We start from the raw sequence: 573,469 nt of genomic DNA on the forward strand, positions 1-573,469 counted from the left end.
GAAATATCGACTCTTTTGCAATCTCCAATTTGAGACACTTCAAAAAGCCCACTTTTCAAACTTGCCACATTTAGTTCTTTCTGATTATAAGGTTCCAGCTGACTGTCTCAGAAAATGAAGGCACCTAAACCACCAGATATTTTGAAAAAGTAAAAATGTTATTTTTTTAAATTGCATAAGCTCTTTCAGAACTAACATGTAAGGAAGTTAAGAAGAAATATTTTGTCTCTCTTGGTATTTTCCTTCAACTATGTCATTTGGACATAGTATTTCTTCTGAGGAATGATGAACTAACCATAATACGTTAACACAATTGTAAACATCCTCATTTTTTTTTTCCTCTACACAGATACAAATCTAGTTTTAAAATTGTTTAGTGTAAATGTATTAGCTAGTCAGCCCTGAAAACAGAGCTGACAGTATGAAATGCCCCGGTTGGAAATATTTTTCAGTGACATTAAATTTCTTTCGTGTATTAGTTCTTGTTCCTCTTGCTTTTTCCTCTTTATAAAAATAATTTGAATGTCACTGAAATATTCATAATTTTGCAATAATAAAGTAAGAACAGTTGTTTTTTGTTTGTTTGTTTGTTTAAACTGATAAATATACTTACCAATCCCTAACTATTTGAAATGCTTTCCTTGAGTAGACATGTCATGGGATACTGTAGGTATCTATGAGAACTGTTTTCCGTTCTAGGCACCTCTATTCCGAAAAACATATAGACAAATATGAAGGAGTGCATCAGAAACCATCTAAGCTTGAGAATATGAGAACTAAGAATGAAAGCAATGAGAGTTAAGGATCGTGTTAGGTAACTGAATGACTAGAAGAGCTGGTATATGGAGAAAGATGAAAGAAGCCAGGCATGTCTAGATTGTCTAAACAAAAGTGAATTGCCAGTGGCATAATAGACTGCATTTATAATAGGGAACAAATAATAGAGAGTGATACTGTTTATATTGACATAACTGGTTGTGACTTGAACTATTGCCATAGCCTGGAAATCTTGGAAATGTAAGAGGTACAGCAAGGGAAACTTCCTGACAACTTCCTGATCTTCAGGCTGTTCAGAATTACAAAGCAGGTGAAGAAAGACCCATTGCTTAAGGCTAGACTGGGCAGCAGTCCAACCTGCTGAGTACATAGTTTACTGTCTTGAAATTTAAATCAGAAAGTCCTAGGAAATGTTTTAGATGCCAAAGCCAAGGTAAAAATGAAGGGATAGGCTTTAGAGTTAAAATTACTTTCCTTGTTTCAGTAAAGCTCTGCAGAAGTTTCGAAATAGGAACTTTCTGTGACTCTCAGCTCCTGCCACATGTACAAATACAGAGTGTAGGTATAAAGCCTTTGGCAGTAAGATGAGCTAAATGATGCAGTAGATCTTTTCCATCTCTAATTTTCATGAGTGCACAAACAAATATTCATGCCTGGGAACATTAATCACTATTGGGTAGAGGTCTAAATCAAAGAAGGGAAATAATGTGTGCATGCTCAGGACACAATGTTCTAATGTTTATAACTATATAATTTCCAAACCAAATTTCTTCAAACAAGGCAATGCATCATTCAGGAGTACATTCACTTTCAAGGGTGATGTTTCAAAATAAAGTGAGTTTGAGTTACTGGGGACTGAAAGCATATGAAAAATATCTTACGTGGCGAAAATCTCTTTTTCTGTCCTCCTTATTGGATATCTTTGGAAAAAAAAAAAAGTACAAACAGCTGGACTGATTTTTATGAAAGTTTCTAAAACCAATTCAGTGTTGGACTGAGACTGAGAATGAAAAATTTGAGCCCCAAAGGTAAATTATTTTTTTTTTTGAGAAAGTTATAAATGACTGTGATTTAGAATTGAAATGCCATTTTCAAGCTTGGCAATATCATCACAATCACAATGCTACATTAACTCATGTTGTGCAAAGCTGTAGTGATAATAGAAAAACAAATTCTCCTGATTTCAACTGACCTGCAGCAAGCTACCCTTTCAGGGAATTTGTCACACAAACACAAAACAGGGAATAAGAAAAAGAAGAGGGACAGTAGGACTAGAGAAGAGAAGAAGAAAAGGAGCAGGAGTGAATGCCAGGAGGAAAATAGAAAATTAAGTTTAAAATAAAACAAAACAAACAAAACAAAACAAAGACCACTACAGTCTTTTACTTCAAGTCCTGTATTCTCCCATGGGAAGAAAATGTGTCCATGGTCAACACTGCTCTTTTGAATACGATTGTGAGCAACACAAGACAGAGCGACAGTAAAGAAGAGACCAAAAACAAAGTGAAAAATTGAGTGGAGATAGAAGAAATTGATAAACTAAGGAAACTAAAAGAGAAATGGTTTAGGAAATTAATTTTGGAGCTATTGCCAGAATTTCTAGAAGAGTTATGGAATGACTCTCAATTACAGTGCAGTAATTGAGACCAACTTAAATCATTTCTAGAAACTTGTGAAAGTAGGACTAAGTTAGAAGTTGGCTGTGTTTGTATGGGAGGCGAATGAATTTTATGAAAATTAAATGGGTGGATGAGGAGACAGCCTGAAACTGGCCAAGGCTGCAGAGTACCTCTTTTCCTCTTACTAGATATCTAGGAGAAGCCCTGTTAAGTGTTGGCCAGCAAGGATGCCAGCAAGGATGCCAAAATCCCTGTAATGCCAGGTCCTACAGAGGCTCCTGAAACTCAGAGGATATGCTTCAACCCTTGGGCTTTAAAAACACCACACAGTGTGAAGCACCTCAGATTAACTGCATCCTGACAAACAAAATTATCTAAGCTGATCAGGTTTAAGTACGTTTGTTAGCAAATTGAAGTCTCCTGTCCAGGATTCTGCCTGAACATATTCTTTGAAGATACTTTCTGAGGTTTCTGCAGGTTCCCAAAACTGCAGTGGTTATACTGGGTGCTGAACCTGCTCTGCAAAAGCTTGCTTTAAAGCAATTCAGGCAGCAGCCTCTGACCGAAGCTTGCTATTCCCTTTGCAGCCTAGATCTGGAGCCTTCTCAGTTTTCCTCTACCAATATTTTTACTACTCTTAGATGTAAAATAGATGTCTTGTACTCAGCTTGTCTCTAGGGAATATTCAGTGAAGGACTGTGTCTATACTTCTTGGTGTCAGCCACAGCTTCCTCTGTTACCTCCTTCAGATTCCAGCCCCAAGGGCTGAGTATCATTCCCAGTTGTTTTTTTTGTTTTGTTTTGATTTGTTTTGTTTTGTGTATGAGGCAGTCATCACACAGCAAACATCCATTTAACTTCTGATCTGGCTAGCTAAGACTGAATTGTTTGCTGCTTTGTGTCCCTAACCCAATGTGGAAAGACAACAGCAAAAAAGACTCTTCTCTACCTACTAACTATAATTTCTTTTCTCTCCTTTGCATATGCGTATTTTAAACCAGCCATTCTTGCTCTCTACCCAGCTGAAAAACATGTTCAATGACTCATCTCACCCGTTCTGGTTTTGCTGACATTTAGAAACAAATGTCAAGTTGATAGCATTTCTGGGAGACAGGAGAGCAGTATTGTCCTCTGCTATTCAAAGCAACTTGGTACAATATTCTTAACACTTTTGCAATATTCTACATATTACATACCTTAAAAGGTATAAATAATCTATCAAACTTCACCTTTACTTTTAGAAAATCCTGAGCTGGAAATAGAGACATGTACAGCAGGCACATTAAGGATATAGATAATAAAGCTCTTAAGAGGGTACTTATGTCTATAATTTCCTTGTTCCCTGGGAACGCTTGTATTTTAGGTTTAGGGACATGTCACATCACATGTAAGAAGTTTCAAGTAGCCCTAAAGTTGTCTCATGCAATAAGAATCAGAGTAGAGCCCTCAAGCAAAAGTTTGGTGTAGTGTAGAAGTGGCTGAAGACAGGTATTTGGCAGTAATGATTCAAAATTCAGCAATTTGAAAAAATTCCATTGGGACTGTATTCCAAATATAAATACTTTTTGACAAATGTGGATGCATCAATATTTTGATCTGGGAAAATGCTGATTCTGTATAAAAACAACGCAAAGTTCCTTAAAGAGAAATATCTACAAATCTATATCTCTATGTGCGTCTAAAAAGCCACAATTTTTGGTGCTGCCACACATCAATAACCATAAAAATGCATTGTGGGAAAGAGAGTATGGTTGCTTGAAGTTCATATTCTGCATATTAGTTGAAGCTCCCTAGAGAAAATATATCATTTTAACTGGTATGAGAATAGGTGATGCATTCCTCAGGCGAGTAGCTTTATTATACCCATATTGTGGCAATTGGGGTAAGGCTCTATAATGGTATTTCTGAGAAGAAAGCTTTTTGCACCAAAATATATTGTTTTTAATTTTTCAGAAATTCTTAGTGACTTATTGCAGGGGGGAAAAAAACATTTTCAGCTTCATTCTTTAGAAAACAATAATCAGTCAGGTAATTGCAGTCTAATATAGAAGAGTTTTCAGCAATAAGGATGCCAGTATGAAAGCTGGGATGAGGAATGCTCCAAGGGGTTATCCATACCACTAAAAGGAATAGACAGGAATCTTCACGAAACTGTGGTACTCCTTGCCTTCCGGCTATGAAAAAGAGTGGGAACCATCTCTGCAGTGTAACTGATTCTTGTACAACAGTTTTGAGTTATTTTAAGGACAGCAAAGATTCTAGGCATGTTTTATACTGAGAGATATTTAAGGCTGGGCAGGAACTTCATCTTGAGGGGAGCTTTTAGGGATAATTAAATCAGCTCTGACATAATTTAGGTGAATGGCCTAGGCAGGCAATTAGAAATGTATCCCCGGCTCAACAGCTCCATGACAAAATATCCATGGACAAAGGAGACTTAATTGCTTGCTTTTTTCCACATTAAAAATTCTGCCAAAGATAAAGGCTAAGAAACATTAAATAATTTGTCCAAAATGTTCACAAATTTGATGGCAACACAGGCACAATTTCTGACGTGTTCTAGAATAAAAATATTGTATGCAAAATAACTCTTTTTGGTAGTGATCTCAATGGTTCAAATCTGTCTTGATTAAAGCCAGGATCTTATTGCAGAATCAGAACTGACAGTCTCATATTTAAAAGATTTGAAGACTGAGACATTAAAAGTTAGAATGGTTATGTACAGCAATGCGCACTATATATCCTGAAAATAAAACAGGCTCTGTAATGACAACTGATCACTTCTGGTTTTGGTGAAAGGCAAAATAAGTAATCCTAGCCTTTCCCCTGAAATGGCCAAATACACCTTTGATCACAATTTACATCAAGTAGGGGGAAAGAAGGAAAAAAAAAGAAAAAAGTAAAATATGTATTTTTGAAATTGCCAGGCACTTTAAACTTCAATTTAGGTTGATTTTCTGCCAAGTTATGGACTGTTTGCTAGTGGACAGCATTAGGCATGGTCAACTCACTTTGCTAAGGCTTACTATGCCTTTTTTTTTTTCTAGAGAAGTACAAAGGATCCAGGTATTTCCAATAGTTACTTTTCAAACAGTTAATTAAATAAAATGTTCTGGAAATACTCAGACTAATTTTTCATGTGGCAGCCTTCGGTATGAGATTTTGCTTAAGAACTTTCTGCCCCGACCCGCTTCCCTTTCTTTCTCATTCCTAATTCCCTCCCAGCACTTACCAGCACCTTGCCAGTGCTGCTCTACTCTAAATTACATCAGTTGGCATAATCTTGCTTAAAAGAAAGCAACCACTTATGAGGAGTTTGGGGGTATTGTGTGTGTGTGTGTGCCAAATAGATGATTTCCCACATCTTTAGACAGGACAAACAGTAGAATGGATGGAAGAAGAATTACTTTTGGCAGAAAGTAAATCACTTAAACTACCTCTGCCACCAAAGGATTCATTATGTGCAAAAGCATATTTGTAACACTGCTCACAAATAGATTAGCATTTTCCAGGCATGCACAAAACATGTGTCTTTTCATAGAGACTGATAGATTTTTATTGAATTTTCTGATTGTTCTATTTTATCACCACAAGCAAGCAACAAAGCCATAAGCACTTTGTTTTAATTGTGTATCAGATACTATTACAGTCTTTCAGGTCCCTTTGTTAAACACCATTTTTAATTAATAGGTTATGGACCTGCTCACACTCATGAGACTCCATTAAATGCAGCTGGATGGGATGCAACGCTTACTGAATTCCAGCACAAAATTTGTTTGTCTGTAAATGTAGTCTTCAGACAGGCTCCATGTCCAGCTAAATTCAATGAAAAAATTTATGAAGCTTGTCAGCTTGTCAAGTAAAGAGTACTATCACTCCGTACAGTGCTGGAAAGCATAGTAAACTTTGTCACAGTCTCTTTGTCAGTTGTGATGAGCATCGAAGCCCAAACTGAAACATAAACTAGAAACAATTGCTTTTCAATTGATCTAGTTATGTTGCTCTCTTAAACAAATTGAGAAAAATGTGGCTAATATATGTGGAAAATGGAAAATTGGGACTGTGGCAGTAAAGTGGGCGAGAGAGGAAAGGAAGTAGTCTACATTTTTGGAGGGAGATTTAAGTAAGAGGCAAATGAAGGGAGGCTGCTGGTGGACATCTGGTGAGCCCATGAGTTGTGAGTGTTAACACACAAATGCTTTTTGGTGCTGAGAAATTGTAAGGCTGCTTTGTCAGAAATATTCTTTCATTTATAACTGGTTCCTTCTGTCCTTCCATGCTGTATGAATTTGTTGTGCTCTTTGGTGTTTTTTTTTAACTTCACCTCTAACGGTTTCACATCAATTTGAGCAAGATAGGGATTAATTCATTTCAGTGTGTCTGTTGTAGTATCCCTGATGATTCTACAAGTGTAAGAAACTTGTTATTGTTTATGTTTGTTTGTCCATCACAGTATGGTACTATTTCGTGTTATTTGTCACACTCACCTGGTGTTCTTTAGAGTTGCTTGGTTTGTGGAGGAAAATACAGTTGTGCTGGGGGGTTTTGAGCATGGTAGTTGTAAAATGCATTTCATTCGTAGTGTTAACCATGACAGCTAGAAATTTGAGGTTGGTGAAATCCATGGACACTTTAACAGACAAGTGGTTGTTGATAAACTGGTGATGAAAATCATTATAGGACTCTAGGGTTTTAGGTGAGATGCAGAGTAAATCATTCTTGTAAAACGTAGATATCCTGCTATATACAATTCCTCATAAACCTCCAAAACCAAGATTTTTCTCTGATTATCATTCTTGCAAATGTAATTGCTGGTATCTGTGCACAGGAATTGGTAAAGCTACACTGAAGTAGAAACAACCATTTTGTAGCACATCTAGCTTTAAAATCTGAACTCTGGCATGCTATTTTAGGTGAGACCACAATTATGTGATATTATAGGGTCCTTGTATATTCAAAATGGTGGGAGAGTCTATGTTGAAAATTTATTGAGGCATAGTTTGTCTCAGAGAAAAAAAAAAGTTATTTTATTGGAAAGATAGATTCTGAGTATCCAAGTTTTATTAGAACTGTAGTTGTGTCTGATGTGTCTTCCTGGTTTCCTGTGTTTAACATTATGGAGAAATGTATAGAAAGCTCTAGGGAACGGGGGGGGGCTAAGACAGCTGGTGGTGCAGCTTTTCTTGGGGTTCTCTGAGAAGGTATTCAATAGTTTCACTGAGATTAAAGACAGCAGAATACGCCTTTTTTCTTAAGTTCTTTTTTGTTCTGTCAGAAAATCACCTCCTTGTCTTGCCGATGCAGACTTGGATGATGTACAATTTCTGTAGCTCTTCCTGAACGTAAAGATCCTTCTTGTTTTCAGTGAGAGGTAGAATACAATGTAAATGGAGATTATGAATTGCTGTCATCCATCTACATGAAAATGAGGTCAGATTTTGGGCTTTCAAAAGTGTAATTTCCAAAACCATCTAATGTAGAGCTTGACAAGATGAAGAATGCTTAAAAGCAAAAAAATATTAACTGGAGGTGGGGGGTGGATTGCTGGTATGCAGATAGAAAAGGAGACTAAAATCTTTTTACCATATAGATCCCACCAATGGGGCTGGCATACACACACCATGAGGGCTACCAGGTCATCTTGCCTTATTTGTTCTCTTCCTTTCCTACCAATATCTGACTGCAAAGAAGTTAACAGCTGAGATGAGAAAGGGGCCACAGATTTGGTAGAAACTCTCAAGCAACCTAACCTGTGTAAACATCAGAAAACATGACAGAAATGCAAGAATAAGAAAGGGAGAGATGGGAAAGAGAGTTCCTCACCAGTTTCCCTCTGTATACCATTCTTCACCCTCCAGAGGAAAAAGATAAGCCACTCGGTGTGAGACATAGAATTGGAGCCTCATAGTTGTAGAGTAAATAGAGAAGAAATAGAGATTATGCAGAGTCTCTGGAAAAGGAGTAAAAACAAACAAACCAATAAAAACAGACAGAAGAAGAAGAAGCAGAAATACTGATATTTATTACACTGTGACAGGGCCTGGAGGTCCCACTTCATGTTTGTTTACCCTTTTGCTAGCCATTATTTCAAACATTACAAAAAATGTAGCCATTACCCTGGGAGTGTGAAAATAAACAAGTCTTAAGAATCAGATTTACTGTCAGACCTCTGAAAACGCTCGTAGCAACAATGTGTGTTTTAAGGGATGGGTATCATAAAAGAGGACTGTACAGCTTCTTAAGGAGACCTACTTAGATTTCAACAACATCCAAGTCCTGCAAAACATCTTTAAACCACACCAAAAGCCAGGAAGATAAGATGTCCTGACTGAAAATAACCTTTAATGTGCTAGGTTGCACAAGAAGTCTTCTGGTGGCTGGGAACCCAACAGGGCAAAATCCGATTGCAGGACTGTAAAATATCAGCAGGCATCAGTAGCTAGCTAAGAGAAAAGAAATAGGGCTAGCCTAGTGGAGGTGTTTGGCCATTGCAGGACATACCATCATGATGAAGTCAAAGCCATACAGTAGCCTTAGAATGAGCAGAACGAAACAGATACTGAAACACGTTACTCTGAGGTTTTTGTCCCCAGTTCTTTGGGGTCTTGGCTCCTGATATATAACCCTCCAGGAATATCCATGGAGCTGCTGGGGAGAGGCTTGTTTCAGCTGGATGCCAGCTTTAGGGCTGAAGGCAGGAGACAGAGTGATTGCCTGCAGCCGTGCAAGATCTCATCACAGGCAGCGCTTTGGTCTTTCGAAGCAGCCGGTCAGAGCTCAGCTCCACTCTGCTGACTCTTTGAAAAATGAATGTTGTGCTTGCTCACTGGAATTCTAAAGTGTCTTTCCAGGAACACCTGCCCCTTATATGCAAACACACTTATGTGACAAGCAGCAGGAAACCTCTTATTTGCTCAGAAAGCCCTGGATGCAACAGGCAAGTCTTTTTAATGCATCTGTTTGAAGCTCTAGGAAAGATGAAGAGGGGGAGACCAAAAGAGAAAATAATAGCTGATTCTAAGGTTTAACAAGTTGAAATGGGAAAACCAGTACACAGTGCAGGTGCTAGAGCCCTCATTGTAACAGCAGTATTATTATATGTCATGCAGAGAGACCAGTAATGCTTATTGCTAAACATTAAGTTACAATTGCTATTCTAAGACTGCATTTTCATTATTTCATAATTTTACTAGACTCTATCTATTTAAGGTTATATAGTCAATAGCAATTACGTATTTTCTCTGATTGCAGCAAAAGACATTTCAATTCTTTCAGGGAAGGTGGAAAGGGAAAAGAGTCTATTCCTTTGTTTTTCATTAAAGAATTAATTCTATTTTATTATTATTATTATTACTATTTTTTACAAATCTTCTAAAGCCTGCTTGCTTTGTAAGACAGATATGACACCTGTTTGGTAGGGGGAGTTAGGGAAGAAAGAAAAGCTTTTTGTTATGACAGCCAAAATCTATTACATTTTGTAAATCAGAATTTGTATATTCTTGCTCAATAATTTTTGTAGCTACCAAATGCTCTTTGCATGTTTCTTATGTGTTGTGCATGTTTCTAGGCTCCCCTAGACCATCTCTTTTGTGTTTTTAACTGTCATAACACTAAACCATACCTCTTTCAGAAATACAGAATACCATCCAGAGATCTGAACTACCCCAATGCAGAGTCCTGGCCTTACTAACAAATTTTTTTATGCTTCATTAATGAAATGTGTGTTATCTTCTTCTCCTGTAGCTAGTTCACACAGACAAGCAGAGTCTACCAATGATAACAGTTAATTCATCAACTGAAATAACAGATATTTAATTTGACACCCAGCTTCCCAGGGAGGGAAAGTGACTGGTGTTCTATATTAGATTCTACATTAGATGTTTTGTTGTTGAGCTCCAAATACAAGGAAATCACGTACCAGAACCCTAATATCACAAGTTAGCAAAGTCAAATTGTGAAGCTGAGGACTGAGGAAATGGCAGAATTTTACTTGACAAGCATACATTGCTTCTCCCCACCCCAGGATTCTTGTCTTGTTCAGTACACAAAATGGTCAAAGGATGAGATAGAAACTGGCAAGAACAGAAGGGATGTTCCCTGCTTTAAAAGCTGGTCTGGGATGGGCCGCGTTTTATTTTGAATTCATCTGCAACCTTTCTGCAAGATGTTGGACAAAAGTTTAATGGTAATTACTATATACAAGGGAAAGTCGATTATGTTGTGCAATCCACCTTAAACCTGATACTTTTTAACATGATTCTCATTTCAACCTTAACCTACTTTTAATACTTTTTTTTCCAAAAACATTTCAATACATGTTGAAGTGGGTCTGTTTCTTATACCAACAGATGCCCGTTAGAAGGCTGTTTAATGATAATCTGTTGCATACAAGGGCCTTGGTTATTCATTCTGCTGCGGTTCTGTTGCCAGAAATCTTCAAACAAGACAGAGCTCTGCCATCCCAGTGTCTCAACCTTACACTAACACACTCCCTAGGACTCACAATATTGCAGTATGTCCTGATGACACATTCATGGCAGGTATTGATCAGAGCAGGCTTTAAGCCACTCCATGCTAAGATCTGAGTCAGCTCCTATCTGGAGCCAACCTGAAGAATCATGAAAGAATCTTCCTGACCTGAAGAATCATGAAGGCATTATAATATTGTCTTTATCTTCCATCAGAGATCTTGGATAAACTCTTCAGTCAGGTAGAAGTGCAGCCAGTATTTGCGTATGCATTGTTTAGAGATGTATATGTGTTTGTGTATGCAAGGTGTATCACAGGGTCATATCATAACCTGTGTAAGAACTTGCTGTGTTTTTACTTTGTACTTGACTGGAGCTTGTTATTTTACTTTGTTAGCAAAGAGGGAAACTGCAGCCATACAAACACATTTTTCTGAATTGTTTTTCTCCTCGCATTTGTGGGAACACTGGGATCCTCGCTGATCGCTGTCTGATGAGAACCACTAGCCAAAAAGCTACAGCTGAAGTGAATGAACTTTGCCAATACCGAGTTCCTCTTGCAGAAACCAATGGACAGGGAAAGAGCAAGAGAGCGAGAGACAGCTCCGACAGTAATGGGCTGTAATTGAGTTCTCAGCCTTGCTTTAACTGCCTTGGTGCGATTGCCTGTGAAAATTGCTCTGTTTTATGCTCTTTGTTAGGTTCTGTCAAGCCCCATTTAAAATAATGAGGCCCCTTCACTCACTTTCTCTCCGTAGAGTTCAGAGCCAACAAGAGAACTTTCAAAGGAAGAACAAAAACTCATCTGCAGAGAAGGGGGGGATGTTGTAAATTACTGATACCCAGGATCCTTGCAGAAGCAGTTAGCCAGGTGTGACCTTGACAAAGGACAAATCAAACACACATTATCCAGCTCTTTCAGCCAATGTCTTCTGTTCCCAGGAGGTGGAAATTCATGCTGGATGCCCGATAAAGCTGCTGCTTTCTAGCAGCTGATCCATCTCTTTCATCAAGTGCACTAATCCACAACACACGTCACGGGAACAGGATGGATATAAAGACTAATGGGTCTTAGAAGGCCCTTTATGAAAGTCATCTTTGAATTGGGAGCAAAAGTCATGAGTAGAGAGGTGCCAGGCACTTACAATTGTGCATTTCTCCAGTGGGAGCTGACTGCCCACAGTTCCCTTGGCGTGTGGGACAGCTCTGCTGTGAAGTAATTGATTGCACCACCAGGTATGAGCTGCAACTATCCATGAGTGTTTAGGGTGCAATAACCTACATGTTATGCCATATCCATCAGCAGATTGTGCCACTTCAGAGACTAATGAAAGGATATTTTGCTCTTACAGAACTCCTTTTAATCACCCTTGAAAAAATCTAAAATACAAACATGCCAATTTACAGGAAACCAGTCCGATTTTTAATGAGGCAAAACGTTGTAGAACCATTCAATAATATCTGAGTATTTTAGAGACAGTTTTCATGTGAAGAAATTGTAAAAAAGCTCTACATATCTTTCTCTCTAAAAATACCAATACTTATTCACTTAGTAAAAAGTTTAATTTCAAAAAGCTATTTCTTTCAATGCAGAGGTTTATTAAAACCATCACACTAGCTTTATTGCAATACTGGGCACTGAGACAATCACTGTTAGGGGAAAACTGCCTCTTGAACTTGGGTGTTGCTATTGTGCTACTAGAAACAAAATGCTTCCAAAAAGATGATTCAATCTACAGATGTGGGAAATAGCCTTAAAACTTTGTAGAGAAAGCTGTTTGTTTTTTTTGTTTGTTTGTTTGGTTGGTTGGTTGGTTGTTTTTTTTTGCAAGCCTACCTGATCTGGCATTTGGTATTTCTCAAACACTGCCTACTTGTTAGAAGATAAGGCAGGCTGAAGAATCCAAGAAAGATGACTACATGCTTTTCCAGGATTTTACTCAGTTGAAACTTCTCATTGATTTCCAGTTTCAAAGCAGACTTGCACTGCCATAAGATGATCCACAAAATATGGTATGATCTGTGGGAATACCTCCCTTAGGGATATGGCTGGTGGGGAGATGCTGTTGTGCGATTTAATCCACAGAAGCAGACTCTAGTCATTTTTATATTGAGGAGGAGAGAAGCGGGAGAAAGTTAGTTTTAATACATGAGAAAATCAAATTTGGACACAAGACTCCACCAATGTTTGTACAACACAAAGCACTGTACACTGTTCTGAGAAGACACACAGTCCTGGAAATACACTGATTTTTCCCAGCAGGAGTTTTGGTATGTTTGAGGACTGTTCTTCTGAGACAAAGGTGGGCATAGGTTTACGTTCTGCTTCCCATTTTTGTTCTAAGAAGCGGGAAAATTGACACAGGTCCAGGTGACATCAGGATCCTACTGGTGAAATTAGGACCTCAGGGCTTGAGAGTTGACTGATCTGACACTTCCAGGTGGAGGAACAAGAAGCTGGTTGGTTTGTCTCTATAACAGCAGCAACAAACCTCACTGTCTCTAACTTTATAAATATGTTTTGAAAATGGGGTCAATGCCTAAAGCTCTAAGATACAGATTAATTTTCATCCCAAGAATGAGAAGCCAAAAGACGCAAGGTGATGGGTTGAAAACCCTGTAGAAAAGAAGTTCCAAATAGAGGCTTAGAAGAATTCATCACATGACTTCAATTCTTGCACTGGGCTTGCTTGCAATGTATTAACAAACCATTAGATGTCCCTTTGTGCTTTGCAAAGTTCCAGACAGGGCACATGCCCTGGAAAACACAGGGCAAAGCTGGAGCTCAGTCTATGCAGAAAGTCTCAATCAAGAAGCTTTTTGCCTGTTTGCTTCTTGGTGTATAATTTAGTAAATGATAGGAAAAGAATGAGCTTCTTCTCATTCTGTTCATGGTATCAACAAGGTACTGCCATTACACTCTCTGTGTTGGGCATGTCCTTCTGGGTATTTTTGCCATTGTTAGACTTTAAGACTCTTGAAGCAGTGTTTGCTGTGGCATGAAAACAAAAAACTGTGCTTTTGCAAAGTGTAAAAAAAAAAAAAGGTCCATCTCTGGGATAATGTTTACCTTGTCCACCTGAAGTAGGAAAAAGTGTCCTAAAATATTGATCCAGCAGCAGCATGTGAGGCTGCCAGAAAACTTGGCAAGATGCAGTATGTGGCTGGAAGGGTTTCTCAGCACTGCTGTGGTCCAGAGGAGGGACCCTCTGTAAGGTAATAAACATCTTTTATTCTTACGGAGCAAGCAGCTGAGTCCTTTCTGTTATGGATGCTTTCCTCTTAAGCCATCATCTCGTGTTATCAGCAGTTTACTATATTCAGCATTTCCCTTAGGTAGAAAGAAAGGAAATGCAGTTTATTATTTAGTCATAAGTGTAGTTTTATGATCTCTTAATTGGTGAAGAGAAAAGAATTGTTTGCTATTCCAGCTCTGACCACATGCAGAGCTGCAGAAAAAGACACAAGGCTGAGTCTGCAAGAAACCTTGTGATAACTCATTCCTAACAATCCCCAGAGCTGCTGCTTTTCTTCCATGCTGTTACTTTTCAAGATTCATTATGTTTTCTTCCTCCTTCCCTCTTGCACACTTTACTTCTGCCTTTTCACAAAGATCCTATTACCACATCTTACCTTGCCTCTGACTGTCTCAGAATCTGGTCATATATTTTTATGTGTTTTTGTGGTTTTTTTTTTTCCTCCCCCCTTTCTGTCCATAACTTTGTTCTTCTGTGCATGATAAGGCACACAGACAAAGCACTGTGAATTCCAGCCTTTTAGTGTGGTGTTTATTTCCCTTTTGGATGGTTTTATACTTACAGCTATTTATTATTGGTTGTTTTCATTCCTTGGCATTCCTCAGTGTTGGCACTCAGCTTCCTTTATTATACACACCACTCAGTGAAATTTATATTCACTGCCCTCTCATAATAATAGTAAAAAGGAGGGAAGACATCTTATTTTGCTATGTGTCTTGTGCATTTATTAGCAGCTTGGAAGATGTTTGGCAGTGGTGTTGCTGATAGAGTTCTGGAGCCATCAGATTTGAGACAGAAAATGACATTTGTCCTGCAATGACAAAGAATTTACATTCCTCATCCTACTGACTAGCTTATTGTCAATTGCTTGGTTGCTTTTTATTAAGACTGTTTTGTGCTATTATTTTTTATTTCACTTATATTGCTCATGTACATTTAAAACTGCTCTTAGCCTTGATGTTCAGGGCTTTCTGCAAGAAAAAGATATACATGAACTGTGACTTAAAGACATCTATGGAAGAACTGGAGAGCTGGGAACTACATGTTCACTTAGCTTCATCCACTAAATTCAGGGGCTTGGATTGAATGCTGCTGTAGAGCTCGAAGAAAATAATCTACTACTGGTAAATTCTGTGCAAGTATTTGCCCATGTCACAGAACAACACAGCTGAGGCTGCTAACCAAGCAGAGACCCAAAGCTAATTTTTGCAATGTAGTCAGTGTCATACAGGTAATTTAAGAGTTAAATTTACAAAAAGCTTTACAGGGACTGGGATGACACTGTCAATCCCATTTTACCTGAGTCACACACTGACCTGAGACTGATCTGGAAGTCCAGAAAAGAGTGAAGTAACATGTTCTGCTACAAGACTCCAATATACTCTATAGTGTGAGTGCTCTCTGCGGTAACCAAGCAAGAACCTGGAGGCTTAACATATCTATTTGCTTCATCATCTCCTAGGGGTGAGATCCACTACCACATCATTACTATTCAACTCAACTTAAAAGGCACTTTTGTGTCTCTGTAGTCAATTATTTCCCAGAGGATTACCTTGGCCATGTAAGAACCAATCCATATAAGACTCATTAGTGTCATAACTATAGACAGGTTGCATCTTCTTCATTCTTTACTTAAAGGTTTGTTCTGGGAAGAAGTAGTTTTGCATTCAAAAAAAAACAAAACAAAAAACAAAAAAACAAAACAAAAAAAAGCAAACAAATATCCAACAGACTTAATTTGGAATAATCATCTGCCCTGTACTCTAGTCAAGCCCATTAAGCCCATTGCCAGAAAACAGCAGTTAAATTAGATGGCTGGGCCATGATTCAGTGATAGAATGACATTTGCAGAAATACAGAAACAATGCTGAGCTCCACGTCTCAGTCTCTGAAGGAATGGAAGACTCCTTGCTGATAGTCTGCAGTCTCAGACTGTCTCATGTCCCAGGACCAGAGCCCCGAGGTATACAAGCTACAGGGAGTCCACTTTCTTGCTATGAGAGCAAGACTGGTAAGTTTGAAGATGCAAGAAAATTCCCTTCCTATGGTAACTAGTCTAGGACTGTAGGAAGGCAGAGTCCCACCAGAGGATATGAGAGGAAGAGGACTGTCAGGATAGAAAGAGCTGCCCCTGTAAGAAAGGGGTCTTGTACAGATGGTTGAAGAAACTGGCGAGCTCCCCTTGAGCTGGAAACAGCTCTGCTACTTTGGATTCAGTGAGTGTGCCAGAGCTCTGAGAAGCAGAAAGAATATGGGGAAGAAATATTTATAAGGAATCCATTTAGTTTTTAACTGCAATCTGGATTTTAATTTGCCTGAATTAGATATTTTGGGGATACACAGAAAGAACACTTGAGTGCCCGACAGCAAAACTTGGGAAGCAGAAAACAGCTAGCGGAAGAGCTTTTGCTTTGCTAAGAACTGGTTGGCACAGCCTTCTTTTACATGCCAGCCTGAAAAAGCATGTCTCATGTCTCTGATCCCAGTTTTAATTAAACTCCGCTCAGTTCAGCAGTCTCAGTGGTCCTCACGGGAGGCAGTGCAGCAGCCTGCAAAAGTGATTCAGGGGAGAGGTGAGGAGCAGGAGAGAGTGGTGGAAGTTTCTCTTCTATTTATTTGGGTTATTTTTATACTGCTCTCATCAGCACAGTACCAGTATGCCTTCCGCTAGCACAACAAGCTGCAAAATTAGCATCTTGTAACTGTGCCTCTTTCTCCTTCCTCCCACCCTCCTGTGCACTGGGGGATTTTGCTTTTAGCTAAATGCTTTATATGCAAAACTCTAAGCTTATATGTCTTCAGTAACTCTTACTGAATATGGCGGGTTGCTAGTGGCTGAGCCAGAAGCTATCTGGCAATGTAAAACAACTTTGCACGTAACACTTATTTCTTCTTAGAAAAAAATGAATAAATACTGAAAGCTACCAGCATAGTCTATGCCTGCAGGGAAGATAGAGGAGCCATTTCCCAACAGTACTGCCAAAATAGCTGGCAACCAAGTCAGTATGATAAGTGAGAGGTAGAGGCCAGGGAGGTTCATTTGATGAGTGGCAGTGGTGGATCTGCTCCCAGGGATCCAATGTTCCACACGGCAGTGAGGCAGGCACAAGAGTGAGGTTGAAATATAGCAAAATGATAAGTGAAACTTCAACATACAGCTAAGCAGAGCTTTTTCCCTGGGCTGTGAATAGCGGGAATACTGTAGGCCTTGTATGCCCGCCTCTTCGGTGGTATTTGATCTCTAATTGCTGCAGCAGCTTTGATGGGCTATGATCCCCACTGTGGCTTTGAGACAAAGTAAAATATGAGCAAAGGAGGAACTCATCGTTTCTGGTACGTAATTAAAAAAAAATAAAAAAATCCACTTCTGTGTAAAAGATCCAGTTCATGAATTCCAACATGATGAAATATTCAAAGGGGGATAAATATATTTGCAGGTATCAGACTTCTTGGAACTTAAAACCTCTCAGAACATCATGCCAGAGAGTTCCTAGCCACGTTAACCACTCTGTGATGTGAGCACCCTGCCAGCTGAGGAGAGGTAGGGGAGCAGGCAGTGTCGGAGCAGTGGATGGCACTAAAACTGCAACACAACAGTGGCCAGGGTGCAGGAAGGCATTGCAGAAAGAAAAGAATATGTCAGAAAGGTATCTAAGGTCCAATGATCCAAGGACTAGTGGCATTCATTTTATGAATTATCTTGTGCTCATATATATACAGGAAGGAACAATTTAGATCTTCCCATGCCTTGAATATAGGTTCCTTCCCATGTGCAGTTTTTACTTTATTTAGCCTTTTAATTCAGCTTCTCAGGATTGCACTTATAGCTCTTTTCTGATTGCTTTTTTTTTTTTTTTTTGGATAGGAGTTAAAACCTGGTAATACATTATGTCAAAATTAGAAGGCCAGCCCCTGCAGTAATGACCTTAATGCAGTAATATCCTAATGTTTATAAGCATGGACTTTTACTCAGGAGCTAAGTGGGTGACTGAGAAAACAGGATTCACAAAACAGAAAGTATGGAAACTCAGCGTCCCTATAGGAGAAAAACATTGAAGACAATTTGAGAAAGGTTTTGCAGGGATCATCACTGCCTCTCAATAATTAGTCTGACACTAATTGGTAGTCTGTCCCAATAATATTTAAGGAATTACCTCTTTGTAGGTTCCCTAAGCAATGCTGGATATGGTTTACCACTGTAATCCTGAGCAAAAATCTACCAAAGTCTTGGATAAGCATCCATATGCTTGTTGCTAAGCCATAATAGGGGTATGTATTTAACTATGCAGCTGAAAGAAACAGAAAAGGAAGCTGTGCTTTGCCTCTAACAGACTCCCAATGCCCAGAGCAATGGGAAACAGTTCATCTCTTCTGCTCCAGATCAGCAAAGGCTGAAACAGCTGATATTTGATTCAGAAGCAGAACAAATTTCCAACAACTTCTCTAATGTTTGGGAAGATTACAATATTTCTACAAAGTCTGTCTTGCATTTCTACATATATTTCTTCAGTTTTTTTTTTTCTGTTTTTTTTTTTTTTTTTTTTTTTTAAGTTAAAATTCTCATTAAACTTATTTTAAATGTCAACCATCTCTAATCTTCAGATTCCATCCCTCAGGAGAAGAAAAGCTTTTATAAGGTCAAGAATCAGATGTAACAGAATTGCAATCAATGTCTTCAGGAAGAATAAGATTGTCTTAGTTGCTATTTTCTCCTTTTCTTTCATTATTAATGCAGCTGATGGGCCCAGGGTAAAGACAAATAGGAGCAGAAAATACTGTTACCAAACATCTTAAAAGGTTTTCATCAGGAGCTTTGAGAGTTATTACATTTCCAGAGAGCACAGAATCATTTGTTTATCTCTTCAGTAGTTATACTCTTTCATTCAATGCGGTTGCAAGTTGTTTTATATTATTATACTAATGCCAACAGATCCATAGAGAGACTATTTATTTTCAAAATGTAGTAACCTATGTTTGTACATTAAGATATTAGCATGCAGACTGCAGGGTACTCCTAAAGGCTAATTTAGGAAAAAATAAAGGACATGAGTCTGCTCAGCCTTTTTCCATAACCAATGAAGAGAGAGAGAGCTTCTAAGCAGGCCAACTCATGACAGTTAACATTAAGTATAACCACTCTCTCTCCACAGGCCGTAGAGAGGCTGGCCCACCCTATATTAGCATTATTCTTGTAAATACCCCCATGACTAAAGCATTCATTCACACAATGACACCAAAGAAGGTTAAATTCAGCTTTAACCACAAAGTGCATATAAAATGAATTAGTTAAACTGCATTAAATCCTTGTACAGCCTCTGGAAAATGGAAATGAGTAAGCTGAACTGAATAAAGGCTACTTTTGTTCTGAAGAAGAATCCATCACCAGGTCTGAATTCAGTTAAATGGGCTTTAAAAATAAATGTGCATATTTTTTTTTCTTGAATGTCTACATATAGACAATACTCCCATAAGTGTTATCATAAGGTAGATCACCGGCCATAAGTTTACACACTGCCTAGCTGGGCAATGATTTTTCCATGGACAAATGTTGAGGGCCTAAAGCCTCCACCCTGGAACTGCTGCTCTGCTATCTCCACAGCCCTAGGTATTGCAGTGAAAAATTGAAAGAGGGATTTCAGCTGCCAGACCTCTCTGACTTGCCCAGTAAAAGTCACAGAGTTAATCAGTTATCAAATGAAAGAGAACTATTTTTTTACTTCTCAGTTTACTATATGCAAAAGGAAACACGGTATCTTTCTGTTGGACAGGCTGTTCCAGGTGTTGTTTGTCTGCATTTGCCCCAGGAAAAGGATTTTACTTGAGAAAAAAACTTTTCTTTTGTTGGTGTTCATATCCGGTCTGGAAACAGTCAGTTGATGGACACAACAGTTACTTTGGTGTGTATCTTAATATTTTACTTGTGACTTCAAAGAATCATGTGAGAATAAGAATACAAGTAAAATAAAGAGTATCATAGACTAATGCAGGTGGTGCATGTAAAAATCTATTTTTGAAACAAATCTAAGGTAGTATAATTGCAGAGGTTTTTTCAGGTCAGAAATGTGATGCATTATCAGAGACATAAAGTGCTTTGGAGAAATGGAAAAGGAAACGAAGTGCTGGTCCCAGCCTGCTGTTGTTACAGTCTCCTCCTCACAGTTCACCTAATGATATTCATCCCTTGTCTTTCCTTCCTTTGGCAATCTGTCTATGGAGGAGCATACAGATGTTCACTGTAATATTTACAGAAGCATTTCTTCTCATCTTAATCTTCTTTGAAAGCTCTTTAAATTGCAGTGGAGAGGAAAAACGCTGTTTGGAAGGAATCTGATTTAGGATGCCATAAGGTAAACTTTCTTTTTAGTACTTTCCACATCCCTTTATTCATCAGAAAAAATGTGGTCCATGGATAAAACACAGAAAATACTCATGCTCACAAAGTAGGACCTAATAGAAGAGGTTTACCTGCAAAAGTTTGTGGGTAGAGAGGCCCTCGTCTGAATGAAGAAGCAACTGCCAAAAAACTTCTATAAAATGAATTTAGTGCTGCCATCTATCTGACATTTGAACTGGCTCAGTATTAGTGGCCAGCATCTCACACAGGGATGCACAAAAAGAAGCTCACAGCTGATCTCTCAATGATGGAAATTTGGACTTCTCCTGAACAGAGAGGGACAATTTTGCTTTAAATGCTTTGCAACTCTGTGAATTACAGAATTCTGTGAATCTGGGCACAAAAAAAGGTTTGTGAGAAAACCTTCAGTCTGACCCAATGGGAGACACAGGAGGGTTGAAGTATCTCAGCAAGACCAGCTATGGCATCAAGAGCAAGCATTGTATAGGGACTTGTGGAGGAAGTTTTTTGAGCAGTAGCGAACTTTTACAAAACAGAACATGGATCAGTTGCATGCAAATAAATAAAATAGCAAATCTTTACAGAGAGAGAGAAAGAGACTGGCAACATGAAAAATATTCAAAAAGGCAAACAGGCCAAGTTCTACTCTTTTTCACGCTAGTGATGACTACCTTTTTAGGAAGAGGCATCTTCCTAAAGAGGCAGAAGACTGTATCTAGACAATAGATATAATTGGAGGAAAGGATATTTGATAGGAAGTAAGATCAGAAGGAAAACAGTGACCAGGTTAACCTTGTGGCTGGACAGAAAAATAATATTTCTGCGGGATATTTCACAAAAAAGAACAGTATCAGAGGAACTAGTTTACTATCTTGCCCCCTGCTATTATGTCCCAGGTCCCCCTATCTTCCGTCTGACTTTTTGGCACACCTACAAGCACTGTTGTCCAGAAATAGCTAGAATCACAGACAAAGCAGAAATTATACAAAAGAAACAGATAGAACTTTAATCTTTGTGCCAGCCCTGATGATGTGTTTTTGCTCTCATAGTGGCTTTGTTGTAACCTTGGGGAATGTCATGGTACTTCTAATTCCACACAGGATAAAGATGAGCTGTCATCTTCTACCAGAAGACACTGTAAGTAGTTTTAGAGCGAAAAAAAAATTCCACTGTAGATTTAGAAGAAAAGAGAAATACAAGAACTGCTGATTTGTGCCTGAATACTAGGAAGGGAAACATTCTGGAGGGATTCTTCTCACCTAACTTCTGTTTGACTAAAGTGTACTGTCTACAATGCTGTTGGATATATCTGACTTAATGACCTTGTGTCCCCTCTGTAGATAATCAAGACCCAGTCAATACAGCCAGTGGTGACTTGACAGCAATTGTTCTTCCCAGCTTCTCATAGAATATGTTCCAGTACTCCCATAAGCTTCTGCCATGAGGGACATTGGCCATAGAGATGTTAAGAATCATGCTTTGTTCCACAGAATTTCTAGTTCAGTTAGTCAAGACATAAAAAATTGGGAGAAAGGCATTATTATCATGTACTACAACTGTGTTATTTCTTTCCTCTTGTTCCTAAGTGACGCGAACTGCATACAGATTAAATTCAAACCAGGGAGCATCAGGAGGATGTGAAATAGCATTATTTGGAACAGAGTTCTGAAGGAAAGTGTGCAATGCATCACTAACTGTGGAGAGATACAGCCAGCCCTTCAGCTCACCTTTCTTACTGGGGCAAACATGTACCCAGCTTCTTCATGGAAAAATGCAGTGCATTTATTTCCAGCAGAACACATTGGTCGTTCATGCAAATGGTCAAATTTCCACAGTATAAAAAGATTGTCATATGGCAGATGCAACAAACATCCATGCTTGCACACCTTGGCTTATGGCTAATGCAATAAAAGCAGATTGAGCTCCATCGTGGTCTTACATTTTACATAAGACAAGGTCATTCACACAGAAAGTTATGTATGACATGTAAGAACTCGGTAGGCCAGCAGAAGCTGCCTGACAACTGAGATTTATGAGGAATCTGGTTTCAGTTTCCACTCTACTTTTTCATTTGTGTCTATTGCCATTTATTTGTGTAGAGTAGGTCTTACTCCATGAGTGATCCAATCATGCTTAAGTGAAAATTATGGCCCTATTAGAGCAAAATATGCAAAATACATCCAGAACAATGAAAAGAAGAAAACTCATTGCTGAGTTACTGTGGACCAAGGGAGTAAAATTGCTTGCACAGAAGGTAAGACTAGATGTCCTGATGTTTCCTAATGGCCTTATAATCCGTGAGACCTGAACACTTGAAAGAAGGAAGGTAAAAATCAAAAGAGGAAAGTAGGACTTTGTTCATTAGTCTTAAAAAATGGGATTCACTTTTATATATGGATGACAATAACCTCCTATATGGCTATCAGATGAATCCCACTAACATAGTATTTTTTGCTACGATGAAGGCTGGATGTAACTTAACAGTATCTTGTCTAAGCTCTGGCAATAAAAGTGTCAGACTGACATTTTCTTCAGGACTTTTGATACATCTTTCATAAAAGCCAGCAAACAGCAGTGGGAATAGGAGTAAAGATGGCAATTTCACTTTCCTTTGGCCACAGCCAATACGAATCTTTCATGAGTTTCTTTCTGATGGAGGTGAGCTTAATGAAGACCATTTTTATTATTTACGTTCATAGTAATAAGTTCAAGTGCCAGAAATCTAACATGAAAAATGGTAGAAACTGAAAAGACTTATAGGTATATATTTTTAAGCATATATATGGAATTAGGAGTACAGCTACTTTATGGAAGAATGTAGCATTAAACGCCAAAGAGCATAGCAACAGACTCTTAGGTTGTGTTTTTGAGAAGATTGCTTTTTTTCTAGGATTAGTCTTTGTTACATATCAGATAAGCTATAAAGGACAATATTAAAAGGTAGAGGCAAGAGAAGCATGTCTTGACTCCTTGAATTTATACCTTATCTCTGTGAATTAGCTAACCTGATTCTTTTCCAGCATGTTGGCACAAACTTTATAACCTGGATATCTTTACCAAGAGAATTCAGGAACTTCTGTTCCATTGACTCTCAGTAAAGCTTAATCTCTTAAGTGTCTGTTATTTTGAAAATCAAACTTAACTTCAGATCCTCAAAGGTATTTAATCCTGTAACTTCTATTCATCTGAATAGAAATACCTTTGAGGATCTGAATTCTGAATCTAAGCTCTAAATTTTGCTCTGAATAACTATCATTAGAGGCATATCTCCAATTGAAACTGCATTCAGATTAAAGTAGTATGTACAGTTGAAATGCAGGAAATATTCTGGATTAAATCTATGAATGCAAGCACATGAAGCACCACCAAAAACCTGTAGTAGTTTAACAAGTCATGACTTTTGGTAAAGCCAAAGCAAACCTACACTGGGGCAGTCTGTGCTCATGCCACTTCCAAGATAATGGGGCTTAATACTGAGCATCAGCTAATGAAAAGAAAAATTAGTGTTTTTTTCTAGCTGACTGTCTGCTCATACTCTGTATGAGAACACACTTACTTAGTGTCTCCATACAGTGCTTTACTTCTGTTCAACTAAATCCTCCATCCAAGCAGATTACATTACAGTAAAGTGAGTTAAACTTGTTTTTGAGTAGGTCTGTAGCTAAGTCAGTCTTTCAGGTAAAATGCTAAGCACCTGGTCTAATTTAGACTTTTTCTGTAGCCTCTAAAATTGGTGGAGAGATATTGCCATGCCCACAGGTAGTTCATCCTTTTCTAAGACAATGTCAAAGAGAGTCACTATCTACTAGTGACCAGGGTGCAGAAGGCACTTACTGTTTAGAAAGCAAGGGTAAGAAAGATGAATCCTGTCTTAAAGGTCCAAATAGAAAGCTGCTCAGAAACTGTGGAATAGGTTTTCCTAAGAAATTCCATGCATAGAGCAGCTTTGAATCTCCACAGATTAATGACAGTGATATGTGGAATACCAGATATGACAGTGATTTTTTTCTAAAACCATGAAATGAAAAGAAAAAAAAAAAACGGGGATGGGGGGGATGGACTACTGTGATGATCTTACCTACCATATAATATTTCAGGAATGAAAATAACAGAAATTATTTAAAATTCGACAGTCAGATACTAGAGCTTATTTCCAGCAAGATTCAACATCTAGATCATAATGTCAAAATTGGAATAGGGGAAGGGGAAGATGAGACATATTAGATTTATCTTTCCACAGATTTCTTGCATGCCAAAATACTACATGGTGGCATGGACTTTCTGAAAAGGAGGCTGAAAAGACCATCATACACAATCATTTACTTATGATATTTTCTCATTTACATAATGTTATATTTCAGCCTTCTGTCTGTGAGCCTACAAATGGATTTATATGAGGAGATTTAGTTTACTGAAGTGTCTAGTCTGTATCATGTTTTCATCTTGAGATGACTCACATGTATTAGTTACCTAACTGAAAAGTATGTCTTCCATTAACAGTTAAGAAAGGTTAAAAGCTGTAGAGTTAAGGTATTCATTTGAAGGGTCAAACAAATACTTAAACTCTAACCGCAATTCATTACAGTCTCTGTCTTTTTGCTACCAGATGAAAAATAGAAGTGAGTTCTTTTAAATTCTGCTCATCAACATGCAATGCAAGAAAGAATTTATCTTGTTTTTAAAACTAAAAAATCAGTGCTCTGTAATATTATGGGACTGCATTGAATTTCACAGTGACCCAATAGCTTTTATCACACAGTCTTGGAGCAGCTAGGAAGCAATCTGATGCATTTGGCCAGATGCATTGTGCCATGTATGAAAGGCTAGCACCCTTCCTGACCCTGTGTCCATGAGATTTAACCTCTCCTTTATTGGGTTAATAAAACTACAAATATTGTCCAATGGCCATAAAAGCATGCATTCCTTTTTAAGTTCCAGTCCCTGTATTTGGTTTGATGACCTTCTCTGGCAATAAATTAACTGTACAGATTATTAATATATTATTAAGAAATATTCGTGTGTGATTTCAAAGGTGTACATAATGCCTCACAGATAGGAAAAATGCAAGAAGATCAATTCTGGCCATATGACTTCTATTCTTTCATCTCTCCTGACATCCTGCAGTATCTGGCAGAGATGGAGACAATATTCTTTTCAGTGTTAACATCCATAACTCTAGCTATGGGAAAGCACCTGCCTCTGTGGGCACACATGGGGCACAGATGATGGTTGCTGCATTGATGAAAGCATCTGCTATTTGGTGGGTCTGCTTGGAATGGCAATTTAAGTCTCTCTAGCTGATACCAAGGGACAAGTGGAGGTTCTTCATAGCCCCAGAGGTGGGTGGGTCGTTATGGGACTATACCTGCTGTAGGGGATCTGCGTTCAGACAGATTAAATGACCACTGGAGACCCAGGAGCAATAAGACCACAGTCTCACCCAAAAGACTTCACAGCAGGTTGGAGAGTGTAAGCCACCTCTGCTGGAAACTTGGTGGAAAATTCAACCACTTGAATGAAGGGGACTGGGTTAGATTAAAGTTCTGAGTCAGTCTAGAACAATATGCTCCCTCCCTGTATTGAGCAAGCTCCTTGCTTAACTATATAGCAAGGTCTTCAGCAAAACCTGCAGTCATGGAATTTCCCCGCTAACCAACCATGCACCAAGGGACCCCTGGGCTAGTGGTAGTAGTATGGCCTCCATGTGACTTTTTCCATTAACCACTCCCAAGCCAAGCTGAGGAAGCCCATGGTGAAAGACTTGACTAAGGCTTTGGTATTCGAGGCTTTCAACTCAGGTACTATGTACTTTGAGGTTGGGCAAGAAATCAGTCTATATGGCTCACATCATCTCATGAGGTAGAGCACACTGACGCTATGCAGGTACCTTGAAGTCACCCTCAGTTTTATGCAGGTGAAGGCAAATGCAAACAAACAAAAAATTATTTAAAAAATCCAAAATAGACACTACAGTTACAAAGATTTCTAAAGACACAGGTGACAAAATGGAAAGAAAACTATGTATAATCTACTTATCCTGAGATTAAATGTAAAGGTTGGTCTTTTCCCCTGTATCTAGCTAACAAGCTGTTAGACATTTACTTAACCTGCATGGTTAGGGAATCAGTCCTTGGGGACAGTCTGGATCTTAACTTACATTTATAGGAGATATCCTTGAGCTAGAAAAGTATGTTAGATTTTGTATCTCATTACACCTGTCAGCTTTCCTTAGAGCTATGTGTAGATTCTTAATTCCCTTTCTCTCCTCATTTCCTCCCCTCAAGGATTATTGATCCTTAATTTCTTTTATTTCATACAAACATGTAAAACAGCACCTGTATATTTTTCAAAGCTTTCTTTCTCTCTCTCTCTCTCTCTTCTCTATCTCTCCTTTTTTTTTTCCTGGTCCTTACTGAGCCCAGACATAAGATTATCCAAATACAGAGAGGCAGAGAGATGATGGTAAGTCTGGATGATTGACCTTCGCTTCTGTTTTTTATGGAATTAGGAATATATCTACTTTTCTCATCCATGTGTCCTTCTATTCTGATGTTTGGTCCAAACTAGCAGCACTCTTTCCTTTTGTTCAGTCTGTGGGTAAAATGAGAATTTACATCTTCTTTATCCCTATCAATATGACTAACAGGCTTCAGAGCTTTCGCTGTCAACTCACTGCGTACAGAACGAGTATTAGCCACTGCTGTTCAAGTTGCATTTACCCTTTGGTGCTGCAGCAGTCCTCTATAAAATAAATAAATAAACAAGTAAATAAATAAAAGAAAAGAAAAATGAACTTACCACTGCAAATTACACCTTTGTTTTTGTTTTCAGTGTGGACATATGGCTATATAGAATGGAAGGAGAGGTGCTTGCAGGATCAGCTCTCGGTTTAGATATTGCCTATTATGATATGACCTGGAGAAGTTATGAATTTCCTTCCTTCTAGTGAACTACTGTATATCATTGCTTCAGTTGGGAGGTAGTTAGAGGCAAATTTGTTGCCATATGAATAAAAGAGAGTGGGGAGGTAAAATAGCATATGCCAATTCATTGTATAAAGGCTCCAAACCAGCTTGATGAGGGAAGGCTCCAGGGCTCTGTTCATTTGTCTTCCTGCATCTAAAGCCATCTGGGATGCCCCAGGGTATTCTGCCTGGCTTCCAGCTGCCGCTCCAGGGTGTCTCTCAGGCCCTGCACCATATCTTCCAGCCCTCTGCGAATGTTTTGGATACTCCGGGGCATTTCAAGTGTGTCTGAGTGCTTATGCTCAGGGGGGTGAATTAAGTGTTCAACATCTATCACAAGCACTCACTCAGAACAATGACTTTTATTATCTGTATACTCTTCTCCTCTTCTCATCCTTGTTGTTCTGCTGTTAGTCAAGGACCTTCAACAAGATCAGAGCCTGTCTGTGCCAGAAGCTCTGCACAAAGCTAATGAGAAACAGACACTAGCCCAAAAGGATGGGGGGGAAGTGAGGGGGTCACGTCTTGCCCAAGCTTATGCAAAGGATCCCTTCCAGAAACAAGAACCAAATTCTTGTCCCCTAAATCTAGACAATACCTACCATGTCCAGATTGACCTTTTGCAGGGTTCTTTTGCAGTATCTGCATTATCTTGTCTGCAAGAAATTTAAGGCCTTGTGACCCAGCGGGGCAGGTGAAGGAGGGCTGAGTATGAGTCTGTAAAATGTAAACTCAATTAAGACAAAATCAGTCCTGAACAGCAATTATCCTTTTTCTGCTCTTTGAAATATCTCCACTCTCCCTGCCTTTCCCTACCTTCATTTCATGCCAATAGGAGTAAGATTTATTTTCAAGCAAAAGTATTGAATTATGGCCACAGTGCTGCAGCCTCTCAGACCCCATATATCACAGAAAGCTCTTTACCAGCGATGTATTGCTAAGAGTATTTTTGCAAAAACTTAGCTACTCTGTGAGGATTTCTTTACACCACCACAACACAAGGAGCAATTCAACACTGTGGTGCTCTTGTGGAGGTGTCTCTCTTCTTGTTTCTGCTCAGACTGGAGGATGTATTTCTGTGTCCTAATTGGTGTTAAACTGGAGTGGATTTCTTGGCAATGACTCAATCTCTGTCAAGCAAGAATTTTGAACAGAAAGAAATTTTTATTCTCTGAGAGCCATTGAGGAAACAGCCCTACCCTAAACCTCAAATAATTCTAGAGATGTCCTACTGGATGCCCCTAGTGTATCTTTGTGTCTTGGTTAAGGTAGAACTGCTACAGATTCACTTCCCAGTTTCAGAAGGGAAAAAAAAAAAACAACAAAACACAATGTACGCATAAGACACTGCCCTGTTGGTTTGTTCTCAAGGTGACTTTCAGGTCTAATGCTGTAACTGTCAGGGTTACCTACCCACTAGTATGACCTCAAGTTCTACTTTGCCCTGAGCCATCTGGATCCCATGGCACAAAAGATTGATCTCAGGGAAGGGTGGCTCTCTGAAAGCATCTGCAGTTGCTTTGTGTGAGGTCAGGTATTCAGGTGAGCAGGCAGCAGCAGCTGAGCACAGCAAGCTATGGGCTTTGCCCAGCAGCAACACCCCCGACACACAAACCTGGCATGCCCATCACCAAATAGCACATAGCTGTTTCATCTTGGTCTGTCGTCGACTTCTGCCCATGGTTTTCCTGACAGCTGGATATAAATCTCCTGCGGTACTCCACTTACAGCAGCACTGGCCATGCAACAGTCTGCTGTGTTTGGATGGCACAGCCTTAGTGCAGAAGCATGTCTGAACTCTGCCCTTGTCAGTGCTGAGGTTCCACATCATTCTGTTTCCATTTCTCTCTCAAACTATGGGCTCAGAAAGACAGCCTTTGTTTTTCACCCACACTTTGGAAATGTTCATTCACAGGTCTGGCCAACAAGCACATCTAGCCACTGCTTCCAGAGCAAGAAGGAAGAAGGCTGAAAAAAGAGAAGGGAGAAAGCATTAATTTATTGGGGAAATATGGGGGAAAAAAAGCTTCAGGAAATTGTGGAGGCTAGTAATGAAGGCCCAGGAAATAAGATCTTAAAGTGTGGGACACTTGTGCCTTGTGCTGTGTAAACCAAGGCTTTTCTTACTTTCTGCAGGCTGCAACAGAGTGAGAAATCATATGCTGAGTTTCTAGCTGCTACCAACTAACCAAGCACCTTGCTTCACTTCCGTTTAACCAGTACCACTTGAAGAAAAGTTCTGAAAGGTTTTTTTTTCCCTCCATATTGAGAATAAACAGAGACAGGGAAAAACTTGAGAAGTAGCAATATAATGTCAAATCTTCTACCTCTGCTTTGTTTTGTTTTATCACCACTTTTAACCAGCTCAGTACTGCAAAGACTAGGAGTCAAGGTCAGCTGCAAACTGGTTTGCATTGTCCTAGTGAAATTTGTAGCAGAAAGGCATCCTCACCAGAAAACTCTGTGATGCAGATAGCATTTCTGCTGAATTCTCTGCAGGAAGAAGAAGCTGTTTTTGTAGCTTACTCATTCTGCGAGATGGCACAATCAATGAGATATTGCTAGGGAATGCTGAGAAAGGGATTCTTGAGCTGCATAATGGAAAGTAGTCTATGGACACAGCAATTAGTCTGAGATCTTTGCCAGCATATGACTGCATAGAAAGCACGTTTCCAAAGGACTTTAGCTGCCTGTGCACTGCAGAGTTGTGAAGTTCTGGCTATTTGTTGTAGTACTTCAGCGGGCAGATAAGCTACTTTGGAAAAAATCTGATCCTATATATTTAGTACAAGTATATTTGATTCTGGCACTCTGAAATATCTGTACATAAAGGGGAAAAAAAAAAGAAGGAAGGAAGGAAGGAAGGGAGGGAGGGAGGGAGGGAGGAAGAAAGGAAGGAAGAAAGGAAGGAAGGAAGGAAGAAAGGAAGGAGGGGAGGGAGGGAGGGAGGAAGGAAGGAAGGAAAATATTGTTGTCTGACAATGTTGTGTCTGAAGAATTCCCAGCAGGGAGTCACAGAAAGATGCAAGTCTTATTTATTTATTTATTTATTTATTACGTCAAAAGAAAGATATTAATAATTGCAAACCAACCTCAAAAAGTCAAATTGAAAAATCAACCAACTGCAAATAAAATTACAAATGGATAAAGCAGAGGGAGAAAGATGCTGGTCGGCAGGTTGGCTTGTTTTGCTTTACTGTCTCCTGTCACGGAGGATATGATATGCACATTAGTCCCAGATTAATTCATAATGATCAAGAAAGTCATTACATGACCTGACGAATTATTAATGACAGAGCACAGAGTAGAAAGTGTTTCCTGAGCCAATGGGTACGCAAAGTGTTCAGCAAACTGAATTGCCAGGAGGGAACAAGGGTTTAGTTACTGGTCCCAGTCTCCTGTTCCCTACAGAATAGGAGGGAGGAAGACACAGCTTTGCTTGCTTAGTCCCTGCAAGGAAGGGACCTTGCCACTATTTAGAACAACCCTTGTGCCTGGCTGAAGACTGGCAGTTTGTGACTTCCACCAGTGTTTGCATCTTCATGACTGAGAAAAATGCCTTTGAGATGTATGATGTCACATAGAGGGAAATGATGGGACAGGATCTTTGAGCTTATTAGTAGACACTCAGGCACAACCCAAGAAAAGATATCTGGTCTGTCTACCCCAATCTGAAAGAAAACCAAGCATTACGAAATGAGCAGCTGGCTATCTGCTGTGGCAATGCAGGTCCTTCACCGGATGCATGCACTAAGACAACTCCCACCTGCTCATTCGAACCAAGGTGTCTAAGGTGCACCTCGTGAGCTGGCTGTTCTTAGCTGGATTCACAGGATTTGGAGCTCTGCTCTCACTGATCCCTACCAGCACCTGTGGGATGCAAACATCTTTGTACTGTGGGGATTTTAGTGGGTCTAGAGTTAGCTCAGGAAATATCCTCAGGAACCATCAGGCAATAAATGAAGCTCCATTTTCAAAACAAACATGGACTGTCAGCCAGCAGAGACAAGTCTGGAGTTTTATGCTGTCTCAGGCAGTGCTGTGTCTTCCGCCTTGGGTATTCTCCTCCTATGGGAAGAACTTTGTTGTGTTTGGGGAGCAGTGTGGGGAGCTGAGTACTTTTCAGTAACTTCTTCAGTGAAGAAGCTTATGCTGAAATATCTCTTCTGCTTTTAACAAACAGAATATGAGGCACGGAAAATAGAGATGTTGTCATCTTTCATGCTGTTCCCCTCTCTTCTGCACATTGGACTTCCTAGAGCTGTGTCAGGAAGTGGTTTGGGGTAATTTGTTTAATTTATATCTCATCTTCTGGCTCTCTAGGGATTCCTGAGGTTTAGATTTCCTGAGTTCTCAGTGAGCAAATGACTGTTTTGGCTTTTTCTCGTTTTCCATTAGATTAAAAAAAAAAAAAAAAGGGAAGAAAGAAAAAACATTGTATTTGCAATGCTTAGTATTAGCAAAATAAATAAATAAATAAATAAATAAAATATAATGGGTGATGCTGTGCAAGGGCACTAGGGTTGATCTGAGAAAATGCAAGAGAGGGGACAAGCCCGGAGGGCTTGGGATGGGAAGGGGGAAACTATGTCCACACTGGGTGAGAAAAGAAAGTGGATGGCAAGGCCTGGGGCTGGGGAGCAAGTCTGCTTCTGTGACAAGGGCTAAAAGTCCAAAATAAAGGGACTCACACGTTTCACTGAAATTGGAGAAAACAGCAGTTCTGTTGCCAGTTAACTTGATGCAGACATACTGTCAAAGGAATATTTGTGCTCATGCAGAAGCCCCGGTGATGGCTGCAGCTGCGTTCTTAAACAGGGCTCTGTTTCATTGGTGCGGAGGCTGGACTCAGCATGGAGGCCTGCCACAGGCAGGGAGGATGCCATTCAAAGGCAGGGGTGTCTCCCACTCCCTCCGACTCCTGCCTGGCTTGACCTGCAGGCAGTGATGTGGCCCAGGGTCTCAGGCAGCTGCCCTACTGCTCCACCATAAGGGAGTCCTGCGCCCCGGATAGCTCGCGTTCAGCAAAGAGCAGCTTTGCTTTGTTTAATTTGCACCCTCTGGCATTAACGAGCACGTAATTTGCATAGAGCATTTGCCTCCTTGGCCTCCAAGCCAGCTCTGGAGCAGAGGCGCATGACACGCATGAGAAATCACACGTCCTCCCAGTGCTGCGGAGGGAGGCACAGGCAGCCCAAACAGCATGAGAGTGAAATCTGTGCCAGCAGGGAAAGGGCAGCACTGTGGAGATTTGGCGGACATGGCTACTGCTGGTGTTAGTGCGGAAGGACAGGTCTGGTGAGAGCGGAGGGCAGTGGGTGCACAGCTAGCCTTGTCTCAGCACCCCATGGGACCTGGAAATGTGAAAGGGGGAGACAGCCCCTTAGAAACCTTCACACCTTCTCACAAGTCCGGCCTGACATACGGTTTCTTCTGCGTGTTGAATCTGCAGCCTGCCTGCTGTGACCTCTCCCTAGGCAGTGGGTAAGAGACCTTGTGAAACCCTGTGGGCTCATGGGCCGCTGGTTAACTCCTTTATGGCTGCATTCACACCACGCCATGGCCAGGAGGAAAGGCAGGGCTGGAGCAGGCCCGACCAGGCAGATGGGACACCCAAATGCTTTTCTGGGAGCTGTGTGAACATTTACAGGCATAGTGAGTCTTATCACTCACATCTCAGACCTGGCGTATTTTTCCAAGAAGGGAGACTCCCGTCACAAGCACTTACAGGATGTACTGGGTGGAACAGGGCACTTCAGGAGATGTGAAAATGTAGCTTTTCCATTCTGTCCTCAAATCAGCCACTGCTGTTCCTTCATACTGCCCTGCAAGGGCCAGCTGGTTCTGGCGTAGTTGTCCCAGAACCAAGATGGTAAGGACAAAAACAAAAGAGACCTCCTCAGTCCTTATGTAGCAGCTCCAACCCTTTCAGGTCACGAGGGTGAGACGGGTTAGTCGGGCCCACTGTAATCCTGGGGAGGTTCTAGAGACACCTCTGCATCACCTCTTTCTGTCTCTGAACCTCCTGCAGTTGTTGATGCGTCTCCTGGCCAAACCTGGAGGAGTTAAAGCGATCCAGAGGGCCAGTCAGTCTTCTACACCAGTATTGCAAGAGCAACTCAGTTGCTGCCAGACAGATCAAGAGGGAGCAGCAGGCAGTCATTTTACTGCCTTTCATCTGGAGCTGTTTCAGTATTTGTATTTATTTCTTCACTTTCTGTCTGCCTTTCTCTTTATGGAAAAAAAAAATGAAAAGAGAAAAAAGAAGAAAAGAAGAGATAAAAGGGAACAGCTCTTGTCTTCTATTAAATTTGAAGGGATAAAAGGGAACAGCTCTTGAAGGTAAGGGAATCAGGATGCAAATTAGCAATAGCACATTAAAACAGCAGTAATGATGACATATAGTTAAGACTGTGAAATTGCTCCTTCAGCTCTGGGGGTAAGAGCAAGAGTGTGGCAGTTCAAGAGCCTGAAAAGAAGCTGAAGTTTGTATTTAAATTACAACTCAGCAGCAGCAGAAATAAATACTCAGGAGATGCTTAACCGCACCAGTGTTACCAATGTCTCAAACACTAAAGGTTTGATCTCAGAAAGGGACGGGGGGACTGGGGGATACCCCAGAGAGGACTTTCTATGGGTCTCCCCTCTTCTTCCACAGGTACAGAAAGAGAAGGGAATACAAATTTTCACTGTTCAGACTTTTAACAGTAACAAGAAAGGCTCATAAATCTAGCAAGGGTATTTCACCCTGCCGTGAGCTCCAATTAAGGTTCCCGTCCCTCCATCACTCTGCTGTTCACCCTGTGTGGCACGCATTGATCTGGGCTCCAGGTGCCGACAAATGATCGCCCTGCCATCCCCAGCTCCTGCCCGCTGCTAGGGCTGGGGCCGTCTCGTTATTGAACTCTTTCTAGGTGCTCAGACGTGGCTGTGCTGCTTACTGCACCATTATGAAAGCTACAGATCAAGAAAAATGATTGTGCTGAGCTATTTTTCCCTCCTTTAAGACCTATTTTCTCTCTTTGTTTCTATCTGTCATTTACTTTGGCTACTACTGAGTTGCCAGTACATTGCCTCTTCCCTGTCAGAGATAATCTGCATTCTTATGGAACTGCCTATTTCTTTCTATTTCTCATTTATCACTGTTATAGCTGCACGGCTAACAAGAGAAATGTTCGCATGCCCAATGTCTACAGCCACAATTTTCAACTATTTGGCTTACGGATCCCTCACTATTCTCCGGTGCAAACTGCCTTAAAAAATTAATTTAATCTGCATTTCCTTCACACCTTTCTTTAAATGCTTGTGAGATAGTTTTCAAACAGCAGAGAAAAACAGTAGCTGAAAACGATCTCTCCGGAAAGACACAAATCCCCTTCAGGCCTCTATGGTGCACATGCTCGTTTGTCCTTACCATTTTCCCTGCATTTTCTTCTCCCTTCTCTACTTGATTCCATCTCTTTTTGCCTCTCCCATACCTACTGGTATTCATCTTCTTTTAGCTTCATTGTCGAAATGGTGGAAAAACGGCTCAGAAAAACTATTACTTTGTTGTTGACTATCTTCACCCATTGCCATGTCAGGACTACTTCTGCTGCTCTGGATTTGTGTTTTCCATGCTGCAGGGAGAGACTAGTCGCATGTGCTGAGCCTTGTGCCTATAGCAGCCCATATCACATTAAGGACCACTGGTCTTGCAAGAGCAATAACTCACACTGTTCAGTCCCCTGTGGAGAAATGGGCCAAACAAAAGGTCACATCTATGGGAGGGATTTTTAATAGGGATACTGTTTTTTTTTTATTTGTTTTAATAGGGATATTGTTTTCCCTTGCAATAATGACAACCATCTGTGGGATTTCACTGAGCTCAAAAGTGAGACACAGGTATAAGAAGAATGATTTAAAAGGAGAATCTGATTACTGCTAAAGATTCCCCTGGAAAGCTCATGTACGTTAATATTGCACTGTGTTCAGTTTATCTACCTGAGTAAATGTGGATCTGGATTGAGGTCCTCAGGGCTTTAAAACTAGGACCTCTATAGGAAGAAAGGTTAGCCTAGATGTAATGTTGCCCCTCCAAAACATTTAGAAAAAAATGTTCATCCCCACAGACCATGAAGGGAACCTTAAAAAAACAACAACAACAAAAAACTCATATCTAAAAAACATAATAATTTGCAGGCTCCTAGTCTTTTGGATCACACGCAGGAAGTAGGAAGACAGCCCAGACAGCTGTCCAACAGGGGACAGTGTGAATGGGAGATGTTCAGCAAAGCTGCAAGTGGATTGCCTCCCATAGAGGAATGCTTGGAAAGGGAACTTGGCATCCAAATCTCTGCCACTACTCCAGGCTGCTCCCCTGTGTCTCAGCCAACAGCTGTGTACAGGCTAGATCTGTAGAGGTAGATGTGTGTGTGTATTCAGGATTATAACAGGTCAAGCTTGTTAATGCAGCTATGCTGTTTCCAAGCTGGTGAGAGCCTGCATCCAACCCTTTGGCCACAGCCAGCTCAACCTCTCTGCGTCTGGATGCGTAGATGTGCCCAGTGATGCCTACACTCCTTCAGCCATCCCACGGGGGATACTTGCCACCCTTCCTTTCCTGCCAGTCATGGGAGATGTTCCCATGTGCGTCACTCCTGCTTCCACTCTCATTTGCACATTTTCTGTTCAGCTCTGCTCTGTCTTTTTGTCATTAGTTACAGCCTGGCATCAGGAGCGATGCTCATTTCAGAAGAGCTCTCCACAGATCCAGAAATCTACCTGCAAAGGGAATTTCACAAGGCTGTAGCACTTGGCCTATGACTTGTCAAAGACTTACCTGTATGTATTTAACTTCAGGCACTCTGGTTAGTCCCACTGAAGTCTGCTGAACCGCTCACAGAGTGCAAAGTGCAGTGCACGCTTAATGCCTTGCATGATTGGAGCCTGAGGCTATAGACACACTGGGGCAGGACTTTTCTCCTTGCAGTTATTTCTATCAGAATGTTATCCCTCTCATGCTAATGTACTCCCTCAGTTTTCAAACCACTTTAGGAGGGATGTCAGTACCAGCTGTGTTGTGCAACAGAAGAAACTGAGAGGTAGCAAGAGCATGAATCACAGAATCATAGAGCCCTAGTGAGTCCTCTCATGCATTTGCTGTTTAGGCCCTGTCCCTGCAAAATGCCTTGAAATTTGGAGTCATGAGGTGCTCTAAAAATGCTGTCATATTTCCAGTCACCCATGTTAATGTGAAAGTGCTACAGCAAAACACAGTCTTTTAGGACATGAAATGTTGTTTTATTCTATGAGTGATCCAGATAGAGAAGCAGGCCAGCAGTCTGGGATGCTGAACCTTCTCTTTTGCCAACATTACACGTCATGTCACTGCAAAATGGCCTCTGTTGCTGCCAAAGCTTGGGAATGCCTGTGGTAACTAAAAAAAAAAAATAGAAGTATTACACTAGATTTCATAGTCCGTACAGGAAACAAGCATTTCTTATCTGTTTGGGGTTTAAAAACAAAGAAAACAAATAAACAAACCTGAACAGCCTTATAGCTACATCAAGCAAAAGGCAATGGATTTTTTTTTTCTGTTTTAGAACTGCTCTACAAATTGATAACCCATTTTCTCCCTATCCCTAACAAAAATAAATAAAATAAAATAAATGTAGGAGACAGAGGTCCTCCCTAGAGATGTAAGAGTAGAGCCTGCCTTTTCATTTACAAGCATGAGCAGAATGTATTATCTAAACTTACAAATCAGAATTATTATGCACTTTATAAAAAGGTGCTTCTACTCTATGAATAAATTTAGCATAAAATTCACTGTTCTCCTGAGATTTCAAGAATTAGTAAAAATTCACCTGTGCACTCCAAAAATAGTTATTATAGGTTTCTAAAGTGGAGAGCAAGTTTTCTCGGTGATGTACTTCTGGAAAAAAGGAAAAAAGAAAAACAAACAAACAAAAAACGCACACCTCCTTTTCCTGCTGCTTGGAATGATAATAATCCTACCATATTGAAAATCTTTTTAGGAAGGAATTTAAGTGAGATTGAGAATCCAGGTGTGATTTCATATGCCATCAAGAAAAATGTTTATTGCATTGTCATGAAGTTGATATTGCCAAACCCAAGCAATCTAGAGACTCAGGAAGCCCCAAAATCATGTGTTGAATTTAAAATGTCCTGGGATTTTTTAAAGGGGAAAATAATTTCTTATTTTCACTCCTTTATTTTACTGTCTGGTTCTTGAACTCTTCAGATTTCTTTTACAGCATTTATCTCAGCAAAAGAGATAGGTTTTTTTATATGAAAGCTGGGATTCACACTTAACAGGACCTTCCAAATTACTAGGGTGTGATGAAAACAGCAGTTTTCCCAAAAGTTGTCACTGTTCTGTCATTTGACAGGCATCGCCAGCAAGTGAAGGGCGGTGCTCCTTCTCTTCTTCCCAGCACTGGTGAGGCCACACCTGGAGTGCTGGGCCCAGTTTTGGGCCCCCCAGTACAAGAGAGACCTGGACATACTGGGGATATTCCCACAAAGGGCCACAAAGATGATCAAGAGATAGGAGCACCTCTCCTCTGAGGGGAGGTTGAGAGACCTGGGACTGTTCAGCCTGGAGAAGAGAAGGTCTCATCAATGCGTACAAATACCTGAAGGGAAGGTGCAGAGAGGACAGAGCCAGGCTCCTCTCGGTGGTGCCCAGTGCCAGGACAAGAGGCAGTGGGCACAAACGGGAAAACAGGATGTTCTATTTGAACATCAGGAAGCACTTCTCTACTGTGGGGGTAACAGAGCACTGGCATGGGCTGCCCAGACAGGCTGTGGACTCTCCCTCATTTGAGATCTTCAAAGGCTGCCTGGACATGGTCCTGGGTAACCTGCGCTGGGTGGCTCTGCTGGAGCAGAGGGTTTGGACCAGAAGACCTCCAAAGGTCTCTTCCAACATCAACCACCCTGTGATTCTGTGATCCCCCTCTATTTTTAAGATGTATTCAGTGGTATCCAAGCAGCACACAGGAGCTTCTTTCTCAGGTATCTTTTGTTCAAACGAGGCTTGTGCTCGGCTTCTGAGAGCCTGTGGGAGTTGGGGTTGTTCAGCCTGGAGAAGAGAAGGCTCCGGGGGGACCTTATAGTGGCCTTCCAGTACCTAAAGGGGGCCTACAGGAAAGCTGGGGAGGGACTCTTGGTTGGGGAGTGCAGCGATAGGACAAGGAATAATGGTTTTAAACTAAAAAAGGGTAGATTTAGATTAAATATTAGGAAGAATTTCTTCACTCGGAGGGTGGTGAGGCACTGGAACAGGTTTCCTAGAAAAGTTGCAGATGCCCCGTCCCTGGAAGTGTTCAAGGTCAGGTTGGATGGGGCTTTGAGCTACCTGGTCGTGTTGGAGGTGTACCTGCCCATGAATTAGATGATCTTTAAAGCCCCTTCCAACCCAAACCATTCAATGATTCCATGACTCTGTGATGCAGGAGCAGATCCCTGCTTTCCTGCTGTGTCATAGAACATCCCTGGAGAGCAGCAACCAAAACCAAAGCCCATTCAGCAACCCCCACGTAGGCCCAAAGCTCTGGGCTTCCTCTTTCTCAGACACACAGTGATGCGTATCTCCTTCCATGTTTTTTCTAAAAGCTGCAAAAAATACTGCCTTTAAGAAAATGTAAATGACTATCTATTGACTTCTTAAAAGTGGGTGAGGGGAGGGTGGGATGGGAGGGAGCCCCATGTATTCATTTTACTCTAAAGCATAAAGCACACAGTATGTGAAAGACTACAGATTGCTGAGTATTTAACAATAGAGGGTAACATTGTATAATTGCCCTTTGGTGTATCCTATAGAATGAACTCATATACTTAAAAATATTAACTCTTGTAGATAAAAGTGCAGGCATACAGGGTCTAAGAGCTACTGTCCAAAACTCAATCAAATAGATATCAGAGACAGACTGACTTAATAAACAAAACTTTTCCCAGCTCTGGGCTGATGTCACTGTTGACATATTCAGTCTCATGGTCACACGCATACACACACACACAAAAAAAAGACGAAAATAATAAGGGCTTTGGTTTGCTCTTCATCTAAGAAGACAACTCAGGTTTACTCAAGGTTTCTGTTAGTGGTGGGAAGTTGAATCTTACCATCTGAGCTGGGATACACTAAGTTATCCGTGTGCTAGAATATGAGACTAATGAGAAAAATGCTGCAACTCATGTGTTTCCTGGGTCAATGGTCCTCTCATATATGATGCTTTGCTACGGACATACCTCTTGTTACCATCAGCAGGCTATAATAGGATATCGCTTTTGTGTGCCGTTTGTCTACCTTTTATAACAGAGTAATTCTACCAGAGTCAACAAAGGTACCCCAAGAGAACCAACGAATAAAACTGAGATCTGTGAAAACAGGACCTGTCTGTAACCTCTGTATTACAGACCTGTCTAATATCTATCCCACAGACTTTTCCAAGAATTATGAGGACAAGCATAGCAATTACAGTACATTGAGAACAACTGGCAAGCAAAAATCCATTTCAGAGAGAAAACATGAAGATATATTTAGAAATTCATGTTAAAGTACAGGTGGTTGGCACACAGACTACACATGCATGACTGGCCACAGGGGATGTGCCTCAGAGGACTTACTGGCACTGAGAAAGGGCACTAGAAAAAAGGTTTTGCTATCCCCTTTCCTGCTCTTCTCTTCGTCCCTTATTCAAGCTTCCAACTGCAACTGAAACTCTCCTAATGGTGGCAGAAAATTAACTGAGAAAAAGAGAAAGTCACTATCCTTTTGTCAGTTTGGTGAGGTGAATCAGCTTGCTGATGGCTTGCAGGAGAGATGGAGGTGGCACAGAGGAAGAGGATGGAGAGGGACGAGTGGACTACGCTATTCAGCCTCTGTAATCTGTGAGATCATTTCAGTCATTTTTGCATACAACATCATTATTACAAATCAGTTACCTGCAACCCTGGCTGCACTGATACCAAAGCACCACCATAGCATACCTCTAAGGCATCCATCAGTAACTTGTGGGTGGGATTACCTATTACCTATCAGTAGACAGACTCATGCCCTCATCGTCACCACTGGGAAATATTTACTTCAAGTGCCACAATCAGTGAGCAATGAGCCTATTATTGTAGCTAATTGGAAATTCCCTGCTTAGTTTGCTTTTTCCTTCCTGCGGAAGAACTGTCTGTTCATCAAAAACAAAGTTATTCTTTGAGACAGTTTAATTGCAATGAAGCTGTTACGGAACAGCTGATAGGATTCAAAACATGCCTGAAAACTTTGCCTGGCTTTCTACCAGCCCACCTTACCAGCTGGCCATTAAAAAAAAAAAAAAAATCACCTTTCAGGCTCACCTCTGCTCAACAGTTTGCATGCCTGGCACATTGATGAGGGATGAAGAGCCCAAACTATGTCAGATCCTCAGCTCTCAAGCTGCAAAACCTCCAGGTCCCTGGCTCCTAGCTGTGGCAAGGCATTTGGGCTTTCAAGGCTTCCAGGATTTGGGTCTGCTGGGTTGCTGGCTGCTTTGCAGCTCAGCGGTGATGTTGACAAGGAACAGGGAAACTGGAGCCATGAAACTGTGTCCAAACTCTGAGGTTCCTTATTCAACGGGGGCTGTGAATGACTTCTTGTTACTTCTCCCCAGCAAAAGCCAGATTCCAGTGGAAGTGGTGTCATTCTGATTTGTGATCCACTCACTTTTCTCAAGACTTTGAAAACCTTTTCCTTTACATTCTACGTTTAAAATGAAAATAGCACCCAAACCAGCATCAAAACCCTGACATCTCATTTCTTTGTAGAGCTTTACCTGCCAGTAGTGCTATGTAACTAAACAATACAAGATACAAGCTTCCAAAGCCTCTCTTGTGTAGAAGTCTCCAACATGTTGGTGATTGTTTTCAGGAGGATTCCAATCCCACAATAATAATAACAATAATCATAATCATCTGTTTAAAGAAGATGTAGAATTCCTTTCAGAACCCACAGCTATTTTCCCAACAACTGACTCATTGTGTGTCCTGCGATGATACTGTTTTGCATTCAGTTTTGTCACAGCACAACACTATTTATTGCAATTGCATGAATTAGGAAAAAAGCCATGGGCTTTCTAGTTATAGGCTTATTTTATTTTATCTTATTTTCTTTTTATTTGATGTCACTGTGCTGTTAACACAAATATAGTGTTATTACAGCTTAAGCAAGGCTCCTTTCCACAAGTTCAGTTAACAATAGCAGACAGCTCAGATGTGTCTAGAGAGTATTTTACCCTAATTACTGAAAAGCTACCCTTATATGAAAATCAACAGGATGAGAACTGAACATGTGTAACCTGAGCACTCCCCAGAGGGTTGCCTTGCTTGAAAGATGTTAGTGTCATCTGAATTATGCAGAAACATATTTGTCCTGTAATGGAAGTTCCATTTACAATTCTTCAATGCATCCAGAGACAATATCTGCACCTACAAAAACGTGTTCAGATCAACCCACAGTCCTAATACAGACACAGTAAAACAGAAACAAGAAACGTTTGTTATTTCTATTCCATCCCATGCCAGTAGCCCCTAAAAAATACTGGATCCAGGGGCAACATGAGAATTCCAGCCTAGCCCATATCACTGTGTGCATGAGGTTGATTATTCCAGGTATCCTCAGAGACAGCTGCCATGAATACCAATCATGTAGTGACAACCCAAGTTAAGTCTCTGACAGCAAATACTTCAATATAACAAAAAATGAGACATAATGAAACATTTGAGAAGACTGAGTTTGAACATAGGGCTGACAGTAAAAGTTTATAATGGAAGTAAATTACAAATCAGATTCAATGCATCGGAAATGTTAGAAGAGTTTTGAGAGAGAGAGAGAGAGAAGCTTCAGAATGTCCTTCTTCTGGGTCTGAATGCAATTTTATATTTGCTGTCACTTTCTCTTGTAAAAAAAAAAAATCCCCACCCTTCAGACTTTCCAGCTTGGGCCAGGGTACCAGATTTTTCATTCTGAAGCCTTAATTCTTATTTTCTCATCTCTGTCTAAGCTTTGGCCTTCACTGCCACATCTACTTTATCATTTAAGAAGAAGTAGGCCACATACTACGATGTAGAGACTTATTGCCCTTTGCTGAGTCAGGAATTTTTGCACTGTGCTCCCTTGCCTGATATATATGTACTCTAAGCATACTGGGTCCATTACACTGAAGATAATACCAGAAGACAGTTGATTCAATTGACTGTGGGAATTCACTAGAAAGGTTGGAGAGCAATTTGAGGGGCTGACAGCAGTCTCTGTATCTAAGAGCTCAGCATGTAAGATGGCTGAGATCCAACTGAAACACAGTGAAAGTATGACTGACCAAAGTTGGTTCATTGAGCATGAGGACTGTACAGATTCTGCTACCCAGGAAGACATTATGGATAACAAGTTACGAATGTCACTATATGGCAGATTAATACCTCAAGAGGCATCTAAGAATATGCCTAAACTGTCAGCTGAACTGGTTGATCATGGCTGTGTACTTTGAACTTCATCAACTGCTGCTACTACATATAGTTGGTTACAAACTCAACAACATCATCTCTTTTGTTCACTATTACCTGCATTACCTGACCCAACATGCAAAGAGCTGTTTGAAATAAAGGTTATGCTCAACCTGAGCAGTAGGCCTCCTAAATAATAGTAGTGTAGTTGTAAGTGTTAACAACTGAAGAAATACCTTCATCCTGAGGACTCTTGAGTCTTTATGATCACTTCACCAAGAGGCTGCATGTGGGTTTGAGAAGCAACAAAGACGGTTGACATCTGCAGTAACTCTGACCATTAAGGATATATCTAGAACCATCTCAGCAAAAACAGTGGTAATTTGTCCATCACAAAGGCTAGTAACTATTGAGTAAGATGAAAAATGATGATCACTGGTGACAAAGAAATGAGGCTGGATCATTTTCTGCAACAAGTTCTACAGTTCAAGCTATCTCACATGTTTTTTTCAGAATAAAAAAAAAAAAGAGAGAGAGAGAATTTCAGAAAGAAGATTTATTTGAGGAAACAGAAGTTTCCTTTGTAAAAGCATCAGTGTTCCTATGAAAATTTTATCAGGAAGGGTAGGTAAGCACAGGGTATTTTTTTAGGTCACAGCCAGAGAAGGAGAGAGAGCCAAAAGACAGTGGTTGAGTCCTTGTGCAGATGAGGAATTAAAATGTGCATCTTTGATATTTTATGATCTTTTATGACCAAGTTTCCAACTCACTTTTCCTAACGATTTTTTAATATCTACACAGAGTGGAACACAGTAAAAAGAAGGAACTGACTTCTTAATGTCATTAGCTGAATATTTTTCTGGGTTGATCCAGTTTTGCATTCTTATTCTGAACTGGGTGGAATCAGAAGACTTGACTCTTGCAGTTCTGGTTCTTGGTGTTTTGGGGAAATTCTGGTTCGCAGAATATTTTCTCAGGGGCAGCCAAAAGAGTAGTGGATTAATTATGAGCACCACTGCTTTCTTGTGGATAAAACGGGAACTGCACAAACAACATTTACAAACATAGTATTGTTAATTGCAAATTAACTTTCTCCTGAGCACTTTGATGTGAGCACATCCCAAAGGTGAGCTTTGAAGGCTCTGAGAAGCATGTCAAAATGACAATTTTTAATTCCTCTGTGGAAAACCTGCTTCTTAATCCCTGTAAATGTTAGCTAATGCCTATGTGAAACAGCAATAATACTGTTCTTATTTTAAGAGAAGACATGATACTTCTTTGTTCTCTCCTATCACATAAGCTGTACTTCTGTAACAGAGGGACTTGTGCTCCCACTCACATCCAAATGTTGAAGAAGACGCAGTTTATAAATGGTGCCTGTCTTGGTTAGGTCCTTAAGCCAAATCTGCTTAGCTTGACCTAAATCCTTCATCATGAATCATTAGCTCAGATTCACAAGTCTGCAGATGACAAAAAGAGAAAGTTTTTCCATTGTGTTGACTTGTAAAGCAAAGAATGAGAGAGAATAACTGCATCTCTGTCTCCAGGCAGGCAAAAATCAGGTCCCTGATGTCACCGAAGACTGGAGATATGTGTTTCACATCATGGTAACTTGAGGTGTCCATTCCAACTCTTCAGCATGATCCTCTGAGGACTATTTAATCTCTTATGCTGACACTGACACTTCCCTCTTTGGTGACTTGCTCACAGGCAAATGATTTACGGTCTCACCTTCTCTTCAGCAGCTAGAGTTCATCATCCCTGCAATTTATTTCATCCTCGTTAGTATTACCTTTTGCTGACCTTGGAGATATAAATTTGATATGGCTGCAGGAAGATGTTATGTCCTAAATATGATAAAATCTTGGTCAAAGCTTATCAGCTATTAAAGATATTAAGTCTTCCTCAAGCTGCTTGCTATGCTCCATGCATAATATTCCCCCAGAGCTTGGTCTTCAGACCAGGAGTGAAAATATTCTCTATTGACACCAGAGTCAGCCTGTTTCCTCTCATTGCTGTGGTGGATGCCAAGAATCCTTTATTCAGACAAGTATATTTCTTTCCCCTTTGATACCTTTGGGCTCTGTCTTCATAAACTATGGAAGTAAAATGTGTCTCAATCCTCGGAAAAGGTTTAAAAGAGAAATTCATGAAGTGTTTCTGGTGGCTTATCTTCATTTATTACCCAAAAGGAAAGTTGACTCCATGACAAGTAATTGCAGAATGGGCCATAGCTGAGCAGAGGTACGTGAGCTGTGCAGGTCTCTTCTTGTGAGCATCCCTTCCCTCAACTCTTCAGCTGCAGGAAGCACTAGGAAGTTGCAGATGCCACCTCACTTTCTTGCCTACAAACCAAGGATGCCAGGTGAGCATGTCTCTCCTCTCTCTGATTCCTCTGACAGGAGGAGCTGCCATGTGTCTATTGGTCTCTCCACTTCTGTTGTTGGGTCTGTTGACTTTTTCAGCACTGAATATGGTTAACTTGAACTGTAAGCCTTTACTTTTGTGGCAAGGCAAATGTTTCTGAGGATATTGATGTTTAGTGTCTTGTTAGAATAATGAATGTGATACGCAGTGGGAGATAGGTTAGGCAAAGGGATTAGTTTTGTTAGTCTGAGGAAGGCAAAGGAAACTTCAAGTGTGTTGCCCCTCACACTGATAAATTTTCCAGTCTGTTATCTTTCAGTACACATTATGAATTATTTTTTACCATTCTTAAAGAGACTGTCCTTTGAAAGTCTGCCCCTCTGTACATATTCCAGGAAATGGATAACTTAGAATTCATAAGATCCCTGTATCCTATAAATACAAATTCTGTATGACATAAAAGGTCCTGACTGGGTATTCACATAAAGCCCAGTTCTGCCTTTTGGCACCTCTACATAGTAGTTTACATTAATGGCAATGTAAGCCCTTCACATCCATTCAAGACCTTAATATAGCCCTAGGTAGTATCACATCACTTCATGGTAAATTATTTCTGTCTTTTAAAGCACAGAGCAAATCGTAGGTAAATTATTAATAATAATACTTAGATCTTATCTTCAAAGCACTTTACTAACATTAATTAATTCCTGCACTCCTCTGAGGTAGGTAGCTGCATTATTACTTACATTCTTTACAAAAGGGGGAAATTAAGACAAAGACAGGAAGAGATTTGCCTGCAGCTGCTGCTGGCTATAAGATGCAGACTTCCAGATGCAGGAAAAGAAGCATCCAGGACCAGCTAAAACACTTCCTTCCCCCAGCTATGTGCTACGTTTTAATACTGGAGGTCACTGTTTCTGCAGCAGACTGGGGATGGGGTGCAAGGTGAGGTCCTGCCCCATCCCCCTCTTTTTGAAGACTGGCACCTTTATTTAAAACTAACAGTGATGTGTTTGGGGAGAGGGGGCAGGGAAATGGAGAGGACAAGACAGCTGGAGCTGCCTAGTTTTAACCCATTACAGCTAGATTTATTGGAAGTCACTGACTTGCACCTTCAATTTCAAATCTGGAAGTAGAATTAAGTCCAAAAAATGAAAAAATATTGGACTTTCAAGGAGAATTTATTTGGATATTTTTTAACCTTTCAATATTTCTTATCTGACTTTCAAAAATCATTCTGAATTTCATGTAGGCATTCTTATTGTTTTATATTACTAGCACCATATAACAACTGTTCCTAGTAACAGTTTATTAGTATATATTGATATTTATTTATTGGTATATTTATTTATCGGTGTATTTATTGGTATACTAGAGTATGATACCAACCAGTCATTGAAATACCCTGACATTGGCCAGTTACTTTTTAAGTGACTAAGGGCAATTACTACACTGAGCTAATTAGAATGTCTTATCTCTTTTTGTGAATCACACTGACTCCTGGTTTCATTGATATCCACCAGATTGCTTTATTGTGCTAAAATTAAAATAAGAACATGTCAACAGTGATTTCATGAAAGAATGCATACACAATCAAAGCAGAAATATGGAAAATGCACAGAAGGGTAGTACAGATACAATTTTCAAGTTTCAAACTGAAATTTTGTAATGGGGTCCTAATTTTGTAAATGGGATCCTAAATACCTTTTTGTTTTAAAAATATTTTCTCCTACAGGAATTCCATAGACCTTGACACAATTTAAAAAATAAAAAATGAGCTTAATAAAAATACTTTTTTTTTTTTTTAATGAAGTCTGTCTGATAAATGTTATCTAATCAGCCTGACTAAGGATAGCTGCCAGAATCCTGCTCACACCTCTACAACAAGGTTTGTTCTCTTTTAAAATTACATGGCCCTGTATCACCTCCTCCTGTAATGAAGGCTCTATTAAACAGCCTCAGGAAAGGAAATCTACACATCAGTGGCCTCAGAGAATTGTAATATGTCTGCAGCTCAGAGCTAATCTACTGATGGGACCAGATTTATCCCCTAAAATTAATCTATTGGCAGGTGCAGCAGAACTGGTGTGTTCTGCAGTCAGAAGTGTTGCTGCACTCTCTTCTTTCTCTGGTCCAGTCCACTTATATCCAGACTATGATCTGGAGATTTAATCTAATTCTATCCTTTGAAGGGAAAAAAAAAAAAAAAAAGCCTCGGCCAACTTCAGTGGCACAGTTAAGTGCCTAAATTTGGGGCAGGTTCGCTGTAGTAACTGTGCAACTGAAGCTGTTCAATTCCTGGCTGTGACCATGGGAGAAATTTGGAAAATCTTCCCTGAACTAGTAATGGATGTGGCCCACCTGTGTAAAGGGATCAGAAAAATGTTCCAGAGAGTCTAATTGCTGATAGATATCTGCTAATTAGTTGTGTTTCTGAGGGTCAGCAAACTCAGCCAAAATTGCTGGAGAGGTTCCCACTGGAACAGCAATAATTAGGGATCGAGGGATTAGCTTTTTTCAGGTATTATTGCTTGATGCAGTGTGATCTGTTAGCTGTTCCAACTCTAATTAGGGAAAGCACTGAGCATATGCCTAAATCCATCCCTGTCCAGGTCAGGCTTCAGTCTGTGCCCCAGAAGTGAAGGGCTATCTGCTTGGAGGGAGGGACAACAAGCAGATACAGACTGGTAACAGTTGGAGAGATACCCCTCACCTTCAGGGCCCCTGGTCCTGACAGCATCCCAGGGCTGGAGTCTGATCTCTTTCAGCTGAAGAAATCCATGGATCTGGGACCAGGTTAGGCCAGCTTCTGTCCCATCTACCTGAGCCCCCAAACAGCCCAGTACAAAATAAACAGAGTTGTGATTGATCCTTTATTAGTTGCTCCAGTACCTATTACACTGGAGTCCAGACTACAAGCAATGAAGACAAGATAGCCCTGCTGTTATTCTAAGAATTTCCTTTTCCTTTTCCTTTTCCTTTTCCTTTTCCTTTTCCTTTTCCTTTTCCTTTTCCTTTTCCTTTTCCTTTTCCTTTTCCTTTTCCTTTCTTTTCCTTTTCATTTTCCTTTTCCTTTTTATTTCCTTCTTCTTCTTCTTCTTCTTCTTCTTCTTCTTCTTCTTCTTCTTCTTCTTCTTCTTCTTCTTTTTCTTTTTCTTTTTCTTTTTTTCTTTTTCTTTTTCTTTTTCTTTTTCTTTTTCTTTTTCTTTTTCTTTTTCTTTTTCTTTTTCTTTTTCTTTTTCTTTTTCTTTTTCTTTTTCTTTTTCTTTTTCTTTTTCTTTTTCTTTTTCTTTTTCTTTTTCTTTTTCTTTTTCTTTTTCTTTTTCTTTTTCTTTTTCTTATTCTTTTTCTTATTCTTTTTCTTTTTCTTATTCTTTTTCTTATTCTTATTCTTATTCTTATTCTTATTCTTTTTCTTTTTCTTCTTCTCCTTCTTCTTCTTCTTCTTCTTCTCCTTCTTCTTCTTCTCCTTCTTCTTCTTCTTCTTCCTTTTCCTTCTCCTTCTCCTTCTCCTTCTCCTCTTCCTCTTCCTCTTCCTCTTCCTCTTCCTCTTCCTCTTCCTCTTCCTCTTCCTCTTCCTCTTCCTCTTCCTCTTCCTCTTCCTCTTCCTCTTCCTCTTCCTCTTCCTCTTCCTCTTCCTCTTCCTCTTCCTCTTCCTCTTCCTTTTTTTTTATTTTTTTCCCTTTCCCTTTCCCTTTCCCTTTCCCTTTCCCTTTCATTTTTATGCACTGGGAGACCTTCCCAGACTTTTTATTTTTTCATTTTAAAGGGAGAACATGTGGCTGTGGACCTGCATATACATTCAGTCCTTATAACTGCCATTGGGAAACAGCCAGGAAAAAAAAATATATATATATTTTTAAAAAGTTTATTTTCTTCACACTCTCAAGCACACTTCAAAAAGTATTTTTATGTGACAGGATTTAGGACTGTTTAAAGCTAGCAGCTACAGGCTGTCAAAAAGGGTAGTGAAATTTCAGTTCCCCCTTGTGCCCTGCTAGTACCTCAGTTGCAGCTCTGGGAAGGCAGCAGTCGACACAAGACACTTTATGTCTGTGTCTAGGTAGGTGATTCAAACAGTAAATGAACATAGTTTTGGTGTCACTGTCTTTCACCAGCTCTAAAGTTTAGTTTCATTTTGCCTCTTTTGATGTTGTGTATCACCAATCACATCATCATTGCCCACCTTTCCAAGACTCTTTAAGAAGGAGAATATCATATGTTATGTTTGCTCGGTGATTGCACAAATGGGATGATTAAATGCCACTTCTAATATTGAGGCTGGATTGTTTAGCTCAGGGCTTCTCATAATAACACCAGCTGAAATGAAAATCAAACTTGGTAATGTGTACTTCTGCATTTATTTTTGTTTGCCCAACAGCTTTAAGACTGTGTACAAAATCCATACCGAATCATATTTACTTCTCTGCGGTTGCTGAGCCTCCGAGGAGTGTGACAGATCCTCGCCAGACAACCCAAAAGCCTGACTAGCTGTCCACCTACGTACTTTAAAATTTTTACAGGGAGGAATAAAGAAAAAAAGACATCCATCTATATTGAAGTTGAGGCTATGTAAAAAGCTTTATGAATCTGTGTAGCTATCCCTCAGAGTCACTTCAAATTTAGTAGTACCCAAGGTATTAAAAGGCATATTGGTACTTTCAGTCTCAAACAAGGCAGCGAAAGATAAATTGCTGAGATGTGAATCCGTATAATCTCCATTTGATACCCAGCATGTGGGCTGCTCTTGCATGGAATTGCAAAGAGAAATAGCATTCACATGAGAGAAAGAAGTAGAAGCACAAGGTACAAGGAGAGGAAAACATCATCCCCAGCCATGCTTCAGCCTTCTGTTTATATTTTGGGGGTCCATATGCATGTGGGAGTAAGTTTGCCTGGAAAAGGCCCTATTCTTGACCAGCTCCATCTGCATAACAGCTTCCAAACAGAGCTGTGGTTGGCTTTCCCATGTTGTAAGCCATGGTCAGAACTCCCATTTGTCTCCTGTTCCCCATCTCAGTCCAGGCTTGAGCACCCTGCCTCTTGCACAAGCAGCAAAAACCTCTCAAGTCAGTTGTCCTTCAACAGACTGGAGTCCCATGGAGTGTGAGAGGGAAAAGAAGTGGCAAGACCAGGCTCATGAATTGCTTCAATGCAGCTGAGATAAGATTGGGTAAAATAGCAGGGTGTGTGGAGCCAAAGCCCTGGGCTCGAGCCTAGGATGAAAATACAGTGTAAATATAACCATTCAGAGCTGCTGAGCATCTGGTTTGCTTGGGAAATGCCAACGGCACTGCTCTGCACAATACACAAAATCTCTGAGTGCAAGTATTGGAAACATTTCAGGGGCATTAGCGTAGAGCTGTGCTCATGCTGAAAAAGCTGGGGAAATTAGGTCAAGTAGAGCTCTTGGTGAAATAAGTAAACTGCATCTGGTGTCAAAGCCAGTACAGGCACCTCCTAACTATGCCATACTTCAGTGCTACACAGAAGTTTTGATGTTTTGTCGCCTCATCCAAGATACAGCCTCACACTAGCAGCTCACCAAACCTCAACAGATCAGGGCAGCAAAGAATGACACCCCTTGAAGCCATCCTTTTGAAGTCATCCTATAATCTACAGGACTTACATCAGCGAGTGTTATAAAGTGCTCTTATAATTGATTACGACTAACAGAGCCACTCAGAGTCTATCAGTTATCTACACTAAAATATTTATTCAAGTATGTGTGACCAGGGATCACTAGTCCTTTCCACACAAGCTTGAATTCAATGTTTTTTTCAGGGGTACTCTATAAAGGTTAAAAAAAGAAAAGGTAGATTATTCCCACTAGTCCTATTTTAAGGGAGGAAAATGAGACAAAGATTGATGACGTGCCTTTGAGCAGGTCACTCTGCAGGCCAGTGACAGAGCTGAAAGTAAAGCTGTGATCTCCTGAGTCCCAGTCAGATCTGTCAAATCACAGTATCACAAAGTACAAGGCAAAGTATTCATCTTGTTTTAACTAGGAAGACACACTTAAGTCAAATGGCCAAGCACTCTGTCTTGACAGGAAAAAAAAAAAAAAAAAAAAAAAAAAGGAAAATAAAACTTGCTTCAAAGCCTAAAAGAAGAGAAGAAGAAAACTATCATATAATAATAAAAAAAATAATAATTAAATTTCCCAGAAGGTTTGTTTTTCCTTTCCTTTCCTTTCCTTTCCTTTCCTTTCCTTTCCTTTCCTTTCCTTTCCTTTCCTTTCCTTTCCTTTCCTTTCCTTTCCTTTCCTTTCCTTTCCTTTCCTTTCCTTTCCTTTCCTTTCCTTTCCTTTCCTTTCCTTTCCTTTCCTTTCCTTTCCTTTCCTTTCCTTTCCTTTCCTTTCCTTTCCTTTCCTTTCCTTTCCTTTCCTTTCCTTTCCTTTTCCTTTCCTTTCCTTTCCTTTTCCTTTCCTTTCCTTTCCTTTCCTTTCCTTTCCTTTCCTTTTCCTTTCCTTTCCTTTCCTTTCCTTTTTCCTTTCCTTTCCTTTCCTTTCCTTTCCTTTCCTTTCCTTTCCTTTCCTTTTTTCCTTTCCTTTCCTTTCCTTTCCTTTCCTTTCCTTTCCTTTCCTTTCCTTTCCTTTCCTTTCCCTTCCTGTTTTTTTTTTTTTTTTCTGATCTCTTCTCTTTTCTGTTCTGTTCTTTTCTGTTCTGTTCTTTCAAAATGCTATCTTCAATCATGTCTGGGTCTTTTCACCACCATAAAACCATTCTGATCAGAAAGACAATAAAGCCACCTTCTTTTGGTTTATTTGCTCTTCTCTTCTGGCTTGACAGGGTGCATTGAGCTACATGATAAACATTTACAGCTGACATTAGAAAAGAAATGAGGACTGTAATAGAGTCTCACTTTTTGTCTTTTGCTCACATTTAAGACTGCTGCAAATATAATCCAAGCTGCAGGAAATATAAATTGGGGTACTTTGGTTTAAAGCAACCAACCCACCTTTGTTTGGTCTCTAGCTAAGGTCACCAGCGTACTGTACCTCCAGAAATACAGAATCTCTCACCTTCATTCCCAATGGGATAAGAGAGACCCTGTAGGCAATGAGTAAAGTGGTGGGAGATGTCCAGTTCCTACCTCCAGTACATACTAACTCTATTCTTCATTTCTCCCACTGTTATTGCCACCAACTCATTGCCAACTTGACATTTCTCAAGTTTCTGAATTGTCCTCTATTTCTGGGTTTTGCTTCACAGCAGCCTCCGATGTAAAAGGGAATTAACAATGACACTCCTGTGACATTTACAGCTGATATCAACTCCTGTGTTGTAAACACCAGAGAGGACAAGCAATGACAGAAGAGAATGAGGACAGGGGCTGGCAGTGGTTTTTGAATAGCATCTGGCAAAGAGTCAGTGACAGTTTTCCTGACACTCAGCACCTATTATCAACTCCTTCTTCAGCTCCTAGTGGGTGTGAAGGGTCAGGTAATGAAGAGAGGGGGGAAAACACAGCCAGGCCAAACTGTGAAAGCAGTTTCTGTAGCTTCAAAATAGATTTTGTTCTGAAACGATAATGATTACGTCTAGCAGTTTATAAAACTGGAAAAGGGAACTGAGTCATCACCAAGCATGTCCCTAAGCTTTGGGAAAGAAGCTTCATTCAAAGTGGTTTTCTTTTCCTTTCTTATTGCTGTGGGATTAGGTGCCTTAGTATTTGCCAAGGAAGAATGAGAAGCATAGTCAAAAAATAACACAATTAAATCTGACCTGGGGAAATTCAGGTGATGATGGTAGGGCAGAGAATCATCTGGGATGTGGGAGAAGTATTGCAGACAAGAAATCAGGGAAACAATAATGCCAAATGAAGTTTAGAAGGGACAGTGGAAGAGGGTGCAGTGAGCATGCTGGAGCAGGGGCATTTAAAAGTGCTGATGGAGAAGTGGGAAATGACCCTGTAGTGAGACCAGGTCTGGTTCTGTTAAAAGATGACTTCTGCTGGTCACCATGTTAACTAGGCAACTAGGCAACTTTTCCCAGACGACAGTGCTCTGTTGTGCTCTGTTTCAAAAACTGTCTGCACCCAGTTTTGGATACTACATTAATTTTTAGAGATCATTTCTGTCACGCAATAGTAGTTTTGGAAAGTCTGGTCTGACCATGAAGGAACTGTATGATATATTGATAGCAAAAATAAAATAAAATAAAATAAATAAAATAAAATAAAATAAAATAAAATAAAATAAAATAAAATAAAATAAAATAAAATAAAATAAAATAAAATAAAATAAAATAAAATAAAATAAAATCTCTCAAAGATGAGAAAAGTAGCAAATATCTGAGAAGGGATGGAAGATAACACATGAAAATCAAGGTCTCCTTATCATTAGTGTGCCCTAGAAGAAAGAAGGAAGAAATTGTAGCTGGACTGAAGAGCAGGGAGATTACATTATGATTTTTTATTTTTTATTTTTAATTACGAGGAAATGACGAGGAAAATGGTAGAAATCCTACCATATGGAACTACTTGAATTAAGTATTACTTAATGAACCAAGAACAATCCAACTTCAGTAAGATGTACTGTGTAACCTATTTAGTCACTTACATCTGTCTTTTACAAACTGCTTGAACAGATATGTTTGTTCTTTAACCTCTTGGCTCTACAGAATCAGATCTCTATCTCTTTTAAACTGCTGTAGTTTTATTGACTTCAGTGAAACTAGGCCAATTTTTACCATCTGTATTGCCCCATAACTACTTTTGAAAAAGGACTTCTTGCCTTAAAGAAAAACAAACAAACAAACAAACAACAAAAAAAAACACCCAAAACTTACTCTCTTCATCCCTTTTCATACAACCCAGTATTAGTTTCTGAAAGTACTTTTCATCGTATGTGTATTAAATTCATTTGCTGCTCTCACCTTCATAAGGAGCAAAAATGAGAAACAGGTCTGCATATACACAGTTTAATCAGTGTTGCAACCCACAGGGCACAGCCAAGAGCAGAAAAATAGCAGAATCCCATCCTGGCTTTTGTGAAGACAGAGAGGGGACAAAGATGCTCTGAGACACATGTCTGAGACAGCAGCAATGTGAGAGGCTGCTATCAGGTGTATTTGTAGCTGTAGGTGGTTGAATGATGGGTGAAGTTTACCAATTAACTTTGCAAGTGTCTTGATCTTTATTTTAATTACAAACCAGCAGCTATAATCCACCTGTTCACTTGTTTTCTTTTAAACCCGAGTGGCAGGGCAATGGGCTGTGGTCAGTACTGAGACAAGAATGTGCAGACTTCAGGCAGAAAGCAAGAGAAGGAAGGGCTCTGCAGGGCACTCTTTCTGCAACACCAGAGGTAGGTGTAAGGACAAACTGCTCAGCAGAAACCTGTGTTTAAATCTGGGAATGGTTAAAATCCATCAGTGCCTTGGATTGTATTAAATGTACATGATTTAGAAATATAGCCCTCTTGGCATAAAACATCACTGAGAAATTTAAATAACGAGAGTCCAAAGGCATTCTTAAAGTCAAAGTATTTAAAGTCCTGAAGACAACTTCCCCATGGTGAGTAATACTTGAAGAGCTGCTCTGACATCTTTTCTAACTCCCCCAAATTTCCAAGTTTTATGCTGTGAACTTATCTTTTTGGAAAGCCTTGCTGGGCAAAGACACTCTGCAAACTGTGCAAACTGACCCCTGCCAGCCTCAGACAGCACAAAGAAAGCTACACCATCAGTAGTGAGGCATACTTTGAGTTCCTACATACTGAACCAGCTAGCATTACCCTCTCCTCTAGAAAGCAAAAGGAGGGGGAAGTAAATGGGAGGAAGCAGAAATATCTCTCTTACTGAAAAAGAAGCATTAGAAGAGATTTCAAAACCTCCTTAGAGCAGCAAAAGAACCTCTTTGAAATTTCAGAGCAGACATGTCTTTAGGCTGGCACCTGCTATTTACATGTAGTACCTGCACATCCCATTAATGCAGATAGTAGAAATTCTGTGTACAATATTTTACCATGAAGCAAGACAGGCAGCAAGCTTGAAATTCTTTGAGCTGGCCATAAAAGTGGAAAATTGGCAGCTGGAAATAAAGCATTTCCATAACCGCATCACTGCGCGCAGAGAATGGTTGACTCTTTGTCCAGCTTAGGAGACAAAGATAATATTCACCACAGTAATCCCAATGTTGTGGAGCTCAGGGCACTGTTAGGCTTCTCCATGGGAGTCACAAACAGCAAAGGGAACCTACACATGGCATCAAACATGCAGAAGGAATAAGAAATTGCAAAGGTAATTCAGAACAGTACGCTCAGGGTCTTGCCTTCTTCCACCCAAACCTTTCCTTCCTATGCTATCTCTTCTGAATCATAAGAACTCCAAAGAAAAACCTCTTGTTGTATCTGCCTGTAGAATTGATTCCATTGGTTTGGGGATTCTTAAACACAATAAGAAAATCTTTTTTACTGCACTTATTTTAATAAAGAGGCCAAATGTTGCATGGACTCCCACGTTTTCATTTTTCCACTTGCTCTCTGATGGGCAATAGAATATGAGAAGAGACAGAAGTTTCTACTCTCTTCTGTAGATAAACAACTTCAGTACTCCAGCGCTATCAAAACAGTACCTTCCATGCAAAGTGAATTCACAAGTCCATAACGTTTAAATTTTTATATCCATTTTGTAGTCAGTTTTAGAGATGGCAAGATTATAGAGAGGAAGCAAATGAAACTGTATTTTTAAAAGAGGGTCCATATTAATTCCAGTTGACATCCCATCCTACCCTTCCCTAACCTCTTGAGCTCTGAACACACTCCCAGCACCTCTGCAAGACCAATATCCTCAGGCACACAGTCTTTTTCCTGCATCACTGCAATTCAAATGATTTGGAGGGTGTCATGTGTTGGGAGGGTATCCAGAGAAGGGCTACGGAGCTGGTGAAGGGCGTGGAGCACGAGTCCTATGAGGAGCGGCTGAGGGAACTGGGGTTGTTTAATCTGGAGAAGAGGAGGCTCAGGGGAGACCTTATTACTCTCTACAACTACCTGAAAGGAAGGTGTGGAGAGCTGGGGGTTGGCCTCTTCTCACAAATAACTAGTGATAGGACTAGAGAGAATGGCCTCAAGTTGCTCCAGGGAAGGTTTAGGTTGGAAATGAGGAGACATTTCTTCTCAGAAAGAGCAGTCAGGCATTGGAACGTGTTGCCCAGGGAGGTGGTGGAGTCACCGTCCCTGGGGGTGTTCAAGGAAAGGTTGGACGTGGTGCTTAGGGACATGGTTTATTGAGTGATACTGGTGATAGGGGGATGGTTGGACCAGATGATCTTGGAGGTCTTTTCCAACCCTACTGGTTCTATGGTTCTACGATTCTATCTATGATCAGACACTAATGCTTGAGGAATTTCACACCTGAGTCCTCCCCTGTGCGGCAGAAGGCAGAAGCCCTGTGGTGCAAGCACAGGGATGAGGCTGGGAGGTCTCTCAAGGGTGCCTCTCGGCAGCCTGCAGATACTGCTCAGGCCTTTGGCTCTCCCCAGCTACAACAGAGCAGACCAATGTTGCACTCCAAAAGTTTAAAAACCTGTGCTGCAAAATGTTCAGTAACTATTATTAGGTTGTTTCTACCCTCTAAAGTGTGAGAACTTGATCCCAGACCTGAGCCCGGCTGCTCCATGATTCACCTCTCCCAGGATTCACGGTCCACTTTTCCTTTCCAGGTTTTGCTGTGCAAGTTCAGATACACAAGCCTATGCCAGGTCAAGCAAGTGAACTCAGCAATCTCACATGGGCTCTCAGCTGCAAACTTTACAGTAATGTGCACATCTCTTATTCTCCTGCCTCCACGGATGAAATTAATGCACCATTTAAAGTTCTCACTGGGCTTATGGCCAAACAGGCTTGAACAGCCACATTGTCAGATGTATGAGTCTCTCTTCTTTTTTCTCCTAGGTCATTGCAAGCGGGGGATTAGGCTGACTTGTAGGTGCAGTCATTTAAATGACTCCCTTCCCCAGTTCCTCCCTGCTGGCAGGTTTTAAGCCCTTGCTGCACATTCAGTGTCCCTCCCCAGGTAGCCAGGACGACCTCTGGGAAGGTCAGTTTGCAACTGGGGCTGGCTGTGAGTAAGTTAAACAGACCAAGAGGGAGGTGTCCAGGTCTGGCTGTGACTCTGAGGCAGGAACCAGTAAGGAGTTCTAGCACCAGGACTGAAGGGAAAATGAAATCTACTTTAAGCTGGTGTTTTAACCTCCTATTCTTTTAATTGATGTGCATTTTAGTCAAGCTGAAATTATAAGTCATGTGGAAGGGGAAGGGGGAGGGATTATTTATTTACTTAAAGACACGACGAGACATCTGCAGGGTTTTCTGACTGCACTGTCGTGTGGGGGTTGTGTCTACGATGTAGTATGTTGGGAAAGAGGGCTCCTGGAAGAGGACACAATGCAGCCTTCATTACCACCCAGACATAACCTGGAAGAATAGATTACTGTAGTACTGTAGGCACGTGTGTTTGAACACTTGGGTGCACTGCACTGCAGAACTTTTTGTTGTCAAATCTCACTATTGTTCATTTGTTTTTCTTCTATTTTAATGTGTGACCCTCTGCTTTCTCCCAGTGAGCCAAGCGTGAGGACAAAATTGGGATCTCCCATAACAAAAATCATGAGTGAATTGAGTAGGAGCTAGCTTGCCTCTGAGGTTAATGTTACTCTTCTATTTAGGTCACTCTGTGGAGAAAGACAAAGACCTTTCAACATGCAGTAACAATACTGATTAACCAGCTTGGGGATCCAATTCTTCAGGCTTCTTTTTTCCTTTAAAAGCAGTCCTTGCTCACTCAGACAGTCTAATGGAAGTTGAGTGCTCCCTGGGAAAGCAGTGCCCACATGCTGCAGCATCATCTTCATCGCTGTCGGTGCACCATGGAAATCCAACCAGCACCTACCTTTTACCAGTAGGGTGGGCTTTTCTCTTTGCTCTGTTCCCCACTTTTTCACCTCTCTTTCAAATGCTTCTTTCTAATCTGGAAAAACAAAGCTGTCCTGTGCCAAATGCTCAGTATTGCACACTGACTGGTGGAGCAGTTAACACGCCAGGCTATAATTAGACAGCCTTCAAAGCCTTGCTTTTCCTTCTGTTCCTTTTCCACCCCTTTCTGATAAACCCACTCTCTCCTTTCTCACTGAGGGGGATCCGGAGCTGTCCTCCAGGCATGCATTACTCCCCATTACTGTCAGTGGGAGTCACAAGAGCACATTAGGGGAGGAACAAACCCTTAAGGGAAAGAAACCTCTGACGAAATCCAGCCACCCCATGCTAGGGCTCTGTATGAATTCTAAGCACTCTGATCTAAAGGAAATGAGGGCATATTTGCCCAAGAACTTCTCTGAAGTACAGAAATGTCTGTTTTACTCTGTTGGTTCTGTACACGATGAAAACTTCAGATAAGGCTTGCTTATGAGCAGTATCTAGTAAAATGGCATCCTTATCCTATTCCTGCTAAAACAGCACAGGTAGTAAAAGATGTGGTTCATCCCTTTCCTGGGGTTTTGTTTTATTAACAAATTTAAATAATAGTTGAACTCATAATCTGAACCACCTTACAGTCTCATCTGTTCCTATGGTTACCCTAATAGGCCCTGTGTGTACTAGACTCTATTTTCCTTTACCCAGACAACTCTTTCCCTCTGCTATAGTCACATTTAAATGCCCTAGTCCCATTAAGTCAGCAAGTGGTAGGCTGTGGCCTTTTCCTGCTTTGACTCCAACACCTGATGGAGCTCAGGTCACAGAAGACTATGAAACAAGCTGGCATTACACTAATGGAGAAATATATATAGTTATGGTCAAAGCAATAGTCCATTGGATTTTCTAGTTCATTTTGGTACAAGAAAAAGCTGCTTAAAATGAATATAAGGGGTGACTTTCATACGGTTCATGGAAAAAAGCATACGAAGTAGCTGGCACAGGGATTCCAAGAAGCACCACTTATGTATCAGTGAATTATTTTGTGTCACCAAAATGATGCTGGAATTTGGAGATGGGGTTTTGAAGCACATTCTGCACACCTGAGCTCCCTCAAGTCATCTGAAAGTGCCAGAGCTCTGCAGGAGCATGACCATACAGCAAGGGGGAAGAGTGGTTCAGGGAAGGATAGTGCTGTTTTCCCATTTTCTTTCACAAAAAAAAAGGAAACAAACTTTATAACTTCTTACACCTACCTTACACCTATCATATACCTAAAGTACTTTGAACCTACTTCTGCAAACTTCTCGCTTAAGGTCTCCTACATGAGACAAATAGGCCTTTCAGTTTTAAAACAGTAAGGAGAAATTATCCATGAAAGAAGCACTCAGACTTCCAACCTAAGAGACAGGAAAGCTCTCTTTTCATTGTATTTGCCATTTCTTAAAAGGAGAAATCCCGTTTCTCCTGTGTGGAAGACCAAGTCTAAGTTCTGCACCCTAGTGAGCAGGTTAAACGTAGCCAGACTTCTGTAGGCAACAGTGGCCTAATTAGCATCCTAATTTGTGTCTAAGTGAAACATTAATTTTCTATATTTCTCCATGTTACTATCTGAACACTGAACCAAACCCACCCTCTAGTTACTGCTGGTTCCCAATTAATGGAAGAGTAACAACCTCCATATGGAATGACATGGAAACAGGGGCTCCCAGTACCCTGGCATGAAGAGGACAAGCAATGAACCTCATTAGTTAAACCACACATTAGTCAGCATTCAACCTCGTGCAAGGGCCAAAGTGAACCAACTCCATAGCCTCTCTTCTTCTGAGAGGGAGATCAGACAGCCCTTTGTGGGTCTCCTTACTGCATTGCATCACTGCTGTCTTATGCTGGAGAAAAACAAGGGTAACCCTCCCGTCTTCTTTGGAGTTCTTCCAGATTTACATCACACAACTTCAGATTTCAGCACTCATTTTCTGGATTAAATGGAACAACGCTTCTGATATTTGTTTGTTTCTTTCATTAGAAGAGGATAGCTTTGTTGTGTAATTAACATGCCAGTAATTAAGGATTCCAAGATGATGTACTAATTTCTCTCTCACACACACACACTGTTTCAAAATGTTATCAGCAGTAATTGCATTAACATCTTTTCTTTTCCTCTTCCCTTTGGGATTTTATTAGGCTTTCATTTAGTCTTTCTCTCATTTCACAAATATACACACATTTTCTTTGCTCCTCTGAAAATTTGCTACAGACTTGAAAACTTTACACAGCTTAAAACACACAATCCCAAACCCCGTGCAAACACAGGGGAATCTTAGTGCCCTTCAGTTTTGGAAACTTTTTTAAAGAGAAGGTGAAAACTTGAAAGTGACACTTTTCTACACGCTCCCCCTCCCACCCAGCCATGGATAGGGGTCTAGATAATTCTTGTGATAAAAGGATCATTCATGTAGAGACAATAAGATGGCTGAAACCAAGATGGATTCAAGACTGTGAATTACTACTATGGAACTCAAAGAAAGTCTTAAAGTTATGCTAAGGACAGTTTATTACTCACTGAGCACTTCTTTTTAGTGACCTAAACTCAAGCTATAGAAGATTATAAAACACTCTTTTTTTTTTTTTTAATTTTCTATTGTGATAAAAAGCATAAAACAGGATAAGACAGCAGAGGATGGTTCATTTTATCTTTTATTCTTTTTATTTCTCTCATTTCCTTGTCTTTTTAAAATATTTTTTTCCAAGATAAAAGGTTCAGTGCTGTGGCTGAAAGTTAGTATGCAGAACTTAGTCTAATTTACCAGTGGGTTAAAAACCTGAACCAAAACCTGGGGATTTTTGCATTCAACCTTAGAGCAGTAGTCTCCCAACCTTGGTGCCTAGGCAACAGCAATGCTACAATAGTTATAAGTCACAAGCATTTTGTTCTCTTTGATGGCTCCAGCTTTCTCTTTTCAGCTTTAACACATGCCTCGGAAATCTGGGTTCAAGATCCAGCCCTGGTAAATCTTTGATTGTAAAAGGCTGACCAGTTGTGCAGCCTACTCTAAGCTCATGAAGCTGTATCCTCACTGCTTCTTGCATTTTTAATATGTGTTAGTTACTTAAAATATAGTTCTAGTTTACAAGCTTGAAATATTAATGTTTAGTTTTGCCCTGTTGGCCTTGCTTTTTTTGGGGGGGAGGGAGAAGATAGCTGTAAAGAGTGACAAACTTGATCCAGGCATTGAATCATAATCCTGACTCAGGTATTGACCTTGACCTGCAACTTCAGCTAGTCCAAAGACAATTCCCAGTTCATGCTTGAAACTGAAATAATAGCTACCCATTAATCACTGTATCCTGACAAGAGTACTCATTCTTTTTTTCCTATCCCTTCACTTTCTGCTGCATTTTATCTTTCATCTGCATTTATTTGCCTGTCTCCCTTTGTCTGGGGAAAACAAATTTGCTGAAATCTACGACCATAGTTGTAAAATCAGAGTGTTTGGTTGCAAGCCAACTTGAAGCTGCTTAAATGATAAAAAGGGCTGGGAAGAAACAACTAGGTTTGTAACTCCCCAATGTGCATAACCTTAAAAACGAGTAAATCTGCATTTTTCCTCTTCTGTTACTTTGAATTGAGCCTTAGACCACAAAAGTGATTCCTGCTTATGTTCCAGGTCAGAAGAAAAGAAGGAAGAGCATCCAAAGGCTTGCTGCCACTGCCAGAGTAAACCCAAGACTCTGTTTCTGGGAAATGAGATTTTGCTGGATGGCTAGAAGGATAAACTTGAGGCAGCTGCAGCTTTAGATCTTTGCTGAGAATGCCTACCCTGTACAATCTGGTGGAACATAGACTTATCCAAGCTATTTCAGGGTTGGAAATGGTCCAAATGTGGTAACACAGAGCTCCAGGCAGGCTAATGCATCCTATATGTTGTGTGTGCACTTGAGGTAGGAAATAATTCATGCCGTGGTAAACTTGCATTACACAAATATTTATGCAAACTATTTCAAGTGCTTGGGCAGTAATAAATTGCTATCATTTGGTCTGTTAGAGGCTGATGAACAGCCTGTTGTTTTGTCAGGCTAGATAGCTGTTGATGATTTGAACAAGAAAAATAAACCTGAAACAATCCTTGACCATGCTGTCCAGTAGAGATGAATCTTTCTGTGTCTACAGATAGGCTGCAATGGGAACTACATACTAAACTGATATTTGGTTGCTCCTTTTGCACATGCAAAGGTTTCATCTTCAGGAGTAGATTGATTTCCCAGGGATTGGGGGGGGAGGGGGAAGGGGTAGACGGAACATGTAGAATCAAAGTATTATTTGAACAAGGTGCTTATAACTAGAGGAAGAGACCAATTCTGGTTTATGGGGCAACCCAAAAGCTGGTATAGAATAGGTGGAAATGTCAAAGTAACATATATGGGATTGTTATATAGGATTAAGCTATTAGTCCTTTAATTTGCCTGTTTCAGAGTTTATGCTGGTTAAACAGGAATAAGATTCTCCATGGACTCCAGTCAATTGAAATAAATGCTGTATGTAGGACAGGGTGGCTCTCTGCAAGTACAGAGAAGGGAGGGAGAAAGTCTGTGAAGAAAACTTATGGGATTTTTAGTCTGAATGGAAAACGTAACCCATTGCCTTTGCAGCAGACTTATTTTGTTTACTTTTATGCAAAGCGCAGCGTGCCCTCCATTAATCTGATAGGCATGGGTGATTTCCATGGAAACAGCAGGACTCCATTTCATTTAAACCCTGATGCCTGATTTCCTTGTCAAGCGGAAATCAATGTGTTGGTAACAGGAGAAATGTTCAGAGTACTGCTTAGAGACATTGCCTGTGCAGAGGTCTTCGGAGTAGCGCAGTGATCTGCCCTATCCCATCACTGTTCACTGCAGCATGATCCAACACTCCAGGCTTCTTCTTTCTTTTTTTCCTTCTATGAAGTCAGCTTTGTCCTCAGTTCTGCTGCTTGCTTTCTTTGCCTTACCTCACAAGCAATTACTATCCTCCCTGTCTGTGGGGTTATACACAGGAAGAGCATTGGCAGTGCTTGGGTAAGTGCTCTAGCTCTCTGCTCTGCTCTCCACCCAGAATCAGGGGCATTCACATAGCCAAGAAGTAAGAGTAATTTTAAACTAAAAAAAAAAAAAAAAAAAACTAAAAAACTGTGAGAATTTGAGAATTATACAGAATTTTTTAGATAGAAACTTTATCATATGCAACCAGTGGAAGGGAAAAAAAAAAAAAAGACCAGAAATTCTTTGCAGTATATTATAGCTTCTTCTTCCTTTTTATCTTAAGCGTGTTAAGCAACTATATTTTTGACTAAGTACAGGTAAAAATCTTTAGGGGTCTTTATGTTGAAACCACTGGGTAAAGGTATACAAGGTCGTCTCTGTGCTCCATCCCCATGCATGTGTAGACTAAAAGAACATTGCTCCAGCCTCACTCCTTTGCTCTCCTTTTCCCACCAAGACACTGGATCATGTCATGTCTTCTCCCCTACTTCTCTCCACCTCCAGATTTCAAGGCTGAACCCCTTTCCTGTCTTCTGTCCTAAAGTGTGCTCTAAAGTTAGAAAGGGCCAGAGAATAACCAGAAACAGAGCTTCCTCCAGCTAGATATTCACTTACCACCACCTCTACACAAGCATTAACTTAGTTCCTCTCCTCCTTCCCTCATACACACTATTCGTCTACAAACATATAGCTGCAGAAGTAGCATAACTCTAGCCTACATTTTTTAGGTGGCCTCTGGACTATGCATAGGTGGTGCCCTACAAAACAGCATCTCTTGGGCTTTAAAGCCTGTAGGACCCAAGGTTAACAACCTAAGAGGGATTCCAGAGTGATACTGGGATTTGATATTCCGAGTCTGAACATTTTCACTACTGCAGTTTATCGGATTTTTCCTTTTATTTTTTTTCTTTTACTGGGTTCTTTCCAGTCCTTCATATATTTTCAACTGTGACCATCAGAATAAGGCATGAGCAGTTCAGGTGATCATGGCAGAAAGGGAACTGTTTTACTGAGGAAGGGGATGCAGAAGCAGATAAATATTTTGAGAAGCTAAAGGATACACCCTAAAGTAATTCAGTACAGATAAGTGTAGGACCCTGCAGTCCTGAATTCTTAGTCCTGGCCTTTAATCGCTGCGTATCCTCTCTTGTCTTAAACTTGAAGCAAATCCTAGGCTGTAGATAAAGGTTTCAAACTGAACCATAAATTACTGTCAATGTTTCCCCTTTGGCTGGGATAATGGCAGAAGTACACACACCCTAATCTCCCTAAAGGCGTTTTTGAAGACACTTACTATTTAAAGCCTTGTTCATCTTCTCTGCATATATATCTTATATCTTTCTTTAGCTGATGGCTAGTGGAACCTCTGCATACTGTGGGAAAACACAGAGGTGCTCTTTCTTGCATAGCTAAAACAATGGAAGAGCCAGAACAATTTATCTTTCAACGTAGTTGCAAAGCAAAAAAATCAGGCTGCTAGTTTATTCCTGTCAACCTCACTTCAGCATTACAAATTACACTTTCTGCCTGGACTGTCAATCAAGAGCCGTAATACATATAGGAAGGTTCTTTCTCTTGATGAACAAACATTTCCAGGATGGGAGGAAGCCGGAGGAAAACCTGACCAGCCTGCAAATCAGTTTGGGAAGGTTTCTCCCAACGAGGAAGCCACCACCTCAAGACACTGTAGTACCAAAGACAGCAATCTGCAGAAGAACAAGCTAGAGACAATGCTGAAAAAAACTCTATAGAGCCATGGCTAGGGCCCAGCTGTGTTTTGTATCAAGTATTGCAAAAGGCCATTGCCTATTATTAACTGTGTTCACCTGTGGCACTGCTAAGAAAAGCCTGGGTGATCTTTACATGCCCTCTGCAATCTCTGTGCCCCATCTCTACCAGAGATGCTCTCAGAGTCTGTTACCAGCAGTAGGATTTTCTCTGCTGAGGAATGGGCCTCTGAATATTTTTTCTGAAACTTGATATTCCTCAGTTGCATGAAGTCATACAGGAGGGATTTTTTTTTTTTTTTTACACTGCAGATTTTCACATGAATCAACTCAGTCCTGTTCTGTCATGAGTTGGGTTTATCTTCCAGAGGGGAAGGAGGAATAAGAGAGCTCTGTGTAATGCAATAGGACCCACTGTATTCCCCAATATAATTGTTTAGAACAGAACCATTTGTTACTTGCAGCCGTTTTCACGAATATTGTCTCTTTCCCATAAAATCAGAGCTATTTGTTAATTATTATGAGTATTGTTTTTTATTTTAATACACATTTTAATCTAGTTAGGATGAGGGGATCCAAGTGGAATCAGGCCTTTCTGGTCTGGAGGCTGTGCTGGGAGGCAGGGACAGGTCTGTGCCTAGGGGACTTTGTTTAAAAAGCTAAGTGTGTAGAGGGAAATTCCTATGTTTTGGTAGTGACAACAGGTAATAATTTCTCTTAAATTTGTCTAGGTCAAAATACAGCTGAAAACAAGCACTGAATTTTCAAGAGACTGCTCTGTATGTCTCTTCAGATCAGCAACCACCATTCAGAGGTAATAGAATTACTGTCTTTAGCACCAGCATTTTGCTAGCTTTGCATTACCAAGTAATTTTTGATCTGGGGCTTTTGTAGAATAGAATAGGTGACATCCATCCTTTGAACAATGATCTGAAATATTAAAACTTCTATAAATTCTCTGTCTGGTGGGATAGATGTCTGTTTCCCCTGTGATAGCATGGGATTGTCTTTTACATGGAGGGGCAGGATATGCCAAGCAATGCTGGTGAATTCAGAAGCATCCCATTTGAATTTGCCAAGAAACAGGTGAGCAAGAGTTTGGAAGAAGGGGGATGAGTCATACTACTATGTTTTTTGAAAATCAAAAATGTGCAGGTAAATCCCATTTCCTAGCCACTGAAAGTGTTCGTGTCTGTTGCCATCAAATAACCACCACCCCTAAAGAAACGTGTGCTTCCTCCGCTCTCCCCACGCAGCCACAAAAGGTCTGCAGGAGTGCTAAAATATGCAGGATCATCGGACCTATCATCAGATTAATCAAAAGGAAAGTTATCAATATTAAACAGGTAGTCCAAAGAAACCACTAAGTAATTTTCCGAACATTGTGCTAGCTTCATTAAAGTCTCACAGGAAAGTCACAGGAAACATACTGCCTAACAGAAGATGCTTTGTGGAGTTGCTTTTTTTTTGAGATCCTTTCCTTAAAAGGGTGGTTCTAGCATTACTCTTGATAAAATAAGACTTCTGACGCTTGATGGTGTTTCCTGTGGGTTTGTGCACATTTGTGTGTGAGCAATCCAAGGATATTCCTATGAAGGGTAGCTCATTAACAGATTCTGAGTACTGAATCATGCGTGCTTGAAATTTCAGATCAGGAATATTGTGTGATTAATCCTGAAATTACCTCTCTGTACATTTCCATTTGAATTTTGTATGTAACAGGATGTGTCCTTTTGACAGGATAATTTTATGTGACCTCTGTTGGCAGAACAGACAGACTGGCTACTACCCGATCATCTGCAATTTGGATAGACCATCTTAATTGACACCAATATCACCTCCGATCTGGGAGGGACTGGCACCTTGCCAGTTTGGCATGTAGATGCAATAAGACATTTTGGTTAATGCTAATAATGCTCTGTTATGTTTATGGCTGGTAGCTAACTGCTGTCTTCCCATGCACTAGATAAAGCTCATAAGGTTGTTGATTTATTTGTAATGGCTTAATTAATCTGGTAATTAGATTAATTGTTTTTGTTTATATCAAAGTAAATTAAAATAAATTGGGTTAATATTTATTTTATGTTATGCTTCTGCTTAATTATTTGATTTAGCAATTAAAGTGCATAAAATTGGAAAACTGGAAGACTGGAGGATAGATTTTTTTCTTTCTGGAAATTAGGATCAGGTCTCTGAGGAGTTCTGGAGTAGATAAGATCAAGTGTGTGTCCCAATGACTGCACATACCTAGAATCCTTGATTATTCTAATTCTTGTGATAGTCACCTACAGAGGAAAAATAAGCTGGGTTTGCGAAGATGCTTTGATGCCTAACACAGCATAATGACATTTAATTTTATTTTTCAGAACTATGTACACTTGCCTGAATCCTTAGGCACATTTAAGGCACAACACCTTTAAAACTCTAGCCTGAACAGCTTCTAATAATGACAGAAAGTCTGGAATACAGGAATAGATAGAAGATAAAAGTGTTTCCCAATTAGAGATAAATTGAAATTTATCACATTTTCAATGACATTTTTAATTTTTAAATAATAAAAAAAAAAACACTTTCAACATTCCCAAACCAGAAAGATTTGGCAACAATCCTTTCTTTCTTTTTTTTTTTTCCTAAAAAAAAAGTCTGTGACAGACAATGATTAGAAGTATAGGACCATATATGGATCTGTATATGTATGTATAGGGGCTCATTTAGATACAGATGTATGTAGACGCAGGTTTAAAAAAGGCACAAGGAAGTGTTTTACAACCTGTACAAGAGAGACAAGAAAACCCACAAAAGAAGTGAAGGAGGAATGCTCTATCATAACATCTGACACACCTCACCTACCAATGTGCCCACTTTCAGAGCACCCCTCAGCAGTCAAAGGCCACTGATGTCCAGGATGGAGTGACCTGAGGCACCAGAGGAGACAACAGGATGCTATAGACAGAGCTGGTGGCAGTACTGAGAGTGGAGCTTGATTTCCTGGTCACTGGGTTTGTCTCCTGAGAAGGCTGTTCCACCTTCCCTAAGCTGGATAAATGATATTCCACAACAAAATGAGAATACCCTGCAAGTGGTAAATAAATGTTGTATGACCCCACAGGTATATGCCCTGCTTGCTTTCCAGCTATGTTCTGGTGATTTAGTTAGCAGAAATGCTCTGCCAGACAGCTGCAAAGGAATATTACATAATAGCTATGAAAAAACAATTTTGAGCTCTCCAGAGACCTTCATCCTGGAACTATATTTGCCCAGCGTAAGAACAGAAATGCCCCCCCGGTGACCAATCAATATTTTTGTGAGTGCATCCACTCCACACGTCACTCCTGAAGCAGCAGGGGACTGGCTCTGAAGAGACACAGGAGGACATTTCATCTCCAGCTCTCTCCTGCCCACTTGTTTGCCCCTAAGGGGAATGACTGGGGACTGATCCTTTGGCTGGTTTTAGACAAAAAATGAGAAAGGGGGGGAACTTGCATGTGTGGCTGGCCAGTGGTGGGGTGCAGCTGGGAAGGAGTTTGAGCACATTGGGCTGAAGCCTGGCCACAAGCGTAGACATGCCAAAAGATGAAGTCCAGCCAAAGGACTCCAACCTGCATTGCTAGTAGCAGACAGATAAAATAGACCAGAGGATTTGGGCCTCCTGGGAGGTGCAGAGCTCCTGGTTTGCAGTCTGGACTTCATCCAGCAAACACGGGGTGCCTTTGGCAAGCAGCTTTGATTTTGAACACTCCCCAGGTGACTGCCAGAGGATGAGCTACATAGAGAGCATCGCTCACAGAAAATATTCAAGGAATAATGTATGACTGCAAGGATTACTCGATTGGTTCTCAGACAGCCTGAGAATATGGAAGAGAGGAGAGGAGAAATTTTGGAAAATGAGTTATTCATCATAAAACATATTCTCACCCCTCCCCCAACACACAACAGAGTTTATCCAGAAGGTGGCTATTGCATGTGCAAGAGAGATGGAGGCTCTAAGGCTTTTCATCAACACAGGGCTGCCTTGTTGAGTCATCGCGATGATGAATGCTTGAAGCCTGCATGAAAGTGCAGTGCAATTACTGCTGAGTAATAGCAGCAGGTGGAGCCTTTCAGCTCCAGCTGGGATATAAGAGGTGATGGCGAATCAATCAGTGTGGAAGAGACCTTGGTTTTGGAGGGGGATGCTTTAGGGGAGAGTTTTTTCCTTGAGTAGCCAATGAACTTAGGGAAGAGAAAGCTTAAATTGGTTAAGAGTGTTATGGATGACTGGGGTTAGATTTATTGTTTACTAAAGCTGTATTTGAAAGGAAATATATTTGAGCTCTTTGGAGCAAAAAGGCAACTATACCTGATTAAATGAGGAGGGGATAAAAGCTTTGATGGGCCAAGGAGAAAAAGTGAAAGAGAATTGAGATAGATACAAGAATAATCAAAAATATATATATATATCATAGTAAGCATGGTCTACTGAACTTTCTAAGAGCTCTAGGGAAGACTGTTGGTGGAATGATCTTTTTCAGGGTTAAGTACCAGACAAGGTCAAAGACAGGGCCCTGACTGGTATAGGTATTCTTTGTTTGAATCAGGGCAATATTGGGTGTTGTATGCTATTTTCTACTTTTCTTAGGGAGAATATGCCTTCATTGCCTATTATCTGAAAGCACGGCACTGCCTAGAGTAAATACATAAATTTGGTTTTCCAGGCTTGACTGGTATTTTCATTATATGAGATTGTCTGGCTGTGACCTGCTTGGAGGTACCAGGGAAAAAAGGCAATAAAAACACTAGTCAAGGCAGAAGGAGAAGGGTTTGTTACAAGGGGCTCTTCTGATACCCCTGAGTTGCTCTACCCTTCACGTGCTCTACTGGAGGAACTGTGTAGTTCTGTTTTCATAGTAGATGATGTGTTGGAAAGACTAGTCTGGAGACTGACAGTAAGTGTTTTGAAGTCAGATATTAGGGTAAAGGATAAAGCCATATTTGAGGAGGGAACAGGGAAGGAGAGAGATGGTGGAGGAAGTTGATGCCAGGATTTATCAATCTTCTTCTTGAAAATGACAGGTGGTAGTGCCTATGAAACCTACTTAAAGTTCCTGTGTGTCATAGGGAATATTTTTCCAGAATCTTGAAAGAAATTGGACAATTATATATTTAAAAGAGATTCTATTTCTGGTCACCTGTGTTTTAGATGTCTGAGCTGTGCATGTTAGATGATGTGTCAGACAGAAACAGCAAATGGATTATTTATTTCCCTGTAGGGAAGAGACTTGGCCAAAAGCAAAGGAAGCAGGGACTGCTGCTACTGCGCTGAGGAGGAATTGAGTCCCACTTGTTCCTTTGCATGGTAGTGGGCTGCCTTAGGGAGGGTGATTCTGGGCTCAGAGAACCACTTTTGGAGACTCAAGACTTGTGTCTTGGTCCTGAGTTATGCCACAGGCTATGAGTGACTTTGGGAAAGTTGCTTCAATGCCCTGTGACATTGCTTTTCTGCATATAAAAGAGGGGAAGTAATAACTAACTGCTTCAGAAGGTTATTCCAAGGCTAATGCTTGTGAATTACTTCAGCACCTTATGATAAAAGTTACTATAGAAATATGTATTATCATAACCTCAGTCTTCTGCAAAGGTTAATACTAGCTGAGCGTAGGCAACTTGCCATCAAGAATGTGGATGTTCAAATTTAGGCAGAGCCTACTGAAAGATCAAGCTTTCATCTTACATTATTTCTTTTTATGAAATTCCTTATTTTCTTTCTCTTGTCAATTGGGAAGAAACAGGAGATGTAAGGGTGAAGAAAGAAAGTCTCTTCTTTCTCCCTACTTCTTTGCCCTGTTCACTTGCTCCCCTTTTCACTGCCAGTCTGCCAGCCAAGGAAAGATGGGCACAATGACCTATTTTAGAGCATGTGTTCATACTCTGGGGAAGATGCATAAGACTGGACAGGAATACAGGAGCTCTCTAAAGTAATTTCAAGCAGCGCATGAAGATGCTTATCATGGTGTAATGAGTGCATGCAGAGGGAAGCAATTATTAATCACTAAATTTCCCCTTTCTTTCTAGCATGTAAATAAGTCAGATATGCATTAATAAGGGGATAAGTGAGAACAGGCGAGATGAATAAACTGGAATTGAAGTGGTTCACAGCATGTCTGGTTCTGGGTGACTGGAAAAACTCCTTAGTCTTTGTGCTGGTACTGAGTGAATGCAAAGGAGGCATTGAGCTTTCTTCCTAGAAAAATGTGCTTAAAAGAAAAATGAAAAAAGATTCATAATAGTGATAGGTTTGAATTGCATGTTCTTTCTTAAAGGCAACATTGACCCTAAATCACTGCCCTTTACCTCCAATCTGGGTGGAAGGAGAAAGGCTCATTTTGCCTGGCTACAATTACAGTAGGGATGAGAGCTCTGCAGTTGCAGGGGGAAACTGAGAGCCTCACAGTCTAGCACTCACGTGACCTTCTCATTGACTACTACCTTCCTGGGAACAATGAGACCAAAAAGACTCTGATCTTCAGTGCTCTCCTTGATTGTGCAGAGAAAAGAAAAGAAAAAAATCTTCTGCAAGTTTGTGTTTTGTTCCTGTATTAATACCCATTGTGGGAATGGATAGGAGAGGATTAACAGTGGCTATCCTCTCTTCAATCTAATCTACTATTGACTGAGAAACATCACATAGTGACGTCTTGGAGGAATTAACAGAAATCCTTTTAAAACTCTTCAGAGTCTTCTCCTTTCCCTTCTCCCCTCCCCATCCCATTCTCCCTATGCCCCCTTAGTGCTGAATTTGTAGCAGAGGATGTGGCCAAGGAGGATCACAGGTGATCAATTAAGATGCAGATTTTTACCATTTGAGGTGCATTATCATGGTCCCACTGACACATCTTGAAATACAAGCTTGAGCTATCACATTGCAAATGAATTCAAAATGGAAGATTAAAGAGACAGAAAGATACATAGACACAGCATAGGATTCATTTAAAAAAAAAAAGAAGATGATGAAAGCAGGAACAACAGAGAGAAAGCTGAATTGTCCATGGCCAGACTTTACCCTTCATCCTACAGTTCTTCCAATGGAGTCAGACTGGGAGGGAGAGTTTGGAGTAGTTCAAACCATGGGTTTTTAACAGCTTGAGGTGAGACGAAGGCAGTTAAACATAAATGTACTTCTCTGATTTATTTAACCTCCCCAGAATAATGTTTCAGGACAAAATGGATTGAATATAGATGTACTTATTTAATACCTGTGGTCACTCCAGGTTATCAAAGCGTCTCACTGACAGCTAGGCCAGGGTAAGCACCAGGAAACTGCTGATATTCAGCATACCCCATCTTCTGTGGCTGCTGGTTTCTGAAGCACAAACTGTCTGCTCTCCCCCAAGGTGGGCTGCTGCTTGTCGGGGCTTCTCTATGTCTTCAGAGAAGGCAAATCCACCCCAGGGTGAAAGCAGAGGTGCAGCCCTTGTAATTCAGTTGACTTACCAGAATTAGACTAGATGCTTTTTCTGCATTATTGATTTTATCCTCCTTGCCCTCACACAGACTTGAGATGGACATCTTCCTCCCCCCCCCCCCCCCCCCCCACCCAACACTCACAAAATCTGCTGGCATAGAGAATAGTTAAAATTAGGAGAAATTTTAAATGATGTAAAGACTTTTCTCCTATTCTGTCAAAGTTTTCTGCAAGTTTTCAGAAGTTTTTATTTCTAATACCAATACAGTAGAGGCATAAAGGTTTGGGATGAACACAGAATTAATTTGACTTGAAACAAAACAATGCTGAGACACAGTCTGTATGTAACCAGTCCACAAGCAATAGCCCACATTCCCCCCTTATATTCTTGCTCCCTGGGCCAGTCCCTAATGCATAACTCATTTCTGGGTGTAGAAATCAAAGGCCCATAAGATTGAAGGGAATGAAAACAAAGCCACCTTCTTGGGACTGACCACTGTCAGCTTTTTAAGACCAGCAAGGGCTCTGACTCTGAACCTGGAAAACTGCTGCCTGCTAAAATCTGCCTGTCATTTCTAACTTCCTTTATAAGAATCATAAGGAACTGTGGTGGGTCTGCCGAAGAACAGCACTAATTGCACAACTGCCAGAAACATACGTGTCCTCTTTCTTTAAAATTAAATTGTCATGTAAAACCCACCATTGGGAGCCTCTGTGTGTCACAGCCAAGAGCGGCTGAGGCACCAGAGGGAATGACAACTGCTGGCTTCACTCGCTTCCCATCTGTTTGCTCACAGAGAGCTGGTTAAGGAGCTCTTCTAGATGAGACAGGAGACAGGCTCACGTAGAAGGTAACAAGGACATGTTGTGGTTTCTTTATCAGCCATGGTTCGATTTGAGATTTATTATAATGCTGGGATTAATTTGGTGCTCTTGAAAGGGATGGGCTGTCAGCACTGACAAAACCCTGCCTGACAGCCAGGAGGCACGGGGCGAGCTTTATGTACACAGCATTTGCCTTCACCCCTTGCTCCTTGTGTGCAGCACCACCTGCTCTGTTCCCTGCCCCACTGCCATGCAGCCAGCACCCATCCTGACCACCATGCATGGCAATGGGCACATCCATGCAGTGCTCCTGCTCACATCCATGTGGGGCTCTCAGGGCTTCCTTCATGTAATCCCCCACAGTAATCCCTGGTGGCTTTGGCACATGGTACTTCACAGATGCTTATCTGGGACAGGACCCAAGGCAAAGCAAGTGAGGGAAAGCCTGAGGCAAAGGTATCAGGCAGGGAGAGGCACAGTGGGACCTGGAGCCAGCCCGTACTGCAGGATGCCTCCACCACCCACAGGTGCAAGAGGGAAGAAGTGCACAAAACATATTTGTGAAGGGGTCAAGGAGTCAGGCTGCATTGCCAAGGAAGTTCAGCAGTACCCATGCCTTCACACAGAGTCACTGGTTTAGTGACTGGCTGAACTACCAGTTATCACAGGTAGGGTGACACCGTAACCAAAATCCTTTACTTTGCAGGGGTTCTCACCTAAAAAGTGACTCTGGCTTCCTGGGACAAGCCCTTCTGAAAGAAGGTGCTGAGGTAGAGCATCTAGATGTGTGAAGTATGAACTACAAAATTATTTTTGTTTTCTGCCTCTGCAATAAGTAAATATTTCTACACTGTGCAAGGCAAAACATTGTTGTTGAATTTTTTCATAAACAATTTCTCATGTAATTCTGTTTCAGAAAGCCTGAAATGCTTCATCAGACAGCTCTAGCTTAACCATTTTGGAGCATATTTAAATAGCTTGCAACCTTCCAAAGTAAACGCTGTGCTCAAAATTAGCCTGAAATATTGTGCTTCATATAATCCACTTTGGAAAGCTCAGTCATTACTACAAGAAATGGCAGATTCTCAAAGCCTCCAGGGGCATATGTAAAATCTTAAACAATGCACATCATGTACTGACAAACAGCCATTTATAGACACTCCAATCGAAATGTCAGTTCTTATTCTTTGCTAGCATCCCCTCAAGGACTGATGCCTGATTTTGCTACCTTTATTTTTGGAGAGGGCAGAAAAGGCTCTCCCAGTGACTACCCCATCAATACTGACTTTTAGACTGGGAACCTATCAGGAAAGACCAAGTCACCTCCCTTCCCTCCCCTCACTCCCCCTTTCTGTTTCAGCTCCAGAAGGTTAAAGAGAAGACAATATAGTATTTTTTCCCCAATTTTTCACTGAACTTTCAAAAATATTGCAGAAAAACATGAAGACTATCATCTGCCATGATTTTAAAAAACAGTTGTCAAGCTAGACATGTTTTGTTTAATAGTCTCTTTGGTCAGCCAAACCCCTCAGCAGTTAAAACATAGCATTAACTGTTTCATTGAAATAAGTACTGATGTTGAGATCTTGGCTGTGAATCTTGGTGAGGGAGAAAAGGAAGAAAAGGGGAAATATTTTTGGTCTGCTTCAGCAAAGCAGCACATCTGGAGAGGAAATCCTACTGCAGAAATCCAGGCACAATCCAGATATTTCCATCTGCCATGATGCATCTGAAAAATAAAGGGCCAGCAAATGATTTCCTTTCAAATGAGAGCAATTCACAAACTGGGCCAGATGCAGCCTTGATGTGGAGGCACTGGATGCATGGCACCATGATAGCTCTCCTGTCTCATGATCAGGAGCACACATATCTCATCAGGCAGCACTAAGGAAGGCTAAGGAGAAGGCTACATCCTATTTTTACTCTCTCCCAGTGAATCTATTCCCAGGAATACTGATGACCTTCTGCAGCCCTGAAGGAATCTTCTGGCCAAAACAGAAAAGAAAAATGTAGATATAAAAAACACATAAAAGTAAAAATGGCAATCCTGAAATACATCAGACCCCTAACACTCTAACATGCAACTGCATCCTAACTGCAGAGTTCTGCCTCCATGTAAAAGAAACAGAAGAGCAATGAAATTTGGGTTTCTACCTGCTGCTGGGTGCATTCCATTTCAAAAACAACACCCTGGCACTTTGCTTTGTTTCCTCAAAGAGGCCTTCACCCATCTGAAATCTTTCCATCACCCCCGAAATAGTGAGAGAAGAGAAAGTGTTGCAGGATATATATTCGTGTCAATCCAAGCCCTAGCATGCAGCTTGATAGCTAAATAGACACACAGCTACATAGAACATAAAACTGAAAAACACAGGGCCAGAGAAGATAGCGATGTATTACCCTACTTTCCTCCTCCCTTATACATGTCTCCTGCTAGTGAACTATCACATTCTGATGAAAGCAGATATATAAGGAGGATCTTGTTTCTGTCAAAGCTTGTATTATGTTGTCATCTCCCAGTTTCAAAAAAGAAATATTTCATGCTGGAATAATCTATCATTCCATTTCCTTCAGCATGTAAAAATTTTCCCAACTTGAAAGCTTGGCTGCCTGTATTAATTCAGACCAGCCTTAAAAAACATAATAATAATGATCCTGGAAATTCAAAACATTACGGAGATTTGAGGTAGGTTTTTGAAGGAAAAAAAAATACCACCCAGAAGTAGGCCATTGGTTTTGGAAAGGCTGGGAATAATGCCAGCTGCATGCGGAAAGCATATACACGCGTGTGGAAGCATCATACTGAGACATTCAGTACTTCAGCTGTTTTGAAAGGCCTGTTTCTAATTTAATTTTGAACAGAAAATGCTTCGAACTAACTGGATTCTATAAAAAGTTGGAGCCACTGAGATGGGATAATTACTTTTCCTTCACAGATTTTTAGAAGTCACATGTCCTGTAGAGATGACTGGAAGATCTGCTGTGACAGATAGGTAAATAACTGTGAGGAGCTGCCCCCACACCCACATCCACAGCCTCTCATTCCAACTTGTCAATTGTCCTCCTGCTCTTTCTTCTGTCCTTTCCGTTTCACACCTATGTCCTGTACTGCCTGGCCAAAGACCCTTCCTTTAGAGTCAGCTTGACCCTCCTTGCTGCTGGACAAGTGCAGGTAGCCATAGTAACTTAAAAATAGCTACTAAGGCCTAATTTCTGATTGAATCGTTTAAAAATAAATAAATAAAACATGTTTTTAAAACTAGAAAACCAACTAAGAACAAAATATTGCCAAGAGACTTTAACACCTCTAAAAACATTTCAGTGGTCACCCCTGCTCCCCGAGGTGTCATGCTATCACATTTTAGATACATTTTTTTGCTGACTGAGGAGTCAAGTAGAGCATCTCACAAAGCCAGATGCCTCTTGCTGATCAGAAAACTCATCCACCCTATTTACATCTGGCAGCACAGATTTCTTTTCGTGAAAAAGGTCCACCCATCCCCACCTCCCCCTCATCACCTCCCTGCAGTGCTTGATGCTCCCCTTACAATATAATACTTTCTAGACTCAGCAGCCTGTCCAAAGCATTAAGGTCTTGCAGGCTGTTTTTGTCAGGGAAAAAAAAAAACAAAAAAACATTCAGGTGATGGAGGTTCATGCCTTTGAACACACTCTTATAGCTACAGCGGGATGCATCACAGTCCTGTTGCTTTGGAGGCAGGAAGAAGCAGTCAGTATATCTGCTCCCTGCACCACTGCTCTTCAGCTGTGCACCTTCTCACAACCTGTCTTTCACTCCCTCTCCCTTCCCCTTCACCTCTTCTGTGGGCACATTTTGTCTCTTTAGATACATTTTCTGTATGAAGGGATTGTGCTTGATCACTATTCTTTCTTCTTCTCCATTTGAGCTGTTCCTCCTAATTATGTGTATGTACCTGTCCTCTCAGCAAAGACCCTCTAACAAGAAATTCCAAAATTCCTGAGCTGCTTTGCATTTTCCATCACTTTGAAGGGCAATGCACGCATGCCCTTCTGGTTTGGAAATTGCAGTCATTGTCAAAGCTCTCACAAGTAGGTTTAGGGATTCTGTGAAGCAAATAATTAACCAGTTATTCAAAAATTTGGTAGATTTAACACCCAACCTGTGATAATATTTTCCATTTTAAATTGCCTAAGGATTTAGTCAGCCTAAATACATTGCTAATCCCTGTGTCTTTCATGATCCAAAATTGAGTAGGTGTATTTGTACAGGGAATTAATGAAACAAATGTGCCAGCAATTGTATTTTGTGCAAGACCTAGAATAGGAATAATATCCACTTAATGGGACTTTTTAACTTTGCACATGGACATGTTTTATAGGGTTAAAAAAAAGGGGGGGGGGGAGAAAAGAAAAGAGAAAACACTATTATTGAAGATCTCTATAGCAAAAACTGTATACATTCCATTTTCAAAACGAAGATTGAATGTCTTTGTAAAGAAACAGATATTTTATTGCCAGAAAGGTATCTCCTTTTTCAACTTGTGGAAAAAGAAGGAAAGGAAAGGAAAGGAAAGGAAAGGAAAGGAAAGGAAAGGAAAGGAAAGGAAAGGAAAGGAAAGGAAAGGAAAGGAAAGGAAAGGAAAGGAAAGGAAAGGAAAGGAAAGGAAAGGAAAGGAAAGGAAAGGAAAGGAAAGGAAAGGAAAGGAAAGGAAAGGAAAGGAAAGGAAAGGAAAGGAAAGGAAAGGAAAGGAAAGGAAAGGAAAGGAAAGGAAAGGAAAGGAAAGGAAAGGAAAGGAAAGGAAAGGAAAGGGAGAAAGGGAGAAAGGGAGAAAGGGAGAAAGGGAGAAAGGGAGAAAGGGAGAAAGGGAGAAAGGGAGAAAGGGAGAAAGGGAGAAAGGGAGAAAGGGAGAAAGGGAGAAAGGGAGAAAGGGAGAAAGGGAGAAAGGGAGAAAGGGAGAAAGGGAGAAAGGGAGAAAGGGAGAAAGGGAGAAAGGGAGAAAGGGAGAAAGGGAGAAAGGGAGAAAGGGAGAAAGGGAGAAAGGGAGAAAGGGAGAAAGGGAGAAAGGGAGAAAGGGAGAAAGGGAGAAAGGAAGAAAAAGAAAGAAAGAAAGAAAGAGAAAGGAAGAAAAAGAAAGAAGGAAGGAGGGAAGGAAGGAGGGAAGGAAGGAAGGAAGGAAGGAAGGAAGGAAGGGAGGGAGGGAGGGAGGGAGGAAGAAATCTTGCAATCTCAAAATCTTGAGGTATGTTTTTTCTGCTTAACAGAAAAATTTATTCAACCAGTAAAATCCTTGTTTTGGAAAAAAAAAATCACTTTATTTGGAAAAAGCTTCACAATGAAAACCAGCTAATCCCATTTACATCTTAAAACGAACAATGTGATATAAATCCATTATTAGTTACAGCAGACTTTTCAGGACAAACCAATTCTCAGGGCCAAGTTTAACCCTATTATGCACCATGGAATTTAATGAGGTGAACTAAAAATAAATGTGTAAGTCTTCTTTATTTTGCATTTTTTTTAACAGTAAGGCAAATGGCACGAATTCATAGCTGCCTGTCAGCTAAAGATAAAGAAAGACAGAGAGTATTGAATTTTACTTTTACCTATACTTTGTACCAAGGGGCAAACACTTATTTTTAATCATCTTTTCCCCCACAATGTTACATTTTTTTCCTATTTTAGAAAGTACTGGCACTTCCCATTGCAGCCCCTCTATCCAGGGAGCTGCAGGACACTTGTTTCAGACCAAGAGTTCAAACATGTCACAGACTATAATGTGGCCAGCTAAATGAATGCACAACTCCCACAAAGCCAGCACCTTTAAAACTAGATATGAAATATCTGACAATTCAGTGCTTTAGACCATGTGGCTTCTTCTGCATTTGCAAAGCTGATACTGTAAAAGTATCACTTCAGAGTTCTTGCAAAGATCCTCTTAACCTTTATGCTGCTTCTCTCCAGATGCAGACCTGCACGACCCTCAGTCACCGATGCTGATGCACTAACACAGGCTGTAATAACTTTTGCTTTTAAGTGCAGTGATTCCCCAGTTCAAACTGTGGTGCACTGATCAATGTGACAGTTGTCATGAGAGACAGGATTCCCCCTAGTGACATACTGATTTCAGGCAGCAATAGAGAGCCACAGGCAGAGCTTTGTGTTTCAGTCCCATGATGTACACAGAATAAACAGCTTTTCTGGCAGGAATTAGTCTTTGTTCTAGCTTCAAGCAGATGGGCTTTGCAGTGCCATTTGCCTTTCCACACTATCAACTGCCCACTGGTGCCTATGGCTAATGTACCACTCGACCTCTGAAACTGTCAGCACATGACAGCACTGTTGAAAATGTAGGAAGCCTCTACGGAATGGCAACAAGACTGACTAGATACTTGCAAATGCAATGCTTCCTTACAAAGTCTACTTGTTTTTTTCTCATTATGCGTGTTAAATTAATTTTGCCTTGCTTCTCCCCACTCATAAGAAAATTGGTCATGAGTTATGCATCACATAGCTTCCAAAGTATTCAGAATATGTTTTTTGAAATGTTTAAATCAAGATTTTTGGTCCCAGGAAGAGACTCCTGTTACTGAACTGTTGAAAAAACAATTGCTTTCTCTAGTATATGTCTGTTAAACAGTGACTTGGCTCACAGGTAGTAAATTAAATGTTTTGCTAGGCATAGGAGATAAAAATTCATGGTTTTACCCTGGGCTTGGGAGGGAAACATGGTGTAAAACTTACAGACAGAACTGAGATCATTACACATGATTTGGAAGGCAGTGAATGACATCATCTAAAACAATCTGCAGGGTGAAGGGTCTGTGCTGAACTCCCACTCAGCTGATGTGGAGATGCAAGATTTTGGCCAGCACTACAGGTTGCAAATTGCATGGTGAAAAAAAATAAAAAAATAAGAGTGATCCATATGGGTATTAAGCAGCCAATACAAGACAGTCATTAGAGCATTCTGGATGGGATCTCTTGCTCTGCTGCAGTTGTAAAGCACCACCAACCTTACCAACACCATGGAATAAACAAGTTCATCAATCAGCCTGTGGTCCATTGGGCAAGACCCAGACACACATGAGGGGTTTGGTGATGCAGACATGTTCCCAGCAGTTACAAGGAATTTATACGAATATTCATATGGCTGACATATTTCTATGTTTACATAATGTTAGTTCACACACGCTATACTTACAAAATTGCAACATGCACTTTGTTTTGACAAGTCCCTTGGAGTCTAAAATGCTGTGGTGATATCTCTGTTGTTGGTCTGTTTTGCCTTCCCTTTGCTCTTGCTGTATTTTTCCAACTCAAAAGTCAACAGTCTACAGCATAGGTGTACAACTAGGGCTCATGCTGTTGTACACTGCTAACAAACATGGGTATTTGGCTCCCGTGGTGCCCAAGGGGTTCATTCTCATGCTCTTTGAGGGAAAGAAACAATGCCTCCACTCAACTTGTTCCCCAGAGGAAAGCAACCAGCTCTGAAAATGTATCAAAAGCCGTGGCATGCTTGTGCTGCCTGGGCAGCGAGCCCCATTCATAATCCATGAGGAAGCCCACTCCCACAAAGTGCTAAAATACTTTAATTGACAGAAAGACCCCACAAGGCAGTTTAGAAATAATTTGGCTGTCATCAAAATAACAGCCTCTCCACATGATGCTGTGCAAAGCTTTAGGAAGAGTGATCACAGAGAATTCAGTGCTGGCTCTGGGCAGTGGTCATAGGATTTTTGGGACCAGCTCCTGCCTGGAAGGGATGGTTCAGATTTATTAGGTATTTTTAATTTTCTTCTCCCTGGAAGGACAACTTTACCAGCTTAGCTTGCTGAACTTGTCAGCCTTTCAAATTAGATAGTGTTTTCAATAATTCTCTTACAAAAAATATTTAACTGCGATTTCTAAAACATTCAGAAATAACTCAATAAGCCTCCATATACTGCAGAAGAGTTCAGCTGAATCTTGCAAAACCAACAGGTATCAAAAACAGGATTTCTTCTTATTTTTACAGTACCTGTAGCTTTAAGGGAAAGGTAATAGTATCTGGAAGAAATCTGTTATTTTCTCTGAAGTAGTTGAAGTAAAGATATAGCATGAATGGACATTGACTTAGATGACGTGCTTTAAAGAATTTGCATGTTTTACATCAGCATGAAGGTCCTGATTTTTCAGGCATGCAATTCTTATGCCTATTTCCATTTTGCCACAGGCTGAATTTTACTTTCAATGAGTTTTACCTATTAACTACCATAGGCCTAAAATATTTCCTTAACTGTTCAAATGACAGCCAGTTCAGACTAGAAATACAAACAGCTTTTCCTTTGTCCTAAGAGACTGAGATTAAATACTTTAATCTGAGGAAAACCTAAATTGTGTTTGATATCTTCAACTGAGCTCCTTACTCACAGATAATCAATCACCAGAAACCCACCTATCAAATTCTCAAAAGTCTCTAAACACAAGAAACAGAGCTTAGCTGGTTATGAAACTTCAGTGAGTAAAAGGAAGGCTGCTTCTGAGATAAAAAACATCAGTGGTGTTTTGTATCTTCCAAAAACATCAGTGAGGCTCTAGGAGGAAGGATATAATGAGGCCCGTCTGAGTACATGGGTTGTCAGAAAGCGTGTGCCCCAACACAGCAGGAGCAGCAGGCTCTCAAACTGCTGATTCTTGCATTCCGTAGCTCATTTGGTGTAAAATGGACATCATAAGGCTGCTTATCTCACTTGCCTCTGGTCTGCAGTAAAAGTTGCCACCTTCTTCTTTGCATACAGCCAAATAGGGATTGCTTGCACAACTGCAGAGCTACACTTGCACTTTCTTTGCTGCCACTGTTTCCCTTCAAGAGATGTGCCACATCTCATCTTTGAAGTGATACTCAGTTTGGTGATCCAGCTCAGGACTGGATTTTTTTACTCCATTTTCCTCTGCTAGCCCTAAATTTTGTCATCGGTACCTAATTACACAGGCTTTCTTGTTTTCTGTCTTTAGGTTCTTACAGATGAGCGAGTATAATACGTTAGAAAAAGGGTGCATACCTTTTTCCAGCCCACACAAAACTGTGCTGACTTTACTCCAGGGAACTTTCTCCTTTTTTTTTTTTTTTTTGAAGGTCCTCGGTGTGGGCTGTCTTTGAATTGACAGATACATCTCATTTACACAAGCCTTTGTTTCTTCAGTGTCACTGATTTCTGATCCCTGTATAAGGATATCTTTAACCTCTTCTCTTGAATTTTCTACTGGTAAACAGTATGTGTATCTCCTTGTAGTCATGTTGTTTTTTTTTCTGTATTACCTTAAGGATCATCAGCCTGGTACATGTATCCCACTTCTAAGCTGCCTCCTACACTGGTGAAAGATGCAGGGTATGTCTTGTCATAGGCTTCTTACTCTAATAGCCATACTTACTTTCTGCAGGATTTCATCCTGAGCAGCAGTGGCGGCAATCACAGTCTGCCTTTCATCTGCCACCAAACAGATTTTGGACCGCTTTCTGAAGTGAAAAAAACAACCGTACTTATGCAATCATACTCTGTATGTCTACTTGTTTATCCTTTCCACACATCTACCACACATAACTTTTGGTCTCGCTTGTTGATTTCAGCTAAATTAACTCACTCGTCTGAAATATTTTGAGCTCGTGAAAACTGCCATTGATGGCCCTGAAGAAGAGTAAGTTACTGTTAGTATCCAGAGAGGAGAGAAACATGAAAGGTGTCACATCTAAAGAGGAAAAGTCAATTGGTTTGCACCTTTAGACACCAGATAATCCATCCACACGGTTTCACGGGTAACCAGACTGACTTTGATTTGCTGTTCTCAGAAAGATTTGCTGAAGGCAGACTCAGCTTTGTCTACCCATGAAGGTATCAGCTAGGGTCTCCAAAACTTCAGCTACTCCAGATCTCCCCTTTGCCTCTTCCATTTGCATCCCTAGTCTATTGTGCATTTCCCATGATAACATTCATATTGCAGTTTCTCACAGCCAGCCAAAAGATGAGTTTCCCCATGGCAACTGCCTCACCTTTTTCCTCCTACGTTTTCCTGTCCTTGCAGGCTTGCAGGTGAGGATTTCAAACTACCTCCACTTCTCACTTTAGCTTTCCTCCAAGACTAAAAGCTTGCAGAAAGCCTCCCTCTTTTCTAGTTAATTTAGCCTCTTTTGAGCAGCTGTAGCCAGGAGCTTTGGTTCTCTCCGAAGTTGCCAAAGGCCCCTGGCCATACTTTTCTGTTGTTTTTCTTCAGATCTAAATGTTATCTGTGTGGAACAGATTTTATTGGAGAGTCTGTTTCCCAGGGAAATGCCCTGGGTGCACAACACATGCCAACTGTCAGCTTGCCAAAATCGTACCCTAAGGCAAGCACTAAATGAAAGCAAACATAAGTGCCCTGAGAAATCCAGGCCAGAAACAGAGCTGACACAGCAAGCAGAGAAGAAAATATTTTATGTCACCAAGAAAAAAATAAATAAATATCTGTTTCTAAGTAATCTGAAATGCTTCTATTTTAATGGAACTTGTTCTAAGTGCTGACATAAATCCCAGAGAAGAGGCTGACTCCCCCTACCCAGACTTGTGAAAGAGGAAGATAGCCTCTCCATCAGCACTTCTGCTCACCTGACTTTAATTCCAATGAGCTGGTGCAAGACTTCTGAAATGGTTTGGCTTTATAGGAGGAGGAAGAACAGGCTCAAGATCAATAGTGATGGGGTATTTGGGATCCTTCGTCTCTGACCTATGCTCAGACCTTCTCTGTGCCTTAAAGACATCCACATGTATAACTGTTCTGGCCTCCTGCCCTTCCCAGAAAATGGTTCATATATTTGTCCGTGCTATTAGATAATTGCCATCTGGTGTTTTACCAGGAACATCATTAATTCCCTAAAACTGTAAAAATAGCTCTCTGACCTGGTATCCTCTTGACATTTTTCACTTGACTTTTGTATTTTTATGTAGAAAACATAGTTACTCATTCCTTCTATTTTTAACACAAGAATATGCAAATCTGTATTACGGTCTCATAATTAGCCATCTCTCCAGTTAGAGTATTAGATCTCCTACATGTTTGACAACAGACTATAGTCAAAAATACAGCAGCCATGTAATTTTTTTTCCAGCCTTTGCCCATTGCTTTACACAAAGCAAAGCAGAATTCAAGCTTGCTATACTTCCCCTCTGTGATCCCAGTATTTTAGCACCGTAGAGATTTTATCTGCTTCCACTTCTCAAAGAAGGACACGTCTCAGGTTTGTTTCAGATGTGATACTCAGAAATCCCTTGGCACCAAACATTTGGACACTTCTGACGCTGTTCTGGGAAAGCTCTGAACTGTATACCTGATTTTGAAGTTTAATAGCCCAACATGTGAGAACTTAAGCTTACTCTTAAACACAGAAGCATTTTTTTCTACCAAGATCTTAAAGACACAGTGCACCATCAGGATTGTCTTTCTTGAGCTCTTGCAGAAATTATGAAGCATTCCCCACCAGAGATGTTTTCAGTCTTTCCCCAAGCTCTTATGTACCTTCTGCTCTTCTATGCTCTTCTTCTAGTTCTCCACAGCTCCTCTTTCAGGAGGGGGTGCTCTCTTTCCCTTTTTTTCCCACTCCCTAGCTATCCCCACAAACAATATCCCACAAGATTGTCTCCCAAGAATAGTTTCCATTTTCTCAGGTTCACCAATATCTTGTACCATCCAGTTCGTTTTCAAGGACAGTGATTTCTTCTGAATCACCTATCTCAAGTAATTGTCTCTGTTCCCTCCACTGCACCCAACTCAGAAGTTCCCTCTAGATGCAGCCAGGTTATACATCTAGACCCTCAGGCTGCTAACAACAATTTCACTTACCACCCAGCTCCACAATTCACCTTGATAAAAGCCAGCAATTATTAATCCATTTTCACCACTCCAGATATTCAAAACCACCCGATCTAGCAGATGGACTTGTGTATTGGCACCAGCGAGATGACATGTGTTGACACCAGTGAGATGATCCTTGACCAGCAAGGCAACTCTTCTGCCATTATTCACACTGAGTAGGAAGGAGACACCCCCAGTTAAACACTGAAAAACTAATATTGGGCTTTCAGAAACCACTTCTTAATGATCTTTCACAAGCCTCCAGAAAATCTCATTAACAGCAGCAGAAACCCTGGAGCTGTGCAGAACACATCCAGCATGTATTGAAGGAGACCATTAGCTTGCCTTCTGATGAAAGAAGCCCATGAGTCACAGTGCAGAAGTCACCTGGGGGCCAGCAGAGATTTTGAAAATAGTGGGAAAGGACATCTAAGCAATCTAAGTGCGGACCCAGCAGCAAAAGGGAAGACACAGAAGCTGTAGACATTCTGAACTGAGAACAAACAACCAGAGTGTCAGGTTTAATATTTTTCAGCTTTAGAGGCAGAAAGCCAGTTTAAGTTAATTTGGAGGAAATATCAGCATGCAGTACAAAACGATCAGGGCTACAAGAGATCTCTTCACAAAGAAGAGTTCAGCACCTTTGGTATGAACTTGTCTGGACCTCATTCAAAGTTATTCTCTTTTTCTTTTGCAAAAGATAGGATTTTACTTTTCCAGCGAGCAAAGTTCAAGCAGGACTTCTTCTTCCCTCTTTTCCTCACTGCAAAACTAAAACATCCAAATGAATGGATGTTAAAATGTCTTCAGAATGTTGTAACTGCTTTTCAATTTCTTCTGTGTCAGGCTACATCCAGATAATGTAGCTAGAGATGCTACACCAAGAATCTAGCTTTTAGCTCTGCAAAAATCACACCTGAAGTTTTGACCTAGGTGTCTCTTACATTTACATTCCTCAGGCACCCTTATTTTTAATGATGCTCAGGAACATTTAAGAGATTCAGCTGCTTGTGTCTCTCCATTCTCAACCTCTACTTTTCTGTCAGAGTTAGCCTTCATCCTCTCCAGGGAACCAATTCTTGCAAAGTGCCAGGTATGTTCAGCTGACATTTAACTGAACAGAAATAGGGGTTGCTCAGCCTCCCAAAATATCCACTCAGATCTTTTTAGGACTTTCCAACTGTACAGATGTATGATGTGAACTAATTGGGATTGGGACAAATCCAGCTGGAACACAAACTGAATTCTTTAGAGATGGTGGCTATCCTGAGACTCTTTGCTTCTAATTCTCATATCAGACCCATTTCTCCTGGTGTTTAGTTAATTTTTTGAACACAAATGATGCTTTATTACCAGAAAAAAAAAGAAAAAGAAAAAAAAAAAGAAAGAAAGAAAGAAAGAAAAAAAAACACACTGAAATTGAGGTTGAATATTGCACTGCCCGGTGTCAAGATTTTATAGAAGTCTCACATTCTGGTTTCTTGTCATCTTAGCTAGCTTTCAAACAATAAAAATCAAGTATTCATGGCTATGTGAAGAAATAAAAATGGCACTCATGGAATCTAAAAGACAAATAAAATGAAGCCTTGAATAATTTTGGTCCCAAACATTTAGCTGCAAGAATTTCAAAGAGCATTCAGGTCTGGTGTTAAGTGCTGGCCTTCCCTAGCTGTATCCTTGTGTACCCTTTCTTCTGTACGTGAGCACCAGCTCCACAGATTTACATGAGTTATCTTAGGTCATTTATAATATGATGCTCACCTTCCATATTGTGTGTGTTTGCAGATGCAGAAAGTGAAAGAAAATGATATGCATAACAGCAGCAGAACATTAAATAAATCACAAGTGTGAACCTTAGAGAGACTGTGTCCTCTTCATCTGAAGGGGAGAGCGTAGGACACAAACCTCATGCTTACATTCTTGTGTTTTCATTCTGAGAAGCTCTTTGAAAGCTCAAGGAAGGGGCTTACACCTGCCGACGGTAATTAAACATCTGCGATCTTATATGTGCCTCTGCCTATGCCTGGTGAGAAATATGCCTCACCTTAGGATGATCTTTCATATTACTAGGCTGCTGCAACACAAGTGATCTCTTTTTCATTGAGAGACTTTGTCCATGACCTCTTTTGTTCTCCACAATGTTTTTTAGTATGGGTAGGTCAGAACCCTCTGAATGCCATGAACACAGTTATGCACTTACCAGGATGTCAAGAGAACAAACGGAAGATGGAGTAAATCATTCTCTCTGCAGTTGCCAGGGTGCCCTATATGCTTTGAATAGAAGGTGTTTTATGCCTTGCTCAGGTATGGCCAGCATCGTTCACGTGCTGTCAGGGGCTGAGGGGCTGTACAACAGCACGTAGTATCAGCTTTGCATGGCAGACACTTCTGCCAAACAGAATAAAGGTTCTGTTACTGAAATCTGTGTGATCCCTGGTGATCTTCATGATCATTCTCTCTCTCCTTGTCACCCAAATTGGTTTTCCAGGGTAAAGCTGCTGGCAGGATCATTCCACCTCATTTACCACCTTGGTCTATTAAAACCCTACATATGTTTGGAGGCAGTCTGGGGGAGAAAAGGGAAGCATCCCGTATCAGGTTGGAGGCTTGATTTTTCCCACCCACACAGTATGAGCCTGAGGGAAAACAGGGAACAATGAAGAGGGCAGCCTTTTTATAACATTTGTTTTGTTTTGTTTTGCTTTGCTACTGTAAATAGAAATAAAAAGGGAAAAACAAATCCCTGTATGAATGTAGCTGAATGTAGTACATCCCTCTGTGGTTTGTTTTAGAACATCTGGAATGTCCTGTGGGTTCTCCTCTAGCTCTTCTCTGTAGGCAGGACAGAAAGAAAAAGGGAAAGAAAGTCACAGAAATCACAGTGCTCTAGAAATCATATTGTAAATACTCATATAAAACAACCACAACAGTGAGGTTCAGAAGAGCAGGATCCAGATATTTCTTTTCCCAGATCATTTGGAGGTTCTCATCTACTCTAGCGTTTCCATCTCACCAAGTTCTGGAATTTCCTTATAATTTCATAAATTCCCTTTTAATTTTCTTATAATTTCCTAAATTATCTTTTCGTCCTTGATGCGCCACAAAACCAGATGTTTCTCTGTACATTCACCATTTTGCATCAAGGACTCTTTTCAGGGATGGGACCAGCAACCTGCCAATGGAAATGTTGCAAGACCTCTACAAAACAGAGCTGCTCCTTGCACTCTGATCCTTAGGAGACCAAATTAGTGAATGTGTACAAACTCTGTCAAATACAAACTTACTCCACATAGATTCTGTATATACAACTGCCAACTTTGCACAGGCAAGAGATGGTACAGAAAATGCTGAAGATGTACGGATTTGCATGGTAAGACCAGGCAAGAATGCTGTGCAAATGTAGATGTGAGCATTTGAGGCCTTGACCTCTGTGCAGTTACTGAACACTGGAATAGCATGGAAGAAAACATGAGTAGGACCAAATGACAAGTGATGAGGGGTCAGGCTGCTCGCCAGCACGAGACAGCGCTTGACAATGAGAGGAAGAGACATGTCGGCATGGAAGCTAAAGATGGGAGAGGAGGGTGCACAGGGGGAACTGAGGCAGAACATTGCTTATTACTTCTGAGGTTTGTACTGTCTGAGAAGTGACAGTGCCGTTAAGGGAATATCCTGTTTGTTGGGAGAAATTGGAGTTTAGGTCCATTTGCCTGACATGTCTTCTTCTGCTTCCTTAGAGAGTTTAGGAGAGCTGTCAGCAACACAACTTAAGAGTACAGAATGATTTCCTTTGAATGAGAAAATTAGCTAGGAGCAGAAACTGAAATTTATAGAAGCAGTGTGAAGCCAGTTTACAAATATTTCATTAAAAGTACAGGAAGTCTGCAGCATGCCTTTAAGCAGACAAGGGAGAAAACACTACACACATATGGTAAGGTATGTGAATATACATCCAAATATCTTCCAAAAGCTAGAACAGACAAGACTGGCAGAATCAATGAATGGAAATTACAGCCAGCACTCAGGGAAAACACTGTGATCTAGACATTACTTATATACTGTTCTGAATACAGTCTTACTTAAGCACATACTTAAGTGTTTCAGCAAATCATAATTAAATTATTGCCATTGTCCATTCAAAGAGACTCTGTAATTATAACTGGACTCCCAGTCTGGCATGAAAACATGAAAGATATTCTGCTTTATGTTGTTGTTGTTGTTGTTTTGTTTTTTTAAAATCTTATTTCTTTTACAAAAATAATCAGATGAGTTTAATTTATCTGCCACAGACAACCTGATCTATATTCAGAGAGTACACAGTGTCCTCCTCAGATGTCAAAATAATTCTGTATTTCTCAACCAGAGTTGGAGTCAGACAGAATGGATTCAATGTATTGTGGTAATTATTAAAGTGTTAACTTGTAACACCTGCAGTTCACAGAAGTTTGAAAACAAACAAACAAAAAAAAAAACTTTCCTTTCGTAGTCCACTGGTGTGCAGTGCTTACTTGCAAATAGCTTTTCTAACTTGGCTTCCAACTTTTAAATAAATGCAATTTAGACTTGCTACCTGGGAAGCTTAATTCAATTTCCTGCTCCATCACAGATTCCCTGTGTGACTGTATGGAAGCCACACAGGATGAGATTTAAGAGAGAGGCTGGAGTTTTGCTTCCCTTGAAAATACTTCGTAGATCTAGCCTTAGTTTCTATGACTATCTATAAAATATATGCAATGATATAGAGGCACAATCCTTTTGCAAGTAGCTTCTAGTGAATTGAGATTTTTCTGCCCACCAGCTATTCATTATGGGCCTCTCCTGCATTTGTAACCAACCTGCATTATGAGGTTGTGTGAACATTTATAGTTTGCTTCAGTACAAAGTCGGCTATTTTAGCCTGCGTTGTTACAGAAGATGTCCTGGGCTACTGCCATAGCTCAGGAATGTAAGGGAGAAATAATGCCTGGAAGATTGTCAATTTAATAAAAACAGTGGAAAAAGGGATAAGGCAAATAATAGCTTGTAGAACTATACCTATACGCAGAGGACTCCCCTGCATCTTACAGAGGCACAGCCATGATCCTTAGTACCAGGAAGGCACAAACAGGCTGTAGGTAGGACAGTCAGGTTGCCATTAGCCTGCACTAGAACAAGGTGCAAGCAAATTAATGTCTGGCTTGCAAAACCTGAAGGTGTCCCCAGCCATTGGTATAAAGAAGGGACACAGCAGAAGCTAGGGTGTGTGTCAGGGCATGGAATGGGAGAAGAGGAGAGCAGGTAAAAGGTATGGTAAGAAGATAATCAGAGACTGGGACAAAGGTAAGGAACAGGCAGTTGTGCTAACGAACAGGTACCACAAGGACAAAAACCATGTCTAAGAGTACAGGTTGGGCAAGCAGATGATTATTAAGCGGCTTCATACAACAAATAAGCTTAGAGACAACTCTTCCTTTGGTGGGGTCTAATCCCCTGTGAGTTCGGTTATGGCCAGGTGCCAGTTGCAGAACTGGATAGCCTTTGCAGGGTCCAGCAGAAGGCCAGCTCAGCACTGTGGCAATCAAGCCCACGTAAGCACTGAATACTCTTCTGTGCTGAAAGAGCAGTACCTTTCGTACGAAGAAAACACATTACAGGGAAAGAAAAGTCACTTCTATTAAGACTGTGGGGAAAAAAAGAACAGGGAGGAGGGGGTATTTCTGAGTGATCTTCCTTGATTTATAAGCAGTTTACTCTCTTGCTCTTGCTGGCAAATCTGACTTCCAATGAACTCTTGTACTAGTAATCTGTGCTTTCTTTAATGAGGTCTTTATATCAAGCATAGGGACTGCTCATGAAAAGTGCTTTTAATGAAGTCAGTATTACCATTCAGTATTTGGCTGACCCTATGGGAATTTAAGAATGAGCTCTAGTTCTGCAGCATTACTAGATCTCTTGATACTTATCACAAGTGTCATGAAATTTGGTGCTTCACTTCTTTCTACAGCTCCTGGAGGCTTGTGACTATTTGGGAATTGCAATTTGCATTAAAAAGAAACCAGTTCAGTTAATAGCAGAACTAATAATGACTGGTTTTCTACTTACTTACATCCTACATCTGCTCCTCTTTCTTCCTGCCCGTACTGCAATTATCTCTGCTACTCCTCTGCACACCCCAAATCCCTCCCTTGGCCCCTAACTTCAGGGCTATAACTCTGTGCTCTGTAACTACTGTGGTTAGTTCAGCCCATGCTGATAGCTCCCATGTTTGTCCTGAAGCTTTTCCCTCAGAGGCAATATTATTCCGAGGCTTTCTTTTTCACACAGCTGCCTATTTTTGTGAAACTTGTCAGACCTATGTAACTTCAAGATTTTCTGCCCTTTTGCTGACTCTGGTAGGATCAGCCAGCTTGTTCAAAAGGGTCAGACAGCCAAATAGGTTGATGGACACAGGTTTCAGCCACATTTCCTTAAAGAATCAAGCCTTTAACAAGCTCCATTATGGTCAGGGAAGAATGCTCATAAGATCCCTGAAGACTAAAAATTGAGTTGCCCTAAAAGCACCTCAAACCTGTTCCATAATATCTCATGATTTTTTGGACAACATTCATTATACATATTTTAGCTTCAACTGCTTATCTCTATAAGCTTTACATCTTTGTGACCTCTTTTAGCCTTTGAATTAGCTAGCTTTCTGCTGGTACATATCCTTTTTGGAGAGATGTGATTGATGATGGTAGAGGGTCATTCTTATTAATTTGTTTCAAAACTATTTTCCTAAACCTGAGGAGAAAGAAACCACCTCTTCCTCTCCAGTCCCATAGGCTGTACAATATATAATGGCCACTAGTCCCTACCTGACTAGAAAGCTGTGCAATGCAATTCTAATACACTTAACAGAGTGTAAAATTAATCAGGTTTTGCCTCCACAAAAATCACCCTTATTCTAAGGGTTTTAATGCTCCAGGTTCTTCTCCCCAGCTCCCTCTCCTATAATGAGCAGTGTGCATTGATGTTTAGATTTATCCCCCCCCCCCCCTCCATTTCTGCATTTGTGCTCAGATTTGAAATAAAGAAATCACCAGGAAACTCCCCCTGAAGAGGCGGCTGAATTTTCCCACAGCTATAGCCTCGTAGTACTGACTGCCTCTGCACAAGAAAATGCATCAGCAGCTAGGAAATGCTGGTGTGCTTGTGGAAGGAGAGCAGCTCATTGTGCCCTAGAGGCTGCCCAAATTGATGCCGGGGGCTATGTGAACCAGAAACAAATTGTGCAAATGCCTTATAACCATCCCAGTGGGATGGTAGAAAAGTGAGCCCAAGGCCTTTGCCACAGCTGCAGACATAGTCTCCCTCAGCGCTGCCCTCATCAACTGCAGAGCTCCCCCCCCCCCCGGAAAGCTGCTGTCCTGGGCAGTATGGAGAGCCTTGGGGGCTGGCACAGCCTGCCTACCATTTCCATGCACCTGCTTCTTGCTGTTCCCACTGCTTGTGAGCCCACAGGCTTACCTGCATGGAGTTGTGTGAGCTCAATCCCATACAAGTGTGAGCTGGAAACAGCAGTCAACTTCATACCATGCAAGGAGAACCTTCTCCTTTTTCTCGCATTACTGTCCTGGAGCTTCAAATCCCATTGCTGCAAGCCCAATGCCTGTGATTTCTTCAGACGCATTGCACAGAGGTTTTATGAATGACTTTCTTCTTTGCTCTTTTGTGCTAGGAGTAATCCCTGCCTACCAGGAAACCAAACACTGCAAACTAACTCATGCCTGTGTGAGCAGAGCCCCAGCAAATACTGGCGCTCCTCACCTGTCGAAAGGAAAAGTGCCTGTGCAGAGTTCTGTCAGGTGCATACCAGCCACAAAACAGAAACAGCTGTCTTCTCCTGAGTGAGTGAAATTAGCCATTGTGAACCTCAGATGCAACTTCCAGCCAGTCCTGTGAATCAGAATAATACACCCTAAAATGACATGGTTAACACTAAATCATAGAATCATCTAGGCTAGAAAAGACCTTCAAGATATCAAGTCCAGCCATCAGCTTGACCTACCAAGTCCCATCACATAACATCATAAAATCATCTAGGTTTTATATATATATATATATATACACACACACACAATAACATGTAACTTTTATAACTTATAACTCCTGATCTGCCTTTTGCACCTTTTGAGTTAATTTAGACTCTCGGAAACTTTGGGGTATGCTGCCATTCTTTTTTCCAGCTTCTCTCCACAAAACATAAAACTGAGAAAGGCTGGGCTCCCCAGTGTCACTGGAAGGGCTGCCAAGGTTTCTGCCCTTTGTCGGTGTGATGTACAGCTGAGCTTTTCCTGTCATTTACAGGCACTGCCTACAGCCTGACATTTTATGGTAAAGCAAGTCTGCCTTTGAAGAATCAAGCAATAAACTGCAATGGTTCAATGTGAGCTTCATAACCACTTCAGCAGAAATGGGGAGTGGGAAGACAGTAACCTCAGCAGCAGCCTGAGGGAAGGCTTTTCTTTTCATTAGCTCTTAGTCCACCAAAAAGTGGGGGGAAATCAAGTAATTGCAAAATTCAAGAGGCTACTATGAGGAGATGAAATAGCTTCAGACAGTTAAGTGGTTTGAAAATTCACAATGCCCTTTAAATTTGGAATCCCTTACTGCACTCATGCTCTCACCTCCCTGATTCCTGAGAACCGCCTCCAGCCAGGAATCAGGATTGGGTTATTCAGATAACTCAGTGTTTGAAGTGTCACACAATGCTAGTGCCTATTGAAGAGTTTCCATATGATGTCTACGCATAAACTTTCATCATTCATTTTGACCTGTGTTATGTGATAGGTCTGCCTTGAAAAGCTAATAAAAAGAGGGGTTATTTTTTGTTGTTGATCAAAAAAGAACATTAGAAGTCAGAAGCCGGTGGGAGAGTCAGTGACTTTGCCTAAGCATCATGGAAAAAATAAAAAAAAAAAAAAAGAGAAGAATTTTGCTGAAAACCTAATAATGAGCGCTTTGCTCCTTGATTTTCATATCCTGCTATGTATCATATTTTGGCTACTTAGAGAAGGGATCTTGTGCTTCCATTTTTAACATTCTATTTACCTAGGAGTGAAAAATAGAACAAGGGATGAACTGCCAATTGCTGTGAGCCCATTCCCACCACCCTGTAAATGGAAACGTATCCTCAGAGGGAGTGGAAATGGCATGTTTCCCTGAAACATGGCATTTTTCCTGCATTGAACCCAAACCAGATCAGAGGCTTTGCTGTCTGAGAACCAAACCGGAGCGCAGAGTGATGTAACAGAGCACCTCTCCCATCTGGTGCATAGGCCTACTCCTACAGATCCTGCTTCTCTGAGACTTATGCTTGCTGCACTGGGCAGGACGTATGAAAAAAGAACAGGATCTTTCCATGTCACAGCCAGGATGTGTTTGGCACTGGGGTGGGTGTAGATGAGGGCTCTTACCTCAGTCAAAATGCATCAAACCAAGAGGGTTTCACAACTCAAACCAAGAGTTAATATGGCTTTTCAGGCGTAAGATACCTGTGAAAGGTAGGTATAGTGAAGTTCAGAAGATTTAGCATCTTCCCTAGTTTAGAGGCCCATTAAGACTTACATGTACTGCAAATGGCTTCTACTATGCAGCACCTGGCATCAGCTTTTTAGCAAATGACGTGAGCTGGTGATTTATGACAAGATAACACACTCATATGTGAGGACAGAGAGGCAGGAAGCTGCTGCAGGAGGTTTCCACCACTCTTGTCGTGCACTTTTTGTCTTTTTTCCACACTCTGCCTGAAAACACCTATGTAATATATTTTCTTGGCAGGCTTGGAGTTCCAGAGGTAATTAGGAAAACACTGCTTGATTCTGCTGTCTATAGGATGTATTTCCATTTTTCTTGTGCTACTCTATATCACTTGGGACTGATACCATGATGTCTCTAGCTTCTTTACTTCATATGCTAAGGCCAGGTCTGACAGCAACTCAGCTGGAGTTAAGCAAGTACTTAACTGATCCCTCAGGAATCAAATCTTTTCATGTTAAAGAAGAAAAAAAAAGACGAATAATAATGATTTGAAGTTCCTCTCTTTCTCAGCGTCCTTCTTGAAATACTTAAGATAGGCTTGATATTTTTACTGAAGAACTTCAAAACACCAAGCATAAATTAACACATGTATAAATCCTCACAGAACTAGAACCCAAGTAGGTTGTACTGTGGAGAAATATTTTATAATAATTCAGACATTTTTCATAAAAAGTAATTAGAAATTAGCCAATATTCTATTGTGGCTTTCCTGCAACTGCTACAAGAGTCTTTTGAATACGGAAGGATGTGAGATAATAGACAAAAAAAAAATCCAAGTAGAAGATGGCAATGAAAGCTGAACAGGTTAATGCAATCCACATGAGTAAATGAGGGAAAATTTCTTGCTGATAAAAATTATATTTAGTAAAAAGCATATATGAGAGAAATGCAGCAGTTACAGCACAGGCAGAACCATTAGAGGAGTGCAGCTGCCTCACACAGGTTTAAAGGAGACTTTGGAGTGATAGCTTCCAATAACTGTCTAGGCATACTCAAAGGAAATATAGCATGAGGACCCAAGATCAACATTAAGCAACGGTAATTTCTTTTGATGAAGGTCAAAAGCTGCATTATCATTACCCAGAAGTTTACAGATGAAGATCATTTTATCTTACACCTGTGAAAAGGATTGCTGTTGTCTGAGAGACGTTGGTGTACTGTGGAAATGGTCTCATCATCCCTTGAAGTTAACTAGAGTCTTACAGTTAATTCTAAAAGACGCTGGGCCAGACCCTAAAGCACTCCAGAGCCTGCCTGCATACTTGCTCAGCAAAGCTGAACAGAGCACCAAAAAGTACTTGCAAAAAGTCTTGCCAAAGCCCTCTTCTACATAATTAAATAGTGGGTTTTATTATTGTTATTATTAAAATTTATATGAATTTCCAATGGATCTTCTGCAAACACTATATAAATACATATACTAGAAGAAGTGTTGATGAATGTTGACATATTTTCAGTGGCTTTAGCAAATTCTTTACAGTAAAGACTTCAAGCATGTCTGTATCAGGAATTTAAGAGCAAATTTTCAGTGTGCAAGATCATATTGTGTGCCCAGTTTAAGACGTTTCAAGGGGGCTAATTTTCCAGATAATAAGTGCTCAGCTCTTCCTCAGAAATGCTTTACACTGTCTTTTACTGGGCACATAACTTCACTACTCACTTCTGAAAATACAATCCTGGATTCCAAGAGTTAGGCTTTTTCAGTCAGGGATCTGAAATTATTTTAAAAGCTTTTGAATGTCTTAATTCTCAATACCTAAAGTTAAGGGCCTGCTATAAATTCATATTTCAAAATTTTAGAAAGTTGCTTAGCTCACAAACTGCTTAGTTCACAAAGATTTTAGTGCATGTGGGATGCTTCTTCCCCCTAACAAACCCAAGAGACCATCTCAGAAAAAAGAACGTTCCAGTTTTTCTGTGTTATACACGTGTGACTTTAAGATTCATTCCTGATTTTAATGGAGGGACATGAGAGAAGAACTGAGATGCCATTTCAGATCTACAAACATCAATGGATACATTTCTCCCCTTTCCTTTCCTTTCCTTTCCTTTCCTTTCCTTTCCTTTCCTTTCCTTTCCTTTCCTTTCCTTTCCTTTCCTTTCCTTTCCTTTCCTTTCCTTTCCTTTCCTTTCCTTTCCTTTCCTTTCCTTTCCTTTCCTTTCCTTTCCTTTCCTTTCCTTTCCTTTCCTTTCCTTTCCTTTCCTTTCCTTTCCTTTCCTTTCCTTTCCTTTCCTTTCCTTTCCTTTCCTTTTTCCTTTCCTTTCCTTTCCTTTCCTTTCCTTTCCTTTCCTTTCCTTTCCTTTCCTTTCCCTTTCCTTTCCTTTCCTTTCCTTTCCTTTTTCCTTTCCTTTCCTTTCCTTTCCTTTCCTTTCCTTTCCTTTCCTTTCCTTTCCTTTCCTTTTTTTTTTTCTCATTCTCTCTCTCTTTCAGTCTTATTTTTCAGGGTCTACATTCAGTTGAAAAGTTGCTTTTCACTCTCTGAAATAATGACAATATATTTTTTTAAAGGTGAAATTTCAAGACCCTGAGGAATCTCTTAATGAATGAGACTTGAATCAGTATTTTGTCAGGATAATTGCATCCTGTGAAAGATTTCAGGTTAAATCTGAAAATATATGTGGCTTGAGGTTGCAGTGTTATGGATGAAACCACTAAGAATGTCCTTCTTCATTATTACCTGGCTTATTTCTTCGAGCAAATAACAATAGTCTAATCATTGCCCTTAGATATATTCATGCAAATTATTCTGTAGACAACAAGAGTTTTGTATGCATGTCCAAGGGCAAGGTTTTGTTCTATATTTTCAGTGATGAAGAGTATTTTAATCCCATCTGTAATTAATAGTTCACCAAGAGGGATTTTTGTTGCTGTTTTTGGTGGGTTTTGGTTTTGGTAGGTATTTTTTTTTTTTTTTTTTGGCCTTTGTTGTGGTTTGTAAAAATGTCTAATGTAATAACGAAATGTATCATTCTTTCTGGTACCTACGCAAAATTAGTGTAAGTGACAAACTATTGCTCTATTTCTTATTCATTACAAACATGGTTCCACATGGCATTCATACAGGCCTAGCTATATGACATGGGTACAATATAGTGACAATCCTGTTGGAATTTAGTTTATTCCATGAGTGTGAAACAAAACTGAAAGATTTATATTGTATGTGAAGAATTTGCACAGCCTTTTCTTGCTGTGCCAAGCAAGCTATAGTTTCATAGAAACACAAGATTGAAAACCCCTGCTATTCACTGCCTTGTCTATCTAGCCTTGGAGACTTTCCCATGGTACATTTACTGAGGCATTGATCAGCTTAGGTTTAAGTGTCTCAAGTGATTTGTTATCAACATTTCTCCTTTGCCATAACTGTTCCACAGTGTAAGCAATCCCAGTGTCAGAAATCATCTGTGGTACAAAATTATGTATTTTTTTTTTCACTGATTTAGTAATGTTAATTTCATATACAATCCTTTATGGCCCTTTCACCTATAAGAGTGATTTTCAAGCGCTTATAGACTGTAATTGCATGATAAGCTACCCACAAAGAGTCAGCTTTGTGTCTCATTTGAGTGTTTAGGGTGTAGAGACTCATACAGTGTCTGAAACAGCAATATTCATCCCTTCAGTGCTTTGACTTAGTCAGTAGGAGCACATATCTTAAAATCCATCAGCCTTGAATTGCTTATCTGTCCCATGTGACAAATAGACGTGATTTCTTCATCAGCCACTGTTTATCTGGATGTGATGACAGGAGAGCTATCAATGCACAGGTGGGTGAGGGGAGTACTGGAGAGGGGCTGAATTTGCCTCTAACTGTAAATTACAAATCAAGTTACATCCATATCTAGTTTTATGGAGAGGGACCTCTACCTGTTCTGCAGTCAGAAATCAACTAAGCCATGAAGGGGATGGGCATATTCATTGTTATGGACCTGAGGGCATTACCAGGCTTTTCTGGACCTGCCCAGACTTCCCTGGGACCTCCCCCTACCCTTGTCCATAGCCCATCCCCAACCCCAAGTTGGTCCCCAGTGTGTGGGGCTGGGGCTGCCCCTTGTGCTCCCCAGCTGCCCTGCTTCTTGTCCGGGGTTGTAGGATGGGCCCCTGCTGTGAGGCCCTGCCATGGCTGTGTCATCAATAGGTCTCTTCGTCTCATAGGTTTAGTCCATCTCTGCATGTTTTTGTCCTGTTTTTAATGCTAATTGTAAAAGAATGTCATAATTACTATATCAGGGATTAAGCTCTTACATGGATGTGTTGGCCTGTTTTGATCTTCACACGAGATAATGAGATGACAATTGCTGTTGGACAGAGTCCTAATATCGGTCAAAAACTACAGAAGCAGATCAGAAACCCTGGATTGTCAACACCATCAAGCAGTGACAAAATACAGAGACATCAGAAGTGCTCTAACTGCAGCATGCGCTCCCACACTCACAACCCAGAGGAACACCTGCTCCAGGGAGCAGAGTCACTACAGGGCTGTCACCCAGGGTTGTGCTGCTCTCAATTTCACAAAGATAATGCAGGAGTAGATCAATTAGGAGAGAAAATGAATTAGAGTATTGCCCTGTAATTATGCTTGCTGACACAGCTGCACTCCCTTTGCACAGCTACAACCATTCCTTTGCCCTTCAAGGTGGCAGAAAATATGGTCGTACTTCTCGTACTACCTCCAAAGAGGTCTTCATATCAGGCATTGATCCAGAAACGTGCAAAGAATCAGTCACACTGTGTTAATGTTGAATACCAGGAAGAGAGGACGAACAAAGCAAACTGCAGTATTACCTAGTGGAACAAAATCTTTCGGTGGAGATGAGGTGAGAAATTCCAAAAAGACCTATCACACTACCAAAATTGACAACACAAGGGCAGATTAGATTCATTTTAGACAAGTGCAAGGTAATGAACACTGGAAGGAACAATTTAAGCTACCGATACATACTGATGGATTCAGAATTAGCTGTTATTTCTTAGGAAAAGAGTTCTAGGCATCATTACAGATCATTCAAAGAAGACATCTGCTCTGCGTGCAGAAGCAGCAAATAAGATGTTTGGCTGCACCAGAAAGGAGATTGTGAATAGCATGGACAAAATGATATAATACCATTGTATAAAACCCACTGTACAACATGTCCTCCCTTTGGATACTACACTTACTTTTTGTAACCTCAGCTCAAAGACACTATGAGAGAAATTGGAAAAGATGTTGAGAAGGTCAAGTGAAAATGCTTAGAATCACATGGGAATCTTTCAAATAGGGACGAAATGTGGAAGAATCAGATCCATTAATCTGGTTAGAAGAAAAGTGAGCTGCGGTAGGAGAGAGCTCTCTAAAATACTATATGGGGCAGAAAGAAAGCAAAGCATATATTACTGCCTCCATTTTCCTATAATGTAGGTATGTTCAAAGAATGGTCTTCGAGTGAAAAGCAGTGGGTTGGAAAAGGACACAGTGAAATATCATTGTATACAAAGTAAAATAGTCTGTAATGCCTTGGGTTGCAGGATGAAATTGCAGCAAGAGGATTCAGTCTCTGATTAGCCATTAATGATAGTGACTGTCATTTACGGGAGGGTCCCACAATCACTGCAGTAGTGCTCTGAAAGCGCTTTCCTATAAGATTAAACCCCTTACATGAAAGAATGAAGAGAGAGATTGTGCTAAAATTTTCTAAATTAAGATAAAATGTGAGGGTCTATTATATTCATATGCCTCAGGGCACTTGCACTAACCCATTGCTGTTGACAAAAAGGAAAGGCTGACCCCATGACACAGAGCATCTTGGAGTTTTGTTAATTTAAAATTTAGTCTGTAGCACTGAGCATCATCCCTCCCTGCTAAACTAGCTCCTGGATCCACACAGATATCATCAAGAAGCCCATAGCACCTCTGCCTCTCCATGGTCAGTGCTCCCTAATCCTTCACTGTGGGACATCCTTTCACTGACAATCAGTTTTATGCAGTGAATTTTAATCCATAACTTAATTTAAACAGTCCTCCTCCTTTCCAAAATACTGGGAATGAGGCTGAGGACAGAGGGAAATGAATGTCTGGGACTTTACAGATATGTGGAACCAGAAATTAAGGAGGAGAGACATGTTCATGTGATGGGAAAAAGAGAGGTCAAAAAAAAAAACATCAAAGGAATGATATAGGGAGAGAAAGTTGAAACATTTGAGAGATCAGAGGTACAAGAAAACTAAAGAGAGGAGGAAGACAAAATGGAATAGAAAGAGGCTGAAAGAAACGAGGGATTATAGCACAAATGATTCAGAAGCAACAAAGACTGGGGAATATAAAGGCATATAAATTGGGGGGAAAGGGAAAGTAGGCAAGTATAGGAGGAGGAGCAGAGAGAAGAAATACAAGAAGACCAAAAAAAAAGGAAAAAAAAAGGGGGGGGGAGGAGATGTGAAAGGACAACCTAAAATATGCCACCTAATGAGTAAGAAAGACTGTTTCCATAGGAATTAAAATCTCAGCAAAGGTTCCTGAAAGGCCTCTAGATGACAGAAGCCAGATAGACTATTCGAGAACATATGGAAGGTGAAACGTGAGAGAGAAGACAAAGCAGGCATACTACCAGTGCACTACCAATGCATCCCAGTGAAGGACAGAAAATGAGCTCTGTATCCAATAGCTGCCTCTGACTCAGAGTTTATTCTGGGATTTCTGTGTCGGGTCAAAGTATATATATGAAAATACAATACAATGAAAATATGTTAGTGGTATGAATGGTGGAAAATGCATACACAGTGGAACTAAGAGTCAATTCTGCTAACCATCCTGGAAGAAATCATATATTTTCTATAAACTATTGCTAATTCCAGGGGAAAATGTGTATTTTGCAGAAGTGCTGGAAAGACTGGAAAGCTAACTACCTTGTTAACCCCCCTTTGGGAGTTGGAGTTAAATGATCTTTAAGGACCCTTCCAACCTGAGCCATTCTATGACTAACACAATTTCTACTGCACCGCTATCTGGAAAGTAAAATTATCACTGATTAACTTCAAATAATCCTCAAAATTCTTTACAAGAGCTTTTCAGTACTTAATACTGTTCTGTTTTTAGAATATGACTGTTACTTGGAGCATGAGAACAACTTCTATAATCTCGCTAGATTTCCTCTTCCTCTCAACATTTGATTTTACAATGTACATCCACAGCTAGATGTCATCCACTCTGGCTGTTTCAGCCCTGTCAGGGAGTGAGTTCCAAAGACAAGGAAGCCTAATATTTGGCTTCCTACCACTTGTTTCAATAGTCAAGCAGACTGGTTAGGCAACATGTCTTAAGTCTTAGATCCTGGGACTTTGGCCATGTTCTTAGGAGATATCACTGACTTTTATGACCTTTAGCAATTGTCCATATCAGTGTTTCCTTCCTTGCCTTTTGTTTGCCCTTATGATAGTAAGCGGTTTGATTCAAGGTATTCTCCAGTGTACAATGTGTACAGGCCATGCTGTAATGCAAGGATAATGTACAATTTTAGGTGGTAGAATTTTTCAGAATGCTTTCTAATCTATTAAACATAGTTACTACACTGTCCTTGGCTGCTATTAGCAATCTGCTCAGGTATTCATTACTCTCACTCCACATTCTTGTCCTGGTCCAATAGAATCACAAACATAAGATGTGTGTTATTTTTCTGTGCATTAAATATAAAACAATAAGTGCTTGGTCGTTGATTGGTGTTTGTTGTTGTTGTTGTTTATTTGTTTGCTAGGTTGATTTTTTTTTCTTTTTCTGGTTTTGGTTTGTTTGGTCAGTTGGTTCGTTTTGATTTTTCTTTGCCATCTCTTAGTGAGCTTATAAAGGAGATTAATACCGTAAATAAGATGTAATTAGCAACTTGCTATGAGTCTTTCAGCTTTTTTAAGTTTCTTGCAAGTTTGGTCACTGCCAAAATCTCACTTTCTACAGATTATTCTTCAGTTCCTGAAAAGACTTCAGTCACACCTAGAGTCTTTTGATTTTGCTTCATTTATATATTGCAATAATTTTCAGACTGGAACAATGAATAAGTTTAGGACTAGGCAGATTTAATAATGGTTTAGAGGCTTTTTTTATTTCTGTCAGATCTCCCTTCTATTCTGATTCATTTTCAGAAACAGCAGTAACCCTTCTTTAAGTTTCTAGTATTGGTGAGGAAGGGAGAAAGAGACAGAATGAAGAATTGGTTTAAAACACATATTAGGAATAAAGTACTATCTCGAATTTAAAATAACTTAGTCTTTCTGCTCGCAAATTTGGAAGAGTGATTTAGCCTAGACAGTCTCTCATAAGATTTTGCCTGCAGTTTTAGAGTCAGGACATATTGCTGCTTGTCCATTTCATCTGTGGCTGCTTTCTGCTTCCCTCCTTTTTACATCCTGGATAGTAACTCTACGTCCTTCATTTAATCCCCACACCCTGGCAGAACATTTAATGGGATTGATAATGAGTTGTATCTCCTCGCGGTATTTATTTATCCATGAGACCTGCAGCCAGGCTCATCTCTCTGTGCTTCTTTTCAGTTATCCTTAACCGTCTGGGTTGGACTTGTGGATTCCCAACAGGAATTTCAAAGCAACCATCACCATGTCCTGCCACAACAGCTCTGCTCACTGTATTCAGCTTAGGGAGGGACTTCTGTTGTTGCCATCAGCAATGGGGTATCTGTGGCCCTGTGAGTCCTGAATCATGTTTATCAGTAGGGTGGGAGATCCAGATATCAAAGTAAATCCTCAATGAGAATAAATTGATATCCACTGAAGTTAGAAGAGCTGCATTAGTGCTATAACTTCCTATCCTTTATTTGCACTCACAGCATTATTACAACTGTTTCTGTGGCTTATTTTTTATACACTTGTTTATCATTCCCAGGAACAGTTTGATTTTATTCTGTTAAGACCACTTTCCTCTGGCATTTTCCTATTCAGATTAGCCATTTAGTACTCATGGCTTCAGTTCAGCAAAGCACTCAAGCGCATGCTGAAGCAAATGCATTTTAAACATGCAGTGACGTATGTTGCTGGTATATCATTAAGACTTTTATTTTTACATGGACACAGTGCCTAGCAACCCCGTCCTGTACCAGGAATTTTGCTGCTGCATATTGTACTGCCACACAACAAAAAGACAAATATTGTTCCCAAAAGCTTATGATTCTGAGATTTTTATACTGTATATTCCCTGAATATGTTATGAATATTAACCTGTGTAACTACAACATTATGCTGAGGGTTAGATGAGTTAAGGTAGCTCTCATTTGTTGATGGGGAAAATTAAGCTGCAAAATGACTGCCACTGTCAGTCTTTCTGCAACAATAGTGGCAACTTATCCCATTACTCCATCATGGGCTTTGAGCTAGGCTAGATGTACTTTATGTTCCCCCATTCCTCTGGATCTAGGTTTGTCAACTGTATTAAAACAATACTTCCAGGGCTAGAGACGGGTAAACTGAACAGCTTGACAATTGAGGCAAAAACTATCCAGATACTCTATCGATTACACAGTGTAGATAATTTGCAAACTCTTAAACATATATAACAACAGATAACAAATCAGTGGTACAAGGAAGATCAATCATTCAATTTAAATATCCACTACATTGCAGCATAGTTTTTTTCTTGAATGGCTTTGTCTAATACAGATTTCTACTGTTTTTCTGTCAGTTTATCAGTCTCTTCTGGGTTTGACAGTTGCTCTGGAAAGCTTCAATTTAATTCTGCCAGAAGAAGGGTTGGAAAGGTCATGTTTCTGTTTTGTAAATCCTCACAAACTGGGCTTTGGAGATGCAACATTAAAATCAATGTGTTTTATATACATGTAACTTTGTGCTCCCATGACAATGAAAAGGCTTATATGGCTATAAGTCCTGTATAGTTATATATATATATATGATATATTATAAAGGGAAAATAGTTTTAGAGGCAATATTTTGGGTGTCCTCCCTTGCCACTCACACCCTTTCTCCACACACACACAGTTATAATGGTTAAATGGGAATAGTTCTGCAGAGCAATTGTTCTGTGATGGCTCTGTGCCTAAGCCATTGTGTCCAAACTGCCTCATACAGTCAAACTTTAGGTCTGTATGCAGTTGTTTGAAATTAGGCTGATACCAAGAAGATATATTATCCTACTTCTGCCCAATGTGGAGAGCTCCACACTTGACCAAGGCCTATGACAATGGTCATTATTAGAGGCAGATCAGCAAATAAGGTTTATGGGTTTAACCCACCATGTAAGTCCCTGTATTTGGTTAGCGGAGATTTGACTGTGCCCATCTCATATGATAATTTCCCATGGCCTAGCTGGTGAACATCCATCAGCTGAAGAAGTGAATGGAGTATCATAGCTATTGAGTAAAGTTGTTGTAGGGACCCCTCTCAGGTCCAGAGACCAGTTCAAGTGGAAAGGTAAATTTCCTTGTTTGAGCTTTACCTGCAGATATTTTTAAACAGATCTCCCCACAGCATTGCCTATATCTTTGTGTATACTGTGACATATACGAGGAAATACTTCATTAGGAGACTTAAGAAGAAGGTATGCGTCTGTGCCTATCTGATAGGGTTTTGTGGCTAAGTAACAAGGGTTCATTTCCCTGCTTTGCTGTATTGCACGTGACATTTGGTCAGCTTGCTACATCTCTTAGTGTTCCAGTTTCAAATAGTGGGATTAGGATTGTGTTGCAGTCTCTCCTCACTTTCTTCCAGTGAATTTTAACCTTTCCAAGACAGTGACTGCTCCCAAATCTTTGCTTGTAGAACACCTAGCATTGCCTGTGGACACCACAGCAATGGTGCCAGCACAACACACACCATAAATCATAACACTGGTTCCCATAGCCTAGTTCACATGTTAATGGCAGGCGGTTAGTTTTTACTTGGCTTCCAGGGATAAGTCCCCAGCCCAGGCCATGATTTTTCCTGTTATCACCATGGATAAAAGACTTTTCTTCCCCATTCCATTCCCAAACCAAATCTGTTTTTTTTTTTTTTTTAACAAATGCATAAACTCTTCAGTAATCTTCAGAATTCTGCAAATATGTGCCTCTACATCTAAAATCAGAAGTTAAAGCAAGACATCCACTAACTGCAAGTAACTTTTGAGCTGAATATTTTTGTTTTACCACCACAGTTTTTCCATGACACCTCAGGGTCTGTTTTGATTTTATTCTTTAAAAAAGGGTACCAGATACTTTTTTTATTTTTTAATGCTGACGCAAATGAAAGAAACCAATGGACTGTGAAAACAGAAGCAGCAAGGAACCCTTAGAACAGAGTCTGAAATTCAACACAAATGTGTTATAAGAAGTGCAACAAGAACATCCAATACACCAACAGACTTGTCCTTCCCTTTTCCTTTTATCCAGGAGTAGCCATTAAAGAAAGGCCAGAGAAGTGTGTTGAACCCAGAGACCAAGAATTCCAAGGAAAGATTTTTGTCAGAAATGAAGATAAATTTGGTGTCTTCTCTTTAGCTTTTCTTTACAAAGTCTGAGCCATGGGCATTTTTCAAATGAATGATTATCTGCTAACTAAAAATGCAATTTGAAAATGACTCAAACTGCTTGCAAATTCAGGTTGGATTTGAAAACCCCTTTAGCCAAAATGAATAAAAGAAATGCATAAGGTGAAGGATAGTTAAAACTGAAATGTTTCACATCAACATTTTACCCCCCCAAAAAATTTTATTTTGTTTTGTTTTTTAAATTTATTTTTATTTTGAAGGTTGCTTTGAGATCAAATGAAACAAAATTTCTTTTATTTTCCCACTTTCATTTTCAGTTTTAACTAAAAAGGATTTTGTTTGGATCAAGCTTAGATGTTTAATAGTTTATGGAGTGGAAAGGGCAAGAAAAATAAGAATACATTTTGTCAAGAACATTTATTTTGTTAGGTTCAAGTTCTTGTCCTCAGTAAGGTAGTTTTCTTTGCTCTTTTGAGTTACAGTATCAGAAATAGTTTGTGTTGCGCTAGAGCAAACCACAAAATGTGTTTGCACCATCAGCAATTTTGTTTGGAAGAGACAGAAGGCTAGAATACCTAAGGTGCAGACATCTACTGATAGAGGTCTCTGGGGAACAGTAGTGGCTGGAACTTGAACATGGGAAGCTGCAGAAGGTGGTACACACAGGCGAAAGACCTGGCATAAGAAACTCCACTGGAAAGGGAACAGCATGAAATCAGAGGCCAACCTAGTAAAAGTGGTCCTGGCAATAAAAATTAAGATCACTTGACAAAACTGTTCTGAACTGGATCAGATGGTAAAAAAAAAGAGCAAATCAAAGGTGACTTTCTGTGTCTAAATAAATAGACAAACCTAACAGTACTTCTTTCAGACTTGATTAAGGACTCTGTAGGTCTCACCTGATGTGGAGCCAGTGCCACTAGCTCTTTGCTTGTCTGGTACCTTAGGAGGTTTGTTTGTTCCCTGAAACCCACTGGGACATTAGCTTTTTGGCCCACAGCAACAGCCCAACTGTTTGTGGTACAGTTGATAATCCATCTCCTATGGCACTAGCTTTAGCTGTCACTGTCATCAAAGAGCAATAAAATCTGGGTTTGAGAGTTGTTTTCCAATAACCGCTTTGAGCCTTGCCAGGGAAGGATTCAGACTCCACACTTTGGAGCCTCTCTAATGCATTTTATATTTTGTGCCTTGATCTTCTCTACCTACTAGGATATATTTTCAAAGTCTTTGTGCCCTCTTCCAGGGCTTGTGGAGGAGGAGATGGAAATGACAGAAGTAGCTATAGGGGTTAGAACTGAGGAAAAGAAGCCCTGCGAGACAGCATTGCAGAGACTGCTGAGGTGCATACTTCCTTACCTCCCAGCCACTGACCAGCACAGCTGGGAACAGTCAGTTTCCTTGAATGCAGCACATAAATCATAAGCAGTAGTAAGATTTCACACAGTATTGGTAATTTCAGCAAATAAACCCTTCTATGTCACTTTATCTTCATTGCAATTCTGCGATGACACACCACTGGTGACAGACTGGCACTCAGATCAGCATCTACAGGAAAAAGTGGCACAGGCACCTTACGAGTGAAAGTGTCTCATGCCTCTACTCAGGAGTCTCAAATCCTTGTAGGTTTTACACGTAATGATAGCTTTTACCACTAAGGAAAACTACTTCTTGCAGTTTAATATTTATATGACTGGAGTGGGAAAATGTTGCTGCTTTTTACATACATTAGGTTCATCTTTTCAATAGAAAATGGAAAATAAAATGTTCCAAATCCTTAAATGACTTGGCTCACTACCTTTATCCTTGACCACAGCTGTGGAACATAAAGATTCAAAGATTCACCAGACCTTTTTCAAAATACGTATAGGTTGTTCATGAGTTTCTGTAAGAAGAACCACTCAAGGGAATGTGTATAATAGCTCTGGTGGGGAGTTTCTGGTGATTTGGGAAGTCTGTACTTCAAAAAAAAAAAAAAAACATGAGAAAAAAAGGATCAGACCTTACATCTTCAGCTTATCAGAGTCACTAGCTTACTCATGTGTCTGAGTTTAACACTTTGATGTAAACCTTGTAAGAGAACCAGTACATGAAGAAGTCAGGCTCTGCACTACAGATCCTGTGTACCATACAGCTGCAGCTCGCTGACTGTGGTTTTACTTTAGATCCTTATTGGGACATTGAAGATGAAAGCGTGGGCTTAGCCTGAGAAACAAAAAAAAAAAAAAAAAAAGGAAAAAAAGTAAAGTAGGAAAAGGGAAAAAAAAAGAAAAAAAAAAGAAAGAAAAAAATGGATGCCACCACATTTATTGTCTTTAATTAAAAAAAAAAAAAAAAAGATAGAACATGTAGAAAAGTACATTCTTTCCTTATCTCCTGAAGAGCTAGGGGAACTGAAGGTGTGACTCTAGCTGGACAGGAGGAATATGAAGGGTTCAGGGGAAAAAATAAAATAAAATAAAATAAAATAAAATAAAATAAAATAAAAAAGGAAGAAAAAAAAAAAGACCTTCTCCTTGTAATCCAAAGGGATCCTGGTGCAGCTCAGATCACCTCAGCAGCAGCTCCTTTATGCAATTGAGCTGCTGCTGGCTTACCATGCAATTGCTTATGCAATTACTTATGCAATTGAGCTGCCGCTGGCTTTACCACAACCTGGGATAAATTGAAAGCCTTTTGTCCTAAACTGATGATAACCTAGGTGATATCCGAGGTTCAGTCACAGGTCCCTCTGACCCTTCCGGGGGGGTTGCCCTAGAAGTGACAGATCCTTTACATCAGCTAGCCTGTGACTTTCTGATTAGAAATTATGTGAAAGGCAGACCAGGAGAGGGAGACAGAGTGCCATACGTGTGTCGTTCCATTTTTTTTTATATATGTATTTTTAGTATGAACACAGGGATTTACCTCCATGTTTTCTTAGTGACAGTATTTTGACTGCATACTGACACACAATTACAAGAGTCTTATTTTAAATTTAGTAGGTGATGTTTGCTTTGCTTTTACCTTTCGTCCTGCCAATAATAGGTCCAGAAAATATTGCTGTTGAGAAAATGGGCTCTGGTGTTCCACAAAGTCCCCAGAGAATTACTTCTTTTCTTTCCCCTTTTATACCTGCCTTCCTATAGCATAACCACTCTTTTTGTTTTTCTTTTTGTTTTTCCTTTGTGCCATATCCAGGAAGAATAAAATATATAGCTCAACATAAAGGAGTTGGTGAAGACAAATCAATATGTGGTTCTGGACATTCCTATATCTGATGATGGTGAGAAACAGGGACAATCCTCCACATTAATCCTGTACAGCAAATCTGACAGCAGTAGAGGTCAGCTAAGCTTCCCCCAAATCATCCAGGTCTGCATTTGGCCTACCAGTGTGAGGTCTTGGCAACAGAAGCACATCTTTGCATTTAATTTAAGCAGGTTGAAGGGTAGAATATGAGTGCATTTATCTGCACCACCGATGTTCAGTTCATCAGCCTCAGTGATGCTTCATCTGTGGACAGTGAAGCCCAATTTGTGTGATGTTCTCATCAGGCAAATGCCACCTAGGGACCTCTCCTCAGTATGAAGCAGTGATTGGTAGGGAGCAGTGTTCAAACAGCCACTTAGCAGACTAGTGATGGGGGCAAAATGTGAGTTTATAAGCCCAAGGAGACATGAAAGTGTTATTGGTCCCCCATCAGACAGCTGGTGCCTGCTGGATGAGTGCAGGAACAGTTTTGCAGTTCAGACTACAGCGTTATCCAGCCCTGAGCTCTGCTTTGACTCTCCTCCTTCCCACGTGTGGCTTCCTACAGCCCACTGCCAGGCTGACGTTTCATCTCACTGCTGCTGGTGGCTGGCTTCCTTGCTGTTTGGAAACCCCAACAGGCGTGATGACTGAGCCCTGTCAGTGTGACTGGCAGGTTTATACACACAGCAGGCTGGGGCATCCAAGAAGCACTGATGACAGCTCGCAGACATGTGAAGGCAAGAGAGCAAGCAGATCTGGCAGGCTGAGGAGCAAGCAAAACAGGCCTTGGCTTCAGCCCATGAGCTTTGGGGAGGCAGCGGGGCCAGTCCAGGGTTTGAATTTGGTGCAGGGAATTAGTGAATGCATGAACAGAAGGAAAAGATGGCTGAAGAGATGAGCAGCCATGGGGGATATTGGATGAAGGGAACAGTGTAAGGGAACAAGAAGAAAAAAGAAAAGCACAAAACAAAGAGAAGAAGGATTGTATCTCACTCATCAAAGAAGCCTGCTATAAGCTTAGCTCTTCCCTTCTATCCTTACCCACTGTAAGAGAGAAATGACATTTGTGTTTCAAGCTGCTATCACTTGCTGCCCCATAAGGACGAACAGCCTGTTGAGTTTGCACATTCAAAGAGCAGAGCAAATTTCTTCCCTTGGCTCCAACAGGAGCCTCATATCACTCTTGCTAGCCTTCCTAACTGAACAGTTCTCATATAGCTCTCATATTTACAAGCAGAAATTTCAAAATGTCTGTCCAAGGGTAGCCATGAAACTATCCTAGCCAAATGTGTCCTCTCAGTGGGAGCAAATACTGAAGGAGCAGCCCTGGCAAGACTTTTGGTCCATCCTATCTATTTAGGCTGTAACATATTGGAGGAAAGGTTAGGCTAACTCTATGGGTTTTATATGTCAGGGAATTACGATCTTGGTTTTCTCTCTCCTCCCTATTACCCTTTTCTCCTCCTTCTTGCCCCAAGAGCTATCATTACAGATTCCACAATACTTTCTCAGCAGCTCCTTTTTTGTTTGTTTGTTTGTTTATTTCTTTTTTTCTTTGTCACCAGCAATATCTAAAGACTCATCTCAAATTGAATATGCACCATGAAATTCTCCTGTATCGGGAGCTGCCTGCTGTCTGTGTTTTTAGCAAGGTCAAACCTTTGAAAGGATTGTAATTTGTCTTCTCTCCTATGCAAGCCTTGTCATTTTGCTATTTGTCTGTGCTGTTTGCTGAGTTTCACTAAAAACTTCAAGATCTCTCCCACTTCTTAGCAAAGAGAATCAATGTGGCAAAGAATCCACTTTCTTTTCAGTGAAGCATTTATATCTGTTTTTTTGTTTGTTTGTTTGTTTTTGTTTTTGTATACACATGCTTTTGCCATTGCATTCAGCAGAGCCTTTATAAATACAGGTGTAGGTAAAATTAAAATGAGCATGAGTCAGCCAAGATAGGCATCGCCAAAATGATCCAACAAACTTCTTTACAGAACTCTTGATCTCCTGCAGTGCCAGCACATGAGAAAGTGCTGTGCTAGGCTGAGTGACCAGAGACAGGGTCTGAAGCTAGCCTGGAAATGAAGGCAGCACTACAGCCCGGTTTATATTGGACTGTGATGATTTGGGATTGCAAACCAGCACTGCACTGTGCATATGTGAAATGCATGTGTGTCTGTAGGGATGAGGGAAGCAAAAACCACCCTTTCATGTTGTGTTGGCCTAGCTTTGTTCTACTTTGGCCCTAACCCTTCTTTGAGCAGTGTGATGGATCAGACAACATCCAAGAGTAACTTCCAACCTAGGCCGTTCTATGCAGTCAGGGTCCGGGTCATTGCTGTGCAAGGGTTTATGATGCTGCCTGTTAAGAAACTGTATCTAGAGAATAGCTGGGTAGATTCCCAAAGAGTGTAGCTTCTGTCTTAGACTTTCTTATTTATGTATATTGAGGGACTGGAGGTAAATTTGGATCCACATTCAGATTCAAAATTCAACATATATCTTGAAGATTTACTTGGGTCCAGAGATCTCCTTTTTAAGCCATCTTGATCCAAAATAAACTTGCTTCAAGTTTCACAACTGTCTAGATTTATGTAGCAAATAGTGAGGGAACAGGTGTGGAAAGAGTCTGAGAGACTATAAAATGTGGAGGCAGAATTATAGTTCTAAATAGGATGCCTTTCACGGTTTAGTATGAGACCACTTCAGAGGTGATAAAGTTCAGATTTGTGTGTTCAAGGAGAGTCATTCCTTGCTGATACTGCCAGAGATGCTCCCCTTCTTCTTCCCTTCCCTTTGCAGCAAACCTCCATCATGAGACATGTTGTCCAAATGGAAAGCTACTAATAGACCTTCCACACTGAAATAGAAGAGTGCACTGATTTGGGCAAAAGAATATGAGGGACAGAGAGAGAAAGAAGGTGGTTTCAGTTTCAAAATAAAAATAGAAATAATTACATTAGAAAAGACTTTTTTTTTTTTCTTTTGGTTAAAAAGCACTGGAAGAGGTTTTTGTCTCTGCTCCTTGACATTTCCCTTTTCCTGCAGGAATTCTTATTTAGCTTAATTAGGCTCTGTTTCTTCTTCATTTGGGCTCCATAACTCATTAGCTTCCAGCTGGGCAACTCATGATTCTAGGATGTCTAATTACCTTCTTCTAGCAGATATCCTGATTGCCTCTGGTCAAAAAATGCTGACCCAGTCCCTTCAGCTGATCTGAACTGATCTCAAAATGAGTTGTGTCATTAGCCCCTTCTAATTTCATCCATCCTTTCTACTTATTCTCCTTGGTCAAGATCAACATCACATATGACCTGATGTGGCAGAGAATGAAAACCATAATACAGTCGATACTTTAAAGGAGAACACTCACTAACTCTACTAGTCTAGCACTGCATTATTTTGATAATAGCAAGAAGTTTGGTTTGAAGTCCTAAGGCACACAGATTGATCAGTATCTTCATCCATTTCAGGTAACCACGGAGGCCAGCTCTTCTTCTCTTCTTTCCAAGGGTGACACTAAATCCATTTTAATCAGGTATGAGACCGTAATTCAATTTTGTCTCTTTTCTGGGACTGTATCCAAAGTTAATTTGTCACAGTCACATTCAAGTCTAGCTCAGTGAGATTCAAAGCAAAGTTTATAATTTTCTTGTAAGTTTGGATAAATATATCTATGCAGGCTCGAGCTTTTGTAAGAGGTTCATCCCATTCTCTTTGTGGTTCAGTTTTTTCAGGTTTAATTGACTGGTTTTATTTAAAGAAAGAAGTCTTCAGTGACAAGGACCGACCCTGATTTAGTAGTCTGCACAAGTTATATTTTTTGTGTATAAAACATGTCTTGGCCACAAGCTATCTGCTGTAGGAGGGAAGAATTGCACAGTTCACATTGTTTATATCAGATCAGGATTTAAGTGTTTTTTTGATTTATTAAGGACAGGTATTTAAATGCCAGTCAGCAAAATATACATTTAGGTTATAAAGTTAGCAATACAACAGAAAAGAAAATGCAAGACCAGTCTTACAAAAAGTAGTCATACAACTAGACATTTCTGAACATCCGTTTACAACCAGTCCAAATGTCTAATCCCACATGTCTAATACACACAAAGTCCATATTCCAATGGTGGGCTGTGTGGGCACCTCCACACTCAAATATTTGAGAGCAACAGATTAGCAGTAGCTGGGAATATATGGGCTGGTTATATACAAGCTAGCCACTGATATTTTTTCTGAATTGTACTAAATTGTACTGAATTCTGCTCTCTTTCCAGTAGCCACTTTTTGTCTCTCTTTCAATTTCACTAGGATAGCAGAGAATTTTGAAAGCACTCCATAAAATCTTTTCCTTATTTCTCATTGCTGGAGACTATTGTTTCCAGACTAAAGACTTCAGCTAAAGTGTCATTTTCCTATGTGAAAACAAGAGGCTTTTGCTCTTGCTAAAACAAGAGAGACTGCATATTGTCTGTCATCAGTAAAGGCTGCTTTATTCTATTATACTCTCACTCAATACATGAAAGTTCTGTGCTGAGATTCTGCCACTCATCACTAGTATGCAACATATTCTGGTACTTCAGACACCTGGAAGTGATGGGGATTGTGCTTCAGCTGTAATTCAGACAGTTCTTCTAAGGCACTGCTCTGTAGTAGGTCACTGAGTACCGAGCTGTTACCACCACCCTAAAATCCCTACTCTGACTGAGATATTTATGGATACAAAAGGCTGAGAAAGTGGGTTGTGTTGTGGTTACCAGAACAGCATTAGTATTTCAGGCAGTGCTCTGTATTTATGTAGCGCTGATATCTTCAGCATGCCAGGGAGACGGCAGTGAATTCATGCTTGTGGTGTCACTGTGAGCACATCAAATCTGTTTTTCAGGTGTGGAAGTTGATACCCAGAAAGGTGACTTGCTCAAGGCCATAAAAACTAGGTCAAATGTGGGATTAGACTCTGGATAATGTGTTTATCCCAAAGGGACTACGCTATTTTTCCTGTCAGGGTTCTGCATTTCTCCACTGTGATACATTAAACATTTGAAGTTCACATTAAAACAGTGAGGCTGACTTCCATTTTTAAGGATTGGCACACTGAGGAAAGTTTCTTGACTTAGTTTTCTCATTACTTCACTAAATATTTTTACGTGCAGTTGTGAAATCCAGCTTCCTCTGAGCTGCTACATTTCTGTATAAAGTAATACTTTCTCATCCAACATTAAGAACTGCATCACAAAGATCCTGGCCATGAAATAGACAGAAGATGCCATTCTGAGTATAAAACATTTTGCTTCTGCAGCAACTGTGTTGTCAAAAATCTGTTTTTCCTTCATAGCACTTCTGATGGGACATCATTTCTTTTTGTCCTATTTATTATATCCTATGCCTTGGCGGGCTTTATTTTAGCGTAGATGGTTAACTCCCTGGCTTTGGAATGTTGACCACTTTATGTAAGTGCACAGGAATTTGTCAGGCATGCAATGTGTAGTGTATTTTTGCTGACATAGATGAAACTTGGTTGCTTCTTTCCATAAATAAAATGACAGATTCTGATGTTAAAAGGATCAGCTGATGTAAGACGTTTTATTATTTCAAGAGAATAATATCTTGATAAGAATAAATAACATCTCTCCAAGAAGTTACTGCTGCTTTCTTACGTGTATGTGAATGTGCTCCCTCCCTCTCCCCCAAAAACTGGGTTAGCTACTACTTTGTCCTGATGTGCCAACAATAGGGTAATATGATAGATTAAGTCAAGGCAGTCACAATTAATTCCTAAACAGGCTTAATTTAATTTTCCTTTTTAAATAAACCCAATTTACCTCTGTGGAGGTGTGACACGTCTGATTACACACAGCAACGCTGGGAGCAGCCATGCTTGGAGAGCGAGAGAGAGAGGAGTGAGCTTTGTGCACAATGTGATAAGAGATCAAAGTGAACAGCGCTCCTCAATATTTTTATTAGCAATGATTCAAAAGAACCTGCACTTCAGATGTCCCTCCATAACCGCTTTAATTGCAAAGATAATAAGTCTGAATCCTGGTAAAGGAAAAGAGTTAGGGGTCAGCCCTCATTTAAGCAGAAGAATTATGGAAATATGAAAGGCTAGTTAAGGTAAGTAATCCTCGTAGCCTCCTGCTTCATCTCGGTTTCAGAGTACTTGGCTTTAGGCTTGATGGAAGGTAGCTGAGCTGTGGATGGTGACATGGGCTGGGCCTGTTACATCAGTCACAGACAGGCTTTAAAATGCACTTTAAGTTCTTCTGTGGAGCTTCTGGTTTGCCTTCCTTTATTGACCTCCTATACCAGCTTCAGGAGCAAACTTCCACAGCTTTTAAGAATTTATCTTTCTCTTGGTAGTGTAGGCCAGATTAGAGTTCATGTGTGTTCATACTTGTGTGCGTGCCTCTGTGAGAGCCCATTGTTTTGTAGTGCTTAGTAATTCTTTAAAAGCTTATGGTTCACCTTCCCAACGAAGCAAAGTCCATTTAAATCTTTCCACTCAATTGGAGTTAAATATTTCAGAGAATCTGCAGGTTTAACAGGAATAGTTGCATTAAAGATTTTGATATTAATGAGGACAAGATCTTTCACTGTGACTAGGTTTACCCCATGTGAATTTTAAGCAGGTGGTAAAGTACAACCTTGGTTGTTAGGACACCACAAAGTGAGTGTAGGATAGAACAGACATAAGTGGATTTAACCTTCCAAGCCACATAGCCAGCGTAAGGGCCTGGTATGGTGGGAGAATTGTTTCTAATAGGAGAAAAGATTTGCGTAAGAAAATAATCACAAAGTGAGACCCAAGCTGTGGTGTGACATCAGAGGCCACATGGGAACATTCATCAGTGCCAGCATCCCAGTAGGGGTTGGGATGCAAAGACATGTGTAAGATACTGAAGAAATTAGATCCAGAAATAGGCTTTGCAGCCCAGAGCTGTGTCTGGTTGTACAACCAGAGATAAGCCTGTGTCACAGGGCAGTTTGTTCCCACCTTCACTGAATGTCCTTGACATTCCAGGATCCAGGTATCCAAACACACTCTCTGACAAGCACCTTGGAGCTCCTATGAGGAGTTTTTGTCAGCCTGAGCTGGGAGTGAAGGTGGCTCACCGCGCGCTACAGCTCTTCTCCGTTTCTCATGACCTCTGCCACAGATTTGCTCTGCCACAGAGCAGAGCCTCCACAAGCCCCATAGTAGTTTTAGGGAAATAGGGAATGGAAGAGTATTTTGAAGCCTTCCTTGCAACTTCCTTTGCACCTTTTTTCTATATTCCACAACAGCAAGAAGTGAGGGTCCTGTCATTTCACAGATCCTTGATTCCTGTTGAAGTCAGTGGGAATAATGTACCTAAATACTTTGAGGGAATCTCATCATAGCTGCACCTGTGTGAAGCAGACACCACTAAGTCATGCATCATTTCTAACATCCAGAATACTGAGTCAAAATCTAGCTCAAGTAGCACTTCTTGGCATTCAAGTCAGTCTTGCAAACACCTTTTAGACAGTGTGAATGAAATCCTGATCCCACTAAAGCCCACATGGTGGTCCATACCATAGGTGTTTGAATGTCACTGTCATTAGCCTTAGAAATAATGCTCTGAAATATGGCAGGCCCCAACCCTGAAAACCTGTATGAGTTAATGTCTGTGTTTAGACCATGCAGCTCCACACTTAGGGAAACAGGTAATGATTTTCTGGCCTTGAATTGGATTGTTTCTGAATCCAGAGGCTTAATTTGATTCTTGTATTTCTCCTGTGCTTTTTAACTTTAAGCAATAACCAGGAACAAAACACGTTATGAGAGCAAGTCTTGGTCTATTTCGCAAAGATCAAAAGCTAATGTTGTTTCTCATCTTTTTTCCTTCCAGTTATCCCATCAAAATTTCTCAAAATTTTAAAGATAATTGCACTGATCTCAGTTTTTTTCCATCTGAACTCTTATGAATGCAGAGCTCAAGGTGGCTGGGGAAATCTTTATCTTATTGATTTTATTCTTTCTGCTCATGCTACTGTCCAAGCTTAGATCAATTTTATTAATAAGACAACTAGATTCTTTCACAATGGTTTTCAGGTGAGCTATGGGTGTTAAAGTGTTAAATTGTCCATTTTCTCACACATTTCACATTTCTAGACGCTAAGAAAAAACTAACTTGATTGCTTCTGTGGAAAGCACTATGTATTTCGATTGTGTTCATTCAGTTCTATCCTTTAAATGTGTTCTGAAAAGCTGAAGGCTGTAAGATCTTTAACATAGCTTTTCCTTGAAGTGGGGTATATGCAAGTTTTTCTAAACCCCACATGCAGGAAAAATGCCAAATGTTTTGTCACATATGAATTTTGCTTCACATTTGCTATTTCTATTGATCTCTCTCTGTTCAGAGTTTAGGTTATCGAGTACTGTTTCTGTCTAAGTAAGGTGCTTGACTGCCATTTATCTCTCTTCTCTTCTAGGCGGTTGCAGTCTTCATTTTATACTCCATCTTATGTATGTCCTGAACAAAGGAGAGAAGTAGCTTATCCCGAGACAAACAGAAGGACAGTGGGGAAAAAAAAAAAAAAATTAAAATGAAAATCTAGAGAAGCCTGACACATCCTACTACTTTCTGGGACATTTTTGCAGAGCCTTGTAGAGAGAGAAAAGAATCTTTTTTAGTGAATTATGAAGACCTGCAATCAAATAAGGCATATACCTGGCTTAGGTACCTGAATTTGAAGTCTGAACCCAGAGCTTCAACTCCAAAAGTCTTTTGCCTTTCACCTTTCAAAAACTTTGCTGACTGACTGCATTAAAAGTTTAGGAATTTGAATTGGACAGTAGAAACTATCCACATGAAGCAGAAAATGGCCTGTTCAATATTGCATTATTAGGATATCCTAGACCTCTCCTTTCCTTTAAAAGGCCAGGTTTTCTCCTGGATAGCTTCCTTCTTTATTTTTAATGCATTTTTTGTTTAACGGATGTTAAATATCCTAAATTCTCCTTGTAATCTCTCCACTCTGAGCTTATCCAGGCATAAAATGTTCTTTTAACTTGTTAAGCCAAGGTTTGGCTTTTTTAAGTTCTGTGGCAAAACCATAGAATTGAATTAATGAGGAAATCCCAAGGGCCTGTTCTGTTTGTTTTAAGACCAGTTATAATATTTATGGGTCCAATCAATGTCATATGGTATTCAGCAGAAAGTCAAATAAATATGGAGTACATACACAGAATTTGCATCCAGATCTCTTCATGGGAGATAGGAAATTTTAAAGGACTTAGCTGATGGATCCCATTCATCCTACATTTTACCATGCTTGACTTTCTACTTCATTAATGAAATTGCATGAAAGTTTAGAGAAAAATATTTGTGTTTTCTTCATGCCACATAATGAGTATTAGCCTTTAGTTGCTAGTTTTCATGAGGAGAGCAAAGGGCACAGTTTTTAACCATGTATATGAGTTTTCTAATAGCAACACTATCATGAATCTTAAGCTCAGAAACTGACCTCCTGTGAAGGCAACTAAGCTGGTGATTGGATTGCTCTTAATTAAAATAATTATTTTCCCATTAGGCATCAGGACCCTGCTGCCTTCAGCACAACACAGTAAGGCAGCAAGGTGACCCTTGGCTCAAAGACCTGTCTAAGATGTGAAAAAAATGGCTGCAACACACAATAGGGATCACAAGATCAAATCCAGGGTGTTGTGTCTGGCGTGATCAAAGCACAGCACCTCCACTCAGTTCGCTGGTATCATTCAGTGCTGCATGGTATGCTTCCTCTGTCCCCAGCTATGGATAATCTAGAAAGTATATGGGGATGGCATTTCATCATGATCCAGCACCACTACTCAGCTTATTTATTATTGCTCCAATACTTGGAGTTCCTGAGGAACACCAGAGAGAAACAGACTTGCTCCTGCACATAGCAATGTTCTGAGTCGTCTTATTCCCCAATCTCCATGTATCTTTGTTTCTCAGTAGCTGCCACATAAGTTTTGCGTGAGTACTGCAGTGCTGCTTCCATTTCATGTTGCTGTAACACACATAACATGGGATAGAGCAGCTGACTGATGTTTTCTACAGTGAATACCTTTAAACGTTGGGACTGTCCCAAGGAAGGGGCAGGAAGTCCACAGGTGAGACAGTTCTAGTATAGGTACCAGAGCAAGAGAAACATCCTTTTGAGTAAATAAAGAAAACTACTCACTTAACCAGATGATATTTAATGAGTAAAAAACTAAATAAGCAAAATGCCAGATGCTCTTTTTTGTTGCTCCTAAACACAATGTTTTTTGCTCCCTCTGGTGGCTCTGAAATAGCAGATCAGTAACAAGCATCCGCCAAATCAGGCTGCTAGTGGAACTGGTGCACCATGCGCAGCTGGTGTAGCAAGGGGATGGCCTGCAGGATTAGCTGCTGACATTGCTGGAATTGTACCCTCTTTCCCCTTCAATAAAATCAAAACAAAAACAAAACAAAACAAAACAAAAATGGAAGCTCATATCTAATAAAAAAGTCACAAAAAATAATGAATGTAGAGCTTTACAGTGTGCATCAGGTTTATAAATCTAATCACTTCTCACTTCAAGGCAAAATTTGTGGGAAAAAAAAAAAGAAGGTGAAGTTTATTCTCTGTTTGCACAGTAAATATTTTTTCATGGCATGAAAACAGACCCAAGAATCCCAAGAAAGTAAACATTACTACTAAAATCATTTCTTACTTTTGGGGTTTAATCTATTCAGATCTCACTGTGGCCATTTCTTTTCTGAGCAGTCATATCCCTGATCCAAAATAAAGAGCCAGCTAATTACATTCACAGGTGATACAAAATCAGGAGGTGTTGCAAATCCCTAGGAGAACAGAGAAGTAATGTAGATTGCATTTAATTCCATGTAGCTTCTTGTACTTGCCCCGTAACTGTCAAAGCTGAGAAAGAAATAGAGTTTGAAAATAAAACAAAATTAGATTCAGCCTGGGAAAATGCACACAGGGGAAAACTCATCTGGAACTAAATTTTTTTGGTGGAAAGAGAAATACTTGAAGAGCTGACTAGTGAGAGAGATGGATGGTGAGAATGAATAAATGAATTATGACTCTGCAATGCAAGGTGCTGTAGGGAAAAGCCAATGAAATTACAAGTTTCTTGCACCTGAGTTTATGCAGTTCTGCAGGAAAGATTAAAAGAACAAATTTGGCTAAAATCAGGCTGTAGGTGTTGGTGGGGTTCATTTTGCTCCAATGTGTGTCCCAGCATGCATAGTTAAATTAAGCAATGGGGCTTCCCACTAAGTATGGGGTATCATCCACTAAAGCATGGCCAATTCTGCTGATCCTTTGCATCACATAACTCAAAGCTTCGTGTGGTCATGGTCAGCAGCACTTCTTCCTCATACCCCACAGAGCACGGACTTGGGAAGCACTGAGAGTGGGCCACAGACAGGTGGTGATAGGGTTTTCCTAGAGATCATGGGATTCTTGAGGCACTGCAAGATGGAGGATGAATGTGGACCTGGCTCCCTGTCTGTCCACTACACTCCCTCTTAGCTTTCCAGAGCTGTTGGGTATTTGGTTAGCCAGTGGCCCCTGCTTCACCAGAGACTTACCCCTGGACAAATGACAGAGACCCAGAATGAGAGGTAAACTTGAGGTTCAAAAAAGGTACAGGTTGGCTACCCTTGGCTAATGCATCACTAAGAAACAAAAATTTTAAAGCCATCAAAAAGAGAGGAAGAGCTGAATCCAAAGGGTGTATGAGTTTAAAGAAATGTCAGGTAAGTGAGAAGAGGGTTTGAAGGACAATTCATGTGTTAAAATGTCCTAGTAGTGACTGTTGAATGATACCAAGGGAAGCAACAGAAACAGTTCATATATATAAAACTCAGGTCAAAGTACTGATGAACATAAAATAAATGACAATTCTGCAATGGCTGCAGAGAGATGAACTAGACAAGCTGATACCATATCTAATTCATGTTATTCTATATCAAAACATTACAGAGCACTCAGGAAGAGAAGTGGGGCCAAATTTAGCCCTGGCAAAAACAGATTAATCTGTTGAAAAGACATGAGATGGTATATCATGGTGATACACACTGAGCTCCTGACAAACATTATCACCCAGTAATTTCTGTATCATACCCACACATTTTAGTTGCTTTTAAGTATTGACAGAAAAACTCAAAATACAAGATGCCCCTCAGTTGGTGGAAAATGTGCTATATCTCTTGATAAGCTAATTCAGCGGTTAATTATCCTGATTCTTTAAAACATGCACTTTGCTTCCAGTTTGATTTTTTTTCCCCTGTCTTCTAATGATTGGGCTTTGTCATGCCTTCGCTAAAGAGCCTTCAAACACTTTCCTCCCTGCATAGGCAATGCAGCCTGCAAGCTAATCTCCATGAAGTCAAATTAAGGCATTCAATCCCCAAGAGAGACGTGATTTAAAACTCATCCCTCCTGTTGTTTTCTCCTATTGGCTAATTTAAGTAGCTCCCTTCTCAGCATGCTGGCTCCAGTGAGTTCTGTTCCTTAGCACCCAACCCTCCAAAGTGTCATTAAATCAGGAATGAAGGGTTTGAAAGCCAGGCACTGCAATGTTCAGTGTTGCAGTAGAAATGCTCTTGTGGATCTGTGCCCCACACTTTGCAACTCTGAACAGAACAAGCCCCAACTATACATACAGATCCTACCACATGGACTGTGGCCTCTTCACACCAACATTTCAGTATCCACAAACAGAAGTCAATGGATAATGAAGAGAAGAGAGCCACATAAATTCTGATCTTATGAATGGATACAGTGGCAGCAGATTCATAGAAAATCAGTTTTAAATCAATGACAGGTTGGGTTTCTGCACGGCCCCATAAAGAACTGCTGTTTTGGGAATCACCACAATGTGCAGTAAGCCACCAAAAATTGACAGGGCCTGCCATGGATCTGCCAGATGGGGCAAGAGTGTGTTGTTAACTGAAGTAATAGCCTATTCAAGTGGAACTACCTTAAGAGAATGACTTGACTGAAACCCACAAAAAAGAACTAGTTCCTTCACTGCTCTGCAGGGGGATGGAGCAGACAGCTGGAAAACCTCAGAAGCAAAATTAAAGAACCAGGAATTCATGGTGGGATATACAAAGTCAAGCAATTCACAGTAAGCTTTGGGTTAGAGAAAGAAAAAAAAAAAAAAGGAGAAATGCAGGATTTTGTAGATGAGGTTTTGATTAACAGTGGGACTAACCAAGCTCAAAAGAAGCTAGTCTGGATGCAGTTCAGAAGCACCACAGTCGCGCTTAGCCAACTGGTCAGATTGATAGGCAGCTCCAGGGAGTGATTCAGCCCAACTAAGATCTGATTCACCCTCTGGAAGTGCCAAGCTTTTGATTTAAATCTTAGGTACAACTGACTCACTTCCCTGAAGGTGTCTTTCTCCAAAGGCTGTAGAGGACCCACAGCACATCAGGGGCTAAAAGCCAGCTGGAAGAACTGGGTCTGGCCATGACTGTTTCATTGCCACCTGCCTGCCCTGAAGAGCTTAGTGAGAAGCCACATCACCCACATGATGGGACTCTGAGAAAGGATGTGCACAGGCTCTGAGCAAGAGAAAGGGGTTCTTTTCCATAAGGTAAGAGAAGGTCCAGAGAAGCCAGACCTCAGTAGAGGGAAGGATGGGAAAGATGTGATGCTCGTTTGCTAGTACCTAAACTCACCAGCTTGCTGAGAGTCCCACTAGGAACAAGTTACAACGGGTGTGTGAATGCCAAAATCTCCATGTATATTTGGCAATTTTAAAGCTATTACTAAGCATGTTTATTTCATCTTGTTCTGAGGAGCCAACATAGAATAGGCCATGTTCTAAGTTCAAAAATAATTATAGGTATTCAATCTCTATTTAAGAAAGAATTATTTAGTTGAGATCAGCATTTCTTTTATTTACATATCTTTCTCTCTTGATATTATGTTTCCTTGAAAGCTGTCAGTTTCAATATACACTGCAGGATGTGGAAATTCTGAATCTTTGTCTTGCTCTGATTATAGTGATGGTTGCCTGTTTCATCAAGTTGTTTCATTATTGCTCATAAAGTACCACAAGACTCTTGGATGGAAGACACAATGACTTTGTAAAAATTGTTATTTTGGTGATGTATAAGCTATACAGATGGCCGTCAAAAGCAGGGATTAAATACTGCCTTTTACCTGCTCCATGAAGAGGGTTACCACACAAAAACTATTTCCCAATTATTTCTGCAGATAAAACTCATTATGACTTTCTCAATTCTTAATCAATACTTTAAAGGCCTTCTGTTTTATAGAACAGTTCATCAATATTTTATTTGTTTTAATAATTTATCCTTTATTACAGAACCAGATGGAGCCTGCGGCACGCTTGTCCTCAAGAAACCAGAGCAAGGAGGGGAAGGTGCCCAGAATCCACATCACCTGGGACTGGAGCCTTGCATTTTCCTCTGTCTTGTTCATCTGTCTGGCTATATCTAAAGTTCAGCCACAGGTACTAACCTTTCAAAGAGGCACTTCAGCCATGCTGTAGCCTGGCAATAGCAAGGGCATGGAAGGGAGGTTGTTCAGCTCTCCTTAGTACTGAATCCTAACTATGGGAGATGCCATCTCTCCCTGCTAATGGGCTCAGAGCTCTCAGGAGAGCCTGGCATCATTTGCTAGGAGATTTCCCTGGGTTCCACCTGAACTTGGGGAAAAGGAATAAAATGTTGTGGTGAAAGGACCAGTCACGTTCTTTGCAGGGATTCACAGTAGAGATGTGAGTGACAGTCATCTCAGCTGAGGGGGCTTGTGTAGAAAGCTATGCAAAACTGCCCCTTGCCCTCTGTATGCATGTACTTGTAAATACATAAAATCCCAGTCAAGAAAAGAATTTGTTTGTTTGTTTGTTTTACCTGCAGTATGAACTGAGGAGCAAGTAAAACTTGTCCTGGTGTCAAGCCAGGACAACAATAGGATAAACTTTGCTAATGCCAGTAGATGGAAAATGGCTGCAGAATGTAGATTGAGGGAAAAAAAGAAAAAAAAAAAAAGATATTTCAGAATCTGGAATAGGCATCACCTTTGTTCACCTTTTCTGCACTGTTCTGGGAAAAAAATGTGAGTACGTTTGGATTTAAGATTATTACTAGAAATCCAGCAAGCAGCTGTGTTTAGGAGCTCTTTCCTTCCCTCTGTGTCTGGCTAAGAAATGAGGTGCCTTTCCCTCTGGAAGCAGTCCTTGCCTTGGCAGTCCGTTCTCACTTGCTTTCAAGGCCATGGTGTGATGTAAGGCATGCTGGGCAGGCTGCTGCATTGCTGCAGCCACTGGGCGTGCATTACTACATTCTCCTGCACATGTGCTTATCTGAAGCTTAAGGCTGGTTAGCCTTAAGCACAACCTCAGCCTTAAAACACAACCTGAGATGTAGTGTTTTGTATTTGCTGGGTTGCTCTTCACCTCTGGTTGTGGTTCAAGTCGTAGATTTTGTTTACAACAGTTTTTGCCTCTTGGTTTTGGCTACTTGAGTGATTATGTAGATAATGTTAGCTGACTTGGTCCCTATTTTTCACTACAGATTGGGCTGTTGGCAGGATATTGTCAGTGAAAAACACCTGATTATACAGTTCTTTCCCCAAGCCTGACCTGACAGAGTCTGCATTGGCCATGAATATGGATGACAAAGCCTGTCTCTCCTTTTGCTACCGTAGAAGACCATGCTGACACGAGAGGATTGTTTGACATATATTTTGTCATTGCTGAAAAGCAAATCACTGTACAAAGCAATAGAAGTAAATATTGCTCTTCATTGATACAATAATCTAGGTCAACACAATGACCAGTATGGGTACCAGTTTCAGAGCTGGAAAATATATCCCTTTCAGTGGAAAAACAATGAAAAGGCATCCAGGTCCCTCAGGTGTTGAACATGTGTGCAAGGAGGGGATTATGCAGGGGAAAAGCTAAAAGGGGATAACAATGTAAAGGAAAGCAGGAGAGAAAAGAGAGATAATAGAGGAGTGACAGGAGGGAATGAAGAAGGTTCTCCATGTAAGCAAATAATGAAAGGTAGAAAAGCACTGAGGACAGAAGAGGAAGGAAGGATTACAGATAAATAGAGTAGCAAAACAGAGTTGGAAATTGAAAGTGCATAAGAAAACAAAAAAAGGAACTAGACAGGTTGCTAGAGGTAAGATGTTGAGGGAAATATGTTTGAGCGGTCTTATATCACAGGGAAGTCAGATTAAATACAAAGACAGTAGGGTAAGGAAGAAAGAGTACAGTACATAATGGGAACAGACATAAAGAAGGGAAAAAATGTAAAGGGAAGGAAAAGAAAGACCTAAAGCAACTGAGGCAGAATAAGCACATCACTTTTGATTGTTTCACAGCATAAAACAAGTAATGTTGGTTCCCTGTAAAATAGGCAAAGAGGCAGACAACAAGGTAAGGTTGAGCAGACAGTTTACTTTCTCTCCTAGGCTCAGATTAATTGCACTTGTAGTTAGATGCCTGACTGTGCTCCCTAAAGCTTGGAATATCGTGGCCTTAAACTCACTCTGTAATCAATGGCTAGCAAGAGGGCACCTCCAGAAGGGAATTCAGACAATCCATCTCCTGCTATTGACTGAAAGGAGTCCAGGGTGATGAGAAGCCAGGTCTCAGTCATGTTCATATCTCTCAAGCAATCTTCGTTACTACCAGACAAGTCTTAACCTCCGTGTCCAAGAGATTATTTATGCACAGAGCTCTAATCTGCACATTCACAGCTATTTCTCATCTTCATAGCAAAGGGTGCTTGAGGGCCTTTTGGCAATGTAAAATGAAATTGCTCATGCTGCTGATGATGTTGAACCTTTCTTGTGAAGAATAAGATTTCAGTATGTGGATCTGCAGATACATCTTAGTTTCAACAAAAGACATCCCTAGTTAGACCAGTTCAAGGCTTCTCTAGAGCAGAGGAGGCCATTCATATCCAACTCTGTGCTGTGGCAGAAGAATTATAATCAAGACTAGGAAAAAGCAAGTTAGACCCCTGTGAACTTGTTCAGGATTTAAGCAGTTTCCAGCAGTGAAGAACTGTAGCTGCCACCAATCCCACTTAGTTCAGGTATCGCACACATTATACATGCTTCCTCTTCAACAGCTCCATCCCCTTCAAAAAATCATCTCATCAGACTTACTGAGCTCAGCAGAGCAGCAGAGTTATTCTTTCACTTGTCCTTTCCCTATCCACTGCCTGAGCCTCATAGCATTTTAAGTCACAACACATGAGACCAGTCAGATACTGACATGGTTTGACAAGCTTTGCTTCTGTGGTGTCTCCTTTGTTTAAAACCCCGTCGATTACATTTTCTTTTAAAACACAGGATGATTTCCAACTTTACACACACAGAGTGATTCATTTGACTTCTGAGTTGTCTGCTTTATGTCTCCCTCTCCAGCACCCCCAAAGGGAGGGGGAAAGAAAGTGGGTAAACATCTTTATTTCTTCTGCTTCCAGATGTTAAGGGCATACTCAAGCTTGATAAAAGCTCTCTTCTCTCTTGGTGGAGAGTTTATTAACATGGAGTAATTGAAGTCAATGTTCAATTTAGTCTTAATAATGTAGATGTCTTCCAGTTCCCTTGAGACTTGCCATACTTAAGGCAGATGACAGCAGTAGTTTTCAGAGCACCAAGGGTAAATGTATGCAAATCCCTACATCATTCAGATTAGTCTAGTGCTGAATGTCAGTCAAATGGGTCCTTCTAGGTCTAATTCTCACAGAAGCATAGAAAAGATCCATGCAGACAAAGGCTCAGTTCTTTTAATAAGAAAGGGGCATGGAGACACAGCCAAGGTGCACAGCTAACTCACCTGTTCACCAATAGGTTTATCTATTATCCATACAGAGGTTTCCTTTGACTTAGAGAAGAGGAAGCTCAGTGGATGGAATAGATTCATAGCTCTGGAAAAGCTTGTAAAACAGATCTACCTATAGAATATCTGACGTTTACAATATGTCTAGCTGAGGACAGTACACAAACAGAAAGGAAATCCCTGCCCCAAAGAACCTGGAGTCTAATGGTGGTACGTTTATGGCTAAACATTTTTTAAAAGTCACTATGGTAACAGAATTTCACAGCTTTAAAGAGCACAGCAAAAGTGTAGTGCCTAAATCTATTTATAGAGATGTGTAGGAAACACAGTTAAGGAGAGAGACAGTATATTAATGGGAATGGCTTAGCTATTGAATTTCTGGAATTCAGCACCAAAGAGCCTTGAGTGAGAAAAGAAACACAATGAGGACTGCAGAGCATGTGAAGAGTACCTTTTACAGAAGGTCAGATTTCATCCATACTGAGATTCGTCCATATGGTGACTTTTTCACTCCAAAATTTCTCTCTTTAACCTTCCTGTGTAAACAGCTTCTGGAATAACTTTGGGGAGTTACTCACAGAAAGCGAGGAAACAATATATGCATGTGGTCTGCTGACTTTCTATAGGTCTTTAGCACTGATGGCCATGTTCAGACTATCTGCTATAGGTACATAACTCAAACATATCAACCACCCCAGCATATGATTTCAAGGCATAGATGAACAATTCAGACTCCCCATGATTACCCAGGACTCTTGCAACATGCCTTCCTAAAGACTCAAGGAAGAACAGAAATTCTACAGAATTCTACAACTAGAATTTCCCAGTTATCAGGCACTGATGTGAAAGTGTCAGTCAAGAATGGTAAACTGGTAAAGGATCATGGAGAAGTAAGGGTCTGCCTGGGATCCAGCTTGCTACCCACAATGAAATGGTGAGATGCCCCAAGAACCACCCACTTGTGACTGGCTTTTGAGGTACTCTTCTACTCTCCTCGATCTTCTGTAAGCTGTAACGTGTCAGGACATTACAAATTTTTTCAGTGTTTGCTTCCAAGATCAGTGAAGTTGGGTCATCTCTTGTGATCTGCTTCACAGACCATCAGATTCTCCCCTCTTCTGCTCACCTGGACATAATGGTCTTATAGCTAGCAAAAGGAATGAAAATTAAGTGGATTTAAAGAAGGATGAGATGCACACAAGTAGACATGACTTCAGGAGAAAAAAAGGAAAAGAATAAAAGTTATGATGAAAACAGGACAACAAGAGTTTGCCATCTAAGAGAAAGTAAAAGGGTATCTATCTGTGCCATGGAAATGGAAGAACTTCCCTGAGCTCATCCTATACCCTTCCTGGAGTATGGCTGTCTGGGCCAGGGAGAATTTTGATAAAGCAGCTGTCTGGTCTTGAAGTTTTGAGAGAGATGTGTGAGAAGCTTTTTGGGGGGCCTGCCATGAACCACTGCCATGTTCTTTGTATCTAGAAACATACAGGGTTAGAGGATATACTTTCCCCTTCTCCAAAAAAATGAAATAAATGTTTGATTTAATGTTTCAATGCCATCTTCCAGGCTGGGAAAAAATGGCATCTAACTACTAGACATGTGTAGACTAGGGTAAATTTGTCTTCAAAAAGTTTTGATGGAAAATGCTGTTTTCACTGAAATCAGAATGTTTACCATAAGAATCATTGTTAATCAAATTCTTTTAAGAAGAAATGCAAGTCAACATATTCGGAATTGACAATTAATTTTTTTAATAAATGATCTTTTTCCAGAGAAAAATGTGTTCCTTTTTTATGAAAATTCTTTTGTTTAACTTGCTTTTAAATCATTGTTGCCAATTGATAAACTCCATCTCTGTAGCATAAATTCTTACTAGTCCCTAAGCACATGATGTTGTATTTTAAGGTAGTGACTGTCATCCAGTTTCTATTATTCCAGTCCTTAAGGTCAGTCGCTTCTCCCTGAAGCATTGCTTTATTCTCAACTATATTAACATTATTTCCCAACTTTGTACCATCAAAGAATTTCTCCTATGAGGCAGAAATTCATCACCTGGGAACAATGGAGAATGACAAAGACCTATGTGATAAATCAATCACAAGGTAACTATGCCTAACAGATGTGATCCTGTGATACATTGGTTGCAGAGTGCTCAGTAAGGAGATGAAAATACTTCTGCCACTGTATGCAATGATGGTGAGACTGCATTTATTACTTTCACTATTTTGCAGTGAGCAGCTGAAATAAGTTAAGAGGGAGCAGAAGAACTCTGTCGTGAAAAGATGCATCCGTGAGTCTTCTTTACAAAAGCACTGGGGGGTAATATTAAGGACAGCCAGAAAGACCAAAGGTACCAGATATGGAAGGGAAGAGAGAATGGATGTTTTTACAACTTGTGAAAAAAAAGGATGTAGGAAGGAAATAGATGTGAAGGAAGAAAAGCAGTTCAAAGGGGGAGATAAAGGAAAACAAAAGAAAACATTAAGGCCTAACACTGTGATTTAGAATTGTGCCTACTCTAATATTTTGTCACAAGAAAGAGATATTTGAAGTAGCAAGAAAGAGTCAAAACTCTGCCTTGGGAGTGAAAATCCGGGGTGAGTTGGGCCTGCCAGGGAGGCTGCTGTCTGTACCTGAGGTGAGCAGCTGATAAGTAAAAAATATCTGCTTACACTGGGAGAAGAGAGATTATTTGAAACATTTTCTTTCCCCCAGTGTTTCAGTGGCACTTTAGTGTCTCACAGAATCACCGAAGAAAATAAATACTGAAGTGGAAAATTGAAGCAATTTATTTTGACATTTTCTGAATCAAACATTTGATATTTTTTAATCAAAAAAAAAACCACCACTTTTGTTTAGAAAATTCCTTACATTTTTCTAAAAAGGAGACAGGTTTAAGTCCCAAATGCAATGTAGAGTTTGATCCAAGATAAAGTTTTCATCCTATAAGAAATGATTCTAGGTGGATTTGGAGTCAAGGGTGAACCCATAATCTGTTTTTCACACCGTCCCAGATCCACGTGCTGTGTGGATAGCAGCATGGCAGTGAGTTCTTGCTGGTCTGCATGTCTTCTCAGAAGCAACAACACATTTAGCAAAGACATATATCAGCAGCAGACAAGCCTTCTCCTCAGTGCCAGGAACATGGTCCCTGTACATGAAAGTGAAGGACAGAATTCTTAATAAGTCACCCTCCCCATCTAGTCCCAGTTTCCTTATTTATAACCTCTCTTCATCTAAGCACTATCTCAAGAGGGTCTGGTGCTTGTCTTCCTGCAACATTTCCTTCATGCCATGCAATTTGACAGTGTAATTTTCTCTACTTCCCTCACTTCTGAGCCTGAGAAACTGTAGATAAGTGAACTGAAAGACCAGGAAACTGCTTGGGTGGCATGGACAGAAGGGGTGAGAAGCTTCTAACCCTTTCCAGTGTTCCTCAGACAAATTCAGGGTTGAGGGAATGTTGTTGTTGTTGTTGTTATTTGTGTGTGTGTTTTCCCCCCGGTCCTCTTCTTTCCTTTGTGGCAGCAGACGCTTACTCTAGCAGGCATGGAAGTTACAAAGCTGTCAGGAGACATTTAGGCAGGTTAAACAGGCTCCAGAATCCAACAGGATTACAAATGCAGATGTCAGGTGCATCCAGGCAGAAAGAAACTTTCTCCCAAGGCCCTGTGCCCTTGCCCGTCACGCAGCACGCAGAGGGCCCTGGGTGCAGACTTGCACCTTCCTTCCCGGGCAGGTGGCAGCTCCGGGCACATGGCTCTCCTGCCCCAGGACTCTGACTCCAGAGGTGGAGGCATGCCTTGAGGGGCCTCCCCATCCTCTCTTTGTCTCCACTAGCATCACCTGCACCCTGGGGCCGGCTAAGGTATGAGTATGGGCTTCTCGAGAGGGAAACTGTGCTTTTTTTCAAGCCATGGAGGAGGGACATGGTCCAAGCCACAACCAGACTGCTTCTGCAAAGGGACTGAGCCTGAGGCAGAAAGTAATGAGGTAAGACAGAGCACTGTGGAGAAACATGCCTGGTTTCTCTGTCTGGAATGAGTTAGGAGCGGTAGTTTACTGACTGTGGACTAGGTTGCTTCTTCTTAAGCCACAAACCCTCTTTTATGACAACAGACAGAGCCAGATGCAACCTGCGGATCTCTGGACCTGGTAAAACAGAGGGGCCACGGGCAATAGAAATTACTGTCTGTGACAGGAAAACCACCCTGTGCCTCACTTTCGGCCTACATCATACAAGAACAAAGAAGGTTTCCTGACTCTTCTCCCCAACCCCCTCTGTGGACAGGGAAATGCAACAACTTTGTAGAAAAGGAGCTTGGAGTTATAGCAGATCACAAAGTTAATATGAATCCACAGTGTCCTGCTGTCGTGAAGAAAGCTAATATCTTGCTGGGTTGTATAAACAAAAGGATAGTTTGCCAAGCCCGTGAAATAATCTTTCCTCTTTGCTCAGAGCTGTCAGTGAGCCAACCTCAAGAGCTGCAGTTACATGTACCACCTTAGGTGGCAGATTCTAATAGTGCTTTTAGAAAATCTGCAGGACCATGGACTTTGTTTAGATATAGTAACCTTCTCTGAATAGCAGCTTAGTAGCAGTAATTATGTTCTTAATGCCAACAGCCTCCCCACTGATGATAAATATATTTTTGCATTATAACACTTTACATAAGCATTATGTATTTATTAACCAAAAGAAGATTTTAATACAAGGCATCTAATAAATTATATTCCCTCTTTAAGAGTACCATAATCACATAGCATAATATTTTATCGTGGTTAAAACATGCAGATGAATATATTTCAAGAAATATATTAATTCTCCTTGTTCTTCTCCAAGCCTTTCCTGAAATGATGATGAATATCTCGGTCTTCTTCATGAATTGTTTGGCTAGTACAGGTTTAAAGGTGCACTTCTCTCAGGTATTGTATTCATGTATACTTAGTTTTCAGAATACTGAACTCAATTACATTTCCTAAATCCCAGAAATGCTGGAGGTGCTGGTGACTGAGTCATATACCCAGTATTGATTAATATCAGTTGTTCAGCCCAAACTTGATGAACTCAGCACAATTCGCAGTGCTCACATCCTCAGCAGAACCCTTCCTAAAGGTTTGCCCACAGCACATGCTCCATTTATCTTGTACAGTGAAAGCTGACTGCAGTCACTTCCAGCCCTTTCAACACAGAAAAGTCTGATAATGGTACCCATGTGCAGCAGATACTCTGTTTTTAAAATTAGGGTTCTCTGTCACTTCTAAAGAAAATGGGTGCAAGCTCCCTCAGTTCTTCAGTCTCAGAATAAAAATAAATCCATCGTTGATCTTTGCTTTCTCTCCGAGAGAGGACTTGGAGAGGACTTTCCCACTCCTGTAACTTTATTGAAAGGCTAAGAAAATTCATAGTTAAAAGTCTTCTTTAACAACAGACTGAAGTTGGAAGACATGGTCATACTTGATTTAGAACCTCTCTCTCCTTTGTGAAAGCCGAGTGAGTTCCTCATTGATGCATTTCCTTTGAAAAGTCACCTTCTAACCCATACCAGACAACACTGAAGGCCTTAGAGCTCTCTATGCCTTTGAAAATTTCTCCCTTATACAGCTGGTCATGAGGTTCTTAGCAGAACTGAGGTGCTTAACTCACTTCAGTCTCAATGAATACTGGCCTTGAGGCCTGCGATCTCATTCAGCGTCAAGCAGTTCACCTCCCAAGGTTCAAGTTTCTAAAGATATTCAGGTTTCCCAACACTGTTTTACACAATCCAAATCACTGAGACACCTACAGATTAATTACAAAACTAATTTAAACCTGAAGCCCAAAAACTAAAGGATTTTGAAAGAATGCAAGACCTTTAGGCCCAGATCCTCAATGATGGGAGGTATATAATATCCATTGATTTCACTGGAATGAGTTGTTAAATACCAATAATATTCCATACTTAAGAGTCTTTCAAAAATAAGACATTGGTTTCTAAGTCACAAATGTGCTTTTGAAAACACATCCGCTGACCTTTATTCCGATGCCTTCAAAAAAATCCTCAAAGTGTTTTGTTTTTATCAGTCAGTTCTCTTAAAAACCCTGGAGCTCTAAATAGCCTGTGTAGTAACTCACAACACAATACAAGATGTTCAGCTTTAGCTAGAGTTTTGCTTTTTTTCCTTAAGCTTTGTTTGCTCTCCAGGTTTTATGGAATTTATCAGAATTTATGTTCTTCTACTTGTAAATAAACACCCTGCTGCCATGGCAGTAGATGGTCTATAAATCAGTGGTATAAATAAATAGAACAGCACTGATGTGCCAGGCTGAAGGCAGCATGTGCAGCTCTTGGGTGTTTCCTCTTGTTTTAGCATATCTTTTGGGAGCATCTCTTGAAGTAGCTTACCTTGTTTTACACAGTGAGTACAAGGGATACAGATATTTTTCATTTTTATTTTTTTAATATTCTGGCCTTCTTATAGCTTTGGAGCATCCTGTTGGAATTTCTTGGAAACACTAAAACTTAGAGTGGCCTATAACCATTTGTGAGGACATTCTGCTGTCAAGTCTTTCTCCGGCTTAGAAAAATATCTGTCACCAACATCTCAGGTGCAGGAACAGAAGAGCAAAGGACCTTCTAAGTCTGATGGCACAGAGTCACTTCCAGCAAGAGATATCAAGCAGCACCTCAGTGGATGACGATGTAAATTACAATAGTCTAAAATTTCAAAAAGGTTGTGATTGTTTTTGTCCATTGCAGCATTATTTTCCTGTTTGCTACTCTGCATTCTGTAGAATACAGGCTTGCAGCTACCTCCCGGCAGCTCTTTGTTGCCATCTGCTCCCTTGAGCCTTATCATCCCTTCCAAATCTCAGAAACCATCAGTGTGATTGTTCAGATACTCATGCTTGCACTAAAGCAGCTGTGAAGGAAAAAGCCCTTGTAGTGTTGTTGTTTTCGTTTGGATGCTTTTTTTTTTTTTTTTTTTTAACCAGATCTGATTATTAACTCTTGTGGAGGGCAGATCATATAACTTGAGTGTGGGAAGTGATTTACAGTTTCCATCTACTCATTACTGCGAAATGCTGACCTGCAAATTTCACATGCATTCCCACAACCTCTGAAGAACTACTCCAATAGGATATAAATACAGCAGTTGTCTCTGCTTTCTGTGGCATTGGAGTAGCTTTTCAGCTTATCAGCAAGGAAAGCAGTGTAAAGGTTGGGCACTGCAAGACCCACTTCTCATATCTTCAAAATTATACACATTTTCATGAAACTTACCTAGACCGGGTCTACAATTTAAGGCCTGTTTCCTAATTGTGCTTTATCTACATAAACCAAGGGTGTAAATGGGATTTTGCTGGGGCTGTGTTGACTCTTTGGTGGAGTGAAACTTTCTATGTACATCTGCTATTGCTGCTAGTACTAATTTCATTCTCCAGATATTGGGATTTATCTTACACACGCTGGCTCAGATAATGTGTCAGATTCATAACGTGCTGGCATTGTGTCCTCATGGTGAGTTTTAAAAAAAACAGTAACATGCCTGTGCTAATCAGAAGAACAAAACTCCCTTCAGCACTAGAAGAGTTAAAGGTCAAAGAGTGGCATAGTAAATGTCTGTTCTTTTAATAGCAACAGTCTTTTGTTCTGCCTATGATAAATTTTCTGATAAACACCTTTGCAATTTTCCCTGCACAGCACCTTCAACTTTGAACAGGTTCCCATTAAAATCCACAGTTACATTTGCGTTACTTTCCTCCAAAATCACATAAAGAACATCAGTGCTGTGACACCCTCAAAATCCTTGGCTTTGGCACAGCAACTGCTGAGTGTGTTCTGGCCATTTTTACTGAGCTCTTCATTGCTGTCACACAATCCTGAAAACTCGGGGTAAGAACTGTGTTTTTCTTTTGTGTTTGTACAACACTTAGCGCACTAGAGTTCTGGTTCAGAATTAGGTAGGATGCATAGATCCTCCTACGCTGCATGGAAAAAAAAAAAGAAAACCAAATAATAATGACACAGAAAAGAAGGAAAATGTACAGCAGAAATAGCCGTATTACCAGTCAATGCAAGTCAGAAAGATGGCATTAAATCTAACGTCCTACAACAATTTAGAGTTAATTTGGGGTCCGTGGGATTTTTTAAGAAGAAATGCAGCCTACTTTTCAGAATAATTAGGCAAGAAAAAATCTTGCTAAAATGTACTAAGCATGCATAAAGAACAACAACAACAACAACAAAAGAATAAAAATTCTCCAAATTAAAAGCTTGAATAAGTATTTAGGGGGAGAGGAGAAAATCCCTGATCCTCCTGAATTTGCATAAAATCTTTTAATTAGGATTTTTAATTAAAGCCCCCAGTAACTCCAAACATGTTCTTTGTGAGAATGGAAGAGCAAGTTAAATGGTGAATTCTGGCTCCATGACCATCGTTACTGAAATTATTCCTGCTTTTAGGACAAATACAACACATATGTAGTTGAGTACAAGGAAATCCAAAAGGGCCAGGAAAGACTAGGACTGCCATGTCTGAGGGCACTTCAGTGACATAGCCAGCACAGGACACCAGGGCAGCCCCTTTATTCAGCTTTGTTGTCCCAGCAGACTTTTGAAGCTGCAAAGAGAAACAGTTGGGTTTACTCCTGGTCCTTCTGTCAGTCCTTGCTCCCTTTTCCCAGTGCAGGGCTGGAAAAGGAAGCTTCATGTGTCATGTCAAGTCCTTGACTGCAGAGATCTCTGATGCAACCTTCTGGGAGCCACCCTAACTGGAACTGGTGAGTGAAATTGGATCTTCCTCCAGCTTTGTGTGAAGTTCCTGCTCAAGGTTTCATGAACTGGTGGACATGAGGAGAATCCCAGGAGGATGCTGGGGAGACAAGGTGGCATTTGCCAGAAGACAGCTCCAAGCTCTGGCCTTTGCCTGAATGAGGATTAGCAGAGGGATGGGGAAGGGGAAATGATGTGGTGAAGAATGCCTCATGGGCTTACACTGTAGGGCCTGGAACTGATGCAATGACTGCTACAGAAGCTTTTATTTATTGTTCCTGTACACACTGTTGTCATGCTTTTCAGCCTTATGCTGTGTTTTCTCTCTCTCCTTCTCACCTGAGCTTTGTGTAAAATCTCACTGAAGCAGAGACTGAAATGTCAACTTCTGCTGGCTTCTGGGACAGAGTTATTATTTCCCAGTTAATATTTAAATATATTTTATAATATATATATATATTATATATTATATATTGTATATATATTCATATATATATATGTATAATATATATATTTTGTAGTGGCTATGGCGGGTATGCCTGCTGAACTCAAGTCCTTCAGGGGACAGACATGTTGTTGCAAGAGGTAGCAATTAAATACCGTGTTTGAGGGCGCAGAGCCCTGGTGTCTGCAAGGTGGGCTCCTGAGGTCTCTGCTACACCAAACAGGCTAAATGAGCATGTTCTAAACTCTGTTTTCTGGAGCTAGACTTTTGTCGCACCCAAGCTAGTTCCTCTAGTAATGCTCACTGAGGTACCTCTACCCAACACTGCCAGCACACCAGTATCAAGAGTGTAAATGTACCTTCCACAGGAATATGCTTGCAGAGCCATATTACTTAATCCAAAAACCCATCCTGCTAGAAGTACAGCTCTGTAATGCTGTATTATTATTGACCAGATTGCTCTCTTCTCACAGGGAGACAGGCATGAGAACCATGTTCACACCAGCTGAAGTCCCCATAACAGAATAGTCAGATGCATCCAGCACTATTCCTAGGCTAATTGAGTAGACATCTTCTCAGCTCTCTCCTACTGCTTCCAAGTTTGATACCGGCTTGAAAAGTGCTTGTTCTGTGCTCCCCTGACTTGTGTATGCACCTTCTGTGAAAGCCAAGAAGATAAAAAGAAGGATCTGAGCATGCAGGCAGATATGTTTCCCCTCAGATGAAGCTTTCACTACAGCAGAGACATTAGCAACAGCTTTCTCAGGTAGATATGTTAACAGTTAATAAGAGAGGATGGAGGAACAATGCTTCTGGTTTTGTGTGGTTAAAAAAGCAATCGATCTCTGATGGGAGAATGGTAGCTGGAAAAGAGGCTGCAGTATTTCTAGTGCTCATAAAACCTTTGGCTTGGTAGAGAGCTGTGCCACTACAGCAGAGCAGCATCGCCAAAAATGCAGGAGCTAAAACATTGCTATTGTGTTTGTAAGTATATACTTACCCCTTAAAGAACTTAGCAGCTTCAGGGATGGGTTCACTGCTAATTCCATGGTAGGAGTTGCTAGTTTGTTCCACCCAAAATAATATGAGATTCCTTATAATGCTTTCCCCCATGGTCCGAACTGTCACACATGCCACTGGGGTAGGCTGGATGTAGCTGGGCAAGGCAGAGCCGTGGTATCTCCCTGAAGAGCATTAAATTACTGCAGGATCATCATCTGACAGAAATATGAAGAAATGTTCTTCTGTTACAGGAAGGGGGGAGTGTATAATTGCACTGCAGGGACACCTCTGGGATCCAGCCATTTGTAGTTAATCAGAATTATTCATCTGTTTGGTAAACTTTTATTTCTTTTATGACGAGGAAAAATTGTCTAAGGATGCAGCCAGGAGACAGAGTAAGCATACCAGCTTGGGAGGCCTCTGGATGCAAGCTAAGGAGTGTGCAAAGGAATCATTTAGCAAACTTGTTTTCAGGTGGAAATGCTGAGTGCAGGAAGTCTGCTGAGGCTCTCAATGTTAAGACTGGTCAATGCATCTCTCACTATGTCCCTGAGATGGATTGTGTTTTAATAGGCTTGGCTTCCATAGCATGCAGCTTAATGCTCCACCTGACGGATGATGCCTTGCTGGAAGGCTGCTCCTGCCAGGGCAGCATCTTGCTGAGGTGGAAGTGTGGTGTCAGCAGCAGGGAAGAGTCCAGCTCAAGGTGTCCATCTCTCTTGCACACACACACACAGCCTGTCTTCTGGAAGTTTTAAAAGAAGAGAAGAGAAAGAGAGGAAAGCAGCAAAGATCTACTTAACAGGCACAGGTGCCACTGCTATAGCTTTAGCACCTAGGGCTACAGACGTAGTTTCAACTTCAGCGTGGTGGAAATCAGGACAAAGCCAACAGCAGAAGGGGCCATAGAGTCACCATCTGCCCTGCAGGACATCACAGCCAGTTCCCCAGCTGGGCCCACTCTCACCTGGAGCATTTTCTGTAACCTGATGGTGAAGTTCCCTCAGCAGAAATCTGCTCTATCATGCCAGGAATAATAGTTTCTCATTACCACCCTGGAGAATCTCCATGGACCAAAGGGAATAGCCTCTGCTGAGAAAGGAGGAGAGAGTATTGATCCAGTATGTGGCATTCATGACCCGCAGAGTGAATCACAAGCATGTGAAAGGCAATTGATCTTTCCTCCCTGCCGGGCAGCACACATCCAGCACATTTCCCGTCTCCACAACTGAACTACCTTGCTACTGGAGTTTGGAGAGAAATAGCACAGAATGCAAAGAGAGATCCACGAGTTACCAGGTTAGTTGCCTTTTCCATTCTTGTAATGGAAAGATTTGTGAAATGCTTCTAGCCACCTAGGAATCTCAAAATAGGAATCTCCTAGGAATCTCTTACAATGAATGGTACTGCAGGAAGAAAAAGTAAATTAATCTTGCTTGTATAATCTCAGAGACCTGTAGCCTGGCTCTCAATTATTTATTTATTATCATCATTTCATAAGGAAATAAGCCTTATGAAATTGTCCTTCTGCCTGTTACTTCCCCACCTCATTCCCTGTAAAATTTTTAAGTTACTGCCTAATTTCAATCAAGCTTTAAAGAGATTTCAGAGACTTGAACATGCCTTGTGACAATCCACTAAAATGAATCCAAATCAATACCACTGGGAAACGAAAAGTTGCAAAGTGAGCTCTGCAGTTACCAGCTTCACTCAGCCAGCCCATGCAGGCTTCAGAACAATCTTCCTTCTGCCTACCTGCTGAATTATGGACACACAACAAGGACCAAAGTCATGTAAAAAAGCCAACAGGTTGGGAATGCTGTGGCAAGCCATGCAAGCAATGACATTGTGTAAGATTTGGTAGGACAGGGAGTTAGGTGGCAATGCATAAGGGCAAGGGTATAAATGCGACAGGGAGTTAGGTGGCAATGCATAAGGGCAAGGGTATAAATGCAGGTGAAGCAGGGTTTTACTAATCCTGCTGCTCACAAAACTCAATGTTTGTGGTGGTAGCAGCAGCACATCCTGCCCTCCCAATTTGCTCAGCACGGCCATAGAAGCACAGGGCTAAAGGACCGTCCCTGCTCGAGAGGACTGCCCTCCCAAAGCTTGACTGTCATTTCTGTGGTCATTTAGGCCTTCTTCCAATACAGTTTAAGCTTAGCACCAATCAAAATCATGTGAAGAAACCCATTGGTTTCATCTGTGCTGTTTCCTAAATCAGGCACAGGGTTGCATATTTTGTTGAGTCAGACTTACAGGGTGAACCAAGGAGTGTGGTGATATTGTGATAATTACCTTGCATGGACATAAGTGGCCGTTAAACCTATTTGGATGCCCTGTGTAGTGAAGCAAGCCTGTGCAGTTAAATAGTGTGTTGATAGTTCCAGTAACAATCTGGGGAAGTACAGGGCAATATTTCAGATAGCGAGGCAATCTTATCTACTCGTCTAAAGTAAAACCTGAAATTTTTAAGGACCCTATTGTATTTTGCTTGAAAGAAAAAAGGAACTAGAAGAGACTTGATTAAGGTATTCATAATTATATGAGAAATAGTGAAAACTAATCAGTCTGTGCTTTTTATATTGTCACATAATGCAAGAACAAGGGGGCTCTTAAAATGTAAATTAATAAGCAGTACATTTAGCGTTCAAATGTATTTAGTGAATCGTGTTACAATTACAGTATATATAAATAATCCACCAATTTCCATAAAACTATCTGATAAAATTCACTCATAACAATAGTTCATTTCCCAATTCACTTTTCATTATTCGAAATTCTTTAGAAACCCAAGGGAAGCTGTGGGCTGGGGATTGTAAAAAGCTGTATATTTAGAACAAATCTGAGGAGTGAACTGACTTGTGCAGCATGTACTCCCCTTCAGAAATTCACAGCCCTGAAGTTGAGGACAGCAATGCAGAGACTGGCTAAAAGAAGGGGAAAAGGAGCCCACACTGGATAGTTTTATGACCATTAGTAATATTTGTATCAATACAAGCTAAGATAATTATAATGGTAATCATATCTCATGCTTCAGAACCTAAAGTGATTGCCTGCAGAGGCCAGGGAAGCCTTGGAGAGTTTCCATTGAAAGGAGGATTAGAAATGCCTAAGATTATTTAATTCAGTCATACTGGACATAGCAGAAAAAAAAAAAAAAAAGAAAAAAAAACACTTATTTTCCCTTTTAAAAGCTTTTTCTTTATCCTTTCTGAATCAGTCTTTTCCCTGTCGTTTGACCTGTAACCTGGTATCCTTACTGGTATCTTTACTTTTTTTTTCTTTTTTTCCCATCTAGTTTGTGCCTTGATCTTGCTGTTTCCCCCCACAACTGTTCCCAAGTGTCTCACCCCATTCTTCTCCTGTGCTTGTCTGGTTCATCCTCACTTGTATGACTGCTCCTGTGTGAAGAAGCCATCTTTGCTTTCAGTGTCATTGGCCAGATTTCATTAGTAATCCCCACTCTTACTGTGTTGCTCCCCAGGTCGCCTTTTGGAACCCCAGCGAGCCTTTTGGAAGCAGGTTCCCCACACATCATCAAGGGAGCCTTTTCCAACCAGGTTCTCCAGGCTGTCAGTTTTTCTGTATCCAGATCTTTCCGCTAATCATAATAATAGCATCAACCAGGATAGTTCTCTTTTACAGATTTTCCACTGTTTTAAAAACTAAAGAAAGTGAATAAATAATCACAACTGCCTCATGCTGCCCCTTAACCACTGCAAAGCCTCTGCGGGATCTGATCAACTAATTTCTTCTTCCTTTCCCATCTTGTCATTTTGCATCTTCATTACACAGTGATCACATGTGCAGCCAGATTCAGATACCTCTCACTGGGAGTTTTAGATGGCTCCACAAAACAAGGTCTCCACTGATTTCAGTGAACCTACATGTGTAAGGTATGAGAGAATGTCAGAAATCAACCTCAGGTAAAGACACATGGTCATCCACCGCACTTACGAAGAAATGAGATAGGAAGGAAATGGTGTCCTTTTATTACTATGTGCCATCTGCTCACAGCAACATAGCGAAGAATAATTGCCAACGATTGGATGCTATTTCCCACTCCATGCAAGAAAGACAGAAGTAGAGACAAAGATTTTATTGCTTCCTACAACACAATATCCAAGTTTTCTGAACCTGTTGTGGAAGGTGCTATTGCGAAGGAAATGCATGCCCCTGGTTACTCCCTTGCTAGAAGCAACCACCAGGTTGTGACTTTCTGAGCTTGTGTCTGTATAGCAAGAGAAAGGAGCAGGCCGTGAACATGCCAATCCCTTTAAAATATTTGCTTTCTGCCGATGACAAGAGCTATTAGTTAAGGTTGAATATGAACTCAAATGATTAACACTGTGTTTAGGAGCAGAAGAGCTGCTGATGGGCCTGGATAATGTTTCACACACTTAAGTTCCATAGAGAAGAGCATAGGCACATACTGAGTTTTTGGGCATGTCTGGGGCTTTCTCCTCTGTAAACACTGGTGTCAGCTTCCTCATACAGATCTGAAGACTAACGGTGTGGACAATCGGCAAGGCTGGTCTGGGAAGAGGGCAGGGATGACAGCCTAACTGATAGCATACACATATCCTGGGTTGTTTCCAGACTCCTAGTCTGCTTCTGCTTCCATGACTTCTGAGCTGCAGTTTATGCCAAAGCTCTGACAGAGTCATGAAACTAGATGCTTAGGAGAGCTCTGAGAGATTTATTTTCTCTATGAGTGAGGTAGTTCACTTCAGGACCCAGAAGAAGGACAACAATAATCTGATAACTAAAGGCAGCTATGATTAAGATATAGAAAATTATGAATGGCAAAAGGAAGGCCGAGAAAGGACTGTTAGTCAGCCTTTCTGGTAATAAAAAATAAATTGGTGGTCATTGGATAAAATTACAAAGCAACACATTGTGAGTGGGTGAAAGGTAATGCTGTTTACTAAAGGTATAATTAAACCATGATATTCACTGCTCCAGAGATTGAGAGGGATGTCTTTCCAGGTTCAAGAAATGATTCAGCATTTATATAAATAAAAAGAACATCTGCAAGGACACTAGCTAAACACAATTACGAGGGCTATCAATCCTCATGCTTCAAGGCATGGTTACCTGCTGAGGTCAGGAAGAAATTTCTTCGTGGCGCAGTACTAAAAAGTAAAATGCATTATTGGGCATTGATGGTATTGGATACATTATTAGATGGTCCTTTAATCGGTTCCACTATGCAATTCTTCTGTTCCTCCACATCACAAATCAGTGAAGCATTTAGGTGTGTACTTAAATTCCATTTTGAAATCAATAGGACTTAAATATGTGCATAAATGTAACTGCACGAATAAGTGCTTTCCAGAATAGATATATTAAGAAACTACTTAAATTTTAAGATGTATTGAAGTGGGGTTTGGTTGATGTTTCAGTGGCCAAATCTCACACACACACACATGCACAACACACAAAGTAGAATTTACTGTATCTCATACATTATCAACTGACCTTACAGAAACTTCATATAACAGTGTAATGCTAGGTCTAAAATGTTTAAATCTCAAAATCACATGAATTTGTGACTATAGTTCTACAGTTCATTCACAGAAATAACCAATATGCATAATAACGTTGGTTGAAAATAGTAACTGCCTTCATCTTTGGGCTTTTTTTGGTGTGAATAAAACAAGCTTTGCCATCTGCTATGGTCTTCTCCCTTGCATTTGAGTTCTATTGGCTCATCTGGCAGTCTTAGGTAAGGTGTCAACCAGGCATTGAACCTCTCTTTGGAGATTTAAGTGCCCCTTTAAACTTTGAAGCCCATCACCTCTTATCTTTCTTCCTTCTTAGAAGAGATATCTCTCAATCCTAACAGACTTTCAGGGTCAGCAGCAGGGCTCTGAACATAGGGAAATGCAGTATCAATCAGATCTTGCTGCTGAGCTGGGATGTTAGCCTGGTAGGCCTTAGTGTTTTGGACACTCCCCACGTGGAAAGGGTTTTCACCTGGAGAAAGCCATATGGAATTATAAACAGAAGCTTGTGTGTTATTCAGTCTTTCTTAAGTGTTTTTGGCAGGTGGTTAAAGGGTTTGGCAGATGCAGGAGACCAGAACAACTGGTGCAGCTGAATGATAGATGTTACCAAAACTCCCAGTTCTTGCAGCCTATAGTGTTACTTGGTTACAAAGCTACTAAAAATACTGCCCTAAAAATGGGAGAGGTTCCTCTCTTGTAGGTCTCTCTTCCCTGTTCTCCTCACTGGATCAATTACACCTTGCAGAGAGGCTGCAGGAACTCACCAGGAGGTGGCTGGGAGAATTTAAGCAATGAGCTGCAGGCAGCGATTCTTCCTTACAGAGTCTGAATGTTCAGTCTGAGCAGCACTTGTAGGGACCTACACACTGAGATCAAGGGAACATTTCCAATAACTTACATAGGAGCTCAAACTAGGCCTTTAAGGAATACTAAATAATTAAATCAGACCTCATGTAGAGGTGAAATAAATCTCTAACGCTTAAGAATCAGCACTTAATAGTACACAGAAAGGCATAATTTTCAGTCTGTATAGGTAGATTTTATAGATCTATGCTAATAACTAAAACCATAAATTGAGGGTTTTTTTCTTAAACAGCTCTTTTCATCCCCTGATCATTAAACATAAGAGTAAAGATATTGTCTGATGTAGTCAGACATGCTTCCTGAATTGCTATTTTCTTCTAGCTGCATTTAAGATAAAATTAACAGTTTAAGTGCACAATCTTAGATACCTATAAAAGACTGACTTGCAGGAAGTGTTAAGCAGATGCTCTCTGCAAATCTATTCTACTTAAGTCACTTCTAGTTCAGTGTCCAGAAGGTACCCAACCTGGTGTTTGCCCAACCTGATAAACTTCTATGATGAAATGACTGTTTTGGTAGATGAAGGGAAAGCAGTGGGTGTTGTCTGCCTGGACTTCAGTAAAGCTTTTTTAACACTGTCTCCCAAAAGACCTTCATAGAAAAGCTGTTGAAGTATGGACTAGATGAGCAGGCAGTGAGGTGTATGGAAAATGGTCTGAACAGACAGGCCTACAGGGTGGTGATTAGAGAGGTCTGAAGTCCATTCGGAGGCCCGAAGCTAGCAGTGTTCCCTGGAGTCAATACTGGGTCTGATCCTGTTTAACATATTTATTAATGATCTGGAAGATGGGACAGAGTGTACCCTCAGCAAGTTTGCAGATGACAAAGCAGCTTTGTTGAAAAGGACCCGAGGGTCTTGGTAGATACCAAGTTGAACATGAGTCATCAATGTGCCCTTGGGGCAAAGAAGGCCAACAGCTTCCTGGGCCGCATGAGGAGAGGTGCTGCCAGCAGGCCGAGAGAGGTCATCCTGCCCCTCTGTCCAGCCCAGTGAGGCCATATCTGGACTGCTGGGTCCAGCTCTAGGCTCCTCAGTATAAGAAAAATGGACATACTGGAAAGAATCCCAACAAAGGGCCACCAGTATGATGAAGGAACAGGAGCACCTATCTTATGAGAAAAGGCTGAGAGAGCTGGGACTGTTCAGCCTGAAGAAGAGGAAGCTCAAGGGGATCTCATCAATGTGTAGAAATACCTGAAGGGAGGGTGCAAAAAGGATGGAATCAGTCTCTTTTCTGTGATGCCCAGTGGCAAGACAAGAGGCAAAGGGGAAACACAGGAGGTTTTGTCTGAACACCAGGAAATAGTTTTCTTTACTGTAAGAGTAACCAAGTAACAAGTTGCTCAGAGAGATTGAGGAGTATCCATCCTTGGAGATACGGTCCTGGACAACAGGTCTAGGTGGCCCTACTTGAGCAGGGGTTTCAACCATACGACCTCCAAAGGTCCCTTCCAACGTCAACCATTCTGTGATTCTGTGATACCCAAAAACCACTAGTCACAATTCAAAAGAAGTTTCCATGTATTGGAAGATTCCCTTTATCCTTTATCAAGTTCTAATAGTAGTAAGCTGGGAGCTCCCTTGCACGTGTAATGTTCTTTATAGTCTTAATAATGTGGCTTAGGAGTTCTTGAACTTCTAAACTATGAACATTTCTTATAGGATATTATGTACACAGGATTTCATTTTAGTATGGGATTTATAAGGACAGTATAAAAATGTGGACTATTGTGAGCAATTCTCTGTACCCTTGTGAACCCCCAGTAACTCACAGATCACAACATGGGACCTGTAGCTTAGGTGTGTATTTAGCACATCGCACGTTCCAGATGAAGACTGGTTACTATAGGCAACCGACACATTTTTAGCTAAGTAAAACGTATTGTGTCAATTTACATTAATGTCACAACAGACTAATAACTAGATACTGAAGAGAAATTTAGAAAGCAAACAGACTGAAACATTCAGTCTGTAAAACTTCCTTCAAACTTAAATCAACATTTTTAAGTTAGGTCAAACATTGGGTGTTAAAGCTACGACAACTACAAAGGGTACATTTCTCCATTTTCACACTCTGTTGAGGATCCTGATGCATCACAATCAGAAGACGTACTTTTGAGACATAGTGTCTTAAACCCTGTGGAACAATATCCTCCAGCTCACAAGCAGACCTGTCTCAGTCCCAGCTTCCTCTGCAAGGCTGTTGTCTGTAACCTCCTGGTGTGGGCTGTGACATCAATCATCATATGCAAGCTGATGTGATTCTCTTCTGATAAACTCGACTGTGCTCTCCTACTCTCTTCTGGCTGCCCATCAAGTCCCTGAAAGTCTCATTCCTCCAGAGCAATGGAATTAGACCACGACCAGGGAGCTCCCTGAACTTTTTTGCCACCAGGAAGCAAACTACTTTTCATCTGCTTTTAGTTCTTGGAACTTGTGGATCTCACAGTTGCAAAACAAGTCTTATAATAAGATACAACAGTGCTAGCTGGGAGCTGACTGTCTAGGTAGCTGTTTTTCAGAAAAGGACCTGGGCTTCTTGTGGGCAAAATGTTGAACCAGCTTCAAGTGCATCCAAGACTGTATTAGAAAAAGCACAGGCAGCAAGTCCAGGGAAGTAGTTATTTCCCTCTATTTGGCACTTGTGAGAGCACAATTGTAACATTGTGTCCAGTTCTTGGATCCCCGCTACAATGCAGACAGCTGGATCACATAGTGTATGGAGAGAAACAGAGAGAATTAGATTTGGCCTTAAGAAAAGTCAAAGGGGGTAATCCTAATGTTCTTTTCTACTACCTAAAGCAAGGTTGCAGAGAAAAAGGGGGTAGACTCAGTCAAGGAGTGCATGGTGCTATACCAAGACGCAGTGAAAACAAGCTGCAGCAAGGAAAATACAGTCAGAGATCAGGAAAAGTTTTTCTACCATAAGGACAACGAAGCACTGGAATAGACACCCAGAAAAGTTGTAGAGCCTCCATTTGTGGAAATAGTCAATACCTGAGTGGACAAGGTCCTGGGCAATCTTCTCTAGTTGACCCTGCTTTGAGCAGGGAGTTGGACAAAAAGGCCATCATAGGTCCCCTGCAACCTACATTTGTGCGTGTCCATTTCAGTAGCTAATAGCAGGGCCCATTGGGTATACAGAGGGGATCCAGGTGTCCTTTCCTGAGATCCACTTCTGTATTGCTTCTCTGTCTGTTTCTATTTCTGGTTTTACTCACATAGATCAGCACATCCGCTCCAGAAAGCCCCTTAACTGTATTGCAAAGGAGTCAGTACCTCTTCCATTAGCAGGCTACAAAGCACTACTCAGCACTGCTAACAGCATTCATAATATTTCTGCATCTCCACTTTGTTCCCATCAGACAGAGCTCTACACCCATTTCCTCCCCAGCACTCATTTTATAAGAGGGATGCAGAAGTTCAGCACTCTCTGGGTTAACTCTCAACAGAAGAGAAAATCTTCATCTCGCAGTGTGTGGGACACGTTTCATTTGAAATGGCTACAGAGGGTCATCAATTCTTCAAACAGACATAGCATCAGTCTTCCATAAACTGAAACATAGCTGGTGCTGCACAGATTCATCCAGAGAGGTTATTATTAGGGACCTGGGTATGTTTTTAAGTGCAGGGATATAATTTATCATGACTAGATTTTGTTAGTAAGGAATTTAGACAGTTTCTGTTACTGCAACCTAATAAGTCATTTTATCAGCACATTTTATTTCCTTGGCTGTTGATACCTCAGCAACCCTCATCCCCTTTTAGTATCACATGGCAGGAAAACAACTGACAAATAAAGAGAAATCATTGGTTGTAAACTCACTGAAATTGCATATTCCAGCTGGGAAGCTTGGATAATGCAGTTCAGTAATAAAGCGGAGTCCATTAAACCTATATAGGCCTCTTGCTTGCTCCCTCTGTCTCATCGTATACTGTATGTAGAAGGAGGATTCTGTAACTGAGGGAACACATCATGAAATCCTACCCAGCTGCCTAGCCGTAGGGGAAAACTGGTGGCAGTGTTTGTGGAATGCTAAAAATTAAGGGTTTGTACAGACCAAAATGTGGATAAAGAACAGGCAAGGGAGTTAGGAGGAAGCCCAGGGCAAACGACAGCAGGACTGGGCCTTCTTGCCTTCCTCCTCCCTGCCCAAGTACCGGGTAACTTGCACAGATATCTACCTCACCCCAGAGAGACCTCTAGACCCCTGCATAACCTGGGGTCACAAGCAGCTGCTCCCCTCAGAAAATTCAGCTCCAACTTGTTCTTGCAAGATCACTTTCTCCCAGTTCAGCTCATCTCTGCTGTTGCTAAATAATTAACCACTTATTTGGCAAGTACTTTATATCTTCTGCTGTCCCTGCATCTCCAACCACACACAGAAATAGAAGTGCAATTGAAAGTGCATTAATGTGTGATCTTGAGGGACTGGCACATGCTGTGAGGGTCAATATATTTTGCTTCTACTAGGCAAGCAGAGAAGGAATTTCCAGGGTTTAAGAGCATCAAGGAAGAACACCTTGTAGCCAGAACAGCCGGATCTCCAGTCTGGTGACTATATGCAGAAAAGCAAAAGCTTCTCAGTTGCTGTAATGAACAAAAGATGGTCTTTGGAAGGGAAACCGCAGCCCACAAACAGAAAGGCTTTGTAAATCAGGCTCAACTTCTTGATTTTTTTCCTCGAAACTATGAGAAAACTGCACAAGTGCAGAAGGGATCTTCCATTCTCTGACAACCACACTGGAGTCCGCAAGTAGCCATGGCCTATTCCAGGCAGAAACAATTTGGCAGGACAGCCATGACGGCAGAAGAAGAAGAATACCTCTTACAAGCACGAGGCCAGATTTAGTTGAATGTGTAAGGAACTGCTAACAGGCCATGTGAGACAGAGCCATCCTTCCTGCCTCTGTTACTGCTCCCCACCTGCTGCAGGACGTATTTGCAGACAGCTGGCACCAGCTCTGTAAGCCCAGATGAAAAATTTTCATTTAAACTCTTTTTTATTGAAAAACTCATGGTTTGGATTTTTATTTTATTGAAAACAAAGAGTGTGGATTGAAAGTGAATGATTTCCTTGAATTTTTCATTTCATAAGCCAATTAAACCAAAAAAAATGAAAGATTGGTGAGGAAGAAATCAGTGAACTATGGGAGATAATTCCATAATTCTGATTGCTAAAATTGAAAGGAAGATATTTTCAAAGGAAGGAAGAGAAATATTCTCATTGTAAATTCCTAGAAAAATCAGCAATTCTGGAAAAGCTGTCTGTGGAAAGAGAACTGGAATTACTTGTGCAGCCAGCACATCTTCACTACAGCTGCATTGTCTTCCCTCTGATCACAAATGTAGAGGACAAGATGGACAAGCCTGAATGGTTGGGAAATACCCCTGAAGACCATTGAGAAAAGTGATCAACTGCTCACACCTTCCTTTGGTGATTATTAGCAAAGGTGAAAAAGAGCTACAGAAGGACAGCCCCTGCCCATTCTTGTTGGGATCAGCTAGAAGACAGAGGCAACCTTCTCTCAACATATCAGTATAGAAATACAATCATCCACACTTGTTAAAAGGCACTAAGTAAAGCAAACCAGTGAGGTTTCAGTACAGTACACGGCTGAAAGTTAGTTTGCAAAAAGCAAAAGATTTGCAGAACCCCAGAGAGCACCTATAGCCACAGCAGAGTATTTCCAGAACATTGCACTAAGTCACTTCGTGGTCTGAATATTGCTCTGTGGAAAGCAACAGATAGGTAAAGTCCCCAGATGAGCACTTCTAGGTGGCAGACATAAAAGAAATCCTTTTCTTCCAACTCTGTGAGGATGGGTCAGCTGAAGGGATTTTGGCTCAACATTGGACTTGTTTAGCTTCATTGACTTGAGTGAAGTTACTGCTGGTTTTACACCAGAAATAAAAATAAATAAATAGGAGGCAACGTGAAAAAAATGAGCAACAATGGAAAGTGATTGCACTGTCTGCTATTCAGTGGGCTTCTTCCAGTCAAAATGATGATAGTGTGAAAAGTTACATTCTAATGTAGCTCACAAAAACATTTACTAATGACACTACTAATCACACTGTACTAGTTGTAATATTAGGTGTTGACAAATAAGTAATCATTTCTTGCTGTGCACTGCAAAAAGTTTCCTGATTTTGCTTCCAGGTTGAAAGTTGATAGGCCAGATATCCTTGTTTCTCATCACTGGGCTCCATCCAGCACTCTCGGCATCATCCCCTTTCCCCATTGATCCTAGTGCTTTAAATTAGGATCAATGGGGGAAGGGCAACACTGAGGTTGGATCCAAGGGATAGTACAGCACTGTCTGAGGATGGTAAGGCTAATGGCTACACTACTTCAGGGAGTACTGAGGGTTTAGGAACACATCTGAAAGCTTGTACATACTCAGTATGAAGAAAAAAAAAAAAAAAACAGAATGAAATGCAAGTTTTGTTTTTTTTGCCAGAGCTATGATATCATTGATATTAGTGAGACTGGTGAAATATGTTCTATACCAGGAGCACTGGTATGGAAGACTATCAGCTGTCCAGGTGAGTTAGGCAGGGCAGGCAATGTGGAGGTGTTGCTTTGTATGTAAGGAAAACGTTAGTTTGGGATAAAACAGTATAAAGCATCAGGATGAGAATTAAGAGGATGAATCAAAAAGCAGTTGTCATCATGGGTGTCTATTATTGGCCACCCACACAGGATGATAGCACAGATGATTCTATAGCAAACACAGAAAAATCCTCTGCTCTGCCCTTGTGAGGCCCCATTTGGAGTCCTGCATCCAGGTCTGGGACCTGCAGAGCAAGAAGGATGTGGATTTGATAGAGCGGGTCCAGAGGAGGGACATGAAGATGATTAGAGGGCTGCAACACCTTTTCCTAGGAAGAAAGGGTGAGAGAGCTGGCAATCCCGTTGTGCCAAAAGTCAAGAAAGTGGAGCGGAAGACCTCCTAGAACTAGGCAGAAAAAGAAAATATATGTTCTCTGCAAGCTATGTCAGAGCTGCACTTCACATTTGTAGAGAGATATCAAGAAAAGCTGAAGCTCAACTTGATTTGACACCAACCATTGTGGTGTCAGACAGCAAAAAAAGTTTTTTTTTAAGCATGTCAACAAGAAGAGGAGGCCTAAGGAAAACATTGGACTGATACTTGTTGAAGATGGTCACCTAACAAGTAAGAATGAGGAAAAGGCAGAGGCATTTAATGCCTCAGTTTTGAAAATTAATGACAGATTTTGGGCTGCCTGTTCCTCTGCATTGGAAGATCATGACTGCAGAAACAGTGACATTCCTTTTGTGGTCATTGAAATCATAAGGGACCACTTGTACCAACTGAATGTTTATAAGTCCATGGGGCCTGACAGGATTCAACACAGAGTATTAAAGGAGTTAGCAGAAGTTAGAGCTGGACCCCTCTCAACAATTCACCAAAGGTCTTGGGAGTCTGAGGACGTCCCTACTGACTGAAAGCTAGCCAGTATTATAATCATCTACAAGAAGGGCCCAATAGAAGACCCAGAAAACCACAGACCTTTTAGTCTAACCTCAGTCCCTGGAATAGTTATGGTGAAGACTATCCTGGGTGCTATTAAAAGACATTTAAAGAACAAAGTTGTTATCAGGCATAGTCAACATGGGTTCATGAAAGGAAATTCCCATCTTAGTAATTTGATCTCTTTCTATGATAACGTCACCCACTTGGTGGACAATGGGAAGGTGGTGGTTGTAATCTTTCTGGATTTCAATAAGACCTTTGGAACTGTCCCTCACAACATCCTTCTAGACAAATTACCCAACTGTGAGATGAACAGGTTCACACTACGCTGGGTGTTGAACTGGCTGAATGGCAGAGCTCAAAAGGTCATAGTGAATGGGGCTACATGTGGCCGGCGGCCAGTCTCTAGCAGTGTTCCCCAGGGCTCAGTTCTAGGGCGAATTCTGTTCAGCACTTTTATGAATGAACTGGATGCAGGAGTTGAATACATCCTTAGCAGGTTTGCTGATGATACTAAACTGGGAGGTGCTGTTGACTCCCTGGAGGGATGAGGCCTTGCAGAGGGATTTAGAAACACCAGAGCATTGGGCAATTGTCAACAACATGAAGGTCAACAAAGATAAATGCCAGGTTCTGTACCTGTGACAGCATAATGCCAGACACAAGTACAGATAGGACATGGGTGGCTGGAGAGCAGCTCAGCCGAAAGGGATCTGGGGGTGCTGGCTAACATCAGGCTCAACATGAGCCGTAAGCATGCCTTGGTCAAGAGGGCAAAATGTGTTTTGGGGTGCATTAAAGACAGCATAGCCAGATGATCAAAAGAGGAGATTCTCCCACTATATTTAGCATCAGCATGGACTCACCTGAAACTGTGTGCATTTCTGGTCTCTACAATATAAAAAGGCTTTTAAGTTACTTGAATGCATCCAGAGGAGGGCAACAAAGCTGGTGAACAGGTTGAAAGTCATGTTCTATGAGGAGAGGATGAGGACGCTTGGTTTGTGTAGTTTGGAGAAAAGAAGGCTAAGAGGCAGCCTCATTGTTCTCTACAGCTTCCTGAAGAGGAAAACAGAGAGGTGCCGGTCTCTTCCTAGTAACTAACAATAGAACATGAGGGAATGGCACAAAGCTGCACCAGGGGAAGTTCAGACTAGATATTAGGAAAAACTTCTTTAATGTGAGGGTGGTCAAAGACTAGAACAAGCTTCCTAGTGAGGTGGTTGATGCCCCATGCCTGTCAATGTTCAAGAGACTTTTGGATAGTGCCCTTAATAATATGCTTTAACTTTTGTTTAGCCCTGATGTGGTCAGGAAGTCAGACTCAATGATCTTTGTAACCCTTCCCTTTGTCCTTTCCAGCTGAATTATTCTTTCTTTTCTACTGTACTCCTATTCTATTCTATTCTATTCTATTCTATTCTATTCTATTCTATTCTATTCTATTCTATTCTATTCTATTCTATTCTATTCTATTCTATTCTATTCTATTCTATTCTATTCTATTCTATTCTATTCTATTCTATTCTATTCTATTCTATTCTATTCTACCCTACTCTACTCTACTCTACTCTACTCTACTCTACTCTATTCCAGTTTTAAGAAAAGCATCTGTGCTGAACTACGTTGCTCAGACTACAGATTTTTCAGAAAGAAGAGCAAGAAACAAGTGGGATGTGTAGGTTATATCCACCTGCCACTGTAAAAACTAACCCCGACCCAGCCTTATGTGTCTTTTCAAACCCCTTCATGTCAAATAGTAGGGCTCATATCAGATTGCAGGACCCCTGTGATGAACAAGCAGGGGAATTAATGTTCTCTGTGTGTCAGGGAGTGGGAAAGGGTGATGTGGAACTTGTGACAGCTTCCCTCATTCCTGGGAATTCACAAAACAGTTTTGTATCCATTCAAAGTGAAAACGAAGAACAGTAGGAGAGGCAGGGCTAAAAACAAGCCTTGGCTTTGGGTGCCATATCTGAAGCCAGGATATTGTCCTCGCAGAATATTTACCATGTACATAATTAAACCCCTAAGTGCCAGCTGAACTGGAAATCATGCTGTGTGGTGCCTCTCCTACCGTGTGAATGACTGTTAGACAGTTGGCTCTGTTTTGACACAAAAATGCAGTCCATCACAGGCCCATTCATCTGTCATCTGTTGCCTACTTGTCTCTTTTCCCATTTAGTTGTGTACAAGATTAAATGTTTTCCTCCTGCCGCTTGTCTTTTTTTTTTTTTACACTTCATTTTCTTTGTTGTTTTTTATGAACCTATGATGAAATAACCACATAGAGTTACATTGCCAGACATAATCATGGATTAAAGTTATATTGGCTTAAGAAATAAACAACCTTCTTCATATTTTTCCTCTTTCTCATTAAAAAACTGAAATGAACATATTATTAATTAGACTTCTGTTTCTCTCCCCCCTCCCTTCAGTTTTAATAACTAGTAGATGAACAGAGGAAAAGTTACCATGCATTGTTATGCATTCATTACTATGACATATTAAGCAGAAAGCCAAAGTAATGATAGATTAATGCAGCCAAAGAAAATTACCTGTATTATATTGTCATAGGCGATTGAGGCACAGTCAGTTACATGTATACAAACGGCAGGAATTGTTTAAAGAACAAGTAATTATGGGTCCAGGGGAGGGGGAGTTTTAGATAAATACTCTCATGAATTATTTACTGTAAGACTGTGGAAGATTTTTCTTCTGAAAATTACTGCAAAAAGTAGCCACAAATCATCCTATTTATTTGCTGAGCTGGTCTAGAGTAATAAGTACATACGTATATATTTCTGTGCTGATCTGTGCTGGAACTGTCTAAACCACTCTGGCAATGACAGAAGTTCTCATTTTGTCTATTTTAACTCATCAATGTGGAAGGAAATAAATGTTTATCCAGGAATTTAACCTCTATGTGACATGGGATATTGCCTCTGCCCTCTTCATGCTTTTTTATTTACCAAATGACAGCTCCTGAAGGCTGCCTCTTCTTAGAAAAAATTTATTTTCACACAATGAAAATGGTGAAAAATCTTTTGAGATCTCCCAGAATACTCATGATTCATCATGAGTCACAATGTCTTAATTTTGGAGTACCCAAAACATGAAGGTTAAACTCATCTTTTGTTTCTTTTAGGGAAGTAGCTGGGACTGGGTTGCAAATACTTTTAGGCATCAGAAGATTCAGGAAAATGCTTAACAGGATTTTAAAAGGTTCTTGACCTGTTTAGACATAAAATTTGTATCATATACACATAAAAATTAGACACCTAATTTAAGCACATCCTCCAGTTCATTCCGTCATCAGATGGGTATCTAGAGGGAAATTCAGTTCACCAAATGAGAGGTGAGAAGAACCATCCATGTCTCTCCAACACATGGAGATGCCTGTGTCTCTCTGAAGTTGAGCGGGATGAATCCCCGCTTGATGGCCAGTTCCTGGGGGAAAATTGACTGACTCCTTAGCCATTGTCTGGCATGGCAACTCTAAAGCAGTGGTACCTCCATCCAGCTGGAAACCAGGCCCACACCATCATTGGGCACTGCCACATATCACCCTGTATAGGACCAGTTAGAGAAAGAAACAGGAAACACCCAGAAAATGTGGGTTTATGGGAGTCCCTCCCTTTAAAAACACTCAGCATAGTACCCGTGCCTCCAGAGACCTTGGTGCAGCTGCAGTAGCATCAGTGGGTAGATCCTGTCCAGGCCATGGCCAAAGTCAGTCCTATGCAAAATATTTCTGCATGAAACAGTGTTTGCCGTCTCTCGTTTCCCTGTCCCCCAGGACCAGTGCCATTACCTGTCTCTGTCAGGTGTATCTATCATGGTGTCTGGGAGGCACCTGAGCAGGCACCCTGATGAGCATCCCCTGCTGCTGAAAGTCACAGCTGGACGTCCCCTGTATCATGCTCATCACAGTACATATTCTTTTCCCTCCAGCCTCTCTATGTGCAGGAGAAATAGCACTTTTGCAAAATAACCAGACAATCCTCATAACAAAAATAAAGTAACTCAGTAGAAAGTATTGGGTTTGAGCACAAGCAATTCCTGCATGCTAGTTGGGTTGTAGATACTGATTTTCTAAGAGACATCTGTGTAAAAATGAAGATGCTATCTGAGAGATACTCTGATGTAAGGTTTGTCAAAGCTTTAAAAGCCACTATATCGTTACCAAAATATATTGGACTGTATGCCACGCTCCCACTGGCTCTCACACAGATTCCAAGTTGCCTGAGGAATTATTAGTTTAAAAGCTTTTCTGGATCTTACCAGCTGCATCTAGCTCACCTTTTATGTAAATAAGTTTCACAGTTCCTGACAAAGGATGTGGTATCTGACTAGAGGTTTGCCCATCCTCTTTTAATAATGCAAATTATGAATGGCTAGAATTAGAGTGATCAGGATTGTTTATTTATTTATTTTCCATTAAATATCTTTACTGAAAAGTTATCAGAAAACATTTTTAATTATTATTTTTGTATCAAAAGCTGCAAGTTAAAAATATTTAGGAAGTGAAAGAGTAGGGTCTTCAGTGAAAGAGTAGGGTCACAATAAAAGAGCTATATAGGAGATAAGGCACTCAGTCAAATTACAATATTTTTAAATTATCAAAATGAATTTTTTTTTCTTTCACATGAACTAGTGTTTTGCATGGGGAGAGGGTTTCTGGTTATGAACATTTTCAAGAGATTGATTTCTTTTTTTGCTTAGGAAAAAATCTGACATTTCAACAAATTTTATGGGACTCAAAGTGTTTCCCATTCACATTATAAATGATAAGTACGGAAAACTGCTTGCTTTACTCATACTTAACCTGGGCAACATGAACTTCAGATATCTCTGCCTGCACTGACCAGAACGCTAACATTGTGACTTTTCCTGTTCTATTTATTATCACACCAGTAAGTTTACTCTAACCGGATTTTTCAGCCTACAGGGGACCTTGCTAATGGTCTTGATTAACTGTCCTTTGAGAGTTCCTTGTGTTCACATTGACCGTACCAGTGATATGACATTTCAGGCAGACAAAATATGCCTTTGTAAAACAGTAAAAAGACAAAACTGTGGCTGTGTGAGAGAACAACAAGCTTTTAACTTTCACAGGTTATGAAAAAGAAAAAAGAAAAGAAAAGAACCTCTCTAGGGTTTGTCTAACAAACCTAATTCAACAGATAAAACAAGTGTTCTGCAAAGGGAACTGTGTTCATTAAAGTGTTAGTTCATTAGAGGTGAGGTGGCAACACTTCTGATGCACGCTGCTGAATCACTCCCCACAGCCTCCACGGATACCAGGCAATTGCTCACTCATCTGCCTCTTCACTGATGAAGCAGACATGCTGACATTTGAGGCTGAGCATCCAATAGCGCAAAGCAGGGCAGCTCTGCTTCATTTTGGGATGCCAAGCCTTCCTGCAAAATGGTTAGTGTGCAGCTTGTCTCCTGTTGACATCCCACTCTTCCCCTGCCTTGCCCAGTGAGCCACACTGGCTTGTCTGCTCTCCTCTTTCCCTTGTGGCTCAGGCCTGACACCCTGACAGCCTGCATTAGCAGCATTAGAAACATCATTTACTAGGCTTTCCGGACACCTCCCTTTACAAGTCTTTATTTTCAGTGGTGTCTTACTTATACTCAAGCTTCAACTGCACAGATATTTCCCAGGAGAGATTTTTGTATCAGAATAAGCGTATGTACTTTTTTAGTTTTAATAAAAATGGTTGAAAATTTCCCCCAAATGAGACTATGGCAAAAGACAACACTGTTTTGCCACATCAACAAGTAGGTAAAACTTTATTTTAGAGACAGTGGTGACTGCACCTTTTGGAGGACTGACAAAATATTTGGTAGAAGTGGCCTTTCCTCCTTCTATTGTTGCTACAGGAAACTGCTTTTGCTTGACAAAGAGCATTTGAAACATCTTGTTTGCATCCACTCAATACAGCCTTGCTAGAGCTTGGCTGCTAGATGTCTGAGAGGTTTGTAGGGGTCAGAACCGCTCCATAAACATTGCCTTTGAGGAAGATCTGAGCAGGTTCCCTCAAGGGTGGGAGAGGCTGAGCAGTGCTCCAGTCGCACAGTCACAAAGCAGAGGGCTGGAAGCCTGATGTTGCTGCCTTCCCTGCATGGACACTCCTCCAGCAAGGAGAAGGCTCAGCAGGCAGGTGGGAGAGGAGTTTATGGGGCACTAGGGGAAATAAATGCACAGGCAGGAGGGTCTGAAAGCCCAGAGGAGAGGGGAGGGACAGGGAAAAAGAAAACGGGAAGGGAATTAGGTTGCCTTTTTGCAAGAGAAACTTGTTGGTCCTCTTCTAGCTACCAAGAATGCTGCTGTCATTTCTGAATTCAGTATGCTTTTCTTCAAGTCATAGAGGAAAATCTCCAAAATAGCATAAGGTGAGGTCAAACACTTGCTCCAGGATAACAGTAGTATCAAAAAGCATATGTTGTATTGTGTTATCACCAATTAGCAACTGCTTTCACTGTGGCAAATTGTCTATGAATCACCATACTTCCAGGGTAAGGAATATGTAGAGATTAATTGTGAGTTACAGACATCTGAAGTGTTTATGTAAATGCTTATTGTTAATAATAACAACAACAATAATGACAATAGAGAATCCCCTGTTTTGCGTGGTTGTGGTTGCTCAGAACAGCTGTTTTAATGAGACATCTGCCAGTGAAACAATTTAGCCTGAGGATAATGGATAACTGTTACTTAACCGAGACAGTATTAGCATAAACTCTACTTAATGGAGACACATTTGGCCAGTGAGTAGTGATTTCTTGGTACTTATCTAGGTGTTTAATAGTGAAAATTATGAGCTTGTGGCAAAAATAAATGAACGAATGAATAGTCATATAGCATATACTATTATGTTTTGGTTGCTTTAGTTTGAAATACCTTAAAGGGATCTTGTCAGAGAGTGAATTATTCAAAACTTAAAGAACCCTTGTGGTGCGTGCTTGGAAATGCTTGGAAATGTACTGATGATCACTGAGAGTCCTGGTTTTCATCTTTTAGTATGTAAATTATTAAAACATAAGACAATAATTTGTATACCTATTTTATGGCATTACTTTCTCTCATTTGAATATTCTCATACTCATTAAACATGTATAAGCACATATGCATGTGTGTGGGAAGAGTGTTTAAAGTACCTTACTCTGAATTGCTTTGAAGCTGGGTAAACCGAACATCCAGAATGGCATTTCAGGTAAGGAATTCTGTTCTAACAGATTCTGCTTGGCACAGTTCCCATTTTTTTCTAGTTCTAGTTTGTTGTGATCAAAGTCATAGACCAGAGTTTTGTAGACTACTGATTGTCCATGCAAGAAGTAAAAGCTTACTTGTAAATGATAAGGTCATTTGCTTTCAAGGGAGAGTGTGTGTGTGTGTTGGTTAATATCTCCTAGAGTTACAAAAAATGCTAGTAAAGCCCACGTTCTTTGTGAAATAAACCAGAATAATGAGGTTAAATGCAGTGTGATTCAATTTATTTGGCCAAATCTTTGAATGAAATGAGCATGAACCATGGGACCTTTGAATATTGTGCAAAGCTATCTGCTATTTCTCTTGGGGAAAGTAAATGAATCCTTTCTCAGGCAAGAAAGGCTTTTCTTAGTAAAAGAACTTACCAGAGTTAGAAGAATGCCAGATAGTCCTTCCTCTCATATTTAAAGATGTCTTTTCTTGGATATATAAAAAAATAATAATCAATATGTGTCACGTGGCAATTCTAAAGGTAGAAGACAGACATTGGGAGCTGGAAGATGAAGATCTTAGTCAGCTGTAACTGATGTCTGGAGCTTTCCAGGGAAATGCACACAATTTGGTAGGGGGTCCTGACATTTGCTTCCATTCTGGAACCTAGACATAATGAAATAGCCATCTGGGAAATTTAAAGAAAGATTGACAATTATTTTTAATTGACTGAAAGATCTTGTTTCATTATATTGATTATTATAATAATAGCAACATATACGTACCATTCCTATTGTGGGTCTACTGTTACAAATGTCTGGTGGGAGTCATTTGTAATAGAAGCATGCATGTTTGAGCAAAGAGAGTAGGACTCTTAAGCAGGTATTTAGATTGTGATTCATTTGACCTATTTTAGACACCTACACTAAGACAAGATGAATCTGGAGAAGTGAATCATACCCGTTGTGCCTATACTGCTCTGGACTCTTCTTGAAACAGCAGAGTTTCTGGGGGCTGCTCTAATTACCTCAAGTTAGAGCACCCCAAGCAAGGTTCTTAAACAAGAAAAAAGAATCAAAGCCACTTCTGTCTCTACTTCTTCTCTATTTATACTGTCAAACCAAGCTCATATCTGTGTAGTTTGCTAGCATCACTGCATTGATTAGAGTCTTGCTCCTGATGACTTTGATGACAGCAGTCATAGACCCTGTTATATTGGCATTTATGTAGGATAGAGATACTGATTTGGGAAAGTAAGACAAGCCATATGGTCAAAAGACTTCTTTCATGGGGACAAACCTTTCTACTGTACACTTAGGGTACATCACGAACAGGGAACTACTATGTCTTCTAGCACCTGAAGTGAGGCTGGGGAAGCTTTGAAATCTTCAGGAAGGAGATGCTTTTTTCTGTCTGAATGTGGGTGACTGCTCTTTGCCTGAGACCTGACACCAGCTCTTACAGAGGGTAGTGTCCTCTCTTTGTAGCATTCCAACTCTCACCAAACATTTGTATGAATGAGGTGGGGAAACACTCCGTGGTAGCCTGGTCACCTTTACCCCAGCTCTAGTAAATCAATGGACTCTGCTCTTAATTCCACTTTGCGTCCTGCTCATTGGCACACCTTCTTTGAGAAAAACTGAAGTAGTTTAGATCACAGGGTATCTCAGTAGGCCGTCAGGTACAAGATGTAAGAATTATGTCAAATCTTCTACATTAATGGTGACAGAAGAGACCATTTTCTAAAACAGCATCATTTTTGTATCCCCTTTAAGCACCGTGGCATTGCTAACAATGATAGTACTATAAATGTTGGTAACTTGGCTTATGAGAAACACAGCTTGTACCAAATTTCTTAAACCCTATTCCAACAGAATCCAGACTGACAGGGAAAGCAGCCACAGGAATTTGAGGAGAGATGAATGGATTGCAAGATGCTGACTCCTTCTGAGTAGCCCCCTGCTTTCCATTAGGACTATTAATAGCATTTCCCTAGAGTTCTGTAAAATCAGCAGTATTACCACCAAAATCTCTGCTATGGAGAGCCCACAGAAAACACTGAAATTAGGCTTCTTCTTCTTGTTCCCTCCCACTTCACAAAAAAAAAAAAAAAGTTCCTGCTTAGAAGATGAGCTTAAGAACTATTCCCATGCTTTAAGCAATGAAGCGGAACAGCTATATATGATTCAGTGTTTCACAATTACAGATACAAATTTCATAGACAGCTACCAGCTCCATAGAGAGCTACCTGCTCTCTAGGAAAAGCACAAATTCACTGCAGCTTCCTAAAGCCTGTATGGCAGAAGTAAAATCAATAATGGAGCGGAAAGTAGTGCAGCATGGAGTTCCCTAGCATGAATATAGCTGGAGCAATGAGAGTAGTTGTTTGGTTTACTTTAGACCTGATGGGTGGGTAGAGAAGAGATTCAGACAGAGTGAAGGGGAATCCCCCTATCTCAACACTGGAAAATGGTCCAGAGAGTTCACAAAATCTACATCCACAGATGTAGTGAAAACTTGACCAGGCAAGGCCTTGAGAAACCTCATGTAAATTTTAAGTCAGTTTTGATTGGTGTCAGTCCTGCAGCGTGTTGCCCTAGGCCAAATCCTCTTGTTGGGAACAGAGGATGCCAAGCTTGGAGTCAGAGGTACAGGCATATGCCATTACACTGCATGAATCAGGGTTGCCTGCTAGGAGAATTGGAGTGTTTCCTCATGGATGTCTGTGAAAGCACACCATATTCCTCTGAGTGTGAAGGTCAGACACCTACAGGTCAGAGGAATGGGTTTAATATCCATTATCCATGCTCAGCCACATGATTCAGGCATAAGGTTTTTTAAAAGATGTGTCTGAACAGCCCAGAACACCTGCTTTGATAACCCTCACACTCCCTTTACTTTTCACAGTTCTTCATCTTTACCACACTTATCTTCTTTGAAATAAAGTCTAACTCTCTTCACTCCCAATTGGCTCCAGTTTTGCTGGTTTTACACCCTACTCAATATTTGTGGTATGGCTTCCTAAATAATGTTTAGCTTGATCAGCAAAAATCTTAAGCCAGTACCCACTTCTATTACTGATGATTTTTCTTATTTCTTTTTTTTTCTCATATCATTATTTCATTCATATAGCCACTGGTCATGGTTGGCCAGCAGCAAGTATGCCCTGGCACTGCCCTACACCCAGCCTTTATGTGATCTTTATTGCTGGGAATGCTCAGTGTTTCAATCACTGAAGAAAGGAATTTCAGATAGTACCTCACCCATACTTCCATTTATACCATGAAGTATGGCCTAAAATGCTTGAGCATGAAACACAGTTTCCACCAATGTTTCCACCAATTCTGAAATTCAAGCAAGGAATCTATTTGAAATAAATCCTGCAAACTTTGCTTACTTCTTGCTTACCTCTAGTCACAAGTTCATTTTCAGTTAGGGTCTGATTCATGACCTGGTGCAAAATTATAAATTAAATATGTCAATGCATCAATAGCATTAGCAAAGCAAAGCATTAGAAAAATGATATACAACTAAAAGGTCTAAAGATAAATGAAGAGATGGTGTTGCCCTGTATAGAGACAGCATGAGGAAAACTTGAACAATACAGTTATTTGAGTTACTGGCACTGAGCTGAATTCTTATTTGTTCCAACTTCACAGACTTACTCTCGGCCAGATACCTAAACCATTTGGATGAGCAGCATTCCAGAAACAGCCACATTTTCAAAGTGATGCAACACAGAAATAAATTACCTCAGTTATGTGAAAATCCATCGGTGCACAGTCACTGAAAAGCAGGAAAATTGCAAGTAAGAGATTTAATTTCTCTTGTAAATCTCAGATACCAATAAGTACAGGCGATTGTACAAGCAGTAGTTATACATGGGCTTGAGCACAAAGTTATATCCAGACCACGAGTATTTCATTATGGTTAGGGACTCTTTGGACAGCTTTGAGTTTCTAGCTGGCATTTAAAAAATTAGTGCTGCAGTTGTCTCTCTCAAAGGACAGCAAGTCTGACTAAGTTGTCAGTGTTGGTATGCAATATTTTAGCTTTAGTTAAAGAACTAAAAAACTTCATGTTATTTGTTCCTCTTTCAACTAAACCCCACACCTCCTTTGAAAATTTGAAGAGAACTGATTTCATCCAGGATGTGGTTGTTCTTTTGCCATGTTCTAAAGTATGTTTTCTTCAGTCAGAGTGTTCATACTAATGTTTCTCACTGTCCTTGCCCTTGGAGGGACATCAAGCTTCCGTGTATGCTTGCATACATGAGCACCCTACAGCAGAGGCTTCACTCTCATAACCAAGCTCCAGCCTTTAAACCTCTTGCTCCAGTCAGCGGAAAGATCAAACAGCTGGTGAAATTGCTTTAGCCCTCCCAACCTCTGGCTAATACAAGGATCATGTACTTTGACCGTGAACACTACTAAAGTCCATTAATGGTCTGCTTTTATTACATTCTTTCTCATCCACAGTAGTAATTACAAGAGATGTGTACTTCCTCTGCGACTCTTCCCACTTGAGCTCTCCCCGGGGCCAGAAAGATAGTGTATATTCACGTTATGGAATTAAGATCAAGCCTTCATCCTCACACTGCAGTCACAATCATTTTCGTGGGTAACAGGGAGGAACTATCTTCAGAAATTTGAAAAACGAAAAGCCCTTTGTGAGTAGTCAAGAGTTCCCTACTGTGTCCAGCCAAGGAATAAACTTATTGTGTAACCCTCTTTGTAAAATAGAAACAAATGTGTTTTTGGCCTGATAATTTCTCTGTGCTCTAAAGAGCTGTCAGATTCCCTACTAGGGGCAAAGCGGGATTATTTGTACAGTTGATAACAAAACGGGGTTCTGATCTAGGAGTGGGGTTTTCAAGCATGACCACAGTGCCCATTTTACAATAAGAGAAGTCATCCAGAAGGATTGCTGGGATGCCTTAGAGAAGCTCTGTTTTGACACATCTATTTATGAGAAGAGCTTCTTTTCTAGATGAAAACACCTAATTTGGGGGACATTTTCTCTTTCTTTTTTCTTTCTTTTCTTTTTTTTTTTCTTCTGATTGAAGCAACCTTTCCACTATGTATGTACTCTATAAGTCAACAATCCTTCCTGTGCTGCAGGAGCTCAATTCGTTGCTTAAGGGAAGAATAAAAAAGAAACACGCTGCATCAAAAAGAAACAAGACTGCAGGTCTGAGAGAGATCTGCCCTTGGCATTTCCTCTTGCCCTGCTCCCACAGGCAAGCAACACTACAGGGGCCCTCTGTCAGTCTTATGGAAATACATTTCATCTGAAGTAAATGTTACCCTAGTCCACAGATGCCATAAAGAAAAATGTTGGTCTTCTAAAGTTTAAAGGAGTGATCGCAATTGTGGAAAGGGCAGTGGTGAGTTTGAGGAGGCTTTGCTTGACCTCTCTTGATCAGGACGTTGCTGATAAATGCACACAAAGTGGCCCCAAAAGAATCCAAATATAAAGCGATTAAGAATTCTGAACCTGCCAGTCCCCTTGACTGGCCAAATGCGTGTGCCTTGACTGTTTGAAATAGAGGGGCTCCTGCCTACACCGTGCTGTGGGTGAATGTAAAACAAGATTATGGGGGCTCTGGCTTCCACTTGGGCTAATGAGGTTTAGAGCAAAAGTTGTCGCCTCTGTATAGTGAGACCGTCACTTTAAGGAATCCATTTCAGGGATGTGTTAAAAAATTCTTGCATGTCAAAAAATTCTAGCATTGACATATTTTTTTTTTATATCACCTCACCAAAGTTTTCCAAAGGCTATATATTATCTCTACAATGTGTTTTATGATAATGGCAAATCAGAACTGACTGCACAGAGCTCTTTCTCCAGCAAGTCAGGCTCCATCTCTTTGAACTGAAGGAAAACCTGTGTAAACTACTAGTGAGAGAGAACCAACACACATAAGTTTTAGTTCCACCCACTGTCTAGGAAAGACTGGTGGTAACACGTGAAAATATATGTAAGCTTACTGAAAGTTACCTGTTGTATCCTGTTTGCCGTCTATGTGCAAAAGCACATTGCTGACAGGAGCACTCATGCCTAAGTTTGCTGTTTTAAAAGTATTTTAAATCCAAAACACTTACTTGTTTTTGTTTTTGTTTTTCCCCCTCAAAGGTGTGTATTTTGGCCAGCAAACATAGTAAAATGTTTGAATCCTGTCCTGAATCCGCTTGATTACCCTAATTCAGGCACTAGAAACCCAAAATTCCTCTGGCCTGGAGCACTGACACCTTTAGGATTTTTTGTATTTTATTTACTTATGAAAGGATAAGAGATACTTGGAAAATAAGGAGAGCTCTGGAAAATACCTTTCCTGGTTATTTCTCTACAACAGAAATAGTGGAAAGAAAAACTTTACAGCAAATGAGGGAAAGACCTCCTGTTCCACAGGGCAAGTATCTCTGGATGGCAAAATACTGCAGAAATTCCACATTTTAATGGGAAAAGCCCTGAATTTCTATGTATTAGTCAGCAACACAGCTCTAAAATTGCATAAAAGTTTATTAGAGATCTCCAAAGTTCTATGTCAGAGCAGCCAGGACTCCAAGCATGCCAATTTCCCCATGTGTGCACATCCTGCCAGTGCCCTGGCATGTGCAGGTTGACAGAAGACTTTCCCTGGAGGCTCATCTGGAGGTAACTGGCACTCAGGATGCATGAGAAATAGGCTTAGTCTGAACCTGGGAAAGCCTGTTCTGTTGATGGTTAAGTCCTTGGTTATGGAAAAAATAAAAAAATAAAAAAATAAATAAAAGAGTAACAGATATATCCTTGTGCTTCCATTGCACTGGAACAGAAGAGGTGGCTCTGCTTGCCAGAGATGCTTACAGAAGCAATAGAGGCTTTCTGGCTTCCGGGGTGATGTTTAATGTATTCTCAACATTGGTACCCTGGGGCAGGAGGGCAGCAGGAGCTGTCAGGGTAGAGTGATCGGTGCAAGAAAACAAATGGTAGTGATCAAGAATGTCAAATTTCATTTGGGAAGCAATTTTATTGTGTGTTTTCCAAGGTGGTATTACTATTGCAGCTAAAGTAAAAGTATTCTAAATTGATAGCAACCTTTTAATCTCATTTTTTTAATTGGTTAAGAGAAGCATCTGCCAGTGCAGACAGAAGCAACTGGGTTTCAGAATAATTATTAAATTACCTACCTCTAGTGCGTTTTTCATCAGCAGATCTCCAAAAACTTTACAAGGCGAAGCCAACTTCACTATTTTTATAGAAGTAGTTGATGTAGTTGATGTTACACTTTCCTGTTATGCCTCCACACAGTAGGAAAGGATTTTGTAATGGAACAAAAAGTCTTTTGTATTGGGTAAATTTAATTAAGTTAGCAATGAGATGATGCTCATCAGCAGTTTTAAAATATCCCTGACTCCACACCTTTGGGAATATCACTTTTATAGTCAAGTAAGAAAATACACAAAACATAAGATTAGCATGGGAGCTCTATTCTCTCTTTTATTTCCGTAACTACCACTAAAGCCTTTCATCCTGGACAAGGAAGAATAAATACCTTCAATGCAGAATGTGCAAAAGTTCAGTGAAGTGGCAGAATTATCTAATGGCTAATTTAGAGATGCACATAACCAGAGCAAAGAGGTGAGAGTCCTTTATGCCAGCTGAAGTTGCATTTCCCAAATTCGATTTCAGACACGTGATGTGTGTCTTTGATCATGGCACTTCACTTCTCTGTATCTCTGATTCTGATGGGGCAATGATCCATTAAAAGTCTGAAATTTTCAAACACAGAAGAAAAGCACCTTGTTGCTAGCACCCACAGAATCACAGAATGGCTGAGGTTGGAAGGGACCTCTGGAGGTCATCTTGTCCAACCCTCCTGCTCAAGCAGGGCTACCTAGAGCAGGTTGCCCCAGTATTATCATCATTTGAAAATACAGGGTCAATTTTGTATGTGTGTGTGATACTTACAGTGTGTATGTGTATTTACTGATCCTGATATCTTATGTATGTATTTATTTATTTATTTTTCCAGAAAGTATGTTTGCAAGGAGTGGCTGGTATCTTGAATAGGTATCTCTTCTTGGAGGATAGCAGCAGCTTTCTCTCAGTTCACAGTTGTTCAAGAAACACACAAACAAAAACATCAACAACAAAAAAGCCAAAAGCCTACATAAATCACCTCTGTTTTATTGTGAAACACTCTCCTTTGACATTTCTAACATGCACAACTTGTAATTAAGAAACCTCCTGCCATATATTTTAACGTAAACTGCAGGTAAAAGCATACTGAGTGCAATCCCACAAGAAATCACAGCCTCATCCACCCTTCTGCTGAGCAGGCTTTCTAAACATGTGATCTTGTGTTCTTTCCTTAATCCCCAGGGCTAATTCATTAAAACAAAAAGATGAAGAGTTTGTTTCCATAATTTATCTTGTTATTAAACTATTATCTTGTTATTAAACCATTATTATGTTTGGACTTTGTGATCTTAGAGGTTGTTTCCAACCTAAATAATTCTATAATTCTAAATAATTCATTAAACAAAAAGAAGAATAAGAATAAACTTTTCTTCTTTTGAATGCACTATTTCTTTAATGCTCCCCTATGGGGTGAGATCTATTGTCTCAGAACTTCATTTAGCCCACTGGAGTGGTAGCATTTCACACAGGCATGCTTATGCTAGCTTTGGATTCTACCTCTCCAGCACCCATGGCAGTGCAGAACTTAGCCCAGAGTATCTGATCATGCAGTATCTCGGACCAGCTTTACAGTCTGATCTAAACTTAGCACTATCGTTGTGCTGATAGAAGTTTCAGTGGGTCTGTATGAGCTACAGTTAGAGCAATGACAATGGTTAAGTAAACCCTCAGTTTTGTCTGAAAACTTGTTTTTATCCAGACATTCAGTTTTCCTTTATCAGATTTTTATTTAACTATTCCTTTCCCCTGTAAGGATGGGTTAGACACAATGCACAATGACACTACAAGCCTGTGTGATGCGTTCTCTAGAAGCCTGTACTCTGTAATTGCTGATGTCTCTGAATCTGGGTGATTCCCTACATAAGTCCATTAGTCATCAGTGATGCTGTTGGCAAAGAACCTCCAGAAAAAGGTGGCACGGAGTGGCAGTAAGGGACGACATGCTAACAGCGGCTGCTTACGCAGTGAGGGAGCCCTTTTATACCTCTACTATATCCTCCTGAACTTACGTCAGTAAATGAATTCCTTTGGCATAGACAATAACCTCTCAAATCCCAAGAGAGCACACGTGAGTCGTCCTACAACACCCTGTGCCTGCCAGCCCGGAGAAATGTGTGGTGGGATGTGGGATCATGAGTCCGGGGTGAGAAACCCGCAGGGATGTATCATTCATTACCACCACCCACAGCATGCCTGCAGATGTGGGACCTGTGAACGGAGTGCTAGTGTAGAGAACGTCAGGATGCAGGAGCGTGGTAAGCTGCCGTATGTTGGTAAATGCTACATTACCTAACCCATGGTGAGCGTGCAGTGTAGGCAGGTTTTATTAGCAAAGTTGAAACCATGATGTGCTAATTAAAGACGAGGTTGTCGTAGTTGCTAAGGAAATGAATAGTTTCTGTGTTGCTGCTTCTGCCCCAACAAAATGTGTTCTCAGCTGTCCCATGGGTTGTGTTTGCCAGAAAGTGGTGTCGGGGCGTGATGCTGTTCTGTGACTATAGTGCCTCTGTGAAGCTGGTTTTCAGGTGAAGAGTCATAGGTGGAAAGGATGCCAGTAAGCCTATTAAAACACTCAGGTACCTGGTTGACAACAAGCTCCTCTGAAAAATACTGAGTCTGGGCTATGTTGTTTCGTTTTGTTTTTAAGTTCAGTTTTGCTTCTTTTGGGAAAGATGCAGTCTGGACTAGGAGATCTGTATGCATTAAAATTGGTCTGTCAACTCTTCTGCAAGGCACAGGTTGACCAAGTGCTGGAGCCAGTCCTGAGATGAAGGAGATGTAATGGTTTGAATATTTTATTATTAATGATGCTGGCTGCCACCAGATGAGTATCTTGCTTAGCTTAATCTCATGAGAAAGCATTCTCCAATTTGTTTTTTCTCTACTGCAATACATACTGTGCATAGGCAGTTGCTAGAGGCATAAGGATGTAAACTCAGAGGTGACATCAACAGGACTGAAATATAGTGAAGTTAATGTGCAAATGAAAAACTGTTTTCATAGGGTGGACCATTGCTGGCTCCTAGTCCTGCAGCAACCCTGTCATCCTTCCTTCTCAGTGCAAGATTTGCATCAGTGCCAACTTCAAACTTAAATGATCACATACAGCATCTTCAAAACAGTTTATTTTCTTTCCAGTCTGCATCCTCTATGGAAACCCTGTCACCAGCACTAGAAATCTTTCTCCTCTGTCATTCTGTGGGGTTGCCTGGTTGCCTCACTTTACCTTGGTGAGATACCAGAGTCACGCTCCTCTTGTGTCATGGAGATGGGCAAAAATAATAAAATTCTCATTAAGATAAAATTGCCTTTGGGAAGACAGTGGAGCTCTACATTAAGCTCCAGCTTCCAATATGCTGGACCACTGCGTTTTTTTCTTGTGCTTTTATTTCCTGAAGCTTTATTCCTCTAGCTGGCTATTACACTGGAACATGTTCCCTTTGTTTCATCTGCTCTCCCTCCTACCTCAGTGTAGAAGTTGCAGCACCTGCATCACTCCTTGCTACCAGCTGGTTTATTTTGCATTCTCCAAGGATTAAGTTGCCATTTTCCAAGCATCCTTGAAGTCACAGAGTTCCACTTCTACCTTTCTCCCTCTGAGGGCTCCAACCTCAGTGTGACATATTTCTCTTTCTCTTAAAAATGCTCTGGGATTTAATCTAGTCTAATTTTGCATTGCAACCCCTGCAATATCGTTTTACTAATTTAGGTATTTCATCTGCACTGCCTTCTGCTGAAAGGGGCTTTGAAAATCTCCTAACACAAAAATCTTCGACTGATCTTCAAATTGGACTGCCCCAGACTCGTAGTAGGCCTTAGAACCTGCCAGGATCTCCTGCTGCCTGTTGGAGGCAGATGTGGACTATCAGACTTTTAATATTTGGGAAGAAGTCCAGAGAGAAGGAAAGCCAGCAACAGCTGAGCCTAAGTTCTTGCCCTGAGTTACTTTGCTTTGTTTTGTTGTTTTGTTTGGAACAATCGTTTTGTTAATAAAGGTGAGAGCAAGAAAGGTGATACCCTGATGCTGTGATGAAGGTGGCATTTTAATTTGTATTTTGGTGGGGGCTTCATCAGTTTACAGGGAGGGCCAAAAGCCATTGAGAACATTTTTGGGGTCTATTGTGTGAAGAATTGGGAGCGCCCACATGGCAGGAATATTTCCCATAACTAGACATTATTACTCTCAGTCATCAGAAGTTCATCCTGTTTGACATGGTCTTGGCCTGTGATGAAGCCTAGAGCTTCAGTCTTTGCCAAATTAACAGGAAACCAAGATAAACAGACATCTCTAAAGACTTCTGCTACATATAACGTGTACTAACACTTTAAAAATCTTGGAACAATCTGTTTGGATGTTAATGGACCTGAGATGCTGACATTTAATTAAAGGATTTTTTTTCATGCTTTGCAGCTTGATCCATATTGGATAGTAAAAGTGGACAGGACTCCTTGCAGGCTGTAAAGAATTCTTACAAATTAGGGATTGTTCACTATATTGTATTTATAAATCAAACATATCATTTCTCCTTTCAATTCTGAGTTTATTTGTACTCAGAGTGGATGGTCATAAAATGTCCTCCTCTTTTTATGATCTGATCATGGACAGGCTCAGCCATTTTATCTTAGCTTTTGTTTTACTATGTACATAGTTGTTTTGTCATTTCCATTTAATGTCTATAGGATTGTCATTTTTTTACTCGTTAATGTTCCACTGCCTGTCATCACATTTTCTAGTCTATCTGTTCAAGTTGGTTACTGATGGGACAGTTGTGCTCAATAGTTAATTGAGCTGTTAATTAACTGTTTCTAGTTGTGAGGCACTTCTTTAGTGGTATAGAAAGTGTCCTGCATTTTCAAGGAAGAGGTTATGAATTTAAAGATATTTTAAATGTTTCACAAATTGGATAAGATTTGTTGATCTAGCCATTCAGTGCACTGGATGGTCCGTGGGCTGTAATTCAGGAGATGACTTTAGTCTTCCCTGCTTCATCTCTGTCATCTTCTCCCAGCTTTCATTTTTTTAAAATTTTAATTACTTCCTTCAGTTCTCTGAAACAGTAAAATCTCTTCTTCCTTCATTCTTTTTTTCTTTTTTTTTTTTTCCTTTTCTTTTTTTTGCAGAGGTCTCTGGCTCTATTGTCCACCTCCACCTTGTCTTTCACTATGCTGCAATCTCTTCTCCTTACCACACCCTTCTCCCTGCTTTTTTCGCCTCACATATTCTTAATGCCTTCTCTGGAAGTCTATTTTCCTTCCCCCCAGGAATTCACCTCTCCTTTACCCCATTTGTAAGTCTAATTCTTTCCTCTGCTCTTGGTCTTACAGTTTTTACTGACTTTGTGGTAGTGTTTTGGTGTTTTTTTGTTTTTTGTTTGTTTGTTTGTTTGTTGTTTTTAAATATACATATTATCTACAGACTTCTCTCTATCCTCTTTGGAAAGACTGCAGCTGAGACAGGGGTTATTGCTGTTCTGATGAACCATAAACACACGCTTCATATTACTACTTCCCAGCAAGAAGAGAGACAAATAACACTACAGAAACAAAGGGAAGAGCCATTTTCCTTTTTCTCCTCAGGGCCCTGGGTACATTAACAGGTCATAATTGCCCAAACCAGCCTCACATGGGACCCTACCCACTGTCTCCCTAAGGCCCTGCTCTATTTAAGCTCAGGTCTGGGAACCTACTTCTGTTTTGAGTTATGGGATAGGTGTATCCATGCCCACTTCTGTTTTTTGCCTGATCTATCTCACAGCTTCATCTCCAGCTGCAATTCCCTCTACTCCTGACTGGACTGCCTGGATGGACCTGGGAGCTGATTCATCACCTTGCCTTACCTTGGATTGTCACTGGATCTCTGTTGCTATTACTGACCCTGCCCTGCTCACCATGCAAGGTACTGGAGGACTGCACTTGGGTCAATGCCCTGTCTGTGTGGGCAAATCTTGATTCCTCACTCATCCTCCATCATGAAGCAGCCTGGCTCTTCCTGATCCTTACCACTTCTTCAACAATGCTTTATTTCCTTTCAGGGACTTGCATTTAAAGGCTATCTTTTTGCTCAGGCACCTGGTCTCTGAAGGAGGTTGGGAGTATCTGTCAGTGTTCCTGTTCTTCCACCAACCTGTCTCTGCTTGTGGCTGCAACATTGGCTTTGTGTCATAACTGTAAGGAAAGGAACAATACTCTCATACTTGGCAGCCATTCTTCTTTCCTTCCTGTGTGCCCTTTCTCAGCTAGCATTGCCATTTAATTCTGAAGGATTCATGAAAAAGTCATCAGACAGGCAATTTCTTGCTTTCCACCATTTGGTTGTCATCACCATCTTAGGTGTTGAATTCTTAGATTCTAGTTTTGCCCCATAAAAGATGTCAAATGTGTATGGAGATTTTACAGTATTCTAATCAGGTTGTCTTTTTGTCAAAGGAAAAGACCCCCTAATAGGCATTCTCCATGCTTTTTAGAGAATGGTGGTGTTCAAAAAAAAAAAAAAGGTTGCTTATGTTCACTGCCAAAAACAGTATGAGCACTTAAGCGTGTATATATTCCTATAGGAGAACCTGCATTAACAGGGAGTTAAAGCTTTCAGACTGCAAACCACACCAACACGAGCCATTAAAGAAAAAAGGCAGTGAAGAATTTCAGTGTCTTGCCTGTGCTCCACACAATTGTTCTTTATGTTGGCTAGCTTTTGTTCCCTCCCACTGCCCAGATGTTTCCACTTGCACCTGTGAATTTCTGCTTTAACAAAATAAGGGGATCCAGAAACATGAAGCGAACACTTCAAAAATGTAGAAAAGATTCTCATAACTACAGAAGTACAGAACTCACGTTGATTTTTCTCACCACCCCCATCCCCTCGAGGAGAATATGCATCAAACTGAAAAACTAGGTATGCATTGCATATGGATTACTACTTAAGAGCTCGTTCCCCAGAACAATGTTTTTGCAAAGTAGTAAATTCCACCTAACTGGTTCTTGATTACAGCATCTTTTGATTCCCTTTGAAATGACTGTGATAATCAATTCAGACCCATTAATTCTCCCTTCAGATAAAGGGTCTGGTAAGTGTAAGGGAACATCCTACCAAAAAAAAAATAGCAGTGGGATTTTGTGCTTGATGAGAGATACCTCACCTACACTTTTAGTGAAAACCCTGAAGTTCTGGAAGGTGGTTGTGCATCACTCATTCACCATGCCTCATGATTTGGAACACGAGACCCATGTGATGTGAGAAGGTTTATAGAATTTATGGAACTGCCTACTCAGGGGGCAGAAAGTTGTTTAGATTGTTGCTTTGTAGAATGGTGAGTTTAGTTGTATGGAATATGAATAGTGCTGTATGAGATCACTTCTCTTGCCCAGAACTACCTAAGAGCAACAACTTTAGGTAGCATTTCTTGATGGAAGAGCTTAGTGTATATGTATTTTAAAAAGGCATTTGTGTACACATGTAGTGATACTACCAAATAATCTCTAATTATGATAAATGGTGCATGCACACTTGATTTCCGCCCATGTTTTGTTCCTGTATTGTCCCAGATAGGGTTACCTTCCACCAGGCCAAATCTCTTAGGGTACTTTTGTTTGACAAAAACTGCCAAAGAGCTGAACAGGACAGATAGATGGAATCGGAGGGGATTTCTATATATGTGCAAAGACCACTCTTGCAAAGTATGGCTAGCTCAACAATCTCACAACATGTGCAAAATGCAATCTTTCTGCCTCAAAGCTGCAGGACTAAGTACTGGGCTTCTACCACCAAGGGAAATGGATTAGATGGGGACAGGTTGGAGACCATATGGAAAAACAGAAGTCTCCAGCTCCAGCACCTCTAAGAGGGTGGGTAGCATGTTGGACACAGCAGTATTGGAGAGACCCCCCAGTTCCAGCAGTGGACATCACAGCAGATATCCTGTCTCTTCTCTGGGTGGTGGCAGCTGTGGTAGTGGGAACCAACCTGGTTCACCACAGATCTGGCCATAGACAAAGCAACCTGTGGACTATAGCTATTCTGCTGTCCTAGACCACAGCTAACCTTGTCTGTTCTTGGGGCTGGTCTGCTGCAAAAGTTTTCATATTCTTATAAAAGCATTGTTTTCTGGGAGAACTTGCAGCATGCAGTGTTTAGCGTGCCTGCATGGCTTTTTCAGACTCGTGGTCTCAGCACCCACGGTCTATGGTGACTCAGCATGGCTAGGGATGGGATCTTGGATCTTGCTGAAAAGTGTCTCAGATCTCCGCTGTGTCATGGCACTTGCTATAAGCTCTAGAAAATTCTTAAGCTCCTGCAGCTTGACATCACAAAAACATGTAAATATAAAGAACCTATTCAAGATAAATTACGGTGGCTGCTAGAACACTTGTAATTTTCTCTCCCTCTGAGTCCTGTTCAGTTGGATTCATGTCACGCAGGAGGTTAAGAATCTATTTTCCATTTCTATGGGGCATAGTTTTCAATGTGCATGCCAATTAGAAGCTATATAATTTTTCTCATTAACAGCCTTAACTTAAACAGCCAAAAAGACATTTGTGCCCACGTTTCCACCACTTGCATTCCAGCCTGGTGTACTGCTGTATTTATTTCACCTAACCATATAATAGTTACATAAAGTAACTCTCTTGGGTTCCTTTCTCTTCGCTCACTGCTCCCTCCAAGTCCACTCAGTACTGTTATTTGTGTTTGGTCTGCTTTGAGACTGCCCTCCCCCCCCCAAAGGTTTAAATAGCCAATGTACTGCTGATATGGTTCATCAGGACCTAATACATGTCTCAGGAGAGCAACAGGCTTGATAGAGTACTTGAGGCAGAGCTGGTAACAAGCACAGGAACAACAGGAAGAGGCTACGGAATTAATTGTACTCTACCCATCTGCAGAAGGGTTGGGCTGCTTGATGACCCAGTCAGGCTGACAACATTGTGCAAAGCCACCAAGCACTTTTGCTTGCCCTCGAGTAATGCTGACAGTCATCTGGGGCTTTGACACTCAAGTTGTGGCAGTCTGGTGTTGAAGAATGGATCCTTCGGGAATATTTTAAGGTTCCAGTGCTGCCTGCTGACATCTGCCAGGTGAAGATTTGGTGCTCAGTACTCAGGAGATGGATGGAGTTTTGAATGCTGAAGGAGATTTGTTTCCTCTCTCCTGCTCAGATAGTAGGTGTGAATTTAAACTAGTGGAGACAGGGTATTTTCAGTGTTGTATTTCTTAGAATTTAATTAACTAGTTGTCCTACTGAACCTGTTCTTCCCACTTCATCCTGTGTTACAAAATAAGTCTATATCTTTCTGTTCCTGATGAAATGATGTGCTCCCAATGGAAGCATGCATGTTGCTTTCAGACGTGTAGAGTTAGCAGCCTGCTGAGGGGGATGAAGTTGACATGTTGTCTTGAGATAACCATCTTCTGTCTCCAGAGAAAGGCAGATGCCCCAGGGTCAGCAAACATTCTCTTCTGAGTTTTAAACTTTTGTTTATGGAAGTAAGGGAAGAAGAGGATATCAAAAGAAAAGACAGAACATATCTATATGCTTACATCAAAACTAATTGGCAAATATGGAGCTGTGGAGGTACTGACCTTGTTGTGTAATCCTGTCACTCAAGGGATGTTATTCAGCCCAATATATGTTAAGACGCCAGAACAGAGAGTACCCTCTTAGCAAGCCTGGCACAGAATAGCAGTTACCAGTCAGTCTGGAGATTGGGTCTATTGAAATTTTCTTTAAAGGATGTTTTCAGAGTAATGTGTTGAGCATCAATTATATCAGAGATGTAAATCATACTGAAACTCCCTTGCACTGTGCATCTGAGGCATGTCATCCATATTTCTGAAGTCTCAAGCACTCCAGCCAATCCAAAAAAATTTTGACAACTGGTTTCAAGCATGTCCCTCTGCTGAGGCTGCTCTTTGCAGCAAAGGAATCTGAAAATTAGTATTTCCCTAAAGGCTACCGCTTTATTTTTAGCAGAAGGAGCATAGGTCTACAAAATCCCCTGGAATGTGATATTAATTTAGCTGATATAATTCCTCTTTCAAATCATTCTTCTAATGTCTTAAGACAGTATGCTCTGTTTGCACCTCTGCTGGATTTGATGTTTTGTCACCTAAAGTTACTTGTATGGACATCCTGCTATTAGTTACTGCAGGAAGGACAGGCTACAACTTCCTTTGTTCTGAGTCCAAATCTGCTTCGAGTGTCAATAAAACAAATCTTATTACAGCAGGAACTCAACAGTAGTGGGTAAGAGTATTAAAAGAATTGTGTGCACTTGCTTACTAGTATATAAAAATTAATCTATGGAGGTAAAACAATTGCTGTGTGCACCTGATTACTAGTATATAAAACAATCTACGGAGGCAAAGGAACAGATAGATGGAAGTGAACCCATGACAGCTGTATCATATAGCACCCAATTTGTCATGCAAGTGTCACTTGTATCTAGCCTTCACCATGTATATACTGTTGGATGGGATCATTCATGCCTTACTACGCTGATGTGGTCAGGCATAATTCTTCAAAAACACAATTCATTAGAACCCCAGTTTCTTATTCAAAAGTACTCAGAAGGGGAGAACAGAAATTGTGAGTTATTTCAGGAGAAAACCCAACATCTGATGGCAGAAACCTGTTCTAACTGTAGCCTACAACAAGTACAAATGCTTTGAGGGTGTCATATTCTGAGTGGAGACCTTCAGTAGTATAAGACATCTATCTAGGCATCTGACTCTTACTTGTGCCTATTTTTTTCTATAAATCTTATCACTAGAAAGAAAGTAGGAGCGGAAAAAAAGCTTCTTATTCATACAGGCATTTTTGAGTGATGCAGATACTACAAGTTTGAAGCAATACTTAAAACTCTGTAGTGTCCGTTCTTCTGTAATATCCAGCCTTACAAACTACATTAATAGAATACTGTTACAGTTGCAAAGTACTCAAAGATTAGGAAATGAGAACTACATTCTGCAACCTGAATTCAATCCCCCCCCTTTTTTTTTCTTCAGATTACAATTCCTAATCACACAATACAGTGACTTTTGCCAGACCTGTACTTTATTTGATGTGCAAAAAGGTCAGTTGTAGACTTCTTGGCACTCTTCAGTATCTTCACCTCTCTTACCCATGCCAGATTTTTTCATCCACGCAATCCTGTTTTTCAGCTTGTATCCCAACTCCCAATCAAATCTCTCATTTTCTTTTTGTCTCCCATGGAAGAAATAAACTCTCCATTCTCAGCTGCAGTATCTATCCCTACCAGGACTCAAGTAGCCAGGGGAATCAGCTCATAAAAACTGCTTTGCTCCTGCAGTGATGCATAGAAAAGAAAAAATATCACTTGCTCTCTTGGATGAGTAGATACAAAAAAATTCAAAGGAGGGTGAGCTTTCATAGCTGTTGTATTAGACTAGCTAACACTAGAAAGAACAAGAGGTGTAAGCTCAACTTATGAGTATAGATTCTTTGAAGATGCAGCTGTCCCCTTTATCGAGCCTCTACTAATCACACAGTGATTTTTAAGGGTTTACATAAGAAAAACTCCACTTATGTCCATGCAGTAGTGGCATTGTTCCCTAGCAGAATTCTCAGTTGATTGCTTAAATCCGTCGCTAGCTTTGAGAGTCTAGCTGCTGACCACCCAGTAATGTGCAGCTGACTACCACCTCTCAAACTTGTAGCAGATTATCCTGTACAAAAAGGACAGGAAACTAGTCCTTCCTTTCAATGAGCTAATTGAGAAAAGTGTCACTCTCCTATACTACAGCGTAGTAATTGCCATAGTAGAGATAACACTGAATTTGCCATAAAGCTTGTTCTCAAGAAGTTGCATCTTTTTCATCTTAATCTGAGAGAAGGTAAAATACAGTGCCTCCTAATGATGATTACTTATCTTGGCTGCATCTATTTTGCCTTTGGTTATTCTGAGTGGAAGAAGGTGGGAAAAGAGTTTCAAAAAGCCATTGGTATCAAGCCTGGTTCTGGAGAAATTTTGAGTCGTTTCTTTTCATTGGAGTTACTTTAATATCATCTGGCATAGAAGCAATAAGGCAGCACACTTGGAAATATTGTCAACATAGACAAAGGGCGCCATGCCAGCATAATTTCTGATTATAGTGCTGTGATCTTGTGCATTGGAGAAGTGGTATTTAAAATTATTTTCACTATCTGTAGATAAAATTCTTTTAACTGACTTAAGTACATGTTGATTTCATTGGAAACTTTGCTTGATCTGGTCTTTTTTTTTTTTTTTTTTTTGAGGTACTACAGGAACTGTGAATTCTGATACCACCCATGATAGTAAAAGCTTATTCTCTTCCTCGGCACACAATCTGATACTGACTGCAATCTTAGAGTAAGTAGCAATGCCAGCACCTCTGTGGTTGCCAAGTTCAGAGAAGCAAATACACGCACAGAGTGTATAATACCAATTGAATTGGTTGGGCTTTTTTGTATCTGTTGCTGGGTTTCTTCAATGTCACCTTCAGACTTTGAAGGACTGTCCTTTTTCTGAGCCCACATTGTCGGCTTGGCCTCTAGTATGTCTAACAGCTTTAGTTTCACCTAAGAATCAATGAAAAAGCCCAACTGTGTCAAGATGCCATCTGAATCACAGAATATTGAAGTGTTAAAATACTTCTCTGGGAAAGAAAAGGTGTGTAATGTTGACAGGTTCATTGGCGCTAGTATTGGTCTTGCCTTGTTGTTTGACCTTAGCATCAACTTCTCTATAACTGCTGGTGAGACTGAAAAGGATTATCCCTTTGTTACTGACAGTTTCACTGTTGAGATGGGGTGACCTTTCCTATTCTTTTGCCAATGTAGCAAGCCCAGATCATAGTCCACAACTTCTCAAATGCCAGCAAGAACACAGAAACTTCCTTTAGCATTGACAGTCTTGGCTACAGAGAGCTGGATGCTGCTCACCGTCGCATCTCAGCCCTGCCAAAGGAACCTTTTAGTTTATTAACAGTACGCTTCTGAGATGCACACCATTTGTTGTCACTAGATGAGTTCACGTTTGTATGCTTGTCTGTTTAGATTACAGTTCCTGTTCATATTCAGAAATAAGATACATAAACTTTCGTTGTGCTTTTTTTTGTCTAACAAGGATGTGGAAGTGGACTTCGTTCTGTCAATTTTGTAAAACTGCCAAAAAAAGACTTATATCGTGCTGTCTAGTTGTTGAGATGACCACAAAGCAAACAAGCCGGTGTCATTAAACAGGATGTGGGTTTTGTTTTACCCTCCCTTCATTGAACAGCAGCAGCTAAAATGCACTTTCTTCTTTCCAGAAAAATCCTCTAGGAAATGTTTAAAAGTATGGCCCTCAGTGGGAGAGGGGGAAATACAGAAATTCTAGATCTGACTGATAATTATGGTCATTTGTTTTTGTTCAAAAGTATTCCTATTTGACTCATTTGGTAGTGACTTTTAAGTAAATTTGGGGTAATTTATTTCTGTACACTCTGTTTTTAATTCAGGCATTTTTATCCAGATTGTAGAGGCCTGACCATTGATACAAAATTTAGAATTATTTTAACAAATATTGATATAATCCATTAGCTTGTAATAGATGTATGTTATCATTCATCTATTTTAGTTTGTTTACATTCTACATCTACACTTATTCTTTAGGAATGTGTAAGTATTTTTTTTGGTCAGACTTATGAGAGCTTTAATATAAAATCAGCATGTAGGTGACAGCCAGATGTGTTGCTGCTACTCTAGGTGCCCAAGGAAGCAATCAAAGCACCCTCCAAACATGCTAAACACACTGAGTTAAGAATATTGGAGCTGACAGATGAAGTTGGCCATGAAGGACATTGCTTGGACTGCATGGAAGTTGATGGACATCTTAACACTGTTTACTTAATCATCAGAAGGCTTACTGTTGTTGGCTGTCTGAAGAGGCTATTTGACTGTGGGAATTACTCATTTGTCACAGGTATTCTCAGAGTTTATATAACTGGCAGTTATTTCTGCCTTCTGGCAGAAACACACTGTCAATGATTGAATGAGCCTTCTCGCTCTTTTAAAGAAGACAGAATTCTTCAACTACTGTAAGGCCAGTTTTCCTTCTAATTAGCATCCTGGCTCTAGGGAGGCCTGTATTGGTAACACTTTCAGAAGTTAATGAAGCTATTCTGAAAACAATTCAACCTTCCATGTATAAGGCAGGTGCTTCTAATGGAAACAAAAGGTCTTGTTTTGATCAGGTAGAGCATCCTCATTTTCACCTGAGAAATGACAGATGTCCTTAGATAAATTAAAATCTAAATGTGTAAGGCTAAGAGTGGAAGAGCAATACACTGTGCTTTTTAATATTTCTAGTAAGGATAGCAGATACTAATTATATAGGTCTACAACTCAGTTGAGTCTTGTCATAATTTTATTTAGCTTTCATACTGCAGGGCAATAATTGGAGAAGCGTAACAAAAGAAAATAGATTGCAACAAGAGAGAGAGATGTACCCAGTACTTTGGGGCTGAGATGAAGCAAAGAGAAATTACTAAAATGAAACTTCATAAAATTGTGCGTATATGTATATACGTGTATATATATATTTTCCCAGAACACAGACTGGGACACAAAGGATAGTAGAGACTGAATACCACAGAAAGCACTGCAGCTACTCCACTGACTTCAACATACCTTGATTTATGTTTAAGAGTACCTGGGTCAGTTTCACATTGCTAGATAGGGAAGTTTAAAGTTACTTCAAAGTTTGTTGAGTGCTGCTTTTCTTCACCAGAAGTTTCTGTAAATGGAAAGATACATGTTAATACAGACTAGTTATGCTACAGTACATTTATCCAGGATTTCACTGCAGATAGCATAGGTGTGAAGACTCCTTTGTTAGAAAACAAACAACAACAACAAACAGTACCACTTCAAACACAGCACTTGTTACTGTATAGGATGTACTTAATCATTACTGAAAACTCTGGAAACATTGGCATTAACTTTATAGAGTTCAAAATAGTCTTTTGAGTTCCATGAGTGAGATTAGCAAAATAGTAAGCAATTATTTCTACAAGTAAAAATACGAAATTGACTTGACCACCATCTTGGTAAGTCCCAACTAAATCTGATTTCAGTTTAACTTCATAAAATTAAAGCTGCATCATGTTTACTCTTCCTTAGTTTTTATGGTTTTAAAAACACCATTCCTTCTATTAAAAACATTATTCTAAAAACAAAAAAATCTAAATTACTAAGTCATAACAAAGGAAAATTAGTAACTGGCAGCAATGGTAAAACAGAAAATCTACGGAAAGTTTTCTCAGAGGTTCAAGGTAAACAAATAGAGGAAAAGGCCCCTTTCCTTCCACTTTTCTTAGACCTAGTACTATAGCATAGTACTAAGACCCAGAATTAATGTTTACCTTCTTGTGTCAAGAAGTACAACTGAATTCCAGGAGAAACCCATATAAAATTCAACACAATTTATCACAGAACGTTCAGTTTATTGTCAGAAATTTATTTTGGCATAGAAGAGAAATATTGATGTTTTAATAATTTAATTATATTTGAATTCTAAAAGTTTTAGGTTTTCATTATATTTTCTAGTTATTTAAAAGCATGTATTTTAACAGGCTTTTTTTCAGTTTCTCTAAGTGCAGGGACTCTGCATTTTGTTCTGGCTTTCCTGTTTGTTATTGTTCTTTTTTTTGTTTTGTTACATGCACAGGAAAATCTGCATTAAATTTTAATTTAGTGTCCATAGTGGAAAGCTTATGTAACAGAGCTTCCATTTTACAATCAAGAGCTGGAAAATTACAGATTATATTTCATTCATTTCCTGTCTAAAAGATTTTTCCAAGTACAAAAGATGTTGTGGCCTTCAGTAGTCCTGTGTTCACTGCAGTGTCAGATGATAATAAGAATCTCACAAGCTAGGACTTGCTTCAAACTTCTGGTTTTGCTCTTCATGCTCTGAAACCATTAACAGTTGTGCAATTTTGCATATAGAAGTCAAGAGCAGCAATTTATGAACAGAGTCCTAACCTTCTGCATTGAAGTGGATCAGTTAACACAATTCAGCCAGCCCTGCTAAACCAGATTTGAACTTCTGTTCCCTGTGAGAATAGCCTGAATTGTTGATTTCTATGCAGAAGTAGTTATTTTATCAATTCCACACAAAAGCTGCTCACGGAGGACTTAGTTTTGTCTGTGCATGTCCCATATCTTGAGTGTGATGCAGCAGCATCAGCCTTGCTACGTATTTAAAATGCTGATTAATCACAGGAGTGTGTGTTGAGGAATGGGGGCACAGAAGTCAAATTTCCACAGAAACCTGTCACATAAAGCACTATTAGAGCAGTAAAGAACTTTTAAGTTACCTGCTGAACAAATCACTTTTTTTTCAAAAGACCTCATGTTGGTTGACTTCAACTAAAAAATGAAGCAGCTGTAAGAATGTCACAAGGACTTCATTGGTGTGAATGGGAGACAAACTTCATGTACATTCTTAGTTTGAATACTTGTGGGCCTTAGACCGCTTCTTCTCCTTCACTTAAAATGGCTATATTAGAAACAGATTTTGTTCTTTTAATCAAAACTCATCTAGTCTGTAAATGTTCAGTGTCTTATGAACAGACTTAGTTCTCTCTACTGATGTTCTAGTGTAGTGAAAATACTACAATGTATTTGAAGACATGCACTCTTATGACTTTGTCTCCTTTCTCCAATAAGGAAAAAAGACTAAACACTTGTGTGGTAATTCATACCAGTATAATTTATTGTATTGTGCATTGGAGGTAACCCCCTAAGAGCTCTTATAAAAGTCTTTATATTAGCACCATCTCAAAAACATTTCTATTCAAAAGCAAATGTCTGGTTTACATATTTTTTTATTAATAAGATTGTTAAAACTTTTGGATTTACAACCTTAAATAACTGTTTATTTTTAAAAACTCTATACTTGACATTACTATAGGTTTTGCTTTTTAATGTAAGTAGACCTCTTGCTCCAGAACCTATGTAGCTTCTCGCAGAAGTTTCTTTCTGGCTGAATGAGATCTGAAGTGCAAATATTTGCAGCTAATTTTTATTTTTACATGTCCTTGGCATAAGTATCCTTCTGTGCTCGTTTTTTACTCCATGTCCAAAGCAACTGCCACTTCAGGATCTTCAAGGACAAAGACTTATGGAGTGATTTTATGATTAATATGAAAAGATTACTTGTTTATAAACATAGTTTCTGAAAAACTCTATCTTCACAGATAGTTCCTCCTCCTGCCCATGTTAGTTCTTGTAACCTGGTGGTAATCATTCTCAGCCAGAGCTTGATGAATGCTCCTGTGGGCTTGAACAACTGTTGTCCATTTTGCGTAGGAAAGCAGCCTGACAGATGCAGAGCAATTTCAAGTACAATACTTTGCTGCAGTATTAAGCTCCATCATTTGTCATGTATGGAGGTACATTAGACAACCCTAATAATCCATGCTGCTCTTAAAACCTAAGAAATGTTGCGGGTGCTGAGACTTCCCTGCTCTAATAGTAGGAAAGAACATTATGAATCTGCAGATATTGTTCAGTATTTTGTAGGATCAGACTGACAACTTACCAGTCTTTAAGACACAGCATGAGACAAAAAAATGTTTATCTGTTGAGACTTCCAGTGATAGGCACTAGACAACCTGGTTTTCTTAATAATGAAGCCGTATATACAATCTTGTTTCCTCCTTCATACATCTCCAGCAATTCTTTCATCATGACTGTCACCAAAGCAGTTACAAACCTTCACCAGTGCAAGAAAAGATAAAGACATGTTATTACATGATAGCTGATCCTTTAGCTTCACTTAGGAGAATGGACCGAATAACTCGCTTCAGTATAGCTCATTTCTGACTTTGATCTGCTCACGAAAATAAGTAGTGTAATAGAGACTGATCTGTATGTTACTGTAGCTTTCCCAAAAATCATTCAGATCCAAATTCAATTCTTTTTAAAGACACACAGAGGTGTTTTTTTTTTTAATCCAAAATAGTTTCTTAGTTGTCAAAATATGTCAAAATATGTCAAAATTTTAAGTCACTAACACTTATGTGATATCACTGGCATGTTCAACTTCGTGATTTACTCCAGTTCATCTGATACCACTCCTGACTACAGCAGCAGTCACTGCTGGCGGCAGAATACTAAGTTTGACGGACCGATGCCTTAATCAAGTCTGGCAAACACTATCTTCCCATGAATAATCTGCTCCAGAGTTCACAGCATTTTGGTATAGCATACTGCAAAATATAACTTCTGCCCACAGTACAGCAACTTCTGAGTAAGTTATAGCCTTTAAGTAGTCAATGTGAGCAATTAGCATCTCTGGTACCCTTTCCTGAACAACATTCTTCCCTAAAACATTCCTTTATTGTTCTGGAGAAAGAAAGCAATAAGTACTGAATGGCATCCCTGTTATTTCTACTTCTCATTATTTACATTATTACTCAAAGCACGTGTCTACTTTCCTTCCTCTTCCATTCTAAGAACGGATCAATGCCTTTTTAAAACTGAATTGTATTCACGTTTGCTCCCCTCCCGTAATTTCTGCCCTGCTCGTACTTCTCAGGAAATTTCAGATCCCCTCCGCGCCCATACACAGAGCTTATCGTACGGTCCTCTCAGCATGCTAATGTGGTGAAACAATCCATTTTACGCGGACGATGGGGCGAAATAAAACCGATGAATTAAAATAACGAGGAAAAAAAAAAAAAAAAGAGCCTTGATGACAGCTCTGTGCCCGTGGTGTGGGGGAATAAGGTGCGTTCATCGCTTCACCGGCACGCAGGAGGACACGGGCAGGGAGGCTGGCAGAGGAGGCGCTCGATTCGGGCGTGTTACCGGCGGTAGGAAGCCGGGTGCTCGCCGCCGGGCACCCCGTGGCCGGACACCCCGCCGCCCCCGACCGGGGGCACCCCCGGCTCTCCCCTCACTCACCCCGGCGGCCGGGCCCAGGTGCGGCGGCCCCGGGCGCCGCTCGGCGAGGCCGCCGCTGGTTGGGCGCCGGGCGCCTGTCGCTGGGCGGTGTGTCACGGGCTGGCTCCGCCTCGGCCCCGCGCCTCCGCCCGCCCATGCACAGACATGACACAGACACACAGGCACTGCAGCTGCCGCTGAGCCCCGGGCAGAGCGGCGGAGGCGAGCGGGCGGTTCTCGGTAGCCGCCGGTAGGCAGCGGCAGCTGCCCTGCAAGCCCGCCTCCGCCTCGGGCCGCCGGCGGCGGGCAGCCTACGGCGGCGGGACCCGCAGGGGGCAGCCTGGCACCGGGCGCCGGAGGGAGCCGGCGGGGGAAGGCTGGCAGCGGGGAAGGGGCGGGAGGCAAGGAAGGAAGGAAGGAAGGAAGAAAGAAAGAAAGGGGAAGGGGGCAGCCTGGCGCTCGGACCCGGAGGCGGCTGCCGGGTAGCGGCACGGAGCGAGCCCGGGCAGAGCGCGGCACCCAGCGGCCGCTGAGGCTGGGCCGGCAGCGGTAGCGGCGGCGGTGCCGGAGGAAGCCTCCCCGTGCCCGGCAGCGCCGTGCCGGTGACCTTCCCGGGGCCGTTCGCCCCTCGCCAGGCCTCGTCTCCCCGCGGAGATCGCGTACCAGGCCCCGGGGAGAGGCCGGGAGGCCGGCCCGCATTCCCCCCCCGTCGCCCCCGGGTCCTGCTGGCCGCCGGCGGGGCCTGTGCACCGCGCGGCTGGCCGCCGGGGAGAGGGGCGGGGAAGGCGAGCGGGACGGCCGGCCGGGGCCGGGCTGCGCCTCGGGACAGCAGCGGGGAGCGGGCAGGCCCCGAAGAGAGAAAGAGAGGGAGAGCCGGGCGGAGGAGGCGCATCCCGGGGAGAGCGGGGTCCTCCCCGCCGCCCTCCTCCTCCTCATCCCCATCCCGCGGAGAGTGGAGCCGCCGGTGCCGCCCCGCCTGGGACCCGCCGGCTGACACCCCTCCGGGGACCGAGCCGGAGCTGCCCGCCCCCCCGGAGCGAAGGGGCAGAAGAACCGCTTGGCTGCCCGGGCAGGGGGGAGCTGGGCGGCCCGCCGCCGCCCGGGAAGGTGAGTGCCTGCTCGGGTCGTAGCGCTGCGCTTACCGTTTTACCTCCCGAGCCCCTCTTCCCCCAGCCGGGGGCTTGCCCTGCCCGGCGAGGGGGAGCCGGGGGCTTCCACCCCGGCAAGGAGTCCCGCCGGCCCGGCTGCCGAGCCGCTCCTGCCCGGGGCCGAGCTGGAGTTTCACCGGGACGCCGAGGCGCGTTCCCCCTCCTGCAGCCCGGGAGACTTCGGCAGTCACCTCCTGTCCGGGAGCTGTGTCGTTAGAGCGTTCATCCGTGCTCACCAGGGGGTTGGGAAAGCAGCAACTTGCGGCCTCTGTGGAGGTGACATGAAGTTTGGTAATGCCTTACGTAACACTTTTTGGAGGGACTCCTAGCCCTTGCGTTGTGCCCCGTTTTGTTTCCAGAGAACAAGTGATCTCCTTTCTTTGTGGAGCATCGTACAAGTGCTCCTTGTATGTGTTTTCACCTGAGTACGGTGTCTCCTGCTTTGTTCAACTTGGAACGGGGGCATTGCTAGAGAGCAGATAGAGCCTGCTTTTTTCCAATATGTATCGTTAAACTCGTTAAATTCGCCTGAGGAGGCATCTGAACTGTTGTTACAGGGTCTTACCTTTTTGTGTATGTCTAGTGCTTGGTTTTTATTACACTCTTAAAATTATTACAGGAGACATTTTCACAGCCGTGACTGTCATTTATGTATTCTGGAAGGTATAGATGCCAGGATAGAAATACTAATGAATCAAAAGTCTTCTAAACAGCGTTAGCTTTCATTTTATACAATTTCAGTGCTAGAAGGAAGAGAAAGCCCTAGGCTAAACAAAGTGCTACGTTAAAACCAGATTTGGCAATAGCCAACAGATCAGCACATTTCATTTAATGAAATCTTCTGGATACAGATTATTTTTCTTTGTATAGTATCTATTATTTTACTTGCTTAGAAACAACACGGGAATTAGGTAAGTCAGCTGAAAGGTTTCCTTGTTTTCCGTTTCCCTGCAGTTTCTTTAAGTGGTCATCGTCTACTTAAAAAAAAAAAAAATGTTACTTCACACAAAAAGATAGTGTAGTGATTTGCTACATGTTCTTTAGACTCCTACTGCATAGGTACGCTAGGGGGACTAGTTTGGTGGTGTTTTTTTCCCATTCACTGGTGAAAATGCACAGACTAATGTAATAACGCATATAAAAAGAAGTCTTCTTTCCTTGCCGTATAGCATTCCATCATTAGTCTATAAACTTAAAGGAAGAATCGTATGTATAAATGTAGATGATGAGTTCAGGGCAGGGGAAATATTTTAACAAAATCATTCTACTTCATTCTATGTTCCCTGCTGCAAACGGAGATAAGTTATCAAAGGTTAGTTTACTTATAAGAACAGAACAATCAAACAGATCCCCCAAACCTCCTCAGTCTGTTGCATTTTTTTTTTTTATGGAGAAATGAACAAGGTGGAACAGGTCTCCCTAAGCTTCTTGAAAACTGCAAATTGCTGATAAGTATTACAAGTTTGAAATGTGGAATTCTTATTGCTTAGGTGTCCTGTGACGGCCCCTGATCAGCAAGTCATGTAGAAGCCGCAGGAACTGCAGTCTCTGATGGATAATTGGATTGGTAGGTTCTTCTTATGTTTTTTTTTTCCTCATTTAATTGCCCACTTGTGATAGCAGTTTCCTTTTCTCCACCCTGTTGATTTTTAATTCCTGCAGTTTTTGATTTATGTTGTGTGTTGCATCTTTTCTGTTCGAAGTACATACGCCCTTCTCAGTTGCTGGTAAGGGAAGTACAATATTTTCATGACAGTATGTGGCAAGATTAATGTCTTTATTAATATCAGAAATATTCATGGCAACTTTTTTTCTCCTGTGTTCAGGTGTTATAAAAATAAGTTTTTTCAGGTCTGGGGAAATATGCACTGGATTTCTTTAAAGGCATTCTGAAAATAGTATTACTTATATATTGGATTCTCTGTGTCATCTATTCAGTCTACTGGAATTCCAAGGTATAGTCCCTCAGAAAGCCAAAGTACAGAGCGTTGTGAATGACTAGATGTCTTTTGGAAGCATTAAGATATGTCACCAGCTTGGTCTGCTGAAATTTCAGAGTGCAGGACATAATAGTAGCAAAAGTAGTATTCTTGAATGAATTACAGAAAACTGGTAAAACTAGGCATACGCCTATGTATTTTATACCAGACAACTGATAAAACTTCCTTGCACATCCATGTCATTAAACAGAAGTATTATTAAGTTTTAAAGGAGCAATCCTCCAAAATATAACTTGTTTTATTATTTCTTGCTTAATTATTTATTTTTACCTAGAATAAATGGTCAATTGTCAGTAGACGCTTACTGGAATACTCTCCTCTCTCATCTTCTTTCTGTTTTCCATTTGGTGCATGTGCATTTATAATAGCAATCCTAAAAAAAAAAAACAAGCACGCACATTCACAAAACAGACGAAAACCAAAGCCATTTTGTCAGATGTTTGTTAACTGAAGGCTAATAATGAGTAAAATTTACAATCTGACATCAAAGTTTACATTATATATGCTAATCTCAATTCATGTGCAAACCCCTGTTGATGGGGGTTGCTTGTCTGGATCTAGAGCAACGTATGTCCCTGTTCCTATTTTTTTTTGTCCAGGCACCTAGGCTTGTATGAAGGCGTCTGTTAATGAGCCCATGTCATCTTTGATTGAAGACCTTTCATCAGCTGTGTTAGAATTAATTAAGAAATACCCATTTTAAGGGTATGATATGGAAAAGTAGTTATGCCGGAAATATGACCTATATATTCTGGTAATATTAACATAAAGACTTGCTTGAGATGAAGACACGACGGCCAATGCAAATTTACAGTTGGTCATTCTTCATGAGTTTATCTCCACAGAGTTAGCTGTATTTGCCTAATTCTGTAACTAAAGAACTTTCTGAAAAGTAGCTCCGTGTAAGAAAGCATATATACACAAGCACACGCAGTGTTTCTGTCCTGCTCGTTGTCTGACTTTGACCCATCTTTCTTTTTGTAGTGAATGCTACCTTTAAAAAAACGTCATTTTTTAGTCTTCAATGTGTTGTAATTCATGAGCTGGAGAGTAAGAACTACCATTTGGGAAAGTAAATTTATTTTTTCTTTTTTTGCTTTTTATTGGATTGGTATTTTTCTCTTCCTCGTGGTACCCCCACCTGAAGATAAGGGTTAAGAAATGAGGCTTGAATCTTTTAGGGATTCATGACTCCTTTTGGTGTCACTTGGCTTAGCGTTTGAACACCTGTCCGGTCTCTTTTCAAAGCTTGCTCAATGCATAGTTGTAAATAGGGAGTAACAGATACCAAATTCTATTTTATAGGGAACTTTGTGGCTCAAAAATCAAGGAGAAATTTGCTAGAAAGGATTATCCTGGCCTTGGCACTGACTTTGAAGCAAAACTGCCAAGGCTGGAATCCTTGTGTAAGTGCAATCTCTGTCAGAATTAGAAGCAAACAAAGTAAAACAGTTCCTTTACTTGGTTTAATTTGCAGATCAGACTAGGTCTGATCTAACCGTACTTACAGTAGTATCCAGTTCACTGTTCTTCCCAGGGTATAGCTACTACTTCCACAGCAACAGAGTTAACTGAGTAGAAGCTACACTAAAGTGTAATTTGGCAAGAGGAGCCCCAGCAATGTCTATTTAATTCTATGGCAAAAACCCAGACCTAATCACAGAGCCTGATGATGGAGGAAGCTGGAAATCTGAGACAGTGCAGGAAGAATGCAGTCTTCCTTGCCAACCTCCGTGTAAAACAGATACACTTGAAAATAATGAAAAGGAGTAGATGGCTCTTAAAGGAAAGCATTCTCTGTCCTTATGCTTCCCATTTCTTTATCAGTGATATAAGGAAATAGATGCCACAACTCTACACTTTCCCCAAGCGTTTTTGAGTATTGATAGTCATTTCTATGACTAGGTCAGTTTCAGGGAACTGGAGAATTGTGTTGCATATAATAACCCAGCCCCTATGCATGTTGGAAGACATTTAACAGCTAAGGCTTAGTAAGGAGGAGAAAACTATAAAACTATGTTATTGTGCAATAACATAATTATTCAGTTAAATACAGATGTGGAGAATGAAGAATTCTGTTTTAGGAGATGGGCTGAGGAAGAGGAGAGAAGAACAGTTGTGGAATTTGATTAAAATATATATATATATGTGAAACTTAATTTTCTTACAGCTTTCAAATAGACTTTTGTACTTGTTGAGGGACTTCGGAATGAATACGTCTGTTTGCAGAAAAGTGTATTTTTCATTCTAGAGTAAAAGGTGTTACTGAATGATGAAGGGGCGGAGGGAGAGAACGACAAAAAGAATTGTGAACTGTTTGGATGAGGTAGAGCTTCCATCTGATATTCAGACTTCCCAACACAGCTCCTCCTAGCTACATTTAACTTTCCTCTTCTCTAACTCAGTGTTGTGCCCCTAACCCTCCGTCACCTCAGTACTGAATTCCTTTGGAGATTATTTTCCATTCTGTCTTCAGTTAATGCTGCTGCTGATCAATACTGCAAATGGAATTTTATGTTCAGAAATTACTGGACTTCAGTGTATGAATCTGCCTAATTCAATCTTTTTCAGGCTGAAGATACTAGAAGGGCATATGCTACTGGGTAGATAGAAGAAATGAAAACCCATCATTCTAAATCCCTAAATATATGCTGTTTAGATCATGTTGTTCTTAAGAATCTCAGCTTTCATTTGTTTTCAAACAGAAGGGTGTCCTAGGCTTCACATTTTTTTTTTTTTATAGAAAACGAAGTGACATTAGCTTTAAGAGTCTGAAAGCAGAAGTTAAATACTGTAGTCTCATCTTTTTTCAATCCTAAAACTGGTTCTGGAATATGACTCACATTTAAACACAGGGAGGTTATCATTCATGTACAGCAAGTCTTCTAAGATAAAATATTGGATGGTGTGCTTGAGAGGTCTTAAACAAGATAACAGTAGTTCCTACCTCTTTAAAAGGGCAGAATTGTCTGTACTTGTGGATTCTTTGGTGTTGAATGTACCATACAGCAAGATGCTGCTCTATTAGAGATCTGGAGCATTTAGGAATGGGACCCCTGTAAAGGTAGAAATTTTCTGTTTTTATTATTGGAATATTTTATAACTTATGTCCCTGCACTTGGTGTTCCAGAGTTTTTTAATATCAACTACATTTATGAGAAATCTGTTCATCTTCTGTGACTTCCAAGTAGAAGAAATTGGTAATTGTTGATGCCATAAACCATTGTAAGTGCTGGGAAAGTTGCAGTGTACTGCCATGTTGACATTAACTTCCACAAAACAAAAAATGATCAGATTAAAGAAATGGTACAAGCTTTTAGTCTGGGATATCTTTCTTCATTAAGATGTATGTTGACAAAATGCAAGATGCTGCAAATGGAGAACAAGGGGAAAAAAATCAGTACTGATATTGAGTCTACCACTAATAGGACCTGATAGTGGCTAAAATAGACCACTTGGTGATGGACAGGAAAAAGAGGCCTTTGTACTTGATGTTGTTGATCTTGTACCAAGGTTCTGAGACTACCATAATGCAGAGGAAGAAATAAAGAAATCTGGTCTGTACCATTACCTCAGATAGCAAAAATAAAATATGCAAGCTGAGAACATTTCAGATGCAGCTGTCTTAATTGCACTATGATTGCTGGACAATGAGTTTAAAACCTTAAGAAAGAAGCAATGTGTGTGACTTGGTCTAGGACAGTAAATTTGCATTATTCCATGGCTGCTTTCAGACCTTGGGTGTGAAGAGGAAAGTGTACCAGCAGTGGCTTAAGTTACTAGATTTCCTTCCCAACATTGTGGTTTGTCTCCCATTTCCCTTGTTTTCAATATAATGTTAGTGCAGCTTAAGGGCTGCTAGATTAAAATAGTAGCATTCTAGTGTTGCTCAAATTCACCTTGTTCAGATTAGCAGCGCAGGTCCTTCATCACCATAACACCTCCTTCCATATAAAGGCTTTCCCTAGGAAATGATTCCTGTGTGGCTTAAATCAGGTGACTTTCCACCTAGTTTGGACAGTTGGGAACCATGCATGATATTGCCTTGCAATGTGGTTATTGATCTTGGAATTTACACCTCTACTGCTGGCATCCAGAGCCTTGCAGCTTGCTTTTGCATGCTTGGCAGGGCCAGTTGGGTGTAAAATCTTCTCCATATCGCCAGTGTCCACTGCTCACACATGAGTGCTCACACCTGTCACCTGAGGTATATCAAGCTGGATCATCTGTGGAAAACATCTGAAATACTGTTCAATAGGCTTAGGTCCTGATTTATGTTACAATCACAACGTGAGTAACTGTGCACAGCTGGTGAATGGGCTGAGAAGAAAGATGTTCTTAACATTTTTTTTTTCTTAGGATGAGCAAAATAGTAATATTGTGTCACTAGTATGTGAGGAACTGAAACTGATGACAGTAGTCTTCATATACAGAATAACTTTGCCAATTCTCCAGTCTTAAGCATGTTGTGGAAATAAATTCATAGGTTCTTGAATGTGTTACAGGGCAGGCTGGAGTAAGGCAAATGACAAAGTAGAAAGATAAACTGATGCGCTGTAGGTGAAGTGATACGGGCAAAGTTTGCCAGGTCGTCAGTCAAAAAGCAACAAGTAGAACTCCGATTTCCTGAGTCACGGTTGTGTGCTTTGAGCAAGTGAAAACACCTATGTCTTTAGCAAAAAATATTGCTTAGTATAGTTGTGCCTAAGGTGATGAAACAGTCCCTGATGATACTTGGCATATAGAATCATGGAATGGCCTGGGTTGAAAAGGACCTTAAAGATCATCTAGTTTCAAGCCCCCTGCTCTGGGCAGGGTTGCCAACCACTGGAGCAGGCTGCCCAGAGCCGCATCCAGCCTGGCCTTGAATGCCTCCAGGGATGGGGCATCCACAACCTCTCTGGGTAACCTGTTCCAGTGCCTCACCACCCTCTGAGTGAAAAATTTGCTCCTAATTTCTAACCTAAATCTCTCCTGTCTTAGTTTAAAACCATTCCCCCTTGTCTTATCACTATCGAGACGTAAACAGGCCCTCCCCCTCCTGTTTATACACTCCCTTCAAGTACTGGAAGAATGCAATGAGGTCTCCCTGGAGCCTTCTCTTCTCCAAAGCTAAACAAGCCCAGTTCCCTCAACCTTTCTTCATAGGAGAGGTGCTCCAGCCCTCTGATCATCTTAGTGGCCCTCTGGACCTGTTCCAAGAGCTCCACATCCTTCTTGTGCTGGTGGCCTTAGGCCTGCACGCAGTATTCCAGGTGGGGTCTCACAAGAGCAGAGTAGAGGGGGACAATCACCGCCCTCTCCCTGCTGGCCACCCCTTTTTTAATGCAGCCCAGGACATAGTTGGCCTTCTGGGCTGCAAGCGTGCACTGCTGGCTCACGTCCAGCTTCTCGTCCATCAGTCCTTCTCTGCAGGGCTGCTCTCAAGTTCTTCTTCGCCCAGTGTATATAAATACCTGGGATTGCCCCAGCACAAGTGCAACACCTTGCACTTGGTCTTGTTGAACCTCATTAGGTTCTCATGGGCCCACTTTTCCAGCCTGTTCAGGTCCCTCTCGATGGCATCCTTTCTCTCTATCGTATCGACTGCACCGCTCAGCTTGGTGTCATCTGCAAACTTGCTGAGGGTGCACTTGATTCCATCGTCTATGTCGTTGATAAAGATGTCGAAGAGCGCCGGTCCCAAGACCAACCCCTTACCATTGTCCAGTTGTCCTCGCAGAGCAGTGTACCTGTTCTGCAGGGGCAGCTGGGTAGGTAGGGGAATCACCGGGCAGGTGCACCTGCTATGCTTGTAACACTGAGCAGGGACCTTTTGCCATTGCCCCCTGTCCCCCAATTCATCACCATCGTTGTTAGGAGGAGGAGAGGAGAGGAGAGGGGATCCACTGTAGCAGGAACTCTGTCTAACTGCTGGTCCCCTCCTATTACCTACTTGCAATGTGGTAGAGGGATATGTGTTTCTTGTGGAGCCTCTGCTGGCTGCCTAAGCCTCATGGCTGGTAGGGAATGGGTCCACCAATCTATCTCCCTCTCACTATCCCTAATGCTCCTCAGCCTCTCCACCTCTTCCCTCAGGTCAGCCACAAGGCTGAGTAAATCATTCACCTCATCGCATCTGATGCAGGTGTTGTCTCTGTCACTCTGCACTGCGAGGGCCAGGCTCTGGCACTCGCTGCAGCCAGAGACCTGTGCACTCATATGTTTGTGTGGGGCCTCTGTCTGGATCTCCACACTTTCCGTGACAACAGCCTTCCGCCGGGGTGCAACCATGTCAAACCAGCAGGCTCGCTAGTACTCTCTGCGGTAGCTTCCTCACCGAAATTATAAGTTGTAAGAGGCAGAGTTCACAGAGGAGAGGAAGAGAAAGGGAGGTGGGAAAGGGAGGAGAGGATCCTCCCCGCACTCTTCCCTACCCCACACTAACTGCCAAGCTGGTCCTGTTTGCGGTGCTCCCTAGGTACTGCTTTTTACAGTCAGGGAGTTTGCTGTCTCAGTGAGTGGCTGCAAAATGGCAGCGACGCCCGGTTTAAATATCCCGCCACTACCGCTGCTGGCTTTGCCTACTCCTCGTGAGCCTCCCTCGCGAGGGCTGCCAGGCCCTGGCGGCTCCCTTGGCTGCCTTGAGTGGCCTCGATGCCGGAAAATAGCCCTGCCTGCCTCGATCCCTTGCTCCACTGCAGAACGCGTCTGCCCAGGAGCCAGTCATCCTCGGCGAGTAAACTTATATAACCTTTTTAAAGGTAAATATTCATCTGTGCATCTTTAAACAAACAGGTAATATTAATAAAGTTGAATAACTAGATAAATGAAAAAATAATCTCATGATAGTAGAGGTTACAGATGCTCTGTGTTGATTTAGAGGCAGTGCAGTGAGTGACCAAGGGAAGACAGGAGTGGTTTTCTTCTCAAAAGTGGAAAATAATACATTTAAAGGAGAAAGAAATGGGAGAATGTTTGAAGGAGTAAACAAATATATCTTGGTCTTCAAAGCTGGTAGGTTAATGTTCTTAAAGTATATGGAATTTTTTCTGTAGCCAGTGGTGGAAAGAAACTGGAGAATGAAACTGGCATGGGCTATTTAGCCTACAGATGAAGCAGAAGTCACCATAAGTGAGCATTAAGAAGACCAGAATCTGCAGCTGATTTATTGATACATGCTAATTAGGTAAAAAATGCTGTACTTTTATTGGTGGCATCCTTTTATATTGGTTTTTACCACTGATAAGCAGGGGCAGGCATAGCACCTGTCAGAATAGAAGGCTACTGCCACGTTTGTAAGGCATGTATCCCACTCTTGGACAGAAAAACAATGTAATCTTTATTTTCATGAGTAATAAAGATTTCTGGACTTGCAATTAGTATTAAGAATTCTCTGAAGTAATTAATTTTGCAGTATGTTTTATTTTGTGTGTTTGGTTGGATTTTGTTCCTTAGCTTTGTTTGTCCTGCATTGGACATTGCTGCGTTGCAGAAGGCCTGAGTTTTGATTTCCCCTTCTCCCTCCTTTTTCCCTGATTTTCATATTTTAAGTGGCCATGTATGGGGGTAATATGATTTGGGAAAATATTGTGACTTTTTTGAGTGAAATAGTGGAATAGTGAATGTAGTGTATAAAGCAGTTATTTATTAATGTTACTAAAATGTCTAGAGGCTTTGTTTGAGTAAGGGCTCCCTTTATTCCGGGTGAAGCACAAACACAGAGTCTGTGTACCTTGAGGGTACTTCATGGAACAGAAAGGCTGGTATAAAATGGCAATATAAGCACTGGTGCATGGCTTGAACTCTTCTGACACAGCGGTGCTTTTGGAGAACCACAGAGTGGTTGAGGCTGGAAAGGACCTCTGGAGGTCCTCTGGTCCAACACCACTTACTGTTCAAGTATGGTCACCTAGAGCTGGTTGCACAGCGCTATGTCCAGATGTCTTTTGAATATCTTCAAGGATGGAAACTCTACAACCTCTACAGACATGTTTCCTGATGTTTATTGATGAAACCACCAGTGTTTCATTTTTTTTTCTGCCTCTTGTTCTACCATTGAACACCACTGAGAAGGGTCTGGCTCCATTTTCTTTACACCTTCCCTTCAGATATTTATTTTTTGACGTATCCTTTGCCAGTTTTGGCTGCAGGTGGGCTCTGGCTTTCCTGAACACATCTCTACAGGATCATACAATGTCTCTGTATTCCTCCCATGTTACCTGCCCCTGCTTCCACCTTTTGTATACTTTCTTTTTGTGTTTGAGTTTTGGCTGGAGCTTCTTGTTCATCCGTGCAGGCCTCCTGGCATTTTTGCCTGACTTCCTGCCCATTGGGATGTTCTTTAGCTTGGAGGAGGTGATTCTTGAATACCAACTGGCTTTCTTGGATCCCTCTTCTTTCTAGGGCCCTGTCCTAAGGGATTCCTTCAAGCAGATTGCCGAAGAGGCCTGCTCTCCCAAGTTCAGGACTGTGATCTCTTTTTTCCTCTGCTCCTTCCTCTCAGGATATTGAACCCTGCCATGTCATGGTCACTGTAAATAAAGACTGCCATTTACCTTCATACCCCCAAAGAGCCCTTCCTTGTTTGTACGTGTGAGGTCCGGCAGAGCACTTCTCGTTGGCTCAGGACAGGGAGTCGTCATGGATGCTCTTCAGGAACCTCATGGATTGCTTATGCCCTGTTGTGTTGGCCTTCCTGCAGATGTCAGGGTGGTTGAAGTTCCCCATGAGAACCAGTGTCTATGAATGTGAAGACTTCTAGCTCTCTTGTAGAAGGCCTCATCCACTTGTTCTTCCTGGTCAGGTGGCCTTAGGCAGATGCCCACTACAACGTCACTCATACTGATCTGCTCTTTAGTCCTTATTCATAAGCTCTTCGTTGGCTTATCGTCCATCCCCAGGCAGAGCTCCACGTATTACAGCTGTTCTCTGACATAAAGGGCCACTCCATCTCCTTGTCTTTCTAGCATTTCCTTCCCTAAGGAGCCTGCATCATTCCGTTACAGCAATGCAGTCATGCAAGCCATCCCACTGTGTCTCTGTGATCCCAACAAGATCATAGCTGTGCAACTGCACACAGATCTTTAAGTCCTTGTGTTTATTCCCCTTGTGTTTATTCATACAAAAAAAAAATCCACAATTGATAAAAGCTATTCAGATAAAAAAAACTGTTTTTGCCAGTATATCTGTGACTACTGTGGCAGCTTCTCCTAGCCAAGTTACGTCAATCAACAGTCACTCTTCACACCACCAGCCAACATAGCTGGGGTGTTAGAAATTCCCAAAGCGAGAAACTGTTTCCTGCCCGAAAGAGCTTACAAAATACAGAAGTAAGAGTGTGCTGAAGTGTTTGAAAACTGATGGTTTGTACTTTCCTTTTTTTAAGATTGTATTTTTAATCTCAGTAATTCGTCATTTGAATAGTACTAGCTTATTTATTGATAGCATTGTTGTTGTTTAAACATCTTTTGAAAAAATAAAAACCGTATTCCTCCGTTGTGATTCACTGGAAGCAGCAACATGGGACAGTTCCAAAAGGATTCTCTGTAGTTCTGGGACATAACCATTTTTCTTCTCTCAGGTTATGTTGCTTTTTAATTGATGTGGGATTTTAAGTACATATTATATTCGACTTGTTATTTTATTTTAGCATTTTCGTTAGTGCACAACACCAATTTTTTGGACTAACCAAACAGAAACCATTAGGAGGATGGAGACAGATCCCATTGCACCTGCCTTGTGACTGTAATTTGTGGAGGTGAAATGAATCTAACATGGCAGGAACTGAGTCATTCATCACAGACAGCAAGAAATCCAGGTTCCCTTGTGTTTTCCTGTCTTTTTCATTACGTGGATTTGCCATATGTATCTGAGTTTGGGATACAACTTCTTTGATATCTAAGAACTTCTTCTGTTTGGCTTGTTTTGAGTCAGGACGGCTATCTTTGTAGGATTTAGTATCTTTGGCTACTCAGAACAAAATGGAATTTTTGGTTTAATTTTAGAGGATTGAAAGCTGATATTTTATCAGGCCAGAGATAACATTATTAACATTGAGAAACGTTTTTCAGGAGCTGTTTGTAACGCTGACTTCAGTCTTTACAGTGAGATCGTTCTCTAATTGTTCAGGTTATCTCAGGTCTGTTTTGGAATCCTCTCTGCTGTTAGCCCAGTGGTTTAGGTGATAATCCCTAATGTTTTCAGTTAGATAATCCTGTCAAACATTGACCTGGCAACTAACTTCCATGTTTTTGTTGCTGACTTGCAACTTGGATAAGAGTTGACTGTAGTAACCCAGTATAAATTCCCACTAGTAACCAAGCCTGTTAAACTAGGCTGAACAATGGGAGGACATGAAATCTGTGTTCCTTGCTTTTATCTGGTGTCTATTCCTTTCTCTATCAAGTTCAAGCCCCTAGTTTGTCAAAGCCCTCCTCAAAACCCCAGTAAGAATGTTTTGGCCAAGCTCATGAGCCTTCAAGCCAGGCCCTTAATGAGCTGAAGTGAAAAACTTTGCCATTCTCACTTTACTTTTCCCAAGAGCTGTCTCACTGAAATCAATGCTGAACCAATACAGATATGTCAGTCTTGCTCTGTCAGATTGCCTCTCCATCCATCCTTGCCGGTGTTTACTGTGATGGAATACTGGTAAGCATGTAGTGATGCTTCTGGATGGCATGGGGTTCCCAGAAGAGACCCCAGTTTTGATCTGCATTAGTAGTGTTGGACACCCCAAATGGGCATGAATGTAGCAGATAATGTTTTGTGATGAATCTTTTTGCACAAGACTTTCCCATTAGCTGTGGCTAAAAAGCCACGAAGCACTCTAAACGAAGAAAATAGGACTCAGCAGGGCATGTAATGGACAAACTTACACAAATTACAGCTTTGTTTCTAGCACCTTGATTCTGCTGGACAAATGTATCTGCAGGTATTGCGGTAATGGAAGCAGCAAAGCTTGTCGCATAGTGGTACAGAACAAAAAATATTTTCAATGCTAATTTAAGAAAAAAAACAGGAATTTCTGCTGAGAAATGTTAGTGCTGAAAGTAACCCAGGTCTAACAGTATCTCTCAGTGTACAATAATGTAGCATTCCTTTTCTGGTGTGTTGCTAAGATGGGAGTAAAACCACAGTATGCAAAATTGAAATATTATCCATCCATCCATATACTTTGCTAGCAAGTTCTGCATCCTCTATTCTTGCTTCCTTTCCATGAAACAATGGTTCTTCTATATCTTGGCACGTTCGTATTTGCCAAGTGTTTTTCAAAGATGAAATATAGCAGGAAGGTGCTAAATATTCTTGCTTTCTTTTGGAACTAATTTTCATTCAAGATATTCTTGTCATAGCTTATATTTGGTGTGAAAACTGGAATGGATACTCTGATTTTTAAGAATTTTGGACTTGTTTGTTTTGCTGGCAGGACACAAATAGATATGCGAGGTTTTGCTGTAAATCTGTGGCTCAGAGTAACTCCGTGGTGCAGGCAAGGATCTGTATTCTAGAGACAGCTATGTTAAGGGCCAGCTTAGAAATGTATCTGAAATTACCTGCTATTTCTAGATTGAAGATTGGGATGTGGTCAGTGCATTTAATTAACCTCTCTAACCATCACTATATGTCCAAGATGCTGTCATACCTGCAGTTTTTTTTTTCCTTCTCTAAATGTATGAGATAACGTAGCTGATGGATAGACTACAGTTCTGTATTCTTAAATAATTATTTCTTTAGTGAATATTCCAATAAAGGAGAGATCCTCTATCCAAGCTTGGCACACTTTGTGCAAAATTTCTTGCCATTGTTAAACTACAGATGGGAGGAAAATGTTCTGGAAGAGCCTAATTAAAACACTGACATATCTGACTGTCTGTCCCATGTTTATGTATAATAAATCAAGCACCTGTGGATGCTGCAGTTCTATTTGGAAAAAATCCCTTTGAGGTGAAGATAAACGTGGAATGTTATATAGCCAAAAGTATCATCTTTACTCTAAGGTCACTAACTCCTGTGTAATTATTTAGAATGAATGGTGATTTGTAGACAATTTCTAAGGTTCTTAGTTTTTGATTGAGTAAGAAATGATTTATATATGTTACTTTTCCATCTGCTTGTGCATGTGCATCTGTAAAACATTCAGGAGTTCACAAACTGAAACCACTAACCTGAAATAAAATGTAAACTGACAAAGGTCTGATTTCTGTAAATACAACTTAGGAAATTGTATTAGGTATATTGCAGAGCCATTGAGGCTTGCTCCAACTATATAGGAATGTAATGGTATGACTCCTGTTGACTTGAATTTCAGAACAGGACTTGAATTCATGATCCTAAAAAGCTCCAAGTTTTCTTTGGCTCTCAGTGGTATTCATTACTTCTAAAGTTTTGACTTGAATAGTTTTCTTTGTTCAAATGCGTATTTACTTACCATAAGAAGGGATGGCTTACTTCACAGAGCGAATGAAAGACTTAGATGGTATTATATCTCCATGCGTCTTTTCAGTATTATAGGAATTTTCATGTCATAAGAAGCACATTTCCTGTACAAATGCGAAATTGTGTTGTAAATGAAATCTCTTAATTACTGCTCAGCTTTGCTAAGCTATTTGCTTGAGTCAGCAACTGCTGAAAAGTGCCATAATTTTGCAGCAAAAATTTAAGACTGAAGATTTCAAACCAATTTCTTTTTTCCCTGTCATTAAGAGAATAGTGGCTTAGCAGTCAGGAGAAAGAACTTTCTAGTTTTAATAAACAGTGTTCAAGTTCTTGTATTAGAGGCTTATGGCTTTTAGATTAGAACAGCATGTTCTTGTTTCTCCTCCACCTCCTCACTGGCACTCTAACTTGTGGGTTTGCTTCTAGTTTTTTGATCCCACTGTTCACTTTGGAGCTGCGTTTTTTTTTTTTTTTTTTTTACTAGTAAGGTTCTGATCCACACTGTAGGTGAAGAGGTGTGTGACTCTCTGGGAAAGAGGGGTTGCCTTGAGACCAGAAGTTCATGGTAAGCTAGTTGTTCTTTTAAATTATCTATACATGAAAGTATTCTGAAAATTGCTCTTTGAAATTGAGAAGCATACATGTAGTGATGTCTGTAACTTCAAGAAGTTGAGGTGGTATGACAACCTGTGTAAGATTTGTGGGCTGCCTGGTAAAATTGTTTAGTTGTCTGCTTAGGGCAGTGTGGAATATAAATTTCTCATTCTGTCTGGAGTCCAGGTTAAAATCCTAATTTGTACGATGTGTAAGATTAGCAGTTTTCCTTAACTCTGGTCTTCGTTTTGAGCTAGACTGAGGAATGTTTACACACTGTAGTCTGTAATGAATGTTCTGAATAGTCTAGTTGAAACCAGTAGTCGTAGTTGAGAGCGATTACTCCCATGTGGCATTCCCAAATGCATGGTGACCACTGATAGCTATATTTGCCCTGTTTCCTTTGTGCTTACCTACCTGTGGATTTTGTGAGTACCTTAGAGCAGGCATAATTTCATGAGGTATTTGTACCATGGTTTGCACAGCCAAACCATGGATCTCTGGTAGTGCCTGGCAACCATAGTCCATAACGCCCCGTATAGTGCTCAATAATTAAAGCATTACACAGTTGGACAAGACTGGCAGGTCTCATTAAAAACACACTCTTATCCTGAGGTTACTGAATGTACCTCTAAAGCACACCCCAGATTCTCTCTTAACAAGTGATACGGTTTTTCTACTTGCCATTCATAACTACAGGGGACTCTAGTCTTCAGATAGCACTGGTAATAATAGCTACGATATTAAAACAAAGATGGAAATACTAAAAGCAAAGAGGGAGGATGCAAAAACCATTCTGTAATCCTCTGGGATAATGGCCTTAAGCCACATGTCCTTGTGATTTATGCACTTGTTTTTATTTGTCCTCTTTGGCAGAAAGCTTTGTCACTGAAGAGATTTGATAATAGCATGTTCAATATAATTGTAGTACTTATATTCATGTAATAAATAATTTGGGGCCATTTATGGATTTAGTCATTCTTGCTCTATGCGTTTCACCTCTGATGTCACCTTCAATAGTTTAGATGGATCTAGATAAGGACTTCCTGCTTGCTTTGTGTTGTCCGGTTATGATACTATATAGGAGTGACCTCCTTTTTGTATTTTCGTATGTTGGAACACTAATAAGATGCACATATACTGTACCTGCAGTGTATATGCTACGTTGTATTGCTGATTGAAAAATTGCTTATTTTACACATAGTGCAAATTAGGATTTTAACCTGGACTGGCAGAATGAGAAACTGATGTTCTGTGCTGCCCTAAGCAGGCAACTAAGTGATTTTACCAAGTAGGCCACAAATCTTACATGATGTATGCCAACGTGTAGTTGACGTGTGGTTATAGATTGGTAGAATCTGCAATTTACTTGCTGAAAGTACACTATTAAAACCCATAAAGGCCCATATTAAGATGAGCAGTCTGAGGCAGAGGAAGAAATTAGAAAAATTGAATTTATTTCTTCAACCTATAAGCTTTATTGCAGCCCCAGTTGTACAGTACTAAATGTTGCAGTGATAGAATCGGTGGAGGATGGAAGTGAATTCAGATCTCAGACAGCTAGCATATTCTAAGAGCCATGTGCTAAAGTAGCCGAAGAAAGCATACGTGGAAGAAAGCTAACATGCTGGAGCAGTGGACTAGGAGATTAAGGTGTTGCTCACCTGTTTTGCTGGTTTTGATGTGGAAAATCTCTCTGAGAGAAGTTTTCCTTTAGGGCCTTCTGGAAGGGAATAAGAAGAGTGCTTCTACCTTGCTGCTTCTGTGACTGTGCATCTTCTCTGTACATTAAAACATTTTCTTTGTTTTTTATCCATAACCTTGTAATGAAAAAAGTTGTTCTAGAGCAAGTCTTTCATGTCAGCTAAGCTGAGTTGGCTTCCCTGCTGTGACTTCAATAATGCATCATTTCATAAGTTCAGGGGATTTAATGCATTTCGAGTGAATCTGTGCGTTGCTGGTAGATGGTTAAAAGGAATATAGCTATAATAGATTGGATGCAAAAGCTGCTTCCCCAGCTTCTTTCCCATCCCGCCCACTAACATGCAGAAGCATCTGCCTCTCATCTCCTTTTTGCCTAGTGCTATGTGTGAGTTGATTTTGACAAACGTTTAATGAACAGGGATCTTTGAAAAACCTATGAGACAAAATAACAGCGGTGAGAAATGCAAGTAACAACTTGTGCAATAGAAGGTGATGGAATGGCAAACAAAAATACTTCTGTAGTAAATGTTATCACAGCAAATGAGCCTGTCTTTTCTAGTTTTAATGAAATATAGCATCTCGAAATTTATAACTGTTACTTATAAATTTAAAAAAGTGTAGGTGATTTTTGCCTATATTCTTAATAAGTTAGGAGGTACTTTGTTTTTTTCAAGCTTCTTGAACATATATTCTGTCTTTTCAGTTATCTGAACACTGTAAAGGAGGAAGGGAGCATGTTTTTCAGTTAAGACACTGAAGAGTATGATCATGTTGTGACAACTCAAATGACTATTTAAAAAAATTTTGGACTTTGTATATTTGCACATAGGAATAAAGACTCTATATCTGGAGGAAAGACTGATGGTTTACAGATATTCACAGCAACTGAGAACTAGTTTTCCAGATGTGCATGTTGCATATACTGCTTCAATTTTTAGAACGTGTATATGGTGCTTCCAACATGGGGGATATAAGGGGTTTGAGACCCCTATGTTTTTCTTTAAGTGAATTTTCTGCAGTGATTCTGCTTGTTACTTACTCTAGTGTAAGGAGTTTTTTAGCCAACACTTAAGACTGGAAAGAATCAAGTAGCGTGCTCTGAAAACACCCCCAAATCTCTTATAAGTAATGCTACAGTTTATAGCACAGATGAAGCCTTAAGTGATTGTGCTAACATCATGCAATTGGAAGATTGCACTCATTTGAATTGGATTTAATAGTTGTTTGTGTCTGGTAAGGAACTGGCAAAAAGGAGAGCTGAATAGTACTGGGGAATTCTGGAATGTTATCAAAGATAAATAATTTTGCTGTTGGGTTTATGCATGTGTTGATGTGAAGTATATTCCTGGCCTAATAGAGTAAAACAATATAAATTCATACTGTTTTCTTCTGGATCCACTTGGTTTGCCTATATCTGTCCATATTTTCCTATATCTGTCTATATTTTCAGCATCTCATAAGCAAAAAACGTTTGTAAAGCTGAAGTGGGAGGAAGATTCTGGGAACATAGAAAAGCTTGTATGGGGAATGAGCACGTTCTGCAAGTTGCATACTGCTGTTTTCAGAAAGATTTTGTGAGCATGAAAAATAGTAAAACAGGAAAAGAGAATGGAAGGCTTGTAAAACCAAGTGTTTTTTTTTTTCTTTCCTTTATGAGTATCTTTTTGCATTTATATACCAGAAAAATTTTAAGTCAACTCTTGTGTGTAATATTACAATGCACCATGGTGTTGGGACGAGGTGTTAAAGTAAATTCAATCACACCTAAAAAAATTAATAAGGGGCTGGGGGAGGAGGGGAGAGAAGCAGCAGCAGATAGCAATAAAATTCATCCTTTGTCAGGTGCCCAGTAAACCTCTTTGTTGTGAGAACAATTTTCTTGGAAATGTCTTGGTGCCAGAACCCCCCATTCAATCTACTTCAACAACCAGGGAAGTTTCTAGCCACACAGCTCCAGTAGAACCAAGCTAGCTCTAAACAGATGGCTAAGCTACTCAAAAGCCCAGGCATTTCATGAGACTGACTGGGAGATCTGTCTTTCCACGTTAAAGGACTGCATTAAAAAATCTATCCAAAACTCTGTGGCTTAATAGAAGGACTTCCTTGCTTCACTGTCAGGCTGGTAAGGTTCTTTGGCATAAAGGTGACTCCCTGGTAAGAAGAGACCTTGTCATCCTACTGAAACCTGGGGAAAATATTTTGTGGACTTCTCTGAAACACTGTAGTAATCATTTGGTTTAACTGACATCACACTTTCTTTTTTTTTTTTCCATTTTTTTAATAAAAACAATTGTCTGAAGGTTTAATTTGATTAAACTTTGATTGTTTGAGGGGAGGAGGTTGGTAGGCTTCCTCATTGACTTGTGATTTTTATTTTTTTATATGTACTTCTTTACTGTTGTGTTTATATAAGATTTTTTTTACCTTTATTAATTTATTTTGATACGTTTTTACATACACTGTTATCAAAATTCATCCAGTTCTGTTTTTCAGCTGTTTACAGTTGTTATATTGAAACTGACTATGGACTACAATATATTTCCTTTAGTCTTGTTCATCCCTCAGAATGTTAGGCTGACAGTAAACTATGCAGTGTTTGGTTTTCCCCCCAGGGGTAGTTGCAGAGATTAGCAGGACAATGAAATACTAGGGTAAGGCATCTGGAAGGTAAGACTTTCCAGATGGATATCTTGTTTGAGATACAATAGGGGATGTGCTTAGTGTTTTTCATTTTGTTTTCTAGGAGAGGAGAGTGCAGAAATGTTGATCGTAATTTCTAGTCTTTTCGTTTTGCCTTTTTTTTTTTTAGTGAGATGCTTGCTAATGCTAGGGGGATTATTCTGATCATCTAGCTTGATGGAATCAGCCTGTAGAATTCCGGCAGCTATTCCTGGCTCCAGGAATTAAATTCCATAAATAACGGTTAAGCTATACCTAACACTGAGATTTTCAATCTTTATTTTTAAGATTTCAAGTTGTAAAGAAGGTACAACATTTCATGTTTTTATCCACTGAATATTTTTATCTTTTATTGTCAATGATATTTTCCAATTCCTTCCCCAGGTATTTCTGTAGGAAGCTGATTGATCACTGAACTACAAACACAGGCCATTTAGACAATATAGTGCAGCAGTGCCCAGTTGACCTTGAGAAAATATTCTAAAGAGCATGAATCAAAACTAAAGTTACAGGAGCTTGGAAGACTGGATAAGCTATACCTATACCAAGTTTAGTAGTAGCAAGTATTGAATAAAACAGCCACAACTTAGGTGAGTTACTTTAGAATATAGTAGCACGTTTCTTCAGTAGCTTTGTGAACGTGGTAGATCAGGGGGAATAAGAAGAGATTTCAGATTTCTCAAGAAATCAGAAGATAAGTATATCCAACAGAATAGGACTCAGCAAAAAGTTTCAGATCACCTTCTCTAGCAAGCGAAAAAAATGCATGCTATTTGTAATTCTTGTTCTCATCCCTCCCGCCTGCACTTCTAAATTTCTTTGTTGCTTTTTGACCAACCCAAGAGCTAGTGTTACCAGCAAAAGAATATTATCTTCCCACAAGATGACTTAAAATTGAAGGAAAGGCACAGGTGATATTTCAATGAGAGTTCTTAAAATCTCTTTATTGAGCTTTGAACTAACCTGTCCTATATCTGGAAATATGCAAATTCTTTTTCCCTGTAAGACTAACCCATCTTTTCCTCTAACCAAAGCAATAATCTGATATTTTTTCTGAACAAAGTAAAAATCAATAACTGAACTCTGACAGTCAGCTCCCTAGATAACTGCAGAGTCTACTGTTACTTTCCTGCACTGACAGCATTAAACTGTAATACAGGTGCTTTTCTGGTAATAATGGAAGATCCTTTATAATTTCAAATGCATTTTTCAGGGAGATTTTATGATAATTGGTCACTTCATCCCTATGGTTGCCTGAATGATTTTTATAGGAGCATGAGGCAAATGGGAAGACTGGCTAGATCCCAAAGCATCTCAGACTTAAGTGTTCTGTTTTTGGGGTAGGCATCTGACTAGAGCCACCCCCAGCTGACATCTGTGGAGTGTGTGATCAGCTTTCAGCTCTCCCTGAAACTCACACTGAAGAACGGATCTCAGTCAGCATCAATCTCAGAAGATGAGTAGTCATCTGTTACCCTCAAGGGATATAGTAGTAGGTAAAACAGCAGTAAAGCACACTTTTATGGAATTCTCTTCAGATCTACTGATGCCTTTAACTACTTCCTAGCACTGTTAAAAACAGGGATTTAAAAAAAAATTCTTCTTCTTCAAGCTTTTCATGGTGTGTTCTATTATGTAAGTTTTTTCCCTATCGTCTCAACGTACATATGATTTTTGGTAGTATTTGGCATTCTTCTCTAAACAAGCTGTGTGAGTATCTTCTAGGAAAGAAAGTGGGTGGTACCCTTGAATTGAGTTTTCTTTCTTATTTATACTGATCTTTCTGATCTAAACAGTTACAGCGTTCATATCATAAAAGCCTCTATTTAGTTCTGTCTGCGTATGAATGGAAAAGATTATGCTGCTTTTTGTTTTGTGTTTAAAACTTTAAAGGGCTGATGGAGTAAGCTTGTTTCCTTCAAAAAAGGAATAACTCTAGGACCAAGCCAGAAATGATATTTGACATGTCTTTTATCTTCGTATGTTGTGTGGTAGAGCCATTCCTGATATCACCTGTATCACCTGCCATGAGAGATGTTCTGTAGTTTACAGGATGAGAATTACTTTGCAATTTTTCTATTAAATTTGCAAACACAAATAGGGAGGAAAAAAAAAAAGATTAGTTGCTTCATCTTAAAAGAAGTTTTTAGATTCTTAGTGGCTGTAAGTTGCTGCTTTTTTTTCCCCTATTTTCTTTTAACTGGATGTAGGCTTAAAAATATTTACCTAGTTCAGACTTGTTAATTCAAGAACAGCCTGCTGCATTAGTATGTTTGGCCGTGTTCTGTTTTCTCTGCCAAGAATTGTTTTTCTGTTTATTAATTGGAGCTGTCACTGTGCATGCTGAAGTAATAGTGATTTTTCCATACAGAACCAGCATACCAATCAGTAATTAGCCACAAGTTCAAAGTTCTGCTCCCTAGTATATTGATAAAGTTGCATGACTAAAGTACCGTCTTCATCTCATGGACTCTATTTCCATTTCAAGTTTATATTAGAGGTGGGAGATAATTCATTATTATAAATTCATTTGCAAGTGGATATTAGACCCAAGTTAATAAGCACAATACTTTAAAGGAAGGCTGGTCTGCTGGGGTGACAGTTGGCCTGGCCGTTGCGTATATAAATGTTCCTTGTGCGCCTGAATGGAAACTTCTAAATTAGTCTTGTAAAACACAAGAAAAAGGATATATTTAGTTAAATGAGCATTTTTCAACCTTTGATAATATAAATTTCATGAAGTTGTTACCTGGTGCTGTCAAATTGTAGGCTGAGTGAACTGATCCTGCCTGGATGACTGAAATGCTGTCCTCTTGGACAAGCTGTCCTTACTAATTTACTGCTGCAGCGGAAGAGCAACAGTTTGCACGTGTATTTATGCCCTGTGGAAATCTGAGGGCAGAAAGTGGTTACTGACTTCTTACACTGCAGATTGAATTATTTTAAAATCATGGCCAGATTTCCTTTATGGAGATTTCAGGATTGCTAAAACCTCAGATCTATCTGTTGAGACTGGTAAGTATTAATACATGTCCAGAAAAAGATAAACAGCACCTCTAGACGCACTTGACCCCTGCTGATACAGAAGTGGAGGTTTGTAAGAGAAATAGTAGGATTTTTATGAATGTAGTATGAATGGAAACGTATGCGTGTGTAAGCACCAGAAGAAACAGCCAAATAAAGCAAGACAGTTAAAAGCGTGGCCTATGTTGATAATGAAGGACAACACTCCCAGGACAGCATTCGCAGCAGTAGAATCAAGGAGTGTGTTTACTCCAAGATGAAAATGCCTGTGCTTTGAAAAAACAACAGCACAGATGTATTGTCAGGAGAAGATCCTCAATCTTTACATGGGGAAGATGGAAGCGGCATTACATGTCTGTAGGTTGACATGTACAGCCTCTTTTCAGTCATCTTGGGAAGTGTTATAAATAATACAGATCCTACTGGTATGGAGTAAAGGCAAAATCAGTGCAGTCTCTGTTGGATGCCTGGTATGCAGCCGATTCCCATCAACTGAAAGTGTTTTATTCCTGGCTGTTGTTATCTAAGGTCTTTATGAAATTGGTATCAGCTGAGGATGTCTGCTTTTGGGGTAGATCATGACCAGCTCAAGGGTGATGAAATACTTACAGGTAGAACTATTTCCCCAGTGACAGTCCAGCCAGGACCTTGGGGCAGCAGCATGGGCAGGTTTGGGGGACTCAGCAAGAGACTCCCTTGCTCGCACCTGGACTGCTATAATCTCACAGTCTGCAAGTCTCTCGCAGGCAGGAAGGTTGCTGTGTTCTGCCAAGCTGGAATAGAGATTTTGGAGAAATTGCTTCAATTTTCTGACCTAATTACAGTTAATTACAATAATTTTGCTTGGAAGTGATTGCGCAGGGATCAACGTGATGTGGCCATGTTCTCATCTGGGAGAAAAGGCTGATGTTTTCTAGTATGCTAGAGGTTTTATAAAAGGCTTCTGAATACTTGTGGTTTTGACTGCTATGTTCTACAGAAATTTTTACCGTTTTCGAATATGAGGCCCACTGCTCAAATTTTTTGCTAAATCTCTTCACACTTTCCAGTAGTTCAAACATTCAGTTTTTCAGACTTTATTTAGTTTACTCTTTCAGAAATGCAGACACAGATGGTGGAAAAATACATCTGTAGCAATTGTTCTGTCCTTCACGCATTGTAAAAGAGGGTATAGGTTGAGCTACAGGGCTAAACACAGCTCCAGGGTCTCTGTTCCTTCACATTTCATGTTATGTGACAGTGATGCACCCCTGTGTTGCAGGAAAAAATGTGTGCTCCTCAGCTTTGTTTAGCAACTTTAATTCTTTCAAAGTCTTCTCAAAGGACTCACAGAGCTTGAGAGATAATGTAGGTTCGTGTTATGGACCCCTGAGATCCCAGCACTGTGGCTGACAGTCTGAGCCAGAATTGGGGTATACTGACAGAAAGCACCATTGGAAAACTCCTACCAATGTCAAGCTATGAGAGAGGAACAATCAGTAAGCGAAAGAGGGAAATCAGGGTTGAAATGTCTCTGATATTTTTCTGTTTTGTAATTTTGTCATGAATATGTACTGAAATTTATACAAAACAGTAAAAATGACAGTACCCTTTGCTCTTGAGTATTTGTTTAGTTTAGCACAGAGGAATTCTCATCCTCATTGGAACATTTTGGTTCAACTAAAAGAAAATTAATGAAACAATAAACATATCCATTTAGGAATCTAGCAGTAATAACAATTAAGATTGAGCACCTTTAAGTTGCTCACAGTTGTATCACAGAGAAAGCATGCAAGACCATAAAATTAAAAATCAAGCACTCAAACTAAAAAAAAAAATAAAAAAAAAAAATCAGAAGTAGCCTGTGTGGCAGTTAGTTATCCCTGTTATGCAGGCATTTTCTGTAGGAGATATTTTATAAGGTAAAATATCTACTTACTGACTTGACAGCTTGAAATTTTAGTGGACTGCACCATTCTAAAGAATGGTTTTACGCTTCAGGATCAACTTATTAGATACTTCTCAATCAGAAATGTGATTTTTTATTTTTGCAGGCTGAACTGTTTCCTTTGGGTGGCTGTGACCCTACCCTATGTCTTTCCTTAAAACATCCTGAGATACCTGCAAGGCAGGCACATTGGTCAACCTTGATTGCATGTCCTGTGATATGAGGTGGCGATATGAATTCTTGCTGCTCAGTGATTCATGATGGGAGACATTGTAAAGCTCTGCCTATAGTAATGAAATTACATAAGTGATGTCCGTGTCCCACATTTCGAAGTAAAAATCATGGTGTAACAACCTGAACAAAATCAGTGTGCAAGAAGGTAGATAACATTAAAACTCCCTCATCACTAACTGTTGAAGTTTGCAGAATTATAAATGAATGAAAACAGGACCTTGTATTAAAGGCTGCATGCTGCTACTTAACCTAAGTGTCACTATGTGTGCTGCCATGTTTGTCATTAGATGAGGAGGCTTCTGTTGCTGCCTTTTGGGGGAAAACAAAAAAAGTTCTTGTATTTATCACATGGTTTCTCCTCTTCCTCATTGTTTTAAACACTGTTTAGCTAGAATGCTAGCTTGTCCTGACTGATCAAACCAGAGCTGAGCATCTGCATGGGTCTGGCACAGTAGAAGAGTTTCTCTTTCTGCTAATTATTCCAGACAGTCTAAATTAGTTGCAGTAATATGCAGCGTATGTTACTAACAATGGGAAAGAACTAGGTAACCAACTTTGTGATTTTTGCATCAAAAGTTGGTTCTCCTATGAGAGATATATAAAAGTTCTTCATAACTAAATTGAAAAGCTTTTTCTTTGGTGGTGTTGATAGGGTAATGGAAGTAGTAAAACAAGTCAAAGTAGCTGTTTAGGGGGGCTGAAGTTTGGGATTATCTTAGTCTACAGGCCCGTGCTTGAGTGCTGGTCTGTTTTGCGATATTAAATATATTATAACATTCTGAGTTCTATGGGAGCACGCATGGGTGACAGTGGGAACTTCAAAGGAGAAAAGTTGAGTCAATTTGTACCTGGTATTCATGCAATGTAAAATTATGAAAGTAAATATGTTTGTATTTAAAAACTAATGTATTCATCTCTTCTTACAGCAAGGTTGCAAGCACTTTCATTAACCCTTGGAACAAATGTAACATAGCTGGCACTTGAAATAGTTCTAACCTGGTTAATCCATTTGAATCAATATTACGTACCTAAACACAACCTTCTCTGTCTATTGCAGGGCAAAAACCTTTATTACTTCCTCTCCATAATTTTTTTTCAGAGTATTTATACTGTGTTACAGTAACACATCTGTGAGATGATGTACTGGATGTCTCTGGAAATGACTCATGAGGATAAATGTCATTCCAAGTGGGATTTGTGCCTATGATGCAGAGGTGTTTTGGAAGATTTTGCCCGTACTCTAACACTAAAACTTCAGTGTGCAGGTGGGAAAAAGTGGGTCCAATACGTCTACAACTTCAAGTTCTTAGGGTCTGTGTACTAGGGGTTACTATCAGTCATGTCAGTAGCTAAGTGCATGATACCAAAAAGTGAGTTTCACTGCCAGCGTTTGTGCTTTTCGCATTCCTGAGAATCGCTAGGCATCCTGCCATCTTTTTTCCTAGGCGGTCTTAACAGGAGTGCTTTGCAGATCTTGACAGTGTTTCTCGTAACGAGAAACTGCAGCAAAAGGTTTTAGCTTATTTCCTGGGGTAGGCAGGAATGCTGCCTAAATCTCTAGCAGACTATTAAAGAATTATTGTCATCACTCCTGCCAGTTTGCCCATTTTCTGCTGGGTCATAATTGTGTTTAGTGAATAATAAACACTTTATGTTGTGAATTTTTTTTTTACTGCCCCTAACTCTCTCACTGGACAACTGCCAGCTTCATCTGTCCTTAAAGCAAGCCAAGAGAATATGTAAGCTTTAAAATGAGCCTGTATATAAGTGCTGTAAAATAACTTGTTTTCCTTAAAATAAGAAATGCAAAAGCTGATGGAATTGTGGAAAAAAAATGGGATGGTGATAAGCTTATTTTAAAGGACAACAAAATTGTTATTGCCTGAAACCCAAACATTACCACACTGACAATATGAAACTTAATCTGACTTGACTGAGTTTCATTATCCACCTTCAGAGAGGAGCAAAGAGGAGGAAATGGACTTTGAAAATACTTTAAATAAATGTCTCTTAGGAGTCAGTCTTAGATTTACTCATTTGATGCAAACAAATTTATTTGTCAATGCCATCATTTTAGTTAGACAAACAAGTCAGTGGTAATGCTGATTCTGTTATTCCTTTATTGCTTCCTGAATATAAACACAAAAATGTTGTTTTAAAATAAAAAAGAAACTATATAGCTCATTTTTGTTTCATACTTGAATACACTGTGGCCCACATTCCCACTGTCTTTCCTGACAGCTGGTTTTCATGGCTTGAGGGGCATATGTACCTCTGTTCCCTTTCTTGCCTCAAAAGTTAGATCCAATGTCTTTACATCTCCTTAGGTGAAATTTCAAAATCTCCTGAGTCTTAGCTCTGGGCTACAGTGCCTCTGGTGTTATTCCTTCTTAACCACTGGGTTCAGATAAGTTCGTGTGCTTTGATTCTTTTCTTCAGAAATCTATGACCAGTGGTGTATGTAATGTCTTCTTAAAATAAACAGTTTTAAGTGTAGGGGGAAAAACGTAGAAGATGGAATCTGTTTTTAAAGTAACAAGTGGTGTGCAAGTTACTTGTTCCAAAGCATCATGTCTAGACAGACCCAACTTTGTCTAGCGTGGCGTACATATCTTCATCAACTTGATGAGATTCCTGAAAAGTTTCCCCCAAAACTGCCTAGTCTTCCTTTAATCCTGCAAAGTCACTCTGAATTGCTGTAGTGATGATTATTGTCTTGTACTCCCAGTTCTCTAGATGTCCAGCAGCAAATCTTAGGAACTTCTTAATGCTTACCATCAGATCACAGATCATCAATAATTCAGGTTGGAAGGAACCTCAGGAAGTCAGCTAGTCCCACCTCTTTCTCATGGTATAGCTCACATTGAGCCAGTCATAAAAACAACCTTTTTGCTAATTTCTTGCTAAATTAGACATGAGGATTTTTTTTATTTTTTTTAATTTTTTTACAGAAAAATCTTTGTAAACTTTAAAAACACTTCTAAAAAAGTCTTTTTATGCTTCTGTTTTGCTCTCTCACTTTCCTTCCTTAATTTTCTCCACTGTCAAGCAGTCCTTTGCCTGTTCTTGAGTTATCAGTTTCTGTGATGGATTATTCTGTTTGTAGCAATGGAAGAAAGACATGCTTTTGCTTGATGGTTTTTATTAAGTTGCAGACAGCTGGAACCATGACTGTCTTTCTCTGCCAGTATTGATAAACAGGGGGGAAATATTACAGGAGTTCAGTATCTGCCTTCTATTTCTTTTTTATTTATTTTTTGTTTTATTTTGTTTTTGGATTGCAGTGCTTTAGGAACCTTTTGAAAACTGTAGTATTTGGGAGAATTGCATTCAGGAGTGTATTCTGGCAGTGTGTGTAAGAGCCTGGAAGATCAGAAATTTATGCTTGTAATACTACAGGCTGAAGAAGATAACTCCTGCAATGAGAGCAGGGGAAATGCTGCCAGCTGCAGGACACCTGGTAGCTCTCTATGAAGGTGGATGTCTTTGTTGCTGAGAAGTGAAAGCTGGTCTGATGTCTTTTAGCACTGCTGCCTCCAAGAACATAGTGAAAAAAAATCTTTTATGAGCACTAAAACTTGCTTGTGCTTTAGAGGAAACCAAGCAAGATATTTTATATTTCAATTACTTGACAAAGCAAAGTTGCAAGTACTTATAAGAAAGAAACTGCTTCTACAGAATCTTAAATGGAGCTCAGCTCGTCATCTGAAGTGATGTTTGTCGGTAAAATAGTTTTAAAAGATTCAGCGTATGGTTAGCTATGCTGAAGTGAAAATTACCTGTATACATTGCGCTCTGTGGAGCTTAGTAATAAAGCAAACAGTAACAGAAATAATTGCTTATCTTAGAGCAATATGTGACATCTAAAGGGAGGATTTAACAGGTACTGTAAGATTCATGGCAGTGGCAAAGGATAGGGAGCTATGTAAACCATTGTGGGAATCTTCCTGATTTTATGACAGATTGCTAAAGTGGTGTCAAGTTTGTTCTAACAAGAAAAGGTGTTTTTTCACTGCTGGGGATGCTATGCAACCTTCCCCTACTTTTGATCATTTTCTGTCTGGGGCCAGGAGATATGAAATACTGATGCAGTAGGACATAATTCTGTAACACCTTTGACAGGCTACTAGGGATTGGGTCCTTTCACCAGTCAGCCAGGCAGGGTTCCCTTACGAGTGGAAATAAGAAGTACTGGTGGCAATTCATGTAAATACTCTAATTCAGGAGGTAGAAAGGAGAGTTGAAGCTTTTTGAGAGTTGTAGACCTACATCTGATTTTAAAAGGTGAAGCTAGGCTGCTTCATTAGACACAAAGCCCTCGTACCTCTTTCTCTTGTCTCAGGCTGCCTTTCTAGCTTGAGGGAGTGATAGTCTTACAGTAGGGCTTTGAGCATCTTTGCAACCTTACGATATATGTAAATATGTATGTAAATGAAACTTTAAGATTTGCAGAAGGCAATAAATCTTGTGTCCATTTGCCTTGCAAAATTTCTTACCCACAGTTGGTGAGTGGGAGAGCGTATTTGTTACTGGCAGAGCCTGTCAAATCCATAATACACAATTGTTTAAAAGAAAGTGATGTTATAATCCAACTTTCTAGAATGTTTTCCAGTAATAAAAGTTTTAAAACAAATACACTTACTTTAGACTGAAGATTTTGCCAAGCTCAGTTCTCAAGGCTGGGAGTTGGCAGGGTTATAGCTGTTATTAGATATACTGAAGGTATAACACACGGTTCTTTCAGTTACTGAAACTATTTCTCCTCATCCATTTATGTGGAAAATTTTCATCTGCCTTCCTATCTTGCCTGTCTTAGCTGTATGTGTTGTAACTTTTTATTTAGATCAAAGACAACTTTCTGGATCTTTTCTTTATTCATATATATATATATTTATTATTTTTATGTTCACTGTCAAATTAATTTTGGGAATGTGCGGTGCTCCCTGTTTTCAGGATGAGCTGTTATTCTTCCCTCCTACCTCACACCTCCAGTATGTATGACTTGTGAGTAAGCTTCCATTTCTGTTCTCTCTTCTTTGAAGCTGGCAACCTTATCTACACTTCGTCCTATACATATGTGTATAGCTGCAGCGTGCATGCACTGTAGAAGCTCTTTAACGTCTTCCAGGGAAAATTATTTATATAGATGGCATGCTCATAAAGCTTTACCCTGCCCTGTATAGCTATAAATGGTTAGGAATTATATTAGTATATCTTTGTACTGAGCCACGGAGATGAAAAACAAAAAGACATTTGATCTTCTGACCTGTAAAGGCTCCATTACCTCTTGGTTTCATCATTTAGTCATATGACTAGGCATTGTAGTCAGCAAATGGGTTGCCCCGTTTTGACCTACTTCAGTGATTCCTAGAGGAGAAAAATCTAGTCTGTATCAGTAATTCTATCTGACTCATGATTTGCAAAGTTGCCTAGCAAAATCCTTGTTCTGAACCTTCCAGTATTTATATGCCTTCATAAATAGTCATATATTCTGTTTTTGCCATCTCTGCTCTACTACTATTCCTAATCCTATTCTAAACAGGGGTTTAGGTAAACTGTACTTTGGTTCAAGTAACAGACAGTTCACTTGAGTTTACTGTCATGTTTGTAAAGGTAATACTGATATACAAGTGTTCTCTGGAATTTTCTTTTGGTAAGGTAATTGTTTATTCCAAATCAATACTACTATTAATTCTTTATCAATTCATCTAGGTTGCTCTCATTCTCATATTTCTGAGGGTCTGCACTCAGTGCAACAGGAAGACAACAGAAAACATTGATTATCTTTTCATTGTCACAGGTGAATTTTTGAAGGGGGACAGCTGGGGTGTATAGGGAGTGAATGATACACCCTTAATAAAGTGAGACCTCTGAGGGATGTATTTAAATGTAGGTTTTTTATTAAGATGTTGGTGGGAGAACATTACTAGGACTGTCCAGATCTGGGAGGAGTTTTCAGCCTTCATTTTATGTAATGCTCAAAAGCTACTACAGTTATCTCTTAGCAGAAGCTCCAGAACAGGTTTGGGTGGGAAGGCTACTTTTGGAAGAATGGTGATATGTGTTTACCTTAAATCAAATTCAGGTATGTCTCTGTGCAAAAAGGATTTTCTTGCTTGTTTCCAGAAACCTGTAGTTCTCAGCCATGCGTGGAAACTGTGTTTAAACTTAGGAGTTGTGTTTGCTCCTCACCGATGACCCGACAGCACCGGATAGTAAGTGCCTGAACCCCAGCTCCCCTCTTTAAGAGAGATGCTGTAGGAGTAATGACAAGTCACCCAAGTGTAGCTGGTGATCCAAATATGACCCTTAGTGCCTGGACTAACGCTGTCTGAACTAGATTAATGCTCAGACTAATGTTTTTTTTGAGGTTCTAGCTTGAAAATCTTCACTGAAATTATGTAAAGATACAGGCCCCAGACAGGAGACAGTTCCAAGTGACTTGTAGTAGGAATTAAATTCACAGTTTATGCCTTTGAAAATTCTCCCTGCTCAAGCTTAAAAGAAAAATGCAGTGTTTATGGATGAGATTTTTTTTTAATTACCAGATCTAATTAAAAAAAAAGATAAATCACTAAAATAGTTCCTTAAAATAATGAAAAAGGATAATTAGCAATCAAATAGGCAGCTGTCATTCTGGTAGTCAGAAGTAAATCATAATTAAAAGAATTTTCTTGTCCTTTGTATTCAACAAAAAGGAGAAAAGTCAAAGTTGATGGGAGGCAAATCTGATTAAACTTGCTTCTTTGCCCTCCCCTCCAATAATTGGCATCATGTTTGTCTTGAAGCCACAGTTATATTTGCAAGCAAAACAGGGTTCATATCTCATCTAGACTCTATAGGACGAGACTTGAAATCTGTCTGGGAGAAAAAGACATTTACAACTGAAGGTGCCACTGTGATGCTATCATCCAAATATATGTGTATGCTTGCAAGCTTACACACGTATATAGATGAAAAAAATTAAGAATGTGTGTGTTTTCTAGTCTTTCACATCCAAGCCAACATGCGAGACTGTAATTTTGCCTCTTAGGGCTGTATATGGAAATTGCTGGGCAGAGCCTTAGAGAGTCTGAAACACATCCTTGATTTTATGTAAGTAATTGCCTGAATAAAGTTATGCAAAGCCATGGTAGATAGAAGCTACAAGCTAGGAGGTGTGATCGCAGCTTCTGCAAATAAATAAAAAAACAGATCTAACCTAGCTGCTGGTGTAGGAACTAACAGTGTAGTCTGTGGGTTTCAGCAGCGATGGCACTGATTGGGCCCAGATTTTGTGTATTCAGCCACTAAAATCTGAATATGCGTGCACCCAAACTACAGCCACATCAGTCACTTTGCTACAAGTGTGCTGCACCTGTTTGCAGGACTGTTGAAACCATCATGTAGATTTTTTGGTGCAGGTCTTTTCCCCAACCACCACCCCTTTTCTGGAGGTGCAAATCTTTGTGGTGTTCTTTAGCTAAGCACAGAGACTGGATGAGAATTTTACTCCTCTTCCATGAGTTCCACCTCCATGTCCTAGAGTAGTGCTTGTCAGCATCAAAGCTCTCTCCCACACACGAGTAGATACTCACCTGAGGCACTTCGTGTAGTGGACTGCTATTGGTTTTAATTTCCTATCAATGAGTCATAGCCTGATTCCTTACTGAGGTTGATTCCAGGGGTTATAAGTTAGAACTCTAACACCTGAATATAACAACAACGACAAAAGTATCCCCTTGAGCTGAGGCTTCAAGAATAAGAATTTCACATGTGAAGACAAAGATTACATCCATGGAGACAATGGAAAACTGAGCTGTGTTATTAAACATGTCCATTTTAAAGGAGTTGGTTTGACTCGATTAAATCTTTTATGTGGATGCTTTCTCTTCCCAATTGAGATACATCAAACCAAGCAGAGCTCTCTTGATTCTGGGCAAGGTTGTTTGTATAACCTTGTAATACAGTGTATCTACGTGTAATATAGCTAATCTACTTGAGTTCCAGGTGTGTAGCTAACTTGGATTAATTTTCCTGAATGCCCCCAGGTGGACAAAAAATTTGAGTCAGTAAGACTGCTTTTACTGCTAGTGCTGATTCCTGGGTGATGTTCTGTGAAAGGTTAGTGTTTCGTCTGTACTCCGTGTGCCAGCTCCAGTCCATGGAAGTTAACCACACGAAAACGAGTTACCCTTTATCTTTCTGCAACTGCCAGTTTTGTCTTTAATCCGGTGCTGAACTGAGAATACCAGATTGGCTCCCATGCTTCACTGACCTTTCTTCATCAATATACTGGGATAAAAATGGGTGGGGAAAGGCTAGATGAAAGTTAAGTAATAATAACTCTGAAGTAAGTGTGCCGTAACTGTCTTCTTAATGTACTTTGTATAAGTGCAGGCATGCACTTTAAAAAATTAGCAACTTGAGAATGAGAGGTTCTTTGAAGCACAGAAAGAAACAAAATCAAAAACAAACAAAAAACCTGTTTATTATTTTCAAGTGCTGAACAGATACTTCACAGAATGATTCTGTGATTCACTTTATCAAGGCCTCTCTGTAATTGTGTGTTCTTAAACTGGGCGGTTTCAGTTTTTTAAAAAATTAAAAATATAAAGTATTGTTTCTCTTCATGCCACTGAGATTAAAATAGAAATACAGAAGCGCACTAGCATAAAGTTATAAAAACCCATTGGAGCCATTTATACTAAATTTTCTGAAATAAGTGATGAGGTGCTGAAAGCCAGAACTCTGCAGCGAAGAGTGTTGGTTATATGGATCTGACAAGAGAACCGCAAGCAGTGGCAGTAATGTGTGATTGGCACTGTCCTTTCTGTGCTTCATTTGTAATGCCTTTTTGATAGCATAAAATAACTTTTTTCAACTCTTTTTTTCTGTTCAGATTTCATGTTTTCCTTCATTTAACTGTGTTTCTGCCCTCCAAAAGTTTTATTAGGGCTACAGCTTAATGTGACACAATATGTTTGTTTGTTTCTTTTATTTGAACATGATAATCACCAACTATCTCAGCAAAGATCTTGGAATAGTTTTTTTAGCTGCAGCTGCAGAGGAAGCAAAGAAAAAGTATTTGCGTGAGTCCTATGTAAACTGGCTTTTAAAAAAATCCATTTCTCAGCATCTGTTATAACAGAAGAGAATTACTTTATCTTAAAATCAGATTTCTAGAGCTGGAAGTCTTTTCCCCACTACAACCTTTTTTTTTTTTTTTTTTTTTACAGCTACTTGTGCAATGTAAAGGGGTGCTGTTTTAACCAGTGCCTGTAGTATTAGTTGGTAAAGGGAAGACGTTATCCATGGCCACCATAGCAAGCAGTGTTCGTAGATGTGACTCCATTGCTTTCTGTAATCTTGGAGCAAGTGCCCACGGCTGCAGATTAGGGGTAGAATGAGTTGCAGTCAGAGCACTGGCTATGTGTTAGTTTTGTCCTTGGTTAGATTAGTGATGGAAATATAATTAATTAGATAGTTCAAGAAAATACATGCCGATGGTACACTGGCTGTAGCAGGTGCTGTTCTTTGAGCTGTTTTTTGGTGTGAACTCCAGACTAGGTTAGTTGAGGGTGCTACCGCAAGGCAACTGGATGCACTCACAAAGCCTTACCCTCCATATGCTGCTAATTGAACTAAATGAGTCTCTGTACTTCATGTTCTTCAAAGGGCTGCATTCCTATTTCCTCCTTCCTCTTTCTTTTTTTTCTGGTACATGTAGCAATATTGAAATTAACCTTGCTAGGTCACGGAAAGTGCATTGAGGTCATTTGCACACGTGCAGATGTTCATATCTGGCTTTATTGAAGTATTTGAAATGTCCTTTGGAAAGTTAGAAATAGTGTTGAAAGAATAATAGAAGAGACTGACTTTTATGTCTTCTATAAATAGGTGCATAGCTGAATCAGAAATAGTATGAAAACTGGGGATCTCAAGACTACGAAGTCAGCTTGGCTAAGCTGAAATAAGGAGTTTCTCTGAACCTTTTTGTTGAGGCAGAGGCTCTTGTGTAAAACAAAATCCCATTTAAGCAGTGCTGTGCTATGTGATTCACTGTATTTTTAGACAAAGCTCTTCTGAAAATAGAAAGGGAAGAAGGGGGAGAATAGGGGGAAAAAAAGGAACAGGGCAGAGATTCCCAGCTTTTCCCCTGTTTTGAGCAGTTTTTGGACAGGTGGTCGCTGTGTTCTCTGTTACATAAATTAATGATCAAAACCAGTTGTGATTGTGTGTTGTCATTTTTTCCTCTCAATCCCACTTCCAAATAGTGTTTACAGATAATGTATTACTGCAGCCACAGACTCTTTTGGATCATTAGGACCACACTTGAGTTGACTATGTCTTTTAACTGTGAGACAGTTTGAAACCTGCTGATCTTGACAGTCAGAAATCCTAATTGAAATCTGTGCGCTGTCCCTCTACACCCACGTGGCAAAAACAATTCTTGCCCAGAAAAGTTCATGACCTAATGAAAAGGAAAGTCAGACCAAGAGTCAGGGGAAAGGTAGTATTATCTTGTTATATAGACGAGAAACTGAAGCAATTGTGATTTGACCGAGTTGCGTAGGTCTTGACCCAGAGTTATAGATAGAACTCAGATCTCTTGAGTCACAGCCTGTTGCTTTTCCTATCATTATTTTTAATCTTAATTTTTAAGTTAAGAAAGTTAATGAGGAGTTTCTGTGCCAGTGAAAGTTGTACTCGAGTATAATTGTAAATACTGTGGAAGATCAAACTGGAGAATAAAGTGCCATTTTAGAGCTCTTTGTTTGCATTCCTTGCTTGATCATTGTAGAAATTTCTATACTTCAGTGCCCAAAGCCATGCTTGTTCACTCACCTGGTCAAGCAAGCCTTTTTGTAATCGTCATTGTCCTAAGTACTAGATCAAACACTAGCGATTTAAACCTGTTTGTTACATTTGAAATTCATTTAATCTTTTTTCATCAGTAATCCCTCCTGATTGATTACACATTTCTAAGTGTTTTAAAGCTGTGTGTGAACTGTCTGTATAAATACTTCTCATTAGAAAATGCTTTAAAAGTTCTGAATTATGTTTGTTGCTATAGCAATATTCAGTTAAAGATTCATAAAATGGCTTTTTATTTTCTTCCTACCATAGTGGAATTCACAAGAGGGATTCAAAGTCTATTTCAAATACAAGGGATTCAGCAGGACTGTGTGCACAGGAGACTGTGGGGAGAAAGGGAAAGAAAAAAAAATTGTCCAGGGTTTAAATCTGTTTCTGGAGTATCGAAGGGATCTACAGCAAGGGGGAGGCTTAAGGCTTGTGGTTGTATCCATTATTTGGATTCCAGGGGGCTTTGTATAAAAGCTAAAACTGATTTAGAGAAGTGCATGGAGAAAAAATCAGCTTTTTTGTCCGTTCTTATTTTCCCACCTAAAGTACTATATGCATTTGTATTTCTTTCTTTGATCCTTACAAAATTGAAATGGTAGCACACTACTTGGGCTTGTGGAAGCAGAATGGGCAAAAACTAAATCCAGCTCTGAAATTGTCATTCATCATTAACATCTCATCTGCTGTCCTCATAATCTTGTTTTCAGTAGTCCCAGTCAATATTGAAATTTTTGTTGCCATGTCAGAAATAGCAGCCTTAGAGAACAACTGAAAATTCACCTAAAGCTGAATTTTGAATAGCATTGTTCAAGTTTAATCTAAGTTCTTTTCCCTGTTTTAAGACCAGTAGGAGGTCTTGGAGTAATTTGTCTCAAGTGTGCTTCTACTCTTCTGCTGAATGTTTTCTAGACCTGACTGGCTGTAGAACACTGGACAAAAAAAGTCTTGATTAACTGTATGTGATGTTTCGTATTTTGTTATTGAGTGGTTAATCTGACAAGTGTGGTAATTTGCAATGAGACTTCAATATTTTTATTTCTTCTGTGGGGGAACATCTTGAAGTTTAAAAGTGCTGCTTGAATTTCAGGTGATCTCAAGAGCAGCTGTTGTTTCCACATGCCTGGTGAACCGTGGGAGTGTAAGGAAGTGGGGACAATATTGGATTTAGGGGGAAATAGCATGTCAAGTTCAGTATTTTGTCTGTGTAAGTTGATTACAGAATTGTGAAATAACGTAATAGGGTTCTGTATGTTCTCATTTTTTTTTATAGAAAGAGGTGAAGTTTGAACAAATTCTGCCTTAAACCACTCTTGCTTGTGCTTCTGTTCCAGCAGTGTATCTTTTTGCCACTTTTTAATTGAAAGTAGAAACTCAGCTATTAGGAAAAAAAAAATGCTGGGAAATTCTATTTGAGATTTTGTAAAGTTCTGTTTATTTAAAAGGTTAGTGGGGGCTGGGAGAACATATTCAATATTACACTTCGTGGAACTTCCTCAGCTGCTATTAGAATCCATGTGCAAACTGAGAAATGAGATTCCTTGCAACAAACTCTCGCGTCAGTTATAAAATCAGAAGGTGGCTAAAAAAGCCATAGAATTTTTAAATAGATTCTTCTTATTTACATCTGGGGTTTTGAGCTGTTATGGTTCAATTCTTCAAGCTCTTAAAGCTCTTGTGATTTGGAAGAAGAAAAACAAATATCAGGCAACTTGTAGTAATTGCAAGAGCTGCAACACTGAGATAACAAAATATTCAGAATGCAGTTCCTCTTCACTTAGACTGTAGTTCTGCAAACACATAAACCATGCATTCACTTCAGTAAAGCAGGTAATCTTGTAAATGATGGGCTAGTGCTGGTCATGAAGTTAAGCATTTGAAAATATGTTGCCAGGATTAAAGCCTTACCTATCTAGACTTTGATTTCAAAGGCTTGTGGGTATTTCTTTAGGATACCATCAATTTAGTGTACTCTGAACTGATAGAAGACCTATTGTAATATAGGAAACGTGGGGAATCTGATCCTTGATTTATTTCTAGAAAGTCTGGAACTGTTAAACAATAACCTTGCTTAAGAATGTGCAATGCTGCATTAAGAAATGTGAACAATAAATACTGCAAAGTGCAGACAAGTCCAGAAAGCGATGGTAAAAGTGATAATGGGTTTGTGTTTTTTTCTAATTAGTTCTGAAATAAATTTGTTGAGTTTGGAGGTTGGTCACTGTAAAATACAGAAAAACTTCCAGGGCGGGATCTGAAAGCTCGAGCTGTGTCCTTGATGGTCCCTGTATGACTAGATGTTTTTTCCATTTCCTAGAGTTGTCAATTGGAACCAAAGTTTGCATCCTAATAAAAGTGTCTCTGGGTAATTCCATGCTGGAGGAATGGAGTCTTACTTATTGGTTTTGCTCTGCCTTGAGCAAGAGTCCATTTTGCCACAAAATCATTATCCCTACCACCTGAGTCTGCAGACATAATTCTTAGCACAAGGCAGCAGTAGAGTTGATGAGCAGAAGGATTTTTTTTAAACGTTACTGTCAATTCTAGAATTGCAGATCAAACTCATCCATGCTTTCTGTCCAAAACTCAAAAACAACAGGATTAAAAACCATGAAAATAAATACTGGGCCTATCTTTTCCTTCTTTTCTTAATCTTTTATGATTTAAATTTTTAAGCTTTTCTTTGCCATAATAGAAGCTAGAGGCAACTTCTCAATAAAAGTATAGGTCTTCATTCAGTGATTTTATGCAGTGTTAATATGATTTGTAGGAACTGCGGGTCAGGGTTGAAAATCACCATCTGTGAAACTTAAGAATAGTATAAATGCTTCTCTAAATGCAACACTAGAGATTTCAAAGACGTGTGATCCTTGAAGTGTAGGTACTACTTGTTTAAGTCCTTATATTCTCCTTAGTTGTCTATGAGTTATTTTAGTTGCCCTCATATCTGTTTGCTTATACCTTGAACAGCATGGTGACTACCCCGCGATCCTAAGATATGTACAAGAAAAGTCCTATAGATCATGAAAATACAGTCACGCAGCAGTGGTTTGCGTAACAATAAAATATGATCCAGAAGGGTAGCAATTTCTTTTTCCATCATCTCCCTGCCACTGCATCATATCATCTCCGAGAGAAAACAAATTTCCTATAGCAAAAACAAAAGTTTGGGATGACATCAGTAATACTTGCTTGGGACCAGGTGAGGAAGAAGCTACCAACTATTGTCAGACCTAAACTGTGATGTAATCTTAGAATGGCTGGGAGAGATATAAAGAAATATCTTTATCTTCATATAAAGAAAAAAAAAAATACAGGTATAATAGAAGGGGGAAAGACCAAGTGAAAAAGTGACTAGACAAGGCAGGAGACGAAAATCAGTTATGGGAAGCAAGAAGTTCAGAGAAGGGCAAGTACAAGAAGGCACTTCTAAGTTAGAATGTCACCGTCCCTCCTTCTAGCCTCTGTAAATAGTATTTAAGAAAAGTATATAATCTGCAGGCCTCTTTTGTTCTTTATTCCTCTTGCCCTTGGTGCAGCTCTTCATGCATTTTTCCCATGTTCAACTAGTATAGATCTAACACTGCTAGACATTGCTAAGGTATATGAACTCTTCATTAACTTTTTTTTTTTTTTAATGCAGTATCCTACATCAGCAAATTGCTAGGGTAGAATGGGTAAAGAACATGGTGAATTGGAGAGTCCCATACTCAAATTGTTTTAAAGAAATGTCTCCACTTATGTGAGTTGCTGAGAGATTGCATTGTTTTAAAGAGGTAAATAAAACAAGATATGGAAATGGGCATCCATATTTTGTGAATCTCCTTGTTCTAGACAGTACCCGATCGTAGGTGCTGTATAGTGTACAAATGCTGGTCACAATGAAATATTGTATAGACATTAAATGGCATGAATACCAAATAAGTTAACCTTTTATACCCTAAAAATGTCCAAATTCAAACTGAGCATAATTCTAATTGAACAAAATGTGGACGTGTGACATGGGTTGTCATTAAACCTGTTTGAAAGCACAAGCAGAATAATAAATATTTATTTTTTTAGTTTTAAGATTATTAAATATTTTCAGCACCTATAGTACCTAATTGTAATAAACTGAAGTGGAATATGCTTTGGATTTCATGAAATATGTTTGCATATGTGTATGCATAATGTGTGTTGGTGTACGTATGTTTCTTTACAGCTCAATTGTTGAAAAATGTTCTTATTGAAGCACAGAAAATAAAGCTTGCTGTAGCATCCATTCAAAATTTATGCTGCTTCTGCTGGCATATTTAACAAATATGAAGTCTAGAGCATAATCACTCATAGAAACAGGTATACATTTATTGTTCTGTGTTTGATATAATCATTTTGGTAGAGTATGAATGAAGAAGTACATAAAATTGAGTTGAGTTAATTTCAATTTTTATTACAGATACTAGGAAGAAAAATAACTTTGTCAAAAGCAAAAGAACAAAATTTGTAAGAGAAATAACCACTTGTTTTTCAGCCCTTAGAGCTGGTTTATGAATAGTGTTTCTGAAAATCTTGTGCCTTCTTATTTTTGAAGTTTGTCGTAGCATTCCAGTAGATAATGGGTAAGGAGTTTTGACCTATTTGCCTTCAAAAGCAATTGACTGAGGCTATGCTTCCTTGGTGACTAAAGTTGGCAGCGATTTTGGATGTGACTTTGTCAATCAGGTTGGGCAAACTGTTAATGTCATGTCACTTTCTTGTGAAGTGTACTGTGTCAAACTCCCAAAATGCAACCGTACTTCCATTCATTGATGTTCTGCAGAAATAAGAAACCTGAAGCAAGAAGGAAGGCAATACTGCAGTTCTGGGTGACAGTTCAGTTTTAGATCAGCCAAAGCTGATTTTAGTATTGTAGCCAGTGTTAGTGTGATAATTGTTGCAGAGCAGTTAAGTTTCTCTTTGCTGTACCATAAAGGGTAAAAAGGCCCATACCTTTGCATTTCCCCATGATTTGTGTTGCTCTTCTCTGAGGTGGGATGCCCAGGTTTATATTTCCTACCTGAGTGGAAGCTGGTCAATACAATGCTAAGTGAAACAGCATCAGCATGAGATATTCTGTCCGTTAACTGTGTTTGTGCAACAGCAGCTGGATGGTAAGATTGCTTCAGCTGAAGGAGTAAGCTGGAAGTGTCTACAGCATCCTGGGTGAATGTGCTGAGGTACTGGAAAAAAAGGCTCTTTTTAAAAAAAATTATTTTATTTTAATTTTTTTGGGGGGGTTGATCTCCTCCTACCGGTATACAGAAGTTTCAAGACACACCATTCATCAGTGTGACTGATCTTTTCCATTTTTTTCTTTGATCTGAAGTGAATATTTTTTCTGAAGCGCAGATACTCAACTAAGCATCAATTTATGTAACTCATTCTACCAATGCCAGTTACTTACATATGGCTTGTGTTTTTTTCTAATTATATATGTTCTACCTTACAGTATCATAAGTTGTTTTTAGTTGTTGTTTTTTGTTTGTTTGCTTGTTTTTTAATTAGGCTGCATTTTTATTTGTCTTTTAGTTTCAAAGCCCTTATGGGTCACATTTTCATATGTTCAGAGCCATGTGATATAGATACATATAAAAACTGAGATTGTGCACTAGCCTAACTGCTGGAATTTTGTACGTTAGTAAAAAAAAAAAAAAAAGACATTTTCAATAAAACTGTCATTTCATTAATTTGTCTTAAGCATCTTCCTCTGTTTACCTATCAGTCATCTGCCAATACGACCGTGCTTCAGGCCGCACACACTCTATATACGTTGAACATCCTTTCTGTATATCTGATTTGTACATCTAATTGGCCTGCAGAGATGTGATAGAGAAAGATGAGAAAGGAAAAAATTAATATTTTGCAGCTGCAAAAACTGAATTAAATAAATCCCATGAAGTTCCACTTCATAAATGAGTTAACTCCTGTCTGGAGAACCAAATTCCCTTGCAGACAACATTAACAATTTCTTGGCAAAGAGGCCAAGCCACATGACAGGCCAATTGTCAGCCATCCTGTGTAGGAAGTAGGGTGAATTATCAGTAATTCAAGAGGGAAATGTAAGTTAGCAAGTCATTAGTAGTGCATCTTATTTTGCAGGAATATGGTATGAGACGGCAGGTGAGTAACTTTCTGTAGGATATGTGAAAAAGAGTTCAAGTGCCCAACAAGAACATCAAGAATGTTAAAGGGATCAGTTTCATTTCCTCAGTGTTAGTCAAGAATACATGTGTCTTGTTCCAGTGCGTTAAAGTGTTCATCCTAATCTTGAACTGTAGACCTGATGTTCTGCTCTTCTGGCTGATGGCCTAGAAAAGGCAGGTTCCTTAATGGACCGTGTTGAATTGAGTGGTTCTTAGCAGGCCTGTAACTAAACTTCACTTCAGAAAATGGCTGGTATTTTGTATCTTGCTTGGATTAACACCTCTGTTTTGTGCTTTCCCAGTTCCTTATGTTGCTGTTGCCTGCATGTTGCCTCTGCTGCCACTTACAAAACTACTAGGCCTCCTGGACTTTGCAGGCTATACTCAGAGACACTTGGTTTGACTTCAGAAATCTTTGAACATTTCTGCTTGCAGGTGTTTGGTTTTGAATGTAGGGTAACTGAATACTTAATCTCATCAATATTTTCCTGTTATATAGGAGCCTGACTATAACTGCAATCGCTCGTATATTTGGTGCAGCTGGAGTTGTGACAAGTTAGACCAGCTCATGGTGTGGCCAAGCTACTTATTATTTAATGGCAATGTGTTTTGGTTTTCCTATTTTAACCTTTGATGATTTGGTTCCCCAGGAAGGAACCTACTATGAGGTTCAAAGACTGTAAAAGAGCTGTAGAAATCCAACTTCATTTTTTTAGTCACCTAAAAGCATTCCAGTATCCCAGCTAAAGGACCTTCTGCATCTGTGGTAGAAAACAGATGCATCATTTTTGTGTTGATCCTTGCACATCTATTTCTTATATGTTATCTGTTATCTTGCAGAAAAAAAAGCCTTACTGCTCAGAAAGTTTATTTCCAGACTTTACTAACGTAACCTGTTCATTCCTATTTAATGCAATAATTACATTCTTCTCTTGTCCATCATTCCCAAAGGAAAGTTTCTGGTTGACTAATTGCGCCCACAATCGTATATTAGCAGGGCAGCTTCATGCATGTTTCTAGTATCCTTGCCTTTGAAGAAGTTAAATCTCAGCATTACCATCTCCTGGTAACTTGTCCTGGGGAATGCACATTATTTCTGTCTGTGTTACCAGCCGGAGAGTGCTGCATATGCTCTGGAGGGCCTTTGGTAAGACAGGTGGTGGTCTGATACTCCCATAGTAACTATTTTTATTTTGGGTTTGGATAGGAAAGAGGAGAATTCTTTAGTTTGTTCGTTGTTAACAAACACAAGAAAAACACAGTGTTGAGAAGGAGAGAGATGAATAGAGAGATGAATGTGTGTGTACATTAGGCTTTCTGAGAAAGTTGGAGAAATGGTCAAAATCTAAATTTTATCTTGTGCCTGGATTATTTTCAATTTGGAAAAAGGTACTTGAGGATTGAAACTGATTATAAAAAATTAGATAATTCTGGATAAAAAGGTGCAAAAATAATTGGCTGAGCTATATAAAGTCTTCCTTATCTTTGCTTATAATACAGCAATGTTTGCTTGGCACATTCAGTCCATCCAATATTTCTGGGGAAACCTGTCATTTCCCTATCACGTGTATGATTTTTATTTTAACCTTGGGAGAAATAGCAATCTCTAGAAAGTCCTGCTGCTTGAATAGCTTCAAAACTGAATAGTGCAGAGATACTAAAAGAGACTATTATGCAGAACAGTGACTGGGAGCTTGGCTATATTTTGGAGTGAGAAGCAGAATTATTTTGGAAAAAAATTGTGGACAAGAAAAGGACTTGTCTGTGCTCATAAAATGGTAATCAACATACTCAGTGAAGTGGGATGTGAACAACTGCAGGACATGCCCATAGCACTTCACTTTGCATTTGATAATTTGCAAAACAGAGCTTGCTTATTTATCACCAATTCTGTCATATTGCATTTAGCAAGAGAAGGCAATTTGACGTTCTTTTATATATTGAGTTTCCCTGCCAGATACCAGATCTAGGAGTCCTACTTTCCTTTCAGGGGGACTTTCTGGTATGCTCTTAATTTGTTTGAAACCAAACCATCCAGCCAATTACTGCTGCTGCTGCTTATTAGATCTGCTGTTTGTGCTTTTAATGAGGACAGTCAATATAGCACATTTTATCCACATTTAGCACATTATCCAAATTCTTTTATAATGGGGATTGATTTTTAACAAAAAAGCTAGTCAGGGATTTCTTGTTAATGTCAATTTATCTAGTAATATGTTGTGATATTTAAGTTTATGCTGTACTAGTTTATAAAGTCTCTAATTGTTAGATTTGTAAATGCTACTGAATCTCTTATAGCATTATCAGTAATGGATGAAGTAATGAGGGAAGGAGAACATTGCTCCCTGTTTTCACTTATCCATACATTTTTCAGGAAAATACGTTTTGTTCTTCATTGTTTGTTCTTGGGTGACATTTTAAAAAATGTTTGTTATGTGAGTCTTAATAGAAGCATGCTTCTTTTCCACAGTCAAAAAGCGGAGTAGAAACCATGATGTGTTTTCATGTTTTCTGTGTGGGTAACCAAGAGATGGCAGACATTGGCATGAAGTTAGTGCTTATTGAAGTCTGTTTATATAACCAAATTTGGAAAGAAGGGCTATAATAAAATCATGAAAAAAGGGAAAATAAATTCTTCACACAGTCTGTAAGCCTTCGCTAATCTTCGAATAGTTTTTGTGCTTTGAGGGACTTCATTTCTGTGCCTGCTACTAAATAGCACTTCATCGTCTGGATAGATTGCATGAGATGATGTGAATTTCAAAGTTAAATGTAAGTACAGAGCATTTTTAAAGTATCCATTTGGAGTTAAGTGTATATTTTTCTCTTACTCCATAAAGTATAAATACAGCCCAGCCAGTAGCCTGGTACAGTACTGGGTTTAAGAGCATAATTTTACTTTCTTTAAGAGCATGGTCATTGCACAAAGTAGCTCAGAAGGTGTCTGGTCTGTGGGTTGTTCGTGAAGAAGTTGAGAAAAATGAGCTTTCCAGCATACATTGGACGGTGAGATCTCAGAAAACAAGAAAAATCCAAAGGATGAAAAAGAAAATGCCCTTAGGATGAACATCCTGCATATGTTACCTGTTTCGTGTGGTTAAACGTTCTGCAGAGTAAGTAGAGGCTTAGTTGTCTAAAACTTGTTTTCCATTATCAGCAGGCAGGCAGGGGAAATACACTGAATATGCTCACTAAAATTTCTGCCTAATCTGTGGGTCAGTTTTATGTGATTCACATCAGCTTGATACAAACAGCAGCTGAGGGGCCAGACTTGGCCTGTATGATGCTTTCATTCATCCTCCAGCAACCTCTTCCTCAGAGAAGATGGACAGTGGCTCTTTGAGGCTTGAAAGACAGATGCCTTTCTTCGTATGTGGTCAGCTACTTGGGGCCAGACCTGCTGCTACAGCGGAACTGTATAAGAAGGCATGGGAAGCGATGGTGGCATGCCTCTCACTGTCCACATTTTGGGTGTTGCAGTTGCAGCTTTCCCACTGACAGCCCGCAGCTGGGGTGGAGGTGTCTCATGCTTGTGATGTGGATGTATAGCTACAGAAATAGGACAATGCAAACTTAAGTTACGGCTTTGTAAAGCACAGCTTCCACTGATCTAATCTCAAGGCAATAGCGATATAGATAAGGGATTAAAGGTCTGTAACTAATAAAGAATAACCATCTGGCTTTACGCGAGAGTATTTCTGCAAGGCTTTTGAACATCCACCTACTTTTGTCTTTGGGTAGGTGGGTACGAGTGAGATGTGTTGTCTCAATTGAAGAATCCCTTGTACTGTCTTATAATTGTTTTCCTCCTCGTTCCCATATCATTTATTTTATGCTTTAGCTCTATGTTCATAGTCCCACTGAGGTGAAAAGAACTACTATTTGTGTGCTAAAGAACTTTGATTATTGAGCTAGTTATCTTTCGTGCTCAGAACTATCCAGCAGTCATCAAGACATTTGACAGCAGTAGGATACTGGCAGTAGTCTTTCAATCCTTAGTCTCCCTTCTTCACACTCTACCAGCATTACAGACTTATTATAGGATCTTCTTGATTATTATCACCTTTTTTCATGCTGACCATTATGATTAGAATTTCTCTCCTCATGCATAAAAAAGCTGTTTGTTCTTCATATGTATTTGCAAACAGTAACTTATTTTTCTTGACTAAATTCCTCCTTAAAACGCACATCCTTTGCAACCCTCTGTCACTGTGCATGAAAGAAGCATCTTTTCAAGAAAAGAATGTTTATATAAAGTTACATTAGGGTAAAATCTATCAATTTCATTGTCTATACTATATTGGATCCCCAATTCATCTTCTCTCATTTTACTGCATATTTGAAGTTTGGAGAGAGATCACATCTTTCTGTGGTTTCCAAGTGTCATGTGTTGATTATGCTTAGTAAATAGTAATAGTATCATGTTAAATTTTAGCTTTTGCCTGCCACTCTATAACTGTCTTTGTGAAGGGATCAACACCGCAATATTCAACTCCAAAAGAAGCTTCATGTAAAAGACTCTGGTGCTCCTGTCTTGTTTGGATCTCTTTTCTCAACTCAGTTTGCTATGCTGGCTGGCATTAACTGAGGATCCCTATTCAAGGGAGATCTGTAGCTGGAATGAAGAGTTACTGCGATTGGGACAGAGGTGGCTTGGCAAAGCTGGCTGCGATTAGCATACTGCACACTTTTTTCTTCAACCAATACTGCAGTTTCCTCATTTTGCATAACCCTCAAATCAATTTAACATAAATAAAATCTTTAAGTCTCGGTTGTTATGGCATTGTTCATAGAATAATTTTGATGAATACTTACAGGGGATTTTGCACTGTTTTCAACCTGGATCACTAAACATGGGGTACGTTAGCACTGCTGTATTCCTCACTAACAGTTCTCTTCCCCAAACAGACAACCTAAATAGCAAACTTAAGCCTTAAACCAGTCTTCCTGCTTACCTTCTTTGAATTGCTTCATATTAGTCCACGTGTTGCTGGGATGTCTGCTACGGGTATTTGGATGATAATGTGAAAGACAATAGAATTTTCCATAATGGTACTTTCTAGACTGTTAAATATATTTTGAGAACGGAGAAGATAGTTATGTCATACTGATTTTATATGGATTTTCTCCTGTGTTGTGGGATCCTCTGAGTAATTATCTTAACAAATAGGGCACCATCTTTTTTTTGTATTTGCCAACTGTGGAGGTCTGGAAACTATACGATTAGTGTATAAAGCTATTATATAAATCTTCTTTGCCCCAGTTCGTTAATGCTCTACATATGGCATGCCTGGTGGGGTGAAGATGCATGTTCACTCCTTACCCAAGTGATGCATAACAGTGCTGCTCTTGGTGTGTTGCTAGAACAGGAGAACTGGTCAGGGGGGTTGTAAGTACTTAAGTAATCATTTTAGTTTTTCATGTAAGGGATAGAGATGACTCATTCCTTCTGTGTTTTAGCACTGACATGAGACTGTTCTGTAAATAGCACATTCAGAAGTAGGACATCTCCCACCCCCATTAGCTATGAAATCAAGGTAATGTAGCTATTTGATTTTAAAACAAAAAAAAAAAACAGGAGCAAATTTCAGCCCTCATAGCAATCTGGAATTGCATTCTGAGATAAGGGACCAAATTTATATCCCCTTCCTGACAATAGGCCAAATTACTAGCCTTTGTTTAGGAGATAAAGGGAAAATAAAGAAATAAGGATGGCTAAGGCACAATGCCAAGAAGACAGATAGTAGATGGGCAGAGGTTTTTTTCTTTCTTTCTCTCTGAACTTGCAATATGATGTGAGAGTTTCTGAAAGGGGAAAGTAAGATTAGTTAAAATAGCCTACAGGGCAGTGTGCTGATAGCAGAAGAGTTTGAAAGTTATGTTATGCTGGGTGCTTATTTTTGTATAGAATAGTCATGTTGTGAGTAAGTATTCCTTGATTACAAAGCTAAGAAAGCGGGAGAGACTTAATTTCCAAGACTTAACTGTCTTGGAAATTCTGGTTTAGTACCATATTTACCTGTGGCTTACAATCTGGAGGTGGGAAGGGAAATAAGACAGAACCCAAGGAAGAAAGAAATCAAGAGAGAAAGAATAAAAGGCAAATGCAAAGTCCTGCACCTGGGCTAGAACTAACCCATACAGTGGGTACAGGGGGCAGACTGGCAAAAAAGTAGCTTTTCAGAAAAGGGGGTCCAAATTGACAAGAAATGGAAGATCAGTCAACAGTTTGTCCTGGAAGCAAAGAATGCCAATAACATACTGGCTTGTATTAGCAAGACTGTAGCCAGCAAGTTGAGGTAAATTATTATTCTCCTCTGTTCCGTGCTTGTGAGGCACATGTACAGTACTGTGGCCAATTTTGGGCTCCTTGACACAGGAAAGCTGTAATTATGTGCGTCCAGGGGAAGGCCACCGAAGTGGTTTGGGGGGGATTAAGTAACCTGTGTGTAGATTTAGAGGATTCTGAGCAGATAAATATGGGTAACAAGATACCCTATGCCAGCTGCATGTGTTGACTGTCCATATACTTACCCTGACTCCGTAACAGTATATGGTAATTTTTCCTTTTTCGGTTGAGGGGTGAAATACCTTGTACCTACTGCATTTTTGCATAGGAGAAGAGCATGTATTTTGACTTTCTGAGCATCTGGCACAAGTTAACTACCTGCCTTGTGGTAGCCTGGTCATCCGTTGCAGTTAGGAATTAACCTATTTAGTTTGTACCTTGCAGCAACACAGCTGCTTTCAGAGTCATTGATGTTCATGTGTTAGTGTTTTCCTCACATCTTCACTGTCGTGGAAAAATGAACAAAATCTGTTAAAAGCTGGTGATGCAAAGATCTATTTGCATTAGGAAAATAAAGGGTGAGTTTAAAATCTCCACAGCTTCTGTGCTGACCTCTATTGCTTCTCTACATGTATTTCTGCAAGGTCTCCACAGCCCAGTTTTCAGATTGAAGGGTGTACCAGTTTCACAAGTTCTTAAAATTCTCTTTTTTTTTTTTTTTGGATTAATTCAATAATTCCCACTGGTAAATGAAATTGTTCCTATTTATGGGATATCTTTCAACACACGTTCAGCACTCAAGTTTGTCACCAATGCAGAACAGTAGATTTCTTTTTAAAGAAAGTCAAAGCACATAGTAAACAGTTCTGTAACTCATAACGAGAGGATGAGAAAGGAAAAATGAAAATACCATACAGAAATGATTGGTGGTGATTAAAGGTAATCTGCATCTGTCCCGAAAGCTAAATTAATGCTCTGCTGTTGTTTTCAGTAAAGATAGTAATGTAGGGTGTGTAGGGAAGGCAGGGTAGCTTTTGGGAAGAGGTATATATAGAAATGGAAATTGCCATTTCTGAGGTGGAAGCAAACCTCAAAGAGCTTAATGTGTTGAAACTGAACAGACCTGATAATCCCCAGTTCTGAATATAGAAGTAAGCAGCACATGAAATTGTAAATCCACTAGCTAGGATTTTTTTGGAATGTATCAAATATGAGGTGGTTTTATATGGCTGGAAAAGGGCACCTGTGGTGTCTCTTTGTAAAACTGATGCAGAGACATTGGCATGACTAGAAACCTGTTAGTCTGATCTCAGTGCGTTACTTTAGAACATATTTTGAAGGAAAGGATACTTACAGGCATGGGGATGAACAGTAAATGAGATGAAATACATAGTGAATTTACCAAAGAAAGGTTGTACTACACAAACTTGCTATCTAACATAGACAGCTAATTTTTTATTTTTTATTTTTTTTAGAAAAGGGCAGGAAGAGAAATTTATGTGGATTTCAGTGAAACATCTGATGTACTGTTATGTGAGGTATTGCTGGTCAAGGTAAAACAAAATAGAGTTTAAAATAAGGAATGAGTCAATAAGGAAGGTTGAAGATAATGCTAGATAGGAGGGAGAATGCTGCTGGAGTACCTCAAAGATCAGATTCAAAAATATTTTTAAAGCTTTCTCGTTAAGGAAGTTGGCACAAGAAATAAGAGAGCTGAAAGCTGTTGATAGCATGGAGCACTGGAATACTATATGGTAGAGCTGGACAGAAAAAGAAGATGCGTAGTATTAAGTGGAAGATCATGCCCATTGCATGTAGTCGTAATACTGTTTTTTTGTTTGTTTGTTTTATATGTTGGGAATATTACTACTTGAAAATGACCAAGGAACAAAAAGGCCTGGGTGTAACTGTCAACTGCAAGATGATTATAACTGTGACTGCAATGTAATCCTAAAGGAGAGCACATACGATCAGGGAAGGTACTTTTGCAAAATAGGGAAATACTGAAACCATTATACATCTGTAGTGTAAACACTTATCTGTAGTGCTGCTCATCCAGAACTGTAAATAACCTGTTTAGAAAAGGGGAATGTAATTTGGAAATAAGCAGAGGGGAGCTATTGCTTTGGCTCGTCTTGTTACTGAAATTGAGGCATAGGAGTGGTGTGCTGCTCTCTGTGGATGTGTTGCAGAGAGATCAGCACAGACTGAAGAGCTACATACATTAAAGGAAGTTGCCATCTTTGAGATCTAAAACGTTGCCCAAAATACTTTCTTGAACTGATATGAGACGTGAAGATATTTGATCTTTATCATCAAATGAACAAATTATTTTCTAGAAGATTCAAGATCGTATTTTTCTATTATGAAGGCTGCTGACTTAGGGAGCTCATTGCATGTTTTCCTAGAACAGACAAAGATTGCTGCTCTTGGACAAAAGGAGGTTTATTATTTTTTTTTCCCATTTGACCTGGCAACATAAAGAAGTACCCATTACAAATACACCATGTTAGTTGGATAGAGGTAAAAAGGAGATGTTCAGTGCATTCAGTTCATATGGAGAGTTGGGTTATTTAATTTGATGCGATTAAGACCATTTTTATAAGGAAAATGCCATCTTCTGTGAAGGTATGAGGAGATCAGTTTTAAAACCTGAGCTCTGAACAGAACTGAAAGGGTTCTTGAACTCCTTCTTCCTGATGTTCTAGTTTGGCATTCATTTGGGACAGCAAGGACACTCGGATCTCTGCTTTCCTAATGACACCCCTCAAACTAGTTGCTTTTCAAACTGTCTGATACCTCTTTACAGATCTTCTGGGTTTTACATCAGTAAAGAGTTGTCATAATTCTGACTAAATTTCTCTTTTTTGAATGGTTCAGTTTTCAGTCTCTTTGGATGTCAAAACGCTATTTGTTCTGCTAACCACAGTGCTCAATAACGCGCTAAGCATGGAATTTAAATGTAAAGCAGGTTGTTTCATAAACAGCTGAACTAATGAGGACTGATTTTCTATTGAAATGTATCCTGTTCTCCTAATTTACCTCTCTACATAATGTTCTTAGATCCCTCTCACATCACCTCCTTACTTGGCTGGAGAATTAACAACAGGCAGGGTGGCTACTGCAAGCCCATTCACATGCTAAACTGTTCGGTAAAGATTGAGGTGTAATTACCTTCCTTCACTGGGAACACTCACTTCGTTCCTCTTCCTACACTTACTGGCTGATTTCTGCAAAACTAGCAAGAATTTCATCTACTGAAACTGCTGATGTTCTGTCAAATTTAGATGAAATTAGGCAGAAGTTATGAATGGGAAATACCTAGACAGACAAACATTCTTTTTTTTGGTGAGAAATAAAACCAAGACCTTCAGGGGAAATATATCTGTGCTCTCTTCTGGTCTCAGTCATACCTAATAGAAAAGGTGAAATCCTCTGTGTTTCTTCCATCACAAATAATTAAAAAAAATACAACTCTGAAAAGTTTCATGAGGGGAAAAAAAGGTGATGCAGAAAGTTGCGTTGCGCAGAAGAGACGAGTTCTGATTATGTCATTCCATCTCAATCTGCATAAAAGTGAAGCTGTCCTTTTGACTGTGCTAGATATTTGCAGACAAAAAACATTTATTTGAAGACAGTCAGTTATGAAGCTGCTTTGAATCATATTTCAGATCATAGGAGTAAAGGACAGACTGACTTGTTGGAATTCCTAGACAATTGGAAAAAACAAGTGAGAAAAAGCAAAACGGTGGAGACTTACGAAGAGCTTAATTTTTCCTGAATCTGAATTAAATAGTGAGGATATGAATGTTTTCTTAATTATATTGTTACAGTATAAAACTAATTTGACTGACTCCACTGGATGTACTTTGTATTAGGTGAAAAGCAAGCTGCGAATCAGGTACTGTCTTAGGATTCTGGTCTACAGAATCACAACCAACTAATTCATCCTTCTCTAAGTTAATTGAATGATAAAATTGAATGAAAGAGGACAAATTTTAAGATAATTGCACTCAAGAGGCTTCCATGCTCCCCCCCACCCCCCCCACCCCAAGTAGAGAATCTGTTGATGTTCTCATAAAAGTGCTAATGATACATGGACAGCCTAAAGTCTACTGAAATTACGTTTTTGCTCCTAAAAATACACTATGTATAGTGTATATTTTTAAATGTCAAGTCATTTATTGACATAAAGGTGAATATAGTAGACTTTTAAATGGGCTGTGTGTGTTTTATTTAATATGAATGCAACCTGTGTATATATGGAATATGAAGAGCATGTTTTATATATCATCTCTGTGCATAATTCTGTGATTAAGTAGGTGGGATGGAAGGTGTTGGAGGTGCTAATACACAAACAATGGAAGGTATTTAAAAGGTTCCTATTTTTGAAATTCTAGATTATTTGGAAATTAAACTTTGGTTACTTGATTTTTATAGGATATACAGATCTGAATTATATCCCCTATGAGCAGGTACCAATTATAGCAGCAGCTAAATCCTTTTACTGCATGTTTTGAACATACTGAAATCACTGAGGATTTTGTACTGATTTGAGGAGTGTGCATAGATTTCTTTTCAAGTACTCATCGTGGCAAAAATCAGCAAAATAAGAAAGGGGAGGGAGAGAATGTGAATAACTGTAGGCCACATCCTTTTAACTAAGTGGAAGGTGCATATGGAGCCATCACAAGGGTTCCTGGTAGTCTTCCTATGTTTGCCTATAGAATTCATTTAACTGATTTTGCTAGTAATGACAGTATTTTTGGCTATAAAGAAAGTAGGTGTGGTTTGCAGTACACTGTCTGTAGTACATGGTGTTTACCCTTCTACCAAATTCTAATCCCACCTGTGCTATAGATGATCCTAAATAATCTCTCTGCCTTGGGTTTCTCTTCTGTATGGGGTTTACACTGCTTTGAAAATATATTGAGGTGCAGTCAGGGAGGGTAAATGAGACTGGCTTGGGGGTAAGCAGGAGAACTGAAGCTTCATTTTTTCAGGCAACATACATATCACAAGGGGAAGGAACCCATTTTGTAGTCTTAGGTAATTGTAGAAGAGCTGTTTCAGAAAAATAAAATTCACTTGCTTTTAAGAAACAAGTAAGATCAGTCTTGAATGCAGATAGCTGTAAAACAGAAGCACTGGTGAAAAATCTAGTATTTAGATTCTTCTGTTGACTTTTCTGAGAAACAGAGAAAATACAGAGACTTTGGCCCAGGCCACTTCCTGTTTGGAAGGCTTAATGTTTCATGAAAGGGTTAAACTAAAATATAAGTACATATATAAAGAATGCATGTATGTGTATTGCATTGTGGATCTTGCTGTGCTTTTTTCATAATTTACCTTTATTATGATTTAGTGAATTATTCTAGGAAAAAGGACAGTTAAAAAGTAAATTTTTTTTTTTTTTCATGTAGGAATGTTTGATCATTGAAATACCTATTTCAGGTTTCTAGTGAAAAACTTTAATTTTCTAGTGAGATTTAAAAAAAAAAAAAAGACGGAAATCAACTTAGCTTTTGGAGCTAAACTGAGAGCAGAATGCTGTTTTCAGAACAACAGTTTTCAAGAATGTTGATTATTGTTTCTTCCTTGAAGTCAGTAGCAAAAGTGTTATTCGTTTCAGACAGAGGAAAGCTAGGCTGGTAGTAGGCATTTCTGGAGATCTTACTTTTATGTTTTCTTCAGAAATACTAGGGCGGAAGTGGAAGATTTTCACATAATGACAAAATAAATTCTCTTCATGTTTTGGAAAACCAGCCAAATTCAGCAAAGGTTACATGGGTAGCCTTAACTCTGCCAGTGTCGTGCTGCCACGTTCTCACATCCTCTGGACCTTGTTTTGGATAATAATTCTCTCATGAGTGGGTTTACAAAGCCTCAAATGATTTTTTTTTGTTGTAAGACTGCTAACTTCTCAGGTTGGAAACGTCACTGTAGTTTTTGTGCATGGTATGCAAGAATTTGTACAAAATATGTGTTAGTGATGTACACGTTTGTTTCCAATGGTTTTCTCTACCTGCTTCTCAACATTCAAGCCATAAAAATTGACTGTAATTGAAGCCTCTGGACCCAGGGGGGCTGTGTCTATGGAAATATAATGAATTATTTAATCTATATACCCTGAGAACTATGTGCAGACTACAGTGGTACAGTGCAAAACCTTTCCCAACGTGATCTTATTAAAATTATATGGTATATAGCCATTTATTATTTTTTGCACTGACAGTACAGTTTCAACAGAAGGAGGCAAGCTCCCCCCTGTAGGGACATGCATAAGATGTTCCTCCATCTCGATAGTTTTTGATTTTGAGCGATAGGAGAATGAATGAAAGTTAAGTTCTGTCAAATTTGGTGGAAATTGCCCAACAGATGCAGAAGTTATTAGGGGAGAACAAAGAGTAATTCCACAAACTTAGTTTCGTTAGGAAAACTAATTAAAAACACAGGTGAAGTTCAGTTTTAACAAGGTGGCACTGTGTATTTTGCTCATGGCATGTTTTCTCTAAAACAGATGAGAACATTATAATGGTTTCCTAGGAGTGTTACTCTAGTTCTGTTTTGTGTTCTGGAGATATTTTTAGTCTGTTTTTGTTGAACCTTAGCCCACAACAATTCCTTCCCCTTCCCTTTTCCCTTTTCCCTGAGAATTCCACTAAATTCTGTATCATGTTTTTAGATAGCTAAAATTGGCTTCATTTGTGCTTATTCATCTTTTATTGTCTGTGTGAACTGGAACGTGTGTTGAGCTTGTAAACCCTTTGGATTACACAGAGACCTAATGGTTTACGCAACCAGACTTTTTCTTTTTAGACATGACACTCGTTTGAAAAGAATATTTAAAATTAAGCACATATATAGTCAGATGCCAGAGGCAAAGCTCATGCTTGCATTTTAATGCGAGAGGTGATTAATGCAAAAATTATATGTATGTAATCGTATATACAGAGTATTTTGATTCTTGTTAATATTGATGCTTATTCCTTTGTGCTTTTAAACTGGTTAAAATTCTTATCTACTGATGGGATAGAAGCATAACGAGAAAATCTAGTGGTTTTGAAATTGCTTTCCCTCAGAAATTGTCAACAAAGAGCTATTCTCTCACTAGGCCATGCATATCCATTTTCTTGCAAAGCAGTGGAATTTTTTAGGTTTTTTATGTCTGTTTTGTTTATCAAAATATTGAGTATTTTTTCTGTGAAAAATGAGGTTTTAAGTAGGCACTGATCATTCCCTTTTGATTACATGTAAATAATATTATCGGATTTCCCAACAATTTAGGACTGCATAGGCATGTGATTATAATTCAGTAATGATCAGTTAAACTCAAATAGGAATATGGATTGCAACCTCCTGAATCCTATTCTGGGAATTACACTGTTGACTTCAGAGGATTTTACCCCTTTCATATATAACTCTGTTACTATCGAAGGAAAGATTGGGATCTAAGTATTCAGCCTTCTCAGTCTCAACTTAAGCCTTAATGTTTCTCATGAATGCAGAGGACTGGACATGTATTTGGAGGAAAAAGAGTAACTACACAGACATTCTTCTAAGCCTTTAAATGTACCAACTACCTTTTAATGTACCTCAACTACAGCAGTATCTCAAAGGACTCCAGGTGCTTGGTATGCATGCATTAGCTTTGCTGAACTGTACTGTATTAGTGATTTTTGACTTACCAATATTCAAACTGCTGCGGTTGCAGCTGATAATTGCTGTAATGAGCTATTTGTAGGAACCAGGGTAATAATGATAGGTTTGAAACCAGGTGACTGAAAGGCAGCTGGGTGGTCATCTATCTGCTCTCCACATATGGTAAACACTCCCTGTTAACCCCCAAAATAACTCTTGGACAGCTGCTGCTGCTTCAGCTGTTCCTCTGGCTGATAGAAGAGATGCTTTGAGATTTTCAGGGAGCATCTCTCTAACCTGCAGCACCAGATACCTCCCACTTAGCCTGAAGCCACTGTATGTCATCTCTTGCTACGTATTTGCATGTCCTAAGTCTAACTGCAGCATCAAACAGGTTAAGATTAAAGCTGTCTTGAATTAGGACAAGGTGGGGAAGGGACAAGCACAGGAGTGAGACGAAAATGGTTGTTCCTCTTCCTTCTGTTAGTAGTGGAATGGTATAATTGTACTCAGGAAAGGTTTTTTGTTTAGTTTCTTTCCCATTCGAGCTGTCCTTTTGAAGAAGGACCTGTATGAACAATAAATACAAGTTAATATATTTTCATATGTATATATTATATTTATACTTATTTTTAGAATACTTCATAGACATAATTGTAATAAACCAGATAAGTCACAATCCTGAAAGAACTTCCTGTCCTGCAAAAAGTTTTTTTGATACAAAAGCATATTTCCTGGCTGGAAAAAAAATCATGAAAAGCTAAGCTGAAAAAACAGCTTTCTCTGAGAGGGACACCTTTCACACCTATGGCAATTGCTAACATCATGTTTTTGGAACCTTTTGGAAATCTGTGCCAAGCAAGCCGTGTTTTTCAGTCTTTCCAGATTGAATAACCGTGTAAGCCTTTTTTAATTTAAAAAATAAAAATAAAAAATCATTGATACCTCACATCCTGTTTTTTACACAGGGAGCCAACTGCAGCAGTTATTCATATAGACAGAGTCGTGGCCATTTTTGTGGCCACTTGTCAATGGTTATGACACATGATTTATATTCAATAAATCAATTTGATCTTGGACAGTGCATGATACTTTTCTTTTTTCTTGAAGACTGAAACAAATGCCTCTCTTGAACTATAGCTGAATTATATACGCTGCTTGAGGCATCAACAGTTTGTCTCTTAGTTTCAACAGATCAAATCTGTGGGCACATCATGGGATTTGGATCTGCTTTCTTGTAATTTCATTGTAAAAGAAGATGCTTTTCAGTATCAGAACTGATGAAACACTGTAGGAAAAGAAGAAAGTAAAATTCTGGCACATGCTGCAATTCCGGGATTCTGAAACAAGGATTTAGCTCGTTGTCTTCTAACTAACACTAGAGATGTCTGGGTGGGTGTACCTGGTCCAAATTGCTATTTTAGATTTAATTACTTTGTTAATTGCAAAGAAAAAAAAGTAATTAGTTTTTTATTGAGCTTTGCGATCCATATTAAAAAATAAAGTTTTCAAACTGTTACAACATGTGAATGCTTGGGGTTTGTTGGGTAAACTAACATGGTTCAAACTTTTCAGCATCTTCTCCCTGAAGCAGTCTCCATTATGTCATGTCCCTCCCCTTCCCCCCCCTCCCATTTTCTTTTTCTCTCCTTTAACTTGGCTTTACTACAGCACTGTCAACTGCCTCAGTGGTAAAGAACAGTGGTTTACAAGGACTGATCTGAAACTGTAGTTGCACAGTTGGAAACTACAGCTGTGTAGAGCCAGACCTAGTGTATTTGCAGGCTTGTTTTGATGATCCTTGGGGAGTTCTGCTCATCTTCTTTTGGAGCTGGTGAAGGGTGCGTTGACAGTAGGTAATACTGAGCCTTTTATTTTAGGTAGAAGATGGAGAAGAAGACATGCACGTTTTTATTTGCAGGGTTAAAGCCAGTGCTCTGGACTGCACTGACAGCGTTTGTGAGGTAGTAACTTGTTCAAACTTTCAGTGGAAAAGTTGTTGATAGAAATTACCATAGGAGACATACTGAATCAATTTGAAAATGCAAGATTATGGGCTCCATATGCAAGATGTATCCTTTATTAAAATAGTATGGTATTTTGTGTGCTTGCAGCCCAGAAAACCAACCATATCCTGGGCTGCATCAAAGGAAGCATGACCCAGCTGGTTGAGGGAGGTGATTCTCCCTCTCTAATCTGCTCTTCTGAGAACCCACCTGGAGTGCTGTGTGCAGCTCTGGGGCCCCCAGCACAAGAGGGAAGGACATGGACCTATTAGAAGGAGTCCAGAGGAGGGCCACGGAGAAGATCAAAGGACTGGAGCACCTCCCCTATGAAGACTGGCTGAGGGAATTGGGGTTGTTCAGCCTGGAGAAGAGAAAGCTCCGGGGAGACCTTATAGCAGCCTTCCAGTACCTAAAGGGGACCTACAGGAAAGCTGGGGAGGGACTCTTTGTCAGGGAGTGTAGTGACAGGACAAGGGGTAATGGTTTTAAACTAAAAAAGGGTAGTTTTAGATTAAATATTAGGAAGAAATTCTTTACTGTGAGGGTAGCGGGGCACTGAAACAGGATGCCCAGAGCAGCTGTGGATGCCCCATCCCTGGAAGTGTTCAAAGCCATAGTTTAAGTTTGAGCAATCTGGTCTGCTGGGAGGTGTGTCTGCCCATGATAGGCGGGTTGCAGTTAGATGGTCTTTAAGGTCCCTTCCAACCCAAACCATTTTATGATAATCCACAGCAAAGACTCTAAATACAAACATCTCCCACTGCTATTACACCGCTTTTGTCCTTTCCTGTAGCAATACCATCTCCATTTGGCACACATCCATGATGAAACAACATGCTCCCCAATTTGCACTTTATGGTTTATGCTGCCTATCTCATCAGGAATACAGACATGAGGTTTTCCTGTGCTCAGAGGGTTTTGTTTCAAACACTCTCCCATTCCCTTGACTGAGAAGGACAGACAGCTCCATCCATGCCACAAATACTCCATTTAATATATCATCTCTACAAGACACATTTTGAAAGGGTGCAACCTTAAATATGATGCTGTCAAGGAGAGTTATGGCTACAACATTTATTACTGCTACTTGTAAGATTGAACAGATAAAGCACAGGAAATATGCAGTAATGATGGACAAGAAGTTCTTGTGATGTACACTTAGTGTAGTTGCAGTCATTGATTTTTTGTTAGTGGAAGATGCTGCCCAGAATGTATAGGCGTAGCATAGTCAAAATGTGCATCTGCAGTGATTGCACTATTTCAAAAATCTGTTAACAATAAAAGAAAAAAAAATCATAACAGCTATTGGAAGTATGGCCTTCCAGAAGTTACTGAACTGAGCTGGAAAGGAGATAGAAGCTTAAGCTAAAAAGATTTGTATGCAGTTACTAACCTGTTTTATCATAATGATGCAGTTTCAGTAGCCACAGAAGCTGTATCTATGTTTTGGGATATCCGTGGTGGTTGTACTGTCTGCTATCCCACACAAAGCAGCAGGTAATTTCTCCCAGAAGCTTTCAGCAGCAGAATGCACCACCGCCTCAGGTTGGAGAGCTCCTGCAGAGAAGAGGGATGGCAGGTATCTTCTGCTGCCCGTAGCAGAAAGCTGCCCTCCGATCCCACTGCAGCTGACATAATGGGACCCATGGTACTGCAAGCTGGGACAAAGTGCCGTGTAGTTGCCATTTCTTTTCCCGCCATTTCTTTTCCCACCATTTAAAAGAGAATTTGGAATAAATTAAAAATAACTGTCTGGAATTCTGTGATATTAGCTGGGGCTGTTTTAATGTCCATGATAAACATGGTGTGGCCAGCTTTCTAGAAGTACGGATTGTGCAAACTAACCCCATAACGTATAATATATAGTACTAGGTGTGAAAAACATTGTATTTCCTGAATTTCCAAAAATCAGGAATTGTACAAATGCTGAACATCACCAAGAGCACCATGAGACAGAATGTAATACCTTCCTTTGCTTAGGCTGAACAGAACTGGAGGTTGAATAAGAAATACAGGAACTACATGTGGATGGATTGCATGCAGACACAGTAAACAAACTCATCAAAGCTTACCAACACTTAAAAATGAGACAGTGTGTTATTTCTGTAACAATAAAGAAGTCAGCTATGTGCTACTTGTCACAGATTTCACCACTGCTAGGAGGCATGGTTAACCCTTAACTAACTCGCTGCATAAGAGTAACAAATGCACCAGTCTGTTCTAGTATATTCTTCAACTGTGCAGTGCAAGTATGCCTACTGCAAGGAAGAGATCATTATGTCTCTGGTCTGTCAATGCTGCTCCGTTTCCAGAGAGCTGAGCTGCCTTTGATAACAATCTTTTATTTTCTGAGAGATCATAGAAGACTAACTGCTTGAAAAGTCACTCTGTCAATGCTCTAGCTAGCTGCAGTGCTTATATGTCATGCCAGGGTGTTCTGGCTCCTCAGTCTCTGTACCTAAGTGGGAGTGCTAGGAAAGGGCTAGAACCCCCATCAAAGCTCTTTCAGTATCCTACTTCTCTCAAGTTCCTTCTCTATTTTCCCCTATTGCTCTGGCTCACCTGTTCCCTTCCACTGCTCCACAGGAGTTATAAGACTTTAAAATGTTTGATTGTGTTTAAATATATATATATACATACATACATATATATATATATATAAGGATATTCTCAACTAAATGACCAGGTGATTACAGCTTTTTCAGTCATTCTCTAATGTCTAGATTTCCAAACAGATTGCTAGAGTATTTCATTTTCCTGCTAATTGTCGTGCTGACTTTGTCAGTTATAGTTTGAAAAGAAATTAGGGCTCTTCTGTAGTGTTTTAATACCTATATGCATGATGCTGTCCGATCAATAAAGTCTTGGTGCAAAGCATCCAAAAAAAAGAAAGCAGAATTCAAAGATAAACAATGTACACACTCAAAATGATCAAGGATAGGGCCTAGGCTTAATGGTTCATGACCATAGTTTTAAGTTTAGTGCCAGGCATCTTCTATCATCAAACTGGATGCAAATTTTTTGCTTTGCACAAAGCTCCAACTTTTTTGCACTTGTTTTTATCCTCTCAGGCATGGTATTTTAACTAAGCCTAGCCTAGAGCTACCAAGCTAATCGCTTAACTTATCCTAGTGTTTTGTTGGAGATTCATTTTTTTATAGCGTTAGGTAATGAATAGACAAGGTGGAGTTCATGTATATGCAAAAGAAGTCCTAATCAAATGAATTTTTAAACAGCTACATATGAAGCATGTTTAGATTTGGACTACAGTCCCTATGCAGTGCCCAAAAGACCAGGCATCTCAAATGTTTTTGGCTTCATCATGTCAGACCATTGTGTCAACTTGTGTAGTGAGTGGCCTGTATGGTATGTGTCCTTCTGTGAAAAAGGAGGGCATGGATTAGTTTACTAGGCTTGGCAAAAAGTCTTCTGTCCCTGTAGCAGCTGAGCAATGTGTCTTCTTCCCATGTACAGCATAGTGTCCAACGTTTTTCTTTCCTTTACTAAATCCAGCAGATTAAAGGACCAACCCGCTGGTGGCATCTGACACAAGTGGGGAAAGGCAAGGTGTTATTGCACAAAAATGCTAGGTATGACCAGGACTAGAAATTAGATGCCCGCAATCATTCAAAAAGCCTTGCCGCCTTAGGAACTGTATTTCTCTGTGTAGGAGTAAAGTAGCAGAAAATACTGAAGGCTGAGAAGAGGTACAGTAGTTGAGGTATAATGTGTGAGGAAACATTATTTCTACTTACAGAGGATTTTTGCAATACCTTTAATCACTATACAGCCATTTTCGTGGATGTTAAAATTTTTACTATTATTTGAGATTAAGACAAAACAAACAGGCCGAAAAACCACAAGTAATATGAATTGGTAAAAGTTTTTAAAAAAATAAATCGTATTTGAAATGACTCAGTAAGTGCTATCAGGAGAACTGGAATATAATCATAGCGTAAGAAGCAAACAGAAATTACTTGTATTCATAGGCACTGTTGCTGTGTAATTATCAGAAGGCTGAGTCAAAACCAAGCAAGTCTGTCAGAAATTCAGCATGTGTCAGGAAATATTTCTTAGCTAATAAATAACATGGCAAAAATCTCCCCTAAAGAAATTACCAGCTCCTTTGCATATCTGAATGATATGTAATGGGAATAAGTGAGTACAGAGTCAGCAATTGTGTGAAGAAAGAAGCCACATTGCTCCTTTTATTTTTGGCTGTGCCTGGGGTCAGAAGTTCCTTTGTTCTTTCTTTACCTCCCATTAGAGCAAACATAGACTGCTTCTTTTCTCTTAAGGCTCTTTTTTACAGTTTTTTTTAATGAAATAAAAATGTCTGTCTGTTGCAGAATGTGACCGGTGTTTGTTCATTATTATTATTTTCAGCACTTGCATGTTAATGAAATGTTGCCTTATCCTACATTGTAATATTTTCAAAGGAAAAAAGCTCTTTAAAGAGGCAGGGTATTGGGAGCTGTAATTTAGTGAGTTAAAACTTCAAACAGCAATACTTAATGTGCATGCTGGTAAAGCACTAACTATGCATCAGGTATTTACAGCGTATGAAGCTACTTATATAACATGCTTTGTTTATCAGTGTTGCAACAATTTTGTCTACCCGTACTTTTGCAGATACGGAACATCTCCCTGTTTTGTCTTTCAGCTTTCAAGCTCTTGGGGGCCATCATAACTGTTTACTTAAAGTTGTTACTATTCCATCAGATTCAATGGAGAGTTCATCTATTGGCTGTTAGTGCTTGTAGGAGCAATAAGCTAAATAATAGCAATAAGCTAATGTGTGATGTATTTGTAAGCATGGCTCCTTCTGTGGAGAGTACGAAACCAGGAGGGTGAGCAGAAATGTTCCTCGGATTGCTCTTAACTGAATTGTAACAAATCCACAGCTGCTTCATGGCTGTCACTCTGTTGTTCACCATGACTGTATGGAATTTCACAGCGACAGCAGGGGTAGACTTGAATCCATGTGCATCACAAATTTTGGCCCGATGCCACTGGAGGAAGGACTCTGCCTGGTTTTAGCATTGATGTATGGGGCTTTACTGGCTGAGACTAAAGTGTAGGAAAAGGCAATTGATTACTGCATTAGTACCAGTGCTAACAGTAGAGCTGGTGGCTTTTAGTGGCTCTAGGACATTAAGTTGCTTTATCCTTTCCCAGCAGTTCATTTTATAGAAGACAGCATGAAAGGACTCGCATGACAAGAGTGTTTATACTTGAGTGACACACATCTCTTTTTTTCCAGTTTGTGAACAGACGTCTCTAATTACTGGAATCCCAGCATGTAAGATGCTTAGGGATAGTTATTTGATCATGTGGCATATGTTTTCACATGAGACCATGCAGCAAGTGTGCATTTCTGAATGGGATCGTATGATTCAGCATCCCCCAGCACCCTCACATATGCAGCAAGGGACAATACTAAGCTATTGCCATGAGCATCCAGTGACTTTCTCTAGTGTCCTTGCCCTGGGACCATGTATGCTCACAATTTGTGCAACTAGTGTAACAAAATATCATGCAGAAGCCCTATAGAAGGGAAAGACTTCACAAAAGGTTTTCCTCTCTCACACTCTCTTTCACAGATTTTGCTTTTACTCACATCTCCAGAATAATGAAGATGTGCCCAGGTGATTGGACTGGGATTACTTGTAGCGACATGTAGGATAAGAGATGCCAACTATTAAGTCCTCATCATATTTGCTGTTTTTTTCTTGATTGGTGATCACATGGTGTTTCTGACTGCACATTTTGTACTCTTTAGGAGTTGACAGTGATTGCAATCTTGGCCTCTTCATCCTGTTCCATCTCAGTAAGTCAGTAGGCAACATTGCTGATTTCACTGCTGTCCTGTCTCCTTGCCCGGGTATTTTTTAGTTCCGATCCTGTTCTTTATCTTCCTGCCACCTTCTCTTAATGATTTGATTTTGCCCATTTTTTTCCAAAACTGGACCTCTTGTGAAACTGCATGCAGAAGTGCTGTTGCCTTGGTGACTGGTGTGTATTTGGGGGTGCCATCGATAAGTGTCTTCTCTTAGTCCTTCTTTGACTGTTTCTTTTGGTGCTTTCACAACACATATTTCCATTGAAAATTTGTTCTGTTCTTTGTAGTCTTATACAGATCTCTACACATTTAATAGATTGATGGGACGCAGCAACATCCTTTGCCAATGTACAAGCAAGTTTTATAATCCCTTTGAATTCGCTAGCCCTTGAAAATATGAGATATATCATAGAAGCTATAGGCATATATAGGTTTTATTGTATCTCAGCCTGAGTAGTCACTACAGTGTTCCCTTTCTCCCTTGTCCTCCCTCCAGTTAGAAAATACTAATTTAACTGTGTGGAGCATCTAATGAACTGAAGAGTCCATGTTGCCTTATGATAAGCACTGCACTTGAAGAGATTCCTGTGTCATGCCTTCTATGTTTGTCTTTTATGGTCTTCATCAATTGGAATCTTTGCATGAAAAATAGAACCTTTTTGCTCCTTGTAAAAACATCATGAAGTAAGGAAAAGCTAGAAGAAAAATACTGACTTTGTTTGCTTATTTTGGTGCTAAATGAGAGAGAGAGGAAAAATGTGTGTATATTAAATGCATAATAAGCAGAGTAGATAATGTATTATTTAGAAAAAACTTTTTTTTTTAAGAGGTTGGAGGTTTGCTTATTTTTCTGGGAAGCATATCAGTGCTGGAAATGAGTCGCAATACCTATTCTGCAGTAGCACAGTAGCAGCTAATCTCTGAGTGTTGTTCGCTCAGTCATCTATAACGCTATGATTTTTGGGCTTGGGCTGTTTGTTGGGGTGGTGGGTGTTCTGTTCCTTTGGTTGGTTTGAGTTAGCTGGTTGATTGTTTTCCAGAAGAGATTTGTGATGATGAAGTAAAATGAATTGCTGCTTAAAAAAACAAAGGGAGGTAGGGATTTAAAGTAATATTCCTTTTTATATACAGGATTTTTCTTGTAGTATACGTGGGTGATAGTAGATTATGTTCCTTTTCTGTTTACAGAAATCTTTTGTATTCTGATTGTGTATTCTGCACAGAATCTTGTGTATTCTGATTAGCCATCACTTTTCTAGGGCAAAGACTACAGGTAGTAAGTGAAGAAGAAAACTTTTTTTTTTTATTGGAGCTCAGATAGGGGAAAAGACTTTCATTTCATTTCCAAACTCTTGGAATTTGCCAAACAATACAGAAATGAATGAAAGTGTGTGGAAAAACATTAAAATTAAAATAAAATAGTCAAAGGTGCTTTCAATGCTTCTATGAACTCTGTCTTCTGTGTATTGTGAGAAGGGGTGCCGCATTGGGTATGGCCTTTCTCTTCTGGAGCCTATTTTTGCATTGTAATTTAGGTCATAATGTTTCAGAGCCTACATATCTGAAGCCAGTTGCTAATTCTAGCTGTATTAATTTTAATTCTTAATTTGAGACATTGTAAGACCTTGTTTTTACAGAAGTATTGGGTGCTCATAACTCCTGTGAAAGTCTCCAAATCTAGAACCTCAAAGTATTTAATATAAAATGGGCATTTTTGTTTAGTCTTCATAAAAGTGGCTTTATAATAATAGAAACATTCCGCAGTGGCAAAGCAGATAAAACAAACAAAAATAAATTTTGGACTTCATATGGTATGTACCTCTATCTGGTATGTACCTACCATATGGTATGTACCTCTACCTTTGAAAAAAATTGTTAATTTTGCAACTAAATTATTATTACAACTTCCTGTTTCTGCAAAGCCAAAGAATGACAAAATGAATATGCTTTTTTAAGGTGTTATTTTCAGGGATTTCATAAACGATAATGAGAAAACTGTCTTCAAAAGAGAACTAATAACCCATTTTATATAATTTGAATCTAGGTTTCCATTTTTTCTTCTGTTTCTTCTGTGTTTTGATTTTCCTTCTGACTTCCTAAAAAGAAGTGGTGTATCTCTCAGCCACTGCCTTCTATCCATGAAGGATGTGAAGGTGAATGATGCACCCACTGGGTCAGATCACATTTTCACGCTACCTAAATGTGAGAATTATGAGGGTCTAAACTAATAATCATAGTGTCAGACTTAGATGCGAGTGGGGGAAAAGTGTGAACTGAATGCACAAGGATGTCTCTCTGATTTGCAGTTGCCAGTTACCAAGGAAAGCAGTGATTTTTAATGATGTGTGGGCATTACAGAGATGATCCTTTTGACCTGGCAGCAGCTTGTAAGGTCATTCCTATCAGCTTCGTTAGTGTTCTTGCTCCTTTCTCCACCATCCTATTTGGGTAATGAAAAGAAAAGGAAGGGGTAACCTTATTATTTGCAAAACACCTATTTAGGCTGAAATCTCCTTTTCTGTAATTTGCCACAAAGCAAAATCAGCTACTGTCACAGGAAAAGTAACTTGCTTAAAGCTCCAGTGCCTAGGATTTTACATAACTTCTGTTTGAGACTACACTCTGTTTTCCCCAGGATCATGATCCCATGTCACAGCTCTGCAGCCGTTTCCTCAAAATGAGAGATTTTTGACCAAATAAGATAATTTGTGCGTGTTTTCATGAGACCTGGATTGTGAAAGTCAGCTCCATAGCTCATACAAATGTCCATCGACTTCCTGTCTGCAAAGCCAAAATGAAAAACATTGTTTTGTATTAGTTCTGTAAATTGTCCATGCACATAAACATGACACAGCTGCTTGTGTGCTTGTTCATTTGCATAGAGTGAGCAGTGTTAACTTAAATCAACCCACATAAAATTGGAAGAAAAGAACAAGATTATTATTGTAATATCAATTTTTAAGTATTGTAAGAATGTACTTTGTCAGTGGAAAGAATATGACTGGGCAGGTAAAATTTAGATCTGCATTGGCTTCTTCTTTACATATTGAGTAGGCATGGACATGAAAAGGTCAGATTTAGATGATCCTTAGGGTGGAGGCTGTAGCCCTGACTGTCTCCCAACACAGAAAGAACATGTTTCTCTTGCCTTTTGATTAACTCTGCAGAGCTGAGAGCTGTTTTGCAAGTGTTTTCTGTCCTAGAAGATTTTTTGGGGGGTATGCAGAATTGTCGGAGTTTCCTCTGTATGGGATGGACTCTGGCAAGGTAGTTAAATTCATCCCTCAATATCTCTGTAAACTGTTGTGAAAATTATCATTCGTTCTGAAAATGATCTTAAATTTGTTTTCTAGAGCTGTAAGTCAGCATTAAATACTGGGCATGTGACAGGTCATTGGACTGTGGATTAGACCTTTTTTTTGAAAAAAAGCCCTTAGACTTTCCTATATTTGAAAATGTTTGAGAGGGTAAAAATGTAATGACTTTTTAAGTGTGACACTGAGAACTTCCTACAAACATTCACCCCAAAAGGGTCATCTCTTCAAAAACTTGGTTAAATGCAAAAAACAAAGGAGAACTGAAAAAAAGTCTCTTCTCAACAGTTATTTTTTCTCTATGTGCTGCTGAAGAATGCATTGGTCAGAGACTGAGAGCGTGAGTGTTGATATTCTCTGGTGTTGAACTGGGGGAGACTGTCATGGCAGGAAAGGTTCCCTAAGTAATCATTCTTTTAACAAGGAAAAACATTTGGTTAAGGCAGTGGATGCTCTTTGGAATCTGTTTTTCAGCACAGGTTTCAGACTGTCTCATTGTAGACAAGGCACTTAGCAGTCTGCCTTGATACTCTGTTTTGTGGAGATCAGAACACCTTCTTTTTGGAAACTTTTAGATTGCAAGGTCTGTAGCTTCCTATGTTTGCATACCACTTCTCGCATGTGATCCTCCTATAGTAAGGCACATAAGCAGAATTGTGGAAGAAGTCACTACACTGCGAGAAGGAAAAATGCAGAAATCTTGCCATTTTGACTGCAAGTTTTTGTTTGCTCAGCATTACTGTAATTCACACTATTCACGAAAGCCAACCACTCACTTCTAAGATTAAGCAGGGCTTTCTTCCAGTGCCTGACTACTGTATGCTCTTCTGCAACTGGCAAATGTGTGTCATTACTTTTTATTGCCTACTGTAGTCAGAGAGAGTAATTCACCTCTCCCCTTTCCTGGAGGCATCAGTGACGACTCTTGTAGTCATCTTGCTAAACAACATGACATCTGCTGTCTGACTGTGGCATTGCAACACTTCAGCGTGCATTGCTGAGAAATGCCAGCACTTTATGGAATTATACAGCTGACTTTCAAATGGAGCACCCTTTTAGTTGCAACCCATTTGTTTTCTTAGAAGCATTTAGAACTACAACATCAGGATGTATAATTTCAGTCTGAGTTAAACTTTTTCTCTGAAGCAAAGTTACAATGCATCTAATTCCTTTCATTTGCACCTTTGAGGAAATAACTGCTTAGAATTGTAGATTTGAGGATGGAAAAAGTTGACATTAAATAAGTAATTTATCTCTACCTACTTTGCTGAGTATAAGTGCAAAAGCAAGAAAATGTCCCAAATAAGCTACCTTTATCAGGTACCTAATTAGCTGAGCTCTTATGCTTCAACATGAGACAGGTTATGAATGGGATGATGAAAAAGGAATTCTTCTATAGCCTAATTTTTAGATGAAGAAAAAACTTGCATTTGATCACAGCTGTTGATTTTCCTGACAGTGCTACGGCCTGTGAATTCTTCCTCATTAATACAGCTATATGAAACTTGGTGTTTTCAGTTCACATTTTGTGCAGTTTTTGACTTTTTCTGCAGCTTAATGTGGTACAGCTTTGTCCGTGCTAGCAAGCAGTGAGGTGCAGCAGGAGTGGATTTGTAGAGTGAAATAGTTGATGGTGAGAACATGATACACAAGCTGTATTCATTCAAGGTTTTTATGCTAGGCTACTTACAGTCTTGTCCCAGCAACTGAACATCCTTAGCATCCTTTAGCATACACTTCTGGACCACGTCTTCTGGTTTTGTTTCATCGTAAGGGAATCCAGTTTGTGCCCTCTCAGATGCCTTAGTCCTGTAGCTCAACCTGCAGTAAACAAGAATGCTGGGGGGTTTCTGTCAAAGGTATGACGGTGGTTCTCTGAATTAAAATTCTGGTGTAAACCCATTCATTGGCTTCTCAGTTGGAGTTGAAACTGCCTGTTTCTTTGCTTTCTTCCACTTTGATTCACCAAAAACAATGGGGATTGAATTTCTGGGACATATGTCATGGTAGCTCTAGGGTTTCAATTGATAATGTTATTGCTATTAGCATACTGATTGAACTTTTTTTCCCCCATAAACTTTTAAATTTTTATACCTCCAGGTCTTTCCTATTACTCACAAAGTGAAACAATTTTATACACTTACCCAAAATCTCTTAAACTCACAGATGGCACTAAAAACTAAGCAGGAAATCCAGCATGTCATTATAAAAAAAATAAATTTTAAAAACACACAAAACATGTAGATCTGATTCATTAATCTTTCTTAGTGGCACTTAGACAAGATTATTGAACTACTGTGGTAAAATATTAATGAGGACTGAGGTATTGCTTAGTAAGAAATGAGATTTTTTCACTGGAGTTAGACTTTTTGAATGCTTCTCCTGACATTTTCATTGGTTTGCTGTGTAATAGTAAACTCCATTTTTCCTTAAATTCTTAAAATTTTCACTTTAAACACTCAGAGACTCCCAAAGACGTAAATATTATGATGTTTAATTTAGATATAATTGTAATATAATATTTATGTTACAAAAACGTTAGAAGCACTCAGAAAATTTTGAGACCTTCAAATGAAGGCTGAGAACAGCTGGAAAAAAATTGTCTATACTGATAAAGTATTTCATTATCACAAGGAGTAAAATAATATTTTCCCAAGAACTGTTTGTGTTTCACATTTTTTCAAGCCCGATAAAACTCTTCTATCACTGCTGTGCAAATACAGTTTTCCTCCTGAACTCTTTTATGTAATTACTTGCCAGTCACTTTAAGTATTAGAAGAATGACACGTGGTGTTTGATCATATTATTGAATATAGCTTTGAAGATGACAAAAATACCTCAAGATGTAGTGCACATTCAAACGTTACTTCTTCTAAAGTATTTAGATGCAAAAAAGACATGACTCTACCTATAAAGTTCTGCTTTACTTCATACTACTGCTTTATAATATTAACCTGAAAAAGTCTTACCATGGATTCTTATTTCCGTATGAGTACTTGATATAAGGTCTTCTCAACAGTAAAGTATTAAAAGATCTTTGATTTCTTTGGACATAATTTACTCAAGGCATCTGTTTATTAAAGTCTACAAACAGATTGTCAACACAATGTGTTTGGAAGGCACTGCAATGTAGCAGACCTAGCTGATGAATACCTGCCTGAATCTGACTCCAAAAATTTCAAAAGCTACATGGTAACAGCCTGAATTTGTGATCAGTGGCCTGTAGTGGTTTGAGCTGTCTTTCAAAGGGCATGTGCATTTTAATTAATGCCTGTAATGGCATTGCTAAGCCCTACAATATTCTTATGAGCCATAAGGAGGTGGCATTTTATGTAAAGTTCAATTCTTGAAGTTCTAAAGCAACTTCAGCTTTCATTTATTAAAAAAAAGGAAAGTTCCCAGTTTTCATAGTCTCAAGTACAGTTTGGGAGACAAACCTTTAAAGCTTTTAAATGTCCGTATTTATCATTTTATCGAGTTGTAACCCTTCAAGAATAAATGTGTTTTCTTTAAAAGTCAATTCTTGTTAAGAGAAATTGAATCAAATTTAAATGATTTTGCTTGATGCCACCAAAATGCAAAGTCAATGGTATGTACTTTAGAGATAATGCATATTACAGAAAGAAACCCACTGTGTTTTAGGTTGGGTAACAAGTAAGAATTACAATCATGGCCAAAGAATCAGCCACTTAGGTCACCATTTACCTTGTAATTACAACATTACGTCAAAATTCCACCAAATGTAAGATCATGCTATTCTTAAAACTGTACCAGACATTTTTAGCATATTATAGAAGAGATATAAATAGCTTTCCATCACTGAGTGGGTCTGTCCTTCATCTCCAGCTTTGTCATTCTTAGCATAGTCAGAAATTGCATTTGAGCTGTCTTCACCTGATGTTCCGGAGCAACTTCTAATAACTGGAATTTATTTTAAGTTTCTTTCAATAGCATGATGTAAAAAAATACTGTCAAATACAAGGTATGGGTTGACATTTCCATAAAACAAGACAGACAAAATAATGCTAAAACTTTTTGAAACTTTGAGGCAAATAAGGACAAGTACTTGAAAATTTAACTTTAGATCTTTCAAGGCCAAGTTGTACATTGCCTAAAAAGGTTTATGCAATATATGAGCTCAGAAATTAGTGGAAAACAAATATTACTCAAATTCAAACTGTTTGATTTGAGGATGTTCTTGTACTTTTTCAAATGCTTTTAATATAGGTTCATTGCTGTCTTGAAAGATTTACCTTCTCTTTTGGCTATGCAATAGTATGTAATCACTGCAAGCATTTCCTATATCTATAGTTTCAGTCCTCAGCAGCAGCAAAAAAAATAATAAATAAAAAGGACACGCAAACTCTTTTCAGCCTTTTTTAATATCTTTTTATCCATTGAAAAAGTAGTTAAAATAATCTTGGTAATAAACAAAACTTGTTATATGAACGTGTATCCTCATAGGTAGGGGTGAATCTTGGAAAAGCAGTATTATGGAATTTGTTGTAAAAATCAACCAATCTATGTGACTCACTATAGCTAATAATAATGTGGTACATTTTCGATAACACTGACAACTTTTGTTGCCCTTCAAATAACTGCATTGTTGTGTCCTATATTTTTGCATCTCCTAGCAACAACCAAAAAGTTTTAAAGTTTTATTTTTAGAAATGTGCTAGAATCGTTTTCATGATCATTATATTTCTATGCTGTCTTACTGACAATTCCCCATGAGCAACTGAGAAAATTCTTCTGCATAAAATGCGGTGACCTGTAGTGATTATTGCTATCTGTTGCAATACGTTTTGAGGTATATCTTGACTTGTTGATGTCATATTAGCCATGGGGTCAATGTAATGGTTGCAGTCTGTACTGGTACCATATCTGCAGTGTACCTGAAGCTTACACAGCCAGTAGATTCTAAATATTGTGCCTCTTATGGTTGTGGTAAAATATACTGCTTTGCCGCGTGTATAAGGTGGTTCATCTGTAGATAACAAAATAGACACTATAGCACTGAAATTTATATTGCCTGAGGCATTGCCTCCAGAGAGCACATCCTGATCTGCAGGGCAAGAGGCAGAGAATGGCCATCATTCACAGCACTTGGCTCCTGTAGAGCAGATTGGCTGCATCCACATTGTGTAGTACACTTGGCTTAGATCTCCTTCAAGTCCCAAGACCTTATTATTTTTCTTTCTTTATACAATTTTAAAAAAAACTGCCACGGTTCACCCCAGTCATGACATGATGCCAAGGATATATCTTGTATTTCTTGAGGCGTTGCACAATGGCAATGCCTGAAGGCAGCAAACCTGCTGAGACAGTGCCGAGAGATTGTAATAGCGCTCAGGGAGCCAGAAGCAATCTCGTCCATGCTGTCTGTAGGGAATGGTCCCTGTAGTGAATCGACCTCAAAACTTCACCTGGTACTGCGTCAGAAAGACCTAGCTGGCTCACTCTAGAGAAAGCCTGGGAGTCCAGGGATGTGTGGACAACCGTAATAGATCACAGATCTGGAACAAGCAAGGGAGCAAAGTTATTAGACAGTATTGCTACACGGGGGGTTATTCTAAATGCAGCTCCATTGGTTAGACTAGCTTTTCTTAAAAATGTATTTCAAATGTACTCTTTTGCGTTTGATATCGGTTGGAGTTACATAGGTGTTTTTTGTATACGTATGTTTGTGTAAAGATATATTTAAGGATCTGTTAGTTTTAAACTGTTACTGAGATCTAATATATGGAATTGTTGCAGAAATGAGAATTCAGTATAGAAAACTCAGATGTCATTCAGAATTCTGTTTAAAGGTCTGAATATTAATAATAAGACTTTAAGTCACTACTACATTGTTGTCTCACTGGTGAAGTACTTCCGTCCAGTCAACAACAGTTTCAGTCTAGAGAGTGAGGGACTCCTTCACCTTAATTCTTCTCTGATACTCTTAACCAGCATTTGTCCTACTCTCAGAAGACCCAGTGTTGAAGTTACTAAAGGTTAGTTTTACTTCTGCTCTGGATTTATATTAATGACACAGAAAGAGTCAAATTGTTGTAAAAGACACTAGAATGTCAAAGGAGTTAGGAGAGACAGCAAGAGATGTTCTTCCTTTCTTTCAATTCTCTCGCCTCAAACACCATGTTTGAGCGTGTTCTCGTGTTATGTGATGTGTCCATGACTGCACAACCCTCTGCATCCTTTTGGGGAGAGACACTCAGCATCATCATTATCTTATTTTCTTAGACAAGATCTGACAACCTCCCCTCTGTCTTGAAAATGATGAATTATCATCAAATTTATAGTGGAAGTGTTAATAACGTGCATTTAAATATTGTCAGTCTTTTCAGTATATTCATTTTCTTTACAGGGGACTTGCTAAGTACTTTATTATTTCTCCACCTTCATCTAATTGCAGAATTAAAGCAACTTCAGAGAACAATGGTGATGATAATGATGAGATCAGTGATACTACAAAAGACTGAAGTTCTCATACACAGAAACAAGGAAATGTTAGTGAAAATCACTACAATTTGAGGAAAGGCGGGGAGAGAACAGCAACTTTAAGCTCACTGCCCTGTTTCTATAGGCAGACCACTCCTTAGATGATAGTTTCTAAATGAAGAGTAAAGATCTACCCAAATTACAGGTTGGTTTGAAAGAACAGTATTCAACCTAATTGAGCAGAAGATTGGACTAGATGACCTCCAGAGGTCCCTTCCAACCTAAATTATTCTATGATTCTATTGAAATGCTAACTCCACACGTGGAATATTTGGATTCTGTAGTAAGAGCTTTTATCATTGTCTCCTCTTGAGGCTAGTTTCCACGGCTTTGTTCAGCTTTGATAACACCTTTTGTACTCTTTGTGTAATTGGGTTAAACTCTCATGCCATTCTTGTCTAATACCTACATTAATCTGTGTAGTGCTGAATAAGAAGCCATGAGAAATCTGTACTTATAAATTCTGTTTTTTCAAGCCCTTGTCCAATGTTCAAGAACGCTCCAACATGCAATAATCTAAATCCACAGCTGCCTTCCCTACTCAAAGAAAAAGAAAAAAAGTGCTTGACACCACATTACCACATTCACATTATTCTACAAGAAAAGGTTTTCCATCGATGTTGTGGACTCTCTCTGCTTGGAGATCTTGAAAAGCCGCCTGGACATGGCCCTGGGCAGCCTGCTCTGGGTGGCCCTGCTGGATCAGGATGTGTTGGACCAGATGACCAGTTCCTTCCTACTTCTACCGTTCTGTGAAGAACTTTGCTTCTATGTCAGCTGAAAAGGAGTGGAGGGAAAGCACCTTTCCACTCTGCCCTGTGAAAGCCTAAGGAAATAGTCCTTGTAGCATGTCTGGATGCTATAATACTTAAGAAAGGATAAATACTGACCTCAACGCAAAAGGGTTCCAGCAGGAAACTTACCAGAAAAAGCTCACAACTCACGGTGCTGTCTTATGCTCTGCAGTAGCATGGAAAGAAGTGTTGAAAGACTGGATAATGTCCTTAGTAAATCAGCACTGAAATTGTGGTGAAGGCTTTGTTCTCTGCTTTCAAGCACAGTCAGATATTTATAGGAGTTTTTTTTTTTCCTATTTGCCAATTCCTTGATGATTCCAACATGAAATTCCCAGTAATTCTTGAAAATTTCATTACATTAGTTGTTCTATTTGTGTATAAATTTGATACAAATATTTATGGTGTTAGTAATATTTAAATTCTGTAGTAATGAGGTGAATGCTGTGGTGCCTATATAAGAATTCAACTCCTTTTCCATTAGTTATGAGAGATTCAGTCCAAATTTATGGTGAACTGATGCAGGTTGAATTGATCCTAGTGAAGCTTATATTGAATTATACTAGTTAAAGGTTTAACCTGAAATTTTCTGCATGTTTCACAGTGTAGTTGTTTATGTGCGTTACCATCCATGTATCCACATTATTATCCATGTATTATCTAGTAGATCACAGCTGGAATTTTTGAGGATTTAAATTGAATGACCACTGTGTATTCTGTGTCTGGTTACAAAACTGTAGAATCACCAAATCATGGAATGGTGTTTGGGAGAGATCACTGGAAATTCTCTAGTCTGACACCCTCCTTTTAAGCTGGGCCAATTAAAACATGGCTCAGGGCCATGTCCAATTGGGTTTTGAGTGTTTACAAGGATAACGGGTCATGACCTCTGTGTTTGTGTCCTTCCTTGTACTGGGAAGTCCAGACATGCGCACAGCAATCCAGCTGGGTCTCACCAGTGAGTAGTGGGAAAGGATCCCAGGGAGAACTCCATGTATTCCTGCTGATCTGACATACAGAGTAATTGCTTCTCCTTGCCTTCTCGACTGGTCTTTCATAAAGAGCCTATATCCATCCCGACCACATCACTCAGCATACCTTGTTTGTCAACCTAATCCACCACTTTCTCATTAGTTGGTTGGTTTTAATCTCCTTTTTTTTTTTTTTTTTTCAAATTTAAAGCTCTCGTGACAAGTTTGGCCAGCCAACAGGAAAAGGCATTTTTGCCTAAGTGGTCAGATGAATCCCATCTCTTCCTAGCAGTCACCCGTCTTGAGTGAGGGTCCCATGCTTGTGAAGTCAAAATCCCTCTTGTCAATGCCAGCTGCACAAACAATTTTTTGACCTGTAGGATCTATCCACTCTTCCTCGGTTTCTTCCCCCTCACTGTCAGAGTCGAGGAGATAGACTCTTGGTGCATTGCTTTTTATGAAATAATGGTATTAAGAAATCTGCAAGTATAACATCAACTTCTTTCCATATGACAAGTAAGGAGCCGCTTTAAGTGTGTTACTAATCCTTGTGTAAAACTAACCTATAGTTGGAGATCTGTGTAGTAAAATAAAGGTGTTTTTGTTTTTGTTCTGTATTTTTTTTTCAAAATAGGACTGCTTCATAGAGAGACATGGATTCTTCTGTCAGGGAGGAGCACTTGAAGCAATAATTGTTTCTCCTGGGCAAAACTTCCTCATGAATCTTTAATCAATTTCCGCATTAGAGCAGCTCTGTACATAGAAGATTCTAATGAAGGTAAACATGGCTTCTGAATAAGCATCCAAGTACTTCAGACGGAAAGCAAAGTAGTAACATCAAAATCAGAGAGAGGTGTTACATATGCATGTAGCGACCTGCTTCTGAGCTAGGGACCACTTTGTCTTCTGTGTGGTTGCATGTACGCTATATGTAAGAAAGGGAAATAACGAATGCACAAACCCCTAACACTTCAGTAATTAATTATGAAGGAGAAAAATGCCCAGGTATCCTGGCAGGGAGATCAATGATGCAACAACATACTGATGTTTTCTTCCAGCCAAGAACAAGCAGCATGATATTATTTTAACTTCTTTTTTTTTCCCCTCGTGCAAATATTTCAGGTAGAGGGGCCTGAAATGCATGCAAAGATGTGGAGCTATGCCATTTTTTTAAGCCTGAAATTCAGATATGTAATAATGTTGTGGTCTGAGTATAAAATCATGATTCTGGAGCAGAATTCTTTTAGTACTGAAAGATTCTTTACCCCAGTTATTACTTCTGATCGGCCATGATCTCCGCTATGTTCATAATTCAGTGACATTGGGTTCTCAGTTCGTAAGGTACTTTGAGTATGCATGGAGAGTATCTTGTTAATCTTCTGCCATGTGCAAACTAAGTCAGGCCCTTTCACTCTCTTTGGACTCTGGGGAGTCCTGAGATAACCTGGGGAGTCAGGAAGTACTGGTGCTGTGTGCTCGTACAGGAGAGGATCTGGAGTAAAGTTGAGTTTGGAGAACTCATTGAAAAACCAGTTCAGTAGCTGCTCTGACAAATAATTATCATTCCTGGGGTGCAGATGAAATGTGAATAACAGCCAGGGTTGATCTTTCTGTCATGAATGTATTTGGTTGCTTAAATTGTGTTCTTCCTTGATATTAAGTTTTAAAGTTTCAGGCTTTCCTTCTTTTGAGCAGCCTTGGCTTGAAAGGTAAAATGTGAAAGCATGTTATTTACTTACTTCTCTCTGTCTGTGACCAGACTACTGTCAGGATAGCTCCCCAGGCCTGCAGTGGCATTGCTTCTAGCCCTGCTACCTGGAACCTTCTAGAAAGCTTTGATTAATGGGTCACTAACAGAATTTTCCTTGAGCCATGGCACATATTGAGTGAAGATATAACAGAAAGTGTCAATCCTGTGTGCCCCCAGAGCAGTTAGCACGGCAGAACTCATTTGTGCTGTCAACTTACTAGCTATTTTCTCTCTTATAGATAGGACTACTTTCTTGTAACTAGTTGAGAAACAGTAAATTTGGTAGCATTTGGAAACTGCTGTAATCTGTTCCTTTTAAGTGGCTTCTGAGGGGGATGCTGAGTCTGAATTTATTCCAAATCCTTCCTTCAAGTCACAATGCCATTGGACTAAGAGTCTGATACAGCAGAGAAGTTCTCCAATGCCAAAAAAATTTACACAGTTTGGGAGCTAAGGGAGCCTTAGATTTGTTTCTGTGGCATGTTCTTTCATGTGGGAGAGAGAGAAGAGTTTGGTGAGGGAGAAGATGGTGTTTTCCTTTAAAGTGATAGTTCTGTTTTAATAACTCGAGAAGTGGAGTATATTAGCAAAGGGGTGTTGAATTAAATAGAGATTTACAATATAATTCTACTGTCTTTTATTGCACTATATTGGGTTTGTTCCACACCCTACCTTTATGGTACCAAACTCTTCTCTAGTATGGCAAAAAAAATCTGTCACTTGACAGCCAACTTCCAGAACTGGACTACTGCAGAGCTTCAATCCTCTTAGAAGACAGAAAACAGACTGTCAAGGAGTAAACTTGTTATAACCCCACATTAACAGTATTTTAAAGTAATGTACAAAGATACTGGCTCAGATACAGCTTTTTTTTTTTTTTCTTTATTTGTATTTTGACTCTGGTGAAAAACTGAAAAATCACTCTTAAGGGATGGATGCTACGTTGACACAGAGCCAAGGGGGAAGCTTTACAGTAGAAATATTCATTGACTCTGTGACTGCAAGTGTGGAAAAGCAGAAAGAACTAGATAACATTAATTCAAGAAACACAGCAAAGCCAAGGCTCGGGATTGGTGTATAAACAGCTTTAACTCTGCATATTCATTTCAGTGGCTCAGAAAACAAATGGAAGATTACTGGGATAAGATTAACTGTAACAAATGCAAGGAAATGTATGAAACAGTTGGAAAAGCTTTTTATAGTAGAGCAGTTAAATCTAGTTAATTGTGTTTGATTTTTGTTTTCATAATTACTTCCATTGTTCCACTGAACTCCTGCTGAATGTCCGACATAGTCAAGCTGTCATGCCATAATTGAAAAAAAAAATGAATAGAAACTGAATACCAACGTGATTAGTGTTGTGTTACATGCTTTTAATGTATGTGTTGCTCATACTGGTTTAGAGCTGCCTCACACTTAGCTGAGGAGATAATCCTTGATTTAAAACAAAGCGACCACTCTGACAAGGTTAATGGAAGCGTTTAACCATATGCGAAGGTAACGAAAGGCATTCAGTTCACTGTTGCTACGTGGTAAGAAGGTCACGAGTAAGTCTTTGCAATGAGAAACCCAATTTATTTTAATTCCCGCTGTGACCTCTCACACAGGCGTTGTCCAAGCTAGTAGCCCTTTATAGCACTGTTAGCAATAATCTAGCTGGCCTGAGCTTGCTGTATTACTTACTGTCTGTCAGCGTAGCCCAGTAAGTTTATTTGAAACTACTAACATTAGGCAATAGATTAGGAGGAACCACTAGTTATTTTGTGATTGGACTCTCTCACCTACCGTGGGACTGCTTTCTAAGTCCTCCTAGGCAGGTGGAGTCTGGACGAGCAGTGGGTGCTGTAGGAGAGGTCTGAAAGGCAATGGAAATGAGCATGGTGCTACCCTGTTCTGTGCTCAGCCACTGTTGTCACTCCCTCTCCTTTCGTGACAAATACCAAGCTGTCATCTGCTGGACTGAAGGAAAAACTCAACTGCAGTACCTTCTTCCAGTGTATTTGAAGATGGCACATTAGGTAACAGTTTTACAAGTAAAATGCATAATAAATAAATGATTGAGTCCAAAGCTTTTCTTTTAAGCTAAACACCTTCATTACCATTCATGGACCTTTTACAGAATTACTTATGTGTATTTTGCACATGATGCATTGTCTAGTTTGGAAAAAATGCTCAGCAGGTGTGGTGATTTTATTCTCTGAAAACTAGTATCTAAGAATCAAGAAGCTTTTCACAGCTTTAGGAAGGTGAGGAGATAGTAGAAACTTCTTCTGAAATAGCTTATGGCTGTTTTCTCTTTTAAAGCACTATTAAATGAAGTACTTCAACATTTCCTAGAGTGATCCATCACAAGCTGACTTGTCTATGTAGGATTTTCCCAAGTATCTTCTTAGTTAGATAAAAGATGTGCATGAGTGTGCAGAATAATGTGGCTTTTTTTTTTTCGTTCTTTCTTTTTTTTTTTTTCTGAAGGATGACAATTTGTAGAAGACAATGTCCCACTTTCCTAGCTTTCCTTTGCAGATGAATTGGGAGTTCAGTGTTGCTCCTTATATTTAATTTGCTAAGGTGTTCTACATTCATGGGCCAGAAAAGTTTCATCCTTCACATTGCCCAGTTCAGAAACTTCACTTTCATGGGTAATTAAAAGAATATTTAGGAAAATCAGTTAATTTTTTTTTCTTAAATACGCAGCTTCAGGATAATCAGTGCACTAATCAGTGCACTACCACTACTATACCCCAGACTTCAGAGTCTGGGTGTCACTATCCTGAAAATGTGTATCAGTTTACCTGTAACTGCATAATTTCTGAAACATTTAGTCTTGTCTCTGTTGGTTTTACCGGCATCATTGGTAGGAGCAGTGTGTGTCCAAAGCATGTTGCATTGCAAAATGTTACTATTGTAAAATGACACTGCTTGTAAGTTAATTTCTTCAAAGATTATTTTTATATGCACAGATTGATGTTAATGGTGCACTCCATGATGTTGCCGGGGGCAGGGGGGGGAAGTAATTTAGTAATTTCTACTTAAAGTAGGTGATTCTGTGTATAGCAAGTGTAAAGCACAAAACCCAGGAGAATCATCTATGTTTTTCAAGTAGTCATGTAAAGGACTCTCTTCAGACTAGCTGTACAAGCTATGTGATGCAAGGAAAAGAAATGAAATGTAATCGTTATCCAAATGAAGTGAATAAAGATAAGAGTCCTCCACAATTTATCTACCAAATGTGTGTCTCTAACACAGTGACTCCAACACTACAGTTGTTAATATTAAGTCTGTCCACATATTTTCTGCAAAATCTCTGTGATGAGGCATTCATTGAGTAGAAAAGCTGACACAATGCAATGCTTTTTCTGCTGGCTCTGGACAAATTATATTCCATTTTATCAGTTGCAAGGTCAGGAGTGCTATCATGGCTCTTAAACTGTAGTGTAGTAAAGTGGTCTCTATTGAACATTTGAGGAAGAGCTGTAAGTTTGCCTGATTACTGTAGCCAGGTATCCCCAGCAGCCAAGCTCTTTGTCTGAACCCATTTCTCTTGTCTATAATTCTCTTTTTCTTGCTGTAATTTGATTTCAGAATTGACTTTCAGTGCAATGTACTTGGGGTTGCAAAGCTCAGACATATTTTCAAGGCACACAGTAGTTATTGCTAATATGTCTGTGTAGAAGTGCTTTAATTGCTGATTTCAGCTCTAGTGCTAGTTTAAGCACAAGCCAAAAGGTGCTGTTATTAAACACCTTGTACTGCTAGAGTCTGTGCTTCTTTCCCTGTCATGCTTGTACACCAATTCTTTTTTTTTTTTTAAATTAGGAAACATAAGTCCTTTCACACAAAACATGATTTTTTTTTTGACTTAATATCTCCCTTTTCTTTTCTAACTCCTGTAGTCTATTACTAGCCTTTCTGGACTTCCCTGTGCTTTCTTCCCTTTTCAAAAAAAAAAAAAAAAGGGAAAAAGATGTGAAACATTATCTTTGCGCCCTACATACCTGCATCGGTATGGCAATATTCATTCTCCTGTGAACTAAAATCATCAGATTATTTTTGCTATCTCAGCCTCTGTGAAATGCAAAACAATTATTTTAGACAAATTAAGATTGTATTTGTAATTTGGTTTTGCTCATAAAAATGGTGGTACTTTCCCGAATCCTCTTCTTTTCTTACAGCGTAGTTTAGAGCTCCTGATACCCACTGTTTCTGACTAAACAATCTTCCTTTCGTATTTTCTCTTTTTCCTTTTATATAGTTCATCAGCATTGCTTTGCAGTGATCAAACTGGGTTATTTTAATAACACCCCTCTAACCCCAATTTTTACCTTTCATTTTCCAATCACTATCTGGAGTTCATGACCACCTGCAGCTGGCTCATTGATTCACTGGTGTGACTTTAACTCTTCGGTAGCAGGTGAAGACATATGGGTGGCTTTCTCTTATCTAACCAGGGGTACCACACTGTGTATGCATCAAAGCATCCAGAGTTTCTTTAAAGTGTGGCAAATAAAAACAATTAAAGGTAATGTCTCTTTGTAAGATTAGCTCAGTGTGTCTTTAGGTGATATGATGTGTTTTATTGACATACTGTCCTGCAGAGGACTTCTAAAACTTGCTATATTATTAAGTAGTTACGCTTAATGTTGAAATGGGTACTGCTTTGCAATTGCTGTAACCCTATTTTTAGTTTTGGTCTTTTAACTCTTTTGGAATGTTGGCTATGTCTACATTTATGTAGAGAGATAAGCTGTTAAAACATTTTCTCCTTTACTTTTCAGGGAGTAATATGTGGGAGGCTGTGGACTATTTGCTTCCAACATAGGAACGGCACTGGGTTGGGAATCTGCACTCCTGAGAGAATGCTGGGAATCTGCAGAGGGCGACGGAAATTCCTGGCTGCCTCTCTGACTGTCCTCTTCGTGCCAGCCATAACGTGGATTTATCTGTTTGCTGGGAGTTTTGAAGGTAGGAGGAGAGTAATGGCTGGGGGGGAGAATGTGTTAAATGATTGGTATCAGAGCAGGCAAATGTAGATCAGTCATCACTGGTTTTATTTAAATAAAGCTAGTTCAGCTTGCGTAGGAAATGGCTCCCCAGGTGCAGATTTCAACAAAGGGCCTTCCTTACCATGTTCTCACTACTTGTTCCATTTTCATCTAATCTTTGAACTTTTACAAAAATGCAACAAAAAAAATCTGATTTCCCCTTACTCGTTTCTTCTCTGTGTTCCCCGATTTTTAAAAATTGATTTTACTTTAATTAAAATTAATGCCCTCTAAGTTTTTACTTTAATTAAAATTAATGCCTCATTTCAGATCTGCACTTAATACTGTTAAGAAGTGTTTAAAAAGTTACCCATATTTATTCTGGGCACTTCTTACACAATTCTTGTTTTTATGGATGTGTGTGTGAGACCTCATATGTCTGGATGATATAGGCCACTGAGTCTGATTTTAGGACACTGAGCAGGGAGTGTATCCTCCTCCAGGAGCATGGAGGGTTTACAGCACAAGTCAGGGAAAGATGTCTAGCATGGTTCTTTGCGTGGTGGACTCTGCTGGGTAATGGTTTCTCAGCTGCAGGATTTCTCTTGTCCTGTGTCCTCACATGCAAATGCTACTGCTCACTGGACCAGGGAACACACTGGTGCTACTTACTTTGTGGAGTGTGAGATTGTGCAGTTGGACTCTGCTCTGAGAGGTGTAGATGTAGCAGGAAACGAAGCATGGAACAAGGGCTTCTACACAGCCATCACATAGCATGCATGAAAGTTGATGGAGCTTTCAGAGTACAAGGTTTGTTCAATACAATTTCCTGAATTCTAACAATTCTCCACTCTTATTATGATGCTGCTGCATTGCCCTTTGTATTTGTGCCCACAATCCATGCAGTGGTGCCTGATCGTCTTCCAGTCTGGGGGTGAGCATGAGCATGAATATCAAAATGGAAATATGTGTAGCCCAGCTGTTGCAGTACTGGTTGTGTTCACCAAAGTGTTTCATCTCACCTGTGTAGTGATTAATTCTTCAAAGGAAATGTCAACAATATCACGTAAGCCCAAGCTTAAGACCAGACTCCACACTGTCCATGCCACCCACATTAAAAACTTAACTGGTTCAGGTTTAATAGCTCTCAGAAGTGTGAAAGCTTGTAATGGGCTCAGTTTCAGTTTTCAGGGAATCTGAATTTGTTCATAAGGATGGGGTGGTTACTACCTTGTCCATCTAGAGATATTTCACATTTGGCTCTCCTAAATACAATGTAAAAATACACAGCCTGAAGCTGTGGCTGAGTAGCCAGCAGAGTGCCTGGGAAGTTCAGTCTAGGACTTGCTGTGCAATATAAGCCTACTCTCAAGACTGCTGTCACCTTACAGAACAGTGGTGTCACTATGAACATGCTTGAGATGATCCATTTTCATTTAGGATGTTCTTCTATTAGAGAAGACAATAAAATAGTTGTATTACTTCTCGGTCTCCTTCCTGCTTTGGAGCTATATCCAGGTGCTGGATTCTGCCCATTTTCTTCTGAAGATATGTAGAAATATGCTATACCCTGCTTTAAAAGTTGATACTGTGAAATGTCTTATGGGCTTCCAATTTAGTTATATAGTGCCTACCTGGCCAAAACTTGCAAGCACATGAGGCTTTTGTCTTTGTTCTCCTTGTATGAAGACTATTAGTTCTGGCCACTGCCTCTACACACTTCTTATGAGAGAAGGATGAACACATGAAATTAATGAATACCTAAAGCATATCTCTGCGTAAAATCAATTTGAATCCAGATCCCTCTGGGTGGCCATTGGTTGCTATACCTGGAGCAGCTATCCTTCGTCTTCTATATTCATGTGGAGAACCTCAAGTTTGCCTTTTTAATTGTCCTTCTAATGAACTTTTTTTCCAGCCTTAAGTTCAGTGCTGATACTTTGGTTAGGTAAGGTTAGGAAATGTTTTGTCTCTTACTTCTTGTTACGTAGTAGCTTTTTTAAAAAATGGAGCATTTTATGTTTGGCAATAGCTGCACTATTTTGGCAAGCTTAGAAAAACTATTCAGCTTCTGTAGTTATCTTAGCAGGAGGAAGGTGTTTCAGCCTTTTAAAAATTGTTCAAACACTAAGTCTGATAATTTTGAAAAGTCATTGTTTTAAATGCCAAGCAAGCTTCTTTTATGTAACCCTGGCTGAGGAATTTGTGCTTGGTTTCAAAACAAAATTGGATTCCAAGTTAAATTACAAGTAAGAACATCTAAAGATTTTCAGTGTATATTGAATACATTTTTGAATTAGTTATATGCCAGGTACAGATATTTGCTTATGCAAATTTATTTGGTATCTTAAAATTCTACCTTAATGGGCAGTAACTCCATGAACTCATTCTAGAATGAAACACTTATAGGATTCACATTAAATTGAAAACTTACAGGGCGCTGGCTGCATACTTGAAAACTAATGATCTAGCAGTCAGAAAATACTGATTTTGTTTGATTTTTAAAAGCTGAGCAAATGCAGGCCTCACCTTTTTGCTTTTAGAAGAATATTATGCTGCCTTGTTGTAATGACTATTTTAATTGTGTCCACAATTGAAAATGGAGTACTGCTTCAAATTCCTGTGTGTGTAGAATCCTTTGTTTTTACAGGGAGCTCAATACAGATCTTGAAATTTGCTGCTACATGCTATTTGAGGTGACTTAAAGCTCTCAGTGTGAATTAATCTTAAATGCAAACCAGGGAGCAAAGCCCATTACCGCTTAAGAAGCCATGCACTTGAAAAGGACTGCAAATGATGTAAAGTTAGTAACTCTTTCCATTATTTCTCTGTCTGGTTTCTTTTTATTTTAATTTTTGCATGGGGGATGCTTTCATCTTTGTTTATTGGTTAAACATTAGAGTAAGTTGAAACATTTATTTAACCATTTTTCTAAACTTGTAGGTATTATGGGCAGAGAGTTAAAGCTGTTTTGCCAATTTATCTGACTTCTTTTTTTTTTACATCATTATGAGTCACATAGTTTGCTTATGTTTTAATGTCTTTATGTATACTTGAGTAAAACATGCCTTGCTACAGCACAGTGCCTTGATTTGAAATCAGCAGGAGCAGAGAGTCCTCTACAGCTTCTGGCACTAGGTTTCTTTGGGTAGTGATAGAACTTTTCAGTTCATCTGGTTTCAGATTCAAGTAAATGGTTCTTGTTATACTTTTCTCCTCTAGATTAAATACATTCTCATGACCTAGTATTTTTATAAACTAACTGAATTATTCAGGTTGGAAGGGACTTCAGGAGCTCTCTGGTTAAACTCCTGCTCAATGCAGGGTGCACTTTAGGGTCAGGCCACATTTCTCAGAGTTTTACCCAGTTGTGTCTTGAAAACCTCCAAGGATGGAGACAACATGGCCTCCCTGAGCAACCTGTGCCACTGCTTGACTGTCCTCAGGTGGAAGAGTTTCTCGTTATATCTAGTTTGAACCTTCTTTGTTTTCGTTTATGGCTGATGTCACGCATCCCCCACAATGTGTCACTGTGAAGAGCCTGGCACTGTCTTCTGGAATCTTGCCTGTAGGAACTGTGGGCTCCTGGTGAGTCCCCTGGGCCTTCTCTCTTCCAGGCTGAGCAAACCTGGCTCTCCCAGGGCAAGCACTTCAGCCCCTGAATGGCTCAGTAGCCCTACACTGACCTTTTGTCAATGTCTTTCTCATACTGGGAACCCCAGACTGGACACAGTACTCCAAATGTGGTCTGATGAGTGTCAAGTAACGGGGAACGGTTACTTCCCATAATCTACTTGCTGTGTTCCTGTTGATACAGCCCAGGATGCCATTGGTCTTCATCACTATCCAGGCATGCTCCTGGGTCATATTTAACATACTGTCCAGCAAGGCCATTATGAGAGTTAGTCCATCCCAGGTAGAGGGCTTTGCCTTATTCATGCTGAATTTTATGAGGGTGCTGTTGCCCCATTCCTCCAGCCTGTCTTGGTCCCCCTGGAGGGCACTCTTTTCTGCAAGTGCCTTGACTACACTCCCCACGCTTGGTGTCATTTGCAATCTTGGTAAGGTTGAATTCTGATTTCTCCATCAGGTTATTGATAAAAATACTGAAAAAAAATGGTCCAGAAGAGATGCTGAGGAACTCTACTTGTAACTGAATTCCAGACAGAACATGAATTAGTAACCATCACCCTTTGAGCCCAACAACCCAGCTAGTTTTGCACTCATCCAGTAGATCAGTCATCTAGACTGTAAAATCCCAGCTTGGATACAGGGTTTCTATAGGAGACCAATATTGAAAGCTGTGCTAAATTCAAGGGAAATTGCATCTGCTGGTCTTCTCTTATTCAGAGATCTAGTCATTTCATCACAGAAAGCAGTCAGGTTGGTCAAGCGTGATTTACTGTTAGTAAATCCATACTAATTCCCCTGTCAGAGCTCAGTATGTTTCCTTTTAAAGGTACTTACATACAGCAGTTAAATCACCTCTCAGTCTTTTTTTTTTTCTACTAAGCTAAACCGATTGAGCTAGCTGAGTTGTCATGGCAAATAATTTTGTGCTTTTTTTTTTTTTTAATTCTTTGGCAGTTGTTTTTTTGTTTGTTTCAGGGCACTGGAATCAAATGTCTCTCTTCAGTGGTGATATCTGTAGTTCTGTCCCCTAAAATTATGCTTTCTTGATGTAATTAAAAATTACATTACTCCTTTATATATGTTTATATCTAAGGACTTTGGTTATTCATTTGCCTAGCGTGGCAGTGAGATCACATTTAGAAACCCTTTATAAGCCCTTTGTTAGTGTAATATAAAATATGCCCCAATGTGATCAATTCCCTTGCGTTGCTTTTTAAATAGTTTTCAGTTCTACAGGGCAGGATTTTGTTTCATTTTATTTTTTGTTTCTCTTGTCAGAGAGTACATTGCACCCTGCTACTTCACAGCTGTCAGTCAGACACCACAAGTAAGACCCTGCCTTGGAATATTCATTGGAGGTGGCATTACCCAAGCTGTGACAGCAACAGCTACTAAAAGCCTCATTAATCATGTATAAATGTCTATTAAGGTTGTGAACTAGAATATTAAAGAGGATTCTGAATATTATATAGCCTTTGAACGTACCTGGTTAATGTTGTTGTTTTTAATAATACACACAGGCAGTGTAATTTCAGTTATCAGTTACTTTGAATGAAAAAGCTAATTGTTTCAACATTCTTAAATTGCATTCAAAAGGCAAGGTAATAGAGTGAGAAGGGTGGAGTGCATTTAAAACAGGGAAGAGGAAATAATTAAATAATACATAATGAATTTTCATTAGAAAGAAAATAAGAATTTCCCTAACCCATAGTAGCTCCAGGACAGGCATCATTTTCCCAGCTATAAGCAGCAGTTTACTATCCCCTTTACTATGGAGGTCGCCTAAAATGGATACTTGGAATGGTAATTTGACACATGCACTCTAGCTCACTGATTCTTCAAAAACGTGTCCACTGTGGCTTTGTGCCCTCATTATATTCAGTCACACCTCCATTTTGACAGGATGAAAATACACTTGAATTATTAGTTTCTGCATGGTGGATCCACTTGAGGTTGGAAGGGCTCAAGTGTTTGTTTATGGCTTCTGTTTAGAAAATATATTCAAGGAAAGGAAGAGTCAGTAATGCAAACTTAAGATGAAAACTTAGGAAGAAGTTGTGTGAGATCATGTCTGTGAGAGAGCAGGAATCTGAGGTTTGTTTTTCTTTTATTCCTTACCTGCAAGGCTAGCATTTTAAGAGCAGAGCCTTCCTTCTTTCCTGGGACTTGCTTTCCTATATTGTCCTCTCCAGTGTTGGGTGACTATCTTTCTCTGACATAGAGCACACTTTAGTCCAAGTAATCTGTAGGGATATGACTGAAGCCAGAGTTGGGCAAACACCTCATAAAATACAATAAAATGAAATGATTGAGGGCTGCAAATATTCATCTTAGTATTTAAATGGATTGACTTTGATGCTGTTCACACTCTTTTTGTGTATGCCTTCCATAAATATTCTAGTGGATATGTTAATTGGGGAGACTGTCTACAGAAACAATGAATATCCAGTTTTAATATTCATGGGAATCAGATTTTGAAATCATTTTTGTGAATACTTGAATCAGTAAACTGATTCTGGGAGTTCAGCTTTATCCAGTTAAGCACCAAAAGTTTATCACATGATCTGTGTGCATGATGAAAACTGCCTGAATTTTTAGTGCTTACAATAAGTTGCTCAAAGCAGGAGATAAATAAGTAATTAATTGCTAAAATGTCTGTCAGACACTTTCAACTGATGTACAAATATCAGAAAATAATCCCTTCACAGACAACGTAATCAGAAAGGGGCAAAATCTGAAATTGCTTTTTCATTATGATTTGCAGAGTTTGCCTGAATTCTATCCACTGTGTGTCTCAACAGGATTAAACAAGAAAACTTAATCCAATGTCCATTTAAAGTAGAAGTTTCAACCTCTATATTGATCCTGTCTTTTTAATAAAGTTCTGAGAAAAGAGGTCCTGAAAGGGTGCCTCTCCATATAATAAGGGGGTTACTGTGGTGGGTGCCAGAACAGGTTTTCAGGAGATGTATTTTAGTTAAGATTGGCTTCATTTCAACCCCTTCTAAAAAGCTGCTTCTGTGCACATTTCCATCCTGGACTGGTGTTTTACTCTTCTTCTGTTATTTTTTTTAGGAGATACGCTGCAAATTGTCAGTTCATCACCTCTTTATCTCAGCTGCAATCAAGATGCCTTCTTCAGTATGTCCCAAAAGAGATCCCAAAAGAGTAAAATCAGTCACCATAGTAAAGACCTCCAGCTTATTCTGAGTTTTGTTGTGTTATCCTAGGAAACTCTTCTTTTTATGAAACCCTTGTGATTTGGATACGAAGGTTGGTTGAAGTATTCTTTTTACCAGAAGGTCCCCGCTGTGAAACCTGTGAAGCTGTTTCTTCTAATTTTTAGCTTACAAATTCAGTATTACCAGAATTAGATTTTGCTTTAAAGATTGGAGTTGTGAGGACCAAGTGGTTTTCTTCTCAACCACTGTTTTAAGTAAACTAAATACTTATGTTCCTGTAATACACTTTCATCTGTAACAAATAAGGTCCGCTGAATGGCTCAACACCCAAATAGTTGTGTTAGTGCTATTTCTTCCTTAGCTTGCCAGAAATTCACATTCTTAAAGCAATATATTATAATCTCAGGAAATGCCATGAGTGGCCACTTCTTTGGTCAGGTTGTTGTACCAAAAGAAGCAAGTCCACAGTGCTCTTTTGAATTACAGTACCCAGACACATATGTTCTCGTTTGATACCCTTTTCCTTTTCTTTTTTTTTAAGTACATTTATTCTTTCATAAAAGTAAAGTGAGCTGTGGGTTTACCTTCTTTCTTCTTTATACATCTCTTGATTGAATGGTGTTTTTCTTTTTTTTTTTTAAATCTTTTGTTTCTGAACACATCTACCAGTTTTGTCTTGGCTTTTTGTTTCTAGTTGGCTCTTAGTTTGTCATTTCTGGCAGAAACATAAAGATCAGAGTAGAAAGGAATTCTTTGAGCAGGACTAAGGTGCCAGCTTCTTAGGAACAGAGGCTCATGCTGAATATCATCTGTGAGTTTTCTCAAGATTTTTCCTCATCTTTCTCTTCCCTATTCTTTGAGCAAACATTTTGGGAAAATGTGGTATATAAAAGTTTTATTATACAAAGATAAGCAGATTCCTTCTGAGAAGAAGGGACATCCCGTAGATCCTGTCAGGGCTGTCTGGAAGATTAGCAGTAGCAGAGCTATTCCCTGCTTCCTCCTCTTTCTGTTACAAAGGTGGATACTCCCCAACATTGTAGTCAAAAAATATTTTTCTCCAGAAAAACAGTAAAGCAAGATGAGCTGAAGTGTCATGTTTTTTAAAAAGCCCAACCCCTAACAAGTAGTGCTTGGCTTTTCGAAACAAAATGTGCAGCTTTATAAGTACGGCAGACCTTCTTTAAGTGCTGGAACTAATGTAGCCTGACTTGCTGTGATCAATGTCATGCAGCTGATTGATGTTGAAGCTGATTTTCCCACAATTAGGGCATTTATAAAATCTAGTTCCCATATGGGTCTCTCGGTGTCTAAATAAATCTTGAGCTCATGTTGCGGCATATTTCTCAATGGGAAAATATATAGCATCTCTCATCTCTCTCATGTGCTCCTGACAATTGCAGAAGCTTCATTACCTCTGACTTCTTTCCCTCTAACAAAGCCTCTAACAAAGGTTTTGGGGGTGAGCAGGCAAGCAGGTCAACAAGTGTATACTAAACAGGATGGAAAAAATAATGAAATGTTTTAAAAGATTGAAATAAAAATTTAGCATTTTCATTCCGGTGAATATTTCAGGTAACTCAGAACAACTGACTTGTGGTACATGGGTTTTGTGGAGTTTTTATATTTAAAATCTGTGCTCTTTGAGATCAGGAAAAAGCTTGAAATAAGAATCTTTCTTGTTAAACAGCAAATTGTATCTGTAGTGTCTTCCAGTGATTTTGAAACTTTAATTTTGAATATTTATTTAAATACACATAATACAAGGAGAAGGAGTCAAACTGAATGCTCTTTTACCAAGTTAAAAATAAATTCCAAGACGTACTTCACCTATCATGTCTGATCGTTCTTTTGTTCTGCAGATAATGCTCTGTGATGGTTTAGGAAAAGCAACAGAGTATGAAAGTTAATGTGCTGATATTAGATGGATGTGTTTTAGGTATGCTTAGCTTAAGAATACCAGTATCTTCAATATATCTCTTTATTTCATCTTTACCCTTTTCAAACGTTTTTCAATCATGACAGCTGTTGAATTGTTCAGTTGAGTAGTTATTTCCCTCCCTTGAAGTTTTACCTCTCTTGTGTTGCTTTGCCTTCTGCAATTCTTGTTTTGAGACTCGAATCTGAGGGCTTTTCTTTTGATATACCTAGATCTGCTTGGAGAATTGAGTGGAATGCACAGCTAACTTAAGGAAAAAAAAAAGTGGGCGGATAGCAGTCATCTGGTTCACTCAAATTTGTAGATACCAACAATAGGAGGAAGAGTTGATGACCTGGAGAATAATATGTTTTTAGCTAATTTAAAAATGATCAAGCCATTTGAGCTACCCTGCTGTAGTCATTTTTCTTCTAACCTGTAGCATGAATATCCTTCTGCATAGTTCTATGAAATATGACTCAAAGTACAGGATATAACCATCAAGATTTTAAACTTTTTTTTCCTCCCTTTATAATTCTGCTCAGTTTTTAAATTGCTAAATATCATAGTTTGCAAAGATCAGTAGCTGGAGTGGGGGGAGTAACTGAAAGTATTGAAAGTAAAATTAAGAAAAATGCTGGGTTCATCACATTTTCCTAAGTTAAATCCACAGCCCATAAGAGGACATGCTTCAGTTCTGTTAAATTTATTATATATGTATTTTTAAAAGTAACTTATAAGACTAGTTAAAATATTAGACTGTCTTTATTAGTGTTTCATAATGAGGTACTCTGCTAGTGAACTTTTAATAACAGGTCTACATCTGGACTAAATAAGAGATGCATGATCTGTTCTCTGCATACTTATTCTTGAACTTCTGTAGGTGCCCAATTAAGTTGCCATGTGGCTTTACACTAGTGTACGCTTTCTGACACCTGGAGTAGCTTACAAGATTGGATTTAAGGCATAAAGTCCTGAATTGGAAAAGCCAAAATGTGTATTTACAAAATAAACTGAAGGTGTGATTGTAGTACAGTCACACCTGTTTGTGGGGCTGTTAGCTGAGCTAGCACAAGTACTGTTAGGGGACAGATTGGCCAGTCTGAGAAGCATTGGCCTGGTCAGCTTGGACACTGATTTCAAGGCTGTGGAGCCTGCCCCCTTACAACTTCAAAGGGATCAGTGTCCTTCCTAAGTAGATTGAAACCAGTGCATCTATAGCTAGCTGTTGGTGCTACGAGAGCATTTTCATTTTGCTCTTTAGACAGGGGATTGAGCTTGTCATAGTGTGGTTAAATTTCAAAGAATGTTGCATAGTATTCTTGTAATACAGACAGGATTATGTCTGGAGCTGAAATAAAGCCACAGCTAATAAGACAGAAATACTCTTATATGCTGGAAAGGACTTGAAGGAAGTGCTGGAATAAAAGACATGGGTGAGCTATCTGTTTATGATGTCATTAAATAGAGTAAAAATAATAATTCAGAAGTAGTTGTGTTCCTTTTTTCCCTGCATTTTCTTCCTTTCCTATTTTTCCTATTATAGAACAGAACAGAACAGAATAGAATAGAATAAGTTGGAAGGGACCTACAAAGATCATCAAGTCCAACTGCCTGAGTTGTATCACTCATCTGTCCTTCCTTACTTGTCAGTACATCTCTCCCAGAGAAGTCAAAGCAGTCTTTTGTTTAATTAGTGTTTCAAAATGGAATCGGTAGACAGATTTTTAGGTTCTCCCAAAAAATTGCATAGAACAGTTTTCTTGGCTTGTGAAGATTTGTAGATTTTTAAGATTAGAGGGACTGTTAACAAGCACAGTCTCTAATATCTTGTATAGTGCAGGCTGTATTATTTTGTAGAGCTGATAGAATAAAGCTGGCTGGTGATCCCTGCATCTGACCTGTGCCATCTAGATATGCCAGAACTTTACCAGATTTCTGAACTTCATTTCAAATCTGATTGAAGATTCTAGCATATCTCTGAATATCTTACTCCACCTCGTTCAAGGATATGTGCTGTAATCCTTGTCCAGATTTTTCTGAGTTCAAGGTAGGAAGTGACAAATGAGAAGCAGATGAGAAAAATACCCTTCAAGATATGATTTATTAGCTTAGTGGGTAGTACTGGTGATAGGAGGACAGTTGGACTAGATGATCTTGTAGGTCCCTTCCAACCTTGTGTTTCTATGATTCTATGATTCTAAAACATATTTTAAAAGGATGATTTTAACAGTCTCATCTAAAATAAGTGATTATGACTATGAGATAATTCAGTACATAAAGCAGACTGTAAGAAATATCACCTTGAGAGCTATAGATGAGAGTGCTTTAACTACTAAAACATACGAATTTATCTCTTTTTATAAACAGCTATGGGATAATTACTAACCTTATTGTAGCTGATAGAAACTAGTTACCAGGATGATCCATTGCCAGCCCTTTTCAACAAAACTATTTCCCCAAGCGGATTCTTTGTGCTGTGCTCCAGTTTACCCTATCTTTTCAGTTGAGAAAAATAACCTTTCAGAAGGATCAAATCAAACAGTTTCAGCTGCAAGTTAAGAACGTGTATTAATGTTAGGAAATAAGATTTATTTGAGCACTAATTTGGCAAACAAATTATTCATGGGATCAAGGCCTGTAAACTCATATTTTAACAGTCTTGTAATCTAAATTCTCCAAAGAAAACATAAAATCAGTGTACAGTGTTTATAAGTTACCTTTATGGCATTAAGAAATAGCAGATTTTTCATTTATTTTTTTCATAGCATTAAGTCATTCCGTATTCTAGAATCATACTGAACTGATACCACAGCTTTAATATTTCACAATCAGTAAATTTCCTGCCTGTCACTGGATTTAATTTAACCTAACTCAGTGATTTTGCTTGTTAACTTTAGCAGGAATAATGTTTTCAGATGACTGGGTGCTATAAAAGTCGTCTTTTTATTCTCTACTAATCAAACTATTATAATGTGTATCTCCAGTGATCTACAGTGACTTTAACAGAGGTTTCTTTTGGTCTGAAAATGTAATACACACAGAATGTTTTCTAGGAGTATTAACTATAATGGATTTAGCTATTTCACCTCTTGCTTCAGTGCATTACAAACCCAGGGGTTTAAGGGAAAAATCTCAACAGAGAGGTTGCATTTTGCAGGATATTCTTATAGGAAGCAAGTATAAAAATCTGTCTGCACGTAATTATTGGTTTCCAAGGAACTCCAACTAACTCTCTTTAAAGCTTTGCCAATATACACAGAGGTAAGTAAATCTGAAAATAACAATTATCTAACATGTTTGAGTTGGGTGAAGGTATTAGTTGCCTGTTCACATACACTTGAACGGAGCTGTGATGAATTAAGTAGTCTTCCTGTAGAATGCAAATGCCTTTAACCAAACAATTGGAAACTACTATTTATCTCCTTTAAATCGTGCAACTTTGTTTGCCCAAGAGTTCTGCCTTGTCTCACAGCAATCTGACTTCAGAGCTGCTGATAGCGACTCTCAGCTTCATTCTGAGTTTCTTGCTTTAGCAGGTTAGATATTTAGGAGCAAAACATACCTCAGTTATTTCTCTTTTCTTCCTCTCCCCAGTTTTAAAGGTTCTCATATACCCCCTTTCTCTTCAGCTACCATACTTGCACCTCAGTGATTCAATATTAGTAGCAGAGATTAAGCAGTTTCAGCTCATCAGAGAAGAGATATTAATCATCATCAGGCCCAATGAGAAGTTTAATTTTCCGCTTCTCTCTTTTCTCTAAGCTCTGGCAGCTGTCACTCGCACCGATGTCTGCGGGACATTTAATAATCTGCTTCTGAAGATGCATTTCAGTGGTTTCTCTCCTTTTATTTCCTCCGTCAATCTCAGTGAGTTTCGTCATTGCAGGCTTTAACTGAAGACCACTGTCAGGAGATGGAGAGAAGAAAATTCTTTCTTGAACAAAGCTAGTTCAGAACTCATGGTTTTTATTGTATTCAGGAGTCAAAGGAATTAAATCAGGATGTTGAAAACTATGGGAACTGTTGTCTTGGTATGTGAATGACTACCTCTTCCCTCCCAAAAAGTCATTTCCCTGTCCCCAGCTTTTCATTTTGCCACACAAGTTTGGTTAGATTTGTAGCGCAATAAGGATGTTCAGGATGCATCTGGTGTCAAGACAGAATCCATGTAGAAAACTTTATAATTTACACCAGTACTGCTCAGTCGAAACAGCTTCCAAAATGACATATGTACCTATAAAAGCAGTTATGTGGGATATTACGCTAGTTGACAGCAATAGCTGTTTAAAATGGCATGCCATCTTAGACTGGCATAAGCTTACCCTTATACAGAAGCCTCAAAAGTAACAAAACACTTTTCTGAGATGGTGTTACTACTGTCACCTGCTAACTACAATAAAATACCCAAGTCCTGTCTGTATAGGTGTTAAAGTACAATTAGCATCTCCCACTTGTTTGGGGGGTTGTTCTATCAGCTTCTGAGTACTTTTAAAAGGGGAGGCCCTCTGTTGGGAGCAGCACATTACAGTTTTGTAAGTCCGAGAAGAACAAATCAGATTAAGACAAAGCAGCACAGGGAGCTCAACAGCAAAATGGTTAGTCATCTGTATGTGTTCGATAGACCTTGTTTCTTAGACGGTGGATTTGCAGGTTGAACAAGGATGTAGCTGATTAATTTGTACAGCATATAGCGTGAAAGCACTGAAGTAAAATTTTAAGCAGTTCGTAATTGTAGATGCTACTGCGCTGGCATTACCAGGTTTTTGAGTCAATCTTTCTACTGCTTAAAAAAACAGGCCCCTTCAAATTTGAGGAGGCTTGAGTTGGGCACCCAAAAACTTTTACCCAGAATCAGTTATTACTTCTGAAAATCTGTGCAGAAAAGAGAGGTCCCCAGTCTGACACTTGGCTGTACTGGGGGGGTTGATTTATTCCCTCTTGCCAGGAAGACTTTTGTATCACCGCAGTGCTTTCTGCTTCCAAAATGGCCGCCGTCCGCAGTGCTCACTTGGGATGCGCCTCATAACTGCAGCAGGCCTGTAAGTTTTCTAGTCACGGAAGCTTCATGAGTTTTATTAAAAATGGCCTTTTAAAAAGAAGAACTTTGTTGCCATCAATAGCTACTTGTCTACCTTGGGGACCGAAAACACAATAGGCCAGTAAATCAAGACAAAATTACATCAGCTTAGAAAAAATTGCTATTACACATTGCATTTGCTACTGTTAAAGAAAGGGCAGAACACCCCCCCCCCAACATCTCCGCAACAGTTAGTACTGCTTTTCTCTTAATTGGCATAATAGCTTATTTTGCAGATTCACTCAAGGGGACCAGATATAGAAGAATATTGTCAACCTGAGGCAAAGCAAAATGGTTTTTTTTTGGGGGAAAAAACATTTAGAGCATACTGGACTGCAGTCTATGAATATGAAATCTGGTGTATAGTAGAGGTTGGAATATGTCATTTGCTTTATTTTTCAAAGAGTAAAATACTGCCTTTGAAAACAAACTGTTTTGGAAAATATTTACATATTTAAACAATGTTGTATATTTAATAATTAAATGTTTGTTTACCTTACATATCCAGCAGTAAATTGCAAGAAGTAGGAAGTTGTTATATTATCTGAATATTGCTTAGAAATATTCCACTAAGGTCATGGGCTTTTCGTCATAGTTTGTCTGCGGAGAAATAATGGAAAAAATCTGAGGCATTTCTGAACAGGGGATGGTTTTGTGCTAACTACAATTTTGCATTTCAAGACTGGTTACCCAGAAGTAACATATTTGGTTGAGAAGCTGTGGAGGAAGAGAGATACTGCTTAGAGGCAGGCAGGGAATAAAGAGCTCCTACTGGTAGAAAGTTTACCTGTGGCAATTACAGGTGGTGCATGTTGGCAGAGCTGGATTTTCAGTCAGTGTGAGAGAGGAGGAATCACAAAAAGAAGGCGTGAAGGTTGGGAGATGTGTTTTTAGCGGGTGTCCCAGAAGAGGAATTCTAATTGTGTGTTGAAAACTGAGGACTTGAGGCTTTAGGGATGGAGGAACTAATGAATGGGAGTGAGGAAAGCACCCTGCAAGGATGTTACTGTTACTTGTCACAAACAATTCCTTTGTAGGGAGCTGAACAAAGGATTTAGGAACCGTATCTTTAGTAATAAGCCAGGCAAGGAGAGAAAAAAAAGGAAGAGATATGCATGCATTGCAAGTAGATGGATGTAGCAAAAAAGTCGATAAAAAAGAAAGGGTATTTTCTTGGGAAGTCAGGAAGACATCGAACTCAAGTACAAGAACATCATTTGTCATATTACTGAAAGCAGCCCCACTGTTTATCCCTCTAGCTTCATTGTTGTATTTGAGCATCACATAGATGCGTAAGGATTCAGCATCAAAGAATCACTGAATCATCTAGGTTGGAAGAGACCTCCAAGATCATCTAGTCCAACCTCCGACCTAACACTAACAAGTCCTCCACTAAACCATATCACTAAGCTCTACATCTGAACGTCTTTTAAAGACCTCCAGGGATGGTGACTCAACCGCTTCCCTGGGCAGCCTGTTCCAATGCCTAACAACCCTTTCAGTAAAGAAGTTCTTCCTAACATCCAACCTAAACCTCCCATGGAGCAACTTTAGCCCATTCCCCCTCTTCCTGTCACTAGGCACGTAGGAGAATAGACCAACCCCCACCTTGCTACAGCCTCCTTTAAGGTACCTGTAGAATGCGATAAGGTCTCCCCTGAGCCTTCTCTTTTCCAGGCCGAACAACCCCAGCTCCCTCAAGCCGCTCCTCGTAAGACTTGTTCTCCAGACCCCTCACCAGCTTTGTTGCCCTTTTCTGGACTCGCTCGAGCACCTCCATGTCCTTCTTGTAGCGAGGGGCCCAGAACTGAACACAGTACTCGAGGTGCGGCCTCACCAGAGCCGAGTACAGGGGGACAATCACCTCCCTAGCCCTGCTGGCCACACTGCTTCTTATGCAAGCCAGGATGCTGTTGGCCTTCTTGGCCACCTGAGCACACTGCTGGCTCATATTCAGCCGACTATCAACCAGTACTCCCAGGTCCTTCTCGGCCAGGCAGCTTTCCAACCACTCATCTCCCAGCCTGTAGCGCTGCTTGGGGTTGTTGTGCCCCAGGTGCAGGACCCGGCACTTGGCCTTGTTGAACTTCATACAGTTGGTCTCAGCCCATCGCTCCAGCCTATCCAGATCCTCCTGCAGAGCCTTCCTACCCTCGAGCAGATCGACACATGCACCTAACCTGGTGTCATCTGCAAACTTACTGAGGGTGCACTCAATCCCCTCATCCAGATCATCAATGAAGATATTAAAGAGAACTGACCGGCCTCCATTCCAAATTATTCTTTGAGGTGGCAATCTTTTGTATTTACAAGGAGTTATTGTGTCTGAAATTCATTCTAACTGTGAAAGCTGCCAGTAAAACTTGCAAATGGACAATTGGTATTTGGTGGTCATCACATGTTTGTGGATTAACTGAATCGGTATTATAAAACTGAAGGAAATCTTAAGCAACAATTGGCTGAATGAGTTGAAATATGGAATGCTGATATTCTCAAGTGTGGTGGTTTTACTCAGGTGGGCAGCTGAGCTCCACCACAACCGCTCTCTCACTCCCTCACCTCAAAGAGGAACGGTGAGAAAATACGGTGAAAAGGGCTCAAGGGTTGAGATAAGGATGAGGAGATCGCAGAGTAATTATCGTGACGGGCAGAACAAACTCGGCATAGGGAGATAGTAAGATTTATTGCTTATTACTAACAAGCTAGAGAAGTGAGAAACAAAGGAAAGAAATCAAAAGCACCTTCCCCCCATCCACCCTCTTCCACCTCCTCCCCCCGAGCGGCGCAGGGGAACGGGGGAATGGGGGTTATGGTCAGTCTATAGCACTTCTTCGCCGCCGCTCCTTCTCGGTCACTCTCGTCCCCTGTGCTGTGGGGTCCCTCCCACGGGATGCAGTCCTTGCCAAACTGATCCGACATGGGCTGCCCACAGGCAGCAGCTCTTCAAGAACTGCTCCAGATATGGGTCCGTACCACGGGGTCCATCCCTCAGGAGCAAACTGCTCCAACCTGGATCCCCCACGGGCAGCAGCTCCTGCCAGGTCACCTGCTCCTGCGTGGGCTCCTCTCCACGGGCTACAGGTCCGGCCCGGGATCTGATCCAGCAGGGGTCTTCCACAGGCCGCAGCCTCCGTCAGTGCAGGTCCACCTGTTCCACCGTGGTCTCCTCCACAGGCTGCAGCATGGAACCCTGCTCCACCGTGGCACTCCATGGGCTGCAGGGGGACAGCCTGCTTCACCATGGTCCTCACCACAGGCCGCAGGGGACTTCTGCTCCGGCGCCTGGAGCACCTCTCCCCCTCCTTCTTCACTGACCTTGGCGCTTGCAAGGCTGTTCCTCACTCCTCTCACTCTCCCAGCTGCTGTGTAGGGCAGCGTTTTTCTTCCATGTCTTAAATATGCTCTCACTGATGCGCAAAACAACATCGCTTATTGGCTCAGCTCTGGTCAGCAGTGGGGCCCTTACCAAACATGGGACAGCTTCTAGATCCTTCCCACAGAAGCCACCCCTATGGCCCCCTGCTACCAAAACCTTGCCACGTAAACCCACTGCATCAAGTAATTACAGTGGTTGCTAAAACTGCAACAGCAAGAATTGTTAAGTAAAGAGATGATTTGCTATTAATACAAGGAATACAGGAAATATACCTACTTGGTCTTTTCAAGAGTGAATACAACATTGAATGAACTATGTATTGAAGAAAAAGAGGAAAGTGACCAGCAAGTGAGGTATTTTTAGTAATGGATGGTGCAAGGATTATTTAAGGCAAATTTAAGTCTCTTTAGACATCCCAGCAGCTCTTTACATGATCAGCTACCCAGTAAGACAACCGGTCGTTATGCAGTTAAAAATAGTATGAGGAATCAAACAACTGTGAAAGACGAAGGCTGGAACTTGATAAGGAAGTTGTATTCTGCCTCTGTACTCTAATCAGCAGTTCCAGTGTATCACAAAATAATCAACTTAATTAATTAGAACACTTAAATATTTGATAACTGTTTTCCATACATACATAAAGTGACAGGTACACTTCTAGATACTGATACTGGAGAAAAGGAAGAAAAATTAGAGAGTGTACTGAAAAAGTCAGCACTGTCATTATTTCAAGATGGCTGGCTGAACATGAACATGAAATAATGGCTGTGAGAATCCATACGGGGAAAAACACTCTCCTAATGAACCCTATTGATTATTTATCTGCAAAGAAAACAGCAGAATGTTGTTATCAAGTTGATGGTGATGTCAGCCAAGGAGACAGGAGAAAAAAGCATATGAAGAAGTCTTTGCGACTTGTTCAAGTAGCAAAAATAGGGTAAAAAAGATGCAGTAATGATAGAAATCTGAAGCATTATATCTGAAGATATTTGTTGAGAAAGAAGTGTATCTTAGTACTGTCGTAAAGCATATAGTGGAAAGTCAAACCTCTTTCCTGGCTGATTAAAGAGAGAAAGGTTGATAAATAGAGAAATTCTCAGGAAGATGAGGACTGTACATTTGCATGCAGTACTGCAAGCCGGCTAGACTTTTCATTGTATACACAAGTGGATTTGAGCTGAACATAACAAGTTACAGCCTTAAATCGCAGCAATGGGAGATTTAGGTGGAGGCTGACAGGAGGAAAAGCGTCTAAATGTGAGGAGTGTGAAGTGTCCTGATAGATCACAGTGTTCTAGAATCTTCATCAGAACTTTTGTTTGTTTGCTTTTTGTTTTGGGGTGATTTTTATTAAGCAGGGCAATAGAATGGCACATGAAGCCTGATGTTTGTAAGTATAAAGAAGGTGCCTTTGGAAGGAATGACATTAGTACACAGTAGTGGACTCTAAGGTAGTTTTCATTGCTTTGGGACTAGATCATGGGATTTTAATAAATATTACTAGGAGAGCTGAATTTGACACTGAAAGGCAGTGGATAATGTACATATGTCAGTAGTCAAAGGCAAAATCTAATAGACTTTGCTAGTTATTGGAATGGGAGACTTAATTGTGTTTTTCCATTCCTTTACCAGATTGAGAGCTTTCTATATACACAAGGCAGGGCAGAGCTTTTCAGATGAACAGATACTGTTAATACCGTGACAAATGGGTTTTATCAGATCAACAACACATTTAGGATGGAAATTGGAGGGCAGTATCTGTTCATCAGATCAGTATACTTCTGGCACAGCCTCTCAGTGGAATTAATGAAAGGGAAAAAGCTCTCACTAGTTCTAAGGCAAAACCTGATCTGTTTAAGAAAGGGCTTATATGATATATCAGCATGGGACAACTGGGCTTTAGCTCAATAACCGAAAAGGTCCCTTCTAATCCTGTGTGGTATCTTTGTAAATATATTCCATGTTTTGCTTCATGGAGCCCTCCTGAGTTCCACTGAGAAGGCCATGATCTCCTTTGCTAGAGAAGGTATATTTCTTGGGGCTTATGTTTTGGCTTCTTCATGGTTTTAAAACACCATTTTTAAGGATTAAATCAGCAGAGCTGATTATTTCTTGGGTATTACTTGGTGAGGTAATGACACTAGCCTTCTTTACTAAGTACTTTTGATCTATTGATGAAAAACACTATATAGGCTAGGTAATATTATTGTTATTAAAGTGCAATGTTGGGGACTAATTAGTCACACCAACCTTTTTAGGCAAACAAAAAGAAGTGTTGATGGAGAAAAAAAGGAAAGCTGTTAAGCTTTAAGAATGCTGCTTGTAAGTCGTCTTTTGAGTGACAGTCTCTCTGTGTAACCTGAACTACTGAAAGCACTTGTGTGGGAAAGTAGATGCCTTTCAAAGTGGGTGGTTCATAGAATGCAATTTGTAAAGAAACACACAGCATGTATTGAAAAAGCTCTGATCCACCTGTTATTTCTCTGCCTGGCACATTGATTTTTCTCCTGCTATACTTCCTGTCTTGAAAGATAGAGAAGTGTTCTGCAAAACACAGACTTGATCCTGAGAGATGCTGAAAACCTGTAGCTCCCAATAACTTAGATTTTATTTATGAGGAGTTATGTCCATCATTATCAAACATAAAAAGCCCCTCAGAAGCATTGCACAAGAGGAAAGACTGAGCAGTGAGGAGAAAGACTGTAACACACTGACACAGGAGGAGGAACATTAAAAACTAATTATTATTTTCATATTTGACCAAAACATAGGGGTAAGCAGCCCCCAGTCCTGCAAAAAATGTAGTGAGATTGTTAATAAGTGGCCATCATCTCTTGTGGCCATCATCTCTGTTCATGATATCATGAGAACTGACCATACCCAAACCCCATTCAGCCACAGTAACTGAACATAACAAGGTCTCTCACACGGAGCATACATTTTTTTTTCCCAGGTAGAATTGCACTAAGTGTCCTGTTTGTCCCAATTTGCATTTTTGCATTGTAGGTCATCTGCATGTCACTGATGTCATTTCCATATATTTTGGTGGTTATTCAGGTTAGGTAGCCCTAAAAGCTATTGACCCAGACCTATCTGGCATGTGTTTTGCACTCATGGTACTAAATTTACGTTGTCGAAGTCTATAGATTTTCAACAGGAAAAGAAGGTAGTCTCTTTGAAATATAGCTTTATATTATGTATAAATGTGAATAGATGGAATCGGCTTTCTTTTGGACTCACCTCCCTTTTCATGTACTTTTTATGCTCTTCATCAAATGATTTTTTTTAGTACTGCAAAGCTATTCCAAGTACAGGAGAATGAGTTGGAAACCATTCTGAATTGCACATCAGCAGAATTACTAGCAGCATTTTGATGAGCAACTCTATTGTTTTATTGAAAAATAAGGATTCTCTTATTGAAAAGTAAGGATTCTCTTACTTTTGTGATGCAGGTTAAGTTTTGAGAACTTCTAGGGTAAAAGGGATAAAGAAACTTATTTTAATTGACTATTTAGTTATTATTTATAGTATTTTCTGTATGTAGTCTTCTAGAAAACTGTTGGTGAATTGTAGTCCATGAGATCCAAATTCAAGAAAGAATAAGCACAAATAAGGTTTTTATTCACCATGTAGACCTTCAGTAACCTTCAAGATATGAATGAATCTATATGAATCTTTTATTCTAGTTTTTCAGTAGTGTGACAAGAATATGACAAATGGATTTTTTTATTAAATAAATATGACTGTTGAAACGTAAAATGAAATCAGTATTTTTGAGAGTTTGAGTGTTCACAGGGAAGCCATCCAACCTTTTGGCTTTAATACTCTTACACTAATAAACTTCAGGGAGTCTTTAAAAAACAAAACAAGTGGTTTCTCTAGCATTAACCACACAACTGAAATAGCTTACTCTTTCTTCTACTTGACATTTTACATAGGCAGAGATTGTCTTGAAACTCTTGGAATGAGTACTGGATTTAAAAAAAAAATGCATCCTGTAGTCTAGAAATGAAAGAAAGAATGCAGGAGATCCATTAAGGCTGTTACTAGGATAGGCAGAATAATATGAGCACCATAACTGTTGATACCCAAACTGGAATTTGAATACTTGTGTTTCTTTCAAGTTTCTTTTACGTCAATTGAGAAATATTTCCTAGTTTCATAATGAATATTTTGAATGAAACTACAGCTGTGCAGTAGAACTTTTCTTTAGACATCTGCTACAGATATTTGTCCCTAATCTTAATAGTTCCTAATACCTCTGTTCCTAATCCCTTGCTGAAAACTTTTTACTGGGATACTATCCATATGTTTGACTTCACTGTAGACTATGACATAAGAACAGTTCATCATGTAGTGGAGAAAATATTTAAATTCTTAGCTGCACTTGTAAAGTTACTGGTTCCTTGTTCTTGCAGTTTGCTGTTTTCCAGCAGACACACTGTGTGGTTATTCTGGTCGCCTCAAATTGGTGGACAAAACTGAAGGAAAATCCAAAATGTCTCATTTATTTAGAGTTTTTAGTGGTCACTGAGGCTCTTCTTTGTTTCTTACATTGCATGCTGGTCTGTTTTCATGTAACAGACTCCTTTCTGGTAAATTATGAAGTTAAAAAAAAAATTATTAAAACTCTTCTTTATCTGGTTTTCCTACTTTTGCTATATCTTACCACATCACAGCCTGTCAGTCTACCATGCTCTGTTGCTCAATTTTACACTGATTCATAGTTCTGTTTTTTTTTTCATGTTTATGCTTGGTTACCCTCTATTCCTTTCAACCTCACTCACTGAAAATCGTGTTGCTGTTTTCCTCTTGCAGTTGCACTGGCTCATACTTCCCTCACACTTACTCTTTCCTCAGTGTTTTCAGCCCTTGAACCCTTTTAAGCTTTTTGTGTTGCACTTCTTTTCATGCTTCATTTCACTCTGGCTCTCTATCATATATGTTCAATTTTCTGTATTTTATCACTGAATTCTTGGGGGTATATTTGCACTGCTGCCCAGTGGGAATAAGGGCTGCTATTCTAGTATAGCTCTAATAGTCTTTATGTTCCTCATTCAGCACCAATTATGATGTGATCAGAAAATCTGCTGCTAGTTTCCCTTCACATGTACGTCATTAATTTTCTTTCTCTCTTTATATATATATATATATATATATATATATATAAAATCCCATTTGGTTCCACTTTTTAAAATTGATTTTCAATAGCAAAACAATTTTATCTTGGAGATACAAAACCAAGGAACATTGTACAGTGAGGTTACAACATATTCTGTGCAAAACTGCCAAGGGGCCTGGAAATGGAGCTAAAAGAGAAGAGTGTTGCATCCTCCCAGTTAACAGCAGACAATATCCAATACAGCTCAGATGTTCTTTTCTCTTCAACAGTGACATCTGAGAACGGAGAAGCCATGCAAATCAGCTGTGTGCAGCTCACCTGTCTATTTCCCATGCTGTGTATTCTACTGTCTAAACACCTGCTTAGCTGTGCTTAACATAAAAACACCACTGACTGTAGTTTCTGTTATTGTATTGGGACTCCATCTTAAATGATAATTAATTATCCTCTTCATGAGTAAATTTCTCCTGACCAGCTTAGCTTTCTGTGCTTTTTCTTGTATTTTGCAATGTTGTTTTGTTGCATCTGATTTATAAGCATAGACTTAAATGCTAGTTAGGAGCATTTATATTTAGGGCTTCCACCAAAGAAAATGTAATTCAAAATCACACAGCTAGTCAAGATTAACTAAAAAAAGTTTAACATTTTCAGATAGATGAAAATTTCTTCACAAATCCATGCCCCACTTCTTTCTGCTTAGTATCCATAATTTAGCACGTTGGGCTCCCAGAAATGGTGCTGATGTCGGAGACTGTTTGTACTTATAGTTAGCTAATTGCCAGACAAATTTAGCGTTATTTCACTGTAATGGATGCAACTAGGGAGAAATAACAGGCAAGACATACATGACTTTCGGTGTCATTTTCTGTGTCTTTGCAGCTCTGTGTCTTGTTCAATCATTTCTGCTAGCATCCCGAAACTGGGAGGTGGAGGGAAAGAGGTCCTGGGAGGAAGAAGTTTAGATGTTGCATAAAAATAAGCAAGGCCATTCACTCATTGTGGCAGAGTAACAAAAAGTTACATCTACATCGCATGTAAAAACGCAGTCGGTGCTTGTTTTATATCCAGTAACTTCTCTTCTGTTGGTACCGTGGCGGTGTGGATATTTTGATATTCCTTGTGCAGTCAGCTGTGATACAGCTTCCACTCTTGCCAGTATCTGAACTAGTTAATGAAATCATTTCTGTTGTGCCTGCACTTCACAGCTGCCATGACCCATCACCGCAGTTACAGAGATAACAGTGAGCGTGATAGCAGTTGGGGCTGGAAGGGAGCCGAGGAGCAGAGGGACTGAAAGATCAGTGGAGGAGAACAGAGGCCCATCCGAGTGATTCGAACCACTGATCCATCCAGTTATGGCCTGCCTCTCAGCCAGCACCAGCTTTCTTCCAGGGAAGTTAGGATTTGCTGCCGGTAAGCACAGAGAGGGCGATTTACCTCCCATCTCCTAGTTCCTACCGTCAGAAGTCTGCAAAGCCCTGGGGAGGAGATTCAATGGAACTCCCACGTTATTTATTAGAAATTACTAGGGTAATTATAGCTGGTAATGACCGGGCATTATTTTGATACTCGAATAAGGTTAAAGTAGAACTTTAGAAGTCTGAAGAGCAATTTGATTTAGAATATATTGAAAAAAAATAAATGTTTATCAGTGGAGTACCTTCAGATATGTCAATTTTTTCTACTTGTAGTGAAGGACAAAAATCCTTCTGCATGATGGAGGCTTAAATAGATCATTAGAGTTTGAAATGCTTTTTACTTTTGGAGCAAGGGTTGATGGGGGGGGGGGGGGAAATGTTATTCCCTGTCCGTAACGTTTCCTTTTGAGTCTTGGGTTGTTTGAATTGCAGATAAGGCCTGTGTGGCAAATGTCTCTCTGGAGCAGAAATGCATGTATAAAGCAGAAGTGAGGAGTAATGAGCAATTTGGGCTTGATAAATGGCAAGCAAAGCTGCATGCATGTTATGCCACAGCTGCAAACAGGGAGATGCCATGTACAGGTAGGAAGCAGCCCTAAATGTACTGTATATGAAATGGCAGCAGGGTGTAGCCAGCTCCCAAGTTAAGAACTGGTTTGGTTAGAGTTGGAATTCTCCATCCCAGCTGCACAGCAGCTGCCTTACTGCAGAGCCTGTTGTAGGATCCCCATCCCTCCCACGGAGCCCTGCCGGTGCTCTCCCAGCTCTCCTTCAGTGATGTTGAAGCTAAAAACCTCCAGGGGCTGAGACACCAGGTTGTACGGGGAGATGACTGATATGTGTGTATTTGCAGCTAAGGTTTTCACAGTCTTTATCTGTGAAAGCTTTTTTGTTGTTTTTTATTTCCAAGTCTGTAACATCAAATGAGCATAGAGCTTCTGGAAGGGAATGAGTTATCAGCTCACTGAAGGCAATGAAGGGAGGACATTGAGATACATTTTACGACATAAATCAAAGTGGACCTCTCAATTTTCTTGAAATTCATCAGAAAAGAAAATTCAGTACTTTTTTTTTTTAAGTACTTCCATTCATTTCTGTAATGAGCATTTGAAAATCTTTAGCCTTCAAGAGCAATTATTCTCTAAGTCTTATCCATTCTTTCAATTTTGTAGATATTTTTCTTCCTTTAAAAAAAAAAAAGAAAAAACTGATTAATTATAAGAAGATGGATACTTAGCTGAGCTCCAGGCTTCTTGGTAAAGCCCAGTCTGAAGCTGACAAATGTTATCTCTGGCAATTTAAAGGTTTTTACTTTTAATTGAGTTTTTCAAAAATGGGGATGTGTTAAAAAATTAGCAAGACAAGGTGATATATAACTGTCATGAATGAATTAAATTCACCAGTAGGAAAGCTTCCTTACATACCCATTTTCAATATCAGACAAATAAATAGAGATTATATCTGTCTATCTCTGTATGAACAGGAAACCCCACTGTTTTCTTAGTCTGTGAAATAAGAGAATCTAATAGTGAAATCACAAAAATAGGCAGAAAGGGAGAAGAATGGATATAATTCCTCAAACTTTTAAATATTTTAATGACTTTCAGTTTTTAAAGACTTCATAGAATTTAATTTGACTGATGGTGTCTCTTTGGCTAGAAAAAATATCATTTACAGTATTGTCAATCCCAAATGTCCTAATATCCTGAGTTCTGGATGACAAAAATCATGACATTGAATTTTTAGTTTTGTTTCTAAAGCAACTCTGCATCTGTTCTCCTAAAAATAAAAGTCCTCATTAGTTGCCATTTGGGTTATGAATTATTAGATCAGAATTTATAACTAGATAACAATTTCAAGCTTTGCTTTGGCATTGTATGGAACAAGAAATCTACCCTCTTTAAAAAAGAAAACTAAGACTCTTCTTTGAGTGACAGTCTGCATGTGCATTCACATTAATGAAGATTGTCCAATCTAAGCAGTACCCATAAAGGAGGTACGTGGGCTTGCCATTTAAATGATGAGCTGATGAGCTTTCTTCTTTAATCTGTTATACAGTCTTAAGGAGGATGAGATTTGTTGAAGAATTACGGCATTTCAAGTAGTGCTTGGGACATGCATCTTTTTTTCCAGTTCACCGTCCATTCTGTTTACAGCATGGGAGTGCTGAATGCTGCATCTCTCCCTCTCTTTCTAACTCCAAAATAGGCTAAGGAACCATTACTTTCAGATGAAGGTCCAGGGAGCGGCAACTCTTGGGAAATTCTGTGTTGACCCGCACCAGTTTAGCATCTGCGCTGCAATGTGCAGTTACCGGTGGCTGCAGCGAGGACATCTGGCAGCTCAGTAGGCTCGATGGAACTTGGCCACAGATATTTGTGGCAATTGCCTGCTTGTTTTCTTAACAACATCAAAAAAAAAGGATATGAAATATCTGCTTCCTCTCTTTGTAGGTTGCCTTCCAGTTAAAAATGTGGCAAGACGGACACTTGGGGGGACAGTAGGAAATGTGTTAGGTTAGACCTTGAATGCACAGTTGCAGTAGGTAGCATAAATCCTGATCTTGACAGAAGCAAAAATCTTGAAGTTGTGCACTTCCCAAGACTGTTTGTAAACCTTGATTGAAGTTGTATGTTCATTGAGATCAAGGCCATTCAAGGACCTCCCAGTTATCTGAGCTGTCTTTGTATCATATCCTTATGTTTTACCCCAAAGTTCATTGTACTGAGGCAAACTACTTAGTTTTTGCTGCAGTGTTTCTTCGGTGAGAATAAAGCCTATCCTTCAGAAACGTAGAAATGATCCCAAACATTAAAAAATATCACTCCTCATGGGAAGCTTGTGCAATGATTAGTCATGTTCAGTGTCAAAAACGTGTACCCCATTTCTAATCTGAAATTGTCTGACTTACAGCTTCCAGTCACTGGTTCTTGCTGTAGCATTCTCCACTAGATTAAAGAGCTCTTCAGTACCTGCTGTTTTCTCCCTGTGAGGGAGCTTATACAGTTTAATCAACTCACATCTCAGTCTTCTTTTTTATAAGCTAAACAGATTGATCTCTTTCAATTTTGGGGCATTATCTCTAGTCTTCAACTCATTTTCTGGCTCTTTTCTGAACCCTCTCCAGATTTTCAACATGCTTTTAAAAACGCATATAACAGAAGTTGTAATGGTATGAAGTATCATTCTTGTCAGTACTATGTACAGAGAAGTACACATACTTCTCTCCTCCTACTCTTTACTTCCGCATTTATACTTCCAAAGACCTCATTACTTCCACCTTCCTTTCATAGCTTCAGTTCTTGACATTCTTTATCGGTTGCTCGCTAATCTCTGACTTTTAAGTCCTTTACATGATCCTTGTTTTCCAAAATACACAATTCTATTCTATAGAGATGGTCTGCATTGTTTGTTCTCAAAAGTATAGTTTTGCAATTGGACAGACTGAACTGCATTTTGTTTGTGTGGGACAGGATTGCCCTGTCTTTAGCATAATTTACACTTTGTTTCATGAGTAAAGTTATTATTTCCAAAACATCAGTAAAATACTGAATAGGAACCAGCAGACTACTGATTCCTTTGAGGTCCCAATAGTTATTCCTGGTTCAGTAATTGACACTTGATTCTTGCAATCTGTTTAGCTAGCCAGTAGTAGTTTTTAGTTCATAAAATAGAATGTCCTGTTATTTTATTTTTTCAATGAGAAAATTTGTTATTAAGGCAGACACCTTGCAGATGTCTTAATATATTATATCTTCACAGTAATCTTCATTTGCCAACTTGAAATCTGATCAATAATTAAAATCATTCTGGTCAGAGCAGGTCAGTATTAAAAAAAACAAAAACAAAAACAAAAACAAAAAAACAGCCAACCAACCAAAAAAAGCTGTGTATCTTTAATTATATTCCTATCAATTAATTTTCTATTTACTGATAACTGCATTAACTTTTTCATTACTTTAAGTGCACTTAGTGCATTTGGCATCGGTATTACAGGTCTAAGAGTCGTCATGATCATTTTGTTTCCCCTTTTTGAGTACTGGCACAAAATATATACTCAAGTCAATAGAACAGCCTATCATTTCTGATAGGAATTATGTAGTGTTCTTGGCTGTTCCCTAGACAAATTCCCTCCTTTATTCTTGAGCATACTGTCATCCCCTGAGTATTTAGTATGGACCGCTGGATAGAATATATCCTGATTCATGTTCCTGTTAATAAAAGTCAAGTTTTGAAATTTGTCTGCAATGCAACTATTTGTATAATGCAAAATCACAGTCCTTACTGTGTTCAAAAATAACAAAATTTGTAAAATTTCTAAATAATGAAAGAGGTCAAATTCAGTTTGACTTCAAGTGCATTTACTTTCCCAAGCATGTAGTGCTTTCCAAGACACATTTCTCTTCTATCTTGTCTTCTTCCCTCACCAGCATATTAGCTTCCTTCATTTTTTCAGTAGCTTTGTTTAAAGGCATATCATTCTAGCTTGAATCATCTGGCTTGAAGACCACTTTTGAAATTCTGTTGAAGCCCCATTGTTAGCCTGCATTGGAGCATCATGGGTTGAGTTTACACAAAAGGGTAATGCATTACAAAAAAAAAAAAAAAAGAGAATGCATATATCTTTGCACAATAATTCTACTTTAGTATGACTAAAATGGTACTTCCAACTATGCACTGGAATGAGCGTTCATGAGGGATAAATTATGAACTCTTTCTAATCTTCTCTTCTTTGTCTTTCTAACTCTCCATATGTATATTTTGTTAATGCATAGCTGTAAAATTTGCAGCTATCATTGAGAACTCAGTGGCTGATTTATAATTTTTATAGCTCTTAAATAAACCACACAAATTTAGAAAGGAAAACTGAAAAACCTTAAGGCTGTGTTACGCAAACTGTTCTTCCTTCTACAGCATTGGAATGCGTACTCCTGACTCTTCTGCTCACTATGTTGTGAGAATTCCTCTTGAAAAATGAAGTGGAATACCTTTCTAAGCAATAGGTGCTCTTTGTTGCAGTCAAGTCACTCTTTGAACACCTCCACTAATAGGTCAGTCATAGTATTCCTTGGGACTGGGATTTTTTCATTGGATTTTAGCTTGTAAAGCCCCTTGTTCTTGTTCCCCACAGACAGACACCATCTGGACATCGTTATGTTGTAATTGTGGAGCGCCTAATATTTTTGTTTGTTAGGATTATGGGATTAGTCTGACTTTTAAGTAAAGTGAAAAAGACATCTTCTCATTAACATTTATATTGCTTCTTTCTTCTTTCTTTGGTTGCAGCCAATAATATGAAAGCATAAGTTTTATGTGATTTAGTAGATTTTTTGCAACTAAACCTGGCCGTTTTGGTGCCATGAGTTAGAGCAGCAGATTAATACAGAGTTCAGCTGTGGCTTGCTTCACAGTGTAAACGTGGGAGAACTGCGTTAGCTCACACACCCTAAACCTTGAATTTCTCACACTATAAAATTCTTTATTGAAATTTCAAAAGTGTGGTCCTCTGGGCAGGGGCAAAGGTGCAATGAAGATCACCGAGCTCTGTGATGCTTCTTGAGCTCTGATAGTGGTCTCAGCCATTCACCAAAATCACTGAGATAAAGGGATTTTCAGGTACAGTAAGCAAAAAGACATCGTTGCAATCTTCTGCATGACCTAGGCCACAAGATATTTTTACTGCCTTTTGCAAAAAGTTATTATTGATTTTATTTTTTATTTTTTTAAAGACAGAAAATCAATAGCGATCCATGCCAGTTATTTCAGTGCTTAATTACTTTTTCTGCTCAAAATTTGTACCTTGTTTCTGTCTTGCATTTTTGAACACTCATTTTTCAGCAGCTGGTTCTTGTACCTCTCTCTTACAATTGGAAGAATCTTCTTGGAATTAATATTTCTCATAGGTACTTAAGGATATGAGCAAATTGTCTGTTATCTGTACCCTTGTTTATCTGAATAGCTTTCTGTCCTTCAGCAGTTCACTCAGAAATACGGTTTCTAGCAGTTAAGCCATTCTCATATGCAGCTCTTCTCATAATCCTCTTTATCAAATTTCTTGTTTAACTATTGTCATAACATTAACATTGTCAACTGTTGTCATAAATACAATATATTTATGTATTTGTAAAAGTATCGAAGTGTCAAGAGTTAAGATTGTCAAGATGTTTCCTTTCTAAATGTCCTTTTGAAGACGTCTGGAGTTTTTCAAAGACTTTGACTGTTCAAGATAAAATTTTACATTTTTGATGCCAATCCTATGCAAGAATTTTTTAATCATTTGGGAAAGTTGTTTATTTTCTAGGAAAAGAGAACTTACCTTGCAAATATTATCTGATCACTGCTTAATCATAACAGGGGGTACTTTCATTCCTTGTCTACATTTTTGTCAGTTCTGACTTTTTAAGCCAAGTCACCCATTGAATTGACATTTCCAGTACTTATTTGCTTGGAAGTATATTTCATGGCAAGGATAGGATAGGTAGAAAGGGGATAACTACAATGCTGTGCAGGTTGTAACAGGGTAGGGGATAAAACAGTGTGTTTTACACATTAACTACCTTCTTCAGAAGTTGTTTTCTGAGAGTTGGTCATTTCAAAATGGCTTAATCGGAAAACCATGCACACTGTGAATATGACCTTTCACCAGGGCAAGAGACCGTGATGTGTTGGAAAAAAAACCAAAAACACAAAACCACACATTTGGGAAAATGTTAGGTATGAAAATCCAGTGTTGTGCAGGAGCAGCAGTAAATGACCTGCCACTGTTTCTTCGGAACATACTGGGAAGGGGAACTTATTTCAGTGGGAGATCAATATAAATGTTTTGTTTATATGCTGTAAAAAAATCTAGAATTGAATTTCAGTGCAAAGAAAGACTTTGGTGTATTGTTATGATTGTTAATTTAAATGCACAAAAGACAAGAACTTCAGAGTTACAACAGCTGTGGGAAAAATAAGTTGGTAATGTTTTACATACACTTCAGGGCATAAATTTCTTAGCATAAACAGTAATGCAAAACACTGCATATGTACCAGAGGAGAGAGTAATGGGTGCCATGGGAACCATGTATGACTTTGAATTTCTGGACTTTAAATTCAGAACCCCAAGCTGTTATCCCTCTGAATATGTAAGGTACAGAATGAGATATGTCCTGTTCTGAAACACAAGGCCCTGATTCTGCATAAACTTAAGTGCTTACATAAATTCAAGCATGTAAGTAACCACATTGCCTGCTGTAACTTCTTCCGTGTGGCTTACACGCACAGAAGTGTTTCCAAGGCTTAGTTACCAGCTTCCTAGAATATATGCCAAGGAATGGAAATGAACGCATTATGCAAAATGGACAGAGCCCAGTTGAAATTCAAGTCCATGCACAAGTCGCAATGCTGATGTGTTGTCCAGATCTGGGTAAACGTGTGTCAAGCAGTGTGCATTCCCTGGGCAACTAACTCAAGTAGCTCTGACAGTCACTCTTAGATGCGAAACCATGAGACAAAGAGCGTGAGCTGTCAGGCCATGGCTTGGTGAGGGAAGGGGCAGTAGGTTATAGCACGACAGCGGTACCAACCTCCTCATGTGTGCGTGGGACGAGAGAGGATCTCATGGGATTAAAGGATGTCTTCCCTGTGACTTTGAAAAGCACTGTACGTTTTCTTGAAAGACAGTAGCCTTACCCCCTTCCCCCTGCCCCTGCTTTTCAAGGCGTGTTTTCTGTCTCAAGACATCTAGATTAAGGATTCCTGCTGCTTTGGCGTCAGCTTCCTGAACTCTCCATCTTGAGCAGCAGAAGGAGATCGAGGATTATCTCTAACTGGATCTTTTTTATTTAGCTAATAGTTAATGCTGGCTGAGAATCCTATTAATCCAGTTAATGCTGTCTAAGAGTCCTTGAGGCCTGTAGATCATCTAGTGCTGATGTCCCTACTCTTACACACGCAAAGTGGTTGTTTGCTCTAGTTATAGTGGTTTGTAATAGAAGGCAATACATTTTGTGCTTTGCACTCTCTCCTTAACCTGCCATTCATCCTTTTGCTGCTTAGAGTGTGTGCATTATGAAATAATCTGTCTGCTTGATTGATTTATTTTCTGTTAAGTGCCAGGTCTATATATTCTTGCGTTCATTTCTGACATGCCTACTGTACCAGTTTACAAGCACACAGAATTGACTTCCATTTTCTTCTAATCTATCAAATCAGCCTAACCAGTAAGACATTATTTCTGCTCTTTAAAACATACACTGTCTGAAAATAAATGGGTATTTCTATGTCTTTCGTGACCTTTCTGCTGGTACTTATTTTGTTGTGAAACTTCTAAGAACATGCCAGAGTAGAAAGACATAGGGAGTTTAGTCTGGCCTCTTTGCCTATATTTAGTAAATAATGTTGTGATTTAAGAAGCAGCTGTGATTGCACGTTGTTGTTGTTGTTGTTTTTTGTTTGCTTGCTTGTTTTTGTTTTTTCCGTATCTATTTTTATGACTTTGCAAAGACTAAGAGACAGTATCACAAAATCCAAAGTTTCACCATTGGCATCAGTGGGTTAGGATTTGTTTCAGAAAATCTTCATGGATGGCAAGGGGGAAGCTTTATTTACTCTTATTTTTAAAACTGTAGGGAGCTAGATTTCAGTCTTTCTCTACCTTTAGGAGGGTTAAGTGTATTTTTACTCTCATTTAGAAGCTGAGATCCTACATAACTCCATTATGGCAATTGTGAAAGTCTGTAGAACATCACCAAGTATTTCAAAATTCATCATATGAGTTTCATGTCAGCGAAGTCTAGATGCTTCACTATTGTTTCCTGTTTTGACAGTTCATTATAATCTGGTTCTCCAGAGTGATTGACGGTGGTTGACACATGGACTGGGTACATTTCTTCCCACTCTTCACTATGCCACAAATTGACATCCCATAGTTTGCTCCTGAGGTAGCTTCCAAGGGTCTTTGCAGCATGCTTCAAAAGGTACTAATTAAAATCCTCATTAAAAACATGAGCAGTGTTCGTATTACCTGCATAGGTGCAACACCTAAGTTCAAGAGAGAATTGAACAACTCAGATCATCTGCTGCCCGGGCAGCCAGAACCCATCTTCCTGAATAGTTGCTAGAAAGAAGAAGATGCACTGCCTAAATTCAGCAGTCTGTAGTAGGCAGCCTGAAATGGCTACTGGTAGGCATAGGCCTTTTTAGCACTCCAAAAAATGGTAAGTATCAGAAGGGAGGATATACCTTCCAGGCATTCTAGCACAGTTGTTCCCTGCCTTCGCAACAGCCAAGAGGGATGGATAAAGCTAGGAGAGAGATGTTGCGTGCCCATCAGTATAGCCAGAATGTTGGATGAGGTCCCCTGGTGCTCCGTGGCCTCTTCCTTCCTCCTCTGGCATGCCTCATGGCACTTTGGCCATGATGTAGCTAGCCTTCAGGGATTTAGGAGGAAGAAGCAAGGGGAAGGAGCAGCGAAGCTAGCTAGCTGTCTGTTTTATAGCAACTGAGCAACTGTAACAGCTGTATGGCAATGTGCTCTTCTTTGGCAGCTGCCAGCAGCAATGCAATTAGTTGCCAAGACAATTGGCAGCAGATGGCTTTGTCCAATTGTGCCATGAAATTCATTTAAGCTAAAAAGATGGAGTATTGTACTTGTAGCTGATTCATTACAAGAAAATGAGACTCCTTGTATTCTGGTTTTATAAGTAGTGAATTTGCAATTACAGCTGAGATTCAAAATATTTTGTATCCCCCTCCTCCCCTCCACAGCCCACCATCATAAGCATGCAAAAGTGAGACAAGTTTGGTTGTTTTTTTTAGTGATATCAAAGGAATATTTTTGATATTTACTATGGCTGTTAAGGGAACTTCTTAAAGCACATTGTAACCGAAGAAATTTGGGACCCACACTTCCTGATGTGTTTTTTTTTTCCTCTGACTATATTTCCAAATCTTTATTTTGGCAGTTGACCCCATCATCAAAACAATATTACAATGCAGTATCTGAATAAAAGTATAATACATCCGTGATAAGTTTTTAATACAATTTTTGCTGCAAAGTAGCTTGTACTTAATGTAGTCCCTCTTCCAGCTCTTCTTTTATACAGTAACCAAAATTCTTGTCTGAGTTTGAACAGCTAGTTTTTGAGGAACTTCTTGAGAAAATCAATAAAAGGACAACATAGAAGAGCTGCAATTTATACTGTTTTGATGCTAACCTTAGCCTCTACAGAACCTGGTATCTCTATACAATTCGCTCTTTTGTTTATAAAACAGGTTCACAGAAGTAATAATAAAAAATGCTCCAAAACCATGCTATTTCTCTGGCAAGAACAATCTGCCTGCATACCATTCTTGTGAATACCTGAAGCTGGACAGAATATCAGCATATACACATTTTTTCTGATACTTCCTTTTGTTTTAAATACCTTTCTAGATTAATATGATAGGCCAATCTCTTTTTTTTAACTGGAATAAAAAAATGTAATCCTTACACTTCCAAAAGAAACTTGGAAAGCTCAAAAAACACTTTGCAAAATTTGTGATTTGAAGAAAAAGCAAACCCATTATTTTGGCTACCTAATAATTTTTGTAAGTGCTTGGATTAAATGTTGTTAATACTGAAAATAAATTTAATGTGAAATGTTTAGAAAACTAGAACAGCCAGAGAATTTTGAATATCCTTTTAGTTTATGTCAAAATTTGAACATTAACATTAATGCATAATCTTGACCATCCTATTTTGAGAGTCTTGCTGACAACTTGTTTTCACTAGGAATTTATTTATCAATTGTACTTTTGTGAGTTAGGAGGTAGGGAAATAGGCCTACGTGGCAGGCTGAAAAGTATCTGAGAGATTCAGAAAGATAAGCACAACCAATTTAATCTCAGAACTAATGAATTCCATTCGGAAAATCCCACTCCGACTTCCAAATATTATATATGCACTAAATTGCTGGTAGTTCAGAAACACAATTTATAAAGTTGTAAAAGAAGGAAAGTGATGGAAGAATCCTCCAGTGGCCTAACTGAAATACCAGTGGTATTTCTAAGAGCACTTCACCAGTATACAATCATTTGTATGTTATACTGGTAAAGCATTTCTAGTATGGAAGCAACTTTACCAGTAAAAAACAAAACCACCACCACCACCAACACTGTACTGATATAATGAACTGCTTCCCAACACTGTAACATGCTGCTGGTAAACATGATTATTTTTTTTCCTGCGGTGATTGTGCACACTCCATGTCTTCACAAGCATAACAGTTCAGTCAGGGATTAAATTTAAAGTCAGGGATTAAATTAAACCCGTTTCATGGTTTAAGAAGTCTCCTCAGAAGCCTAGGTGTACTGCCTAGAAAGCAAAACTCTGGTTTTTATTTTTTTACCAAAATAACAGGGTTTTTAATACAATCATATAAAATCATTAGTGGTTTGTTTGTTTGTTTGTTTTCCTGATCTCTGCTGTGAAAAAGGTACTCTTAGGACCTCCTATTGCATTTGAAGCTTGTGAAGCAAAGGGGAAACATTTCCATTTTAATTAACACGATCTTACTTAAGAAGAAGTTAATGAGCTGTTCTTCCAAAAAGCTTTTTATTACTATAACATACCCATGTTCTCTATCCACAACCCACATAAAGGTGTTTGATGTACACAATTTTGATATTCCTGTGTTAACTGGGCTTAACTGCTGCTTGCTATCTTTGAATCAGTAGCACAAGAAGTTCAGCTCTGATTCTGAAATTTTTGAGCATGGACAGCCTCCGAGTCAGTGAGATGAACTATGTAGCCTGAAACTACATTTATCAAAACTCATACTTAACCGCTGACTCAGATACTAGGTTCTGTTAGCTGCACAGAGCCAACCATCATTATGTAGGACAGGGCAGTACCTTCTCTCATTTATTAAAGACAGGAACGAGAGTTCAAATTTAATTTTTGTCAGCCTTTTTGTTATCAGTCTAATAAATGTAAAACAGGCATTAACAAAGTCTTCAAAGCCAAATTGTTTCAAGACTGTACATAAAAATTAGAAGTGGGCATGGTCAAATGCTTTAGTAGCAGCCATTGAGATACGGAGCATGTTCTAGTTTTGTGGGTTTTCTTCTGCTTTGAACTTCCCTTGCATTTCCAGAGGCTTGTCTGCTTACTGAGCATTAGCTGGTACTTGGCTGTCAGAATGGATTTATAATTAGTCTTGGGATAGTATTTTCAAAAGAATATTTAGTCTTGAGATAGCATTTTCAAAAGAAGATTAAGTCCCATTTTCAAGAGCAAAGGTAGCCAGTTAGGACCTTCCTTTGAAAGTCACTTAAGCAATTTCAGAAAGGATAGGTGCTTGAAGGTGTGCCTACCTGCATTGTAGACGCATAATTTTCCTTGAAAATCTGGTCTTCTCGAGCCTCTTAGTCTCCTCAGTGACTATTTCTTTTAATGGGATGCACTTCTAAATTATCTAAGTGATCTTTAAGATATTATTTTAGTCAAAATAGTAGAAAGAAGGGGAAAATACGAAGAATAGAATTTCATTCAAAACTATCAAAGACAGGTGGTTGTCATTTTTTTAAACTAAATAGTCTTATTCTTCATCACCTAGATGAAAACAATAATTATAGGTGCTTTTCTTTCTCATTATTCCTCCATTCCCCAGTCTACACTGGAAATAGGAATAAGGAGCAAGGAAAAATGAAAATGTTTTTGATTGCCAGACTTTTCTTGACAGCAGGGGAATAAAAAGGTTTCAAATTAAGTTTTAAAAAAATAGTTTTGTTAGAGCAATTTTTCACAGCAAGCTGTTGCGGGAAAGAGTTCTCTATCAGCTGTCTTAATAATTCTGACCTGTGATATGAGTGGTAGGATTCCCCCTCCTCTGAATTATAGTTAAAGGGATTCACTACTGCTTCTTTTACTGAAGTTAACAATTTTCTTTTTTCTCCAAAGAAAGTGCTTGGCGAGATGTCACTGCTTAAGGAGAATTGCTCTTATATAGATATATCTATATTTACTGTTATAGATTTGTATCTCATACTTCTTAGTAAATCAAATATTACAAAAAGGTTAGGTGCTAGGAACTAGTTCACTATTTCTCCAGGATTTTATTGTGCCCTGAAATTGGGATAGGAGAATTTAGTAAAATACGTGCTTTTTAGATTCCGCTTAAATTTAGTAGTCTTACGAGTGTGTGAGCTCCTTTTCTTCAACAAATTAACCAAAAGCCTACCAGATATGGTTTTCCCTTGTAAATTTTAAATTAAGGTCAGCTTGTGCTGTGCTTGTCTTAAACTCGTTATATATTTTTGACATCCTCACCCTCACAGCTCCATGGCTGGGGTTTCATTATACTTTTTTTCTGGTTCATGTGTTCTCTCTTCTAAATTGGTTTTGTGCCTCGCTCTCTTTTGCTATTTTATTTTTATGGGGGAATATATGAAATGTGACCTGAAGTTACTGATTTTCATGTTTCTTGAAGCAGCGCTTCACTGCTCTCTGCATACTCCATTGCCCTAATAGTTTGAGCTCTACTTCCTGAACACATATATAAGCCCATCATTGTACCCTGCTCTAGGTTCAAAATCTCCATGCATTGAAATTCAATCAGCAAGATAGTCATTGTGCTGTATTGGTAGCTTTAGTTGATATGATAGGAGTGGTCAAAAAGGGAACAAGGTGCAGTCTGCCCTTTATGCTACCCAAGAGGCATAAGACGAGGTGTTCAATTGAAAAGTACTATTGCCTCACCTGTCCTGACTGGTAATGGTCATGAAAGTATCATAGGTTATTTCTGCATTTTCAGTAATGTTGCTACTGAGCTGATGAAAGTTCCAGATGGGATTTTGTTCTCTAGAAGCCTTTTTATAGACATGCATATAATGTTAACATGCCAGTCCCGTATGTACCCTAGCATTCTGTATGTGACTGTAGTGGATCAATTCCCCAAATACACAGAAGGCTCTGTTAGTCAATTTTTCTCATTTTTTTCATGATCCATTTAAACTGAGATCACTGACTGTGTAAGCCTTCAAAGTCCCTGTAAATTTTACTCCCCTGAACAAATTATCTTCCTACTTCCAGGTGAGACAACAGTGCTCAGTATGAGTTATAAGGGAGGGAAGTTATATTTTCTGGACAAGCAGAGCTCTGTTACCCTTGCCATCATCTTTTTATTGTACTTACCCATCTGCAAGGATCACTGCGAGTTCTTTTTGGCTCTTGTTTTCTCACCAGCTCATCTCAGTAATTTCTTTTTGATCTCCCCTGAAAATTCAGTAAGAAATCAAACACCTTGTGCTTCAGAATACAAGTTGAAAATCCTGTTGTCGGCAACAATTTTTGGTTCCAGTTGACACCAGTTAGCGTAACCTCTCTTCATGGATCATATTTTCTAAGACTTCTGCTTGGTGGCTATTCTGTGGCCATACTCTACTTTCTGTTCTTTCTTGACTTGTACTCACATTTGAGTGACTTGAATATATCAGCTTTTAGTCCCAGTAAAGCCTATTAAAGCAGGCACTCCAGAGCAGCCCTCCTCAGGAAAGTTGTGTGCCATGGTTGTTGAAAGGATTTCCTGAGGTCTTGGCCCAGCCAGTTTAGGAAGTTCATACTCCTTGCCCATACTCCTACGCTTTCTCCTAAGCAACTGCTCATTCCTGCTCTTCCCTTCTCAAATAATCTTGTAAACTTTTGGGGACTGTGCTAAAAACAAGATTTAAGTGGTCTGCATTAAAAATAGCCCATTCTCTGTGGTGGTAGGGAAAAGAGCTTGGGAGTTCCTGAGGCCTATGTATCACGGTAGTACTGTTTGACAGGCCATTGCCTCTGCAAACTGGAACTGTAGTTATGTCCTCTCAGGAGAAATCTTTGTTTCATTTGGTCCTGTAAACATGTGAGGCAAACAAAGGCAGAAGTAATTCTTGTATTTCCCAAATTTTCAGTGCGTATACTTGGAAATCTTATATTCATTCCACATAGTACTGTTATATATGATATAATATCAGTGCGTATTCTTGAAGTCCCTTTCCCTCCCAGCATTTCGTCCCCACTGAGGGGAACAGATTAATGCATTCGTAGGATTTAATTTGTTCCCTTTCTTGCCAGGGAATTTGCCTGTAGCAGTAGCACAAACTACATCCCTGTGCTCTTAAACAGTACGTTTCTTTTCTTTCAGCCATGCAGCACCAATTTTGAGCATTCCAGAGTGTAAGCATATTTTCTTTACCATCCTGCTTCACCTACACATAACTTTAGATTTTGGAAATATATATCCTTGTTAGAGAGAAAATGAGTGAACAGCGTGCAGAGCATTAATAAATGATCCTGACTAGTTTTATCCATAATTGCATGACTCTTGTCAGTAGAAGCTATGCAGAAAAGAGTTTTGATAACTAAAAAGGATTTCTTTTAACCAGGTTTTCGTACATCTTTCTCCTTCAAGTAGAGTGTTATTAGTAGATGAAAGAATAATTTTAGCTACTTTTCCATTGCATTTAAAACTTTTAAGCACTCTCTCTCAGTAATGTCCGTAGTTCAGTGCCAACTTGTTTAGATTTATTTCACCAAAGGAAAGGCAAATAGAGAAGGAAAAAAAAAATGTAAAATAAACAATATTAATAGTACCTCTATGGTCTATAGTTTACAGGTTTTATGGTAAAAAGAATTTACTGTAATTGTTGTGGGTTTTTTTGTTATTTGCCATGGTGCATATGAAACAGTCAGTATTAAGAAAGGAAAAAAGCATTCCTGAGGTCACACAACAGCCTTAGAAACCATCCCACGACAGACAGGGGAACATTCGGACAATAACTATCTCAGATTGCATTTGCTGATTGCTAGTATCTGCCCCTCTAGAATACAAAAGTGACTCCCACCTTCTCTAGACTGCTATTTCACTGTGAGATGTGCCCACTTAAGCAAGTACTGAATTTTGCACAACATCTTAGAATATTTGAAAGTGAAGGCTCAGCTGTTATGTTTTAGGCTGGATTTATAGATGAATTTCTATTGAAGTTAGAGAGTCCTCACCTATATTAGATGCTTTATGTCTTGAATAATTCTGTCACTTCATTCCCTATTTAATTACTTTCATTCTTCCCTAATTGAGTTTAGGGTAATAACTTTGATAACTCAGACACCATCTGGCATGGGAATATAGATTTCATAAGAAGAAAGCAACAGAATTACACTCAAAGCTCAGCTATGTTTTTTCTCTTTTTAACAGAAATTATCAAAAACAAGCATTAAAGTATTGTCGTTTCACAATTTTCAAAGAAACATGCACTATACAAAATCCAGTGATGTATAAGTACAGAGTGTACCTTACAGAATCCCTCCCATATACTCATTCTGTTAAATAAAATAAATAATAACATGGTTGTAGCTATGCCATTGAGGCTTGAAATGAGGCTTAGTTTCACATCTCTTGTGTGCAGCTGATAAAAGCCAGTCACTTAGATTAGATATACCTGGGCTGCCTGGGGCTGAGTAAGGCAAGAATTGATGAAAATTCATTACATAAGCATTTTACACTGGCTAATCCACAGAGCAGGATCAGCATCAGCCTATTATGAGGGATTACAGTCTGCACAGCCACACAGAGGATGAATATAGAATTTGCAGAAATTTCAAAATGAAGAAGGGAATTGGGGAATGGTACAATCTGAAATTAGGCATTAAGGATCATCAGGACCTGATTAAGAACCGGATCCAAGTTGCTTGAACAAGAGAAGTATAGAAAGGAAAAAACAAAAACAAAAAGGGACAACTGTGAAATAAAATATACATTATTTGATATCTAACAGATTTGTTTACAGTTTATATTCCTGTCTGAGTTAAACTTTTGCTATAGCGCTTTTTGCTGAGCGCTGTAATGTGACAGAATGGAATTCCTATCACTTCACTTCTGTCTGAACATTTTTTCCTGGGATCTGGACACGTTATGAGTGCCCTGAATGGAGAATGAGAAAACCCTGTTATGTATACTGGTGAGGTATCAGTGAAAATGATGTGGTTTTCAGTATAAAACTTTACCTGCATAGCTCTCTCAAGGATAATTCCAACAACAACAAAAAAGGCAATAATACTTGCCTAATACTTTCGTCTTGAAAGTGTGAAAGTTCTGCTGAACATTACCACAGGTTACTTAGTGCTACTTAAAATGCCTAACAGCAATTATGATTGGTTTTGAAAATGCTGTTCAGGCTGAATTGATGATTGTACCACACCTATCACAAGTGTGTTACAGATGCTGGCCCTTCTGCTTACCCACCCTAAGTGACATGTCAACTGTTAGGGAATGTACACATCACAGTAAAGGACAGGTCATTTTAAGAGTCTTAATGAAAAAACGACATTGCTAGTTCAAAGTGTTAAAAAATCACAATTCATGATATCTGAAATTAGAAGTTTTAAAGAGGTTTGTCTCCTGATTTTTGCATCTTGACAGGTCATGCTTTTCTAAGATTTATCCTGCAGAGGTGAAAATGAGATCTTACTGCAAAGGAAACAAACAGACAGAAAGCACTGATATTTTCTCATGTAACTGCAAGATTTGACTTCCCAGTCAATATAAAATATTGCAAGGTTTTAAATACAATTTTAAAAGCTGGAAATATTGAACATGGGCAGCAACTTTGTTCTCTCTTTTTACGTGTTGTGTGCTTCTTACATGTTGAGTGCTACAAGTTGGAAAAAGATGTAATGACTGTCACAAAATAGTATATAGATCTTCAGGCAAGTCTGGAATTTTACTTTCCCTGTTGGTTGGATTCAGTCAGATTATTCAGAAAAAGACAAAGTCATTGTCTGGTGGAATCTACAATAAATATTTGCGCTCCCCAAATAAGAAGCTAAATCATTTCTGTAGAAAGTACTAGTGTGAGCTGCTAGTATGAATTTTCAGTACATGCCTGGTGAAGTTACGGTTTCTCAAAAGAGGAAAGGCTGTCTCACAAAACAGAAAATATAACATTCAAATGTCCTGCCAAGGAAAATACTACTGTAAGAGACAGAATATGTATTACATACTGATTGAAATGTAGGCTTTTCTTCAAAGGAGCACACATAGTTGCAGCTGTTGTAACTCAGTTCCTGTAGTATTTTAATGATACCAGAGGACGGCATAAATTAAAAAGTAAACCTGAGAGTAATACCACAATAAAGCGTTTTTATTCCATTGTCTGGCTCATTTTTTCCTGGGCAGATGGTCATAATTTAGTAAGGGAAGAGGCCATGTTACCTCGTGTGATGCAAGGGTACGTATAGTAGCAGCAGCCTGTTCTCAAATGGGACAGAAGGGTGAAGTAAGCCATGTTCTTTTAGCATTCATTCCTCAACCTTATCTTACACCAGTTCTTAAATGTTGATTCCTGCATCTAGATTTGTGGAAGTTAATATGGAATATGTTACTAAAAATAATGATGAAGATCCTTTCCTTCTCCTAGAATAAGATGGGAGTAAATGAGAAGGGAAGCAACTTTATATTTGTTTGTTTTTGTTGTTGTTGCTGTTTTGTGGTTTCTTTAACTTAACCCTTAAAGGATTTTTACAAGTGCAGGTTTTTTATATAGCTGACAATTGTTGGTTTTTGTTTTCTTGTTCATGGCTGGATGTTCTTTAGGCATAAGGTATTTTGATTTATTCATGTTTTTTAATATGAAACAATTTTGTCAAGTCTCCATCTATTCTACTTCGACTTTAAGGTAACAAAAGATATTGCAAATAATAGAAATGAATAAATCTCTGATTACATTAACAAAGGAAGATGAATAGGTATCTTAATGAAAGTCCATCAACAGAAATAAAAGAAAATTGCAAGACTCCAATTTATATCTACACCTACACCCTTTACATCAAAACAAAATACAAGAATTTCTGTAAATACCTCCACCTCCATATTCTCATTAGTCCAACACAAAAACTTGTCATAGACATCAGTTAGTCCATGGTATGTGTCACTGTAGAAAGCTTATGGCTATCAGCCCTGATCACAGTCTATCTATCAAAAGCATCATTAAAAATGACACACTGTAGTATTTCATTTGTACTTACTAAGGAGTACTCCCATGGTATATTCTGCTTTTGAGAGAAATTCCTGGAGATAACGCAACTTAGAAAAGGAGAAAGAACCCCCCCCCCCCAAAAAAAAAAGCCTGGAGGGTGTTTACTGGAATATGTACAGATGCCATGAATATTGAGCACTTCTGCCCTGATTGTATAGAGCAACTTTTTTTTAGCACAATAAATAAATGTGTCAGGGGGGCTTGACTTCAGTGTTGTGCTACACAATAGGGATATTCTTTATAATTCTTACTTAAGATCCTAAAAATATATTAAGATGTTTCTGTGCACTGGAGCAGAAATTTGAATTAGTCTCAAAGAAATGCTTCAAGTGTTACAAGACAAAATCTTAGTAGGCAGAACATCTAAATCTTGCTGTTGGTTTACGATATTTTACCTTAATAAACTTGTGGCTGCTCAAAAATGAAAATTTTCATTTGCTTGCTGCATGGGAAGCTCTGCTGGGTTGTGATGGGTCACAGGGGATATGGCCCACATTCTGACCTACCACAGTACAGCAGTGTGTACAGATGTTACAATATAAAAATGACTAACAACACCATGCTGTATGCACGCAGAATATCATGAAATATTAGACCTATGCTTGTTTTCATTGAAGTCGCTGAGTTTTGCCTTTTGACTTGCTAGAAATAGGTTGCTTTCTTCACGTTTGTAACAAAACAAGAATATCATAAAGAAGAGTGACTTGCTCATGTTTTATAGGAAGCCTAGGTCACAGACTGAAATGAAATCTGTATCAACCTGATGTATCTAATATAAAATTGATTCTGTACATACTTGTTCTATCATTGTAGAATGAATGTCTCTAATACACTAAATATTTTTTTCTTTTTTTTTAATAAACCAGAAGTTCACGCAAAAAAAAAGAGGTTCCATGATACACGCAAATAGAGTCTAGTCAATGTAAAAAGGAGATTGTAGTCCAGAGTTAGATATCTGGCCACACTGAAACTAGTTCTGAAACCACTGTTGATTTCCTTGGGATCAAGGTACTACCTCTGTCATCAGAATTAAGAGTATATTTTCTAGGGATTTTTTTTTCCTTTTTAAATTTCATTATTCCCTTCTGTGTATGTTATGGATTAATAAGATTTTTAAAGTGGAATGTTTATTTGTTATCAAACAAAATATATTGGCCAGCTGTGACTTTCTATTTGGAAAATTTGGGGAAAGTTAGAAAATATGAAAACTTACTTAAGATTCCAGTGAGCTGTATGGACGGCTCATTTCTCTTTAATGTGATTGAACCTTGTGAAAGCAATCTGCTTTTAGCTAATTTGCAAACTGTTGTTCTAGGTTTTATTATTATGATTTATATCTTCTGTTTTAAAATGCTATTTATTTAATTTCTGATGTCATAGCCATGACATATAACCAACCTACTGTCTGCATCACTGCTGTGATGTTTTTTCTTTCCAAGGTGTGTTAGAAATATTGCTGCATATAGTACATGATGATCTGTTATGACATTTTTCTCCATGAGGAGGACAGGAAACTAACTCATGAGCTATTTCATCTCTTGTCATAAGTAAAGATAAATGTCATAACACTGATCAGCCTTCATGTGTTCTGAATTTGCAGTTATTTGCATTTTCCCTCACTGTTCTTCAGGACTGAAGTGGCTTAAATGACAGGTACAGCAAATGAAAAGTGCTGAGAATGTGTGGGGAAAATAGAAGATTCTCAATACTGAAAGATATTAATAACTTACGCGCTGCTATGTCATTGGTGAAATAACACTGATGTTATTTCATAATATCACATTAAACTAGAAATACAAACTAGCAGTATTTCTGTCTGCATGTGTAATCTTCAGATGCATTTAGAAAGAAGAGAGATCATTGTTTTGAAAATTTGTTCCTTCTATTTGCCTTTATATATATATGTATATATATGTGCTCATATCTGATGTTATTGGCCAGAGCTCTATCAGATTTGAGGTTCTTACAGATCTGGTTCCTTCAAAGGCAGAAATGTGTGATACAGGATTTGGATTATTTTTTTCTTGAACAATCCTTGATGGTCAGTCAGTATTCAGACAATCTCCTTTTCCAGCAGCATCAATCAAAATACCAGTGCATGGTTCTCTGAAGGCATCTCTGTGCCAAGAGAGATTAAGGGATATAACATGCTTTCCAGCAGGTTTCAGCAGCACCAACCAGCCTGAACTAATACTGCAGCGTTTCTGCAGATGTGTTGAAAATCAGCTTTTGAGACTGTGTGTAACAGTGCTACAGGTGACTTCTAGCAATGTGAATAAACACTAATATGGCTAAATCTGAAATTAACACTTAAGAGCCTAAGTGCCGGGTTTCAGAGAGGCTGACCACCTGCACTTCTATAGGTCTCCTTTTTCAACCCACCTCCCATGTTTAACCAAAGCCAAATTCTGATATCTTTTGTTTTCCTATTCTTTGGTGATGTAAAGCTTTCAAGTCTGATAATAGTAAGCTTATGGTGAACTCTGAAACCTAAATGGTAGAGAAGCTACAATGGGGCAGCGTCATGGATTATCTTCCCAATTCTTTTGCATATTTCCATATCCCTAAAGGAAACGTGCCTATAGACTCCTCTAATATTAAGCAGGTCTGAGTATGCCTTGTCTGTCAGGTAGTTAGGAAAAGGTGGAAAATTGCACACACAAATATAATCTACACATTGTGTGCCTATGTGGATTCTTGATACAGTTTACCAGGAGAGCGTGGCAGATATCCAAGAATCACATTCAGGAAATGATGTTCTGACTGGGAGAAAGGGAGATGAGAGAAAACTAAAGATAGAACCACATCGTGATACTCGGTATTCCTTTGGAGGAAGGGCCACATCCAGGTGTCATTGGCTGTCTAGGAATTCCAGGTGACCAGGCTCTCTTGGCATGGAGCAGTTGTTACAACTATTTTAAAGATACTAGGAACCCTAGGTAAATGTTTCGAGGTATATGCAAAACTCTGTCGTATATTATTGCGTTTATTAGGGAGTTCCTCATTGAAATGGATGATTGCATTTTAACTGTTGTGCGAGGTTAACACTGTGTTTTGCTCCAGCTTTTAGATGTCAGTATGTGTAAATGCATTTCTTCTGAACAGCTGGGCTGATGAGGGTAAGGAAGGATATGCAAAGCAGACTCTCTTGTCCAGGTTCCCCAAATCCAAGTGCTGTACAATCAGGAAATGCATTATAACATCCATTGTTGCTTCAGCAGGGAAAGGGTGCTTTACATATGCAAATACTGCTCAGAAGTTTAACTTAATAATTATCAGCTGGAGTCTATTGATGAACAGCTGAGGCAAATCATCAGCATCAGAATCTGAATTAACTACTACTAAGCTTTGATTGAGCATACTTGTCTCATGCTTCTGGTTACTGTGGCAATTGTAGAAACCTATAGGTATTTTTATATTTTCTAAGCTTATAGATACTTATTTCTTAGGCTCCTAAAAAACACTGTAAAATGCTGAGTATTAAACTTTTTCCCTTCCTTTCTCTTCAACAGAATTTTACTAAGCAGGAACTAACTCAGAAGAGGTTTAGTTTTTACATACCACTACCACGAATGATAGTAACAGTACTCTGTACAGCTGTGGGGATGCATTTGGGTGTGTGCTTTACATAGAGAGCTGTAATGGTTGCCTGCTGTAGAATGTGTATCCTGCTAAATCAGGGCCTCAGAGGTTACATTAACACCGAGCTCACACCTGAACATAGAGTAATCTCGGGGCATAAGATAATCCAAATGGTTAATGAAAAAAGCGATGCGGCTCCTCCATAGGAAATCTTCACATTAACAGATCGCATTGTCTTTCTTCCCACTCCTACTGTACACCAGGGAAATTCAGCTGGCTACAAATACTTACCCTGCAGATATCATTCATATGCCTTTTCCTAAGTGTGCTTTATTATTCACATCACACTCCTACGGTCCCTCCACAGCTTCCCTTCTAATTATTCCCTGCTTGCCCATTGCCATGAATAACCGGTGGCATTCACCCACATTCTGCCATTTAAGGCAGTTAGCAGTCCGTCCTACTACGAATTGGATTGCTCATTTTCCAGGAGGTGTCACAATTTATTTAAATTCATCCAGAATGCAACTGGAGGTTTATAAATGAGTCGCAGGCTTCAGCTTCAGGGCACAGACACCCACTGGACAGCGGTTGGTCTCTGCCTCCATAGTGGGGCTGGTAGAGGGGATTGCTTCAAGGCAGAGGCAGTCAGGCCAGCTTAGACCAGCTCCAGTGACCCTTTAAACCGAGTTGGATGCTTTGCACCGCAGGAGATAAGAAGCGTTACGTGACCCTTTCAGACAGCTAAGCTGTGGAAATAGTGACCTGTAGCTGGATGGTGCTAATGTTTCGCCGAGGGTGATGATGTCTGCTACAGATCTAAAAGGGGTCATTTATTTGTGCTCCCAGCTGACCACTGCTAATTGCAATGTGCTCAGTTATGACCAAAAGTCATTGCTAACCGATGGCTGATCATTGGCTCTGTAAACCAGTGCTTCTTCCAAAAATACTGTAGGCAGCACCTCAGGAACCTGGATACTGTGGTCATGGACAGAAGAGGTATCGATTCTCTCCTCCTGTCTTTGCAGTTTACCTGCTGAACTTTGTTGTAGGAGTTTTCCCTCCTGTACCTGTTTGGTGTCTGAACATTCGAGTCTTCCAAGTCACACTGGCAATCATTACCTGCATGTAAAGCTTTTGAAAAGAAAAAGAATATCTCTCTAGCTTTGTGGAGAAAGAGCTTCCTTTTCTTCTCTGTCTCCTCCCCTTCCCCAACTGTTACAGAAGTAGTTTGCCAAGAAATCAGCATCTTTACAGGATTGGGGCTTGGAGAAAATAACAATTCATCAAGAGCACAGATGGCTTATTTAGAATCTAATAGGTATTAAAACATTATTTTCCCCAAGCTTTACTCCTGATATTGATAAGGTGTTATCTTTGCCAAGTTCCCCTCTTGATAACGTGTTATCTTTGTCAAGCCAAGTCCCTGATAAAATCTTATTTTCAGTCAGTGCTTACTCTGATAAGACATTATTTTCTTACATCTCCACTCCCAGTGGAAAGTGGGGAAATGTTATTTTTAGTCCTTTTCTTGGAGAGGCATATATTTTGTCACGGCAGTGCAAAGCAGGGAAAGGAAGGATGGCAAGAAAATAGAAGAAAGAGAAAAAAAAAGTCATTGTATTCTGTACAAGGAAATGAGTAAGTCATGTTAAGACTTATGGGCTTTTTTAAATTTGCTAATAAACTAACATTCTTAATGTTTCATTTGGAAAAAAAAAACCAAAAAACTATTAACCATAGCCATTTTCAGAAAAGATACGTTACACGTTTAGGGTTTCTCTCCCTCTTTCTTCTTGCATTATGTTGCTACATAGTTTTTCCTTTCATAGTCTTTTACCGTTTACCATCCCTATTATCCCTGTTAGAAGTAACAGAATTAAATTCACTCAGCCAACATACAAGCAGCTCTCTGCAGTAATGCAACGTGATGCCATCATTGATGATACAATTACTAACTTTCCGAGACACAACCCCCTGCTTCATTTTGTGTGCACAGCAAATGCAGCGAGTGGTTCTTGGACTCCTGCTTAGGTTAATTAAAGAGATTGGAAGGTGTGCCATGAACAAGGCATGGAGTGCAGAAAGAAAAGGGATGCTTTGTAGTTTATGAAGCTGAATCTGCCCTGGAAAATTGTTTCAGAATACCACTGAGTTCATTACATGATCTTCTCAAAACAAAGCTATTACAAGTGTCTTAAAACAAAGCTATTAAAAGCATCTGCTAACTCTATTTTTTTTTCCATTATCTGTGGTTACTGCTTGTAGACTCAGGATATGATTTACAAAAATGTTAAGCATATACAGTTGCAAATACAGGTGATGAGGCCTGCCTTCTGAACAAATGAAGTGCAAAAAAGGTGTTTCTTTGTTCTTCAGTTCTCAGCTGTGCACCTAGAACTGAATTTTCTTTTGGCCTTAGGGGCTCCACAACTTTTCTGCCCTGCCTGTAAAGAGGAACTGATAGCGCTTTTCCCTCAAATAAATTAGAAAAATGAGTGGTTGATCGATGTGCAGTATTCAAGTATTATAGTGATGAGCATCATAGGCCAATGAGGAAATAAGTCTTTTTTTCAGAGCTGGGTGTGAGTGGTCATAAATTTCATGATGAGATAGAACAGGCCACCAAGCACCTGTGAGCACCATCCACCCTGTGCACACAGTGATGCCAAGTTCTTTGGAAGAAAGTAGTGATCATGCAATTAACAATTCTGTCATCGGGCACAAGGGAATGACAGCAATGTCTGGACAGGAAACCATCAATTTCACATGTCCAAACTTTGTCTGGCTTTGCAAACCTGATGTTCCATGGTTATAGGGGTTTGTGTGTGATATATATAACTTCCAAATCCATTGAGCATAGAGGGTTATTTTGTTCAAGAGACAGACCATCCTCACTGTAACATCAGTGAGGATCATCATTTCAATAATGTAACGCTCAGAATTGTCTCACATCACAGTAGATTAAGTTATTTGTTCATAGATCTAGAATAAATTGCTTAGGCTATATTCTACTATTCAGATGACTATTTGGGCTGGGTTTTCTACTTCCAGCTGAGATCACACTGCAATGATTTACGAAAAGATGTAGGAGAAAAAAATGCCTTGGTGGGTATGAGAATAGGCATCTTCGGATGCCTTAGCACCTACTTGTGTAGGTATATAATTTAAAGCATCAAACTGTTAACTAAAAGGACTTTATTCATAGCAGCCCATATAACCAAATTCGCCAGAGCATCCAGCTAAGCAACACACATAGAGTGCTAGGGTGGTAGATGATTAAAGCTGAGCTAGAACTCAAAAAGAAAATGGATAGTTTATCTACTTACACAGAGCTTATGTGTCTCAAAGAGTCCTAACTGCAGTCTTTTTTTTTTTTTTTATTTCCCCTTGGGGTCCATGGAGTTCTCAATAATGTTCTTTATGGGGAGAAAAATATCCATGGAGTGAACTTCAAATTATTTTGTTCATGGCCTTAGCAGGGAGAAATTCATGAGGGTGAACTCATGAGGCCTGCTATCCTGATTCTTTCTGCAGAGTGTTGGCTTTTGGTTAAAGTTGTTGCACCACTAGCCCTCAAAGGGTATACTGATAATGTTAATTTGCAAATGTGAGCAAATGTGAAATGGAGGAGTGATGTTTTCTTGCATCTGTAATCAGACAGACTGAAACATTATCTGTGAGCAGCATGACTTCCTCTTATCTCAGAGGCAGCCTAGAGTTCACTGTCACCAGTTAATTCATTATGAAGGCATTCCACACTATTAGGCAGGGGACAAATAATAGCTAAAACACACAGAAACCTCTAGGCCTTGTAAAGATGCCAAAAAACAAGTAGTTTGCACTTAAGATAACAAAAGAAATGTGAAAAGTTAAGGAAAAAATAACATAAAAATCCCACTATGGGCTGTGTAAATTTCCCTGCCTCAGTTAGTTCCTAACTTTTCAGCATTTGAGCTCAGATCAGGCGTCTGAGAAGCTGAGGATCCCTGCTTCTGCATTTGTCTTCTCTTCCGAATCAGGGTAATTTTTTTCTTTCCTTCATTCTGCTGCTTTCTCCCAGCTCTGCAGTTAACCTGTGGCTAAATTATGCTCTTCCCCAGCAAGCTTCCAGTGCCTCTGGGTCCTTTTCAGGACTCTTTCCTCTCCAAGTCTCATTACTGCAAAGCTAGGGACCTGGTGTTAATGCTTATCCTTTAGATTTTCTCTGTAAGAAAATTCCACGGCTTCAGTCCTTCTCCTTTCGAATACACCGTGCTGGATTGCTTTCTGTAGGCTTTATTTCTTCTAGTATCTTAAGGTGCTCTGCTTAATAATAAGGTTTAACGACATCTCTTGCCTTCAGCACAGGCAACTCTACATATAGTCTATCCATATAATCCATTGTATATTGTCAAGTTTTCTGAATTGTTGTACCTACTGTAATGGTAAGTCATTGGCTGCTGTCAACCACGAAATAATTATTCAAGTTTGTGGGCTTTTTTTGGTTTGTTTTGTGGACGGTGTAATTTTGTAGGTCATTTTTATTTCTTTGGTACAGTTTTATTATCACAGAAAGTCTGAGGTAAAAGGCTTGACACAGATAGAAAAAATATATTAAGTCTGAGACTGCCAAGGCCCAAAAATAGCCCCAAATGAAGTATAAAAAAATATAGCTTTATTATTATTTATTGCAGCATTCAAAAGTGTGCTACTTCCTTCAGAGCACAGCAATGTTCCTTGCAGTGTTCCCTGGGAGATCTCTTGTCCAAAAGTCACACAGACCTCGTTATATGTTATGTTATTTTATTTTGATTTAGATTAGATAAAAACTTCCTGGACACCAGCTCAGAGCACTCTGCCAGTTACTTAAAACAATAAAACTCAAGTGCAGTGCAATCAGTTTAACATTTCTACCATGCTGCATGCACAATCCATCAAATACTAGCGGTCCCTTATATTGTTGGCTTCTTCTTCAACGGTGAGGTGAAGCACACAGTGCTTCCATTGCCTTGAAAACCAGTCGGAAGCAGAGCAAGGTAGCATGTGTTGACATTTATCTGCTGGGCAGGAGCTCCCAAGAGGCATCTTGCTGTGTCTATATGCTCACTGAAGTCAAAGTATCTTCACATGTGCAGTCCTGGTAATAGGGCTTAAATCAAATAGTACCCTGCCAACATCAGGTGCGTAAAAATTATGAGCTAGACCTTCCAAAAATCAATATTTATGACAAAAATTAGTTGATTTCTGGGTTTTAAGATTAAGCTCAGTTCATTTTTGATTCTATGCTTCCATTTCAAATGGGTCTTTTGATTGTCACAATATCATTTGCAGCAGGGAGTTGATGTGTTGTAAAAATAGCAAATACATCAAGATGCCTGAGAACAGTCAGCCATATTAGTAAAAATAAAAACAGTACGTGTCCAGCTGTATGAACCCTGATCAAGTTATCCCAGAAAATGGCTTGGATTAGGCACTTCATAACAAAACACGGATAACTTGCACAGTAAACCAGTACATTTCAAGTAGTTACGTATTTCAGCTAGATGGTTGTATAATTCCTGATATGATTTCTGTTCTTCCTTTGACATACTGGCACAAATACATGCTACTGAGAAGACGGTAATGTAGTTTATTGGGATGTAAAACTAAGGCTGCATAATCACTGGGCCGATCTCTTTAGTTGCTCTAACTTCCAGTCTAAGGCAGTAGGGTGATATTTTCTTCCTTCAATCTCTCTCAAACCGTGTTGTATCTTCCAAGGATTGTGTAGAAACAGTTCAACTGTTCTGATGAGTATAGTTTCAACTGGTCTGATGTACAAAATTATCTCTGTTTTCTTAATTTTTAATTTTGGCAAAGCAACATTTGTGACGTGTAGATTTTTGCCCTTCGAGCAGCTGAAGAGATATCAAGTCTTTTCTACATTTTGAAATTTCGATGAATGTTGTCCTGAGATTTACTGCTGTTTCTTGCTATCTTTACAAGTTGTAAATTTGGAAGTAATTATTTGAGAAGGTGACAGAATGTGATGAGAAGAATGGGAAGAGATAAGTAACGTTCGTGTCATACTGGATATCACTAAGTAGGGAGCTAGGATTGACAGTCAAGTTTTTGGCTAGATTTTCATTGTAATTGTATGTCTGATGATAATACAGATAGTTTTTGTGTGTGTGTGTGTGGAATTGTAGGTGTGCTGTTTTTATCTGAGACCATCTATGCCATTCAGTCTTGCTGTCCAGTAACAGGAATGAAATATAAGCACATCCAAATGAGTTTTAGTCTTCCTAGCGTGGGTGTTTGTTAGCAGTTGAGAAACAAAGACAGCACATCCCTGAGCACAGATCAGCTGCAAAACTAAATATTCAGGCTTTTCTAGGTGAACTTGCACCGTCCATGCTGGAGTTCTTGCAGTCACAATGGCAACTCAGTGTCTTCCAAGATGGATGGAGAGAGTTAACTCAGTATTTCATTGCACTTCTGATTGTAGCATGGCTCTGTCCTTAATGTTGACATTTCTGTACTGTTGCACCCCTGATTTTTCAGGCCTTTCAAATCTGTCATTTATCTGTCATTAATTTTTAGTACTTGCTTAATGATTCAAGATCCAAAATACCAGCAGCCAAACTTCAGAATCTGTCTTGAAACATTTTTCAAGCTCAGACTTCTCCATCAGCTTTGCTAATGGTGAAAATAATAAATTAGAGAATTTTTGCAGGAGAAAGTTTGCAAGTGAGTACAAGATACTCTACCCAAATGTTGTATTAAAAACAGGGCAGCTATTTTACATAGATAACAGGATGTGTGTACACCTGCATAACACAACAATGGGCATTTGCAATGAGGTTTTCATTTCTATAGCTGCTTTTTTCATAAGCTCAGAATTGTTCGCCATTCATGTAAGTATGAAACAATGGAAAAGAACAATCAATGAGCAGGTTTCTATAGCAGGGAGATAGCTTTGAGTCAGAGGATGAGAAATGTACTTGTTAAGGAGAACTGCTAAACAATAGCTGCATGATTTCTGTTTTGTAAACCACTCAGGCTTGTGTTTGTTTGATAAGGCCAAAGGGGTTCTCTGCTTTGGAGAAACTATTAAACAGCAAACTTTTTTTAATGCATGCAGGTGGAAGGTTATTTCTGAAAAATACCTTGCTATAAGACATTTACATATCTTCACTGTAAAGGAATACCATGCCGATTATGTCACCGTGGATAACTCCCTGTCTTGGTTTGTTTCAATTTGATTTTAATTGAACATTTTTAATCAAAGTTTAGGTTGAGTTTTTTTTTTTTTCCACCTTTTAAGCATTTGTACTGCATATGTATATAATTTTGTTAAACATTATATGAAAATACGTCTCCTTTGACAACATATCAGCTGCATCCATATTTGCTTTCTTACAATTTGGTAGCAATAATGCACTGGGAAGGGATGGCAGAAAGTCTTGTAGTTGTATTTGGTAGAGGATCTTGGTTTCAGGTTAATTTATCTTTTTTTTTTTTTTTGTACTTTACAGCTAGCTCATTATTAATGCATTATTAATTATTAAGCCTTCATATTTCTGGAATATAACTTTTCATTTAAAGGTGTTGAATTGAACAACTTTGTTTTTTTTCAAAATTCCCTTGTCTTTCTCAGGCAAAACGCTTTCCAGAATATGATCCTCAGGTGTACTGAATGTTTCTGTCCTTCCGAGCTCCTCATTTCTCAGCAAGCGTATAATAATGTGTTGCTGAGCAGAACCCATCTGCTTCTCACATGTGAATCAGCTGGGGCTACTGTTTGGCCTGAAATGGTAACCAAACTGCTGCAGCTCGACTGTGGAGAAACAGGGAATAGGGAAATTATTTTATCTCATATAAGTTTCTAAAATATATTTAACTATATATTAATTGTTTTTGAATTGAATCCTTCTGTTCTTGACTGTCTTCCCAGACTAGAGACTGGCAGGCGGCCCTATCCAGAACAAAAGAAATACATGCTTACCTTTTAGTTTGATTTTAAAATTAGTAGGACCTGTAGCACTCAGACCTGCAGCATCTGTCCAGGTTTACCATGTGCTGAACCATTTCCTTGAAGCTCCAAGCCTGTTCAAAGTGCTGTATTTGAAATACATCCCTGCCTCACAATTATTATATTAAAAAACAAAACAAAAAAAAAAAAAAACACAGCTTCTGGTATATTCTGACAGAAGTGTTTTGTTCCCTTCTCCCGCAGATGGGAAGCCAGTGTCGCTGTCTCCACTTGAGTCCCAGCCCCACAGTCCTCGTTACACGGCCTCAAGCCAGAGGGACCGCGAGAGCCTGGAGGTCCGCATGCGGGAGGTGGAGGAGGAGAACCGCGCGCTGCGCAAGCAGCTCAGCCTGGCGCAGAGCCGCGGCCCCTCGCACCACCGCGGCAATCACTCCAAGACCTACTCCATGGAAGAGGGCACAGGCGACAGCGAGAGCCTGCGGGCTGGCATTGTGGCGGGGAACAGCTCGGAGTGCGGGCAGCAACCAGCAGTGGAAAAATGCGAGGTACATAAACCACAGGAGTCTGCCAGAAACAAAGCTTGATCTATTTGATCCTTTACAGAGATTGCAGATCACTCCTCAAACTTCTTACTCAGAAATCAGCTTCTTAAAGACCAATAGGCGTTACTTTTTAGATCATTTTATTATTTTTTTTACTTTCAAACATTTAATCATTTGAACATCTTTTAAATTACTTGATCAGATTTTTTTGTCTTTTTCTTTCTTGTGGCCCTGAACCTGATGTAAAAGTCAAAGCCTCGTTCCAAGCTGACTTCGGTGTAGCTGTGCTGCTAAAAGACCTGTAGCAAACAGACCCTGTACGTTTCTAAATGAAATGAAAGAGGCACAATGTTTTTAAATGCCTTATTCCCTGGTTTATGCACCTCTTCTAGAGTGGCTCAGAGTTTACTGTTAATTATATTGTTGTTTATGGAACCAGTTTATGCTTTTGAGTTGCTTTTCAGTGTATCCAGATGCCACTGTGGAAGCACCTGCTCTGTGGTAGCTGTGCACAAGTGGTACGGTTAGCAGCAGAGGACCAGAGATCTGATTTTAAGAAGGTTTTATGGGATTGTTTTCGTTTGACTTTCCCCAATCAACTGGTGAAAGCATCAAAAATAACTTTCTGCATTTATTTTTACAAAGAAGGTAATACAGTATCACCTTTTATCTTGCTTTCTACCACTGGGAAGATATAAACTGAAAGAAAGTAAGTGGAAAAGAAAAAGAAGTCCTAATTAGCTCTTCAGGTGAAGTCTATTTAATAGGCAAATATTGCTTAAAAATGAATTCTCATTTCCCAGTTCTGGACATCTTTGTCTGGTGTTGTAAATAAATAAAAACAATGTTATTTTAAGGAGAGGGAAAAGGAGGAGTCTGTTTTTCATTTTCCCTCCTAAGAGTCTAATTTTCCTCCCAAAATCACTTTGGCATTTCTTTTAATAAGGGAAGGTTCAGGCCATCCATAAACAAACCTTACTTCCCCCTTATTATCATGCCAAGCTGTGATGAGCAGAGACTCAGTTCTGGGTTGTTCAATATACCAAACTAGTTTGGGATTTAAAAAAAAAAAAAAAGCAGCTTAACGGAGGAAAAGTTTAAGTGGTCTTTCAGATTATAATGTGTTTTGCCAATAAATTTACTTGCTCAGTGGGGTTTAGCATTGTGCTGGAGGCAATGGTTATATAAAATACAAAACCTCCCTTTATTTGCCATTCCCCTATCTCACTGCACACTATTTTGATAACAAAATTTCTTTTTTTTTTTTTCTTTCTTAAAAAATTCACTCAGTAATTCAGTAATAGCAATGAAAGTTAAAATTAAACTTCCTTATTATCAGGTTTGCCAGAGGTCTCATCGTTTATCCTATTACTGTAGATTCTGGTTCCATTTTTCTGCAAGAGTGGTATCTTGACTCCATTCACCCTCTGTTTTCAGTGTTTCAGAGGAGTAAACTAAATCTTTTTAAGCCTCTGACCCTGGAATATATTACAGTAAGAGTCAGTGAATTGGGTAGAAAGAGACTGGGAGGAGACTGGGGCTCTGGTGGAGACAAGGAAAGCTAGGGATGGATTGTTTATTTCATTGAGGCAGTTCTTTGAGATTTGCTGAAGCTAACATTTCAGAATCTAGTTTGAGATGGTCTTTAGTGATGATAAAACATTTGAAAATGCAGTTACAATGGATGAACATTACATCTCTGGTAAAACTTGATCTGTGCAATTGTGATCTATATCAAACAATTGTGGATTTGTTGTATTCCAGCCAACATTTCCTACTCTCCTGCTTTGCAGGAGATGTTACGAAATTCTGATAAAATTGAACCAGGATTATATTGCAGGAAAAGATCAGAGTTCCAACCAAAGACCTTCTACTTGGAGAGAGCAGATCCCTGTCCCCCGACAATTTTAGCACGTGTTGTGGATATATAAGTGTAGTCTTTATGCAGACATAGGCACAAATAGCAGCCTTCATTAGATATAATGCTGATGGAAGCTAACAGAATCATATGACTTTCTTACGATGTCACATCAGTAGCTTTCCAGCTTGTGTTTCCATAAGCTGGGCATTTAATTTGAATTAAGTGTGCATTTATAAATATTTTTAAAAGAGAGAGTATATTAGAAAATGGTTAATTAGAAATATAGCATTTAGTAGATTGGCAGAATACTTACAAACATGTGCAGCATTTTTACAGGAATATTTGTGTTGTTATTATTCTCAGCAGCGTTGCTCAATAGTGTTGAGTGTGCAGTGCTCCAGAGACACAAAGAAAAGGCCCCCACAAACTTAAGCACTATAAAAACACAGGGAAGGCAGATGTTATATGCCTCAGGGAAGCATTCATAGCATATTTACATGCTTATAACATGCTTTTAATACTGCTTAATCACATTCAAAAATTATTTATGAAGAACTAAACAACTGTAGTGGAATGCCTGGCTAGCACTACTGGAAAACTACTGATGTATGAAATGCTTCACCAAAGACTATTTTTAGCTATAGAAACTAATTAGACTTTATTAAAATCAGTATTTCACCATTCCAAAAAGTTTGCTCCAGGAGGAAAAAAGTAACATCTGTTTTTCTGGGTACCTTATACTCCTCATCAGCATGGGATCTAAGGCTCAGTTCTTCATGTGGTCTTAGTTTCTTCCCATAAATATCACTCCAGAATGGGCTTATATGAAATACTACTTTCAAAAACAGTTTTTACTTGTCTGTAGCAGCTAAAGCAGTAATTTCTAAACCATGTCAGCATGCACCTTGGTTTTATTTAAACTTCCTTTCCTAAAGAAGCTTAAGTTAAATGCCTTTTCAATACATGGCCTGAGCGCTCCTGAAACTATTTTAAATCAAAAATAGCTATCTTTATGTTTTGATCCCCAGCCTGTAAGAAGAATAGTGTGGTTAACTTCTTCAGTATTTTGATTACCTATCCATATCTCCCTGTGTAAGTGAATATAAGAAAAGTGAATTAGAAAAAAACAGAAAGAATTCAAGAGTCTAGAAAGTAAGAATTATCATCATTTAATCTTTTGTTCCAGTGAGTTCCATTTTCTAAACTCAGCTTCAATAAAAGACCTGCGTCCAGACTTCTTGTAACATATACTAGTAATGAACATGTCCATCATTCAACTCAAAAAGAGCACTGTAGGAGGATGGACACTTTCAAGGCGCTCAGTTTAGTCCTGCAGTGACTTCTGAATATCCAGACTAGAGATGTGTAACTGTAATTATCACCGATCCCAAACAGTGAGGAGCAACTGTAGCACGCAGAGCTTTGGTGTGGATGTTTGGAGGGACATGTTGAACCAGGCAGACAGGCTGCTGCGTTGGCTTCATTCCTGAGGTTGTGGGGATCACAGTGGCCCATTTGGGTGGGATGAGATACAGTCTTCTAGCCAGCTGCTGAAGGAAAGTGAGGAGTTTCAGAGAGCTGGGAGGCTGCTGACCAGTTTCATAATCTGGGAGCAGATGCTCACAGTAGTATACTCAGGAGGATGCAAGTTCTTTGAAGTGCTTCCTTCTTCCAGCCACTAGTGCCCTGTCTCCTCAGGATAAGGCTACAGCCAGCTGCTCTCTCTCTAAACATGTATTTGGGACAAGCATGGGAAAAAAATGGAAAACAGCCTTTTTTCATTAGGAAGTAAACACCTACAGACAGTTTGTTTTATTGACCTCATGTTGACTTACCAATTTTCCCATCGATTCTGTTTAACAGTTAAACAAGGGGGCGGGGGAGAGGGGGTAAGTGAATCAAAAAAAGGGAAGCAGCAGTCTTGCAGCGTACTGCAGGCAAAAATTCTGGGAAAAAAAAAAAAAAGGACTGGGTTTCTGTTCTCTTTTAGGATTATTTTTCTTTCCTGTAGCTGATGGAAGGCAGTAATAGAAGTGATAAATAGTATCAAACACCACAGAGAATCTGAGCAGAAGATATATGGATTCCTGTGTCTGAACAGGAGAAGGATGTTCAGCAGAGCAGCAAGCGCTGTCTTCTCACTGCTCCCTGTCTCAATCAGCATGCAAGACAACGACACCAGCTAAACTAAAACACACCAAGGGATGCCTACTCTTGATTTTGAAACAAACTGATTTAGGAAAAGGAGAACAGATGTGGGCAAGTCCCTGACAGAATTAACTCTCTGATTTTGGGAGGAGTTGTAGGGCAAAGGGAGAGGCTGTGAAGAAAGTGTTTTGGTCAAATAGAGGTAGCACAAAATGATCGTGACAGTGCTACTCCATCAAAACCCATCAAACGTTGGTGTACGGTGCAGTGTCTTCAGGTGAAGTGTTTAAAGCAGGCATGAAAGCATTAGTTTGATTTTTATTGGCATTGAAGGCAAGGATCCTTGGTCTTCCAAGAGCCTGAGAAAGGCTAGGTGGCAACCAGAGAGAAGTCAGGGCTGGGCATGCAGTGTTAGCAGTTCTGTGCAGCCACAGGAACCCATGCCCATAAGCATCGTACAAACCACTGCTATAATAATTCATTAATAAAAGCAGCCTCTGTTCTCCCCTGTCGTTATCACAAGAGAGAAACCCTTTTGCAAAGTGCTGAGAACGCTCAACTCCCATTGACATTAACACAAATTTAAATTGCTGAATACCTCACAGCGCTGTTGTCAAAATGCACCACAGTGTATTTTCTTTCTCCTACCTTTGTGGACAGGCGGTTGCCTTACTCATTCCCGTCCTCTAAAAACCTCAGATCTTCCCAGCTTGTGGGGCACACTGGGGCTGGAGGCACCTGCGATATCCGTGTGGGGGCTGCACAATGGCACAGCGACGTGGCCATTATACGATTCAAATTGCACCCTGTACCAGGCAATGCTAATGACTGGGGCTATGGGCTCTTAAGCCATGCCCAACACATGCCACCTCCTGTGTAAATCTGCTTCTGTTACGAGCCAGGCTTTGGGAGTGTATGACTATGTGAGAAGGCAAAATTCCTTATTTGTTCTCTGCATAGTGGGCTTTCTGTGGAAAATGAGAGCTGTGCGTGTGACAGACCAGCTAACCAAGCTTCAAATGGAAGCCAAATGAGGCTTCCCTGCAGTTTCACAGCTGTGTCCCTGATCGCAGCTCTGTGCGGCTGGCATAGTGAACTCTCCTTCATTTCTGTGACCACTAACAAACAGAAAAGCATGGAAGCTGGGTCAAAATCTACTAAGATTTTCTTTTGTTCCCGGGGAATAGCAATGGCTAATTTTAAAACCACAGAAGAGTAACTTAACAGCATTTTGCAAGTTATTACTTACTGCCTTAATTGTAATGACTAGTAGCACTTTTTCAGTTTTCCCTTTTCTCTCGAACAGATGCGTAAACCTCCACCTCAGACTAAAAGGGCGGTAGGGAGAAGGGACAGAGTAAGTCAATATTTACCAAGGTGGTAGCATGGGGAGGGGAGTGGGATTGTACTTAATTTCACATTAACACTGACCAGTACAGGCCGTGCTTCCAGTCGTAGGCAGAGAGGTGACCCTGTGCCTTTGCAATTAGTGTCCTATCTTATCACTGGGGCACACCCAGCCCAGGGCAAAAGGGTTGTCTCACTTGTCCATCAGAGCTTGCTGACCCCCTCTGTAATAGCTATCCTTAGGATGGAAATAATGCGGATTTTCTACGAGCATATCTGCTTCTAACTATCAGACATATTTTTAAACTTCGGTTCAGAAGGTTAAACAGTGTCTGCATATTTGCATACTCAGATTTTTGTGTGCTGCTAAATGGATGTGTGTGTGTGTACACGTGCACACACATATGCTCTTAGCTAATAAATGCAATTCTGTTCAGACATCTGATGTAATTTAGGGACAGTAATGACTTTGGAATGATGATGGTGTTATAACTCAATTAAGATGTTTTTAACAAACTGCCTCAAGTGGGCTGCAAACAGCTGCAAAACACCCACTCAAATCTTTTAACAATCGCCGCACTAAATAATAGCACTGTCATGTATGTGCTCTCCTTAATAAGCGATAGAACACAGGAGCAAGCTTTAATTTTTGTTCTTTTTGTTCTTCTTCTCCCACAGACTATCCACGTCGCCATTGTTTGTGCAGGGTATAATGCCAGTCGGGATGTTGTCACACTCGTCAAGTCCGTCTTATTTCACAGGTAAAGGTAGCTTTCTTTTTTTATATGTTGTATATCTGATTATGGCTAAATAAGCTCTTGTTACATCTGATCTCTTATTCAATAGAAAATCAGATTCCCTTCCCTGTCTGCCTTTTCTTTGGAAGGAAAAAAAGCATGAAATTTATGACCACCAGAAATAGATTCACTTGTGTAAACATTTCAATAGTAACTTCAAGGGATCAGAAATCCACTTGTTTCCCCTTCTTGTTGCATTGTGGGAATCGATACCATATCTATCTGAACTGTAAAGCATCTGCACACTCCCAAATGCTGGAAAATAATAATAATAGTAATAACGGCTTTGTATTCATTTAGCTTACTTCTGGTAGCAGTTTATGGCACAGGTGTAGATAGTAATTTGAAAGCCATACATATAAATACACACCGGTTTCTTCACTATCCCAGCTTCCTAATTAGACATTTATTTTTCAATGTAAATCTGTTACTATTATCTATATTATTTCACCAAGGTCAGATTATTTGTTGTGGCCTTGGAGGAGCTACTGGCAGCCCGTCAGAAGGTTTTGCAACCTGTTTTTAGCACATAGAGCACAGTTAGATCCCAAAATGTAGAGGCATCAATGTCCAATGAAGATAAAATAGCCAATTCTTTTAATAAACAACAGCTCCAGAAAAAGTGAAATGATGTTAAACTCTATGTGGGCACATCTGTATATCCCTTGTCCAATTTAGTCAGTGTTGCAGATGATGGATTGAAATGGGGAGGTGAGAGACTAGTCAAACTGTTTAACTCAAACAGGACAAGCAGATTAATAAAGTGTGCTTAGTATATAAAGAGTTTACGAAGGAGATGGTTTCAAATACTGCTTCATATTGAATGATATTTTATACCAGGGAGGATGAATCTTGTTCATGTCATGCTAGTATCTTCTTAAACCTGTAGTGGAGCATTCTAGTCCCCCACCTTGCTCCTCTGATCCCTGCTGGAACACTCTGAGTAATCACTTCCTTACAGTGTGTTTAGTGCACCATTTTAACGTTACCCATTTCTGGTAACCTTCCAAAGAGAATGTGAATGCTTACCTTTTACAGTGTGGAAAAGGACTCATTAAATATTGCTTTAAGAGCTTGGCTGGAGTGCAGGTAGAGACAGGACATTCTCTGAACTAGGTATTAGGAAAAAATTTGTTACTGTGATAGTGGTCAAACATTGGAACAGGCTTTCTAATGAGGTTGTTGATGCCCCATGCCTGACAGTGTTCAAGAGGCATTTGGATAATATGCTTTAATAATGTGTTTTAACTTTCGGTTACCCTAAAGTGGTCAGGCATTTGGACTAGATGACCTTTGAAGGTCCCTTCCAACTGAACTATTCTCCAAAATATGAGACCAAGTTTCACTATTTATATGTAGCCTTTGCAGGTCTTCCCAGAATTAGTATGTTCTTGTTAGATGAGTGTTACAAAGGACTAGGAACAAGAAAAACAATACTAAAATAAACATAAAACCAAAACTGCAGTAAAAACCTATATCATGCTCTTGGCAGAATTTTCCTGAGTGTTAAAACCCTGTTAAATTTTAAAACTTTATCTATTTCCAATCAGACTCCTGAATTATTCAGTGTAAAGTGGCTTTATATTGCAAGAATGTGGGGTGTTTTGTCTATTTTGATTGTTGTTTTTAAGGGGGTTCTTGCAAATACACATTTTTATGGTGATAGGAGGTTTTTCAGTGCTTAGCTTCTTAGCATTTTTCTCTCTTTGTACTTGCCTCCATTTTGAGAAGACTTTAGTATTCTGTATGTTTCCAAATGTGCTGTAAATAATAGGAATGTCATAGCTCAAAGGTTTAGGCAGTCTGCTTTTGTGTTACTTACAGGAAATTCCTCTGTTTTATCACTCAGCTAAACAATTAAGCTTATAAACATCTGCCATAAGTGGTATGGGAAATATATTTAAATAAAACAATGAGAGCAGAACAAAGAGAGGTAACATTGGTATTTTTGAGTCTGGTGGAGTCTGCCCTTGTCAAGAACACATTTACTGTTTGGCTAGCAGTACTGCTCATCTCAAAGGATTTGTTTAGCTCAGCAGAAGTGTTGAAGTCCAGTATAGCTAATGAAACTTCAGTAGAGTTACAACTTTCAAGATAACCTGTCTCGCTTGTTTGCTCAAAATATACTGAAAGACAAATTTAAGTGCATTCCTGCCCAGAACTAGTTTTTCTCAATGGGTGATAGATGGTCCACTGGAAAGGAAAGATGCTCTCAAAGACGAAATACAGATTCTTTGACTTTTTTTCCTTATCTTCTAGAAAATGCAGGCAATTGATTTGACTTCTTAAGCATCTGTTGATGCTGTGGCTACATGGCAGAGTACCATGCCTCAGGAAGTCTCCTTTCTTGTGTCTCTTTCCTTGAAGTGGCAGTGGTAAAGAGGACTGGAGAATAAACAACAAACAAACAACAAACTCAGCTGAAAATTGCTTTTTAGTGTAAATGAATATTCCTTGCATTGGTTGCCATGTGCAAACAGTGTTATCCTGGAGACTGATATGCACTTGAAAGGTTACCGTGACTAGAGAGTTTTATTTTAGTTGCTAGGATCTGTTTAATTGTAGGAAAGGAAGATGGAGACAGGTCATGATACTGCATTAGGAGGAATGAGTTAGGAGAGTCGGAGGCTTTTAGTTCAGATGGTGGAAACTTCATGACATCAGTAGTAGATTCACTGTCTGACTCAAAGGTCATCAGTGAAAAGAGGCATGGAAATGTCTCTTTTTCTAACCCTAAAATTTGCAGCAGGGAATTTGTCCCACCTGGCATTGTCCAATAAGACAAGGAAAACAGGTATTTGAAAGAACTGTGTTTCCACTGGCGCAGAAGTTTGCTTGTTCTATCCTGTAAACTAAAGTTAAGCTACTGGTCCTTTGCCTGTAGGATCACCACATTTAATTTTAAACATACCTTTGCAAGAACAGAACAAAAATGCCTCTAAACATATTGTCAAAGAGATTTTTTTCCCTTGTTCAAAGTTTCTGGTTATCAGGGTTCGACAGAACCTGATGTGGCAGGTGCAGAATTTGCCTGTAAGAAGGGAGATAGGGAGAGTATTGCAGAACTGAAAGATGCTCATGTAGCAAACACAGCTGTTACGGGCAGGCACAGTGTGGGTTCTCCTTGGGCAGCTGAACCACTGCACTTCAGTCCTGCTCTGCAACACCCTGAACACACTCTACTGATTAAGAAACTGGCCCCTCAAAGCAACCACACTTCATATCCTGTTCCTGCTGCCCTTCATTTGGTATCAGAGCACTGATTGCAGTGAATCTGTCTGGAATTCACATAGATGTCCCACCTGCTCTTACTGGCATTTCCTTCCAGTTTACTATTTAAAGCATGTTTTAGCTGAGTATCTCTGTATTTTAATACAAGAAGAGACGCCTCAATTCCCTGCTTCTGTAGGGAATCCCTACTCCTGTAGTGCAGAAATTCCGAGAAAAGGGAGCCATGTCAGTGTAATCATCCCTCTCCTGCATACTAACGTATTTGTTGCAGCCCCAGCTTTGAGCTAGAGTACTAGATAGAGAGACACAAGACAGCAGGGGTGCTGGGTCATTAAGAATAAAAACTACAGGAGTTTCTGTAGACGGACTGTGCTGTCTACTCTCTTCCATGAATGTACAGCAAATCCTGCATGTTGAACATTTCAGCTCATCCCAGGTCTTCCTCTGCCAGGTCTAAAAAAGCAAGTTTCTGATTCTAGTCATACCATATATATCATGAGACATAGGCAAGCTACTTGTTCAAGCCATTTGGGAAACTATATCTGTCTTTGGGTTCCAGAGAGTGGGAAGAGGAGGGGGAAGGGTAGTGTGGTTAATTCCTTATAAGAACACCATAGTTCAAAAATGCATTTCACTCCCAGTGGAAAAGGAGCTTGATTCCAGTTTTGTCTTTAGAAAACGTATGTTCAAGCCACAAAATCCCAGCAGCTTTTAACACCCAGTTTGACATAACTGACAGTCTGTTCTCATGGGGACACTCAGCAGAACTGTGATAGTGCGGAGTTTGCAGACTCTGATAAATATGCATTGGCACTGCTGCACAGAGGGAGGCATGTAGAATGAGTACTTAGTCCTAGTCTGCAACTTTCCTGCTTACCTCTCTGGGGCATCTAGTTCCTAATTATGACGGATTTTATAAATCTGCTGCAGGGGTGAAAAATATTCTCTCTCAGCCAGTTCAACACAGCCAAGCTCTTACCAATATTTTCTAAGTGCAACGTAAGTTTAGTTTTTCCGAAGCAAAAGACTAAACACGACTAAAGATACTGGGTCAGCTGGGCAAAATGTAATGGAAATGCTTTTGGAAAGTATTTAATTTTCAAATGTGTCCTGTGGCCAATAACTCTCCTTGAAACTTCTGCAGCTGCTGGTACAAGTTATACTGGTCCTTGTCAATGTTTTACTCCATCTCTGAAAAATGTAAAGCTTAGAGTGTCACAGAAACAGCCCAGAGGTTACAGTTGCACATTGCAAAGATCACTGCTGTCTCTACTTAGGTAATTCTTAACTTCACTAAGCTGAAATTATTTTAAATGTACTCTTATCTTTTCCAAAGACGTGCTAAACACCATGTTTCATTTGGGAACAAAGAAAGGTCAAAATTACACAACATGTTGCTGGCAGTTAGGTCAGACAGAGAATCTGTAAGAAATTACCTTCTCTTCTGTCTCAGTTAATACTGTCTTGCCAATGAACTCCCTTGTATATAGACATTTGTGTCAGCAAAGAGTGTTTTTCTCTTCTTTTCTTTTTTGCTTTTCTTTTCATTTTTCTTTTTATTTCCTTTTCCTTTCTTTTTCCTCTCTGTTTCCTTTCCCCTTCCCCTTTCTGTTTCCCTTCCCTTTCCTGTTTTCCCTCCTTCTCAAAACTCACAGCTCAATGGAGATGTGAGTTCATAGTATAATCTTAGCTACTTCTTAACGTAGCCTTTAAGAAGGCTGCCTACAACGTCGAAGTAAAGCATATGTCTTTTTATTATTAGGACTTTAAACTGTGTTATAAATAGCTGTAAGAATAATAATCTTTGTTTTTTTTTCTTACAACAAGTAGAGTAAGATAAACCAAAAGAAAATCTAAATTAAATAAAAAGGATGACATGTAATTTCCAAGTAAGAGTCACAAGTCAACACGGGCTGGTAATTAAAGCTTATGTAATCTAATGACTGTATTCCATGGAGACCACTTTGCCTTAATGGAGTTAATTTGAGAATTTAAAACCTTTGTCATCGTTTCCCACTTTTCTAACATGTCAGTCTATTTTATGGGAGATTTTTCTGGCAAAAACTCTAATGTATGAACTGTTTTCTCTGATGCATGTAAATGCATCAATAATATACACTTCATTTTGTATTTTCTAGCTGTCCTAACAATGGAGGAATAATGGAGAAAGCAATGTTTAAAAAATCTGTCCATGAAATCTCTTATTAATTTCCAAAGTGATTCCTGTAGGTTAACACAAAACAAGACGATCCATAAATGAGGCAGCTCGTGCATCTCAAGATCTCTCCAATAGTTTGGGGAGCATTTTAATCAATACTGGATGTGAAAGAGCTTGAAAAATCTTTAATGATTTCCACATTGAAATTCTTCCCATATGGATTGTCATATGGGCATTAGAAAAAAAAAAAAAAAAAAAAAAAAGAATCCCAAGCTGCCTTTTATAATTCTGTTTGAAGTTCTTGTAACCATTTGTTACAGATATAAAAGGTATTACCTTGTTGTGCTTCCCTTAATAAAGTATAGGTTTTGGAAATAAACCCCCTGGGCTACTGGCCTTTTTATATTCTTAGAAAAAAAAAAAAAATCCTCTGTTACAGAAAGAGACCATACAACCAAGCAGCTGCTTTTTGAATTGCTAACAATTGAGCTATGGAATAATACAGAAGGGAAGAGTGAGTCTTGGTTCACTACTCCCTTTTTCAATGATAGGTTTTTGTATTTAATTCTGTGGCACTGGCTATTCTAAAAGAATGGTCCACAAATGCTTGAGCAAGCAGATCAAAGCTGTGATGAGGAACAAGAAGTTCTAAAATGTAAAAATAAGACATCATGAGATATATATATGGAAATGAGTATCTTATGATAAGTTCCTAAAGGTCCTGATTTTTAAAGTTATTGAATTATTTTCATTTTACTAAATGTTATAGGACCTCAGCAATTCTGAAAACAAAAACATTCTTTTAAGCTCCTATATTTAGGCCTAACAGCCTATATTTAAGCATCCATGCTTGAAAATCTTGGGCAGAATCTCTTTTCATTCACTTTTGAAGAAAGCAATTTAGGTAAAGAAATGTGAGCTGTTCATATGTAGTTTACACTACCAGGTAGTATTCTGGCCTTAAGGTAAGCAGAAATAATTTAATATACGAGGATTTACAGTTTTCTAAGTAGAGAGATTAAAACCTTGGGTTTCCACTTGAAGGGAAATACCCATATTTTTAAAAAGCTTTCTTCTGCATTAAGCATTTTCCATGTACCAGAAACAGTGAAAAGTTGTATTTGGTAAAATTTCAGATATTCATACTCTCTGAGATAAGAGATTAAGTGATGTCTGGATATTGGGGAGAAACTCCCTGGTCATTTCAGTATCTGTTTCTATAGTAAGGAAGCTGGAAAACTGGGAGATCAAAGTTGAAGGGCTGTCTGCTCTGAAAGCCAGGATACTGGAAACCTTGAATTCCGAGCATACAAATTCACATGTAAACTGGGAATTTTCTAAAACCTATTAATTTTGTAGCAGAAATTTATCAAAAATGCCATATATTGACCTATATTATTCAATAGCTGTGTATACTGTCACCATTCACAGTATAGTGCTTTATAGCAGTACAAGATATAACCAGCTTCTACTGTGTGTGATTTTTTTGTTCTCATAGCATGCCCAGTGGAGAATGAGTTGTATGGTATATATCATATATGTTAAAAAGAAATACTACGCTTAGCTGTGCTTTGAGTTTGTCAGCAAAGGGAAAGGCAAAGGAAGTTCAGCTCACATTTGGAGTGAGACAAGAGGAAGTTTGTGTTGGTCATTACTATTTCTGAGACTTCATTCCAGGTTCTCTCCAATTCAAGAAAGAAGTCCCAAGGTTCAGGGAAATGGAATGAAACCGTTGGGTCATCCCTTTAACTGCCCTGCCATTGCAGGAAACCACAGCATAAAAATCCTTTCCATAACTTGATCTACCTTCATGGCAGTTTCTTTAACCAGAGCATCATATTTATGCAACTCATCATATGAGTTGCATATTTTTATGCAACTCAATCTCCTCTAGCAAACCTCAGTGTCTTCATCTGCTCATTAAACTTCTTCAACAGGCATACCACCTTCACTTGCACCCAAGCCATGGACTCTCTAGCCTTTTTTTGAGAGACTTGGTTATCTCCCCCTTCTTTTCCCAATCTTCTTAAACTGTAGCTGCTAAATGCATGCACCTCTCCACATGGCTATCTCTTAACTAGTCATAGGAGCAATACAGTTTAATTTCACTTGTATAAACCTAGTATACCAAAATGTCTCTGTCCTGGAAAAAAGACCTATCTAAAGAATGAAATAGCTTTCACTAGCAGCAAATGGTATAACAAAACATCTAAGGCTAATGAAATGTAGCTTTCAGTGAAGTCCTTCTTGATTCTCATGATTGTCACTGGTGATTCAATCAAGTTGGCAAATAATTCAGAGGAAAGATATCATCTCTTTCTCATATCTCTTGAGAAAAATTTCTCATCTTATAGACTCTCTTCTGTATCTTTTACAGTGGATGATGATTGATCTTCAAGCTTCTGCACCTGTTTCATAAACACTTTGAAGCAATCCATTTCTTCTGGGCTTTACAAATTGCAGACTCCAGAACAGGCAAAAGATGTCATCTGTGTGTATGCTAGTATGGTTACCTTCAGAAGATCTTGCACATTTCAGCCTGTGCTCTGTTGCCTTCTAGTTCCACACTCAAACCTCCCCTTTCACATAACTAAAATCTCACCTGGAGTAAAATTTTCTGTGGCTGATGCACATACAGTTGTAGATGTCAGCAGGTCACTATTCTGTTTTGGGGATACATTTCTGTAAGTGATAATCCTCTGCTTTGCCTCTGACACATACTTTCCTTCCAGCTGAATCTTTACCATGAGGCTAACGACTTGAAAGAGATTTCTGTGTCAGAGTACAACGACTCCTTTCTTCTTTTTCCCAGTAGGAGCTGAACTAAAGAAAATGTCACCCACTTGTTCCCATTTAAGTTTCATACACTCTAGGTCATTCAGATAAGTATAAACTGCTACTGAACATCTGAGCATCTTTGTATCGGATTTTTTCTTTTTAAGTAGTGTGTTTTATCTTCAAATATTTCATATCAATTCCATTTAACTAAATGACGTTTTGAAAGAAGATGTAGCTTTCTTGTTTTTTAGCTGATTTTACTCTTCTTGTTCTACTTTGCAATATATAGATAAATGACCCTGAAAAAAAAGAAGCAAAATTACTGAAGAACACCAGCTGGGAAATAGTCCTACCAGATACCAGACTCAGCCCCTGCTAAGCAGACGGACCTGTATGGAATGTGTGTGTTGACAGTCTATGCCTCTTTGCCTTGAAATACTGCATTGCCAATACCTAGATCCACTGATTTTGCACCTTTGTTTCTCTTGACCTTTTCTCTGCTAATGAAATACATTTCCTGATCACTGCTATTTTCTGATTTTTTTCTTGGCAAGGTGCCTGGTTACTGCGGAATCTGCATGAGCCAGGATGTGGTCTTCTCTCCTGCCGGGCTGGTGAAGCAGATATAATTACTGTGATCCCTTTGGCTTGGTAACGGGACCCTCCACAGCTGGCAACCTACAACTTTTCCCTTTCCCCTGCTCACTCCAGGGCACACAGGAGATTAAAAGACCTTTGTCTTTTTGGAAAGCATGTTGTGGCTTAGTGTTTTGGATATTGTTAAACTCAGATCAGTCGTGGGTTTATTGCACCATCATGATTAACTCATATATAAGGCTTCTTACCAGCCCTTTTCCTGCTTCTCTTATAAGCATATAACTTGATCCACAGTCCCCTGGAAACCAATAGAACAGCTTCTCTGAGATTACTGGATATTCGGTTGGATTTTATGTGCACTATTTCTAACTCTGCAAAATCCAGCCATACATTGCTTATTACTACAGTCTCCTTTTTCTGCTGAGAGGTGTGTTATGATACTATGAACCATTATGTGTATTTTCAGGTTTTCTTGTGGACTTTGTCGAGTGAGAAACGGTATTACTCATCAAAGCAGAGAAAAGTAGCATTAAAGAGAAAGGCACATATTCTTCATTAAGGCAGGAAATGGAGAAAGAAATAACCTTCATCTTTTGGATTAAGCCCAAAAGTATAATGGAAATGTGTTGGCCTGAACTAACATAGATTTCTTCACTTCTCATTCACACAGCAGAATGTAGTAGCATCAGTCATACTCCACCTTAACCAGCATCTGAAACGAAATGCTCCTCTTTTTTGGATGAAAAATATCATTTGACAAGTACACCCATTTACCTTTATAAATTTCACAGTAATGAGACTCCAGTAGTCTGCCCTTGGGATCAAAGAAAGGTTGAACCAACGCTAAAGACTAAATGGACCATCTGTCATCTTGGTGGCTTTTGCAAACTCTGTCCTTCTCTGCTGACAGTGAAAGTTGCTAAGTTAGCGATAAACATGGAAGACTACAAATCATGACTCACTTCCACTAGCAGGTTTTCATACTTCTACCACAGAAGCTGAGTAAAGATCAGACTGTTGCTTTACTGTCCCTCAAAGGGGGAAGCAAGGTTAAGGGATTTAAACATGGTATTTGTAACGTCAACATTGAGATTGCTGTAGAAAAGTCCGTATACACCGTCAGACATTGCCAATCTTGTTGATACTGGCTTCACTCATCCTGATTTCGAAGCTTTTCATCGAACCACAGAATGGTTTGTGTTGGAAGGGACCTTTAAAGATTATCTAGTCCAACCTCCCTGTAAAGGCAGGGACATATCTCACTAGATCAGGCTGTCCAAAGCCCCGTCCAACCTCACCTTGAACACTTCCAGGGATGGGGCATCCACAACTTCCCTGGGCAACCTGTTCCAGTGTCTGACCACTATCATGGTGAAGAATTTTTTCCTTATATCTTATCTAAATCTACCCTCTTTCAGTTAAAAACTATCACCCCTTGTTATTCAGTACAAGACCTTTAAAAAATCTCTCTCCATCTTTCTTATAAGCTCCCTTTAAGAACTGAAAAGCTGCAATAAGATCTTCCCAGCTCCAGGCTGAACAACCCCTGCTCTCTCAGCCTTTCTTTGTGGGAGAGGTGTTCCGATCATTTTTGTGACCCTCCTTTTGACTTAGGCCTAGTCCTGAAATTACAGAGATGAACCCAAAACCGGTGTTTGAGAGTAATACATTGTCTTTGTTCCTGCTTTTCTTCAATCCTGTCACCCTTTTAGGAACAAGGATGTGGGGAAATTTACAATCTCCAGTCTATTCATTATTCCAGTACCTAGAAGGCACTCACCTGAAACATCTGGTTTCATGTGGGACAGCTGTTAATACCCCAAGTTTGCTTTGTAGAAATGATGCACGCAAACTCAATAGTCCTGGAATGTTATCTCATTCAGCTGATTATTTTTTCACCTTCCCCTTCACTCCTATTAGTCCACAGAAGACTATTCTTAACGTAGAGATAAATTACCATGTTGACCTAGAAAACTGAAAGCAATCACTTTCACAACCCAAGGCTCAAAGAGGGGTTAACTTGGCTTTCTTTTAAGGGCCTTGTAGTTGTAGGGACCAGATCTTCAGCTGTCATAAATCATTACATTCCACTGAAGTCAAAGGAACTGTATTTATTTACAACCACCCAAAAACTGATCCAGTATTTCTATTATTGTTCATTCAAATTGTAAGCGCCTCAGCATTTTGGCCACAGAGCAGTACTTCACCAGACAAGATGTACACTTTGTCTTGCAACCTTAGACATGCATAAAACTTTGTAAGTTATGATGTTGTCCTTTTACAATAGAAATTAGAAGCCTTTGGACCAACGTATTTTTCTCCCTTCTCATATCAGGCGAAACCCACTCCACTTTCACCTCATCGCAGATGCAATTGCCAAACAGATCCTCGCAACTCTGTTCCAGACGTGGATGGTCCCTGCTGTGCGCATAGACTTCTATGATGCAGATGAGCTCAAGGTAAAGACAAGCACAGATGTTACTCATGCATTTCTGGTTTCATGTCACCCTTTTCTATTCATCTGTCTGGACTGGGGGGGTTGAAGGAGAATAGCATTCGTCCTGGCTAAAAATAATCCTAACCCACATGACTAATCTCAGTTGCACTTAACTAGAAGAGACCGAATTGCTAAAACCAGTGCAGTTTCTCTTATATGGTATATATTGTGTAGCAATAAATATGTATATATTGTGTATATATATTGTGTATATATAATGTATATATTGTGTAGCAGCTTAGAATTCTACCTGCTCTCAAGACGATTCTGTTTTTCTGGGTTGAATTGCATCTGACCACATTATGTTTTCCTAAGGATGCTTCTTTATAGAACCAATGGAGGAATCACAAGTATCTTGTTTAAAAAGCCCAAGTCTATTATCAGAAAAAATCAACCTCCTTGCATTCCTTAAGCATGGGTGTGTAACAATGTAAGTACATGTACTCTGAAGAGGTATCAATATTAAATTTTGAAATAACTACCCTTTTTATCTGGATGCCCTTTCAAAAGAAATGACTCTGAAGAAAGCAGTGTTCCGATGGGGGAAAAAATGACTTACTCAAGGCATGAAGTAATTATCTTTTCACAGAGTTGAAAAGTTTAAATTAGATCACAGAGACACAGCACTGAGATTAAGCTACATGTTTTTTAGCTGTGGATGTAGACTGAAGAATTCAGATTTTAACATTTGGAGTGTGTGGCAATCACTTGTATGACTTACCAGACTGTTCTGAACTACGCCCCAAAACAAGTAAAAAAGAAAATTTAGAAAATTGCTGTGCTAATTAGGGGGTAAATTCAAAACACACCAAGTTGTAGAATCTTGAATACAAAATGTTACAGAAAGAGGTGGAAAAGGGAAAAATTATCCTGAAGTAAAATATTTTCTTTCTAGCTATTTTTATTGATTTATTGGTCGTTCCATATGAAGCTATATCATGTATTATCTTGATTAGCTAGAGATCTCCCTTTTGTTCTTTATAGCTTCATAGTAAGGAGGAGGTTTGTTCTTGTTACTCTTGTACATATCTGTATTACATGTACTTTTCTGTAAATTGTAGGAATTTATAGTACTTAATTAGCCTCTCAGCTGGGCAAGACAAGCCTCTTAATGTTCTCCTTCTGGTCATTTGGGTATGGTCCAATCTAGCTAAGTAAATAATAACCAAGAGAGCTTACATCAGTGATCTCCAACTTACTGATTTATAGACAACAACATTGTGCAGATAAGATGCTGTAAAGACTTGTTTTGTGCCTTCCTCTTCACTTTAATTTTTGTGTGGCTACCAACCTAAGGCAACACTGGACTGTCTTGCATATAATCCATAGGCTTTAGATTTGGGAACCACTTTCTTACTGGATATGAGTATTGACACATAAATACAACCTTACTGGTCTACCATTCTTGCTCAGAGCATACCAAGCAATTTCCCTGATTTCAATACCCAAAAAACACTGTATAAAATAGTACTCAGCATAGAGGAATGTGATGGACAGCAGGATTTTTTAAAAAAGGATTTTTAAAAACCCAGGTGTGATACTGGCTCATATCCAGATCATGCTGCAAGTTTTAGCAAAGAACTGTTTAAGGAGCTGTTTAAAGGAAGCTGTGGGAGCTCATCTCTTTTGTTTCCTACATAACCTCTAGAGAGGATTTAATGATTGTTTTGGGTTCATGTTTTTGACATGCACTCTTGGGAGCTATATTATGCAGTCCAGTGTTAGGAAAATGTAGAGCTTATTCTGGAATGTTTTACTTTTCTACCTTTCTCTGAAGTGATCTATGAATCCACTGTTACAGTATATACCAAGTCTCAGTTTGAAAGGCCCTCCATAGTTCTTTTTTAAACCTGTAATCTATACTAATTGCTGATGTTTAAAAGGTTTATTCTGAACAATAGCTTGAGAAGTTTCTGCTTAGCTTTCATTCACCACTGTTTCATTGTTTTGGAGTACATTTTCACTGCTACAGAAAACATTTCATTTCATGTTTGTTTGTTTTTCTTCCCTTGGGTCAAGTATGAGCTTCCAGCCCCTTGCTTCCTAATGCAGCAGGAGCAGGGCATGTTAGCTTAAGCCCTTAAGTTCTGGGAAAAGTCCTCCTTCTGCTCAGGCTGTGAAAGGGAGCACATAATGTTAGATCCCCCATAAATAGTATGAATGCTTGTTTGCTTTCGAGTAGCTATTTTGAATTCAGGCAACACAATCCACTAGAGTAATAATTTTTTAAAAGGCAAAATTTGGAGACTGAAGTATTTGGAAATGTTTCTTAACATCTGCAGCTCTTAAAGGCACACTGTTTAGCTTAGAATAAGAACAACCAGTATCCTGAAGGAAGGTAGAGGAAATAAGGCTCTGTAGTAGATGATGTTTCCCCTCGGGTTCTAGAGGAGAGCTGGATGCCTCATAGCAAGAAAGGGAAGACAAGGTACCACTGAGTACCCCAGATTTTCTAAAGCTGGCAAACAAACATAGCACTTCATATGCTGCCGTGAATTAACCATGTCAGATACTCCTTTTAAAATTTAGAGGAGTTATTTTTCCTTTTTGCAAGGTGACACAGCTGTTCATATTTATCCTGCAGCACATAAAGCCTACGTTCATTCTCTCCATGGAGGTAGGTACTGCCAAACTAACACCAGCCTGTTTGAAAAGGGCATGAAGCACAGGAGAACCTGTCCATGGTGATGTCTGTCTTTGAGGCATATGCTAGGGGATGCAGCAGAAGAACAGGAGGAGGTGGAACTGAACCAAGGCAACAACATTTCCAGGAGAATGGTCAGACACAGTTGGGATGGGAGCTAGCTGGATATATTTCTTTCAAACAGTCATTTTTATGATTATAACAGCAAGTTATAGTAAGACTCTTGTAACCTCCTCCAAAATAATTTGGTGTGTCTTCTCATTACCTTGCCAATAACCACAAGGGAGACCTGTGCTTAAAAGCTCTTCCTCACCTTAGAAGCCGTTTATATTGTGGACTGTACTGGCATTGCAACTGTCTTTATTAACTAAACATGCTACCTGCAGTTAGTAGTTAGCAATAAGCATCCCTGAAGAGTGGAGAGCTGGTAATGGCAACAGTAATAGAGACATTCCATAGCTGCAGAGTTTGTGATTTTTCTACTTGGTAGAAGTATGTGTAACGTGTAACACTTCCACATCCACATGGCCACATATGGCTGTGACTTCAAACTGGAAAGTGACTTGGCATTGTAGATTCTGTTTATATGCTCACATCAGCCCTGCCATTCAGCTTTGGTCCTAATGCAGTAGATGTAGCTGTTATAGCACTGCCTCTCACCAAATAACTAGAAATGGAAAATTATCTTCTTTGAACATTAAATAAAAGAAAAATATATACCTGTGAAACATTGATCTAAAAGACCCATTACAGCTGTGGCTTGCAAATATCATGCTGCGGGTTATTGTGTTTTTTCAGTTCAGTCTGATACGAAGAAAGTCCAGAGCTAACCATTAAAGATGTGCACACACTAACACATAGCTTCAGCACTTCATTATTTGATGTGGAATCTCATGCCAGTTTGTTCACATGGAAGTACAGGCATTAAACCCATTGTGATCAGTACTGGCCCAGAGCAGAAGGAGCAGCTGATAAAGCAGTACTGAGTGTGTCTTGTGTGCAATATAGATGAGGCAGGTTTGTTTTTCCAGATGTTGCCTGACAGACTGCTGACAACATCAGGTGAACTGAGGGAAGCAGAAGGTAGAAGGAGCCGTTGTCTGCTCCACTGTGTGTGAATGTTGATTGCCCAGATAAATGTAGTTTCATCATCACTGGTAAAGCAGAAAGGACACATCCTTTAAATAGCTGGGCCCACAAAAGTGCTGCAGTTGATCTGTGAACTGGAAGGTAGGGGTGTTGATCACGTTTTTGCAACGGATGAATGTTTGATCTGAAAGTGAAATGTGAAAAGCTTTTCAGTTTTCCGCACATATGGACAACACTCCAATATTTATTGTTCCCAGAAACAGTAGACTACAAATCTCAGTACACATGCTGCCTTAGGTGATTTCATACCTGAAATGTTGGAGGAGTCCATAAATTCAATCACAGTCAGGTGCATGATCCAGAGAGGAAATTCAAGCTGGAATAATGTGTGGAATAAGTATTACCTAACTTAAGGCATTTACTTAAGCATGAAATGAGCTGTGTCTTAGAAATTCCATTTTCTTGCCATCTGAACTGTGAAGGTCAGATGTTGACATCATTTGGTCAGACAGAGAGGCAAAGACTATGAGATTTAAGTATGAAAAATAATTATTTAATTATAAAAGTAGTGTAGCTGGGTCTCAAGGCTGTGCCTGTGTGCATACCCAGTGCACTTAAGTTGTTTATTCCTGTGGTGGTCCAGGAATTCTTGGGTATCATCTGCACAGATGAGATAACGGGCTGGTTTGAGATAGCGGACCAAACTGAAACTAGTCAATTGACTGAGCTGCTGGCCATCTGCAAAAGTATTTGACAGATTGTAACTGGAGCTCTCCCAGTGGGAATTTCTGACAGTTCTTGAGATTCCCCAGGCAGTCCCTGCTGTGCCTACACCAATTTGTATCCTTAAATGTGTTGATTAATATCCTGGATGGAGAATCTGGTGGTCTAGAGATTCTCAGGCAGTTCCTGTTGGAAAATTCATGAATTGTACAAGGGTAAAAAGCTTGTAATTATTCAATCAAAACAGTTCCTACATGTATAGAAATGATCACGTAGGGCAGTCTTTTGTACGTACTTAAGATAGTTAGGAAATATTTTGCACGTAGGTTAAGGTGATTGATCTATAGTGATGGATAAGGTATGTGCAGGAGTGGTCATGTAGGACCACAGATGGATTACAAAAATTGGATAGAACAGTCTTTTTCAGGGAGTCTCACCCAATCCAACTAAGATGCACCTGCAAGGTCCCTTACAGTGGAGCTCCCATCACCATCCAAACAGCAGCCAAGTGTCCTGTATGAGAAATTGGATTGTCCGTGAAAGTTACCCTAAGCCAATATCCCAATAACAAGTTAGCTTTTTTTAACATATGCTCTGTTCATAGCATCTGTGCAACAAATGACGGGAAAAGCAAATCAAATACCATGACATTTTTTGTTACGGGGAAAGCTTTTCCAATGAATGATAGCACTGGTGGGGCTGCACATACCATACATTGCCATAGATCAATTTTGGAAATGTGTTCAAGAAAGCACTTCCTACAGAACTTCACATACCACCTGCTGAACATAGGAGCTAAGGACTTGACTGACAATTGGGAAGATGTGAGAAATCTGATGAACAGGTTATTAGTTTAGTGTCAGTCACATCAGCTACAGACGCAACAGCAATGATAACAGTGTTGAAAAAGCCTTGAATAACAAAACTGGCCAGCAGTCTCCTGTGTTCCACCATTTTCCTTGTCAGGCAGTTGCACTGGATGTTGCAGAAACAATCATCCATAACTATTTTCACAGCACTAGTGACTGGCTACTAGCTACCACTGACTAGAATAGTTAGGCTATATTTGCAGTACACCACATGCAGATTTTATATGGTTCAAGGGCACTGCATGATTGTTAATCTGTTAAGTAGTTCATTGTACACCCCAGAGGCAGAGGCACAAAGTTACAAAGCAGACATACATTACTTTTCTTCCTTTCTTTTCCACTTCACATGCAAGATCTAATTGTTATTAATGCAGTACAGGATGTGAAACACAGCGCCTGTTTACATTTACATTCATATATGCAGTGGCAGGTATTCAATTAAAGCACCACTACACCACTGTGTTTTTGGTCAAATATTGTGTTAATGTAGGCTTGCATTTCACCAGCGTTACACCCTTCTGTAAGCTGAGACACCAAGAAACAAATAGTAATTGAAATCCCCCAGCACAGCTGAACTTTTGTAAAGCGGTCAGAATCTCTCCATGTTGACCAAGCAACCTCAGTACTGCTTCCTCTGCCCTCATGGTTCCTCTTCAGCACAAAGTAGCTGTGCAACATTACAATTTAAAAACAGATAAAATATATAATAATAATAATAATAATAATAATAATAATAATAATAAAGTTTTCCGTTACTGTTTAGGCCCAGAACATGAAAAAAAAAGTAGTAATTTTACATATAACCACAGTGGGTCTTAATTTTGTGCCTATTCAAAACAGACTGTGATGAAAGAAGGTCCATCTAGTGCTGTGGAAACCAGTGAGGCCAGTCAAAATTTGATCATGAGGAGGACAGTCATGGCTGCTGTTACAGATATTAGCAGTTGTGCTCTGCTTAGTGATACCTACCTTTTAGAAACAATTTCAGCTCTGACTTTGTCTATGGAGGGAGGCAAGACAGCAAAGGCTGGAGAGTTTTTTGCAGATTTTTGTGCAATTTATTCTAGGGTTTGCACCTGTTATCAGTTCATGTAGGATCTGGAACTGTAAAGAATTGGCATACTGGGATGAAGCCCAGTAAGATGCAAGGAGGTACAGTTTTTCTTAGCCCTCACTCAAAGGACCCACTATGCATACTGTGTTACGTTATGCAGTGCTTCAACTGCACATATTAGGATGAATTATGAGTTTTTGATAGTGACCCATACTGCAATTTAAGCGGGCTATTCCAAAGGAAAGCCTTATGCCTGGCTTTATAAACCCCTTAGACCTCCCTGCTGATGTTGGTATCTTGGAAACACTGGAGTTCTTTCTTAATTTTATAACTTACCTCTAGCAGTTGTAGGCTTCTTTGAAGCTCCACCTTTTCTTTATTCTAGGGAAAAGCGGTACAGTCACTATGTACTACATCCACAAGGAAGCCAAGGTAGTTGTTCTCCGTGACATATGTGAAGTGAGGAACTAGGAGCCAATGCTCTTCTACAGCCATCACCCACATTTGTATCATAGTAGCTGACTCCTCTGTGGCATTTCAATAGCAAGGGTTCCTGTTTGGCATTCAGCTTCTGTAATGTCACTCTTACTGCAGCAACATGTGCTGCACCTCCAGGGAAAGCTATTTTAGCAGGGGATGAGAAAAGATAAATAACTGCACATGAGATTTTCCAAAGATGATTCAGTTTTACAGAAATTATCCAACGTACCCTGGTGAAAAAAGAATTTAAAAACATGAAGTGCCTCAAGCTTGTGGCTGCAACTATTGTTTGTACTATATATCCCCATTACAACATCTGTTTTCTCAGAACTGTATCATCCTTCCATGAGAAATTAAGGCATTTTGCTGTCCTAACCTCACTTTGTTTCTCCACTTGGAAATTGTTTAATGCTTTGATCTGCATATGGGTATAGGTTGTATATTCCCTGTACTTGCTGGAGAAAGCTAACGGTCATCCAGCGTTCCAGGACAATTTCTTTTCTTGGCACTTGCAGATAATAAGCTGTGAAGACATATAATGAGTATGGTCTTAAATCTTAATGGCTTTTCACCTGCTCATTGGGATCCCTCCGTGTCATAGCGCATTTGATTATTGATAGGAGAACAGCAGTCATTGTTCAAGGCATTCCTATTCAAGATAGGTATTGATTCCAGTATCTTATAAAAGTGTTTTGATCCTTGCTGTTAGATTAACAAAGAAATGAAGTGTTTACATTTCTATGTCTGATTGATAAGCTGAAAAACAAATAAAGATTACAGGCTGGAAAGACTCCAAGAATATCCTCAATTCACCACCAGGGAGTTGGAATTGCTAGAATTCATCATTTGTAAAGTGCTTAGCTTTAACTTGTTTCTGAGACATACATGAAATTCAGAGAAACATTGCAAGATAGTTCAGATGGCAGCTCCTTCCTGTTGGGTGGCCAAGCAGGTGTAGCGTAGGCAGAAAAGGACTAGGGGATAAATAGTAGTTCTTGTGGTGAAAAATGGTGTTCACATTACCTGAGCACACCTCTTAATATGATGCTTTTTTCCAACACTGGCAATTACAAGCCATGCTGTGTGTCTGACATAGCATCAGCGCACAGTGAAGTCACTCCCGTCATAGGTCTTCTCTGACTGTCTCAGCCTGCGTAAAGGCATTCAGACTGATTTGGTGCTTGAGTACTTGCTTCAAAGGGGGAATTTGTAATAAGGTCAGTAATTAGATGACATTGATGACAACTCTTTTGGAGTCAACTTGATATGAGAAAGTTTGAATTCCTAAACCATGAAATTTCATTTCTGTTAATGGATGTATTGCTGTTCAGATCAAACTGACTTCATCTTGCTTAAGAATAGGTTTTTGTGGGTGAGATGTTGGTGTCTAGGTCGCACCCTTTCAGCAAGGATGAAAACTCAGCAGCATTTTGAGGATGAAAACTCAGCAATGTTTTGATCTCCTGATAATTTTCTCATATACCATTCCATTACTTAAGGTCTGACCCTTTTCACAGTTGAATGGATTCCACAGTTTTTATCTCACTTAGATGAAAGCCTTTATAAAACGGTTCCAGATGTATTGTTTTAATCAGCCACTTAGGATCTATGTTGACCTGTCTATCTGACTGCATTTTTATCTGATAGTCCATAAGGTGAAACTGCAAGATCACATGGAGTTAGGGTGACACCAGTGGCCTTAGTCCTCACACCAAAAGTTCCAAGAAATGTAAGAAATACGTGGCTGCTACATGGATACAGTCTTAAAATGCCAGTCATGCAAATTCAGAGTTATCTGAAGCATTTCACAGGTATTTAACCAGAACCTAGGCAAGAAGCTAAGCTGGTGTCATGAATATCAGGCTCAGTATTTCTTGCTTTGGAGGAGCCCAACTTTCCCAATTACATCTTTATTTTCATCATAGTGTTTCTCAAGTTAGTTCTGTATTGTTTGAGAGACATCTCTTTCTACTAACAAAGAAAAAAATACTTTGTTTCCCTGATGTGCTTCTTGGACTAGGTTATTGTTAGCACTGCTTGTTCATAATTGTAATACATTTTATCCTTTTTTATCCTTTTTTATCCTTTTTATCCCAGATGCATTCCAGGAGCTTTTTTAGTTTCCAGGAGTTTTGATCTATTGTAATATTTACCATTGGAGAAAAGAACATTGTTCCACGCAATTCTTATTGTCTTGCAGCAATAATTGCAATATAAGAAGTTCCCACTCACCTGGCTTCTAGCCCTGCAGGATAGAAGACCATTTGTTTTCCGGCTAATTCTTTGCTTTTGCTGAAAATAAGAGAACAAATAGTGCTTTATGGGATGTGTCATTTATCCCATCAGCAGAATGTGTGTTCCACCCACTAATGGGGCTCTTGCTTGGTGCAACATTTTCAGCTGTTGAAGTACCTTCAGCCCTGAAGGTAGAAAAGGTAAAAGTTTAGGTCTGTAGAGAGGTGATTTTACTGATGAGATGCTGGGTAATGGCTAATGACTTCCTTCTGAATAGAGGAATTAATGCTTTTTTTTTATGTTTATATGCCACATTTTGACATCATATTAGGATGTCAGAGGTCTTATGGAAGCTGCAGTCCTACATCCCTTCCACAGATCATCTTCTGCAACTCCAACAATTGCATTGCAATATCTTCTGTTTTGTGTTGGATGCAAACAATACTAGATCTTTTAGTCTTAAAAGAACGAGAAGTGCTTTCCTCAACATTTTTTTTTCACGTTATGTTAGACCTGCAGTTTCCAACAGACATTGAAGGTTATTAATAATCACTATACCTATTCTGCCACCTTCTTTAATCATCCTAAAAAAGTACTCTTTCCAAAATCTAATAGGGAAGAAAAATCCCACTTCTCATATTTTTGTCATTGAACAGAGGCTATCCAACATAACATTTTTATGCAGGAGATGGTGTTGCTTTTTATCCTGGTCACTGCATCTTAATGACACCTGTTTAGCACCATGCCATCACACAAACTACAGATTGGATGCCTCTGGACTTTAACCCCAAGAGCTGCATGGAAATTTGCCGAAATACATAATGGCTGCAGCTAATGTGTGTGTATTTGCATAGTTACTAAAATTAAAAAGTTGGCACCAATAATATTTTCATGTATTTGTATCTTCCCTGATGGAACAGTACAAAGAGCTTGTTGATTGAGTTCACATGCAATTAAAGCATCCAGTTGATCTTTCTTATCTTTCCATACAGGTGAACTGAAAAGGGCAGCCATCAGTTGCTTTTAACTTTTGACCAAATTCTGGCTGCATCTTCTTATCAGACAACTTTTAGCAGAAAGCTCTGATTTCTTGCTGTTTTGTCTAGTCCAGCTCATGTGTCTCTCTTTTCACTCGTTAACTGACAGGAAGGTTAAAAAAAAAAAAGTTTTATGTTATTTTCTAGGGTAGACTTGTACTGTTGCCTTTGCCAGAGAACAGGACTAGGAATCTGGTGTTTGGTTTATTCTCACTGATGTCTCTCAGGGTGCTCTGACTCTTGTAGATCCTCCACCCTTGACTGCAACACTAAAAAAACAGTGGAAATCGATGCCAAAGTCCCCAGAGGAACAAGAAAAACCATGAAATGGGACTGGCCAGTCTTGTCTTTTCAGTTCTCCAGTCTCATCTTGCACAATGGAATAGAGAAAAACAGAAAGAACACTCAGCATTTTGGAGATAGCAAGAAACAGTGAAGAAAACTAAAAATGTCTCAGAGAGTAAAGAGAAGGACTGATTTATAGCCAAATGGAAATTGGCCATTTGAGTTTGGTGGGGTTCAACAAGAAGGGAGGGATGGAAACCTGATGGAGGAAAGCCAACCAAAGCCTTAAGGGGGAGGAGGTAATCCTCAAAGATCCCAGGAGATGAATTACTGCGTGGTCATTTATTTTTTGAAGAAGCTGTATGGCTGACTGTCTTGTCATTTAATGGCAGAGATGAAAAAGTGTCCATTTTACTTTATGTAACAGTTTGCAGTTTCATCCATATAAAGTAGGTTGGTTCCAAACATGGAGCATGGCAAAACTCTTGGCACTGCAGTTAATATTATTATTAAGTTGTTTTGAAAAATCGTCCTTAAATCAGGTTTTCCCACTTGTCTGCCCTTTGTGTATTACTAGTATGTGTGTATTGGTGAGACGTTCGGAAATAAAGGAAAAAATAAAGTAAGCATCAGCATCAGACTGTTACAGCCTTTGCTACATAGATGAGAATTAATTTGCAGGTATTCTCCTCTGCTGTATGCTGATGCTGATTTGGAAGATTTTGTTTGTTCTGGCCTCTTAATATCTAACCTTCCTTTCCAGTTGTGTCTTGCTCCACGGTTTCTGCATTTGCACTACGTTATCCAGGACCCAGAGGTTCAGACAATCATCTATTTCTATCTCAACCTTTTTGCTCACTGCTATTTGTATCCAGACTTGTTGCATGTATGTGTGGAAGATATCATCTGTTCATAAAGCAAGAGATGAGGCAGAATTCTATTAAAGTCACCAGTGCTTCTATGATGAGTAAGAACAACAGCAGTCAAGGCCAGCAAAAATAGAAAAATAATTTTAGCATAAATGTATAAATTCCCATCCTCTTACAGTTCTGTTATAAAATTATTATTATTTTTCTAAGTACCCAGGCATAAGAAATTCTAAATCTAGAAAAGTTACACGGCTTTGCTGGGTTCCTGGTTTCCTTGGCAACCATTCATATAAATAGTAAGGACCTGTTATGGGGGAGGGAATATCAGTATAATTGAAACCTGTGAATCACCTAGGAAAAACTAAATTCAAGGTTAAAGTTATATGTTCACCAGCAAACATTAAGAGAATAGTCTGTTTTCGTTTAAGTCAGGAATCAGGCTCTTCTGTTAATGTTTGCTAGATACAGGACAGGGAGGGAGCAAAGGCTTGGTTTTGTTTTTGTTTGTTTTGTTATGTTTTGTTTTGGTGTGTTGTTTTTTTTTTTCTTCCCATGAAAATGACATGCAAAGAGCTTCCTTTTGGCATTCCTCATGAGGAAACTATTACAGGTGATCGTCACCTTTTCCTCCTGGGCTTTTTGCTCAGTCAGAGTTGATCTCTCTTTTGATTCTTTGTTGATGTTGTTGTTATTACCTGTAAAAATACAGTATGCTAAAGACAGACGTAGACATGAATGTTACCTATATTTATTTTTAACTCCCTGATCTGCTTCTTTCTCAAAGATTGAGTTAACCCAGTCTGAGCAACAACATATTGTTCTTACTCTGCTAAAGCAAGAGAGTAATAAAAGGGATCAGCCAGATGACCCTGTCAAGAGTTTAGATGGGAGGCACAACCAGTGTGAAATAGGAAAGATTATCCTGAAACTACCCCTGATCTTTGCTACTGTTGCTGGAATTGTTACTCTGTTTTCATGAATGTGAGAAGAGGCATGGGAAAAAATTGCAGCAGGATGAAATTCTCCGTTTGAAACTGAAACAGTGATGAAAGACTGACATCAAGAAAAATTCCGGTCCTGTGCCAGCAATATGTTTTTTTCCTCCCCCTTTTATGCTTTGTGTTGCAAAAAGCTTACTAAAATGATGGTCATTAAAATGGTGACAGTATTTTTCTCCAGCTGAGAAACTACCTGAAAACTACAGTTCTTTCAGCTTTGTCTTAAATAGAGGTCACATGCTTTGAAAAAAATAACAATTTTACCTCGCTACTTCTAGCGTTCATAGCAGCAGCAAAGCACTAAACGAGTAATGAAAAAGCTATGACAACAAGTTATCAACTGTGTCTAGGAAGTTATTTACCCAATCTGAGGAAATAACAGTTGTTATTGTTAACTGATTCACACATCAGAATTTCCAGGGCTGTTTCCCATACTTGGGCCATTTATAAGGGTTGCCTGAAGCTAGTAATTACCAAAGAATTTGGTTGGTCTGCTTTCACGAGGAACCCTTCAACTTGTTCCATGTTCTTGCCCCATATAGATTGCACTAGTTTTCAGATCATTGTCCGATACCATTCAGAATATTTGTGCAAATCTACAACACTCTTTTTTTGATTGTGCTGTGGTGTGGAAGTTTTCATCTCTTTTGCTTTGCTTTTCTTAAGATCCTGAATTAAGTTTATCATCTGATGTAATCTTCAAGAACATGGTGCCCTTGTTGAAGTTTGTGAGAGCAAGTAGATGCTGAATACTTTTGGAAATCCAAGTTTCCATCAGGTCATTCATTACAGAGTCTAAATTCATATTTCTCTTCATTTGAAGTAATGTATTCTAGATGCCAGATCTTTTTTATAGAAAAGCCTGGCATGAAAGTTCTAGGAAGGCAGTTCGCCCTTGCGACTTCCCTCATCCTTTTGTTTCTGCCTCCTACTTGCTACTCACTGTTCCCTCAACATAGTGAATCTGCAGCCATTAAGTTGGGGTGGCAGAGCGATTTGGGTCTATTTGATCCCATTTCTTAACCCTTCCCTAAGAGGGGTACATGCAGACAGCAGCTTCTGCCTCCGGGCATCAACCCAGCCAGTCTGATTTTCAGGCTCTTGCAAGTTATTGGCCTTAGTGGTGTTTTTGTGAAGTCAGCTGAGCAGAAGGGGTACCTTTTATTTGGACTGGGTATGGGGATATTATGTCATTGCTGAGGATTATTTTGATTGATTTATTTTCCGGGCATATGAAGGAAGATTCAGGGAATGCAGTGAGAAAATCGATGTGGTATTGAAGGTTGCATTTTTCCAATGTAGAGTGTTTAAGGACATGCTGCCAGGGAAAACACTTTCTCAGCCAAACTTCCCTCATCTTATCACTCTAAGCAGGACGCACATTCTGTAGCTCAGGGGATGCTACACTGCTATATTCTTTGAGACAGGGAGGAATTCTGCTAAGAAAACGGACAAACATTATTTAACAGACAAGAGGAAGTTGTATGGACAGCAACCTATTCATCAGAAAAAGTCAGGATAGATTTTTTTTTTTTTTCTGGTAAGGAGACAGTCAGATCTGTTAAACTGGGGAAAGGCTGCATTTGGAAAGGAAATGCAAGCTCAGGTTTATGTGGTTCCTTAGCTAAAACTCTTGAGTGCTTCGTTTCATGGTACTCTTATATATCCCCTCCCAATCCAAGAAGAACATAGAAAGCAAAGTTGTTAGGTTTTCTATCAACCTCCAGTATTTAGGAGAAGATACTAAGTGATGAGATAAATTTGTACAGTCCCACAGAATATCTGCTTCTATGCTAGGTACTGTTTTTGTGTTCCAGTCTGTGTATATATATATATATAACCCAACACTATGGTAAGGCTGCAAATACATTGTCTCTTTTCTCACGCTTCACCTTATTGCTCTTACCATAGTTTTACTGATGTTGCAAAGAGAAGAATGAGTGCAGCAAAAGCTTCTTTGAAAACAAAGTACCTTTGCCTGTAAGACTGATGACCTTTAGGAGCATGACGTATAAAGAGGAATATAATAGTATTTAAATTTAATTAATTGGGCTTTTAGCAAATACAAAACTGTGTCCTATGCTGGCACAAAACTTCAAAGTACATTTTTCACCTCATGTAACCAGAGCACTTGCCTCATTAATTTTCACACTCATGCTCATGACTGGCACCATCCCTGCATCCTATTTTTCACACTCATCTTTCTATGTTATTTTTTTCATATTTATCACAGGGAGGATCATGTGGCAGCTGTTAGTAAAGGCTGAGTAAGATACATGAGAATAAAGAATCCTAACTTTATGTGTACAGGGATGGGCTCTGAATTAACCATAACCACTCCGGGAAACAGATTGGCTCTTGTGATAGTTTTGTGAAAAAGAATGACAGCCTGTGGTGGTTTCACCCTGCTGGGCAGCTGAGCTCCACCATAACCGCTCTCTCACTCCTCCTCTCAAAGAAGAAGGGGGAGAAAATATGATGTAAAGGGCTCAAAGGTTGAGTTAAGGACAGGGAGATCACTCACCTTTTACTGTCACAGGCAAAACAGGATCAACATAGCGAGATTAATATAATTTATTGCCTATCACTAGCAAACTGGAGCAGTGAGAAATGAAAAGTAAACTAAAACCACCTTCCCCTTGTCCACCCTCTTCCACCTCCTCCCCCCAAGCGGTGCAGGGGAACAGGGAATGGGGGCTTCGGTCAGTCCCTGACTCTTCATCTCCGCTGCTCCTTCACGGTCACTCTCTGCCCCTGCTCCACGAGGGGTCCCTCCCATGGGATGCGATCCTGCGGGGGCTGCCCACAGGCAGCAGCTCTTCAGGAATGTCTCCCACACGGCTCTGTACCACAGGGTCCATCCCCCAGGAGCAAACTGCTCCAGCACGGGTCCCCCATGGGCAGCAGCTCCCCCTAGACCCCCTGCTCCTGCGTGGGCTCCTCTCCACGGGCTGCAGCTCCGGCCCGGGGCCTGCTCCTGCGGGGGCTCTCCATGGGCCGCAGCCTCCTCCAGGCCACGTCCACCTGCTCCACCGGGGGCTCCTCCACGGGCTGCAGCGTGGAGATCTGCTCCGTGTGGGACCCATGGGCTGCAGGGGGACAGCCTGCTCCACCAGGGGCCCCTCCACAGGCCGCAGGGGAACTGCTGCTGCGTGCCTGGAGCACCTCCTGCCCTCCTGCTGCACTGACCTTGGGGGCTGCAGGGCTGGTTCTCTCTCCTCTCTCCCAGCTGTTTCTGCACAGCTCTTTTCTTCTTATGCTTTCCCAGAGGCCCAACCAGCATCGCTCCCCTGGCTCGGCTCTGGCCAGCAGCAGGTCTCTTTTGGAGCCGATTGGAGCTGGCTCTGGTCTGACATGGGGCAGCTGCTGGGCTCCGCTTACAGAGGCCACCCCTGCAGCCCCCAGCTACCAAATCCTTGCAACATAAACCAAATACACAGACAAATTGAATTGGTAGATAGCTGAATCCAGACAAGAGTTATAAATAAGCTGTGGAACTCTTTGCTGTAGGATGTTGTGGTTCATTAATATTTACAAGGCTTCAAAAATTACCAGACTCACAGATGAAACATCCATGAAAACGTGTAAGCCACAAAAATTCCACCTCTAGCTCAGAATGGTTAGCCCTGACGTGGTCAGGCAGTTGGATTTCATGATCTTTGAAAGTCCCTTTCAATTGAACTGTTCTAGTCTAGTCTAGTCTAGGTCTAGTCTAGTCTAGTTTATTCTAGTCTATTTCTAAAAGTGGTGCAAAGTTCCAGATGATGGGAGTATTTATGGGTGAGGTACAACTGTAGAATTTTCCTGCTTTTATGTTCTTCCGTAAGCACCTGCCATTGTCCGCTATTAGAGTCTGGCTACTGATCTCCATGTACTTTTGATGTGACACCATACAGGCACCCCTAAGTTCTTTGTCCTCACCTGTTGATCACTGCTCCCTCTCATTCTGTTTATGTTGGTAGTGTTTTCCACACTGCTCTCTGCTAAGTCTACAAGCTTCCATCCCTTTCAAAAGTGCTCAAGATACCTATCCATGTAGAGATTTCATTGCAATCTGTATTCATCTGGGAAGCCTGGATAAATTACCCCCATCACCTGTTAGTGGGGAAAAAATAGTATATTAAAAAAAAAAAAAAATCACTAAGTTCCCTAGAGCAGTACAGTACAGGAGTCCAAAAATTCCGGCTGAATATATTTGTGATGAGGAGCGATGCTTTTTGATCTAAACTTGTGGTCAACAGGTGAATTTAAGAGTAAAAATACCTAAAGCCTTTGAATGCAGTTTCTATACAAATCATTCACAGAGGACTCACCCTTTGCCCCTCTCTCAATTCACAGAAACAGGGAGGCTTGTTTCTATTTTTAAGCTGTATGTATTAGACTTTTTTCCTTAAAAATGGCACTTCTGCTTACTCTAATCGACACTTACACAGCTATAACAACTATGAGACAGCTGAGTTAGGCTGTGTACAGCCACGATGTTTTATCCAGCTTTTCCCAGAGATGGTCTGAGCAAACAACTTGCTGGCAAAGCATCACCACACATGGAAGCTCTTGTTGCCACTTCTCAGGTATATACTAAGGTAATCAGTTGTGTAATATGCAGACTCATGGGCATGTACTTTTTGTATTCATAGCCAGAAAAACTGAATAATGCAGATAATTTAGTTTATTTTCAGTCTCCAATAATGGCAAGAATAAAGCTGGTTTGAAGAAAGGTCTTTAGTAAGGTATTTTTTCACTTAGCTTAATAAAAGAAAAAAAAAGAATCACTGTCAGCACCAGCTAAATGCTTTTCTCTACTCTCCTCTTATGAACAAAAATCCAGATTTTGAGAGCTAAGGATCTGAGGTAAAACTCCAGACTGTGCTATTTATACTGAAGTGCGAATTATACAAATGGCAAAGTATGTCACACTATTTTGTGTCAGTTTACTCTTTCGCTAACTCTATTTTTTTCTGTTCCTGCCATATCTTCTAGGAATGTTTGTTCTCAGAAAGCAACTCTGATCTTGTTTGTAAAGCAAATGATTCACAAACATTCCCTTTATGGACCATTTTAACATTTTAACTATGCTAGAGAAAAAATATATTAAGACCTACAGAAAATATTTTGATAATTTTTAGGTAAAGGAAATGGCTAAATCTTACCAGTTATATCAAAGAAGGCAGCTTGCAGGATTTTGTAGGATTTTGTGCCTAGGTTGTCTTAGCTATCTCAAACTGGCACTTCTTAATTACTGAGTTAAGAAGTGCCAGTTATTCAACGATAATGTTCTTGTATTATCTTGTGGGGGGTGTTAGACTATATGTGGTATACATAGAGAATGAGCCCTCACAGTGCTGTTGTGTAGGGTAACAAGTTTTTATTGGCATGAATTTGGAATGGTTATATTATTCATGAATAGCAAAGCCATGAAGAAATTATGCCAGGGACTAATTAGGAGCCCTGTTTATGTCTTAGTCAACACTACATCGGGGGAGAGAAAATTTCAGATAGGGTTAACCTATTAACAGCTCAAGGTTCAACACAGACTCATATCAAACACTGTGGACCATTTGGAATAGGGACTGCTCCTTTCATTTTCAAAAGCGATCCTTTCAGACACCAGGCTTCAGGATGGCAAGCTTGCAGTGGTGTTAGATTCTGGGAATCTCCAAGGCAAAGAAAGTAACGGCTCCTTCAAGGTGATTCTTCCTCTTCAATCTGCCTTTTCCCTTCCCTCTTGTCTCAGGCTATCCATGAGACATCTGAACTCCTGCGATATTAGGCTTATTTGCATAAGTATATTAGGAGTTATTCTGGAGCAATATTGCATTTGGACTAATTAAATGAGGGACATGCCATCCAAAATTAATAACAGGGATGGGTTATAATAAAAGAAAGCTCAAGTCTCTAAAATTACATTAACTACTGCATTATGTCAGTATGACTAGAGAGCTGATCTCCCTGGCTCGTCTAGCACAAGAACTTCCAAGTAGCAGATTCAGGATGATGTGCAGAGTTTGAGGAAGCAGGATAAATACTGCTCTGCTGACACTTAGATGTGATGGTCCATTCATAAGGACATCACGTTGAGAGAGGGCTGGATTCACAAATGTCTAGAGTTTTGACGGTATGGATTTGAAATTTTCTTGTTACACACCTAGAAAACAATTCTGGGGAGCAGAGGTTCATATATATATTCCTAGAGATACTGGCATATATCAGGGAGACAAACTAGATTTCTCTTTTAAGGACCATACAAATTAAAGAGAGAGCAAGCAAGAAAGAATGTAATAAGAATGATGGCTGATGACGGACTGATGAGATACTTTTCAAAAACAAAACAAAAATAAAATCACACTTCCTGTTTTGGGGTTGTTTAAAGATAATCTGCTTTTCCTGCCTTTCCCCTTAAAATTTTACTTTTCTCCTTAGCAGTTTGTTCTAGTATCCTCACTCTTTTTAACGAATTTAGTGGGGGAAGATTCTGCCCTGGTGCAGGAATTGTGAGAACACAGAAGAAAGTTGTGTGCCTTTTAAAGGGAAAAGAACAGGTCACCTTACGTTGGCAGAGGCCTTGTTACTTTATATTTTAAAAAAAAATCACTTGAAGCATCTATGTTAACCTTTCTTCAACCACTCTTCCAACTTCCAAATAAAGTTTAGGAATCCATTCTGTTATGGGAATAATCTCATGAAGGATTTTGGAGGAATTGACATCTGTGCAAAAGCTGTTTCATATAATAAACTTCATAATGCCAGTGAATAGATATAAGACGGTTAAACAACAGAATAAATCATCCGAGTTTTACTAGTACACTTTGTTTCTGCCAGCCTTCTCTAAACTATGATATGCTGGGCTAAATGCTCAAATCTGTCTCACTCAGGTCCCCTAAAGTCAAAACCTGAATTTAAGTTAATGGGAACACCACTCAAGAAAACTTAGTAAAAATCTAGGGATTTTAGTGCATGCTCTTTGAAATACTAAACAAGAGTAGTTTCAGACAGGACAATAGGAACAACTTTCCCAAAACTTTCTAAAACACTTTCAGCAATGACTTTTGGTATTTGAGAACTTGAGTCTCACAGAAAGAAAATAAAGTGTAGCTCATGGAACATCCTAGTGAAGGTAGCACAATGAAATACTGAATTTAGTCTTTGGAAGCTGCAAAAATATTTCGTTTAGCCCTTGTTGAAGAAATGTAAATGCTTGAGTTTGTCCCCTCGATATGTAAAAACCAAAAAATATGGCTACAGCTGTTCTACTTTCTCCACTTTGGGGCATGTCTGTATGATGTCAGTACTTGTAAGTTAAAGGTTATCAATAAACGCTTTCTTTTGAAATTTTCTCGCTCATTTTTCTGAGTAGCATTTTGAAATTCTGACTGCCAAGTCTGTAATAAATAAAAGGGAAAAAAAAGAAAAAAATAAAATGGAAAATAAAAGGAAAAAAATATGTTAATTCTAGTTAACAAATCTGGGAATGGCAAACACTTTTTTTTTCTGTTTGGAAATGAAAGCTATGTACAATACACCTGGAGTTTGGGATTAAATATATATTTCAACTTTATCAGGATATGTGGATGTCGTAGAATGAATTGAACCAGGTTGGAAAGGCTCATCTAATTTTAATTATATTGTGTAAAGCAATTGCTTCAGAAAACAGTTTTGTTTCAGCCTTCAGAAACTTATGTGAGAAGCATATTTCAGAACTTCTGATGTTGATTTAAAAGCAAGATTTTAGATGACCGATTCCACCTGGTATTTTATGGTTCTTTATTGTTGGTATTCAGAGATCTTCCATTATTACAATAAACTAGTGTCAAGTAGAGATTATGTATCTAATGAAGATTATTTTTTTTTCCTCTTTCCCATTTCCCATTTCCTGTTAGTCGGAAGTGTCATGGATCCCCAACAAACACTACTCTGGGATTTATGGGCTGATGAAGTTGGTTCTAACGAAGACTCTACCTTCCAATCTCGAGAGAGTCATTGTCCTTGACACAGACATAACATTTGCCACTGACATCGCTGAGCTATGGGCCGTCTTCCACAAGTTCAAAGGTATCCTAATGATTTTTTAACTGACTTTATTTGTGGGGGAGGGAAGATGGTAAAGCAGAAAGTAGAATGGGGGTAGGTGGGCAATACGAGATTTGTTAAATGTTTTCACTCTCAATTTTTGGTGTTTGTATGTAATTGTTTTATTTGCAAGCTCTTTCCTCAACAATGTTCCATATAGAATGATGGGCAATACTGACTACCTGTGCAATTTTTTATTGGTCTAATTATTTGGGACAGGCAAGAATTTGACAATACAGTAGATGATAAATAATTATGAGGATGCTCTACTGACCTACCATTCAATACCTGTAGGTATTCAATACTTGGAATAAATATTTCCTCTACATATCCCCATTCCTCACATCTCCTTGAAATTTTCCTTGATAGTTTGACCACGAAAAGACACTTTCAGAGTAACTGTGTAATGAGATGGTCACAAAAAAGCTTGCCACTTCCTTGTCACAAGCCAGAAGTACTTTCCTGGCTAACACATGGCTTAAACAATTTAATTTTCTCAGACTCCCGTGTTGCCAGCTTTCCAGAGTCAGAGACAGGTCCTATTGTTCTCCTCTTGCCCTGCTAATGTGTACTGGAGTGTTGGTAAGTGCAGAGTCACTCCAGTGTCCCATTTGAATGTTCACAGTCCCCTAGAAGTGTAGCCTTGATGTTAGTCTGCTTACTTTACATCACTTTAAGCAAAAATCAACCTAAGCAAATGGGAGTATTTATGTACAGAGCCAAAATAAACCACTCTGTTACAAAGGTGACAGAAAAGAGAGCACATTTAATCTACCTATCCCATATTGAAGTACAGAAGGCCTTTTTGCCTTTCCCAGTACTCAGCTAATAGGCAGTAGCTATTATCTTCGGCTCTGGTCAAGGACTCGGTTTTAGCGCTTGCTGAAAAGCAAATGCACTGAAAAGTGCATTTGTTTCCTTTCCTTTCTCTGGGAATTCTGATATCCCTTCAGCAGGCTAGAAGCACTCATTTTCTTACTTTATTGAACCGTACACAAACTTTCTTCATTACAGGCGTTGTTCAGGCCTCTTCACAAAGCCTTTCCCCATACTGAACCTTGACTTTCATATACATGTATACCTTAATAAACACAATTTGTGTAAATGTATGCACAGGGAGTAATGCTGTGCTATTGCACTGTCTCACTGTGCACTACTGTCACATTAATAATAATAATGTACTGAATGTGGTATATTCACATGCTGTAGATGGTAAAGACAAGTATTTGAACTGAACTTGGGCACAGAGTACTGCATGGTCAAAGATACCTAGGTGAGGAGGAGTATCTTGCTTATGTTTTCTGCCATAGTTTCAATGAAGGCCCCTTACTTTTTACTGGGACAAGAAATCAAGCAAAAAGCCAAGCTTGTAAAGAAAGGAATATGGAGTAGAGGAGGGCCTAAGACTGAAAAAAATACAGACAGAAGAAATGGAAATATGGAGATAAATCATTATTGATAGCCAAAACGTGGGTGTAAGTCAAGAGTCTTCATACAGCTAGGCAAAGTGGTTCAGCTGATTAGAGCTGTGAAAAGCTCTAACTCACACATGGAGCCAGAATTCCTGTGCTACTGGCAGCCCTCATAATGTACATACCACCATTCCCATGTAACAAATGTATGATTTTGTAAGTTGTCTGGTCTGTCTTCTTAATTCCTGCTGACCACCTGCTTCTCCACAATGTTTTAAGCCTGGCAACAAATTGATCAGTGTCTACATCTGCTCATCTCCCAGATGGTCACATACAAATAAAGGATTAATTGCGTAGTCTTGTAGGCCCAGAAGTTCTGCAGTGTGGGAGAGGACTTGGGAGTGCATGTATGCCCAAAAAAGTGATCTAAAATGTTGGGAGATAAGAGAAGTGAAAATCTCTGAGCCCAAGCTTATGGTTCAGCTTGTCTCCTAAGGTACAATCCCATTAGGCAAAGATTCAGTGAAAATGGATTGTGGAAGATAAAGGGCAAGGAGGCTGAAAGGATACTGTTGCTCTTTTACTGCTTCATAAAAGATTGGTTTAAATCATACAGTGAATCTCAAGTTGTCCTCAGCGTCCTTTTATTTTTCCTACCAGTGTCACAGAAGATTCAAATGATTTCTCATATCATTAGCCCCAACTATTCCTGTAAAGGGTCTGTTTTTAAATTGATGTTTTAATCCCCTTCTTGTTTCTCCCATCAGAAATCCCAAGTAAGCTTATGAACATTTCTTTTAAGACAATTTAGTGTGTTTGTTGAAATATTACTGAAACACAAGAGAAACAAAACTGGGAAGTGAAGGTCTAATCTCCAGAGGAACCTGACACTATCACAGAATCATGGAATTGTTTGTGTTGGAAGGGACCTTTAAAGATTATCTAGTCCAACCTCCCTGCAATGGCAGGGACATCTCTCACTAGGTCAGGTTGCCCAAAGCCCCATCCAACCTGACCTTGAGCATTTCCAGGGATGGGGCATCCACAGCTTCTCTGGGCAACCTGTTCCAGTGTCTCACCACCCTCTAAGTGAAGAATTTCTTCTTTATATCTAACCTAAATATACCCTCTTTTAGTTTAAAATCATTCCTGCTTATCCTGTCATTATCTGCCCATGCAAAAAGTTGCTCTGCATCTTTTTTATAAGCCCCCCTTCAGGTACTGAAAAGCTGCAATGAGGTCTCCCTGGAGCCTTCTCCTCTTCAGGCTAACTATCCCCAGCTCTCTCATTCTTCATAGGAGAGAGAAGAAAGAAGAAGCCTTTCTACATCCCCGACCCCAGCTCGGAGAACAACAGGCTTTCCTAGAAATATTCAGACACTCAGCTGTTGGATAGAATTGGCCATTGTAAACCTGCTTGCACGTGGATAATGTTTGAGCAAGTAGAAGAATTTTTCACAGCAGTGCAGGAAAGGCAAGAGCTTCCTTCTGTAGGTTGCTGCAGCATAACAAGATGGTCCGGCACACCCTCTTCCAATTTGGAGCTAGGCAGAGAAAGAGAGAGAAGGACCTAAAGTGTGTGTTTCTTTCTTCCCAAACAAAAACAGTGACCAAGAGAGACAAGTAGCTCAGATTCCTTTCTTCTGTGACAGCACTCTTGGAAGAAACTGAGTTTTGTCTAGACACCAAGAAGCTCTTCTTTAATGTGCGGGTGACAGCGCGCTGGCACAGGCAGCCCATAGAGGTTGTGGAGTCTCTCTCCTTGGAGGTCTTCAGAAGCCACCTGGACATGGTCCTGGACAACTAGCTCTAGGTGGCTGGACCAGATGACCCCCACAGGTCCCTTCCAACCTCAGCCACTCTGTGATTCTGTGAGACACGTTCAGGATTGACGAGCAGTTTAGCCAGGAGCAATTCACTGTGTAGAAAGGCCCCACAGCATGTTTTAAATAGCACCTGGAGTACTCAGTATCCTTGTTCTGCAAAGGTTCTTTCAGTCATCTCAAGAGCTGTAGAAAGGTTGAGACTCTTACATGAGGTTACAAGTTAATACTTTAGTTGGTAAAGCTACGTTCTCTCTGTAGAAGTAAAAATGGAGAAGAATTCCTTTGTAAATTATTGCTCTTCTGCCCTTCCCTGATAAGCTCCTTGCATATGCCCTTACAATAAATGGTCCAACTATTCTGTACCCGAGTGCACAAATTAAGGCTCTACATGTGTGATGGTATTTGAAAATCTCTTCTTTGAAGTAGCAACCTTCAGCTTTGGGAGAAATTCACACCTCTTTTCAGGAGCCCAAAACAGTGTCTTTCAGCAATGTGACATTTTAAAATTTCTCTTAGCAATTATTGGGGGTATAATTATTCTAACATGTATATGCAAGTTTCAATCTTTATGCATAAATATGTCTGTGGGAACCAGTATCTTACATTTCAAGAGTCATATCCAGTTTTTCAGCTGGGATTTCAACATTTCTGCTTTAGCCTCATTCTTTCTTGTTCTCCTGAAGATAAGCAGTCTTTTTCTCTAGGACAGATATATACCTCCAAATATTGACTTCAAAGGCATGAGTCTGCAGCCAGTCTAGTGAAGATAACCTGTCATGCATGTTTTCTGTGACTTAGTTGACACTGATTAGGTTTTCTATTCATCTTTCACAGAATTTTGACAGTTCTAAACTTGAGAAAGCATCTAGCCTTAGGGCAGAAGAATGGGACTGTAGATCATATGCATTCTTGGATGAAGTACTGCAAAGTGTTTCAGACAGCAAGGATTAGTGTAACCAATATGCTTTTATTGCAGAAATTGTGTGAATTCTTCTGAGAAAAGAACCAGTCCAGAGCCATGCTCTCTGCCATCAATCTTAAAGTTCTCTTAAAGGCCACATCAGCTAATAGTTTTGTTATTCTTGCTCGCCCAGACTCTTGGTATTGAAATGTGGCTGTTTTCTCTAAGCTTCCAATTTTGACTTTAACTGTTTGTTAAATACGGATTCTCAAGAGCATTCATTTTAAATGGCAGTGTGAATTTATTTGGGATCTGACTATAAGCGTTGTAATAATTATTTGTGTTACGGGTTGCAGTTTCTGTCAGGATCACAGCCTCTTTGTGCCGGGTGCTCTACGTATGCATAGCAAGAGATGGGTTTTGTGCTTTACTTAGTGTCAGTGTCAGTGTTTACTTACTTGTTGACCATTCTTGTGTCTGCCTGGGTCCTTTAGGCCATGGCTGTGTATGAGGCCCATAACTGAGGCCCACGAGTGAGACCTGAATAATCCCTGTAGAGATCAATGTTAAGGGCTTCCATATTTAAACTGAATGACTAAGGGTATTATAGTATCTCTAAGTACCTGTAGTAACTCAGAGGCTATACTGAGCAGTCCTACCACTGCTCACTGTTAATCTCACAATCCAACTACCTAATACAGTGAATGTTTTAACTACTTTTAAACAATACTGATGGGATAGAAAATAACTAATGTATTTCAAATGACTCTACCAGTAGATTAAATTGTCGAGAGAATATAAACTGCAATTAGTGTTGATCTGTGCAAATATATCTTCTCTGGAAAGCTGAATAAGACTTTAAGGCAGAATCATCTACATCCATTAACAAAGTATCCAAGAAGGAAAAATGGCAAGCTTGATAGAAAGTCTGAGATTTCTCGTGTTCATACTTTGCATGAATAAAAACATGCTATAGAAGCTGTTTGCTTTGTGTCAGGAGCTCAAACAGTGATAAAAATCCATACTGACATCATAAATACCAGAAAAGGTCAACAGCAATTTTGGTGCAGGATCAAGTGCCCACAGCTGAAGAGGGATTGGCACATAGTCAATCCTAAACTTAAAATTTGTAAACACTCAGCATGTAGGTGCTTTGGCATATTGCTCTGCAGAATGCCTGAGGTAACAATGTAGGTTTGTATTATTTTTGCAGCTTCGTTAGGAAAAAGAGCAAACAAACAAAAAATCACAACCATCACAAAATTCACCGCCTCCCATGTAGGTGGTTTAATAATTATATTCCTACAAGAACTGTTATGTGTAAAACTGTAATACCAAATGCATGTGTAACTTTTCGTTTGTGTGTGGATTTAGTGTGCCAGAAAGTGAGATGCTGATGGCACCAGTGATAGTCAGGCAGAGTCAGCACGTGCTGTATAAATTTCCCTGAATTTAGCTCTACCAGTGAAGCCTCATCTTGATAAACTATACCTGCCACAGACCTAGGTTCTTCTTCTGCAAGGACTGTACTTTTTATAGGTATGCTGGTCTTGGGATGATGTAAAATGCTCAGTTGTTGCCAAGATTAAAATTTAAAATTCATTGTCACCTATGTCTGAAGCCAGGATTTGAACCCCCAGATTGTTTCCGGGCAGGTTCTGTAGTTCAGGCTGTCAGTTTACACTCAGTAAATCATTAAAGCATCCACAGATCATGTTGAGATGAATCTCTGTGGGCTGATACACTGTTTGTGTTAAATCCTGCAGTGATGTTTCTGTGTCTTCTGGTCAGTAAAATAGGTTTTCTTTTCTCACTAATCAAGAGAAGGGCATTAGCAACGTACATCTTAGTGTGTGTAGAAATCCACAGTATGAGTCAGTCTTTTTGTGAAGGAAACAGGATCACATTGTAGCAGAGTGCATTAATAAAATTGTCAGGCAGCTATTAAAATAGCTTAAAATTATCTGAAATTTTATAGGTGTCTAAAAAGGCCGAATGGCACTTGTCTTTGCTCATAAAAGGAACATCTGTTAGTTTCTGAAAGACTTGTATAAGTGTTTAATGGTTAGACTACAGTTCATAGCTCATCCTAGGGTTATTCCACAAATGAGGTACATTTTCTCTTTGAAAAGGTCCCTGTGGAGACTCTATCTGCTTAAGATTTTCTACTCCTGATTGTTATATCGTGGTGTTTTCTTCTTTGCTGCTGCAAAAGCTTTGAAGTTTCATTGATAAAGAATCCTATTTGTTAGCTATAGCTCGCAGAAATGCTGGGGTGTGTTGTCCTCCTCTTTCTCATGATGCAATTGTATCACCTGCATGTGAAATTATGGGAGTCAACGTTGAATTTCAGTTTATCTTGGTGAAGAGCTGAAGAAAGTATGGATTTTTATTTTTTTTTAAAGGGCAAGTTTCTATCCATAATTGGAGATTATTTTTGCTGATTTTAATTAGGAGGGGATCAAGCAAGGAGATGGGGCTTGCTGAGTATGTGGGTCAAGGAAAAATCACTTGTTTCTCTCTACACTTGTCAGATAAGTTGTCTGATTGGAAGTCCTTCTTTCTTCCCTTTTTTTTTCTGATTGCGATTTGCTTTCCCATGATGTTCCTTTATTGAGGAGGCAGTATGTAAGAAAGTTGACCTCAGTAAATGAGCACCAGGGGAGAGAGTTTATTATATGGATCAGCATGTGCACATTCTAGTTTATGGGTTTTAATGTGACAAGGGACATAATCAGAAACTTCTGATTATGAATTGCTGCCAAAATAGAATAGCTGCAGTTTCTGAAACATCTGTAGTTCGTTTTTAGCTGAATGGTTCTTTGTCTGTTTTTGCCAGCAAGCAGAAATATTCGAAGGTTAAAGGCCGACAATGTGTAGAAATTTGGTGTAACTCATGATGGGGGAAATTCTAAAGTTAAAAAAAAAAAAGATTTGGGTTCTTTATTTTTCCATTTTCATTTCTAAGGGATACCTTTGGCCATGTTTTCATGCCTTTTCCCTTGAGGGCTAGGAATGTTTTAATTAAAAATGAAAGCTGGTAGTCTTTTGTCATCCTGTGATTCCTCAACTGGAGTTTTCGGAAGAAAAACCACCACATTACAAGATTTGTAATAAAATCTTGTTGGCAACACTGAAATCTTGAGGGCTTTTTTCTGCTTTCTCAACATCAGTCTAGTGCTTTTTCTGCGTTATTTTCTTCCACTCTTTGTTAAGCTGCCACTCATTCTACATCTGTCTTTTTGGCTTAGATGCTATGATGTATCAAACACCCAAACTAAACATTGTATGACTCACCCAGTGTTAAAGAAAAAAAAACAACAAAAACAACAACAAAAACAGTTTCTGTCTCCTTTGAACTGTTTCTTCTGGGTTTAAAGAGACTTTAATTCTTTGAATCTCAAGTACTCCAGAGAACTGTGGAGAATGGACATAGAGCTTTCTGAATTGCCTTGCAAATCTTTGTTAAGGGAAATATGGGCAGAACGAGCCATCATGGGAGCAAAGTGCATATCCCCATTTCCCCTGGCTAACAGAAGCTGTGACTTTCCAGAAGCTAGAAAATCCAGCTTCCAGAGGGTAGAGACTAGGAGAAGGAGCACTTCTGTTTTGTATATTTGTTCTTAGCAGAAGAAAAATGCATTTTTGAGAATGGGATGTCACTGGCCGTGATGGGATGAAAACCTATGAGAAGAGAGGGAGGGAACAAACTGAGGAGGAAAATAATAGTTCCTCATCCCAACTTGAAAGAGGAAATTGTTCAGGAATCAGTCAGAATCCTGTCTGTCAACAGACTTTCCCTTGGATATATTTAGTACCCATGCCTCATCAATTCACAACTTAACTCACAGTTTAAGTCCATGTACTGCTTCCTCTGGCCAGTCACTTTTGCATTCCATAGCTGACAGTAAAGCACACCAAGTGCATGAGCAGGTAGCAAATATGGAGAGAGTGGCAACCTGTCCATCATCCCAACTAGTAATGTGTAATGAAGATTCACCTCTGCATGTGTGAAAAAAGCCAAGAAGATGGGACACATGGGTCATTCACCTAACAGATGAAGTTTACTCTAAGGTTTAGTAGTTATATTAGCAGTACTAGAGAAAAAAAATGTATTTAATAGATAGGTTTCCATGCCAAAGGCCCTCGTTCTAATCACATGCAATCTATCAAGCACATTTGCTTTTCACTGTTCACTGTGATGTGCATTGTAATAACTGGATATTCTTGTTTTCTCCCTCTCTGAACCAGGCATGTCCTCTGAGCCTACCTTGTTCTGCATTGGCAATCCATATTTTAAGGACCTAAGGCTCCATTTCCAATTACAAAGCTCTCATCTGAGGTTTCACCTTCTTGCTTTCATGCTGCACATTATGTCTGTAACACAAGCAGCACAAGGATTTGCGTAGAGTAAAGTGTTGTAGGGAATATCTGTCTCACAGGCTCAAGCTGGAAGGTAGGATGTATTGCCCAGAGGTCAATAGTATGATTGTCCCGTCAGCAGGATAAGTGTATGGTATTGCTCTCTGCACAACCAGGAAAGAGGGAGAAGAGTGTAGGAAATTAAACCCACTTATTACATTTTTCTTTTTTTTTTTCCCCAGAAAATAAATAAATTAATAAATAAATAGAGGGTTGGAACTTGATTTTTAAGGTCCCTTCCAACCCAAGCCATTCAATGATAGCTGAACTAAGGCTGTCTACAAATGCACCATGTGCAAAAACATGGACCGTTGCATGAACAAGTTAGACATGTAAACAAAATTGATAATCAGTCCAGTATTGCGGAAACAGTAGAAAACTGACAAGTTTCCTTTTTTCAAGCAATCTAGATAGTCAGAGTCATTTGAACCTCTTATTTTAACCCCCAAACTAGAAGAAAGAAGTAGATGCGTGCATAATGGCCCACTTCACTCTGAATCACCCAAGTATCTTTATTTTACTTGAATCTCAGGCTTGCTCTACTCAACGCTCTTTGCAGCAATCTCTAGCTTGCATTCAGTGTAGGCCAAGCAGTTCAATTAAATGAAGGAGCTTTTGTTCTTCTGACACTTTTCTCAAAATTAATCGTTTTTGTGCTTGGAGACACTGCTAAAAACAAGAAGATTTTTGTCCTAGCCCTTCTAGAAATGTACTAAAAGGTGATTGATAAGCTTAGAGTAAAACTCAGGGACCAAGTTTGTCCACAACTACTCTTTATGTTCATTTCATTATATTTCCTGAATTTAGTTGTAGTAGATTTCATAGTTTGGGCTTAAGTGTCAGTAAAATAGATGTGCATGCAATGTACTCTGGTGAAGACCCAGGCTAATTTATGTTCCCATTGCCCTTCCTGAATGCTTAAAAGGCTCTCAACATATAAGCGGGTGATTCTCAGGGTGTAAGACAAGCTCTTGTGTCAGTTGCTTTTGGTCCTCATGGTTCTGGGATTCATTCTGGATCTGGGACTGAACAAGTCAGCAGAACAGCTTCTTGAGAGCTGTTAGCTACTGGCACAACTAATAGAAGCCTTGAAACTACTTACGTCTGTGTTTGGAGATGTGTATTTTTTTCCTATCTGCTTAGTGACTGGGGAAGCTGTCCAAAAAAGTGCTATTCTGACATACCAAGAGAATGTGTTGGCTGGGAACAGAGGTGGAAATACAGCAGGGAAGGTGTAGTAACATTCAGTGATGCCATTGATGAATAGGCCAGACTGTGAACCATCCAAAGGCTGAGGACCTAGCACACGCCTAATGCTTCTGCCCTGCTGGGACACTGGTTAACTTTGAGCAGGATTGAAGCCCTACAGTAAAATGGGCCATTGTACTTTCTCTCATAGATTGTTGTCCGTGGCTGACTCCATGCTACCACTCTGCTGCCCTCAATAGAAACTGTCTGCCAGTTTATTCTCACACCAGCTTACTGGCTCAGGATCTCCTCAGCTTCATTAATTCATGACGTTACCATGTCTTCCTGCAAATGTTACATTTAATAGACAGTAATGATATTTCCTTTCTGCACGTCTCAGGATACGATTATTGCAGGTGCCTAGTGGCATTCTGTAGGGCTGTCTACAGGCTTTTTGCCAATCTACTTCAGAGTCAGATTGGCACCAACTTTTACAGTATTTGGAGATTCAGGTGCTTTCCCATACTGCTAAGAAATTATGATCTGAATATTGTTATACTGGTACCCTAAAATTCTGAGAGAACACATCTTGGCTGGTATAAAATGGCTTTATAAAACAGTGGAGTGAACTGGATGATGCTAACTTTCATCAGTAAAGGATTCTAGCTCCTGTATTTCCTGATTTACATAAACATTCTTGCTCTGAACTTGCAGCTGCTTTTATAGACTAAGTAAATAAAGATATGAACAGCTTGGGGAGCAATCTATAAATATGCTCTTCTTTCAACTCTAGACCTCTGGTATGGCTCACAAGTAGAAAGAGTTGGGTGACCTCAGCCAGGTCTGATGTGCATGAGGACTGAAGTGCATAAGCAGGGCAGCAAAGAGACACAATGCTGGGGTACAAGTTTTGAGGCACCTCAGCAGAAGCAGGAGTGGATGGTTGCATACTGTTGTTCATTGATCATTACCATGATCGTATAATTCTTAACGTAAAAATGGAAGTGGACATAAGTGATAAGTAAGTAAGAAAGTAGCATGGAGATTAGAAGTGGGAGTGAATGTATGGGGTACTGAGCAGGAAAGAAAACCTAGGAAGAGGGAGGAGTGGAAACAAATCCCAAGTTAGTCAAGATAATTTATCTTGAAACTTGTCTGAGATTAGCTTAAAATGTCATATATCAGAGTAAATTTCTGTGAAGCTATATAGAAGTAAGTGTATGCATCTAGAAATTTCCTGGATTTCCTTGGCAGCAGCATCTGACTATAGGAAGAATCTTGCCAAAGAAATAATGAAGTATACATTAGCATTAAGGAGCTAACCCAGCATTTAATTCAGTGTAATTTGGGTCTTTCCCGCCTGCTAGGTGGGTAGCGCAGATATCGCTCCCCCTTGGCTGCAGTCAGTGATCCTACTGGCATTGTCATCACTTCTTTATTTGTTTTGCTTTGTGGTATAGGAGCTCCACTTGTGGATCAATGCTCCTCATTCTGGTTTCAAAAAGAGAGTGGTTGAAAGTCCCTGCAAACCCACTGCCATGAAGCCAAGTGGTTTTCCTCTTCTTCCTGAAGAGCTTTGATCACTGTAACACCCAGTCTAGTCTGTGTGGGGCAGGAGGGCTGAGAAGGATTTCTAAAATTGAGAAGCCATGTTGGAGTCCCACTCTTAGGATTTTTTGCTTTGGTTTTATGCTATTGCTTTTAAAGGTTTAGTTGCCATAACAACCCAAAGCAGCCCTGTATTACCATAGAAACGTGCTGTTGTGGGTGACAGTTTTTATGAGAATCTTATTTTTCCTCTCTTCTTCACATAGTGTCTTTAACACTGGCCTTTTTGCTGATATATCACAGTACACTACAGGGGTTCCATAAAGTGTCAGAATTATGTAATAAACAATAAAAATGAAGCAAATACATAAATCCAAGAGGAAAATCTAGGGTCGTAGTTGACTGAGAACAGAGGAAAAATAACAGCAAATTCCTGTTTCTTAACTTGAAGGTCAAAAATATTGAGCTTATTCCAGGGCTGGCTAATCAGTCCACATGCGTAAATACTCAGGCAAAAACATAGCAAAAGGGGAGGTAAGACCACGTACCATAGACTTAGGATGAAAACAACTTGTCATGACAGTTGTAGCTATCAAAAGACTGTGCTACTTTAATGTGCTCTGCATGGGGCTGCTCCTTGAGACTATTCAGAGGCTGAAGTGAGAGCTGCCAAACGAGGCAGCCCTCTTATAAAACACTGCTTCATGCTGAGAGCTGGTTCCAGCTGCATACTGATAGCCTGCTAGCTTCAGGGGTGTTGGTCATGACCTGTCAAGCCCTAAATTGTTTGGGATCTGTCTGTGTCAAGGACTTCCCCTCTCCCTGTGTGATATCTTTTAACGGCTGTGCTCTGTGAAGTGTCCTTTGGTTTATAAAGATTGGTAATAGAGCTTTTCCTTCAACAAATCTGCATCTCCATTTACTCCCTTGCTTGGCTCTCCTTGAGCAGCAGACCACTGGAGCACATCAGCGCTCCTAACTTCTGATGGATTACTGTGCATCTTTATTACCAAACTTCAAATGGAAGTCATGGACCCGTGGCAGACCATTCACTGTGTCCCAGCAAACCATTGTTAAGAGGACACTGTTACAGGTTCATAATTTTATGACAAGACACACAGCTTATCTGGGAGGAGGATAGACAAGCATAGCCAGACAGCTGTGGAGTTCGTGTTGATCAGTATTGTTATGGGAAAGCATGGCTCTTACCAGTTTCCTGTAATCTGTCATCAGTGATGAGAAAATTCTTCATTCCTGATATGTATATTTTAAGTATCATTAAAGCTTCCAGCTGGCATCTTGCAGCAGTCCTCCTTGTCAAGGGCAAGCAGGCAGCAAGGAATGCCATGAAGTTCAGACGTGTTTTATGGTTACTGACCCCTTTACGAGCCTAGACAAGTCTGCTATTACTTCCTCTTGTCTGACCTTCAATTCTCCAGGCTCGATTCTGGATTTCTTAGCCCTACCCGAGACTGATGATTAGTGGGTAACAGGTATTCCTTCCTGCTTTCTGAATGCCTACCTCTAACCTTTTCAGAGACATGACATGCTAGGTTACTCCTTGTCCTTCATTTTTATGGTACTGGAAACCACCCCTAAGACCATGAAGTTTTCAGATGAGACCTGTTCTATCTAATATAATCAAGATATGTTGGACGTAATTCCTCTCTTCCTCTTCAACTCCTTTCCCTAGTCAAGAAGTTTCAAATGATTAAGTCAAAGGTTAATGTTAACTAATGTAAATACTTATTTTCTTTTACATTCTGATGACATTTTGACTTCTACCCCTATAAAAAAGCTATAGCCAAACTTCAGAGGGACTTTGATATCACCCTGAAATTAGTTCCTGTTGCAATTTCATTACTGAAGACTGACTACCATACAATGTGATTTCTACTCATTAATCTTACTAACTAGCTATATTCAGTACAAATCCATTCTCTGAACGGTCCTCCCACCTCTAATGCAGAACAAGCTTCCACAGCTGCTTCTTTTTGCCAATCTTACTGTAAACTCTGTGGTCCATAGTTGGTTTTTATGGCTGGATTAGAAGATTGTTATTTTCTCAAGAGCTGAACTGTGCACAGGTGCACAAAGCTGCCTTCTTTTCCACTTGTTTATTAATTAGGAAACTCACTGTTGAGCAGAGTACATGCATGGGTGCATTCTTAAAGAATGATAACATCAAATAGAGTAATAGATGTACCCTTAGCTTTTCAAAATTGCTGGCTAGTTACCTCACCCAGTACTAATGCTGAGGCAGCTGTTACCCCTTATATAAGCTTCATTTTTTAATGGAGCCTGAGATTGAAAAATAATCCTTTGTAGTATCATGACTGATTTTTTTTTTTCATGCGTCACTTGACTGAGACTGATGTATAAGGCCAGCTCAGGTAAAGAAGGAAGGTTTGCAGCCCCAGGGAGCGTGTTGGGAATGGGTCTAGATCTGGAAAACATACCTGTGCAGACAGGGAATTTATGGAGATTTCCTTTTAAAGTGAAGCAAAGGTAAGGAGGAGCTGTGGGTTGCAATAAGCTCTCTGACAGCCCTGTAACAAAAAAGAAGCTATCCAGACCTCTTGTATTCCCCTGGGAGTTCCAGAACATTAGCAATACAGAACATGTAACCAGCATTGGCTTGACCTAGGCAGCCAGTACAGTTAGTACCATTTAAGTGTGGGCTGTAAACACTACAGTTGGTTATCAGCATATTTTAGTGACAGTAGTTCTTTGTGTGCTTCAGGGCTGTTTTGCCATTGCAGATATGACACCAATATTTGACCTGCCTTATTTTTCACTTTTCTTATAGTCTGTAACCCTTTTCCTATCCTCCTGTTGCCATGTGTTTTCTATAGAGCTTTGAAAACATAAACAGCATGTACCTGGGGTCCATCTGCAGTTCTTTGCTGAAATACACTGCCTGAGCATGTGAGGCACATCAGATGCTCAGGTCTGTGCTCAACCTTCCCTTAAAAGGCACAAAAATTATGAGGTAAGAAGATTTGTTGTTGAAGGCCATTGTTCAGTGATAGAGTAAATATGAAGCTAGAGATGTTGGTACAGGATTGAAATGTCAGAGCCAGATAGCACTAAGTGCTAATTTGGTATGAATTCACTGATTCGTTTCTGTTCCAAAATGTTAATGGGTTAACTCTATTCTGAGAAACCTTACTCTGGATCAGATGCCATCTGTCCTTCCATAGTAAGCTTGAAGTCAGCATAAACTCTAAATCATGTGTTCTGGCTAATGCAATAGAAATGTCATTCTGTGCCCACATTTGATTATGTATCAGATTTGCTCTGCTGGGTGACTCAGTCATGAACAGATCTTGTATACTAATGAACATAGAGCCATCGCTGGAGTGAGGCTTGGACTAACTTGGTTGAAATATATTGCTCTAGGGTACCTTGCTGTGTAACTCTGACTTTCACATTGAAGGCTGATGGGAATGCTAATTTCTTGGGCTGAAGCTTGGAAGGCAGAGTCTAAAGTGGAAGAAATTCGATTTTTAGAGATCCCAAGCTCTGATTAGTCTTAATTTATCCCTTGGTAGAAGAGGAAGATGTTTAATCATTTCTCTAACAATATGTAAGGTCTCCAGATTGTCAAAATTAAGAACTAAAGATTGGGTTAGAAATCTCTGGAAAGCATGTTGAGACCTAGAAAGCACCTTTCATTATTTTGGTCCCCTTGTGACCAGTGCTTGAAAAAGCAGTGATAAACTCTGAAGGAAGCTGCAACTAGAGTTCAAAGCAGAGACGAGAGCTGTGATTTAAGGCTGAGGGCTTTTGGAAAAAAAAAAAAAGTCATGCTCACATATCCACCTCTGCAAAAATGCACTGAGGATGTGCTTCTTAAGACATTTAAAATAGCTAGTACTTTTTGTTCTGCTCTCCAAAGACTGCCTCTGTCTAGCCTAGCTGTCAGGCAAAACACAACCCCGTTCCTAACGTGTTGTAGCTCTGATGCCTTGTTCACAGTGTGTCCACTGTAAAAGGGCAAAGAGGAGGCAAACTCTTCCAGATGACTCAGGATACAGTACTATCACTATTGCATTATTAGCCTGAAAGCCTGAAACACATTTACCAATTACTGATACCCTTTTCCTGCCTTGCAAGTTGCATTAGGATCCCTTTGCAATATATTGAAAGCAATTGAATATCATCCAGCAATTGCCAGGAGTGAAGTTGTAAGTAATTAGTGCTAATGATACTTATGAGAGAAAACAGGTGTGGTTGAATCGCACCTTTCCCTTTTAGACACAGAATATATACAAACTGAAGCCAGTTCCTAAATTGTGTGCTAGGATTGTTGGAGACCTCATGTATTTTTAGTGCTGTTGGTGAGGAAGTGTACTGAGACAGCAGAACACTGTAACCATTTCCCCTGAGATCTCACCAAAAGTTTTAATATAATTATGTAGAATTAATGTACTTAAAAATACCACTTTTTTCCCGCTAGAGGATCTTGAAAGACTGTGGTGCATTTTTCACTAAAAACACAGTGTTACTAATGGAGGTCTCAAGGGAGATGTTTATGAGATTAGGCCAAGATCCTTGTCTCATTTACCACAGACTGCATCCAAAGTAACTCCATTATTTTCATTTAAGTTATCCTTGGATTTATATTGGTGAAAATGAGATGAGAATCCAGCTTTTAATTAGAAAGCAGTACATATGTGAGTTGCACTTTCTTTTTCCTTAAGATAGTAGACTTTAGTGAGTAGCAGAAGCCTTCCAGAAGTGATCTTACCATCTATGCTCAATGTAAATCCATGAAAACAGAAGATTCAGGTATGTGGTGTTTTTTTTTTTTTTTTTTCTGAAAAATAAAACCCCATGAAACTTAATATTCGAGAAAAAAATAATGAGGAAGCAAACTTTTGGAAAATGTCAAATGCAGATAAATCTTGTGATTAAAAAAAAAAAAGAGAGAAGATGTGATAGATTTGATTTAGCTTGAAATAGCATGGGATTTGTCTGCCTATGCCTGAACTCCAGTTGAAGGGAGTTTCATTTTTTTATTCCATACACTATAGCACTTGTTACAAAGGCACAGCACTGTTCTTAAAATACAATTGCTGTATTAATGGCTATTGATGATTGCTTTCTTGACAGACTGATGTGGTTCCTTGTCAGTCACAAGGAGATACAGCTACAGGGTGGCAAGAGAAAGAGCTAGATTTGCCTGGCTATACGCAGTTGTCACAAGCAAGTTTGAGAGATCTGCTATAGATACTGTCTAGTGTCAGCATGTACGCTGCATATAGCTTCTTTTTTTGGGAGACCAGAACTTTTTCACTTACAGTTCAAGCAAGACTCAGCATTAGAGAAAGGAGGGTCTAACTCAAACAGGGGCTCAGTGCCAGGGAGCCTCAAAAGTGAGATGAGAATCAAGGAGTACCTGCCTGCCTCTAAGGCCTGTGAAAAGCACAACAGATCATAGCTCTCCCTCTTTATTTTCTAATACACTGCCTTCCACCCATTTACATCTTTTTCAGTATTTCTCTCTGTTTTGATCTCTCTCTAACATTTCTGGTCCTTAGTGGTGTGTGCAATAGCTCTCAATCTGATGGTACCTACACTGGTATTTCAGGGTGCTTTTTATCTTCCTTCACTACTGTTAATGGACTGTATTCAGTTGGGCAACTTCTGCTGAAGAGAGTAGAGGAATTCTAACAGTTTGGAGTATCACAGGTCAGGATTTATGGACCTGGCCAGAGCTCTAAATGAGAAGCGTCTACAGCATCTGCACACACTTTTTGTAGCTCTGAAATAACTGATGGATTCTATTTTTATTTTATATGCCTTTTCTCTGTTCCCTCTCATTTTAAGGTTTAATCTCTCCTCAAAATTCTCCTGAGTCATGGGTTATTATTTTCGTAGCCAGTTCACCCATTCCATTATGAACGCTTCTGCTTTTATGCTGAGCATTTCAGGAAAGAACACTTCTCTGACCCACCTCCACTGCTCACTAAGTCAACTGCCTTTGAAGTACGTGTAATAAACTTTCTCTGATGGTAAAAAGAAAAGCCTCATTAGTTCCAGCCCATATTTAGGATGCACCTCTAAGCCACGCTCCTTCTGCTTCTTTCTTTTTAATGTTTAATTATTGATACACCTTATCTGACTCATGAAATCTTCTAGTGGTGAGATTCTTCCTGCATTTCCCCAGCCCTCCTTAACATTTTTTACTCCTCCGCTCACAGCCTGGGTTACGTTTACATGAGGAGCTCTGAAACATCAGGCAAAGGACTGCAGTGAAGGAAGCCCATGTGCAGTAGGTTGTGGTAGTTGAGAGGGGCAGGAATCTCTCCTACTCACTAGTAGATCCTGCAGAAGAAGAAAGGTAAAATAGCTCCAAAAATGGGCAGTTGATGGCGAGGGAAATGTTGTATCCATGTAACACTGGTAGGTCTCCTGAGGAGACAATAGTCCAATGAAACCTAAATAAAAACACAGTCTGGGAGAAGGAAACTCTGTTCTCTCATCTGTTTTCCCCATGGGTACTCCAAGTGTGTGACATGGATGCCTTTGCATACCTGCCGCATTTAATCTGATCTGTGTATGCAAGTATTTCACCTTGTTCACATGGGGAGGTTACTTACAGTCTGGTCATTAATACTTGATTTTACCTGTCTGTAGTTTAAATGAGATGAAGTACATCTTGCATTTGCTTTAAACCAAGATTTGCTTCAAACAATGCCTGTCTGGCTTTGCCTAGAGCAGTGCTGTGCATTGGTGCAGCTACACTGGTGGCTAAAATTTAGCCATAACCTTAGAGCATGCGAGTACTTTTTGTGGAAAACAAAAATGGTATTCACAGGCATTTATATTACTCTTTTGTAGCTTTTGGTAATTTCCTCGTTATTAGACAGAAGGTAAGAGGAATTGGTTAAGTTAGCCAACTGAGAGAAACAACATTCAAGTATCAAGCACGTTGGTTATTCTTTTTTGGTTTGTTCACAGTAGTTGGGTTGTCTTGATTTGTGTGAGTTTTTGTTTTGGTTTGGTTGTGTGGTTTTTAACATGTCAGGTATAAAAAGCTCTGCCAGCTAGCTATCAGTATGGGACCAGTATCTCGTTATCTCTGTTGTATCCTGACTGCCTGCATGAGCATTTGATGACTACCAAGGAAACATTACTTCTGTTGCAAAACTCTAGCATCGGAAAAGATACATACAGCTGAGTCCAAGAAAATAACGGTATCATCATAGCCTTCTACAGACAGAAACCTAAAATACCTAATGAGAAGGAATATATGAAACTGTGATACTGACCTTGAAAGGTTACCTCCTGAGACCCCACTTTGATGGGGATAGCATGCCGTGGTAAGACCCTCAAAGATCACGAGACACACTTAAAAATCACGGTGTTAAGAAAAATGAAAGCATATCATTCTTGTTTTAGTCTGACTTTCTACATTTCCTCACTTTTCATAGCAGTCATAGGAGCGAAGGGAAGGGAAAGTTTTTCTTATTATGAAATACCTGTAGAATATGCCATGCTAATAAGGAACCCGAAGCTATGGTGGGGTCCCTGCAGCCTAACCCCACGGAATAAGGAGAATATTGGACTGGAAAAACAGAACTAATTCACAGGAATTTAATTTTCCAAACTCTTAGGAGTGTTTCCAGCCCCTGACATAAAGCACAGTGTGTTCAAGAAATTTCACAGTAGGGCCAAAGATCTTTGGCAGATATTGCAGGGACATTTTGATCCTCTAAACCCTATTCCATTTAGCAGGACACTAATATGAGCAGTAGGTACTGTGGATCTTAAAATATCTTAGAGGCAGCAACAAACAACAGAAGTAATAGTATGGGTATAATGCCACTCTTTCCCCAACAAATGACAGGAATCAGGAGATTATTAAAATAGGAAATTATTTTTGTCTTTTATTTTGTTGTGCAGCAAAGGTGTCTCTGATCCTGAATCCAACCTGGGCAGGCTTCATTGGAGTAGGGGTTACGTGATTTTGGTATATGGGAATTATGAGATAAGGTGTCAAATACATATCTGTCAACAGATTCAGCTCAAAACCAGAATAAGTGTTATATGGCATAATCAAGCCTCTGCTACTGTAGTTTTGAAATCTTCACCATTCAACCCTTCTTTCCTCCCTCTTTACCATTGCATAGTCAACTCCATCAAAGATGTCAAATGCAGTTGACTCAACAGTTTACTCATTTGGAAGAGTCTTTTATAAGTCTAAAATGGGGAGTTCAGCATGGCCACAGTGAGATGAAGCTAGAAGTTTGTTGATTCAAATCCTCCCATGGGATTAGAGTGGAACCTAGTGCTGATTGGTCTATGCAATTTAGGCATGATTACACTTCCAATTAATTAAAATAAGGACTTTTAATTAATTAAAAAAGGGTCTTCTGTTGATAATGTCTTCTATCTCTGCTGCTCAAGGAAACAACCTAGCTGAAACCACCTTCTCCAACCTGTTTCCTAAGAAAAAAGTATGCTCCCCCTTTAGGCTAGTGTGTAGAGGCATGTGGCATCGGGTGGGGTTAAACAGCTAGATGTGTTTGGCAGGTAACTCTTGTTAACCTGCCAACCGCCTAGCAGAAAATGAGTAACTTGCTGACTTTCCCTGGAAAGAGCCTTAGAAAGCTGCTGAGAAAAGCCAGAAATTGAACAATAAGAAGTGGTGCAAAGAGGGTATCTCTTTCCACATCATTTCCTTTAGCTTTTACCTACTATGCTTTAGTACTGCTAGAATCAGCACTGGGTTTGGGGCCCTAGAAAGAAAAGTCCTTTACCTTATTTCCTGTCAAATCCTTAAATAAAGACCCCTTGCCAGGAAGAGGGGGACAGTTCGAACAGTTTTTCAGAAGCACTCGTATTAAAATCCATGTGAGTTTCAGGTGTCCTGGCTCACTTGTGAATCCAGGATCTCTGAACAGCATTCACACTCAACCTCTCTTATTTTTATTCTTTTTCGTTTACTTAGTGTCATCCCCCAGCAGTGTAACCCTCACAGACCATATGCACCAGAGGAAGACGGGCAAGGGCAAAAGGCTAAGGTAACTGGCTCAGGAGTCCTCCTCCCTTTCCCAGGCACTAGAAATGAGTAGAAAGAAGGGCTCCATTACCAGCCTGCCAAAACTGTAACTCCTGTTTGAAGGCTAGATTGTGCAATGATTAATGGAATGTGTTTAGCAGTCTCGTTTGAGCTCTTAATGGTCTGTTATCCGCATTATGGCTTTAGCATACACTTTGGCATGATTGATAGCTTGTTCAGGACTAGAAGACAGGGTAGAAGGCTGCTGTAAGGTATATGGACTGAACAAAGACAAGTGAAAATAGCTTGATAGCTTCTGGAAATGCTGTGTGAATCCCTAAGGATATGTCTGTGGGGGCTAACACAAGCACGTGTACCTGTGCTAGTTAACTGCGCTAGAGAAGTACTCTGTTGAGCTGAATAGTTCTGCTGAGAAGTGTCAAAAATACAGGGTTGCAAAATGCTGAATTAACACAGTTGCATAGCTTCTGCTGCTCAAACAAACAGATACCTCTCTGTGGATTGCCAGGTTCATACACCTTTCCTTTTTTGTGTCTTACTCTTTTCTGAGAGCCATAACATACTACTGTTCTTCCCTGCGTCAATAGTAGGGTAAACACAGCTCCCTCGTGAATCAATCAATTTCTTATGCCTTAAGTTTAGTGGGAGGATTGCTGACATGCAGATTGGGATGTTATTTTGCCACTTGTTTTGCTAGCCATGAGCCTGAAGGGAATATGTTGCAGGTGAGAGAACAACCTTCAGGAGTACCTAGCAAGCATCTACAATTTAAATTTAATGACCTTATTTAGTGAAGTGCTTAATCATAGGCTGAAGTGTAAAAAGATCGTGAGTAGTCTCATTGACTTCAGCAAGGTTGAAAATGATGATGCACAGTGATACGGCATTGCGTTAGGGCTGACAACATCTGAGCTTGTCCTGGCTAATAGATTCAGGGCCAAGTGCTAGTCTCCAACAGCATCCTCTTTTATCCCCCTTGTTGAGCAGTACCTGCCAAGTGTGGTCTTCCTTGTTGTAGAGGATAAGAGTGTGATGTACTAACTTCCTATTAGCCCTTTGATGCAGAAATTTAAGCTGAAGTTTAAGATCATTGAGTTCAGCATTGGGAAAAAGATGGAGCAGTCAGTAAAATGTCACAGGTGACCATGATGAACTGCTGCTCCCCACTGGCATGTGCTGTGGCAGATGATGCATGCCTGAGGCTACAGAGCTCAATGATCCCTAGAAAAAAAGTTCTTGCCCACAATTCATAAATTCTTAACAGTAAAGTAGTTTTTTAACTACACTTCAGCAGGTTAGAAATGATTGTAGCCAGAGAATGACTGGTAACTGGGAACCTCCAACTTCCAAGACACTAAGGTTTAATCTGGCCTCTTTAGCCCAATTTCTGAGCTCGTGTGTCACAAACCAGTAGTATAATCTATGCTCATTTTGATAAACTTTTTTTGAACATTAGGAATATGTCACCTCTGTGTCCATCTGAACATGAACCTATCAATTTGCTTGTCACCTCTCTACCTATTTTCTTCACATAAAAAATGTGAGCTTTGTCATCCATTTATTCATCTTCCTGGGAATGTAACAGTTCATGAATTATTCTGGTCATTTAATGCATCTTAGCCCTGCATTTTGTGAGTATCTGTTCTTGGTAGCAATAAATCTGTCAGTTTAATTGCTTTCTCTTTAGCCTCAAACTTTTTCTCATTAAGTCGGTGAGTAATCATCTTGTATTATTAAGGATACTAGGGCGGAAAAGTTGTTACTGGTTCTCTTTGAGTTCTTGTATTTAATAAAATGAACTATCTAAATAATAATCCCTCCCCACTGTTTCCTAAATGGTATTACTTCCTCTTAGGCACATGGGAGTTTCAGCCTGTTTGCTTTTTAATTAAAAGTAAGTTTTCAGTTACCTCTTTCATCATCAGAATTTTCTGTCACCTTGAAATGAAGGCTCTGGCATTGTCTTTTAAATTATTGAATGCTGGATGGCTGGGGGAGTTCAGTTTAGAGTATACATTAATCTTCTTAACTACTCTCATCAAACTGACTGTCCAGCCTTCTACGGTTTCAGTATTCCTGTTTGCTGTCCCTCCTTTGTTTGTCTACACAATATGTTTAAAACAGGAATATAATCTTCTAGTATGCTTGCTAATTACTGAATTATATATTCTTTGTGTCCTGGCATGTCAGAAAATGTTTCCCAAGGCTACATCTGACATTAATAAGTTGGTGTAGAGAGCTTTTCCTTTGCCACTTGGATAGCAGAACTTGGAGTTGAAAGCAGCATTGCTGGGGAGTTTTTTCAGACCCTCTGGGAGAACATTATACACCTGTCTCTTTTTTTTCTTCAAATTCTCTGATTTGTAAAAGATCTAAAAAAATTAACACTTCAGGCAATGCTGAACTAATTTGCAATCTTAACAGCGATTTGGGTTGTCCTGTTGAAACAAGAAAAAAGGTTAGTGATTTATGCACGTTAGCGTTGTCAGAATATTGGCAAACTTTGTTGCTCATGAAATAGGTTGTTAAAAATCCCTAGCAGGGTGGAGAAGGAGAAGAGCAGTTCCACCGGTGTGGAACAACAGGGATCTGGGCTCCGCTTCCAGTTTCTCCCACAGTTGGATGTGGGCACCTCACTGACCAAACACTCCTGAGTCCTGCGTGTGGCAAGCAAAACTACCTTCTCCTTTCTCCTTCCCATTGTCTGTCCTGGCTAGTAATGACTAGCCAGTTGTGTATTTGTACAGAACCTAGCACTGCAGAGCACTGGCTAAGCTCCCCCTGTACAAAGAAATTGTCTGTAAGAAAAAATATTTTCCACACGGAGTCCTTTTTACATTGGGAATTCACAGTTTCCTCTGATTTATCTCACATTTGGTCTCAGTGGACTAATTGTGCAGGATTTACTGTGGATACGTGAAGTTATAGCTGTCTGGTTTCGCTGTGGTTGCTCAGATGGTAGTGTGTGTACTCCTGAATGATAACTGTCGGGCACTTTAGAGGGCCAATATTGTGTTCTGTGAATTTCAGCGTTTAGTACCACAAAGGATTCTGGTCCTTCCTTCTCAGAGAGTGCCATACATCGAATCAGATGTACTCTTGAAGGAATCAGGCAGCAATTTTCACCCCCTTAGGCTATCCTGGTATCATCTTAATAATGGTGGTTGGATACCTTTGCATTTGGGAAATTTCTTAGTTTTAATTTAGGTTGCTCTTCTAAGAAACTAAACTTGGGCTGCCATGGATTAGAATTCGTAATGGCCAGTTTCCCCAATGGCAAAGCTCCCCCTACACAACCGTATGCTTTTTGGAGCATGCCTTCGCCAGAGGATTGCTTGCCAGCAGCACAGTTCTTGGTCTGACAGCTTTCCTCACCATCCTGCCCGGAATGGGAAAGTAGGAGACTGCTACTCAGCAGCAAAGCCAACAGCCAGTGCTTTTGTGAGAAAACCGATGTAAGACTTAATTCTTCTGTATTATAAATCTAATGAGCCAAATTCTGACCTGCTGCAGGTCGGAATGGCTCCATTTGATATAAAAGGAGCTATACCTACTTATCTCTATATTGACTGCTTCAAGTTCGTGTGAAAGGAGGATCTTCATTCCCTGTTACACTATCTCATGCCACTGAATTCATTTTATCGGGAGCCACAGCAGCTGCCATCGCTGCCGTCCAAGAGCACGATGTTGAGGATATTTTATTCAGGCATCCTTCAAAGCCAGCTGTAGTTTGTTTCAGCTTGACAGTGCTGATGCTTGCTGAAGCACCCTTGACAGATAACATGTGGGGACGCAAGTACCCATGCAGCAGAACTCGTTCAATTTCAATCCAGACCTATCTACCTGCAGTACAGTTTCATTGCTCACGTATGGTATACAGTATAAACTGAAGTTGATAAATGGAAATAAACCAGAGAAGAGAGAATCCCTCGTGCAAATGGACAAGGACCAGAGATTTCATAGGGTCAAATCTAGACTTAACTTCATGATCAAAGCTGCTGTGATGTGACTATGAAGTGGCATATTCTACAGAACAGTACAATATAAAACAAAAAATCATTGAACTAAGTTTTAGTCTTTAATGAAGTGATTGACATATTCTGAAAATCTCAACTACCCACAATAACCTTAAAAACTTTTTCACGGGCTTTTGTGGTTATCAACTCTCAACCAAATTTAATGGTACCTGTTTGTTTTGTTTTGTTTTCTTAGAATCTGTATTCCCTTAATTTCTGATTAGCTTAACCAAAGCAAGTATATATAAAAGAGGGCTGTTGCTTTTTTCCCCTTTCCAGTCAAATATGACCCATTTACCAGTCTCGTTCAGGAATATATCTCAATCTGTCACCATGGAAATCATTTGATGTCACAAATGTGGGACTAGGATCAGTTAATATGTCAGGCAGGTAGACCCAGACTAATTACAATGGAGAGAAATTAAATTTAACACACACATGTATTGGCAGTAAGTAATGATAGGAAAGGAATTCAAGCAGCAGCTCATGATTGTTAAGTGGTCCAGAAGAAATACATCAAACTTCTTTTAAAAGCTGCTGTAGGTATTTAAATCACTTTTGGATTATACTGTGGAAATGTGTTAATATGTGCAGTGTCATATACCTTGTAGCTTACTTCAGACCTCCACTTTATAATCCTTATATAGAATTGTATTCAATTCCATTAGTAGCTCCATATGCTTGTCCTTTTCTTTTCCCCCCTATTGGTACATGATACAGTTGCAGGCATATTTATTCTCTAAGCTTCCCTCTCATTCACAGCAAGTTACTGACAGATTATATACAGGAGCTATTAGAATTATTAAAAGAAGCTGCTTTCTTTGTTACATTCTTCAGCAGTGTTCATCCAGCTTCTGCTACAATATGTGCATGGGTATAGTTGTATGACGCAAAGCTCATGGAAATTGCTGAATATTAGGTCATGGTTTATATATTCACATAGACTTTCCCTTTAATGACTATTCATAGAACATTTCTTTCCTGTTTTTGCTGTTCCTGAGGTCAAGTAATAAAAATGCTGTTTCCTAAACTGTAGAGTTGGGAAGAAATAATTATAGAAATGTATGATATTTGTTTTATTTGGCTTTATTTTCCCCTTCAGAAAGGGGGAAATGGATTTTTGTTCAAAATATTTTTCTACTTTTTATTATGGCTTGAAATTAAAAGAAAAACCCAAAAGGTTTTATTTGCTTTCTGCAATAAGAAGTAGACATCTTGTATGAAATATGGTAACACCCTTATCTTCTGAAGGGAGATACTAAGGATTTGCATTAATAACCAACTCAATTCTTCCCCACTGGGTTTTCTTCCAGCCAGGATACTAGTCCAAATAACAAGAAATAGCTTGAAGTCCTTCAATTCTAGTTGACAGTGGCTTGAGAATTAAGTCCAAATCCTTGCATTTTGTCCACCAATTAAATTGTTTCATTCAATTCTGCAGCCAAATGGAGGCAAACCAAGCTCATATGTTCATTTCTTAGAATAGTTAGTTAAATGTGACTTCAAAAGACGTTTTGGTGGAAGCAAAGAAATGTCTCCCTGCCCCAGCCCAGCCATGACTTCCGATGTGCTTTCATACAGTCCATCAATCTCCAGGTACCTTTATCTCGGTTATTCTGGCCTAGGCTAGTTGTCTCACAGTTGCTGATATGAGCAGTAAGAAAGGCAAGAGATCATTTAGGATATACTGACCTTAACGAGCAATTCTCTATGTAATGTTGATTCTCTCTCCTGGCACTGCAGAACATAACTCTTTGGAGGAAAAGCTGTCTTCTATTATTTTTTTCCCTTTTGTCATTTTCAGGGGTCAAAAATTGTAGAATTTGTTCTACACACATCTTTTCTTCAATAGCAAGCCTTTTCTTGCTTCCAACTAACGTTTGTGTGAAACACAAAATTGACAAATCCTTTTTCGCTCTCAGTCTGCTAGCAGCCTGCTAATGTTTAGTGAGTTGAGTGACAACTTTACATTAAGGAGACTTCCCATGGGTAAACTGCTCAGACCACTGAGGGACACTACCTTTCTGGTCAGGAAGCCGTCCTTGTTCCAGAAACATATTTGCATAACATTGTAATCATCTTGGGTAGGGGAGAAGAGAGTATGTACGCCAGGAGATAACTTTCAAGGTACGTTCATTTATCCTAATGCTCTTGCCAGTGAGTCACTGCTGTTTTGATCATTCTGTTTTTTGAACTACGGTCTCAATAATAGATTGTAAGAAGTAAATGGAAGGGAAGCTTTTTTTCTCTCTTGCACAATTTTAAAAATAATTTTCCTGTGTCATCCGTACAAAGATGATTTAATTAAATACTTTAATCCTGACCACAAATAATTTATGTAGTAGTTCAGTAAGAGAAGCCCAGCATTGCCTTGTCATAGAGCATTTACTTAATCCTGTCATACCTGCTTGATAATTACTCCCTCAGATCTGTCCTTGCATTAGCTACAAAATTAGCTTAGAGGACTTGGAGAAAAAGGGGAGGGGGGAAATCCTTCAAATTAGCTAATATTTTATGATGTTGAGTCAGCCCTCATTCAGTCTTTCTGAGGGGTGTACCTTCCCATCTGTTGTGAAACGAAGTAACATCAGTTCTTTTCAGTTTCTAGAGCTGATCAGCATCTCATAATGATATATAGAAGATCTCTTCTCTACCTCCAAAATAGATAATGATCTCTTTTTAATGCCTTGGTGTCTTAAATTACATCTTATATAAATCTTTCTTTCCTTCGGTGCATGCCTACTCACACATTTCTCTTCTTGCAGCATTGATCTTATAAGCTTAAATGGGAAATGTTTTATTTTCCTTTCATGGGAAGGCAGGAACTGAGTTCACATGGTGATAAAAAATGGAAGATTGCCCCAGAATTCGATCTATGTTTTGGAGTTCGTTTCCTCATGCAATTACTAGGCTGAGCCTAAGTGACAGAATAAGAGCTTTAAATTCAGTCACAAGGTCACATCTTACTCTCGAAGGAAAGAAACCAGCATTTCACATGTTGAAGGGGGGGGTGTTATATTTATTTGCTCTTTTTTTGTTTTGAGTATGTACCATTGAGAGTGATCCTCACATTTCTTATGCCAAGTTACAAAGCACTGTTGACAATCCATTTTTACAGCATTTAGCACAGAGAGAAAATCGTACAAATCAGAAATAAAACAATCTCGTGGAAAAAGAAGTTCATTTCTGAAAACCCTGAGGGCATGGTAGGAAACAAGTGTAGATCCAAGCTAAAAGTAGCACTAATGAAGTGGGGAGTTAAGAAATGCTCCAGGGGGAGGCTTAAGTCACTCTAGCAGAAGGAAAATGGAACTGGATGGATTAAAATAAGAGTTAATCATGGTGGGTATAAAAACAAAAAAACTGTGCACAGATGATTTCACAAGAATTCCTTGGAGCCACCCCCATCAATGGTTCATTGTGAAGAGTAAGTCTTAAAGATGTCTGTCTATTTGGGACTACACAGCTGGATTTTAGGAGTGGGTACAATGTCCATGGACTTCCAGGAGAGAAAGGGCAGAGGTGCAAGCAAAAGGTGGAACAGTGTAGGGATACTTTCACAAATCTACCAGGTTATACAATCTTTCCTCATTGCTAACAAGGGATTTACCTTTTCAAGAGTTTAGAACAGATTAACTGCAAACGTTCCATTTATTGCATGCTTTTGGAGGCATAAACTGATGTCCTGACAATTTTGCTCAGAGTGATATAAGAAATTATTGCCATCATCTCTTCATTACTTCTCCATAAGCTGCATTAACAGACTTTATGGGGACTCAGTCCCTCTCACTCTGTGTACCGCCTTTATCAAGGGCCGATGAAGAGGGCTGCAGCTAATCCAGATGGCTATACTCTGAGATGAGCTAGGTAGGCAATAACTCCTGCTCTGGGGTGATAATTTCTTAAACTAATGTGCTTGCTTCCACGTTGTTCATGTGACTGTGCTCTGAATGAATTCTCAGAGTGTTAAATACAATGGAAGCCAAGATTTCATTTCTAGATTTAACTGTCTGATCTTCCCAATATACAGCCAAAATTGTCGTCTGCATCGTCCTTCTTTGACTTACTGCTTTTCTGATCTGCAGATGCATATTAATTTGATGCTATTTTTCAGTACTTGAAAGGCAATCCATTTTTAATTTGCCAAAGTATTAAATGTGTTTCTATTGTAATTTGTATTTATTATGGTGCTTAATAGATCTGCAGCATGACTGACAAAAAGGTGACATCAGCCTTCCACTACATGGCACTACGTGCTAATAACGGGTATGTCTTGTGGACATTTAGTGGGTCAGGGATTTCTCTTCTCTCCAAGGAAGACAGAGAATGAAGTCCTTTATGTTATACCTCTTTTTTGTGCAAAAAAGGCTTATCAAACAGAGAGGATGCAGATATATTTTTTGTCTTTCTTTTATCAAATGTATCTCATACATTTTTTTCCCTCTTTAAGGGCAAATACAGTGTGTCATCTAATGTCTGTGGTTATGAGAGAGTTAGCCAAGTCCATTTTACAGCTTTCAATTTTTATATTGTTTTCCATCTTCTCCCTAAATAGGTGAAGAGGAGAAGAAGTAAAGGGAAATTTACTCTTACTTGACTTGCTGTTCTTATCCTTTTGATGACAATTCATTGAGACTCAAGACAGATTCAAGATTCATAACAGCGTTCTACAGCTTCATAAAAGAAATGTTACTTACACTTCGTGCATTAGTAGAGATTAAGAGGATTAACTGGTTCCCTGACTTCCTGCATACTTTCCTGCAGTGGTTGGGCACAGCTGGTTACAGCATTTTGATGTCCGAGGAATTCTTGATGCTTTTGTCCCCTCTCTTTTTTTCTTACTATTGTGAAAGTATACTTTACCTTATCTAGATATTTTCAGTAGTTCAGCTGGTCACTTTGATTCTTTAGTATTTTTAAAGGAAAGCTTGTACTTTAAATCCTGCTGTAAAAATCACTAAAAAAAAATAAAAAAGTAACATTAGGATCAGATTCACAAATGAACACTTCTTAAAATTTAGTTCTAAGTGGAGTTTAGACAAGTAACTTACAAAGCAGTTCACAAAGTTTTTCCTGCCTGCTGTAGGCACGTTGCTTTCAACCCCAACACACTGGCACTTTAAATTCTGTCGCAGTGCATGCCTACAGATGCTGTAATTTTGGTTAAGCCAGACAGCTGCCAGCTATTTTCAGCCTAAATCCATTTTGCATCTTGACTCTTCTGCACCTAACCTTTCAGAAGGGCCAAACAATTTGACCTCATTACAGGGAGATGAGTTTAAAGAAGAGGTGGTGGGGTGCTAGTGCTACATATTACGTGCTACGTGTAGGGGAAGGAGCACATGGCCAGGAAAAGGAAGTCTCTTCTTTAGCCTGGAAGGTTAAGGTTCTCCTGTTTCTTCAGGAAGTATGTGAAGCATCTGGCTGCAGGCAGCTTCTTGGTGAGGCCTTGCCGCTCTGCACCAGGAATGCAAAATTAATGAGGCCAGAGAGGGAGAATAGGGAGGAAGGATTGTAACTCTGTCAATCCACTGAAGAAGATACTTCTCAGAGATGGAAAATTCTGGATTTTCTTCCAGAAACTGCTTTCACTTTTTGTATTTTCCTCTAGTTATTTCCAAAGAGAGCAAGGTTTGGAATGCTTTGTCTAACCATCACCATTTCAATATTCACTTAGCCTCTACTAGGTTGATTTAAGGACAAGCACGTTATTTCGAGGCGCTTTTTGAGCTCCCGTACATATGTAAGCTTACTTATTTCTGGTATTTGGCTTTTCTGTATATTTATTTCCATGGCTGCAGTTAACTCTGAGATCTTTTTGCCTGTCAATTGATACAACCATTTGTAACTGTTGAGTGTCATTAAACACGCTTCTAAGGTTTCTCTGGGGATATTTGCTCCTGGGGCTAAAGAGAATGGGCTTTGTGGAGTACATACGTGTATGTCCTCTGTTTTGTAAGCACAATGTAGAATATTTCCTTAAAACTAGTTGGTAGAAAGTTCAAGAGTTCATAGCCTTCTCTCCTGATCTTCTTCTCTCCACCCATAGCTGAAAACAGCAGTCAACACAAAAGTTGAATCCTATGCTAACAGAGCTTATCTCAAAGAGCTCGTGTGAGAAGTCTGAGCGGCACTTTTTCACAGATCTCTGCAGATGACACATGAGGCAGACTGCAGTCTGACCAAGTGAAAAGCCCTTCAGCTTCCAGGAAGAGAACCGAAGAGACTTTTCTAACCATTCGAACACGGTAGACTTTTGCACTCCTGTTGCTTTTTACCCATATAATGTCAGCGTTATCCAGAAAGCAAACTCCCAGTAATGAAGTCTGGGTCTCTCCCCATCTGTCTCACTAAATGCCACTTGGAACAAGCGCCTTTTCATTTGACAATAAAATCAATGAATGAAATATTAGAGGCTTGAACGATATGATGTGCAGAATACATTATGGGAGTTGTTGTGTTTCAGTGGACAGCAAGTCTTGCCCTTTCTTCCCGTTATCATCAACATATCTACTTAATGATACTGGCACCTCGTGCTAATCTCTCACCTCTTTGCTTTTAGGCTTTAACTCTTTTGTACCACTTTCAAGTCTCTCTGGCTCAGAGCTGTGGAATAAAATTCTGCACTTTCTGTGAACTATTGAGCTCACGTTTGTTACCTGTCTCAATTAAAAACAGACCTGCGCTTACTAAATAATTAAACAACTGAGAGAAAAGAGCTTAAGCTGATTTTCAGAACACTTACTTTTATCCCTTTACTCAGTTGACACAGCTTTCTTCCTCTTTGCTGTAAGGTTCTTCAGAATAACAGGAATCAGTGCTACACCAATAAACAGGACAAAAAGGGAAATGTCAGCGCCGAGGTTGACTTTAGTAAAACACCCTAAAGACTGGAACTGACCACAATGATTAATTTGCAAAACACTGAAGAATGTCATATTTTTCTTATTGTTTCTTCCAGGCCTTACTGGATTTTCCATCATATCAGGAATATTAACCACTTCATTGTCACTCTAGCACAATGTGTCGTAGATGTAAGTAAACAGCTGAAAGCTGAGAGTAAGTAATTGTTACTAGCAATCCATAAGACATATGGTAGTTGAGCCCTTGGAGCTCAAGGTATTGTGTAAGCGGCAGTTTTGTAGTTTTATTTTTGTATCAGTCTTGACTCTGTAGTATTGGACAGGGTTACATACTAGCAAAACCGAGCCAATGCTATATATGATTTCAAGTTCAGTTTACAAGTGGACACAATTTCAGCAAGAGAAAATCTCAACCACTTTGCCCTGTAAATCCCTCTGTCTCCAGGGTACAAGTTAAAAGACAGAGAAGGGCATAGAGAAGGAATGGCTGTGTTCAAATTTAAGTGCAATTCTCTGCACATTTATTGGGTATTTGTAGTGCTCCATCTCTTGCTGCAAAAATAACTTGCAACACTGGTAGGATAAAGCTTTCCATTCTGTTCTCCGAGTTGTTCTTTTCTTCTTGCACACACATCTGCTGCTTAGCCTGACTGCAGAATCGTGCCTACCTAGAGAATCTGAAGCTGGGCAAACTGCTGGTGACCCAGCAGTGATTGCACAGCCAGTCAATGTTAGAATGAGGAAGAAATCCCAAGTCTCTCAAGGTCATCACTAAACCATGAGGCTTCTTGTACAGCCACTGTTTTTTGTTGTATCAGGCAGAAGCAGCTCATGTTCTGTGGGCTCAGGATGCGGAACAGGAGGCTGTTTGATGTCAGAGCTCTCCATCAGCACTTCCCTGATACAAGACTAATTGTGCAGAGTCATTAGATATGAACAAACGTGTCATCTTACCGTCCGATACCCTGATGCATAAATCATTTTTAGCTGTAGCGATTGCGAGCACTCACCTGTCTTGAAGTCTGTCATTAACAGTATAAGGTGAGCTCTTTACATAAAAAACAAAAACAAACAAACAATTGTCAGTGTAGTGAGTGCCATTAATAGCAGTGGCAAGAAATGCTAGGCAGGTAGTAGCACCTTACTGCAGGCGGTGTCTACGGAAGAGAAGACTTGAATCTTGATCTTGAAAAATTTGCATAGGCTGGTAAAGCCACATAGCCAAAGGGAAAATGCAGAGCTTGTTTATTTTTTGACAGAACTGAATCCAACAAAGGGGAAAAATAATGTCAACATAGCTGGATTTCAACACCACTTACGCTAACTTGGCAAGCTTTTTTACATTATGTGTGACTACAGCCCTTTTCTATGAAGTATGTCCCTATTTTCTGTGTGTGTTGTTTTCTTTTTCAACTTGTCACCAGAAAAACAATCCTTTTTATTCTGCTCATCTTGAATTTTTTTCTGCCTCTGCTTCTAAATCCAGGGACTTCTCTGGTGCTCAGAGAAAGTCCTTATGATATATACCTACATGTTTCTTGCTTGCAAACATTCCTGGTATGCCCATTGATTTAGAAGATTTGTTTCTTTTAAATAAAAATAAGAGGGGTGGGGTTCATATCTTGCTATTTATATACAATAACTGCCAAAGAGAATATGAAGTTGGAATAACAGTCTCTGGAATATAAGAAAGCTCTTACCTTCTGTCTCTAATTCATTGCTAATAAACAACAGTTGAGTATTCCAACGACAACCTCAAGCACCGATTACTGAAACCCAGTAAGTGTAGTGAAGCAGTGATGTCATTCCCATTTTACAGAAAGAAAGAGAGGTCAGTGGCTAACCTCTGTTACTCTCATGTGGATCTGAGTTAAGTTTGTTCAGTTAACAGAAGCAACTTAAGATTTACATTGGTACAGCTGAAATCAGCAACTGCCTGAACATCACAAGGAATGTGAAGAGACATGCACAGAATCCCAAGGGATGTACCCAAAGTAAACTTGTGGCAGAACAGAGCATGGCATTCAGGATTTGGCAAGAAAAACCTCAGCCACTAGTGAACACGGTAAGCCAACAGCTGCTCAGAAGGCTAGGGAAGTGGAAATTTCTGAATCATTAGTGAGTGGCAATGGCAGTTTAGACACTAGGCTACTAAAAATGATGGTGCCTCAGTATCAACGGGCAGTGCTCAGGGTCTCAGAAGTCCTGGTGCCTGTTCATACATCACCATTCGTCTCCTCAGTGATCTTAGAAATTTCACTCCATCACCAGGTGCCTCAGTTTCTCCCACTGTAAGGACTTTTCTCCTTTCCTTCACTAAGGGTTACTAATGAAAGGCACTGCGCAAGAGTTATATTATTGATTACATGTTGCAGCCTGCTGCTCAGCTCCCCGTTACTGAGATGCATTTCACAGACGGGGTTTGTGCCAACCGATATGTGCATCTCAGGACCTTACCCCTTTATAAAATTGGTAACAGTTATAACAGACAGAGTCATGGTGTATGGACCGTTTGTTACTTTCATGTTCTTCACACTCTCATCTAAGGCAGTTTTATTGCATTATCTTTAGCAGGGAAAATAAAAAAAAAAAAAGGCATCTTTTATTCAGTGATCACATATTCCTGCATAGCACAAATTCATGCCAGGGTTTTAATAGCTTGTATGCTCCTGAAACACCGGGCACAGTAATTTTAAAATGTCTTTTCTCTCAGCCCCCTGCCTGAATATTAGAGCTAGTGGATTGGAATTGACTTTGTTCATAAGGACATTTTGCTGCTTTCAGAGGAAGAAGTTTTCAATTTTATAAAAATGTAGGGTTTTATATTGAATGAATTAAAAATTTAAAGGGAGACCATGACAGGGGAAAAGCAGTACAGGGGCACACAATCTTCAAGCTGCCATTGTTTGAATAAAAAGTGAGGTGTGTAGTCAAAGCAGTGAGTCCATCTCACTGAGCACCTGCAACCTGGTTAGGAGAGAATACCCATCATCTGAGAAAGGGTTCATGCCAAGTCTTCTATCGCTGTTAATTAGATGGCACTGCTGCTGCTGGGACATTTTGTGCCATAAACAGTGGCATAAAAGCTGAGGTGAGGAAGGATAAGCTCAGCAGCACGTGAAGCTGGTATGAGCATCCCTTATGCTCTGGCATACCATTTCACTGCTGCTTCTCTGGTCAGGTGCATTCTTCCCCAAACACCATGCTAGTGCACTTTCCCTGGCAATGTTTTGGGCATATCCTTTCCTGCCAGGTAGAAAACAAACAAAAATTTCTGTGTGTGTCCAAATCATAACATCTTTGAACTATTTTTAAGTTGCTGGCATAGGAGCCCGTTTGTCACATGTGCACAATGCCTTGCAATTGCCACAGAAAACCTCAAAAAGTTTTGTTCCACAGTGAAAGGCTTTTTTTCTGCACTTAGTCTCTTGTACACAGCTGCTGAGAATCTGTTTCTCTGAAATTCTGCAGATGAAAGTGTTGCAAATATTAATGATAGATTTTCTGGCTTTGCTTTAGTTTGCTGGACTCTTCACTGGACCCTTCGTTTTCTAATAAGCTCCTTGGAGTAGAGGAGATGATAAGCGGAAACCTAATTTATTTTCATCTTTTGATTGATTTCAGTCTTTCATCTTTCCTTCTGAAGAAGAATCACAGACTTAGCTCTTTACCCCAAACTTTCTCAATCCAATTCTCTATACTTCATCCTCTTGATCACCATTTGTGTATGATTTTGCCTTCTGAATCTTCCCCTCTACCACCTACAAAACTCTTGCTATGTTTCTATCTATCTGAACAGACTCTTGCTGAATTATTATTCTTCTCTGGCCCAAGTTGCTGTAACTTCTTTAGCCCTGGCCACATCACCAGCTCTGAGTACATCCAGAAGTCAGCTGATATATTGCTTTAGATCCTTGTTCCAGCACTGGCAGCATCATTATTCCTTTCACTAATTCCTTTCTCCTTCACTGACTCAACCTTGCCCATCCTGTATTTCCTAGCCATCTATGTGCTCTGTCTACCTGTGCCTCACCTACCTACCTTCTTTTCTTAACGTGTAGTCAATGCCTGTCTCCTCTCTCCCTCTACTGGCACCAATGTGCTATCCAACGTGAAGCTGCCATGAAGCCATGTTCTCTCATGAGCCAGTCCTGCAGTACCTTCCCACGAGCTACTCATTGGTCTTCTTCTCATCCAAAATGTTCCTTAATAACTGCCTGTGCAGATTCTCTCTACGAGAAATCAGTCCACTAAGAAGGGCTAATGGCCATTGGGAAACAGCAGCATACTTAATCTAAGTGAGATGGCAAATAAAAAACGTAGGCTTGTGTGGGAGGTGTACTTCCCTGAGTATATATAGATATGCACATATATATGTGTGAATGCACATACAATACGTTTATATGTTGCATGTATTGCACCCATGTGAAATAAACTCACAGTAGAGGTAAAAGTATTCAGTTCTGTGAAACGTAGTGAACATTGTACAGTCATATGAGGAAATGTGAACCTGTATTTCTGGGGGCAGACAGGCTTGGGTACAGAGCACACACAAGATTTCATGTACATATTTTACTCTGTATCTGTGATAAACTATCTAAAAACTGTCTAGAGGTGCTAAGAGTTACCATGCTAGAAATACATTTCCAGAGGTAACTCAGGGAGTTTGTTGTAAAAGAAGAGAGAGTCTTTTTTAGGGATGAAAGAGGGCATGCAAGTAGAAGAAGAGGAGTGAGTGTGGGAGCAGGGAGAAGCATGAATTGATATTGACAGAGCAAGAATTGCACAGGGCATCAATAGTGAGGATGAAAAGTTTGAAGTTGACAGTGATCTGAAGAGGTAGATGAGATATGTGTCAGGAGAAGTGAAAGATTTTAGAAGCCACATGCTTTGTATGAACTGGTGCAAGCTCAGGGACTAGAAGGCTGTAGAGAAAGGGTCAGTGACTCAGGCAAGACTAACTTGAAGTGCAACTCATTCAGCTGGTATAAATCAGCATAAGTACACTGATTTCATTGAAGTCATGCCGATTTATGCCAGCTAAGGATGTGTGCTTACAGATTTAATGCTCATTTCCAAATGGAAAGGTGTCTTATGCAGATGTTTAAGGGATAAAGCAAAACAGGAGAAGGATGAAGAAGGAGAGAAGAGGGAAGAGACATTTAACAAAAGATTTTAACTCTGTTTCATTCAGAAAATAACCCAGCTTCATTGTACCATTATAGATTCTGCTAGTCACAGACAATGGTCATCAGTCTTGGTTCTGGGCAATTTAGAAATGTTCCAGCATTTGGAATATATACCTTTTCCCCTCTTCCCTACTTTTACCTTTTTATTCTTTATGTCTGTGTCCTGTTTTGGGAGCACTAACTCTGCAGTTCTCCTGATTCCTGCCAGGTTTGAAACTTAAAGACTTGCTGAATCCTTCTCCTGTTTTTGTCAGCTTACGCTGAAGGCATGCATTGCTCCAGCAGTACTTGGCTGTGGCTCCAGCATTCATGTCTGTATTAAATTTCTAACAACTTAAACCACAACTGTTGAAACAGTTAGAAGTGGCAAGACAGAGTTCTGTTCTGTTCTGCATTAAAAACCTCCACAGTATAGAATTTGCTTACTCTATGTTTTTGAAGGCTGAAAATACATTGTGCTTCTTTTTCACTTCGGAGGCCTCTACCAAATACAACTAACCCTTGATAATATAGCGACTAGCAGTACTGGAACAAACCTCTCCTGTGGTGTCAGCTCACCGTAATGGCCATAGACGATTAGAAGGTGGACCCATTGCTCTTACTGTGATTGCAGTGGAGCCACATGAAAGCCATGCAGTTTCCTAAGACAAGAAAAAAAAAAAAAAGTTTTCCACTAAAGAAGTTGTGGAAACGAGTTGTAATAGTTGTTATAATTTTTAGTGTTATTATTATTGTTTGTAATAGGAAAATACCTGAAGGCCAAAAGAGCACTATTAAGCAGTACCACCATGTAGCTGCCCTGCTGTTGTTCTCCGTACCACACGGTTTCTGCACCCTGCAGCTGGAGACACAGTACTGTGCTACATGGAGCTTCAGCCCGGCTACATGCAGCTGTTGTTATGCTTTCGGTAAAAAATAACACAAAGTTATTACCTCAGAGCACTTATAGTTGCAATATGTGAGACAGGCAAAATGGGAGAGGGATTGGCTATCACCATTATTATTTGTGGAGAGTCAAGCAAGAGGCTGTTACATGACTCGTCCAGTGTCACCCAAGAAGTCAGCATCAGAATTGGGGACTGAAATGAGATCTTGAGTCCCCTTGAATGCCTGAATTACAGGAACATGCCTTCCTCTCCGTTAGCCACCAAAATCCATGATGTATAAACAGAATCAAGGGCATTGAGTTGTCAGGCTTAGAAGTATCTGGTTTTCCATGGAAACCTCTTTTCAGCAACAGCAAAGCTTTTGCACTCCCCATCATGTGAGCTGTCAGGGAGCTGTACTGTGCAAAACACCATAGCTAAGCAGCTGCCTTCTGGAGAAGACTCGTCCCACAGCCAGGCAGCACAGCCTGGTACAGGACAGTCCGGATGTAATTCTGCCTGCTCCATAATTTTTCACCGTGGCCATGCCAGAATCATAGCCTTGTTTTCTGTTGTCTGGCTGATAGTGGTTATGTATGAATAAGTAAGAAAGACAGCTTTGTTTTCATAAGCTAACTTGTGCCTTGAGTAACAGACAGGGAGAGGAGTGCACTTAATCATAACTGCAGGGCCAGAGCAAAAAATAATGACAGAGCTTTTGCTGTTAGTCATGGTATTTTATTATAATAACTCTTAGGAAGAAGAAACAGGCAGCTCAGACTGCTGAACAATTCATATTTATTACAGTAGCCACCATATTCTCATTTGCTGAAAGAATAACTCAAATAACTCTGTTATGCTTGCCTTTTACAAAAGGCCATGGTGGCAAGGAGCTCTAGTCTTTCTCCCCAGAAAATCTGAATTCAGGATCCGATATGATCAGAGGGGAGATGAGACTGGTGAAAGTTTCTGCAGAGGTGCATGTGCCTCATCAGGGAGGCACGAAGAGTGACAGAGGGGCAGATCAGGGCGGAGGGGTGGTCAGAGAACTGTGGACAAGGAGAGTGTTCGTTGTGCCTGTTCAACACCACTTTGGCCTGGGCTGCATTTCAATAACAGATCCTCCTGGAAGAAGTGTCAAGGCACATGCAAGACAAGTAGGTTATCCATGACAGCCAGCATGGATTCACCAAGGACAAATCATGCCTGAACAAACTGGTGGCCTTCTACGATGGAGTGCCTGCATCAGTTGACGAGGGAAGACCAACCAGTGTCATCTACTTGGACTTCTGCAAGGCCTTTGACATGGTCCTGCATGATATTCTGACATCCAAATTGGAGAGAGATGGATTTGAATGGTGGATCATTAAGAAATTGGCTTGAAGGCTGCACCCAGAGGGTGGTGGTCAATGATTCTAAGTCCAAGTGGAGGCTGGTAACGAGTGGTGTCTCTTAGGGGCCCATCTTGGGGCTGGTACAGTTTAATATCTTTATCAACAACATAGACAATGGGATCGAGTGCACCCTCAGCAAGTTTGCAGATGACACCAAGCTGAGTGGTGCAGTTGATACAGCAGAAGGAAGGGATGCCATCCAGAGGGACCTGGACAAGCTTGAGATTTGGGCCCACATGAACATAATAAGGTTCAACAAGTCTAAGCACAAGGTGCTGCACCTCGGCTGGGACAATCCCAGACGTGAGTACAGACTGGGAGAACTCACTAAGAGCAGCCCTGCAGAGAAGGCCTTGGGGGTTCTGGTGGATAAAAAGCTCGACATGAACCAGCAGTGCATGCTTGCAGCCCAGAAGGCCACCTGCATCCTGGACTGCATTGAAAAGGAGTAGCCGCCAGCAGGTCGAGGGAGGTGTAACCCCATTGCAACTTTTCAATACCTAAAGGGGGCTTATAAAAAAGATGGAAAACAACTTTTTGCTTGGGCAGATGATGATAGGACAAGAGGAATGGTTTTAAAATGAAAGAGGGGAGATTTAGATCAGATGTTAGAGGAAATTCTTCACTCATGGGGTGGTGAGGCACTGGAACAGGTTGCCCAGAGAGGTTGTGGATGCTCCATCCCTGGAGGTGTTCAAGGTCAGGTTCAGTGAGGCCCTGGGCAACGTGATCTAGTGGGTGGCAGGGGGGTTGGAACTGGATGATCTTGAAGGCCCCTTCCAACCCAAGCCGTTCTATGATATGATTCTATGAACTTCACAATGCATTTGAAAAAATAACCAAATTAAAGTTAATGAATTAACTGATAATACTCCAATACACTAGGCAGATTGATTTTAAAAAACTGATGTTAAAAAAATGGATGAGAATTTTGAATGGAATCTTTTTAGTTGTTCAAAATTGGAAGGGCAAAACTTTATGATGTGAGTTTTTTTAATTTTTAAATATATAAAATAATGATATATGTTATACATCTGTATTGTGTGTCATATTGATCTTACTGAAATGAGTGGGGTTCTACATTTAGATGTGGTTATTTTGATATCTTTGAATCAAAATATTTTGGGATCTCTTTTTCCAGGGAATTTTTCTGAATTTCATTTTTTTTATACTGAATCAGAATGAAAAAAATAAATAAAATAAAATTCGGAACCATCACAATTTGCCATGCAGCTGCAGTTCTGTTTTTCTGATCACTTCTGCCCTAAGTCGAGGTCATAGAGACAATGTAAAGGGAAAAAATATATTATTCTTTGGCAGAGAGAGGAACACTATTCCAGGCTAGGAAAAAGAAAAGAAAAATATATGTATATATAACTAGAGAAAATACTAAATGTATCTTTATAACTTCTTCCAAGATGGCTTGGGAGACAAGCCATCTCTTCTGCCTAGTAGATTTTTAGACACCAGCGGGAGTTACAGGAGCCTGACAAGCTGTGAACTACACTGCCCTAGGACAGTACCTGAACATGTATGGATTCCCAGGCCATTGCAAAATCAAATTAAAAAGTGTTAGCTAACACATCTAATTTTGTATTTGTGGCAAGCTAAAAGGGCATGTACAGACAGTTATTCCAGCTCAGTTGATGCAGAGTAAGTTACATTATCTGATCCATATATCTAAGCCCTGAAGCTTACACGATGTTAATTGCTGCCTTCATCTGTGTCCCATATCAAACCTCCAGGAATACTGGTGAGAGCAGGATTTGTTCTGGTGTCTTCAAAAATAAATGGAAAAGGGTAAGGAAACAATAAAACTACAATAAATGCATGCAAACATAATTTCCTAAGCCTTTTCAGTTTATCTTAGCCTGAAAAATAATAACTGAAAAGTAAGTCAGGGGCACATTGTCAGAACTGAGATTCTTGACTGGTAGGTGGGAAAGCAAAACCATTAACAAACAGCAAGGTTTGTTCATTTCTTATTATTCATCAGTTTGAAGGCTGAACTGTGTGACTTGTTGGGAAATGCATGGGGCTAAAATAATGAAAGCAGATTGATGTTCCCTGGTAAGGAAGTTTAGTATCTGCTTCTTGCAAATAGAATTCTAACATTTCTTTTGATGTTAGTGGTACTATCCTCATAAGGATCTGCAGACTGCTGAGTTGTGAAATGTACTGTTAGAGTATGTGCAGGGTCACTCTCTTCCTACCAGCTGTGCCAATCCATTCCAGCCCAGATGCACCTGTATTTTTTATTGTTTTTCTCATCCTTTACTAGCCATGGTAGCTCCTTATTTTGATTTATTCTACCTCATCTGTAAGGGAGTGGTTATAAAGAGCACACAGCCTTCGAGCACAGAATCAACAAGAGTTAGTTTAAATTGTGCCCTTCGGCCTTTTTTAGCTAAGACTTGTATCAATCAGTTGAGACTCTTTTCCTATTTCCTTGCAATATATGGCTCATGGGGCCTCATTTGCTGTCCAGTGTGTTCTATGAGTCCCATAGGTTGAGAGATGTTTATTTGAGAGGTTTATTTGTATGGAGAAAGAACACATCCACTTTTCAACATTTGCTTAGGATATATCTGCTTCTAACTTGTAATTCACCTCATTCTCTTACGCACCACACTCTCTTAATATTACCAGTTTTCAGTAGCACCAGCGGGGTGATAATGTATGGTAGTCTCTTTTATGATCCTTTCCCCCTCCCCCAGATTTTCCACCTTCTTAAAAAACTGTTCATGGAGTTTAATGTGGAAAAGGAAATGTAAAATATTGAATGAAAAAGGAGGGACATCATTGGAAAATGAGGGCTGGTGAGGACTGGCATGTTATGATTAGGATGGAGTAGGCTGAACCTGAGCAGTGGTGTAGAGTGGACTCTGTAATCCCTCAAGGTTATTTCTAGATTGATTTCCGTTCACTCATTAAATGCTGTTGTAACGCGCAGTTCTGATTTATTTGTTACATGCATTGGCCACTCACTGCTGCTCACATTCTTTGAAATAGAATTCGAGATGCACGAGGCTTACTGACATCCCACTGAGTTGGGTACCACAGGGGACTAACACAGTCACCTGGCCTACGCTCATGCCATCATAGCTGATCATGAATGAGTAACTTCTGTCTTTGTGTCTTGCTTCTCAGACCAGTCTTGTCTTGGGCCATAATGATTTTTATTTTTTTTTTTGTAGTGCATCTGTGGTCCTGTATAGCCAACACAGGATGATAATTTAATGCTTTCAGTGCACTGCTGTGGCCATACATGCAGTTTTATGAGCATAGCTGGGATTTGAAAATGTACTTTGAGAGCATGATATTTAATTGCTTTCCAAAAAGGTTGAAAAAACATTTCCTGTCTTAGTCATAGTGCCCACACTGAGTGGGTCCCTTGGTCAAAACACTAGTCCCTTTCCTTTCTTTGACTAGATCCAAATGCAGTTTTCCCCTTCCGTCCGTCCTCCGTCACCAGAGCATCATTTCAATCACTAGTCTTATTTACATTTCATACAGCACATTTCAGGATAGATAATTAAGTCCTTATCTATACAAACATTCACTTTTCAGTTGATTTTTAAGCAGTACAAACCTCCTAGACACATTTGATTTAAAGCACGTTTTACTCTAGCTGAAACCAGCTGCTAATCAATGTAAGCTAAACCAAAATAAGCCCATTTAAAACTGAAATCATAATTCCTGTGCAGCATTCCACATAGGCTTACCTAAATGACTTTTAAATTAATCTCTTAAATTAAAACAGTGCAACTTATGTAGGTAAACCCTTAGAATCCATTTGTTTCCTGAGCCAAAAGGATGTCTTTTGTGACTGAGAAAAAAAACTGGAACTAGTTGGGGGGCGAGAGGGGAGAGCATGGGAAGAGAATAATTTGTTATACTGAACCTTGCTCTTCTATTATATTATCTCCATCAGAGTTTAAACAGATCTTCATATTAGATGATCATTTTACCAACACTTACTTCTCACTAGGAGGATTCTCTATCATTGTATTCCAAAATCAAGCAGCATTCATATTTGTCTGGGTGATATATTTTTGTCAGCATGACAAAGGTTCCCACAGTGTTTAATTACTCAGACTAGCCAGGGGAAAAGGAAAGAAATGAGCCGTGCTGAGTTTGCTGTGCCAGGATTGCTTTCTGTTACATAAGCAGGCATCTTCCTAATGCATGAAAGGAAGGCAGCTTCAGAACTGCTGTCTTCTGTTTCCACTGCCTGTCCCTCTCCAGATTTTGTGTGTGTTTTCCATGGACTGACTATCTTTTGTCTAATGATCTGCTTGCAATTTGCTCATTTCCAGGGCAGCAGGTTCTTGGCTTGGTGGAGAACCAGAGTGACTGGTATTTGGGCAACCTCTGGAAGAATCATCGGCCCTGGCCAGCACTTGGGAGGGGCTACAACACAGGTACGCCCTGAGGGTTTTATTTGAATTAACATTTGCATCAAGCGTGGAATCAATCCCCTGGTACAGAGAGAGTAAGATGTGGTAACTCACACCTCCCTTCCTAACCTACTGCAAAATTTGCCATTTAAAGCTGTAAAAATGATGCAGTATGATGCATTTTGGAGTTTCTGCTCCAGTGCTACTCTGATGGGAATATGTTCCCTCTCTAAATGGTCTTAAGGGAGATTGTATGGCATCCTTTGAGGAAAGACAGCTTTTCAGCAGTCTGGCACATCCTCAGCACATCTACAACATTTCTGTCCATGATGAACCGTACATAGACCCAGCAAGAGGGAAAGAATCAAGGCTCATTTTCTGTAGAGAGGTAATGGTATCACAAAATGTCAGCCCAATAAAGATATATCTCCTGCAGGATGGCAACAGGGTCATAATTGTCCTAATAAAATGCAAACTACTGGCCATCAATTTCTGCTGCCATGAGAAAGGAATAAAGGCACTAGATCAGAAAATGTATTAGATTACAAGAGACAGGCCTTCCCACTGATTTGTGTTTGGTATGTGAGAAAACATACCAGGTGCATAAAGAACACACACATACATCTAAATCATTTTGATGCTAGGCTTTACATGCTGATGCAGTGAGTTAGGTTCCCTCTCTATTTGTAATAAGAGGGCAGAACAGATGGTGAAGCCTCCATTTAGAAAAGATGAGTCCATTTAAATATCCCTGCACTATCAGAAAATGATTCACCATAGTAGTGGTTTTGCTTTGCAGAAATATATTGGATTGAATTAAACAGACTTACTAGGAAATGGATTGCAAATAGTTGTAGTTGGGTCACTTTTATTTCTGTATTCATTTACATATTTGGGGGAATCATGCCAGTTTTTGTGATTTTTTTATTTCAGCTCCTGCAAAGCATTTCTGTTCTATGAAAATGTTCAAAAGAGTAGCTTAACTGAACACAGATAGGGATATAAGATTTTGGCAAAAGAGGTTTGTTTCCTGGTTCTCTACTTGCCAGAGCAGAACTGCATATATAAAGTCTTGGTCTGCCCCCACCCTCCAAAAACAATAGACAGAGCTAAGTTTCATGGATTTGTCCTGGAACCTGAGAGGGTATATTACACGTACCCAACCTTGGCAATGTCAATTCTATTCAGTGTTACACCACAAAGCAGTATCTTTTGTTCTACCGAGAGATTACCAACTCTTACAGTTACTTTCTGCTTCATTTTTCCTTTTTCCTTTCTGCCATTTTAATGCTGGCAGAGAGAAATGTGGCACACCCACATAACATTAGGCTGACCCAGAAGTGTATGGCATGTAGTATCTAAAATGCAACTATTTAAGTAAAAATGCTGTAAAGGATTAGTTTACATTAATTTACTGATCCAAATGCTTTATAGGGTTGCCAAATGTCATTGCATCAAAAAAGTCTTCCTCTCGAAGCAAAAGTAATTGAATGTCTGTAGTCTTTCACATATATTGCATGTGTTAATTCTCAGCATATGTAAATACAAAGCTACCAGGCCATGCATAATCCTGACCATGATTTTAGTCTGCTCACAGTTTCTTTCTTCAGACAATTCAGAAGTAGTTATAATAACTTCCTTTCTTTCCGGAAAGAAAAACATAAGGTAGATAATGAATGGGAAATTGACAGGTGGTTATAGTAAGTGGAATGACATTTTTTCAAGTACATGGAACAAGAGGTCAGTGAGGGAAGCAGTGCAATTTCTGAGAGGTAGCAAACGATGTTACTAACAGAAGGAGCATCATTTACTATAATTTTTTTAATTGAATTCATTTTTTGCCTCAGTAATCTAGCAGGGATTGGAGGTATAAATCTCTCAAGAAAGAAGAAATACCAAAAGAAACTGTAGCTTGTTTGATGTGTTCAGCAAGTTAAAATAATTGACACTGAAGACAACACTGTGGCCAAGGAGGATTCAGAAAACTAAAAGGGGGGGAGCAGAGAGACAATAACTGTAAGCAAAACACTCAAGAAAGACAGTAGACCAGGAAGAGAATGGCTTAGAGATTCAGGTGCTTAGAGTCGTACTTGGGAACAGTAAAAGGGTCCCCAAAACCTTGAAACTCTAATGGGCTAAACAAATTCAGATGAGAGGGAAGTTATCAGACAGATGTTGCTCTTACTTTTTGGTAGTGTTTTTATTACAGTCCTAGCATACAATTGTAAGAAAAGAAATTTTTACATGAGCCCTCTCAACCAGACTCAATCTTGGCACATTTGATGCAGGAGAACCCCTCAGAGTCAATTTTTTTTCCACTTCTTCCTCCCTGTTTCTAAAGCAAATAATTTATCATTCACTTCCACTTTGCTGTGCTTGAAGCCACTCTGGACAGCATACAGGCTGGGGAGTCCCAGAAGGCAGGTGCATTAATGCTAAAGGTGTGTTTGTTCCTTCTCCACTAGCTCTTTAAACCCAGCAAGCTTATGCATTCTTCTGTTTCTGTGTGCCCAGGCCAGAGCTCCAGCCAATACAGATTTTCAAGGAAAGGTTTGGGTTTTTTTCAGCTGGTTTTAACCCTTCTTCTTCATTTACACAAGTCATACTTTAGTCTGTGACAATACAATCTTAGGAAAACCAGACCAAACTCAAAAGTCAGCTCAGTGACAATTTAATTTCTGTTTAAAATGTTCTTAGTTAGACCCATCCATTATCTGGACAGCATTAACTTCCTCAAGCTATTTTAAATACTGTTCCTTCTGTACCGCAAAGGTACACAGGTTTTTTTCTGTACTTCATTGGTCAAAGCTCAGTAAGCTACTTAATGAAATACTTCTTATATGACATCTGCTCTGTTTTCCTTGTCTACACTGAGATTAACTCTTACAGAATCCTCATGCATTAGTTAAAGCATACTTTTCTCTCCATGAAATCTATATTGTCTTTCACTGACTATATACTCTGCTTTCAAAAGTATTGCCTGAGCTGCGGGAGGTTTTTTCTCTTTACAGATGTTAAACTGACAGCTCCAGAATTGCTCTGTATGGTTTGATGTTCATTTCTGGAGTAGCAGTCATTCTAGTCCTCACAAAAATATCTTGTCAAATAAATTATTAACAACAAAAAAAAAAACTTTTAGTACTTTGTCTGCATTATATTTTCCGTCATGGTGGAGCATAGCTTTTAAGAGCAGTTTCTGGCAACTCTGTTGTCATGATTTCAGGCCACTTCCCAGCTGGTGTACATCACCCCTGGCTTTCCTGCCTTGGTGCATCGAGGCCAGCTTACAACAGCTGAGAATCCCACCCCGAGCCTCTCAGAGGAACTGCAGAGTGGATCAGACTAAATTGTATGAGGCAATGTATTCAGAGCAGTTTTCAAGACCTGGGAGAATTTAGTCTCCTGACAATAATGTCTGCTATTATTGAGATAGCTCAGAATTCATTGTCGGTCATACCGCAGCATGGGAACCATTTTTCAGAGTGACCCTTTCATCCGTGGGGTCTCTTAAGTTCTTACTGGAACAGGCAATATGAAAATTAATGCCAGAACAGGACAAGATGAACAATGGTAAACTGAGGAAAGGACAAGCACCTAAAAAGCTGTGGCAGTGCTGCCAGTGGGGTTGTCAGGAAAGCTAAAGAGCCTCAGGCTCAAACTGTTTTCTGTGTTAATGTTTCAGTTATCACTGGAAATGTAGCTCTGCTGCTTCCGCTGCTATTTTCTGATCCAAAGTTTTGTCTTGTTTTCTGTCTCAGAGAACAGACATCTTGCTCTGAACCAAGGAGTGATTAGGGACTTCCCTGTCCAGAAACATGAGCCTGTTTATCCTGGGACAACCCAATTCTGTGCTCTGAAATCGGAGTGCTAGAGAGTATTTGTAAAATCTTTGGCCCAGGGGATTTCGGACTTCTAGACCACAGAAGCCCATCCTGAGGATTTGAGGCTCATCTAAAATGCCTTGGTGGAACTGCTAGGTACTGTAAGAAGGAGTCTCAACAGCTTGAGCTTAAGATTCGTGCTCCCACGCTGAGATGTCACATTACCAGATTTGTGGATTGAGAACAGAAGGGAATGGCTAGCACCTAACAACTTCCTGCCTACGTGTGCCTCGTGTATTATTACTTCCATGTTTCTAATGACGGGAAGGAAGCTAGAATGAACCTCTTTCCTTAATTATTTGCCTGAAAAAAAGGACCTGTGAAGAATGAATTGGGAGCAGGAAGTGTATGTTATGTCATTTTTGCAGAACGAAGAATAAAGGCAAGTGTAGGGCAGATTGTTTATATAAGATTGCACTGTTTCTCATCTTGTGCTTCTTGATGGTATTGTGCATCTTCAGTGCAGAAAGCAGATGACTAGTAAAGCAGTGCAAAGCTGGGGGGTGGTCATGGCACAGTCTGTGAACCTGGTCTGGAAACATGGTAACTGCTTTCATCTGAACTACGCACCCTTCTGCTCATGACAATATAATAATGGATCTGATGGTAGATAGTGCAGAGCACTTCTAATTTAACTAAACTCTTCTGCTTTTCAGAAACGCTCACAGTTAATGATTTAAATAGTAATTGTTGCCTAATTCTGTATAGATCTGTTACCAAATTGTGTTTTTTTTTTTCTTGGGATGAGTCAGAATTCCATGAGAACCACCTGGATATAGCAGTAATTTGCAAATTATCTTAGATAGATTCTAACTCAAACTAATGCTTTTCTCCATGGGGTACAGACATGAATATAGTGGTTGTCTGAGAGATGTGATTTTTTTAGAATTGTCTCAATGAGTAAGTTGGAGAACTCATGAGTTACAGAAATTTTAAGTACCTGCTATAGGGGCCAGACTTAGTTCAGCCATGCCCTCTCTAAAGACCATTGCCACACTTGGTGCCACACTTGGTACCCTTAGGTTTGGTTCTAAGTACAAGAGCCTTTGAAAATAAATGCAAAATACATTTTAATGAGGAAGAGGAAGGAAGGAAGGAAGAAAAGAAGGAAGACAAGGAAGGAAGGAAAGGAAGAAGGAAGGATACTTCCATCAGCAATGTCAAGGCAAAAAGTAACACTCTTCACCTACTCAGATTCACACTATACCAGGTTTTTGGATTAGATTATTTCTTCTTTAAGAAACTGTGAGCTCATTCAGCAAATATTGTTATCAGTGCAAAGCATACTTACAGACATGCTTTATAATGCACAAAAATATGTTTGGGGTGCAGGTATCATACACATTATACAGATAGTAATTGAGGAGGTGACAACACACTGTTGATTTTAGGTGCACAGGAGAGCTCAGTCTGTTTTTGTCAATGTTGGGAAGCTAAAATGACAATTCTGCTTCTGAAGACCACATCCCTATATCACTGTTGGTTATAATCTGTAGCTTCCACTTAAAAATAAGCTATCTAAAAGCTGACTGCCCTCAAAGAATAGCTTCCTTTCCAGTCTTTCTAACACGGTTTCTAAAGCATGTGATGTTCTGAGAACTTGTTTACAGCACGCTTGACATTTCTGAAATGCGGGTCAATATGTATTTGATTTTGAAAAATGGTGCCTCTTGTTTGAGAGGCCTATCCACGTAATAATGGCATTGCTGTGACTGAATTAGTCTTCTAACTTCTAGTTCATTGCATTCTCTGAGATACATGCCCTGCTCCTTGGCAATTGAATCTATCAGGCCATGCAGTAACTGCCTTTTTTTAAAACACCTTTGTTTGAAACAGTGACAACTTTCATCTCCTAAGAAACCTGTGTTAAAGAAATAACAGCATTCATACCATCTATACCACATTCCAGTTTCCATTGTGCTGAAATAAATAAAAAGTATATCCTTTTAGGTGATTAAATCATCCACTTTTGGGGATTTTTACTGGTCTAGCCTGAGTTCATAATGTATATCTCCAGGTAATGTATGTAAATAGGACATATATGTGTACTATTGCAATCTAATGATTTAAAGAATCGTTTTGAAGTGTGATATTTTTAGTTTGATAGAGACAGTTCTTTATGTGGACATACGTAACTTGATGAGCAATTATGTTGTCCAGCACTCTGAAATGCCCTTTCTTTATTGTAGTTGGACCATCATTAGCAGGTTAAATTTAGATGAAAGATTTGCACATAAAAGCTTGGTAGAGGCATCCAGGTGCCTAAACTGAGAACAAAAACTTCTATTATATGTCAGCAGAACCCCAGACAAATGCACAGTAATAGTAAAACCAGTACTTTTTCTTCTGAAGTGCAAGTTCACTTTCCAGTTTCTCATTGTGCTCATAAAGGTGATTGTGTAAAGACATTTCTTTTTGTAGATGCAGAAACAGAGGTTTTAGCCAAAGTCTCAAAGCAAAGACAGAGGCGTTACTGTTAGTCTCTGTCTTCGGATTTTTAATGGGTAGTGTAGTGTCTGTCACAGATAGTCAGAGTGACTTAAGATGGCTTTCTACACAGATGTCTTTCTACACCCTTGTGTAGAGAGTGCCAACAAAAAATACTTGAATGTGGTCATAGTCAGATCACTCTCTTAGCTGCTACAGGCTACAGAAATTACTATGCTTTAACCATTTTAATGGCTAAGCAAGCTAGGTTCAGGACAGATCCTTGCTTTTTAAAAACAGTCTTCAGTATGTGAGGAAATCAAGAGACTTTATACTACTTGAGTTGGAGATGTTCTAAGAAAGAGGAGTCTGCAAAATTGAGTTGACACTAAGATCTCAAAAGCAGCAGCAGCTCACTTTTTTCTTTTCCTCATTGTCCTTCTTTGGTCAGCCACATTCAAGCTTTAATTGTTCTTGCTGTAGCTCCTCAACATATCCCTCTTCCACTTGTCTGCATCAAGCTAGGCTGAGGGGAAGACAGAAACACTGCAATAGATAGTTTCTACACTGTTATTCTCAAGGCCTCAGCAGAGGAGGTGAAAAGAGAAGCTTTCCCAAATCGGATCCTAGAATCATAGGCAATTTAGGTCAGAAAGGATCTCCAGAGGTCTTTTTTCCCACCAAAAGCTAACTCAGGTTGCTCAGTACCTTTCCAGTTTGAGCTTTTAATATTGTTAAGGGTGGAAATTCCACAACCTCTCAAGAGAGCCTATTCATGTATTTGAGTACTGTCGTAGTGTGAAAAGTCAAAAATCAACGTTTTTTTTCCTAATAGATAGTTGGAATTTCCCTTGCTGCACTTTGTGTCAGTTGCCTCTCATTCTGTTTCAGTGCATCTTTTAGAAGAGTTTGGTTCCATTAAGTAGTTTGTAGACAGCAATAAAATCTCCCCTTAGCCTTCTCTTCTGCAGGCTGAACAAGCCCATTTCTCTCAGCCTCTCCTCATACATCACGTACTCCAGGCTCCTGGCCATTTCAGTTGTTCTCAGCTGGACTCGCTCCAACATGTCAGTATCTTTATTTGATTGCAGAATCCTAAAGAGTACTTCAGATGTGATGGTCTTACAAGTGCTGAATAAAGCGTGGTAATCACTTCCATTGACCTGCTCTCTACATCCTTGCTAAAATAGCCCAGGATGTGGTTGGTTGCCTTTGCCACAAGGTCACACTGCTGGCTTATGTTCAGCTTGGTGTCTACCAAGACCCCTAGGACTCCTGCAAAGCTTCTTTCTATCCAGTTGGCCCCCAGTCCATATTGTCCATTCAGAAATAGTCCCATACAGGACTTGCTGTTGAACTCTATGTAGCTTAGCCCACTTGTCCAGCCTCTCAAGGTCTCTCTGAATAGCAGCCCTGTCCCCAGTTGGTCTCAATGTGTGATGTTGCTGAGGTTGCATTCTAGCTCCTCTCTAGCTCATTAATCAAGAAGTTAAACAGTATCAGCCCCAGGATCAACTCTTGTGGAATGCTACTTTTAACTGGTGACCACCTGAATGTTTTATTGCTATATTTTTTATTATATTACACGACCCCTTGAAATTACCAGTCCAAATTGCTTTCTGCTCGCCTTATAGTCCACCTATGCAAGCTGTACTTCACAACTTCATCTGTGAGCATGGTAAAAAGCCCCACATACATTTTCGCCTTAAACAAATGCATTGCTGTATCTCTGTTGTGAACCTAATCCCGTTGCTCTCCTATTAGAAGAGAAATGGTTGTGGAGGAAGGATTGACTAGCAGCTGACCTCTAGGTGAAACCATTGCGTAAAGTAAATTGTGTTTTCTTTTTTTAAAAAAAATGCTGTTTAGTCTTAGCAGCATGTTCATTCTGTGCTGCTTTCCTTCCCCTAATCCACTTCTTAGGACATTTTATTCATCCTGAACCTAATCCAGTCAATGAATTGTCCATTAACAGAAATAATAATAAAAAAAAAAGTCTGGTTGCTTCTGAATGCAAAGCCCCAAATTCTTTGTCATGTAACTGCGAGGAAATACCTGAGAGGCTATTCAGTCCATGAGCCACGTTTCTTCCTCTGTTGCTCAGAGCACCTGACCAAGAAAATGTGGTTCTTAGTCATTGTGTCCATCCCTACAATTAGGCTTGTGTACTAGCATTAATATTAGAAGCCAGCCAAGACAATTATCACCTGTGCAGGGTGCATTTTTCCTCTTGTCATATCCAAAGTGGAAACTTGCTAAAATTTTTGACGCCTCAGCCCAGGTTAAATACGATGCTTTTGGGAAGATCAAAACAAACAAACAAAATTAAAGCAATGTTCCTTGTAAACTTTCACTTTTTGCTGCATACCGAGGAAGAAAAAAAAAACATGGATAAGCATCATGGATAAGGTCTATATCTGATATAAATGCCTGACTCCTGAGTTAAGTAGACTTAAGCTGATTTACAGGAGTTGAGGATAAAGAAATAGATTATTTTTCTTTTAAAGGTGAATGATTCTGTGGTGCACAGTCCAAGATAGATTAGTTTTGGAAGATGTTCTTGCTTTCATCAGGCCAAATGCTCAGCAAATCCTAGCAAACTTCAGTTTTTATGCATGGAAATAAGCTTTCTGTGTGATCCCTTCCAAACATGCATGCACGTGGGAGAACAAATGCAACAACCGGACCTCCTACGTAGTAACCCTGTGTGGTCTGTACTATCCTGTGATTCCTCTTCAGGACAGCTCACACAAAGTGTAGTTACTCATAAAAAACAGAGACATACAATGGAGAAATACATGAGAATCAGTCCAAGATGGGTAATCAGCTGAACATTAGTTCCAGGTTTAATACAGTTGTCTTTGTGTACAAAGTACTTTGTGTGATCATCAGAAGTATAAACAAGAACATTTGAAGTATGAGTACAGTTGATTTTTTGTTGTTGTTGTTTTGGGCGTAGGCTTTTTGCTCCGTTTTTGCATACTGGATGTCTGCACTGCCAGATAATTTAGCTCCCTAGTTCACTCTTAAATCTTGGCTCCCTGATCATCTACAGGGCACAGAAATTAGTTGGCATCCTGTCTCTCTTAGGCAGCAACCTGGCTTCCTTCAGGAAAAAAAACTATTGAGTGTAATTTGGTGATAGTTCACTCCAGGGAATATTTTTGGAAGGTAGTATGGATGGGACTATACTGTGTTTGTCTCTTCCTTCCAGCCCTTCAACTCTGCTTCAGGAGACTTTGCGCTCTGATACTCCCAAATGCCCTGATGACACTCTCCAATGCACACAACATAGACCCTCAGTTCAATGCTAAAAACTCTCCAATCTAGAGGACTGTAACGCAGTTCTCACATTATGTGGGACACTGAGAAATGCAAACACAAAATAACTGTTATGTCTAAAAACTGAAGGAGTACTAGGTCCTCAAAGATAAGACTATGCAGGATGAATGTGGCCAGCCTGCTGAAGAAAGAGCAAGACCCTGAACAGGTGTTTGTTCAAACACTCCATAGTCTTTGACCTGGGAACTAGGGACCTCTTCTTGGAGTGAATGTATTTTAAAAGGTAGATTTAGCTGCCTCTCCATGTCTAATCTCCACAGGTCAAAGACGGGTACTTGTAAACTAACAAACTTCAAAGAAAATACTGAAAAACTTTCTATAAAGTTGAGAAAAATCGTTCCAGGAGCTTTTCTCAGAGAGGGTCAAGGGACAGCTAGATCATAGCTTATAAGTATCTGTAGGAGAAAGTGACGTGTTAATAGAGGGCTTGCCAATTTAGCAAAGGTTCAGCAAGATCAAATTGCTGCAAGTTTGAAGACCTGTACAAATCAGAAATCGGGGATATATCTTTCATTAGGATAACTATGCATTGGAATAAGTTAGCAAAGTTTGTGATAGATTATCCATTGTTGGAAATTTTAAATCAAGACAGCGTTTTTCTAGAAGTTATGCTCTGGTTAAAGCACAAATTGATTTTGAAAAATCCTGTGGCCTCTATTTTGCAACAGCTAAGAATTATCCTTTCTGACTTTATCACTTAAATGCGTACTTAACCAGGACTTCTTTCCTCTTGATTAAAGTCACCTAAACACCCAGGTAAATGAAAGCATGGGTGGTTTGCAGTGTAAGAACTTACTGTATTTTTAGTATTGGAGAGAGAGAAGGTTCTTTAAAACTTGGTTTAAAAAATGTACATTTTCCCCATTTTTTTTTTAAGTCTCACAATTCAAAGGGCTTTATCATTAGGTAGGTACCTGACCATCTTTCTCTTAGAGTCAACTTTTGGCACCTCCATTATGACCCCAGACAAGTACAGGGGTACACACCGAGTAGCTATTTGGTGCTTCTTCTGTGTGGCAATGACGTGAGGTGCTTACATTCTTAAGACAGCTCTCCTCTGCTCCATTCAGATTGATCATTGCCCTTCTGCTGCAGCATGGAGAAGCTGAAGCCTCCCTCTTTCCCTTTGCTCGTCTGAAGTTACAATGTGTTAATTGAGATTTACAGCTTATGGACTTTTTCTGAACAAAAACTTTCCCAATCATCTTTCAGATTTGAATTTAATGATTTTTGTTTTGTTTTTCTTTTTCTTTTCTCTTGGAAGCCATCTCTCTTGCTTACCAACTGAGAAGTCGCTGGCATTTTTGCTTTCCACTGCCTTTATAATGTAATCTCAGCACGCTCACAAGGGCTGTGGAGCGCAAAGGCTATAGGAAAACTGAGGAGCTTTTCCAAGTCCATGTAAGGAGCTTCATCATAAATGGTTGTCATTTCCTACTACTCTTCACATGGGGTTCAGAAAACACAGGGAACCACGAAAGGTTACTGCTGTTACTGTCTTCTGTGAAGCCCAAATCAGGCAGAGCAGCTGGGAAGAACTCTTACTTCCCTTTTTGATTTTGCTAATATTTGTCCTTTTGACAGGCTTGTTGTTTTCCAGTATAGAATTTAGGACAAGATGATCAGCAATTTAGACATGGAAGTTTTATGACTTTGCACTACATTGGATTTATGCAAGAGAAGGCCAATTCCTCCAGGACTGGAGACAGTTTTTCATGACCTATGAGAGACCTGTAGCATCGTTACTTCTCTTCATAGGGCTCTAGAAGATAGGAAGGAAAGACATTTTCTGTCTTGTAGACATCTTAAAAGTCTTATGGCTCATGTCTCCTCTTGTATAGAGCTTTTAGAATCCTGAGGGTTTTTTTTGTTTTTTTTTTTGTTGTTGTTTGTTTGTTTGTTTTTTTCCTGTAGAAGTCTTTGAAACTTTAAGAAAGTTGCAGAAATTCCCCCGGAAATAGAAGTCACTGAAGAGAAGATAAGTTTACAAAGCATGTGTATCTTTATCAAATTACTCAGTAAGAATGGCACCTCAACAATAGGAAAACATTTAGAGAACCAGGAAGTTCAGAGCTACAGTCAGTAGCTCTATATGAGGACAGAATCATGCTCCAGTATATCCCATATCTTCCCTCTGCCTAAGGAGAAGCAGCATACTTTGGAAGAAGAGAACAACGCAAAACAAACAAAAAAAGAGAGGTATTCCATTTCACTAAATGGTCATCAGGAAGTGTAAACAAAATGTTTATAATGCATCAAGAGGAATCAGGCTTCCAACAGAGTGAGTGCACTAAATTTCCAAATGCACTCTATCACAGCTTCACTTTCAATATTTGTGCTGAGAAAACAAGGGCTACTGCATTCTGTCACCAAGCCCAGAGGGATGCCCACTTTCCATTTCAAAACAGCTTCTCAGCTCTGTTCTGTTTTCTGAGGGAAAAGTTCAAGTGTGGAGTCAGCATTTATTCTCAATTAACACATTGTGCATCACTGCAAGTTTTTATTAGATGTTCTATGTTGTGAAAGGCTTTTTCGGAGAATAAGGCTGCTATATGTAAGTGCATATTAAAAAATGTATCAGGATACCACAAAATTGTGTTAGAATGACAGTCCTTTGGCCATTGTGTTAAAAGCTACAGACGTAAGCTGTGGTTTCGTTATGGCTACTCAAATTATGAGCAGTATAGATGGTATAGAAATATATATAGATGGTATAGAAATCAAGTAAAATATATCATTTTTTCCATCTTGCACACTTACTTCCATGCAGTGATTTTCATCCAAACAAAGACTTAAAAAGGAGATTTAGAAATGTGTACCATTACTGTTGCGATGTCTCTTTTGGCAGAAATCTGTGGTTTTGTGGAATTGCAGCTTGAATTTCATTTTGTAATCCCTAACAGACACATACTTGTGTTTTTCTGTTTATGCTTGATACTGTGGCTGAAAAGTAGAGTGGTGAGGAGCTGTGACCCAGCTGATTGCAAATTCCACCCTTAGCAAAACCGGTAATTTGGGCCCCGATCCAGTAAAGACATAGTTACATTCCTAGCGTTATGCAGTGTGACCACTTCCACTGATTTCAGGAATTAAAAAAAAAAGAATAAATACTTGCAGGATTACTAAGCAGTTGGTGCTATCATGGCACTTCTCCTGGGTTAGCACAGCTACAAACCCCTTCCACAGCACGTAAAGCTGAGCTTTGCGGTGCCAAATATGTTACATAATGCATGGCAGCTTGCTGTTGTTTGTACTGCCTTAAATCTCTGGATCAGTTATGTGTTGTAGTAAATTTCCATAATGTCAGCCCTAGCTAACGTTATTTCTTACAGCATCTAAGACTCAGTGGCTTGATGTATGGCCTTTGGTATGCTGGTTAGGTGTTGTAAAATCCCAGTAATTATTTTAAAACTCACTGTTGCTTTATAATATATTTTAAACCATGTCCTGCCTGTCTTTTCAGGTTTTGTAGTGGTGTCTGCTTGCTATCTAGATGGTTCACTGTTTAGTCTCAGTTGCAAGAAGAATTTTAAAACTCTTACAATGACAGACTCTGCGATGCTGCTCACATAATGTGGAATTGCATAAGTAGCTCACTAAAGCATCCTGTTCCACCTGAAAGAAACGGGCAAGGCAGTGCTTACAGATAATGATTTCTAAGAGTAGCTACACTCTTCCCCCTTCCCCTCAGCACTGAGGATTTTTTCAGCCACCTTAAAATGGTCATTCTCATAAATTGATTGAGTTTGAAAGCTTGTTCAGTTTCACTGCAACTTCTGTAAGTGATTCTGTTCTATGTTAAAATGTCGTTTATTACTTCCTACTCTACGATAAATTCCTCTGTGAATTTCAGAAACAGCCATAGTCTGTGTTCCTGAAGCGAGAGGTGAGGCTGCTTGATAGCACTCCCAGGGAAATTGCTGATGTTGCTGAAAACTTTCAATTTACTATTTGGAAAAGCAAAATGAAATATTTTGTTCTGGAGCAGATTAACAAAAAAAAAAAGACTTTTGCTGAGATGGCGTGAAACACCTACTGAAACCATTGCACAGTCGAAGCGTTAGAAAGGCAAAAACTCTGATTCTGATTGAATTAAAAAAAAATGGAAAAGGACAAAAAATTGACACCAAAGCTTTGGTTAGACCCAAAATAAACCCTTCATTTTCCTTTTCATTTCATGAAACCATTTTCAACACGATTTTTAATTCGTATCACTTTTCAAGAGAAAAATATTGTTTTAGAATAAGTTATTTTTTAAAATGTTACAAACAAAAAAAAATCAGTATTTCCAAACTGAAATGTACAGTCCAAAGATATTCATGCAGGTTTTTTTCCCTGTTGTGTCCAATCTATTCATCACATTCCCCTCCCCCCCCCCTCTTTTTTTTCTGGGGTATGTATGTTTGTGTGTGTCCTGAAATTACCTTTTTGGAGAAACTCCTTTTTTGTTTGTTTGTTCTAGCAATTCAGAAGCTGTCAAATTTTGGTAGTTCAAACAAAGTCTCATCAAGCTAGGGGAGAAAATGCCATTCAAGTGAAAATTGGACTGTGGATGTATTCCACATGTTTAGTGATAAAGCTTTTTTTTTTTTTTTTTTCCAAGAGCTCTTCAAGATATTTGCATCTCTGTGTATGCCTGAGCAGTCTCCTCACAATAAGGAAAATGGGGTGTTCTATGGCCAATTATGGCCAATCACAGTTTGTTTAATAGTTGTGAGACATTTGGATTGCCACTTTTCTCTTTCTGTTTATTTCTTGCCAAGCTTTCCCTTTGCTTTCCTCAGGTAGGTTAGGGCAGTAAAATGATGCACTCATCAAATGTGAGATGTCCCACTGCTTGGGGCCAGATGTTCATAAAATATTCCTTTGATTTTTTTTGTCTCCAGTCTCTTCCTCCCCCAGCCTAGCAGTCCAGAGTAAGTCCCTTTTACCCGTACGTTCAGCTGCATGTCAATTTGAATTTAGTCTGAGATTTGAGTCAATTTGACTCTCAAGGCAGGGGCTCCTGAGGCAAATATTTCCCTTTCCATGTTTCAGACACTGCTCGCACACTAATTGCACAGATTGGAGTTAGTTCATTTGCTATGTTTGCTTTTGGTAACAGAACAATATAGAAGTAAAACCACAATTCTCCCTTCTGAAGAAAAGGTACTTTTTCCTTTGCATGAACAATTTAAAAGTTTACAACTCACATGCTTTTTCTTTGCTTTTGCATTAAATAACACTCACTAATTGGGTGAATAGTATTAAATTTCCTCTTAGTAGAAATCTCTTATTCTCACTAATACTAATAAGTAAATATTTAAAATTGCTATAACTATCCTCCTGTAGTTATTTTTACAGCAGCAATAAATTAGAATTCCACAGTGTGAGAAGCCCTGAACAGAGACTGTACAAAGGTGTTAAAGCCAAACTGTTAGGTGAATTAAAATAGAAATCACATCCAAATCAGTCTTGGCAACGGAGCATTTAAAGCTTGTGAATATTTTCAATAGCCACAACTGCATCATAATTTAATACATCCCCTATTACATGTATTCCAGTTTTTCCACCCCATCTGCCTCTTAGTCTCTCAGCTGCTACTTTGATAGCCCCTCAGGACAGCATAATCTCTTTAGCTGCAACACCATAATCTGCTGCTAGAATAAGAGTGGAAGACAAAAAAAAAAAAGGAGTATACTGCACATACTAAAACATTTCCCTGTTTGCTCTTCAGATTAGAGGTTTAAGGAAGTTAAGAAAAAAAATCTTAACAAAAAATGTTTTATTGTCCATAAAATACAAAAACTATTACATTAGAGTTAACTGAATCTTACAGTTATTCTTTATTTTCCTTAATAAAGAGTTTCCTTTGCTATACTTCACTGTTGAAATAAAGCTGACAGTTCTTGCCAACTGGAAAAAAATCCACTGCCAGAGCGGAGCTTATCCCACTTATTGCTGCAATGCAAGGAATCTGCTTCACATTGGTCTAGAATTTCAGACAATGCACAGTAGCCTTCTTAGAAGCTAACGCATGCATACTACGCATTCCAAACAGGCTTCAGTTATACTGGAGAGGAGACAAACACATTGGCAGAAATGCATTACAGCATGTTGTGATGATGTGTCCCTTTCCAATCCAACAGCTGGAAGCAGAAAGGTTGACTGAAGATGAAAGGGGATCCCTCCAGCACAGGTTCCAGCATCCTTGCTAACCAGATGGACTGAATAGGAAACAACTAAAATAGGCCACGAAATTCACTGCCAGAAGAGGTTTTCTTTTTATTCATGACAGTGATGAGCTTTACTAGAAAGGAATTTGCCATGTCGTAGAAACTGAAGATAGAAATGACCTGGAACCTCCTTTGTTCCATCCCAACCAGTGCTGGATCGTTCCATGTGTATTTACTAATCTTTGGGTAATCTAATTTTTAAAAACTCATGAAGTAATGCATTTTATCTGCCGTTTTTTGGTTATGCCACCACAAAGGATTTAGGAGATTTTTTCCTAAATATTCAGGCTACGTTTCCTTTCTCATTCTCATCACTTTTAGTTTTATCATCATAGATTTCCTTGGGCAGCTTTTCCCAGTGCCTGCTTTTTGGCATTTCATATTCTTCTGTTTAGCTGTCCACGTTTCTCTACAGTTGTCATGATCTTTTGGAAGACCACTGGTTTCACATCACTTGCAGATGTCATTACTATTCCGTTCACTCTCCTTTCCACTAACGAAGATGGGGAACAGCAGAAACCTATAATCGCTCCTACTAGGTGCTTGCTGTCAACCTGCTAGGCTGCTGTTTATCATTACTCTTTCTTTGTGGTCCTTCAGCTCGTGTTCATTCCCCATGACAGTGCTTTTATCTAAGTCTTTCTGAATTAATTTTTCAAGTAAAATTTTTTATGACCTTGCAGGAAAGGTTTTGCCAATGCTTCAGTCCAGCTTCATTGCTTCTGCTATTTTCCCTTCTTCCACACAAGGGATTCTGTCCAAACAAAAGCCAGCTGAGCTAGCTCGAATGCATGTTGAGCTATCCATTTTCCCCCTTCAGGTGTAACTTTCCAATCTGAGGATCCTGCTCTGTGAACACTTGCTGCCTTAATGACAAGCACTCTCAAAGACTAACATTTAACAGGCACTGTTTACCATGATAATCTGCTATTCAGAAAAGTTTCAGGGATTCCAATCAGATGTCAGGTGGCTAACAACTTACTAGGGGGAGTAAGGGCTGTGGCTTCATCCGTCACAGTATGTATTGCATCCTATGCAAAAAGTATTAAGGGTCAGGTTTCACCCCACACGCATTGAGTAAAAAGTTGTGTATGAGTGACAAAATTCTGCTTGTCTCACCATAACCTTGGTTTCAGGCCAGGTAGAAATTCATTTACACAGTGGGATTTTGCAAGAAGCAGATCTCTGGTCAGTGTAAATTTAGCAGGTCTCTGGTCAGTGTGAAGGTGGCAGAAATGAGCTCATTCTAGATAGATCAGAATTGTCTCTACCTTTTCCTTGGAAGACAGTGACCCGACAGAATACCCTCTTCAAACCTGTAGCTTCTCGGAATAAGGAGTAAGGAGGATCACTTCTGACTGATAGGAGATTCCTTCTTTCTTACTTGTGTGATGTTGTCTAATTCTTTTTGGAATGATAAAGCCAGCATGAAGTTAATTTCCATCATATGAATCACCTATACAGGTTCATTTTGTGAGGAACAATCCCGATGCTAATTATGTCATAATGTAATCAGGTTTTAGCAATTAAGACTGCTAGAAATACGACATCCTTCTCTCAGTCCTCTTCCTTCCAGTTTCATTTCACTTTGGCTACTTTACCCATCTTGCAAGAGTCTGCATGACCTAGCATTTGCCTGTATACCATTTCTTCTCTGTAGCCTCAAGGATTCATGAAAACTTTTTTCTTAGTGGTGTAGTGAAACCCAAAGGGTTTTTAGTCCTGCGTTAGCATAGGGTAAGGCCTGTAGTCTGTAGATCCCTGCTTATGTCCTTGCTTCAACTGCCATGAGTCAGCACATAAATGGGAAGGGCCTTGACTGGAGGATGGTATCACATCCTCTCTTGTTCTCTGCACTGTGTTTTCCTTCAGGGGTTATCTTGCTGCTTCTCGATAAGTTACGGAAGATGAAATGGGAGCAGATGTGGAGACTCACAGCCGAGCGGGAGTTAATGAGCATGCTGTCCACTTCACTGGCTGACCAGGTGAGTAGGATACTGCAGGGTGATAGCATAACTGCTACTCCTTGGATTGTTGATAGTAAGAAGGGGAAAGGGGATGAGGTATGGGAAAAGGAGAGAAAAATGTTGTGCCTGCAGTCACCATATGTTGAATCGTTGTGCCAGGGAAAGTGTGGAAGAGAGGAATAGAGATCTACTCATAAGGTTTCTCTTACTACACTGACATTTTTACCTCCTATGCACCAATGATTCATAAGATGGACAACTGGCATTTTCAAGCTTTAACTTTCTTTTCCTCTTTCTTTAATATAAAACCCTCCAGACATTTGAAGTCCAGACATACTATATCTTTTCCTACTGTTTTGTCTAAGCAGATTGTGGTTATAAAAGTCTCTAGATGTTTCTTTACTGTTTCTGGCAGATAGGTTCCATGAGTCTTTAATGTATGCCTGGCCACAACACCCCCGTGAAGACAAAAGTGCTGCTGTCTCCCAGCCACAGATGAGAAACTGAGGCTGAGAAAAGAAGTAGTGTGCCTATGCACAGAAATGCTTAATTACTCTCTGTGATTCCTGCCAACTCTCCATTTTAAATCCAGAAGCCCTATTAATGTAGTACTTACTGGACCTGAACCAATAAGTTGTGCTCAACAGCTTGAGTGTATTAACTCAATGCAGCATCATATTTAGATATTTCTACTGCTCCTGAGCTACATCTGGCTCATGATCAGTCGCCACTAAGTAGGCATGGTGCTTACTGTACACATAGAGATGTACACATATGTAGAGTATCCTTGCAGGCTGATCCAAAGCTACTGAAGTTCATGAAAATGATTCCTGTTACTTCCATTTCATGCCCTTTATTGAGAAGTGATGCACTACTTACTAACAGCAGTCATTTTGACATTTTCGGCATATTACTCTCCCTGGTGACTAGAAGAGAAACCATGTCTCCCAGCTGCTGTACAAGGTACTTGTATTTGAAAACTTTGCTGGAGACCATTAGCTCTTTGTGTCGTGAGAGAGCCTGTTCCTCTAGTTCAGATCTACCCATCGCTCCTTAGATTGATAAGCTTTCCTGGAAACAGAATTGTGAAGCAGAGTTTACAGAGTTCAGCTTGCATAACTGTTTGCATTTCTGCCTTGAGGGGGAGAAGGACAGTCAGTTCAGAGGGGCTGACATCACCCCACTGTAGAAACAACATACCCAACTGTTTCTCTCTTTCTGTCTGCTAGGATATCTTCAATGCAGTCATCAAGCAAAATCCCTTCCTTGTCTACCAGCTTCCATGTTTCTGGAATGTTCAGCTGTCTGATCACACTCGTTCTGAGCAGTGCTACAGAGATGTGTCGGACCTGAAGGTATGTTTTATGGGTAGTATCCTTCAGCACAGAGAATGCAGGGCACCACTCTGACAGAATGATGAAGCCCCTTAGATAGAAGGGGAAACAAGCAGATAGAGCTTAAAAGGACACCCAAGCAATGGCAGTAAATGTGACTTCAGCTTTGTGCATTTTGACTGCTAGAAAAGTGAAAGGTGAATGCTGCTTTAGGGTTTGACAAGGTGTTAGACAAATGCATCCCCTTCTTGTGTTCCATGACTTGTCTATGCTGTCACCCATTACTTCTGAGCCATAGTTCCTACAGCTGTTCCAATTCTTAACTCTTCTTAGCCAAAGAATTCAAAATCTTCTTTTGTACTGGGCAAGTTTGAAATTCTTTAGTCAACATTGTTTAATGGAGTGAATTTCATAAAGAGGGTTAGGTGGACCCTAGCTAGAAATACATTAGCCAAAATATAAATGCATGCACTTCACCCAGGCACACCACCATTCATTTTTGCAGGACGTGCTGAGTAGAAACCTATTAATTTAATAAAATGAAGCTATAGTATCAATTTAATAGCACATTTTTCACTATTGTCAAGTAGAATATAAAAGAAGGATGGATTTGAACCGATATGGGTGAATTAACATCAAGTGTGCTGTGGTCATTTTGAAAGGTAAGACTCAAATGTAGCAAGCATAGAATTCAGAATTGAAGCTGATTAAGCTTCTACTAGATGCAGAATAAGACGGGCTGGCTAAACATCAGTAGATGCCACTAGGGCAGACTGTTCAACAATCAGAGTGTAGTAAATATTAAATAACTTCTGGCGATTCATTTCAAAATTCACTTAAAGTTCATATACTTCATTTTTGTTTTGAGAGAGTTCTAGAAAATTAGGTCTTTAAAAAAATCATGGAACCATAGAATAGTTTGCAAGAGACCTCTGGACACTATCCAACCCCCTCTCAAATCAGGACCAATTTAGATGAGGTTGCTCAGGGCCTTGTGCAGTTGAGTTTCAAATATCTCCAAAGACTGAGATCCACAACCTCCCTGGCCCCCCGTTTCAGAGTTTCAGCATCCTTATGGTGTACAATACTTCCTTATATCTAACCAAATTTTCCATTTTAACAATTTGTGGAGTAATGGCAGAAGTGTTCAGTATGAACTTCAGATACTAGATGAACACAGAAAAGCAGTCTCCCTGGACATACTGATTCTAAAACGTGGACTTTCCAAAAGACAGAAGATATACCATATGGGGTAACTGACCTGCAAAAATGGCCAGTATTGCTTGACTTTCATAGATAAAATATTTGCAACCAACTATTAAAGCATGGTCCACAGAAGACAACTTTTTAAATTAGGTCAGTATACTGATCAGTATATTGATCAATAAATGTTTTAGGACAGATGTTTGTAGGTCAGCATCCACATAGGGACTTAAAGCGTGATGGTCTTTTGCCTTGTCACAAGGTGCTGGTTGAAATTCTAGTTCTGTGCTCATGTTCAGAATCTTGTATGGAAGCAACTGCCAGGTGTCTGACAGCAATAGCCTGAAACAAAAGAGAGATGTGGTAGCAGGGAAAATGTTTTCTGAAAGATGAAATTTAGAAAAATATCTGGGAGATACCACAGTATTCCGTGAATTAGGGTCTTACATTAAATCATATAATCAGCTGAGACAGTCAGGGTCGGATTCAGCGCCAGGTTAAGACACATATATTTGCATCAGCAAAAGATACTGATCTGAATTGAGTCAATTGAATTGTGCTACCCATCAGTGTTTTTAGAGAGTGGTTCAGCTCACCTCAGAGTACCCACCTGATGACTGATCAGTCAAATCATTCTTTGGACTCCAGTGATCGTACTGACTAACTCCCATCAGCTGTGGGACATCTAGCTCATATGTAAGACCTGTATGTTAGCATTTAATACAAGTGTCTTAAAAGTAAATTCAATTCTTTCTTCATTATTAAGATAATTGTTTATAACTATAAGTTAGGCTTGGTTGTTTATTTACTGTATATTGTATCACTTCAGCAGTTCCATTACAGCATAGGCAATGAAGTCTAAGATGCAAAATATCTTCCACTGGCCTGAGTTACTTAACTCAGAAAGAGGTGCAGACACACAAGCGATTTCTTCATCTGAACTAGACTTACGCTGCTAAAATTAGGCATATTCCCTAAGTACTGTGCTGAATTGGAGCTGAAATTCTTTGCTTTGAAAGAGAGGCAGAGCCTTATTTAGTGCACGTAAGCCCCCCTGATTTCAGTGAAGCTCTGCCCATACTCAGCAGTTAATGAAGTGGTCCTCAGTCAGTACTGTTCAGTTCGGTTATACATTTTTTTGTTGTATGAAGAACTTTCAAGTTGAATTTGCATTATGAGAATTAGCATATTTCTAGTTCCAAAAAAAAACTGGGCTGGTTTGGTATGTGGTCTTCTCAAATAAGCAACAAATGTCATTAGACCAAATTAGAAAATATGCTCTTAAAATCACCATAGTCGGTTTCCATGGCATTTAATATAAATGATATGACACAACATATTTGGCACATCCTGTATTTCATGGTAAGACTGGAATAAAAAACAAGGTAGGAGAAACCTCCAGGGGAAGAGGGAGAGAAAGACAGATTGTGAAGTTTGTACTGGAGGATTAAGAAGGATAGGATAGGAATGAAGGAAATGCAGGGAGAGATTTAAATTCCAAGGCGAAACTGACCAAGTCAAGTGTTCCTCAGTCAGATCAGACCGTATGCCACATGTCAGACTAAAAAGGCACTGATTTAATTCAATCTGGTCTCAAAGTCCATGGGATTTGAGGATTTGTCTTCTACACACAGCATTGTGTTAAATAAACTTAGACCCCCAGGTCTGGCTCCTGTTCAAGTGTGTGTGTACAGATATATATATATATATATATATATATCTGTACACACACACACTTTTCTTCTGCTTTGTTCACATCCATGCAAGCAGAGTCCGGCTAGCATGCTTTTTGGAGGCCTATGGAGCACTTGAATGTTTCATAGTACCTGAAGAGGATTCTAATCATTTTTTTCTCTCCTTATACTCCTCATTAAGCTGCATCTGTATCAATTTTATTGATTTTCTTTTAATTGTGTTAGAGAAGGTCAGATGTTTGACTACTGCTGAACTCTTGCAGCAGCTAGGCAGCATACACAAATCTGGGAAGACTTGCATATGGGGATCTTTCAGAGGAAGCATAAGAAGAACAGAAATATAGCTAATCAAGTCTTGCATTGTTAGTGGGGACTAATTTTAAATCCATCTAACCCAACATCAAAATAAGACCACTTCAATATTTTTTCTTTTTTCTAAAGCTTTACTTACCTCCTTTGTCATACTGTATAGTGCTAAAGGACATACTGTACACAGCTAGGCTGATGTTTGTTGGTTTTGCTCTGCTATCTGTGACATATGGAACTACAACTTCAATAAAAAAATTACATATACAAAAATTTTCCTTTCCTCACCCCAAGGGCACCTTTTTAAAAGATGCTTTGAATCAGTCAAGAATGACTAGAAATGAATAATTTAAACAGAAAACAAGAGCGGGTTAAGAGGAAGCAGATACACTTTAATTCTTGTTGCCGAGTAAGCCAACTGCAGCCTCTAAAGACCAGAGATGTTTCTTTTTGCATGGCATTTGTTACACCTTTGAGAAACACTCTAGAATTGCTGTTGAAGACTGGCAAAAAGATACGGAAGTACATTGTTTGTAGGCATCCACTGTCTCTCCTATCTTATTTATCTCAGCTCATTCACCTAGTCCACAGCGCCCACAATGCCAGTGGACGAGCATGTGCACTAGTGGCACAGCAGTGATCTATCTGCAACTGAGATTCATTTATGTATTACTTTTTCTGGGTTGGCTCCTGTGTTTGCTTTCCTTTTTGGTTAATAGTTTGTTCTGTCTGTAAGGAAATCTCAATTAATGTGATTTGGCACAAACCAAATGGCAAGAAAAATCCTATGAAGGTAATGAATTGTGATGCCTCTGACAATGAATCATGACCTCATTTTATGAGTCAGTCATCAAGAGAAGTCTGGCTGTCAAGGGTACAGATGCTATTTACACACACAGAATGGGGTAATTCACAGTCACAAAAAATTGGATGCTGGATTTTTTCAATGAAAATATATCAAATTATTAGAATTTACACCACCACCCCCCAATAGGTAAGTGGTTTATGTCCTGTTGTGATTGTTTTTGAAGCTGGCTTTGAACACAGCTGATAGCAAATTAGCAGGTAGATATATAATTGACCTCTTAAATTCCCCTTTCTGAAATTGTTTTATGTGATCCACTCTGCCTTCACTGGGAATGTCTTCCACACTAGAGCAACTTTGTAGGATTGCCAACAAAACTTTATACAGATTCTTGTTTATAACCCAAGTACATCATTTCAGGTCTGCCTCAAACGTGACCTACTGCACCTCTCTCTGTTCCAGTCCCTGAGCCACCCCATGCTGTCCAAGCACCTCAGCACTGATCTGCAGCAGCTCTGGCATTCTGCTGCCTTGCATCTTTTAATGCCAACCAAGGAAGAGCTACATTGAGAGGAGCAAAGGTCCAAGAGGGGTAAACATATCGCTCCCATGAACGAACACCACAGTCAGTAAGGTGATTCTGCTGTGCCAAAAAGGGAGCGCGATGATATTGTAGAGGTGTTTTAAGGGTGTTGCTTCAGGCAGGAGGCCTCTTGTTAAGCATTGGTACAGGAGCTGGAGGGAGAGCTGCAAACCCTTTTGAGGGCAGACTGAGAACTTTGTGAACTAGATATACAGATACTAGATAGGGACAAAGATTGTCAGCCAGTATACGCAGTAACCTGGGAGCGGTAAAGTAATCCCTGGGACCATGGAAACCAAATGAGGCAGAACAGGGATTTGAATCCCACCTCTGAAAGCAGTGCCTGTATCTCTGGGCTGCTGGCTGAATCCTACTACTGAATCCTACTACTATACTTTACAAATATCACTCTGGAGCTCTGAAACATCCCTGATGACATTTTTGTGAAGCATTTGACCCTTTCTGAGAAAATTATGTTGTTGAGGTTTTGGTTTGTTTTTTAATAAACTATTCATTTCTGAGAAAAAGACAATTTAAGAATAAGGTTTCCAGACGTCTCTAATCCAGACATCAATTACACAGGTAGTGCTTGTTTGCAGTGTGACTTTGCGCACGTTTAAACTTTTCAATGACATGTGCCTGAAAAAATACCTATTGAGATGGTATTACAGTGGCATATAAGGGGCTGTTCTACGCAGAGTTGCTGAACATTTTAGTGGTGTTGAATTCAATGAGAAATGTCTGGTTGCCTAAATAAGGAACCTAGTTTTTAAGCAAGAAAGCTACCCATCTACAGAATATCACTTTTACCTATTTACCTAAAATAGCAATGTGCTTGTGGGCTTAATTAATATTTGTTCAGCACTTTGAAAAAATAAACCTCTTCAGGCTTAAATTTAGGCTTAATTTATTCTTACTTTTGCCCCTTCAGCCTGGAAGATAGGTAGAGAACCACAGGAAAGGACAGAAAAGAATATCCTATATTCTCTGATTTCCTAAGGGCTGAAGCAGATTATCAAGATCTATCTTTGGGTAAAAAATGGAAGGGATTGTGGTTAAGGAAACATTTGGCCAAATATTTTGTTTGGAGAGAGCAGATGCTTTGAGGGAAAAATGGATAAGAGCACTTATAGAAATAATGTTGTGTTAGGTAGTTTAGTAGTTTGAACATTGTATTTGAAATACTTAATGTCTCCAAAGAGGACAATGTGGCTGGAAACTAAAGAGGTTTGCTGGGACTTCTGTTTTCAGTATATTTCTGTGCAGGTAACTGACCTTAGAGCCCCCTTCTACTCCCTGCCTGCATATAACGTCCTGTTACCTTCCAGCTCAGAACCCATTGTCAGTCTATGAAACACCAACTGTGTCATCACTTGAGTGCTGTGAGTCAGAATCTGGTGAATAAATGGGAACTACCAATTCAATACGGTGTGTTTCACTAGGTCACAAATATATGGAAGTATTCCGGGAGGCTGGCTGAGTGTAATCAGTGAGAGGTGAGGGTTGCTGATTAAGTAGAATGGTACGAACAGAAATGTAGATAGTGCCAAGTTGCTTAATGATGACTAACCAAGTGTTAAATAGACGTGGAATTTTACGTTCTGATCTTTCGGTACTTAAATAGCTGAATTAGGATTAAAGAGTGCATTTTTCTTAGTTCTCGGGAGGCCTTGATCAGGAATGGGAAGGATCCATGGGACAGCCGGGAGGCTAGCACTGTTCTCGAAGTGTCCACCCAGATAATGTCACTGGTATTTCATATGTTCCAGGTGCAATTTCCTCTGTAAGCCGACAGAGCTTTGGAATAGCTAAGAAACTAAGAAGGAAAATAGAAGCAGAAATAAATGCAGTATTACAGTGCTATTCAGTCTTAGAAAGGGGATATTGTAGTAATGAGATTTTTAGTTCCTAGATGCTCTTTCTCTTTTTAATGTAGCTCAGTCTGCAAAAAGCGGATTCTGAGTTCGATTTTTTTTCTTCTGGTTTCCCTGTAGTCTCTTTCCAACTGATTTTTCTTTTTTCCCAATCAATTTATTGTTGCCCACAGTAAAGTTTCTAATGTAATGGCCTTAGCTTTACCTATGCAGGCTGCTGTCTTCATCATGTCACTGAGGCCTGTGACAGCCCATCCAAGGATGTCTTGGCCTGTACAACTTGTGGTGTGGCAGGAAACCAAATCTGACAGCTACAGTCAGAACTCAAGGTGAATTTGTGGTCTAACAGAAATAAAATAAAATAAAAAATATAAAACGTAGTCTTTGGATGTGGTATTATATATCAATGGTTAAGAATCTTGTTGCCTTTTGAAACCTAATATTCTTTTTTTGTGCTTTCATGTATGACATAATATTTCTGAAATAACGTTACATTTGAATAGCAGCCTGCTCTTTCACTAAACCTGTTTTTTGGTTTCCCTACCTCAGGTCATCCAGATGGTTGCATAGTTCCGTTATGTTCTCTAGCTGCACTGACGTGTACTGTCTTCCTTGATTAAAAAATCAGCTTTTCTGGGCAGTCATCAGCTGCATTCAGCTTTCTTCAGTTCACTTCAGGCTCCCTTGACATCTGTACACATACAGCATCCTGACACTTTTCAAATCTGATCAGATCTGAACCACCAGCTAGGCCCCTGACACTTCCCAGACTTTGTACATGCAACAGATTTGGAAGCAGAGCAGTGAACAGGCTCTGAGCTGACAACTGCAGTTGTCTGTCTTTGACATCGTCCCCCACACAATTTGGTAGAGGCATCAACATCGCTACTTGGCTGCGATGTGACAGTGTGTGTGCACTGATGGGAAATGCCTGCAATGCTGGGGAGCCTGTCCTGTAACAGTTGTTGAGTTTATCATCGTCAGCCTCTTCTGTGATCGCAGTCCCTAGTGTGAGGGGTCAGAGGGCTCAACGGGGGCACAGGATGCTCATGAAGACACCCAAAAGAACACTCATGAATCATAGGTGCAATAGGGAAAATACACTGCATTTTTGCAGTGTTAAAAAAAAAAAAGCACTTTTGTTCCATTTCCCATGTTTTCAGTGTTCTTTGATCCGCTCTTAAAGAAGCACAAGTTACCAGCAGACTGACAATTTCCCTTCTATGCCTGCTTGAAAAAGTGCTTGCTAGCACCCTGTAAAACTGTGTAGCAGCCCTCTAAGTACCTTCAGTCCTGTTCTCCTATTATGCTAGCTTGTTTCCCTGAGGTAGGATTCAGTCACTGAGATCTTTTTGCATACATTTTGGACCTGGTGCTTAGGGACTTGGTTTAGTGGGTGACATTGATGGTAGGGGGATGGTTGGACCAGATGATCTTAACGATTATATGATTCTATGCCTTTGCTGCATTTAAATTAAATGGGTAAATACATCAAGTTCTTTTCAAAGAACATAAGTCTTGGAGATGCACTTTTCAATGGAGAAGATCTGTCACCTTGAGTATATGCCGTGTCCTAGCAATTTTGGCTAATGCCTCTTTTGTTTCCGTGTTGTTTTGTATTTTCTGCAAATATTGCAGCAACATATTTCACAGCTAAGCTACACTTTTGAATATGTGAACAAATGTAAAAGCAGCAAAGAATGTAGCATTATGTGGGAAAAATATAGCAAATATTTTTGTACAAATGATTTCCAAAATTTATAATGTGTAGATGCATCATGAACTTGATTTAAGATGTTCCTGTAATTGGAAAAAGTTATTTGCCTATTTCTGAAATGATCTTACTTCTCTATACTTGCTTTTCTGTAACTTGTATTTATGGCTTTTTGACATCCTATTAAGTTTCCCTTCCCTTCCCTTCCCTTCCCTTCCCTTCCCTTCCCTTCCCTTCCCTTCCCTTCCCTTCCCTTCCCTTCCCTTCCCTTCCCTTCCCTTCCCTTCCCTTCCCTTCCCTTCCCTTCCCTTCCCTTCCCTTCCCTTCCCTTCCCTTCCCTTCCCTTCCCTTCCCTTCCCTTCCCTTCCCTTCCCTTCCCTTCCCTTCCCTTCCCTTCCCTTCCCTTCCCTTCCCTTCCCTTCCCTTCCCTTCCCTTCCCTTCCCTTCCCTTCCCTCCCCTCCCCTCCCCTCCCCTCCCCTCCCCTCCCCTCCCCTCCCCTCCCCTCCCCTCCCCTTCCCTTCCCTTCCCTTCCCTTTTTTTTTCTTTTCTTTTCTTTTGGGGGGTGGGGGTGGGGGGGAGTATACTCAGTGGGGAGGCTGTCTTGTTTGCTGAAGTTAGTACTGGAAAAGTTCAGGCGATGTCCTGTTCTTTCCTCCTGTGGCTTACTCATTCAGAAGCAGAGAGGGTGATTTAAGAGGGCTCCCTGTTCCTGCAGAGCTGTGCTGCTGACACTGAGGGGACTGGGCTCATCTGCTCAGGGCTGCTTCTGTCCGCTCCCTGCCACAGATGCAATGTGCAGAGCAAAGCTTACCACCCCACCAGCTCGGCAGCTGGCATTGCAGCTCCGTGGCTCTGTGTGTGAGTGACTCGGTGCCTTCACGCAATTCACTTAATGCATTCAGAGAACCTCCAGAACTCCTCACTTGGAAATGTTCCCAAGGGAGACTTTTTTTTTTTTTTAATTTCTTTAGAAGTCACAGGAATAAAACTGAATACAAAGCACTTGGTTGTTGGTTGTTTTGTTTTGTTTTTCTTATGCCTAAAATATAGCCTCTATAAAATGAAATCATTCCTGCAAGCCACTTTTGGCTCCTTGATAGTTTTTCCTTAGGGCCCCATTCTCGTTCACACTGCCAGGGAGCAGTGCAAAGTCGCCTGGATGTAAATGAGAATCAGGCCCTTTATGTCAGCATTAGAGTTAAATCTAGGCCAGTGTGAGAGTCATCTCCCATTAGTAGAGGCTAAATACCTGCTAGAAATAGGAATTCAAGGGGTGAAGCATTGTGCTGCACCACTATGTTGTATAATGCAACTGAGATCAGTCTTGTTTAAATGAAGCAGTGGAGAAAAGGGAGGTCAGATTAAATTCAGTCCTTTTTGAAGGGTGTACATAGATACAGGAATTCATTTGAGGCTTTTTCTCCTTAGTGTCTAACCAGAGAAGAGTCTGCCTGGCCTGAAACAGTGAATCAATCAGTCATATGGAAATCTGAGATTAATGCTTAATGTTAACATCCCTGAATCCCTCATAATGCCACCCTCTTCAAAAGAGCCTATAACTGTAGGGTCTGTCATTAGACCAGTGGCAGCATTTAGGAGGTGCTGCATCACAAACTTGAGCAGCACCCCAACTCATATGTACAAGTTATGCTATGGACAGGTTTAAAAGAGCATCATCTGTACAGAATGCAGTCACTTGTGAAAGACATGATGAAGCTGTCCAGATAAAAAGACAGAAGGAAGTCGGTGTAGTTCTGGGGTTGGTTTTTTTGGTTTTAAGAGGGCAGTAAACTAAACACACACAAAAATGGGGGATAAAGCAAATCTGTGTTCTAACAGCAGGACGTGTTTTCTCTTTTTTCCCTCTGAGGTGATTCACTGGAACTCACCAAAGAAGCTGAGAGTGAAAAACAAGCACGTGGAGTTTTTTCGCAACCTCTACCTGACATTCCTAGAATATGATGGGAACTTGCTGAGACGGGAACTCTTTGGCTGCCCCAGTGAGGCAGACATTAACAGTGAAAACGTAAGTGGTATGTTTAGGGCTTGAAGATTTTAAAGGGTGTTTCATACAAGGCACAGGCTACGTGAAAACTTGGAGAATTGGCGGTGCGGGTAGGGACTCAGGAGAATTGAGGTCAGTGCTCAGATTCCAAGAGTGATGCTGTGCAAATCGTTTAATCTCTCTGTGCCTCAGATCCTTGCCTGTAAAACTGACGTACTAATCCTGCCTTTCCCCTCTTTTGTTTTTGGTTTGTGTTTTTTTTGGCTGCCTTGCTTTTTAAAAATCCCCAACAAAGGTAAGATCGCAAATTGAAAATGAGGATTCGGGCTCTTAATTCCATTAGGCAATTCTGCAAATCTCGGCCTTAGACCTAAAACTTTCCAGGGGAAATGATTGTTTCTTGCTGTCTGTTTATTCAGCGTAAGATGATGTTGACTTTGGCTAGTAGATACTAATGCACAAATAATGAAGAGAAAATGAAAATATCAAGACTGCTGGATTAAATCTATGAGTTTTTGCCATAATGCAAACTGTAGAATGAGTTAATACTTCATAGTACGCATGGGCTGTGAGACTGCAGTTTTTTTCTGCCCTGCCTCTAACAAAGCACAGCAGCAGTTATGTGTATCTGCATAAAATTTGCAATCAGAACCTTTCAGATGAAGTAAATCCTTTGAAAATGGTTGAAATCAAGGATGTTTACATACAGATGTTCTTATGTGTGTGTGCCTTAGTACATATAGTTCCAATGTAAAAAACTGTTAATTGAAACAGTTACTCACAGATGTGTACAAATTCCTTGTGTATAATGTGGTCTCTGGAGATTTCTAGACCAAGTATCAATTTTGGCTACATAGTCTGAAAGGAAATACAAAGGAAGCTGTAACCTTTTATGTTATCTTCAAGAAAAAAAAATACATAATTATCTAAAATATACAAAATTCGCTATATAAAAATCAATAAAGCAATGCCAGTATCATATACACATTAGCAGTTAAAAGATAATCAATAACATCATTGAGGCTTGTAGTGTTTCCATTTAGTCTGTGGATGAAATGACCACAGGAGATGCCATCCCCAATTTTCTGACTTCAGCACTCAGATATTGGATAGATATATTCTAGCCCAAGGCATGGCTTCCCAGATACTCACTCAACCTTACCACTGTCTTCTGAAAGAGGTGGGGAAACGATGAAAAAATGTAGTTAAACATTAACTCGAGGAGACTGGAGCAGAGACAAAAGAAAGAGAGAGAGTGCACACCAAGAGCAAAAGCACATGGAGAAAAAAAATCCTCTGCAAGAGTGAGGGGCTTTTAGAGACTCAAGTGAACTGAATGTGATAAAAGAGCACTAAAAGGCAGATGGTCAGAGACATCAGTACGATAGATGGAGTAGGGGATAGGAAGAGAAGAGGGAAGAGAGATGTTGAAAGAAAAAAAAGACAAAACAAAACACATCTTCTTTATCATGCTTTAAGAATGCACTTTAAAATTATTCTGAATTTGCAGTTGTGTGGGTTTGAAGAGCAGGAATGCAGCCACAGACTTGTTGCTGTATTTTCCAGAGCTCTGTAAGTCCTTAATAAACAGATTTATTCCAGATGACAAGTTGTTGGGGAGCTGTGCACACTGAATGCAAGTTCTTGCTGCTGAAAATGGCAGTTGTGAAAGTTAAAATGGCTCATTTTACTGAACTTGTATCTGGTTGACAGACACTGGAAATGACTAACTCTTCAAGCCTGTTTCTTATTCAAGACAAGTAGAACGCAATATGGTGTATGGTATGGCTTGTGTCTGAAAAGGAAACGTAATGCATTCTTTCATTTATAAATTAAAAAAAAAAAAAGATACTGGAAAAGAAAGAGCTAGACATACAAAAATACATGAGTCTTAACTTGCCAACAGAAACCAAAAAGTTAACAGCCTTCTATCAAAACAACTTGATATAGAAAAAATCTTAACTTTGGATAGCTTAAGATAGCTTACTTAGGAGAAGACATTGTTATTAATTAGTTACCCTTCATGTAAGCTCTGCTGGAAAATTGACTATGTCCTTTTTATTGTAGAATACAAAAAGCTAGTTTCAGCTTTGATGTTATGAGGCCTTAAGAATAGGATTATTAAGAAAACCTCTCTTTCTCTCTTTCTCTCTCTGTCGCTCTCTCTGCTGTAGCACACGCAGTGTCACAGGTGTCCTATTAAAATACAGTACATTCCAGTGATCTGTTGCAGGATAATCTTCAGAAGCAGAGCATCTTGTAAGGTGAGCAGGGAGCCACTGTTTGTCATCCCTCCCAGAACAAGAACTAGGGGGCATGAAGAGAAAATAGCAAGTAGCAGGTTCAAAACAAAGGAAGACATTTCACCCAAGATGTAACAAAGCTTTGAACAGGACGTAATGTTGCTAAAAATACATACATGTTCAAAAAGTGCCTCTTCGTGGAAAGAAAATCAGTCAGGAGCTGTTGTGCTTTGGTGCAGGAAGTTCTTAAACCCAAGTTCAGGACTAGGAAACCGTTCTGAGGAAACATCATCGTACACTTGCACTGCTTTTGTACTACTCTCTAGGCTGCCATCTCACAGCTGGAGATGGGATGCTGGGCTAGATGGACCTTTAGTCAGCCAAGGCACCCATACATTTCCATTAGGATTCCTAAGCATATATAGTACATAAAAGGCTACAATTTTTGCAAGGTCAAGTATGTATAAGGTAGGAATTGCTATTTGATTTATGCTATAGCTGTTATTTTTCTGTTCTTCTCTGAATTGAGACTAGCAGCCCCAAAACACAATTGGGTTTTATTGTGCTAGGCATTGTATATATGTAAAAGATCCTCCTTCAGCTGACTACGCTTCTCTGCGCTGTAGACCAGTGGACAAAATGCTGGAATAGCTCCACTTGTTTTATAATCAGAGAAAATTACTAAGCACTAAATCCTCCGAGCCCTGTTGTGGAAGAAGCAGTGGCTTGTTATGGGGCTGTCACTCATAATCTGTCTGTGGCAGAATTTACCCTTAAGGTCTTTTTCCAATATGCCAGCCATTGCAACTCTGCAGTTTAATATTTGTAATGATGCTTTATTTGGAATGCAACCTGTAATTAAGGAATTTCATTTGTAATGCAAATATCTGTGAAATGTAAAAAGAAGTGTGGCAATGGGTACCATTGGGCTGGTTCTGTTGCTCTAAGGCCCTTTATGCTTCTCATCAGTATTGAGATGTCCTTAAAATGAATGTAAATTACACGTTTTCTTTTTTTAAGGACTCTTTACAGTGCCAGAGAGATATAAAGGGGCATTAGTTTAAAACATAATCAGATGTTACATTAATCTGTCACTCTTTCTCTGTGTATGTATGTGCATGTGTGTATGCTTACATATATATATGTCTGTATATATGCAGATGGATTAATATTTTCTTTTATTTTCTTTTTTTTAATGTTTGCTAAGGAAGTATAATACCACAGACTGAATTTCAAGAGGTCTAAATAAAGGCAGTCTGGGGATCCTATACCGCATAGTGCTGATCTAGGCAGTTGCTGATCTTCAGCTGTACCAAACTGCACTGTTAATAGGTTCCAAAAAGTTACAAATAGGAATGAACAGAACAGATAGGGCTTTCAAAATCAAATACTAGAGGCAAAGAAATGCAGACTGAAAAATTTGGAGGTGCTGAGGTAATTTTTCTGTTAATGTAAAAGTGGTTATGTGTATGTCTATGTGTACATACATGTTTCATCCTTCCATTGAAATACTGAAGCTGAAAGACACTGTTACAGGGACAGACTGTAGATGGGGGCCTGGCACATGCTCCTTGCCACAGAGCAGTACTGTAAGTCCCCTTCATTCAGGATGTACTAAAATGAGATTACACAGAGCTGGCTCTTCTCTGCAAAGTGGTATTACAATCACCCCTTTGCCTTTTGTGCAGAGTCTGGATGGGAAATACAAACGTGAAATTCAGAATATGAACCATATCCTCCTGTAAACACCATCATTGACTCAAGCAGCCTTTGAAGCCAGTCCTCAGTCACTCCATCCTACTGTTCCATGCTATTTCCCTTTCTCATTCCTTTTTTATTTTGATACAAGATTTTGATAGAAGATTTTAGGGAAACCCTCCAATTTAAATGTTTTCTATTGTCTTTTAATTGTTATGTACAGCATTTCATTCTAAAGGACCTACTGCAGCATTTAAAATACTTAAACAGGATCTTCTGTCTACAGGTCTGTAGTTGCACTATGAGATAGATACTTTAAGTCTGATTTTAGCACACAGGGGCACACACTCAACCTTTTAGCATTCTCATAAAACTCGTTTCCTGCAGACAGCTTCTCACCAGGTGCTTCTGCCAAAGCATTAAATCTGAAGGTTGAATGGGGTGTCCCCTATTAGTGAAGGCTGTGTCCTGATCCAAAGCCCAGAGCAAGATCAGTGGGAGCTTTATCACTGACTTCACTCAATTTTGGAAGAAGAGAGCAGATTCCCCTTAGAGAAGACTTTTCAGAAAAAGAAAAAAAAAAAAAAGAAAGAAAAATTCTCCCCAGATTTCCACCATTTTTTTTCCTTTTCCCATTCATCAACACAAAGAAGCAATGTAAAAAGATCTGGTTTTCCTGGGAAAATACTTGCTTAGGTGTATATTTACTTCCTAAATGTCTTTTTACTAATTTATTTTTTCTGTACAAAACCAGAGATTTTTAGTATTAGCAAATGGCTATGCATTCCACCTGGTAGTATCCACCAGAAGGGCAGGAAATTGATGTGCCACGTAGCATAAATTCTATTCTCAAATTTAGCGATTTCTGAATATCTAAAAGTGGATTGCAAAGGGAGCTTCCAAGTCGGTAACAAGAATCAGACTGATGCTGTGAGTACCCTTTGCTCCTGCAGGATTTCAGAATACTGCATCATCAGTAGGACTGAGATTTAAAAGTACTATTTTGTCATGACATAGTCTTTCTCTAGTAATAACAGATGGTTTATGGCAGTTTTGACGGGAAATCCTGACTTCCCCAGCTGTGTAGTTTCTATTATTAAAACTGTTACTGTTATTATTATTAAATGCTGAGCTGGTAGAACATCCTTTTAGTTGCCTGAAACTTCCGATTAGATTGCTTTCAGCTGCTTACAGTGCTGCTAGATGGGGGAACTGTGAACTATGTTTCTTTTTGCCATGCTTCTATGCCTCCTTTTTTCTTCTCTCTGATTTGATTTTTTTTTTTTTAAGGGAAGCATGGGAAAAAGCTTGGGGGGGATTGCCCACACTGCAAGCTCTGATGACTTCTTCATGGATATACTGCTTACCTCAGAGAAGGAGCTGACATTTAGCAAGAGTGACTTTGGGGCCAGGAATGTGTCTTTTGCCAGGCTGGTGAAAATTTATGCAAATTATAGGGCTGAAAAATCCCACTATAATTTACACATCTTCAACAGTGCTTTGTTTGACTTTGAGGAGGCTCAGATCTCTGGAGACTCCTTTGGAGTGTGCATGGATACGTCTGATCAGACTGTATATTTGCCAGTGCCACCAAAGAATTGAGCACGCTGCAGGCGGGGGACCAGGACGAAATGGGCATTTTCTGTGACTGTTTCTCCTGAATACTCTGGGCCTTTCTCTCTGACTGGACAGGAGAGCTAGGAGCAGGAACCTGCTTGGTTTCTGTTCTGAGAGAGATACGTTTCCCTCACTGCTGTCCAGACAATATGGAGGAGAAAAAATCCCCATTCACATATGAAAGGGATAATATTATAGAATGGTCTTTGTTGGAAGGGACCTCAAAGATCATCTAGTTCCAACTCCCATGCCATAGACAGGGATGCCACCCACTAGATCAGGTTGCTCAGGGCCTCATCTAACCTGGCTTTGAACACCTCCAGGAATGGGGCAAAAAGCCCCATCAAAAAAGCCAGGGGATAAAAGCCAGGTCAAAGGCTGAAAAGGAAAAGAAGCCTGGACAGAGGTTCTGGAGAGAGAGAGTGTTTGGGGCAGGAAGAGGAAAGGACTGCTGGGTGCCTGTAGGAACAGACTGTTGGCAGACTACTTGATGTTACAAGGCCTCGTTGGGCTAGAGAATGGGCAGGGTCTCACTCAGCAAATTTTGACCATAAAACTTGCTACACAAGAAGGAACAATCTGGGGAAACAAAAGCAGGGAGACCAACCTGTCAAAGCACTGTGGTACGAGGGTGGGCTGGAAATAAGCTCTGCCAAGAAAGTGTGTCAGGAACCTGGGAAGGAAATGCAGAGAAGTACCAAGGTCTCACAGCTGCAGCTGAGATCAAGAGGAGTTGTACTTCATCTGTACAGAAATGTCTATGATGGTATGCATGCCAAGAACTTGGGTGCTTAATTTTGTTGATTATTCACAGTAAAGATAAGCCATTATTTCAATTTCACAAGAATATTGTCCATTTATTCATATACTACAACAAAATTCTTCTTGTTAAGTAGGCTTTTTCAGACACTATCCTTCTCGTTGTCCCAAGCACCGCTTTGTTTCACAGATGGCTCAGTTTGACCCATAGCAAATGTACAAAATTTTATGGCATGGGAGGAATAAGGATTTAATTGACATGGGATTAGCCTGGTTTTTATTACTAATCACTGGAGAAGCAAGAATTACGTTATGTAGGTCATTCCAAACAAGACTCAGTAAATGCTTTTTCCTCCTTACATCATCTGTTTTGTTTATGCCATCCTAAAGGCAGCAGTTAATTTAATTTTTAACTTTAAAAGTGCTAAACGCTGCAACACAATTGCCTACTGGTGGGAACTGGGGCAGCTACTCAGGAGGAAATAAAACTGCTGCATTTTATAGCCAGACTGTAGTTTCATCCTGGGCTGGTGTTATTTTTCATCTGTCTCGGTGGCTAAGCTGAGCTGGTTTTGTGCTATGAATCTTAACTGCACACACCTGGGAGAAGGAAAGATGATCTGAAAGTTAAAACTTTTCATCTGAGCAGCTCTGTTCCTGTTGTGTTAGCATGATATTTAGTGAGTTACTTAAGCCTTGTGTCGTCTCACTTTACCTTAAACACTTGAGGAGAGAGAGATGCCCATATACCGAAGGGATTTATCCCCTTCCCCAAGGTCTAAATAGCCCTCTAGGCAAAAAACATTTTTTGTTGGGGTTTTTCTTAAATATCACTAATATCAAAGAAAGTATTTCTGATCCTGGATTTTAGATTGGTCTCATTTATGGTGGAATCCTCTAGATTTTGGTGGGAAGAAAATTATTTCTGTGACACAGCAGTTCAAACAAAGGAAGCTGATCGCTGATCTGCTTCTGCTAGGAACAGCCTTAGGAAGGGAGATTTAGGAGCTAAATCAGGTTATGACTAACCAGTTCATCAGTGAAAGGTACATGCTATGTGCCGTGTATCATATGGGTCTGCTGTCTATCACATGGATAGAAAACACCACAAATGTATTAGTCGGACAAGTAGACCTGGTAAATGATGAGGATTCATGGTAGAGTTAAATAGCTTCTGGCCTGCCCGTGCTTGTCTGTCCAGCCTAGCCTCACAGGCCACCTGAGAAGTGAGTGGTCTGATTGCCTGCCACAGCTGGTCATCCCAAGAAGAAACTTAGCATGTACTTTCGGATATGTCTGTCTCTTTGCTTTGGTCTCATGCGTGTCATGGTACTCTGTGCGCGCTACCATTTTTATTTCAGAAACAAGTAACATCGTGATGCTAATGAAAGCACTCGCTGGTTCCCACTACACTACTTCCCAAGACAACATCTACTGTGCACACTCTGAAAAGCACATCACTTTTCAACTGCGAGAATGTTTCCTCGAGGTGAAATTTCCCACATGCTCAGTGGCAAGTAGCCTTAGCCTTGAAAGTCTTGTAGAAAGAGTGAATCTCATGATAAGCAGAGACTTGCTTTTGTGAAATGCATGCTGTCACTCTAAGGATGAAAAGTGTTAGCTATAATAGGCATTTTGTTGTAAGTATTATGGAGGGGTTCTTAAAGGGGATGCCATCTTTTTATCAAATCCAGCTGACATTTAGATCCTCATTTTGATGGTGCACTGTGTTTAAGTAAGCCTCTGTTTGTATAGATCTGTCAGATCCCCATTAGACGCTCATCTTTTCATAAAGGTATAATGTGGGAGCAAACCTTAAACCAAGCTGTAAGTTCTTTATCCATAAATAATGGTTCCACGCAAAATACGTGCTACAGATAAGATTATATCATTAGAAAAAATTTTTGTGATCATGTAACTGGAAAATAATGAGGTAACTCATAAAGAGATAAGTTTAAGGTTATATATGTGACTGTCTTAGACAATTACTTGTCTTTTGAATGTTGCGCATCATTAACACTTCATTTTAAATATGTGTGTAAAAATGGCATATGACTTTATGCCATATGTATTTATAGATTGTGTGTGTCTCTTCACAGTAAAAGGAAGCAGCCTTTATACATGTGTGATACTGGGGGTATATGAATGTATTGAGAGAGAAATTGAAGGAGGGGAAAATACTCTTAAACTAATGAAGCACTGGTAAAACAAGTGAGCCAGATATATCCAAAATCTATCCATAAGAAAGGAAATGCTTACATTCCCACTTTACAGATACAAAATTGAAGTAAAAATAGATTCTGAATGTAGTCCAATATAGGGTTTGTGGAAGACCCAGACATTTTACCTCATATTTTCTTTAAGCCTCACTTCCATTTATGAGGGGCATGCATAGCAAACAAGAGTTTTGGGCTTTGCTTAAAAGAGATGCTTTTTTTTTTTTGAGGAGAGTCTGTTTTGGTTTTAATTATTAAAGGTATGGCATGAAAGTTTTTTTTATTCCTGAAAACATATTTTCTTTTTTCATCCACCCCATCTTATGCCCTTAGTGTATTTTAAGAAACACAAAGTAGAAACCAAAGACACTGTTTTTTGTTGAGCTCTGACATATTACAAAGATTGGCCATTTCTTCAAAGAAAGAAATGTAGAGGCTTCTTTGGCCCCACTTCTCCAACCTCTCTTCTTTCATTAATTTGCCTGCAAACATCAGGTTCGGTTTCAGCTGTGTTGCTGTTTGCCGTTAAATAAACCCAGTCTTGGAGAGACAACAAGGCAAAAATGGGTTGGAAATTTTCCTTTCCTACTCTTGCCTCCAATAAATTTATGTCAGAGGGCAATGAAACAGCAATACTGCCTAAAAGAATGATGAAACTGTGATGTCAATGCGTTTTTGCAAGTGCAAAAAGATGACATGCCCAAAAGAAGGGATTTTTTTTCTTCTATATCTCCAAAAGAAAGGGATTTTTTTCTGCTGTAACTCATTTTATGCTGTGCAATCATTTGTAAGAGTAATAAATAAGAAATGCACGTATGGTGCTCAAGTCTTTAATATCTGTCCATATTAATTTATTTTAAACATTCTATATAGAAGTTGCAAGATATTTGGGGGAAGTTACCAGTATTCTGGATTTCATAGTCCTGTAACTAAATGAGATTGTTTAGAAAGTAAGTAGGTTATGGTATTTCACTTTACAGTATTTTCCCCACTTCCTATTGTTGTCAGGCATCAGGAAAGAGAAATGTTCAAATAACAAGCTGGCTGTTTCCAAAGATCTGATTTTTAGGTCGCTGGAGGAAAGAAAGGGGGAGGTATTTGTTTATTTATCCAACTTCAGAAATTGGCAGCATTATTTCATTACGCTGTGATATCTGTAACAATTTTACTCAAAAATAACAAAACCCACAACAAAATCGTCCTTGAACTAGACTGAATAAAAGAAAAAAGTGGCTAGCCTGAATGTTTTAGGGTGCAGCTGACTTTCCCAGTCCATGCAGTCCTCAGCTGGCAGTTGCATGGACTGGCTTTTTGCTTCCCAATGCGTAATCCTGCGCAGCACCCACAACGTTGGTCCTGATTTGTGCATGTCACATGATTGGCTTCAGTGAGATACCTTGTGAGCTTACATGTTTTGCTGGACCAAATCCTAGCATGTCCAGCATTGCTTCCAGCAGGAAGGGAGTTTTCACGTGGATAATCACATGCTGTATTTCTTTCAAATGCCTGTTGCCTCCCCATTGCTGCAGGATAAGCCCATCCTTAATGCAGACTGCTTGCCACGTGCACAGTAACAGTACTACGGGCCAAATCATAGCCTGTCCTGTACTGATTGTTGCGTCTGAAGGAGCATGCCTTATGCAAGCTGTGTTTGCACAGCCTGCAGAGAAGGTCTCCTAAGGCTGTCCAGCAGTTTAGGCTCATGGTATGAGCAAGAAGGAATCGTACAAGTGTTCCCGCAAAGCATTGGCAAAATCCTGACCCTAAGAAATGCAGTGGAAAGAGCACGTTACCCTTTCCCCATAGCAGAAGGTGCCGTCTGGTGCTTGTGCTCTCCATCACCTCCACGGGAAACTTTGTGGCTTGGTGACTTTCACAGCCAAAATACTGGAGCCTCTAAGAAGCTGTTTCTCCCTCCTCTTCCCCCACCCAGGGCTCTGTAGTATGCAAAGCCATAATTGATCCCAAAATGTTATTTTGTAACTTATAATTAAGTATTTATATCCTCATAGCTTGCAACCTGAATATATTCTGATAATCATTCAGTGACTGCCTGATTAATAGCTGCTGTACAATTATAAACTTCTAGCCTTGTCATTTGTACATACAGCAGGATGGGAAGGTATCCCTGAAATGTGCTTTGCTATTATCTTAACCATTTACATTTAAAGCTCCTTGATAATTTTGATAAGGGCACACTAGTATCTCTTTTCAAAGGAGAAACAAAAAGATACAATATTCTTTATAGTCATTGTTGTAAATATTGGGTTTAATTCAAATATTGTTTGAATGTGCTTTGGAAAATAAAGTACAGGCTCCGCTGAATCATTTTGTAAAGCAGATTTGTAAAGCAGAATGAATGAAACTCCAACAATATGTAAAACAACTCCCAATTTCTATTCCACCAAAAGAGATCTTGATTTCAATAGAAGTTTTGCCTGAGTAAAGATTTGTCAAGATTCAGGCTCTCATCTTTCTAAAAGCAGTCTCTTCTGAGGGACATTTTAAGACCTGTGCAGAGCAATAGCAAGGAAGAATGAGATCCTGATCCAAAACTCATTGAAATCAAAGGAGGTGTTTCCATTATTCAAAAGAAGATTAAAGAGTGATATACAGGAGAATACCAGGAATTATTCCATCAGCTGTCACAGAAAAACATTCAGCTCTAAGCATTATTGTTGATGGCAGCCATTATGCTTATAGTTCTAAGAACAACAGCTCTTGTTCTTAACACGGTGTTAGAACAAGAAACGCCTACATTTTCCAATGTTTTTCTTAATGATACTGTTGTAAACTATTACTTTAAATCATTCTGAACAGAACAGAAGAGATTTTTGAATCTAAATGAATGTCTATAATTCATAATGTTTATTTCATGAAACAATTTGAAGTTCACGGTGATTTTATCAAAACTTGTATATATATAACATGAATATTTGTCTTAATTTATTCTTTACTGATAAACAGGTAATCCTGTCCTTCTTATAGGATATTTTTTAAGAAATGTAGTGTGAAAAATTATACCTTTACTAATAACCTACATTTTAGAGCAACACAAACAGAACTATATTTGATGTGTCAACAACATGTATAATTTTCATCATCATTACATTTTGTGGAATATTTTACAGCAGGGATGACTGATTTTTCCTTTAAAATGAATGCATTTTAAGAATTCTAGCCAGATGTTTGTCCTTAAATAATATAGTTCAGTGATGGAATTGGTCAGCTGTATAGATGTTTGGTCAGTTTTTCTCTTCCTCCTTTGCCTAGAGCCAAACTTTTATTCTGTTAAAACTACAGGAATAAATGACTGAGGATTGGATTGCTTTCTTTTGCCTGTTTTGACTTTGAAGTGGCTTGGTTTTCAGGGAAGCCAAGAAATACCTGTTCTCTGCTAATCTGGCATCCTTTTGATTTCTCAAACCAAATATCCAAAAGTACAAATCCTGTTAAAAATATAGGCTTAAATCTGGCTCTTCCGCAGTTGAAAGATTATTTTTATTTCAAAATTATACTGGTGCAGATACATAAGTCTCAAGACACTGACTAATGTTCAGTTTAAGCTGTTACTTTTCCAGCTGTCTGTCCATGCCCCTAGCAGCAGTTACTGTTCTCCAACAGAGGCAGCAGAATGGGAATTGTTCAGTCCAGGGTACAAGCATAACCTACTGCTGAGTCTCCTCTGCTGGAGCTGTATGTCTACAAGTAGTTTAAAATACTGCTTCTAATAAAGAATGGTCTTATGCATCTCATTGGAGCATTAGCTCTGAAATTTGGCAATTATTAAATGTGATTGTTCACTGTTTCATTGCTACTCTGGATGTTGTAAGACCATAATATGTATGGTATATACAATACATAGATCATAATATAATGATCTATCTGCCTCATCTGTTTGCTTAGGAGTGCTTTCTTCTAATCTCTTGTCCAGTGACTTGAAGGAGTGAGACTTGGGAAACTCCTGCTATGTTTGTTTCAGTTCCACTCCCCATTGCTTCATCCTGCAAGTTCCCAATCTCCTTACTCTGACTTGCAAGAGGAATAATAAAGGACTTATCTTTATGTCCACTCTTTCCTTTCAGCTCCAGAAACAGCTGTCTGAGCTAGACGAGGATGACTTATGCTATGAATTTCGTCGAGAACGTTTCACCGTCCATCGCACTCATTTGTATTTTCTACATTACGAATATGAACCCGCTTCAGACAACACTGATGTAACACTGGTGGCTCAACTTTCAATGGACAGGTAGGCAAAATCTCTTGTTCATCTGGAAATGTGAGACAATGAAAATTTTTTGACAGTCTCAGAGCGTTTCAAGATATCCATCTATGTAATGCTTTAGGGAGAAAGAAAAATGGCTTTCACAGAAACTTAGATATCATGCTGTAAGACCTTGCTTAAATTAGGAGTAGCACATGTAGACATCACACATGCATCCAGACTTCAGTTTGCAGTAAAAGCAGGAGTATAGGTGGAGTTCATGTGAGGCTAAATACTGGAACTGCATGGGTTGTTACTTGTCAGAGTTGTCAGGCATTATTATGTTTTGGAGTTTCACAGCAACTTAGGAAAAACAGGAGATGTTGGTGATGGACTTAAGCAAGCAGTGTTAGCTGATCAAAAGGTTTTTCACAGTATTTCATCTTCAGACAATGTTAGTTTTGCTTTCATTGGTATTTCCCTTGCAGAAAATTTCAGTTAGTGGCTTGATTTTCTTATAATGAGAATCAAAACTAAACATTTTAGTTTCAAATTTGGCAGTTTAAAATAAAATATTTTTAGTTATAGTGTGCTAGTGGGAAACAAAATATCTCCTTTTGATAGGAGTCCCTTCATTTTTATACAAATGTTGATTTTCGGGATAATATCTGTGGTTTAACTCTTTCCAACTTTCAGTTCCAATGTAAAGTGGAATTTAACTGGTATTTCATTTGGGAAAAAAGTCCATTTCATGATAAGCTCCACCTGTGCCTTTCCGATTCCCGCCATTGTCACGTTTCAGAAGCTCTGTCAGTGCAGTCCATATCAGCCAGCTCTGTGACACTTTGAATTGTCAGTTTCCTTTTTCCTCAGGCTTCTCAGTTCAAGTCTGTTCCAAACTTTGTAGCTGCTACTATCAGAGTGGGTGATAAAATGGGGCAGAACTCCTTGTGTATAAGCAAGCAACTCATACTGTATTTGGCGGAGCACATGCAGAATGCTACATGACCTGTGAATACCACCACTGCTACACCAGTAGAAGGTCAGCAATATTCCATGAGGGTCAGAGGAATTCAGATTAACAAAACATTTGCAGCCTGTTTTAAAAATAAAAGTGAACAGATGAGGGCTGTTTTGTTTCGGCAGTGCCTCAGCACTGCATCCTGCACATCGTATTATGATTTGCTATGCACATCGGTGTCTGTTCTATTGATTTTTAATTGAGGAAACATTTCTTAAGTGTTCACAAACCTTTGAGTAAAAAAATAAAGAAATAAATTAAGCCAGACCCTGAGTGAGTGCCACAGTAAATTAGTAGAGTTAGTCTGTGCACATGGTATATTTTCCCCCCAGAATTTAATTCAAAAGAATGAGCTGGGGCTCGGCACTGATTCACTGGCACTGATGCAAAGTCTGAGCATCTGTTTCTCTTTCTGGATCCTCACTGGGGCACATGTTTTTATTGATAGACAGAACCACACATTTTTATTCAGGAAGAACAGCCCTCCTGATACCGTGCAGGAAAAATCTTCCCTACTTCTTTGGTGTGCTGCTATAAATTATTGATTTGAGTTGGAAATACTCTCTTTCAGCTAAAATCAATAAATAATATCATACCAAAGAGCTGTTTAGCTGCTTTGTTTTCTTTCGGTTACTGCTTTATTTTTTGGTACCTTCTTTAGACCACTTTTATTAAATTCCTCCAGCATAGCTGTAGACATTTAATATTAGTGTCTCAGATGTAAGATGGCATGTACGTAAACAGTGTGCTATATACTATGTTGCTTAGTTCTTTCAAATGATCATCCAACATAAGGAAAGGCAAAAAAAGCAACTCCCGGTTGTCTCCAATTCTAGACCTGCTGGAGTTGAGACTGACATGACTTGTGACAGGCTTACATTTGTTTGTGCTATAGGCTTGGGGAATGGAAGACAGCAATGCAGTTTAGGAGGTAACATTAATGTCTTTAGATAGAGGCTTTGAGAGCGACTTCATTCAGTGTTGTTATCGGTCTCCTTTTGTACTGATGTGACAAATTTGGTCTGATAATAGCTTGGTTGCATCACAGGCTTTGTATGTGGCTTTCAAGCAAGTACTTTGGCTAGGCAGCCTTTTTAAAGGCATGGTATATACCTAGGAATCAGAAATAGGAGAAATGTGAGCTAAGGATGTGGATGAGGAAAGACAAATTTAGCATTAGACTGCTTGAGGTCAGGGTGAGAAAGACTCGTAAATTGGTTGAATGTGCTTAAGAGGAAGAGTGAAAACAAAGAATCTCACCAGTAAAATTCTCTTGACTGAAACAGACCTTAAAAAAAATACCAGCTAAATGATGACCTCATTTATTATGCAGTATTAGAGTTTATTTATTTTCTCTAGAGAACACATTCCTCAAGACAACTAACAACAAAGAAATAACTTGGTGTGTTTAGAAACTTGTATTTCTAAGTTCTGTGGTCAAAAAAAGACTATTCTAACAACCTACAGAGTTCAGATCAGGGAGCATCATCCAGCAGTCCCTGTATCAACTCATAGTAGTGGAGCCTGTCAATGAGAAAGGCACAGCAAAATGGAGTGTTCTGAAGGGCACTAAGCTGTCCAGCTGGAAATTTATACCAGCAAAACCCAGTTTCCACTTAACTGTTGCAGAAAGCTTTGCAGGCATCATCAGGTGTGCCGTTTAAATAAGTTATGTATGCCATTTGTCCACTGCTTAGAGTCCTTGAAAAGCATTTTGCTACATTTCTTTCTAGGCAAGTATTTCATTTATAAAAGGCTGCCCTAAACCTGAGTGATGATGAAATGGATCCTACTGATTAACAGGTTGTCGCTATATTGAAGAAAGACAAAAAATATATTTTTTTTCTCTATTTGTTATTAGTGCAATCAAAAGCCTAAAGCCTTCACATACCTTTTAGATCCTTTTTATCGATTTGTGTTTCTAATTCAGCTGTATGTTTCAGGCTGATAATAGCCTTTGTTTCAATAATAGATGAAAAGAAAATAATGCACCAGGTATAGATTAGTAAAGGTAATATCTCATATCTAAGACAAAATGATTATATCGTCTTGAATGTCATCAGGATCATTCAGAAACACTGGAAAAAGCTATTAATGTTAAATCAGAATTTGTGTTTGCTGGTATATCATTCCTTTCTGCTGCAATAGTGTGATAGTAGGAGGGGGGAATTATTTTCTCTGATTACAATGATGCAGAAAACTTTTCTTGTATTCTGTATAAATATTAATAGGAAAAATCTAGTAATGCGGATATGGAAGGTAGAGAAGATAATCATGTTGCATCATCTACTCTTCCTAATTTTTAATAGAATATGTGGCTAGGCTGCATAGGTTCATTTCCCTTTATATTAACTCAAGAGGCTTTGTAATCAGTTCTTGCTGTATTTTTGGGTGGCATATCTTAATCTCTAGGCAATTCCGTATAAATTGTCCAAAGTGATTAATCTATTTTGACCAGACTGGGTTTGATTTACATTGTATATGAGGTCTTTTGTTGTCATTTTCATCAATAATATTGTAATTGCTGAGAGTTTTAAAAATATTCATTGATACAACCTGTTTCAAAAATCATTTCATGGACTTTGAGGAGGTACTGCTAAAACATATACAGATTAGTATTTTAAATGATGGTTTTGTCTGGACTGTTCTTTTGGTATTCCATGACAGTGCCATATCTCTCCCTCCTTCTCTCCTTACTCATGGTAAGCCCCATTTCTATTGATGTTTCGTCCTTTCCTGTTCCTTCCCCTGACAGTGAGTTTTTCCAGTCAACACAAATATTTATATAAGTCAGTATTCCCTTGACCTATCACTTTCAACATTTTTTAAGATCTGACTAACCACCTTGCAAAAATTTTGAAAAGGTTTTCCTAAACAGGAGGTAAAGTAATCTGTGGGTCTGTACACCTTTCTTTTCCACTGGCTTCTTGAAGAGAGACAAACTTGGCCTAAAATGTGAATTGGGCAATAGCCATTGCTTTAGATTACAAGTCCCCTATTCTGTAAGTAGATCTACATAGACAGATCCCTACAACCACTCAAAGCTCTCATCAGATGAAGCCCCATCATCCATGTGGGTTTTCCTGCAGCATCAAGGCTTTAAGCAGAAAGGATTGTCATTGATTTCACCTGGCTTTAGGTATTTGTGTTGTGGATGTTTATATATGAGCTAGTGCCATCTTTGTCTCCCTCGTATTCACTGGAGAGAGGTAGGCGTATCTAGGGTGCAGTCCACCTGTCCAGAAAGAGACGTGGATTTAGATAAGATGAATTGTGCTGTAGAAATATTTATTGCTTTCCACAGGATATAAAGTGATGCCAATCTGTCTCACTTAGGTAGAGGTATCTGTATTTGATGAGATGAACCCAGGCAAATAGTCCCAGACGGGGAGACAGCCTTTTATTATTCTCACCCTTCCTCTTTCAGGCTCCAGATGCTTGAAGCGATCTGCAAACACTGGGAAGGTCCAATCAGCCTGGCACTCTATCTTTCTGATGCAGAAGCCCAGCAATTTCTGCGCTACGCCCAGGGCTCAGAAGTACTAATGAGCCGCCACAACGTCGGCTACCATATCGTGTACAAGGAAGGCCAGTTCTATCCTGTGAATCTGCTAAGGAACGTGGCCATGAAGCATATCAGCACACCGTACATGTTTCTGTCTGACATTGACTTCCTGCCCATGTATGGACTCTACGAGTACCTCAGGTAAATGGACAGTGATGGAGGGTTCCCTGTTGCCACATGCTTTCTCAGCCCTTCCACACCCCTCCCTTCTCACACATTCCCAAAATAATGCAACTTGAGCAGATCTGAAAGAGGCAGTTTAGTTGAGCAGCTCTGAAAGAGGCAGTTTAGTTGTTTGAAGTGTGACAACACCCAGCAAGGCACAAGAATTTTTAGGGTACAGGAAGAGGCTGTAACTAGAAGTAACACAATATAGTTATGAAAGGAAAAAAAAAAAAAAAAAGGTTCTAAATGTGAAACCTGTTAGCTATCAGCACAATTTCCTTAAAGCAGCAGAAGAAACAGTTTGAAAATTGAACTGGATTAAGTGTCATTAAATGTACAATAGTGTCCAGTATTAGCAGAGATGTGAACTGAGCAATTTCCTTAAACATCCCAGGTTCTTAATGTCAGTGACAGAAAAAACATGCAGAATGATACTGAATTTTTTGTCCTTGTGATACACTCTTTATCCAGCTCCATATCTTGAAAAGGGGATGAGAGTCTAACCAGCTTAAGAATATGACTATGACCTGCACCTGTCAAGGCAAAATAATTAGCGTAAAGAAACTGGGAAGAGTAACCTCAGTGTGTACTGTATCTTAATGAATGTGAGCAAGTTGGGCTGAACAAACTACAGATCTCTGATCTATTAACAAAGCTATTTTTAATAAAGACCTTTTTCCTCTACAGAGGCTGGTCACCTGAGGCCAAAGCATAGAGCAAGGAGGACACCCTGTGGCCAGAGAGAAGGATTTCAGTTCCTTAGTCTTTAACCAGTTTTGTCTTTCATCTCTTTTTGAGTTTGGTAAAACCTGATCACAGTGCTCCAGTGAGGGTCTGCCTGTAGGTGAGCCCTTTCGATATGTAGGCCTGGTGTGCTGGAGTGTAAAGGGAAATATACCTTCCTGTATTGTAAACTTATGAATCAATTCCTTTGTTTCAGGCTAACTCAATAAGTATCTTCTCACTTCTCCCTCATGTGGACAGCTGCCTTTTTCACTTTCCACATCCGTGAACTGGGCCAAATTCACTATGGCTTTTAAGATGCTGGATTTCAACAATATCACTGAAGCTTTATCCCACTGTGTCAGCCAGTTTCCCACTTATTTTAGGGATATTTCTTTTTTACTTATGCTATGAGGATTCCAGAATAATTCTGTCTCTTGCACACATTAACCGTCTCAAGATACGTACAAGGACTGTTGTTATTAGCAATACCGTTCTTTGACGTAAGTGCTGCATGCTGTTACATTTCTTCAGATCAATGCTGGACACAGGAAGGATACCAGCTGTTGACACTGACATGTAGAACCAGAAATACAGCTTGTTCCTACATGCTGCTTTGCAGTGCATTGATGGCAGCCAGCATTGAAACGAAGAAGAGAAGAAAGAAAACAAAATGACATGCCATAATGCGCTTGAGACATTACAGCCATACAAATTACTCTGATATGGTGATAATGTATCATAGGACTAAATGCACAGTGATGCCACACATTGGTGTTGTTCAAAAAAAAAAAAGGATTGACACTGAACATTGTTGCATCTGAGACCTTGCATTGCTCTACAAGTCTTTTGTGAGACCCACACCACCTTAACTCTGTGCATCTCTGTTGCTTGGGAATATTGAAATTGCTAATCCTCTACTTCCAGCTCTTTAAAGGGGGACTGGATTGGAAGGAGGGTAGGGGAGGACACGACTAGAGTCTTTTGTTGCTTTTTCAGTAATGATTTTTTCTGAGCAAAATAGCAGTGGGTGCAATGAGATTATTTTAAATACAGATATGTTGTAAATTTCCACATTGACTGTTCCCACAGCCCCTTCAGGTAGCTGATCAGCGCCGTCTGTTGGAATGGCAGCTACTGTTTGGTAGAGTGTTAATATACATATTCTCATTTCCTCAGAGAGAAAAACCATATGCAAAAAGATGTAATGTGGTGTTTCAGGTGCTACTGTATACAGAACGAGCCAGACAACTCCATCTCGCTTGCAAGTTGCATATATTGTATATTGTGTCTCTACAGAGTATGTATTCTCAGAGAAAGGAATTTTGAAAAACATTTTCAACCTGTTTTGAAGGCGTTGTATGTGAAGGATTGCAGCCAGTTTTGAAGGAGAAGTTGACGGTAACCAGTCCCTCTAGGTATCTGTTGCTAGCACTTAGATTTATGTTAATTGAGCTTTTTCACAGCTGCTAAGTAATGCCTTTTCAATGCTTTTAATCTCCATCAAAACCCCTTTTTGTTCTACCTTACTCTCCTGTAAAGTACAGAGGGGAAGAAATGTATCATTTAAAGGCTTCCTGGTTACAAAACTCAGGCATTTTTATGGTCTGCGCTGAGCAGAAGTCTTTTGTCACCTTCAGTCATTTGTTACTGAGGTCATCTTGTCATTGCCCCAGAGCTAAAGGCTCTTTCTGGTTGCAAAAAGTAAGGTGTGTGGGTCAACCTAAAGGCTCTTCTAACATAAAATAACTAGACAGGCTGCTTCTTTATGGTATCTACAGTTGTCACAGCTAGCACTAAAGTTCTTTCTTGACATATTTGTGTAAAATATGCCCTTTGCTTCCAGGGACACATTAGCATAAACTGGGAGCTTGCATCCAAATTCTATCCATAGGTTTTAGACCTCTTCCTTGTAACATGAATTGTGAAATATTTCTGGTTGCTCTTTAGCATCTCAGAAAGAGTCACACTACATGTTGTGCCTGTTAATTTTTATTTGTTGGGTGCCTTTGAAGGTTGCTTTTGTAGAGAGGATGAAAGTCCTGATGAATTTAACACTGGGCTGACAACTCTTCAGTTCTTGTAACAAACCCCATGACTACCTTGTCCATTGATCTTGAGCTAATCACTGAGGCTCCTAATGGTGGAAGATAATTGGAATTAATGGACACTTTTTTATTTTATTTTTTCTGAATTCAGTGCTTTTGGATTAGGTTGTTAGTATTTCTGTGTCTGAGCTTCTTTATCCAGCAGAAATGGGAATGATACTACTATCTGCCCACTTGAGGATGAAAATGATTTGTTAATTTTTGGAAAAGACTGTGGAGATGAAAATATTGATCTCAACATGCTGGAGTTCATTCAACCTCTGAGGAGACGCTTGTGATTTAAGGTTCATTTCATCCATGCTTTACAAAAATAGAGTTGATTAGTAGATTAGAAATTTAACCCAACCCTCGCTGTGTCAGAATGACATACATCGGGTCTGAACACAAAGGTGCCTGGGAAACGGTTTCCTGGACAACACTAGCAAAGAGAAACCTCCTCATAAAATCTTATATCCTCATTTTGGGGTTTGGGGAAAAGGACAGATATAGGAAAATGGGTGCAGGATTGATATTACAGAATCCAAAAAACAGCTCTCACAAGGATAGTGCAGGAATTAAAAAGTTTCCCCAGTGCTGGTTTGTAAAATAACTTGATGTATTCCTCACGTTATATTCCACATATGTTGCAACACTTAACAGTGGAAATTTTCCATTCCAAGTATCACAAAACCAGTCAACCTGCAAATGGCACCTCCACTCAAACACGAAAAACAAACAAACAAACAAAAAAAAACAGCACCACACAGTAGGAAGAGGTTAGATTTTCAGCTGGGAGTCCAAGGAGCAGACCACCAACTTCTTATCAGAAGAAAATGGAATGAGTTCTTTTCTCTACCAAAACCTGCTTGTCTTTATTGCAATTAACATGGCCTCTGTTGTCCTCTGTCACTGAGGTTCAGCACCTGGACATCAGCATTGATTCTTTCCTCACCTTATGTCAGTCTCTTATGTCATCTAGTGCACATTCAAAGCAGGCTGTTCTACTCAGAGATCAGTGCTGCCCTCAGCTCCCAAATCAGTTTTGCTGAACCTCTACCCTTTGGCCTTAACAATATGCACCTCAGATGCTCACATACCTCTTGAAAATATTTCTGCAAAGATTATCCCATTACATTATTTTACTCTCGAAGCACCTCTGGTGGTTCTCTATGTTTGACTGCATCTAGTACAAGCATCTTGTTTTCATATTCTGCTTTTTTTTTCATACTAACCTTGGACTGTTACAGTGATTTCAGCCTCAAGTATCAGTTTGTTCACTCTGTGTTGGTTTTCTTTGTAAAGCTATTGTCATCTGTTCTTTCCAACAAGAGATCTAAGGCCCAGTTCAGCCACTGACACCTGTATTAAATTTGCAGATGACAAGACTGGGGAGTGTGTGAAAGGATTATTGATACGCATATAATTTTTGTACTTGTTTCCCATATTTTAGAAAATAAGTCACTCTCAACACTAGTTGTAACATGCAACTCTGCCTTACACCCTTACTTAATACCGATACCTACTTTAGCTTTGTTCTACTTCAGACTGTGAACTTTGGTGGACAGGATTGTCCCCTACTCCTTGGACAGTGCCAAGCACAGATGAGGCCTTGAGTTTTGCATGAGGCTTTTGAGCTCTCCGTGAAAGAGACAGCAGCAGCCATAAATGGAAGTTGCTCTTCCCTTAAAGAGCCCAGAGGATGAGCATCACCGCAAACATCACCTGTTTCTTCCTTGCACTGAATCCTCAAAGCTGCACTGCTCAAGTCTGACAGATTGCATAGAGTGCAGAAAGCCTGAGATGTTGTCAGAGTAACTGTATTAGCGTACCCTGCTTGCAGAGAAGGTGTGAAGAGGAAAAAACATTAAAAGCATCATAAAGACTGGGTGCTGGCACTGCTCAGTGATTCTGGAAGGTCGTGGAGGCTGATTGTAAAGGATTCATCTATTTACATGCAGATATCTTGGCCATTAGTGATGGTGAGGGAGAAGAAATAAGGAAAGTACAAAAAAGGTATAATAAGACACTGTTAAAATCCTTCAGTTGTGAAAAATTCAGTGGAATGTGGCAGGGGTTCTTTAAACAATGCAAACTTTGCAGTAAGGCTTTGGGAACAGATTTTCTTTTATAGAACAGGCCCATAGGGTGATATGAATTCTCTAAAATTCAGATTTTATTAAATAGACCTGCTCTTTTTCTTTTTCTCTGATGGCAATAGAAATACATTCTAGATATTCTGTGCTTTAGAAGAGTGGTTTGTTTGGTCCTTCTAGTATTATGACAGTGATCCCAATTCCTTCATCTTATAAGGCTGTAGAGTTTCTTGCTTGTCAACATTGTCCTTGATTGCTTGTTGCAGTAACATAAAAGCCAGGACAGTGAATCCTGTTAAGGGGAACTGACTTTGACAGGGAGAGAGAGGCATATTTCTCTTACGAAATATAAAGATAATGAAAGGAAAATCAAGACAGAGTTATTTCTAATGACAAGCATGCTAAGATTCAGTCAGGGGATGGAAAATGAACTTCTCTTTCCTTTTCTTTGAATTTTAGTTTGCTAGGAAGGAAAAGACAGAACACATCTGGCAGGCAGTCTGTAAGATTGCTAAGCTGTTGTCCTAAGGCCCCTGCCTGGAAGGGCCTTTTTGCACAAAATGCAGTATCCTTGCATGTACACACACACACTGAAAGTCTCCACACTGAACAACTTGCAGCAAAAGAAGGCAAAAAGCGAGGTAGCTCTTTGCACCCAGTGCACAGTTCTTCTCTGTAGCAAAAAACCTCTTTGCCTTACGTACAGTGCCAAGCACAAATGAGCTCTGAGCTCCAGACACTGCCATACACATGATTAACGATAACGAAGAAACACTTCTGCTAATTTCCAGCTGTGGTTATTTGCACCACGTTGCAATAGATCTGTGCCTTGCCTTGAACAAAGACTGACCTTCATGGCAGCCAGCATTCTTGAGAGCAGATACCTGGTCCATAAGGGGGCTAAGGTAATGCTTACCTCAGAGGACACACAGAGCTCTAAAGCGGAGGTGAAAAGCAAATATGATGGCACAGCATAACCCAGAGAACTGCTAGGTTGAAATGCAACTAAACTTTCTGACTCCTCACCTTGTAAAGTCCTGAATAAAACCCAGTTCTTTAGAACTGCCACGGACTGGGCAGCTCTTTCCCATGTATGTAGAAACATAAAGAGATTTAACTGCATTTCTCTTACAGGGCTGGTCAGTTGGCCCTACTCAGACTCCTAATTCAGCTCAGGGCATCCCTGAACGGGCAGGGTAGCATTGATCTGCCAAACACACAAGCTCTTTTTGAACTGTACTGTTCTCCCTGCTCACAGAGTAGCAGATTCAAAAAGAGAGGAAAAAACAATGCACCTATGGGAAAGAATATGAGCCATAGTTACATTTGCAGTATCAAACTGCCCATTCTCTGCTCTTTATTTTGAAATGACAAGTGATTTTCTCAGTTTAACATTTTTCTGCTCGTATTTGTTTCTCTTTTCCAGGAAGTCCGTCATCCAGCTAGACCTGGCTAACACCAAGAAAGCTCTGATTGTACCTGCTTTTGAGACCCTACGCTACCGCCTCTCCTTCCCCAAGTCAAAAGCAGAGCTGCTATCTATGTTGGACATGGGAACCCTCTTTACATTCAGGTAATGGAAAGTACTTTCGTTGAACCTGTGGTCATTATCTCTAAAGAGTTTTCTTGATGTTCTGTGAATATTTTATTATTCTCTTCTGTCAGCTACCTAGCTCCATTAAGAAATGTATTGGATTTTTTTCCCTTTTCATAGAGAGGCAGTGAACAGAATCATATGTGGATATATTCCATCTGTAAGCTCAGCGTTTTAGCTAGTATTACGCTCCCCTACTGAAGGACTTCAGTTGTTAAATTGAATTTGTTTTATTTTCGTCATTCTTTATTGCTCTACAAAATCAGGCGCGACCATTACACTCATGTGCGTGTAATTTCCTTTTTGGCTGCCAAATACTATCTGGATAGCTGAGTCCCTCATGTGACCAAAAATAATTTCTCTCTGCTCATTGGTTTGGTTTCATACTGACTGATTGGAAAAACAAATACAAGCTTGCCATGTGCTCTTAAAAAGTATGAAACAGCTGCTTAAATAGCCAGAGTTTCCCAATGTAGAGGTGAAAGTATACTCTGAGTAGAAGCTGAGAAATGAAGAGCACCTGAATTCAGAGCTCCTCTCTGAAACAGACTCCTTTTGTTGCTGTGAACAAGTCACTTCTATTATCTGTCAGACTTTTCAGTTTTAAAATGCAGCTACCAAGGGTTAACTGTCTCATGGGTGTGTGGTAAGGTCTGATTAGCAGACATTTGTAAAGCATCGTAGTGATGGCAAGAGTACAATATGGCCTTATGATATTGCACAGGGAGGGGGCTTAGGAAACCTGTGTTCTTGTCCCATCTCTGCTAGTGTCCTGCTGGGAGGTGATACACGAATCAGTTCTTTCTTACATCTCTGTTCTCCGTCTCTGAAATGCAGGTAACAATGTTCACCTCTGCTTTTTACAGTATTTTGAGATCTAGAGATAAGAACTATGAAAACACTAAGTGTTATCCATGGCCAGCACAGCTCTTTATCACATCTCCCATCCTTTTCTTACTTTAAAGCTTTCCTCACACTACTTCCATTCCCTGCATTATGCACCACTCTAGTTGCAGCAGCCACCCTTCTCTCATGCAACTTTATGCAGACGTCATAAGCAGACAGCCTGTGTGAGCCTGGAAAACACAATTCTGACCCTACCTCTACCCATGACTACCTTGAAATAGAAGCTCGGGATGACTGAGATATTAGGGAGGCATGCCCCTCTCTGGAAAATTACTTAAGGTTACTGGTAGAGCAAGCATCTTTCCCCTGTCATTCCTTAGCAGTCAACAAAGTACAAATTAACAAGATATTTGTTGATAGAGAGTAATTGTTTCTCCCATAGTTGAAAGAAAAAATCCTTGCAGTGGAAAGTAACACCCTCAGGATTTTCAGCTGTTACATTCCACCAGCAGTCAAATTTTCAGCCTGCACAGCAGTGGCCTTCCACTACAGATTTCATCTCCAAGCTATTCAGCATGTTGGCATGTTCCGCACACAGACAGATTTGCACCTCCTTTCTCAAGTCTCACTCAGGCAAAAATCTCTTTAACATCAGTGGGAGTTTTGCCAGAGCAAGGTTAAAAAAGAACTGAAGGACATGCGAACTGTAGCTGGTTTACATATTAATGTAGGACATGTTTTACAAATGCTTCCGTAGTTTGCTTTGGCTCGTTTCATTGTTCAAATCTATCAACAGCCACAAAGCAGCTGTGATCCGGGCTGAGAATTTCCACCTCCACCTTCAAGGTGCTTTAATAATGCTGCAATTCAAAGGCTGAGCGGGTGGGAGTGAGCTGGGGAGGACTGCTGTGACAGTGATTGCTGAGAGTGCCTGCAGCATCCCAGTCCCTCACACCACACGGTAGATTACAATCTTTCCCTCACTGAAATTGCTTTTGTCACCTCTTTTCCAAATGGTGACCTTTTCTACCTCTGGGCAGCTAAGGAGTACAAAACGGCTCTCAATTACATCCCCCAGTCACCACCAAAAGGAAAAGGAAGACGTGTGAGCATCTGTGGCTGACAGGGTGTGCTGCATGGAAACTCTCTGCAGCAGTGGGATGCTCTGTCCCGGCTTGATGGCTTCGTGTGCAGGTGCTGGCTGTGACTGTGCCTCCTGCGGATGTGCCTGCTTCGTGGCTGGGTAATAGCTGATGAACCACGAATGTGCTGCCGACACAGCTTTCAGGCACAAGGAAAACCACAGCTGGTAGAAGATGCATCATATTGAGAAAACATAACCAGCAACGACTGATTAACTAATTAACTGATTGCATCCACAATCCAGCAAAATGTTTAAGCATCTGAGAACAGAGCTGAGGAAGTTTTTCTTTCACCAAAACATTTTTCTCACTGAAACATGAAGCTTTGAGTGACAGGGCAGAAGAGTGAAGTAGAACACTCTGAGAAGAATAACAATTTCATTTTGCTAACTTTAGCAAAGTTTGCTGTAGTTTTGAAATCGTATTTTGGAAAAAAAAGCAGTGGATATAGAAAGTAAGATGAAACATTTGATCCAAAACAGTTATGGGTGGGTTTTTTTGGTAGATGTTTTATATGAACCATGGGAAAGAAACTCATAATCACTGTACAGAGATCAACTGATTTTGTTTGGATTTTTCAAAATTTCCAGTGTTATCGAAAATATCTTGGTCACTATTTTCACAAAGAGAGACTTCTCCCAAAAATCTGCGAAATTGAGTGTGGCCTTAAAATTCAAGGTGCGTTTAAATCTTGGGTGAAAAGGCTCTGAGTGGGAGACCTAGACTTACCCATTTGTCCTGCTGATGGAAGACCAATACAGACAGTGAACCAGTTCTCACAACAGCATCACTGAGAGTAAAGTCTGTTGGAAATGACTCACTCTTTTATGGCAGCTTCCCCTATAAGGACATCCGTGTAATGGTGTCTGCATATTCTGATTTTGCAGTTCATTTCATGTGACGATTAGTCATTGGCCAAGACCTAACTCCAGCAGATTATATGTACACGTATATATATTTAGACCCATATTTTATGTACATATATGTATGTAATCCTGAACTCTCACAGTTCTAACTTCCAGACTGATTATTCCATAGTAATTAGCGTGTTCACACCTTATTTGAGCATCCTGTACTGAGATTCCTATTTGTCCTGACCTTAGCTGCCCTTTTGTCTGTCACTTTCCCTCCACTCACATCAGTTGCTCTGAAGAGGCAAGTAAAAGATCTCTGGTATTTTTTTGTTTGGTTTGGTCAGGTCTATTCCTTCCTTTCTGTTTTTTCTCTTTCCACTCCCACTTCCCTGTCCTCTCTTCATTGTCTGTTCCCCACGATTTAATTTTTCCTGCTGGTTCACTCTCTCCACTCACAGAGGTTATACCTGAGCTGTTGTGTCTGCTTACATTGCTATCCCTGAAAAGGGTCAAACGTAAGGGATGTTTTTATGGCTAGTGTCCTGTTACCCCCGCTGCTTTAATCAGTAGGAGAGTGTTACTAGAGGAACAGCAGCATTTGCCTGATTCTCTGCAGGAATCTCTCAATTAACCAAAGTTTACATGGGGCTTTGAAGATACAAATCACTTCATGAGTGTTTAGTAGTCATTATTGTTATTATCATAATTAATTTCAAAATGCCGGAGGTAGGACATTAGAAGATAGAGCATCCTCCACAATCCCATATCATTTTAAGCTCTATATTGTGATTATATTTTTTCCATCACAGATAGCTGGTCATTAGTGACTGCATAGGTTACCAAGTCACTTCCAGAAAAGGGATGGGCTTCTTGGAGATGGTTCCAAAGGCTTTTAAGGATTGTAATCTTTTTGAATCCAGCACTGGTTTCTAATAAACTCTGGTTAATTCATTCACTGTCAGTTTTTTTTTTAGTACAGACAGGCTTTGTTTTTCCTGGTTCCCAAGGCAGATATCTGAAAGTAATGCAACCTGTTTACAACTTAGAAATGCAGCTTTCAAAAGACCATAGGTTACTTGGGACCCCAGTGCTGTGGATAATAATCCTGTCCTCCTGCACTGCCCCTGACCAAGGAGAGTCAGTGAAACTGTCCAGTAATAAGTCACATGAGTATACAGCCAAAGTGGAAACTCTTGGGCTGTGATTTTACGTCTCTGTTTTTAACGATAACTTGCGACAGTATGAGAATCCAGGTCCCAGCTCTACAAATAGTTAAAGCTTAAATCTCTTCACTTTGAGCACATGAGTCATCCCCGTGAATTCAATGTACCTTACATTACAAACTGGCAGGATGTTTGTTTTGCCCCTTCTGTTACACATCTCAGAGCATTGTAATACAGATGGCCTGCTATGCCTTTGTTTCATTATTTAATCTATGAGTCTGCAGAAAGAGCCTGTCTCATTGATTTTTGGAAAGGTGTAAGAAGAGTAAGTGGGCGAGAGAATCATTGACCCTGGCACTAATGGGGTGGATTCAAGCTGTGCTTGGAAGGGATCTGCTGTGACCTAAACAAGATTAACGAAGTATAAAAGGATCCTTTTCTGTAAATCAAATTGATTACCTTACTCAGGATCACACAAGCACCCCCCACAATATAGAAAGTGCAGCAGAAATGCCTTTATGTGATATTTTACTTATTAATTTAATTATGCACTTTGGCTCCTGCCATAGTAATAACAGTAATTAATAAAACAGAACATCTATCCAGAGCTGCAGGTGTCTCTCATACAAAGTATAAAATTGCATACAAAACAGATCGTGAATGTCACTGTGGTGTAGAAATAGCTAATTTTCAGGGCCTTGTGTGAGCTACAGGGTTTCACGCCGATTTTAGAGCACTGATGCAGCCACTTGGTTGCTAGGAATGAGACACAGCACTTTGCAGCGCAGATGAACTGTCTGTGTGTTTTGTAATTGTTCCTCACTTTAGCGTTAGGTAGTGTTTTCACACCATCCTTCACCAGCTAGATGTGTTTAAGCATCAAGCACACAGAGGCTCTGGGAAGCGTGCTGGAAACAGTCCTAGAAATTGCCTCTGATGCGTCCTGAAAACGATGATGTGAACTGTAAGCTAATGTCCTTATTTTCGAGCGTTTTATCTAACAAGTAACATTTTGTAGCCTCGCCAAGATGCGTCCTGTTTAATTGCCTCCCCGTGTCCGTGCCATTTATGTCTGTTGAAGGTATCACGTCTGGACAAAAGGGCACGCGCCAACGAACTTTGCCAAGTGGCGAACAGCCACCACCCCCTACCGCGTTGAGTGGGAAGCAGACTTCGAGCCATACGTTGTTGTGAGGAAGGACTGCCCGGAGTATGACAGGCGGTTTGTTGGATTTGGCTGGAACAAAGTGGCTCACATCATGGAACTGGATGCACAGGTGAGGAGATGATGCCTGCATAACTCACACAGGGGCGGGCAGCAGGGTTGTTAAAAGAAATCCACCTTCTGTAGAAAGGCTTCAAGCTCTGCATTGCCAAAGTGCTCACCCGGCCTTACTGAGCTCCTTAATGAGTGCTTTTTTGAGCTGGGAACACTCAGTTTAGTCCTTGTCAAGCATTAAAAAGAGTACTGAGTCTCCTTAGTTCATCTGTCAGTGCTGAGAAAGCTGTTGTCTCAGAGTGGCACAATTCCTCCTACCCAGCAGTGTGCACAAGTACCGCAGCACTTGTTACCAGTCTTGTCACCTACTGTGGGATCTGTAGACCTATAGATCTGGCTGGAAGCTTTTCAGTTAAACAGAGGTTGGTGAGTCCCAACGGTTAATTCAGAATCCAAAAAGCAATCTTAAACTGAATCCAAGTCAAGGATCTTCAATTTCTGGCCCGGATTTACAGCACATCTCTGCAAAGGCAAGGACTTTACATTTCCAAAGTCTCTGGCTATGCAGCAGCAAACTCCAGAGGATCCAGGTATTTGATCCTTGGGCTGTCTGCCTCTTGGATTTGTGGCTTGGGATGGCACTGCTAGACAGAATGTTTAAGAATAAGGATGCAGAGAGACCTCGAGAGTCCCAGACTGGCACCAGAGCTCTCAGAGCTGCCAAGATCCCTGTCACAGACCTAGATCTTTAGACTGGCACTGGTTATGGCTCCATGGGAGCCCGGTGCTGCTGTGCACTGAAATGGCAGAGTTTGCATGTCCCCGCTGTTCTTGGATGTGAAGCTAACCAGTGCGTTAATCAGCAGGGGCTGGGTCATGGCAGTTCTTTTTATTTTGCTGTTTGGGTTTTTTTTTTTTTTTCAGTTTGATTTCATTTCCAGTTTTTGAACCATTGGCATTTCATGCTAGCTGAAAAAAACCTTACTTTTTTGCCAGCTGTATCCCGCTATGCTAAGCTTCTGCTATGAGGACTTGGATCTGGGATACAGCTGATGCCTCTCTGCCCAACTCTTACCAGCTTGCAGGAGGCAGAGCAGCACAAGACATACAGCAAGTTACTGGGAGACTGTATCTTTGGGGTGCAGAATACAGTGCTTTTGATGCAGGCAGGCATATGGGAGGGGTATTTTCTACTGCTTACAAAACCACATGGCCACCTTGGTCTACCTGCCACTTGCCCTCTGTTTGAAAAAGGGCATTGCAAACTAATTTGTGCCTACTTATGTTGAGGAAAAAAAAATGATTACAGACCAAAAAAAATATTGTCCATTATGTTATTATTAATAATAATACTTTGCTACAGCACTTTAATTTTCCAGTGCACTATCCAAACACTAATCAATTAACTATCATTTGTGGAGAGTGCCAATGCAATGATTTATTTGTTAATCTGGGTATCAGGGCTTACATTCCCACTGGCAACTCTCATCTAGCACTCATGATTTAACTCTTCTGTTCAGAGACATTTGCTCAGCATACAGACTCACACATAGGAAATTGGAACATTTTTCAAAGTTGATCATAGCACAGGTATTTAAAAAGGCTGTTGGGATGGAACTAACTCAGTTGGGGAATTGTTTTTCTCACTCTTCCAGCCTTAAAAACATTCTCACTTTGAAAAGAAGTTTCATTTTCATCTGTAGCAACTTGGGTATTGGCCTGTTTTCCCACAAAATCAGGCTGGAGGGGACATGCTACTTTCCCCTATGTCAGCTAAAATTATTAAATTCCCTGTGCCAGACCAAAATACGCTGGACTACCTTGTTCTGTTTTCCTCACAGTAAATTCAGATGTGCTCCTAGTTGGAGTTTATTTAGGCTTTTTCCTCAGGGAGCTTTGATCTCCCAACCACTCATTCTGTTGCAAATTTTGATCCATCTCCCAAGTTCTGTCTCCTTTGCCTGGCTGCTCCTGAGGTTAGAAGGAAGGAATTGTGATGAATGGGGCAATATCCTCTCCATAAAAAGGAGGAAACGCTGCACAGAGCACCCATAAGGCATTCCTTTGGCTTCAGGGCGTTCATGGATCATGTTGCTGCAAGCTGTTTGGCTGGCTCCATTATCAGCAGACAAAACAGCCGCTCAGCTGAGTTATTTCCCTGCTCCTCACAACTGCAGCGTGTGTCAAAAGGACTGTGGGAGACACCTCACCAAGGACCGGCGCCACTACCATCCTTCAGAGCGTCACACAGCGTGGAGATAATCGTCATTATTATTCTGGGGGCATGCAGATGTCCACTGAGCTGGATACTGTACAAATATATGGATAATGACAGTCTCTGTCTAAAGCATTTATAACCTGTGAGATAGGGACAGAGGTTCCTGCGAGTGCTTTGCTTTCTCAATGGATGTTTTCTTATAGTAAAGATGGGCCATTAGGAAACCTTTCCCCACTCTTCCAGTGATTTTGGAACTAGACAGTGAGCATCTCTTTTTCCAGGACCCCAGCCCAGCGTCTTTCAAAGGGGCTTATGTTTTTGGAGCACTTCTATGTGGCTGAAGGCCTTTCAGGGATGGGAGCACTGCTCTGCGGACCGTTTACACTGCAGAGCATAGAAAGTCTTTGACCCGCAGGATGGCAGACTTGAGATGCAAACAGAGGAAGAAATGCAAAAGAGAAAAGATTGTATGAGGGAGATTTTTCTTCCTCTGCGGATTCAGCCCTTAATGTTAAGGTCCTGCAGAGAAGTTACGTAGTTTGTTGTTCATCAGCTATCCTCATTCTATCATGGCAGCCTTTGTTTTTGTGTTTGATTCCCCATTAGTTCCAAGTCTCTTCCAGCTAAATGAGTTCTGCCTGTGAGCATCAGAATATTTTGCTCTTCCTGTACACTTGTCATCCCAAACAGAAGCTCACAGGGGCCAATTCCCATGTATGACAGCATTGTCATTTGGCACAAAGATTTACCTCTGTAGCACTGTTTGGCAGGGAACAGGCACTCCCATAATGAGAAAGGAGCAGCCACACAGCTGCATCTGCACCTAGCTGTCCAACAGATGCTACTGTTCCCTAAGTGTTTATGGGACAGCACTGCAGCTTTGTACCTTCATCTGGGGATCTGTTGCTCAAACACTTGGTTTCTGGTAGCATCATAATCCAGCAGTTTTCAGTCTCTTCTCATTGATTGTAGTTTGTTAGGTGAAGGACTATCTGTAGGTGAAAACCCCAGTGTTTATTAGCTCAAGTGTGTTCTCTCCCATAAATTTCTTTCCCTAACAAAATATTTTGGAATACTGTGCCTCTGAGCTGCAGGTAATCCATGTCCCAGCACAGACTCCTAAATGTACATATGACTGGAGTCTGCAAACCAGAAGAAGTTCAACACCACTTCTTTTAACGCCAGCATGCTCTGGAGAAGCTCTGTGGCTGTTCACTGTCTTGCCCAGAGATGGTTAATAAGGCAGTGCAAAAACAGTTGTAAACAGAAACCGGGTATGAACAGTAGCCAGTGTGCTTGTGGAGGCTTTGAAGTGGCTCATCATTTGCATCCCATACAAACTCAGACTTTTTGAAATTTAGCAAGAAAAAAATAGCTAGCATAGCCCTAGCAGTTAGGGTACTTCACTTGGCTACAGACTACTGAGGTTCACATCCCTTTCCTGTCCAGATTTTTGTGGGACCACATACCTGGTTCTTGCACATCCTATACTAGTGACTTCCCAACTTTTCTAAGAAGCACTCTTTATCTAGCTTTGCCCCAAATGATCGATCATATATTTAGTTACAAAAATGGAACAAATCTAATAAGAGTAATTGAAACATGGATGAACCATAGTTTTTAGCAACAAAAAATGTCAAAAACCTTCAGAATTAGTGAAGCAGTTACAGAGGAGCAGAGGAATTAGCACGATATCTCATACTTTGTGAAGAAGTTAATTTGTTTAAAACCTTTCTAAGATTTATACAATCTGAAGAGAAACCTTCTCAAAGCATATGAAATTACCAGGTCCATTTTCACACTCCGCCTATAAAAGGCACCATATTCTCCCACTACTTCAAGTTTATAAATAGTCTGGGACAGTTTTGTTGCTGTAAGTATCTTAATACACAGGCAAAGCAACATAGGTAGTGCAAGGTGTCCCTTTTAAAATATTGCTTATTCCAGCATCCCAAGAAAGATAAATTACAGGGGGAAAAGCATGCTTTTGCAAGCACAATTGAAACTCATGCTGTGTGCATTCACAGTTGGTTGCAAGCACACTACTACAGCATCTGTGCTGCAGACATGATGTCAGGAATGTCTTTAGCACCGTTTCTCTGTCATTTGGTTTATACCGAGTAAAACATTTTCAAAGACAAGGTAGGTCCTTCATAAACACAAGAAAGTGCAGCGTGAAAAAAAGGTTTATTTGGCATAGTTGTATGGGTTAGTTGTTCTTGAGACCTACAGTGAACTGTTGCATGACAGAATGTGTTTGACTGTGGAGGCATGAGAGAGGTGCATTGCAAGAGGGCTCAGGAACACCCCTCACAGCTGGTGTCTTTCTCCCCCAGGAGTACGAGTTCACGGTGCTGCCCAACGCCTACATGATCCACATGCCGCATGCCCCCAGCTTTGACATCACCAAGTTTCGCTCCAACAAGCAATACCGCATCTGTCTCAAGACCCTGAAGGAGGAGTTCCAGCAGGACATGTCACGTCACTATGGCTTTGCAGCTCTCAAATATCTCACGGCAGAGAACAACAGCTAGCACAGAGGAGCCCATTTAGAGGAAACAGAGACACTGAAGGGAGGAGCCACTCAACGTTTGAGACCCGGTCTTCAAACTTTGAACTGAGAAATACTTTCTGTTTTTATATCATACCTGGCAGTTCTAACAGTAGAAATTTGAAGTGACATGTCTTCAGACTGTGCTCATCAGCCCCTTCCCCAACCACCCCAGGCCTTTCAGCTTTAGCATTTGTGAGGTGTCAACAAGAGGGGCCGGCTACGCGCCTGCTGTACTGCAAGAGGTGGGGACTGGGCATGGGCTGGGAATGCACTCTGTTCTCTTAACTGCAGAGCAAAGACAGACCTTCAGAATATAGGATTTCATGTTGCTATTTAATAATTTGACATGCTTTTTATCTGTAAAGGAAGATCTTCGGGTCGCTGTCCTGTGAATTTCAAATCTGCACTACTCTGAAAGGGAACTTTCACCTGTGAACGTTCACAGTGGCCCTCTTAACATGGATGACCTTGTAAATGCAGGATGAGCCAAAGGTCTGAATTAGCCTTGAAAATGAAGGGGACACTTGTACAATACTGCACTCCAGAGAAGGTGTGTTACAGGTTTAGGCGTGTACATGATATCAGTTGGTCTTTTATGCTCAAATTAGTTAAGTTTTATCAGGAAAATCCCTTATGCCCTGCCCTGCCTCTTCCCCAGTCCTAAATGCTGTTCCTTTCCTTGCCAAGGAAATGTCTCCATTGTGTTTCTTTCCCATCTTCAGTTCTGGTGGTCCAGTAAAGAAGATCAGTAGCTCTGCCCGAAAGTGAACAAAACCTGTCAGTGTAAGGTCTGTTTTCACCAGAGCAACTTGTTCATATGTGTCTCATAAAATAAAGGGCCTGGTTGTAACTCTTTATCTTTTTTAGGCAAGAATTGGATTTTGCCTAGAAGGCATGTTGTGCGGGGGGATATTGATTCATAGACTCATTTCAGTGCATGCCCATCCGTGAAGGCACTGGGCCTTGGGCTTTAAGTGAACTTCTTTGCTGAACAGGGAATATAAGCGCGACAACTCGTAGCCTGGGTGCTCTCCTGCTGCCTGCTACAAGGTCTCAGAACTACTTCGTTAAAGGAGTTTATAAATAAAAGGAGCAGAACTGTTAGGAATAAACTCCCCATTCGAGGGAGAAAAGTTTATGTTGGGAATCTGAGTGTGATTGTTTGCTTGAATGTGGGCTGGTCAAGTTCACAACTTCAATACACACAGGAATATTCTGGAGGGTGGACAGGAAACTCAACAAGCAAAACACAGAAAACAAGACACTGGACTTTTTACAGTTTTCTTTATCTTTCAGTATTAATGTTGTGTTTACATTGGATGAGGAGCTGAGGTTTAATGCACTACCCCTTGCAGGGCTATTTGTAATTTCTGTTGCAATGTTAATAGAGAAAGCAGAAACGATTCAGTGAGAAATGTGTCTCTCTCCTTTCCCCAGATCCCTGTACAACCACATGTACCAATACCACTGCCTGAACTGGAAAATGGGTCCACGTTGTGTTCTGCTCACTTGGTTCGATTTTGTTTTTCAGCCACTGGACCTTCTACTTTCTTCCCCACCTCATCCCTCTAGAGCTTGGTTTTATTTCTAACCTGACATTTCGTGAGAGCTTTTTGTTACAGTGGAAACCACGCCGTTAAACCAGACATTTAAACTACAAATATCAGTTCATCATGCTGTGTATATATAAGAAAAGCCAAAAAAGGCAACATCTTTGACAAGAAATAAAAAGGGGCGGGAGGCTATGTGCAATTACTGATTTTTCCCCTGGGAGTGTTGGCTGCGTAAGAATACATCAGTGCATAATTTTCCAAAGTGCTTTTCTTTCGTTCTTAATGGCTTTATGTAAAGATTTACATAAAAACCTTTGAAGAGCTGGGAAGAAGTGAAATGAGTACTCAGTCAGTCTTGGCTAAGATATATTTAAAAAAAAAAATTAACTCACCAAGTCCTGTATTACTCACCATTAAGGGCCCAGGTCACCATGCATACTGAGAATGAGAACCCTGCAGCACAGAGCCATGATGATTAGCTAATGTGCAAAAAGTTATCAAAAGCTGATCGTAGGAGGGGCTGAACATTTGTTGTGCCTACATAAAATCTCCCATCAGAGTTTCAGTGTGGCCACGATTATGTTTCATATATATTGGAAACTCATTTCCAGGTGTACATTTCTTCTTGGCTTAACAATGTTGCCCAAGGATGGACTAGGTTGCCTGCAACAGCATAACCTGTAGCGTGGACTTGTACGTAGTTTGGGTGTGCCATTATCAACGTCAACATTATTTCCTCGTTTTCACCAGAGGTCCTGGGATGCAGCTGGAGGAGCCAGGAGGTAATCATTTGCACCTTGCCTCTTTGTGCAGCAAGTTGTGGGAGCTCCTGGATAGGCTTAGATTTGCGGTCTGATGTAACCTGCTCAAAGATTGGTAGTAGGTTCAAAGAGCCCATTTTTTTTCCTTATTGACATGGTGCTGACTTGTGTCTGTCATGTCATGTTTGTGTGTGCTTCCTAATTTGAGAGATGTGGAGCTTGGGCTTTTTTTAACAAATTTCAGGCAATTCACATGGTAGCAAATTAGGCTTACTTACCTGTCTTTAACTGCCAGGGCTCCTCCAACACCGTGAAAAAAACAACAACAACAAAAATCCCCAACACAGTTACAACACTGTCTGCTAGTCCTCTGCTGTAATAGGTATTTGCTAGGAATTTTGTTACTTAATTCTCAGATTTCTCCTGAAGTCTTCAAGAAATGTCAGATAAATCTGGTGACTTAACGCCTTTGATTTATTGATTTGTTCCACCAGCTTCTCTCTTGAGTCTTCAGTCTATGACCTCTCCTTATCTTTGTTATTTGGAAAGCATGAGTGTCTCATTTAGATACCACTCAAACACCATCTCTGGTGAAGACTGATGCAAATAAATCATTTAGATTCTTGTCAATGTCCTTATTGTCTTTAATTGCTCCCTCTACTTATTGTTTGGAGTGGCCTACTGGTTCTCTCCAGTTTTCTGCTTTTGGTGTACTGAGCAAACATGCATTTTCCGTTTTAACTTCCTACTATTTGCTTTTTAAATTCCCTCTTTGCTTGCTCAAACTCCATCTTAACTATTACATACCTTCCTTTCAGCTTTATAAAGTTTTGATTTCCATTCTCTGAAGGTTCTCTATTTGGTCTGAATAACTTCAAAAATCTCCAGTTCAGTCACACCAGCATTTCCTTGTCTTTCATTCTAAGGGATTTGTCATTCATCTAAGGGAATGCCATATTCCATTGCTATTTTTAAGCCCTTTCCACTTTCAGTCTGAGGACTTCAGAGTGCTTGGCTTTTTTTTTTTTCATTTTATTTAGGACCAATGATCATTTAAAAGAAAAATGGTGGGGTTTTTTTTGTTTTGTTTTGTTCTTAGTCTTTGTATCTAATATCAAGTATCACCCTACTAGGTTTTAGGGGGTAGTGTTTTGAAGAAGTTCCCTCCTACCTCTTCCTAAATGCTTTCTCCTAGTCAAGGGGTCAGTTGTAACATCATACAGAATACTTGTGTTCTTCTAACAAGGGATCTTATCTTGACACATTCTGTCCTGTGTCTCCCTTTTCCCCTCCACTCCAAAACTCAAGTCCCTAGAATCTTTTCAGCCCTGTAAGCCCCTTCCAGCACCGAAGCCTGAACTCTGTATTTCCCAGCACCTTCTGACATCCCGCTGTGTTTCAGACATAATTACTGTTTCAAATAATAATCTGCTGCCTGGCTGGCACCCAATCCTCCTATTTCTGTTTTCATGCTTCTCCCTTTGATGTAACAGGCTCTGCAGTTAAAGTTTTGGCCATAACTCTTACCTTTTTCAATGCCTTATTATAACTCCCTGATATGTTTCCATGATTTCTCTCTGTTGTCACAGCACATATCTTCAAATGTTTGGCTGTAATTTCCATCCTAGCATTTTCTGGCTAAGGGTCATCTGCCATTTGCCATCTACCATCTTAAAATGTCTTTGTGTATTCTGAATAGTCCTTAGTATCAATCAGTTTTTTTTTCCAAGTCCTACTTTCAGTAATTCCTTCCAGCCTTGCTAGTTTCCTGTGTGAGCAATCTGGTTCCATATTGTTTCTGTGAATTTTATTCTATTTGTAACCATCATCTTGGATTCAGTGACATAAAGGAATTAGCAATGTGCCTGTGGTTCCACCGCTTTTGTTAGACTGAAAATCAGATGTGATCACATTATTTCTAAAGTGCTGAATTTTTACCTGGTAGGCTTCATGTGGTTTGTATGCAGATCATAAACTGCATTTTCCGTATACTGCGACAAGTGGAGGCACTTTGTAGGGTTATTTGCAGTAGCTATTGCAGCAGAGTAAGACCTGCATTAGAAGAAAAAGCACAAAAACTTTGTCAGGACTTTAGTTACTATTTCTGTCCGCAGGGGAAAATAAGGCCCTAGCACAGCTGAACAGTTTTATAAATGCCCTGCACAAAACACATTGCACAGTATTTTCTGGTAGGTGTAATCATACATCGCCCAATTAAATATGAAAAATACATTTTTAATGTTCTTATTTTTACATGCAATTCTATCCGGAAGATAATGCGTTTTCTTCTGTGTCTTGCCAGTTTCCCCCATTACTCCAGCTTGCCTAATAGCCCCATCCATTTTTGGCTGAGAAAGATTAATGACCACCAGCACAGGGAGCCCTGGCAAATCAGCAGAGAGATTACTCTTAGGCACTGCACAAGAGATTCCTTGCTGCGCTGCCAGACATTGTATGGGTGTTCCTCAGGTTTCAGTGCAGCAACAGAACACAGCAAGCTCAGCAAGCGGGGTGAGCATCATTATTTATGAACTTCAACAAGGTCTAAACTATTAGATGGTAGGAGTGCAAAAAAAAGAATGCATCTTTGTTAGCTCCAAAACTAATTCAATTCTAGGAAAAGAAAGCAGCCAAGTTTCTGCAACTCCAGTGAGTACGACTGGAACAAAGTCACTCTTCGACAGTGACAGCCGATCACCTAGTATTTCCACTTCAGTGTTGAAAATGCAGAAGCATCAATAGGTAAATGAAGTAACCTTTACAGTAATAATTCGGAATGTATATTTAGAATGTATGCTTACATCCAAACACTTTGGTGAATTGGGGATTGTTTGAAGACAGTTATTTTTGTTTATAATATAAATTTTAAGTTTGGAAAAGCTGCTGGCTGTGCACAGCTAGTTAGGGATCAGGAAACATACAAATCTGGATTGAGAAATACCTTGCTTTTATAGGAATGTGCTTTCATCAGTAGTTAGACATTCCCAAAATAAGACACGAAGTCCTCAAGAATTTCCAAAGAAGCTAGCCTACATGTCAGTTGGCTGGAATGTATTCCTCGTACGAATACTAGGGATTTGGGGGTTGCTTGCACTGCAATGATCAGTTGAAAAAAGAATCTGGGAATTAGAAAGACAGCCAAATATTTGTTCGTGTGATGGATCATATGGATTTATTTGTCCAGATGTGTTAATAGTTACCGTAATGGAAATGTTAGCTCATTGATGGTGTCAGGATGCAAAAGGTCTGAAACCCAAGCTAAGAGCTTAGTATCTTTTCTGTCATTCTGTGCTACAGTTTCCCCTCTGTGGATGAGAACTGCTCCTGTCTCCCAGCTGCTTACTGTTTCAGTAGCATTAAAATGTCCTAAACCTCTGCAACATCTGTTCATGGGAAGTCACTGTGCAGGTGACAAAGGCTTCATTTGAGCTCCATGCTCCGTTGCCATGAGACACAAGATTTCAATCCAAAAGAAATAGTTCTGACTTGGGGCTAATTCTCTGATCAGATACGTAGACACCATCCTCTCAGAATATATTCAAGAAGAGGTCTCCAAACACAAGGCCAAGTAATTCAAGCCAAGCAAAGTCTGTTCTTCAGTATTATGGCAATATAATTCTCAAACAGTGGATGCATGCATTATCCAAATTAACCATTATATCTCAAGACTCCTGCTAAGGCTGCAAAATCAGTCAAGTGAAAGGTACTGTATCTGAAAATTCAAGTTGCTGGTGGAACTGGTGCTTGGCTCATACAACTTCATTCTCTCCCCTGATACATACAGATTAGGACATAGTCCCTACAGGATCATTTGCTGGTGTTTTAGAGGACTTCTCTTTCATGCTATGCACAGAGTGGGTGGCACTCAGGGAATTAGACAGCTGGGTGATATTTCTTTTTACTTTTGCTCTCATTGAGCTTCTCATAGTATGATAGCTGCCTTGATTTTGAGCAAAGCCAGACTTTTTTTTATTCTTTTTTTTCTTTTTTTTTTCCAGATGATAGGTTTAAACTATGATTTAGGAAAATCAATTATCCCCCATGGCCTAAGGCTTTCTGAGCATAATGCCTGCAGTTCTGTTCTATGGGCTTTTCTAGTGTGGAGGGATCCTATGGAGCTGATGGAAATTACACAGTCCAAGGCCGTGCAGCACTCAGCCCTAAGCCTATGAATGCTAACTGCTGAACATATTAGAGTGATGAATCCCAGCTCTGCCCAAGCCCCCAGCATGTCTGCCCCCACTTCGGGAGCACTCTGAAAGCACAGTTTGTCAGGAAAGCAGGAAAGAGATGGAGTAAATAATTCGGGAAGGTTGAGAGGGAGGTGTTAAATTTTATGTAGCCAAATTTCCAGAGGAATAAGGAAGGCAAAAACATTCTGGGGTCGCTAAGAAAGGTTGTTTGTAGGATCCGTGGTTTGGACTAAGGTCATTTGTGGCATTTCTTACCAAATGCTGTCCACTGTGGCCCAGATGTAGTAAATTATATGGATTGTAAAATTCATGGAAATCTGCACTTAAATTAAACCACTCTCAACTCAAAGACTTTTAATTTGATTGAATTCCTTGGATTCCCACATTGCTCCTAGTGAAAAAAATAATCATAATAAAATTAAAGGATAATGGCAGCTTGGTAACAATAGGAGTCTGATTATCCACCCTTTGTAAAATTGTCTGCACCTTAAGTCAGCACTAGGGTCAATGGCTGGGGCAAAGCTGGCATTAGCAAGGTTTGTAGAATTTCTTCTTTTGATCCACCTGTGGATCTGTTGTTCCAGCAGAGCTCTCCAGCGATGCTATAAGGAAAGGAAAAAGGATCCAGTGCTGTCTGATCTCTGAACTGTTCATCCAGTCAGAACTAACCACCAGCAGCAGGGAGGACAGCACTTCGATCTGCTTTTTGAGAGGGCAGTAGTGAGTTCAGTATTAAATCTATTATTCCAATAGACTTTGCAGAGCTTTTCTGGATTTTAGATATGTGCTCACAGGGAATGACAGAGGCCCCTTGGACTTAGGTAGAGATGGGGCTCGTTGGTTTGCTAGTCCAGAATGATAACAAGAGATGTGTGCATTTTCCCTCAATACCTTGCCCAGTGTTTACTAATTATATTAGCGACAGTTAATCGAACTGGCTTGAGACACAACATTCAGGCTGGGCAGGAAGCTTCTGCTGTGCTGATAAGAGAATAGACAGATGAATGAAATGATACTTTCTGTCCATAACACCAGTGAGTATCGTCATAATTATTCACATGACCAAATCAGCCATGGATAATTATTACATTATCCATGGCTCATGGAGAGTTTACATCTTTCACTTTTCACTGTTAGGGTTTATTCAAAGTACAGCAAAAGCAATCCAAAAGCAATGATTTCTGTAAGACCCAAAGGATTAACATTTGTGGAGACTCAGTGCAAAAACATCCAACAGGTTAAGCTGCCGTATTCTGTAATCAAAGCAGAAAATACAGTCACTGTCTTCTTTCTGTTTGCACTTATTAGAGCAAAACAAGTGCATGTGATAAAAACAAATCCCCGAATAGGACTGCCCAGGACCTGAATATTTTATTATAATTTTTGTTGGTTTCATTTCCATTCCTATATGTGAAACAAACAGTTTGAAAAAGGTGTTTTTGTTTGGTTGGTTGGTTTTAATGTTCTCAGGTTGATAGACCTTTCTTCTGCATCACTCAGATTAGCAACAGTTTGTTCTGGGTCAAAGAAGAGTAGTTGTTGGGACGTACTAATCACTAGGCCTTTCCTGTAGCCTAGGAGAATCAGTCTATCTTAACAGAGCCTGTTCTTTTAAGTATGAAAGACCACTGGCTTGTGCTGTCCCACTGGGTGAGTTAATTACTAAAGCAATATCAATACACCATGGCATGGCACCTGGGCCTCCACACAAATTTATTCTTCTAATAATTTTTTTCCAATTTTAATCTTCAAGTCTCAGCCTAAGAGGAACTTCAGCAATCTGAAGCTGTAGGAATGAGATCACTGTGTTTTGTTTAATTTCTAGCATATTGTTATTGTTGAATTTTTCTGTACCCTAAACCTGTGTATCTTCCAGAAAAAAAAAAAAAAATGCTTTTTTTGAGAATGTCACTGTGAGTTATCCAGTGGAGTTGAAATCAGCAGCATGTACAAAAAATTTGCACAAGTTTCTACAATTTACAAATTTGCTACAATTTCTTTAGAACTCAATTTCAGGAGCCTTCTTCAACGAGGCCATTACAGGGTTTTCTACTCTTTGCCTGCATTCTCAGTATCCTGGACCCCCAAATTCACATTTACCTCAGCCTTTGGCAGGTGTTGGCAGGTATTTTAAAGACGGTATGGACACTTTCCTTGATGTTGAAGTCCGTCTGTAACTATTACATAGAAAAAAAGCATTTCTCCATTGTGGGTAGGATGGTGAAGGTGATTATTTGTGGCTCTGGAAGATGCGAAGACTTTAGAAGAGAGTTGACATAGGTCATTTGGTCTCAGGTCATAGGTTTTGCTTTTCCTATACAGTTGAATTGACTTCCACAAAGCCATCTCCCAGGAGCATACCTGGCAATAGACAAGTGCCAACTCACAGAACAAGTCCATAAGCACTCCTTTTCACACCAAATCCACTACAGATCGTGTTGGCATCATTTGTTCTGCTTCTCCACTCTACAGCAGAAAAAGGCCCAACACCTGAAGAACAGTAGCACTAAAGTGATCTAAATACCAAATGTTCTTTGTAATACCAGAAACCCTATGTTTTTAGGTGCCCAGCTTGAAGAATACAGGCCCAGATTCATCCTGTGCAACTTGGCAGCTGTCAGAGACGCAGGGTGTTGGAGGTGGTCCTCTTAGCTTCCTTTGGTAGGCAATGGAGTGAGCAGGACATCTGCAGACAGCTTTTGTTACCTCCTAAGCCCTAAATCACCCCTCTGCTCTCTGACTAGTAGAAAAGGTTGCAGCGCTGACGGTTCCCTGTGCAGGTCCCTCTGGAGTGCACCTGCCTGAAGTAACATGGGACAAATCTGGGCCAGTAAGCATCAGTTTTAGAGCTGCCACCTCCTCCTTTTATGATTGCAGGTGTCAAAATCCCCTGGAAACTGAGCAGTAAGTGCTACAAGGCTGCAAACTCAATATTAGCTGACAAACTTGAAAACAACAATCTGTGATGGAAAATGTGTGGGTGGATCAGCCTTGGGAGGGGAGCGATTCGCGGACTCCAGGAGCTGTGATACGCGTTGTGACAGGCACCGCACACTGACAGCCAAGAAAACACTCATTTTCAGCACAAAGCTGTGAGCTTCATAACGATGGTTAAAGTATTACCCACAGCATTGCTGGGCTGGTTGTGCAATGTTTGTTGCACTGTATTACTGCTGTGTAAGTGCTGGAAGAAGCAGCAGCTTCTGCAGTGTGTCAGCCAGCACTTTTCCAAAGGTACAGGTAGGGAATATACGAGAAAGAAGATTAAAAAAAAAAAAAATCCACCCTCCCAAGTGTGTTTCTTCTCAAGACTCAAACCTCACTCCTTGTCTGTCGTGACCAAGGTGATTTTACATTCTCCAGGGGAAAACTGGGCTGTTGTGACCTTTAAGGTGAACCATGCATGAAACAAGGCTTGTCACTTCTTTGCGAGGCTTGTAGCGCTGAAGGGTTTGAATCTTCACATCACCACCCTGTCAGTACATTACCTGACTGGCTGGCATTCTTCTTGAACGAATACCGAAACCTTTTGTTTCTTTCCCCAAGTCAGGGGAAGATCCTTAAGTAACATTTCACGAAAGAAAAAAGAAAACTGTGTCTTCTTTCCTTCTGCTGCCCCATCTCCCAAGCGCCTCTCCCCCTCCAGGGTTAGACTGAGGCAATTCGCGTTTACCACAAACCACTTAGTTTACATGTATGCTTCAGTCTGTGTGTAAGTTTTCTAGGTGACAGTTTTATCGGGGGAAATGCTGTTTAGATTACATGTGCAAAATAAATGGCTTGTAAATATTGAAGAAAAAAAAAAAAGAGAGAAAAAGAAAAAGGTTAATTTTCAGTTGTGCAATAAAATTGTGAAATAATCCTCTCAATTCATTTCCAGTGTCTGACTTGACATGTGCTGGTTTCAGGAGCATACCAGCTGTTGTTTCTTTGGATGGAAACAACCAAAAAAAAAAGGGGGGGGGGTGTATTGTTTAGCTTTCATCTTTAAGCCTGTTACTATATTTTAATGAACATTGTCACTGCCTTTAATCTGGTTTATTCCTCCAACTTTGGTTCAGTCAGACACACTAGTACAAGGCTGTTCCTCCTAAGGACAGGTGAGTCCTTATCTGCGTAGAGGTGATCATGTGGTTAGTTATCTGCTTTCCTTGACCTTGACCTTCTTCATCTGTTGGCTTTCTGTAATCAAAGACAAGACTTTGGTATGTGGGGGAAGTTTGTTCAGTTTATATTCAAGTGTGACAACAAGCAGATGGAGACCCTACAATGAATGACACCTCACCAACACCATGGAAGCAAACCTGGAGTACAGGTTAGTATTGCAAATGCTTTATCTGCTAGGAGAAAGCGTGGATTTTCCATTATATTCAGGTCCTTCTCCTGAAAATAGGAAACAAAAAATATGCAAAACCAAAAAGCCTTCACGTTACTGTTAATTAACCCTTGCTGATAGATAGCTGATAATTTTTTCAGGTGCTCAGAGCTGCAATCGCTCTTCCCATAATTTCACTTACAGTGCTACATCGTTTTAGCACTAAGTGGAACCAAAGGAAAACAGTTCCCTCCTTCCCTCCCCACCACTCAATGGCCTAAGGCTTCTCTGCGGAAGAATTTCATTATCAAGAAAGGAGGTGGGGGCAAGAGTGGGAAGACAGGTCAATTGTACAATCCTTTGTGTGTGTTTGTTTGTTTTAAAACTGAGCTTTTAAAGTACCGTCTTCTAAAGAGTGTGCTTGTCAAGGATGTCAGCACAGAATTTGCATTTGGAGGGACATCATAAAGAATACGCTGTCCCTAGACGTAGCGCACAGAGCCTCTCTGAATGATTCAATGGAATATGAGCAAAGACTAGCGTAAGTTGAAAAGCTAGCTGAATTGCTCTTTCTTCAGATGATTACAGACTCAAATGAGTTTTGTGTCGCACAAGAACAGACTGGGAGACCAGGAAGACTTAGAGAGCCCCGGATTCATTACCAGAAACATTAATACTGGAAGAAGTATATATACATATAAGTAGGTAGAAAAAGAATTCAAAGAAAGGAAGATGAAAGGCTGGTAATATACAAGTGGGGGGTTTATAAGCTGAACTCTGCAGTCATCAGAGAGAAAGAGAAAACCTGCAGGAGTAACTCCCTTAAATTCCCTGACTTTGCAGCAGGGCAAAGCTGGCTTGCATTGGGAAATGAATGATTGAGCAGGTGCAAGAAGTGAATGGCATTAACTGTGTAAATAGCAGCTGATTTTCAATAATCAGGCTCCCAGAAGGGATCCTCTGCCTATGCCATTTCCATATTATCCACAACCTTTCTTACCCATCCACCTCTGACAAATCAGTAATAAAGAAGAGAGCTTCCTTTAGGATTTATGTTAAATATTAATGCTCCAGGACAGATGCAGTAGTGCAAATTACAATATGCTTACCCTGGGGTCAGAAGCTAGGTTTCATCAAAAGGAGGCAAGTTGAGTTCCCAGGACTGAAGTACTGATGAGGCTCTGCACCATCATTCCTGCAGGCTCTTTGAGTGATTCCCAGTGACCATCCTATAACCACCTTTACCTTTGAGGTGCTTTAAAAGAGTAAGACAGCGACCAGATGGTATGGACAGACATGGGATGTAGGTGTGTTTGCTGCCTTGGGGTATGTTATCCAGCTCTAGAGACAGATGTTACTGGGATGTCAGCAGAAGTTCTGCCATAGATTTAGCCATGGAAATGGCATAGAGGAAGATTGTCTCTCTCCCTAGTGTCTGGGGTGGGGGGAAGAAAAATCAAAACTGAATTTACAATGCTAAAATTTTAATTCCATAGCCCAGGTCCTGCAATATTCTGAAACCTTTAGTCTTGTTAATTTTTTATATGAACATAAACAAAAGGGCAACACACATCTCTTCAGAGCAAAGCCAAGGTGAGGTGGCAGTTATTCTAACTCCAGTACTGACTGGATAAACCCACAGCATCAGCTGGTCACTGAATACCCTCTGTACACCATAAGAGAAACATTTTTTTGCTGATAATGAACCCCAGTTTGGCTCCAGAGCTAGCAACTTCAGGTGGTGAATGGCAACAACCTCTCTGAGCTCCTGTTCCAGGCTCTTTGCTGATACAGCTTCTTCATTTATGCTGGGTTTTGATTTTGAAGGTTAATTTTGCAATTATAAGTACCGTACACATTTTTTAAACAAAAGCCAATATTTTGAAGTGGCCATCAGGGAAAAGGATGAACAAGGATAACGGGTTCAATTCATCCTCTGCTTCAGGGCATAACAACACTCTTTAGAAGCTATTTTTCCTTCTTCCTGAACTGCACAAAAAAGTGTGAGGTGTTCATATGCAGTTACCTTTCCTTTATCATGCCCTTGGATACTTCTTTCACTTGAGCACACCTGGGTATTTCTTGCTGAAAAAAGCCCTTTCCTATTGTTTTCTGTGAGCAACCCCCTCATTACCTCCCTGTTAGTCTCACTGCTGCTCCCAAAGAAGCACAAGTCCTCGTTCCTTCCCCAGCTCATTAAACCCTTTTGCAGTGCTGGAGGAGCACATGTGCACACCTGTGTGCCTCTTTGGTATCTGCTCAGCTTGAGTAACATTTGCAGCAAATGGGAAACCTTTACTTCGGTTGGTTGTAAAGAACTCAGGACTCTTGTACTACTCTTATATCTTATTGGTATGTTATTGGACTCCATGATCCTTGGGGGTCCCTTCCATCCAACGCAGGATATTCTATGATTCTATTTGTGATAATCCAGGCTTGTCCATTGTGGTTACCTGGGCAAGCCATTAGGAAGCTTTAATGAACAAAGCAACGTATGGGGACTCACAGGTAAGCCTCTCCTCATACACATCTGTCAAGTACCCAGAATGTTGTTTGCCTTGTGCACTTGGTAACTGCATCTCAGTGAGTTTAATATCCTGTAACTAATTCTTCGATTTATGCCCTGTTTCCCTAAACTAGGCACTTACCTTCTGGCATGCATTAGCTGCAAGGCGTTTAGGAGTTGTCTGTGTGAAGTTAAGTGTTTTAACAGCGCTTGGCTGGTTGCTCAGTGAAGCTGTGTCTTGGGGCAGGGATGGGGATGTGTGGTCGTCTCCTGTAGACTCCAGCCATAACATGTTGTATGTCAGCTGGATCACAAGGCTTGTTAGCCTTTAGCCCAAGGCTGGAGATGTCCTATATGCTCCAGTCTTGCCAGCAATTTCTTGCTGAGAAATCCTATGCAGCTCAAGAAGTTTTGTTCTTCTGTTTCTGTGGGCATCACCCAGCTGGTCCTACACGGATGACTTCAGAGGCTTCCACAAGAAAGCTCAGTCCACAGAGGTTCAGCTAAAGGAAAGCAAACATGAGATTCCCCACTAACATTTATCACCCAGCTTGCTTCCAAAATGACTTGAGCATGGGAAAAACTATCTCAGCTCAGAAGGCTGCTGCACTGCTCTATCAAACAGCTTTCAAGGATCAGATATGCCACTTCATACTGATAGCATTTCGTTAATTATATGTTAAATATATAAATATATAAATATATATATATATATATATATACCCTGCTCATTCTCAAGCCTTAAGTAACATTCCCCCTTGGAGCTCAGTTCTTGTTAGAGTCTGGTTTGAGTCTTCAGCTTTTCTTCACTTTTTCTTCACTTCTCTGTATTTTTCCCTTACGCAGTGACTCTTCATGTGCTTTCATATGGGTAGGTTGGAAGCCTGCAAACCACAGGACACTTCTAGCACGGGGAGAAGAATTGCTGTGTCAAATTCCTCCTTGTTCTGGCTGAGCTACTGCCCTCACAGAGATTATTTTTGCACGCTGTTGCTCTTGGGTGCTGCAGGCCTGCAAGGACTATGGAAAATCTCTGTGTATTTCAGTGAGGCTCATCGGTTTCCTGGGGGTTACTTAAGGAGCAGAGGCACAAACGTCTGTACCTATATGCCCACCCAGTAAACACCAAGGGTTTACTAGCCAGCATTCATTAACACAATGTCATCAGGCTTTTGCTTTCTAACATAGCGGGGGTGTTTGGTACTATACGTCAAAGCCATTCTTGGATGAGAACTTTCCTCTCCAAAGGGAATTGCCTTGCTATGGGGTTGTCTGCCTACGCATGGTCAGGCTTAATTTTGTTGTGTTCCCTCTGCAGAAAGGATAGATTTATTCCGAGCAATGGAAACAATCTGCCAGTTCTGCTCATTCCAGTTAAGCGTGAGGCACAGGATCTTAACTTTAAATGCCCCTTAAAATAACAACAGGATGTTTAATTTTCATCTGGAGCCTGTAAAAGTCCTTCTGCCGCACTGCTACATGTACTCCTGAGAGCTACAGCAAAACATGGTAGAAGCAAGGCAGATTGTCTGCCCTCACTCACAGCAAGTTGCAGCCCTAGCCCTAAGCTGGGTGATGGCTCGGTCACCTCTCTGGCTGTCAGGAGAGGCAGGAGCTGTGAGCCAGGGGCTGCTTTAAGCTCCGTGTCTCAAGTTTGGTGGTTATTTACTGCACCTGAATCTTTGTGAAATGTTTGTTTCATGAGAAACAGATTTAAATTGGATGGTTCATTGATTTGATTAAGAAAAGTGATTAGTATGGCAGTGAAAACTTGTTAGTCAAAGATTTTTAACCCAGCTGTTCCGGGGGGGGGAGGAGGAATGATCAGATGGGATTTTACTGCTGATTCCAGCACTGAATGCACTTTGCTTTACAAGCTGTTGCAAAGCTAAAAGCACGGGGACTGGAACATTTGGTTATTGAAAAGGAAAATATTTCAGTCTGTGTCACATCTCTGCTCGATTTTGACTAGAAGACAAAGTGTAGGGCTATATGTGCGCATGTAGTGACACCATGTGAGAAAATGTGTGAGTGGATCCCATCTTTTGGGGCATAGCTGCCCTGCAAAGTTTTCTGGTTCCCTTTGAGGGCAAGTTAAGGAGCAGCAGCCTGCTGGCTGCAGGGATGGCAGTACTGTGTGGCTGGTTTCCACAGATGAAGGAGAGGCGTTTGTAGGTTCCTTCGCTCCTATCCCAGCTGTGGAGTTCAGGATCAAGATGAGAAGGTTGTGGCTTTATGCCCTGCATTAAAGGCTGTAATACTTGTTGTCCCACAAATGTCCAGCCTCCACATATTGTAGTTGCATGTTGCAGGAAAGAGGACTTGCACCATTTTATAACAGTTATATGAAGTAGGGTGAAGTTAACCAGCTTGTCAATGTGTCAGTATCTCCTAAAAAATCAGCTGAAGTGCCTCAGTTATATTAAAATCCATATCTGACATGGGTGAAGGGACCCTAATAAAAATAAATAAATAAAATAAATTTAAAAAAAAAAAAAAAAAAGGAGAAGGAGGAGAAGAAGAAGAAGAAGAAGAAGAAGAAACAGGCTTTACCAATGAATTATTACATTCCTTCAGCCTGGTTGCTTTTGCTTTATTGTACAGATGAGATTGGGAGAAAAGGGAAGATGGAAATGGACTGGAGACTTCTCCCGCACCCTTGCCATGCTCCTGGGGGTAGAAAGTCCCCGCTCCTTTGTACCAGCCTCTACTGACAGGCTGGTGCAATGAAATGGTAAATGGGTCGTGTTTCCCTGGAGGCCAGGAACAAATGAATATTGTAGGCATTGTTCCTGACACCCCACTGTTTAACACCTTTATCAGTGACTTGGAGGGAGGTGACAAGGTCAACATGTCTATAGGTGACACCAAGCTGGTGACGGCGACTGGGCAGGTCAGCACACTGCAGGGCAGTACAGCCGTCCAGCAGGACTGGGAGAGGCTGAGGGCATGGGTTAGCAGAAACCTTATGAAATTCAACAAGAACAGAAGGAAGTGCTGTAGCTGGGAAGGAAGAGCCCATTGCAACAGCACAGGCTGGGACCGCCTGCCTGGAAAGGCCATGAGGGCCCTGGTGAGCGGTGAGCTGAGCACAAGCCAGAAGTGGGCCTGGCAGCAGGGATGGCCCAATGGCCTCCTGGGCTGTGTCAACAGGAGCAGAGCCAACAAGGTCGAGGGAAGGGATTATCCCCTTCCTACTTGGTTCTCATGAAGACACGTCTGTAATAATGCATCCAGTTTGGGGCCCTCAGTGAAGGAAAGGCATCGATAAACTGGGGCAAGTTCAGAGGAGGGCCCTGACGCTGCATGGGGCTGGAGCCTTTGCTCTGTCTGGAGCAGCTATGGGAACAGGGCTTGGTCAGCGTGGGGAAGGGAAGGCTCTTCACAGCAGGGCGTGGTGGGAAGACAAGAGGTAATGAACATAAATTAAAGCAAGAGATGTTCAGATTGGATATAAGGAGCAGCTCTTCCACCTGAGTACAGTCAAGCTGTGGCACAGGTGGCTCAGGGAGGCCATGTAGCCTCCATCCTTGGATGTTTTGAATACTTGACTGAGTTCAGTCAGCCCTGAACAACCCAGTCTGACCTGAGATGTGACCCTGCTTTGACAGAGGATTGGATCAAAGACCTCCTGAGGTTCCTCCCAGTTCAGCCGAGCCTATGAAGCAGCCCCCCATCTGGCCAGTGGCTGCAGAGGATAGCCGGGACAGATACCCTAAACAACTTCCCTTGGTTCCTGCACCTCTGCTTTGCTGCCACAGAGACCTTCACATGTCCAGCACCCTGAAGCCTCTAACGAGGAAGTGAGAAGAGACAGTAAAGCTGCAGAGAGGAGGGAAGAGGTGAGAGGAGAGAAAGCTGCTCAGAAAGGCAAGGCTGGTGTGAAAACAGTCTTAGAGTAGAGAGAGAACAAGGGATTGGTGTAAGGGGAAGGGAAGAAAGTGGGCTAACAGGAGGAAGGCCAACATGAAATTATGTATCTGGGAAACGAAAATAAGGCAGAGGGAGCAAAGGTTACAGTGAAAGCTAGAAGGAGAAGCTGCTTTGAGCTACTGGAAGCAGCTGCAAATACTGGGCAGAGGCTTCTCTGCAACCACCCACCCAGCACAGGCCTGCTCTGCCTGAGCCACCTGCCCGAATTGCCCAAATTGCTCCATGCCAGCACCTCAGTTCCAGCACTTTCCAGAAGCCCAGCATGCCCAGGTGCTCTCCTGGCCCTCCACATGCTCTCCTGCACACCAGCCTTCATCTCTCCTAGCTGTTCTCTGCTCCTGTCACTACATAACCCATGTATTGCCATCAATTGAAGTTTATTGCCATAGGCAGGCAGCTTTTTAGTATCATTTAATGCATTAAATCTCTTGCAACAGTTCAAAACTTGACTGCTTTTCTTCCAGAAGCAAGTGAAGGGAGAGGAAACATCCCAACAGGATGACCCAGGACCGCAGCTAGACTGGGTAAGTTAGCACCCACCTGTGCCTTGGGCTCTATTGCTGTAGGCTGCAATTCTGCCTGGCATCTCTGAAGGCATTAATGATGTCAAGTTGTACAGTGCCAAAGGCTCAACCAAGCATGCTCTAAAAATACAGAGAAATCATGCAGCACAAATCTGCTTAACGTTCACCTGCCTCAGAGTTCAGAGCCAGTGGATAAGAACTCGGAGTATTGTGCATAGCAATTGATTCAGGAAAGTCAGTTGCATGGGCTGCAAGACTGACAAGTAAATATTTTTTTTAAGTGCCTACACTGATAAGATCAGGCAGGTACCTGACAGGTCCCAGTTTCCCCACACCGTGGCACAGGGAGATGTTCAGGGCTATATCAGTGAAAACAAGAGTACAATTGGATCACAAGCATCACAAGGCTGCAGACAGGAAATGTCCTGTTTAATTCACCATTTTCTGACACTGTGGGGATGCAGGCTGGCAACTGGGGCCACATGGATCACTTTGCAAGCGAAGGAGTGTGTACACGGGCTAGCATTGCCATCTGCTGGCTGGCACTCTGGGTGGGTGCCACTGGATGTACAGGGCATTTCAGGGCTTTGCAGGTTTTTTTTCCCATGGTCATTAGCACCTTTCCTTCCTTCTGTATGACACTGAGCCCAGTGGTGGTCCTGCTTTCCTGGTCCTCTGGTGGCAACTGGGCAGGGTCCAACCACACTATTCTGTGTTTTACAGTTCATAACGCTGATTTTTCCTCCTGTATATGTAGTTTTTGCCTTGTCTTCCTATTCTCTAGCTCAGAACAAATGTTTTTTGCCTCTGTGCTAGGGATATCCTTGCCCACTGTGCTATCAACTGTGTGGGAATGCTAGCTAGTGTGCTTCTAATGAGTTAGCTAGCAAATGTTAACTATTGCAGTGTAAAATACTGAATTAATAGTACAAGATCCTTTTGGAATGAGTCAGGAAGCTGAAACAGCTTTTTTTCTTTTTTTTTTTTTTTTTTCTGTTTTACTTTCTTTCAGTATGCTGGTTAGTGATTAGCGAGTTTCTTTCTGTTGTTGTCTACAGTTTCTGGTACACTAGTCCCTGCTGGGCGTAGCCCCATTGCTTTTAGTGGTATTGCATTTAAAAAAAAAAAAAAAAAAAAGAAAAGCCCAAAGAAGAGACTTTACTGCTCTCCCAATTTTCATTACACACCTTGTATTTGTCAGTCTTGCCCTTGGAGGACAAGTATCTTCACAGGAGAATATGGATCTCTCAAACAAGAGAGGCGTAAAGAGAAGTACACACCAAGATTCAGGGGGTGCAGTGTGAAAATGGGGAGGCTTTTTTTTAGAGTTTCCCCCATCTTATAGGGCAACAACAGCCAAATTATCCCCAGGGACTGAGTTTTTCTTTTTCCCTTGCCTGGCACCATGTCTCTCCATGAAGTGGGCCCATACAGCTGCTTGATGTGTTGCACGAGAATTTTTGTTAGAGCCAATGAAGTCACGAAAAAGCACAGAGGAAAGTCTGGTTGGAAGTTATTTCCTGCTGTAACAGCAACTCACACACAGAGCTAAGCACTGCTGGTTATGGTTTTCCTTCTTTGATTTGGCTTCCAAAATCTACCCAATGACACTGTGGACACCTCTGACTGTCGGAGTAACCAAACATTGGAAGAATGGGAGTAGTCATGAAAATGCATTACTTTCTTATCAAATGCAAACAACAGACATGGTTGACAATTAACAGTGCTCAGCTCCCAGTGGGGCTGGTGGCAATAAGCATAGCAATCACAGCAAAATATACGCCTTGATGGTTGGCAGCCTACAAAACTGGGACAAGACGCAAAAACCCAGGAGAAGAGCAGGGGCTAAAGAGAAGCTGAAAAAGGTCTGAAGGCACTACTGGATAAGGGCTGATCTTAATGAGCTGGAAAAGGTGCTTCTGGCATCTGTCAGTCATAAGGAAAATCCTACAAAAGGAGGCAGAAAGCCCTAACGTGGGCACAAAGGCATCTGTCCTCCATTCCTGGCACAGCAGTAGCCTTGAATAATCTACATATCCTAGTGTCTGCCCTTAGCTGTAAGCAAAATCAAGACACACTTGCAATCACTCTACAATCTGATGTCAAATTGTCTGTTACAACAATATATTCTTGCGGCGATTGATTCTGGTGCTCTAATGGTGGAGCAAACTCCAAAACTGATGTCACAGAGTAAAGCCTACCATGATTCATGATTTAATGTAATAATATTGCTGGTTGGTGGCTTGCATCCTGCTCCTGCCAGCTGAGCAAAAATATGAAGAAGAGATAGGATCAGTTGATCTCTTTCTCTGAGTATTTGGGACAATCTCCTCCACTGGACCTAATCTGCTAGTTCTTGGAGACATAATAGCAGCAAAGAAACCTTAGTCTCAAATTCCCCAAATCCAGCACCTCTCTTCAATGGCTCCCTGTGTGACATGGGTACATGGAAGATCCCTGATGACTAACATCAAACAGGAATCGGTGGTTTGCTTTGTGTTATTTTGTATTCAAAACATTCAGCTACAACAACAAAAACACAGGTTGTTAGCTCATGTAGAACTGGAAAAGCTGCTGCCCAGAAACTTTACTCTGAAGGGTCAGCAGTAAAGTGATGCTAATCTAGTCTGAAAACATCTGTTCCTTGGGGAGCAGAAAAGTAATTCTGCTGGAGAAATCATGAGTATAATGATTTATTTTTTTTATGATTTTATTTTTAACCTGAAACTTTATCTGCCTGTTTCCTTCTGCATTTGAGGTTGGTTTTCATTTTTGGCTTCAGCAAAGACAACTGCTTCGAACAGAGGGCCACCCACCTATGATTTGCATTGTTGCCTGCATGCTGAGTGAGGGGGAGAAGGAGGAAAAACAAATTATGATTAATTACAGCCACTGTTCTGCCACTAGAGACTCCTGGGAAGTATCAGTCACCTTCCTGAATCCCTCACAGTAGCTACAACAGGTTTAACAACCTACGCAAGGTGAAAGTCTGTATCAGGTAGAGAGAAATCTCTGGGGATGCCTTGGAAACACTTGAAGGAGGCTAAGTAATATGTCACTGGCTCACTGTAGCTGGAGATAAGGTTAATCAGGAGACATTCCTAGCAAAGTACCCAAGGACTGAACATATGTGGAACAGGAATATGGGCCTGCTTTCTTTCAAGTGACCAGTAACTTGGGAAGACCAGTCAGGAACATGAAGATGGCCAAATGAACTTCAGACTTCAGACATATTATTCTGGGGCATAATATTTCATCCACTTCCCTTATATTCAGAGGATATAGGAGGATACTCAGAGGACATTAAGCCCTTTCCAAAATCTGTCCCTCTTTCTATTGGATGGCAGTCCTGTACCGGTCACTCTAGGAGAGTTCTGTGCCGGGAGGAGGAAGGCATTTCTGGGACAAGAAACCCAGTGGAGTTTGCACTGCTTCTTCTTGCATGTTTAAGGCAAAGAAAGATCAAGTTTTGAGTATGACTCTTGTAGCCCAAAGTAGCCCAAAACCTTCTTTGTGAGAGGCAGGAGCACTGGGGAAGAACATGGTTCAAGATGGGCTGGCACGTGTCAAGAAGCAAGGTCACTGGTTGTGGGTGTGGTGAGGTCCAGGGAAGTCTTTTCTGGGCCTTGTCTTAATTTTTTCCTTCTGAGAAAGAAAGAAGGATCAGGCTCAGGTCTCTCTACCTACCAGAGTCCCTTCTCCACGTATTGAGGCATAGGGACACCACATCTCTTCAGATTAGGGTGTCCCAAGCTATTTGTATCATTTGCATCTAGGGTGTTTGGCTTATCTATAGACACCAGAAAACAGCAGGTACTTTGGGCAGAGTTTGAAGCATGTCTTACACAGGTTATTGTGGTAATGCTCCAGGGGAATCTGAGTCAGCTGAGATTCCGAAGGAGCAAATGAACTAATTCATCTTTGTGCAGGTAGCACAAAGAAAATTATATTATAGCACAGCCAGGTAATCTGGTACAATTGTCAAAATTTTTACTCATGCTTGGTGTAAGACAGAAGAGCTTTGCAGTGGGCAAAACTGAAGGGTATATAAGTCTGGAAGAGTAAATATGCTTTGTAATGCTCTCTAGTGATTTTTATGCCTTGAGTGAGTTCAGGTAAGACAGGTTGTGAATCTAAACTGCAGTTGTTATTCTTGGATAATTCTGTGGGTGGGCCAATATAGCCAGTGTTTTATCTCTGACCCAGTCTAATTTCTCAGCCTGCGAAATATCAATACTCTTCAATGTGCCAAAAAAAAAAGGAAAGTCCAATTCTGTGTGTGGAAACCTGATGTTTTTAACTGAGGTTTCCACTTCAGTTATCATACTGGGCTTTATCTCTCAGTCCTGGGAATGCACATCATTTCAGGAAGCCAAAGAAAAAGTTGTCTAAGGAATCCATGTCCTTTTGCTCCAAATGCTGTAGTGAGCTAAATGTCACCTCTAAAAACACTGTAATTCAAGTTAGTGGGCTATGTGGGAATATTTCTGAGAATTTGATTTGCTTAAATCTGTCTTTGTGCCCGTAATCTCAGATCCTAGCATTGCCCTTTTAAAATGCCAAATGCAACAGCTTGGATCATTAGCACTCTTTGAATTCTGTTATTTGGGTCGTGCAAATGTGACTTCTGTCCTTTAGACAGACACTTTCATGCTGTAGGGGGGGTTGGGAGAAATAGTATTTAGAATACTGTAGGACGATTCTGGTGTCTTACAGTGTTGTAACTCCAATGAAACCTAATAGATCTATCCCAAGCTTAATTGATATGAAAAAAATAAAAGGTGTGAGAGACTTATCATTAACCCTTTTCTCAGTTTGAAATTGCATTTCCCTTTGATATTTATTGTTAAGTTTACTCACTACACATTCAATTTTGAATTATATTTCTTCTCTAAGAACCCAGCTCTCTCCTTGATGATTCCACACAGAAATCTCACTGAGGAGGAAGAGGCAGAGTTGTGGGGCAGCCTCCTTTCAGTTTGCACAAGCTGCAAAACTGCCCTCTGATATCTGTTGTTTTTTCTCGTCGCCTTGGATCTCTTCTCAATTCCAATGAAAATTCCAACAAGTTAATAGTCAAAGTGATGCTTATGTGCTGCCACAGTTCTTGCAAGATAAATTATTTTTTATCTAAAGGCATAGGGCTGGGGAAGAGAAAAGTCATGACTGGGGCTCTAGAAGAGATGACATAAGGTGACACAGTAAGATTATAGGCAAGTGAGGAAAAGAGAGGAGAAACAGTGGGTTTTGAGGAAGAACCAGAAGTGCATGTGAGGAAAAAGCAGAGGAAAATGACGGACAATCAAAAGGAATAGTGAGAGAGGAACAAAAGAAGAGATGTAGAAATTGAGAAGCATCATTATGGGATACCAGAGACATGAGTGGAAAAAAAAATGAATTAATAGAAGGAAAAGCAACACCAGAATGACTTAGTTAAATTCTAACAAAAAGTAGAATACCGATATACTACCAGTCACCATCAATAACACTACCATATGTCGTGCTGCTTTCCATTGGTGTAACAGATACATCAGGATACATACTTTCAGCTTTTTTTTTTTTTTATTGCACACCTTTAAATACTTCATCTTTTGGCAACAGGAAGCTTTTGGGTACAGGGCTAAGTAGGCTTTGGGCCAACTCCACTCATAACCCACAGGGGAGTCTGTCTCCACCATAAACCTTCTAGGTATATGTTGATGGAGGGAGAACATCTGCTCTGCAGCTGCTGTGTATTCTCCTGAAATAACATGTCATGATTACAGTGTACCTTGTAATGCATACATACAAAGAACACAAACTAAGATTTCACTGCTGACCTTAATTTTGGCATTTCCCAGCTTTCAAATGCTTGAATTTGCAACCTTGATGTTTTAACTTAGGTTTTTCTTCTCTGCAATTATAAACAACACTTTGCATTTCTCTGATGTGTTCTGCCCAAGAATTTGATAGTGTTCTATAAACATTTTTTGAAATTAGGCATGACAGCAGCAGTTCTTTGAAGTAAGTAACTTTTACCATTATTTCAGCTTTTGAAATGAATACATGCAGAGATCATGCTTAGTCACACAGGATGTCCACAGATCAGAAGAGACAGCCCTATCTTCTACACCCTGACCTGTGTTTTGACCTTCATCTGCACTTCTTTTATAGATAAAAAAGTCCTTTTTAAGATCACAGAATTGCATTTGTGACTTTCCTATTGAATTTACGTGAAATAGCAGTACATGCCATTTGGAGGCCTAAGGCCACATTTCATCTGCAGTAAGTCTGAACAGGATGCTCATTAACAAGTAGCAGCCCTCAGTCAGCCTGGGGTTCACTGCAAAGGGCCACATGAATACTTTATGAATAATAAAATGGACTGGAAAAGTTTGGATCATGCAGGTGAGGTCTTCTGTAAGAGCTATTTGAAGTACTAATAACAGAGCATCATTAATTTCTTGTTAGCTGAGTTTAAATTTCATCTCCTTGAAATAGTTTCTTGTGTGTCCATCAATAAAGGTCTTCTGTGCATCATGTTTCCTTTTGACAGAGCAGCCGCTGCTTGTTGGTAAGCTAATTGCTTATGTTTTCATTCTGCCTGGTAAACAGATCTCCCCTTGTTCTTATCACAGTTCATGCTTCACTTGTTTTCTAGTAGACTGCTTTTTCTTCTGTCAAGCTATAAGGGCCTCTTCTTCCAAGGCAAGAAATAATAAACATTAAAAAAAAAAAAGGTCAGAGTGAAACTGTATAGTCCTTCAGCTCCGCACAGGCAAAATACGTGATGAATTCAGAACAGTCTTCACCCTGACTACACTCACTTGCCTCTGTTCCTCTGTGAGGCCTCTGTGGCCTCACATCTTAATTTCACTGTTTTCCATTTTTTAAGAGGTATCTATGTCATCTATATTTATATCTATATCATCTATCTATAGTGTTTCCATCTCTAAATGCCTTCACAGAGTTTTTCTCAGATCAGCTTCCTTGGCTGTCTCCAGGAACAGAAACTCTTCCTTTTGCCTTGCCATGATCCTTCTCCCCTGTAGACCCAGACAACTTGGTTGGGTACCATCCCTGGGACACAGGACTCTGCTTGAAGCCATTTTGAGTGGCCAGTGGTAGCCTCAGCAGCACCAAAAGCCACTGGGCTGCATGTCCTATGGTTAGGCCTAGCATGAATAACAGGAGTGTGTGTCACCTCAGCCTCAGTGACCTTGCTCCGCTGTTTCAAACAGCCTCATGAAAATCTCCTCCCTGACAGTTCTCAACAGACCTTTCCTGACATCCCGTCTCTTCCCACTCTTCGCCTCCTCCATCAGGTGAATTGGACTGATGGATAGGCTGATAATGTAAAGCAGCCTTTGCTGAAATAAGGGGTAGATTAAGGTGTAAAATCTGGTGTCAGGATCATATTTCTACCTGTGTGCTTTGGAGCTTCTGACTTTTCTCCACTTGGTGATGAATGGCAGGAAGGGGAAAAAGAGAGAGTGGGAAGCCCCCCTGCTTTCGTCACGGGGAGAATGCTTAGTGTGCAGTAAATTTCTCATATTTCCAACTCATGCTGGAGCATGTTTGCCAAGAGCTTAAGAGTTATAGGCCCATAAGTCAAATACCTTGCAAAATAGGTGCTATTATTCTCCCGTTTTTCACCTGAGCTTGTAAGTAGGCTTCATATATCTTTGACTCACTACAGCACAGACTTCTTCCATGTTCTGTTCTATTCCCTTATGTCAATTAAACTCCAGCAGAAAGGTGATATATGGATGTATTTCATCAAAATAATCATGCCCAGAGCCTGGCGATGGTGCTCCAACAAAAGCCATGTCACAGATACAGCATGCCAGGAAGAGGCATCAGAACTTTTTCCAGATGTACCCAGTGGCTCTACAGGGCAGCATCATGACTGCTTCATCGCAGCAGACACGTCAGCATCTATTGTGTTGTATGCATGGCCTAAACCCTGCCATTGCTCCTGTGTCCAGGTGCTTCACACCATGCCCCTTCTCTTCTAGCTGCACTGGGAAGGTGAGAAGCTTTGCTGCCTCTATTTTGTGGTGGGAGAACTGACATACTGCCAGGGTACTACACTTACCCAGGAGATTCTTTCTGAGGATTAAGGATGACTAGGAAGAGAAAGGATCCACCTGACCAAATGGTCACTTCAGTCTTTACTCTGACATTTGCCTTTAGGAATTCCAGGCCCTTGAGACTCATGAGAAAGTCTAGAGCAAGGAAGAGTTGCCATGGGTGGAAGAAGATCAGGTTAGAGAGCATTTAAACAAACTGAACACACACAAGCCCATCAGACACAATGGGATGTACACATGAACACTGAGGAGGCTGGCTGATGTCATTTTGAGGTCACTCTCGATGTCTTTGAGAGGTCATGGCAACTGGGCAAGGTTCCTGAGGACTGAAAGAAAGCAGATGTCATTCATCTTCAAAAAGGGCAAGAAGAGGGATCCTGAGAACTGCAGTTCTCATCCTTCTTATTTTGGGGGCCACAGAGCTGAACACAGTACTCTGGGTGGGGTCTCACAAGAAGGAGACTCCCATGAGGTCAGGAGTGTTGTCTGCATTGCTTTACAGATGTCTCAGAAGGCACAGTAACATTCTGGGCAGGGATGCAGGCAGTACAGAAAGCAAGTTGATGGGACCTGTTTCCTGGGTCTGGATAGCCATGAGCAAAGAGGTCATCTGGGGAGCCATTCTCTGGACAAATCTTGGTATTTGAGATGTTTCCTTATCCATCTGCTGCTTTACTCTTTGCTGGGCACTGGAAACACCTGCAATTCCCCCACTACCTCCCAACCTACCCCTTGTGGTCATAGAAGATGTCTGCATCATGATGCCCTAGGCAGAGTTGTCCGGGCAGTACATATGCAAGTCCGTGGTGCGAACTTGCAGGGGATGCAGTTTCTCCTGGCACAGACCCATTTGGTGAAATCTTCCTGTCAGCATACAGCTAAGGGCACGCATGTGTCCCTGGAAGCTGTATTTGATAATGAGTTTTCTGAGTGATGGGGGTAGGATGGAGGAATGTTGCCAGCACTGATCTTCTCTCCTGCTGTAGAAGGTGATGAAGTGCTCATTAAAAAAAAAAAAAAAAAAAAAAAGTGTTTTCTATCTGCAGAGAGATTGGGAAAGTGGGGAAAAGAAGATAAAATTGCCTGAAGGAGGGAAAATCTTGTGACTCGCAATGGAGGATAGGCAGCACAGCAATGAGAGTAGACACCTTTGATTCCAATGTCATATGGCAAGAAAACACAACTCTCTTGATCTGCGTGGATTTTACAGTACAGTTCTTGAGGAGGTAAAAGTCCTGCACATCACCAGGGAGTGCCATGAATTAACACTCCTAACAGTTATAGCTAATCATGGGCTCCCTCCATGAGTATGAGCCTTCTGCCCTGGTGAATATTCCCTGGGGCATCATGCTACAGCAGCAAAAGTTGTGTCCATAGCAAAATGTGGCTAGGTCTCCTAGTGCAAGAAATCAGGGTAGCAACTGGGGCTGTGAATGGGACAGAGCATTGAGACACAGGACAAGCTCTACAGCACCCTTGTGGGAGCACCACAGGGGCAGAGAGCCAGGGTGATCCCTGCCTTCAGCATTTGCACAGGATCAGCCCTTAGTAATAACTGAAGCTGCACAGCACTGCAGCTACGTACATGCCTATAATCTCTCCTCAGCATTAAGGCACACAGGATGTTGGTGCTAGGTTGGAAATGTTCCCAGGAAGGGGCTGGCTACTGTCGTGGCACTAAAAGGTGATAATTAACATGTCCTTCACCCAACATAATCCTGGAAAAGAGAAACTGATACAAGAAAGAAATGGATAGAGAAAGCAGAACTGCAAATACAATAAGGACTGTGCCAGGAAAAGTAAGAAACTTTTATTAATGTATGTAAAGAATTCATTAATTTGAGACAGTAGAAAATAATAGGCCAACTTTGCAGGCCTTTCTAACTCTGTCATTACCCTTTCAACTAAAGCTTGTAGTAGATGTTAATAAATTCTTTTTTTTTTCAAATGAGTGTGCACTCCAAACTTTTTGTTGTTGTTTCTATGATACTTCATGAGCACCTGCCTTCAATTCGACACTCATTTTGGCTTTGTCCAATTTTTAGAGAAACTAAGGTTACATATATGTTCATATGCAGTAATTTGTTAGAGTATGTGGCTGGCAGGGAACTTCTGGTAGTTAACAGAAAGATTTATTTAATGTCTCTAGAAAATTAAGTCACCTAAAGAAACAACCCAGTTTTTGCTGAGGAGACTAACAATGAGGTGAAAAGATAGCTTAAGACTTTGCAGAGACTAACGATGAAATGGGAATATAGTTCAAGGCTTCACCTCTTGTCTGCTTTCTCTAAGTGTATCTTGAGCTAATGAACTTATCTTTTATTGAGGTCTTAGATTACAAATGAAATCCATTCCTGGTTTGTTTGATAGGGTAGACCCAGTGTTTTGCCACACAGAGTCAAGGAGTGTGGTTCAATGCCCTGTCACCAGACATAGCAGGAGGCACATGCTTGCTCTGCAGTTTGTGATCTGGTCATGGTAACAAAATCCAGTTTAGCACTGGAGCCAGGCAAATGATTTCATTTGGCAGTGGAGCCATGACCCTATGCCTCAGATTGAGTTAAATGACCTCAGGAGTGGGTGTGGCAAAGCTGGCGTGAACATGGAACAAGAAATGATATGTGCCCAAGCCCGCCCAGCCACCGCAGCTCTCCATCTGCCTTCCCCAAGAGATGGCCTGTGAGTCTCAATGACGTTTTATTCTTGTTAACCTGGTAATAGATTGCTTCTTGTATGAACTATTCAACACGCTTTCAGGCCAGCATCCCATCTGAGGATGGATAGATACAGGCATGTTTTAGCTACAGTTTCCCTTTGCCCTTAACCATGAATGCAGTGCCAAGGACACTGTAAACAGGGTGTGCACAGGAGTCACCTATGCCAACATGGAATTTCTGGGCCTATTCTTTAGAGTATTTAAAGAGTGGGTCTGAAAATCTGCCCCTAAGTGCTGGCTGTATTTCTTGACTTCTTAAGAAAGCCATGATTGTCACTAAGATGTAAGCATCTGAGGAATGCTTTGGTAGGCCATCATATCCACAAATGTCTACCTGAAATTGAGCTTCTCACAGTGTTTTGGGGCATCTCTGCTTTTTTTTAAAAAAAAAATATGTAGAATATCTAACTTGATGTTTTCATAAGCTGGGCCTCAGAATGAAAAAAATAGGTGTTGAAATAACACCGTGGTTTGTAAAGCGCTCTTATAGGCTGAGGTGAAAAAATAAATTGAGGTTAACAAGAGAAGTCAGGAGAGTGGAGAGGCAGGAAATTAAACCTTACTGTTCTCAGCACTTACTTGGAGAAAAAAATTAATAGCATTTTGTTTTGTAGAGAATATTTGTCACAATGGTTCCTAGCAAATATCAGCCACAGATATATGGCTTTTTCAGAAAGCTGGCAAGCAACAACAACAAAGAGCACAGATGGGAATGCAGAGACAGAAAAATTGGCAAAAAGTGTTCTGGCTTGTATCTTAAGTATGTATAAGGTACTACCCTGGTATCTAATTATAGGCTGTGCAGGAAGTAGCAGCTCTAGTTAAGGTTTCTTGACATTCTTATCTGAATGTCGTCTGTTGTTTTCAGCTCTAACAAATTGTTTAAGCTGCTGTTTTCCTTGGTGGGTATCTGCCTCTGGCTGAACGTGTTCCAGACAGAGGCAGCTTAACGTGTTCCAGACAGAGGCAGTCCAACTACTTAAACCATTTTGCAGGAAGAAAAAAAAAAAAAAAAAAAAAACAGCAGGGGAGGCAAGCCTGGAATTTTTCTTCACCCATCCTAAAGGAATATTTGCTTTTTTTTTTTTCCTTTTTTCTTTCTTTTTTTTTTTTTTTTTGCCTCTTTTTTTTTTTTTTAATCTTCATTTAAAAATAGCTCCCTGGAAAGCTTCACATTCTTGCTGACACCCAGACGTACTGAACCATCCCTGTTTTTGACCACAGCTCAATACTGCACAAGATCTCTCACCCTCACCATGGTCCAGATGTGATCCCTGCCAGTGCTGAGGTGAGGCCCATACTAGCTAGCGCCTGTTGGCAAGACAAGGCCACACATGGATTCCCACCCCATAGCCTGACTTCCTCCTGTCTCTTGAGCTTGGACCCAGTCGCTGGGCTCAACTCTTACACTGGCACCACCCAAGACCTCCATTTTCCTCCTGCTCTGGCCCCACTGCAATCCTGCACCTGCTGACCAAAACGGCTCTCACTGTGGTGCTCCTTACTGGCGCTGGTACGGGGCCTGTCTCACCCAAAGCATGCCAAAGTGTAGTCCCCTTAGTCTGACAGTGCATTGATCGTGGAAGATTTATTAGTATTGCATTGTTTTTGTTTGTTTGCATCCAAATAATCTGAGAGAGTGCTTCTGGTGCAGTATTGGCAGAGGTTGCTGGGAAAAAATAAATAAATTAATTAATATTTAGAGATGAGGGAAATCCAACCATATTTATATTCCTTAAACAAACACCTCTACAGGATGAAAATATCCCTTGGAGAGTCAGGATAAACATTCAGGAAGCTGCTTTCTTCTTTATGTAGAAAGTAAGGGTCAGAGTATATGTGCTGGTGGCTAACTACACAATATATAAGTGCTATGAAAGAGTAACCCCCTGATAAGGGAAAAGTGACTAAGGACACTCAGAGATGAGCAAAACCAGCTTGGCCCTGAGCTGTGAGGCAAACAATTACAAGAAAACACTTGACTCTTCTTCTGGCTTAAGTATTACTGAAAGCTGGCCATTATTGTCCTTGGATGGTATGAAAACAACAAAAGTTAACAAGCCTTTACTGTCATCCAGTATTGTGCAAGGTTACATCATTACAGAGGAACATGTTTTCTTCTGCTTAAGAAAGCTTATATGTAAAATACCTGCAGCTGCAAAGACAAATGCAAAGGAACAAATGGGACTGTTGTGTTAAGTGCTCTGGAACTGCAGGAAAAAAAAAAAAGTTAGTGAACAAAGAGAGGGAAATAACTGCAATTTTCTCTTCAGCTCCCCTCCTCTCCCCTCCCTTCTCCTCCTCTTCTTTTCCCAATATAATGTAGGATGAGGTTCACTTTGTTGTGGATGGGCAACAGCATGATGGAGCACTTTTTTTGCTTAAGATCACCAGAGCCCTCCAAAATGTTGCCAAGCCACGTATTGTCTCCAGACAATTCCCAGTCCCTCCTTCTCTACATGGCTCTCAGTGGGGGAAGAAAATAAAGAAAAAAGAAAAACATTAGCAGGCACCTCTCGGTACTGCCCAGGGTTTAGATAAACTTACCCACTGGAAGCAACCTGAGGAGATGCCAAGAGATCACGATCTTTGTTTCTAAGCACAAACAGATCACTTCTGAGCAGCAATGGCCAGTCTTTTACTTTTCAAAGTAAAGCATTTTCAAAACTGTTTGTGGTGGCATAACAATGGGCATCTTCTGACCAAAGCTCTTGAGAGTTCAGACAGTACTGCCTCATTCCTACCATGTCCCATGAGGGGAAGGGGTGGCATCATCCTGGCTTGTCTGCAGAGAAACAAGGCACAGGCAATTTCTAATTGGAAAGATAAATTTGTGGGTGTACTGCATTTTCGTCTCTAAGGATGTCATATTTAGGTTTCAGGTTTATCCTTCCTTCTTGCCTTCCTTCTTCTCCTTTTTTTTCTTTTTTTTGGGGGGGTGGTGTGGGGGCTGGGTATGACTATAGAGCTTAAAGCTGCATTGCGGTGTTTCAAAGCACAGCTATCACTGTCTGGCACATGTAGAAAACAGGGTGGGTATTTTTGCCCAGCGCCACTGCAAATGCAGATTTTTGACAGGATGAAATTTCTCCCGAGCTTACTTCTAGTCCAGGAGGACTTATCAGTAATCCATCTTTACCTTTGGTTCCCAGAAGGCCCAGTTTTTCTGTCCAGTTCTGGTTTATCTTAATGTATACACTGAAAGCAATTTTGGACTATGAATTCTGTAAAAAAGATTGATGTGCTAGAAAGTACAGTATAAATCAAGTGCCCAACCAGCTCTGTTTCTAAATCTGCCTTTTTTCCTCTACTCAGAGTCTTGCAAATGCAGAGGCTCACCTGAGCCAAGTAGCACCCTCTACACAAGTCATATACTTCATCTCTCCTAAATAGCCAGATTGCTTCAGAAATCAGCTACTGCGTTTCTAGGTGATACCTGACACACAAGTGAGGAGTCTGCATAGCCAAACACAACATACCAAGTGGTCCAGGATGGATTCAATTTCTCCTGTATTAAAGTCATGATTATACAACTTTTATGTGTACGTACAAGATGATAGGTGATAGGTCAAAAAGGTGGGCATGACATACATGTCTCCATTCTTGGAGGCATTTCTGATCCCTCAGTGCTGGGCACAGAGAGACTCTCACCTGCAGTGGTTCATCCTGGAGTGCCCCCAGTTAGGTCTGCTGTAGTCATCTATTTCCAGGACTGATACTCCTCCCTTTCTAGTTTGACACCAGCGGGATTCTGCTGACGACATGAGTTTTCTACAGGTTGCCTGTGTGAGGGGGGAGCCCCACACAGCTCTGAGAGCCCCAGCACACTGAACAGTGGTGTGGCATAAGGGGAGTTTCCTGGCTTCCTTCTGCTGTCCCAGAAGGCAGGAGCAAGCCCCTCCAGTAACCTCTCTGCAGCTTTTTCTAATCAATGCTTCTTACTAAGCTGACTACCAAGATCCAGCCTTTCCCAGGGCCCACCATCTTTCTCTAGCTAACAAGCTAGTTTTCCAGCTTCCTCTTACCTCATTACAGCCAAGCAGATTGTCCCAAAACATCTTTGTTTCTCTCCTCTGTTTGCCCTGCCCCTTAGGGATAATAACATTAGTTATCTAATAATGACTACATCAAAAAGCTCACTGTAATTTCTGTATATAGGTACTAGGCTAAATGCAATCCTGGCAAACTTCTATTGAAACAAGTGAGGGTGTGCTAAAAGTACATTTGTTCCATTTCCTTCGTTGCTCTGCCAGCAGCCATTGTATGATAAGCTTTGGTACATGGAAAGTGAAACAAAAGGGTGTCAGGAAAAAACAAAGTAGTTTATTCATCCGAGGAACAGGTTATTGTTTGGGAATGCAAAGACCTACGTACATCTAAACATTTTACTTCAAGGCATAGTCCAGCACAACTTGCTAGCTTTATTCATTGAAACCTTGTACCATCACTTGCAGTGGGGTCCTTTGTGGCTTTTGTCTTTTATTAATTCTTAGAGATACTCCATATATGTCATAAACAGAGAAAATATCAGTTAATAATGCTACTTGTAGTAATATCATAGATCTTTCATAGTCTTTTTCATTTATAGCTCCTGTCATGCTTGGATAGAGCGTAGGTACAAGTACATGAGAGATGTTCTTTTCAGTACTTTAAGAGGGCTCATAAAGAAAGATAGAGAACGACTTCGTACTCAGAAAGGAAATGATAGGACAATGGGGGAATGGTTTTAAACTAAAAGGGGGAAGATTTGGATTAGATGTTAGGAGGAAATTTTTTACTCAGAGGGTGGTGAGGCACTGGCACAGGCTGCCCAGAGAAGCTGTGGATGCCCCATCCCTGGAGGTGTTCAAGGCCAGGCTGGATGGGGCTTTGAGCAACCTGGGCTGGTGGGAGGTGTCCTTGTTCACAGCAGGGGGATTGGAATCAGATTGTTTGTAAGGTCCCTTCCAATCCAAGCCATTCTATGATAAGTGAAAGTAAAAAGAGCCACCACAGTTTCAGAAACTACCCACAACTTTATGCTCTCCTTGACTGATATGCTGACAGTGGCAGCCTAGCAAGAGACCTCTTTTCAAGTTAGGATTTGGTAATACATCCTGAAATACCTTGGGCAAGTGTTACCACCTGTGTCACAAGTTCTCACTTGATAAACCATCTTGCTTAGTCTGTGAGAAGTAGTTTGGACTACAAAATGCTTGAAGGTTGCAAAACTATGTGTACCTACAGTCATTTTAATGCCATAGGGTGAGTGACTACAGGCCTATGAGTGAGAAATTATCCTTATACCTATCCAAATTCTGGAGTATCAGATTCTTTGCTTTTGAAATATTCCTCGAGAGAATCAGCCCTCAAAGTTGTTCCCACAAGGGGAACAGGTTTATATCTTCCTCCACCGAAACATTTGCTGCCATTTGCTGGCATTAGTGATGGACATTGGGCTCAGGCTTGCTTGTGCTGCATCACCCAATCAATCAGCTCACTCACACTAGTGGAGTGGGGTGGATTCAATGTCTCTAACAGTCTATGAGGGGCCTACTAACCCTGCTTGGTTGGAAGTTGTGTTGGTTTAGCAGAAGTGTTGAAGGAGCCCTTGGTGTAGTATGAAGATATGAGGCTCTGGGGGAAGGCTGGTTTGCTGTTTGGAGGGATGGGTATATTGCTGTTGAGGGGTTTTGATCTAAAGGAAGTTTGCTCCCAGTTGCTGGGAGTCCTCTTGGAGATGGGAAAGCTGAAAAAAACATAACAGATGGAAATACTTCTGAGAAGTAAAAAAAAATATATATGGTTGAAAATACTGTACCATATAACTGTAACAAACACTTTACGTGGACTGTTAACCAAAAGCTGGTGAAGGTAGCTTGTTTCTGAGTATCAAAATACCTTATATTAACTATGGGGCAGGAATCTCTGCGTGTGATTGCAGAATAACTTCAGTTCATTAAGTTCACAGTATGCTTATTTCCTAATTACTTGTCTGAGTGCAAGTATCCAAAGACAGACTGTAAATGTTAAGCCCTAGGCAAGGCCTGCTCCTTAATTCATATCAGCATCTGCTTTCTGGGCTTTTCTGAATAAGGATAGGAAGAGGAATGCAAATGGCTGTCAAAGAAGAAACCGTGGTGAAGGGTGAGTATAAAAACAACAACAACAACAACAACAACAGAAAAAACATTAACTTTGTACTGAATTTTGTGTTTGATGGCCACATCATCAAACTGGAGTTACTCCTTTTGACAAAGCTGTTTTTCAGGATTAGCCTTTGGTATAAGGACCCCTTGTTTTGGAAACCTTTGCCTTGACAAGGAGACCTCAGTTCTGGGAGCAGCAGCTGTGGCTCTGGAAGCCTGTAAGTCCTGGGCAGGCTCCAAGGGTAGCACCTGAGTTTCGTGCTTCCCCCTAAAAGGTATTGTGCCCTAACACCCAGCGCAGTCTTCGTGTGCAGCTGAATTTAGACCAGAGCCCATCCAAGGCTCTGGTGACCCATTGTTTGTCACATCTGTTTCTGCGGAGCTGCCATGCCATCTCTATATTAGGTTTGCTTTCCTGTCTGTAAGAGCAGCTAGGAGTGCTGTGCCCACTTAGCACACGTAGCACAAACTGCTTCGTGAAGTCTCAGAAATAGGAGCTAAATGAAAACAGCGGGTTTTCCAGGCACCACTAGATGGTGTCTGTTGATCACCGTTGATGAGGAAAATAACTGCTTATCCGGAAAACAACCGGCGGGAAGGGCAAAGGGGGGATGATCATGGGAGTGGAGAGACTCAGCACCCCACTGGGGGAAACGTGGGCAGGTAATACAGCTGTGCACAAGGGCAGGCAGAGCTATCACCCCCGAAATTCTTGACAGAGCCTCTGCAGCTACACCAAGACCAAGTCTGCGAGTGAAAGCTGGCTTGATTCTTTTTTTTTTTTTTAAGACGGTGAGCTGTGGAAGCATTAACTACTGTTATGTGAGCTCCCCCAGTAAGAAAAGATGCTTAGAGGTAAGGGATGACTTTTGACTCTGCATAAACTGGTTTATGTAGCATAGCAAGAAATTCAGTAGCTTATACCTGTAGTAAATCCATTCAATTAGATGAAAAAAATGGGGAAACGATCCCTAAATTCTGAGGTCTGTTAGAATAGCATAAACCCTTTAAATCACTATTAATGAACCAAGTATGGATGGAAGATATAGGAAGTGGCTGGGGTTCAGATACATTTGAAGCATATCACACTATTTTTAAAATATTAAATATTTTTAATTCTAAATCAATATTTTTATTTCCTGCAATCATAAGCTTCACTCATTGTAATTTCAGTTTTTTCTTAGCAGCTGTAAGGTCTAAAAATTTTCTTTAACAAATCTAAGGTTTCTTTGTTAAAATAAGTAACAAAAATGAGGTGAGAATAGCCCAAATTTGTGACTTAGATGCTTGTTATGAGTCTGACCTTTTGACTGCATTCAGACATACAGTGTGGATACTACCGTAGGTAAACATTATCAAATGATATGGACCCAAGAGATCGACTGTCACACGGATTTACCAGAAAGGCCATGATGATTTCACTTTTCCACTGCTCCAGTCCCCTGGTCCTCCATCACAGCACTGACAGCTCACATCATCTTCAGTGGTGGAGGAACTAGGCAGAGGATGAGGGCACAGGGGGCAAAGAGCTGTATGCGCTCTGCTTTTGTTGTCTCTGCATCAGGTCTGCATCTGCCTTAGGGCTGGTGTATTGTCAGAAGTCCTTCTGTAAAAGAGGGTTCTTCTGAAATGCTCAGGGCCAGATTCTCGCCTGCTGGCTAGTCTGGAGCTACCTACATCCCTGAGTTTATTCAGGGGCTGTGAATGAAGTCAGACTGGTGTCTGTTACTTGTCTGAATGACAAGTACACCTGTAAAACGGAAAATACTCAACTGCATTATCACTGCAGCAGGCTTCAGCTCAGTTCTTGATCTTGCCTTATTGTTTTTATTCCTTTTTTCCTTCTAATCCACTGTGTACTCTTCTGCTATTGTAATCATACTGCTAAAATAAGTGTCCTTACTCCTAGGAGATGAAAGACTTAGTTTCCAGATTGCTTCTCTGCCACTGTGATTCAGTGCTGTGGTTTATGCCAAGGCTGGTGGGGAGGAGAAGCCAGGTCTAGAAGACCCCCAGGAAAGGGGGTGCATGTGTGGCACAAGTGCAAAGACATGAACTTCCTATGTTTAGTTTAGGTTCCTCTTGGTGATAAAAAACTTGATGATAAAAACTTCCATAGAACATCTTCCATAAACTGCACATGGATCTTTGAAATCCTATCCAGAGTTCTGTGATTTCAGTAAAAACACAATGAAAAACCAAGATGCTCTGTAGCATGTTGGGAATGTGATGTGAGATCAAAAAGAAAGTGATGCCCTTGGCAGTAAAAGATAACCTTGCAATTAACAAGTCAGCAAGGTGATAACTTGTAACGTATTATTGCTGTCACTCATTAAGTCCCCATGCACTCTTTCAGTCTGAGCCTACATTTCAAAAAGGACATTGGTGGGAGAGGTTTCAGCTGCTTTAGAAAATGTTCTGTTGTTAACTCAGGAAAATATATGTAGCAAAAAATAAGTAATTTATTCATATGAAAGCTGACTGTGACTAGTATCCTGTAGGTGTCTGCAGAGTGCTGAGTCTTCTGCTAGATGGCTCTCTAACATAAAAGTATGATACACAGTGGTTGGCAGCTGAAGTGATGTAAAGTCTGAGTAAAAAATGAGTTCAAGCTCCCAACAGTGAGGATAATTGCTTAATGGGATGACTAATTGCAGGGAGGACATAGGGACACTGTGACTTAAATCTTGATTAAAAACCTGGCACTCACTCTGACAATGTATTATGTCTCAAAGACGAGTTCTGGGCATTACTGCAGAAATTTCAACAAATTTTAGGTCTTCTGTGGTGGATGGACTTCAGTCTCTGAAATAAAGCACTTATAAATGAATAATCAGGTGGACCAAAAGGGAACCATCTCAGCCTATGACACTTTGAGGTACATCTTCTTGGCTCTGAGTGTTCCTGAAAAACTGACTTCTCAGAGGTGATGGTAGCAATGGTAGCACTGCAGGGCAATTCTGGCTGCAGAACAGGTCTCTGGCTTACTCAATTGGAAGTACTGTGTCTCTCTAGCCCATTCTTTATCACTCTCAGTGCCTGAAAGACAACTTTTGCAGGAAAATTCAGGGACCCATGAGTATATTCACTTATATTCACTCTAAAGAACACCAGGTTCAGAGAAGAATGGAAGGGGTGACTAAAGTGTGCAGTTGACTGTCAGTTAACTTGAGCTTGTGCGGTGCTTCCACTGAACTGAGCCCTATAATCCTTGCAGAAGAGCTCTGCTCTGTGGTCACAAGCAAGAGACACGATGCTGAAGTGTGCACCCAGGGTTCTCTAAAAGCCATATTCACAGAATGGCCTCTGCTGAGATTTCATTTGCAGGTGTACTGCCTTGGTTGCCCTCTGTGTGATTTTCAGAGACCTGAGCAGCTCCATTTGCTGATGGCCATAGCAGCACAGCTGTTAATAGAGATATTGCTGGCTGAAGTTGCTTTGAAGACTACTCTGGAGTCTTGGGAGAAACTGAGATGTCATGGCCCTGCTGGTTAAGTAGAAGCAAATACAAAAGGCCTGGTGTGATGCAGTAGCCATTATGTTAAATGGATTCTCTAGATACTTCCATGTCTTGAAGTAGAACAGAGACAATGACCAGACACCCAAGACAATCTTTGCTTTTCCTGCAGAGAAACCTCAATAAGGTTTCTAAGCCCCAGTAGCTTCTAGATGATGCAGGCCTTATCTAATCATTCTAAGGAACACTCACTGGGTTTTCATATTTAAATATCTCCCAACATACGTACTTTCTTCATTGAGTTTATGAATGAGCTCATCTTATGAACCATTTGTAGGCTTCATCCATCTGCAAAAAACATCCTTTTGCAGAGACTCTGCTGGCTCCATGGTATGAATAATGCAGAAGAATTGCTGTGTTGAAGCTGGCTTCATTGTCAGTTTAATCTGAACATGAATAATTGAACACATTTTCTTTTTAGGGACAAGAACAGCTGCCATTTGAGCTGTTTAACCCCATTTGCCTTCTTGCATTTCTCCTTAAACTTGCTAAAGCCCCTGCGCTTAGCCATGCCATATAGGAATGCATCAAATCCATTTGGGGTTTTTCACTTGCTAGAGATAGGCCTGGATAATGAGCATAGCATGTTATTTGTGACACTAAGTGAGGGCTAGTTACAGTTATTATGTGTATACCACTTATCTCCAGCCTTAACTCGTTGGTTGCTGGCTCGCTACTGGACTAGACCGAGACTTCAATATCAGGGTGCTGGGAAGTCAGCAAATACCTTTGCAAAACTAGACCTTCAGGAGGGAGGGATATCATTAAGAGGTGTCAAGAGATTAAATATTTAAGCAGTTGGTGAGGAAACTATGGAATTAATAGCCTGTCAGTTCAGCCTTCAAGGCTGTAACTGACTTCCCCATGGAGCTTGGTCACTTTTAGTCCCATTAGGTGGGAAAGCAAACCTGTGTTGTCAATTTCCCACATATCTCTTTTAAAATGGAACATGCAATTTTGAAATCATGGGAGCTGGCCTGCAAAACTGCAGTTGTCTGTTGACTGAGAAATTTGGTATTTACCTATTCTTGCATATTTTTATTATTATTATTTATTTATTTTATGCAAGAAGAGCATGTGTAGTTGATATTACAATTGTATGTGAGGTCAGTGATGGGGAAACCTGTGGAGAGGAGGGCTTTTTTTTTTTTTAAATCCTCGTATGGGAATATTTGGTAGTCATGAAAAGAGTTTGTAAAACATTTATTCTAAAAGAAACATTTAGAGTAAATGCTCTTGCACAGTATCATAAAATCATAACTGTGTCACTCCTTAAAAATGTTTTCACTTGTAATTGTACAATTATATTCCTTTTGATATAGTTGCCACTTCTGCATACTTGCAAATGTTATATTTTACAATTTCCATGATCCTGGGAGCATACTACATATTATAATGAGCATATCTTATAATGAGATGTTCATATTTCCTAGCTTTCTTGATAGAAATCTCATTCCTTCTGTGTTCATAAATCCCTCTTTATATGCTGTTTTGAAATCATGTGAACACAACTTTCCACTTTATTTTTTTTTACAAGCCAACTCTATTGCATTGTACTTCCAACACTTTCCCTTCCATCTGTGAATAGGGGCTTTGTCCAGCAGGAAATGCATTACAATGCTAATATGTTATTAGGAAGCGGGTAAGTAAATTCATAAAACAAATCCGAGTGATGAAAGTTGTACTTAGTGCTAGTGATGGAGCATATTGTATGTGCTAACTGAATTATATACATATAGAAAGTATCTTTTCACATTTTTAGAGCAATGGAGCTGGATAAACAAATAGCTACTACAGATACTTAAGCTGTCTCTGAGTATTGTTTTCTTGAAGGGAGCACAGGAAGCTGGGTATGGGGATCTTCATCCTTCCAATACTTCTAGAAATATAATGTTTCTTATTTAGATACCATGATGAAATTATATGGAAGCCCTGCAACTGCTGGTGTTTGTCAGGGCAGGGTAGACTGTGCTGTGGTATTATGGGAAGCAGAAAAAATGATTTCTGTGCAACTTGCTGTATGGTGGCTGTTAATGGAAAGCTGTAATGACTTGACCTGTGTAATCCTTGTCTTATGGTCCTCTTAAGAATTGCAGGTTTTTGCTGAAGCTTCCTTTCCCTGCAAATGGAAAGTTAACTCTCATCTCCCAGCTTCAAGATTGGGAGCATTTTAGTGGTGTCATGGCTTTGACCCTGTGAAATTAATGCTATAACATGAGATTACTTTAAAAATTAATCCACACTGCTGAACAGATGTGCTTCGGCATAAGAACAAGGAGGCAGGAGTTAGGGACCTGGGATGATCTGAGATCCACTCTCTATTGCTGCGGTAAAATATCTAAGTATTGAACCTTTTGCATTTGACCAGTCTTGCTGGTGGACTGGCCATAGTCAGTGGGGGTCCTGCTGAATTACCAGGTCTTTACTGAGGCTGGGAGTAAACATATGGTAGAGACCATGCCTGTTATGTTCAGTTCTGCTGAACAAGGCTCAGGCGAGATGAGCCAAGCTCACAGCCTGCTTTCTAGGAGGCTTTAAAAGATCATGGCTCCTCCTTTGAGAGGAATCTGAAAAAATATCATTTTCCCAGCCCTCCTGCAACAGAAAGCCTGCCCTCCCCTTCCCCAATAAGGAAGTATCACAAAACTTGAAATGTGATTGAAACATTACTTAAACATAATGGTTTAAAACACAGCTGCCTAAAATCTTTTCAAAATTGAGGATTTCAAAACCTCAGCTTATTTCTAGCATCCCATTTTCTGAAAGTAGGAAACTAGTTGACCAAAAAGTATGTAGGAAGTTAGTGAGAGAAATAACTTAACATAAGCTCTTCAGTCCTAACCTCTGAGCAGTAAAGAAATCTGAGGAGACCAGGGCAATCTGCTCTTTCCTCAGCTGAACTGGTGAGGCAGAGAGAGAACTGAATAATTCAGTTGGAAGGGACCTTCAAAGACCATCCAGTCCAACTGCCTGACAACTTCAGGGCTAACCAAAAGTTAAAGCATATTATTGAGGACATTATCCAAATGCATCTGGAACACTGACAGACATGGGGCATCAACCACCTCGTTAGGAAGCCTGTTCCAGTGTCTGAACACCCTTATGGTAAATAAACATTTCCTAATCTCCAGTGTGAACCTCCGCTGGTGCAGCTTTGTACTGTTCCTGCATATTGTTGTTGGTTTCCAGCAAGAACAGACCAGCACATCCTTCTCCACTTCCCCTCCTCAGCAAGCTTCAGGGAACAATGAGGTCACCTCAGCCTTCTCTTCTCCAGACCAGACAACCCAAGTGTCCTCAGCCCCCCCTCACAGGAAACATCTTTCAGCCCATTTACCAGCCTTGTTGCCCTCCCCTTTCAAGTACCTTTCAAGAAGATGCTTTCAAGTACCTTAATGTCTTTTTAATGTTGTGGAGACCAGAACTGCACAAAACATTCAAGCTGAGGCTGCATTGATGCTAAATACAGTGGGGAAAATCACCTCTTTTGACCAGATGGCTATTCTGTGTTTAATGCACCCCCAAAATGCAGTTTGCCCTCTTGAATTCCAGGGCACACTGCTGGCCCATGTTGAGCCTGCTGTTGACCAGCACCCCTGTGTGATTCATACATGTGATTCATCTGAGCATGTTGCGGGTTCAAACTGATTTGCAGTGCACACAGGCTGAACTGTCTGTTTACCTCTTACTGAAATGCCCCTTGTCTTTTCTGGTGTTTCTTTAACGAGGTAGAAATATGCAGAAATATGTTCTTGCACCTCAAGAAGTGTTTCAAGAAGTGCTCAAGTTTCTGCTTTCTAGTCAACAACTTGGTGAAATGTGAATAAAGCAGCAGAAGAAATTACACATAATAAATATAAAAAGATTAATTCCCAAAGCACAAGATGCAGTGATTGTCATGAGGCAGGGTAGGAAGAAAGTTCTTCTCATGGCTATTTCTTTGTTTTCTTTTAATTTGAGGTTACGTTTTTTGATGTATGCCTATATATGCTTCTCAGCTCTGATTTCTTCTTGACAGACTAAATCTAGTTCAGCTTAGGGGTGAGCCATCTGAAAGGTGCTGCTCTTGCTGCAGGTTGTCTAACATTGGGTACCCTTCACAGTTCAGTGCTCTCCTTCAGTAGCTGGTAAAATCCCAAGAGGTTTGATCTGATAAGAGGATCAAAGGTAACAGTTGGCCTGTCACATCCTTCAGCAAGATAAATTATTGTACTTTGAACATGATCTTTCAGACAAAACAGTAATAAAATGGCATGTTTGCTCTGCACAGCATGAATGTGGCTTATGCCTGTTCTTGGCCATGCAGCAGATATGAAGACGTGATCAGAAGTGATGCGTAGTAACTAGAATTGCTGGAAGGAGATGTCACAACTTGAAAGAATAAATCTCCAGTGATATTTTGAAGGTGTTCAAGTCCTCCCTAAACTCTCTGATTGGATGGAAACAATGTTTACAAGCAAGTAAATTTTAGTTTTACTTAGAGAAAGTCTTTGTGCTTTGTTCTCTTTGCATCTTTCTAGCCTGAGCTGCCTTCTAGTAGGGAAGTAATGGTGTGCAGTGAAATATGTTAATGTAATGCTTGTTAGCCAAGTAAAGCAATCTGTTTACAGCTGAGTTTATTCCTGCAAAAGGAAGTCCTATCAAGACTTAAGGATGTGATAACAAACAATGTATTTCTTCACAGGTCTCAAATTCACAGGGTTGTCTGAGGGGAAATGTGAAAAGCAAGCTATGCATTAGTATGGGATATTGCATGAATAAGATTTCTGTCTCCAGAGCTGCCTTTTAAAGATCTCTGAAGTGTGCTTGAGAGAGGACATTAAGTGAAAGCAGTGCCTCCAGACCTGCTGCAACGAAAGGCTTGGTATGAGCTGCAGGGCTCTCATTTGCTAATCCAACACCTCTGTCCCATGGCAGGCTTAGTTTCAGGAGTCAATAATGGTGCAAGTCCAGCTCCTCCACCGTGGTGCTGCATGGACTGCCACCTGAAGTGTGAATGCTTGTTCAGGAAGAACTGGGTAACAGCTCAGCCTCTTAAACCCCTAAGGCTAGACAAAATCCTTGCATTACTTAGTCTGAAATCCTGCTCCTTAGAGGGATCCAGCTTCACCACTCTAAACTCAGACTGCCCACTGAATGATCATGGTAACTACTCAAACCAGCTTTTATCAGCTACTTTGAGGAAAGGAATGCACATCTGTCTAAAAGACAGCTATGTGTTCTGCTATGCTGTGTGGCAGGGCTTCAGATACCTAGAGGATGTGTACGTATGCCTGAGAAATTGGTTGGCTGTGTAGGTGATCTTGCTGCCTCAGTCTTCACTCATCTCCTTCTGGATTTGAGGCATGTTTGTAAGTTTTCTCCAAATCCTGAGACCTGTTTCAGTGTCTCTTAAATTTTCTGCTCTGTTGGAGGGGAACAAAAAATGCATCTTTCTTAGTGATGGACTTTGATCTTCCAAATGAAAAAAAAAAATGTTACTCAAAATTTCTTGCTGTCATTTTAATAAACTAGAGAAAAGCTGTTTAGGTCTAGTAATTTGCACTGTTTAGAGATGTAAATACACTGGAGATGAGGTTCGGCCTTAAAAGGGAATCTCTTAAGCTCTCACTTCTAGGACTTCCTGTACAAAACTTGGACTTATCTGTTCCACTAGTATTTTAGAAAGAAATAGGAAGAGTAAGGAAATAAGAAGGCCTCCTGCCCATAAGTCTTTGATAGGGTGCTCTTGTCTGGGCTCAGCAGCGATACCTGACTGAACAAATGACAGATAAATGACAGTTTTCAGCTCTTTCTGTGAGGTTTCAGCCCATTTTCTGAAGGGTCAGAGGTGTGAAAATGGAAAGCAGCCATCTGATGAGCCATAATGATGCATGAGTTTCTGCCTCTGTGAGAGAAGACATTGCTATCTCAGCTCTGTGAGCAATGTTTTTACACCCTATGTACAGGATAACCCAGGAACTCATTGCTGTCTCAGTACCTGCTCCATGAGGCTGGTTGGATGAACATCTTTCTCATGGTCATGCTCCATTCTTCCCCTGCCATCTGCACTGTAAACTGGTGGATCAAGGTCTGAAGATGTTTAAATACTTGCATAAATGCAATGCGAAGTGCAAGAGCAGTCTGGCAAGACAGTCTTTAATGAAGGCTTTCACACTGGCTGGAGCCTGAGTCAGTTTGCCATATGCCCAACTTTTCCTGAAGTTGACAGAACTCATCTAGAAACTGCAAAACCAACCAGGCTGCTGAAACCAAAATGTAGCAGGGGGGGGAATAGGAGGAGGTAGAGAAACATAGTACTGAGATGATTATGTGCATGACTGTGTGGCTCCTAATGAGAGCTACCTCTATCTGCATCAAATACCTGATTTCATGACTTGCAGCAGCCCCTTCCTCATGGCAACACCAAGCTCTATCATGGTGTTGATAGGAAGTATCTCTGAGGTCTGCTCAGTAGTGATTTAATGAGGTGATGCTCAGCAGTGATGTACAGGCCTTCAATCATACTGAAAGGCAAGGAATTCCTTGAAGGCAAGCTGGAAGACTTTGGCTCAGACAAAAGCTTGCTTCCAGCCAGGAGATTAATTTTCCCTGATCGGTTCCATGGAGACAAGTGAACCAATGAGAGCAAATGTTACGTTGTCAGTTTGGCAACGTATTTATCAGTAGTGGTGATTTCCATTGTGATCCTGATGAGAGAGGAGTTAAAATCTCTTCCACCCCTCCTCCTGTCTGATACTACTCAGTGGTGCCAAAATATCTTGTCCAGGGTGGGAAGAAGAGAAGCCACCAATTTCTTTCTTGTCCTTTTACTAAGTAGTCAGGTAGGAAAGATGAAAATCCCTTGTGATGGAGACATTTAAATAGATGCCTTGGTCAAAGCATGTAGGTTGTCAATTCATGGCAACTTTGGGTGCCTCTGTAGAACGCTAATCTCTTCTGATCCCTCAGGCCTGGTAGCATCCCTGGCTGTAGACATGCTCTTTCTCCTTCCCAGCAAGACCCGATACTCCACATAACTTATTCCTCCCTGGCTAGCTTGGCTCTAACAAATGTGAAGCAGGCATCAGCTCTGTGTCTGTTCTGCTGTCCTGGTGTATTTGCTGATCTGTGCCACCAGCAGTAAGCAGAATACATTAATCTTGCAAATAGTATCTTTAAATGTGGTATTGAATGTCATGCAGTGTTCATTCCTGTCATCGACAGTTAAACTTTGCATTCCTGTAGTGCTAAAATATGACTCAGAACTTTAAACATGAAGTCAGTGTGGAAGAGCAGTGTAAGCCAAGGAGAGGAATTACTGTTCCTCTGGCCTCCAAGGCTCAGATCGTTCCAGAAGCCAACTTCCCCAAACTGAAGTTGTATACTAGATTTTGTTGCTCTGTGGTGTGCTATAGTAAACAGTCATTCCTCAGGCATGCGTTCTCACTGTGCTGTGAGATGGGGTCTTATTGCTTGAAGAAGGCACATGCTTCAGGACGGTAGGCTGGTGTTTGATTTCTGCTCCAAGAACTCACTGTGGGAAGTAATAAAAGGGACATTACTGAACCTGACTCTTCATCTGCAGAGCACAGGACCATAGTGACCTAGGAGCAAAAGAAGTCTTTAGACAAAGAGTCTCAACTCAAACAGTAGTTTAGAACTTCAGCTTCTCTGTCTAATTTATTTGAGATCCATGGAAATATAACTTAATGCCTAGCACATTAAGAGTGACCAAGGTTCGCTGACAATTTTTGTAAGTGTGGGTGGGATGCGTTCTTTGTCTTGGTCTTTTGGTCTTCTGTTCATCTCTCTCTTTCAAACTTGATCATCATCTTTATAATAAGTATGTAAAGCTCAAAGCAAAGGAGGTACTTCACACTGATAGCTGAACAGCATCTTCTGGGAGAGCTTTAGTTTCAGGAAGAGGTATAGAATGTTATTATTCTGAGTTATAAAAATAGCAGTAGGGAAAAAATTAACCATGGTCTTAAGCTTCTACTGCACTCAGGCTTTTTACACTTTGTTTCATTATGGCAAGTTTTGCACTCATGTTAAAATAATTTGTATATAGTTTACACATGTAAACCAAGCTAAGCTGATCTAGATGATCTGACTGATCTAGATCTCCAGTCACTCACTGGAAATCTCTTTGGTTCAGTATTTTAGTCCTTGCTCTAGCTTTCTAAAGTTTCAATTAGTATTATCATTTCATAGAGAGTGTGCCTTGGGTGATAGTTCCTTACGTACCTCTATTGGACAATTTTATGCACCCAACTCCAGCAACAGTAAGAAATTAAAATTCCTTAATTAAATCAGGCCAGGATTCAGTCTTTTAGCCACACTGGTGTCCTACCCATGTCCCTAGGGTCCCTAAGAATATATTAATGCAGTATTTTCTTCTATTTCTTTCTCAATAACAATATGAAACATACTGAAGTAATCCTGCCCTGTGTCATCTTCCAGAATGATAAAAGAAATCTAGAGATATTGACTTTAAAAACAGAAAATATTCTAGCCTTTACCCTGTGGGAATAATTATTTAGTCTCTGGAACTGATTTTTCTACTTAAAATTGAAACATAGTAATCTTCTTTCAGTCTCTTCACAATTAAATTTTTTGCTTTTATATGTATACAGATGTGTTCACACGTGCACCCCACATGAGCTCTATTTTACTGTCTTCTGGGCAGCTTACTATTATCTTTCTGCAAAGATAATATTAGTCTTTCTTCATATAGCTCTGAGATGTAACATTAACATTCTACTGTGATAGCAGCTTTATTTCCCCTTGCAGGGAAGATAAAGGCATACTTCCCTAAATGTGAAATTCAGCATGTATTTTATTAGGTCTTCTGACACAAAATTCCTCAAGTTTATGTGCAACTGTTGCTAACCTTCTGTAAACATCTTGCAAAGAATATATATGGAAACCTTCTTCAAACTCCCCATGACTGTTCCATCATATGTTTGGCAAGTGCTGCCCTAAGACTTTTTTATAAATACTATCCAAGCCCTCATAAAGACATGTATATCTGCAACATCACCTGTTGTTATTCATGATTTCCTGAACAATGTAAATGTCTTCACTGATGGTGGTCCCTGCAGTAGATATATAGCTCTTCTTGAAGTGTCATGAAGTCCTTTGGAGAATATCCAGACAAGTTGTGCTGATGAAACCCAAACTTGTACTCCAGATACTAGCTAAGCTGTCAGTATTTTCTGCCAAGCAAGTTACAGTGAATTGCTATGGGACTGAAGGCATTTCTTAGATCCCTGATCCCATTTGCTTAATTACATTATTTGATTATGTTGCTTTGCAGGTTGATTAAAAAGCTATGCAGTCTGAAAGCAGTTCTTCAGAAAAGCTACACATTTTAGAAATGTTTTGGGCTGAAGTGCTATCACCAGTTGCAGTAGTAGTAATTCTGCACATACGTGGATTTTCATTCTTCAGTCACTGCGTTGACTTGAAGTGCTGGAACAGTAAACGGCTGTGGTAGTTAACTATTCCTCATCTCATTGCCTCTACATTGCACCTACTGCAGGATTGCACTAAACGTATTAGTAATACAGGTAAATTGGAGCCATGTGTTCATCCCATGCACCTTTTTTCTTTCAGTTTTTAATCCCTCATATCATCATTGCTAGTGCCAGAACTGTAGGGTTTCTTGGAGTGTTCATAACCAAGAGAGTATCATGGGTTGCTCTCACCTGGGAAGAAGCACTGCTTGGTTCATGTGTGCGCTCATACATGGGAGGGTGGCCACCCTCCAAGGATGGTGCAAGCCCAATCTGCTCACCTTTGTTCCCCTGTCCAAGGTGCTGGGGTGGAAGCTGCATCATGAGCAACAATGAAGTGGAGGCAAGTCCTAATTCTGTTTATCTCAGTTTGGGGATTCTTCTGCCCTATCGTAACAGTATGCATGGATATTTAATATGAATTTAACATATTGAGAGAATATCAAAGGCCTTGAAAACCTGCAGTGTCCATCTGATATGCACAGTTAGCTATGCAGTGAATGTCACGGCAAGTATTGCCTAACACATCAGCACAAGGCTGTGTGTTGTATGGTAGGTTAATGCTAATTTAATGCTTAGTCCAGTTGTTTTTTAAAACAAAAAAATCAGCACTGTAGTTAACACCATTAGGTACTAATGCATTACTTAAATGTTCATAAGACAAAGCACTGCTTCTCTTGTTCTTTTTTTTTAGTGGCCAATGTCAATAGAGGAAGCTTGTAACAGACGAGTACTCTGCCTTACAAGTTCACAGAATCACAGAATCACAGAATCGTCTAGGTTGGAAGAGACCTCCAAGATCACCGAGTCCAACCTCTGATCTAACACTAACAAGTCCTTCACTAAACCATATCACTAAGCTCAACATCTAAACATCTTTTAAAGACCTCCAGGGATGGTGACTCAATCACTTCCCTAGACCTGCTGGCCACACTGCTTCTTATACAAGCCAGGATGCTGTTGGCCTTCTTGGCCACCTGAGCACACTACTGGCTCATATTCAGCCGACTATCAACCGATACTCCCAGATCCTTCTCTGCCAGGCAGCTTTCCAACCACTCATCTCCCAGCCTGTAGCGCTGCTTGGGGTTGTTGTGCCCCAGGTGCAGGACCCAGCACTTGGCCTTGTTGAACTTCATACAGTTGGCCTCAGCCCATCGGTCCAGCCTATCCAGATCCTCCTGCAGAGCCTTCCTACCCTCGAGCAGATCGACACGTGCACCTAACTTGGTGTCATCTGCAAACTTACTGAGGGTGCACTCAATCCCCTCATTCAGATCACTGATAAAGATATTAAAGAGGACTAGCCCCAGTACTGAGCCCTGGGGGACACCACTAGTGACCGTCCTCCAACTGGATTTGACTCCATTCACCACAACTCTTTGGTCCCGCTATCCAGCCAGTTTTTAACCCAACGAAGCGTATGCCAGTCCAAGCCATGAGCAGCCAGTTTCTTGAGGAGAATGCTGTGGGAAACGGTGTCAAAAGCCTTACTGAAATCAAGGTAGACCACATCCACTGCCTTTCCCTCATCCACTAAGCGTGTCACTTTGTCATAGAAGGAGGTCAGGTTCGTCAAGCGGGACCTGCCTTTCATAAACCCATGCTGACTGTTGTCAAAAAGAAAAAAAAAAAAAAAGCTCGCCTGATTACAACACAGTCTGATGTCCCATTTCCATCCTGACACCATCACAGTTGTGATCTTGTCTACTCAAATGGGATATCAGGTACTGAAGAATTCTTTCAAAGTTGCATTATTAACTAATAAAAAGAAACCATTGAACTCTATTTCTAAAATGCCTCTACCATTTCTGTAGCACAAGCTTCTCTCAGGACTAAAACAGCTGAATTTGAGGTTCAGCTCTACCAGCTGCATGTAACTGTAGCTGATGAGTTTCTAAGCCTATTCCTGTAGAGCTTGCTCATCACTAGGGTGAGCAAGATAAGAGGCCATTTAAGATAACTACTTGTTTTTAATGGTCTGTAGCATGGACAAAAGCCTGCCTTGTGAAATAATTGGTATGTAAGTTTTAAAGCTGGCTTTTGAAAGTGGAGTTGAGGATTTCACAGAATTTTAAGTAAAAAGATAAGTCTCTTTAATGCTTTTTGGTGTCAGCACTTCATCATACCCCAAAACTTTGAACACTGAAAACTTTCACAGGGAAAACAGTTATTCAACATCAAATTGATTCAAAAGAAAAGCATGGCCATTTTAATGGAATTTTTTAATGGAAATTAATTTTTTTTCAAGGCATCTGAATTTACCTGAATTTGGGATGTGCCTTCTGGGACTGTCAAGAAGTGTTCCATGACAAACATCTCTTCAATGGGCTGTGTGTCTTGGCCAAACTTATCCAGAGAGGCACACTGAGGAGGCCCTACCCTGAGGAAGTGTTGAAGTTGTTCATCTTGAAAGGAAATATACTAGGACTAGATCCTGAATCATTAATCTTAAATTTCTTTGGCCATCAAACCTTCATGGTTGGCCAGGACTCTTTGAAGAGGCTGAGCAAAATTCTTGAAAGTGACATCTGAGTTGATTCTGGTCAGAAAGGAGAAAGTACAAGATATGTCCTCTTACAGCTGACAATGCAAATTTTGTAGATTTGTCACTTCATCTGATCTCAGACTACAGAATTAGTCAGGTGTGTATATATCTATAGGTTTTTTTTTAATGATATATTAGGGAACATAACCAAACTGTAATTTTCCAGTTCCATGAATATCATGGATAGAGGGGGAGGGGACGATATCCTTCATTCTTCCAGACAAATAGTTTTGATTTTACAGTTGAGGCTGCATCTCATGTCTTTTGCCAGCATCATGCTGTGCTAATGTAATTTACCAAGCTCACCACGGTATGAAAGAACAGCACAGTCCAGAAGACAGCTCCATTTTAGTTTCTGCAAAAGGAGTTGCAAAGCAGAGTTTATTTCAAAATGAAATTGAGTCATTTAGTTGTGTTCCTTCAAGCAACAAATTAATTACCAGAATGGGAGGTAGTTTCACAACAGGATTACCCTTTGCTTCCGTGGGCAGAAGAGCAGCAAATCAGAGTGACAGAAATGCTGTGAGGAAACGGTAGGAGAGGCAGCAAATGACACTTTTTCCTACTGATGCATTTGCATCAGAGTAATCTCTTAATTCTCCATTGTTGGCTGGAATTACATTCCACAGGATACTGGCCTGGGGTATGTGCTCTGCTTTCTTTTGTAAGAGAGACAGTGAATTGCATCAGGCACATAATAGTGTAAGAGCTACCTTACTGTGATAACTGCAGGCCTTGGTTACCAGACCTGAATACTTCAGAAAGACGTGATTGCCAGAGCGTTTCATGTGCTGTACTTTAAGGGAAGACGTTTAAGTCTACTTCTATGTGTGGATAATATTCTTAGGAATGAGAAAAAAATAAAAACTGATTCAGTTTTCTCCTTTCTAGTGTTCTTAGACTGCCTTGTCAGTGTTAAGGCTTGAACTACAGCCACTGGAGCCCGGCAGAACCTAGCTGTTTTGCTAGGGCACCTTTAGGGTATATCGAGTGACCTATTTGACCCAGTATTTCCTCACAGTAGTGAGCTCCATAGGTTAGTTAACCAGGATTTTTATGGATTTCTTTTAAATTTACTGTAAAAGAATTGGGACCATCTGGTCAGTGAGGTCTTGCTTCAAGTGAGAGTGGTTTTTGTTAAATACTTACATATTCTATGTGCACGGTACAAATGTCACATGGCAACTGGTGAACATATTTAATCTACGCCTTATCTGGTGCCCAGCTAACACTGCATATTGTCTTTTAGTACATTATGGACTCAAATGACTGCTTCTCTATTACAGTACTTAAGAATTAATGTATCCAGATGGTCCAGAACAGTAGGAGTCAGCCTTATGGAGATTTTTTCAGGGTAGGATTGGGAGAGTTAAGTTATCTGTACACATGCCTGAACAACAAACAGCCAATACATTGTTTCCTGAGGGATATTTTCTCTCCACGGGAGACTGGATTCAGTGACCTATTAAGGACGATGCTGCCTCCACCAGAGAGAAGAGGATGGTCAGGGAAGGAGCAGTTGCTCTCTAGGCAGGCTGTGTTGCTTCCAGCTAAGTTAAACTAGCCAGGAGACACTGTTGGTAGTGTATCAGAGAATTTCACTGACAGATCTGAAATATGCGTTCACTTCAGACACAGTGCCATGGCTTTGACTTAGCATTCAGTAGTCCACAGCCAAGCCTATAGACTTCTGTAAATCTCCCTGCCCAGAGCAGCCCTGTAATGGGAAGCCTTCTACAAGGTTTCCACAACTGTGAAGGGGAAAAAGGGCAGATGACTGTCCTCCTTTCTTATAATATTGCTTGTGTCGATTTCTGTCTCCAAACATAAATGTGTAAAATATTTTAAACTAACCAAATTGTCTGTAGAACTTGTTGTTCAATTTGTGTATATGAAAGCTTACCTCCTGTAAGTGTGCATATGTAAATACTTGGCTAAATTTCAGCATTTTTAGTGAACAAACTACTATGCATATTATCTTGTCTTTAAGGGATTGTTAGAAAAATCAACATGCTGTAGAAATATCAACACACTACATGCACATCAGCTGGTAGTCCTCTTTCCAGTTCTTTCATGGGTCATGGATCAGACATTTGGTACCCAGCAACAGAGACTCTCTGAACGGCATGTCAGAACTGAAGGCAGCAGGCTTCAGGCTATAATCTCTGCTCTGGAAAAATTACCAACTGTTCTGCTCCACTGACATGAAAAATGCATCCTTTCAGTTCTAACAGCTATAAACTGGAGCTGTCCTGGTGTTAGGCAGGTTCAGACGTGAAAGCTGGTGGCAGGATGGAGTTGATAGTGATAGCAACCATCTTGCCATCTGTCATTTCTTATGTAAATTCTCTCCGTTTGGTGTCAGCCCCATGTAGTGTTAAACACCATGACCAAAGAGCAGAATTGGGCTCGTGTCATTCTGTGTGTCTGAGAGGCGGTTTCAAAGCTCTTTCCTGGCACAAAGACTGAGTTACACGTGGTGCATTCAATAGAGTTAGTCCAGAAATAGAGCTTCCATCCCTGGAAAGCTTAAATGTTTTAAAGTTGGCTTCTCCTATGTTCAATAGAGACAGAAACATAACAAAGGAAAAACACTTCCTGAAAGTCTTCAAATCGGAGATGCTGAATTACTTTGATCAGAAATGACATCTTTCATTCTGATGAAGGAAAATGAAAGGGATGATATTTCAAATCTTCCTAATCACAGGACTGAAACTTTATACATTCAAAATATTCTGAGAGTTTGGTTTAGTATTAATGCAGTACTGTTATTTCTATACAGATGTCCCCCTAAATTTCTGTTATTCAAAATTAAACTGCAGGTTCCTAATAGTTTGTCATATACCATTTGAAAATTCAGGAACAATTTGAAAGTTAGGACTGTTACCAGGAAAAAGTAGAAAGATTTTGTTGGTAGTGGTTCTTTTTAAGTTCCAGGTCAAGTGTTTAACAATATTGTTTCTACCATTATTTCTCCATTACCACTTACTTGGTATAGCTAACAATGTCTGATCAGGAAAGGTTGTTAGATAATGCCAGGGGAAAGGGTTAACATCCTTCAATTTGGTCTGCATTGTGATTTAAAGGTTCATAGGAGCCCCATAACTAGAGTATCAATTAACTGAAGATTATCTGACATTCATGAAAATGTCTGAATTATTTACAAATAAGAACAAAGCTCCTTTCTCTGAATAAGGCAGAAAACTTCCAGATCCTGTGGTGTATGTCTGAGTCAGCTGTGGAAGATCCTAGGAAAGAAAAAGAAGATCAAGTTGGGCATCTGTTCCTTGTATCTTTGAGAGTCCAAGCTGGTCAGCGTGCTGCAGCTCCAGTATCATGGGAAGAAACCTTACAGCCATCTTCAGTCTCTGGCTGCTTTCTGCTAGAAAAAGTGTATGATGAGCTGCAGGCAAGAATGGCGATGATTTATTGTTTTAACAGTCAATCAGTCCTAGCTGTTAGCCTTGCTACAATGCTATATGCTCATAATCCAAGCTAATATAGAAAAGCCTCATTAACACAGCTAAAATTGTTCTATAAAAAAATCATGCATGTGTGAGGGGAAGGGTCTGATGATCTGCCAGTGTCCTGAGGCCTTTCTCAAGGGGGCTATGCTGTTTGAGATAACATGTGGAAATGTATTCCTCCTCTTTTGCTGGTAAGCGTACAGCCACTTCTTCCTTAGCCTTAGGCTCCTTGGGTTTATTTTTTTCACTTAATCCTCATGCTCTCCTTTTATTGGTTCTCAGCTGCTCAGTTTTTCTGTTGTTATCTCTAAAACTGCTCTTAACTGAAAAATAAAATCTTGCGTAGCGAGAGCTGCAATTCGCTGATCATCGCAACTTGTGTCCACAGTCTGGGGCCTCTGGCATCATTCTGTCTGTTCTTCCACACCACATGCTGTTCTTCTGTACGGGACATTGCAGCCCACTCTGAATAACTACTCGATACCCCTCTAAACTAAGGTGAAAATAAAAGAACTTTAAGCAACAGTTTAAATATTGCTAGAACAAACTAAATCAGCTCACACTTGAGACAAGTCCAGACAATTCCTGAGACCTTGTGCTGCCAGATCAGTACAAAGCCTTTGGCCTCTAAGTCATAATAATGGAGGTCAAATTTATTGGGTGACACAACAAATCTCAGAGGTGGGGGAAGGGAATAATCCAGTGCAATGTATGCTTATCAGCACCAATGTTGCTCTATAATGGCACCATCCCTAGAAACTAGTCAAACAGTCTTAGTGTGTTTCTTTTATATTAACTCTGTTGGGCCTCATTGTTTCTACATCTAAAAATTTCACAAACAAACATGTAAGTGTCTGCTATATTTGAATACCCCATTTACAACTGCCTTATTACACTCACATTTTTTCCCTTTTCTAACATTGTGCAATGTAGCTTGTATAGCCAGAGAAGGAATACCTTGCAGACATTTAGGTGTATGTTGGAGCTGCTTTCTGAACCACAGCAGACCTCCAATTTTATCAAATCCCTTTTCTTTTTGGCTGGAAGCACTCCAAATACAAGGACTAATCAGTTTTCACAAACAATTCTCATGCTGAATGTCAAAATGACATTGCATTGCAGGAACTGTTAATGGGAGAGCCTTGTGTGATACAAAGAGAAGCAGGCATTTTGTGCATTCTGCTCAGCCCAGCCTTGGCTGCATCCATGCTACAAAGCTAATCCAGACTTCTGAGGAGTACAGTGAAGTGCTGGCACCTTTATGAATAATGCCCGGAAGCTTGGCCAGGGAAACCTTGGAGAGGTTAAAATCAGGCAGAAGGATGTTCAGAAGGATGATGAGAGTTGGTTCGGGACAAACAATCTATTTGTTTTGTTAACCAGTAACGAGACCTTATAAAGCATCACTGAGCATTGTCGTGGCCCAGGATAAACATTTGGTAACCTTTAAATGATTAACATTTGAGGGAGCAGTGGCTGAGAAATGATGTGGCTGTGCTCAGGGCTGTGCAGCTTCCAGCAGGCTCTGCTGCCTTAAGAGGGGGGTGCATAATGCCTAAGGAAAGGAAAATGCTCTGTTCAGGGTGAACAGTGGGTGGAACAGCAGTTTAATGCCCAAGGAAAAGAACTACAGTACTTGAAATATATATATATATATATATATATAAAGGAGATTAAGTAGCAGCTTGGGCTGCAAGAACTAGATTCATTAATTCACTGGATTAAACATCTGTACCACTGCAGATAACAGGCTTAGTCTGACTGTTGTTCTACTTGATTCTTCTTTTTTTTTTTTTTTCTTCTTTCCCTTACTCTCTGTATGAGGGCTTGGGAGAGACAGGAACTATCATGATTTCAGGTGGCCATTGAAAAGTTTCCACTAGGCTATGTAAAGAGTGGTGGTGAGGATGAATGCAGAAATGGTGTTCAGTAAAAAATAATTGAGATTTGGCCCAACACCTCTGCCTATCAGACTTCCCCACACTCACTCAGCAATAGGCATAGACCTGCGGCCTCAGACCTGTCAAGAAATTCCCCCATGCACACATCCCCAACAGATCGATAGAACTTCAGCACAAATCAATTACAGCAAATTGGAAGAAGGAAAAAAAAATGCCAGTGAGTCAGCAACAGTTGGTACTGGGGAAGGAGGAGAACCAAGTTATAAAGTACAGCAAGAGGGTGGGATGGAGTTGCCCAGAAAATTGTTTCTCTTACAGCCAATCTCTAACAAGTGAAATATGCCACTTGGAGTGCTGGCAGCTAACCTGAGAACAGGCTTCCTGAAAAGTTTTTTCCCTGCTATGGAAAAAAAAGATCAGACTCAAATGTTGCATACTCACTTAACATCATTCATGCAAAGAGAAGGAACCTGTTATCTTCGTACAGGGAAAACTAGAGGCCAACAAGTTTTCTGTCAGAAAAATTCATCAGCAGTTCATCTCATGTCCAGATGTGTGTAACACAATGGGTTGGACTTGAATGTGCTGTCCCGGAGAGCACTGTAAGAGAAAACGCAGCTATGGGCTGCATACTAAGGACATGCACAGCTAAGAAAATCATACTAGTATTACAAATTACAAACACTAATAGGACCGGAGAGCATTGCTTTGGTTACTAATGTGACTGGTATTGAATACTTGGAATAATCCTGGGGCGAGGGAGTCGGAATGGTTTTCCAAGACCCTGCTCTGTGAACGCTACTAAAACTGCTCAGAGGAGCTACCCTGTTGACTCCAAAGGCTGATGATATTCTAGTAAGTCTTTATTGCAGTAAATAGCCTTACGTGTTTCCTTGTTTTATGTAAACAATAGCACTGCACACACACATAAAAATTATTTTCATGATCGATTGGCTAAATTCGCAACCCAGCAAAACACTGTTGCACTCAGAAGTGTTTGACCAAGTCTCAATCTCAACTGGGCCAGAGGGGCACAAGTCCAAAGTGGTTAAAAATCCATCACATAACTTTGGCCTCAGGATATTGAACCCCTGATAAATTGATTAATCATTGTATGACTTAGAGACCAAAACCTGACTGAGCTGAGTTCGTGCTTCCCTGTTGAATCTTGAAAGATTACTTGGTTTTCTTTTCTTACAGCTTCTTTCTTTGAATGCACAGCCTATACTGCAGTGTGCAAAGGAGGGTTGCTGACTGGCTTAATGGCAAAAAGCCACCTCTCAGGCATTGGGGGGACCCAATCCCATGGTAGGGATTAGTAGGTGCATGATGGCCACCATAACCTGATTTTTGTGATGATGATGATGCCATTCCAGAAGGAAGCTATGTGTACAGCATGTTAAGTATGATGGAACTGGGGGATGTTGTAATTCTTCATTTTTCTTCTCAGACTATTCTACGTTTTATCTGTAAGACAGGTAATGAAAACATATTTCTTAGGTTTCCTTTGTCTGTGTTACCTTAATATTCTAGCATCACTGATGACAAATAGAAGCAAAGTTGCATTTGCATTAGTAGAAGATTTAATTATATGGGTTCTGACGCCTGAAGACAGCACCTTAAATTACTCTGTCATGTGGGTTTTTTGTGTTTTCGTTTTCTTTTTTTCTCATTTCTCTTCGCTGGCTTTTTCTCTGTGAGACTCTTGATAAACTGGTGGATTGCTGCTTAGAAGCCCATTGGCTTTTGATGCTATTCTCCTCACATAAAATTGAAATAGAGCTTTTGCTTTAGTCTGCTAAACATCGGACGGGTCTGATTTCTCTGCTCTCACCAGCTTTCCCCTACTGCAACTCCACTGATTTACGACTCAGTTACCTTAATTTATAGCTTGAGAAAGAAGCTTTTGAAGCCACAGATTAAAATCTGAACTTGGTTGACTTGTCCATTCATTCTGAATAGCTGTTTTCAGTTGAATATAGTTTTCTGCAAGGTCATTTCAGTTCAGGCTTTCTGAAAAACAGCAAAAAAATCTGAAAGTCTGGCAGTACTTGTGTAGCAGTCAAAGACAGCATTGTTGCTTCAATTAAAATAGGACAGACCCCAGTGGCCTTTACCAATGACTTCTTTCTCTGTGCTGTTCTTGGGGTACCCACTGAATGTCATCATAAATCAAAAGGTGACTGCACTTTGTTATTGCTAGAGAACCATCTAGGCAAAATCTTGATTGAAAGGCTTCATGTAAAACATTTCTGTTCTTTGTTAATGTTGCTACAACAGTGGTTTTGCTGATAAAGTCCATAGAAGCAGACTATCAGCTGGAGCTGGTCAGATTGAAAGGGCTAATAAGTGTACATGTATTCTCATTTGCATTTTAGTGCTATTTTTTTGGTGATGCTGATATCTGCAACAGAAGCTTTAACAATAAGTTATTGCAGCCACATTTGAGTGCCAATATTTCAGCACACTAATAAAATGCCACTTGTGCCAGCAAAGCTGAAATGCCTGTGTGAGTTACTTGCAACACAGTTACATTCAGTCCAATAAATTATACATGCCCAGGAGTGTCCCTGGGCACCGAGGCCAACTGGCATGGAGTGGCCTATTTCTGCGATAGTAAATACTCTTGGACTCCAGAACAGCATGGCTTGTACATACTGCCTATTGGGAATAGTCCCAGAAGTGCCCTCATCACTGAACCAGGCATAGGGATGGTTGGTGAGTGTCCCAGTGCACTGTGAAAGTTGTACCTACAAATGCCCTTAACTTGGTCAGAAAAATCCTGCTCACGTCCCACTTCTCTCATCACAATGCCTGAATGTGGAAGATTTGCAGAGGACTACTGACTCGAAAATGTTGCTCCCAAATGTTTGGGACTGTACTGTACTGCAGCTGTTTCTTGAGATGAAAAGAATGAAAAGACTACATTCATTTTGATAAACAATATGCTGTGAATTTTTTTGTGGCCTAATTAAAAATTTAAAATGAGAGAAGGAAAGAACATGATGTGTTGCAACTGGCATAAACACACACTGAGAAGTGAACGGTATTGCCCAAAATATGTTGTGCCTGAATGGAAAAACAGAGAACAGGTGAAGCTATAAGTCATGCTCTGGAATATATTGCTTTCTTCTGCAGTTGGCATTATTCCCCCTTTGTGTGTCAAAGCCTAATGTCTGTATAAGCTAGCACACTCCCAGTGAGTGAGAAATCCACTCCCCCTGCCATCTGCTCTCCTGCATGAATAGTTAGGAGGAGGAAACAGGCCCCGTTTAGGAAAAGAGAGAAGCTGGGAGCCAGGCTACTGCAGAGAGAAAATATCCCATAGAAACAAGTGTCAGGCTGGGAGGAGGGAGAAGAGGGAAGATGGATTTCCAGCCTCAGGCAAGTGCAGCATGCAGCAGATGATGCTGCTCACAACAGCCAGCGGTGCTTGTAGTGGGCACTGAGAGGGGGGAGCAGCACTCACATTCCAGCAAACACCATCCTTGCAAATGTGCCCGAGCCAGCCCTTCTGGGATCCCTTTAAAGTGATTGCCACAGCTCGTGCCTTGTGTGTGATCTTTGAGGTGCTCTGCATTGGCTGAGCAGCAGGACCAAAGATGTGGTCCCCCTCAGAACAAACTCGCTCTCAAAGAGCCTTGCTTCTATCCTCTGAGTATCTCAGTCTTGTGTTTAGTTGATCCATTTCCTTTTGGAGTTTAAGAGCATCATATCATACTTTATTTCCTAGAGCAATTGATTTGCACTCCATATGGCCTTGTGGGACATCCAGAAACAAATACTTATCACGAAATGACTGTTTCTAACGTTGGCTGCTCGCACATGAGGGAAGTGTTAGCAGCACTGCAGGAAACCTGAGCCTCCACCTGTAGCTCGAGTTTATTTTCTGTAGGTTCACAGCTATAAAGGAAGAATCTGTATCACCCACATCTCTTACTGATTGTAAAGCCTTATTTCTTTACAGGAAATTTAGAACAACAAGTAAGACAGATATTCATCTCGCACTTCTTGTGAAAAGATTTATAAACCTTTTTATAGGTAACTAGAAAAGACGGTCAATGTCCCAGCATTTGTCTCCTTGAAATTCTTCAGGGTAGATAATCCAGCAAGTTTATGGTCTTTCATTTTATTCTCCATATTCAGCATTGTGGCTGTTTTCCAGTCAAGCTTTAAATCAACACCTGGTAGCACTGGGTCTCTTCTTCCTGGTCGTCAGCAAGATCAGGGCATCAGCACAGCTAGCAAGTCTGGTCAGTGCCCTTGTACGTAGTACATCATATGGACAGTACCTACTGTGCAATACTGTGTTCTAGTCCCAGATGTGGCAACAGGCAGAAGATGCAAGCCTGAAAATGCTAGGCTCTAGATAAAATTGTCAGTATCCCTTCTTTGAGTAGAGATGTGACTTGATTAGACATATCAAAGGGAAGAGCACTGGGACACTGGTGTGCAGGATGGCATTTCCAGCTGCTTTGCCTATGGGAGATGTTCCTATATGCACTGAAAAAAAAAAAAAAAAAGAACTCTATTCTTGCATACACGTGCATGCAAATGGCTGTATTCACTTTTCATCCTGTAGTAACTTTTTTTCGCATTCTATCAATAAAGATAAACATACTTCTTCCCTCGGCCATGTAATTTTTATAAGTTTTAATGCCCTTCCACCCCCATCCCATGGGCACACATTTTTACAACATAGAGAATTAAAGCCGTATTTCAGGGGGAAAAATGTTGCATAGCTTTGTGTGTGTGTTTATCCCCTCTTGTGAAAAAAAACTCTCCTCCAGGTCTATAGCTGCCTTTTCAGTGTGTAAGGTATCTGTCTTAAAATAAGTTGCGCAATCCTGTATACCTAGCCACTCACCCTTGTTAGCTATGGTTGATCTCTGTTTTTGATCTTGCTCTCTCTGAGTAAGGTTGGAGCAGTTTATCACGTAGATAAACTTCCAGAAGTTCCCTCAATATAACCCCATTATTCAACAATAACAAACCCCAGATGCATTTTTGATATTGTTCTTTGTTAGTAACAAGACCCTTTTTTGCACATCACCAAAGGTGAATGCATGTATTTTATCTCCTCACACCTTTACCTCACCCTTGTGGTTCCTGCTGATTATTTGAACTTTTATTTCATGTAGTAATTAATGTGTTGTAATAAATTAATTTTTGAGTTTCTTTCCTCCTTCATTAATGCAGGAAACTCTTTGTTGTTCAAAGAGGCTATGTGTCTGCCAGGTTTCACACAACTCATTAAAAAGGACCTTTCAATACTGTAAGCAAATCAACCCTCAACCCAAGCAAAACAGATAGGGACATGGGAAAGTGTGGTGGTTCTACTTGCATATTCATCTCTCTTTTGCACAGGTAGATTTTTGTTTGTTTGTTTGTTTCCTAACTGATGTTCCCAATATCTGTGTTTTTCTTTTTCTTGCTTGAAGCGAAAAAGCTTTAATTGAGGGTAAAGGCTGCTCTGCCCTCATGCTTAGGATCCTGGATATTGTACACTTCTATAAACTCCAAAAATGTGTGTTGTTTTTCTCCCTTTCCCTGAAGCAGAAGGTGTTTTGCTTTGTTTTGTTTTTTTCCTTTTCAACAGCTGGTAGTATCTGCATTCTGGGCAGTATCTGCCTATCTAGTGACCACAGTGAGCTTCCTTGTATCGTAATAGTTTGAAAGCCTGGAGGACTTTAAGACGTGTCAGAAGTCATTAAAATGTAGAAGCTTCATCCGCCCACAGTGGTTTCTCTTGATTTTTTTTAACTTTCACTGCGGTAAAGACTCTTTGGGTGTTTTTCTTCCCTCTTTAATTAAAGCAGACAGAAGACTTCTCTGTGAGGTTCTGTGTCTGTTGAATTTCACACTTTGCTTTATTTGAGTAAACAGACCCCATAAATATGTATGGAGAAGAAGCCCCAGCACAAGTAAATTGTTGCAGCTCTTTTCAGAAAATATAAACCTTTCTGAGTGTTTAGTGTGTATTGCTTAGCATGTAGTTGCACTGGGGGTATGTTGTAAAGTAGTTTTGAACTTCTGCTCTAAGTCCAGCTGTGAAGAGGTAGAGTTTGCATGACTGTGTTCACAAGAAAAGGGCAGACGCTATGGCATTTGGGGCTCTGTTGTCTTTTCTTCTCTGTGGGGCCTTTCAGTGCCTGCTCAGGAGCTGAGCTAAAGGGGTACCTACTGAACCAGAGAAGGGAAAAGAAGCTTAAGTGGAACAGAACATTTGACTAAGATAACTAGTGAAATGTACTGAATTTGGAAGGCTTAGAAAACCTGAAGCTATCCAGATATGCTCATTTCAAAAACATTAGGAACCAGAGAGAGAACTATACTAGAGATATATAAATTTTAAACCCATGAACATGGGAAAGACATCCATCTTGGCTAAAAGATTTTTTTTTTTTTGTTCAGGCAGATGGTCATTTATGTAGCAGAAGTAGAAAAACATAGGGAATAGAGAAGACCCCATTGCAGAGATCAGTGAAATGTCTGAGCTATAGATATGAAAGCATTCTCCTGGCTGTTCATGAGACACGATTACCATGTGTTTTTGTTTAAGCACATTTGCAGGACAGTACTAGAGAAAAACAGCGAAAACTGATGGGGTGTCATTGCCTATCACTTACATGCTTTATAGACATACAATATCGCATTTGTTATCGTTAAGGCTGTAAACACCCTTAATCTGTACCACAGCCTCTAAAGCCAGAGCTGCTGCTCTAGAATAACTGACTTATTTGATCCCAGAACATTATCTACAGAGAAGAACAGGCTATATTCAAAGTTTTCCTGAAGTCATATTAGTTATGATGCACCAGAGGAAATATGGGAGGTACCAATGGTGGGAAAGGTGGTCAATACCAATGCTGTCCTAGTGTGTCATTTGGTCCTTAGAGTTCTGTCTGGAGCTGGAGCAGATGCCCTGTTTTCTCTCAATTTCACTCCAGCCTGCTGCAGCTCTCTCCTTTCCCTTTAACGTGCTTTGAGAAAGGCATTTAGCCAACAACGTTAGGGAACATGTTTGTATTTGGCCCTCTTATCAGTCAATGAGTAGTTCTAAATTAAAACATGACTTTTGTGCTCATGTTGTCTGTGGTTTCGTTTTACAACCTTGCAAGTAGTTTCTCATTAGATTCCTATGCCCCTGGGAAGTGAGTCGTGCTGAAGTACAGTGGTTATTTGCCCACTGCAGAGTGCTGTTTGAAAAGCTCCCCTAGGATGTGTGTACTCTTGAAAGAATTTATTCCCTCACCTTTCTTCTCTCCTAAAGGAGCCTGCATGGCTACACCAGGGTCCTTGTACATTGCCCTCAATCCTACTGGTTCTCCATGTCCTTTTCCCCCTTTCTGCCCCTTCCTTGTTCCTCCCACCTCACCCTGTCCCTTGCTATGTCCTGCATTTTATGGTAATGTCAAACATGCCTCTCTCCAGAGCCCAGCAGAGCTGCTGTAGCTGATGCTGCAAGCAGCAATTGCTGCACAAGAGTACCTAGCTGAGATCTTTGATTTATGCAGAAAAATGTGCCTCTCCATCCAACCTATCTAATTCTTCCGAGGAAAGCCTTTCACATGTTGTTTCCGTATTCTAAATTCTATAGCTGGTAGAGGGATAGACCATTTGAAAAAATAGTAAGGTTTAGTTGCCAGAATTCACAATTCTAATATTCTACCCTTAATAGCAGGTGCACCTTAATATTAAAAAAATAAATAAAAATGAAATGAGCAGTTAATCAGAGCATTTGTTTTGTTTTCTACCCTCAGGTGCTAAATATAAGAGGTGTTTAAAAGGAGGAAGGAGACAACTCAGCAAAAAAATTATTCCTACATCTTAATTTCCTTTGTTTCATCACTCCAAACCTCAATTTTCTATTCAAATAAGTGCAAAGGTACTATTGAGATTTTTGTAATGGAGTATTGCTTTGTGCTTCAAACCTCAATGGAAAAGGCAGCAAGCCAAACTGTTACCTTAGGGGACAGCAGAACCTTGGATGTGCCAGAAAAAAAAAATATCAGAGAAAAAAATCAGCTACCTGTATTGCACTGCTGGAGAACCCAAGAAAAATTCAGTTTCCTATGGCTCATGTAAGCTGCAAACTCAAAGGCTGGAGGCAGTTAGTTAAGCAAAACTCAGACAAAAACAGCAAGAGTTGGAGTAGAAGCTTTGCAGTCATGAAACATCTCCTTGCCAGCAAAACGGAAGTTCACTTAGCTGGGCAGATGTATGGGGAAAGTAGAAGCATTTCTCCTTTCAGTGAAGGGTGACATCCAGGTCCAGTTCTGACTGGGTATTTTGATCCGTAATAATTCATTTTGTGTGGGCTATACATAAATAGCGAGTGGCTACTCAGAATGACAAGGAGGGAAGAAGAATATTTAGGAAAACTGTGAAAATTGTTTCCTAATTCCCAAGATATTTGTGATAAACGGTTAAGAAGATGTGGTCCAAAATTATGCAGCTTCAGAGTCTGCAGTGAATGCTATTGGGTTGAAAGGCCTCGGGGTACAGCCGTTATCATTTTAGACACAACAGTAGGTAATAAAAATGGAAACTATTGCTTAGAAAAAAAATTGTTTTTCTGGCATGATGTGTGGAAGTAGGGATAAAAACTAGATTTTTTAGTGCAGCAATAGGTCTCAAAAATATGCCTGAAATACTGAAAAGTATCAAGAATCCAGCATGATCACAGGAAACAAAAAATGTGTTTTTAAATTTTCTGAAATAGAAAGTTTGTCTCCCTTCCTTTTCTTCTCATTCTTGTTAGGTTCAGTCCTGCACATCGTGAGATTTTGAATATCAAGGTGGTTTTGAAAGCGAAATCAGAGGAGTGTCTAACTTTCCAGGCATTTTTAACCTGACTTTGTACCCATGTTTAGTCGATGCCACCATTTTGTAAGCTAAATTCAGTTTTGGAATACTAATGATGCTATTTTGGTGCGTTGGTACTCTGCAGCTCCAAACAGCAGATCCCAATTTCTTTTGTTCAGAGGTAACAAGGAGGACGGGAAGCTGGGTAGACCTGGGAGAATGAGACAGCCTCTCCCACACAAGTTGGCCAAGGGACTTGATGGAGGCAGTCCGGGGCTTTCCATTTCACTTTCTAGTGCTGATCTTACAACTTATCCACAGGTGCCCAAGCTTTTATTATCCAACAGATTTCTGGATAAATTTTTTACATGCTTTTTTGTATTCGTTGAATGGGGTACACTGTTAAGTCAGTGTTGTAAACATACGGCCATGGCCAGCGACAACAGTGATCCTCAGAGACATCGCAACACCGATTTGGGGTATCTGGTATTGTGAGATCTCCTGCTTTACAGGCTCATGATTTCTATGCTTCAGCTCCTAAATTAGTGATCTGCTGAACTGATGGACAACAGCTGAGCCCCAAGGAAGCTCAGAAGCAAGCTTGGAGTTGGTAAAAGAATTTATTCTATTTATTAAATGGATACACATCCACTTGCCCCACGATCAGCCTTCACGCAAAGCATCATTTCATGGTGAGACATTGTCTCTGAGGCCAAGGCCACTTTGTCCTTGAGGATTTTCCAGGAAAGACATCCCACACAGTGCCCTGGGGGTGGTTTCCTCCAGCATGCTCTCCGGTCCTTTTCATGGTTGCTTGGCAACCAGGGAAGGGAGGAGGAGGAGGATGCGAGAGCATGGAGGCACCTGAAGAAACACTCACTGTAGCAAACCAGTTGGCCAAATCAGCTCTTGGTTCTCCTGAGCTACTCCATTGCTATAAACCTGGTCCTCTGTGATGGTCCTTTTGAGATAATTGTCTGCTAAAGGTGAGGATGATGGTCCTGCTTTAAGTTTACATGAGTTTTGCCTTAATACGAATCCTTTGGCATTGCAAAAACTATTCTTCTTGAACGGGAATAAGTGAGGTAAGAAATAAGATTTGGTCAGTGCATACCTGTGATATCTTAGCTGCACCTTGCAAATGAACAGTATCCCTTGGCTTAAAGAAGCTCCAGAAGAATTCAGGTCAGCCCTCCCTTCTGAATGTGAGGTTCAGCCTCAGATTTTGTACCAGATGTTCTCCCTGGTTGTCAAAAGCCCCATAAACTCTGAAAGATGAAGTAGTTTTTTCCAATTCAAGAAAGCAAAGAAACAAAGGCACATATTGCCAGTTCTAGTTCCATACGTCCAGTATAGGATTTGTAGTTTGGATGAAAATCTTAAAGGAAACAGGGATGTAAGAGAAAGAAGCCAAAGCTGTGTTTTGTGAGTTGCAGTCTACTGACATGAATTTCATTTTCTAATGGTTGTCTTGGTTGTTGGTCCTGTTGGTCTTTGACCCAATGTTACTGGAGCCTCTACATAATGGAATCATTTGTGCAGGAGGTACAATGGTAGTCTCCCATCTGAATAACTGGTAAGCTCTTGATGTAGTAAGTTCCTGCCCTGGGAAGGACCCAGAGATGAGTCTCTGGTTTGCCTTGTTCAGATTTGAGCCCTCTGTTTCCTTTGTCCTAAATGAATGTCATAACATTTCGGATATTGCCCGTGTCAACAGGGGATTAGGGTATGTCTCTCTTCTAACCATAGGGAGGTGGAAAATTGTCCCAGGAATAAACAAGAATGTCCTTCTCACATTGGAGACTTCCACAGCCTAGGAACAGTGTTTTGCAAAGTATGGCAGGTGATCTGGGGAAGCAGCAGTATACTTGTATTTTCAAAGTTGATTAGTACTAAAGAGACTCTCACTCAAAAAAATATATTTGTGTTTTCTTGCATCAGAAAAAAAACCATAGTTGGATAAACTACATCTTTCTAAGACACCATATTGCTATGATGCTTAAGATGGCAAGAAGTCATTGCAACCAATAAACTTGTTATAGAAATATGTTGCTAATGTAAGTAAAGTAGTTATTGTTTTCTTTCTAGATTAAGAAGTGATAGTTGGAAAGTCTCAAAAAGTTTACTGTAATCACAAGTAAATATTGCTGAAGAATGAAAAATTCTTCTAGTTAGGAGCATGTGTGGGACACGGAAACATATTTTCAATGGTATGGCAATATGCTTCTTATGGAGACCACCATACATGTAAGCAGTAGCACTGAATCCCCAGCAGAACACCTCAATCTGACTAGGTAAAATGCAGCTTGTCCCAAAGACATCTCACTTCAGAAAATGGCATCCCAGACACTGAGAAGGAGCCCATTCCTGCCCTGTTACTTCTCAGATTTATTTCTGTGGAACCTGCCATTTGAATGCCTCTGCTGCTGTTACACCATCCCAAGAGCATGTTTGCCAGGCTGACAGCTGTTAAAGAGGCTGTCACAATATATTCAGCATGAAAAAATGCCCACTCCAACCTCTGATCTGTGCCGCATGTTGTGGGTTCAAAACAAGCCTCCATGGCTTGTGTGCAGTCTGATCCAGTCCTGCTGCTGCAATGTCATTAGCTAATGACTATTAGCTGGGGGGAAAGAAAGAAAAAAAAAATATATCCAGACTCATTTGCAAGTAGAGAGCCAATTCAGCTCCTGTTTTATATTCAGGTCAAACCAATCAGAGGTTACATTAACAATCTATAAAGGTGGCACCCAAACAGTAGCAAGACAACTCCATCAAAAGATCAACTTCTCCAACACAAGGTGCTGAAACATTGCCACCCAGAATTAGGCAGACTGTTAGTCAGTCTTGGGACTCAAAGGGTAAACAGGACATCAGATAAGGTAGGACTTACATCTTGGTAATTAATACTTGCGACTAGAGATTTTTTAATAAATTCTTGAATATTTGGATCCCTGCAGTATGTGTGCTTTAGCCTTGGCAAGTATCCCACATTTGTAGTACAACATTCACAACAATACAATCATATATATCTCCCTAAATTTCTAAGTTGCTTCTTGTTTTCATCTCTGAACACGGTTCTCATCTGGGCAGGAGGGAGAAGCTTTTCACAAAAGCTGACTCCATCTACATGTGTTTCATTTTCTTTAACTTTGAGTATGCCCCCTTTTTTGTCTCTGTCCTACAAAAGGGGCTTGTGCCCAGTGAAGCATCATTTCAAATGAACACATGAAAACTTCCAATGGCAAGAAATTGATCAGAAATAATGACAAGGAAGGAAAGATCTTCCAGGTAAACTCCAGAGCTTTCTGAAAGTTTTCATAAAAATAAGAGGTTCTCTGTTTTCATCCAAAAACACTTCAGCTATTACAATTGAGACCCAAAAGACTTCACTTCAAAATTTCTCCTAAACTAATGATTTTCTTAGAGTGCTTGCAATAGAAAAAAAAAATATTCAGCTGAAAAGAAATTACCCAGAGAACCAGTTTGATTCAACAGCCATACTAAGGATTTAATTCCTGCAAAAATCTTTAGTATCCTGTCTTCCATTTGCTGAGCCTGTCAGCTTTTTCTGACACCGTTCATCCTGCTTTTTGTCTTGCCATTTTGTCCTCAAGTTTGCTCTAACTCACTTCATGGAATTGGTGGAAGACTTCACTCAGCTTACCCCAGCTTTCAGATGTTTTCCACAGGCTGCAGCTGGGACCATGATTCCTTCTCTCCCCAATTTGTCCATGGCTGTTGTGGTCTGTTTTTTTTTGTTTGTTTGTTTGTTTGTTTTCAGTGCTTGTCCACGAGGAAGCCTCACGTCGTATCTCCCACCCTGTGTGGTTGTGCACTACTGCTGTGGTGCCTGTTCAGTGGGGCTCTCAGCTGGGCACCTCTCACCAGAGCTAAGTTCACAGTAGTGCTGGCAGAGCTGGCTTGTGCCCTCTTCAGCCAAAGCTTGGCTCCCGATTGTTAAACCTTTAGTCAGGGAGGCTTTGATGCTGGGAATTAACTTGAAAGGGATTTGATAACCAAGGGCCATATTCGTGATGCAGAGCTTTCCATTGAAGAGCTTTCCCCCTCCCGAGCTTCTCCTGAATTTTGAGCAGATTCTCTGGTTGCCCTGGCAACAGCCTAATTTGTTCTCTTTTTGTGATTTAAGTAAGCATCATGTAAAAACTGTTCAATAAATGATGCTGAACCACCCTGAGTTTTGGTAGTGACATTGGGCAGCTTGCCACGTGGCTTAATTTAATTGCTCTGAAGCTAGCACCAAGTGCATAATTCAAGATTTCATTTAGCACAAAAGCTCTTAAAAGTTTGGAAGGCTGCAAGGGAAAGAGGGGGGAGAAAAGAGCAGCTGCCATTCTTCGAAAGTAAAGCATCTTCAGGAGCAGGAAGGTAATTTTGGCCCTTTCTGGCCCTTTTTGGCCTGCCTTTGTAGCTGTGCTGATACTTGGGCTTGATTTCACGGGGGCTGAACATTCGACCTCATGTCCTCTTGGACTCCAAGGGAAGTGGGTTCCTGTAATGGGGAGAAAAATGTCTTCTCCATTCTGCCTGTTCATTTTAAGTCACAGTGGAATGACATGACTGTTTCTAAGTGTAGTGCATGTGGACATGTACTAGCAATAGGTTTGAATATTGCTGTGAGTGGTTATTAAAAAGCCTTGCTTGCTGACCTGGACGTGAGTAGTGTTGTCCCTCTGAGGTCCTCCTCTTCAGGTGTTGGACCCACGAGAAACCCTTCGGGTACACCAGGGGCTCTGAGGTTTGACAAGGATAGTGGTGTCCCCATTAGGGGTAGCTGCAGCGCTCTGTAACTCTTCAAATGAAGCTTCATCTGGGGAAGAAGGACAATGTTCATTTGGGGGAAAACTACTTTCTGGGAAACAGATGTGTTGTAAGTTCTCATTACAAATGTACAAATTTCTGGTCTGAAAAAAAAAAAAAAAGGCAGAACAGCTTAGTCATTTGGTCTGGAGGAGAACTACCACTTCAATGTGGAGTGTTTTTTTTTTTTTGGTGTGGGGATGCAGACTCCCACAGCTGGTGTGTGAAATCACAGTCCCTGGGTGATGCACATACGAGCCTTTCAGGAACCCCGTACTGGCATCCCTTGGTGTCTGAACGGATGGGATGACAGAGCAGTTGCTGAACAGAGAATATCGTGGTACAAGGCAGACTCTCCCATTTCCTTGTGATCTGCCTGTCTTGTCACTCCCTTCTGCAGAACAGTTTTATTCTTTTCACATGTCTTGCATTCAAGGAAAGATGCAAAGCGTTTGGTGCGCTGCGTGTGATATCACTCTGCCTGGACAGAGATCGCTGTATTCTCTGAGATGGTAATGGCCATGCACCAGGGAAATACTGTGCTGTAGGACGGTCACACAGCAATGAAAAGGGAATGCCGTGGCTTTTGGGGGAGGAGGACAAGAGAGACAGAATGGGGAATACAAGTGGGTAATCTGAGGTCTCCTTTTCAGCAGCAACAGATTCTGGTTTCTTTACCCGCCCCTCTTTGGTAAGAGAAAAGCCTGCCAGCGGGGATGAAGCCAGTGACACCGGAGCCTGCACATCCTTGTTGTTTCACTAAATTATTCATCCTGTTCCTGTGATAATATAGTTATAAGGAGGAGCCTAATTGAATTTACTGTCTGGCTTTGGCCAATAGGGTGATAAGGATCCAGCAGAATGGGATGACGGTGAATCCTGCCAGTGTGCTGTGAATGTGAAGCAGGAGGGACTGGCAGTTTGCGTGCAGGAGGGAAAGCGAACAGGTCCAGGGCCCCCAGATTAGCAGCCCAAGGAAAGGTAAGGGGGTTAGCGGGAACGGGGCTCGCCAGAATCTGATCCTGTGCCAGAAAGGTGTTTTTGTTTAGAGGAAAGCACTCTGCAGGCAATGTTTTCCCGCAGGGCTTGGAGGGAAAGGGAATGTGTGTGGTAGCACTTGCTCAATGCATGAAGTGTGTGCCTTTGTCTTTATATGTGCTGCAGGGCTTTATAATATCGCGTGTTCATTATGCTTGTCTGTACGGAGATGCGTGTGTTTTATATGGATGCAGCAGCAACCTATGAAACCCATGCATTAAAAAACGCAGTGAGAGCAGCGAAAAGACAGAAATTACCTCATGGGGAGTCTGGAGAAAACAGCAGCGCTCTCTGGTTTGATTGAAAATGGAAATGCAGAAGCTCTTAGTGAGCTGCTTGCAATCAAAAAAGAGCAAGTGCATGTGCATCTGTCTGTGTACGTACCGAATCTGCAGTGAGATATGAAAATGGGAAAGAGGAGGTCAGACTGGAGTATTAGTCATGGCAGGTGGAGATAAATGACAGGCAATCTGTGTAATCAGATTCTCTAACATGGAGAGAGAGTGCATGTGAGTAGGGGTGTGGATTAATCCTACCTGCTGCTGAGCCACCTACACCTGGAAATCAAGGTTGGGGGGATCAGGACAGGTAATCTGACTGGCTGGAAGAACCAATGATCAAGCTGTCCTGTTTGCTGCGTGCTCGAGTGATTAGCTATTGAGTTGTTTCCACAGATTTTCTGCCTCCCTTTTAACCGCACAAAGAGCCTGAGCATCTCTGAGGGTCAGGTTAAAGACCACAAATTAACATTATCTGGAAGAACAGAAGCACAGCAACTAAATTAGCCTCTGCTCTTCGTTCTGTTTCACTGAATTTGCTCTGATAACAAGTGACTGCTAAACAGGCAGGGCAGGTAGGGAAAGCTGGATTACATGTGTGACAAGTGCCACTAAGCCATGTAGACAGGGAACATTGTACCGAGGATGTTACAGTCCTGCTCCCACAGCTTACATCTTTAGCAGCAGGCTGGCCCAAGCTGGCGAACCTTAGCCCAGCCACCAGTTGGAGCAGGGTCTGCAGCTTGCTGTAAGGCAGTCACAGGTTTAGCTGCTTTTTCTACGCCTTCATCACCTCATTCTTTTAAAGCCAGGTTCCAAATGGAGGTGTTGTTAAGCCAAGGAGACCTCAACCACGTAGCTCACCTGTGGGTGTCTTACCTCAGTTGGAAGCTCCTAGGGTGAGTGCTGAGGGAGGTTTGCTTTTTCAGCTTGCTCAGAAGGTGATAGCCAGAAGCTCCCTCTGAAAAGAGCAGTAAGGCAGAGAGCCCCACAGGAGCAGCACACATAATGGCTCATCTTGTATTAACCCAACCTGTTCACTCCAAGGAAGATCTAACCTCGAGTAAGTCCTCCTCCTGCCCTGACACCAGATCTCTTACAGCGGGGGTTAGCTTTCCCCTGCCAAAACTTCTTTCTCTTCACAGGTTTTCCCATGTGGCCCAAAGATGGGGAAATACAAACACGGTGGATGTTCCCACCAGGGAGCATCTCCCTATGCACCTTGCCCCCTGCCCGAGAGGTTGTGGGCTGAAGTCCCTGGGGTGTGCTGTTGGGGGGGTGGGCCCAGCCTGACCTCCACCATCCTGCAGCTTGTGTGTGTGCCCCAAGTGAGACTGAAGGGGAGAGAAAACGTGTCCTGCCCCTTAGCGTAGGTGCAAAAAGGCTCCACCTTACAGAGGATGTTTGTATTTGCTGACAGAAATCCCAAAGGGAATGTGCTGCAGTTTCTGGTAGGAGGGAGCCATGCTCTCTGCCTCACCTGAATTACAGGCGCCAACTGAAAAACAGGGCCAAGGGTACATACTGAAACCTCGTGTGCTTTTTTGTCCCCTGATTTCTCCTGCCTCTTTCCCATCCTTCAGTTCCCTTAAGTTAGCAGAAACATGGTCATATTTGAGTTTGCCTCCAACTTTCACATACAAGAGTCAGCTGGGAAATGAACCAAAACAAGCCTGGCCATCTGAAAATAAACTCCCCAGCAAACTTGACTTCTCTCCCTTACCTCTGCCCCAGCAAAGGAGCAATAATTAAATAACTTGCTCATTCACACGCTCCTAAAGGGTCTGGAGTCTCTAGGTGCAGAGCAGAGTGCTCTCCTACCAAAAAGGGGGCCATGCTGGAGACTCCATCTCTCCACCCTTCAGAGGAAGCTGTTTGCACCTGCCTATTTTGGGATACCATCATCTTCCTCGGGAGATGCACACAGGGAGTTGGGCAGGAGGAGCATCCCTCCAACACTGCCGCAGCAGCAGCCCGGCGTGCACTTGCAGCATTTAGCGCCGGTCGGGTGACTACATTGTCTGCCTCTGCCCTCAGAGTCAACAGCGAGGCTCGGAAATGGGCGAAACGCCAGCATATTCTCGGGGAAGCTGATGTCATTGCCAGCTTGTCAGTGCCAGAGACAGTGCTGGAAACCTGAGGTTGCTTTTGCCATTAATTGCCCGAGATGATTAATTCAGGCGATGATATCATTTTCCTGGGTGGAGGTTAGGAGGTTACGTACTCGAGTAATGAGGGGTGTGATGGGATGTCAAACTTGTGCTCTGCAGTGAGGTTAACACTAATTACAAGAAGCCAGCCACAGTATCCTCCAGATCATCCTTCTTCCCCTGGAAACAGCACCATTTTTCTTCTGCTCTCCCGTCTTGCTGTTCATGACTTTTTTTATTATTTTTTTCTTTGTGTGATTAACGAGTTGCTCCTGTGGGATATGCAGTATTGCAAATTCTAACTGAAACACTGTGCTCTTAACTTTCACAGCTCTTGCTTAAGAAGCTTGTTGCTTTAATTTTAACTTTTAATTAAGGCTTTTTTCACCTTGCAGATCTCATTCCACCTAAGAATTCGTTGTATTTGTGTCATTTACACTGCACTATCTGGCAAATATATATATATATTATATATGTATTACCCTTAAAAGTAATAAAGTAGCTTTGGTTCTCATTGCACAGTGGGTAGTGTGCTGCATTGTGGCTCTCCCCTCAGAGGATGCTGCTCTGTCTGTAGGTGTGTAGGATTGCTTTTTAATCACCCTGGAAATTCTCCAGAATATTGGGTTTTGCAGTTAAATTCTAGGATGTTTTACTGTTTCTGAACTTTCTAAGGTCGATATCTCTTTCCTGCCACATTGACAGCTAAGCAAATAAGCACAGAATTCCCAGATGGAAATCACAGATTGCTGCTTTGACCCAGATGCAATTATTAGCTGATAAAGGTGCAGCAACTCGATCTGATTACCCATCGGTAAGTGAAATTGCTAACTCCACATGTCAAAGAAAACATCCAGGACATTTTCAGAGCTGTTGTAAGTGTTTTGTTTCAAACAACATCAGTGCTCTGCCTCTTGTATCCCCCCCTCATTCACTCCACTTTTTCTGTTCTCCCCTCCTTCCTCCATCTTTTTGGTTGTATTTGGTCCCCAGAGGTTTTACAAAGCCCTGCATCCTAAGTTTTCAAACAGACTTAGAAAGATCAAATGGAAACCTTCCAATTTCTAGATATGCTTGTTATCTGTGGGATAAAATGGTTTCCCTTCTGTTGAAGCAGTGGGGAAGCTGTGCTATCTCTCCATTCTGGATAATTTTACACTTTTTCCCATCCTTCGTGGTTTGTTTTGCTTTTCTATCTCATCAAGAGATTAGAAAATGTCAAGGAATTTTTCATCAGTGCTGACAAACAGCAGAAATCTGATTAGCAATCGTTACCAGTTAGGCACAGCAGACTCATATATATTTATAATATGGTTGTCAAGGAAAATTAAGTGATTATGCAGATTTAACAATGTCTGTATTAATGGCTGTCAGGTTCCAGACACTCATCTATTGTCTGTTTAATGAGAAATAAGCCGTATGTGGCTACACAGGTCAAACACTAGAGCAGGGGTGCAGTATGACTTTGTTGCCATTATCAGGGTGCACTGGCCACAGGACAGGTGGCCAAAGGCATGTTCTTGCAATTGAGACCCTGCTCATAAAAGGAAGAAAGTAACGAGATGCCTTTGGTCAAGCAGTAGAAAGAGTCTGCGATGTGGCCTTCAGGGTGGAAATGATCTTTTGTCCTGGTGACAGGGCTCTGTTGTAAAGGACTGAATTCTGCATTGCCCCCAGAGTGACCCTAAGAGGAAGAAAGGATCACCTGCTTTCCACGGTGGTTTGTGTACTTGTGGTGGGCTACCACAGGAGGAAACAAAGCAGGTTGCATGGGGTAAGAAAGACCTCTTTTCCAGGCTGGGAGTATTGCATTCAAATCACTTCTGTGAGAGCTGCAGTCATTTTTAAAGGGAAATTAAATTTGCTATAAACTGTCAGACTGGAATATAAAGAAGACAGACAGCTGCTGTGCTGTTTGATATTCCAGCCTGAAGAACATCAGTGGCTTTATCTTCCTATTGGCCAGAAGCAGGAGTCAGAGTTCATGTAAAAATGAGGAAAGGTGAAAGAACTGGAGAGAGAGGGGAAGAGCTGTAGAAAGTGGGGGAAAAGGGGTGTGCTTTTTTTTTTTAAGATGGAAACTTCATTTTTGTCAGACCTTGCGTTTTGGGGCTGATTTATTTCCTGCTCTCAGCAAGAACCAGAGCCAACACTTCTTCACTGTATACTTGAACTGGGAAGCTTGGAGAAGCACCAGCTTCCTTATTTCATCTCACACACAGGAGCATGAGCACACATAATAACTCCTTTTAAAGTATGGAAACCAAGGTCTTCCACCAGGTCTCCATGGCTCAAAATATTTCAACTCCCTCAAACATAAAAAGAATGATCACTCAAGCCTTACATTTTAATTTACTTTTTTTTTTAACCTTTAATTGGCAATGGCACAAACATGGAAGGAAACATATTTCAACTTGTTAATTCTAGGCCTTTAAAACCACTAGGCTTTTTAAGAAAAGATTCTAATAAACCACTTTTTGGTAGAGGCGATAGCTAAAGCCACGTTATTTGGAGCAGAACAGGGGTTTCACTGATGCATCATTTCCATCCAAGTGAATGGAGAAAGTCCCACTTCATTGGGACCCAGAACGTCCAAGCCTTGTGCAAGAAAACAGCCAGAGCTGCTTACTCCATATTTCTTCTGTAGCCAACACAAAGTATTTTTAATCAGGAAGGACCTGAAGACTTTCACCAGCACTAAATTAACTTCATAGGCAAACACAAGAGTATTTACATAGGACTATTAGAAAAGCAAAACCAAGTGGAGCAGAGCATTCAGCTCCAAGATGATTCAGACCTTAAAAATCTGCTGTTTAAAATATAGTAGCAGTCCTTTTTTTAGTCAGAATGCATTATTTTTAATATAGGATATCTTTTCCCTGTGTGGTTGGCTTCTTTTGTACAACATAATGAACACATCCGTTGCACCACCATCTTCGTCACCCACTCTAATCTGTATCCTGTTGGGTTTGCAGTAAGGCTGAGCAGCCACGTAGCACAGGTAGGAAAATGTCAAAGACTATCTTGGCTCAGAAACACTTCTGCTTGACTTTGCAAAACAAGTTGGGAAACACCAGGGGAAGATGCTAAAAAATAGATTATTTGGAGAAGGAAGTCAAGAAGCAGAAGTTTTCTCATTCAATTTGGCAGCACAGCACAGTTATAGAACAGTGGGGAAAAAATGGAAATCTGGGAAAGAGTGATCACATGGTCTTAGAAATGACAGAATGGGTGTTTCTGCCCCCAGCTCACTTCTGATGCACTGTACCCATCACCAGTAGCTGCCAGGGACTGAGTGGACACATGTGGGCAGGGAAACGCACCCAGGACCCAGCTGCTTTCTGAAGTGGGCATAACAAAACCAAAGGCCACCAAGTTCTTTTTGAGCCTTGAAATATTTGTTTTTGCGGCTTAAAGATGAGACTGTGTCTTTATTTCCCTTCTGCTTGCTAAAGCTTTAATGCACTTTGGTGAGAGGGGCTGGATGAAGTGCTGCGCTCCCTCCAGCAGCTGAAGGCTGCTGTATATAGCTTGATGCATCTGTCTAAAATAGGCCGTTGTGTATTTAGTTAATCTTGTGGGTAGGCTTTCTTACTTCAGCAGCCTCATGAAGTTTCTTTTAACAGCAGAGAGAGGAGTAGGCGAGGTGGGGGATGCTGTTTTATAATAAAACTGAAAGAGGCTGTCAGGAATTAACATGGAGGTTACCCTGGCTTACTCTGGGCAGCCTTAATAATTCAACAGAGCCTCTCAGCCACGGCTTCCCCTGCTGCTCCCTACGGGGCAGTTTCATGTATGAGAGTTTCTTTACTCGAGAGCATTCAATGCGCCGGCTACACAGAAACACAAGACGTAGGAGGGGACGGTGCCTGTCAAGAGCTGACAGTCCCTATTAATGTGCAGGGAGATTTTCCCAGGAAGTTTCTTTGACATCTCTGACTCTCGGTCGCAGGTCACAGACCTCTCACTTTATATGTCATGCCTCTGCCTTGAAAGACAGTGGCACCCCTTTTGCTGAGCCCCATGGTCAGATGACATAACTATTGTCCCCTCCCTAGGAGCAACCTGCAGAAAGAGCAGGACGGTGCTTTTAGTTACCCTGGGCATTCACTGATCTTCTGATGTCACCAGCTGACATCTCCTGAAAAAGTCACACCAGCCATGCAATATCATCTGTCCTCCACTGTGTTCAGTAACAGAGACGGGTCAGATCTGAACCTAAAACTTTCAGTGATTTTTATTTCATTGAGAATCCAGTTAAAGTTGATGGGAATTTTGCTTCAGCTGGAAGGGAAATAATTGATTGTGTGCTTGCTGAAGTGTTTTCTGGTTAAGTAAGTAGCATTGCAAGTTTCCTTGTACTCTCTGTTCTGCTAACTTGCACACAGTGTTGGAGTTTGGTAAATATTCCAGGAAAAGCAAAGCAGTAATCAGAGGAAGATATAAGACATGAGCTTCTGCATTGCTGTGGCATTTCGTCTTTCTGACAGAGAAGTTTTGTGGTCAGCATTGGCTGCATGGAATAAATAATAACAGTAACATGCTGTAACTTGTTATATCCAAACCTCAGAGTGCTCCCCCAATGCCACCATAAGGAGTACTCAGCCAGCCATGTTTCAGCTTAGCATCTCTCCATTGAAAGATCACAGCTCATCAGCTGTGAGACAGGCTGTGGAAATACCATCTTTGAAAATTTGTTTGGAAAACAAAGCCTGGGAATGAATGGGACATTTGATACTTCATTTATATGTTATAAGAAATTTTGGAATATTTCTTGCCCTGTTTTGGAGCAGAAAATACTTTTAAATGGCAAAATTTCCTTGAAACATACAGTCTGGTTTTCAACCTACTATTACAAATATAGAAATTTTCAACTGGACCATTCTTAGCCCAGCTCCATATGTCTCCCTGTGCTGTAATTTTACCCATAAAGTGAAAAGTCCTTTGTGCGTCTGTCGGTCAGAAGAACAGACACCTTCAGCTCTGCCCCTGCCAGCCTCCCTTCTCTCCATCTGATCATTGCGATCTGCTGGGATCCCAAGATAGCTGTCCTCTGGCTTGAAAACAGAGAGGACACAAACAGGGTTTAAAATTTAGTAAGTCATCTACAACTGCAGCCTTCTTTCCCACACCTTGGACTAATAGAAATAATACTTGGTTACCTCTGCACAATGCTGTAAGATCAGTATATTCTCTCAGAGCAGAGTGGATGGTGAAAAGTGAATGGACTCTTGAAATTCTTTTTAGTTGTCTAACCTTGTAAGTGTATGTTTTTGTACTTAGTGAACTTTTGTTTTGTTTTGTTTTGTTTTTAAGAGCACAGCACATGCCCATTTCATGGTATGGTCAGGGCCAACAGTTGTGGGGAAGATGGAAGAGTTGTCAGGAAGTTTTGTGAGTCTCTGAAGAGCGCCTCTGAAACCCCAAATACAGCCAACATGCCCATTTTAGCTAACAGCAAGTTCTGCACTTCCTCTTGGCAGGATTCACCTGTTCTTTGCTAACACAGAGCAGTTGTTATACTTACTAGGTGGGAATTCAGAGTTACTATCTAGGTTTCCCATCACACTTTCTCTAGCCAGAAGGTTTCTGCTGCTTCTTCATTAGTGGCAGAGAACATCGGGCAGGTGCTGTGATTGCACGGAGATGCCAGCGAAGGCCGACAGTTTGGTTGAAGTCCACAGACCCACTGCCTCCTGCTACCAACACAAGCTTGAGAGGCCATGGCTGGCAGCAGCCCCAGGGAAAGGGCTGTGCCACGAGGCTCAGTGACCAACAGGCAGAGGGAAGGGAGAGCCATGGCTAACAAACCAGCTGCCATCTCCTGCAGTGCTTGGCAGTGTTGCTTGTGCAACCTTCAGGGTAGCATGAGACAAGAAATCGGCTCAGGTAGGGATCGCTGCCAGGCACCGAGTAGCCTTGCAGATGATGCAGTGGCAGCAGCTGCTGCTTTACAGCACGAACATCTGAACTCTTCTGAGGTGCTCGGGCAAGTGTCTTTGCATTTGGTTATCCAACACAGTGCCTGCTGAACTTGGGGGATCATCACAGTGAGACAAAATGCTGGCTCCTTCACTTGGGCTTTGAGGGAGCTGCTGCTTTGCTTTTGCCACAGTAGAGGTGGCTTAGGTATGGCGCTGGTTTGAGCCAGACTGGTGACTGCTTACAAATTAACGATGGAGCTGGTTTTAAATCAGAAGAGATAAGCTCATGGCAGGGGTTGCTGGGAGAAACTATACGGGCTGCACTAGGTGGGAGGCCAAGCTCAGTGATCCTAGTCTCGAAATCTATTTGATTTTTCACAAGTGCTCTGCAGTGCTTTGATAGTAATTGAAAAGATGCAGAGCAATTATCCTCTTTCAGCAATGAGATACTAATGACGGGGAGCTGAAGTGAAAAAAAAAAAAAGAGTAAGTGATCAAGCTGATAATAGTGAAGTACTTTTACATATTTGGTATCAGGCAATGTACGTTATTAGTAGTGCTCGCGGTATGACCTTCTCTTGCTCTGACTTTATGTGTGGATTCCCATGCGAGCCCACAGCTCTTAGGGAAATGCTTGTGGATGTGCAGGGTCTATCATGAGCTTGTGAAAGTGACCTGCACTTTTATGGAGTTTGGTGATGATGCCAGATTTACACATAACCCCAGAACTCACTGCATCGTGTCTAGATACTGTGTTTGCACTGGAGTAGAAAGGAAAGGGGACAGAGATCCTTGCGTCTAACCTCGCTTATTTGTAAAAGGTCACCCATAGGTGACCCAGGCTACCTTCTTACACAATTAACATCTTCTGTCTGGGTATACACAACAGTTTTTTATCATGATCAGCTCTCAAACCAGGGTCTGGTGACCTTAGAAGCTTTCACCTGAGCTGAGAACTCTGTATATTCTTCCATATTAAAAAGTAATACTGTTTCCAGTTTTTGAGTAGATTTAATTTAAAACAGCTGCCGTGCTTGCTTTGTATATTATAGAACACCTCTGCAATCTGTATTTATATCGTCATGCAACGCGGTCTCTCTCAAACCTGAACCAATTCAGTATTTCCATACTTTATTATTTTTAACAGGGAATGTCATTACATAATCAGGCATGCTAAGACACAGAGTATTAAGGAGACTTGCTGAAACTCAAAAACTAAGTCCATAGCAAAAAAAAAAAAAAAAAAAGAGAAAGGGGCCACTGTTTCTTTCTGCAAAAGCCATAAGATTGATTTTCCTTTTGTGTGCAGTCTTGAAATAGAGAAGGATGTTTTGTACACTTTTTAATGTGCTGACTGCCATACTACAACAGGCAGGAAGATCAGGTCTGCTCTTATAGCTCACGGCTGTGGAAAATGCTGAATATGCAAGCGTAAACACAGGCAGATTTTGGCTGGTTGTCTTAACTGGGGGAGGCCAGGCTCCAGGAGCATCCAGCTCTGTGCAAAGCTGCAGGGAATAAGCACAATTCCCCAGTCTCCTGCAGTTAGCACCCTGCCATCCGTGGTGCCAGCCTCTGAATGCTTGAAACTAAGAAGTTGTGCCCCAGGGTTTGTTTGGCTGTTTGTTTTTCAGGCTGTTCTGTGGTGGTGTAGGGATGACAAAGCAATGCAGCTGTTGCAGGGTGGCCAGCTGCAACAGGCAAGCTTTCAAAGCAGCTCACCTTTATGAACCTAGGACTCAGACATCCCTCCTGGGGAGAGCTGAAAAGAAACTAAGTGGAGCACGGCAGCTCCCACAGCATTCTACTCAAGAAACTGGCTGCTCATGGCTTGGACTGGCATACGCTTAGTTGGGTTAAAAACTGGCTGGATAGCCAGGCCCAAAGAGTTGTGGTGAATGGAGTCAAATCCAGCTGGAGGCCAGTCACTAGTGGCGTCCCCGAGGGCTCAGACATGAGATGCAGCCTCAACTGTAAAATCAAAACTATTTGTCTGGAAGAATGAAGGATATTGTCCCCTCCCCCTCTATCCATGATATTCATGGAACTGGAAAAGTACAGTTTGGCAATGTTCCCTAATATGTCATTAAAAAAAAAACTATAAATATATACATACCTGACTAATTCTGTAGTCTGAGATCAGATGAAGTGACAAATCTACAAAATTTGCATTGTCAGCTGTAAGAGGACATATCTTGTACTTTCTCCTTTCTGACCAGAATCAACTCAGATGTTACTTTCAAGAATTTTGCTCAGCCTCTTCAAAGAGTCCTGGCCAACCATGAAGGTTTGATGGCCAAAGAAATTTAAGATTAATGATTCAGGATCTAGTCCTAGTATATGTCCTTTCAAGATGAACAACTTCAACACTTCCTCAGGGTAGGGCCTCCTCAGTGTGCCTCTCTGGATAAGTTTGGCCAAGACACACAGCCCATTGAAGAGATGTTTGTCATGGAACACTTCTTGACAGTCCCAGAAGGCACATCCCAAATTCAGGTAAATTCAGATGCCTTGAAAAAAAATTAATTTCCATTAAAAAATTCCATTAAAATGGCCATACTTTTCTTTTGAATCAATTTGATGTTGAATAACTGTTTTCCCTGTGAAAGTTTTCAGTGTTCAAAGTTTTGGGGTATGATGAAGTGCTGACACCAAAAAGCATTAAAGAGACTTATCTTTTTACTTAAAATTCTGTGAAATCCTCAACTCCACTTTCAAAAGCCAGCTTTAAAACTTACATACCAATTATTTCACAAGGCAGGCTTTTGTCCATGCTACAGACCATTAAAAACAAGTAGTTATCTTAAATGGCCTCTTATCTTGCTCACCCTAGTGATGAGCAAGCTCTACAGGAATAGGCTTAGAAACTCATCAGCTACAGTTACATGCAGCTGGTAGAGCTGAACCTCAAATTCAGCTGTTTTAGTCCTGAGAGAAGCTTGTGCTACAGAAATGGTAGAGGCATTTTAGACATAGAGTTGAATGGTTTCTTTTTATTAGTTAATAATGCAACTTTGAAAGAATTCTTCAGTACCTGATATCCCATTTGAGTAGACAAGATCACAACTGTGATGGTGTCAGGATGGAAATGGGACATCAGACTGTGTTGTAATCAAGCGAGCTTTTTTTTTTTTTTCTTTTTGACAACAGTCAGCATGGGTTTATGAAAGGCAGGTCCCGCTTGACGAACCTGATCTCCTTCTATGACAAAGTGACATGCTTAGTGGATGAGGGAAAGGCAGTGGATGTGGTCTACCTTGATTTCAGTAAGGCTTTTGACACCGTTTCCCACAGCATTCTCCTCAAGAAACTGGCTGCTCATGGCTTGGACTGGCATACGCTTCGTTGGGTTAAAAACTGGCTGGATAGCTGGGACCAAAGAGTTGTGGTGAATGGAGTCAAATCCAGTTGGAGGACGGTCACTAGTGGTGTCCCCCAGGGCTCAGTACTGGGGCTAGTCCTCTTTAATATCTTTATCAGTGATCTGGATGAGGGGATTGAGTGCACCCTCAGTAAGTTTGCAGATGACACCAAGTTAGGTGCATGTGTCGATCTGCTCAAGGGTAGGAAGGCTCTGCAGGAGGATCTGGATAGGCTGGACCGATGGGCTGAGGCCAACTGTATGAAGTTCAACAAGGCCAAGTGCCGGGTCCTGCACCTGGGGCGCAACAACCCCAAGCAGCGCTACAGGCTGGGAGATGAGTGGTTGGAAAGCTGCCTGGCAGAGAAGGACCTGGGAGTACTGGTTGATAGTCGGCTGAATGTGAGCCAGCAGTGTGCTCAGGTGGCCAAGAAGGCCAACAGCATCCTGGCTTGTATAAGAAGCAGTGTGGCCAGCAGGTCTAGGGAAGTGATTGTGCCCCTGTACTCGGCTCTGGTGAGGCCGCACCTCGAGTACTGTGTTCAGTTTTGGGCCCCTCGCTACAAGAAGGACATGGAGGTGCTCGAGAGAGTCCAGAGAAGGCAACGAAGCTGGTGAGGGGTCTGGAGAACAAGTCTTACGAGGAGCGGCTGAGGGAGCTGGGGTTGTTCAGCCTGGAGAAGAGGAGTCTCAGGGGCGACCTCATCGCTCTCTATAGGTACCTTAAAGAAGGCTGTAGCGAGGTGGGGGTTGGTCTATTCTCCCAGGTGCCTGGTGACAGGACGAGGGGGAATGGGCTAAAGTTGCTCCAGGGGAGGTTTAGGTTGGATATTAGGAAAAAATTCTTTACCGAAAGGGTTGTTAGGCATTGGAATGGGCTGCCCAGGGAAGTGGTTGAGTCACCATCCCTGGATGTCTTTAAAAGACGTTTAGAGGTAGAGCTTAGTGATATGGTTTAATGAAGGACTTGTTAGTGTTAGGTCAGAGGTTGGACTCGGTGATCTTGGAGGTCTCTTCCAACCTAGACAATTCTGTGATTCTGTGGTTCTATTGCTCAGAGCTTCCTTGTGTTTGGTTCGGACTCTTCAGCTGATTTTACAGTCTACTTTTGGACATGTCTTTTTTCTGCAAATACATATCAACCGTAAAAACAGCTTTCATCGGTAAGTTTCAGTCAAACGGGACTGCACTGCTTAGCTCTCATCCATAACAGACTGTCCCACAGGGCAATAGGAATACTGCAGTACTGCTTCTATCGCTAGCAGTATCATCCTATAACCATACATAAGTGGCAGAAAAGTGCAGAAAGCGATAACTTGTGAGACTTGCAGAATGCGTCCATCTCTGTTCTCCCTGCTGCAATGCTCGTGCTGTCTGTAACACAAGGGCATGGGACTCGAGCTCCTCTGGCTGCACCCTGCTCTGCTGTCCAGCTGCACAGCTTTCCCTTCTTTCTTCTTCTTTCTTTCCTCTCCAGGCTTGGGAAAGAAGATTTGTGATTATGGGAGAAGAAGCCAAATTTGTTGTTTGGATCAATCCTTTGCGTTTCCAGTTACAAAATGGTTCTAAGTGCCAACGTTTTTCCTCTGAAAAAGACTTTTCTTTTTACCTCCTATCCCCGGTGGCTACAGATTGAGCAGCCCTTGAAAGCCCTGGTGGTTGGATTCTTAAATAAGGCAATAAGGCCGGCCGGTTTTGTAACCTCAAAAGCTTTGTAATTCAGCTGTTGATCGGCAGGGGAATCAGAGCTCTTGGCTGATGGAAGCTGCTAACGCTTGGTTCAATGGTGCAGCACACGGGGATGTGAGCTGAGCCTTACAATGTCTCTGCACTTTATACATTCCTAAATGAGGAAATCAAGGCACTGATGTCCAGTGACCTTTCCTCCAGCTGATGGCAGAGGATGCTATTAAAATCACGTTGTGCTTTATTTCCATTTTTGTGCCCAGCCCACTTGCTTACTCTCTCAGGACTTCTTCTGGGTACAGAATCTGTTCCGGTTCCCACACTAATGCGTTATATTTTCTGCTGTTTTTTTGTCTAAACATGTTTTCTTAAATTTGGATACAATTATGAAGGGCTCCTACACTGTTCAGCATGAATGCAAAAACTGGATAGGCAATCAGACAGGAACCGAGAGAGAAGACAGGTTGATAAAGGACTGTTAGTGAAATCGTTTATCATTAGTTTTTTAAAACATATTTTCTAATTATAGTAGTGCACATCTGATGATACAGCTCTTTGTCAGTGCAGTATGCCCACAGAGCCAACCTAACTTCTTAATGGTGTTCAAAAGCTGGCCAGATGCTCTCCTAAAGAAGTGTGGCACCTGTCCCTGACTGTCCCAAACAAGCTCCTGCTGGCACCATGAACGTATTTGGCTTGCAGCTTCAACCTGCACTGTGATAGTTCAGGGTCTCATGGGTGTTTGTGAGGTTGCAGCTGGAAAGCAGGCACTGGCTGGGGTGCAAAGAGTGAGGTAATCAGTTCAGAGCTGGGTAAGGGGATTGCCACCCTCACTGGAGTGTGAAGTGTGTGGGTACATGATGCGAGTAAAAGGGATGTACTAACACAAACCCACACAGCTTTTCATGCGTCCCCATGTGATCAGGAGCAATCACATGAAAAAGTGAAGAAAAACATCTTCTGGAAGCGCTCAGCACAGTTTGGGTTGGTCATTAGTGGTGAGTCAGACACAGCCAGCTGGTCCCCCACAGTGCTCCAGGAGAAGCTCTACCAATCCCTGTTCTCTCTGTCTCTTTGGGGGGAATAGTCTAGCCAGCCAATTTCCTACCACTTCCACATCTCGTGGATGAATTTGGCATCAAGCTATCTTAGAGTCGTGCCAGAAATCTTCCCCAGAGGGCAGTAAAACATCGCCTTGCTCTTCCATCATCAAAATAAATCAGTAAGTGTGCTCAAATTCCCAGCTTATTCTTCTCGTATTAAGCGCGCTGCTAAGTGAGATGGGCAAGTATGTTTAGAAAGCAAATGAACAGCTTGCCACACGAAGTAAAATTGCAGGCTTTATTTCTTCAGGTATCTGTTACTCACATCATCAGGTCAGGTGCATCTCAAGTGTTATAAAGGGTTCCCCTCCACGTCGGAGAAATCTGGGAAATTGGAATATGGTTTTGTCTGGAATGGAGTCGTGGGGAGAAAAAGGGTGGATACAAATGGCAGAAAAACTTACAAGGACTATACTGGCAGTACAGATGGTTTAGAAGACTTCAGACGTTGGAAGGAAGACTGTTTAACCCCAAAGCATAAAACATTTGGGGAAAAATGCTATTTTGGAATAGAATAAAAAGTAACAGATTTTTGCGGCATTTTAAAATGAGTTAGAACCATTGGTACAAGAGATGCAGGGTTCTGTTTGAAGATAAGTTACTTGGAAATATGTGACGCATTGCTGTTCTATAAACCTACGAAAAGTAATAGAATTTGTGCTCTAGATATAAAATCACTCTTACTGTCATCTATTAATTAATAATTATCTCTTTGGTGAATATTATGACCTTTCAGTGAACTGTTTCTTCCCTTTCACGACCTGGATACTTATTTTTTTCCAAGACATCTAGTTAGCTCTGTAGCAACAAAATGCTTTGTTTACTTGCATCTTGAATACCTAATGTACTGGTAATCCCCTGAAATGTGCTGCTGAAATCCCCTGAAATGCACTGGAAAGAAAATGATGTAGGAGTGAGGAATAGTGTGTGATCAGAATCAAGACCGGAGCCCCATTAGCACTGGGAAAGCTGATGCAGTTTCCTCTGAGCTATCAGTCCCTTAGGCACCTTCTATCTATACAAGCTCTAATGCATATTGGCAGGCCCTACATATTAAATACATCCAGTTTCTGGATTTTATTCAGATCAGCACTCTTCAAAGCTGCACATCTCTCAGCTGAAGGAAGTCCCTGATCTATTACGGGCTTGTCTGGTGCCTCTTTCGCTCTTATCACCACGAAATCAGGACTTGTATGGTTACTGCAGGAAACTTGGAGCACGTATCGTGAACACACATGAACTGCAGTCACATCCATGACTGGGAAGGAAAAAGACAGGGGCAACAGAGCCCTGCTTGCTTCCTCCTCACAGTTTCATACGCTTAATATGCAGACCATTTATATCTACAAATTCTCCAGTCTGTTCTGACTGTCTCCTGCTTTTCTTTAATATAATCATGAGAAGCCACTTTGACGTGTGTATAATGGAGGCTTAATGGAGGCATTATTATCACTGTTACTTGGGATGGGAATGACCATGACATTCCAGGAAAATAAGAAATGGAGACAGTGCGCCAGCTCAACTGTCTTCCAGATGGAGAAGGTGCAGCAGCATTCAAGGATTAGCACTGGATTACCTTGCCCCATCCTGCCTGCTCCAGTTGAGCTGGTCTGGCTTTGCAGATAAGTAAGTTTTTGATATTGAATAGAGACAGGCCACAAAAGGCTTCCCTAAGTGCATTGAGAAGGGGATATTTCCACTGCAGCAACACCGAGGCCATTAGGTGCCAACCGGATTTCCACACTGAGAATAAAATGAGGAAGTAATGTATTGTTTCCACTAAGTAGCAAATCAGCGTTTTAGTTCTTGTGGGCATTAAAGATAGAGTATTATCCTAATATTCAGGTTTATTTTTCACTGAAAACTTTTTCACTATTGTTCATGGCTTTAGTCATCTTCCTCTGCAATCTACTTGAATGTCCAATGACCTTACAATGACATTTTGTTATTTTAAAGTCTTCTTTTTTTTCCTTCTTCCTCTTCTCGTCTGCCATTATGAAATAACGGGCAAAAGGGGAAAAAGACTAACTTATTTACTGTGCTGGGTGCAGATCTTGGGAAGTGGTTTCATTTGCACTCATTTTGGTACGTGCATATGCATTATCTTCAGGACCAGACAAGGCAAATACTGTGGTGAAGCTGCTACACAGAAAGCATTGATAGCTGCAAACTGAAAAGGAAAAAAGGAAAAAAAAAATAAGATCTGTAAAGCCTAGACTTTTCTAGTTCAATAGCTGCGCAAGAAAGTAGAGAGGTTTTTTTAAGGTCTGCAGGAGTGCAGCAATAAGACAACAGAGCTCTTGCACATTTGTAAGCATCAGTGGTTTAATGAAGCATGTTGGACATTTTAAAGTGATCCATTTCTGAAAAAAGAAATCTGGCATCTGTGAGGATCTCTCTAAACAGAGAAACAAGACAGACAAGACACTGTCTTGCTGTGAAAGAACTTAAAGGACCCATTTCTAAAGGAAATCGCTGCTGCTGTTGAAAGATTATAAAGAGTTTGTGAAGCAAGTGACATTCTGGTCAGCAACTGCCTAACCCCAACAGGGATCTCAGACCCCAGGGAGCATCCTTGTCCTGGTGGCATGCCACCTCCACTCCCCTGCCCTACCACTTTCCCCAGCTGCAGCTTCCTGCAGCCTCCCGAAAGAGGCAGCATTGCTCTGCTGGTGTCAGTCACAGCACATAACAAATTTCCACACGTGTCCCTGCCACCAGGATGCACAAACCCCACTGGTTTTAGGTGGAACTTGCGCTGTTGTTTTGCAAGCTTTGGAAAATTTCCACCAGTGTCTATGCTAGAGCTGTATTACATTGCTGATGTTTGGGAAAGCTGCCCTGCAAACTGAACACGGGCATGGAAAGTTTGCTTTTCTGTGCTCCTAGGGACAGCATACTGCCTTCCCAGCCCCTTCCATTTTCGTGTATGCTTCATGCTTTTTGGTGGAGTGTTCTTTTTCTGGTTGTCTTTGTTGTTGTTGTTTCCTAACCCTTGTTGTTTTAATTTGCTGATTTATGGAATTGGGGCTTTTAGAGAAAAATCCCAAGAAATGTTTGAACAAGTGAACATCTTGAGCCCAAAACTGTGGGAAATGAAGTAAAAACCCAACAAAAATTCTAATTAGTTTCAGAACTACTCGTGTTATTCTGCTGTCAATTCGTACATTATGCAAAGCTCGGTAATGTTGATTCCACTCAGGGTGAAACACTGAAAACTTAACAATAATAAGTTATCTCCTGCTTTCTTCTTTTTGAAAATATGTGCAGAAAGCCAAGCAGCTGTGTTTAGAGCTCCTTGGTGTGGCTGTACCTCCACAAAAGTCCTCTCTCACCTTGTGCAATATACCTGAAGTCAGAAAAGGACCCATCGGGATATCTTGTGGTGTGCATGTGCACTAAAGGCTGTCCACAAAGCGAATGAGAGGAGCTTTAGTGAGCATCCCCTCATCTTTCCACCCCTCACGGGGAACAAGTGAGGGTCAGAGGACGATCAGCACCATTGTCATCCAGCATTGGGTTTTCCATTTTGCTGCCCCTAGCAGTGCTCCATTGAGGCTTTCAGGAGCAGGAATCAAATGCAGGCAGATGTGGTCCTGTTAGCTCATTACCTGATGGCATAGATAACGAGCTCTGGGGAAATCTAAGCACACTTAACAGTTATCACCCAATTGAGCTTGGTTCCCTCTGGATGCTACCAAACATTAGAAAGCAAGCCAGGGGAACAACAAGAGGTTTAAGTGAACATTTTGTTCTTGTTTTCGAACACGTCAACAGTTTTCTTGAGATAACTTGCATCTCTGTGGAGTACATCCTTGAGAAAAAGCAGCTAGGTGCCTGGGTGTTGTTAACATGCTTAGGGAACAGATTGCTTTCCCTTCCTTGCCCTTCCAAAAATATCAGCCAGGAAGTTTAACTATGTGTTAGTAAGGAGCTGATGGTGCCAGCCTCTTTGTCGTTATTTTCAAGGTCAGCTTTAATTGATCTCACTCTTGCTTCATGTGGTTGCTCACATCATTTCCTTTTGATTCCCTGACTGCGCCCTCATTGTTGGGATTTCCATGTGTTCCCGTGTTGTCCTTTGGTTAAACTGATTCCTGTTTACTTCCTCCCTTTCTGCTTGTGCCTCCTCCTCTTCTCCCCCTCTCTCCTGCTTGCTCTCTTTCTGCAGAACTCGCTAATTCTCCTATGCCTTATTTATTATTTCCCCATCCTGAAATATAGCCCGCAGCCCCGATCTGCAGCTCCATGGACCAGAAGCCCACTGTTTTCCTAGCTAGCTTTTGGGAACGTCTGTTTCACACAGCAGAAGGTTACTCCTGCGTGGAGGAAGGCAGCTCAAAGACCTTGGCAGGAGCTGTGGTCCCAACTGGAAGCAGCTCGTGGTCTGTATTTCAGCTGTGCAGGAGGCTCTAGGCCTTTCTATGGGCAGGTTTGTGCCTGGCACATGAGTAAATTGGTGACTTGTCTCTGTGCAAGCCACAGGAAGACGCTGGTGTACACAGAAAGGTACAACTTAATGGTGTAGAGCCAGCAGCTCTCCTGCCTGTGGCTCTGGAGTGACAAAATAGCACTTAGCAGATCTGTCTTGCTTCTGAGAGAGGTGTTGGCTCCTGGCTTTGTCGAAGTTACAGCCCTACTTGTCTGCTAGGGTAGGAACTGTATGTACACTGGGTGGATGCCGAGCTGCATGCTGTGAGAGCTGCACAGAGCCAGATTTGGCATGACGTGCTGAGCCCTCAGGATTTCCACAGGAGTCTCAAGCAGCAGGAAAATGAGGTTGTAACCTACTCAAACTGCGCCTGTATGAAAACCTCTCTTGCTGAAAGTTAATAACTAGCAAATGTGCATGATGCAGAAGCAGACCGTGAGGTTTTCCAGTAAGCAAAAGAATCTGCTGGCAGTTTGCACATCTCAGATCGCAGAAAAGATCTCAGTGGCTTCGCTAGTGGCGATCATTAAATTGATACAATGAAGCCAGCAATAACTTCATTAAAAAAAATTTATTTTTTTTAACTACATTACTCATCTCCTTAGCAAAAATTGTTTAATGAGATGAAAACAGTCTGTGCCATCTCTTTAGCAGACCCAAAGTCAAAGTTCCTGGTGGGTTTGCTATCCCATGTCCCAGAGCAGAGCCAGGTGCCTCTCTGCTGCAGCAGCAGCATCCTCTGGAATTCACCTTTCACGTGCTTTGCTGGAAGGAGTTTTCCCTGTAACATCAGTTGCTTTAGTTTCCTCTTCTTCCTTCCTGAGCCAAGGGCACGCAGCCCAGTCTTTGCAGCGAGCGGAAGCAGTGCCAGCCTAGCGCAGCATCCCAAACTCTCTGGACAAGAGATTTTTGCCAGCACGTGGTACCTCCTGGACAATATCTACCACTGCCACACCCCTGGTGGAAAAAATGTTGGGGCACTGTAAATATTGCTCTTTGAAAGGCTGCAGGAGGCGAGTGCTCATTGCCTTGCAAGTCTTATAAATTGTTTATTGTAAATGGTACCTTGAAGGGCACGATTTGGGAAGCCCTCCTGCAGAGGAAGCCTGCGTGTTTTCCAGGCACATCACGAGGTACTCAGGCCCTTCCCAGCCCTGTGACGCCCTGCACTGGATGCCTCCATGCCCTTCTTCAGCAGAGCAGAGATATTTCCCCTTCACTTCACTTGCTGATGCTTTGCAAGCAGCCTGTGTCCTTTTGGAGAGTGAAAAGCTCATGAAGGACGCAACAGCCACGCGGTCACCTGGCAGTGGGGAGAAACACTTCCAGGAGCATGGAAGTCCTGCTGGACCCTGTCCCAAGGATACTGGCTTGTGAAAACGGCCTTGTCTGGCCTGTGCAGCTGCGGCCAGGTTCCCTCCCGTGGCTGAGAGCTGCCACAGCAGGAACCAGCAGCTCTTGGGCAGGCGTCTGGTGCTCAAACTGCTCCTCCTGAGGCTGGTGTTGAAGCATCTCATCTTCCCAGCTAACGCAAAGATCCTCCAATAGAGCACACCTAGTTGCTGTACACAGTCACCGGACAGTTATTTGGAGCCCTTCTAATGGTAGGCAGATTTTTTGGGTGCTTGTCTTAACCAGGACTGGACCTTCTCTTAAGCCATTAAAACAAGGGGATTTTTCTTGTGTGCCTTACACAAGGTAGAATGCACAGGTTCCTGAGCAGAGGACAATACAGCACATTTTTATCCAGCCTGTAGTGTATAAATTCCCCAAAGTCTTTGCAGGCTCTGGCCATCCTGCACAGGTAACAATATGTGGCTCTCTGATGGTGCTAAGTAACTGCAGTAGGATGTGAGTGGGCCAAATGTGTGTGGAAATATATATGAGGCAAGTAGCTGGCTCATAATTCATGGATATTGTATGTTACCTGGTTTTTGGAACAATTACTGCATAAGCAGACAGGGTTACTGAAGTGCTTACTGGTGTACGTCTGCTGATTTTGTGCAGTCACTGGGTGCGCCAGGACCAGGCGGGAAGTCAGCACAATGCCTTGAGATACATTATCGACTGTAAATGTGGCAGGAAATCATTAAAGATTTCCTTTGCTGTTCCCTGGGAAAAGGCTACCTCCAGGTTCCAGCAAACGCAGAGGACTCATACTGCCAGGGCTGAGAAATCAAGAGAAAAATCACTCTAATAAGCTGATGTGTCAGCAGCTTCAGCAGAGAGCCCTCTGCTCCAGATGGCTCCTGTGCCCATGGATGCAGGGAGGTGATGGATAGCAAGATACGGGGGTCATGAGTGAAGGGGATTTCTGTAGCTCTTTTACTCCAGCCAGGCTCACCCGATCCTCACTGAGGCTCTTGGGGGCTAAGAGATCTTTGGACGCAGAGAGATCTGAATCTCTTGTCTCTAAAGCTTTCTAAATCTCTATAGCCAAAATTAAGTAGCTCCAGACTCTCTTGGACCACCTGGGAGAAGACAATTTCCTACTGTGCAGAGGCAGTCAGAGACAAGAGGGTGAGCAGTGAGGGACACCACTCTGGGCAGGTCGAGGCAAGGAGCCCTAGCATTTGCAGGGGCTCATTCAAAAAACTTGTTTTAATGGCAATACCAGGAATTCACTTGATTCATCTCACTTGATGTGTGGGGTAGCTTTGACTTTTGTTTTTGCAGATAGGTCTGTCTTGAAAAACATTCATGTTTTACCAGAAATATGCTTCTGTCTTTTCTTTTTTCTGCATCTCACAAACCAGCCTCCGGTCTACAAGACTTAAATGCTGTGTCAGCAGAGAAAAGGACTTGGGGAATTACTATGGAAATCTCATTTCTGGGCTATGCCTACAGGTGCAAAATTAAAATATATTAAAAAAAAAAAAAAGTATCTGTACTAATTCTGTGAGATTATTTAACTGCTGAAGAACTTAGTGTTCTGGGTAAAAACAAAGTCGTCATACTATGGTCAAGGGAAAAGAGCCAGATAGTTACATTCCACAGTGTTCATTTTCTCACTGGAAAAGATGAGCAGAGTAACAGACCTTTCCTCTTTTTTTTTTTTTTTTTTTTTTTTTTTTAATTTATAAAAGGAAAAATTAGATGGTCAAACTTCCAGGTTTGAGTACCTGCAAAAATCCTACAAGTGAGTCTGAAACAGCCAGTAGCCTGTTATTTCTAGCAGCTGCCAGTGTGCACCTGGCTCAAAGTCCAGTTTTAAATATAGGGAGCAAATGGGACAGAAGAGAATAGTTTGAAGGTTCCACTGAACTTGACCAAGATGTGTAGGAGGATTTTTTCCACTACTTGTTTTCTACATGCTATTTCAATTTAGGATGTTTGTTTCTTAAATGTGGAGCCTTGCTAACAAGCCTGCCAAAGATGATACAACTTTCTATCCTGTTGGACCATTTTCTGGTTATTCTGTAATAAGCATATTATGTGTGTTAGAAATAACACACACAATGTCAGAAATAAGCTGTCTCTCTTTTAAAAATTAACATTTATGGTCAGAATAGTTTTTCTTTCCCCATGGTGAAAAGAGTCATGGAAAAGGCTGTAAGCATGCTGGGATTTCTTTTTCTTCTTATTTTATTTTTTTTCCATTTCTTCTGAACTGTTAGCCCGTAAGCTAGTGTAAGTTGGCTTCCTTTGACTGAAAAATGTTTTGGGATGGAAGAGAGGCCACGAAACCTACTTTATTGCATCTATCTGGCTGAACCAGTGTAGCATACCATGTATAAACCAGTAGTCCTTTTTCCTCTCGCTGTTGATTAATGTACTCATTGAAATGGCCAGAAGAGTCTTCCTTATGTAAAACTCATGGTATGCATCTCACAAATGTGTCTTTGATTCTTTTTCCACAGGAGAAGAACAAAAACATAACAGAAAAACAAAGTCTTATTCCTCCAGCAGGATTTTAAGGAAGAAAGCCTGCCGGCCTGGACAACGAGGAAGTTCCCTACACACATAGAGAAGCATTTACCCGGGATTGGTGACACTGTTGTTCAGTCTTTCTCTTGCTAAGAGAGCTTCCACACAACTTTTCAACAATGAATTTCCTCCGGAGACGTCTCTCAGACAGTAGTTTTGTGGCGAATTTGCCCAATGGCTACATGATGGACTTGCAGCGTCCCGACAACTCCACAAGCTCCCCAGTTTCTCCTGCCATGGAGAGAAAGCACCCACAGCCACCGCAGCCCTCACAGTCTTCCTCTACTGGCACCAGCATCTTCAGCTCCATCTCCAGTGCCATGAAGCAAACCACACAAGCAGCTGCAGGACTCATTGATCACTCAACAAGCCCCACACCACCTGTGGCTCCGAAACCCAAGATCCTCCTGGTGATTGATGATGCACACACGGAGTGGTAAGTCATCATAGTACTGCTGCCTTCAGCTCCACCACGTTTGGGGGATGAGAGGGATCTGGGAGGCTTAAGGCATCTGCATCTCAGCCACTTTCACACCTAGGTCACCAGATCCCACTCCAGTTTGGTATTGGCCTGATGACCTGCATACATGGCAGAGTAGGCTTTCCGCAGATCTTGACTGAAAAGGTGTTCATTTGGAACTCATTGGCCAAAAAAAAAAAGACTTTACAGTCACAATGTACAAGCACACATGGAGTACTGTTGGCTCAGCTGGCTTAGCTGAACTGGCACATCAAACAATGGTCCTAAGAGGTTGGAGTTGAAGGTGTTTTAATGACACGGACAGGGAGTTAGGCCTACTGTCTGTGCCAGTCCTAGAAACGAAAAGCGATGCTTCTCTCCAGCTCTCTCTTTCTCAGGCTTTTTTCTGGATGTAAATCTATACATAAATTAACAAAAAAATAACCCAAGGCTACTACTACCAGCAGTAATGACTGGAGATCATTGGCTGGTCAAAAGCTCTTCACCTGTTTGTCATAGTGGTTATGGACAAAAAGCTCTCAGGCTCGGCTAAGTTTGCCTTTTTCATTCAGGTCTTTGTTTACAAACAGAAGTTTGGAAGTTTGTTTTCTGTGATATTTGGCAGCAGAGGACCCTTTCCAAAGAGTAGGACAACTGAAGTCTTCTGAAATGTTACAGAAGTGACTTACTGCTCGTAGTGTGCTCCCTTTCAAAGTCTGCTGGTTTAGAAAGCTGGCAGAGAGACCTGTTTTGGGGAAAATCCAGACCATGCTTTGAGGAGATGTTCATTGTTCTGTCTGCCAGCTTGTCTCAACACAGAAAAAAAGGAAAGGGTAACACACGCAAGGGGACTGTACTGAAGGCTTGGAAGTGAAAGAAGTTGGGTTACCGGGTCTTGGCCAAGGGAGATGATTTTATTGCTCTTTTCATCCCACTCCACTCTTCAGGAAAGTGGGCGCCTTTGGTCTTCTCTGCTTTCCCAGGAGAGGGGGACAAGGTGGGACCTGCCTCCCTGGGGATATCTTCACAAAGCAAGAGCCCTGCACTCTGTTTTGCTCCCTTCGCTTCTCTAAAAGGGGCAGTGACTGAGCACAACCAGGTCAGGCTGCTTCAGCCAGCTTCAAGTAGGAGAGGGGAAATGGTGGGGGTTTTCTGGAAGGAAAAACAACTTCTTAACTGTGGGAAAGTCCCTGATAAGGTGGTCTTTGTATCAAAAGTTTCACTAGCCTAGCGTCTTTTAGCACTGTAGCAGCGTGTTAATGCAAGGTTGTTCAGCTGACAACACCACTCCGGTTCAATCCTGACCTCTCCTTCCTGGGTGCACCTGCAAGTCTCCCAGCAGGTTCACTGACCTCCGTCTCTGCTTAGCTTTTTGCAGTTCCTTGAAGGCGCTGCCAGGTGGCAGTCCCTTAATGTAGCATCCTCCAGCTGGGGATGGGAGTGCCTCTAATGCACGAGTCAAGCATCTGGAGCTTAGCCGGCGCTGCTTAGTCCAAACACTGTAATCAGAGAGAAAAGCCCTAGCTCAAAGGCCAATAAGTTTTTTTCCTTGAGATTAATGGTGCTGAAGGTAGTCCGGGCAGGGAAGAGAATGGGGAGGGGTTGGACTTTGTTGCAATGTTTTCATGGTTTAAAACACACACTGCATTCAAATCCCTGACTTTATATCTCCCAGCTGCTGGTCTGTCATGCAGACTTTGTGCTCTGCAAACTGCAGAGCCCAAGGAGCAGCAGCTGGGAGTTATAAAGAGGAGGTAAGGCTACCCGTGCTGTCTTCACTCCTCTGCTTGTGTGTAAGCACTCTGTGCGTCCTCCTGTCTTGGCTATACCTCTGTTGTCTGTAACTCAACAGTTTCTACAAATGATGGAGGACCCTTTTCACTCCTCCCAACAATCTGCCTCTATTCAGGCCTACAGATATCAAATAATGCTGCTGACAAAGGCTCCCTGCTTTCACTCTGTGTCTAAGGTTGTGAGGACACTGATCAAAATCAAGGTATGCATTCATCACAGGATCATGGCATACATATAACATGGAAAATGAGGAAATAATATTACCAAGCTTTGTCTACCATGGCTCTTTGTAGCATGGGCAGAAATGCATGCTTAGCCTAGAGAGTCTCCCAGCCGTAATGTACCATGGTATTTTCTGTGAGAGTGTACCAGTGCAACCACTCCAGTAGGCCAGGAGTTCTATTTGCAGTTGATTCTCACATCTCCAGGAAATTCAGTGAGCCCTTGACAGCAGCACTGGAGAACAGTGCCTCTGCAGATGTTTATTATTGGTAACGTACTTCCAGGCAATGCCAGTTATCTTCTTGGTCTCAGCCAGGGTGTTAGGTGAGCTCAAGCTGACCAGTCTGAGGTCAATGGCAGCAACATTTGCCTTGTGCACATCTAAAGAAGCTGGTAATCTGGAGATTCTGGCTGTCCAGTCTGCATCATGTACAGAAACAACCCCAGAATTTGAAATGTGGACAACAACAACCTATTGTTATTTCTGTGCTGGTGATTTGGGGTTTGGAAGAAGCATCATGTCTGCAATGCATTTCTCTTCCACCCACTCTGGTTCTTGCTACTTCTGAAACCAAATTTGGTTTTCAAGAAAGGGTCGTTTCCTTTTCTTTTTGAACTAGTAAACTCAACTAGAAAAGATCCCCAAGAAATAACTACTGAAGAGCTACCCTTATTTTAAGGGGAGGGGGCTTCCTCCCCCATAGCAAGTTACACAGGATTTACAACAAGGACTAGCTTGTTCACAGACAGGAAGAATGAGAGACGATAGAATCTGCCGTTTGATTTATCTTCTCTAAATGAAAACACTTTCTCATAATTGGAGACTGTAGCATTATTGCCAAGCCAGACATTAATTTATCATCACTGTTTGTATTACAGCAGAGACAAAGAGCTGCAATTATGGATTGGGACGAGGTGTTGCACAAGTGCATGACGAAATGATCTAACAACCAAAATAGGCATGTGCATGTTGAAGGCACTTTAAAGTGACAAATGGCAATCCTATCTATTTTTAAGGAGCTACTCTGTCTCTGATGGCACAGAATAGCACTCTACTTATCTTGGAGATGTAGAGGAAGTGAAAAACACCCATGGGAATCCATGCTCTGTCTTTCTCCATAAAATCCTTGCCACTCCTGACATGTAGTATGCTCTGGTTTATTCCAAAGACAAAGTACTATAAAAATAATGTGAACTCCACAGAATACAATCAGCTGCTTTCTGCATTAGCAGCAGTAAAAGTACATTATATTAAAAGCAAGGGAACTCACCCAGCTTTCTGCTAAAGTGGCAATGTTTTGACAAATTTTCCGTCTTACTCTAAGGCCCTGCTCTAGCACATTGCAAGGAAGCACACAGTTAATCTACCACATGCAGGATGTGCACAAGAGGAAAGCACTATCTGTATGGCTCCCTCACGCTCTTGGCTTTGACAGAGAGCTCTCAGAGGCACCACAGAAGCGACAGTATCCACACATCGACATGCTAAGGAAAAGCTCTGTTTCTCCTCAGTGATTAATGGTGCACATCTCAGATGGGTACCTCCACATAGAGAATGAGAGAGCTACTTGTGGGCCAGGTGAGCAGTAACTGTGCCTTCGGGGACTTCTGAAAATGCATCCACAACCCACTGACAGCAGCTGCCAGAAAAAAGGGAGCTCAGACATGAATACATACACGCATGTGCACACACGTGCATGCGAACACGCAGCTTAAGGGAGTGAGACCATGAGAAAAGGGGATGGCAGGACTCCATGTAACAGCAGAAGGGCCAACTCCGGCAGCCTGACCTCAGCCAGGAGAAAAACATCCCACCTCTGGCAACTTCTTCACCCAAAGCTCTGTTAAGTAAAATCATGCTCTTACTGGACTGAATGTCTCAGCAGATCAAGCAGGATTTAGAATTGTGAATTGTTAACGCACCTCCTCTGTGAAAGTGCTCGGCTTCTGAGCCTAATGCTTCATATTTAAACAGCTTATTTGGGAAGTGATCAAGCACAGCTAAAGTTCCCATTAACAACATACGCTAAAAACGTTGCTTTTTGGACCAGACAGCATAACAAAGTTGTTCTTGTTGCATTTGTTAGATATCTTGGTTGCACTTGTGAAATATCTCGTGACAATTTGCAAAGCCATTGGCATGTGTTGTCCGAATTTCAGGCTCTTTCACTTGTTAACAGTGGTTATGCTGTCTTGCACAAAAGGCATGTGCCCTATGTGAGGCAGCTCTATAGGGTAGGATTGTGCCGTATGTCACCAAAAAAAAGAGACTGAGAATATTTTAAGAGACACAAAATTGTATTTTTCCCATTTACTTTACAGCCAGATCTGCCTGAACATATTGTCTCCAAAAATTTAAAAATTATGGAAGAGAAAAACTATGATTAACACTGAATGAAATCCTCTTAATACATCTGAAATGGCTCTTTGTATAATAATAATGTCATGGTTCAAGCCTAATTATGGGCTGACCTGACAGGATTACTGTTTTTCACTGAATGGAGGAGATTATCAGCCCTTTTCATTAAAATAAAGCTATTTTTACTTCTGATAGTATATGATAATATTGAGCCTTAAATATGTCATTTGTCCAAAAATATAGCTGGTCAAATAATAACAGTCTAATACAGAATTTTAGTAATTTGGGATTCTAAGCCCTATTTTTTTATTTTATTATTATTTTTTTTTTGCAAGGAATAGCTTTTCAAAAGTATTCCATGAATGTCATCATGAGTCATTTCATGCTTTCAGTAGGCTGAAGATGATATACGAAAACTCACATTCAGAGAAATATTTCTGTACTTAACTCACTGAAATATAATGGGAAGTTATGGACTAGCTTTTCAATTTGGACTTCATTACCATTTATCATTATTATTATTATTCAGAGTTGATACTTCAAGCTTGACCTCAGGAATTTGCTGGTTGAATTACAAAGGTTTGTCTGTATTTCTTGGTAAGAAACCCACAGTCAACTAATATTGTGGTAACCGACTATAATTATGAATTTGCCTTTATTATACAAGGATAACATTCTAAAGCTTCGTAAGTTCCGTGCAACTATGCAGATATAATTTGAAAAAACTTACAAGTGAAATTTATGTTTTCACAAATCTGGATAAAAGCCTTACATTTTTATTATTTATCCATAGATACCCAGAACTCAATATTACTGTTCCTATAATCCATGCCAAGTGTGACTTGAGGGCTGAGCTCCATTTTAGGGAAAATGGAGGTATGCTTGTGTTCAGTGATGTGTGTGTCTGTATGAGTATGTATGTGCACTTGGAAGCAGCACGAAGATTTTCAAAATAAGACATATTCCCTAGCATACAGGCATAGGGGTGAAAAGGAGGTAAGCCTGTCAGAGGTATTCAGTAAATCACATTTATCACATTGCTTTTCAATCTGTTTTATGTATATCACCATCATGTCTGCCTATATTTTTGTCCTGCATATGTAAAGCAACTTGGGATCTAGTCCTCCTGCGTGAAAGGTGATACAGAAATGTAAAGGATTAGTATCATTACAAAAATAGACACAAGGAATATGGAAAACATTCCCCACCAGGTTATAAATATGCTAATGCAAGTCAAATCTGGGACCTTAATTGCTTTACCAGAGTTCCTATAAATGCATAGAATTTAACCTCAGAATGTCCTGCCTAGTCCTGTACATATTAAAAAAAAAAAAAAAAAAAAAAGGCTTAGATGTGTTTCTCAAGGCTTGCGAGCCAGATTTCTTCTGCTTGAAAGACAGCAGCCCTGCCTCAGCTTTGGTGTGAGTTAGCCTGCTTCCCCCACTCCTGAAGTTCAGAGAGGTCAGAAGTGGGCTTCCATTCCAAGGAGGAACCGGGACAAAGCATTGCACAATCCTCAGCAAAATGACACCCCTTGCAAACAGCTCCAGGCCCTACCCTCTAGATTTAGCAGTGTGGAAGTGTGCCAGCAATGTACTATTTTGAATAATATGCAAAATAAACTCGCTGCCTCGCGTTGTGCTTAAAGCACGCCTCCCCCTTCCCCAGCTCTTTGTGGCCAGGAGGAATGTGACCGCAATGCCGGCCCTTCAGAGGGTAGCCTGGGGGGTGAATCGGACCTACAGCGAAGTGTCCTTCCTATCCCGACGGCTGGAAGAAATACAAAAAGCCGTGCCCAAAAGTCTTGCACTCACTCGTGCTTCTTCTCTTGGGTAGCTGCATTGATTACCCCTGTTTCATGAGCAGGAGGTAGGTGGCACAGGAAGATGCTGGGGGGCCAGCATTATGTGGGACTCTGCGGTTCCCTGAATAGGAAGAATGCCCTGAATGGTGGTGTCTGCGGTCGTTAAAAGTCCTGGTGGTTTGCCAGCCCAGGTCTCCCCAGAAAACAGGCTTTCGGTTCCGTTTGTCAACTTCTAGCCCTGAGAGAAAGGGAGGACTCACAAAAGAAAACTTAAAAAGCCATTCTCCCTTCCTGCCCCCAAACTTCCCTTTCTGTGGGTGTTCAAGCCAAGAAAACGTTTCCAGCCCTGTAGGGTGGGACCTGGGGCCTCGTAAAGAACCTCTCCGTGAGGACGTCCTTAGTCCAAAAAAGAGCCAGCCCTATACCATCATCACAGCCCGATAAAAATCTCTTGAGGAGCAGGCACGGAGGCGTTTCTTCCCTTAGTGTGATCCCATAACTAAGAATGCCTCGGGGGTTGTTTTACAGTAACCAGAGCAGGCTGGGCTTGTGGTTGTTCCGAGAAGGTAACAGAGGACGTCTGTCCCCACTGACTCGCCATCTGACCTCAGGCACCAAGAACGTACCTGCTGAGCTGGCTCTTGGTTAGGTGGCTCCAGCAGCCCCGGCGGTGACAGCAGGGAGAGCAAGTTAATGTCACCCCGGGGTACAGCAGTGCTGCATCCCGGGCTGGCGCTGAAATGTCTGTGAAGCTCCTGGAAAAGTATTATTGTATTTAGGAGCCCAAAATTTAGATGTACCTCTTGGTCCTTCCCTTCCTACCTGTAAAGTAGGGTTCCCCTTTCATTCTCTTTGGCCTTGCCTCTTAGATATTTAACCCATCTCAGACCTTGCTGTCTGAGATGTCAAAACGCATCCATCATGCTTATCCATCATTTTTAATATCCTGAACAACCCCCCTAGGGTTTATTAGGTGCTCCTACAAAATAAAAATTAGCTACCAACCGGTCCATCCCACACCTGATCGGTGTGTAAAGGTCTCTGGGCTGTAGCAGATGTGGACAAGAGCTCGAGCAACTTTCAGACCCCAGCACTCATGGAGTGATTTTTCTCTTCCCTATGCCCTGGGCAGACAGGACTTGACCATCTCAAAAGTCCTTCCTGTTTGCAGCTGGGAATTGCAAAACTGGGGATAAGTGGTGAGGAGGTTGAGGGCTGGCCTCAAAAGGAAAACCTCCCTTGTTTTTACCCCTGAAGAAAAAAGGGCACAAATGCATCTCGTCTCCCTCCTCCCCTCCCCACTGCCTTTACAGCCTGTTGGGGGCTGGGGGGCCTCGGGGCATTCCAGCGGCTGCTGGCCAGTATCCTGGAAACTGCCTCCTTTTTCCCAGTCCCAGCCCCTTTTATGAAGGAGACAATGCGGACATACAGTGAGTGCCTTGTGCATCACTTGGGCCCCAGGCCCTTTGACACGGGGATTTGGTACAGTGGCCAACCCCCCGCCCTCCCTCCGTGAGGTGCCCCCACACCCAGTTCCAAGGGGTTTGGCCTGGCCTTTCCTAGGCTGGTCCAGAAAGAAACGACGTGCCTTATTTTCCCAAGGGGCTCGAGATAAATATTTGTGATGCAATTCCAAGGGAAATAATTCAGATAATCCCATAATTTATCCACTGATCCTTTGTGATTTATTTACCGATGTCTTTTCCTCAGCACTTCTCTCCTTTCTTCCACCCACTACCTTGATCTCCAGGTGAGAAGCAGTCTCCATCCAAAGAGTAGCTTTCCTTTCTTTGCTGCTTGCGTCTTGTTCCAGAGGCACAAACTCAGAGGATTCAGAGGAATTTGCTATTACAATATCTCAGTGCCCCTCTTGGTGTGCTCACCATGGCCCTGAGCGTGGGGAGCAAGAACAAAACCACTCCTGAGTTTGTAGCTCAAGACTTCTGTCAAACAGTGATGCCCCAGAAGGTGCCTGGGCTGATTCACATCACAGGGGGTTGGGGCTCTGGCTTAATGCTTATTTGCTCATCTAGTTACTCCAAGACATGCTACCAGCAATTGCAATGGCATTTGTTACATCAGCTCCGTTGCAGTCTCTTATAGGATGCTTTGAGCTTGATCTCTTGATTCTTGATCTCTTCCTATCCTGAAAAATTAGTTAATGCAGAAGCCATTCTATAGGATACCCTGAGGAAGTCCCGTGAATTTAATACAAAACACCAGCCTCTCTTCAAATCTGTGTAATGTGTCATAGCCTCTGCTTCACTCAGCTAACAGAGCTGTGGGAATAGCTGGAAGCCCCTGTGCCTCGCAGAGGGGTTGCTGCTCTCATGCCATGTTTCCAGGTTGACCCCATCGCATGTACCCACAACTTTTCCTCCCCTGGATCTGGGGACACACAAGGCTTTGAAGGGGACATGGTGCCATCTGAGGGACCTAATCCCTGTGTGTGCAGACTATGGGCATGGGGGCAGGGGGCACACAGATTTTTGCAGCCTTCTCATGGCTGTAGTGTGAGTTATCCTGCTCACAGGTGGGTTGCACCAGAGGGATAAAATTCACTGCTGGTACTCAAGTGCCTTACAGAGCTGTTTGCAGCTTTGCATCGGTGCTCACATCCCTTGCTCAGAAGGATGCTTCACAGATACCTAAGCCAATAAAGTTATACATGGATTTTCTATGAATTCTCTCTTATGTCGGTAATTCCAGGTGAACTGATGATAACCATCAGGTGTCTTTTTTCCCTGCTGCTATTCAGGACACACTCTGTATCTGGCTGAAAAATCACCTATATGCTTTCTCTAGCCATGGTTGCTGAGGCAGACTGGGGACTGTTTCATGGCAGCTCTGGAAAACAAGCTTTTTATTCTTTCCAAATTACTTCAAAAGTAGAGGCATCAGTTTTCCTGTGGCCCTGTAACCACGTCAGAGCTGAGGCAGAAAGCAGAAGTTATGCTTGCCTAGTGCCCTTGCACCCACAAAACCTATCCCTTTCCAGGGTGTGCAGCTTCCTCGTTGCAAGGAGAGAGGGGTTCAAGGAAAGGTCTTCCCCTGGAGGCCAGGGCAGACCTTTGGCTGTTTATTATGGTGCTTCCTCTCTCCCAGCTGGTGTGGCCACATTTAAACGCAATTCCTAGCACTGCCAATCCCACCCAAGAACTATTCATGAGCGTGGCCCTGCAGTTTTCATCAATCACAACATGTTTACATGCTAATTTGCTGAGATCACAGCGACCGCACCACCCCATCTACACCCTCCATTGCCAAATTATAACGCTGTGCTGTGCCAGCTTCAACGTCCGATGTGCTTTAAAACAAAGAGCACTGCAGGCTGCCCAGGAGAGGGGTGGGATTGTATGGCTGGTGTCCCAAGCTGGGGGTGCTGCGGGGCAGCCCCCTTCCTGGCTGATGAGCTGCTCCTCCTATTGCTGGTGGTTGGCTGCGGTTGAGGTGAAGGGAGGCACTTTGAGGCTTCTTAGAATGGATTTGAGCTGGTCTTGTGGGAGAGGCTCATGGCTGCATTACAAGCTGCCTAGATAACTCCACAGCAAGTCACATTCCTGGGAATAGGTCTGGAGGAGCCCACCACCTAGAAGCTCACGTTGATTTGGGGGAGAGAGCATTCTCAGATGTCTCACCTGCAAGAAGTGCCTGTCTTTCTCCTGCATCCCCATCAGAGCAGTGTATTTTTTCTTTCCTCCATCCATTGTGCACTGTACTCTTGGAGGTAGGGATCAGAAGCCTTTTCTTGTGCTGTGCAGTACTGACCAAAAGATGTTCCCCCTTGCCATGGAGGCATCATGATGTTTCCACAGCATCAGCAATGATTCCAGTTTAATTTCAAGGACTCCAGGGTGAGGCTAAAGCCATTTTTCATTTCAGCATGATAGCCTCTGCTGCCAGGGGCTCCCGAACACCAGGTGCAAATTGAAAACATCACTCCATCCATTTCAGAGATGTTTTCAGAAAGAAGTGTTTCATTCTTACCCTGGGCTGTGTCAAAACGATGGGCTGACCAAAATATTTGGCTGCAAATTGCTTAGCACCTGTAGTCTTCAGGGACACTCAGAGCAGGTTAACCCTCCTGGGGGCTGTCTTTGAAAGAAAGTGACATATTGTGCTGTTAAAAGAAAGTTACCTGAGACACGGGATGGGACAACCTGCGTGGAAGGAGGGATGAGGAGAGGTCACACAGCATCTAACCTGAGGATGTCACTCCAACGAATCCTTGTGCTGGATGTGCCCTCTGTGTGCCTACCCATGAGCAGAGCCAGTGTTGTGGAGATGAGAGAGAGGATTTTTTAGCTGTGTTGAGGGTAATTTCCTGGACTGGGCAGTGGAAGCCTCTTTGCTCCATCTGTACCGGGCTGAAGACCATGGCTAATCACACTTCATTACAAGCTGAAGCAAAGCAGCACCAAGGAGTCTGCAACCAGCTGGTCAGCAAAGCAGAGAGGCCATAGAGGGAGGAAGTGTGTTTCATAAATGTGGGTAAGGAGTATATATTACGAGTATGCTGGGAATAAAAACAAGCTTGTACCAGTGAGTAGCACGCCTCAAATTTCAGGCCAGTTCCTGTGGGCCCACTTAAAGCTTATTCCAGTTTTTGAGAAGTTGCTGGTTCCAGCAATATCCCCCATGCTTAGGAGCGAGGAATGTTGCCAGACTCAGCCATACCTCTAGAAACACAACGGAATTATTAAGCACATTTAGCGTTCCTGTTTATCGTTAGAGGTGTGATGTCTCAGCCTGTCTGTTGAGTTGCTTTTTTCATGCAACACGTGAAGTCAAAAGAGGGGAAAAAGTGGCCGGAGCTCTGCTTGTCATACTGGACAGGGGTTGTTTGAGCCATTTAGTCTTGGTCACACCTGGCTGTTACAGCATCCCTCACCAACATCCACGCAGAGGTCTTATTAGCACCACGCTGATGGATGGGCTGTTTGGGAAGGGAAGCACGATACAGCCTGCAGATGCCCTCATTACAGCCAAGCAGAAAACTTACGACTTTTTTTTTTTTTTGTATTTTTTCCTAATAAAGTAAAACGTTTTGACTTGGTTTGAGCCAGAATCAAAAAAAACAAAGCAACTTTTTTATTTACATTTCACATTGCCGGAGGAGGGGAGAATTCAGCTGAAAACTGGTGTGTTTCAGCCATGGGGAAAATTGCCTTCCTACTGTCTCTCCTTTTTTATTGGAACAAATAGACACATAGTAAAAATGTGAGCCAGCTTCTTTTTTTGCTAATACTATAAAATAGGAAGCAAAGCCGGCTTCCCCTCATTTTCCTTTACTTCTTTATTCTATCCTGTCTTTGCCAATTGGAAACAGAACTCAGAGAGTTACTTTGTCTCTGGAAATAGCTCTTGAAGGGCTTAACTGTGTTTTCAGCGCTTTCCAAATAGAAGAGCATTTTGGAACTGACATGATCTTCCTGAAATTTTAGGGGGGTCTGAGAAAGTAATTTAAGTTCATGTTTTCTCCTATGAAGTCTGTTTGATGAAGGGAAGAAACTGAGAAAAATATTCACAGGGGAAATTCTATTGGCAATTTCCCTGTTGACTAATCAATACAACAAGTTTCATGTGCAAATATGGATGAAAAGGCTAAAATTGCCTGCCCTTTTCCTATGCTGTCTTCTCCAGCACAACTGTCAGCTTTTCCCTCCCTGAAAGTGCTCTGTGGTCTATCTAGCTTAGGCAGCTAGGAGCAGAGGTGCTGGAAGGTGCAAAGAAATGGTCCTTCTTGTGACATTGCTCAGTTCCAAATCAAACACAGTTTCTTGGTTCAGGAGATCCTACATTCATGATACTGTAGATGCGTATGCTATTTCTCTAAATTAATAGCAGAAAGGCAAACAATGGAAAAACAATTCTCTAGGGAGAGAGCATGAGAGAAAGCTTTACAAGTATTTCAGCTGTGATGATAAAGATCCTTGCTCAATATCAGGAGAAAATGTTTCTGATGGCATGCCATACATGGCACTCCCTCTTTTGCAGAATAAAGATCGTGCATTAAAGGAGATTAGCAAGGAATCATTGATTAGAGTTGTTGCTCTGGAAAAGATTAGGAGAACATTTGGTTTTCAGCTTGAAAATGAAATGTAAAAGTCACAAGCCTTGAAGGAACTTTCCGGTGTGGTTTTCATCTGGCTTGGCAGGTTCCTCCCGGAGAACAGAAAGCTGAAAGAAGACAGGAATTAGGAAAACATGCTGTGACCCGGATAGGAATTCTTCAGAAAAAGGAACTGCAGAAGCAAAATAGCATGCAATAAGAGCCCCAAACCTTTAACCATGCCCATGTCTCTCATTTCTTCTGCAGGGCCAAATATTTCCAAGGGAAGAAGGTGAATGGAGAATTCGATATCCGCGTGGAACAGGTCAGTGACAACTGAATGTGGTTGTAAGAAATGTGTGTGGACAAGGCTGAGGTCTCAGCAACAATCTGCAGATGTTCTTCAGAAGAAAGCAACTGGGGATGAGTTTTAATATTTGTCCATTTTAGAACATTATGGAAGACATAAGTGAAAATATCATTTCCTCTCTCCCTGCCTTTGCAGAATCAGTCACTATTTCACCTTAAAATTAAGTTTTCCATTTTGATGATGGAACAATCATTTCCATTGGAAGATTATCTCACAGATCCATATGTGTGCCAAAAAGGTGAAAAGACAGTACACCACAATGCATGTCGGTGATGTTATGTTCCACATGTGAGCTATAGAAGTCTTCTGACTCATCCTGATTTGAGCCTTAAATCTTTGATTTCCATATGGAAAAGAACTGCACACAGCAAAACCTTTTCAGCCACTGAAATCCCATAGGAATACAGAGGGCTCATGACCTGTTGTCTGATGTGCTCTGCAAGGCACTGGACAAATTCTCTGTTTCTCTGGTAGCCTTGGCACAAGGCATTCAGTTCAATTGAAAACTCTTCATGCTGGGGACTGTTCCCTTCTCTCTGTGTTGGTGTGGTGCCTGGCAAAATGAAGTTCCCGTATTGACTGAGGTTTTGAATGTTATTGTTACAACAGAAATGATTATTAATAAATATTTGCAGGTACCTAATTTGAAAGTAAGCATAATGAGAGAGAGATGTAGATATGAATTGGTGATCATGAAGGAATCATGTGCTTGCTTTTTCTCCTTTAGGGCCATAAAACTGCTTGGATGGGTAAAGAAAGCTGGTGAATGTTGTTTGAATGACCTGATATTTTCTGTCTTTATGAAGATGGTGATTCTGTGTTATATATATGTGTGTGCGTATTAAAGTACTAATGCAATGGTTTTGAAGACTTTCTCAAGACCCA

The 573,469-nt window shown here is 40.3% G+C and overlaps 2 protein-coding genes and 3 long non-coding RNA genes across 13 annotated transcripts in view; 3 read left to right on the top strand and 2 right to left on the bottom strand.

The window, feature by feature from the left end:
• Positions 1-168,880: 168,880 nt before the first annotated feature.
• On the bottom strand, positions 168,881-184,541 carry LOC136790838 (uncharacterized). Of its 4 annotated transcripts, none has more exons than XR_010831591.1 (3): positions 183,190-184,541; positions 180,273-180,378; positions 168,881-175,090 (listed from the first exon to the last, which is right to left on the bottom strand). It is a non-coding gene; the product is annotated as an uncharacterized lncRNA (long non-coding RNA). The 4 variants fall into 4 exon arrangements; XR_010831589.1 differs by having other exon boundaries at positions 168,881-176,925; XR_010831590.1 differs by having other exon boundaries at positions 180,273-184,541.
• On the top strand, positions 171,404-179,754 carry LOC136790837 (uncharacterized). The gene is made up of 3 exons (XR_010831587.1): positions 171,404-171,523; positions 177,879-177,972; positions 179,349-179,754. It is a non-coding gene; the product is annotated as an uncharacterized lncRNA (long non-coding RNA).
• Positions 184,542-184,691: 150 nt separating the features above from the next.
• LARGE1 (LARGE xylosyl- and glucuronyltransferase 1) lies at positions 184,692-467,764 on the top strand. 6 transcript variants are annotated; one of them, XM_048059080.2, is made up of 16 exons: positions 184,692-185,642; positions 187,174-187,250; positions 267,152-267,338; positions 321,908-322,209; positions 328,241-328,323; positions 339,459-339,582; positions 359,781-359,952; positions 402,949-403,053; positions 420,767-420,879; positions 422,091-422,216; positions 432,246-432,401; positions 444,999-445,162; positions 449,566-449,844; positions 456,198-456,344; positions 461,452-461,647; positions 466,144-467,764. In XM_048059080.2, the coding sequence occupies exons 3-16, from the start codon at positions 267,233-267,235 to the stop codon at positions 466,339-466,341; spliced, it is 2,271 nt and encodes a 756-aa protein (XP_047915037.1). In that variant the 5' UTR covers positions 184,692-185,642; positions 187,174-187,250; positions 267,152-267,232; the 3' UTR covers positions 466,342-467,764. The 6 variants fall into 6 exon arrangements, with proteins under 6 accessions (XP_047915037.1, XP_066852957.1, XP_066852970.1 ...); XM_066996856.1 differs by lacking the exons at positions 184,692-185,642; positions 187,174-187,250 and adding an exon at positions 260,848-261,404; XM_013180904.3 differs by lacking the exons at positions 184,692-185,642; positions 187,174-187,250; positions 267,152-267,338 and adding exons at positions 290,925-291,082; positions 291,520-291,669.
• On the bottom strand, positions 241,630-262,717 carry LOC106035835 (uncharacterized). The gene is made up of 4 exons (XR_010831583.1): positions 262,366-262,717; positions 254,051-254,181; positions 244,598-244,761; positions 241,630-241,766 (listed from the first exon to the last, which is right to left on the bottom strand). It is a non-coding gene; the product is annotated as an uncharacterized lncRNA (long non-coding RNA).
• Positions 467,765-501,675: 33,911 nt separating the features above from the next.
• The window catches only part of SYN3 (synapsin III), a 234,639-nt gene continuing 162,845 nt past the window's right edge, over positions 501,676-573,469 (top strand). Inside the window, exons 1-5 of the mRNA XM_066996909.1 lie at positions 501,676-501,725; positions 501,852-501,917; positions 536,466-536,605; positions 559,457-559,959; positions 572,482-572,539. Of these exons, the coding sequence (XP_066853010.1) occupies positions 559,643-559,959; positions 572,482-572,539 (375 nt within the window). The 5' untranslated portion in view covers positions 501,676-501,725; positions 501,852-501,917; positions 536,466-536,605; positions 559,457-559,642. The remainder of the gene's footprint in view (positions 501,726-501,851; positions 501,918-536,465; positions 536,606-559,456; positions 559,960-572,481; positions 572,540-573,469) is intronic.

Source organism: Anser cygnoides, chromosome 1, assembly GCF_040182565.1.
Source record: "Anser cygnoides isolate HZ-2024a breed goose chromosome 1, Taihu_goose_T2T_genome, whole genome shotgun sequence".
Lineage (NCBI taxonomy): Eukaryota > Metazoa > Chordata > Aves > Anseriformes > Anatidae > Anser > Anser cygnoides.

Bases quoted from the DNA above. Each gene is read 5' to 3' on its own strand.
- LARGE1 (XM_013180904.3), top strand. From the start codon at position 291,025: ATGGCCTGCCTCTCAGCCAGCACCAGCTTTCTTCCAGGGAAGTTAGGA. The intron at 322,210-328,240 runs GTACATAAACCA...CTTCTCCCACAG, and splicing joins CAGCAGTGGAAAAATGCGAG to ACTATCCACGTCGCCATTGT. The intron at 449,845-456,197 runs GTAAATGGACAG...TCTCTTTTCCAG, and splicing joins GGACTCTACGAGTACCTCAG to GAAGTCCGTCATCCAGCTAG.